This window comes from Hemicordylus capensis, chromosome 3 (genome assembly GCF_027244095.1).
Source record: "Hemicordylus capensis ecotype Gifberg chromosome 3, rHemCap1.1.pri, whole genome shotgun sequence".
Taxonomy (NCBI): Eukaryota; Metazoa; Chordata; class Lepidosauria; order Squamata; family Cordylidae; genus Hemicordylus; species Hemicordylus capensis.
Window position 1 is genome coordinate 156,653,126 of NC_069659.1, and position 576,716 is coordinate 157,229,841.

At 43.8% G+C, this 576,716-nt stretch overlaps 1 protein-coding gene and 4 long non-coding RNA genes across 12 annotated transcripts; 4 read left to right on the plus strand and 1 right to left on the minus strand.

Moving 5' to 3' along the window:
* Positions 1-4,140: 4,140 nt before the first annotated feature.
* LOC128349847 (claudin-34-like) lies at positions 4,141-117,760 on the minus strand. 7 transcript variants are annotated; one of them, XR_008319029.1, is made up of 4 exons: positions 116,267-117,760; positions 113,401-113,678; positions 106,050-106,110; positions 96,491-98,189 (listed from the first exon to the last, which is right to left on the minus strand). XR_008319029.1 is itself a non-coding variant. In XM_053306947.1 (3 exons), exons 2-3 carry the CDS (start codon positions 8,696-8,698, stop codon positions 4,409-4,411), a joined length of 1,077 nt encoding a protein of 358 aa, XP_053162922.1. In that variant the 5' UTR covers positions 8,699-8,774; positions 116,267-117,711; the 3' UTR covers positions 4,141-4,408. The 7 variants fall into 7 exon arrangements, 4 of the variants coding, with proteins under 4 accessions (XP_053162922.1, XP_053162921.1, XP_053162923.1 ...); XM_053306947.1 differs by lacking the exons at positions 96,491-98,189; positions 106,050-106,110; positions 113,401-113,678 and adding exons at positions 4,141-5,396; positions 8,610-8,774 and having other exon boundaries at positions 116,267-117,711; XM_053306946.1 differs by lacking the exons at positions 96,491-98,189; positions 106,050-106,110; positions 113,401-113,678; positions 116,267-117,760 and adding exons at positions 4,141-5,396; positions 8,610-8,774; positions 47,560-47,801.
* On the plus strand, positions 111,594-114,380 carry LOC128349851 (uncharacterized). The gene is made up of 2 exons (XR_008319036.1): positions 111,594-113,579; positions 114,191-114,380. It is a non-coding gene; the product is annotated as an uncharacterized LOC128349851 (long non-coding RNA).
* Positions 117,761-118,064: 304 nt separating the features above from the next.
* Positions 118,065-299,224, plus strand: LOC128349849 (uncharacterized). Its single transcript, XR_008319034.1, has 4 exons — positions 118,065-118,186; positions 216,556-216,674; positions 292,256-292,344; positions 296,631-299,224. It is a non-coding gene; the product is annotated as an uncharacterized LOC128349849 (long non-coding RNA).
* Positions 299,225-416,081: 116,857 nt separating this feature from the next.
* On the plus strand, positions 416,082-448,263 carry LOC128349850 (uncharacterized). Its single transcript, XR_008319035.1, has 3 exons — positions 416,082-416,134; positions 447,198-447,361; positions 448,109-448,263. It is a non-coding gene; the product is annotated as an uncharacterized LOC128349850 (long non-coding RNA).
* A 56,809-nt stretch (positions 448,264-505,072) lies between these two features.
* LOC128349848 (uncharacterized) lies at positions 505,073-518,759 on the plus strand. Of its 2 annotated transcripts, XR_008319032.1 has the most exons (4): positions 505,073-509,743; positions 511,502-511,626; positions 513,048-513,344; positions 518,009-518,759. It is a non-coding gene; the product is annotated as an uncharacterized LOC128349848 (long non-coding RNA). The 2 variants fall into 2 exon arrangements; XR_008319033.1 differs by lacking the exons at positions 511,502-511,626; positions 513,048-513,344.
* The last annotated feature ends 57,957 nt before the right edge of the window (positions 518,760-576,716 follow it).

Below are 576,716 nucleotides of genomic sequence, written 5' to 3' on the forward strand. Positions count from 1 at the left end.
TCCTCTTAAGTCGTTAAGTTGGATCAGTTCCAGTTTGTGACTCCTGAGGATGTGGACAAGCTGTTTGGAACGGTGCGGCCTACCACCTTTTCTTTTGACCCTAGCCCAACATGGCTCATACTATCTGGCGGGGGGGGGTGTTGTAGAAGGCCTGTGAGATTATAATGCTTCTCTGAGGGAGAGCAGGATGCCTCCTGGCCTTAAGGAGGCAATTATTAGGACTCCTCTGAAGAAGCCTGCCTTGGTTCCCTAAGAGTTAAGCAACTATAGGCCTGTCTGCAACCTTCCATGGTTGGGCAAGGTAACGGAGAGAACATAAGAAACATAAGAATATAAGAACAGCCTTGCTAGATCAGGCCCATGGCCCATCTAGTCCAGCATCCTGTTTCGCACAGTTGCCCAACAGATGCCGCTGGAAGCCACAGGCAGGAGTTGAGGGCATGCCCTCTCTCCTGCTGTTACTCCCCTGCAACAGGTGGCCTCCGAGCACCAGGCAGTCTTGGAGGAAACTGACTATCTAGTCCCATTTCAGGTTGGCTTTTGGGTGGGCTATGGAGTGCAGACTGTTTTGGCTGGTGTGATGGCTGATCTCCAATTGGGAATTGACAGAGGGAGTGTGACTCTGTTGGTCTTTTGGGACCGCTTGGCAGTTTTCAGTACTATTGACCATAGTATCCTTCTGGAACATCTGAGTGGGTTTGGGGTGGGAGGCATTGCTTTGTGGTGGTTCTGCTCCTACTTCTCAGGCAGGTTCCAGATGGTGTCCCTTGGAGACTGTTGTTCTTCAAAATCTGAACTTTTGTATGGTGTCCCTCAGGGCTTCATATTGTCTCCAATGTTGCTTAACATCTACATGAAACAACTGGGAGAGATAATCTGGAGATTATGGTGCAGGGTGTTATCAATTTGCTGATGACACCCACATCTATTTCTCCATGTAAACATCATCGGGAGAAGGCATGCTTATTGACAGGACCTTAAAGTGCACTGTCAAAAGTTCAAGCAACAGCCTTAAGGTGATTTTGTGGCACATGGGGACAGGTCACTTAGTTGACAGTGAGCCAAATTCCCCTAGATTTGGCTCCTAATAAGCAAATTGGAAAGGGGAGCAGATGCATCCCCTCCCTCTCTGGGTATCCTAAGTCAGGGATTCTCAACGTTGAGTCCCCATATGTTATTGAACTTCAACTCCCATAATCCCCAGCCCCAGTGTCCTTTGGTTGGGAATTAGGGGAGTTGAAGTCCAATAACATCTGGGGACTCAACATGGAGAATCCCTGCCCTAAGTAGACCCCAGAAGTTAAATGAAGCAAGTTAACTTCCAGCCAAGGCCACTCTGCACGTGGAGTGAACCTGCCGCAGCTCTTCCCCTCTTTTTGCAAAGAATAGCAGCAAGCTAATGTGCCAATTAACTCAGCAGGAAGAACGCAGATAACACTCTATGAGGTAAATCTCCCCCCTCACAAAAGAGGTTGAGTTGGCGATAAGGACCGAGGATGCACCCATTAAAAGTACTGATTGGATTACTGGACTCTCCGTTGGTGCAAATTTCCTCTTCTCGCATCTATGTACTCTATTTTCATGACAAACAGCCTTGGCGTGCCTCAGCAATTCCTGATGATGGGAGCTGTAGTTGACAACTTCTGGGAATCCTGGCTACAGGGAACATGGCCGCTGCTCAGTTCTTTGTGCCACTTGCCAGATCGGTTTTCTTGCCTAGCCTGATCTGCCCAGTCTTCTTCACCAACATAGGAACCAGGTTCCACAGAGGAAGCACCCTTGTGGATTCACCCCATCAACTAACCCTTCCATCCTTCTCACCCCAGCCTCTGACCGAGCTGTCCCCGAGGAACGAGGTCCTTTGGGTCTTCCAGGAGGTCTGAGGTCTCTTCGTCCAGATCAAGTGATATAAACATTTGCCCCTTGCTGGGTCCATATCTATCCCTATTCCTGTTCTAAAATCCCACCTCCTCCTGCTCTAAAGTCCTCTTTCTCTTGCCCACCTGGGGATTTATACAATTAGGACTTTAAGCTAAAACGCCTCATTGCAGATGAGCGTATCTTTAATAGTAATACTGCTTTAACCACACATTTCTTTCAGCTGTACCCCATCCTACAATAAAGATTTTTGATTTTGAAACTTGTATCTTGCCTCAGTCATTTCCTGGGTCCACAACTTTGAACAGATTTAATCTGACCTGGAACTGTCCTCTCTGAGCTAATTTCCCCATGCAAGCCCAAACGCAAATTTAGCGGTGTTCACCAATCACCCCAGGACAGTTTCATTAACACCACCAGTGTTCCCTGTAACAGGGGTTCCCAGATGTGGTTGACTACAACTCCGTAATCTCCAGCCAGGGGCCATTGCAGCTGAAGATGATGGGAGCTGTAGTTAACAACTTTTGGGAATCCTGGCTACAGGGAAGATGGCCCCTGCTCAGTGAGGCTCTATGAATGAATGGATCTATTATGGTCACTGACCAGCAATCAACAAATAAAAATAAAAGTAGCAATCAAGATAAAACAAAATAAGATCAAAACAACAGAGCTAGATAATAGAACATCAAAGTATACAGAGATCTCAATGACAATTAGTCAATTGCTCCTGTCTCAGTTTACAAGCTGCCACATAGCATCTTGCTACTCCAGCTGTAATGGCTATATACTGGTCTGCCAGAAGGAAGGAGATAAGAGTTCTTTGGAACACTCTCCCCCCGCCAGATTCATTCAGCCCCTTCTTTTAAGGCCCTTCTTAAGACCTACCTGTTTCATCAGGTGTTTGCCCTTTTATTATTTATTTATTTATTATTATTGTATTAATTGTTACTGGTATTGTTGTTCACCACCTAGAGTCTTTGGAGGAGGTGGTATATAAGAAAATTTGAATGAATGAATGAATGAATGAATGTAGTATTCTTCCCATCAACCTGGCATATTTTTAGAAAGTGGTTCAATCTAGGCAATGTCCCTATAATTATATGAACAATATAGAACAACATGTGAAATGGTTTCAATATTGTCCAAGCAGCATGGACATAGCCAGTTCCTGAGCAGTATTTTCTTAAATCTGTCACCCAAAATGGCAGAAAGCAGGGCATTAAACCGCACCAGTGAGAAAGCTCTCCTCTGATTTAGAGTGGTCACATTTGTGAAGTACACAGCTGGCTGAAGGTAGTTTGGGAAACCGTCTGGAATACTACTGGGGGCAACATAAATTAGATCAACTTACTTCTCCATATCCACTATTTGTTTAATAATTTCTTTGGCAGCCTCATATCCCAATGAAAATAAGTAGTGTGGAGAGAAGGCATATTTACCCAATTTATCATAGAAGTTCTTACACCAGTTAGAGTGGAACTCATCCTTCAGTACCAGGGGGGCAAGGCCCTGATGGCAGAAATGTAATTTGAACCAGCAATTAAATGGCCCAGGCCATCCCAGGGCCTCCACTCTGGTTATGCTTAAAGGTATAGGATGGCATTCGAGACACATCTAGGCACCTGAAATATGGCATGAAGGAATCTAGACTGGACCACTTCCATAGGTTTGAAATTACAGGTGGAACAGATTTGTGCCAATATTTTAGCATGTTATACCTTAAAAGCCTCTGGGATAAAATATCCCCCTTTAGTGTGGAAAAAGGTTAATATAGCAGATGCGCTCCTCTGAGCACTTGCTGCAGCATGTTCCCCATGTCCCATTTGCATGAAAAACTAAACCTAAGTACTTATAGGTTCTAATCAGTGAGGCTCTAGATTCCATGCAATGATCTATGTGTTTTGCATGCAGGTACTTTGCATGCAGCACTTCTGCATGGTTAGTGAGAACATCGCTCCATGGTTCTTCTCACAAATATGCTCTCGCTTTGTCTTTTCTAGCTTTAGAAACTAATCATCCCTTCTATCATTTTGGATAGTTAGTTGCTTTCATTGGCAGATCAGCCAGAAACACTAGAGTAAGAACCTTACAACATAGGTGTTCCATCATTAAAGTGGTAATTTCATGATAGTTGGAAGTCCCCACCCCCTGAATTGCTTGTGGTTTGGGTATTCAGGCAGGGCAGTGATGTGACCGGGTGGCACTTTAGTTATCAAGGTATTGTACATTGTTTCATACTAATGAAATAGCAAGAGCCAACCATGTGATTAAAATAGGTGGATATTTTTAATAAAAGATGAGAAACACAAAACTATCAAAGATAATTGTAGCCTATACAATGAAAACAACCATTATTGTTAACAGCACAAAAGTTATCCCCAAAGTATAAAAACAACCCCTACAGCAATAAACAAACAAACAAACAAACAAATAAATATTCCTGCAACATAAACAGACCCACTATCCCTTTCAAAGGTTTCAATAACTTTCAAATGTTCACAGTTCATGTCCTGGTGTGTTTAGAATCTGATTATTTAGATTCATCGCCAACTGTTGGTTCAATGTATGGAGTCACCAATATAATGTGACTTTGGGGCAATGATGGAACAGGCTCTCTGGGATTGGTCACGTCTTCAGAGAAGTTATCCATCTGGACAATCACGGATGGGTTTTCAGTGCGTCGCACGTCCAATGGGCTGTCGATGGTCACAGAAGCAGATTCCTCTGGCTTTGGGGTTTTAGGCACTAAGGACAATGAACACTTTTGACAAAGAGTGGTTTCACTTGCCCTTGCAGATGCCTCTGTTGCCATTGCTGATATTTTCTTGACTGCCAAATGCTTACTGCGCAGAATAAAACATCCGCTCAAGATCTGGAAAATTGCAGAAATCAGCCCAACCAGAAGCGCAGCTCCAACATACTGGTATTCTGGTTTATGTGGTAAATGGAAATCTTCAGGGAAGAAAATTGGCACTTCTGACAAGACGGAAACCATATTCCAAACAATTGGAATGAAGACACCTATTCCCGATGATAAATTTAGGAGGCCTGCAATCAAAAAAAGGTTGGCAACGTGTTTTCTCTGTTTTTCCTTCCTATATATATTGGAGAAGGCCACAGAGAGAAAGCCTGTTTGCACTGCCCCCGCAATGGTAGCGAGTACCATGAGATTCTGGGCAGCTATAATCTCACTGGGGAGGAAGGTGTGTAGATTGCTGAATGCTGTACAGTTCATGCGATTTTGCTCATCAATAGACGGATCTTCATCGACACGGCAGATTTCCCAAATCCCAATCCAAGCAATGCTGGTTCCACCATAGTGGTTACTAAAGTGCCACACTCTCCACTGGACAAGGATTGCGGATGTCATACACATAAGCCATCCACTAAGGCTCAGGAAAAAGGCACAAAGTTGAAAGAAGCTGACCTCAGCCAGGCATTTCTTAATTTTTAATACTGCACCAGTTGACGCTACGGTATTCATTACGACGTCGCCCATCTTGGAAACTGCAGATTTACTGGGATAAAACACACACACATACACATATATATGTATATGCCATTATACACATGTAAGTACATCCTTTAAAGTTTGGACAAGGAGTGACACCAATTAGGACCCTGTTCAGCTTTGAACCTTGTTCTAGAACATCACATATCCCACCTGCAAACGTAAGAATGGAAGTCTGCTGCCTCTTCCATTATAAGTGTCAGGAACTGTTTCCCCACCTTTGAATGCAGACTTCTGGAAGCTACTTAAACTGCCCCACCACCAAGCTCCCAACAGTCCTTTTACAAGGAAGTAGAAAAGGCTCCTGGGAAAGCGGTCAACAGGTCAAGATTCAAAGACTAGGTTGAAAGGTTACGTGCCCAGAAAAGGAGCGGATTCTATACTTTGAGCAGCATCTGCACCCACCCACAGAAGCTTGGCTATCTTGATTACCGTGAATGGTCCTTTTGCTGCAGTTTTCTCTCACAGACATCTAACCAAAGTCACTGGGTCATTCACACAACCAAAACCTGTGTTGTAGCAGGGTTTGGCAGGTGTGTACCATGTGCTCCCAATTTTGTGATTAAGCAAGGTAGGTGGAAACCCGGGTAGAAGTGATTCTGTGGAAACAATGTAGGAGGAAAACCTGGGTAGCGTTTCCCACAACCTTGCTTCCACACAATCACTTCTACCTAGGATTTCCTCTTACCTTGTTCCTCACAACTGAAAATTGGGAGTTCCCAAAACCAGGGAGAACCCATTTTTTGATTGTGTAAATGACCTCAATGAATGGCCTTTTCTCAGCAGCCTTCAGTTGCTATATTTTTAAAGCAACTGGTGGAGGAGGATTAAATCAGTCAGAAGAGAGTGGGGGAATTCACAGATGCAGAGACAGGGAGAGAGAATCTGAGGTAGTTTAGGTTTAGCTGGACCAGAAGCAGCCTGGAAAGCTGTGAGTCCAAGCAATTGTTCCCTTTGGGAATCTGAGGCAGGATCAGCAGTTTTACTGTCTGCGACAGAAGTCCATGGCTTCAGCTATGCTCTACTTTTAGTCTTGGAAATACAACCCATTATTACATGGACAATATAATTCTCAAGTGCTTTCTTAGCCAAAGAAAATGGTGCAGCGCTACCACTGGACTTCTTACTCTTTGGGAAGGTGGGAGCTCTTAATAGCATATACTTACATGTATCTGCCAAGTACTGTAGCATGTACCAGTATGTATGGCTCAAGACCGTAGCGTGCAAAGATCCAGGTCTTCAAGCTGCCTTCCTCGCCAAAGGAAGACCTGTGAGCGTTTGAGCTGGGCGCCACGGCAACTCCTCTCTAGAGTTCTGAGCCGGTTAGAATGCTGCCAACCACCCTGCTAACTTTAAAAGGGGCACATTTTTTAAAGGGGAGATGGTCCTATTTTTCGCGAGGGGAGAGCAACTGTGCCTATTCAATTTAGAACTGCAAGCTTCCCAGAGGATCTTGTTAATGTCTCCCTTGGGCTTCTTTTTAGAGAAGGAAGCCTTCTGGGACAGGGAATTGTTTCATATTCCATTTGCTATGTAAAATGCATTTAGAAATATTTGTTATTGCAAATTAGAGAGAGAGAGAGAGAGAGAGAGAGAGAGAGAGAGTGTGTGTGTGTGTGTGTGTGTGTGTGTGTGTGTGTAATTTGTAATCACAACCAAATGAAAGTACATGAAGGCCTGACTGCCTGACTTTAGAGCAGTGTTTCTCAAACTTTTTGGAGTCACGGACCGCTAAATTCTTCGTGCAGAGTTTCAAGGACCGCTACATTCTTCATGCGCCGTTTCCCAGACCAGCAGTTAGTAAAGGGGTTTCAAGTCTGTCTATCTATCTATCTATCTATCTATCTATCTATCTATCTATCTATCAGACTTCTCTACTGCCCAAAACTTGCATCTCTGGGCAGTTTAGAATGAAAATAATATAAGCATTAAAATAATTAAATTTGGAATCTTTTGCAAACATGGAATATTAGGGGTTCTTAACCTTGGGTCCCTCAGTTAAACTCCCATAACCCCCAACAACAATGGCATTTGGCCATTATGGCTGGAGATTATGGGAGTAGAAGTCCACCAACATCTGGGTACCCAAGGTTGAGAACCCCTGAATCTAAAAGCCTGGGTGAACAAATTTGTCTTCAGTATGTGCAGGGTGGGGGTGGAGGTGCTTGTGATTACTCAATGGAGAGGGGATGTTGGGCCATTAGAAAAATCCAAAAGCTACATGGGGCCAATGAAAACAACATACAAGCAAGCCCCACTGATGCAAGAGAGAAACAGCGTTCCCTCTCAAGGCGCCTCGACCACAACAGGCAGCTGGGTTTCAATCAACCAACCTTTGGCTGCAAACAATGAGCATGCAAGAACCAGCAGCCCTTCAAGTGGTGCCCACTGCCATACTTTTTCCTCCATGCCCCCGCACTGCATACAGTTTGAAGCTGTAAAGATAGGGAATAAGATAGCTGTAGGAAGATCTCAGCAGCACGTGGAGGCAAGGCACAAGAAGGGTCCCATGTCTCCGTGATACTCTTCCTCTTCCGTACCATGTGCAAAATTGAGGAAGTGAGTGCCTTGATTTCAGTTTGGGGGGGTGGGGTTGACTCCCAGTCAGGGACCGGCACTCAACCCTTCGGGGACCGGCAGCGGTCCAGGGACCAGTGGTTGAGAAACACTGCTTTAGAGTAGTGGTGTGCACGGAACCACTCCCTGCAGGTGCATTGTGAGCCCTTTGGGGACAGGGATCCATCTTATTTATTTGTTATTTCTCTGTGTAAACCGCCCTGAGCCATTTTTGTAAGGGCGGTATAGAAATCTAATTAATTAATTAATAAATAATAATAATAATAATAAAGCAACTTTACTGGGAACAGCCTATATTCTGCGACGATATCTATAACAATAGCAACAACATTGACAATAAAATTCAGCCATCCCAGGTCCTTGGGAAGGACTCAATGTCTGGATAAAACAAACCAGTCCATAACACCTGTCTGACTGTGTAAATAAATAAATAAATAAATAAATAAATAATCGTATATTTTTTCCGTTTAAGTTATGTTTCTTCCAGTAACCTTGCAGTCTCCAGCCCTGGTTGCTCAACTGAAGATCCTGAGTCCTGTAGCCCACTTGCCACCAGATGTCCAGGGTCTCCAGCACCTGGCGTGGTCCTTGTTGACCCAGGCGCCGACCGATCCAGTATAGATTTATTAAAGTTACATCTCACCATATTGTTGATGGGAGAGGCACTCTTTGTCTGGCTCCTCTGGTGAGACCTGTCCAGTATGGTTGGACCTCTGGCATAGATGCTTTCATGCAGCAAGCGCTCGCTCGGGCTCTTTGGAGCTTGAGGTCATGTCCCCTTTGCGCGTGATGTCACATGATGTCACCTCTGGAGGGAGAGAAAGGAGAATAGACGCTTTCAGGCAGCAAACACTGCTTGAAAATGATTGGCAAGCACTCGCTTGTAGCTTGTAGGGGGGTGTTCGTTCAGGGCACACCCTGTGTGCATAACGTCAAGTGCATGGGATATCATTGGACGGGGCTTGGACCCAGGCCGCAGCTTGGCTGGCTCCGCACCTGACCACACAAGGGGAGCTACTGCTCCGCACCATAGGAGTAGACTCTGCAGTAACTGCTCTGAGCTCCTCGGAGGAAGAGTGGGATATAAGTGTAAAAATAAATAAAATAAAAACTGTAGAGTCTAGTTCAGCTCGAATACAAGATATTTTATCTGCAAAGAACTTATTTAAAGGTTTTTTTAAAGGGTAACTGATGGCTATAAGTACTCATTCAGGGGATGAAGGACAAGTACTAGCCCTCTCACAACCCTAGATAACTCCACTGGACATGAGCTAACAGAATCAATGCGGGCAGAAATGAACTGCTTCTTTGCTGCACATGTTACAAGAGCAAAGACTTTCAGATGTGCTCTGTGTTGTAATCTGTCAGATTTGAGCCAAGTCTTTCTCCACTTGTGCTCAAGCTATCTACCTTGCCACTTCAACCCCCTAAGTTCTTCTGTATACCAAGGGACTAATGTAGAAGCAGGTTGGAGAGGGCGCCTAGGAGCAATTTATTTATTTATTTATTTATTCGATTGTGTCTACTGCCCTAGTAAGTTCATTATTCCAAGTCTGAACAATGGCATCAACAGAATCACTGGCAGAAACAACCTTAAAGCCTTCCAAGGCTTCTTGGAATCCTATTGGATCCAATAACCTTTGGGGGCAACCATCCTAATGTGTCCTTCACCCAAGTGTGCTGTTCTTTTATGATTGACTCTAACTCTCAAATATCCCAGTCATGGATGGAAAAATTCAGGGTCAATTGACAAGAGACACATTTTCTACATGGGAGTTTCTTCTGTGCAGGTATTGTGCAGAAACCCATGTGTAGTGACCGCCAGGGGCAGAGCAAGGTTGGAATGGGCCAAGATGGGATTTTAAAATGGGCCCCCAGCCCCTCAAAGTCCAGGGCCTCCACACATCCCAGGCCCCCAAGGATTTAAGTCTGATATTTCAAAATAAGTATGCTGCCTGGAAATACATTTCACTGAATACACACATGCACACTTCACAGTATATAGGTGATATACATTAAGTACTATATATTTGTGCTACTTTTCATGCCTAGAACACACCGGCAATGCTAATTATTAAAATGGCCCCCTCGCTGCAGATTAGCAAAGGAGACTTTCAAACATGCAGGGTGAGCCTATGTTTGTTTTCTCAGAATTCTGAACAAATTCAGTAAAGTTTGATTCCAGGAGGTTTTTCACACGAGGCTTTTAAAGCCCTTTAACACACATCTCCTCTGGAATGGAGGTGCTGCATTCACATGTTGGCCAGATTTACCCTGAAGTCCCTGCAAGTTATTGGAGAGCAGTTCACACACAAGAAAAATAAAATAAAATAAAAGCACAACACATGCTTCACAGTTCTCACTCAGACCTTCTGGGTTGCAAAACAACTTGAACATAAGTGCATTTATAAATGAAAGAAAGAATGAATGAATAAATAAATAAATATTTGTTCCAGACGTTTTTGTGATTTTCTGACATGAAACAAGCCACTTATAGGCCTTAGATAGTTTTTGTTTTTAAAGCCAGCACATTTTTCAGTCTGTTTTAAATTAAATATTCAGAGACTTCTCAGTCTCGCCCCACCCCCCATATCAAAGCCCTATGGCAAGCAGATCCCTATATATGGGGGTAAGCACAAAAAGGAATTCGCAGCCTACCTTGCAAAAGCTGTGCTGGATGGTCTGGTCTGCTGCAGGGAGGGTCTGCTGCAGGGAGCTCTGCCAGCCTCCTTCCTGGCTTGCTGCGGCCTGCCGAGTTCAGGCTTCAGGGAGGCCTACTCGGAGGCCTCTCTGGAAGCCCAGCCCACCCGCCGATCAGCTGAGAGGCGGGGAGAGAAGAGCTCTGCAGTTTGCAGGCTGCTCCGATCCTAGGCCTCGCTGCCGATCCTAGGCCGGAGCTGGAGGCAAGTGGCTGAGGGGCCCTGGGGCTGGGCAGGTGGGCAATGGGGTGGGGGTGGCAGCAGCTGGCATGGCGCCCCCACCTCAGTGGCGCCTAGGGCACGTGCCCTGCCCTCCCCCCCCAATTCCGCCTATGCTTGGGCTCTGCCCCAGAATTCCTCATCTTCTCTGATAAGTCACACTGTAGTTAAGCACTCCAAGTCCTTTCACCATCGCATCCAGCAGGGAAGATGCTAGCTTGCAATTGTCACAGGTGTTTGTTTATCACTCACTCAATCATATTTATATACCGCCGGGCGATGATGGATAGATAGATAGATAGATAGATAGATAGATAGATAGATAGACGTGTGTGTGGTGTACATAATCTAAGTTACAATATAAAAATAAAACAAAACACTTTCACAGAATAAAAACAATTAAAACAATTCACAGAGTTAAACAATTAAATAGTTTAAAGTTAGTTTTAATTAAAATCCTGAGAAAACAGGTAGTCTTAAGAGTCTTTTAAAAAGTAATCAGAGATTGAGAAATTCTGATTTTGACAGGGTGTGCATTCCAAAGCCCTGGGGCAGCCACAGAGAAGGCCTAGCTCTGAGTCGCCACCAGACAAGCTTGCAACAACCATTACCAGACTTCCCCAGATGCTCTTAATAGATGGCAGGGTTCATGACAAAGGAAGCAGTCTCTTAAGTACTCTGGACATAAGTCATTCAGGGCTTTATAGGTAATAACCAGCACTTTGTATTTTGCTCAGAAACATACTGGCAGCCAGTGCAATTCTTTAAAAATCAGTGTTACATGGACCCTTGGGGTTGTTCCAGCGACCAACCAGGTTGCCACATTCTGTACCAGTTGTATTTTCCAGACGACATGCAGAGGCAGCCCCATGTAGAGTACATGACAGTAGTCAAGCCTGGAGGTTACCAGCATGTGTACTACTGTTTTAAGGTCATTTACCTCCAGAAATGGGCTTAGATGATGTATCAGCTGAAGCTGATAAAAAGTGCTCCTGGCTACTGCCTCAACCTGAGAAACCAGAGAAAGTTTTGGATCCAGGAGCACTCCCAAGCTACGTATGTGCTCTTTCAGGGGGAGTGTAACCCCATCTAGAACAGGCAGATAGAAACCATCTCTCACGTCTTGACTCCTCACAATCAGTACCTCCATCTTATTTGGATTCACTTTCAGTTTGTTATCCTTCATCCAGCCCATTACTGCCTCCAAGCAGGCCATTTGGGAAGTTATGCCATTGACTGATGAAGTTGATAGGGAGAGATTTGAGCATCATCAGCATATTGATAACACTCTGCACCAAATCTCGTAATGATCTCTTCCAGCTGTTTCATGAAGATGTTAAAGAGCACTAGGGACAGTATGGAGCCTTGTGGAACGCCATATAGTAACTCTTGCTTTGTAGAGCAACAGTTTCCAATTGACACTATCTGGAATCTACCCAAGAGGTAGGAATGGAACCTCTGTAAAACTGTGCCATCTAATCCCCCCTCCCTCAGGCAATTCAGAAGGATACTGTGGTCATGGTATTGAAAGCCGCTGAGAGATTCAAAAGGATCAGCAGAGTCACACAGTAGGGTCAATACTTAGTTGGAGATCATCCATCAGGCTGACCAAGGCAGTCTCAACCCCAAAGCCTGCTTGAAAGCCGGTTTGAAATGGGTCTAGATAATCAGTTTCGTCCACAACTGGAGCTGAGAGGCCACCACTCTCTCAATCACCTTGCCCAACCTTTGAACATTAGAGATGGGCCTATAGTTGCCTAAATCTGAGGGGTCCAATGTAGGTTCTCCCCACCCCCAGTATATTCTAATGATAGTCTCCTTAAGACAAGGCGGCATCCTGCCCTTCCTCAGAGAAGTATTTATTATGTTTACCAGACCCTCTCAGATAATCTGATTGTTAGATAGATTGTTAATCTGATTGTTAGATTGTTAGATAATCTGATTGTTAGATTGTCAGATTTTCAGCTAACAATGGAGGCAGGGGTGGCAGGGAGGAACGCTGCCGCCCCAAAATCATTTCAGAAAAAGGGAGTGCCAGTGGGGGGAAAGTAGTGGGAGGGGTAAGTGCAACCCCCCCCCCTTAAAGGGAGACCCCTTCCGGCACTGGACCACACCTCCACGGTTCGGTGCACATCCCTACCCATAACAGACTCTGTCCTAATTATAGAATCCAGTTTGGCCTTAATAGGAGAGATTTTGTCCACATGCAAAGATCATTAAAAGTGTCTCAGCAGATAACTGATGGTTCCAAATTTGGACTCAAGGGGGGAGGGGCTTGTACTAGCCCCCTCACAACCCTAGACAACTCCTCTGGACATGAACTTGCAGAAGAAATGCAGGGAGAAGAGAATTGCTTCTTTGCTGCATGACAAACAGATCCAGACAACAGAACTTCAGATGTGCTTATTCATCTTTATTTATTTCTCTATACAAATCACTTTGGAAACTTGTATGGAAAAGTAGTATATAAATATTCATTGCTGTTGCTGCCCATGCTGTAACCAGTTGGATTCGAGTAGAGTCTTTTCCTTTATGCACTCTCACCATCTATTTTGCTGCTTCAGCTCCTGCAATTCTTCTGAATACCACAAGGCTAATTTTGAAGCAGGTTTTGATTGTGTCTACTGCTCTAGTGAGTGTGTTATTCCAGCTTTGCACCAGAGTGTTGACAGAATCATTGGCAGAGCAAACTCAAAACCCTTCCAAGGCTTCTATTGGATCCAATAACGTTCTTGGGCAGACCAACCTAATGGGTCTTTCATCCCTATAGAGGTGAATTCCTGTTCTCTTAGGGTAAGAAAACAAACAGAGCATATTCCATGCAGGTCACTCACTGTCCACATTCCTTGGCATTTGATGTGCCTTCCCAGCACAATTCTTTGCTAAGTTCACTTGCACAACTCCCTGATTCCTCTTTGCAAACACATATTCCAGATGGGAACTAGATGGACAACCATCTGGTTAAGGTTGGACTCACAGTCATGCCCCTCCTTCACAGGGATGAGGGGAGTATTAGGAAGTTCCATCTGAGAAGCCCATTGGATCCAATAGGATCCCAAGAAGCCTTAGAGGGATTTAGTGTTGACTCTGCTGGTGATCCTGTTGATGCACTAGTAGAGAACAGCAAGCTCACCAGGGCAGTAGACAGGATATCTTCTAGGCATCCTCTTTTACCCACTTCAAAATTGACCCCTTGGTACAGAGAAGAACTACGGGGGCTGAAGCAGCAAGGTAGATGACTGGAGCACAAATGGGAAAATATTTAACTCGAATCCAACAGATTGCAACACAAAGAGCATTTGAAGATCTATGCTCAGGCAATACATGTGGCAAAGAAGCAATTATTTTCTGCACGTATTGTGTTTGCAAGCTCACGTCCAGCAGAGTTGTCTAGGGTTGTAAGAGTACTAGTATGTGCCCCACAATTACTACAGAGTGTGATGTGGAGGTGTCCAGCAACTCCTCTTAAGTCGTTAAGTTGGATCAGTTCCAGTTTGTGACTCCTGAGGATGTGGACAAGCTGTTTGGAACGGTGCGGCCTACCACCTTTTCTTTTGACCCTAGCCGAACATGGCTCATACTATCTGGCGGGGGGGGGGTTGTTGTTGTAGAAGGCCTGTGAGAGTATAATGCTTCTCTGAGGGAGAGCAGGATGCCTCCTCGCCTTAAGGAGGCAATTATTAGGACTCCTCTGAAGAAGCCTGCCTTGGTTCCCTAAGAGTTAAGCAACTATAGGCCTGTCTGCAACCTTCCATGGTTGGGCAAAGTAACTGAGAGAAGATAAGAAACATAAGAATATAAGAACAGCCTTGCTAGATCAGGCCCATGGTCCATCTAGTCCAGCATCCTGTTTCGCACAGTTGCCCAACAGATGCCGCTGGAAGCCACAGGCAGGAGTTGAGGGCATGCCCTCTCTCCTGCTGTTACTCCCCTGCAACAGGTGGCCTCCGAGCACCAGGCAGTCTTGGAGGAAACTGACTATCTAGTCCCATTTCAGGTTGGCTTTTGGGTGGGCTATGGAGTGCAGACTGTTTTGGTTGGTGTGATGGCTGATCTCCAATTGGAAATTGACAGAGGGAGTGTGACTCTGTTGGTCTTTTGGGACCTCTTGGCAGTTTTCAGTACTATTGACCATAGTATCCTTCTGGAACATCTGAGTGGGTTTGGGGTGGGAGGCATTGCTTGGTGGTGGTTCTGCTCCTACTTCTCAGGCAGGTTCCAGATGGTGTCCCTTGGAGACTGTTGTTCTTCAAAATCTGAACTTTTGTATGGTGTCCCTCAGGGCTTCATATTGTCTCCAATGTTGCTTAACATCTACATGAAACAACTGGGAGAGATAATCAGGAGATTATGGTGCAGGGTGTTATCAGTATGCTGATGACACCCAAATCTATTTCTCCATGTAAACATCATCGGGAGAAGGCATGCTTATTGACAGGACCTTAAAGTGCACTGTCAAAAGTTCAAGCAACAGCCTTAAGGTGATTTTGTGGCACATGGGGACAGGTCACTTAGTTGACAGTGAGCCAAATTCCCCTAGATTTGGCTCCTAATAAGCAAATTGGAAAGGGGAGCAGATGCATTCCCTCCCTCTCTGGGTATCCTAAGTCAGGGATTCTCAACGTTGAGTCCCCATATGTTATTGAACTTCAACTCCCATAATCCCCAGCCCCAGTGACCTTTGGTTGGGAATTAGGGGAGTTGAAGTCCAATAACATTTGGGGACTCAACATTGAGAATCCCTGCCCTAAGTAGACCCCAGAAGTTAAATGAAGCAAGTTAACTTTCAGCCAAGGCCACTCTGCACTTGGAGTGAACCTGCCGCAGCTCTTCCCCTCTTTTTGCAAAGAATAGCAGCAAGCTAATGTGCCAATTAACTCAGCAGGAAGAACGCAGATAACACTCTATGAGGTAAATCTCCCCCCTCACAGAAGAGGTTGAGTTGGCGATAAGGACCGAGGCTGCACCCATTAAAAGTACTGATTGGATTACTGGACTTTCCGTTGGTGCAAATTTCCTCTTCTCGCATCTATGCACTCTGTTTTCATGACAAACAGCCTTGGCGTGCCTCAGCAATTCCTGATGATGGGAGCTGTAGTTGACAACTTCTGGGAATCCTGGCTACAGGGAACATGGCCGCTGCTCAGTTCTTTGTGCCACTTGCCAGATCAGTTTTCTTGCCTAGCCTGATCTGCCCAGTCTTCTTCACCAAACATAGGAACCAGGTTCCACAGAGGAAGCACCCTTGTGGATTCACCCCATCAACTAACCCTTCCATCCTTCTCACCCCAGCCTCTGACCGAGCTGTCCCCGAGGAACGAGGTCCTTTGGGTCTTCCAGGAGGTCTGAGGTCTCTTCGTCCAGATCAAGTGATATAAACATTTGCCCCTTGCTGGGTCCATATCTATCCCTATTCCTGTTCTAAAATCCCACCTCCTCCTGCTCTAAAGTCCTCTTTCTCTTGCCCACCTGGGGATTTATACAATTAGGACTTTAAGCTAAAACGCCTCATTGCAGATGAGCGTATCTTTAATAGTAATACTGCTTTAACCACACATTTCTTTCAGCTGTACCCCATCCTACAATAAAGATTTTTGATTTTGAAACTTGTATCTTGCCTCAGTCATTTCCTGGGTCCACAACTTTGAACAGATTTAATCTGACCTGGAACTGTCCTCTCTGAGCTAATTTCCCCATGCAAGCCCAAACGCAAATTTAGCGGTGTTCACCAATCACCCCAGGACAGTTTCATTAACACCACCAGTGTTCCCTGTAACAGGGGTTCCCAGATGTGGTTGACTACAACTCCGTAATCTCCAGCCAGGGGCCATTGCAGCTGAAGATGATGGGAGCTGTAGTTAACAACTTTTGGGAATCCTGGCTACAGGGAAGATGGCCCCTGCTCAGTGAGGCTCTATGAATGAATGAATCTATTATGGTCACTGACCAGCAATCAACAAATAAAAATAAAAGTAGCAATCAAGATAAAACAAAATAAGATCAAAACAACAGAGCTAGATAATAGAACATCAAAGTATACAGAGATCTCAATCACAATTAGTCAATTGCTCCTGTCTCAGTTTACAAGCTGCCACATAGCATCTTGCTACTCCAGCTGTAATGGCTATATACTGGTCTGCCAGAAGGAAGGAGATAAGAGTTCTTTGGAACACTCTCCCCCCGCCAGATTCATTCAGCCCCTTCTTTTAAGGCCCTTCTTAAGACCTACCTGTTTCATCAGGTGTTTGCCCTTTTATTATTTATTTATTTATTATTATTGTATTAATTGTTACTGGTATTGTTGTTCACCACCTAGAGTCTTTGGAGGAGGTGGTATATAAGAAAATTTGAATGAATGAATGAATGAATGAATGAATGAATGTAGTATTCTTCCCATCAACCTGGCATATTTTTAGAAAGTGGTTCAATCTAGGCAATGTCCCTATAATTATATGAACAATATAGAACAACATGTGAAATGGTTTCAATATTGTCCAAGCAGCATGGACATAGCCAGTTCCTGAGCAGTATTTTCTTAAATCTGTCACCCAAAATGGCAGAAAGCAGGGCATTAAACCGCACCAGTGAGAAAGCTCTCCTCTGATTTAGAGTGGTCACATTTGTGAAGTACACAGCTGGCTGAAGGTAGTTTGGGAAACCGTCTGGAATACTACTGGGGGCAACATAAATTAAATCAACTTACTTCTCCATATCCACTATTTGTTTAATAATTTCTTTGGCAGCCTCATATCCCAATGAAAATAAGTAGTGTGGAGAGAAGGCATATTTACCCAATTTATCATAGAAGTTCTTACACCAGTTAGAGTGGAACTCATCCTTCAGTACCAGGGGGGCAAGGCCCTGATGGCAGAAATGTAATTTGAACCAGCAATTAAATGGCCCAGGCCATCCCAGGGCCTCCACTCTGGTTATGCTTAAAGGTATAGGATGGCATTCGAGACACATCTAGGCACCTGAAATATGGCATGAAGGAATCTAGACTGGACCACTTCCATAGGTTTGAAATTACAGGTGGAACAGATTTGTGCCAATATTTTAGCATGTTATACCTTAAAAGCCTCTGGGATAAAATATCCCCCTTTAGTGTGGAAAAAGGTTAATATAGCAGATGCGCTCCTCTGAGCACTTGCTGCAGCATGTTCCCCATGTCCCATTTGCATGAAAAACTAAACCTAAGTACTTATAGGTTCTAATCAGTGAGGCTCTAGATTCCATGCAATGATCTATGTGTTTTGCATGCAGGTACTTTGCATGCAGCACTTCTGCATGGTTAGTGAGAACATCGCTCCATGGTTCTTCTCACAAATATACTCTCGCTTTGTCTTTTCTAGCTTTAGAAACTAATCATCCCTTCTATCATTTTGGATAGTTAATTGCTTTCATTGGCAGATCAGCCAGAAACACTAGAGTAAGAACCTTACAACATAGGTGTTCCATCATTAAAGTGGTAATTTCATGATAGTTGGAAGTCCCCACCCCCAGAATTGCTTGTGGTTTGGGTATTCAGGCAGGGCAGTGATGTGACCGGGTGGCACTTTAGTTATCAAGGTATTGTACATTGTTTCATACTAATGAAATAGCAAGAGCCAACCATGTGATTAAAATAGGTGGATATTTTTAATAAAAGATGAGAAACACAAAACTATCAAAGATAATTGTAGCCTATACAATGAAAACAACCATTATTGTTAACAGCACAAAAGTTATCCCCAAAGTATAAAAACAACCCCTACAGCAATAAACAAACAAACAAACAAACAAATAAATATTCCTGCAACATAAACAGACGCACTATCCCTTTCAAAGGTTTCAATAACTTTCAAATGTTCACAGTTCATGTCCTGGTGTGTTTAGAATCTGATTATTTAGATTCATCGCCAACTGTTGGTTCAATGTATGGAGTCACCAATATAATGTGACTTTGGGGCAATGATGGAACAGGCTCTCTGGGATTGGTCACGTCTTCAGAGAAGTTATCCATCTGGACAATCACGGATGGGTTTTCAGTGCGTCGCACGTCCAATGGGCTGTCGATGGTCACAGAAGCAGATTCCTCTGGCTTTGGGGTTTTAGGCACTAAGGACAATGAACACTTTTGACAAAGAGTGGTTTCACTTGCCCTTGCAGATGCCTCTGTTGCCATTGCTGATATTTTCTTGACTGCCAAATGCTTACTGCGCAGAATAAAACATCCGCTCAAGATCTGGAAAATTGCAGAAATCAGCCCAACCAGAAGCGCAGCTCCAACATACTGGTATTCTGGTTTATGTGGTAAATGGAAATCTTCAGGGAAGAAAATTGGCACTTCTGACAAGACGGAAACCATATTCCAAACAATTGGAATGAAGACACCTATTCCCGATGATAAATTTAGAAGGCCTGCAATCAAAAAAAGGTTGGCAACGTGTTTTCTCTGTTTTTCCTTCCTATATATATTGGAGAAGGCCACAGAGAGAAAGCCTGTTTGCACTGCCCCCGCAATGGTAGCGAGTACCATCAGATTCTGGGCAGCTATAATCTCACTGGGGAGGAAGGTGTGTAGATTGCTGAATGCTGTACAGTTCATGCGATTTTGCTCATCAATAGACGGATCTTCATCGACACGGCAGATTTCCCAAATCCCAATCCAAGCAATGCTGGTTCCACCATAGTGGTTACTAAAGTGCCACACTCTCCACTGGACAAGGATTGCGGATGTCATACACATAAGCCATCCACTAAGGCTCAGGAAAAAGGCACAAAGTTGAAAGAAGCTGACCTCAGCCAGGCATTTCTTAATTTTTAATACTGCACCAGTTGACGCTACGGTATTCATTACGACGTCGCCCATCTTGGAAACTGCAGATTTACTGGGATAAAACACACACACACACACATATATATGTATATGCCATTATACACATGTAAGTACATCTTTTAAAGTTTGGACAAGGAGTGACACCAATTAGGACCCTGTTCAGCTTTGAACCTTGTTCTAGAACATCACATATCCCACCTGCAAACGTAAGAATGGAAGTCTGCTGCCTCTTCCATTATAAGTGTCAGGAACTGTTTCCCCACCTTTGAATGCAGACTTCTTGAAGCTACTTAAACTGCCCCACCACCAAGCTCCCAACAGTCCTTTTACAAGGAAGTAGAAAAGGCTCCTGGGAAAGCGGTCAACAGGTCAAGATTCAAAGACTAGGTTGAAAGGTTACGTGCCCAGAAAAGGAGCGGATTCTATACTTTGAGCAGCATCTGCACCCACCCACAGAAGCTTGGCTATCTTGATTACCGTGAATGGTCCTTTTGCTGCAGTTTTCTCTCACAGACATCTAACCAAAGTCACTGGGTCATTCACACAACCAAAACCTGTGTTGTAGCAGGGTTTGGCAGGTGTGTACCATGTGCTCCCAATTTTGTGATTAAGCAAGGTAGGTGGAAACCCGGGTAGAAGTGATTCTGTGGAAACAATGTAGGAGGAAAACCTGGGTAGCGTTTCCCACAACCTTGCTTCCACACAATCACTTCTACCTAGGATTTCCTCTTACCTTGTTCCTCACAACTGAAAATTGGGAGTTCCCAAAACCAGGGAGAACCCATTTTTTGATTGTGTAAATGACCTCAATGAATGGCCTTTTCTCAGCAGCCTTCAGTTGCTATATTTTTAAAGCAACTGGTGGAGGAGGATTAAATCAGTCAGAAGAGAGTGGGGGAATTCACAGATGCAGAGACAGGGAGAGAGAATCTGAGGTAGTTTAGGTTTAGCTGGACCAGAAGCAGCCTGGAAAGCTGTGAGTCCAAGCAATTGTTCCCTTTGGGAATCTGAGGCAGGATCAGCAGTTTTACTGTCTGCGACAGAAGTCCATGGCTTCAGCTATGCTCTACTTTTAGTCTTGGAAATACAACCCATTATTACATGGACAATATAATTCTCAAGTGCTTTCTTAGCCAAAGAAAATGGTGCAGCGCTACCACTGGACTTCTTACTCTTTGGGAAGGTGGGAGCTCTTAATAGCATATACTTACATGTATCTGCCAAGTACTGTAGCATGTACCAGTATGTATGGCTCAAGACCGTAGCGTGCAAAGATCCAGGTCTTCAAGCTGCCTTCCTCGCCAAAGGAAGACCTGTGAGCGTTTGAGCTGGGCGCCACGGCAACTCCTCTCTAGAGTTCTGAGCCGGTTAGAATGCTGCCAACCACCCTGCTAACTTTAAAAGGGGCACATTTTTTAAAGGGGAGATGGTCCTATTTTTCGCGAGGGGAGAGCAACTGTGCCTATTCAATTTAGAACTGCAAGCTTCCCAGAGGATCTTGTTAATGTCTCCCTTGGGCTTCTTTTTAGAGAAGGAAGCCTTCTGGGACAGGGAATTGTTTCATATTCCATTTGCTATGTAAAATGCATTTAGAAATATTTGTTATTGCAAATTAGTGTGTGTGTGTGTGTGTGTGTGTGTGTGTGTGTGTGTAATTTGTAATCACAACCAAATGAAAGTACATGAAGGCCTGACTGCCTGACTTTAGAGTAGTGGTGTGCACGGAACCACTCCCTGCAGGTGCATTGTGAGCCCTTTGGGGACAGGGCTCCATCTTATTTATTTGTTATTTCTCTGTGTAAACCGCCCTGAGCCATTTTTGTAAGGGCGGTATAGAAATCTAATTAATTAATTAATAAATAATAATAATAATAATAATAAAGCAACTTTACTGGGAACAGCCTATATTCTGCGACGATATCTATAACAATAGCAACAACATTGACAATAAAATTCAGCCATCCCAGGTCCTTGGGAAGGACTCAATGTCTGGATAAAACAAACCAGTCCATAACACCTGTCTGACTGTCTAAATAAATAAATAAATAAATAAATAATAATAAATCGTATATTTTTTCCATTTAAGTGATGTTTCTTCCAGTAACCTTGCAGTCTCCAGCCCTGGTTGCTCAACTGAAGATCCTGAGTCCTGTAGCCCACTTGCCACCAGATGTCCAGGGACTCCAGCACCTGGCGTGGTCCTTGTTGACCCAGGCGCCAACCGATCCAGTATAGATTTATTAAAGTTACATCTCACCATATTGTTGATGGGAAAGGCACTCTTTGTCTGGCTCCTCTGGTGAGACCTGTCCAGTATGGTTGGACCTCTGGCATAGATGCTTTCAGGCAGCAAGCGCTGCCTGAAATGACACAGAAGTGCTCGCTCGGGCTCCTTGGAGCTTGAGGTCATGTCCCCTTTCCTCGTGATGTCACATGATGTCACCTCTGGAGGGAGAGAAAGGAGAATAGACGCTTTCAGGCAGCAAACACTGCTTGAAAATGATCTGCAAGCACTCGCTTCTAGCTTGTGGGGGGGGTGTTCGTTCAGGGCACACCCTGTGTGCATAACGTCAAGTGCATGGGATATCATTGGAGGGGCCGCCGGACGGGGCTTGGACCCAGGCCGCAGCTTGGCTGGCTCCGCACCTGACCACACAAGGGGAGCTACTGCTCCGCACCATAGGAGTAGACTCTGCAGTAACTGCTCTGAGCTCCTCGGAGGAAGAGTGGGATATAAGTGTAAAAATAAATAAAATAAAAACTGTAGAGTCTAGTTCAGCTCGAATACAAGATATTTTATCTGCAAAGAACTTATTTAAAGGTTTTTTTAAAGGGTAACTGATGGCTATAAGTACTCATTCAGGGGATGAAGGACAAGTACTAGCCCTCTCACAACCCTAGATAACTCCACTGGACATGAGCTAACAGAATCAATGCGGGCAGAAATGAACTGCTTCTTTGCTGCACATGTTACAAGAGCAAAGACTTTCAGATGTGCTCTGTGTTGTAATCTGTCAGATTTGAGCCAAGTCTTTCTCCACTTGTGCTCAAGCTGTCTACCTTGCCACTTCAACCCCCTAAGTTCTTCTGTATACCAAGGGACTAATTTAGAAGCAGGTTGGAGAGGGCGCCTAGGAGCAATTTATTTATTTATTTATTTATTCGATTGTGTCTACTGCCCTAGTAAGTTCATTATTCCAAGTCTGAACAATGGCATCAACAGAATCACTGGCAGAAACAACCTTAAAGCCTTCCAAGGCTTCTTGGAATCCTATTGGATCCAATAACCTTTGGGGGCAACCATCCTAATGTGTCCTTCACCCAAGTGTGCTGTTCTTTTATGATTGACTCTAACTCTCAAATATCCCAGTCATGGATGGAAAAATTCAGGGTCAATTGACAAGAGACACATTTTCTACATGGGAGTTTCTTCTGTGCAGGTATTGTGCAGAAACCCATGTGTAGTGACCGCCAGGGGCATAGCAAGGTTGGAATGGGCCAAGATGGGATTTTAAAATGGGCCCCCAGCCCCTCAAAGTCTAGGGCCTCCACACATCCCAGGCCCCCAAGGATTTAAGTCTGATATTTCAAAATAAGTATGCTGCCTGGAAATACATTTCACTGAATACACACATGCACACTTCACAGTATATAGGTGATATACATTAAGTACTATATATTTGTGTTACTTTTCATGCCTAGAACACACTAGAGATATGAATTATTAAAATGGCCCCCTCGCTGCAGATTAGCAAAGGAGACTTTCAAACATGCAGGGTGAGCCTATGTTTGTTTTCTCAGAATTCTGAACAAATTCAGTAAAGTTTGATTCGAGGAGGTTTTTCACACGAGGCTTTTGAAGCCCTTTAACACACATCTCCTCTGGAATGGAGGTGCTGCATTCACATGTTGGCCAGATTTACCCTGAAGTCCCTGCAAGTTATTGGAGAGCAGTTCACACACAAGAAAAATAAAATAAAAGCACAACACATGCTTCACAGTTCTCACTCAGACCTTCTGGGTTGCAAAACAACTTGAACATAAGTGCATTTATAAATGAATGAATGAATGAAAGAAAGAATGAATATTTGTTCCAGACGTTTTTGTAATTTTCTGACATGAAACAAGCCACTTATAGGCCTTAGATAGTTTTTGTTTTTAAAGCCAGCACATTTTTCAGTCTGTTTTAAATTAAATATTCAGAGACTTCTCAGTCTCGCCCCACCCCCCATATCAAAGCCCTATGGCAAGCAGATCCCTATATATGGGGGTAACCACAAAAAGGAATTCACAGCCTACCTTGCAAAAGCTGTGCTGGATGGTCTGGTCTGCTGCAGGGAGGGTCTGCTGCAGGGAGCTCTGCCAGCCTCCTTCCTGGCTTGCTGGGGCCTGCCGAGTTCAGGCTTCAGGGAGGCCTACTCGGAGGCCTCTCTGGAAGCCCAGCCCACCCGCCGATCAGCTGAGAGGCGGGGAGAGAAGAGCTCTGCAGTTTGCAGGCTGCTCCGATCCTAGGCCTCGCTGCCGATCCTAGGCCGGAGCTGGAGGCAAGTGGCTGAGGGGCCCTGGGGCTGGGCAGGTGGGCAATGGGGTGGGGGTGGCAGGAGCTGGCATGGCGCCCCCACCTCAGTGGCGCCTAGGGCACGTGCCCTGCCCTCCCCCCCCCCAATTCCGCCTATGCTTGGGCTCTGCCCAAGAATTCCTCATCTTCTCTAATAAGTCACACTGTAGTTAAGCACTGTAAAAAGTTACATGGACCCTTGGGGTTGTTCCAGCGACCAACCAGGTTGCCACATTCTGTACCAGTTGTATTTTCCAGACGACATGCAGAGGCAGCCCCATGTAGAGTACATTACAGTAGTCAAGCCTGGAGGTTACCAGCATGTGTACTACTGTTTTAAGGTCATTTACCTCCAGAAATGGGCTTAGATGATGTATCAGCTGAAGCTGATAAAAAGTGCTCCTGGCTACTGCCTCAACCTGAGAAACCAGAGAAAGTTTTGGATCCAGGAGCACTCCCAAGCTACGTATGTGCTCTTTCAGGGGGAGTGTAACCCCATCTAGAACAGGCAGATAGAAACCATCTCTCACGTCTTGACTCCTCACAATCAGTACCTCCATCTTATTTGGATTCACTTTCAGTTTGTTATCCTTCATCCAGCCCATTACTGCCTCCAAGCAGGCCATTTGGGAAGTTATGCCATTGACTGATGAAGTTGATAGGGAGAGATTTGAGCATCATCAGCACATTGATAACACTCTGCACCAAATCTCGTAATGATCTCTTCCAGCTGTTTCATGAAGATGTTAAGGAGCACTAGAGACAGTATGGAGCCTTGTGCAACGCCATATAGTAACTCTTGCTTTGTAGAGCAACAGTTTCCAATTGACACTATCTGGAATCTACCCAAGAGGTAGGAATGGAACCTCTGTAAAACTGTGCCATCTAATCCCACCTCCCTCAGGCAATTCAGAAGGATACTGTGGTCATGGTATTGAAAGCCGCTGAGAGATTCAAAAGGATCAGCAGAGTCACACAGTAGGGTCAATACTTAGTTGGAGATCATCCATCAGGCTGACCAATGCAGTCTCAACCCCAAAGCCTGCTTGAAAGCCGGTTTGAAATGGGTCTAGATAATCAGTTTCGTCCACAACTGGAGCTGAGAGGCCACCACTCTCTCAATCACCTTGCCCAACCTTTGAACATTAGAGATGGGCCTATAGTTGCCTAAATCTGAGGGGTCCAATGTAGGTTCTCCCCCCCCCCCCAGTATATTCTAATGATAGTCTCCTTAAGACAAGGCGGCATGCTGCCCTTCCTCAGAGAAGTATTTATTATGTTTACCAGACCCTCTCAGATAATCTGATTGTTAGATAAAATAAGCCAAGTTGAGCAAGGGTCAAGAGAATAGGTGATAGTTGCACAGTTCAAAACAGCTTGTCCACATCCTTAGGAGTCACAAACTGAAAGTTATCTAGTCTGACCGCATAAGAGGAGTTGCTGTAGATCCCCAAAAGGGATGTGCACGAGGCCGTGTTAGAGGCCTCCAAACCGGTTCAAATGGGGTCTGGTCCAGCGGTCCGGTGCCAGTGGGGGTGGGGGTGGTACTTTAAGGGCTTGGGGTTGCACTTACCCATCCCGCCACTTTTCCCCCACCGGCACTCCCTTTTTCTGAAATGATTTTGGGGCAGCAGCATTCCTCCCCGCTGCCCCTGCCCCTGTTGTTAGCCAGAAATACCGGAAGTCACAAGTGCAAGTCCACCCGCTGCAGTGCGCGTGCGCCAACCACGCACGTTGCACTGATGTGCACGGTGGGGTCGTGGGTGTGGCAGCAGGCACATGTGTACTTGTGACTTCCGGAATTTTCAACTAACAATGGGGGCAGGGGTGGCAGGGAGGAACGCTGCCGCCCCAAAATCATTTCAGAAAAAGGGAGTGCCAGTGGGGGGGAAGTAGTGGGAGGAGTAAGTGCAACCCCCCCCCTTAAAGGGAGACCCCTTCCGGCACTGGACCACACCTCCACGGTTCGGTGCACATCCCTACCCATAACAGACTCTGTCCTAATTATAGAATCCAGTTTGGCCTTAATATGAGAGATTTTGTCCACATGCAAAGATCATTAAAAGTGTCTCAGCAGATAACTGATGGTTCCAAATTTGGACTCAAGGGGGAGGGGCTTGTACTAGCCCCCTCACAACCCTAGACAACTCCTCTGGACATGAACTTGCAGAAGAAATGCAGGGAGAAGAGAATTGCTTCTTTGCTGCATGACAAACAGATCCAGACAACAGAACTTCAGATGTGCTTATTCATCTTTATTTATTTCTCTATACAAATCACTTTGGAAACTTGTATGGAAAAGTAGTATATAAATATTCATTGCTGTTGCTGCCCATGCTGTAACCAGTTGGATTCGAGTTGAGTCTTTCCCTTGATGCACTCTCGCCATCTATTTTGCTGCTTCAGCTCCTGCAATTCTTCTGAATACCACAAGGCTAATTTTGAAGCAGGTTTTGATTGTGTCTACTGCTCTAGTGAGTGTGTTATTCCAGCTTTGCACCAGAGTGTTGACAGAATCATCGGCAGAGCAAACTCAAAACCCTTCCAAGGCTTCTATTGGATCCAATAACGTTCTTGGGCAGACCAACCTAATGTGTCTTTCATCCCTATAGAGGTGAATTCCTGTTCTCTTAGGGTAAGAAAACAAACAGAGCATATTCCGTGCAGGTCACTCACTGTCCACATTCCTTGGTATTTGATGTGCCTTCCCAGCACAATTCTTTGCTAAGTTCACTTGCACAACTCCCTGATTCCTCTTTGCAAACACATATTCCAGATGGGAACTAGATGGACCACCATCTGGTTAAGGTTGGACTCACAGTCATGCCCCTCCTTCACAGGGATGAGGGGAGTATTAGGAAGTTCCATCTGAGAAGCCCATTGGATCCAATAGGATCCCAAGAAGCCTTAGAGGGATTTAGAGTTGACTCTGCTGGTGATCCTGTTGATGCACTAGTAGAGAACAGCAAGCTCACCAGGGCAGTAGACAGGATATCTTCTAGGCATCCTCTTTTACCCACTTCAAAATTGACCCCTTGGTACAGAGAAGAACTACGGGGGCTGAAGCAGCAAGGTAGATGACTGGAGCACAAATGGGAAAAGATTTAACTCGAATCCAACAGATTGCAACACAAAGAGCATTTGAAGATCTATGCTCAGGCAATACATGTGGCAAAGAAGCAATTATTTTCTGCACGTATTGTGTTTGCAAGCTCACGTCCAGCAGAGTTGTCTAGGGTTGTAAGAGTACTAGTATGTGCCCCACAATTACTACAGAGTGTGATGTGGAGGTGTCCAGCAACTCCTCTTAAGTCGTTAAGTTGGATCAGTTCCAGTTTGTGACTCCTGAGGATGTGGACAAGCTGTTTGGAACGGTGCGGCCTACCACCTTTTCTTTTGACCCTAGCCCAACATGGCTCATACTATCTGGCGGGGGGGGGGGTTGTTGTAGAAGGCCTGTGAGATTATAATGCTTCTCTGATGGAGAGCAGGATGCCTCCTGGCCTTAAGGAGGCAATTATTAGGACTCCTCTGAAGAAGCCTGCCTTGGTTCCCTAAGAGTTAAGCAACTATAGGCCTGTCTGCAACCTTCCATGGTTGGGCAAGGTAACGGAGAGAACATAAGAAACATAAGAATATAAGAACAGCCTTGCTAGATCAGGCCCATGGCGCATCTAGTCCAGCATCCTGTTTCGCACAGTTGCCCAACAGATGCCGCTGGAAGCCACAGGCAGGAGTTGAGGGCATGCCCTCTCTCCTGCTGTTACTCCCCTGCAACAGGTGGCCTCCGAGCACCAGGCAGTCTTGGAGGAAACTGACTATCTAGTCCCATTTCAGGTTGGCTTTTGGTTGGCTATGGAGTGCAGACTGTTTTGGCTGGTGTGATGGCTGATCTCCAATTGGGAATTGACAGAGGGAGTGTGACTCTGTTGGTCTTTTGGGACCTCTTGGCAGTTTTCAGTACTATTGACCATAGTATCCTTCTGGAAAATCTGAGTGAGTTTGGGGTGGGAGGCATTGCTTTGTGGTGGTTCTGCTCCTACTTCTCAGGCAGGTTCCAGATGGTGTCCCTTGGAGACTGTTGTTCTTCAAAATCTGAACTTTTGTATGGTGTCCCTCAGGGCTTCATATTGTCTCCAATGTTGCTTAACATCTACATGAAACAACTGGGAGAGATAATCAGGAGATTATGGTGCAGGGTGTTATCAGTATGCTGATGACACCCACATCTATTTCTCCATGTAAACATCATCGGGAGAAGGCATGCTTATTGACAGGACCTTAAAGTGCACTGTCAAAAGTTCAAGCAACAGCCTTAAGGTGATTTTGTGGCACATGGGGACAGGTCACTTAGTTGACAGTGAGCCAAATTCCCCTAGATTTGGCTCCTAATAAGCAAATTGGAAAGGGGAGCAGATGCATTCCCTCCCTCTCTGGGTATCCTAAGTCAGGGATTCTCAACATTGAGTCCCCATATGTTATTGAACTTGAACTCCCATAATCCCCAGCCCCAGTGACCTTTGGTTGGGAATTAGGGGAGTTGAAGTCCAATAACATCTGGGGACTCAACATGGAGAATCCCTGCCCTAAGTAGACCGCAGAAGTTAAATGAAGCAAGTTAACTTCCAGCCAAGGCCACTCTGCACTTGGAGTGAACCTGCCGCAGCTCTTCCCCTCTTTTTGCAAAGAATAGCAGCAAGCTAATGTGCCAATTAACTCAGCAGGAAGAACGCAGATAACACTCTATGAGGTAAATCTCCCCCCTCACAAAAGAGGTTGAGTTGGCGATAAGGACCGAGGCTGCACCCATTAAAAGTACTGATTGGATTACTGGACTCTCCGTTGGTGCAAATTTCCTCTTCTCGCATCTATGCACTCTATTTTCATGACAAACAGCCTTGGCGTGCCTCAGCAATTCCTGATGATGGGAGCTGTAGTTGACAACTTCTGGGAATCCTGGCTACCGGGAACATGGCCGCTGCTCAGTTCTTTGTGCCACTTGCCAGATCGGTTTTCTTGCCTAGCCTGATCTGCCCAGTCTTCTTCACCAACATAGGAACCAGGTTCCACAGAGGAAGCACCCTTGTGGATTCACCCCATCAACTAACCCTTCCATCCTTCTCACCCCAGCCTCTGACCGAGCTGTCCCCGAGGAACGAGGTCCTTTGGGTCTTCCAGGAGGTCTGAGGTCTCTTCGTCCAGATCAAGTGATATAAACATTTGCCCCTTGCTGGGTCCATATCTATCCCTATTCCTGTTCTAAAATCCCACCTCCTCCTGCTCTAAAGTCCTCTTTCTCTTGCCCACCTGGGGATTTATACAATTAGGACTTTAAGCTAAAACGCCTCATTGCAGATGAGTGTATCTTTAATAGTAATACTGCTTTAACCACACATTTCTTTCAGCTGTACCCCATCCTACAATAAAGATTTTTGATTTTGAAACTTGTATCTTGCCTCAGTCATTTCCTGGGTCCACAACTTTGAACAGATTTAATCTGACCTGGAACTGTCCTCTCTGAGCTAATTTCCCCATGCAAGCCCAAACGCAAATTTAGCAGTGTTCACCAATCACCCCAGGACAGTTTCATTAACACCACCAGTGTTCCCTGTAACAGGGGTTCCCAGATGTGGTTGACTACAACTCCGTAATCTCCAGCCAGGGGCCATTGCAGCTGAAGATGATGGGAGCTGTAGTTAACAACTTTTGGGAATCCTGGCTACAGGGAAGATGGCCCCTGCTCAGTGAGGCTCTATGAATGAATGAATCTATTATGGTCACTGACCAGCAATCAACAAATAAAAATAAAAGTAGCAATCAAGATAAAACAAAATAAGATCAAAACAACAGAGCTAGATAATAGAACATCAAAGTATACAGAGCTCTCAATCACAATTAGTCAATTGCTCCTGTCTCAGTTTACAAGCTGCCACATAGCATCTTGCTACTCCAGCTGTAATGGCTATATACTGGTCTGCCAGAAGGAAGGAGATAAGAGTTCTTTGGAACACTCTCCCCCCGCCAGATTCATTCAGCCCCTTCTTTTAAGGCCCTTCTTAAGACCTACCTGTTTCATCAGGTGTTTGCCCTTTTATTATTTATTTATTTATTATTATTGTATTAATTGTTATTGGTATTGTTGTTCACCACCTAGAGTCTTTGGAGGAGGTGGTATATAAGAAAATTTGAATGAATGAATGAATGAATGAATGAATATAGTATTCTTCCCATCAACCTGGCATATTTTTAGAAAGTGGTTCAATCTAGGCAATGTCCCTATAATTATATGAACAATATAGAACAACATGTGAAATGGTTTCAATATTGTCCAAGCAGCATGGACATAGCCAGTTCCTGAGCAGTATTTTCTTAAATCTGTCACCCAAACTGGCAGAAAGCAGGGCATTAAACCGCACCAGTGAGAAAGCTCTCCTCTGATTTAGAGTGGTCACATTTGTGAAGTACACAGCTGGCTGAAGGTAGTTTGGGAAACCGTCTGGAATACTACTGGGGGCAACATAAATTAAATCAACTTACTTCTCCATATCCACTATTTGTTTAATAATTTCTTTGGCAGCCTCATATCCCAATGAAAATAAGTAGTGTGGAGAGAAGCCATATTTACCCAATTTATCATAGAAGTTCTTACACCAGTTAGAGTGGAACTCATCCTTCAGTACCAGGGGGGCAAGGCCCTGGTGGCAGAAATGTAATTTGAACCAGCAATTAAATGGCCCAGGCCATCCCAGGGCCTCCACTCTGGTTATGCTTAAAGGTATAGGATGGCATTCGAGACACATCTAGGCACCTGAAATATGGCATGAAGGAATCTAGACTGGACTACTTCCATAGGTTTGAAATTACAGGTGGAACAGATTTGTGCCAATATTTTAGCATGATATACCTTAAAAGCCTCTGGGATAAAATATCCCCCTTTAGTGTGGAAAAAGGTTAATATAGCAGATGCGCTCCTCTGAGCACTTGCTGCAGCATGTTCCCCATGTCCCATTTGCATGAAAAACTAAACCTAAGTACTTATAGGTTCTAATCAGTGAGGCTCTAGATTCCATGCAAGGATCTATGTGTTTTGCATGCAGGTACTTTGCATGCAGCACTTCTGCATGGTTAGTGAGAACATCGGTCCATGGTTCTTCTCACAAATATACTCTCGCTTTGTCTTTTCTAGCTTTAGAAACTAATCATCCCTTCTATCATTTTGGATAGTTAATTGCTTTCATTGGCAGATCAGCCAGAAACACTAGAGTAAGAACCTTACAACATAGGTGTTCCATCATTAAAGTGGTAATTTCATGATAGTTGGAAGTCCCCACCCCTTGAATTGCTTGTGGTTTGGGTATTCAGGCAGGGCAGTGATGTGACCGGGTGGCACTTTAGTTATCAAGGTATTGTACATTGTTTCATACTAATGAAATAGCCAGAGCCAACCATGTGATTAAAATAGGTGGATATTTTTAATAAAAGATGAGAAACACAAAACTATCAAAGATAATTGTAGCCTATACCATGAAAACAACCATTATTGTTAACAGCACAAAAGTTATCCCCAAAGTATAAAAACAACCCCTACAGCAATAAACAAACAAACAAAGAAACAAATATTCCTGCAACATAAACAGACCCACTATCCCTTTCAAAGGTTTCAATAACTTTCAAATGTTCACAGTTCATGTCCTGGTGTGTTTAGAATCTGATTATTTAGATTCATCGCCAACTGTTGGTTCAATGTATGGAGTCACCAATATAATGTGACTTTGGGGCAATGATGGAACAGGCTCTCTGGGATTGGTCACGTCTTCAGAGAAGTTATCCATCTGGACAATCACGGATGGGTTTTCAGTGCGTCGCACGTCCAATGGGCTGTCGATGGTCACAGAAGCAGATTCCTCTGGCTTTGGGGTTTTAGGCACTAAGGACAATGAACACTTTTGACAAAGAGTGGTTTCACTTGCCCTTGCAGATGCCTCTGTTGCCATTGCTGATATTTTCTTGACTGCCAAATGCTTACTGCGCAGAATAAAACATCCGCTCAAGATCTGGAAAATAGCAGAAATCAGCCCAACCAGAAGCGCAGCTCCAACATACTGGTATTCTGGTTTATGTGGTAAATGGAAATCTTCAGGGAAGAAAATTGGCACTTCTGACAAGACGGAAACCATATTCCAAACAATTGGAATGAAGACACCTATTCCCGATGATAAATTGAGAAGGCCTGCAATCAAAAAAAGGTTGGCAACGTGTTTTCTCTGTTTTTCCTTCCTATATATATTGGAGAAGGCCACAGAGAGAAAGCCTGTTTGCACTGCCCCCGCAATGGTAGCGAGTACCATCAGATTCTGGGCAGCTATAATCTCACAGGGGAGGAAGGTGTGTAGATTGCTGAATGCTGTACAGTTCATGCGATTTTGCTCATCAATAGACGGATCTTCATCGACACGGCAGATTTCCCAAATCCCAATCCAAGCAATGCTGGTTCCACCATAGTGGTTACTAAAGTGCCACACTCTCCACTGGACAAGGATTGCGGATGTCATACACATAAGCCATCCACTAAGGCTCAGGAAAAAGGCACAGAGTTGAAAGAAGCTGACCTCAGCCAGGCATTTCTTAATTTTTAATATTGCACCAGTTGATGCTACGGTATTCATTACGACGTCGCCCATCTTGGAAACTGCAGATTTACTGGGATAAAACACACACACACACACATATATATGTATATGCCATTATACACATGTAAGTACATCTTTTAAAGTTTGGACAAGGAGTGACACCAATTAGGACCCTGTTCAGCTTTGAACCTTGTTCTAGAACATCACATATCCCACCTGCAAACGTAAGAATGGAAGTCTGCTGCCTCTTCCATTATAAGTGTCAGGAACTGTTTCCCCACCTTTGAATGCAGACTTCTGGAAGCTACTTAAACTGCCCCACCACCAAGCTCCCAACAGTCCTTTTACAAGGAAGTAGAAAAGGCTCCTGGGAAAGCGGTCAACAGGTCAAGATTCAAAGACTAGGTTGAAAGGTTACGTGCCCAGAAAAGGAGCGGATTCTATACTTTGAGCAGCATCTGCACCCACCCACAGAAGCTTGGCTATCTTGATTACCGTGAATGGTCCTTTTGCTGCAGTTTTCTCTCACAGACATCTAACCAAAGTCACTGGGTCATTCACACAACCAAAACCTGTGTTGTAGCAGGGTTTGGCAGGTGTGTACCATGTGCTCCCAATTTTGTGATTAAGCAAGGTAGGTGGAAACCCGGGTAGAAGTGATTCTGTGGAAACAATGTAGGAGGAAAACCTGGGTAGCGTTTCCCACAACCTTGCTTCCACACAATCACTTCTACCTAGGATTTCCTCTTACCTTGTTCCTCACAACTGAAAATTGGGAGTTCCCAAAACCAGGGAGAACCCATTTTTTGATTGTGTAAATGACCTCAATGAATGGCCTTTTCTCAGCAGCCTTCAGTTGCTATATTTTTAAAGCAACTGGTGGAGGAGGATTAAATCAGTCAGAAGAGAGTGGGGGAATTCACAGATGCAGAGACAGGGAGAGAGAATCTGAGGTAGTTTAGGTTTAGCTGGACCAGAAGCAGCCTGGAAAGCTGTGAGTCCAAGCAATTGTTCCCTTTGGGAATCTGAGGCAGGATCAGCAGTTTTACTGTCTGCGACAGAAGTCCATGGCTTCAGCTATGCTCTACTTTTAGTCTTGGAAATACAACCCATTATTACATGGACAATATAATTCTCAAGTGCTTTCTTAGCCAAAGAAAATGGTGCAGCGCTACCACTGGACTTCTTACTCTTTGGGAAGGTGGGAGCTCTTAATAGCATATACTTACATGTATCTGCCAAGTACTGTAGCATGTACCAGTATGTATGGCTCAAGAGCGTAGTGTGCAAAGATCCAGGTCTTCAAGCTGCCTTCCTCGCCAAAGGAAGACCTGTGAGCGTTTGAGCTGGGCGCCACGGCAACTCCTCTCTAGAGTTCTGAGCCGGTTAGAATGCTGCCAACCACCCTGCTAACTTTAAAAGGGGCACATTTTTTAAAGGGGAGATAGTCCTATTTTTCGCGAGGGGAGAGCAACTGTGCCTATTCCATTTAGAACTGCAACCTTCCCAGAGGATCTTGTTAATGTCTCCCTTGGGCTTCTTTTTAGAGAAGGAAGCCTTCTGGGACAGGGAATTGTTTCATATTCCATTTGCTATGTAAAATGCATTTAGAAATATTTGTTATTGCAAATTAGAGAGTGTGTGTGTGTGTGTGTCACAACCAAATGAAAGTACATGAAGGCCTGACTGCCTGACTTTAGAGTAGTGGTGTGCACGGAACCACTCCCTGCAGGTGCATTGTGAGCCCTTTGGGGACAGGGATCCATCTTATTTATTTGTTATTTCTCTGTGTAAACCGCCCTGAGCCATTTTTGTAAGGGCGGTATAGAAATCTAATTAATTAATAAATAATAATAATAATAATAATAATAATAATAATAATAATAATAATAATAAAGCAACTTTACTGGGAACAGCCTATATTCTGCGACGATATCTATAACAACAGCAACAACATTGACAATTGGGTGTCTTTGGGTGTCAGTTTGGGTGTCTTTGGGGTAGATTGGGGGCAGAAAGTGGATCTGCCCCAAAGGAGTGGGGTGGGCTGGTAGATAGTGTCTAATGGGTGGAGGCTACCACCCATCCCCAATTTAAGAGTGATTGGGCAGGGGGTGAATTTTGGTGAATTTATTTTATGAGGTTTGTCTTCATAAGGTGAAGTGTGCTAAATTGATTACTTCCTCATATTATTCATAGTAAAGGAAAGTGTGAAAAAGTGAAAGTGGGGTCATGAGAGTTGTTTAATTGAAAAAAATCTCATTTGCCATGATAGAATGAGAATTCACACCTCAGAAAAAGACACCCAAACTTCAAAAATTCTCAAAAAATCACCCCTTTGTCCAAACCCCCTGAAATTGGGGTGGTCGCCTCCACCCATTAGGCACTACCACCCCACCCCACTATTCTGCCTCAGGCCCCACTTTCTGCCCCAATATGCCCCAAAGACATGAAAATTTCAGAAATTTACCAAAAATCAGCCCTTTGCCCAATCCCCCTGAAATTGGGGTGGTAGCCTGCACCCATTAGGTACTACCACCCCACCCCACTCCTTTTGCCCAGATCCCATGCTATGCCCCCGAACTGCCCCAAAGTCACTAAAACTTTTAAAAATCGCCAAAAATCGACCATGAACCGAATCACCTGAATTTTTCGGGTCCGAAATTCGGGTGATTCGGCTCGTGCCCATAAAATATCGGGGGACATCAGGGGTGATTCGGTTCGGCCCTGAATCACCTGAAATTGTTCATTTCGGGCACAGATCGTTCTGTGCCCAAAATTTTTTGCACATCCCTTCCCAGAATGCCCTGCGCGCTTGTGTGGGACATGCTGAGACTTCCAGGGGCCAGACGGCCCCCGATCCCCACCACCCCTCCCGACTCTGTGACAAAGCCTCGTGTGGGTGGCCACCTGATTGATTTCAGGAAGAGTGGGCCGAGCCCGCTCTCCCCACAGAACCCTCACAGGCTCTCAACACTGCATGTGTGGATAGCCTCTATGTGTATTTACATGTGGTGGCCAGACCTTTCTCGGGTTGTTTTGGTTTTTTTACTGCATGTGCATGCACATGCACAGTGTTAATAATAATGGCAGTTTGTTTATTAGATTTGTCTCTTGCATTTACATTGGTACAATTTAGGTATTAGCTACCCAAATCATTACACAATGCAATTTACAACAAATCATTACCAAATCAAAGGTACACAAGAATGATCATGTGGAAAATTACTCTTGATGTGGAATTGGAGAGGTGGTTTTAGCTCCTCCTTCTCCTGCTAGCAGTTGATATTTCCCTAGGACTGCAGCAGTGATGACACGTGACAACTGGATTTGACCCCTGCCAGAACGTCCAGTTTGGAAGAACCTCAAAAATCCCGAATGATATGCCACAGAAGTAGGTGGAGATAATGAAATGCATCAACACACTTCTGAAAAACACACATTCCAGGGCTCATACTAGGAAACAAAAGAAGACTGGAAGACATAATAAAACTATTAACATGAGCAGCCCTACTCAGTCTTGAGCATCCTTTTGAAGTGCTGTGATCGAGGCAGATACCAGCGCTGCCTTCCCTGGTAGCCTTTACCTGGCAGCCTTTACCTGGGTTAAAGGGTGAGAGTGTGCCTTTTATCCCAGGTCTGTGTGTATGCTTGGGCTGCACAGAACCGGGTGCCTAGAGCACCTGGCTTGTGGGGGAATCCCTCAATGCACCACACTGCTTGCAGAGTGCATCTTGGGGTTCCAGGAGGTTGGGATTTATTTTCCTGGCCTCCAAAGATCTGCACTACTCAGAACAGCATGGATCATGTGGGCGTGTGGCTGCACACCAAAAAGGAGAGCACAGATCATCTGGGGTTCAACCTTGCCTTCCCCACCACCTGCCCTCCCTGTCCCTGTTATGGTTGTGAGAATGACCTTAATATATGACTCAGATTTATTTAAATAATCAAATTGGCATCTTTCATGAGACTCAGTAGGAATCTGTTCTGACCGTGCACTTCACATGTTTAACGGTGAGTCATCATGTGATGAGCAATATATTAATGAAGATGCATGTGTCAATTAACTGCAAGAACTGGACAAAATCAGAAGAGAATGTCAAAGCCAGGGAGCAACTGCCAAGAAGTTGTGCCTTCACTCTTTGGAATTTGTTAACCCAGAAGCCACTTCAATTCATTTTACATTTATTTTTTGAGAATATTTCCATTTTGCTTTTTGAATGTGACTCACATTATGGAATCAAATAATGTTTAAATATGGAGAAAGAATGAGTCTCTGAAATAAAACTTTTCACCCGATGCCTATGAATTGATGAAGAAAAGGCAAGATGAGCTTGTTGGAGATGTGATTTCACAGGCATCAACTCTCAACATGAATAACTCCTATTGACCACTAGAAACATTATGAGTAGAACATGACACCGAATTCACACGTAATATGAAACTGGAGGTCCCTTCACCTCTGGTTTAGTTAGCTGTATGTCCGAAAGTAGGCAACTTCTGTTTTGTTTAGAAATGTTCCTGCGGTTTCCCTCCCCAAACTCTAATTTAAACCTTAGGTTTTTACTTGGTTTCGCTGCTGTTACCTCCATTTCTGCAGTGCCTGCATTATGGCAGAATGCTGGCACTGCAGGTCCTCCTCCTGCAACCGGAGTTGAGGGAGGAAGCTCCTCCATCGCTCCAGCTGCTATTCACTGCCAGGGCTGTCCTTCAGCAAAGAAGGTGGCCAGAGAGTATTGGACTTGTTCCCCCTTGTTCTCTCATTTCTCTCTCTTCTTTATATCTCTTCTATAATTGGTAGATTGGTACTGTTAAAACACTCCTTCCTTCCTTCCTTAACTAGCTATCTAGTTTTCTATTGGGCTTTCTATCTAAGTTTGTAACTTCTTCAAATAAACCTTTAATTTTTCTAGACCATAAGCAATTGCCTCCAGATCTCCTCTGTGAGCTCTGTTCTCAGCAAACTGGGTTTCTCTGCTAAATGAGGGGTTGACTCACATTCTCCCTTATGGAGCATCCCCAGGGAGCAAATTCCTTAGTCTCAAAGCCATCATTGAGGAGGCCCTGTCCCACATTGCCACCCTCAGCACCTCTATGGAAGACAACTTCTGTAGATGACCTAAGAGGTTCATAAAGATGTACATGGGGGCTGGAGAACAGAAAAAAAGATATTCTGCAAGATGTGTTGGGTATAAACCATTTGCTCTCATTTGTGTGTTACTATTTCAACGTATGTTAAAATATGATCAATGTGAAATGTTTGTAAATAATATGTGAGGATCATTTGTAAATAATATTGTAATCATTTTATTGATTTATTTATCATTTCTATACTGCCTGATATACAGGTGGGTGTACCATATAAACCTGATATACAGGTGTACAAAGTTAGAAAACACAACTAATGTAAAAACAGTATAAAACAGTTAAAATTCACAAAACAAATAAAAATCGCTCTAGATCAAAACGCATTAAATAGTTCAAAAATTTCAGTTAAAAGTCTGAGAAAATAGGTATGTCTTGAGGGTCTTCTTAAAAGCAAGCAAGAAGAAAATGCTCTTATTTCAACAGGGATCATATTCCAAAGCCCTGGGACAGCCACAGAGAAGACCCAGTGGTTTATCATGCAGTGGTAAAGGTGACTAAATTGCTTCTAATGATGCTGGAATGTAGGGACTTTAAACATTTCGCAGCATTGCTTAGCTAGCAGGAAGCCATCCCAATTCCACCTACTGAGAAACCAATTAATTTTAACCCACATGCATACCCTATGATTCTACACAGTCAATCACAAAACACTTGGGGAACACGGCTGGATTTTTTTTGCAAAGCATTTCCATTTCTAGAACATTTCAAAGTGAAAAGGAGACCACATGACTGTTCTGTTCTCAATGTAAGGCTTGCTGCCCCCAGAAGAATGTGCTTAAGTGCCGTATGTTCTACACATGCATACAAACAACAGATGCAATGCACAATCTGTTAGTAAGAGACCTTTCCATTGTGCCTAGAAATTCTCACTAAAACTGCAACCATATCGCCTGAAAATAATGTGCACAAACTAGTAAAGGAAATGGATAAGTTCAGTGTATACATTGAGTTTACTGACAGCAGATGAAGTGCCACATAAAACAAAAGCAAAAACAAAAGGCAGCACTGAACTCTCAGGCAAGCATGATTCACAAAAACAATACAGGATGTACTGAACCAAATGCAGGGACATGGAATCATGCCAGAAACAAGGTAACACAAAGCATTATTATTAATTTTTGTTTATTGCATTTCTTCTATTTTTAGCCCACTTTTCCACCCGCAGGCTCCTGAAGCAGCTAACATTTTAAAAATCCAATTAAAATCCAATAAAATATAATTAAAATATCATAAAAAGCTAATCAAAGAACAGAAGACAAGTATCGGCAAACATTTCCAATGATATTCATTTTAACTGGAGTACTACAAGAGCTCGAACTAGATCATAAAAGCTATGGTGAAGCTTGTTGTTTTTTTAAACACCTTAGAATAATCAGTTTTGTGTGCAAATCACAAAAGAGAAACTACAGAAGAAACTACAGAAATGACTAGTCCAAGTAGGAAAAGTGAATAGAAAGCTTTTAGAAAGCTTTTAAAGACTTGGCTTTTTACCCAGGCTTTTACATAATCGTTTTTACTGCTGCCCTCTGTGTGTTTTTATCTGTTGTCTTTTTTTTTAATGCTTGTTTGATATGTTTTTAGCTTGGTGTTTTTATTGCTTGGTGTTTTTATTGCTTTTATTGTATGTTTTAATTTTTGTAAACCGCCTTGGGGTTTTCTTTTAATGAAAGGCAGTATAGAAATGTAAAAATAAATTAAAAAATAAAAAATAGTGGTGGAAAATAATTATTAATCATTTTGACTCTTTTTTTTTAAAGGTCAGATCCAAACAAATGCTTAACAATAGGATGTACATGGTTCAAAATGTAAATGTCAGATTCCAATCCAACCTAACCCAACAGTGAGGCTGTCAGGAGAAGCTAACATTGTCCCTCCCAGCTGTCCGGTCAAGAATGTTGGCTTGGATTGGCTCAGAAGTCCAACATTTTCATCTAACCCCACCTCTCATCCTCATCCTCTTCCCTTTCTAGGAACCTGATGGGGGCCAGGAGAGTGCATCAGAGGTGCGCCTGTGCAGTTGGGAAGCGACGCTGGGCCAGACGGCAGGCCTCGGCGTCGCTCTGTACTCGACGATCCGCCACCGCCTGCCGCCGCGCGGTTGCTAAAGAATAGGGGGGCTGACGACCTTGGTGCTCACTTCCCACAAGCCATCCCAGGGGGCACACGACGACTCCGTCGGGCCGCCGGCCAGGGTGTAGGTAGCGGTGGCGCGAGCTGGCAAGGGCGTGCGGCTGCCGCCCTGAAAAAATTTTTTTTTGTGGGGAAGGGAGGGATCGGGGGGGGGGTCATGGCACTTTTTTGTGCCCCCCCACGTGACCCACCAAGTGGCGCCCAGGGCATGTGCCCTGCCTGCCCCCCTATAGTTACGCATCTGTGCCGATCCTAGGCCGAAGCTGGAGGCAAGCGACCGAGGGGCCCTGGGGCTGGGCAGGTGGGCAATGGGGTGGCAGGAACTGGCATGGTGCCCCCACCTCAGTGGCGCCTAGGGCGCATGCCCTGCCTGCCCCCCCAGTTCCACCTATGGAGTGCATACATGATGGCCTCTTCACTCCATGAAGCACACTATGCCAGCAGCTTCGCCACTCACTTTCTGGTGTAGCTTTTACTTTTCACCCTTTAAGTTCCTTTTAGGTTCCTAAGTGGAGTATGGGATTGTGGGAATTGTAGTTTTTTTAAGGGAAGCAGTCATGGCATCATGCTCAACTTTATCATATTCCAATTGCCCTCACACTTCAGCCCACTGAAGTGTATATATACCACACACTACAGAAAAGCTGCTTCTTGGTGATGTGTGGCTACATACCAATTATTAATGACAAACTCAGTTGTGCCTTTTGGTGCATGGTGAAGAATTAAATCTCCCTTATCAACATGGGGAAAATTATGGTGCAAGTCATGCTTCTCAGATATTTTTGAGCTTGGGAATCCTATCCAAACAGTCTATCGTTTCAGCTTCCCAACCAGTCAGAAAAGGGCCAGAGTTCTTTGGCCATAGTAATGATCTCAGCCCTTGAGAATGTTTACCATTCTACAGGATGATGGAATGTGGTAAAGCTAAACAGCAAAAGGAAAGACTTGGACAATAATGTCTGGACAGATGAGGGAGTTAGCTATGTAAACTGTGTCCACTAGTCAATAGAACACCTGTGGAACAGATAAATCCTATTAGTACCATATTGATTCTAACCAACAGCTCATTTAGTTCAGCATATTGTATCTCTGACAGTCACTAGCAGTACAGACATCAGCCTGTACTAGAATTCAGAATAGAATCCAAAACAGTTTACTTGTTGAGTCATTCAGTTACTGTATTTTTGTACCCCAAACTGCTAAAGATTGGAGAGATCTTGTTTATGAAGATGTAGCCCTTGCACAAGCTGATGAATCATCGAGCTGGTTCAGCTGAGTGTGCCTGCCTTTAATTGCATGAGACGGGTGCTAATCTAAATCATCCCTCTTGCTGCAAATCCCGGACGATCACCTCCTCATGTAATTAAAGTATTTTCTGAGATTGTGTTGGCATCAGGGTAGGTACATTCACAGTGCAACCACATCTTCTTCATGTGCAGTAGCCATTGTTCATCTGAACTGACCCACTGTTGTCTTTAAGGTTAGCCAGTGAGTTCAAACACAGCCTGAGACCAAACTGACCCAAACCACCATGCTCCCATTTAAGAGCTTTTGTGCCATCATCCTCAATACAATTCATTTTCAGAGATTCCTACTACTAGATGTGGTAGGATTGACATCTAGGGAGGAGTGTGAGAATCCTATGAATTTGGATCAATTTCTCCGTTGCCTGGAATTCCATAATTGCAGACAGCTCTATGGTTTCAGCCACTCTGGTTTCAATGATATATACATTTTTCACCCATGAGGTTTGGGTGGATTGCATACTCACATACCACATCACCTGAGAACCACCAATGACATTAGGTGTTGGATGAACAGAGTGCTACATAACCACATAATCCTGAAACAAACACCCTCCTGAAGGAAATTAAACCAAGCAGAAGAACTGTGAGGTTTATAGGAAATTTCTGGGAAGAGAATCCGTAGTTTTAGACATGGTTGTTAAAGCATTTGTTATTTTTAATTATCATTATTGCATGTGTTTTTAAGGGGGGGGGGAAATGAAGTACAGATTTAAAGTGAACACAAATGACCTGCTTCTTCTTGTGCCCTCCTTATTCTTGTAGATAATCACGAGGTGGTCACTTAAATAGGCAGTTCTCATGAGCGAGCAAAACTGGGCTGCGCTCCCTTAGCCCCAGTTTTGCTTGCTCATGAGAACCACGGTGGTTCCGCGGAGGCTCCGCGGAGGCTAGCCCGCCTAAACCACTCTCCCCGTTAAATGAGGTTAATGGAGCGAGTGCTCCATTAACCCCATTTTAATGATCATGTGTCAGCCGGGCACACTCGGGGAGGGGGGATCACAGGAATGCACCGCGGTGCACTACTAGGGCTCCAGGGGGTGGCGTGCCATGCAGTGGCGCTTCCCTTAGCCCAACTTCCGGAGCTGCTGGGCGAGCCACAGCCGGGCACTGGAGCCAAGCCACTGCTTGTCTGGGCAGGTGATCCACCCGCCTGAGGAGGTGTGCATGATCATCTGCGGGGAGAGCGGGTCTGCTCTCCCCTCTGAAACCCTTTCGGCTCTGCATACTGATCATGTGTAGAGCCTTAAAGGATAAGTAATTTATCTGCAGTGTTTTCTACAGTCATAGATATTATTTGGCTTCTTGGTGTTTTCCAAACTATGAGATTTGCAACGGTTAATGTGTTGCAAACTGTAGTGGAATAGTGTAACTGTTTCCAAAGGAGAGTAGTTTAATGCTTCATTGTAAGCTAGTGGCCATTCATATTTTCCATCCCCTGAAACGTATTTTCCAGGCAGGAGTGTCCATATTCTCCTTGAAACCTATATATCTGCCCCTCCTCCTGCTCCATTTGGGCCAATGGAGTAGTGGAATGTGTGTGATGTGATTTTTTTTAAAAAAAATGTTTTTTTTAAATGGGGGAGCAAAAGAAAATCCTGTGGCGAACCTGGAATGGGGAAGAGAGGAACTGGTGCACCTGGGTGGGCATTGTCTTCCATGGTGGTGGTGGCAGCCAGGAGCCCCTCAGCTCCCCCCCCCCACTGAGCTGAGGTGGGTGCATGGGCAGCCTTGCTGAGCGGAGCAGGCTGCTTGCCACTCGCTATTCGCCATTCTCCCCAGAGCCAAGGTGGGCATGCAGGCAGCCTCGCTGAGTGGAGGAGCCTGTTCACCACTCGCTGGCCACTGCTGCTCCCACCCACAGACATGGCGGTGCCCATGCTGGCTGCTGTGCCACTGGGAGCCAAGGCGAGCGAGCAGAACAGGCTGCTCACCACTCACTGCCTTGGCCACTGCTTGCTCCCCACTCCAGATGGTGTGGGAGGCTGTAGCTGAGCGATCAGTGAGGCAGGATGCTCACCACTTGCACTGCTGCCATGGCACCACCACCGTGAGGCCCCTCCAAACGCGGGGTCTGGGGTGATCACAGCGGTTGCCCCACCCTAAGGATGGTCCTGCCCAGGCTCTGAGCCAGCCGAGTGGCGGCCTGTGTCCAGCCCTGCTCGGCCACCCCCTCTGCGTTCGCCCGTGTGCGTGATGCCACACGCACAGGGGTGTGGCTTGGGCTCCAGAGGAACCCAGAGTGAACTCCCCCCTCCCACGTCCGGGCCGCCGAGAGCCCAGGCAAACTATCTGCTAGTTATTTCAGGCAGCACAGACTACCCAATAGACTTCTCTCTGGAGGGAGAGAAAGGGTAAAACATCCTATCAGGCAGCCAACGCTGCCTGAAATGATGTGCTGAGAGCTCGTTCAGGCTCTCAGCAGCCCAGGCCATGCGCCCTTTGCGTGAGACGTCACGGTCCATCGCCTGCCCGCCCACCTGCTGCCATCGTCTTTCCCCCACTGGTGCTCCTGCCTTTTGTCCCACCTGCTGTCACCCCCCCCTGCCTCTGTTGCTGCCTTCTTCCACCCACCCATCACCCTTCTGTCCCTGCCGCTGCCCAGCCTCTGCTGTCTTTCCCCCCTGCTGGCCAGCTCACCATTTTCTTCCCTCCCACCCGTACCCATGGCTATCCGGCTGCTCTCCAAAATCTCGCGAGAGTTGCCATACACGGGATTAGCCATGGGTGCTTCGTAGAGAATTAAATATGTAGATTTTAACCCCTTGACCTTAACACTGGGCTTCCCATTCTCTTCATTTACAGATATGTGCTTTGCACAAGTGTGCACATATGCCACAATACATGCTGAGCATTTCATATCCCTCAGAAAAGAATGGAAAACCTGTCTGAGCAATGGACTCTACACATGCAAATGGACTCAGTCCAGCTCCATTAAATTCCTGCCATTAAAATCTGACCACTGTTTCAATAGAAGAATTCTACTATATAGTTAATGTTATATATGTGGCCAGCAGTTGGGGTTTCTGTCTCAGTGTGCGAGGTTGGCTGCATTGTCATATAGTTCCTTTAGCCCTTACAATTCATTTTTGGAGCTGCATCCAATGAATAATCAGAGTACAAATTGTTTAACAGTCAGCAGTCTCAAAGTTACAAGTTACAACATCACATTCATCATAGAAATACTGCTATATCTTTAGAACAATCAAAATGAAACCCTGCTGTTTTCCTGTCTACATCCATTTTTGTAAACCCTCAAAATCACTTCTTAACCTTCCCTTGAATTTTACTGGCAAGGCTGAGTGCCTTACATTATTCAACTTCCTTAAATTGTTTTAATAATAGTTTATTTTATTACATTGTTTAACAACTCTTTGTATAGCCTTTCACAGAAAGACTGAAGTAGATGCTAAAGTGTTGAGCCCAGACCTAGGAGAATGGGGTTCAAATTTCCTCTTAGTCACAAAACTCAACAGGTAGCTTTAGGCCATTTTCTTCCTCTCGACCTGTTGCTGTTCTGAAGATAAAATGGAATAAAGCCATGTATTCTACCTTGAGGAAGGATGGGATATAATTGTATCAATCAAACAATCAATCAATCAGATAAATAAAAAATTGTGGATCTCTTCTTTGACGTTGTGCCTTCTTTTGGCCAAAAGTTTCTAACAACCTGAGGATGTTTCAGAAAGTAGCTTATGAGAATTTATTGAGCCTTCCTTAAACATCATTTAAGGCTCAATAAATTTTCTTAAGCTCCTTTCTGAAACATCCCCAGGGTTTTAGAAACCTTTGGCCAAAGGTAGGCACAACATCAAAGAAAAGATCTGGCCATTTTTAATTACAACTAGAAATAACACCGCTATTTATGGACCCTCCCTACAATCAGTAGTGTAGTGAGGGGAAAGCAGGACTAAAAATGTTGGCTGATGTGCCCACAACCCACACACCCATGGTAGCAGTATATCTGTCATTCTCAAGGAACTATCCCATGCTGGTGGGAACTCTGGGTTATTTTAAATGCAGGTGATAGACATATAGGACTGAATATATGCTGAGATGGCTCCATTCTCAAGAACACTGACTGTGAAGCTATTCTCATGATCACTGGAAAGCGGGCTAAGGGAGCTTAGCCCACTTTCCAGGGATCATGGGATCCACCAGGCTTGCAGGCGAGCCTGGTGCTCCCAAGGCAGCTAGCCCGCCTAACTACGCCTCCCCTAAGACAAGATTAACGGAGCGAGTGCTCCATTAACCTCATCTTTTTGCTCATGTGTTGCCGCAGCACGCGGCAATATATGAGTAGACCCCTGGCCTCTGCAAGCAGCCTCCCAGGCTTGGGGGTCTCTCCAGAATGCTGCACACCTGGGACATCCTGGAACTTCCGGGGGTCGCACCCCCCCCCCCAATCCCTGCTGCCTCTGCTGGCTCCATGACGGAACCGGCAGTCGTGTGGGCAGCTGATCTGGCCATCCAGCTACAAGCGGCTGCTCATCTGCGGGGAGAGCAGGCTAAGCCCACTCTCCCTGCAGTTAGCCCCAAAGCTCTTCTCACTGATCGTGAGAAGAGCTTCTGTGTGTCTGCTGTGTAGGTGGAGTCAGTGGGCACATCAGTATCAGGGGTGGAGCTAGTAGGCAGGATCCTACTCCCCTTGCCCATATTTACTGAACGCCGGGAGGATTCATGAGAAGAGGGCTATGTTCAGTGCAGAATGGGAGCTGCTTCCCTATGGAGCAATCCCCAAAAGCTGTGGACTGCATGGCTTGAAAAAACCCAAGCAATTGACCCTGCCAACATGGCTGCATCACTCACATGCAGCCTGCAGTGGTGTGGGGTTGCAATGGGAGCAACGTCTTGACCAATACAGTTACTACATGTGAAGGGGGACTTTGCTAGCATTCACACCAAAGCCCACACACCTGCCTTAGTAAAGATGGGATAATCTTACATACAAATCTCCTTTCCCCCAAATTTCTCTAATTACCAAATGCATGCACCTCTGAATTTATCACATATCAAAAATATGCACCTGGACTATGAGGAAGACTTCCTGCTTTGCCAAAGCACTGGCTTTATGCTGACAACTGTTAAAAGGCATCTGGGGTGCTTGTATAGTTCACCCGATTTTACTTTCATTTTACTTTGTGAAGTCGTAATATGGCATGTTGGGGGCTTGATACAATCCCAATGAGAGTTACCTTATGACCTGGGAAGATGGGTGTTGAGAGATAGTAATTCCTTGCTATTAGAATTTGGAAGGGATGGGTGTTTGACTTCTTGGCAACTGTTGGGGTGTAGTGAATAACAACTAGCAGATGATGGATTTAAGCCCAGCCTTTGTCGCAAAGCAAGCCCACATGAGGGAAAGAAAAATGCTGATTCATTCTCTCCATGTATGCTCAACAAAGGCGGTCCCTCTGGGAAAACCTAAAACTTCCTCAGTAGCTGATTCATTGCCACCACACCCTAATCACAGAGTTTAACTCCTCCCTGGATTTGGGTGAGTGTCCAGGGAGACTCTCTTCCCCTCTACCAAATGGAAAAATACATAAACCTCCCACGTGCAGCCTACACGTGGTGAGAAAACTTGATATGTTGCTGAACAATTAACTTTGAGGCATGTCTGCACCAGAGTAAAACCCCTTTTCCCCCGAGTTAAAAATCCACTCAGAGGCAGGTGAAATTACAAAGCATAAGAAGGGAAAACTTTATTCAAAAGACTACAGACTGCTTTGGTCTGTGGCTCTAGCAGCTTCCATTACCGGAAAAAGAAGAACTCAGTACTTTACAAGATTATTTCCAAAAAGCACTCCGGCTGGTTTGTTTGGAGTGGCACACTTTAAAAATCATGGTTACTCAGTTGAATAGAACATAAATACAAGAAAATACAAAATCCCCCTTTTGGGGGGGAAAAGCGTTCAGGCTAGCGTTGCTCTTAGCTTGTTACGTTACAGGTAAAAACACAATAAACCAGTTGTAAGAGCTTGCAATGCACAAAATCAACATAATCTAATACAGGCTGCCTAACACATGGTTCCCTGGATAAACCTTTCCCTGAATCCAAAGCCCTGGCTTCCCTCCTGAACTCACCATATCCGTGGCAGAGGATTCAAGCTTCTGGCAATCCTGTCTCTCCAAGATTTGCAGAAGTCCTTCCCTGAGATAATTCTTCAGGCTAGCTTTGACCTTAAGGCAGCATAAGCTCCATCGCTCCCCACTCAGCCTTCTGCCCATCCTCTCTCATCTCCTGCCTGGCTGCTTCTCCAAGAACAAAGACCCCCTTCACTTCCTGCCACCAGGCCCTTCACTTCCTGCCACCAGACCAGGCTTCCTGCCACCATGTCCTGGTCACTGTGTGCTGAGTGGCTGATCCCTAGAGGTCACTGCCTGACGGACAGGATAGGGTTTACTTCTGGTTCACTCTTTAGGGGGAAAAGAAAAGCTGTATCTGACAGATCACAACATGGGGTTATAGTCTCTCTCTCTCTCTCTCTCTCTCTCTCTCTTTCACACACACACACACACACTGCTTTTTATTGCTGTTTATTAAAAAATAAACAGCAATAAATAAAAATAACAGAAATAAAATAGATATTGAAAAATAAATACTGGTGGCCATTCTCTTCAGGGTAACATAGATGGTTCAGCATTACCAGCACCCCTGCGTGTGTCTAAAGCAACACCCACAGTTTTTTGGAACAGCCCTGTTCCATGGCAGTGTGAAATTGTGCAATTGGAGTTTTACAATGGCCATTATTTCCAATGGATGTCATGTTGCACAACTGTAATTGTGCAATTTTATGTCACAGTGGCTGTTCTGCAGCACAATGGATGATATTTTAGACACACACAGGGGCATGGACAGTGCTGAACTGGCCGTGTCACCTTGTGGAGAGTGTAAGTAGTAGTGGCTTATATTCTCCACCATGAGATTGCTTGCATGTATTTGGATTGTTCAGTCCCACCTCCCACAGCATTTCCTTGCCCCCACCCAAAAAAGACTCTGTGGTTCAACATACAAAACAGCACAAGCTAAAACTGCATGTCCCGTATATGTAGTATGTACAAGTTGCTCTTTCAACCCTAATAATAATAACAAACAACAACAACAATAATATCTTATGCTTACCTCCCCAATCTCCCCCACTATAGCACAAACATCCTATTATGTGGGGCTTCTCCTTCTCCCCAACTCCAGCATTCTCAAGAGGCATCCCTGGCTCTGTCTTTTCTCTTCCACTGTGCAATAGCAGAAATGCAATGATGACATGAGGGGAAGATTACCATTTGCTTAAAAATGGAACAATTATTCCATTATAGTTCACCTCAAAGCCTTCCAGTTGCTCTAATTTAGAGCAATCTAGGGCAGCCTGCAATCCGCAGAGTTAACAAAAGGTGCAGAGAAAATGGAATTTGTACTTAGGAGAGCTTTTTTTAAAAGGGCAATCAGGTCTGAGTCAATATACTGAAATAATTAAATACACACTTTACAAAAGAAATAAAAGTGCCTAATATAAATAGTCTTTCCTACACAATTTCACCAAATCTCAAGCAATATGCTATCGCATTGTTTTGTGCTGAATACAAGGTATGTTTTAAAGATTTGGTTCCTGTTTTACTGACTGAGCAAAGGCAACTAGCTTCCCTCCGCTCCCACAACTGAAGACTGGAATGTTGCTTGCAGAAATAAGTTTAGCTCATAATCTATCTCTGGTTTGCACGTAAATCCATTGGGAGCAACACCAATGAAAAAGCAAAGGACTCAACATTGCACTTAGCAAGAAGAGCACTCGTACCAGAACCCTGGATGAGGAGAACTGCCTCATCCAGAGAAATGTAATGGACCAATCACAAGTCACCCAGGATGCTATCATTAACTGAGGAGCCTTTCGGAAAGGACAGGTGGTATATAAGCCTGTACTGCCCAGGGCCTTCTTGAGAACTACATCCAATGAGTAAACTCCCAGTTAAATCATGGGGTGTGTGTGTGTGTGTGTGTGTGTGTGTGTGTGTGTGTGTGTGTGTGGACAGGATCCAAGAGCCAGCCACAACCTCCTTAGCAATCTTCCTCTGCACCACACCCTCCATGCCCATCACTAATCAAAGATCAGGAGACAGAAATGTAGCATGTTGAGACCTAGCCAGGATCCGAAAACCCAATGAAAAATCCCTCCCAAAGATAACTTGCATCCAACTCTGATGGGTAGCCTGCCAACAAATGGGCAAGAGCACCAACTTTATGGGGCTAGGACTCCATTCCAGCAGCTGGGAATCCAAACCCTCCTCCTCTCTTTGGGATAGTGGGCTGCCTTCTGGTACCTCTGCTCCAGGACTTGCTCCTGCCATAACTGGAACTAGGGAGTTAGTTGAAGGCTAGTGCCTGTTTGTGTACGTTGTTCAAGGGCTCTCTTTCAGTCTGTGATGTTGAGTTTCTTAATAAATCTTTATTTGTTTTTGAACTCAACCTAATGTCTCCAGATAATCACTTGGGCCGAACTTTACTTCTAGAGCATACACTGCTGTGAGATGTTTTAAATGTTTCTCATCACACCCCTCAACAATATTCACCCATACAATCACCTTGCTATCAACAGACAACCATTTCCATGGCAACCATCCAGATACTTGCTGTGAAGCAAATTATCTCAGGAGATTTTGGTCACAGGGAGGAGGTGGGCACCAAGAGGCAATGGGACAGAACCACATGGTGCATGCTGGGGGGAGAGGGAAATGCCCATTGAATAAGCTCCAGAATAAGTTCAACTAACACATGTTAACCCCCTCCATTGGTGACCAGGACAGCTGATGAACCAGCACAACTCCAAACTTAGCAATAGCAATAGCACTTACATTTATATACCGCTCTATAGCCGGAGCTCTCTAAGCGGTTTACAATGATTTTAGCATATTGCCCCCAACATTCTGGGTACTCATTTTACCGACCTCGGAAGGATGGAAGGCTGAGTCAACCTTGAGCCCAAGTCAACCTTGAGCCCTGAGTCAAACTTGAGAGCAAGCTCCTTCTGGGGGAGCACCCTCACTCAGTGGACTGGTTACACCCACATTAGGCAATGCTTGAGAAGCTGGCAGCCACCAGTGTCCAAATCCAAGTGCCAGGTAAGGTCCACCCACCAGGGAACCAGGATGCACCACACCCCCTATTGACCCCCTTGTAAATTTATCATATCCTCAGCCACCTGCGAAGCAGCTCCTCCAGGCTGTAGAGGGGCCTCCTCCTCTGGAACTGGAGCTGCAACATTGGTGGCCAATTATTATTATTATTATTAAAATTATTATTATTATTATTATTATTATTACATTTATATCCCGCTCTTCCTCCAAGGAGCCCAGAGCGGTGTACTACATACTTGAGTTTCTCTTTCACAGCAACCCTGTGAAGTAGGTTAGGCTGAGAGAGAAGTGACTGGCCCAGAGTCACCCAGCTAGTTTTATGGCTGAATGGGGATTTGAACTCGGGTCTCCCCGGTCCTAGTCCAGCACTCTAACCACTACACCACACTGGCTCCACAATGGGGCACCTCCTCCAGGATGCTTGGCTTCTTCACAAGGGTTGTCAACCCACCTGAACAGCAGCTGCTACAGGGGCCTCCACCGACTGATCTGGAGCAGCAAACCATCAGAAAGAGTCCTCAAAGGTTCAGCCTTAACTGCACCCCAGGTGTACATTGTGTGCACACAAGAAGGCCGGGAATGGCCTCACACCATCATCCTTGCTATCAGTTTTTCTCACATTTCCCAGAGCCTCTAGACAAACTATAAGAGCCCGAACTTTCCCCCAAGTTAGATTCATCCTCAGAGGAAGATAATTGGGGGGGCAGGGTGGCAAGCCACCATGGCTGTCCCACAGGGTGCTCACTCTTCTTGCCCTTGGCCTTCTTGGGTACCATCCTATTCACAGCAGACAATAAGGTCTGGAACCAAAACCCTACTACTGCATAGTAGTGAGGTTATGCTAACAACTCCTGTCAAATCTAAGAACTGTCAGCCCTGCCACCAGCTGCCCCCTACAAATAAAGACCAAGGTAAAATCTGATGCGCTTTGCTCCTCCCAGAAAAAAACAGGGTAAACCCTGTTTAGGTTTCCACCTCTCCAAAGAAAGACTAGGGGGAACCCAGATTAGCTGTGTGCCCTTTCAAATAAAAACCAGGGCACACCCTGCTTAACCTTTGGCCTCATCAAATAATTATCAATGTGAAACCTGCTTAGCTTTTCACACCTCCACATCAATTCCAAGGTGAAATCTGCTTATTTTCTCACCCCACAACAAACTTACCAGGGCAACCCTGCTTAGCTACAATTCTGTACTTATGGATTTATTCTCGAGACGGCACCCCTACAGCCTCATTAGGGGGAAACAGAAACCCCTTGCAGCAGCCAGCCCTCACGCCCAACAGAAAGTGCCTGTGGAAGCAGAATCTTAGCAAAGGTGGAGACGTCCTGCTACCCCCAAACCTGTGAGTGTGTGTGTGTGTCCATCCAACCCTTGCCCCCAAAACCTCACCAGCACGGTGGTGGGCGGGAAGGGGCACCCTAAATGCTTTATTTTCTTATACTGGAAAAAGTAGGTCTAACAAAAAAAAAAATTATGTTCTGGAACAAAAAGAAAATTCTTTCTCCTCAAGAAACAACAAACAAAACCAGCGACCCCCTCCTTCCTTGGTTAGACCTTGCTCAATTTATACACATAATTCAAGATATGCTCAAAAAAAATCTTATAGGACTACAATTTATTTGAAAAACTAATTGTGGATAACACAACATTTTATAGGGGTCTTCTTGCACAACTATATTTTATTAGATTTACAAAGATCCTCTAAGCCCTCCTATAGAGATAGATCGAACAAGGACCTTGGGTCACAAATTGGGAAAGAGGACTGGCTTGCAGTTTGGAACTCTTATTCCTTAAGATACCACTCTCTAAACATTAAAAGGAAGGTGTATAAAGTACCCACTCGCTGGCACTTTGCCTCAAATATACTAGCAGCATCTAGCAAGATCTTCAGGGACGTACTAGACGCATCCCTTACAAGTGGCCTCTTCTGTGAATGATGGGCCCATATCCTCTCACACAAGGGATACTCCTCGGTGGGGGGGGGGCTCCTAGTAGTGGGTGATTTGCTCATTAGGGGTATAGAGAGGTCTGATTGCACAGTGACTTGCCTGCCTGGTGCGAAGGTTGTAGATGTGTCATGCCGCATCTAGATAGGCCATGCTGGGGAGAAGTCAGCTATCATGGTGCACGTAGGCACCAACCATGTTGGGAAATGCAGTCAGATGGTCCTGGAGGCCAAATTTAGGCTGCTAGGTAGCATATTGAAATTCAGGACCCCCAAGGTAGCATTCTCAGACATGCTACCTGTTCCATGTGCAGGGCCACTGAGATTGGCAGAGCTGAGGGTCTCAATGTAAGGATGAGACTGTGGTGTTGAGAGGAGGGGTTTAGATTCCTTTAGGTGCAAGGGTGTAAATGATTCAGAAAAAAAACAGAAGGGGACAGAGTAGAACCAGATAAAGGGCAGAAGGAGATCAAATAGCCAAAAAGAAAAAGAAAATATAGCACACACCTGGTAAGAGATTCAACATATAGATGCTTATATGCCAATGGCAAAAGCCTCTGAGCCATTGGGTAGTGCATTAGGCTCTGCAAACAATACTGAATCAATGAGAGCAAGTGACGTGGTGATGGAATGGTGAGAGGCAAGGCTTGCCCACATATTTCTGTTGCTGTGACCATGTATTCACAGTTTTATAACAAGGCTTCTTTTGCACACTATGTTCAATGCACATACAGTAGTACACACAATTGGTACTCTAGATTTGAGCAGTCCAGTCCCTGGGTACACTTTTTAATGACATGTATACATACACACCTACTCATGTACATGTCTAAAGACAACTGTGCATACATACAACGTAATGTGTGAATAGTCCTATACATTGGTTTCCTCAGGATTACTAGACCAGTCTGCATCTCCTACATTCTTGGGATTTGAATCTGAACATCAGAGCAGTCTGAGCAGGATGTTATTTCTGCCCCAAACCCTAGGATTCACTTAACACTTTAAGCAGCAAGCATGTCTGTTGTGCTATAGCAGTGGCACAGTACAGTACAAATAAAGGTGGCCATTTACTGCTATGCAGACAGATGGGAGCCTGAGGTTCAGCTCAGGGCATGTGATTTACAGGCATTGGGTAAGCAGCATGACTGATTGCATTGGAACCCTGAACAACCTCATGTGCATTCCCTCCCAAAGTCTGAAGGGCAATTAGCTCTTATATTGGAAGCATATTTTGAAAAAGTGTCACAGTTAACAGCAATCACAATTAGTCTGACATGTTGATCTGTTCAGATCCTATGCATATGTCTGCACAGAGACCACAAAGAAGAAACTAAAGTTATTCCAGAGACTATATCCAAAATGTGCTGAGTCAGAAATGAGTGAGGATGCCAACTCAAAGCTCCTTGATACAAGCAGATATGCCAGCACACATTTAGGATGCCTAATTATTATTTCTTCAATACAATCAAGTAATACTGTTTACATTCTTAATGCTATCACACTTACTAATTTTGCTTAAAATAATCAATTTTTAAGGTGACAATTTAGAAGAGGAAAGCTGAAACTTGAAAATATTTGCATGAAAATTGGAAGGATTGTCCTAAGAACTTAAATAAAATACACTGTTAGGGGAAAAAATCTGTTCTTTTGAAATCCTAGATTTTAACAACACAGTGGTAGCATCATTGGGCATCCTGATCTATTTTTGAACCAATTGTGGAATTTTCCTGTCTCAGCCCACCATTTTTTACCTGCCATATAGCTGGAAGATGCTAATGTATGCATATACTAACAGAAAGAAAGACAGAAACTTTAGAATTCAGAAACACTGTTCTCTTGCAACAACACTACACTGAGGCTGTTCACATGAGCAGCCCTATTCAGATACCTCTGCAGAATCTCACACTAATATGGCTTCACATGTATACGCAGCCCACCCACCCCCATATTCAAGAGGGGGTACCTGCTTTAATAGCATCCCCGCTGTGTGGGTACTGTATCTCAACCATTCCCACTTTCCATTTCCCCCCATTGAGAGCATAACGGTATCTTATTTGGAGCTATAAGCCCAACAGTCTGGATTATATTTCAACATGCCTTTATATTTCTTTATATCTCCACTTACGTTAGTCCATCCTTTCATTAGGTTTCACCAAAGTTCCACCAAGGTTTCACCAAGTTTCACCAAGGTTCACAAAAGTTTAACCACAGTTTCACCAAGTTTCACCATTTCAACAAAGTTTCACCATTTCACCACGTTCCACCAACTTCCACCAGAGTTTCACCAAAGCTCATTTTCACCAAAGCATCACCAAGTTTTACCAACATTTCACCATTTCACCAATGTTTCACCAAGTTTCACCAAAGTTTAATCACATTTTCACCAAAGTTTCATGAAGGTTTCCCCATTTCACCAAAGTTTCACTAAGTTTCATTACATTTTCATTACATTTTCATTAGGTTTCACCAGTTGCACCAGTTTCACCAAAGTTTCACCACATTTCCACCAGTTTCACCAAGAGCATTTTCTCACGATCTGTGAAAAGAGCCTCTAGGGGGTTAGCAGGAAGAGTGGGCTTAGCCCGCTCTCCCTGCCCACGAGCAGGGCGGCAGCCCTGGGCAGTCAGATCAACTGCCCACACGACTGCCGGCTCCATTTCATAGCTGGCAGGGGTGGGGGGAATTGGGGGCCGTGTGGCACCCAGAAGCTCCAGCATGCCCTGTGTGCGCATGCACGGCATGCTGGAGAGACCCCCCCCCCCGAGCCGGGAGGCTGCTTTTCAGCCTCCTAGTCAGGGATCTCCTTGTGAGTAGCCACAGTGTGGAGCCGTGCTGCAGCAACTCATGAGCAAAAAAACTGTGTCTGTGGAGCGCTTGCTCTGCAAGCCCAGTTTAAGGGGAGGGGTAGTTTGGTGGATTAACTGCCTGGAGGCCACTGGGCTCACCTGCGAGCCCGATGGTTCTCATGGTCAGGTGAGATTGGGCTAGGCTCTCCTTGCCTGATTTTGCCTGATCATTGGAACAGCCTCCAAGTTTCACCAAAGATTAACCACATTTTCACCAAGGTTTCACCAGGTTTTATCAAAGTTTCACCAGGTTTCACCAGGTTTCACCAAGTTTCACCACAGTTTCACCAAATTTCACCAAATTACAGCAAAGTTTCACTAGATTTCACCACATTTCACCATTTCACAAAGGTTTCACCATGTTTCACCAAGTTTCACCAAAGTTCCACCAAGTTCCACCAGAGTTCCACCAACATTTCACCACAGTTCACAAAGGTTTCACCAAGTTTCACCAAAGTTTCACCAAGTGTCACCAAAATTAACCCAATTTCACCAAGTTTCACCCAATTTCCAACCAAGTTTCACCAGGTTTTACCAGTCTCACCAAGTTTCACCAAATTACACCACATTTCACCAGGTTTTGCCAAGTATCACCAAGTTTTACCAAGTTTCATCACAGCTTCACCAAGTTCCACCAAGTCTTTCCACATTTTTCCACAGTTTCAATGATTTTGCCAAGTTTCACCAGGTCTTTCCACAGTTTCCCACAGTTTCAATGGTTTTGCCAAGTTTCACTAAGTTTAACCAGTTTTGCCATAGCTTCACCAAAGACACACCAAAGTAACATCAGTGTTCCACCAAATTTTACTGTTTCACCAAAGTCTCGCCATGTTTTGCCAAAATTTCACCATGCTTTGCCACAGTTTCAACAAAGTTTCACCAAATTTCACCAAAGCTTCACCAAAGCTTCACCAAAGCTTCACCAAGTTTCTCCAAGTTTTTCCAAGTTTCACCAAAGTCTCTCCACATTTCACCAAATTACAACAAGCTTCACCAGGTTTCACCAAGTTTCTCCAAAGTTTCACCAAGTTTCACCAGTCTCACCAAGTTTCACCAAAGTCTCACCAAGTTTCACAAAGGTTTCAACACAGCTTCACCAAATCTCACCAAAGTTCCACCAAGTTTCACCAGGTTTCTCCACTGTTTCACCAGTTTTGCCAAGTTCCACCAAGTTCCACCAATTTCACCAAGTTTCACCAAAGTTTCACCAGTTTCACCAGGTGTCACCAAAGTTGCACCAAAATTGCACCAAATTTCTCCAGTTTCAGCAAGCTTCACCAGGTTTCACCAAGTTCCACCAAGTTTCGCCAAATTACACCAAGTTTCTCCAAGTTTCACCAAATTTTCACCGCTTCACCAAATTTTCTCCCAATTTCACCAAAGTTCCACCAGGTTTCGCCAAGTTTCACCAAGTTTCACCTGTCTCACCACGTTTCACCAAATTACACAGTTTCACCACAGTTTCACCAAGTTTCACCAAAGTTTCACCTTATTTTCACCAGTTTACCAAGTTTCACCAAGGTTTTGCAATGTTTTACCAAAGTTTCATAGTTTCACCAAGTTTCATCCCGTTTTCATCAAATTTGAACAAGTTTCACCAGAGTTTCACCAAGGTTTCACCAAAGTTGCACCAAAGTTGCACCAAGTTTCTCCAAAGATCTTATCATATATCTACTCCTCCTTCATTTTTCACCGACAAACCTGCAGATAAAGAAGATCTTTTGAAGTGTGCTCAAGAAGGAAAGGAGTTTATGTAAAGTCAGTCTTTCCCAGATGCAAGATATCTATTGAGAACTTTGGGTTCTAGATATGGTTTAGATCCTTTCCAGCATGAAAAGCTTACATTGTGGGAGAATACCTCATTTATCGTAAATCTTTCATCATAATACGAGATCAACTGATCTTTTCTGAAGCCATTTTTAGATATTTTGACACCTTGAGAGCTGTGATATACCCTCAAATGCTAGCTGATAGTTTATTCAGCTAAGCATTTATTATCATGGCTCTTTGGCGCTGATGTAATTGCAGCTTCTGAAACTCCATTGCTCTTATTAGAACATAGGTCAAAGAAATCATGATCATGAGTATTAATCATGAGTGTTAATCATAACTCTTAATTATATTCTATGAACTTGTTGGTACATTCACACATTATGTTCAACAATTGTACAATGAGTGTACACACAGGTACAAATCTGTGCACAGTGACAGTCATTCAAATGTTACACAGGTACAGCATTATACTTCCTATCTGTACTGTGCATTTGAAGGGCCTGTATCCCGGTTTGAATTTTAAAATGAACCCAGGTACAGTAATTCACAGCAACATGTGTACACTTCCATAGAATTGTGTCAGAATTGGAATAAAGAATGCCAAGGAATGACTAGAGGATTTGGGGAGGATGGAATAGATCTGGGCAAGCAACAGGAACATGGAGGAAACCTTTTCCAAGTGTATTGTCCATTTTAGAAGGGAAACACCTATCATGGCTGCACGCTTAAAAGACGCCTCACTTGGGAATATTTTAATGACGTTTCTGTACATGTGATTAAGCCAGGCATGTGTGCAAAAAAAATGCAAACAGTGCAACAAAGAAATGCAGGGCCTGGTTGCCTGAATGAAACAGCATTATGATCTCTGAATATGTATGACATCTCTGAATATACGCATTGGGTGGGGGCCAAACCATCTTTAATTGATTATGTTGCCGTTTCATCCAGTATGTTGTCCAGGGTTTTGAATTTCCAGATTATCCCCAGACTTGAAAGCGATCATCACCCTATGCTTTTGAAGTTTTGGTTGGGTGTTGGCTCAAGAGGTGCAGCTGGACTGGTGGTAGGAGATTTTAGGAACATTAGTTACTGAAGATTGAGGTGATCTGAGGAACTTGCCACGCGAGTTGCTAATGTGCTTGAGTCAGCAGAGGCATGTAGTTTACGGGAAGCAATTATAACAGGATCTATTGGCTCCCAGAGGTGTTCAATGTTAGATTATTTTTCTTCAGTCTTAGCACTGTTGTGCCCAGTTTTTGTCACCTCAGTATATCCAAGTAAAAATTCAAATCACGCCAAGTCCTTTTCTCGTTCCTGGTTTGATCGGGATTGTTGCATTGGCAAAAATAACACACTTAAGGCTTTCTTAACTTATAGAACAGCACCCTCTTTGGAAAATAGGCAAAGGGCGCTCTCGATGAAATCAGCCTATAAGAGGTTGCTTAGAGAGAAGAAGGCACAAGCCGTTAACAAAAACCAGCTTAATTTAATTGAGGCTGCTAAGTCTAACAATCAGTCTAAGTTCTGGAGGCTTGTTTCACCTGCTCTGTCGAAAACACCTACACTTCCAGCTTCTGTGATTCCAGCTCAGGTTTGGGAACAACATTTCCTACAGCTTTGTAGTAAGGCTGATAATATGGTTTATAATGCTGAACAACTAAATGGAGATACTCTTAGGTGGAACCCAGTCTCCTGTTCAGAGATTGAAAAACTTATTCAGAAATTTAGTAATGGTAAAGCCCCTGGTAGTGATAACATTTCTATTGAGGCTATCAGAGCCAATCTTGATTGGTGGGTCCCTGTTTTAGCCTCGCTATTTACTTATATAGATACAACTGCTAACATACCCAGTGATTGGGGCCTTGCTATAATAATTCCTCTTTATAAAAAAGGTAGGCGTGAGGACCCAGCCAACTATCGTCCCATTAGCTTACTTAATGTTATTAGTAAAATTTATGCAAGGCATCTTTTGATAAAACTTCTAGACTGGATTGAGACAAATAAAATTTTAGCTATCGAGCAGGCAGGCTTTCGGGAGGGTCGTTCCACCACAGAACATGCTTTTACCCTTCAATTTCTGGCAGAGAAGTATTCTAGGTTCCCAGGTTCAGCACTTTATGTAGCATTCATTGATCTTAAAGCTGCATTTGATTCAGTTTCTAGAGAGAGACTGTGGTCTAAACTGGAAGCCCTTGGAATAGATAAAAGATTACTCAAACTTATTGTTAGTCTGCATAAGCATACTTATTTGAAAGTTCGTTATGGCCCAACTGGACAGTTAACATTGGAAATTCCAACTTTTAGAGGAGTACGTCAGGGCTGTATACTTGCTCCTATTCTGTTCAACATCTATGTTAATTCTGTGGTTTCTTGTTTGTCCACCCTCTCTATTCATCCACCAAAGTTAGCCAATAGGCACGTCTCCATATTATTATATGCGGATGACATGGCTATTATGTCGCAGACACCTGTAGGCCTTAAGCGCGCCCTAAGACTCTTCTCATCATTTTGTAACCAAGAGTCTATTGAAATAAATTATAGTAAGACTAAAGTCTTAGTGTTTGCCAAGCAAGCTAGGCGTTATATTTGGTCCATACAAGGAAACAAGATTGAGCAGGTTAATTCCTTTAAATATCTAGGAATTAGGTTTCACTCTGTTGGCTCTAGAAATGCCCATTTTAACTCCATCAGACAATCTGCTCAAATGGTTGTAAATAAGATCAAATCTTATCATTTTACACATGGTGCTGCTTTTATACCTGTGACAGTGAGACTTTATACAGCCAAAGTAATGCCTTTGCTCTTATATGGAGCCCAACTGGGACCTGCAAGTAATTTTGCCTTACTGGAGGCTATCCAGACTAAGTTTATTAGATCCATTTTGCAGGTTCCATGTTGTGCTCCAAATGCTGTCATCAGAAGAGAAGTTGGTCTTATTAGGGTGGAATCCTTATACTGGTTCTGTATTTTTCGATTTTGGTTAAAACTGAATTTTGGACAGGCGGGTTTAGCCTCTTTGGCTATGAATGATGGTTTTAATTCGAGCTGGAAATGAGCTGTATTGAGCAAATTTTCCTCTTTTGGCCTCTCCATAGAGGATTTGCATACTGTAGGAATTGAGCAAGCCAGGAAGTTAGTTAAGCAACGTGTCCTGGTTATAGAAGTTCAACAAGAAGGTGCATGGCTCAAGCAGGGTTTATACTTAGGGAGTCAAGCTATTAATCTTAAACCAGCTAAATATTTTGATGTGGTGCTTGTCCCTAAATTTAGACGAGCCCTCACTTTAGCACATTTAAATGTTCTTCCTACAGCAGTATTGGATGGCAGGTTCAAGGGAGTTCCACTATTTTTACGTCTTTGCCCATGTGGCAAAGGGGTTATAGAAACCACCTCGCACATTATTCTTTATTGTGATTTTTATAGGGAACCCTGTTTAAGACTTTTATCTCCTATGTTAGACAATTTGCCTGGCCGATCTGATGAATTTTATTTAAATTATCTTTTAATTAATGAGGACACTGATATTATTTCTGTTATGGCCAAGTTTTGTTATATTATTTGTAAAATACGTACTGGTTTATTGTAAATGTTTGCTGGTCAATGACCGAATAAACTTATAACTAAATCTTCTTCTTCTTTGAATACATTTTAAGGTTATATTAGACAACAAGAATGTACTTTTACTAGAAAATAGTGATTAAATAGAATCATTCTTGACTAGTGATTTAAATTGTGATTAAAATAATTTAAACTGAGTTCTGTGAAGTGATTTAAATCATAGCAGTCCTGATTGCAACCATTCTATACATTTTCCAAGTCAAAGCATTAATGAACTCATGGGGGGCTTACTCCCAGGTAACTGTCCTGTGCATAGGCTTGCAACTTAAGGATATATCCCAGAAATGTTTATATGTGACACAGAGAGAAAAAGTCTTGTTTTTTTAAAAAGTGTGCATGTGCATATTTGTGAGAAGAAAGGAAATTAGCGGGCTTTGGTGGCAACTTCTCATCATCAGAACTTTTGCTAATAGAATGCTTTCTTGGGATAAGTTTTACAACTGTCAGTGGTGTAATAGTCTCCAATGATCTCTTGGGGGAATCCCATGATCACACAAACAGTGAGTATGCAAAAACAAGATGGCTCAGAGAAACATGGGGTATTCCTACAGACCCAGGGTGGTGGGGCTTGTTCATAGAGGGGTCGCTTGACCCTGTTTCAGCCAATAAAGTTACACTAAATGGCTGCCCGACCATTATCATTTCTGTGCACTCAGGCCTTTCTGGGATCTGAAACCTGTTCCTATTGGTCCAGGATGTCTAGGCATGCTCATAGAGGGCTCTCATTCCCACCTTTGAGGCATGCCCGGGCATATTCTGGGGTGAGAGTGGAGGGTGAGGGGGCAAACCTCTAGGAGTGAGGGCATACCCCCCACTTCTGACCCTTTCCTGTAATGTAGGGGTCTCCTCTGACCATTTCCTGTGATGTAAGCACATTTTGACAGCTCCCATGATGTCAGCACCCATGTGGGCACCATGACATCATTCCTCTGTTATGTACTTCTGTTTGTAAACAAAAGCACATGGAGTTTGACAGCTGGTGGGTACCTATAGTGCTTCCTTGAGCTCCTCTTATGCTGGGCAACTGAGTGCAGTTAGGATGGAGCTGGGACTGGGAGCTAGCAAGCTGTTCAAGTGGAAAGGACAGTTAAACAACTCTTTTCTGTGTTTCATGTGTGTGTGTTTTATTTGGGTTTTTTTCCTGCTACCCACATTTATGGAGTGTGTGAATGTGTGTGTGTGAGAGAGGGGGGAGGGGGGAGGGAGGGGGAGATTTTGCGCCTCAACTTGCGACTCAACTTGTAATGAGTCATTTTCCTCCCTGTGGAAAGGAAAGACAAGGTGGTGGCCGGGGGTTTATTGAATGCTTTTTTGATGGTGCCGTGGTTGTTGAAAATATATTCAATTGTTCTTCACCCAAACAAGTTCTAAAAAAAATAAATTGTTCCTTGCTCCTAGAATGCCTCACAGTACTTGGAGGTTGGGGAAGAGTTGAGCTAGCCTAGCATCGTTCCTGATTGTTTGCTGATTTTAAAGTGGTTTGCCTAGATATTGCTTCACCTGCCTTTTCCAAATGAAAAAAAATTGGTGGTTTTTAAAAAAAATCCCACCATGCTACAGACCTGACAAATTTTGTTGCGCTTCGAACAGAAGCTTTCTTTGGAACAACCCACAGAAGGGGAGGAGAACTGGTCTTGTGGTAGCAAGCATGAATTGCCCTCTTGTATTTCACAAAGCTGATACTAATGTATCATTTGGTTCTGCTGTTGTTTACAGCTTATAACCGTAGTCTCCTGTCCTCTGTTAATCTACAGCACTACATTACATGTATCCTTAATGTTCTTCTGCAGCAGAGATATGGGGCCAGGAGAAGGAGAAGAAGGCAGCGAGAGGCTCATTTTAAAATCTCGTCTCCAACCTTGGTATACCCCTGGGAGCAATATTAAACCTGAGAAAGAAAGCATGAATGTAAAGGGTGCCCAGAAGTGAAAGCTCCTGGTTACAGACAGGAAAGTTTAAGCTGATTCACTAAGTCTGCAAAAAAAGTTTTATTTACCTCTGTCCCAGTTACATCACCTCCCTAAACATTACATTTTATCAAGAAGGAAAAACCACTCAGAGAGTTAAACAGTTGACGTACTTAGTAACCGTGTAGAGAAGTTTATGTGCCCTTCCTTTCAGAGATCTTTATTCCAATCAATTGTAAACAATGAATTTATTCTTGCTTTTATTCTACACCTCAGGTTTTGTTTCATTTGTATACTGAACATATATGCCTGTCTTGCCTGTGCAAGGCTACATAACTGCCAAAGAGGAAGAAAAGCTAGCAAAGTAGACCCCAGGTTAAAACATGTCAGAAGGAGACGACTAACTCCCTCCTGCAAACGAGATAGCTCACTAATCTTCTCTGCAGTAACTCAGATGGCACATCCCCACCCTACTGTCAATAGCCTAATGAGCTGGTGAGGACCAGGAGGAGTAAAGTTGTTAAGACCTAAGAAAAACATCTCTGCACTTGGAGAAACACCCTGGTTCTCAGATAAGCTTTTCAGTTCACCTATTCAGTATTGCACACACACTTCTCCCGGCCATTCCACATTTTGTTCCTTGTTCCTTTGGGATCACACCCAAAGTTGATCAGTGCATGTAACTATGAACTTCAGCATGAGTTTCGCCCCCTCCAATAAGGAAGTGTGAGTTATGCATTGCCTCAGGGCATGATTATGGCTACTTGTACCCCTGGTCAAGCCTCTTGGCTTCAGAATTAGAACCTGAGCCAGAATCTACATAGTTGCCTATCTGGATTTACACCATATTGTCTCTCAAGCTTGTGAGTGGTAACTCTGTGCCACTTGCCCTTCCTTTCCCCCACTTTTCTACCTGGTTTCTGTGAGGATATCTACTCATGTGTCCATCTACAAGGTTTTTCTTTGTTTGTTTTAATCATTTTTTATATCCTGCTCTTCCTCCAAGGAGCCCAGAGTACTACAATACTTAAGTACTACATACTTAAGTTTATCCTCACAACAACCCTGTGAAGTAAGTTAGGCTGAGAGAGAAGTGACTGGCCCAGAGTCACCCAGCTAGTTTCATGGCTGAATGGGGATTTGAACTCGGGTCTCCCCGGTCTTAGTCCAGCACTCTAACCACTACACCATGCTGGCACTGAATGCACCAGTGGATCAGGATTAGTAATACTATCATCCTGCCTCCCTAAATCTCCTTGCTCCCTTTTCTTTCTACCTTATTCTGCAGTTTTAATCCTTTCTACTACAAGCCTTAAGCTGATTTATTGACAATTTGGAACTTAAGCTAAATTCCACTAAGTGACATTCTTGTAATACTGCAAGTTAAGATTTTATAGCCTTGCCTAACCAATTTTTCTCCTTTCCTGTACCCCAAATTTATCCCTAAATTAATCTGTTGTATTACATTTCTGTTTCCTCATTATTTCCAGTCCAAAATTTTTCTAAAATTGATACTGTAATGGACTGCTCCTCTATAGTTAAGCTGGTTCCCCATATTATCCCCAAAGCATAGTTGGGGTGTCCTGCCAAGCACACTCAACATGGAGGTAAACATCTATAGAAATATGATAGGACACATAACCTCTAGCAAGGTCAAATGAGGCACCTAAGATTCGCACACATATCATAAATGTCAAGAAAAATGACTAGAAGTAAAAATGATTACTGCAATGCACTCTGTGTAGGGTTGCCTTTCTATGTAGTCCAGAAACTGCAACTGGTGTAAAATGTGGCAGCCAAAGTGGTCTCTGGATCATCTCGATGAGATCACATTACACTTATACTAAAAGAACTGCACTGGTTACAAACATCTTTCTGGGCAAAATTCAAAGTGCTGGTTATAATCTATACAGCTTAGTTCCAGTATATTTAGGAGAATGCCTTCTTCTTTACGAGCCCCACAGCCTATTGAGATCTGGGAAGGCCCATTGTCTGGTGGCTACTCAGGGACGAGCCCTCTGCATTGCTGCCCGAGGCTTTGGAAGGTGCTCCCTGTTGAAATAAGAGCCTCCCAATTGCTGATAAAATTTAAAAAGCAGTTAAGACACATTTGTTCACCCATGCTTTTAATTAGACTAGAATTTAACATTGTTTTTAAATTTTTAAAGGTTTTAATTTGTGTAGTTTTATTGTAAATCACTCAGATATGTGAGATTTGGGTGGTGTATAAATATGTTAAATAAAATAAGGGGGGAGTTATCATTTGTGTGGCAAACTGAGACAAGCTATATAGGGACTATTTGGAAAAATGGGCTGGTGAACAAAGATGAGCAGTTCATTCATAATCTTTTTTGGTGCAAAATGATGAATAAAATTGAATAAACTTAGAAAGAATCAACTTTCATTTCCTACCAGGGCATCTACTCTCAGAACACTTCAAACACTTAAAACAACAAAATCCAGTGCCCTGCTCTGGGCCACCCTGGTGCCCCCCAGGTGGAGTTATGGGGCTGCTGAAACCCCCCATTCTTCCCTATGGGAGAAAAGCTTATAGACGCACCAACTTCAAAAATCATTTAAAAATCACCCCTTTGCCCAATTTCTTTGAAATCTGGGTGGTAGCTTCCTTGCACCCAAGGGACACTACCACCCACCACAATCTGCTCTGGGCCACCCTGGTGCCCCACCCCAGGAGTTATAACTAAGGCTGATGAAATCCCCAATATTCCCTATGGGGAAAAGCTTAAAGACACGCCAACTTCAAAAATAATTTAAAAATCACCCCTTTTTGCCCAATTTCTTTGCAATTTGGGTGGTAGATTCCACCCATTGGGCACTATCACACAACCCACTTTGGCCAAAAAAATGGAGGTCTTAATCTCCAAATTTTTTGGGTCCGAAACTGGGTAGATTTGTTTTGTACCCAAATCTGAGCAATTGAGCACAGGGGTGATTTGTTCTGTCTACAAATCACCCAAATCAGCTAGATTCGGGTACAAATCATCCTTAGTAGATACACAGAAGTTGGGCACATAGCCAGCCAGTGTGATCCTGCTTTATGCATGGAGATTATATGAGAACAGGCAAGTATTGTGGAAGCAGCTTGAATGCATTTTTAATGTATTCTGAAGTATCATTTTTCAGGTCAGATGGTGTGCATTAAATCACCTAAACCCTTTTGAATGTCTATTGGTCTTCACCTCCAGTGTTCAGTTTTTAGCAACTTGGCTAGCAAACCTCAAGTACATGCTGGTCTATGACCGTAATAAAGATTGATTGGTTGGTTGATACCCCGTAATTAATTCACAACCTTAGGAGTGAAGAAAAATATAAACTTTATAGTAGCTTAGTGAGGGGTCACCGAAAATAGCTGAGGTCATGAATTGATATTAAAATGCCATAATTCATATTAGATTTTGTATTCAGACTTTAAAATTACCATATTTCAGTGCAAATTTGTATCTCTCAAATGGTTTTCAAAATGCTAATGTAATTAAAGTAGAGATCTTTCACAAGTTCAACGGATAGGTGGATGTCCAAATTCTTCTGCAAATCAAAGGGATAGCTGAACTCATATAATGCCTGTTTGGAAATTTCATCCAAAATGAACTATGGATGTAGGGGTGATTTTGCATCACATTTTGTTTACCTGTTCCTGGGAAGTGTTCAAATATTAAATAAAATGTGAATGTGTTTCTAGGCTTTGACAGGAAATGAAGATAGCATTTATAGTCAGCTGTAAAAACATTTCACATTTCACATATTTTGCCCCCAAAACACAATCTGTCTACTTTGTGTTGCATGCATAAAGCAAGTGACAACCCAAGTGGAACAGGGCTAAAATAGAAACACTTGAAGCTGCCTTTCACTGAATCAGAACTTTGGTCCATCTGGCCATTTCAGACAAGTGTCATTTACAGCCCTACCTGGAGATGTGAGGGACTGAGCCTGGGACTGAGCCTTCTACATGCAAAGCAAGTGCTCTACCACTAAGTTAAGCCCCCTGCCCCCTAGCAAGACACAGAAAACCATGACTGACAAATCCTTGCTCTTAGCCTCTGGGTGTACCATCAAGTAGAATACATTTAAAATAATAATAATAATAATAGTAATAACAACTGGATTGTTTTCTTATGTAAACAAGGGTTGTGCTGAAACACGATTCAGAAGGCTGAATTGTGTGCACCTCCCTTTAAGATCTGCTCTTCTCAATTTTGAAGGGGCTGTATAAGCCCCTGACTTTAAAAGGAGATGCACACAATTCAGACAGTCAAATCACATTTCTGCGCATCCCTAATGTAAACTGCTTTGAGAACTTTGAAAAGTGATACATAAATATTCATAATAGTAGGCTAGAAGCCCCAAGGAACAAATGGCCCCCTTCCTCTTCTTTGTCAGAGATCACCATGGTATACCAGCCTGAACGTTTACATAGGAAGCTGTCTTGTACCAAGTCAGACGATTGGTCCATCTAGCTCAGTATTGTCTTCACAGACTGGTAGTGGTTCCTCTAAGGCTGCAGGCAGGAATCTCTCTCAATCCTATCTTAGAGATGCCAGGGAGGGAACTTGGAACCTTCTGCATGCAAGCATGTAGATGCTCTTCCTGGAGTGGCCCCATCCTCAGGGTAGTATCTTACAGTGCTCACATGTAGTCTCCCATTCAAATGCAACCAGGGCAGGCACTGCTTAGCAAAGGAGATCATGCTTAGCCAAGGGGACAATTCATGCTTGCTTGCTACCACAAGGTCAGCTCTCCTCCCCATCCTTAAATGAGGTATTCTTGGTTGTTATTATTAGCTGACATGAGCAGCAGTCCTCCATCAGTTATGGGGATCTGGCCAGGGCTGCTACACAACTTGAAAGGAAATTAGATAGAGAAGAAAGTGTTGGGGTTTTGTGATTAATTATGTTCTGCAAGCATCTACTTTATCTCTCTCTCTCTCTCTTTTTTTGGGTTCCATTTTTGGTACTGCCCATTTACTTTTCCTGCACAATTTAAAAGGCAGCCCCAATGGTTTAGGGGCTTTCAATGCAAGAAACACTGCTCTGCTGCCCCAAAGCAGTTTTAAGATGTTCCTCAGAAGCTACACCATCAGGCTGCCTTTTAAGTTTAGGTAGATCCCTATCATTGATGAAGGACTGTCATGTTGGCCACTATTTCTATGCAGTAACAAACTGCCCAATTAATGCCAAACTCAATTAATGACTAAATGCATTACCAAGAAGGGAATATTGATCTTGCTGTATAAGCACTGAAGATCATGTTTTCTGTGAGGTTGAAGCACAAAATTTAGCAGGCCATGTATTTGCATTGTCAAGTATTAAACTACCCAAAGCTTGAAGCAAAGAAAACACAGAGGCCCTATTCAGACATACCGTGAAACTTCAGGTAGACAAAACTGAGGTTTAGCTGTGAAGACAGGAATCGTGCTGCAGATGATCAACAGGGGTTTGGCAACCTCCAGCTTATGGACAGAGGAACCCCTCCCTCTTCCTAGTCTGTCCAGGCTGCATCCCTGCAAGCTCCATTCCACTGACATCACCAGACTGTGGGCAAGGTGTTAGCACAGAGTGAACCTGCAAACATTGGCCACAATGTTAGAGGGGGCATGCTCAGCATGATCCTGCCTTTTCAGCAGTGTTCACCCACCCTCAGCAGGGCAAAGACATTTTAACCCTTTCCTCATGCTGCTTGATGCTATCTTCTGCCGTTGGGGAAGAAGGTCTTGTGCCCCACTCTTCCCTCCCCTGGGAAGAAATGATTGGGCCACTCTCTTCCCACTTGTCTATTAAAAATAAACAGCACAGGCGTTCCCTCTACTTTTTCTCATATGCTTGCAGAATGAGTTTGTTACCGGCAATGACCATTTGTGACACACCTACACCAGCCCATTCTCCAGCAGAAAGGAGGTATATGCCCCCATCTATTTTTTCTATTTTTCCACCTAGACCCCCATCCCTATCCTGTGTATGAGTGCTTAAGCAGTTTGGTTCCTCAGTCTCGCCATCCTCCCCAAGATCCCTGGTGGGGGGAGCCTGTGGGTTGTCTCTGAGGAAGACCAGGATGAAGGAGTCATGCTTCGCACCTCCGAAACTTCCAAGGCCATGTCTAAGGGTGGTGGTGGTGGCGTGGCCCAGAGGGAACCAGCAGACTCACCAGCAACAAAGTGACCATGTGCTGCTGCAGAGTCCAGTGGCAGCATGGTGTGGGATCACTTTGAGCTTTGCCGTGGTGATCCTACCCATGCCAACTGACCCAATGCAGGGCGCAGGTGAGTAGGGCAAGGACCCTAAGCATTTCATGATGTTGGGTATGCTGTTGTAACTGTGGTGGCATCATCCAGGGTCCTTGCTCTTGCTGGCAGCAGTAGGCCGAGTGTGCCCTCGAGTAATGGCAGTAAGTCATTGGCTCCAGCTCCTAGGCAGGAAAAGCTGATGTTGTGGTGTGTGCAGAAGAGGGCTGATCAGCCAAAGGCACATCTCATAACCCAGGCAATTGGGGAGATGATGGTATTAGACTATCAGCCATTTCAGATGGTGGAGAATGCTGGCTTCCACCATCTGCTCCAAATACCAGCCTTGATTAGGAGGGTGGTGCCCTTCATGTATGGTGCATGCAGGAGGCTGTGTTGGCCTGGATGCATGCAGCTAGCCCCAACACCCCTGAGCACTTCCCTGGATGAGCTGCAGTGGACTGCTCACTGCCTTCATGCCCGTGACAGACCACTGATGAATCTGGCTTAGCTTTTGCTATATCCATCGCCTCCTATGCAGGCAAGCACAGTTGGGCAGTGTTGCATGTGGAGGTGATGGATACAGACCACAAGACTGTATGAGCTGGTGGTGGTCATGGACCAGCAGGTGAATGCTTGGCTTGCTGGGGAGTCAATAATCCATTGAGGCTTCATGGTCACCAACAATGCAGCCAACATAAAGAATGTGGCCAAGCAGATTCAATTTGTGCACATCTTTTGTGTGGGGCACACTTTAAATCTGGTTGTGCATCAACTCACCAAAGTGAGTTGGGCAGCATGGCATCATGGGTGCTGCCTACCACCCCAAACACAAAGCAATCTGGCAAATAGGTGATATTCTCTTTTTCCCTGTTCCTTTTTTTTCTGCCAGAGGGAATAATGGGGATTCCACAGGAAATAACTCACTTTGGTGCCTTCTAGCACACACTTATGGGTGACAAAAGGGTGTTTTGCATCTCCATTGTTCTCTATGTGTGAAGCAAGCTGCTCCACACCCCACAGCAACTCACTATCTGTCTCTCCCACAAGCAGAGGAGTAACAATACACATTGCAGCATTAAGTCCACAGCACAGAGATAACTGTTGCAAAAAACAAACTGTTGATAAACTGTTGATAAAAACTTTTGATAACTGTTGATAAAGAACAAACAACAGGGAAAACTAAAAATAATCACACATTTGCAAGATTACTTTGTGGCTTGAGAGTAGTAGGGAGCACCCAAGGTGCTCTGCCACCCAACCTGCTTTGGTGCCCTCTAGCCCTTCGAAGATGGATTTGAAGCAATTCAAATTGAACTCAAATCCAATCTGCCCTGTTTCGAGGGCAGTAGAGTTCAAATCAGATCAGGCTGGTTTGATTTGAACTCAAATCAAATTGCAAAAATCTATTCATGCACATCCCTAATAAGAAGGCATAAATTTGTCAGCTACAATGTAAAATGCAGAGAATCCCTCAGTGCTACAGAGAAGTGCAGGAAAGTGCAGGCAATTCTCAGTTAAATTCAACTGAGAGCCGAGAAATGAAAACAGTCGAGCTGTACAAGTGTATAGGAGTAAAGAACATCTTTTATTGTCTCTGATGCCCCTGTAGTTCTATATCTGCCCAATATCTCTCTCTGATGAAGCAGTCATTTTTGTTGTCAGCTGACGAAAACAAAACTAAACTGAGTGAGGTTTTTTGTTTTAATGTTTCTATTAGTTTTGCTTTCAGACCCATCGCCGGAAGAGAAAGGGGCAAGGGACTATCCCCTCATTCTTTTTATTTCTTTATGTCTTTGGTATGGACCCTCATCTAGGAATACTAAATCAGCCTATCTAGTTCTGAGTGGCAGTATGAGATCCTTTGAACTGGAGATGCCAAAGTCTGAATTGGGGAATATGTGCTCTAGCAATGGTTGCTTCCCCTGCAAAAATTATAAACCCATCAATTATTTCTTTTCAGTTTTGTATGGGCTTAGCTTCATAAATGGAGTTTAAATTAGGGTAGATTAATAGAATATCCATTCTCAATTCAAAGAACACGAACTGTGATTCTACACCTCAGTGGAATATAGGCATTATAAACTTTGTTCAGGATCATAACTTACTTTTTATGCAGCTGGAGATGGAGAGTGAAAGGTATTCCATGGTTGACTGACGTGGGAGTGGCCACACTTTGTAATTTATGTTATGGATCTAGAAGGAGCTCATTATGCCTTTCTATATGTTTGCTTTTAGAAATGAGAGGGGGAGATAGTGAGGAGTGTCATTCTTCTTCTAAGAGATTTTTTCAAAGAGAAAATAAACTTTTAATCTCTCCCTAGAAATGTATTCAGCCTGAGTAAGACTAATTCAGATGTGATGTGTGACCTTCACAGCATTCATTTGCATATTCAGAATGTAGGGAATGATAACGCAAGGTCCTGTCTAGCAAGGTAAACTGAAAGAGGTCTTCAGAAGCCGTATTCATTGATGTATTTCATTGCTTTGAGATTAGTAAAACGAAGGCATCATATGAGTTTAGCCACTGGAACAAGAGATAGCAATATTAATATTTGTAATGTTAATGTTTTAATCAGGTTTCCTACATTTTAAAGCTACAAGAGCCAATTTATTCTAACTATACAACTTTGAACTTTATCACAGCTTCTGTTAAATGATGGGTGCCAGCAGAGATAAGTTTATGTATAATGGAGCTGTTACTCTAGAACAATCATATTTTTATTAGATCCTTAACTGCTATTCTGTGTTTTTCTCACCATTGTCTTACAAAGCTTGTATATATATTTTAAAAGTCACCTTGTTTCCTGAAGTGAAAAAGTGTCATCTGTGGTGCTATCAGTCACTGCATTGTGTTAAGCAAGCTGATTTTATGAGCTGAAGAAAACCCATGGCTCATAAACTAGCTGAGGTGAGTGAATTATGACCATCTTTCAACTACGTTAATGAAATTCCTAAAACATCAGCATGGTACATTAGTCTCCCTAACATTTAGCTTTATTAAACACACAGATCAATGAGAGGCTGTCTTGTATGTCAATTGTTGGACCCTTTTCAAAGAGAATTAATACTTTTATGACAGAAGGTTCAATAAACATAACACATAGAGGCCATTGGCAGGATCTGTTGGTGATGTCAGGATAAGCCAGACTTGGAACCAGGAAATTCTAGCTTTACCAGGATTCCAATGCTAGTCTCATTATGGGGACTCTATATACAGATACTTCTTACTACTTACTACTACATGTTTTCAAGCTTGGACTGGTGAGTTAGTCCTGAAAATGTTTGCTAGCCAAGTTACTCTGGCTAAAAGGCAATATCACAGCACTATTTATTTATTTAACACATTTTTATACCACCCAAAAACGCAAGTTCTCTGAGTGGTTTACAACAAAGCAATAAAAACAACTAATGAAAAGATTAAAACGTTTCAACAATTATTTATTTATTTATTTATTTATTTATTTATTTATTAGAGACATTTAATATACCGCCCACTCCGAAGACTCTGGGCGGTGCACAATAACAAGCAAACAGGCAACATTAAAAATTACATTCTAAATTAAAAACTAAAGTAATTACCAAAGAACAGAAAAATAAACTACAGGGCAAAAGCCTGGTGAAAAAGTCTTCAGTAGCGATTTGAAGATTGGTAAGGAAGGAGCTAGGCGGATCTGTAGGGGGAGAGAGTTCCAAAGGAGCGGGGCAGCAACCAAAAAGGCCCTTTCCCGGGTCCTGGAGCCCTGGACATCTCAGAAATCAGGGACCAACTGAAGGGCCATCTGAGATAATCTAACCAGATGGGATGTAACTGGATGGGAGAGGCGGGTCTGTAGGTAGACAGGCACCAGACCCCGCAAGGCTTTGAAGGTCAGAACCAGGACCTTAAATTGAGCTCCGAAGTGAATAGGCAACCAGTGCAATGACTGCAGGAGAGGTGTTACCCTGTCATATTTTCTGGCACCCATGAGTAGGCGGGCCGCTGCATTCTGGACCCGCTGCAGCTTCCTGATGGTCCTCAAATGTAACCCTAGATAGAGAGTGTTACAAGAATCTAAACAAGACATAACAAGGGCATGGGTCACTGTCATTAATGCCTGACAATCAAGGTAAAGGCGTAATTGGCGAACCAGATGAATCTGGGCAAAATCACTTCTGGCCGCAGCTTCCACCTGCTACTCAAGCAGGAGTTGTGATTCCAAAAGGACCCCCAAATCACAAACAAGCTCTTTTGAGGGCAGCGCCACCTCATCTAAAACAAGGTTCACATCCAGCTGTTGGCCGTTACAAGGGCTGAATAAAAGTAATCCAGTCTTAGTGGAATTCAGTCTGAGCTTGTTTTGATTCATCCAGACCTTAATAGCTTCCAGACATCGAGTAAGCACAGAAACAGTGTCCCCAAAAGGGATGGCAATGTATAGCTGAGTATCATCAGTGTATTGATGAAATCTCACCCCAAATAGGGAGATGACCTGACCCAGCGGCTTCATATAGATGTTAAAAAGGACAGGGCAAGAACTGAACCCTGGGGAACTCCATAAAGGAGTGGCCATGGGTCAGAGCACCTGTCCTCCATGCATACTGACTGGACATGCCCGCTAAGGTAAGAATTGAACCACTGTAGGATAGTGCCCCCGATACCAAACCCAGGCATACGGTCGAGAAGGATAGCATGATCGATTGTGTCAAAAGCTGCTGAGAGATCTCAATTACAATTTAAAATGTAAAAACTATTAAAACACAATTAAAACAATATCTAAATAAAAGCCTGGGTGAAACAAATGTGTCTTGACTGCCTTTTAAAAAGTTGTAAAGAGATGGGGAGGCTCTTATTTCAGCAGGAAGTGTGTTCCAAAGCCTCAGGGCAGCAATGGAGAAGGCCCAACCCCGAGTAGCCATCAGACGAGCTGGTGGCAACTGCAGATGAACCTCTCCAGATGATCTCACTGGGCAGTGTGATTCATAGCAAAGAAGATGTTCTCTTAAGTACCCAGGGCCCAAGCTGTTTAGGGCTTTATAAGTTATAACCAAAACCTTGTACTTTGCCCGGAAACTTATTGGCAGCCAGTGTGGTTCTTTTAAGATAGGAGTGATATGGTCTCTCCGAGATGACTCAGAGACCAACCTGGCTGTCGCATTCTGGACTAACTGCAGTTTCCTGACTATGTACAAAGGCAGCCCCACATAGAGCACATTGCAGTAGTCAAGTCTGGAGGTGACCAGCAGATGTACTACTGTTCTGAAGTCATTTATCTCAAGAAATGGATGCAGCTGGCATATCAACCAAAGCTGATAAAATGCACCTCTGACCACTGCCTCAACCTGGGACACCAGGGAGAGTTTTTTGTCCAAAAGCACCCCGAGGCTGCATACCTGTTCCTTCTGGGGAAGTATGACCCCATCCAGAACTAGCAGATCAAAATCATCTCTCAGGTTCTGACCCTGCACAATAAGTACCTCCTTCTTATCTGGATTCAGCCTCAGCATGTTACCTCATATCCAGTCCATCACTGCCTCCAGGCAGGCATTTAGGGAGGTCATGCATTCTCCTGATGATGTTGACATGAAGAAAAAGATTTGGGTGTCATCGGCATACTGATAACACCCTGCACCAAATCTTCTGATGATCTCTCCCAGTGGTTTCATGTAGATATTAAACAACATTGGAGACAATATGGAGCCCTGAGTGACACCATACCAAAGTTCAGTTTTTGAAAAACAACAGTCCCCAAGGGACACTATCTGAAATCTGCCTGAGAGGTAAGAGTGAAACCACTGTAAAGCAGTACCTCCCACTCCCAACCCCCTCAAACGCTCCAGAAGGATACTATGGTCGATAGTATTGAAAGCCGCCGAGAGGTCCAAAAGGGCCAGCAGAATCACACTCCCTCTGTCAATTCCCAATTGTAAATCATCCATCAGGCCGACCAAGGCAGTCTCAACCCCATAGCCCACCCAAAAGCTGATCTGAAACGGGTCTAGATAATCAGTTTCATCCAAGACTTCCTGGAGTTGGGAGGCCACCACCCTCTCAATTACCTTGCCCAGCCACGGAAGGTTTGAGACAGGCCTATAGTTGCTCTAATAATTCCCTCCTTAAGGCAAGGAGGCATCCTACCCTCCCTCAGAGAAGCATTTATGGGATGGGACTACTCTGGGAAGATCATCTGCATGCTTGCATGGATAAGGTTCCAAGTTCTCTCCCTGCCATCTCCAAGTTAGGGGTGAGAGAGACTCCTGCTTGCAACCTTGGAGAAGCCACTGCCAGTCTGTGTAGACAGTACTGAGCAAGATGGACCAATGGTCTGACTCAGTATAAGGCATCTTCCTTTGTTCCTCGTTTGGGCTCTTCAGCTTGTGTGCCCACATGAACACTGCAGCAGTGATCTTCATTGCTGATATTGGGAGCTGGTACTTCCAGCAATGCCAAAATACATTGCATAAGCAGTGGAGAAGTGGCCCTCCAGTACTGCAGCAGCTCCATTCTGCTTGGCCCCACAAGCAACAGAACTCTATGGCCCAGTTCATATGTCATGGGGAAAGGGAGGTCCCTTCACCTCTGTTTCTCTAACCTGAACATACAAACTGGGGGAAATGGAGTTTGTGGAGGGAAGTGACCCACAGTTTCACTTGCCAAACTCCACTCTTAACATAGGAACATAGGAAGCTGCCATATACTGAGTCAGACCATTGGTCTATCTAGCTCTGTATTGTCTTCACAGACTGGCAGTGGCTTCTTCAAGGTTGCAGGCAGGAATCTCTCTCAGCCCTCTCTTGGGAGAAGCCGGGGGTGGGGGGGTGGACTTGAAACCTTCTGCTCTTCCCAGAGTGGCTCCATCCCTTGAGGGGAATATCTTACAGTGCTCATACTCAGTCTCCCGTTCATATTACAGTCTCCTATCCATATGCAACCAGAATAGACCCTGCTTAGCTCAGGGGACACATCATGCTTGCCACCACAAGACCAGCTCTCCTCTCTGAACCTTTGGTCAGAGTGGAGTTTTGCCGCTGCAAACTCCATGTTTGCGGTGCCAGCATTACATACGAATGCTGGCACCACAGTTTGAGCTCCATGGAGCTGGAGTTGAGGGAGGAAGCTCTTCCTTTGCTCCAGCCCAATTGGCTGTGCAGACTGTCCTTCTGTGAAGAAGGAAGCCTGCACAGCCAGCTCCCTCACCTCTCTGCAGTCTCCCTGACTACAGAGAGACTGCTCTCCTGAATGTATGAATGTGTATGGGAGAGTGGGGGGAGGGGATTTGAGGGGTCCCTTGGACCCACAGTTCTGCATTACATATGACCCGGGCCTATTATAAACATGGTTGCCAGCTGCCAGGGGAGAGTTTAAAATGGCATGGCAGCACAGAAGACCAAAATAAAAGGTAGGTTGTGCTCTGTTTTCATTCTACCTCACGTTTACCCTGACTTATGTATCCTGGCTACCCAGGTTCAGAGCTGCTTAGGACTCCTGGTGCCCCAGACAACCACAGAGGCCTTTCCTACCCAGGACGCTTTGGTTGTGAGGACAGGCTCATTATTTATTTTCTTCAAATGAAATAGCAGGTATACACTGAAACACACCAACACTATTTTCACACTTCCTGGTTTTTTCATGCTGATTATGGAGTTGTCGTATCAATTTTATAGAGTCTACTATAACCCTACTAATGTTACGTTAATGCATTTTTATCTATTATGATTTTTATCTTTTTTATGAATTCTAAATGTTTTATATTTTATATTATGTTTTAATTCTGTACACCGCCTAGAGATTTCTATATTAGGTGGTATATAAATTCAGTAAATAAATATAAAGTTCAGTAGCTAATTCATTGAAAATATGAAACTGTCTTGCCCTGAATCAGACCATAGTCCATCCGTCTCTGTGCTCTCTGCTCTGTGATGGCTCTCTAGGGTCTTGGGCAGGTCTTTTCCAGTTCTGGTAGCCAAGATCCTTCTCCACTCTTGGTTTGTTATAATATTTTGCAGGGCAAGCGAATATTGCTAGAGCACATATTCCCCAATTCAGACTGTAGCATCTCCAGTTCAAAGGATCTCAAACTGCCACTCTGAACTAAGTAGTCCAATAGGCTGATTCAGTATTCATAGGTGAGGGTCCCATACTAAAGATGTACAGAACCAAAAAGAACTAGGGGACAATCCGTTGACCCTTTCTCTTCTGGCAATGGATCTGAAAGCAAAAAAATTGCTTGGCTTAAGATGCCATGCAATCTGCCAGCGACGAAGACAGTGAACCACTATTGATGCTTGAACAGGATGGGTATATAAGCAACCTTTGGATGGACCAGTCGCCAACCAGAGAAATCCCCATGGGAAAGAGTAAGGTATTATCCCCAGTACTATATGGGTTGAATGCAAGCATGTGAATACATAAATTTCTCCTCCCTGAATACTGAATATTCCCTGAATATTATCCCACCTTCCGCAACATCTGGTGATATGGCCATGGAGGAGCTCATTGGGGGAGGAGCTCAGTATATCATTGATATATTGGTATTGGGGGTGGGACAGGGATGCATTTTATTTTTCCTCACATTTCTATTACTTCTACATTTAAGTATGTCTGAGGCTCATCCCAGTGTTGTCAAGCAAACATTTGTGGTGCAAAAATAGGCCATTGGGGGGGAAAGGAAAAGTTTCCCAAGAGTCCCTGAACTGCTTAACTTTTTATGCCAGTTTGATGTTGCTTGTTAACAGCCAATCGGGGTTGCAAACAAGCAGCAGCAAACTGACATGAAAAAGTTCCGTTAAATAAAATTGGTCCTAAGTGAGGGCAATGCTTCTGCTTCAAAGAGCACTGCCCCCACTTTGAAGGAGCTATATCTGCCTTCAGAGACATTAACACAGAGACAAATTTGATTGGCCAAATGATGATATCGCCATTACTAGCAAGAAGGAGGGTCATTTTTCAAACAAAAATTAGCAGTGAAGTCTCAGCAAGTTGTAGCTGCAAAGCTGCTTGCAATAAAGCACTACTGCCATTACCACCGAAATGATCACCTATATCTTTATGGAAGGGGTGGTCAACCCCTGAATGTGTTGGGGTTTGAAATGCTAGACATTAACTATTTCCAGATGGCATGTTAATTGCATGTGCCATCTGGAAATGAGAAATGTTAATCAAATGAGAAATATTATCAGTAAAGTCTAGTAAAATGGCTGCCAAGTTTCCAAAACATGATATGAGTGTTATAATCTCATCTTCACAGGCTAGTTTAAGGTGGTTTGCTGTAGGTTGGTGTTTGGAAAACAGAATTTTGAGAAGTTATCAGGATAATTCTTGCTTTAGAAATCAAGCTGTTACTTTCACAGATACAAGATAATTCTTTATTTAATGCTTTTCAATGTAAGGCAATTCTTAATATGCACAGTGCTGAGTTCATGAAGGATATAGCACTATTCATTCAAAAGATACATTTGAATTCCTTGCTTGCTCTGCCCCCTCCAGTCTCTCTCGATTATTCATCTCTCTTAAGAGAATGCAGAGTATTTCCAGTCTCCTCTCTTACCTTATCTAAATTTCCAGTCTGTTGCTCATATAACCATTGTCATACAATTGCTGTTCCCATGTATCTGAATTTCTGATTGTATGGTTGTTGATATTTTCCAGATCCTAAACATAAAATTGTATCTAAATAAAATCATTTGATAATAAGTTGTGGTAAATTCTACTGAAACGCTAACAGGTTTGTTACCCTTTCTGCAGTGCTATTTAATACTACATCCTCCGTCAAGGCTCATTATATGGTGACCTCAAATTTGCCAGTAGTTATCTGATGCTGTTGAATTGCAAAGGAACCTATTTGCTCTCTGAATGTGTTTGAGATATTGCAGTGCTGAAATATGGGGAGTTTATCCAAATAAAGGCCTAGATTTTGAATAGAACAACTTCTTTACAACTTTCTTAGACCTCCTGCAAGTATGTGTACAGCACTTCACTGTAAAGAGGTAGGAAAAAAATAGCCTTGTGCTGTCTGAACATCTTGTAAGGCATTTAATTACCAACTGAAAATTCTGAGCATGCATAGTTCTAAGCTACTTTATAGGTATGTGTTGGAACAAGGTTTGAAAGGAAACACCTTTAAAACCCTCATGATCTGAAAAATTGAGAGAAGTTATTACTGTGTGAACAGTCTTGCTTTACCTAATTTATTGCATTTTAATTCAGCTGTAGATAAGTCTGCATTTCATTCTGTTCCGGGTAGAATTGAAATTCAGTTTAGCTTGGCAGCAATAAGGATCTTTCTTTTTGCCTCATGACTAAAATCTTTTTAAAAAAAACATATATGTTTAATTAAAGCTTGTTTGCCTCTCCTGCCACATTTCTTTTTTAGAACGGTTTACTTCCTTGACGTTCAATCCATGATCACAGAAGTTTTAAATTAGAACTGGCCTGGTTCAAAGGTCTGAGTTCAGACTGGACCAGCCATCAAAAAGATAGAGCTGGTCCAAGTATGAACTGAGTCATGCCTGGTTCAAAATGAACTGGGCCGAACCTTCATTTGTCAAGGGGTGGCCCTTTTGTGACATGTGTCATTTAGGGGTGTGCATGAAACCGGCTGGCCCGGTTTGGTTCAAGACCAGACCAGCCATGAACCGAACCAGGCCAGTTCAGTCTGGCCCCCACATCGAACCGCCCCTGGTCCGGTCCAGTCCCGGACCGGTCTGCGAATTTTCTTTCTTTCTTTTAAAAATTAAAGTATATTTAAAATACCTTTAGCCCCTTCGGGGGCTTGCTGAGGCGCAGTTGTGTGTGTGTGTGTGTGTCCGTACGGGTTCCCTCTCCCCCCGCCGGCCATCCTTATCACCGCTGCAGCCCGCTGAGGGCAGGTAATTGACCATTTTCAGCCCATTCGGGCCTCCGTATAAGCACGTGGCCATTTTGGCGGCTGCTGCGTATGCTCCAATGCCCTCTGAGAGGCCTCGCAGAGGGCATTGGCGCATGCATGGCAGCCACCAAAATGGCTGCACGCTCATACGGAGGCCCGAAAGGGCAGAAAATGGTCAATTACCCAGCCACAGCGGGCCGCAGCGGTAATAAGGACGGTCGCTGGGGGAGAGGGAACCCACACAGACCCCCGTGTAGGCCCAGCAAGCCCCCACAAGGGGCTAAAGGTATTTTAAATATACTTTAATTTAAAAATAATAATAAAGAAAATTCGCAGACCGGCCGGACCAGACCCGGTGGTCCGGTTCCGGTCTGACAGAACCAGGGTCGTGGTGGTGGTGGTTCAGTTCAACCCTGAACCTCTGGACCCCTGGACTGGTCCGCACATCCCTAATGTCATTTTCAGTGATTGGCTGAGCTGCAGCTCCTCTGATTAGCGACATGTGTCTGGCCTTTGGTAGGTTTCAGAGTTGTGCCACTCAGGGACAACTGTCACCCCATTGGCCAAGGGGGAGGGACAAGGGGGTTGCTCCAAAAGGAGGGTGATTCAAGTTATATGTAAAGGCCACCCTGTAGCCTAGGAAAATCATTCTACTATGAGACTGGAGAGGGCTGCTGTGCTGTCTGACTGCTGGTTGTGGAGGTCTGGTCTAGGGATGCACACAGAACCGGTTTGGAGGGTCTTTACGGGCCTCCAAACCAGTTCAAACAATGGGTGGTTCCACCAGTTTGACAGGGGGGTGCATCTTTAAGTGTGGGGGAGGGCACACTAACCCTTCCTGCTGCATTTTTCCCATGGTAGGTAGGAGGTAGCAGCATACCTCCATGGCTGGAAGTATAAGACACGCCTGCGGGCGCCCGGCAGGGACACACTCACATTTCAGGCACATGCACTCATGACAGCTGCATGCACATGATGGGTGTGATGGGTGCACACCCATGCCCAGCCCACACAGGCACACCTGATACTTCCAGTCATTTCCGTGAGACGTGGCAATGGGGCAGCAGGGAGGTACTCCGCCTCCCTGAGGGGCTTTACCAAAATGGGACGCTGGCGGGGAAATGTGGTGGGAGGGGTAAGTGCACCCTCCCCCACCTTTAAAGATGCACCCCTCACCATCCTTCCCGGTTCCGTGCACATCCATATTCTGTTCTCTGCACAGAGATGTTAGCCTCCCCCTTTTTTTGTCTTCTGTGCTTTTTTCCTCTCTCCTTCCTCCTTTTGATTTTTTTCAAAAGATTTTTTTCCTGGCTGGTTGTACTTGTAAATTTTTTAAAAAAGAAATTCTGCAGTGAGTGAATGGGGCCCTATTCTCCTAGCCCAGTGAGTGAATGGGGCCCTATTCTGCTAGCCAAGTGCAAACCTGAGGCCTCTGGCCCATTTTTTGCCTTCCAGCCCACTCCCCTCCATTTCCCCATCACATTTTCTGCAGCCAGGCAGCAGGTTGGGCTCTGGCCTACCTGTTTCTGGGTCATTGACCTATTTTTGGATTTTTTTGGGGGGGGCGTGGATTTTCAATTTATTTTTATTTTTGAAGCAGCAGCCTTTCTATATATGCCTTCCTGTACCCTGTAGCCAAGATGTACCCAAGAGAGCGCCTCCATTGTCATGAACCCTGATGCCTGTTACGAACTTCTGGAAAAGTCCAGTTACATTTGTCAGCGGCTCATTTGGTGGCGACCCAGGACTAGGATTTCTCTGTTGCTGCCCCAGGGCTTTGGAATATGCTCCCTGCTGAAATAAGAGCATCTCCTTCTCTGTTTATTTTCAGGAGGACCCTCAAGACTCTCTTGTTCTCTCAAGCTTTTAATTAGAATTAATTTTAATAATGTGTTTTAATAATTGTTTTATGCTATTGTTTTTATTGTGTTTCGTGTATTTTAATCTGTGGTGACTTTTAAATATTGTTTTAAATTTTGTACACTGCCTAGAGATGTACATATCAGATGGTATAAAATATTTTAGATAGATAGATAAAGTGAGCATACTGTGCACTCTACACGGCCAGCAGCAGCTGAGTTTATGGAGGTCCTCTAGTCCACAGGGCCCAAAGGCCTAGTCCTAGTCCTTAGGTCATCATGTGCTGCTGCAGTTCCTTGCCTATTCTTAAGACAGAAAGGCAGGCTTTATTTCTTCATATCTCTCTCTAGGGATTTTTCTATTTTTCTAGTTCTTGGGGGCGGGGTTGGAGGGGTATTTCCTTTTTGCCTTTTCTTTTCTTTTTTGGTGGGTGACTGACCCACTTATAGGCCACCGATCTGCCCCCTTCCCCCAGCTGATTGAGTTCCAGGTGCTGCTCTGTTGGGCGGCAGTCCCTGGCCTGTCCAGCAGCTGAAGAAGACTCCAGGACTATGGAGGGATAAGTTCAAATTTTTAAGATTACCCCCTTACGCCTAAGCTTATGGTCCTCCTGATTTAAATAGGGCCTCCTGCTGTTTTTTGTTTTGTTTTTAATGTGTTGCTTTCCTTGTGTTTGTATCCTGTTCTTTTTGCAGGGTTTTTGTTTTGTTTGGTTTGGTTCTCAGGTCCCCCTTGAGTTGTATTTTTGTATTTTGGTTGTATTGTGTGATGTTGAGTAGTGGTGGGTGGGTTCGTAGTTGCTGTATGGTGCTACGTTTTTATTTTTATTTTAAAAACTCAAAAAGCCCTGGCGGGGGGAGGCAAGGCAGGGATGTCTGACACTTGAGTCCTGAAAATGTCTTGGACCTGGGTGGCAGGCAGAGGCCAACATGCAGGTAGGGGGAGGGGGTAATAAGGTGGATAGGGTGCCGCAGCTACCTGTTGCCCAATTATTTGGCCCTGGTGAGGGAGCATGCCTAACCGGAGGGAGGGAGCTGTCCTAACCAGAGGAGCCTGCTGGTCCTGCACTGCCACAGGAGGTGCCACTGCCTGCCACACCTGCTGGCAGTGCTGGAGGAGAGCACTCACTTGCTAGGAATGCCAATGTTTCCATAGCAGTAGAGGGCTCAATGACTGCCAGCTCAGGCAGACTGTCCCTCTCTCTCATGTCCCCCCCCCTCTCATCTCACCACTCAGTGAGGCCCCTACTGTCTACCTTGCTAAACCTGCTTCAGGGTCCCCTGGGACTAAGTACGACTCTGGGGGGGGGTCTGCTGAGGAGGAGCAGCCTCCTGACTTGGTCCTTCTCAGACAGAGGGTGGTGAGACAGGTGGTAGTGGTAGTCAGCAGCCCAAGTAGCATCACTATTATGCAAGCGGTTCAAGACGTCCAAGATGTCGGAGACCTCAAGCAATGTTTGGAAACACTTTGAAGTTGTTCAGAGTGCCCCAGATCACACTTCCTGTGTCCACTGCAAGGCACAGGTCAGCAAGGGGAAGGATGTTAAGGACTTGGAGATGACCTCAATGTGGCGACACATCTGGCACCATAACCCTGCCATGCTTTCCACTGCTGACAGTGCTAGTGCGCCAAGTACTGTGCCTTTGAGTAGTGCTGGCAAAGCATATGCACCAGCTTCTTCGCTAAAGCAGGGGACGCTGTCTGTCAAGCAGTGGGCCATGGCATTGGGCAGCAGGCATCGTGGTCAAACAGACCCACATCTTGTGACCTGGCTGATAGGTGAGATCATGGTGATGGATGACCAGCTATTCCAAATGTTGGAGAATGCCGGCTTCTGCTGGCTAATCCAGGTTCTAGCTTCAGACTACAAAATCCCTCAAGAACCACCTTCAGTCAGATGATGGTCCCCTTCCTGTACAGACAATACAGGGAGCTTGTGCTGGGCATGTGGCAGGCAGCAAAGCCTGACATCAGCATGCATTTCATGACTGATCTTTGGAACGGTGTCAGTGGAATGTACGCTGCTTACCCATCCCTCACTGCTCACTGGTGGGGGTTGGAGAGAGGAGGGACCTCTGGTGATGCTGCCTGATTCAGCCCCTGCTGCTCAGTACAGCACAGGTGGGCCATTCTGCATGTGGAGATGATAGATGTGGTGCATACATCAGGGGAACTGGCAGATGTCATCAGCCGCCAGACTGAGGAATGGCTAGCTGGGTTGTCAAACCTCAGGCGGGTCTTCATTGTCAGGGGCTATGGATCCAACATTCCCAAGGTGGTAGAACAGATGAAGTGTGTGTTAATACACTGTATGGCCCACCCACTGCTCCTCGTTGTGTCATACACCCTTGGCTTCAAGGAGGCCAAAGCAGGTAGAGAACAGGGCTGCCTGCCAACAGGTGCTGCTGCTGCCATGGCTGTACTTGTGGAAAGGTCCCACAAGACTGCAGCCCATTTCCATTGGAGTGAAAAGGCAAGTTGCATGCTCTGTGAGCAGCAATGTGAGCATGAGCTCCCTTGACACCTCATTCCTTGGGATATCTACAACCAATGGAACTCCATATTTCTCTTGCTCCAGCGCCTGCTAGAGCAAAAGGTACCCCTTGATGACCTGGCCCGGAATTGTGGCTTCGGCATGTGTGGCCTCTCCAAAATGGATTGGAATCTCATGTCCGAGATGGTCCTGGCACTCAAGCCCTTCCTCTTTGCCATGAAGAGCTAGTGTTGCCAGATGCCTCCTCTTATGCCCACCAACCAGCATCCAGAGTGACCCATGGTCACCCTCCTCAGCCACCTGCAACACCACTTCAGAACAACTCATACCACCCTCACCCTGTCCAAAGCAGCTGTGTCACAGTCTTCTGCTAATGCTGTTACCACGTGCACACATGCATGCACGCACCCCACAGGCACTGCACACACACACACACACACACACACACACACTTATTAAGGGGGGGGCTGTAAATGTGTAAATAGTTGATGTTGTATAGCTTGTTTTTTCCTTCCTACATTCCAGCACCCATACTCATACATGCATGCACCATACATGCACGTAGCGCCAGTGATGATTCAGACCAGATGATGGTCTGGTGCTACAATGTGTCTGAGAGCCTTGCTATGCAGGTTCTCAGCAAAGCTGTGGTGGCCCTCCCAGTCTGAGGTGGAATTTTCTTTATTTTAGCATGAACACATGAAGAGAAGAGAAGAATACTTCTCAAGGTGCACTATTTTAAATGTTTTAAGTATCTAAAATATGGGGGGGGGATATAAAATTGCTTGCCTTTATATGCTTGCTATGTGCTTGTTTTTAAATGCTTGTTTTTTTGAAGTGCTTGTGTTAAAATGCTTTCTTTGGAGTTTGTGTTACTTTGTGGTTTTTAGTTAGGTTTATTTTATTTATTTTTTAATTTATTTTTACATTTCTATACCGCCTTTCGTTAAAAGAAAACCCCAAGGCGGTTTACAAAAATTAAAACATACAATAAAAGCAGTAAAAACATCAAGCAATAAAAACATCAAGCTAAAAACATATAAACAAGCATAAAAACATGACAACAGATAACAGATAAAAACAGAGAAGCCGCAGTAAAAACGATCATGTAAAAGCCTGGGTAAAAAGCCAAGTCTTTAAAAGCTTTCTAAAAGCCGTGATGGAGTCTGAGGAACGAATGGCCACCGGGAGAGCATTCCAGAGTCTAGGGGCAGCAACAGAGAAGGCCCTGTCCCGAGTACACGAAAGCCGGGCCTCCCTCATTGTCGGCACCCAGAGCAGGGCCCCCTCAGATGTCCTTGCCAAGCGGGCAGCAACCCTTGGGAGCAGGCGGTCCCTCAAATACCCCGGGCCCAAACCGTTAAGGGCTTTAAAGGTCAAAACCACCACCTTGAATTGGACCCGGAAACTAACCGGCAGCCAGTGCAGCTCTTTCAAAATGGGGGTGATATGTTCCCAACGGGCAGCTCCAGATAACACCCTCGCTGCCGCGTTTTGCACTAGCTGCAGTTTCCGGATATTCTTCAAGGGCAGCCCCACGTAGAGCGCGTTACAGTAATCCAAACGCGACGTGACTAAGGCGTGGGTAACCGTGGCCAGATCTGCCTTCTCGAGAAAGGGACGCAGCTGGCGCACCAGCCGAAGCCGTGCAAAGGCACCCCTGGCCACCGCCTCCACCTGAGCTTCCAAAAGCAGAGCCGGGTCCAGTAGTACCCCCAAGCTGCCTACTTGCTCCTTCAAGGGGAGTGCAACCCCATCCAGAACCGGTAAAATCTCCTCATCCTGATTGGCTCTCCTACTGACCAACAGTACCTCCATCTTATCCGGATTCAATTTCAGTTTGTTAGCCCACATCCACCCCATCACGGCCTCCAGCCCCCGATTCAGGGCATCCACCGCCTCCCTAGGATCAGATGACAAGGAGAGATAGAGCTGAGTGTCATCCGCATATTGCTGACAACTCAGTCCAAATCCCCGGATGACCTCTCCCAGCGGCTTCATGTAGATGTTAAACAGCATGGGGGACAAGACAGATCCCTGCGGGACCCCACAGGCCAACGGCCACGGGGCCGAGCAGTAGTCCCCCAGCACCACCTTCTGGACCCTCCCCTCAAGAAAGGACCGGAACCACTGCAACGCACTGCCTCCGATTCCCATACTCGAGAGGCGGCCCAGAAGGATACCATGGTCGATGGTATCGAACGCCGCCGAGAGGTCCAGCAGAACCAACAGGGATGCACTCCCCCTGTCTAGTTCCTGGCGTAGGTCATCCACTAGAGCGACCAAGGCAGTCTCAGTCCCATACCCGGGGCGGAAGCCAGATTGAAAAGGGTCCAGATAATCCGTATCATCCAAGACCCTCTGCAGCTGTGACGCCACCACACGCTCCATCAGCTTGCCCAAAAATGGAAGGTTAGACACAGGTCTATAGTTATCCAGGCTGGAGGGATCAAGGGAGGGCTTTTTTAATAGAGGTCTTACCACCGCCTCCTTGAGGCACGATGGCATCCTGCCCTCCCTTAACGAAGCATTAATGATCACCTCCAGCCATCTGCCTGTCCCCTCCCTGGCAGCTTTTATTAGCCATGAAGGGCAAGGGTCAAGAGCGCACGAAGTCGCCCGCACACTGCCCAGGATCTTGTCCACATCCTCAGGCCGCACCAACTGAAAAGAATCCAAAACAACGGGACCAGATGGTACCAGAGGCACGTCTGCCGGAACTGCCAAAACTCTGGAGTCCAGGTCAGCACGGATGCAAGCAACTTTATCTGCAAAGCGACAGGCAAACCGATCACAAAGAGCTGTAGATGACTCCTCCCCCATTGTCCGGGGGGATGTGTGGAGCAATGCTTTCACCACACGAAACAGCTCTGTTTGCCTGCACTGAGCAGACGCAATGGAGGAGGAGAAAAAACGTTTCTTCGCTGCCCCCACCGCCACGGCGTAGGTTTATGGTTGGTGTCTCTGTAGTTGGGTTTGTTGTAGCTTGCTGGGTCCAAGTTTGTGGTCTTTGTTGTATTTTGTTAGTTTGGTTTGTGTTTTTTTGTCTTGGTCAAATTAGGTTTCTGGTTTGCATGCTGGGTCTAGGTTTGTAGGGTATTCATAGTTTTTAGTTTGGTCTCTTTGGTTAGTTTTGCGACTTTGAATTTGATGTTTTGGCTTGTAGCACACCTAGGTGCTCCAAAGCAGGTTGGGTGGTAGGTCCCCATGGATGCCAACTACCACCCAAGCCCCAAAGCAATCAGGCATTTGGATAATTTTAAAGGATTTCCCCCCCTTTTAAAATTGGTTTTATTATTTCTGCCATAGGGATTTGTAGCTGCCCCATTATTCCCCATGGGTGGTGCCTAGATGCTCCATAATGGAGTGTGTGGCAGGGCCCCATGCCACCCAGCTTCCACCCAGTCCCCAAGGCAAAGGGGCACTCTGTTGAAATTTTTGGAATTTTTGTGTATTTTAGATTATTTGATGTATTATAACTTTTTCTCATAATGAATCCCTATGAAGAAGCTATGCAACATCAGAGTCTAAAGACAGTGTAGTTTCTCTGTTGCTACACAACTTCTTCATAGTAATACCCTATGAAGAAATTATGTTGCAAACAATAATCCAGGTTCAAGTCTGGTTCAAATTCAAACTGAACCACTCAAACCAGTTCTGTGCACATTCCTGCTGCGGACCACATCAAACAATACCAGCATTAGCACACATGAAGAAGGAGGGACCACATTGAGAACTTGCCAATCACACTGAATGTGCGGATGTCCTGATGAACTCCCAGCATGTCCCTTGATCATTTGTTGGGGATGCTCATTCAAAAAGCAGCCATGGGGGAGGTGATTTTTGAGCATGCAAACATCTAGATAAACAGAAACTTTATTACAGTCATTGACCAGTGCACAGACTGCTAGGAAGGAGAGGCCTTCCACTCCACTGTAAGCTACATGAAATGATATGCATTACATCATTGTGTCCAGGGATGTGCACGAACCGGTCCGTAGGCCATGTTAGAGGCCTGCGAACCAGTTCGCATGTTGCCTGGTCCGGTGGTCCGACAACGGGGGCGGGGGTCACTTTAAGGGTGGGGGTGTTGTACTTACCCCTCCTGCCGCTTTTCCCTCTCCGGCACCCCAATATTAAGTAAAATCTTTGGGGCGGCAGCGTTCCTCCCTGCCGCCCCTGCCCCCTTGTTGACTGCAAAATGGAGAAGTAACGTCTGCACATGCGCTCACTGCTAATGCTGCACATCCCTAATTGTGTCATTCTGCCCTGACTTAGCATATCCATATAGATAATAACTACAGTGGTCCTTGTGTTAGGGGAAAAATGTGAAGACCTCTTATAACATTGTACACACATACATAGTGGCCTCTTCTATGATTCTTTGCTACTTTCAGCAGATTGCAACATTAATGTCCTCCCTCTCCCCCTGTGCTTTGTTGTATAGTGAGCAGCATAATAGTACATTAAATGATTACGAGTTGACGTGGATAATGTTTTATGACTTTATTTGAAATGTTCATCATTTCTTTGCTCTCCTTTTTACAACTGGGTCTATGTTCTCAACAGCTGATGGAGAGTCTAGTGCACTTGATGAAGCCCCTGGAATACAGGGTATGAAGGTGAGTGATCTCTCTCCCTCTCTCTCATTCCAAGACATGTACAAAGTGGCTGTCTAGTTTGTCTCTGTGCTGTGCAATGAAGGAGTGTTCAATTTATCCCCTTCGCAATTAAACTCTTTCCGGCTAAAGTACGAGCACAGCTCCTATATGGAGCGCTCAACTTGGCACATACTCCAACTTCTCTAAGGTGGAAGCCATGCAATCTAAGTTCCTGAGGAACATTTTTTCAGGTATCCCGGTGTGTGCCCAGTGCTGTCCTTCGTCGGGAAGCAGGACTGCTTTAAGTAGAGGCCAGAGCACGGATTAATATCTTTCAATTCTGGCTGAAGCTGGTTTTCCACCATGCAGATCTATCTCCACCTGTGCTAAAGGGCATCTATCACTTCAGGTGGAAAAGAGAGTTGGATGAAAGGCTGCAACATTATGGTTTCTCCCCTTTTGCACTGATAACTCTGGGGTATGAAAATGCCAGGGTTAATCTCAGACAAAGAATATATGATATGGAGCATCAAATTGATCAGGGCTTCATTCCTGTTGGTGTCCATTTGGGCAACCAAGTTCTGAGTTTCAAATCTGCCAGATACCTAAACCAGATTAACGTGCCAAAATACCGCAGAGCTTTGACACAGGCATGATGCAATGCCTTGCAAACAGCAGTCCTGGAAGGGAGAAATTGAAAAAAACCCTACAAAGAATGTTCTTGTCTCTACAAATTGGGAGATATTGAAAAAATGGCTCATGTGCTCCTTTATTGTCGATTTTACCGAGATATACGGCATAAACATTTAACCCTTTTCATTAGCTGCCATCTAGGCTGTACAAATTCTTTTTATCTTGATTATCTTTTAACTGACCAGAATGACTTGAGATCTTATAATGCGGCTAAGTTCTGTTTAATAGCCAATAAAATTTGCCAGGAGTTCATCAAGAATCATTGTTAAGTGCACTTAACTATGTGCTTAACTATTGTATCATAACCTTGTAGGTTATGTAGGTTTATTTTGTTGGGCTTCTGTTTGTAAACTTTGCTGGTCTGTGACTGTAATAAAGGAATTGAATTAGTGTTAAAATAACACTAGGATTATGAGAATTGTAAACACCTATGGCACACCTGCACAACTTGTTTTTGAACAAATTGGAAACACACACATTATTACTTATAAATGGCTTTTCAACTAAAAAGTTATCAAAGTGCTTTTTACCGCTGCTGCTGCTGCTGCTGCTACTACTACTACTACTACTACTACTACTACTACTGAGTCACCTTAAATGGTGCAGCGGGGATATGCTTGCCTAACAAGCAGAAGGTTGCCAGTTCAAATCCCTACTGGTACTATATTGGGCAGCAGCGATATAGGAAGATGCTGAAAGGCATCATCTCATACTGCGCAGGAGGAGGCAATGGTAAGCCTCTCCTGTATTCTACCAAAGAAAACCACAGGGCTCTGTGGTTGCCAGGAGTCCAAATCAACTTAACAGCACACTTTACTTTACTACTACTACTACTACTACTACTACTACTACTTCTTGTTTACACTGTCAGACAGGTGTTGTTGTTTTTTGACTGGTTTGTTTTATCCAGACATCGAGTCCTTCCCAAGGACCTGAGATGGCTGAATTTTTATTAATATTTTTGTTGTTATTATTATAGATATTGTTGCAAAATATAGGCTGTTCCCAATAAAGTTGCTTTTTGTAGTAGGCTGATGGTGATTTCTGTGGCCCCTATGGTGTTGAGGTGCTCTTCAAGGTGTTTTGGAATTGCACTTAAGGCACACAATATTAAACCCTCTGTTTCTTTCTTCAAGTTGCCATTCTTAAGCCATTGCCAGGTCTTGATGATGTTTGATTTTCCAGTTATATTGTGCAAATATTGACTATGTAGTGGCTTATTTTTCCATTTTTCTGCTCGGTTCTTAACTTGTTCTTTCTTGTAGGCCTGCTTTGTTTCATTGGTGTTGAATAGTTTCTTGTTACTGACCATTTTAAGTGCATCTTCTTCACTTTCCTTGATATATTCTTCAAGGCCTCTTTTCTCCTCCTCTACTATTTGATGGACTTATTATTATTATTTATTTATTTATTTACACAGTCAGACAGGTGTTATTGACTGGTTTGTTTTATCCAGACATCCAGTCCTTCCCAAGGACCTGGGATGGCTGAATTTTATTGTCAGTGTTGTTGCTGTTGTTATAGATATCGTCGCAGAATATAGGCTATTCCCAGTAAAGTTGTTTTTTGTAATTGGCTGATGGTGATTTTGGTGGCCCCTATGGTGTTGAGGTGCTCTTCAAGTTGTTTTGGAATTGTACCTAGGGCACTAATTACCACTGGGATTATTTTGGTCTTTTTCTGCCACAGCCTTTCAATTTCAATTTGGAGATCTTTGTATTTTGTGATTTTTTTTCTATTTCTTTTTCTTCTATTCTGCTATCCCCTGGTATTGCTATGTCGATTATTTTCACTTGTTTTTCTTTCTTCTTGACTACAGTTATATCTGGTGTATAGTGTGGCACATGTTTGTCTGTTTGTAGTTGGAAGTCCCATAATAATTTTGCATCTTCATTTTCTTCAACTTTTTCAGTTTCATAGTCCCACCAATTTTTGGCTACAGGTAGCTTGTATTTTTTTGCAAATGTTCCAGTGTAGCATTCCTGCTACCTTGTCATGCCTTTGTTTGTAGTCAGTCTGTGTGATCTTTTTACAACAGCTGATTAGGTGGTCCACTGTTTCATCTGCTTCTTTACAAAGGCGGCACTTGCTGTTTGTTGTTGATTTTTCTACTATTGCTCTTATTGCATTTGTTCTTAGTGCCTGTTCTTGTGCAGCCAGTATTAAACCCTCTGTTTCTTTCTTCAAGTTGCCATTCTTAAGCCATTGCCAGGTCTTGGTGATGTCTGATTTTCCACTTATATTGTGCAAATATTGACCATGCAGTGGCTTATTTTTCCATTTTTCTGCTCGGTTCTTGACTTGTTCTTTCTTGTAGGCCTGCTTTGTTTCATTGGTGTTGAATAGCTTCTCGTTATTGACCATTTGAAGTGCATCTTCTTCACTGTCCTTGATATATTCTTCAAGGCCTCTTTTCTCCTCCTCGACTGTTTGATGGACTTGCAGCATTCCTCTTCCACCTGAGCTGCAAGGGAGGTAGAGCCTATCTACATCACTGTGGGGGTGCAGAGCATGATTGATGGTCATGATTTTCCTGGTCTTACGATCTAGCGTCTCTAGCCATGGGCGTAACGATGGGGGGGCAGGGGGGGCACGTGCCCCCAGCGCCACTCGGTAGGGGGCGCAAAAAAAGTGCCCCCGACGATCCCACGGAAAAATTTTTTTTTTGCGAAAAGATTTTTTTGGAGCGCACTGCACAGCAGGCAGTCCCCAAGGAGCAGTCCCCCTCCCACTCCCCAGGCCCCAGTGCCCCCCCCGGGCGCTGCGGTGGCACGGGCACCTAAAGTTGCAGAGAAGTGCTTGCCTGCGGCCGCCTGCCTGCTTGCTGCTCTTCTTCCTTCGGCATCGTCGTCAACATCTCCTTCTGCTAGCCTGAGCTCACTCCCCGCCCCGCCCCGTGGTGCCGCCCCCTGCCACCAGTCGCACTCGGGAGGGAGGAGGACATGCCGCACATGTGTGTCTGGCCAGTGGGAGGAGAGCTCGCCGGCCGCGCCACCTGCACGTGGACTTCTTCGTCTTGTGTGTCGGTGACCACCACGAGGAGCCAAGTCGGACCAGAAGAACAAGAACCAGAGCGTTTGTTGTGTTAACTTGCTGCTGCTGCCAGCTGCCTGCTGTCTGTGTTTGTGTCGCATTCGCACACATTACTACAACAAGGATGGACAACAAGGTGTGTGTGTGTCTGCGCAATCATAATGGCAACCCGGAGGGGGGTGCTTCTTTGGGGAGCGGCTTGCTTTCCTGCGTGCCGGGGGTCTCGTCTGGCTGCCGGGGGCGGTGGCGCTGGGCGGCGGCGGGAGATCGCCGCCACTCGGGGTGGGCTGAAGCTTGTCCTCCGAGAGGGAAAAGAGCAGCGGCAGCAGGGAATATGGTGAGGCATTCCTGCTGGTGTCACTGGAGTTCTCTGCAGATGCTGGCCGTGGGTCTTGCTGGCACTGAGGAACTCCTTTCCAGCCCATTCTGCCTTCTCTCTCTGTGTGGCTTGAAGAGCGCGCTGTGTGGCTTGAAGCGCGCGCGCCCAGAGCTGTGCTCGGAGGAAAGAGAGCGAGGGCAGGTGGGAGAGGCGCCTTTTGCTACACAATCCCTGCTCAGCAGAGACGTGTCCTAGTGACACACACACACACACACACACACACCCCACATGGACGCAGGCTGACTCACGTGCTCACACAAGCGGAGTTTGGATGGCTGTGACGCCATGCCAGGCTCCATTTGGGTGGGGCCCCATTCCAAACGGCACCTCGCTTTCCCCTCATCCTCTTGGGGCTCCCATAGAATGTGGCTGAAACTTCCTTTGGCTTCGTGCCCACTTAGCTTGCCAAGGAGGAAACTTCTAAGCTGAAACTTGCTTTTTGCCAGGTCCACCTGCCTTGGGGGGAATAAGAGTAGGGTTGCTACCTTTTTTTATTTTTGGCAAGGCTTCTATACTTTCAACAGCTGCTTGACAGCAGGCGTTTGATAGGTGTGTTGTTTTCTCGATAGCTGTCAGAACCAACGGCACCTGTTGAATGTCTGTCTGTAATGCTACTGCTAAAGGCACACACACAGCTTGCTTAGGGGAAAAAGTTGCAACTCTATCTGAGACTTACTGAGAGCAAGCTTGTGAATAAGGATATGGAGAGGAGATTGCACCAGGCTGTGCTTTATGCTTAGCTGCTGACAGACTACATCCCCCCAGTGTTTTGAAATAATGCTCCCATCCGGATTGTCACAGCCAGAATAGCCTCAGCTAGATTGCACCCGTTGCACATGTGTTAGAAGTAGCTGTGGAGTATGTGCAGGGACCCTGTATTAGTAATGCATGAGGGGGGAAACAGGTCATCCACACATCTAGCTTTCTATGGTACATGTATGTATCTGTTGGGGGCACAGCGGGGGGGGGGCGCAAATTCAGTGCTTGCCCTGGGTGCCGTTTTCCCTAGTTACGCCTCTGTCTCTAGCTCTACCTGGGTCCAGTCTATTATTCCTGCAGTGTATCTGATAACAGGTATAGCCCAGGTGTTTATGGCGTGTATGGTGTTCCCGCCATTGAGTCTGGACTTTAGGATTTTTCTAACTCTACTGATATATTCACTTCCAATTTTTCTTTCAACTTCAGCATGTGCAATGTTATCAGCCTGGAGAATGCCCAAGTATTTGTAACGTTCTTTCTCTTCCAGGTTCTTGATGTTGCTTCCATTGGGCAGTTCTATTCTTTCTGTTTTTCTTATTTTCCCTCTGTTCATTATTAATGCAGCACACTTGTCTAGTCCAAACTCCATTGCTATATCACTATTGAATATACTGACAGTGTTTAGCAGTGATTCAATTTCTGACTGAGACCCTCCATACAATTTCAGATCATCCATGTATAGCAGATGGTTGATTTTACTTGATGTTTTAGATGTTTGGTATCCAAGGCCTGTTTTGTTTAGTATTTGTGAAAGTGGGGTCATGGTGATTACAAACTACAGAGAGGATAATGAGTCCCTTGGAAAATACCTCTTCTAATGCTAACCTGTCCAAGTGTCTCACTACTGATTTTTAACTCTGTACTCCACATGCTCATTGCGTTTTTTAAATAAATATCTGGATGTTTTTGCTGACACCAGTTGTTTTTAAACATTTTAGTATCTATATATGAAGCAATGAGTCAAAGGCCTTCTTGTAGTCAATCCATGCAACACTTAGATTTGTTTTTCTTCTCTTGCAGTTTTCTAAAATCATTTTGTCAATCAGCAGCTGGTCTTTTGTGCCTCTTGTATTGTTATTATTATTGTTGTTGTTGTTGTTGTATTCCCTGGCCGCAAAGGGCTCACAGTTTCATAAACTAGACACCAGAAACAAGTCACTGGAGGGATGCTATGCAGTGATTGAATAAGGATTGTTGCTCTGCCCCACTAAATATAAATGCCTCTTTGCCCAGTTTGCAGAAACAACCAACCATCTCAGTCCTGGGGTCCATCAGCTGGTAATTGCTCCTCCTTGTTCTAGTTCCACGGAGGCAGTAAAGAAACAGATGTATGAACTTATATGGCTGATGGACTTTATTTAGCTAGAGAGGTCACATGTTGTACAGACGTGGGCTATATGAATGCAAAATGTATATGAAAGCCCCTTCAGCCATTCCCTCTCTTTGAAAAACCACATTTCAGTGTCCAGTTTTTCTTGGAAGAGGAAGAAAAAGCCCCATTTTTATTCTAGTACACAGAACAAGGGCAACAGATAATATATGCCAGTGCTCTGTTGAGAGTTAGCAACATAATCACTTTCCATCTCAGGGTTCTTTTTGCATTTGCTCTTGCTCCCTTTAGTATTCAGTCTCAGAAGAGTTGGGTCAGAGCACTCAATTATTGAATCTCCCAATGTGTGGCTTCTGAATAAGCTGCATCTCTAATCGGGGATTTATTTGTGTCACTGAAGCCTTGACAGGAACAAAGTACTTAGGCCACCTAACACTTTAAAATTATGACTTGGAGCTATAACCATGTGGGAGGGCCAGCAGGGGGGAAGGCTGCAAAACCTTACCTTTCCCCTAAATGATCCTTCAAACGTTGCTGGGAGTGCAAACCACATTCCCAGATGAGCAGCACTGTGCCAGGCTGTGCATAGCTCCAGAGTCCAGGATGAGGCGTTCCAGCCTCAGGATATCCCACAATGCACCACATACCAAGCACGGTACATTGGGGGATTCCCCCATCAGACAGGCACTCTAGGCACCCATCTCTGTGTCTCCTCGGCCTGCAGACCGAGGAAACACATGATCCCAGCAACCGGGTTAGGGGAGCCCTCGTTCCCTTAACCTCAGCTAAGAACCAGGCTCAAAAATAAGGTTTGGTTGGGCAGGAGTGCCAGGTTCTGCATGGATCCACAAAAGAAGCCTAGCCCAGGTTAGACTGCTCTAGTTCATGAGAACTGCCTCCTCATCTTCAATCTGTGGAAGACCTTATTTCCAATTTCTTGCGGTGGGTTGCCATGCTTTCAAATAACTAGAATAAGAACCATTTCACATTCAGAATCATCAACAGTGTGTGAATCACAAGGAACATGACTGCCATTTAGGAAACCATGGTCAGATAAGCTATAACCATTACAGAAAGCTATGGAAATCATTTTGGAGAGCTCCCTGAAGATTTAGCTCATGCAGAGTGTTCTAGGTTTTTGGAAATGACAGCAAGACAACAGAAAATCATGGATGTGAAGAAATCGTTTGAGACAATTTCCCCAGATTTCTCCCCAGGAGGAACCCTGAAGTTTGGAGAGAAAAAATATGTTTTTCCTTGAGCGGAGGGGGCAGGGCGGTGAATTTCTACATTGGAGAAATGTCTTTGTAAGTGGCCTGGAGGTTTTCCCTCCAGTCTTCTGGTTCTCTATTGCAGGAAGTTGTGTATGTCAGGGAGAGTTAAAATGGATATCTCTATTTTCATACCTGTAGTTTGAAGTGGTACAGTCCATTCCAAAAACAAAATTTGGTGTTTGAAGGTTCCTGCTTAGCAAAAATATCAGAGGACTTCACACCTTCTTACTTACGAGTTTCCTGCAACTGTTGACCCAGATGCTTGAATAACCAAAGAATACAAATAAATGTGATATGCCATGTTAGTCCATATATATTAAGGCAACACCTCTTCACCAAACAATAACAATACAATACAATAATATAGTTATTCAGTTTGGAATGTCCTTCTAGGTTTTAGATTTGCATACATTATACTTGGCCAAAAGTGTAGGATGAATTCAAATTGCTGACTTTCCCATGCATTACTGTCCTGATGCTACTGTCTTAGCTACTACACTTTGGTAGTAGCTGACCACAACTGATTCAGTGAACCTTTTTTTCCAAATCTATGGTTGGTTGGCATGTCTTCCTTCTCCTGATCACTACTCCTTAAAATCGACATGCTAGCAACATGACACGTTCAGTGCACTAAACACTTAAACTGCTCTTTAAAAAAAAAAGTGGTATTCTACAGCTATAGATTGCAGTTCTTGAAAATTAAACACTGGAGTGTATCAGCTGTTGCACAGAATTGTGTTGCTTTGAAGGAAAACACATTTAATTGTGACATCTGTTCTCTTATGAATCCAGCAACTCTGTACTAATTATCCCCATTCTGTATAGATTGTTTATAATTAGTAAACGCATACAATAAAATGAATTTGTGCTTGGACACTAACCTCATAAAAATATACAAAAGTAGATACAATAGGCCACTCTCATGGTTCTGATTTAAAATATTTCTGCTGCTGTGCATTTAGTGCATTTCCGATCTCCCCCCTGTTGCCTCCCACCAATTTGCTGCAGGAATTTTACGCTTCTATAATTGCTTTCTGGGCAAATTCAGAATGGGACCTCTCACATATCTTTTTCAAGGGCACTGATAACATAAGGAATCACGTCCAACATATTGCAGGCTATAGCTCTTGTCTGAGTTCCACAGAGCAAGCACACCAGTGTATTTATTTACCACCATCAAAATGAAATAGATTTGGGAGATGAAGAGTTGAACACAATGTCAGTCATGACAAGGAGCAGCTGGTATCCCCCAAACAGCCACAGGCAACGGTGCCTGTTGTTCCCAACTGAGTAACTCACAGCATCTAAAGGGTTTGGGCAGACACACATTTTCTGGCAGAAAAATGAGCTCTGAAGTATCATACATGCACAAAACAGAAGTTTTTGTTTTTGTCAAACAAAATGTGGGTGGCTTTTTTGTTATGATTGAAGAGAAGTTGCAGTTGGTTGAAGGTTTCTAGCATCAGCAAAAGTCAGAACCAGATTGAACCATTAATAACGCAGACAGATAAGTTTGGTTGGGCTCTTCCTTTACCTGTCAATCCATGGTAATATACAAATAAGAAAACTCATTCCACGGTAGCTTGGTTTGCTTGTAGTATCCTGCTAAGTGGGAAAGAGAATTTTACCCCACATCAGCAGCAGATATGTGGGGGAAAGTTAATCTGTGTAGGCTTTGGGGATGTTTTGAAATGAAAAGTTTCTGAGTTTGGACTTGAGCACTCCTCTTCTGTTGCGGGGGTGGGGAGAACTTCCAAGAATGGCACCCCTCCTAAGCCTGGGCTGATGGGTGAGGGGATACTGCCAAAAGGTTTACAAAGTTCTGAATAAAAATGTTTTTCCCCCCTCCCAAAGCGAGCAGGTGTTCTTTATCATTGCTAACTGAGGGTGAAGGGTGGATTACTGTTATCAATTTCTTCTCCTCTGCTGAGCCCCATAACTGGCCATCACATGGTCCTGAGAGTGATGGTTCTTGAGGAACTGGGAGATCTGGAGTACAAATCACATATTGTCCCCGTTACAAGGAAGCGTCCTTGGCATATGCACCATTGGCTGATAACATCTATATTACAACACTCTAAGCCAAAATATCTATTTATCTCTTTATCTCTTTATCAATCAAATTTGTACACCGCCCCAAACTTTCGTCTCTTTCCAGGGATGCTATCATGTAAACTCAGTTGTGCCTATATGCAGCTTATCAGCACCTTAATCCTGAATACAGGGCATGATGAGCTCTCTTCCAATTGCATTTTATTTGTAAAATATTTTCTGTCCTGCCAGAATTCTGTCCTGCCATAGTCCAACACTGGACTATTTTTGGCTTGCCAAACATGACAAATGTGCAAAGCAAAGCAGGTGATTCAAGTCAAACATTGCGGGAAAATAAGACACTTAAGCACCAAACACTGTGGAGTAGAACATAATTCAGTGATTTAAAAAACCTGTTGATTTATGACCAGAGTCAATACCAGAGCTTTCTTATTTTGGTTCAGGCTTCACAAACTGGGAAATTAGAACCCAAGTCTGATGCCTTAACAGGCATGCCACATGATCAGTCATGACATTGTGCAATGTCACAAATTGTGCTCACAACTTGCCCTCCATGCACTCATGGTTTTCTCTTGGTCTCTGAGGCTCAGAACAAGATGAGAAGATGGAGTACCTGACACCAGCGAAGATGCTCAAGAAAATTATATGATATGCCTATCTCAAAATTGGACAGAAAAGGGTCAGTGTGTCAAGTACCTGCATTTTAAAAACTTGTTCCTGTGACAATTTGTATTAGATCACTTTGAAATTAAGACACTTATACACTTTGAAGCTTATAACAGCTGAAGTAGGTGTGTATCTGTATGTGTGTGCACATGCACAACTCTCCTTAACTAAAGTATATATCTGCTGCGATATTCATTTGCATTTTTAAACTTCAAATTAAAGGGGTATGGAAGTGCCAAACCCCTTTAATTTGAAGTTTAAAAATGCAAATTAATATCACAGCAGAGTCGGTGAGGTCTACAAGATTCTATCTATATGAGGAAATGAAAGTTGGAAGACCCACCCATGTGACCCTCTCTGGATGCCATGAGCTCAGGGTGCCAGGGGTGCCCAGAGACGGTGAGGGGTGGTGCCTGAAAAAGCAAATGTTGAATTGGGAAAGTCCACTGGAATCTTCTTATGTGAGGAAATGGATTTGGAAAACCCATGGTTCTGACCCTTTCTGGGTGTCATGACCCTGGGTGTCATGGCACCAGGTATGCCTGGAGGGGAGGGAGGGCAAAATTGAACAGATGTCATGGCTGCAACAGGGAGGACCACTTGGGTCTACCTGTGTGAGGAAAATCTAAAGCAGAAGACCCACTCTTCTTGACACTATTACATCAGGGTCATGGTGCTAGGGGTGCTCAGAGGGTTGGAAGACACTTGTGAAAATTCAGATGGATGTAATGGCTGTGGCAGGGAATGCCGCTTTGGTCTACTTGTGTGAAGAAGTGGAAATCAGATGACCACCAGTGCGACAGGCAAGTCAGCTTGGGTCTACCTATGTGAAGACACTGAAGTCAAAAAGAGCTATTCGTCTGTCTCCTTTGATGTCCACTTGGGACTACCTGTGCAAGGAAATGAAAACCAGAAGATCCATCTTTTTAACCATGCTAGGTGCTGTGAGCCTGGGGTCATGGTGCTGGGGGTGCCCAATGGTGGTGGTGGAAGGGTCACTTGGGGAAATTCAAAAGGGATGTCATAGCTGCAACAGCAATGTCCTCTATGCTCTACTTATACAATGAAATCATAATCAGGGAAGTCCATTTTGATCCACCTGTACAAGGAAATAAAAATGACCACCAGTTCCTTTTGTCAGCCCTGTCTCCTCCAGCTCTGGCTTGTTCTCCTGCTTCTCTTATTTAGGTCAATATTCTTTTGATGTGTCTTATATCCTCTCATGGCCCTTTATATACTGTAGCCTTCTCTTTAGACTTTTCAGGGCCTTACCCATACCCTGAGAAGATTATGTCCAGCCACTCTCTGGCAGTGTCCAGTGTGTTGGACAATTGACCAATCATTTACAGGGGATTTACAGTCTTCTTTTAGGAGATCTACAGTCTTGTCTGGCCAAACTCCCCCTTCAACCTGTGGGCTGAGCAGACCTCCTCCTTTCCAGGCTGGTTGGTCCATGGGTCTGCCTCTCTCTGGAGGCTCCAGACACTCCCCCAAAGACAACTTCTCCTATTCCTCTTTGCACGCCATGCACCTCCCACCCCCCTGTATTGTGCCAATGCCCTCCTTTATTCCCTGTAAGCCCTTATCCCCTACAGTTGTTGTCTGGTTGTTCCCTGGACCTCCTTCTCCAGACCTCTCCCTTTGGGAGGTGCACTGCTGACATCATCTGGGTGCACCTCCCCAGCAACCCCTTCCCCATGGCTACCCAGCCCTCAATAGCTCCTGGCTGCTTTGGCCCATCCTGGACTATGAGGGCTTGATTCCCACCCATGGGTGGGTTATTTGCTCCCTCTTCCCAGCCTCCGGCTGCCCTTGCCTCCATGGAGAGCCCAGCAGATCCATCTCCAGAGGTAAGGATGGTGGGTCATGCCAGACAAGTCCCTATCTAGTTTATTGGGCTATTGCATCAAAGTAAACCTTTCAGCCTTTCCTCCATTCCCTTAACAACCAAAATTGCTGCCTAGCAAACTTAGTAAACAACCATTCCTATTGAGGTCTCTCTTTATAGTTCTAGGCCTATCAAATACATTACATCCCTAGTAGTCCTCTGCTCATGTAACCTTTAGCTTCTATATTCAAACAATATACTTTTACAATACAGAAAGACCAGTTCTTCTCACATGATTAAAAACAACAACTATATCTCAGAGTCTCTAGTGCTTGGCTCACTAACATTCCAAGCCAGGAAGGAAGAGGTTATCTTGGCAGAGGACTGATCAAAGAGGGCCACACATGCTCCTTAACCACACCAAACAAGCTATCAGAATATGCAAGGCAGCCAAATTGTGGAGTTGGATGTTTGCCTTTCACTTGGCTCTAGTAAGAACACTTTGTTCTTTACTTAAATTGACAAATTGCCTCTTAAAGGGTATGTTTAGGAGAGTAAATAACCAAGTATATGGATATACGGTGAAAATGTGAAAGCAATAAATCACAAGCAGCTTTAGAAAGTATTGCTCTGACTCCACGACTCGCTGAGTAACTCTCAATGTATATTTTCCATCCAAATGGCTGTGTCTTATCACAGAAGTAATAAATCAAATGGGTGGCTGTAGAATTTTCAGAACACGGTTCCCTGTTTTGCAGTTACGGTATATAGCTTTGGAGCAAGCAAAGGTATTAGATTATTGCTGAATTATCCATTTTAAACAACTTTATGAGCTTGCAGGAGTGTACATCTGACCTGTAGCCCCTTATATTTCTTTTTTGTTAAATACCTGTCCAAAAATTGCTACACCATGGAGATAAACAGTCTTATGTGAAAGACCTTCATTTGACTTCAGAAACTACAGCCTGAATAAGAGATGTCCTGAAAAGTTTTATTTATTAATTTTTTTAAAAAAATCAAGATAGGCTAGAATAAGAATAACATGTGTAGATTAGAAATGTGGAGTGAGAGCAGTGTGTGGTAGCCATGGAACTTTAGAATTTCTTTTTAAAAATTCTCACTTCATAAAATTTACTAGAAGTACTTTTGTTTATATTAATAGTTAAGAGCTGGTTAAGAAACTCTTTAAAGCTTCTGGAGTCTGTTTATTTGACTTCTTCATGAACCCCGCCACCTATTAAAATCATCGGGTGAAGTCTGGTTGTGGCTACCACCAGCTTGTTTGGTGGCAACCCAAAACTGGGCCTTTTCTAAGTTTGCCCCAGGGCTCTGGACTACACAACCAAATGAATTGGAACCTCCTCATCTCTGGCTATTTTGAAGCAACTTCTGAAAACACACCTATTTTATCATTCTTTTAGTTTATAATACTTTAAAGTGTGTTTGATGGTTATTTTAATTTTAAAAATATATTAAGTTTTTTTTTTTTTACTTTAAATGTAAACTGCCCAGAGATGTTATAAGGGGCAATATAGAAATACGAGGCCTCTCGCTCATGCCCAGGTGCAGAGCCAGCTGAATGGCAGCCTGGGTACAGCCTCACCCGTCAGCCCCTCTAGCCCTAGCCATGCCCCATGTATGTGACATCAGGGACACAGTATGTTGTTAGAGCGGCAGCTGGGCAGGGCTGTACCCAGGCTGCCATTTTGCTGGCTCCGCGCCTGGGCAGAAGCGAGAGGTCTGCCATGCAGAAGCCTTAAGACTCTAGTTTGAAGTTTCAGGAGACCACGAATTACTGCTCTATGCCATCTGGGTCACCATGTGTGCACACCCTAGAGCAGAGGTTAAGGACTGACAAAGTGGTGGTATAAGTTTTGGTCAAAGTGCAGGCAAAGAGAAAGAGTTCTCAAATATAAAGAAAGCAAACTATAAAGAAAACCATTTATTTATTTAATACTGCCTGAAAAGGACAGGGGAGCGCTCGCTTGGGGCCTGGGTGTGGGCAGGGGTAGTTCGCTCGGGGCTCTTCCAGAGCCCGAGCCACACCCTCCCATTTGTGGGCTTCAGTGGCCCTTTCCATTGGCGGCCAGGGTTCTTTGAACCCGTTCACACAATGGTGGCTCTGCCCCTGCTCCTGCCTGCTCCTCAGTCATTCTGTACCTTACTGATGCAATGGCTGATAGTTTGGCCACAGGGAGGAAGGCCTCCTCTGAGGATCCACCAAAATCATAGCTCTTCATACCTGTAATCAATCTCCTCCCTCCCCCCACTTCTTCCTCTCCCCCTTTCTTTTCAACAGACTTCAGCTTTGCTCATCCCAACATTCCACACTCCTTGGCAACTGTTGCCTAGCACTTGTTTGAACTTTGATTCTGACATCAGCTACACTATTAAAGAAAAATACATCTCCACAAGTGTCTGATTCAATTCCTCCTGTGTTCTCTCTTTCCCTCAGTGGTTCAGAATCAATCTATAGGAGCAACAAGTACAACAAAAAAGCCAATGTATAGTATATAGTATATAGCCTGCTGGGACTATACTATTTCGCAGTGCAGGTGAGAAAGTACATTATGTCAATGTACATAATGTACACGCCTGGTGGCGCAGTGGTAAAACTGCCGCCCTGTAACCAGAAGGTTACAAGTTCAATCCTGACCAGGGGATCAAGGTTGACTCAGCCTTCCATCCTTCCAAGGTCGGTAAAATGAGTACCCAGAATGTTGGGGGGCAATATGCTAAATCATTGTAAGGTGCTTAGAGAGCTTCCAGCTATAGAGCGGTATATAAATGTAAGTGCTATTGCTATTGCTATTGCTAAAAAACCCTTGCACACAATAAACTAGCATGTCAGGAGGAAGAGTTCTAGCCAAGCCTTCTTACCAACAAGCAGTATTATGTGTGTGTGTGGAGCTTTTCATGTGGAGACACATTCCATTATACCAGGGCTGCTCAACTTTGACCCTCCTGCAGATGTTGGCCTACAGCTCCCATAATCCCGGTCTATTGGCCACTGTGGCTGGGGATTATGGGAGTTGTAGTCCAAAAACAGCTGGGGGGGGCTAAATTCAGCAGGCCTGTATTATACAGTCCTTCTCATCTGCATTCCAAAGGTATGTAGTTCCGGAAGAGCTGGATCATGAGGTTTTTCTAAATTTGTCTTCAGATCCGCAGCCTTTTCCACAGTGTCTTAACTTATACAACATTATAATTAATTTATTATACAGCATTATAATTATTCAATTGTATAATTATGCAATTATACAAATACTGTCGGGGACCCGCTCATGATGCTCCTCACAGGCTGATCAAAAGGAAGTCTTCTGGCACACCATGGGAGGCTAATTATACAATTGCATAATTATGCAATTATACAAATACTGTCAGGGACCCCCTCATTATGCCCCTCAGAAGCTTATCAAAAGGAGGTCTGGTGACACACCATGGGAGGCTGTGCCTATGGCTAAATGGCACAACACCATCACAGTTACCTTGGCAGTAGAACTAAATCCAAGGATAGATGGGAGTGAGAGCAAGATGATAGAGAAGCATGGCTCCATTGCCAGAGCAATGGAGACACTTCCTTTCCTGCCAGGAAACCCAGATGTTTCAGGGGGATGTGGATAAGGGGTGGGTCCAGTCAAGCTTATATCTAGCCAGGCACCAACCAGGGAGCCCAAGAGTTTCCGAGCAGCCTAAACATGAAAGAACTGAAATGAGAACCTGAGAGAGGAGGAGAATTCACGGAAATATAACCTCTTCTTCTCTCAAACAAAACTTTTCCCAGAGAGGGAAAATCCCTCTCTGTACATGGATTGTGGTGCATTACTGTAAAAGGGAAAGAAAGATTATGGAAGGTGGCCTAAGTGGTAGTTTTGTTACATTATATGGTAGCTTCACTTCCTTTATTATTTCTAAAGGAATCTGTATAGAGATTTTGGAAATGTGCAATATTTAGAGAAAATTGATTAATGGAGTTAATGTGGAAATCTGGGGACCTATTTGCACGTTTGGGGGACATGTTCTGTGATCCAGAATTTCTGGATACAGTTTACTGAAAAATGTAAAGAAATAAGAAGATTGCCATTAGAATGGAATCAAATCACAATATTATTGGGCTACATTAATGAACCATATACTTGTAGGAGAATGATCTACTCATCCAGTTTGTACTGCTTGCCTATTAGCTGTTCATGATCACAGATGTTTTTGATTTAAGAGAGCGTCTTCTTCGCTATGAGCCCCACTGGCCGCTGAGGTCACTTGAGGAGGTCCGTCTCCAGTTGCCACCAACTCGTTTGGTGGCTACACAGAGACGGGCCTTCTCAGCTGCTGCCCCGATATTGTGGAATGCGCTCCCGGCTGAGATACGATCCTCCCCATCTCTGGCAATTTTCAGAAAACACCTGAAAACACATCTCTTCAGCCAGGCTTTCTCAGCTTTTTAAAACTTGTTTTTAAATTGTTCTGATTGTTTAATTGTTGTTTTATGATGCTTTTAATTGTTAATCATTGTTTTATGTTATATATTTTTTTGTTTTAATTATTAATTGATTTTAATGGTGTTTTAATGTAAATCGCCCTGGGCCTTTTGGAAGGGCGGTATAAAAGTTTGAATAATAAATAAATAAATAAATAAATAAATAAATAAATAAATAAATAAATAAATAAATTTAGGGTGATGAAAGGCAGATATACAAACTTTCACAAATATGAGTCAAATATGGGAAGCAAAAGACCAATTATTTTATGCAAGACTGGTGCCCATTAATAGAGAATTTAGAGAATACACAATCTAAGTGTAGTCAGTCACACACACACACACACACACGTGTTGTTATTATCACGTCCTCCTGAACAATGATAAGGAAAGGGAGGGCACATTTTGTTTTTAAAATGATCAATGTAAAAAGTTTTGTTCTTAATAGAAAGGTTTTTTAAAAAAAGCTTCTGCCTCAAAGGTAACTGATAAATCAACTAAAATATATATTATCACTGGACATGTCTAGCTGTTTGTTACAAAATGATCAAATTTAGGTAGCATTATCCAAATAGGTAAGCATCAATTTCAATGATTCTTGATTTTGAGACAAAGCACACAAATATGTTTTAACAAAGGTTTTGTTTGAAGGTTGTGTTTGTTTTGAAAGCAACCACATACATATTTTTTTAAAAATCATTTTGTATTGGAAAAGCTTAACTCTTGAACTATTAGTGCATCCTACAAATTAGCCACTAAGGGGAGCTCTAAGCCAGCAAGAGAATAATGTTCTAAAACAAAACAAAACAAAACAAAAAATACATACCTCACAGATATGAATAGCAGCCTCTTATGTGAATGCTGCATCACATGATTATGAGAATATCCTTTAAGAGAAAAACATTTTACTTCAAAAACATTGGCTTAATGGAAATCATACTCTGATCTTCAAGTTCTATTAGCTGAGTTATATTTAAGCTACAGAAAACACCTGTAAGGGGTTTTAAGAGGGATATGGGGACCAATGTGTACCTTTTAATAATTTAAAACAGAATTATTGGGATCATTTTCCCATAGAGAAAGGTAAAGTATATACAGGTCCATGAGTTTAACTGAACTTAGTGAACCAGGTTCTCTAATTGAACTTAGTGAATGATTTGAAAGCTTGCTCACTATTTTGTAACTTTTTATTATTGGTCCTAATAAACATATTGGGCCCTGGTGAGGCCCACCAATCAGGCACTACAGCTAAGAACATAAGAACATACGAACAGCCCTGCTGGATCAGTCCATCTAGCCCTGCTGGATCAGCCCATCTAGTCCAGCATCCTGTTTCACACAGTGGCCCACCAGATGCCACTGGCAGCCTACAGGCAGGAGCTGAGGGCATGCCTTCTCTCCTGCTGTTACTTCCCTGCAACTGGTATTCAGAAGCATCCTGCCTCTGAGGCTGGAGGTGGTCTATAGCCTTCCAACTAGTAACCGTTGATAGACTTCTCCTCCATTTTCAGACAGTGGTCTTTCCCTGCCGTACCTGGAGATGTCAGGGATTGAATAAGACAGTCCCTTGGTATCTTTTTTCTTTTGGAAATCATATATGAGAAGTAATGCAGGAAAATTATATCCACCAACATAGTTTGTCACTGATATTGTTAGTTTCCACATTTGTTCAAAAGTTAGGACACCAGATAAAGTTTGTGAGGTATAAAAATCTGATTTGTGTTGGTCACTAAGCCCAAGTCTTTGAAAACGTGAATTGGATATTGTAGCATTACTCAATCTCTCTTCCTTTTTGTAAACCTTCTTCTGAATGTCGTGGTGCTAATGGTGATATTAGCTATATTTTGAAAACATTTGATTGGAGTTGAACTGATGCATCTAAAAGCTTTGCTTTTCCATCAGTTGCCAAATATATTGTCCTATATGGCAATCATTTTCATCTTGTTTATGTTCAGCTATAATGGCGCAGTGGGGAAATGACTTGACTAGCAAGCCAGAAGATGCTGGTTCGAATCTCTGCTGGTATGTTTCCTAGACTATGGGGCATACCTATATCGGGCAGCAGCAATATAGGAAGATGCTGAAAGGCACCATCTCATCCTGTACGGGAGATGGCAATGGTAAACCCCTCCTGTATTCTACCAAAGACAACCATGGCTCTGTGGTTGCCAGGAGTCGACACTGACTCGACGGCACACTTTACTTTATATCCTTAGTTAGTACACTGAACCAGACTGCAAAAAGGTGTTGGCTTTTTGAAAAATTGGAAGATTGAGTCATGTCCTTTAACTCCTTTTAATTCCCTTTGTTTTGCCTCTTTATATTTCTCACTTTCTTGTTAGTTAGGGATGCATGAATCAAATCATGGCCAAATCAATTCGACTCCAATCGGGTCAATTTGAGTGATTTGTCCTCAAACCAAATCACCCTTGGGACAGTGACCAGATTCGATGTTGAATTGAATTGCCCAAATTCGAGCTCGGGTCAATTTGATTTTTCAAGTCACCATTTTGTGTCCTTCTTGCCATTTTATGTCCCAGCAAATTGTTAGCCTTTTGAGCTTCTCTGCCATTCTGGCTGGTAGCTTTGCAGTGTGTAACAATTGGCTGGTGATCCCCCTTGCTTTTTGGTTGGCTTGTAAGGTAATTTTTAATGAATATTTTAGTTTTACTTGGTTTTGTATTTTTCTGTCATAGGGAATAATGGTGATTGGAAGTGGCCTCATAATCCCCCATGGTTAGTGCCCAGGGACACCAAAATGGCTTGGATAGTAGGGCCCCATGGGTGCCAACTACCACCCAACCTGCAAGGCAGTAGGGCATTCAGGTATCTGGGGGGGGGGGGATTCTTATGTTCTGTAGATTCTCAAGTGTTTAATTTAATTTCATAAAAATTTCTAAATAAATTACCTGAGTGCCCTACTGTTTTGCAGGTTGAGTGATAGTTGAAATCCATGGGGTCCTACCACCCAACCCACTTTGGTGTCCCTGGGCACTATCTGTGGGGGATTATGGGGCTGCTTTTAATCCCCATTATTCCCTATGGCAGAAAAAACAAAAACAACCAGAGAATTTTAAAATCCTTAAAGATTACCTGATTACCCAAGTGCCTTACAGATTGGGCAGTAGGCAGCACCCTTGGTGCCTTGTCACCCAACCTGCTTTGGTGCCTCCTAGCACTTTAAAATTAGGACAAATAGATTAGGATTTGAATGGAATCAAATCAAATTTGAATTAAATCTGCCCATATTTGAGGGCTGCAGATTTGAGTTCAAATTGAATCACACTTATTCAATTTGTACTTGAATCAAATCACAAAAACTGATTAGTGCACATCCCTATTATTTGTATTTATAACCAGCCATCATGTGTAGAAATGTCCTTTCCTTCCAAGCACTATTTCCTACTCTTGTTTCAGTTCTTCTCTGTACAGTTAGGCCAGACTTAACTCACTTACACACTATTGGTCCTCTAAATACAACCAGCAGCATTGGTGGTTCCCGTTTTCCTGCGATCATCCCTCAATTATATACCCCCAACTCTAATGAACTTTCACTAGTCTACTGGCTAAGAGCCTCTAGTGAACTTTTCACCTCATACAGCCCCAGCCCCTTGGCATGGGCTGGTCATTAGCTCAAGTGAAGTTTGGCAGCATGCCTCCAGGTCAAAATTTCAAAGGCTGAAAGAGGATGTTCCAGACACAACTCCATTTTGGAGTAAAAGTAGCTAGACTCCCATCCAACTATAAGGCATAAGCACCCAGAAGAATGAGCAAACACATGGCCATTTCCACCCTCATTAGCTTAACTGAGTGACTGGTAAAGATAAGGCTGAGAACTCACCCCTAAGCAAAATCTCTGCATTTTGCATCTGGGATAAACAGTTTCAAGGACGTGAGCAAACACAGAACCATTTTCACCATCTATGCATAGCTCAAACTTATCTTTGTCTTCCCAGCCATTCTTGAACACATCTACACTGATTAAGTCCACTTTATCAATGGACACTTTTGTAGTGTGACAATTGCCCTACACTCCAGGGAGGGATAGTTTCTTGATTGACTCAGTACTGGCCCAGGACATGTTTTGTGGTATATTTGTCCTTGGTAAGCCACAGGAGTTCAGAATCTGGAGCCTTGGACTCCATTGGAAGCTGCTATCCAAGGACACTCACACACATGGCTGCAGCTGCTGCCCCTCACTTCTTACTCTCCTCTTCACTCTGCCTTATAGCCTACCCTCAAGGAGGCCACCAATCAACCATCGCACATTGAACGTGCCCAGGAAGTATAGGTAACATTTACACCCCAACATCTCTCTCTGGCTTTGCCACTTCTCTGCCTCCCTCCCCTCTCTTTCTGTTCAGGCACTTTTATTAAAGATTTCTAAGTAAATTCCCTAATGTTTTCTATGTAACTTTACACTATTTATTGAACTTCCTAATCAAACTCCCTTTTCATTCTGTAACTTCCCTAAGTTTATCCTTAATAAAGCTTTGAAACTCCTAACCAAGTTTCTTTCCTCCTTTGCAATTTTCCAATACACCTTGCTTGCTTAAATTGATTCTGTGTCAGGACTGTACTCTAATTTGAGTTAGTTTCACCACGCAAGCCTTAAAAGCATAGCCAAAGTGCCTAGCCAGCAGTTCCATGCAGTTCTGGTAACAGCTCATGTCAGAGGGAGAATCCAGGCAAGAGGGCCTAAGCAACTGTTGCCAAGGAGTGTGGAATGTTTGTATGGAGGTACAAGGGTTGGAGAGGAAGGAAAAAGAGAGGAGAGGGGGAAAGGAAGGAATTTACTGGATAAATGAAGAGTTGGCATATTGGGGGATCATCAGATCAGCAAAAGACAGAATGGCTGTGAGTAGCAGGCAGGAGCAGGAGGAGGCATTCCAAACAAGCACCTTAATAGACTCTTGTTCTGGAAACGATGCTGTTTGACTGAACACTGCGAACAAAAGGTTAGTATATTTGATTTCAAGGGGAAGGGAATATTTGTAAATCTTTGTAGTCTTAAAATATAAAGATAGCCAGTTACATACTAATGTTGTTTGGACCCTCTAACCCCTTCTCAGATTCCTTTTAATCCATGGCTTCCATATTTTTCACCCCTGAGTGAAAAGGTTTAGACCAAAAGAAAGCACATCTAAGCACATCCAATTGATTGCAATGAAACTGTGTTTCATTGAAATGAAAGTGTTTCATTTTGTCTTGACTGTATATCCTTCTTTTGCATGTTTCCCCCCTGTAATTAGCCTCTCTTCTAACTTCAGATTTTAAAATGTAGGATCTCATTTTTTCACTATTTTATTTCAAAGAGAGTAGGTTCTGTGTCCAGCTGAGCTCCACCACTTTCTACTCATTATTTCTTTCAGTGACATGGCTTTGCCTTGGAAGGCCAAGTTTCTCTCAAATGAAGATGCAGAGCACCAACCATGACACAAAAATCCAAGCAAGTGCATGGCTTAATCAAACTGGTGACATATCTCATCATTCACAATTGGAAAGGTGCCCTTTTACACAGGCTTTTGTCCCTTTCAATTTAAAAAAGAAAATCACTGGGAGTTAATACTCTGCTCCTCGCTTACCTTTGCTATTAAGCTTTCTTTGTTTAACACATGCTGTGGAACTCTCATATTTCTGATGTGGATGTTTAACATGGCTTCATGATTTAAATAATCTCTCAGTACAGATGTGGCTTTGTTTGGAGGTCACAATGGACACACTGATGGCTGCTGACATGAGTAAGCTGATGAGCTACTTGGTCTTTTATATTTTCCCCAGTATTTGATCTCATTGATCAGAGTGTTTTTTCACTAGGTCAAGTTTATGTGTGGGATTTTTTGGAGCAGCAGGATTAAATTCTTGTTGCCATTATCCCAGTGAAACACTACCTCTGACTTGCTTCACATGGAGAAAATTTGCTTCCTTCCATAAATGAATTTCTACTTTTAGAATAGTGTGCTAGACCACTGGCTTTGCCTTAGACATTCTCAGGAGCATGGCCAATGGGAAACACAGATGTAAGCCTGCGCAATACGGTCAGTGACTCTTCAAGTATTAGACAGAGATCTTTGCCATTCCTGATAGCTGAGCGGCTGTAACTGGTGATGCCAGGGATTGAACTGGGGATGTTATGCATGAAAAGATGTGCTCTCCAACTGAGCTACAAGTTGTCCCAAAGAAGACAGACCACATTTTTAAGCATTCAGTTCCTGTAAGAAGTCCCCAACTTAAAAATGGGTTGTATTCCAAAAGTTTGTGTGTAAGACATATGAACCATCATTATGTTTCATAACTTGGAATGCCTATAGTTCCAAGGAACAACAGCCTGCTTGTATGTGAAGGACAGGGTTTGTATGTTGGGGACTTCCTTAATATAATACAGTATGGAACTTCATTTGTAGGTCAGATGTTTGTAACTTGGGGGTTGCCTGTAGTTCTATTACAACAGTAATACATCATTATGGTGCCATGGGGGCTGCCAAAAAAACCTCCACTGTCTCTTCCCCAGATGCCACAGATGCTAGTGGTATAGTGAACATGATTAGACATGACCTGATGCAAATAAACATTCCAAGATAATGTAGGAGCTGACCACTTTGGAAAAGGTTTTTGAAGCTCCGCAGCTGCAGGGGTAACATGATTTGGGGCCAGGAACCTTCTACATTGCACAGTACACTCTGAAGGTCACTCCTTGGGTTGAGCATCAAATGAAATGTCATAAAACACATTGGCAGGAGCTTGAAGTCTCATTCTCCTCAATTGCACTTACAGAACAAGGCATGAGCTTATAGCAAAGAACCATATGCTGTACCAGCGTATGACTTACAGCTCCTGTCAGTCCGAGACTATGACAAGAGACCACTGAAAGAGAAAGCTTTCTGCCAGTCACATCCATATGCTATAAAACACTGGAGCAGTGATCAGACCTTAACATTCATATCAAGACAACTCAAGTAAACGCTTAGTTTAAGAATCTTTATTTGCTATATTAAAGAACACGAGGGAGCATTTAAGGGGAAAAAACATTAATACTGATTCTCACAAGGTTAGAGTGCTGGACTAGGACCGGGAAGACCCGAGTTCAAATCCCCATTCAGCCATGAAACTAGCTGGGTGACTCTGGGCCAGTCACTTCTCTCTCAGCCTAACCTACTTCACAGGGTTGTTGTGAAAGAGAAACTCAAGTATGTAGTACACTGCTCTGGGCTCCTTGGAGGAAGAGTGGGATATAAATGTAACAATAACAATAACAATCACTAATCAATAGTACTTGGTTAAAGAGTGAGGGTATTTCTTTTTAATGAACTATTTTATTACAAATATTAAAAATCTGGTGTATTATATGTGAGTGCTGCTAGTAGTTAGACATATGCAAAAGAGGTCATTGAATCTACATGCTTGCCAGTGCTGACCACATGCCCTACTTGTTGCCTAATCCTTTTGTCTGACCACTGTTGGAAACAGTATACTGGTCCCTTGGTCTGATCCAACAGAGCTCTTCTTATGCTGCTATTGTATATTTCATATAATATATACTTTATATTTTGTGGCTGTTTTTGGAATAGGTGGATTTATTTCATAAGAGGCACCCAATCAAAATATTTTTAATGAAACCGATATTCTAACTCTGTAAATAGAAAGTATTCACTCTGATTATGTCAATCATGATGCCCTTATTCCCATTCCTATTGTGCAATTTGTTGCTGAGTGAGATTTTGCTGGGCTGCCTGTACATTAGAGTGATTGATCTATGTCAGTCCTAGGTGAAATGCAAGGACAAACCAGCATTCTCCTCAATCAACAAGCACCTCAAGCTGTCATCCACAGCAGATGCTCTGGCTAGTGTAGAAGAAATATTTGCTTTCACGTTGATAAATAGCAAAGCACAGTGCTTCCAAACATTCTCACTTCTTTCTCTCTATTTTTGTTCCCCACAGATTTTCTTGCTGGGCCATTCCTACTTTTCAGCAAATTGGGGGAGCTGCTTACAGTGGTGTTTTACAGGGGGTAGATGCTAGGGCTGTGTGAAGCAGCCCTGATTTGATTCAGGGGCACCTTGGTCTTCAGAGGGGCTTCAAATTCTATTTTGGCCTGTGGACAGGTGAAGAGATTCAACTGTTCCATAGCTCACTTTGCAACACCCCCCCGATTTATCCCCCCAGTGTTTTACTTACAGGGAGAAGTCAGGCATAGATGCAGTGATGTGGCTTCTGTTGGGAAAGGGGAGTGGGGTTGTTCCTGCATCCTGGAAAAGTCTTTTGGGGAAATGTAGTCTTTTTAGTAGCAGTGGCGATTCTGTCTCCAATAGCAACCAGCCAGATGCCTCCAGGAAGTTCTCAAGCAGGACATGAAGGTGATGGACTTTTCCTGTTGTTTGACTCTATGGCACTCCAAGATAAAATCCTTAAGATCCTGAAGGTTCCATTCCTATCATACTGAAGCTGTTCAAAACCTTTGGGTCAGAACAAAGGTTCCTAGAGCACTCTGTTCAAGCAGCAGTCAGCCAGATATAGCAATAGCAATAGCAATAGCAATAGCAATAGCACTTACATTTATATACCGCTCTATAGCCAGAGCTCTCTAAGCGGTTTACAATGATTTAGCATATTGCCCCCAACATTCTGGGTACTCATTTTAACGACCTCGGAAGGATGGAAGGCTGAGTCAACCTTGAGCCCCTGGTCAGGATCAAACTTGTAACCTCCTGGTTACAGGGCAGCAGTTTTACCACTGCACCACCAAGGGCTCATGACTTGGCACTCACTCTCACTCTTGGCACTCACTCACTTGGCACTCACTCTCAAGCAGAGTATGAAAGCAACAGCCTTCCCCTGTATTTGTCCCTAGCATGTGGCAGTAGCAGACTACCTCTGTACATGGAGTTCTATTTGGTATCAAGGCTAAATTGACAAGCCTGTCCTCCATGAACTTATCTAATCCTTTCTTTCTTTCTTTTTTAAATAGAGCAGCTAAGTTGGTGACTAGTTGGGAACCTGATGTATGCCACATGAGCTCCATGATGAAAGAAAAGTGGGATATAAATGTAATAAGATAAAGAACTACAAGGGACATGTGTGCAAGAAGCAGCACCAGCAAAACTCTTCTAGTATCAACTCACTGGGAAAGCCCAGTGCATAAAGCTGGTAGAAAATGATCCAGCACAGTTTATTTGTGGTCTGTTCAGGCCCACATGATAGGGATGTGCACAAAACCAGTTTGAGTGGTTTGGTTCAAATTCAAAACAGACTTGACCCGAGTTCAAGTTCAGTCCAGCCAACCTGTGGTTCAGCTTGACCTCAAACCACCCTCGAAGTGGTTCTGAAAGGTTCACCATAGGGAATAATGGGGACTCGAACCAGACCATTATTGCCTATGGCAAGCACCTAGGTGCACAAAAATGGGCTGGTTGGTTGGTTCCCATGGGTGCCAACTACTGTCCAAGCCCCAAAGCAATTGGGTGATTTTAAAGGAATTTTTAAAAATTGATTTTATGATTTCTCCCATAGAGAATAATGGGGATTCAAAGAGGCCCCATTATTCCCCATGGGTGGTGCCTAGGTGCCCCAAAGTGGGTTGCGTCTATGTGTGTGTGTGGCAGGTCTCCTTGGTTCCCAGCTCCAGCAGGCCCACGAGGAAGTAGGGCACTCTCCTGATTTTGGGGGAATTTGTGTGTATTTTAGATTGTTTGGTGTGTTATAGCTTCATAGAGATTTATTATGAGAAAAAGTGAGTGGGGAGCGTGCCTAAATAATAAAAAACTAAATTGGAAAGGCAGCTGTTTCAAAAATTAAAAATAAATAAATAAATAAATAAATATTATTATTACCAAGACCTGGCAATGGCTTAAGAATGGTTACTTGAAGAAAGAAACTGAGGGTTTAATACTGGCTGCACAAGAACAGGCACTAAGAACAAATGCAATAAGAGCAAAAGTCGAAAAATCAACAACAAACAAGTGCCACCTTTGTAAAGAAGCAGATGAAACAGTGGACCACCTAATTAGCTGTTGTAAAAAGATCGCATAGACTGACTACAAACAAAGGCATGATAAGGTAGCAGGGATGATACACTGGAACATCTGCAAAAAATACAAGCTACCTGTAGCCAAATATTGGTGGGACCATAAAATTGAAAAAGTTGAAGAAAACGAAGATGAAAAAATATTATGGGACTTCCGACTACAAACAGAAAAAGATCTGCCACACAATAGACTAGATAGAACTGTAGTCGAGAAGAAAGAAAAACAAGTTAAAATAATCGACATAGCAATACCAGGGGATAGCACAATAGAAGAAAAAGAAATAGAAAAAATCACCAAATACAAAGATCTAGAAATTGAAATTGAAAGGCTGTGGCAGAAAAAGACCAAAATAATCCCAGTGGTAATTGGCGCCCTGGGTGCAATTCCAAAACAGCTTGAAAAGCACCTCAACACAATAGGGGCCACAGAAATCACCATCAGCCAATTACAAAAAGCAACTTTAGTGGGAACAGCCTATATCCTGTGACTATATCTATAATAATAATAGCAACAACAACGATAATAAAATTCAGCCATCCCAGATCCTTGGGAAGGACTCGATGTGTGGATAAAATAAACAAGTCAATAACACCTGTCTGAGTGTGATGATGATGATGATGATGATGATGATGATAATAATAATAATAGTAATAATAACAACAATTTATTATTATTATTATTATTATTATTATTATTATTATTAGCCGACTCGCACAGACCATTTGTGTGCTCTTTGTGGCCTGCTGCTCTGCCCCCCTCCTGCCCCACTCTCTCTTGCCCTCCCTCCCCCTGCCCTCTCTCTTTCCCCCTCCTGCCCCACTCTCTCTTGCCCCACTCCCCCTCCCTCCTTGCCCCCTCTCTTGTCCCCTCCCTCCTCCTGCCACAGCCAGGTCCTACTTACCGGGGCAGCGGTGGGCCAAGAAGGGTCCCACCACCACCATTCCTCCTCTTGGGTGGCAAACTGGGAAGTCCCGTCGCCCGTTTCCCTCCCACCCCGGCCTCCAACAGGCACCCATTACCTTTCGCCGCCCGTTATATTTCGTTCCTCTCCCCTCGCCTGGGCCTTGCCGTTCCACCGCTGCCTCCTGCTCCCGTTGGCTGCCACCGCCTCTTCCATACCCTGGCATGGCCAGGCCAGGCCGTCCAGCTGCCTCCGCATCCCGCCAGGTTGGGCCGCCGCCGTCACCACTTTCATTCCTGGAACAGCCTGGCCTGGCCAGGCCAGGCCAGGCTGTCCTGCCGCCTCCGCCTCCCAGCGGCCAGCTGAGGCCACCTCCTCTGGCCATTTTGCGGCCACAGCAGCCTCCATTTTTCCTTTCCCCTCAATTCTCGCTGGGCCAGAACTCTCACAATATGTCGCGAGAGTTCCGCCACCAAATTGAGGACACGCACCGGCTAAGAGAATTAATTATATAGGGGTTTTTTTTAAGGCCAATGACCCAGCAATAGGCAGGCCAGAGACCAGCCTGTTGCCTGGCTGCAGAAAATGTAGGGATAAATATAAATTCAACCTCAGGATGGCAGTCAGAAAAGTGGGTGGAAGGGGGGGATGTGCAAGAGGCCTCCGGCCAAAGCCTGCAACCTGACTGGCAGTGGGCTAGTATGAGAATAGGGCCCCACTCACTCGCTGCAGGAAATATTTTTTTTAAAGCCAGCCATGAAAAAAATTCTTGAAAAAAAATTAAAAATGTGGGGGGTGGGAGACGAAAAAAGCACAGGGCAGGAGACCAGGCCTCCACAGCCAGCAGGCAGGCAGCATAGCAGCTCTCTCCCATCTCTCAGCAGAGTGATTTTCCTAGGCCACATGGTGGCCTTTACATATAACTTGAATCACCATCCTTTCGGAGCACCCCCCTTGTCCCTCCCCCCTGGCCATTGGGGCGACAGTTATCCCTGAGTGGCTCAATTTTGAAGCAAACCAAAGGGCCAGACACATCTCGCCAATCAGGGCAACTTCAGCTCGGCCAATCACTGAAAGTGACATGTATCACAAAATGGCCACCACTTGAGAAAATGGAGGCTCGAGCCCTTCAGCCACATTCAAACCGATCCTGTTTGAACTGGGCTTGACTCAGTTTGTACAGGGATTAGCTCTATCTTTTTGATGCCTGGTCCAGTCTGAGCTGGAACCTTCAAACTAGGCCAGTTCAAATTCTGTTTCAAACTCAAGTCAATTTGCACATCCCTATCCCAAGGAGTTCATTCAGGCCCAAGCACTCACATTACTCTGAAGAGCCACTGTAAGTTGGAGTAGAACTTGCAAATAATAATTTTAATAACTTAACATTTCCATTGATTATTATCTGCCATGACCTATTTATGACAATACACCAAAGGACCTTTTCTTCTAGTATGTACTCATATTAAGTGATCAATTAAAAGATTAAACAAAATCATCCCAAAGTTTATGTGCCTGTGCAGTCCCAAATCGAAGGCATTGATGCACCTGCAAAGAGCAGAGCTGTTGTGAACCCATGGTGTGGGCTGATTGGCTGTTTCATTGGTGTGGCTACTGCAAGTGATGGATTTGATGAGGGTGGATGCATGGGCGGAACTACCATTAGACAAGGGGAGACAGTTGCCTGGGGGCCCCACTGCCTTGGGAGGCTCCCCAGAGACACCTCACATGACTCCCCATTGCCCCCTGCCCAGCCCCAAGGCCACTCAGCCACTTGCCCTGTTTGCCTTCTCTCCTGCTTGTCCTCCTGGCCAGCAATCGAAGCAGCAGGCAAGCTGCAAACTGAGAGCTCCTTTTCTCCCTGCCTCTCAGCTGTTCGGTGGGTGGGCGGGGCTTCCAGGGAGGCCTCAGTGAAGCCTGAACTGGAGTAGGCTTGCAGGAAGGCCCCAAGCAAGCAAGGAAGCAGGCAGGCAGGCAGGCAGGCAGAGTGGCCCCCACAGCTCTCTGCAGCAGACCCTCTGCCCAGCCCAGCATTTGCCAGGTAGAATATGAACTCCTTTTTGTGGTCAAATTCACCCACCCCCAGATATATAGGGATCTGCTTGCCATAGGGCTTTGATATGGGGGGTGGGGAGAGACTGAGAGATCTCTGAATATTTAATTTAAAACAGCTTGGAAAATTTGCTGGCTTAAAAAACTATCTAAAAAGTCCTATAAGTGGCTTGTTTCATGGCAGAAAATTATAAAAAACTTATGGAACAAACAATATATTCATTTATTCATTCATTCATTCATTTATAAATGCACTTATGTTCAAGTTGTTTTGCAACCCAGAAGGTCTGAGTGAGAACTGTGAAGCATGTCTTCTGCTTTTATTTTATTTTATTTTTCTTGTGTGTGAACTGCTCCCCAATAACTCGCAGGGACTTCAGGGTAAATCTGGCCAACATGTGAATGCAGCACCTCCATTCCAGAGGAGATGTGTGTTAAAGGGCTTTAATAATAAAAGCCTCCTGTGAAAAACCTTCTGCGATCAAACTTTAATGAATTTGTTCAGCATTCTGAGAAAACATACATAGGCTCACCCTGCATGGTTGAAAGTCTCCTTTGCTAATCTGCAGCGAGGGGCCCATTTTAATAATTCATCTTTCTAGTGTGTTCTAGGCATTAAAAGTAATACAAATGTATAGTACTCAATGTATATCACTATATATTGTGACGTGTGTGTGTGTATTCAGTGAAATGTATTTGCAGGCAGCATACTTATTTTGGAATATCAGACTTAAATCCTTGGGGGCCTGGGGTGTGCGGAGGCCCTGGACTTTGGGGGGGGGCCCCATTTTAAAATCTTGTCTCTGGGCCCACTCCAACCTTGCTACGCCCTTAGGTGGATGTGAACTCCAGCCCACCCAACCACCCATGTTTAGTTCTAACTTCAGGTGAGTTTATTATTTGTATAACGTTCTCAATGTGAAAGCGGTGCTTTACATAGTACAAGAGGATACGTCCCTGTACAAGAGGATAAGGGCCTTATATTCTGAAACGTGACACAGGGGAGATGACAGAGGAAGGAGAGGGTGAGATAAATGGGAAACGTGCCTGTTTTAGTTCTAAGTACTTAGTCACAATAGTGGATAGGTATTCAGGAGTAGCTTCAGAGGCTTCACAGAAAAGATGAGAGAGGTGGTATCATGCAGGCATTCTTGGAGAGTTTTCCAGGCATAAGGTGTCCTGGTCTTGATGCACCTCAGGCTAGATGTCTATCCTGTCAGCTAGGAATGTGCGAAACATTTCGGATACAAAATGTTTTGTACCCAAAACAGCCCGTTTTGGGTGTTTTGTAGACAAAACACCAATTTTCCAGATCCAAAAGTTTAGTATACAAAACAAAACATCCCTGTTTCAGCTACAAAACGTTTTGTTGTTTCGGACCTCCATTTTGTGGTGATCTCTGAGTCAGTCTCCATTTTGTGTTTGACATCTCTTTGAATTTCCCGCCCTTCCAGCCTTCTGATCAGTGACCTAAATCATGGCCTGACCTGCTGACAATTCCCTCCTTGTTCCCCATTGGCTCTTTTGCTTCTTCCCACTCTTTACTGACCCCCACATTGGCCAGGGGAAGGGTTGAAGAAGGGGCAAGGGTGGGGGAGAGTTCAAGGAGGGGTTTTCAATTCATTCAGCAAGTTAGTAGTTGCCATCCTGCCTTTCTGCCGGGAGAGAGAGAGAGAGAACTAGTTTGCAGCATTGCATGCCTCAAGTTGCCATGATGCCATGCCATTGCCTATGCCTGCCTTGTTGCCAGCCTGAGCCCAGCCTGCCAGCCTGCTATGGCTACTGCATGCCAGCCTGGGAATCGATTCAGGGGCAGCAGAGTGGGTTGGGTGGTAGTGCCACAGTGGGTGCCTACCAGGCTGCCACAACCCAGATTCCAAAGGAATTGGGCAAAGGGCTGATTATTTGTGATTTCCTGATGTTTCCGTGTCTTTAAGATTTTTCCCCATAGGGAATAATGGAAGTTTCAGCAGTCTTATAACTCCACTATTGGGTTGGGGGTTTTGGGGGGGGGGTTGGCCATAGGGAGTAACGGGGATTTGAAATGGCCCCATTATTCGTCTTTGGCAGCACCTAAGTACTAAGGATGTGCAATGTCAATGTCAAGCCTGCTTGACATCAAACCAGTTCAGTTTGATGGCTTGGGGTCTAGCCAAACCACCCCGCCAAACCACCCCGGGTCAGCTTAACCCCGGACCAATCCCCCTCACCCATTCAGGGGGGGTTCATGAGCGTTCGTTTTTTTGCGGGGGGAGTACTTAGTACTTAAGTATTGATTTTGTTAAAAAACCATTCACGAACCCCCCCTCAAAGCAAATGGGGGGGTGTTCAATGGGGACAAAACTGAACTGGCCTGGTCTGTTTCAGACTCGAACCGAATCAGGTCAGCTGGTTTTGTGCACACCCCTTCTAAGTACTCCAGGGTTGGTGAGGGGGGTATATCCCATGGGTACCACCTGCCACCCAACACACAAGGCAGTGGGGCACTTGGGGATGATTTTAAAGGATTTTTAACAAGTGATTTTGTATTTTTGTATAATGGGGATATGAAGCAGCCCCATTGTTCCCCATGGGTAGTGCCTAGGTACTCCAGAGCAGGAATGAGGGTAGGGTAGTATGGGTGCCAACTACCACCCAAGCTACAAGGCAGTGGAGTACTCAAGTAGTTTGGGGGGGGGATTTATGTGTTTTAGATTATCATGTGTTAAATAACTTTTTCTCATAATGAATCCCTATGTAGAAGTAATGTAACATCCAAGAGTTTAAACACATTAGATTCTCAGATGTTTCTTTGCTGCTTCATAGGGATTCATTATGAGAAAAAGTTAGTTAACACCAGAGATTCTAAAATTCTTTTTTTTTTAAATTAAAAATAAATAAATCAGGGTGACCTCACTGACTTTCAGCTTGGGTAGTAGTTGGCATACATGGCACTCTACCCCCTCCCACTTGCTTTTGAGAATCTAGGCTCTACCCACGGGAAATAACAGGCCCTCTTTGAATCCCCATCATTCCCTATGGCAGAAAAATACAATATCACTTAAAACCTTTTTTTAAAAATCCTTAAAATATCAACCATTTGTCTGATTGCTTTGCAGTTTGGATGGTAGTCAGCACCAATGGCACCCTGCCACCCAACCCACCTCCCTGCCCCCTAGCCCATTAAAAACCAAATTTGAATCAATTCAAATTTGAATCGAATTCAAATAATATCTACTCTGATTCGAGGACAGCAGATTCGAGGGCAGAGCCGAACTAAATCACAAAAATCACTTCGTGCACACCCCTCGCGTATTATCCTACGTTGGAATGTGGATTTTCTATAAAGTTCACCACACAGTTAAAAACGTAAAACTACTTCCTCTGTGCCATGTGAAGCAATACTAGGGCCTTCCTTGCCACAGAGGCCTTCCTTTACCCACCTCTAGATATATGAGGGCCTACATGTGGACTCAGCAAAAGGTAGTTGTTGCTAAGGGTCAGTTTATAGATACTAATGCTGTCCTCATGGTCAGCCCTACCCAGGCCTACACAGCCATACCTGGGTAGGGCTGCTCATGAGAAGTGCTGGGATCGAGGCCGATCTTGGCGCTGCCCTGATGTGGTGCCCAGGGTTCTCCCCCCGCCCCCCAGGCTTTTACTGAGGTAAGAGGGCATGTGTGTACCCCCTTATTTCAGCCCCCACACACGTTTCTGGTCAGGCTGCCTGCCTGAGTCTGCCTAGAGGGCCCATCTCATGGGGAAATCACTCAATTCCCCAGGCTCCTCACACAGTGCATTGTGGGATTTCTGGAGGCCAGGCTGCATTTCCCCAGCCTCCAGACTGCCGCACGGCTCATGGCAGCACTGGTTGTGTGGGCATGCGAGCTGTGCAGCATCAAAACAACACTGGGTAGGTGCTCTTCTGCCTTCCACTCTCCCACCCTCTAAATAATAAATAATAAATTATGCAGACTATTTTCAACAACGATGAAGTGTAGAAAATCTTTCGAGAAATATCACACATGCACGCACACACATACATATTAATCCTGTGTTGCTAATATCCTCAAGTCACTGAAATCAACCAGATTATACTGAATACTTAGGCACTATTAGACTATATAAATAGAGTACTATCATCATCATATTAAAGAGAAAGAGCACATGTTCTTCTGCCTTTTCAAGAAAAGAAAAAATTATACTTGTAATGGGTTTTAACACTACAAATGCATTTCCCAAATGAACCAGCAGATGGCAGTCAGTATTCATTAATGAGGAATGTAGTTCTTTAAAGAAGGGAGCTGTTTCATTTCTTTAAAGCTTAGTTGAAAAAAGAAAGTTAAATGCAAGCATACACACCACTAGAAATGTCAGTGAATTTCTCCAAGGACAGATTCAGACAACAGTTTCGGGGTTTAAAAAATAATTTTAAAAAATGAACAAGTAACCAAACTCTTTACATTCCTAAAGTTCTTTGCCATTCAGAGAAATGCAATGTCCTTATACATGTTTTCTTGTCAAGTCTTTAGTAGCATTTTAATTCATGTTCTGGTTTTGGTTTTTTTAACCCCCAGAATACTACCACCAAGATCCATTGGAAGCTTAATGTGTATTGCAATTGTACTGGAGGTAATGGGAGTGTTCAAAAATATCTAACCGTGACCTAAAGGGCTATTGGCAAGAGAAGCTTGGAGTGGCTACAAAATCTGCAACAAAGCTCTTGCAGAAGGGAAGTGCTGTGTTTCTGGGCTGGAAAAGCTTTTCCAAAACATAACTAGACTGGATTACATGGGCTTTTCACTTTTAGCAAGTTTTAAAAATAAATTCTTCAGAAATCAATGTGATTGGTATCAGATTGTCAATGTGATTGGTATCAGAAGAAGGTTGATGAGAAGTGTGTTTTGGGTGAGGAAGGCTCAAAATGTTATGTGCATTTTTTCCTGGCTCTGGGTGAGAGATTGGATCATTTCTGAGCTAATTTCAGGCAGGCATGGGAGAGCTCACACGTCTCTGGTACAAACACAGTAGGCAAAATCAAAATAATTATGATTTCAGCCTGATCTATTCCCTGAATGGAAAGGGAGCTACTGAGATGACCTTCCTACACCTTTAAATAATATTTGAAGGAAAGAAATCACACGCATGAGCAGTAAAGCTTTATGGCAGAATGTATCCATTACAGTGACAACAGTACATTGCAGATGGATTATATATGCAGGATGCTTTCAAAGAGGACTGAGCTGTTCCTTCATCATCTAAGGGACAACAAGTATGGTGTTAGCCTAAGAACAAGTTGGAAAGAGACATACAGCTAAAGAGAAGTATTATGTTTGAGCGTACATCTTTTGGATACTTTGACCGGGATGTATCCTGTGAGTTTCTGTAGCTCTATAAATTAAGTACTTGTTAATCAAAGGACTTTCTCAGATTATACATTGCTTCCACAACATATTGAGCCTGTTCTCACAGTCGTAGATTCCTGGGTAGGAGAGGGTTTATCCAGAAACCTGGTGGCACAGTGGTAAAACTGCCACCCTGTAACCAGAAGGTTACAAGTTCGATCCTGACCAGGGGCTCAAGGTTGACTCAGCCTTCCATCCTTCCGAGGTCGGTAAAATGAGTACCCAGAATGTTGGGGGCAATATGCTAAGTCATTGTAAACCGCTTAGAGAGCTCCGGCTATAGAGCGGTATATAAATGTAAGTGCTATCTGGGGCAGCAGGTTCTCTAATTTACTGTGTGTAGGGTTTGTCCAGGATACATTCCTGAGTTATTCATTCCTGAGTTATTCAACCATAATAATCTGGCAGTTGAAATATGGTTTCCTTTTATTCGTGATATGCAGGTGATGGTTCCCAGACAATTGGGAGTACAGAAACCCCAACATTTTGGATTGATATTAGTTATTCTTGTGTGTACTATTTCATTTCATACATTGCTAAGATACATTTACATGTGAGGTTACAGGTAAGGATGAGGGGCAAGGGTTTCAGGAGGCCAATTTTCTTTATAAATATCTCATGTGGGGTGTTAATTATGTTTCAGTATAGCCTGATCCAGACATTATGCTATGGGAATGTACAGATGTCTGTACACTCATGCATGTGTTTGTGTAGATGTGTTCATTTTAAAAGTGAACCTGGGTACAGGCAGAGGTGCTCTTACCCCTGGACTTTGGGGATGAAGTCCAGGGCCTCCACAGCCCCTGAGGCCTCCCAAATCTTCTTTACTCTGCCCTGGGTGGTGTGGTCACCTGGCAGAACATGATTTGCAGGAGAGAGGGGCCTCCAAAGGCATTAAGGTCCAGGCTCCAAAATTACCTAGATGCATCTCGGGGTACAGGCCTTGCAAATGCATGATATATACATATAGGAAGTGTACAGTGCAGTACCAGTTTATGCTCTACACTCATTGTACGAGTGTTGAACATAACATGGGCCTAATGTTAGAGGTTTATTACCAAACTGGCCTGCAGAGAAGTTTAGCAAATAAGTCTGGGTTTTTGTTTTTGTTTTTGTCATTTTCATTTCCCCCCTCATAAATACTAGCTCCTCCACTTCTTACCTTTTTCTAAGCTTTGGATAAACCTTGCCCTAGTCCTTCATAGCGCCTCTTCTTTTCCTTTCCATCTTGACCAAAGGCACATTTTTTAAAAAGGGGTAACTGATTTTTAGTAGGAACCTAGGGACAAATCCATGAAAACGTAAGAAGATCCCAGCTGTATCATACCATGCTAGGTCCATTCTGCTTTCCACAGTGGTCAAACATGCCCTGTTTGGTAGCCCACGAGTGGGGGGTGCAAAGGCAACAGCCTCCCCCATTTCACGTCCCCAGCATCTGCTATTCAAGACGTTCTATTTGGTCCTCATGATTAATGGCCATTGTGGGACCTCTCCTGCTCCATGAATGGATCTAATCACTTTCAAGGCCATCTAAGCAGGTGGCCATCACATCTTGTGGCAGTGAGTTCTACAACTTAATGACACATTGTGTAGAAAGGGCTTTCTTTTTGTTTACGCTTAACAGAGGTGTGACCTCAGTGCCAAGTGGCAGAGGAATTGGCCAGCCAGGGACTTCAACACAAGATTGGGGGGGTGGGGAATGTTTGGGAAATATTTGGGGAACAGGCAGGGTGGACAAGGGTAGATTCCCCTGCTGCTTTGACACTTTGAACTGCATCCCTGAAACAGAGTCAGTGTGGCCAGTAACTGATCTTGTGGCCTCACAATTGGCCATGGAATTCTGAAATCTTGATTCCCTTTGGAAACCCATGAGGATCCTGCAGGAGGCTCACTTGGCAGGAAAGATTGTTTAAGAGAGGCTGTCTTGAGCATAGGCTATCTTGGCCTTCACAATCAGGAACTACAGGTAAAATCTGGCGGGGGGGGGGGAACCAAACCTGATGGTTAGTTTTTAAGAAGTCCTTCTGTTGTAGAGAAATATTGAGCCCAGCCTTCTGTGTTCACATGTCTTTGCTCTGTGTGAACTTTGGTGGCCACAATTTCACTCTCAATAACAACAACATGCAGCTTCTCCTCAAAATGCAGTCTTCAACGGTTGTGTCCTGGGATAATTTCCACTGAAATTTACTTATTTTCAGATCAGTAGCAGCTGGCAAGCCCAGTGCAGAAAATCTCTCCTAGCAGGTACACTCAGGGCCACGGGATTTTCTGAAGTCTCTGCTGAGCTGAGCTCTTTCCCACTTAAAGATAAAGTGTTCATGGCAGGAGGCTCCCAGAAAGCGTGTGTGACCCAATACTTATGCCTAGGAAGACTGATAGGCCCACGAATATGTCTCTTTCCTGATATGGAGCTTAAGGCAGGAAGGTGGATGGCCAACTTCTCCCAAGGCAAGGAGGACAGGCCTCAAGTAACCATGTGAACAGGAGAAGACTGCTCTGGACAGGCAACTTGCTTTCCGGCCAGCTGCTGAAAAAGATGGGGGGAGCTATAGTTTCCTTTTCTTTGTGAATCTGGCAAGCGTGAAAATGTCAGAATTTTACTTCAGAGGATCTGCTTCTGATGGAAGAGGACAGGGTGGAGATGCAGAATAGGAAGGTGGGGTTAGGGCAACCCTCAGGGGTGGTGGGTGGCAGCAATTAAAAATGAGACTAGGGTGGAAGTTTTAAACTCATATGGATCACCTATCGGGGCCTCAAGGGCCTCCCCTGTCATTTTTTTCACCAGTATAGTCAACTCTACTTTTAATATACACCTGAGTTTGCTAAGAAGCAGAGTGTGAGCAGCTCTAGAAGGATCTCTCCAAATTTAGGACTCCAGAATGGCAGGTGAGCTATTGTATGAGTAAATGCAGAGAAGCGCACACATGTATGCAGGATTCCTCACTCGCTGCTGGCATGCTGACTTGCTTGGATTCGCCATCATCTGATGATGTCAATTAGCTCCAATAGCATATTTTGATGATGCACTCAAATTTACCTAAATGACTTATTGGAAAGCTCTTCAAGAGGATCTCGTCTATTTCCATAATCACAGCAACAAAAGACTGTCACAAGGAAGTCACATCCAATACCTGTTTCAGACACGATATTAATGCAGACTTCAGGCACTTGGTCCTTATGGGTTTGTTTGTTTGTTTGTTTGTTTATTCAAAAATATATATATATACCCTGCCTCTCCAGTACACTCCTGCTCAGGGTGGCTCACAGTATTAATAAAGTAGATACAATGAAAAATAACAGATTAATAGTTAAACAAGTTAAAAGAACAGGCTAAAACCACTTTTAAAGTTACAATTTTTTTTTAAAAGTTTCAAATTAAAAGTTATTAATGAAAAGCTAAAAACAGAACTATAAAAACTAAAGAAACTACTAGATATAAGCAGCAGATAAGCCTCTTTAGGAAGATGTGTTTTAATGGTTTTGAGCTCTGATCCCATCTTCCTTCTTTTATGGGTGTGCAGGTAGCTTCTCAGCCAGGCACTGTCTAGACTGAGATCTGCTCCGTTCCAGGAAGGTCGTGGCCCCAAGTGTAGCGGTGACTCATTGGGGGTGGGAGGGGTGGGAATGAGCAGCCCTGCAGCTTGTTCACCCTCGTCTCTCCCACCCTGGCTGCTCACTCTCCCTCGCCTTGCTACCACATCAACCCCAGGCACGTGGGCTGGTCATTTGCGCAGTTTGCCAACCCAGAGAAAACTGGTGGGTTAGAATCCCCATTCAACCATGAAACTCACTGGGTGACTCTGGGCCAACCATGTACAGTATCTCTCAGCCTAACCTACCTCACAGAGTTGTTGTGAGGATAAAAAATAAGCATGTACACCACTCTGAGCTCCTTGGAGGAAGAGCGGGATACAAATGTAATTAAATAAATAAATAATGACTAAAACTTAGGCTTAATTAGTTTGTCTTAAGTACCACTGTAGTTCACGAGGAAGAGAAACACAGATAGACTTTTGGAGGCTTTAAAGATCACTGGACAAGCCAGGACATTCCCTCCCCACACACACTAAACTTTTTGTGTGTGGGGGGGGGAGGAAATCTGTGCAATCTCAGAACTTACCTAACCACATACTGAAAAGGCTTCTTCACTCAGTAATTTAACATCATTTTCTTGTAGCCACTCCAAGCTTCCATTGCTGTTCACGCTTTAGGTTATAGTCAAATATTTCTGAACCCCCTTAATACTTCCTTCACGATCCACTGGCAGTTTAATGCATTGAGCAGTTTAATCCTCTGGCAGTTTATTGCATTGAGCTCCCAAAGGCAGAAAAGAGGAAGATTTTCTCTCTCTCGAAATCTCAGTGCCAGTTTTCAGACTTTATGCCTGTCAGTAACTTCATCTTGCCACCTTCTAGCTAAGGGCTAGTCAGCTCCTGAAGCAAGTAGCACAGTGAAGTGAAATTGGAATTAAGCACACTGCTAAAATTCCTGTGGACACGAGCATTCTGAGATCAGAAATGTCTGGGTTTTTTCAGGCTGTCATGCCCTTCTGGCTACTTGCAACTCATCTTGCAAGTGTTTTTACACCTCTGTCATAGCACGTTACTCATCACAGCTGGCTCCAGGTTTTTTTTCACCTCAGGCAAGACAGCTTCAGCGAGACGCCCTCCCCAAGCACTCCCTATACACATATACAGCCATTTAGGGCTCTGTATGTGCATTTATAAACACACATGACAGGCTTCCTCTCTTCCACCTCCTTTCCTCCCTTTGCCACTCTGTGTAAGGCACCTCCTTCGGTGGGGCAAGAGAGGGATGCAGCAGTCAGGTCAGAAGGAGGAGGTGGGTGGGAAGCCATGATTGTGAGGCAAGGCTGGAGGTGATTGTCTAACTGGTGATATGGGCACCATCGCACACTGCTGTCAGAACCAGCATGGCCAGGAATGATTACAATTGCCATGGTGATGAGGGACACACTCCGCTGTCCTGTGAGACTTGAGTGCCCTGCAGTAAACCGCCCTGAGCCTTTTGGAAGGGCGGTATAAAAGTTATAATAATAATAATAATAATAATAATAATAATAATAATAATAATTTTGGTAGGGAACATGAGACTGTGGAGCTGGCCCTCAAGAAGAAGGGGTGGACAGGGACTTGGCTTAACACCAGGCAGACAGCTTGAGTCCAGATAGGAAAGATGTGTTGGTGTGCATATCAACCCTTTCCCATCTAACCGTATCCATTGCCAGGCTTTGCAAGGAGCACAGCCAGCATCCCTTTCTTCCCCCACACCCACTCCCTCAAGGTTGGGGTTCCTAGTACTAGGCAGATGCTGTTGCACCTGCAACCCATAGCCCCATAGCAGTGGTTGGAGGTGCCTAAAGAGAGCACAAGAGTGGGAGAATGAGTGAAATTCATCATAGATTCATCACAACCTTTCTTCCACCACTGCTCTAGCTATTGTCTTCTTTCATTTCTCCCACCTGCATGAGCTCTACCAAGATCTTATCTATCATAAGCCAGGAGTTGCATGAGCTCTACCAAGAGAGAAAAGGCACATTGTCGTGATTGTGTCAAGTGCCCTGGTCATCTCTTCATTCTGGATCAACCAGGGCTTCTCCAGAACTTCTGATCATGCTGGCAGGAAACTCCCAAAATATATTAAAGTGACCATTTGTACTCATCACTGTCTGCAAGTAGATCATTTTAACTGGCTCTTCACTAGCAGAGTTGAGTAATTATCAGTATTTTAAATATATACACACACATGCCCTTTATTGTATTGTATTGTTTCAACCTAGAGCTGCTTCAAAATCTCCCACATTTCATATCCCTTTTGCATCAAACCTGGACGTCAGTTATGTTCCCATAATACAGGCCAATGTGGAACACCTTCTTCCTGGCACAGTGGGTGGTAATGAAATCAGCTCCAGGTATTTCTGGATGAAACAGATTATCTAAATATATAGTACTGGTGTTCATCCTCTATGTGGTTGCACATATTCATAACCTGAGGATTAGTTCTGAACAGCAGGATGGGAAGTTGGAGCGTGGAGGAGGCAGGAAGAGGGGAGGAGTTGCTACTGGTATCCCATACATTGTAAGACGCTGACCATGGAGTTCCTCTGTTTACTGTGGGTGAACTTCATGTTCATTTGAAGTGAACCATCTAAACCACTTTGTAGGAGATGACTGGTGGACATTAATTAAACTCGGGGTCCCTGCTATGAAAATAACAGGATCACAGAACTCATAGCTGACATGAACAATTTGCCTTTTGTTTCCTGTCACAGTTAGTCTCTGCATTTCCTTGCAATCATTTTCTTTCCTCTCTGAGAAGTTCACTCTATCTCAAATTTAAATTGCAATAACTATTGCTTATTCTTTAAAAATAGAAAGGCATCTCCAGAAGCCTTTGATGAGGTAACATTAATAATTCATGCCACGGAGTTTTTGAAAACACTGCAGTGCAAAAGCATGTAGAAGTTAATTGAATGCAAACACACACCCCACAAAATAAGATATGGAAAGAAATCTCACTGGGGGGGGGGGAGGATTCCACAATGCGGTTATGAGGAAAAAAGTAAAACAGGAGAATTGGTAAGTCAGTTCTTGTAAAAGCACACCACGGTATGATACAGTCTTTGAGGTGAACATTCCGCACACTCCCCACTGAGGAGGGTGCTCAGTTTGCACAATATTTCATTCTCCAAAAAAAAAAAAAAGGTGGGGGAAGAGATTGTGCAACTGGGCACTCATGTAGAATGCACTTGTCACATGCAACATTATTTGTATGGTGGAGATGAGGGGGACACACTTGCTCTTTCAATGTGCAAAGACACTCTCACCAGCCCCTGAAAACATCTGAATCACACCTTTTTTAAAAGATAAGACACAACAGTACACACACAACAGTATACAGACACAATAGTATAAGCTATTTTGGGAAGGAAGGAATACACCACACACACACACACACACACACACACACACCAGCCATAGAGCAACCCAAATCAAAAGCATTAAAACAGAACAGCCATGAACTGCAGACAAGGCCTCCAAACAGCATCACCACTCATTCACAAAAATCCTTATAAGGTTTTAAAACCTTATAAGCCTGACTTAAAAGCCTTGTGAGCCTGTCAAAACTCAAGGTTGGGACTGGGAGATTAGTGATAAAAATATATAGATGTTGAAAATAAACAATATGTTTGTGAAACTTTGATATGTTTTAAAATCTGTATTTACTTATTACACCACCACCACCAAATCTATCTATCTATAAATAGAGATAGAGATAGAGATATATAAAGCGCTAAGGCGATGTGGTGCACTCACATGCGTGGCACGCTGGAGCTGGCTGGAGCGCAGAGCTGCCCGAGTGTTGAGCCTAGTCAGAGATGGTGGTGGTGGCGACGCCTCCGCCACTGCTGCTCCAGATGGGTGGAGCTGGAGCTCCAGTTGCGAGCTGCTCCGGACCTGCAAGGAGAAGGAGGGAGGGGGAGGAGAAGGAGCAGAGGAATCTGGGGTGGGGAGCTTTCTGGATTAAGGGGGTGGGGGGGCAAGGGGAACAATACAGTACTAGCACGTAGATGGTCTGCACCGATCAAGCTAGTTAAATCCTAATTTGGGTTTCCTCTAACACTAACTTTGGTATTGCGCCCAAATAGTAGCATGGGGAGAAGTAAATAGACACAGTTGAAACAGTTTTAAAGTCCCAAACCAAAGAAAATAACTGTATTCTTGTACAATAACTTCAGGGGTTTCTTATTCACTGTAATGTAGGTTCAAATGCATAATGGTTTCTGAGACAAAATAACATCCGGGCCAGCCGGTTCCATGCACACCCCTACCCGCCGTTTCAATTAGAAGCCATAAATCACATCACAGACATTCATCCAACTGTGGACCAGCAACCTCCGGTTTCAATAGAGGGGAACCCCTTCCTCTTCCTGGTCCACTGATGCTACATCCCAGCAAGCTCTCTAGCACTTGTGTCACCAGACTGTAGGCAAGGCTTCAGCACATCACCAAATGGCTGTCATTGGCCATGATATTAAAAGCGGCATGCCAAGGGTGATCGTGCTTTTCTGAACGGTCCACCTGCCTTCAGCATGGAAAGGGCATTTAAATCTCCTGAGATGCCATAGCGTGCCAGCGCTTCTTCTGACAGCAATTGCGCCACCACCCTCCTAAGAGCCCCACAACAGAACTGCCCCACACAAGCACAATTTATGGGGAAGATTGGGGGGGGGGCACTATTTTCCTGTCACTCAGGAAAGGGAAGGGAATATGATGACTTCCTAGGAGGAAAAATGTATATGAGGGAGGAGAAATGATCCTGGGAGTTTGCCTCACTGTGACCTAGGATGCTCTTGCATCATGCTGCTTGGTGCTTGCACCTCAGCAAAGCAGCCCATGCAGACTGAACCACATTCCTGGTCTCCTGGCAGCTTGCTGCTAGCGGACTACTACATGTGGCCCCCACTCTCTCTGGTTAATGATATAGCTTTTGCACGTCAACTCCCTCCTCCCGTGGAAAGTCTTGCTTGGACCCAAAAGAGATTTTGAAGCGCCATGTGAAAGAGATTAGCCACATGTGCAGACAGGCAAAACATTGGGTGCAGGGACAGATCTTCAAAATTCCCAGGTTCGGGCTGAGGTTGCAGTGTATGCAGATCTGCTGCAGCATCTGCCATCCAGCCCCCATGGCCTGACACTTTTGTGAGAGTGGTCCATGGGAGAAGAGGATGTCATCACACATTATGTCTCAGTCTCTGGGTCATCTAGGAGAGACCATATTACTCCTGTGTTGAAGGAACAACACTGGTTGCCGGTACATTTCCGGTGAAAATACAAGGTGCTGGTTATAACCTTTAAAGCCCTAAACAGCTAAGGCCCTGGGTATTTAAGATAATGTCTTCTTCACCATGAGCCCCACCGCCTGTTAAGATCATCTGGAGATGTTAATTAGATTCATGGTTTTAAATTTTTAATATTGGTTTTAAATGGTTTTAATGTTTAAGTGATTTTAATTGTCCAATTGATTTAGTTTTGATTTTAATTGTTAATTGTAATTGTTTTTATTTTGGTGTAAAGTGCCCTGAGCCATTTTTGGGAGGATGGTATATAAATTGAATTAATAATGATAATAACAATAATGATTATGATTATTATCATTATCATTTAAAACCAATATTAAAAATTTAAAACCATGAATCCAATCAAATTAGATCTAGATCTTAAATTAGATAAATTAGATAATTAAAATCCTGGGTGAATAAATGTGTCTCCAGTGCCTTTCTAAAGGTTGCCAGAGATGGGGAGGCTCTTATCTCAACAGGAAGCACATTCCAAAGTCTAGGAGGAGCAGCAGAGAAGGCCCTTTCCCAAGCAGCTGCCAAACAAGTTGGTGGCAACCGCAAACATCTCCAGATGATCTTAACAGGTTGTGAGGCTCATGGTGAATAATGATAATAATAATTATTATTAGCACTTAAGCTTGACATCTCTGTCCCCACAGACAGTTCTTCTCAGAAGTTGTGATGGAGTCTCCCCATGGCCTTACACTCTCATGAGTGAGTGCTCCACTTCAGATCAGCATCCATCATGATCACAGAGAAGGAATCTTCCTTCTCATTGTTGGCAATGCTGTTCCTGCTAGGGATGTGTAGAACCGGTCCGGTGGTCCACGGTCTGACGGTTCTATCTGGGGGTTTGTGGGTTTGTGATCGAACCGAACCCCCCCTCCCCCGTTCCACCCAGACCAGAAACGAACCGCCGGTCCAGTCCAGCAGGTCCATGAACTTTTTAAAAAAACAACAACATTTAAATTAAGAGTAACTACCTTTCGCCCCTTCAGGCTATTTGCTGTAGCTGTGGGTGGGTGGGGGTCCGCAAGGGTTCCCTCTCCCCCCGCCAGCCACCCTCATCACTGACACGGCCAGATAAATGTAGTCTTTTTGGCTCTTTCAGGCCTCCATAAAGGTGAGTGGTGGCCATTTTGGCCACCATTGTGCATGTGCAAATGCCCTCTGTGAGGCCTGGCATGGCCTACAGCCTCACAGAGGGCATTTGCGCATGCGTAGTGGCGGTCAAAATGGCCACTGCTCACCTTTACTGAGGCCCGAAAGGGCAAAAAAGACTACATTTACCTGGCCGTGTCAGTGATGAGGGTGGCTGGCGGGGGGAGAGGGAACCTTTAGTAAAGGTTTTTGTCTGGTATTTATTGCCTGAAGGTTAAGTGTGTACAATATATATTATAAAATGCTTGAGAAAATGCTTCTGGCTGTTTAGACAAAACGATCGCCACTTGAAAATGTGCCTTAGAGCATGTTTTACAAGTTCACCACACACTAAAGTTTAATGAATTTGTTGAAGAGGATTGAAATTGGAGTTTAGTGGATTAGTTTAACTGGTTAACTAAACAGCACTGCCTGTTTGACAGATTTTTTTCTTCCATTTCCTCTGTGAAAATCAGCAAATATTTATTCTACTTGGCTAATTGTGTGAATTCACATGCATTTAATTATACATTTAAAACCATCTTAGAAGACCTGTATGCTGAGTGCTTTATATCAGGATTTTGTTTTGTTTTTTCCCTGGCTAACAGCTAAACGGTTGGTCTTGATGTGACTGAGCTAATGGTATTCTATTTAATTTAAGTACCTTTCAAAGACAGCCTTAAAAATGCTTAGATCCACAGTAAGTGAGAATCAGGCTGTCACCTGTGATATGTTTTGTCATCATGTATTCTCATCCATTCTAATTGCCTGGAGAAACTGAATGTAATGATCTCAAAAGTGCTGATGGATGCAGAATTGAGATCAGGCAGATCCTACTTGTAGCATCGTTTTGCTGTATTGTTCCAAACATCCATTTCTCATAATCAGCTGTTACTTTGCTAAAATCTCTTTTTCTGGTGATCCTGGCCCGTTCCTTGGACACTGTCATTTTACCAGAACAAAGTGTACCACTGATCTTTATCATTAAGAGGCTATTCACATGGGCATGCAAAACTGGACTAAGGGAGCCCAACCTGGTTTTGCACGCTCATGTGAACCGCTGGGATTGGCCCAATCCCTGTGGCACCATGGTGGCAAACCCATCTATGAAGCCTCCCTTCTAAATGAGGTTAGGAAAGTGAGGGCTCTCCTAACCCCATTTTTCCAATTGTGTGTCAGCAGTGGCTGCATGCAGCCATGGCTGGCAGACTCGGGGAGGGGAGGGAGGATCCCCATAATGCACCACACAATTGCACGGTGCATTATTGGAGCTCCAGTGGTAGGGCGATGTGTGGCAATGCGTCCTAGCACCCTGACCCTTGGAGCTACTGGCAGGAGCTGGTGCTTGTCTGGGCGGGTGATCCGCCCACCCTGGGAAGGTGACATGATCTTCTGCTGGGAAGTAAGCACTTTAGGGTTTCCTCCCTGAAAACCCAGTAGCCTTTTCTCACTGCTCATAAGAAAGGGCTCTATAAGTGCCACAAAGTGACTTCACAATGCAATCCTAGGAGGTGTCCACACTTACGCTCTTAGCTCTCTATTTATTATACAACTAGCTGACCCGTGCAGCCGCCGCCGCCTCGCCTCCGCGGCCGGGCCCGGCCAGTCCCGCCGCCTCACCTCCGCGGCCCGGCCAGTCCCGCCGCCTCGCTTCCGCGGCCGGGCCCGGCCAGGCCAGGCTACCTCTCTCTCTCCTCCCACCCCCCGTCTCCGGCGGGGCAGAGTGCGGCCGCCACCGCCAGCGGGCCTGGCCGGCCCCAGAGTGCCGCCGCCAATGCCGCGGCTGGCCCCAGAGTGCCGCCATCAGGCCCGCCGCCTTGCCTCTGCGGCCGGGCCCAGCCCGGCCAGTCCCGCCGCCTCGCCTCCGCGGCCGGGCCTGGCCCTGCCACCTCGCTGGGCCCCGCCGCCTCGCCCCGCCTCGCTGGGCCCGCCGCTTGCTGGGCCCCGCCACCACGGCCTGGCCCGCCGCCATCGCGCTGGGCCCGCCGCCTCGCCCCGCCTCACGGCCGGGGACGCCGCCACCTTGCTGGGCCCACCGCCTCGCTGGGCTCCGCCGCCGCGGCCCTGGGCCCGCCGCCTTGCCTCCGCAGCCGCCCAGCAAGCGAATTCTCCTGGGTGTGCTGCCAGCCAATCAGGCGCCCCCTGCAGCCCAGCCAATCAGCTGGGCTGCCGGGACGCATTTCTCCTGGGCACACCCAGGAGAATTATATATATAGATTTTGGTTGCCAGAAAGAACTGCTAAAAACAGAGGTTATTAAGCAACAAGTGGGACATTATATTATAAGGCTGATTGGATGCACTCTGTCTGCTGGGTCACAAGTTGTGCAGACCTATTTCACATGAACCAAACCACAAATTAAAGAGTTCACAAATGTGATCCTAGAGATATAGCAATTCCTAGGATCCCTATCTAAACAAACTCTCCAATTCTTTCCTCTCGGGAGGAATGCTTAAATTCCTTAAGTTTCCAGTTTCCAGAATTCCAGTTTCTCCTTGGGGGAACTCTGAAAACCCTGAGAGAGGATTTCCACTTTAAAAAAAAATCTTCACTAGAACCCTTTAAAAAAAAAAGTGAGACTAGATTTCAACAGTTACCCATGCAACAAACGTTATATTTGAAATGAGCCTCAGTGTCCTGAGCTCCTATTTCTGTGCTTCTCCTCATTTATTTATTGTTCAATTTTCATTAAAATAATCTCAGAGCGGTTTACAGTATAATTAAAACAATGCAAAATTAATATACGAAGGTACAGATGATCTTAAAAATTAAAATACATAATACAAAAGTACAGATAATATAAATATAAAAATAATATCTATATAAAATTAATAATCCATAAAATAATAATAATACATAACACAAAGCAGCAGCAGTAAAAAACAATACTCTAATTCAAAAGCCTGGGTGAAGAGCCACATCATTACTTCCCCTCTAAAAATGTCAAGGAGATTAAGGAGCGGATTTCAGCTGGGAGAGCATTCCAAAGCCTGGGGGCAATAACTGAGAAGGCCCTGTCCCACATGCTTGACGATCAAGCCTCTCTCACCGTCAGCACGTGAAGCAGAGCCCTCTCTGATGATCTGGTCAAGCGGGCAGAAATGCTTGGGAGCAGGTGGTCCTTCAGATATCCAGGGCCCAAACTGTTAAGGGATTTAAAGGTCAAAATTAGCACCTTGAATTGGACCTGGAAACGAATTGGTAGCCAGTGCAGCTCTTTTAGAGTTGGTGTAATATGATCCCAATGGGCAGCTCTGGATACAGTCTTAGCTGCCGCATTTTGCACTAGCTGCAGTCTCTGAATATTTTTCAAGGCCAACCCCACATAGAGTGTGTTACAGTAATCCAGACACGACATGACGAGGGCATGGATAACTGTGGCCAGTTCTGCCTTCTCAAGAAAAGGACGCAGCTGACACGCCAGCTGAAGCTGTGCAAAAGCACCTCTGGCCACCGCCTCCTCCTGAGCTTCCAAAAGCAGAGCCGGGTCCAGCAATACCCGCAAGCTTCACACTTGCTCTTTCAAGGGGAGTGCAACCCTATCCAGAACTAGTTGGATCCCTTCATCCTGACTGGCTCTCCTACTGATCAACAGCACCTCCATCTTGTCTGGATTCAATCTCAATTTACTAGCCCACATCCAGCCCATCACAGCCTCCAAGCTCTGATTCAGGTCATCCACTGCCTCCCTGGGATCAGGTGATAAGGAGAGATAGAGCTGAGTGTCATCTGCATATTGCTGACAACACAATCCATGTGCCCGAATGACCTCTCCCAGTGGTTTCATGTAGATGTTGAATAGCATGGAGGACACGACTGAACCCTGCGGGACCCCACAAGCCAATGGCCAAGGAGTCGATCAGTAGTCCCCAGCACTACCTTCTGGACCCTCCACCCATGAAAGGACTGAAGCCACTCGAAAGCAGTGCCTCCAATCCCCATATTCGAGAGGCGACCCAGCAGGATACCATGGTCAATGATATTGAACGCCGCTGAGAGGTCCAGCGGAACCAGCAGGGAAGAACTCCCCCTGTCAAGCTTCCAGCATAGGTCATCCACTAGAGCGGCCAAGGCAGTCTCAGTCCCAAATCCAGGATGAAAGTCAGATTGAAAGGGCTTTAGATAATCTGCATCATCCAAGACCCTCTGCAGCTGAGACACCACCACATGCTCTATCACCTTGCCCCAAAAGGGGTGATTAGAAACAGGCCTGTAATTGTTCAGGTTGGAAGGATCAAGGGAGGGCTTTTTTAACAATGTTCTCACCACCGCCTCCTTGAGGCATGATGGCATCCTGCCCTCCCTTAATGAAGCATTGATTATAGCCTCCAACCACCTGCCCGTACCTTCCCTGGCAGATTTTATTAGCCATGAAGGGCAAGGGTCTAGAGTGCATGGTGCTTCCTGCACACTGCCCAGAATCTTGTCCATAATCAGGCTGTACCAACTGAAAATAATTCAAGACAACAGGACCATATGGTATTTATTTATTTTATTTATTTATTTATCAAATTTGTATAACGCCCCAAACTTTTACAAATTACAATAACATAAAACAGGTTTACAATAACATAAAACCAGTTAAAAACATATACAAAAACTTAAAAACAATTTAAAAATAACCAGAGATTAAAATCCAAAAATATTAGGAAGCTGAGAAAGCTTGGGCAAAAAGATGGGTTTTCAGGTGTTTTTTTGAAAATTGCCAGAGATGGGGAAGATCGTATCTCAGCAGGGAGAGCATTCCAAAATCTTGGGGCAGCGACCGAGAAGGCCCGTCTCTGTGTAGCTACCAAACAAGTTGGCGGTAACTGGAGATGGACCTCCTCAGATGACCTCAATGGGCAGTGGGGCTTGTACTGAAGAAGACGATCTCTTAAAGACCCAGGGCCTAAGCTGTTTAGGGCATTGTAAGTTATAACTAGCACTTTGTATTTTGTCCGGAAACCTATTGGCAGCCAGTGTAGCTCCATCAACAGAGGAGTAATGTGGTCTCTCCGAGATTACCCAGAGACCAACCTGGCTGCCATGTTCTGAACCAACTGAAGTTTCCAGACTACGTACAAAGGCAGCCCCACATAGAGCGCATTACAAAAGTCAAATCTGGAGGTTACCAACAGATGTACCACAGTTTTGAGGTCATTGATCTCAAGAAACGGGCACAGCTGGCGTATTCGGCTGATAGAAGGCACCCCTGGTCACCGCCTCAGTCTGAGAAACCAGGGTGAGATGTGAGTCCAGAAGTACTCCCAGACTGTGAACCTGTTCCTTTTGGGGAAGTGTGACCCCATCTAGAACAGGTAGATCAAAATCTTCTCTAGAGTTCTGACCCTGCATAATAAGTGCCTCCGGTACCCAAGTCACATCATCTAGAACTGCCACCACACTAGTGTCCAAATTGGCACAGATGCGAATGACTTTATCTGCCAAGTGGCATGCAAACTGGTCACACCAGGCAATAGATAGTTCCTCCCCCATTACACGGGGGGATGTGAGAAGCAATAACTTTGCTACATGAAAAAGCTCCACAATGGATGTGGAGAAAAAACGTTTCTTTGCCACTCCCACCACCATGGAGTAGTCCTGAAAATGGGTTCTAGCCACCATGAACATGGAGCAGGAGGGTCAGGAACCCAACCTGACACCCCTCTCAAGTCCAGGGAGGTGATTTGTTCTTATGTTGATTTATAACAACTTAGTCTCCAGGTTCTGAGAATTTATTCATTTTTTACTTTCTTTCACTGTCACCACTGCTCTTGGTACTCAACACTTTGGTTATATAGCCTCGCAAGGGCAGGATAGGTGTATATGTTTAGCATACAAATGAAACAAAACTTGAGGTGTAGAATAAAAAGAATACATTTATTGTTTACAACGGATTGGTACTGCTACACCTTGTCCAACCTCTCATTCCTAACAATCAGCTCCAACACTCCTACTCCCACACCAACTGTCTTCTCCTAACCAACTGTCCTTATTTAATCCCTCCCCCCGAGCATTCTATGCCTTGTTACTATGGCAACACACACTTTCACGCACTTACACTCCAGCTCCAATATGTATGTTCCATCACAAGGTGTGTGAAACTCACAATATGATGGCATTCTGCTGATAGGTGCTTGTAAACATAATGGCATGGAAGTGAGGAGTGGAGCAGTCACAAAAGGGCAGTAATTTTCAGCAGTATGGCTAATGTACTTTGCCTCCTTACTGGGCAAAGGCTACATTTCATACCATGTTTGTGTTTTCCCTTCTGTGTCTGTGAGGCCCTGAAACTAAAGAAGCAAGGAGGTTGCCAACACTGGCAAGGCATAACTTTTCATTAAATTTTAGTATATGTGACAAATGAAAATATTATTTGTCCTGTATAAAATGAATCTCTTTGAGTGGATTTAACTCTGCCATAGTAATTATGTCCTCCTAGGCAAGTAACTCCTATATTTATTTATTGTTCGTTTGTTTGTTTGTTTGTTTGTTTTTTGTTTTAATGAGAGAGGTTTCCCCCCTCTCCTGCCCAGGTACATTATCTTAAAAGTCTTTTATAGAAAGAAATACCTGCTTTTTTAAAAAAAGTGTATCCTTGGTCTCTTTCTTCCACTAATTACTTTGTCCTACAAAATCCCAGGTTTAATGATCTGGAGAAATCTGATGGGAGACATAATTGCTAACAACTCTAAGTATTCCTTATGATCTCAAACAAAAAGTACAAGGAAAGGTATGACCGTCCCTCTTCTATTCCTTGTGGTGCAATATTCCAGCAGCAATAAACTAGGCAATTATATTGAAATTAATATAAAAGTTGATGAAGAAAGATATTGGTTTCATATAAAGGTTTGCCTCATAAGGTTACTAAGCCTTTTAGAGATGTCTAAGGGTGCAATTCAGCCAAAAGAGTATTTATTTCAATGGGAGGATTAAAGCTCAGCTGTGCTTAATTCTCTCCCATTGAAATTAATTGACAAAGGAGTGCTTAACTTTGCTTGTCTTGAGAGTCATGCCTATTTTCTATTCCTGTTCCAAGAACATAGTGAGGCGATTCTCACGATCGGGCAAAATCAGGCTAAGGGAGCCTAGCCCAATTTCGCCCACGCATGAGAACCACCGGGCTTGCAGTCGAGCCCGGTCTCACCAAAGCAGGTAACCCACTAAGGTTATCCTCCCCTAAGCCCAGGTTAGCGGAGCGAGAGCTCCGCTGACCCGGGCTTCTGGATTGTGTGTTGCCACAGCGCAGCTCTGCGCCACAGCAACGCACAAGTAGACCCCCCCCAACCGGGAGGCTAAAAAGCAGCCTCCTGGCTCGGGTGTCTCTCCAGCATGCCCTGCGCACTTGTGCAGGGCATGCTGGAACTTCCGGGGGCCATGCAGCCCCTGATCCCTGCAGCCCCCGCCGGCTCAGCCCGTGTGGGCGGCAGATCTGGCCGCTCAGGGCTCTGCGGGTGCTCGTCTGCAGGGAGAGCGGGCTTTATTTGATGTTTTTGTACACCATAAAAAACATTTTTATAGCAGAGCAGCAGCTTACAACATTTTTAAAAAAACACAAATGAAATAAAAAATTAAATTAAATACCACCTCAGCAGTTAGCAGCCTAAAATGGTCGTTTTAGTGATTAAAATATGGTTTTAAACAGCTTTGGAAAATTAAAATGCCTCTTCCCATCACCAAAAATATTAAATTGGGCACCAGGCAAACCTCTCTCTGGGCAAAATGAGAAGACAGGAAGAAAATACTTTCTCTGCTTATATTGATGTCCATATAGACATTTCTGTATTCCTTCCAAGACCATATATGCAGCAGTTTGATTTACACAATAGTTCTTCTCTGCATTTTTTTCATGACATGTATCATAGAACTACTTCATCCATTCTTTATCTGTGCTAATGCATTCATTCAGAATCACCAGAGTCCTATGAAAGCTCAGTTTTGAAACTCTTTTCAGTCTCAAAGACCTTTTGCCACGTGATGTGTTGGGGAGAGCTGATATTTATGACAAACCAGTTAAATATGTTGATGTTGGTCAGCTCTAAAAATTATTCAGCATTAGCCCTGATCTCAGATTTTGTTCCTGCTCTTCCACTAATATTGCTTCCCTAACATTACTTTGACTGGAGTGTACAAACCAGTTGTAGTTCAGTGTCTTCTGTAAGCAGCCTACATCCTATCCTGCAGTATGGCATATATTTTGGTTTTGCTGTTGTCACGAGGAACGTAAACTCAAGCCCTTCATTTAGCTTTGCTCAGCCTTTTTTGAAAGCTACACTATCAGTTATAATTAAAGGATTGATTGCCTGAGCCACCATATGGAGATCTGTGACCAGTATCAACAAGGCTGTCTGTGTTTTTTGGCCATCTTACAATGTGCCTGGGACAAAGCCTGGATGATATACAATTACATTTGTAAAGAACAAGGCACTGCTGAACCAGAGGTGTTTTGTGATGTCCATATGGCCAAAAGGTCAAAACAAGCAGCATGCCTGAGCCAAACCTTCTGGATACTACTCTATATTGTTGCTTTGCACTAATTTGTTCGAGAAGTTAATGGCTCCTGAGTTTCTTAGATGTAACAAAAAGAACAAATGGTGCTAAGTAATACTTTTCTTTCCGTATGACCTAAAAGCAGATTACAAGCATGAGCAACAAAAGGAAATGCTTGGGCCTCCAAAAATTGTTCCAGTATTGCAATTATCCTGTTTTGAAGGAAGACTATGTGCCTACTTTTAGTCACCATCAAAAGAGAAAATTATAATACAAGATGCGGAGCCAGAAAATCTGGATTTTATTGCCACCTCATCTGCAATTTTGTCACATGAGAAGTCAGTGACTAGAAATCTCTTCCATCTTGGCTCATGCTTGTAAGCAAGAATAGAGACTTAAAAATAAACATCTGAGAGTGAAAGGGACAGAATATAAGTGAACTTTATCTTTTGAGAAATCATCAGATATCTGTCAAATAAAAAACTGTGCACAGTTTTGCTTTTCAACCATTTGCTGCAAAGAAAATAGAGTTTCATGTATGCTTGAAAATCATTTAGTCTGAAGTATTTTCAGCTCATGTTGAGAATTCAGGTGCTGCAACACGCCCCCCCCAGAGAAAGTTCATTAGTCTTATGGAAATGCTTTGACTTCCCACAAGAATTCTCACTTGTTTTGCTTCAGGAAGCAAATTTACTTCAGACTTTGCATTAAGTGAAATTTAACAACAGCTCATGTATGTGGAACCACCTTGAGGAATTTCTCTACTTTCCCTGAAATTGCTCAGATATTTTGCTTGAGGAACCCTGGATTTGCTTTGAATTTTGCTTTAGGTGAAATTTCAGTGGGAGCTCTACTGAGAATGATTTGATTTCTAGTGTTTTTCATAGGCCAATCAACAAACCAGATTAAGCAGAGATAAGTACAATGCATTGTACCAATAGATTTACCACAATTTCAGCTCCTCTTTACTCATCCCCAGATGAGTTTTCTGTTCTTTCTTGTTTCCAAATAAGGAGGTTCGTGTTGTTGGAGGAGTGTTGGTGGAGGAAGTAATTTCTTATAGTTTTTCATATTTTACTGATTGGTTATTGTCCTTTCAAAATAGAAAAGAGTGGACATTATTTTATTGGTAGGAACTTGAAGCTGAAGTAGTTTTTGAAATGTTAGTTTTGCGAGACATTGAGGCTCTTCAGATGAGCACTGTGAATTGCCTAAAGGGGGTTTGCAGGGAGAGTGAGTTTGACCCGCTCTCCCTGCAGATGATCTCTCAGTTGTCTCTGGGTGGCTGGATTGGCTGCCCAGATGATTACCGGATCAGTCATGGAGCCCATGCGAGTGGTGGGATTTGGGGGCCTCCTGGTCCCCGGAAGTCCCTGAAGGCATTGGATGAATGCATGGGGGATTCTTGGGAATTCTGACACCAGGAGGCTTGTTATAGTCTACCTATCAGGAGGCTACTCGTGAGTCAGTGTGGTGCAAATCCACGCTGCGCTGACACACAATCACTTAACCTGCTTTTCAGGCACCTTTGTGCCCCAAACCCAGGTTAAGATGCGGACTACCCAGGAGGGTTTGCTCCCATTGCTTCTCATGTGTGGCTAAAATCGGGCTGGGCTTCCCTAGTCCGATTTTAGCCGCATGTGAGAATAGCCTCATTGAATCCTTCTTCCAGTAGGCAATATTCCACACAACAAGAGGAAAATTCTTTGCCAATTTTTTTTTGTTTTTATTATATCAGAGGCAAAGCAGCTCTATGAAGAATCTTCCAATAATCGACCAAAGCTAGATTGTAGAAGTTGTGACTCTACCCCAAACTAAACCAAAGCCACCAGCCATGCACTGTGCCCTGTCAGTTGCTTGACAACCTTCCTATTTTTAGAGCTCTGGCAGGTAACAAAATGTAAAGGTTTCTAGAGCCGCTGGTGGGCTGCCATACAGGGCTGATGTGCTGAGTATTATCTGGTGAGTCACAAGTTGTGCAAGCCTGCATATAAAAGTGAAAAAATATGACACACACCAGAAAAGGTTAGCTATGATTAATTCTCATTGAAAGCAATGGAATGGGACTTCATGATGACTAGCTTAAGTCCGATTGATTTCAATAAGATTTATCATAGATTCAGTTTTTCTGAATCTTGCCCACAGTTAGAGCCTATAGAGGTCTAAGAAGTGTTACACTTTTGATCTCAGCAAATATTTCGGTATATGCCTATTTCTGCCAACAGAAGTTTCACTAGATGGCACTCTGGTTTAAATATCCTTCCATTCCAATTCTATGTTTTACATAGTCTCCGTAATTTTGGTCATTCATTTTAATATTGCCAGTACGTTACATCTGTTGCCATAAAGTGAGGTGCAAGAATGGCATACACTTTATTATTTTTATCATTTTTATATATACACCGTTCATGTGTAGCCATAATTGTCTCAGATGATGAGAAGATTAAATAGAGAATCCCAGAAGCTGTCATCCTGACATGATTGTTGCTGCTAGTTAATGGGCCATGCAAACGTATCTAATTTGTCATCACTCATATTTTGCTCTAATTGCCCTATAATATTTCTGCTTTAGTGGCTTATTGAAAGCTAATTCATAAAGTCCATAAGATGCTATTCTTCAGCGGGGGGGCCAGAGATGGAATTATTGATCTGTCCTAATAGTGCATTAAAGTTGATCTGATGCACTATAAAAACTGTAGAGATACTTAATATCAAATTAAATGTCCCACATAGACACTAGCATATACGTACAATCTGCATTGTTCTTTAGAATTTGGCAGGCAAGAGAGTTTTAACTCTCAAATGGAAACTATCGGTGTTCTCGGAACCAACACTGCTGACCATATTAAGATAGGAAAGGAATTTTCTCTTGAAGTTTTCTGAAAAAAGTTTTTATCTGCATTTTAGAAAATGTTTAGTTTGATTTTTCAGCATTCAGGAAAACCACGTTTACATTATGACTAGGAACACAGCGGATATTTATTTCCACTTTTCAACAAAACATGTTCTCAAAGCAGTTAACATAGAAAGTAAGTAAGTGAATAAACAAGTAGGTAAACACGATGGTTCCCTGTCCCCAAAGGATTCACAAACTAAAAAAGAAATGAAAGGTAGACACCAGCAACAGTAATTGGAGGGATGCTGTACTGGGGTTGGATATAAGAGAATCTCTACTTCAAAAAACTGCCTGTTTGCTCAGTTACATGGTTAGTAATTACCAAGGCTATTATCACAACCAGCGAAAATCGAGATAGGAGAGGCTATAGCCTGATTTTCGCTGGTCATGTAAACCACTGGGCTCGCAACCCATTGAATTGCTCCTGCCCTTAAACCCTATTTTTAAAATCATGTGCTGCCACGGTGCGAGTCTGTACTACGGCAACTCACAGGTAGACTCCCAACCAGGAGGCTAAAAGCAGTCTCCCGGCTCGGGGGGTCTCTCTATCATGCCCTGCATGCTTGCACAGGGCATGCTGGAACTTCTGGGGGGCACATGGCCTCTGAACTCCCAAGCATCTGCTGGCTCTGTGATGGAGCCGGCAGTTGTGTGGGCGGCCACCCAGGCAGGTCTTACTAATCGTCTGTGCGGAGAGCGGGCTTAGCCCACTTTCCCCGCAAACCTGATTTGGCTCTTCTCACTTGATCGTGCGAAGAGCCTCACTCTGTGCTGTCCCTGGAATGTTATCTACATATAGTGGTTATCCTGGGGTCCTTTATTTTCTTGGTATTCTCTAAGTACTTGCCACCAAATTTAACCTAGAGTGAAATGCTACGACAAACGTGGGAGGTTCTTCTTTGAATAAAATATTCAAGAAATCTTGAGGGAAGCAAAATGAATTATAAAAAGACTAACAAACATTCCTAAGAGAGCAGGAAAAGAGAGCTGAATACCCCAGTATTGTCCCTTCCATTGTGGTGCCTACAACACAATAGGTATATAGGGTATTTAGGAGGACACTGAGGAAAACAATCAACATTAGTTTGAAGACTTGGACATGATTCACCTAAGCAATACAAAACTCTCAATGTCAATCTGGATAGTTCCATACATAGTTACATCTCAAAATATGCACATAACTTGTAACACCTGGATCTGGATAGTGATTCCGATGACATTATAAAAATGGGTTCTGCGCCTGCGCAGACCAGCTTTGGGTAGCCATTGCTAGCTCCTCACGACGCCTTTAACTGCCCCTGCACGAAGGTGCAGTACCTCATCTTGGCGGTTAGGCGTCTCTGTATTCAGTTTCTTTCTGACCACCTATGCACTCAGACGCTTCGGAAAGCATTCTGCTCCACTGACTACTTCTTCAGATAATACTTGGACAAAGAATAAAACAGAGTTAAAATGAAAATCAAGAACGGACTTTCAAGACCTTGGCAATGCTAAAAACCGACAATTATGCTTAATGTCCCCCCACCCCCCACCCCACCGCCCTCATCCCCATGAGCAAACAAACTGCTCCTGCTGCCTCCTCAGGGGGAGGCCCGGGCTCCAAGGGTGGCGAGAGTGGCACCCATGAAAAGACCACTTTCAAAAGGTGTCAGGGCTGCCAGAGCAAACTACCATCGACAGACGGGCATAGTTTCTGTCTCTTCTGCCTGGGAGAAGGGCATACTGCCACAACCTGCGATATTTGTGCAGGGTTTTATAAACAGACCCTAAAGAATAGGTTGGCTCACCTCAAGGTTGTCCTCATAGAGGATGCCTTACACTCTGCACCTTCATGTGCAGCCCCGGGAACTGCCTCTCACGCGCAGTCTAAACTCCTGAGGAAGCGGGATACAGTCTCAACATCGAGAGCTCCATCGACCTTGAAGTCCTGCTCAACATTGAAGGGCGAACCGCCGAAGAAAAAGAGAAAGACCCACCACACGAAACCGAAGGAAACCACACCGTCTCCAACTGGTCTGCAACAAACTTGCTTACGGCAGCAGGCGGTCTCGCTGCCTCCGGCTCCTACTCCACAGCTTTTGCCTTCGGGCTCCGCATCAACATCGGGAGCACGGATCATAAGGAAAGGCTCGGCATCGAAGGGACAAACTTTAAGGCCAGCCCACACATCTATGGACCACACTTCGACTTCGGGGGACCACATTTCGATATGGAGGAGCCATGTATAGCTGTTGAGGACGCATGAGTCGACATCGAGAGACTGCTTTTTACTGCCTGATCATGCTTTGCAATCATCCACACTGGAGGAGGTGGCTCTTGAGGTCGAGGTGGAGCCTTTCGACACCGGGATTCAAACAGGCGCCGATGTTGGGGGCAGCCCGTTGAAAATACAACTCGATGCCTTACTAACACAAGTTCTTCGTTCAGAAGAAACTACTCCCTCCGCCGCAACTTTTCAAGGTTTTCTACACCCAGGACTAGACATGGAAGAGGAGGAACAGGTCGAAGGGGACCATCCTCTCTCCAAGGTACCTAAGACGCCTGAAGTTGAGGGCTTGATTCCCATTGATGGATGGGAAACAACAACTTTGTCACCTGAAGAGTATTCACTGTTTCGACAATGGCAGTCACGACAACAGCAGCGCACTAATGCTGGCACCCAGGTTACTCCGATAAGAGAACCACAGGTACATACCCGTGATTCCCAAACTCAGTGCCAACGAGTGAGACATGCCGATTCCCAGACTCAATGCCTGCAAGCTAGACATGTTGCAATACAGGCGGTGGTACCTTTTACTGCCAGAACAGTTTCAGTACAAACTGCCACTCAGGATATTATCCCCCCCTGGACCCACATTGAGGACCATGGAAGGAGGGGGAGGCTCTCACTCCCCAATTCGATATCTTGCCCTCCTCGAACCTACCCGCCCGCTTCTGAATCCTCAGATGACGAGGGTGATGATTCTGATTCCACAAGTGTGTGTGGGCGGGGGGGGGGGGGGGTCGGTGCCTTCCTTGCCAGAGCCGTCCTTACCGGATATACCATTGGAGGTTCCTCCACCTTTGTCGATCTCACCAAATGAGCAACTAAAGACTTATCATCAGCAGATAGCTGAAATGGCTGATGTTCTCGGCCTAGAATTGTGTCCAAAGACTATAGACCTGGATGACCCGGTCTATAACTTCATGAAAAAGACACTGGGTCTGTAACCAGTGTACCTTCTGATGCTGCCGGTCATTACAAATGCAGCTCAGTCTGCTTGGAACATCTTGCAGACATCTACTCCAACATCAAAGAAACTGGAGATGCTATATCGTATCCAAAAAGCAGATAATGACTATTTACATAAGCACCCGGCACCTAACTCCTTGGTCATAGACTGTGCTTCCACTTCTAAATCAGGGAGGCAACATACCACACCAGCCGACAAAGAGGGATGGAAATTAGACATCTTGGGGAGACGCACATACTCTATGGCTTGCCTTTCAGTTAAGATCACAAATTATGTAGCCTGTTTGGCTAAGTACACGCATTGCTTATGCGAGATGTTGTATGAAGAAAGAACCACTCTCTCTCCTGAAGAGTTTAGACGGAAATTCGAGGCCCCGTTCCTGCAGACCATGACTACAACACGCCAGCAACTGGCCAATGCAAAACATCTAGCGGAGTCAAAGTCTAGGACACTAACATCAGCAATAATGCTGAGAAGACATGCTTGGCTCTGCTCGATGTCCTTACAACAAGACATGCATGACCGCATCGAGTCTCTTGCATTTGACAGCAAGGGCCTTTTTGCGGAAGCCACAGATGAAATGATGGAGCAATGGAGGAAATAAAAAACCACTGCACGGACCTTTATGAACCAAACTCAGAGGTACACTCCAAACAGGTACCAACCTTATTATAAGCGCAAGCAGAATTACCAACGCGGAGAACGTAAGGATTTCAGTAGATCCTGGAATTGCTGGAACAAGAAGGCTTATACGAATAAAAACAGAAATGAACAACAAAACAAGAATCGACCTGGCACACAGAATAAAATACATCTGTGATCCCAGCCTGTGGCCCCCTTGAATAACTCACAGGGGATACATGCTTGACCATCAGCGAGCACAGACATCACCATACACTCACCAAGGCCTAACATCGCCCTGAGAACAGCCAGTAATAACATCAGTCTGGCAAGTCATGCCTTTGCATGACGCAACATAACATCTGATAGATGGGTCTTGCGCATAATACAAACAGGTTATGCTATTGGATTCCATACTCTCCCGGAATTGATGGGTATCAGATATACCCCAGAAAACTATGTTCTTAGAGAGGAAGTCAACTCCTTGTTGGATAAGGGCGCAATTTCACCAGTGCCATGGTCGAGATGCCACAGTGAATTTTACTCTAGATATTTTCAGATTCCCAAAAGGGATGGTGGTATATGTCCAATCATGGACCTCAGGGTTCTGAACCAGTATGTTGATGTCAGGAAATTCCGTATGATAACATTGCAAGCAATCCTCCCTCTCCTACTGGGTGAGGGATGGATTGCAATGTTAGATTTAAAGGATGCCTACTTCCACATCGGCATACAAGTAAACCACAGAAAATTTTTGCATTTCACCCTTGGTACCCAGGTTTATGAGTACAATGTGCTACCTTTTGGACTAGTGACTGCGCCAAGAGTGTTGACTAAAAGCATGGTGGTGATTATCGCTTATCTCAGACTAAAAGGGGTTTCTATCTTTCCCTATTTAGACGACTGGCTTCTGATGGCAAAGACAGAAGAGGAACTGGTGTGTCATGTGTCTATGGTGACATCACTTCTAAAGGAAGTAGGAGTGCAGATCAACCAGAAGAAGTCGTGCCTTACGCCTGCCAGGAGGCTACCATTCATCGGGGCAATATTGGACATGACACTACAGAGGGCGTTCTTGCCCATGGACCACTTCCAATGCATCCCCCATATGGTACATCATTTCCAGTCACAGCCACTGCAGACGGCAAGGTCCATCCGGGTGCTGCTAGGCTTGATGGCTTCCTGCACATCGACGGTCCAATATGCAAAACTACGCATGCGCAAGTTACGAACGTGGTTTCTTCGTTTATTCAGCCCAAATGCAGAACCACAAAACAGGTGGCTGATAATTCTGGAGAGGGAACTGCAGTCCCTATATTGGTGGACAAGGGCCACAAATCTGTTGGCAGGAATGCCCTACCGTTCACCGATTCTGACGCTGACACTTACTACAGACGCTTCCCAACTTGGTTGGGGTGAACACTTGTGCGGAAGACGAAAGTCAGGACACTGGAATTGGAGAGAAAAGCTCCTTCACATCAACTTCCTGGAGCTTCTGGGCGCCTTCAAGGCGCTGAAGGAGTTCCAGAACTTGCTAGGTGGCAAGACACTGCTATTGCAAATGGATAACACAACAGCAGTAGCGTATGTAAACAATCAAGGGGGCACAGTGTCCTTGTCCCTTTGCCACCTAAGCCTACAGGTCTGGAATTGGTGCATTGTCAGGGGAATCCACCTACAGGCACTCCATATAAGAGGCCAGGACAATGTTCTTGCAGATGCGCTAAGCAGGGACAAGACTTTGTGTCAACATGATTGGGAACTGCACACGCTCCTAGTGAGCGAGCTATTCCAAACATGAACCACGCCATTGGTGGACCTTTTCGCAACAGCCACCAACAAGAAGTGCACATAATACTGCTCAAGAATGGGCCTCGGAAGGGACTCCAAGGGAGATGCATTCCAATTCCGGTGGACTCAGAGTGTCTTCTATTTATACCTGCCTTACCCATTCCTGAACAGAGTGGTAGCCAAACTGCTGCAGGACCAAACCAAGGCCATAGTGATTGCTCTGTGGTGGCCAAGACAGCCCTGGTTTGCAAAACTACGGAGTTTAGTGGGCGTCAATTACAAGAGACTGCCATGGAGGCCAGACCAAATAAGTCAAGCAGGGGGAGAACTCCTTCATTCAAACCTGTCCACTCTCAAGCTGACAGCATGGAGGGTAGGCTTTTGAAGTGCATTCTCCTTAATACCAGGAAGGGATCCACTAGGAACAATTATGCAGCGAAGTGGAAGAGATTCGTTGCCTATGCAGGATCCAAGGGATTTTGACCACGGGATGCCACATTGAAGGAGGTCCTCCTTTACCTTACATCTCTAAAGTCACAGGGCTTGGCGAACTCTTCGATTCAAGTTCATGTGACAGCACTGTCATCCCGCCACCAGGGGTGGGATGGGAAGACAGTGTTCACGCACCCACGTATGAAGCACTTCCTGTGGGGTATTAATAATTTTTATCCCCCAATCAGGCCGCCAATTGAGAAATTGAGCCTATCTTTGGTTCTCTCTGCAATGACGCAGGAACCGTTTGAACCTATGGCGTCCACTACCTTGAAACTGGTCACCTTGTAAACACTGTTTCTCATTGCCATCACCTCGGCGAGATGGGTGAGTGAGTTGCGGGCTCTTCATATTGATGAACTGTACACGAGGATACATTCGGAGAAGGTGGTGATGTGCTTAGGTCCGGAATTCTGGAAAAAGATTGTGACTGACTTCCATGTCAACTGTGACATTATGTTGCCAACTTTCTTCAGGAATCCGTCAACTGCATTGGAAAGAACTATGCATTCATTAGATGTAAGGAGGGGACTCCTCTTCTACTTGCAAAGAACGCGGCATTTTAGGATAACTCGCTGTCTTTTTCTAACACTCAAGGGAAGCCGCAAGGGTGAACAGCCTTCAAGGCAGAAGTTGTCTGCCTGGCTGGTGGAGGCCATCAGCTGTGCCTATGACTACCAAGGGAGGACAGCACCTAGTTCTCTGAAGGCGCACTTGACTCAGGCCTACTCGACTTCTGCTGCACATTTGGCTGGCCTTCGAATTTCAGATATCTGCTCGGCAGCATCATAGGCAACTGACCACACGTTTGTGAAGCACTACGCCCTAGGCCTCCAGTCTGCAGCGGAGGCGAAGTTTGACAGGGAAGTACTTAAAAGGGTGTTAAAGTAGCATGCAGTGCCCACCTCCTAGGTAGGCAGCTCGTTACTCACCCATTTTTATGATATCGTCGGAATCACTATCCAGTTAAACAGGTTGCTTACCTGTAACAGGTGATCTGGTAGTGATTCCTCGACATTCATAAAACCCGCCCGTCCAACCCCACAGCACGCTGCATTTGATATAGACACAGGATGGGCTGCGATACTACACTATGACATTGAGCTACGTCGGTCAGCCAGAAACTGAATACAGAGATGCCTAACTACCAAGATGAGGTACTGCACCCTCGTGCAGGGGCGGTTAAAGGCATTGTGAGGAGCTAGCGATGGCTACCCGAAGCTGGTCTGCACAGGTGCAGAACCCATTTTTATGAATGTCAAGGAATCACTACCAGATCACCTGTTACAGGTAAGCAACCTGTTTGACTTTTACACACAACAGGCTTTACCACAAGTTTACTGGGAGGCTTTACTGCGAACTCGAAGTTGTATGAAAAAACCAACACAAATAGTGAATTTTTAACCCCAGATATAAATTGGGCTACACACTAATGCACAATGAAAAACCCGAATTGTGTGTGAACTGCTCCCCGATAATTTGCAGGGATTTGGAGGTATATCTGGGCAATATGTGAATGCACCTACTCTATTCTGGATGAGATGTGTGTTAAAGGGCTTTAAAAGCCCTGTGTGAAAAACTGCCTGTTCCGCATCATACTAAAGGCGTAATGAAAATTTGCTAAAATCTGAGTATTCAAAATGCATACCTGCCAACATGTCCCTATTTCCCCATTCAGGTAAATAAGAAAATAGGGACATGGCAGAAATGCTCATAGCTGTAAAGCCTCCAACTTCTTGGATGTTGACATGAAATTCTTTTCGACTTCTGCTGATGGGGAAAAAGTCAAGTTGAGAAGAGTTCAAATGGATATGTCTATGTAAATAATACCTTATGTACAAGGGTCAATGCTAAATCATTGCAATCCACTGTCAGAGGATATGTTTACACTATGGTTTTAAACCATTTCAGACCAGTTTAATTATCATGACCCTCAGCTGAAGAACTAAGTATAATTCTCAAATGGACAAGGGCTCTCTCCTAAAGGATTAGGTTTTTAAAAATCCCAAGTTTCTTCAGAGAAACCTAAAAACTGGCTTCAAACCTGTTTAAGTATGTTGCCTAGATGTGTCCATAGTCATAGTACCGATGCACACACTATTGTTAAACTCAGTGAGGAGATTCTCACTACAAAAAGCGGGCTAAGGGAGCCTAGCCTGCTTTTTGCTGATCGTCTGCTGCCACGGGAGCCACGCAGCTCCTGGCAGCAAACACTCCTAATTCCCCCTCCCCTTAGCCAAGTTTAGAGGAGCGAGCGCTCCGCTAACCCTGTCTTTTTGATTGTGTATTGCCACGCCACGGCTCCGCGCCGTGACAACACATGATGAGACCCCCTCCGGGAGGCTGAAATAAGCCTCTCGACCATGGGGGTCTCTCCAAGATGCCCCCTGCGCTTGCAAGAGCTAAGCCCGCTCTTCCCACAAACCCCATTTCAGCGAGTCTCACTGATCGTGAGACTCGCCTCAGTGTCTCTGTCTCTCATTTGAACTGAGGATCAGAAAACATTTCCCACTCCGGAATTGCTGAAGGATTAATACAGTTTTTCACTATTAAAAATAAAACATTCATATCACTTCAAAAATGTTTCCCGTTGTACAGTGTTACTCTTAGCGAGGACTTCATCACTGTGTCACAGCTGCACTCCAGCTTTTAGATGAGAGAAGCTGCAAGAAATGTGCCTGATCACAGCATCAAAAAACATGCATAAACACTAGAGAAATCACAGATTGAACAACAGCTGCTTATTTCCAAAGTGTAATTATGTGCAATTTGCTCTCCCTAACCACAAAACCCACTACGTGGGTCACAGTCTGCTTTCGTGCAGACTGGTGGCAGAGTTCCCAAATGTCTTGGCGATGATATAAGGGAACAAATAATATCAAACGTTATCTGTACTGACAGTGCTTTTTCATAAGCTTTCCAACTCTGAAGGACTTCAGTAAGGAATTAAATACTTTCTATGTCAAGAAAAAGAGAAGTTCTCATATTCTCATCTCCTTCATATTCCATACTTAGGAAGACACGTGGTGTTCTTAAAAGGGCAGGCCGAAAACCTTGGGTATACTGGGATAGTTATGGGTGTGGCAGCTCCAACTTAGCTTCAAAAAGTAAAGAAATCTGATGGCCCATAATGTTCACACCATGAGGGGCATGAGATCGGATGTCCACTGTGAGATACTGGCCTACAAAAGCATAACCATGGAAACAATTTGTCTAGATCCTCCATGCTCCAATGCACCACCTGTATACGCTGGTGACAACAGCAAAAGCTAAGGATTAGTATTATGGTGACATTTAAGAAGAATTTGGTGGCTTGTGCCTCTGAGCATATGGTGAATGCTGTTATGTTAGCAGGCAACCTCCGCAATCAGCACAATTAGTAAAAGTGAGCCAGAGGAGGGATGGATATGTTTGGAGAGCTGGTCTAAGAGGGGTCTAGAAGAGCTAGTCTTGTGGTAGCAAGCATGAATTGTCCCTTTTGATAAGCAGGGTCCACACTGGTTTACATTTGAATATGAGACTACCAGTGTTCTTTCTAACAGGGATTCCCAGATGTTGTTGATGACAACTCCCAGAATCCTTAGCAGCAGTGGCATCTGGCTGAGTATTATGGGAGTTGTAGTCAACAACATCTGGAAATGCCTTTTACAGGGAGTGGGGCTTCTCTGGGAAGACTACCTTCATGCTTGCTTGCAGAAGGTTCCAAGTTCCCTCCCTGGCATTTCCAGATAGGCCTGAGAAAGACTCCTGCCTGCATCCTTGGGGAAGCTGCTGCTTGTCTGTGTAGACAATCCTGAGCTAGATGGACCAATGGTCTGACTTGGTAGAAGGCTTCCTTTGTTCCTAAGTTCTTCCTATGCTTACCTTAGTGATGAATAAGCTACCACATGAATAGAATTGTGTTTGTCTTATTTCTGAAATGGCCATGACATCCATCACAGCACAGACGTGTCCCTCCTGCAGGCCCCAAGGTGCTAAGACAGCCCCCCCCCCAGCTCCCTAGAAGAGTGAGGTGGTGGTGGTGGTGGTGGTTTTCCTTGCAATCTAGAACATCTGTCCTCTCACAGGCCCACAATCCAGGTCCATCTGCTCCCTCCTTGCCACCACCACCCAGCTTCCCAATGAGAATGATGGCCAGGGCTTTTGTTGTTGCTGCTTTCCCTGCCACAACATCCATCCCAGGGGTGTAGCTAATGGGGAGGGGACCTGTGTTCTCCCCTGTCCCCAGAGGCCCCTCAGAGTGAGGGTGATGATGAGGGGGGGACTCTCAGGAGCTGGGGGCCCCGGGTTCTTTGAACCCATCTGTTCAATTATAGCTACACCCCTGACCTGTCACAGCCATAGTCCTTTTGTAGATGCCCGGCACTGAGTCTGTCTTTCCCCTCCTTGCCCTCTCACCACACATGAAGGGGAGGGCAAAGGGAGCAGTCAGGATTCTTGTTGCTTTCTCACAAGCTGTTAGCCACCATGTCTGTCCCATCACAGACATGGGACCGGGTCTCACACATCAGTGAGACCCGGTTTTAAGCTGTGAGCGGGAAGAGCGGGCTAAGCCTGCTCTCCCCGCTCACGAGTGGGCAGGGAGCCCTGGGCGGCTGGATTGGCCGCCCACATGATGGCCAGCTCCGAGATGGATCCAGTGGGGGCTGGGGAGCTTTAGGCTGTGCGCCCCCCAGAAGCCCCAGTATGCCCTGTGCAAGCACGCAGGGCATACTGGGGAGACCCCCAAGCCGGGAGGCGGCTTTTCACCTCCCAGCCAGGGGTCTACTCACGAGTAGCCACGGTGCCGCAGCTACTCATGAGTAAATAGCCTGGGTTTGCGGAGTGCTCACTCCGCAAACCCAGGCTAAGGGGCGGGCTACAGGAGCGGGTCAGCCGCTCCTGAACCACCTGGCTCGGCTGTGAGCCCGGTGGTTCTTACGTTCACAAAAATCAGGCTAGGATTTTCCTAGCCCGATTTTTGTGATTGTAAGAATAGCCCCATGGTCTTCTTGCGGAATGAGGGTAATGAGCTTGCCCTCCTCCTCATTGCCCTCAACCCCAGTTGGGAGGTGGTGGGGCAAGGAGAACAGCCAGGATTGCTGCTATTGTTCCTTTCCTCGAATGCCCATATCAATGATATCCACCCCATAGTAGTAACCCTCTCGCAGGCCCAATTCACCTAGTCTGTCCAGCTTCTCATCCCCCAGGTGGGCGTGAGGGGGACATCTTGAGTTGTTGCTTTGCTTACAAGTTTATGGCCACAAAGTTTATCATTTGGCCCCCATGGGCCAAAGACCCAGATCATGCCCACCCCCTCATTTCCTTCTCTCTTTGCTGGCTGCCCTGTCAAAGCAGTGCAGTGCACCTTGGCAGAGCACCTGCTGAACATACTTTTGTGGACTACCTTCATCCAGGCGATCCGGCTTGTGGACCACCTGGATGATGCTCACCAATCACTGTCCCACCACACACCACAGTTCAAGAATCACTAGTTTAAATAGTACATTTGAAAACCTGATTATTAAAGCAGAAAGCTATGTTTGCATTGAATCTCTATTTAGCTTAATTACCATTTTAAAATTATATTATTATTCTGTGTAAACCACTTTGCATTCTTACTTACTTACTAATTAATTAATTAATTACATTACATTACATTTCTATACCGCCCCATACAAAAACCTCCCTGGGCAGTTCACAATCTAAAAACCATTAGAATGTTGACACAAATAAAACAATATAAAAATACAAATAAAAGTTCTAAAATCCAAAGCTTTAAAACTTTTAACTAAAAGTTTAAACTAAACTTTTAACTAAAAGTTTTTGGGTCCTTCTTAAAAAACATTCAGAGAAGGGGACACTCTAATTCCATTAGGAAGCACATTCCTGAGTCCTGGGGTAACTCTAGAAAAGATCTGGTTTTGAATGGTCACCAATCGAGCCGGTGGCAACCACAACTGGACCTCCTCAGATGATCTTAATAGGGGGAGGAGTTAATGAAGAAGAAAGCATTCTCTTAAATACCTCGGACCCAAGCCATTTAGGGCTTTATAGCTAATAATGAGAACTTCGTATTTTAACTAGAAACCTATTGGCAACCAGTGTAGTTCTTTTAAAATGGGTGTAAAATGATCTCTTCAGGGCATCCCCAGAGACCAACCTGGCTGCTACATTCTGTACTAACTGCAGTTACATACAAAGGTAGCCCAACATAGAGCACATTGGTGTAGTCAAGTATGGCTGTTACCAGCATATGTACCTCTGTTTTAAGGTTGTTTATCTCCAGCAATGGATGTAGCAGATGAATCAGCCAAAACTGATAGAAAGTACTCCTGGCCACTACCTCAGCCTGAGAAAATCAGGGTCAGGTTTGGGTCCAGAAGTACTTCCAGACTATGTACCTGCTCTTTCTGAGGGAGTGCAACCCCATCCAGAACAGGCAGAGCTAACACACTTCCTAAGTCTCAACTTCCCACAATGAGTACCTCTGTCTTGCTTGCATTCAGCCTCAGTTTGTTCTCCCTGATCCAGCCCATTACAAAATCCAGGCAGGCATTTAGGGAAGTTAGGCCATTTCCATATGGAGTTGACATGGAGAAAGATTTGGGTGTATTGATAACACCGCGCACCGAATCTCCTGATGCTCTCTCCCAGCAGTTTCAGGTAGATCTTAATAAGCATTGGAGAGAGTGTGGAGCCGTGTGGGACTCGATACAGGAACTTTTGTTTTGAAGAGCAGCAGTCTCCAAGCAACACCATCTGGAACCTACCCAAGAGGTAGGAGTGGAACACTGCAAAGCCATGCCTCCCACTCCCAACCTCTTCAGGCACCCCAGAAAGATACCATAATTGATGGTAATGAAAATCGCCGAGAGAGCCAAAAGGATCAACAGAGTCACACTCACGCTGTCAGTTCTTAATTGGAGATTATCCAACAGGCCGACCAAGGCCACCTAAACCCCATAGCCTGTCTGAAAGCCAGTTTGAAATGGGTCCAGACAGATAATCCTCTTCCTCCAAGACAGCCTGGAGCTGAGTCGCCATCACCCTCTCAATCACCTTGCCCAACCATAGGAGGTTGGAGACAGTCCTATAATCGCCTGATTCTGAGGGATCCAATTCAGGTTTCTTCAAAAGTAGTCTAATAATTGCTTCCTTGAGAAAAGGAGGCATCCTGCCTTCCCTCAGAAAAGCATTAAAAATCTTAACAAGACCCTCACTAATAAGCTCCCTGCTAGATCTTATAAGCCATGTTGGGCAAGGGTCAAGAGGACAGGTGGTAGGGCGAAGTGTCTTGTCCACATCCTTGAGAGTCAGGAACTGAAATTGATCAAATTTAACCACATAAGAGGAGCTGCTGGATACCTCCACAGTAGACTCTGCAGTAACTGTAGAGTCTACAGTAGTTCAACTAGAATATGAGACATTTTATCTGCAAATAACTCATTGAACATGTTACAATGAGTAACTGATGGATCTACATACTCATTCAGGGGAGGAGGGGCATGTACTGCACAATGTTGGTCCTGACACCACTTGGGATAGGTCCATAGTTGTCATGGCCACTATGAACTCCTGAGCTGATCCTGACAAATTGGTTCCAAAGTGAACATTAAAGTCCCCCAGAACTACCAGTCTGGGAGACTCCACAACAAAGCCAACTCCACAACCAAGTCAGTGAGCTCAGTTAGGGACTGTTGGGCAGTGGGGTGAACAGTACACCAACAGAAGTCCCAGTCTATCCGTGCTCTCCAGATGTAGGTACACACATCCAATATATGCCAATTCCCTGACAGGAACCCTGGTATGGGGGATACTATTCTTGTAGACCACAGCCAGTCTTCCTCCCCACCCACATCCTCTCACCTGCTCTACAACAGATTATCTTGCTGAGAGAAGCTGGGTCCAAACTGGACCACTAGCCTCCCGCATCCAGATCTCTGTAATACATACCAGGACATCCCCATCATCCACAATCAAATCATGGATGATTTCTGTTTTATTTTGAATTGACCAGGCATTACAAAGAAGCAATATATGGTTGTATGGGAGTTTGGTACTGCTCCCCAAGCTCAAAGAGCTGGAAGGGAAGCTGGAAGGGGTAACAGCTATTACATTTCTGATCTTCCTTCCCCTATAATGGCCTGCTACGCTGCCAACACCATACAGGTGAAACTCGGAAAATTAGAATATCGTGCAAAAGTCCATTAATTTCAGTAATGCAAATTAAAAGGTGAAACTGATATATGAGACAGACGCATTACATGCAAAGCGAGATAAGTCAAGCCTTAATTTGTTATAATTGTGATGATCATGGAGTACAGCTCATGAAAACCCCAAATCCACAATCTCAGAAAATTAGAATATTACATGGAACCAAGAAGACAAGGATTGAAGAATAGAACAATATTGGACCTCTGAAAAGTATACAGTGTACTGTGCTTGATTGGCCAGCAAACTCGCCTGAACTGACCCCATAGAGAATCTATGGGGCATTGCCAAGAGAAGGATGAGAGACATGAAACCAAACAATGCAGAATTGCTGAAGGCTGCTAATGAAGCATCCTGGTCTTCCATAATACCTCATCAGTGCCACAGGCTGATAGCATCCATGCCACACCGCATTGAGGCAGTAATTGCTGCAAAAGGGGCCCAAACCAAGTACTGAATACATATGTATGCTTATACTTTTCAGAGGTCCGATATTGTTCTATTCTTCAATCCTTGTCTTCTTGGTTCCATGTAATATTCTAATTTTCTGAGATTGTGGATTTGGGGTTTTCATGAGCTGTACGCCATGATCATCACAATTATAACAAATTAAGGCTTGACTTATCTCGCTTTGCATGTAATGCGTCTGTCTCATATATCAGTTTCTCCTTTTAATTTGCATTACTGAAATTAATGGACTTTTGCACGATATTCTAATTTTCCGAGTTTCACCTGTATCTTCCTCTATTCCCCACCACCTCTAGAATCACCCCAGGAACAGTGAACATGTTCATCCCCAACTCCAGGTGCACCAAGACACATACTTGCATAATATCTAACAAATAAACAGATAAGTTTTTAAAGCAGCAGCATAGCTTGCCTCAGCCCTCTGTCCTAGCCCTGAAGCCCACTCCACAAAGGCCAGTGCCCTTTGGTGGCTGGTTTCAGCAGCCATCTAAAGGCGACCTGCCCAGCAGTCTACCAATGGCTGCACCCTTGGCACAGCCCCCCACCTTTAGAGCTGCAATGGTTGCCAACCCCTCTTTCTAGCAGCAGACCCAGGTTAAAAAGTCAGAAGATGTTGGAAGTTAAAGGACTTTTTGCTGTCTCTTTGTCTCAGACAGTGGAGGACAGATTAGTAAATCAGAGGGCTAGAGAGTCAAGACATTGGCCATCCCTTCTCCACTGCTCTGATGCTATCCCTTTGAAATGTATATTGCTACTCTTAGGGAGTCAACTTCCTTCCTCTCTCTTTCCCTACCTGGCCTCCTACCTTGCAACATGGCAAGCCTCTCTCCCTGCACCATATGTGCAGAGAAGATGCAGAATCCATCTGCATCCAGCTAGATAGATAGATTAGGGATCCGAAATCCTCACTTTCCTATCTAGAATGGAGTTCCTTAATAAATGCCTCATATATTGATTTGAAACTATGAATTGGCTCCAAGTTACTTTACTCTCAGTACACACGCATGCCTAACTAAACTACCGCTGTGTTGTGCCTCTGTGCACTCTGCTATAATGAGAAAGGGATTCTCTCACCACAGAGAATTTCCAACAGATACTGTAGCTCGAAGATAGGAAGCAGCCCACAGCCTAATGGGCAAAGCACAGCAGAAATAGGCAGAGGAAATTCCCTTTGCTGGCAGATCTTACAATTTTCCTTGACTGTCCACAGTTGAGAAACCAACAGATAATAAGGTGAGGAAGTAGCTCTCAACACTGCTGTTTGTTGCTAGGTCTTCTTCCTAGTAGAAGACCTAGTAACAAGCCGTAAGCTACTTTTTTGTTTAAAAGTAGTGTAGTGTATAATAATAATGTTTTCAGTGGAAGTAGTATTTTGAACTTCCCGCAAGTGGTGTTGTTTTTTTAAATTGAGATTGATTTTTATATCAATCAATCAATCAATCAATCAATCGCTCCCTACAAGTGGTTTTAAGTTGTTCTGCAGTTGCCCCATCACACTACACCATCGGGTCTGCCTTTCAAGTTGCACAGCAGCCTGGTGGGTTACCTAATGACGATGCAGAGCTGCATGTCAGGATGATGATGATGATGATGATGATGATGATGATGATAAATAAGCCACCAGTTATCCCAATGTTATTAGAACGTAGGAAAAAGGATGCTCATGGGAGCTCCATAATGTGATATGATTATGGAGCTCCATTTCAGCTCTATAACACTTCTAGCTGATTTTGAACCTGATATAGTAATAACTTTTGTTTCATTTCAGGACACTTGCTTAATTAGAAGCTGAAGCGAAACTGTCTTAGCATAATGAAAGATACAACAAATGTAAAAAATAAAAGATATGAACGCATTTAAAGGATGTTAAACATGGTTGTTTCAAAGACCCAGAACAAATGAATAATGATAAAATGATGTTAATGGTTTACAAATTCTGACAATAGACTGGCAGTTTGCCTCCACCCCCACCCCTAGCCCCTTGCTCACAGATGATTACATTCTCAAGTCCAGGAAAGGGGACTTTCACAGACTGTGAAAGCTTCTTCTGACCTTGGAAGGACAGCCCATGCCAGTCAATGGGAGGGAAGCCTGTAGGAGGAGCTTCCTCCCTTACTTCCAGTTTGGCAAGGGATCCCAATCAGGACATAATGGCAGAAGGCTTGGACCTTCAATTTGGTGAGTGGAACTCATTACAAACCAAGGGTTCATTCTTAGGTTTGGGGCCAAAATTGGAACCGTGGTTGGGTTCAGGAACCGTGGTTCCTACCATTTGGACAACAGGGGGTGGGGGAGGGAGAACCTGAGGTGAGTTCACCACTGGTTTGGCATTATGTCTGAAGTGGGTCAATGTCTTTCTGGTGTCATTTTACAGAGGCTATTTATGTATTTGATTCTATGTGTGATTTTTAAGTAATATGTTATTGGTATTAATAGGAACATAGGAAAATAGGAAACTGTCTTATAGTGAGTCAGACCATTGGTTCATCTAGCTCAGTATTGTCTGTACAGACTGGCAGTGGCTTCTCTGAGGCTGCAGGCAGGAGTCTTTCTCAGCCCTATCTTGGAGATGCCAGGAGGGAACGTGGAACCTACTGCATTCAAGGAGGCAGGTGCTCCTCTCAGAGCTACCCCATCCCCAAAGGGCAATACGTTACAGTGCTCACAAATATAGTCTCCCATTCAAATTCAAACCAGGGTGGAGCCTGCTTTACAAAAGGGACAATTCATGCTTGCTACTACAAGACCAGCTCTCCTCTGTTTTGGATTCCTCTATTAGTAAGCTCACATTAAGTCATTGGGATTTGTGACCATGAGAAAGCAGGAAAACTTTAAGCTGCTGCTGTTCAGAAAGGTTTGTTCATTGTAAAAAAACCTCAAGGTGTCCCAGTGAGCATCTTTGTCAGGGCAATGAAGAATAATCCTTTATCTCACAGAGCGATCTCTTTAAATCTTCCCTCAGAATGAACTTTCTCTGAATAAGTAGTTGGCTGAGGGACCCTCAGCAAAATGTGATATTCATTTTGTCACTGTGCCATTATATGTTATAAGGAAAACATAGATTTCCAATCTTTTGTTTTCCTTACAGGGCAAACATGGGTGTGGGGAGGCCACACTATAGAGAGTTTTTAACCCTTTCCTGGCTACTGATTCTCCCCTGCAGATACTACCCAAATCGTTTTTCTTTTTTAACCCAGCAAGCCCCCAAACTGGCACAAACTTGGATTAGTAAAGAACAACCTGATGCGGATTATTTCTATGGGATAAAGAGGAGATGCAGGAGCATTAAGCATCGCTCTGGCCCATAGATTCAAATGCCTTCTCTATCCCTACAGTCTTGATACCTCAGGACATATGGACTTGGAACATGCATTTACTATGGTGTCATGTAATTCTGCCTTCACTAGATAGGGTTTTGGCTACATTCTTCTAACATGATCTTTCTTGGTTAAAATAAATCATTCTAGGAAAAAGTTTGCTAGAAAGAATATGGTAAGAAACAGAAAATGACCATATTGGATGCCTCAGCAGATTGCTTCTGTAAGTGGGCTATCATTAGTATATTATTATTATTATTATTATTATTATTATTATCATCATCATCATCATCATCATCATCAATCTTTATTTGTTAGCCGTCCCATAACAAATTGTTCTCAGGGCATCTAACAACACAACATTATAATATGAGATTAAAAACACACAATACATTAAATCATATCAGACAAAAAGGGGGAGAAAATACAAAATATAATACTGGCATCTAAAAGAATAAAGTGATGACGCCAGGTGAACTTCACTGGGGAGGCTATGCCATAAACATGGTGCAACTCTGAAAGGGCTCTCTCCCTAGTGGCTACCCACCTCACCTCATTTGGCAGGGGCACCTGGAGGAGGGCCTCAGAAGGAGATCTTAAAGGCTGGGTTGGGACATATGAGACAAGGCGCTCTCTCAGTTACCCCGCTCCCAAGCCATTTAGAGCTTTAAAGGTTAAAACCAGCACCTTGAATTGGGCCCAGAAATGGGCTGGGAGTTGAAGCCCCAATTGGTGAAATTTAACAGAGCACATCAAAGTTGAGGCCCCGTTCAGTGAAATTAAACAGAACACATCAAAATAAAGATCCTTTGAAAAGTTAAGCTTTGTAATCAGTTTCCACCTAAGCAATAACTTTAGACCCAATAAACAAGGGATTTGACTAGACCTGTTATTTTACCTCTAATCCTGTAATCCTCAATCCTAAATCAAAAGGTCGCGAACTACCTGCATTACAACACAATAATGTTATTGTGGATTCCTCCCTCTTTTATCAGCAGACTTATGCTAAGCTCTTTGTGCTTATTACTGAATCAACTTTTGACCTGAAAAAGCCTGAAGCTTAACCACCCAACTGACATCAATATACTATAACTGAGAAATAAAAATCTTTCAAGAACATGTAGTAATACTTTGCACATCTTCAACAAGTTAGGCTATTGTTGGGAAAAGAAAAGTGAATCCTTACCCAACCTCAATCTATGTTTTCTTATGCTTCCGATTTTTGAGGGAGGAGAACAATCTGTTTCTTTGGAACTTGATTCTCTTTTTAAACATGCCTAAAACTTGATAGGAAAGGAGACCGAACCACAATCTTGTCCAAGCCCTTCTCCTCATCCTCTCTGTAAAGAAAGTAACATATGACTTGGTGCAATATAAGGTCCATCTCTATCAGGGGTCTCAATGTACTTAATATTTCTACCTGGATTGAAAGCAGGAGTAGATACTGGGTTCCTAGCCACACACCCCTGTATTCACCTCATGCTTTGGCTTCTGGCTTTTGTAGGGAAGAACATCCGCATAGTGCTCTTAAGGTTACAATTTTCTACACAATTACTTGGGAGTACATCTTATTAAAATCGGTGCGATATTCTTTCAAATAAGTGTGCATAAGACCAGGATGCCTGCTAAGCATTCCCAGACTCCTATGAAATGTCTCCTGCAGAAAAATTCAAAGTGAATTTGAAGATTTCTGCTTAGCCAAAATGCCTTCAGTGTGTTGAGGAAGGAGAAAAGGTTTTCTTTTTAAAAAAATAAATAAATAGGCATGGTAACAGGTGATAGTGGGAGTTTATTGAGAAATTCCGTTATGATGGTAAACTATGGGGCTATTCCCACGAGCAGCATAAATCGGGCTAGGAGAGCCTAGCCCGGTTTTTAGTGCTCGTGTAAATCACACGCAGCTAGCCCGCTTAGTTAGCCTGCCCCTTAAACTGGGTTTGCGGAGCGAGTGCTCCGCAAATCCGGTTAAAAAAATCGTGAGTAGCCACTTATGAGTAGACCCCCGGCTGGGAGGTTGAAAGGCAGCCTCCCAGCTCGGGGGTCTCTCCAGTATGCCCTGCACACTTGCACAGGGCATACTGGAGCTTCCGGGGGCCACGCGGCCCCCGAACTCCCCAGCCCTGGCCAGCTCCGTGACAGAGCCAGCAGTCATGTGGGCGGCTGCTGCGGCTGCCCAGAGCAGACTGCTGCATGCATGCAGGGAAAGCAGGCTAAGCCCGCTCTCCCCACAAACCCCCTAGAGGCCCTTCTCTGTAATCGTGAGAAGAGCCTCTATATCTTATTCACTGTGGTTAGTTTATTTTCAAAAATTACACTATGAATGTTATGGGGATACTGTATACTTTGTATGCTGCTTTATGTGCTGGTTGCAGCAAAAAATTGTGGCCTAGGAGTGATAACTACATATATTTAAAAAATGATGAACAGAGTTTTTTAGAGAGGTTTCACACATATCTTAATGTGTGTATAATATTCTAAATTCTTGCAAAATGCTATATTAACATGAAACTGATAGTCAAATGGGCCTTATGGAAGATTTTGGCAAACTGAGTTACCTGAAGAAATGCCTCCTCCTCCTCTGTTACTTCCACACCCCACATTTTATGATCATCCAAGATGCCCATTTGTGCAAGTAGGGATGTGCACGGAACCGCGGAGCTGCGGTCCGGCACTGGGGTGGGGGGTTCCAATAAGGATAGGGGGGCTTTACTTACCCCTCCCAACAACTGCACCATATTTCATTGAGCAATCGGGCAGCAGGATATCTCCCTGCCGCCCGCTTCATTCCCCGCTCGGCGGCTCCTCATTTTGTATACAGAATCGGGCGGCAGGATATCTCCCTGCCGCCCCCTTCAAAACCCCGCTCGGCTGGCGGCCACCCCCTTCAAACCCCCTGCCACCCCCAAGACCCCTGCTGCCCCCTTCTTGCTAAATCCCTTCCCATTGCAAGAGGGCGGCAGGAGAAATCCCTGCCGTCCCCTTCCCCTTTGCCGGCTTGGCTACAAATGGCTTCTAAGAAGCCTTTTGCGCGCGTGAACCACCCCGTGTCCGGACTGGCCTGGAGGCCTTTAGAATGGCCTTCGAACCGGTCCGTGCACATCCCTATGTGCAAGTACACCCCTCCATTTGAGATACAGGCCGCATTAACATGTAATGTGAAATCAGAAGTCACCAGGCCCATGATTAAATTTTCAAACTGTGAATGACATAGCAGACGTTCGTCCACTTGTGGTCAGGCAAACTCCATTTTCAGGGAAGGGGAGCCCCTCCCTCTTCCTGGTCTGCCGAGATCACATCCTAGCAAGCTCTGTAGCACTTGCAGTACCAGACTATGGGCAAGGCATCAGCTCATCACAAGAGTGGCAGCCATTGGGCACAATCTTGAAGGGGGTGTGCCAAGCGTGATCATGCCTTTTCAGAATGGTGTGCCTGCACTCGGCAGGATAAGAGCATTAAAATCCCTTCCATGCCATGCTATGGAAGCCATGGCATACAATGGAATTCCATGCCATGCAAGCCCTTCATCTGACAGCGATTGTACCACCATCCTCGTAAAAGACCCAAAACAAAACAATCTTGGAAAAGCACATTTTCTGGTGTGGGGGGTGGAATCTTGTGGGCACTATTTTCCTGTTATTCAAAAAAGGGAATGGAACATGATGACTTCCCAGGAGGGGATATGTATATGAGGGTAGTCAAAGGATTCTGGTGTCTGACCTGCTGTGACCAAGGATGCTCTTGCGAGGGCTCACCCTAACAAAGGAGTCCATGGAGACCAAACCACACTTGTGCCCTGGTGGTGGCTTGCTGACAGGTGACTAGCACTCCCAAAACAAGGGCCAGTCTATTGGGGAGGACCTTAGGTTAATCAAAACCTTCAGTCTTCATCAGACTGTGCAATCAGAGATGTAAGTTTGGGGCAGTATAAAAAGATCTTAGATAGATAGATAGATAGATAGATAGATAGATAGATAGATAGATAGATGAGTTGAGCTAAACAAAGGGATGCCAACTTGCATGGAGCCTCTGCTCTCTCTGGTTAATGATATAACTTTAGCACAGCTACCCCTCCTCTTCAGGGAAGCCTTTGATGCACCCAAAGTAGATTTTGATGCTCCATGTGTTCAGGCGTAGTTGTGTGTATGGACTGGGGAAACACCAGGAACAGGGACGGATCTTTGCTCTCATTCAGAATTCCTGGGTTCAGATTGGCATTGTGCCATAGGCAGATCTGCCGCCACGAGGATTTCCAGTGACACCCCACCCCACACACACAGAGAGAGATCAAGGTCACTGTTCCAGGCAAAAGCAGAGGTGGACATGTTCAAATGGACAGATGGGCTGGCTTAGGGCACACTTTGACAGCTTCTTGGCAGCAATCGCCTAGACAGGGAGAGCTGTTGGCAGGGTGCCTGTCTCTGTGGCTTGCTTATATAGAACAACCTGGTTGAGTGGCATCTGCTGTCAAGCTTGCATGGCCTGACACTCTCATGAGACAGTGGTCCATGGGAGAAGGGGGATTGTCACTATACATTATTAGAGATTCTGCCTGACACCCCTGTCCCCACCAATGGTTCTTCTCATGAGTTGTGAAGGGGTATCCCCATGGCCCTACACTCTCATGAGTGACTGGTCCACTCAAGAACAGCATCCATCTTCATCACGTAAAAAGAATCCTTCCTTTCACTGGGGTGATGCTGATCCTGCTACCGGACCCTTCTCATGAGAAAGCCTAGGGACTGCACAGGTAACCCCAAGAGTAAGTGGCTTGGTCCCCCCTTCCCCAACATCTTTGCACAAAAAAGCCATTCAATAATTCCTGGTTGGGGTTGCCTTTTAAACCTGACTCCAGGTATCACCACCTTGCCATATGTTGCTGTTCCAGTGCTCTAATGGGGTTGCCCTGCCTGTGTTGCCGTCTCAAAGAGATGTGCTTGTGAACATACATCATTGTTGCTTCATTTTCAGAAAGCAATGCACTTAGTGCCCATCTTGCCATCCTGTCCTCTTTCTCTCCTGATTGCCAGGAGGGGTGAGTGCTTAGACTGCTCTGACAGCCTGATCAGCACTAATTGCCACGGGCATGGGGCAGACGCAATCCTGGGTGGGTTTGCGCCTCCATCTCTATTATTGCAGCTGCAGAAATGGAACGAAACCTCCATTATGGCACCATCCGCATTCGGACATAACACTGCCACTTTGGTTTGTGGTGAGTTTTATGGCAGCAAAACGCACCACAAACCGAAAGATCAAATTGGAGTTTGGCGAGGCAAACTGCAGGTCACTTTTGCTGCAAAAACAGCAGTTGCTTGCATTTGGACATAATGGAGTTCCAACCTCTGCCCCATTTACCTCCGGTTTTGTGTTACGTGCAAATGTGGCCACAATTTATGATCATGAAGTCTCGGATTTTGTTGTTTAGGAATGCCAGCTATGGAATTCCTTACTCAGAAATGCTTGTTTGTCCTGTTCCCTTTTCATTTTGGGAGATGTGTAAAAAATGATTTGCTTGAGAGCATTTTGGACTGGAGGAATATGATTGAGTTACTGGCCTTGACCTATTGGTTGTTTTAAATGTTTGTTTTGAAATAGATTCTTGTGAGTTTATTGTACAGTATTTATGTTGATTTGATGCTAACCCCAGGGTCAGGGGCTGCAAGGCACTTTATAAACTTGAGCTGGTTGGGAAGTAAGAGAGGGCATTTTCTGTTGTGGCATTCAGAATATGATATCCCCACCTCTAAGTGGTCCATCTTGCTCCCTCCTTGTCAATGTTCTGATATCAACTGCAGACTTTACTTTTTCAATAATTTTTTAAATTGACAGATTCAAGAATTTTTTTCTTATTTGATTATTTTTGTTTTAATCTCCGCTCTTCGCTTGATTCTTGGTTTATTGTTGACTTGCTTTATTACTGTGTTTTTCCTCTTTAATTTTGAATTGATTTTGGTTTTATAAGCTGCTTTGAGCTTTTGCTTTTGGCAGTGAAAAGGTGGGACAAACATTTTTCAATAAAGGATTTTAACAGACATTTATTTCACTTTGAGTTTTAATACAGTATTGAGCCTTAGACAAATAACACACACACTATCCATTTTTGCTCAAGTGAACTGCCTATAAAACAAAATCAATTGAATGCTGTAGTTCAAGGCTTTTTTTTTGGAAAAGAAAAGAAAAATCAGCTTTTAATCTGGCAGAACTCATATTCTCTTTTGTAGGAGCTTTGATGTATTAAGGGCTTCATGATTAAGGACATCCCAATTTTTTTGTTTTGTATTTTATAGTGGTAAAAGTCCATCAAAATAAATAGTTACAGAATGGCAGTATTGCTACCAGCTCTGAGTAACAAATTTGAACTCAACGTGGAATGTAATGTTCAAGTTTGTGTTTTGCATTATTTTTTAATGGAGCACTAAATTCAATTATTACAGTATATATATACTGGAGAATGTACAGTACAATTTATTGACTTAAAATTGTAGGCTATAGTAACATTAGAATCCTATCACTTAGCAAAATCTCCAAAGTCACAATAATAATTATGCAGTTTTGGCCAACATGCTGCACAATGAAACACCAATGTTCTCAGTCCTTTGGAGTGTTGTGCAAGAGCAACATCACAAAAAGCACACCTGTGGAGTGCTACTTCCATTGGAAACATAAACGTAAAGTGTGCTGTCGAGTTGCTGTTGGCGCCTGGCGACTACAGATCCCTGTGGCTGTCTTTCGTAGAAAACAGGAGGGGGTTATCTTCGCCATCTCCCACACAGTATGAGATGATGCCTTTCAGCATCTTCCTATATCACTGCTGCCCAATATAGGTGTTTCTCATAGTCTGGGAAACATTCCAGCAGGGATTTGGACCGGCAACCTCTGGCTTGCTAGTCAAGTCTTTTCCCTACTGCACCATTAGGTGGCTATTGGAAACATAGTGCTGCACAAATGCTTATATGCTGTTTTAGGTAACTGTATAAATGCATTCTTGAACACATTTATTTGTTTGTTTGTTTGTTTGTTTGTTTACCACCCCATCCAGAGGCTCTGGGCGGTGTACAACTTTTTAAAAGACATAAAACCCACAATTCTAAAAACAATGTAACACAGTGCTAAAAACAATATAAAAACAATTCAAAAATGATTAAAACCACTTAAAACCAATTAAAATACTTTTAAAAACAACAACACTTTACAAGCCTTGGAATGCCAGGCCAAACAAATAGGTTTTTAGGGCTCTCTTAAAGGCCGACAGCGAGTCTAAACTGTGGATATCTGCCAGGACATTCCATAGACCAGGAGCAGCTACAGAAAAGGCCAGGTTCTGAGTCGCCACCAGACATACTGATGGTAACTGGATACGGACCTCTCCAGATGACCTCAGCGAGCGATGGGGATCATACCGAAGAAGGCGCTCTCTAAGGTGACCCAGACCCAAGCCTTTCAGAGCTTTAATGGTAATAACCAGCACTTTGTATTTCACCCGGAAACATATCGGCAGCCAGTGCAGCTGTTTTAAGACAGGCATAATATGGTCTCTCCAGGTTACCCCAGAGACCAGTCTGGCTGCCTCATTTTGGATTAACTGAAGTTTCCGAACTACGTACAAAGGCAGCCCCACGTAGAGTGCATTGCAGTAGTCAAGCCTGGAGGTTACCAGCTGATGCACCACTGTTTTGAGATCGTTCTCTTCAAGGAATGGACACAGCTGTCAAATCAGCTGAAACTGATAGAAAGCGCGCCTTTCTATCTGCTCATTTATATGAGCAGCAGCCCCAGAAGATCAGGAACACTAGCCTTTCACTGCACAGCATGATGGCCATTGTCTTAGAGTTTATGCCTTGCTATCGAACATTTCACCATTGAGTCTGACTTTAATTGTTCTTGAAGTAAGTATGGCAACTTAAAGGACAATAACTCTGTTCCCTTCAGTAGTTATTCCTAAATTGACATGACAGGTCAGCCCATGTGAAATTTCAACCAATATGAAAAATGGGCCGCACAATCCTATGCATGTTTAATGGATCATACTGTCAAGTAAGTGTGCATAGGACTGCAGCCTAAAGCAGCTTTAAGATAGAAAATGAAAGGAGGGGGGGACATGAACTTGTGTAGGCAAAGGAGCAAGAATACAATGGCAGGCTCCAAGCTGGTCTATGTGCATTTGTTTCCACATCTGAAATGACCTTATGTGCATATCAGTAGACATGAAAATGAACATACAGTGGTTGGAGGCAGAGGTGATCAATGAGCTGTTTCTTAGGACCCTGCTGACACATGTAAGCTAATAAAGCATACTGTATATAGGCCCCTCAGAAAGCTTCAAAGGGATCTGGAAACTGAGCTTTGTTAGGAAGTGAAACATTGGTCTGGCCCTCAGAGGCGGCTCATGGCCTCTGCGAGCCTGAAGCAGGGTGCCAAATGATGCCCCCCATGTGCCCCCATATTCCCCACCACCACCACTTTTTAAATGAAGTGTCAGAAAGCCATCTTGCCAGCTTGCTAGTGCCCCAATAACTAGCTGTCTGATGCAAACACCTCACCTCATGGAAGGGCTGTCCCTAATGGCACTAAATTCCCTGGTAATTTTATGAAATCCTTCTCCCAGGATATTGAAACCATGTGAGTAGGCTGTGTCAGAGTCAAACATTTAGCAAAGACCCCTGATCAGTTTTGAAGCCCTCTTCTTTCAGCATGGTATTTGGATGCACAACTGTTTGGCGGGCAGATGAAAAAATGACTAAAGACTAAACCTTGGAGTGAAGATGTAAACAAAGTCAGCAGTTGTTGGGAAGTTAATTGCTCATGTATTTATGAGGCAGCAGAAAGCAGCAGACAGTAGCAGCACGTACAACAGGAGACTGGGGAAATGACGTTAAACAGTCTTGCCCATTCACATGCTCTCCCCATTGCTGTTGCCATTCACATGGTTCCATCCTGTCTCCTGTGCTTTTCAACATTTATATGAACCTGAGATCATATGAAAGTGAGGTCATCCAGTGGTTTGGGCTGAGGTGTTATCAGTATCCTGATAGCATCTGGACAAAATCATGGTACTGCTGGTCAGGCATTCTGATGATCTGAAGAAGATATACAACCTATTCTAGATGCATGTTAAGGGTTGCTTTTAACCAAAAAAAAGTTATAATTGTATTATTTTTATTGTATTATCAGTTTTTGTAAAATAATACGATTTTTATTGTATTATTAGCTGTTGTAAACCTTTTTGGATATACATGGCAGAAATATATGTGTTTATTGTTATTAACAACAGCCTAATCTTAAATATATTTACTCAAAAACAAGAGCTTCTGAGTTCAGTGGGACACAAATGTGCTTAGGAGTGCAGTTTTAGCTGCAAAGCCTATGGCAATTCTAGCAAACACCCCAGTTCTGGGTTATACTATACAATTCAGTAAGGATGATTGGAGTCAGATCTTTAACGTTTAGGATCATCACTCATAAAAAATAGTCTCCATCATAATATAAATTAATGAAATTAGCAGCTGGCCCATAATCAGCCTAAAGGGTTTTTTTTGTGGGGGAAGCCAAAAACAGTAGGGCAGCAGTTTGTCTGATCTTTTAAAACAATTTATGGGACACGTATATACTATGCGAGCACTCATGGGCTGACCAAAACAATAAAAAAATAAAAACAAGTTTTCCAAAAGTTCATTTTGGAAATTTGCAAAGTATTTCATTTTCACTATTCTGTGGTTAGCTGACAGAAATATAGTTAGGTCTGGCAAACTATTTCATTTATGCCACATCCAATGTGCCCATGCCCAAGTAGTGCAAAAGTCTACAGAATTTGCAATTTTCTAAAATATTATCTTTAATGATTTCAGTAGAAATCCATATAGTTATAATTGTAAACTGTTTTTTATTTAAAAACAATTTAAATGTACAAAAGAATTAAACAATTTATGTACATTTAAACCTTTTCACTAAGCAACTTCAACAATTGTTACGTTTCTTGCCACCAATTAACAAAAAAAGGTAAAACAGAAAAAATAAAGCATAACCTGTGGGCAGAAAATCATGAATAAACTACAACAGTATTCTTATTTTTTTAATACAAAAGTTTTCTTGTCTTCAATGCTACAAAATGCAGTACAGGTAGAGCTTGGTACTTGGTACTTGCATTCCTTGCCTACTACCGAGAGTAATGAAACTGAATAACAAGGCATTGCGCCTATGGGAAACGGGGTTAGGTTCCAGGATGGGGGGGAAAGGTCTTGTTTTTGTTTTTTTTAGTAAACAGCAAAACCTCTGAAAGTCATTACTGTACCATGCTCTGTGGGGTCTCTTGTGCCCAGCAATGCCCCCCAAATGCCCCCCACCACAAACTGTGAAAATATTGTGGGAGGGATGCTTTTTTTTTTTTAAAGAAAGAAATGAGCCACAAAATGGCTCCTCCAGACAAAATGGCTGCCAGAAGTGACCTTTGCAGTCACTTCCAGCCCTTTAGGAACTGTGGATGCATGGGTTTTAACCCTTTCGTATCAGCAGATAATGAAATGGGGTGTCAGTTAGACACCTGCAAATATGTGGAACTGCTATTTGCAGTTCCACAAGTAATGAGGTCTGCCTGTATAGGTCCATCCAAGTCCAATGCTCCAGTAATGTCCCTATTATAATGGGCCTTGAGGTATGAGTAGAACCACCTCCAAACAGTGCCTCCCTCACCCAACCTGGACAGCCTATCCAAAAGGATACCATGGCTGATTGTATTTAAAGCTGCTGAGAGATCCAAGAGAATTAATACAGGGTTGAACTTCACCTGTCTGTCTCTCTCTACATAGGTCATCCCACAGGGTGACCAAAGTAGTTTCTGTTCCAAAGCCAGGCCTGAAGCCTGATTGAAATGCATCTAAATAATCTGTTTCCTCCAAGAGTGTCTGGAGCTGGTCAGCCATTGCATGTTCAAACACCTTGCCCAGGAAGGGAATATTGACCACAGGCCTATAGTTGTTTACATCCTCTGGGTCCAAACCGGGTTTTTTTTAGGAGTGGTCAAATAATAGCTTGCTTCAATGAAGCTGGGACCGCTACCTCTCTCAATGAGGCATTTAGAACCTGCTGGACCCAGCTACAATTTCTCTCCTTACTAGATTTAATAGGCCATGAAGGGCAAGGGTCAAGCATGCATGTGGTCAACTGAGCTCGACTAAACACCTCGTCCACATCCTCAGGGACCAATAATCGAAACTCCTCCAGCAAAACTAGACCATATTTTACTCTGGGCACCTCTTGCAATGATCCTGCATCAGACATAGGGTCCAACTTCCGGCAAATGTGAGTGACTTTATCCTAAAAGTGCTGTGAAAATGCATCACAGTGTGCTACCAAAGGTTCTAATGCATCCTGCGCAGGACCAGATTCCAAAAGGCCCTGCACCACCTGGAAGAGCCCCACTGGACAACACTGAGAAGATGCAATGGTGGATGGGAAAATGTGTTTCTTCTGTTCCATCACTGCCACAGAGTAGGCTTGATCATGAGCCCTAACCGGTGTTCACTCAGATCCACCTGAAGTTTTCCTCCACTTATGTTCCAGCCGTCTCCCAGCTTGCTTCATTGCCCTCAGCTCAGGTGTATACCAAGGTGCTGCACAGGCTCTGCTTTGAGGGAGTGATCATGTTGATCTCCTGAGCCACCTCTCCATTCCAGAGAGCAACTAGAGTTTTGACAGGAATGCCTGCCATACCAGCTGGAAAATCCCACAGAGCCCTCAGGAATCTATTGGAGTTCATCAGTCTCCAGGGAGGACTATTTTAGGTCCCCCACCCTTGCAGAGAGGTTGTAGCTACTGAGACTCTAAACCTCAGAAGGAAGTGATCTGACCATGACAAGGGCATAGATAACATATCCCCCATTTTCAAATCACCATCCTCCTGTCCAGTCAGAAAAAAAACATCCAGAGTGTGCCCAATTCATGTGTCTGGTCAAAAACATGTTGTCATGGCAGCCATGAAATCCTAAGCCACCCTAAACGTGGCAGCCTTAGCATGGATGTTGAAGTCACCCAAAACATTCATACTGGGAGTCCTCAATAGGGGTGTGCAATTCGGATTTTTGGTGATTCGGTTTGAGACCTGAACCGAATCATCCCTGTTCTGTTTTGTGCCTGAATATGGGCCACCCAAATCACCCTTGATTCGGTTCGGATTCGGATTGAATCCGAAACCGAATCTGAATCGATTCAGGGGGGAAAGTGGCCCCTGGCAAAATTTTGGGGTGGGGTGGTAGTGCCCAATGGGTGGAAGCTACCACCCCAATTTCAGGGGGATTGGGCAAAGGGCTGATTTTTGGGGAATTTTTGAAGTTTTAGTGACTTTGGGGCAGTTTGGGGGCAGAAAGTGGATCTGCCCAAAATAGTGGAGTGGGGTGGTAGTGCCTAATGGGTGGAGGCTACCACCCCAATTTCAGGGGGATTGGGCAGAGGGCTGATATTATGGGAATTTTTGAAGTTTTGGTGTTTTTGGGGCAGATTGGGGGCAGAAAGTGGATCTGCCCCAAAAGAATGGGGTGGGCTGGTAGATAGTGCCTAATGGGTGGAGGCTACCACCCATCCCCAATTTCACCCGTCCCCTCAGAAGTTTTTCTGAAGGGATGTTATTCCCTTATTTTCTGAGGTGTGAATTCTCATTCTATGATAGCAAATGAGATTTTTTTCAATTAAACAACTCTCATGACCCCACTTTCACTTTTTCACACTCTCATTTACTAAGAAGATGATGAATGGATCAATCTAGCACACTGCACCTTATGAAGAAAAACCTCAGAAATTCACCAAAATTCAGCCCTCTGCCCAATCACTCTGAAATTGGGGCTGGGTGGTAGCCTCCACCCATTAGGCACTATCTACCAGCCCACCCCACTCTTTTGGGGCAGATCCACTTTCTGCCCCCAATCTGCCCCAAAGACACCAAAACTTCAAAAATTCCCAAAAAATCAGCCCTCTGCCCAATCCCCCTGAAATTGGGGTGGTAGCCTCCACCCATTAGGCACTACCACCCCACCCCACTCTTCTGCCCTGGGCCCCACTTTCTGCCCCAAAGACATGAAAACTTCAGAAATTCCGCAAAAATCAGCCCTTTGCCCAATCCCCCTGAAATTGGGGTGGTAGCCTGCACCCATTAGGCACTACCACCCCACCTGACTCTTTTTGCCCAGATCCCATGCTATGCCCCCGAACTGCCCCAAAGTCACTAAAACTTCAAAAATTCCCAACAAATCGGTCATGAGCCGAATCACCTGAATTTTTCAGCCCCGAAATTCGGGTGATTTGGCTCAGCCCCGAAAAATATCGGGGGGCATCGGGGGTGACTTGGTTCGGCCCTGAATCACCTGAAATTGCTCGTTTCGGGCACAGATCGATCTGTGCCTGAAATTTTTTGCACATCCCTAGTCCTCAACACCAAATTCGAGACCACCTCCGTGAGTTCAGGCAGGGAGACAGCTGGGCAATGAGGTGGGTGGTATACCAACAGAATCCCCACTCTGTCCCAAGAGCCCAAGACCAGATACAAGGTCCCAGCATGGGCTGTTGGGAAATGTAGTCCCCATATTACATTGTTGTCCCCCCACTAGTCCAAGTGCAAATAACATTCAGTTATTTTAGAATAATATATCAAAGAAGCCTACTCCTTCCTTCCTTGCACACACACACACACACACACACACACACACACACACACGGTTCAGACATAATGTGAAACTAGAGGTCCCTTCACCTCTGGTTTTGCTAATCAAGTGTCCGAACGTGGCCTGCAGTTAAAGGAAAAAATGAACCAGAGATTTCCCTCCCCAAACTCCATTTGTTACCATTGGTTCTCTAAGTTTTAATGTCCTAAACTCCAGTTTTTTGGGGGCCAGCTTTACATCTGAATGCTTGTCCCAAACTGGAGTTGAGGGAAGAAGTTTCTCCATTGTTCCAGCTGCTAATGGCTGTATGGGCTGTCTTTCAGGAATGAAGGGAGGCCAAACAGTCATCTCCCCTGCCTCTCTGCAGTCTCACTGACTGCAGAGTGGCCCCCTCCCCAATGTCCAAACACAACAGGGAGACCAGGGGAGGGGGGTGCAGAACTACGGGTTCCGTGTTACATCTGAACCTGGCCAGAAGTTCTATCTGAAAAATCACTCCATCTGTTAGGCCTTTCTTTCCCCCCCAAGGCATTTCCCACAGAGTAACTTTGCCTAGCATTCCCTCCCTAACAATTCTGTAATATATTTGTTAAAAAAATTAGGGGAAAGGGGAGAAAACAGAGAGGGGTGTGGGCCCATCCTAGTCTGATTTGCATTAAGAACAAGTTGTTCTAGTAAGAACTAAGCAGCCTACTTTCCTTTCACTGTCACTACAAATGGACTATATTTGGTTCAAATTGAGGAACACAAGGAAGATCTTTTGCACCTCAAATGTTCATGCGTCCACCATCTTGGATTGCAGTGCCACCTTGGGTCAGGTGGATGACGTCATCACACACTATGCCGTTGAGGTGTCCCTGTGAGTCCCTACACCTGTGATTTGGTACATATTGGTCCAAATGTCCAAATGCCTCCGCCGGTTTCGTGCATATCCTTAGCCTAGATGTCAGCCACTATTTTACTAAAATCGATTTTCAAAATGAATTTTGGAGTTCCTCCCAGGTCAAATCATTCTAGGGAATTGCAAGGGAAACTAAAAGAGTTTTATGAAGACTAACAAACCACATATGTTAAGAAGCTTCCACATGCCAATTAATTCCAGATGTCAGTTAAAGTGCAATGCAAAGCTGGATAATAATGGCAACATCTCTTTGTGGTGTTTTACACACAGTCCTAACTGAAGAGACAGTCATGCAAAAATGTACAGGTGTATTATTATTATTATTATTATTATTATTATTATTAATTTGATTTCTATACCGCACTTCCAAAAATGGCTCAGGGCGGTTTACACAGAGAAATAATAAATAAATAAGATGGATCCCTGTCCCCAGTGGGCTCACAATCTAAAAAGAAACATAAGATAGACACCAGCAACAGTCACTGGAGGTACTGTGCTGGGGTATATGCTTTATCAATCTGCTTGGCCCCGCCCCCCTGCCCTATATATAATTAATTACCACTACCATTTACTGAAATGTAAGTAAGTATTGTCTTCATGGACCAGACAATAATAGGTTGTTTTACTTCTATTGATAAGGTGCTCTCTCTCTCTCTCTCTCCTCCCCCCCTCTGTCTTCCCTCTATAGTCTAGGATTTTGCAAGGCAAGAAGTCTGCAGTCACTTTCTGTGTAAAGAAATTTGCAAGGCAAACTGATATATAACACTAACACACAGGACTGTATCTAATAGAAGTCATGACTAAGCATAGTTGAGATCAGTCACACAAGTAGTTGTGAGTAACTTAAGTCTTTCAATGGCAACATGATATGCCACAGTGGGAATAACTGCAGTAGAGCTGCTTGCAGTCTTCTTGTTCTGAACAGCATTGAGGCTGCCTTAACGAGTCCACAGCAGCCTTGGCACGGAGTGGTCTGGCACCGGAATGCTGTGCATCATGTTGGACACTGGAATTTAGTTACGGCTCACAGACTCTATTCACACAAACATGCAGAACTGGGCTAAGGGAGCCCAGCCCCGTTTTGCACACTCATGTGAACCACTAGGATCCAATGTGAACCAATCCCAGCAGCTACACGGTGGCAAACCTGCCTAAGTAGCTACCCTCTTAAATGAGGTTGAAGGAGTGAGCGCTCCCTTAGCCTCATTTTTGTAATTGTGTGTTAGCCATGACTGCTTTCAGGCTGGTACACTCAGGGTGGGGGAGGGGGGATCCCCATAATGTACCATGTGCTATCGGAGGGTGGGGTGATGAGTGGCAGCATATCCCAGCACCCCAATCCCCAGAGCTGCTGGGAGTGCAACCAGTCCGCCCACCCAGGGAAAACAGCTTGGTCATCTGTGCGGAGGGTGAGTCAAATCCGCTCTCCCCACAGACTTCCATGGATCTCTTCTCACTGATCATGAGACAAGCTTCACTTTCTTTAGATATAACAGCAACCCAGAGGCTAGAAATACATGTTACCTGAAACATGCAGATGTTGTGTCACAAGGTTGTGCATTTCCCCACCCCTGCCAGCCCCAGTCCCTGAGATGGATGGGGACAACAACATCATAACTTGAGGTAAATTGTACTAAATATTACAGATTATGGGAGAATGAGACACATGGTTGCCATTTTCAGAGGCTGCCATGCAACTTGGATAACACACACTAATAGTCATAGAATCAAATGTCTACCTGTCCAGGTCCCCCTATATCCTCCTTTTACAATGTTCCAATCACTGGGATCTGAAACCTGATACCATTCAACATTAACCCTGAAATAAATAAATAAGTAAGTAAGGATGGAAAGGCATGGGATTAAGTCAGCTCAGATGGTGCATAGATCAAAGTCAGAAAAATCTTCTTAAATGACAAAATGATCTCAGGAGAGCAGGCACATTTCTCAGAGACACATGGGAAGCACATTTTAGGCTGCTTTTCCCTCTCATGTGAACTGCAGACTTGATCTGGGCAGCAAAGTTCTATCAGTCTGACTGACAGCTTGTAAATTTCACCATTTCATATGGCAACATGATGGAATACCATGCTCTTTACAGACTTATAAAGTGTGACACCCTATTATATACAGTACTTCCCTCCTAGATAGGTTTTGCTCCCATGGCCTTCTTGCATCCTGCTATGTCATCTACTTTGTAAAATCAAAGAACAGCAGCACAACATCTTCTGTCCTTTTGTGAGACTATTATTACACTTCTGCATTGTGATGCATGTTGATTACTATTTGGAGAAGGAAGGATGGTTTCTTGGTTCTGGGAAGCCTTCTTGACATATTAATGGAGAGCTTTTGGTGATTTGGGGCTGTGCTTTTCAGTTCTTTAGACTCTAAACTACACATGTGCACCTAAAATCAGGATAGAGTTGGAAGCCAAGGTAAACCAACCATTAAAAAGTAAGGTTAGTTGATAGGCAGTAATGACAGGGCCTGTAAAGGGTAACAAAGCTTTTGGTGCTTAACCTGACAACTTCAGAGATACTGTATTCTCAAGTACTTATTATGCAGATAACTGTAATTTGTGTGAAATTTAGTTTAAGGAAATTGAAAGCCAATGACATTTTGCTTAATTTCGTCTCTAAACCTTTTAATGTCTTTCAAATTCTGTTCTACATTACAATGAATAATTTCTTTTGCACAGTATTTCCCCCAAAAACGTTTCTGAATTTCATGGGACATAGTAATTGCCAGTGAAGCTGTGTACACTTCTCTCTCATGGTTTTGACATCTAGAGAACATATTTTCCCACTGATTATCAAACAAAAATTAAAACATGACATGTTCTAAGCTTTAATGTCACCATGTTTATAGACATTTTGTATACACAGCACTTTACACTGCTTCCTTACAGCCGTTCTATAATGCAGGAATTGAATATTCCCATTGGGGGGCAAAATTGACAGAGAGTCACTTGACGAAGGTTACCTAAGCAAACCATGGCTGAGTTGATATTAAGGGATATTAAGGGATGCCAAAGGACAGATAGTAACTGATTCAGAGAAGATCAAACAGAGAAGGAAGGAGTATATTGAAAATCTGTACAGCAGGGACATCAACATCCAAGATACTCTAGAAGATATTCACTACTTGCAAGAACCTCTCGTACAGAGAGATGAAGTTATATCAGTACTCCTGTCATTACCAAGTTGGAAAGCTAGAGGCATTGATGGAATAGCTACAGAAATATGGCAGGCAACAGAAGAAGAGTCAGTCAAGGCTCTAACCAAACTGTGCCAGCAAATTTGGAGAATGACACAGTGGCCAACAGATTGGAAGAGGTCAGTCTACATACCCATACCAAAGAAAGGAGGCTGAATGGATTGTGTAAACCATCACACAATAGCCTTAATTTCACATGCTAGCAACATAATGCTCAGGATCATCCAATGCAGATTAGAGCCCTACATAGAAAGAGAACTGCCGGATGTTTGAGCTTGTTTCAGAAAAGGTCGAGGAACAAGAGGCTTCATTGCCGATGCATGCTGGATATTGGAGAAAGCCAAAGAATACCAAAAAGAAGTCAATATGTGCTTTATTGACTACAGAAAAATCTTCTGTTGTGTCAACCATGTCAAGTTGTGGAATATCCTTAGGAAAATGAGTTTTCCAGAACATCTCATTGTTCTCATGAGGAACCTATACACAGGATAGGAAGACACAATCCAGACGGAACATGGTGAAACAGACTGGTTCCATAAAGTTAAAGGAAGAAACATCAATAACCTGTGCTCTGCTGACGACACCACTCTGATAGCTGAGAATGCAAATGATCTGCAAGGTCTAGTAATGAATGTCAAGGAGCACAGTGAAAAAACATAACTATGACTAAATGTAAAGAAAACTAAGCTAATGACAACAGGCCCATCAACCAGCCTCAGAATTGATAATGAAGACATTGAAGTGGTGGATAGCTTCTGCCTTTTAGGATCGACCACCAACAGTAAAGGATCCTGCAGTCAATAAATAGTCTGCAGACTAGCACTTGGTAGGGTTGCAATGAAGGCCTTGGAAAGGATATTTAGATGCTGCAACATGTCTATATCCACAAAGATTAGAATCGTTCAGACAATGGTTTTTCCTGTGACACTCTGAGGATACGAAAGCTGGACTTTGAAGAAGCAAGATAGGAAAAGGATTTGACACTTTTGAACTTTGGTGCTGGAGAAGACTTTTAAGGATGCCATGGACAGCCAGGAAAACAAACAAATGGATCATAGAACAAATCAATCCAACATTTTCACTCAAGGCACAAATGACCAGACTCAAACTATCATACTTTGGACACATTATGCAAAAACTCAGCTCCCTAGAGAAGTCCATAATGCTGGTAAATGTTGAAGAAAAGAGAAGAAGAGGACAGCCAGCAGCAAGGTGAATGGACTCAATTATGACAGCAATGAATGCACCACTGAGAGACCTTAAAGGCCAAGTTGAAGACAGATCATCCTGGAGAGAATCTATCTATGTGGTTGCTAAGAGTTGACACCAACTTGATGGCACTTAATCAATCAAGACTATGGGTGAGTTCACACAACCTGCTGCAAGTCAGTACGTAGAGCTGGTAACATGTTTGTAAAATATCAGGATGCTAGACAACACATTCCCAATGGTCATGACTTTGTGACCCATTCAGGTCCGGTTCCCATGCTGGATTCTTGACATTCACAGAGAATGCCAGGCAAATGTTGGTTATGTGGCATAGGAACCAGACTTGGGTGGATTCAGATGTTACATCTGATAGGAGTGTGTGCTCTCACGTTCTGACATTTCACCAATTACTGGCTTACTGACATGCAGCGGGTGGTGTGAACTCACCATATCTCTAATCCCAAGCTCTGTACTTAATTTGTCCCACCATGTGTACAATGAATATGAAGAGGGGCACTGGAATTGTGCCCACTAGTCCTACCTCCTGGTGGCCACAAATTCAGCATACATTTATAAGAAGTCCTGTGCAGTTACAACTGTATACACATAGGGATCCTCTGTGTTCAGGAACCTTGGGTGATTAGGGTCCCCAGTTATGTGAAGAGCCTCATGTGCTAACAACCATACATGAATAGGGCCCCTTATGCGTCTGAATGTATGAAAGCCTAAGAGTGTGGCCAGGAGGCACAATCCTCCCTGCATACATTTAGTATATGAGTAGGGAGTGGAACAAAAATATAGGGAATAGGTTTATCACTTGTGCCACAACCAGGACTGGAGTATAGATGCAGTTGCCATAGGGATGCACAGACTCCATGGCAACTGATCACCATCCTGGTCTTAATGGTTAGAATTACTTACTATGAGGACTAACACCATCATGTTGTTTATTTATTTTCAAAAAGCATATCCAACATTTCTGTAAGACTCAAAGCAGCTCACAGCTACAAAAATTAAAACCATATTTTAAAACCACAGTCCAGGGGTCCATACTGTCTCCAATGCCTTTTAACATCAACATGAAACCACTGGGAGATTTGGTGCTGGGTGTTATTAGTATGCTGATGATATCCAAATCTATTTCTATTGTCAACATCAACAGGAGAAGGCATAACCTTCCTAAATATCTGCTTATAGGCAGAGATGGGCTAGATGAGGGATAAAAAACTAAGACTGAATCCAAATAAGATAGAGGTATTTATTGTGTGGGGTCAGAACTCAGCAGACAATTTTGATCTGCCAGTTCTGGGTGGGGTCATACTTCCCCAGAAGGAACAGATACACAGTCTGGGAGTGCTTCTGGAGCCAAACCTCTCCCTGGTGTCTCAGATTGGAGCAATGTCCAGAAGTGTTTTCTAGGGATGTGCAAATTGATTTGGGTAAAAATTGATTTGTACCCGAATCTAGCTGATTTGGGTGATTCGGAGACAAAACAAATCACCCCTGTGGTCCATTGGCTAGATTTGAGTACAAAACTAATCACACCTGATGCGATTAGAATTGATTCGAGTTTTGGATCCCCCCTATTAATTCCCCCAGATTGCCAGCTTTCATTTTTTTAAAAAAGCTAAGCTCTAGCCCTTATAAAGTGGAGTTATGGAGCAAAAGGTGTGGTCACTATTTTTCAAGTGTTTGGATTCTTTGGTGTATAATAACTTTCACTCAATGAAACCTTATGAGGATTCATTACACATCTTCATTTCTTCTATTCATTTTGACTGTCTTTTTGACAGTGCCAACTGTCAACTGCCATGTGCCAACTATTCCCCACTGCCACCCACAAGGCAGTGGGATACTACTCAGTTTAAGTTAAGTGCCTAATGGGTAGAGGCTACCATCCAAATTGCAGAGAAATTGGGCAAAGGGCTGATTTTTGGTGAATTGTTGTAGTGTCTTTGGAGCAGATTTGGGACATAAAGTGGGATCTGGGGTGGAAGAGTGGGGTGGAGTGGTAGTGCCTAATGGGTGGAGGCTACCACCCCAATTGCAGAGGGATTGGGCAAAGGGCTGACTTTTGGTGAATTGTTGAAGTTTACGTGTCCTTAAGGTTTTCCCCCATAAGGTATATTGGAGGTGTATCGCTTCATGTCGGTGGGAAAGGGGTGGCCTAGAGTGGTGTGGGTGAGGTTGGTGGTAGTGCCCAAGCGGGGGGCGCAAGGAAGCTACCAGAATTTTTTCAAAGGATTTGGGCAGAGGGCTGGTTTTTGGTGATTTGTTGAAGTTTATGCATCTTTAAGGTTTTTCTCCATAAGGAAACATGTAGGTTTCAGCAGCCCCATAACTGCAATTGGGGGGCACTGGGATGGCCCAGAGCGAGTGGCGGTGCAGTGAACAGAGGGTGCAAGTCACCCCAATGGGTTTCTAACCCATGGGGTACAGGGTTCTGTTATTTTCTGAGGTGTTCTGAGTGTGGATTCTCTGGTAGCAAATGAGAGTGGATTCATGGTTTGTATTGAAAATCTCATTTGCTACCAGAGAATCTACACTCAGAACTTCAACAATTCACCAAAAATCAGCCCTTTGCCCAATTCCTCTGCAGTTTGGGTGGTAGCCTCCACCCATTAGGCACTACCACCTCACCCCACTCTTTTGGTCCTGCGACCCATTTTTTGATCCAAATTGATTCAGATTTGGATTTGGATTAATTCAGGTCCAAATTGAATCTGGGGTGATTCAGATGGGTCAGATTCGGACCCAAAAACAAATCGGGGTTGTTTCGATTTTGATCCAATTTGGATTTCAATTTGGATCCAAATTGAAACACCAAAAATCTGAATTGCACACCCCTAGTGTTTTCTATCAGCTTCAGCTGATACATCAGCTGTGTCCATTTCTTGATATAAAAGACCTAAGAATAGTATATATTCTGGTAATCTCCAGACTTGATTACTGCAGTATGTGGGGTTGCCTTTGTACATAGTCCAGAAACTGCTGTTAGAACAGAATGCAGCAGCCAGGTTGGTCTCCAGGTCATTTTACCATTTACTCCTATATTAAAAGAAATATACTGGCTACCAATAAGCTTACGGGCAAGTTACAATGTGCTGGTTATAACCTATAAAGTGCTAAATAGCTAGGACCCAGCATATATAAGACAACATCTTCTCTGCCATGAGTCCCATCACCCATTGAGATCATCCGGAAAGGTCTTTGTGCAGTTGCCAGAGCCACGAGCTCGTCTGGTGATTACACAGGGATGGGCCTTCTCTGTTGCTGCCCCAAGGCTCTGGAATGCACTCTCTGCTGAAAAAAAGAGCCTCCCCATCTCTGACAACTTTTAAAAAGTCTTTAAAGAGACATTTATTCACCCAAGACTTGTGGTTTTTGTTTCAAGGGTTCAATTTCTATATTGATTAGTTTTATCTTGCTGCAAACTGCCCAGAGATGGAGGTTTGGGATGGTGTACAAATATAATAACTAGCCACCTAATGGTGCAGTGGGGAAATGACTTGACTAGCAAGCCAGAGTTTGCTGGTTCAAATTGCAGCTGGTATCTTTCCCACCTATATTGGGCAGCAGCAGCATATAGGAAGCAGCGATATAGGCATCATCTCATATTGCGTGGAGAGATGCCAATGGTAAACCCCTCCTGTGTTCTACAAAAGACAACCACACTCAATGGCACACTTTAATTTACTTTACAAATATAATAAATAAACAATGCAAATCACATAACACAGTAAAAAGACCAGGACCAGCATCCACAGTATGTCAAACACAAGCAAGATGCATGAAGATAATATCTTGTAGTTCTTGCAGATAATACTTTGGCTAAGGATGCAGGTGGGTCTTGCTTGACTCAGTCTGTTGGTGTATTTATGGTATCTCCCTTCTCTTTCATCAAGCATTTGTCAGTATTCTGACCTAACTATATTTTGTTCCTACACACACTTTGAGTCTGTAACAATACTTCTGAAAGAACCCTAGGCTAAGTTATTCCCTAGAAAAATGGAAATAAGCTCAAATTATAAAACCTTTTGTCCACCACCATCACCCTCCTCCAGCAACTGAATGGCACAATGTGAAAAATGCACTATATAAACATTTGCAACACTGAGATAACATGGAGGTGGGGCAGAATTAGAAATTTCTGTCTCAGCCTCAGTTAAAAGTCCTGAAAGAACACAAATGTGCAATTGTGGACCTCCTTGAAAAAATATGTAACTTATCCCTAAGATCAGGCTCTGTACCAGAGAACTGGAATGTAGACAATATAACACCGATTTTCAAAAAGGAATCCGGGGGGGATGTGGGAAATGACAGGCCAGTTAGCTTAAAGTTTATTCTGGGCAAACTGATGGAAAACATTCTAAAGGATAAAATTGTTAAACATATGGAAGAACTGGCCTTGCTTAAAGAGAACCAACATGGTTTCTGCAAATGTAAATCTTGCCACACCAACCTTTTGGAGCTCTTTGAGAGTGTCAACAGGCATGTGGATAAAGGTGATGAAGTTGACATTGGATTTCCATATGTCATTTGGACTTCCAAAAAGCTTTTGACGAAGTTCCCACCAAAGGCTCTTGAGTAAACTTAGCAGTCAGGGGATAAGGGGACAGGTTCGTGTGTGGTAACTGGTTGAAGGACAGGAAATAGAGAGTAGGAATAAATGGACGATTGTTACAATGGAAGTAAGTAAGAAGTGGCTCCCCCCGGAATCTTTACTGGGACCAGTGCTTTTTAATTTATTCATAAATGATTGAGAAGTTCAGGTAAGCAGCAAAGTGGACAAATTTGCAGATGACACCAAACTAGGCAGTGAAATCCATAACAGATTGTTAGGTGCTCCAAAAGGATCTCTCCAAACTGGGAAAATGGGCAACAAAATGGCAAATGTGGTTCAATGTAAGTAAATGTAAATTGATGCATTTATTTATTTTATTTATTTATTTATTTATTTATTTATTTATTTATTTATTGTTACATTTATATACCGCCTTTCATTAAAAACAATCCCAAGGCGGTTTACAAAAGTTTAAAAACATACAATAAAAATGACAATTAAAATATTAAGCTAAAAATATAAAACCAATCTAATTTAAAATCTATAAAATACAAACATAAAAACTAACGCGAGTAAAACACATAGAAGCAGCAATAAAACAATCATGTAAAGGCCTGGATAAAAAGCCAAGATTTTACAAGCTTTCTAAAAACTGTGATGGAGTCAGAGGAGCGAATGGCCACTGGGAGAGCATTCCAAAGTCTGGAGGCAGCAACAGAGAAGGCCCTGTCCCGCATACATGACAGCTGAGCCTCCCTCATTGTCGGCACCCGGAGCAGAGCCCCTTCAGATGACCTTGTCAAGCGGGAAGCAACCCTTGGGAGCAGGAGGTCCCTCAAGTACCCTAGGCTCAAACCATTAAGGACTTTAAATGTCAAAACCAGTACCTTGAATTGGACCCGGAAATGAACTGGCATCCAGTGCAACTCTTTCAAAATGGGTGTGATGTGCTCCCAACAGGCAGCTCCCGATAAAACCCTAGCTGCCTCATTTTGCACTAGCTGCAATTTCCAGATATTCTTCAAGGGCAGCCCCACATAGAGTGTGTTATATTAATCCAGTCATGACGTGACTAAGGCATGGGTAACTGTGGCCAGATCTGCCTTCTCGAGAAAGGGATGCAGCTGGAGCACTAGCCAAAGCCGTGCAAAGGCACCTCTGGCCACCACCTCCACCTGAGCTTCCAAAAGCAGAGCCGGGTCCAGTAGTACCCCCAAGCTGCCTACTTGCTCCTTCAAAGGGAGTGCAATCCCATCCAGAACCGGTAAAATCTCCTTATCCCAATAGGCTCTCCTACTGACCAACCTTACCTCCGTCTTGTCCAGATTCAATTTCAGTTTATTAGCCCACATCCAACCCATCACGGCCTCCAGCCCCCGATTCAGGACATCCACCGCCTCCCTGGGATCAGGTGACAAGGAGAGATAGTGCTGAGTGTCATCCGCATATTGCTGACAACTCAGGCCAAGTCCCCGGATGACCTCTCCCAGTGGTTTCATGTAGATGTTAAACAGCATGGGGGATAAGACTGAACCCTGCAGGACCCCACAGGCCAATGGCCACGAAGCCAAGCGGTAGTCCCCCAGGACCACCTTCTGGACCCTCCCCCCAAGAAAGGACTGGAACCACTGCAACGCAGTACCTCCGATTCCCATACTCGAGAGGCAGTACAGAAGGATACCATGGTCGATGATATCGAACGCCGCTGAGAGGTCCAGCAGAACCAACTCCCCCTGTCTAGTTCCCGGCATAGGTCATCCACTAGAGTGACCAAGGCAGTCTCAATCCCATATCCGGGGTGGAAGCCAGATTGAAAAGGGTCCAGATAATCCGTATCATCCAAGACCCTCTGAAGCTGGGATGCCACCACACGCTCTATCACCTTGCCCCAAAAGGGAAGGTTAGAGACTGGTCTATAGTTGTCCAGGTTGGAGAGACCAAGGGAGGGCTTTTTTAATAGTGGTCTTACCACCATCTCCTTGAGGCACGCTGGCATCCTGCCCTCCCTTAATGAAGAATTAATGATCACCTCCAACCATCTGCCTGTACCCTCCCTGGCAGCTTTTATTAGCCATGAAGGGCAAGGGTCAAGAGTGCATGATGTTGCTCGCACACTGCACAGGATCTTGCCCATATCCTCAGGCTGCACCAACTGAAAAGAATCCAACACAACAGGACCAGATGGTACCAAAGGCACGTCTTCTGGAACTGCCAAAACTCTGGAGTCCAGGTCAGCACGGATGCGAGCGACTTTATCTGCTAAGTGGCAGGCAAACTGATCACAGTGGGCTGTAGATGATTCCTCCCCCATTACCTGGGGTGATGTGTGGAGCAATGTTTTTTCCACACGAAACAGCTCTGTTTGCACTGAGCAGATGCAATGGAGGCAGAGAAAAAACATTTCTTCACTGCCCCCACCGCCATGAAGTAGTCCTTAAAATGGGCTCTAGCCCGTGTTCGGTCGGATTAGTCATGACTCTTCCTCCAGGGTCGTTTCAGCCGTCGCCCGAGTTGCTTCATCGCCCTAAGCTCCGAGGAAAACCAAGGAGCAGATTGGGCTCCAGCAAGCTGGAGAGGGCATTTAGGAGTGACCATGTCAACAGCCTGGGCCGTCTCCCCATTCCAGAGATCAACCAGGGCCTTGACAGGGTCACCAGCTCTGGACACTGGAAACTCCCCGAGGGCCGTCTGGAATCCAAGCGGATCCATAAGCCTCCAGGGGTGGACCATCCTAATCGGCCCACCACCCCTGCAGAGGGCAGATGGAGCAGTCAAACTAAACCCCACCAGATGATGATCTGTCCATGACAAGGGAGTTGTCTCAAATTCCCCCACCTCCAGACCATTTATTTCCCGGTCGGCAAAAACCAGATCCAGAGTATGTCCTGCTATGTGGGTAGGGCCTGATACCAACTGAGACAGGCCCATGGTTGCCATGGAGGCCATGAAATCCTGAGCCGCACCCACTAGGGGAACCTCAGCATGGACACTGAAATCCCCAAAAATAATAAGCTTGGGGGAACCCAGGGCCCCCTCCGAGACCCCCCTGGCCAGCTCAGGTAGGCAGACTGATGTGCAGCGGGGTGGTCGGTACACCAGCAGAATCCCCAGCCTATCTCGGAGGCCCACCCTCAAGGACAAACACTCAAAATTCTGAGATTGCCTGACTGGGCATCTGGAAATGGGGAGGATCTCTTGATAGATGACTGCAATGCCCCTCCCTGACCTTTGAGGCAGGGCTGTTGCATGATCTGGAAACCTGGAGGTCAGAGCTGAGAGAGAACAACCTCCACCCAGTTCATCCAACCAGGTATCCGTCACACATACCAGGTCAGCATGCTCATCCACAATCAAATCGTTGATGAGAGATGTTTTAGCATTGACTGACCTGGCATTCAGCAGCAGCACCCTAATCCTCGAGGGAGTGTTCTCAGAGCTCCTTGGGGTCAGAGGACTTGGAGAAGAGCTGGAAAAAGGAACAGGCATCAATTGCCTGGACCACTTCCCTGTAATGGCCTGCCCAACTCCCACTGCCATACCTCCCTCTGCCTGCTACCTGTGATATTGCTGCCCCCATTCCATCCCTGCTTTTCTGCTCTCCCAGACACTTCCCCTCAGTCTAACCAAACACAGCTCCTCCATTTAGTAAAAACGAGGCCCAAGACTCATGCTCTCTTCAAGCTCTCATGCTGGCTTCTTCATGGCAGAATTAGGAAGGGTTTTTTGGGCCCCCGGCAGCTTGCCCCACGGCTGAGAGCCACAAGGGGCAAAAACAACAACAACATCCACTTCATATTTATGCTGAAGGGGTCTGTGGAGTCAGTGACTGACCAGGAGAGGAATTCTTGGATTGTGGTGGACACCTTGTTGAATGTGTCGACTCAGTGTGCAGAAGTTGTGAAAAAGGCAAATTCCATGCTCTGGATCATTAGGAAGGGGATTGAAAACAAAAATGCTAATATTATAATGGCCTTATACAAATCTGAGGTGCAGCCACATCTGGAGTACTGTGTACAGTTTTGGTCACCGTATATCAAAAGGGACATTGTAGAACTGGAAAAGTAGAAGAAGAGAGCAACCAAGATGATCAGGGCCCTAGAGCACTTTCCTTATGAGGCAAAGCTAAAAAAACCCCGGGGCTTTTCAGCTTAGAAAATAGTTGACTATGGGAAGACAAGATAAGGGTCTACAAAATTATATATTGTGTTATATATTGTGTGGAGACACTGGATAGAGAGAATGTTTCCACCCTCTCTCTTAACACTTGAAGTTCTAGTGTTCTAGTTATAGAACTAGGGGTCATCTCATGAAACTGATTGCCAGGAAATTTAGGACCCACAAAAGCAAGTACTTTTTCAGACAGCACATAATAAATCTGTGGAATTCTCTGCCACGGGATGTGGTGATGGTCAATAGTCTGGATGGCTTTAAGAGGGGCTTAGACAAATTAATGCAGACATATATATCAGTGGCTACTAGTCTGAGTACTATAGGCCACCTCCAGCCTCAGAGGCACAATGCCTCTGAATACTAGTTCCAGGGCAAGCAACAGCAGGAGAGAGGGCACACCATTTCTTGCCTTTGGGCTTTCCAGGGGCATCTGGGTCACTGTGGGAAACAGGGTGCTGGACTACATGGGCTTGGGTCTGATCCAGCAGAACTGTTCTTGTGTTATGTTAAAACATAGCAAAGAATCCCAGGATGTACATCTTGGATGAAATATTGTTGCATTGATTCATTGATTAAGTGTCGTCTAGTCAGTGTCGACTTTTAGTTTGAGCCTGGTCAAAGTTTGAGCCTGCATTGTTTGAGCCTGGTCATAGCTTGAGCCTGCATTGGCACCCCTAAAAATATCAGGACTCCAAACAGTTAATTGTGTTTCTTGTGCAGTTGGGTCAGCCACATCTATATACCTATTAAGATATTTAAAAATAAACCTTTAGGTTTAAGATGAGAGTTACGGTGCTTACAATTTTCACACATCCTCTAAAAGCATGCGAACAATAAGTTAAGGTGATCATTTTAACTTGCACACCATATAAGCAATAAAAACTTTGTGCAGTCTCATATATGATGCTATTCTTAGAAATTAGGCTGCATGCCTAATTTTGCACCAGGTTTTTTTTTAACTTGATGCTGGGCAGGGGGTTAAAAGCATTAGTACAGCTTATCTAGTCACTTCCTAGAGATTCATGGCACCTGATAAATATCTGCCTGGTGAATCTCTACAAGGCATGGTGCTTCCCCAAAGGTCATCTTTGATTCCTCCCAAGTATTTGATTCTTCTCAATAATTTAAGAGGATTTTTTTTCAAGCTTGAAAAAAGACCACAGCATATCTGCAAAAAGAAGAGATTCCATAGACGTTACCATCACTAATTAATTCATGGAATGATATATCTTTTGATTATGTTCCATAACATAGCATATTGAGGGAAAGTGGGAGGAAGAAGAGAATCCTGAACAACAGGAGAGAGTCAAGCAGCTACCCCAATTTGAGCTAAGGCAAATAAGGGTGGAGAGAAGGTTCACAAACATGTCCACCACAAAGATGCCCAGGTGTCTTGATCTGTGTTAATAGGCAAGGAACTGTAATGAAAGATAGCACAAAACCAAGAAGAGCTATAACTTGGCAATTCTTATTCATTCCTCTAAGTGTTGTATTTCTGCCTAGATATATCCTTCCCCAATTCTATGTCAGCCTGAAAGCCTAAGGCAAAGAATGGTTGCATGGAGCATAATTTGTAAAGTCAGCACTCTGAGGGTGGGGTCTTTCTGTATCTGCCCTCTAGTATGGCTGAGGGGAGGGCATGGCATTGGGCCAGGCTAAAGGCCCTGTTGTGAATGCATCTGCATCTGCAGGCTTGCTGCTGCTGAGGCATGGGTTGAGGTGGCTCAGAAGATGGGGTTACCACAGTTGGTGGTTGTCCACCTCTGCTGCCATCTCAGTCACCCTTTCACGAACTTCATGGAAGTCTGTAGCCAGGGCGCTTCCATTTGCCAAGAGCTTTGCTCTGGAAGGCAGCAAAGGAGGCAGGAAAGTTCATGGGAGGCAGCGTGAGTTCCGGTGGTTCCTCTTGCAAGCACAATGCAGCACTGAGGTGGCAGCAAGAACACTGCATGCTTCCCTCTAGATGAAGCTGGGCACGGGAGTGACCCTTTTTGGTAATCCTTGCTCATCACGGGCAGGAGGGAGGCAGGCAGGCAGGGCCAGATGGTGTTCCCTCCCCTGAAAGGCACCACTATGTGCCCCATGGCTGCTCTGCTCTCCTTGATGCTTTGCGCCTTTGGGACGTTCTCAAGAGCTCACTCCAGACATGTGGCGCAAAAGCGGCTAGAAGATCCAGAAAGAGGGGCAGCAGCTAGTGGAACAGGTGTGATGCACTTCTCCATTGGGTGGGGTCACGCACAGGGGAAAGGTCATGGAGAAGGAGGGTGGTTCTTGCTCTCACTGTACAGCCAGTACTGCCCTCACCACTCCTCCTCCTGGGGTGAAATGCAGCAGAGCCAAAATACGGGAGAAATGGCATCCCAGACAGGATGGCCATTTCCCCCTAGAAATACGGGATGTCCCGTGTAATCCAGCACTGTTGGTGACCTTAATTCCAACTATCATTATCCACTACAGTTCTTCACCACAGATGACACTTGCTTTACATATTTAACTAAGATTTGTTTAAATCTCAAATGAAAAATCTAACTGCTGAAAAAGAGAAAAATCTATTTCAGCTCATGAAGGGTTTGTAGTTGTTTTTAAGAAAAAAAATATCTCTATACTTTTTGTGTTTCTTTATTGCTATATAATATAAACCTTTAAAGACTTATAAAAAGACTCTGACTCACAGCATATTTTAATCTTTCAAAAAGTGAATGGGTAGCCAGGTTTGAGTCAACTACTGAGGGAGCCATGTAAAAAAAGAAAAATCAGAAGGATGTTCAGAAACTGACAAAGCCAGCTTGGAGTCTCCTGATTTAGGAGTCAAAGGAAAGAGAGAGCTTACTTTGAAATTTTCATAGCCCAAATAGAGAGGTTCCCCCACCACCACTTTCTCTTTTGCCATAGAAGACCTATTTTTTTTCTCATTGTATCATGACCAACCAACGTCATTGAACTGTGTGATTTCCACCCCCCTCTGTCTTTTAAAAGTGTCACTGGAGTTATGAATCTATAAGAGAAAAGTATAATACTTACACATATATAAAGTATAATACTTACACAGAAAAGCATAATAATACAGAAAAGTATAATAACTGGTCTAGAAATGTTCAAGTGGGAATATGTTTAGTATGAATTCAAAAGAAACATGTGCCCCTGTTCAGAGATTCTGTGCAGGCACTGAAGCACTACTGTGCAAACGATCCTCTTACCAGCCAAGGACTTTCCCATTCATTAGCATTATGGTGGCATACACAATAAAGGCACATATCAAGAGCTGTGGCTGGTATTGTGGGGAATGGGGAAGCCCACTATCTATTTATGTGTCAATTATGGATAAAAGCATTTCCCAGAAATGTATTTATTTGATTGTAATGTTTTAATGCTGCCCTTCAACAGCATTTCAAGGGTGGATTATAAGGCATAATGAACAATAATTTGAGAGATTTTGTTATTTGGGCATACTTTGTATTGCTTGGGAAATGTTAATTTGTAATAATGATTAGTATTTTCCATATTAACTTGGAATGTTGCTGAAATGTGTGCCAAACAAAATTTCTGCAATGGATTTGGGGGTTCTCCCCAGGTCCTGCAGTGGGAAATTTTAAACAAAACTGAACTGGGAATCTGTCAGCAGGTCTGGCAGGTTCAATGAAACTTGGGAGCATGCTGTGCCTTACAACACATACATAGAGGCTTTGGGATCCATGGAAACTTGTCTTGGGCAAGTATCTGCAGAGGCAAAAGTTGAATGGCAGCATGTCACTATTCCTGCTCTGTTAGAGATTTGGGGAAGGGTTGCAAAGATCTAGCAGGAACTCTCCCCACGCCCCCAGCTCCATTTTTAAAATCCTGTACTTAGAAAAATAGCACATCCTGGAGAAAGCTATGTTAGGATACTTACTGACATGCTAACCTTCCATAGGTAGGAAGAAAGCCCCCCCCCCCCAAATAAGTGGAGTATCATTCAATCCTGCAGTCTCCCATATGTTTTGGGAAGTGGAAAAGTCTCAGGAGAATTACTCCCACACCAGAAGACACAATGTAATAAAGACACTGGGACACAGTACTGAATAAAAAGGGTCACAACTTCATTCAAGTTTTAATGTAACAATATCAACAAAAAGTCCACTCAACATGCAATGTGGGCCTAAACAGATTGAAGGTCAGACTACCGTGCCCTCCTCATCAACCTCCAAGGCAACAAACCCTGGCTTAGAGAATCAAATCAGCCCAGTGCTGATCGCTACTCCTTTTTAACCTCCATAGAGGTCAGGGACTTTTCAAGGGCTTCACCCCTTCACATAAATGTTTGCTACTTGTTATAGCAAATGTTTGCTGTAACAAATAGCAAACATTTTAAACCATTTTCCCACCAAGAGACTATTCACACCCACAGCAGAAACTAGGCTAAGGGAGTCCAGCCCGATTTCTGCTGAGCATATGAACCACCGGGCATGCGCCCGAGCCCAATAGCTACAAGGTGGCAAACCCGCCTACGTTGCCTTCTTGTTAAACAAGGTTAGGAAAGTGAGTGCTCTCCTAATCCCATTTTCTTGATTGTGTGTCTGCTGTGGCTACTCACAGCTGTGGAGGGCACACTCGGGTGGGAGGGGGCTCCCAGTAACGCACCACACACTTGCATGGTGCATTCTTGGGGCTCTGGGGGGAGGGGCACCATGCAGCGGTGCTCCCTGACCCCTGGAGCAGCCAAGAGAGGCGTGAGCGGCCTGCAGAAGATCTGCTGTTCATCTGGGTGGGCGATCCGCCTGCCCAGGGACCTCGCTGTGATAGTTTGTGGGGAAGTCAAGGTAAATCCTCCTTCCCCACAGTTAGCCCCAAAGCTCCTCTCAGTGATCGTGTGAAGAACTTCAATGTCTCTCTTCTTTCACTTTCTTCAAACACCGTGTGTGTGTGTGTGTGTGTGTGTGTGTGTGTGTGTGTGTGTAAGTGTGTATAAATGAATTTTGGAATATTACAAAAAAGATACATATAATATCAAATTCTTATGAAAAAATAAATCTATAAAGAGTTTTGGTATATCATTACAAAGTAAACAGAGGTTTTTCTAAAACGCACACAGCACAATAATTATATGTAGGTAGTTAGCCTCAACATTGATTCATAAAATAACAGTTTACCCCTCCTCATGCCCTTCTCTGGTATTTGCAGGGATGAAGACCAGTGTTCTCTATCATTTTTTTCATCTGAGTGCGGAATGAGTTTTGTTCTGGGTGGCAGTATTAAGGCAGTGTGTGCACACGTGCATTCAGAGTGCAGGCTTCCTGACTCAACCTGAGCGGGATCTAAAACTGACTGAGCGGACATAAAAAAACTTGTGAGCACATGCCTTAGAGGGAACACTGGTGAAGCCCCAGTCATTCAGCCTTTGAGGTCTGTGCCGCACCCAAAGCAGGTAGGATTATCAACTGTAACCTCTGAGCCATGAAGCATACAAGAACCAATTAACCAGTCCCCTTTAGTAAAGCAGCTCAAAGGTGCTCACAACTGCCGCAAGTGAGGCAAGTCAGGGAGGGAGATTGCAAAGCTGAGGAGTTGCAGTGGGGGGAGGGAGAAGAGTTTGTGCAAGGGTACCACCAGGGATCACTGGGGGAATTCTGGCGGGGGGGACGACAAAGAGAATGAGACAGAATGCGAGAGGCGAGGGACAAGAGAGAAAAATACACACGATAAGGAGGGAGAAGGCATGTGGGTAAGCTGAGAGCAGGCACGGAGCCAGCTGAGCAGTGGGCTGAGCCCAGCCCCGCCCGGCGGCCCCTCTGTAGATGTCCCGTACACGTGACGTCACATGCACAGGGTGTGCCTGAGCCCTGTGAAAAATCTCCTCCATGCCCATGAGCGAGTGCTTGCCCATCCTTTTCAGGCAGCAAGCATCTATTCCCCTTTCCCTCTCTCCTGAGAGGGAAAGAAAGGGAGAATAGATGCTTTCAGGCAAAAAGTGCTGCCTGAAGTGTCAGGGAATGGCTCGCTCGGGATCTTCGGAGCTCGAGGCCACGCCCCCTTTGTGCATCACGTTTGCATCACTTTTGCATCATATTTATCCTTTGCTGGATAATATGCATTTCAAGGAAGTGAAATGAACATTATCTAGCAGCAAGGGCTGCCTGGAAATGAGCTCCAGAGAGCTTCCGGTGGCCCACACCAGCCCAAAATTGTTTTTTTGGGGGGGTAATTTTAATTAGTGATGCCTCACAGACTGGTACCCAATGTCTTGCGGACCAGTGCCGATCCATGGACCGGTGGTTGAGAAACACTTCAGTAAGGGACAGAAAGCACAACAACTGGCTACCCTCTGCCCCTTCCAGGGCTCAGCCAATAGCCTTTGCTTTGTGTCTTGCTTAGTGGAGGGTGAGGCAATAATGCCACCCCCAGCACAAGGTTAGGGAGTGGCCACACTCTGTTACATGAGTTTTCTGATAATACAGAATGGTTCTAACACTCACCAGATACCAGACCAGCCAGATTTCAAATTGTACCTCACCTCAGTTTACTGGCTCAACCTCACTCCTTGGTTTATATCTAAGTAGGCAGGAGTTTTGTCTGAGTGAATCCTCTCGTTTTCTCTCTTTGATTAGGAAAAGCAGCCAGTTATCTGGCTCAGTGAGTGCCAGGCTTCCTATCTTTCCCATTTGATAGTCCCTGGAACCTCCCAAAGCCTCAAATTGTCTTTAGATAAGCAAGACTGAGCACCTTTCTAAATTTGGGAGCCAAATGTTGCTACTTTCTTCCCAAAGATAAAAGCCCATATACAGTACTCTACAAACATGAAATGAAACTCTTTAAAATGGGCAGTTCTGCAGCGCAGACAAAACGTAGATAAACAAGGCACCACTAGCTCACTCACACCAGGCAAACAAAGGGGACTGAATAATTATTCCTGATAAGAGAGAGAGAGGCTGGTGAGCCCCTCTAACATGGAACCAAGCCAATGCACCAGATGGTATATGTATCTGGGGATCTCATTGTAAGACAGTAATGATTTATTACATTCTCTCTCTCTCTCTCTCTCTCTCTCTCTCTCTCTCTCTCTCTCTCTCTCAATAAAAAAGCTCCCTGTTGGAATTAATTGATACTCTGCTTTATCTGTTCCCATTCCCTGAAGGAAAAGTCAATACTTGACATTCCAAGTGACTGACATTTCCTGCGAGGTGTATTAGAAGTAAGAGGTGTTTCCTTCTCTGCCCTTACCTGATGGGGTGGGCTTGCGTTTCCAGAATTTGGAGAAGATTGTGTGATCTAAGCTATAGATGTATCCCATCTGTCCACAGCTGGCTATCATACCTATATGATAGCTGAGCCATTTTGGAAGGGCGGTATAGAAAGTGAATGAATGAATGAATGAATATATTCCTGACAGTGTTAAACATTATGGGGTTAAGCTTACATTTGCTTCAAACTAGGAGCAAGTATATTACCGAGAACGGCTCAGGAGGCTTTTGGATGATGTATTAGCAGTATTGGCTATTGTCTTATAAAAACTCTGGTCTCTCTGTGCATTTGTTCAGAACAGAGCAAGCAATATGTCTGCTTATTAAAAAAAATTAATTAAACTAGTGTTACTTTTGTCTCCAGAATCTGTTAATGGAACCCACAGAAATAACAGTGGCCAGTAGGCCTTGATGCTGTGTGGCTTAAGGATGGTCCTATGGTGGCTAAATATGGGAGGAGAGCTGGTCTTGTAGTAGCAAGCATAAAGTGTCCTCTTTGCTAAGCAGGATCCATCCTGGTTTGCATTTGAATGGGAGACTACATGTGAGCAATGTAAGATATTCATCTTAGGGGATGGGCCACTCTGGGAAGAGCATCTGTGTGCTTGCATGCGGAAGGTTCCAAGTTACCTCCCTGGCATCTCCAAGATAGGGCTGAAAAAGACTGTAACCCCAGAGAAGCTGCTGCCAGTCTGTATAGACAATACTGAGATGGACCAGTGGTCTGGCTCAGTATATGGCAGCTTGCTTTCTTCCTAAGTTAAAAGGAGGCCACAGCTCCTGTACCTTCTATATTTGTGCAGATGCAAACAATTTGGCTTGTCTTGCAAGGCTTCTCAGTAACTACATATCTCCATTTAAAAATGAAAGAACTGAGATTTAGCCAACGAGAGCTGGAAAGACACATTTTGCCTATAAATTTACTTAGCCTTCATAACAATGGGATTAAGATGCTCAGAATGGAATAAACAGCTTTATGCTTGATGAATTACTTATGCGTGATCCAGCATATGCATGCACTTAAACTGTGCTCTGTCCTTTCTGTTAGTATGAATACACTAACTCTGAGCTCCTGTTTAGTCTATAACTAGAAAAATGCCTTTTTGGAAAGCTGGGAGTGGGAGGAAGATAAATCTTTATATTGCAATGTTCCATGGAGGGTACAATATTAACCTGAGTAGATACATCACATCAGGTTGTAAGACCTCTCAGTGAGGGTTGGGCTACTGTAGCAGTGATGGGGGGCAGGTTTTGCCCTCACTGCAGTTTTTTTGACAATGAAGCATTTTCCCCTCCCCCTGCATTAGAAATGGATAGCAGTATTCCCTTATACAGAGCATTTTCCAGATTACGCGCTGCAACGTACTCGCAACGTGTCCTCTAAGTGTCCTTCCATATTGCCCGTATTTCCATATCGGTACTGCTGCATTGTCAGCAGGTTGCCATTCATATTTCCCATGCCTTGATTTGAATTTTAATGATGCGTTTTTGCCCTACAACGCTGTAAATGCAATGCAGGAAAGTAGCTGTATTTTTCCATTTCAGGAAGGCTTTTCCCATTATGCATTGTAGCGTGGAGTGTTGTGGAGTGTTATTTTCATCCATAAAATAATTGTTATTTGACTGGGAGGAAGGGAGGGAGGGGGCAGTGGCCCAAGGACCAGGCAGCAGCACTCAGCTGCAATTGCCTCCAAACTCATGGAGGCATTGATCATGAACCTAATCACCAAAGTGACGGTGAAAAGAGCTAGATGGAAGCTCAGGCCATGGAATGCATCAGAAAAAGCTCTCGGTCATCCTCCTCAAGATTCAGGGCCACTCTGGGGCTTAATTGCTTATGGTGCTGCTTACGACGCAGAGGGTGAGAGACTCCCTTCCCCTCTTTCCTCTTCCTGCCAAAAGCACATTGCCAGCGAGGCACAAAAGGGGTCCTGCTGGCCGGCCAATGGTGGTGGCTGCGTCACCCCATTGTGCACCCCCTGCATCGCTGCCTCCTTGCACTGCTTGCTTGCCTGCCTGCCCACCCGCCTGAGTTGGTGGGTGGGTGGGAAAGGCGTGTGTGTGCTGGGGGGTGTCAGGGCAAGGCTTGGCTGCCCCCCCCCAAGCACAGGACTGAGAGAATCTGCTGGCTCTGGCACTGGGGTGAAATGACTTGTGTGTGTGTGCGCATGCTCACGTGTGCAAGGGGAGGCTGCTGAAGCCTGGGCTCCTCCCTCCCTCTGCACTCCCACATATTGTCTCCAATCAAGCAGCCACTCTAGACTAGCCGGGCTGGCTGAAGGGAGTATGTGTGTCAAGTGGGGGAGTGTCCTCTCTTTCTTCCTCGCTCCCTCCCTGGAAACAGAAACACACCTGTTCCTGCATGGCTCTCTCTCTCTCTATCATCTGCCATCAACACGGCTCTGCTCCTCCTGAGCAGAAGGACCTACAGCCCCCTCCTACTCCCCCACCTGCTGCACTTTCTCAGACAGATTCCACAGGATCGTTGGGTCTACAGCCAGCTCAGGGGCTTTCATGCTCTCTCCATCCCCTCCCACTTTTAATTTTTATACCCGGGTTTAAACAACTGCAAATGGACTGCTTGCGCTTCCACCTGCTGGTGGATTTGTGCAAGAACACAAACACTGAGAAATCATTTTTTAAAAATGTTGTCGTATCAGCCTCCCTCCACAACTCCATTGGTCAGAAATGGAGGGGGGCAGTGAATGCGATGCAGGTGGAATCTGGACATCCACAGCCTGGAAAATCCACTAGAGTGGCAGGCAATATGGAGGGCCAAAACTCTGTCATGATACAAAGAAAACTACCCCAGAACTGCTGTGGTCATGGTTTCAAACTGCTGCCTCATGCACTTTCCAACCCTCTAACCGGTGTAAAGCTCATAGTCCAGAAAACACCCAGAAGAAACTAAAGAAATGCATTAGAGCAAAAAGGCCTCTTTTAAAGTGGTGATTGTCTTGTATTTAGCAGAGAGAAACTGTCCTTATCCAATCCCAGCACAGCATTCCTTCAGGGCTTGTTGCTAGTAATTTATATTTTCTTTTAGTTTGTGAACCCTTTTGGGACAAGGAACCATCTTTCTTATTTATTTATTTATTTATATGTAAACCTCTTTAAGAACTTGTTGAAAAGCTGTATATAAATATCTGTAATAATATTTGAGGACTTCATTTGAAGGGACTGAACCTGTTGTTTGCCCGTAATAATCCAAGACACAGAGTTAATCCTATTCCTATCTACAGCATTCTGGTTCCTCATCTGCACAAATTAAGTGTATGAAACTCAATACTTTGTTTCTTGGTCACTTTGGAGCAATGTGGACAATACTCCATTGGTCAGCCCAACTCCACAGGATTAGGATGTGTGTGTGCACATCCTTCTCACCTCCTTGTTTTCCTGGGCACCATTCATTGACTGCATGGAGAAGCAGCTCATAAGAATTACTCCTCCACATGTTGCGTTGCATGTAGAGGAGCTGTGCAGACCAACTGCCACCCTGCATTCCAGGAGTGGGGAAGGACATGCATGCTCACACACTGTATCATCTTAACTGGCCCAAAGAGTGTAAGACAATGTTGGGAGAACAGGTCAGGATTCTAGATGGGAACAGGAGAATTGTAGTGCTATTCAGGCTTCATTGGGGTGAGGAGTTTCAGGTGGGAAAAAGAGGGGGAAAGGACAGTAGTTGATATCCGGACTAATGTTTCATGTCCTGAAAAATGCTTCACGTGTGCAGTGGGGTGGGGTGGATTTTGCCAATCTCCTCTTCCCTCTGCGGCTGTCTTTGTACCCCCCAATTATGTATCTGGGTGTCCTACAACCCTCAAGGTCATATTTTGGGAGGCATAGTGAGAAGGGGAGATCAGCTAAAATTGCTTCCCCCTTTCTGTTCAACCGAAGTTATTTTGGGCCCACTTAACATTAGTCTGGATGTAAGCTACTATTTTTTCTTTCCCATTTCATTGAGGCCTTCCTCTAGGGTGTGATATAGCACTTGTTGGTCAGACTTCGGTCTGACTACCACCGTGCAACTGGGCATGTTGTTGCTATATAGCCAACATAATCTTGAAGACAGGGAAGAAAGTGTCCACTCTCCTTCCTTCCTTCCTGAAACATCCTTGTATCATGCAGGGAGGGGAGCAAAACCTTCCCCCAGGATACCTATAATACATTGATATGGGCTTGAGCCAGCCAATTCCTCCTTTTCCCTTTTGTTAAACCAGCTAACCAATCCTCATCCTGGCTCAAGAGCCCTCAAAGTTCTGTACGTTTTGGAAGCTCCTGGAAATAACACAGGACTAGTTTGAGGAATTGCTGGTCTACGGCCGAAATAAAGTTTTACTTACTTTATTAGTTTGAGGAGTTTGACACAAATCTCTGTCTTTTAATGTTACCATTTTTATACTTCTGCCTACCTAAGGAGTCTCCTGCTTATGAAACCACCATGTTATTGTTGAATGGCCTATGTTAGCAGACAGCCTACTCCCCGCCTCCTCCTTTTCTATTGTCACTACAGCAGCCAAAAGCTTACCATAGGAGCAGAGCCAGCAGTGAGACTTGGCATTTAGCTCTCAAGAAACCTGCTCTCCCATAGAGTTAAATGGCCAGAAGCCACAGCTTGGCCATCGGAAAATCCACCTGAGAAAAGGAGGCTCCCTTACTGCTGAGTAAGCTGTATCCTGGAAGAAACACAGGTTCTATAACACAAAAGAAAATGTTACTGCTCTATACTCATTCAAGGCCACAAGAACATTAGTCTATTCAAAGTACTTTGAAATGCAACTTTCTAGAGGAACCATCTTTAAGCATGCTGATTAGAGACATCAGACCTCTTGTTTCATCATGAACTGTGTAAGGAACCCAACCCCAAGCCCAGCCCACCTGAGAGATTATGCTAACAGAGCCACACGTCTCTGAGCCTCATGGGCTGACTGGGTTTTAAATTAATTTAAAAGACTTTCCGGTAGATTATATTGCTGCCACCAAGCATTCCTTAGCTAACGAAGAGTTACCTCTGACTGGAATTGGAATGCTAAAACTTCCACTCCCCTCTTTACTTTTTTAACAGGCCAATATAAAAATGTGGTTCCACTTATATATGTTTAAGTGGGGCAATAGCATGCCTAGAGATCATGGTTGAGGCCATGTGAACTAGAGGCTTTCCCTCCCCCTCTCCCAGAGTCAGTCAAACACTCTGGGAGGACTTGTAAAAACAAAGAAAACAATTTATTAGTTTACTACACACACAAAAAGTCTGTCTTGGGCTTCAAGAACAACTGTTGCAAATAAGATTAGCTTCATGGTTACAAGAGTGTTTCCAAAATGCCCAGACTTAACTTGGTTATTTACTAGACTAGTGTTGAAGATAGTTACAAGAAGCAGATACTTGGGTGTACAAAGCAACACACACAAAAGAAAATAACTTCTAACACAGGCGCTCTTTTTGTCCCAGCGGCTGTCAAATTATTGAAGGCTAAAATATACCCTAAAATTCTTTATGGTGTGCAAATTGGGCATTTTGATAATTTTACAATATTAGAAGCAGTTCAAAATAAATTCTTAAGGGCCATCCTTCAAGCCCCCAGAGGCACAGCTAATGTGGCTCTTTGTAGAGAGGTTGGGGTTACCACATTGAAAATGAAAATCTGGTTTTGTATAATCAAATTCTGGTTGCATTTGGTTTTCTTCCCAGTCACTCTAGTGCCTTTAGTGTTAATTGACAACTTTACATCTAAATGGGAAATAGCTCTGAAAACGAAATTGCATCATCTGGGCACATCCCAAGAAAACCTTATAGAGAGGGGTTTAGATCAGGCAATATGTTTTGCCAGGCAATGACTATTGGATATAGATCTGCAGGAGGAGTGTGCATGACTACCAAGGGGAATGTATATAGGCTCCCAAAATTTCAGTCACAAACCGGCTGAATATTTAGATCATATGTTTTTACCTAAGTTTAGGAGAGCATTGACCCTTGCACATGTGAATGCCCTTCCTTCTGCACTCCTAGACAGGAAATATAAAGTTGTGTATGCATTGTGTCATTGTCCTTGTGGCTCAGGGGATATAGAGTCAGTTGTTCATGTTATTCTGTATTGTCAGTTTTATAGGGATGCTCATATTAAGTTCATTGCTCCTCTCTTAAAGATTCATCCTGGCCATACAGATCAACTCTCAGAATCCCCAGCTGCAATGGCTTTTCCTTGGGGATTCTGGGAGTTGTCATCAACAACATCTGGGAATCCCTGTTAGAGGGAACACTGTCCCCAGTGTGGCACTGACAGTGTGGCACCTTGTTGCTTGCATGGCAGGCAGGAATACTAGACTAAGGCTAGTCTAGGACAGGAAGGCCCTTTATCAGGTAGTCAGCCTCCAGGGTCTATTCGCTGGAGGCTGAAGTAAAAGCAAGACTAGGGTGGCTTCAGCATCTAAATCCTTGCCAGCAAATCAAACTCTTGTCCTCTGTATAGCAAGTAAAGAGCCTAGCCTCTAGGCTAACAAGAAGAAGAGCACCTGGGTGTACTCAGCACTGAGCCCTGCCACCTTAGGAGAAACGTTAAAGGTAGGTCTAGATTGGTCTAGCTGGGAATGAAGACACAGGTAGCTCACAGATCCCCACCAAAGAAATGAACCTCTTGTCTGGTGAGCAGAAAGCCCTTGTCTAGGCTAAACAGGGGAGGGCAATCAGGGTGTAGCAGCCATTGAATGAATGGGCTCAAATAATCCAGGCCGCCATGTTCCAGGGGCTGAGCCGGGCACCTCAGCCAAACCACTGCATCTGACTTTAGGTGCAGGGGGCATGGCCACATTAGCAAATGGGGCTACACACCCTATTTGGAAGTAAAATTTGGCCAGCGCCACATTTGAAGCATGGCTGGGATGGCTTCTCCCTGCTTGCAAAAGCAGGGAGAGCCATTCCTGGCCAGACTGGGAGCCCAGCGCCGGCTGAAACTTCTCAAAAACAGATCTATGTGGGTCCATTTTTGAGAAGTTTCAAGCCAGCACAGGGCCCCCAGGCTGGCTGGGATCATCTCTCCCTGCCTTTGCAGGCAGGGAGAAGCCATCCTGGCCATCCTGCAAATGCGGTGCTGGCCGAAATTTACTTCTGGGCACACAGCCCTGTTGTCAGATGCAGGGTGTGTGGCTGGGGTGGCAAGGAGGCACCACCAGCAGGCTGGACAGGGGCTGCTGGCATCCTCACTCCACCACTGAGGGCACTTCATGAGGCAGTCAGCACCTGAGGACTTTTCTGTGTAAGACTGTAACACTTAAGAGAGAAAGGAAAGGAACCCCAGGTGCCCTTTATAAGACTGCCATGTCAAGGGCATCCACACGACTGTTTTGGGCAGGAGGGAAAGCCAGCAATCCAATACCCACCTCCTTAGGAGTATGCCCCATTGAACTCAGTGGGAACTGGCTTACTCCAAGGGGGGAAAATGCCCCCTCTTGACATCCTTGAGCCCTGTAAAGGGCTCTCTTTTTCTTATATAAGTCCATATTATGGAACCGAGATGTGATGACAATTCTGATTTTATTGATGTGAAGATTATCACATCTGTGATCTTATGTATATAATATTGTTCTGCACCACACATGCATTAATGTTTCCCTTTGCTCTTTCTTACATTTTTCACATGCACCCTTCCCTCCTAACCTATTTGGGGTTAATCTTGGAGAATCAAAATAGATGAACACACTTTCTTGTGAGAATTGGACAGAATAATTGCATACCAGATCTGCGTTATAACTATCTGTGACTGTGGAATTCATTTTTTGATCTGGTATTTGAGATTTTGGTTTTCATCACTCATTTGATGCACTGTGTTCTTCTAAGTTCTTGTTCTCCTGAATTGTTTGATTGCAGCATTCTCTGTTAAATGGTAAAGTTGTGCCATCGAGTTGGTGTCAACTCCTGGTGACCACAGAGCCATGTGGCTTTCTTTGGTAGAATACAGGAGGGGTATAGCATTGCCATCTCCCACACAGTATGAGATGATGCCTTTCAGCATCTTCCTGTATCATTGCTGCCTGATATAGGTGTTTCCCATATTCTGGGAAACATACCAGCTGGGATCTGAACCAGCAACCTCTTGCTCCCTAGGCAAGTTACTTCCCTGCTGCCCCATTAGGTGGCTATTCTCTTTTTAGGACTTTGTAATTTGAAATGAGAGTTCTCTGTGATGGGCAAGGCTTAATACAATTCATCACCATGCCACTGAATGAATTATGAAAAGAATGGTACTTCAGGGTGGCATGAATCATGGAATATCAAAGGTATGGCAGGCCAGAGTTCAGTGAGCAATTCATCTAAATGACACAAGTGATGTGATGGTGGTTCTAAAATTACTTTTAAAAAGACTAAACTTCTGTATACTGGGAAATGCATCTACATGGCTTTTGACATCATGAGAGAATTGCTTCAAGAACCAAAATGCATAATTCAGTGACATATGGCTGAGAACTGCATCAAGAGATATAGCAAAACACGACCCAATCTGACGGTACTGCCCATCCAGAATGCTTATGTCCTAAAATGTCATACACATCCTAGCGAATAGTGACAGGAAAAGTACCTACTTTAATTTAAAAACTTATTTAAAAGTATCACTTGGTTATTGGAGATCAACTGTCTGAATAAGCATATAAACTCACAGACAATGTTTACAAATGTGTTTTAGACAGGAAGTGTGGGGTGGGGGGACAGCCTGTGCCCCTGATAGTGGCTTGATATACAGGAACTGGCAGGTGAAGTTTTTTATAGCATCACCACAAGTTCACATATACAGATATTAAAAGCATCGGAGCAGGAACTGGTAAAAACAATGGCAAATCTAGTTTGTTTCAAATGTACTTTGATGGCATATCTAATTGTTTCTGTGAAAATGCTCATGGTAAGCATAGCTTCTACTTCTCTATAATAGAGGTACAAAACTTATTTAGTAGTTGTCTATGTAATGCTACTTTGTGAACATTCATAAAAGTAAAGATACATGCAAGGACTACAAGGAGTACACATGGTATATCCAGTAACGTGCACTTGATAGATGTGATATGTAGGCAGTAATGTGCTGAGCTGCATCCAACGAAGCATGTTTTAGAAGGATGCTAGTACATAGAAAAGCATGTCCCTCCTCAAATCCCCCCTAAATGGGAAAAAAGATAAACTGAAACTAAACCACGCCAAGGAATCCAATCAGTTTGAATTTCTAGCTGCCTTCTGGTGCCTGATCCTCTATGCTAAATATAGTTTAAGTCATATATAAAATATCCACTATTTTGACATTTTCTGGTGCCTTATGCTCCTGTTAATGAACCCAGTGACACACATTATCCATATAGATGAGAGCCATTCACTAACATCATAAATGTGTGTTTAGCCTGTACCATTTTATCTGCATTTGTTGCAGGTGTGAGCTCTCATAACTGAAGGCGTCTACATATAAAAACTTTCCAATGCATAGGAGAAATAATTTAGAGAGAGCAGTTCTAGCCTACGTTTCCCATTGATAGATAGTTTCCTAAAATGAGGATTATTATTTTTGACAGAGAAGCATCCAGTCATGGGAATCCTCACTTCCAGTGTGAATTGTTACTGCCCAGAAGGGATATGCACAAATTGATTTTTTTTTTACCTGAATAGAATCACCCCCAGTGTTTGGGGGGTCTGAATCTGCCCCTGTCTGAATCACCCAATATTTGATTTGTACCCCAATTTTCCAAATCTGAATTGGTTCATGGCAAAAGAGGGGTCCCAGGGCCAAAAGAGTGTGGTGGGTGGTAGTGCCCAGTGGGTGGAAGCTACCACCTAAATTTCAAAGAAATTGGGCACAGGAATGATTTTTAAAGAGTTTTTGAAGTTTACATGTCTTTAAGCTTTTTCGCATAGGGAATAATGGGGATTTTAGCAATCCTTATAGCTCCACGTGGGGGGCACCGGGGTTGGTCAGAGCAGGGTGTGGTGGGTGGTAGTGCTTAAAGGGTGAAAGCTACCACCCAAATTTCAAAGTAATTGGGCAAAGGGGTGATTTTTAAATGATTTTTGAAGTGCACGCATCTCATTTGCTACCAGAGAAACTACTCTCAGAACACCTCAGAAACAACAAAACCCTGTACACCATGGGCTTGTGGGTATGGAGCTGGTTGGCAGCCAATGTGCACTACACCACCACTCGCTCTGGGCCACCCCGGTGCTCCCCAAGTGGAGTTATTGGGCTGCTGAAATCCCCATTATTCCCTATGGGGGAAAAGCTAAAAGACACACAAACTTCACACATTCTTTAAATATCACCCCTTTCACCAATTTCTCTGAAATCTGGATGGTAGCAGGCACCCATTGGGGCACTACCACCTGACCCACTCTTCTGCCCCCGAAATCCCCTTCATGCCCCGAATCTGCCACAAAGACATGCCAACGTCAAAAATCATTTAAATATCAGCCCTTTGCCCAATTTCTTTGAAATCTGGATGGTGGCTTTATTGCACCCATTGGACACTACCACCTGCCACAACCCACTCTGGGCCACCCTGGTGCTACCCCCCCCCCCAGGGGAGTTATAACTAAGGCTGCTGAAATCCCCATTATTCCCTATGGGGGAAAGCATAAGGACGCATAAACTTCAACAATCATTTAAAAATCAGCCCTTTGCCCAATTCATTTGAAATTTGGGTGGGAGCTTCCACCCTTTGCGCACTACCACACAACCCACTTTGGCCACAAAATGGAGGTCTGGATCTCTGAATATTTTGGGTCCAAATCTGGGGTGATTTGTTTTGTACCCAAATCTGGGCAACTGAGAATAGGGGTGATTTGATTTGTGTACAAATCACCCAAATCAGCCAGATTTGGGTACAAATCGTTTTGTACCTGAATCATTTCACACATCCCTAATGGGGTTATTTTTGTTTAGTTTTTTGCCATTTCCAGTACTGTAATTCCCACATCTGCTCAAGCCGGCTGCAGTTCAGTTTTAAAAGCAGGTTGCTTTGTCAACCATGAGAGTGCAGTGCTGAAAACTACAAAGAAAGCTCCAGCTGTGTGTGTGCATTTCACTTCCATGCATGTTAATGGCTCCCCTGGATCTCACCACCCTTGTCTTTAGTAAGTACAGAATTCTCCATTGAGTTAGTAGAACTGCAGCAATAAATGTAATATGCTAAAACACAGGCGGGAAGAGTCCTGTTCCCAGATCCTTGCGAGCAACAGCACCCAGCTGTGGAGACACTGCTGTGTGTCAGGAGCTTGAGTATGCACCTGCTGAAGTGATGGCCAGTGCTATCTGGCCTGGGATGGGGAAAGGGCTCAATAGAGAATTAGTATTATCAGAACTGACAATTCTGACTATGCATTATGGGGCAGACACATTCCCCCAATATGTTCCAACCACACATGTGAGCCCTTGACCAGGTCATGTGATTTCTTTACCCCAAACAAAATACTTTGGTGTGCCTAACATGCATACACTGAAGTGAATTTCTATGTGAATGTGTGCTGAATCAGTCATATAATGTAGTTTTAGAAGAAGATGCTAGAGCAATATTTCCCATTTTCTCGGCTTAGACCTGCTGGGGCCGGTATAGACTTCAGCAACTGATATTTCCCAAAAGGCTGTTTTGAAAACAAAATGGTGGGCAAAATCTCCCACTTGCCCACGTGGTTTGCTGACACACTATTCCAACAACACTCTTCTTTTGCCTCTGAGTTGGCTATTTTGCGGCCAGATGTCCTTCAAGAAGTTAGATTTGGTCCAGGCGTCTCTAATGCTGATCTCTACCTATATAAATGGAGTTCTTAGCCACTTTGGTTTTATTTCTGCTTCTGAACAAAAGGGTGTTGCCAGCTGCATAACCTGAATTCTTTCAATTTGGAGTTGCCTTGTCTTTCCAGTCCTCCTATATGTGCTTGATGTTCTATTTATAACCCTCTCCACTGATGCTGTATAAAACCAACTTGTCCCTCCTGACTTCTTTATTTCTCTGCAGGTTTTCTACTTGAAGAGGGAGGCAAAAAAAACAACAACCCCAACACCATTAGTTTGTGGTTCTCGCTTGTCTGATGCTCATAAATTTTAATATATTTACCTCCTAAATAATGAATCTATGGTTATGCTTACAGATCAGAGCTTGCCCCAAAGTAAGTCTGCATATTCCTGGTTCACATTTTGAGCACGTTTCCCTCTCATTACTGAGTGGAACATTTTTTTTTAATTGACCCAGGACCAATAAGCTTTCCATGTTATCTGTTCCATAATTAATGGAACAACAAGGTATCAGGTTTTCCACAGCATCCTATCAATAATTTGTGTTTTTAAATGTTAATGTGTTAAAACTATTTTTTACACCTGATAAGCTAATAGCTACGGACAAACTGTAAGAAAAAAGCCTAAAATGAACACACACACACACACACTTTTATCAAGCAATGCTATAAATATAAAACCTACCTTGGAAATACTATAGAAGCTATAGTTATGAGATACACATTTTGATAGGACACAGAGGAAAATAAATGAGCAGCAGACCCTTCCCCCTTGGAGCCAGACTACAAGGAGCCAGCACTGGACTCTGCCACGACCTGGGGATCATCAGGGGGGCCCCCACTGAGTGGAGAAAGGGGCATTGGAAGGCCGGCAAAACGAAGGGAAAATCTGGCTGCACTGCCAGCCATCAAGCCCCTGCCCTCCAACCCTGCCATGGAAGAAACTTCCCTGGCAGGAGAGCCCCCTGCACCTCCAGGCTCTGCACTGGGCAATAGCCCCAGCAGTGCACCACCCGATGGACCCGCCACTGGTCCAGGACCTGGCTTGGGAGCAGCAGGCCCCTCCAGATAGGAGAACCTTCACAGAAACGTGGAGTGGAAACCCATGTCCAAGATGGTGTCGGCACTCAAGCCCTTCCTGCTTGTGTGGCGACACCACTCCTCTGAGCCAGGCCCTGCCTGCGGCTCTCCTGATGGGTGAACTCCGGACATTGCTGACCACAGCAGAGGGGCATGCTCTGGGTGGAAGGCTGGGGTTGTCAACAGATTAGCTGATGAGTTGAGTGACAGGGAGGAGTGTGTCCTGGCTTGTCTCTGTGACCCAATCATCAAGGGCAATGTGCAGATGACTTGCCCAGGTGGAGGGACCTCCTGGTTGATAGAGTTAGGGAAGAAGAGGTCACTGGGACCAACAGAGACCAGGAGGGTGGCAATGGTGCACCCCCCCAAGCATGCGTGACCCACACCCAGCAGCAGCAGTGTGGCTCACCCTTCAGCTCCCTCTCCTTTTTCTTCCCAGTCCAGCAGTGTGGCATCCCAGGCAGTGGTGCCAATGCAACATGCAGTTCCTCCTGCTAAATCAGCCCAGTGGTTTAAGTGGGTGTGCCTTGGTGCCTTGCCCGGTTTGCGGGAGGCTTGGCCTACCAGGCCCACCAGTGCTGCGTAAATACAGTACTTGTGTATATATGTATTTGTGAATTGTTTTTATTAAGTGTGCCCCCCCCTTCCCTCTTGTTTGGTTCTGATCACACACACAGACACACCAGATACACATGCACCGGCCATCATGAGTAAGTGGTCTCCTGCCACACCATGTTGTGTGTGGCCTCTACTGACCCACCTCTGATCCGGACTTTCCTATCCCTTTAATTTTTTCCGAGCCCCTGATGTGAACAAGCTGGCAAACCCCTCTTTAGTATTGGGGTCTGCTCTCTGAATCCAAAAGCCAAATTGAGGCCTGTGTCTGGGAGTGTGTATTGCAAGAGACAACTAGGATGTGAACTCTGAATCTGCTGAACTACAGTAACCAAAGGGAATTGTTATATCTACCCAAGGCCTAAGACCTGTTTCTGCACTGTGCTTGTCAAGTGATAAGCATGAAGCTTAGTTTGAGTATGTGCTGAAATTCTGAGAGAAATCATATTATGTGCTGAGAATCATATTTGGAAACCACATTTTAGAGAGCAGGTAACTACATATTTTAGGGGTACATATTTTCACAGTAACTGCTGAATTCCTTTATATGCTGACTCCTAATAACATTTCTTACATACTATCTCCTAATAACATTTCTTGGGATTGAAGGTGCCAATGAAACTTTGAAAACTGTCCACAGACCATCAAGCTAAGTGTAAATAGGAATGTTTTCCCATCTGGATTGTAAACAAGTCAGGCCTGGGGCCCACTGTGCCAATGATGGGAGACCAAGATTGTTTACATAAGGATGGCAACACAGAAAGAATTGACGTGACTGTTTTTGATTTGAGATATGACAAGAAGACTGAGGAGCAGTGGCGTATCGGGGGGAAACGCCGCCCAGGGCAAGCTCTGGACCTGAAATGGCGCCCCCCGCCCCCTCCCCCAGCCCCCACATACCTGTGCCAGCGGCGCCCCAGGTGGCAGATCGCCAGCGGTGGCAGCGATTCGGCGGTGGGTCGCCTGCCGAGTGTGGCGGCGTGCGTGCGGCGGCGATTCGGCGGTGGCGGGCAGCAGGGGTGGGTCGCCCTCCGAGTGCGGCGGTGGCTGGTGGCTGGCGACGATGTAGCGGCCCGAGCGGCGGTGGATCGCCCGCCGAGGAGTGCAGGCAGAGCGATGCCGAGGCCTGACGTCTGTCCCGGCGTCGCTTCTCAACTGCGCAGGCGCACACCTGCGCAGTTGGGAAGCGATGCCAGGCCAGACGGCAGGCCTCGGCGTTGCTCTGCCTGCACTCCTCGGCGGGCGATCCACCGCCGCTCGGGCCGCTACATCACCGCCAGCCACCAGCCATCGCCGCACTTGGTGGGCGACCCGCCCCTGCTGCCCGCCACCGCCGAATCGCTGCCGCCCGCCCGCCGCCACACTCGGCGGGCGATCCGGGAGGTGGGGGAATGCCACTTTTTGGCGCCCCCCCATGTGGCCCGCCGGGGTGGCGCCCAGGGCATGTGCCCCCCCTGCCCCCCATCGTTACGCCCCTGCTGAGGAGAGGTTATAAAACTGACCTGCCCCTCCCTCACAAAAGGGAAGGGTTATGACTGGAGAGGAGAGAGAAACTTAGGAGGAAAGAACAGAGTCACATAGAGCTAGCATGGGAAGGGAAGCAACTCAGACCCTGGGAAGTAGCTGGATGTCTTCCCTGATATGGGAGAGACATCCTCTGCCCCTTGAGTTGAGATGGATTTCCTAGCCATTCCTGGGCTTCTCACCTAATCTTCTTGGACAGCTTCCAGCTCTTTTGCTGTTTTCCTCAGGGCCTCCTGACCAAGCTACAGATGGCGCGGACCAGTAAATTTATTTATCTACTGGAGATTCCCTTCGGTCCAGATTTTCCAGCAGTAACATACCTTTCTGATCCTGTCTCCTCACTTTCCACCTGTGGGATTATTCTTCCCTCTCTGCCTTCTAGCTACATCCTTGTATCAGCTGACTGCCGCTTCTCTTCTACCTGGTCCCTCCTCCTCTCTTCCCTCTGCTTTTGGCTCATTATTAATACATCAATAATGAACTCTCCTCTCCCCCTCCTTTCTCTGTCTTGGCCTATCGGCTCATAGACTATGAGTGGCTTTCTGCTTTCTGTTTGAGCAACCTTGGGTTATTTGGGAACAAAACTGGAGATAACTGACATTGCTAAGCTTCATTTAGCTAAATTAGAGAAGCAAATAGATGATCTTAAAAACTGCTTGAATTCATTAAACTGCCTGCAAAAGTAGGAGGGAATGCCTTTTGCTGTTAGAGCTGGGTTGTGAGATTGTTTTGGTTTGTTGCTGTGCAGCAGAAGAGATAAGACACTGCTCACACAGAAATTAAATTCTTCAGCTGTTTGTTTCTAGTGAGGATTAAGTGAATTTAGCAGCTCTGCATTCTGGCCTGGGAGAATGGTTTAAAAATCTGTTTAACTGCTAATTGAAAACACCACACTACAGATTGCTGGGGAAATGGAATAAATAAGTATTTTCCTTGCATGATTATTGCTCACATGCAATCATTAAAACTTTAATAAAGTTCATTAGCTAATGATCTTTAATGAAGATCATTATATCATTTAATAAAGATCATTAGATTTACACACACACCAGCTGTGTGTGTGTAAATCCCTCCCCCCTCCAGATTGCATCCTTGAAACGGAGATGAACTGGAAGTAGTCTCTGTTGGCTAGGGTGAGAGTGGGCTGTCTGCTCTCTCTCTCCCTTGTAGGAGGGATATGGAAGTCTTATCTTATCACCCCCCTTCTCTTTCCTCTCTCCAGTTTGGTTCTGCTGACACGCATGCACGCACACACACACATACACACACACACACCAGACACACATGCACCGGACATTAGGGATGTGCACAAATTGATTTTTTTATTCAATCTGTGCCCAAAACAAATCCCCCCTTGATTTGTTTTGTATCCAAATCTAACCCCTCCAAATCACCCCAGATTTGATTTGTATTTGCTTTGCTTTGATTCAGATTTTGAACTATTTGGACCACTTAACAAGATCCTAGGAGCACCAAATTTGGAGGATAGGTAGGACCTCATGGGTGCCACCTACCACCCAAATTACAAAGCAGTGGGCTACTTGGTTGATTTTTAATGAATTCTTTTCATTTACTGATTTTGAACATTTCCACCATAGGAAACAATAGGGAGTCAAAGTTGTTGTTGTTGATAATTCAATTTCTATACTGCCCTTTATTTAGCAGGAGGAGAGCAACTGGCCCTATCCACCCCCAGCACAGTACCTCCAGGGCCAGTTGCTCTCCCCCTGCTAAATAAATATATATTATGTTTCTTTTTAGATTGTGAGCCCTTTTGGGACAGGGAGCCATTTTATTTATTAATTATTTCTCTGTGTAAACCGCCCTGAGCCTGTCAAATGCCATGTGTCAACTACGCCCACCCACCCCACACACACACTGGGGTACTCAGTTTATTTTTTAGGTATTTTTGAAGTGTTTAGATTATTTGGTGTCTTCATTACACACCTTCATTTCATCCGTTCATTTTGACCCCACTGTGTGGGTGGGAAATTAGTGGCATTTCATGTCCCAACTACCCCACAACCCACAAGCCACTGGGTACTCAGTTTATATTTTAGGAATTTTTGAGGTGTTTAGACTCTTTGGTGCATAATGAATCCTCATAGGGATTCATTGAGGGAAAGTGAATCCAAACACTTGAGGGATTCATTGAGGGAAAGTGCGTCCAAAGAATCCAAACACTTGAAAAATAGTGACCACACATTTTGCTCCCTAACTCCACTTCTACAAGGGCTAGAGCTTAGATTTTTTTAAAAATGAAAACTAGTAATCTCAGGGGATTAATAGGAGGGATCTGAATCTCATATCAATTTGAATTGAATCAGGCGTGATTCAATTTGTAACCCAATCTAGCCAATGGACCACAGGGGTGATTTGTTTTGTCTCCAAATCACCTGAATCAACTAGATTGAGGTACAACTTGATTTGCCCCTCTTCTAGCTAGCATCAAACACACACACACCAAACACAAATTGGCATGCACGCCGCTGGTGCCACCACATGCCTGGGACTCTGTGTGGCCTCCAGCAAAGATGTGGTCGACCAGATACTCTGAGGCGTTTCTTTCCCCACAGGCAAAACGCATGCATTACACATGAAGAGAAGAGCAGAAGAACCAGGTGTGTGTTACTTTAAGTTCTCCTTCAGTGTGTTGGTGTGTTTTTGCCTTGCCCCTCTTTCTTTGCAGTTTGCATGCCAGTTTGGTTGGTTTTACTGCCTTGCACCATCTAATTAAGTCTTGTTGGTTTGTGGCTGTTGTTATGTAGTCTGTGCTGTTGTTTGGTTTCGTCACCTTGGCTTTGCAGTTTTGTGGGCACAGCAGCAGGTCTCTTTCTGTGGTGGTTTTTTGGTTTCCAGTTGGTTGTCTTTTTAGTTGTGTCACTGTGTGTTGCCATGGTGACCTGCTAGGGGCACAATATTGGGGTGGGTGGTGGGCACCCAGGGGTGCCAAGCACCCACCAAACCCCAAAGCAATCGGTCACTTCTGTGATTTTAGATTTTTCCAATTTTTGCATTCCTCCCATAGGGAGGAATGGAGATTTGATGCGGCTGAGCCGGCCCATTCTCCCCTTTGGGGGTGCCAGGGCACCCCAAAGTGGATCTGGAGGCATGCTGGGTTTTACCACAACTCCCCCCAGGCAGCCCCAAGCTGGTGGGATTCATGGTTCCCCCCTTCCTCCAGGAATTTTTTCAATTACTGTCCTTTTAACAAGTCTATCTAGTTTTTTTCCTGCTTCCTCCGGATCAGATTCAAAGTTGCTATACAAAGCAGGGATTATGACACAGGGTACAGTGATGATGTATCATTTGGCAAAATTAAAAAGCAAATTTGAGGTGGCATCTCTAACTGAAAATGGAAGTACAGGCAGGAACCCTGATTAACCAGGGGAGTGGCAGTCCATTGCCTCAATAAAAGCTGAGCCAAATTGAGCTGGGGGGAGGGAGGGCGTGAATCACAAACATGTTAGTCCAATACATAAGTGTCCTAATGTGAGAGGGAATGTGTCAGCATGTGCAGTATAATGAAGCATAGGGCAAGAAGCCAGGAAGAACTGCAAGCTGAACTCTGAAGATCCTTCTTTCCTTTTTCATTCAGGCTGAAGGCCAATAAAGCCCATTGACATGAGTCTACATGGAGAAGGGAGTTGGGCTTCCTGGATGAGTGACAGGAGAGGCTCGTGCACCTCCTGAATTTCTGCGTGGACATTTACAATAGTAAGTAGCATTTTGGAAAAACACTGTGCCTTGCAGAAATGTGGCAGAAATTCATGTGGGACACCCCCCCAGCAAGTTATTGGGGAAGCAGTACCTGTTAAATTTCTTCTTGGATACATCCCTCTCTAGCCTATGGGGAGGAAAGCTTATGAAAGCATTCAATTCTCTTTTAGAATGCCTCTTTTTCTGAAGCTTACCATGTTCACATCTCCTTCTCTCTTAATTGCATTTAATACAAAAGTGTCACTAAAAAACCTAACGTCTCCTCCCCAATGTCAATAACTACTTCTCACTTCATGAATTTAATCCATGATTTAATTCTATTAACCTTGGCATGTTTCACCAGTCCAACAAATGCTATACGAATAATTGTTTCTTACCTACTTTATCCCTTCAATTTGGATATGTATCCAGACATAACAGAAAAGACGTATTTCTGTTAATACAGTTAATGTATTTGCATTTATCCAATAAGTTTAATGGGTGTGCACATTAAAATACTTGCAGAAGACATCCAAGTCTGGGAAGCTCCTTCCTACCTTCATATATATATAAAAAATTACAAATAATATTTTTGCAAAACTAGTATGAACATATTACTTTTTAAAAATATATCATTAAAGTTAACACAGCATGTATCAACAGATGCATATACAGCATCATACCTAGCTAACTGTTAACTGATATCTAATGTGTAAACATAGCGCAGAAGATGCGTAAGGATTTGAACTGAACCTCCAATTCTAAAATGAGGCAGTAGTCCGTAGGAGCAGCTGTGTCAGTCTGCTACAGTAAAAAAGAACAGAGAATTTGTTGCACCTTACAGACTAACAAATGTATGGTAGCATAAGCTTTTCTGGACTACAGTTCATCAAATGAATGAAGTGGCCTATATGCTATAGGCCAGGAGTCCCTCAATACCTCCCTGTGGAAACTACCTGTCAGGAATGAATGGAGACAGTACAAGACAGTGTGTCAGATTGATTGGGTCATGGGCAGCAATACCTGAAGGTGTAAGTCCAGAAACCAGGACTAAGAGCATCAGGAACACAGGGCTGGCCAAGTAGAGAAACCAGGACTTGAAGGTTGAGGCATACAGTAAATAGGAGCTGTGTATATACTAGGAATCAAACCAGGTGATCCATCAGGAACCAGAGCAGAGGACTGAGACAAGAGCTGAGGATCAAGAACCTGCAAAAGGTCAAAACTGAGTCATCATCAACACAGAGGGTCGAGACTGGAGTCATAACCACACAGGAGATCAAACTGGATCATTAGGCAAAAGCCAAAGGGATCAAGCAGGTAGGCAGGAGTCAAGCACAGGCCAGAGGTCATGCTAACTAGTCAGAAGTAATAGCTGGAAGATGCACACCAGATAATGGAACGTTGATACTGAGGAAGTGAGTGCTCCTGACAAAGCAGAGGGCACCAGAGTTCCCTCTAACAGGGATTCCCAGATGTTGTTGACTACAACTCCTAGAATCCCCAGCTGCAATGGCTTTGGCTTGGGGATAATGGGAGTTGTAGTCAACAACATCTGGGAATCCCTGTTAGAGGGCACACTGGAGGGCACAAGTGCAATTACATCTGTGGCCTAGTCATCCCCATATTCCAGAAATCAACCAATGCCTCAGTCAAAACACCAATTATATTGGCAGGAAAATCCCACAGAATACTTAGAAATCCATCAATATCTGTAAGCCTCCAGGGATGAAGCATCATAATGGGTTCCTCAACCTTGCAGAGGGTAGGAATCCCAATAACCCTATGCCTTATCAAGTAATGATCTACCATGATAAAGGAGTGATGTTAGTCTCCATCATCTTCCCCAATGCAACAGTAAACACCAGATCAGTGTGTGTCCTGCTATATGAATGGGTGCCAATATAATTTGAAATAGGTGAACGGTTGTTATGGTGGTCATGAAATTGTGGGCAACCCAGAGGAGAACATCTTTTGGATGAAATTCAAGAGTATCTGAGAAAATTTTTGTTCCAGTTCTTTTCACTTTTTTTGTCACTTTGGCTTATATACAAGACTTTCAGAGTGATCAGTATTAAAGTTTGGTGAGACCATATATCTGGTATCCTTTTTGCGACAGTAGCCAGCATATTCTTCCTTATCTCAAAGTCTTTTTTTGTCATCTCTTCAATAAAAATCTTTAAAAGCTTCTGTCATTAAGCAAAAATTCTTATCTACGAATACTTTTTTTAAAAAAACACGTCTTGAAAGCCCTTAATCAACATGGGCACCCACCATATTTCAGATGAGGTAGACACACAGAGCAGGGCCTCTAAGGATGATCTGAATATATGAGTACAATATAATGATGATCTCAATATAAGGGACAGGGCAGTTCTTCAAGTAGATCGGGCCCAGCCAAGTTAACACTTTAAAGCCAACATTTCAAACACTTTGAAACGGTTCCAGAAATTAATTGGCAGCCAATGCAAAATTGGTGTAATGTGCTCCAGTTTCAATGAAGTTTGAAATGGCTACAATTAAGTCTGATGGCTACATTCTGTACAAACAGACATTTCTAAACACTTTTCAAAGGCAGCCCCATGTGGAGCACATTACATTAGTCGAATCTGCTGGACATGACCTAATCATGACTTACAATAGCCAGATTATTATCAACAGTAATAAGAAGTGGTTCAACACAAAATTCATTAGGCCAGTTTCAATATTGCTTTTACCCATTGAGGTCTTATTCTCTCTAGTTTGATTCTGCTTTTTCATGCTGATCTCCATTTTTTGCTCATTTTTTAAACCAAGCAAAAATAATATAAATTTCATAATATTTCATTTTAATTCCATTACCTAGAGTAGTGGCCCAATCAGGAATCTAACAGATTCTTCATAATTAGTGACAGTGGGAAGCACAGATGGCAGACAAATGAAATGATTGTATAAACATAAGTACCATCAAATCATTTGATGGATAAATGTATATTCGATTTCTAAAAATGGAGTATTGTGCATCAGTTTAATGGTGGAGCTAGACAAAATGGCAGGAGATCTGTGATTGGATCTCCTGCAGCTTTTTAAAGGTTAAATACAGCCTTTGCGAACTTAAATAGTGATTACAGCATGTGCACTGGAGGAAGGGATTTAACCTTTTCTCTGTATCACTTATCTAATCTCAAATGCATCCCAGAATGACTATTCACCCCATAGGAGAGAGAAATAGTTACTTGTATGAGATATGTATGTGTCCCCCATGAGTGAATGTGTGTGTGTGTGTGTGTGTGTGTGAGAGAGAGAGAGAGAGAGAGAGAGAGAGAGAGAGGGTGGTGGTGGTAACAACTGTAAACTCCCTGAAGGTATTCAGGATTCCTTCAAGTTCCAATAGCTTTCAGAGATGGACCATTAAAATAGTTTCCCCACCATTGTTATGGTTTCATCATTGTGAAGGAGAGTAACTACTGCAAGTCTAAACCCCAATAGGAAGTGTTATTATAATAACCATGGAATTCTAAGTCTTGACAAGATATGTGTCAATGTTGGGAATGTTTCATGTTGAGGTCCTCCTCCTCATTCCTGGGGGTCCTTAACACCAAGTCTGAGACCACATGCATAAGGTGGGGTAGGGAAACTGTTAGGTGGTAATGTGGTTGGCACACATCCATAATCCCCTATCCGGTCCAAGTGCCTGAACTATATTGGGCAGCTGTGGGTGGAGCAGGGATCAGTTCCTTTAAAAACCAGGTAAACAGGTTCTTACTGGCTCCTCTGCCTCCCCTCTGCTTTTCCAGGTGTGGCACTTGCTTTCCAAAAAAGCAAGCGCCACACCTCTGTGTGCAGCTGCAGCACTGCTCCCAGCAGCCTCAGCACCCGGCAGCCATGTTCATGCTGATGCCTCACACAGGCTGCTGGCAGCAGTGGAAAGCAAGCACTGTGCCTGAAAAACCAGTGGGGTGGCAATGAAGCAGGTTATCTTGGTTTTTAAAGGAACTGATCCCCGCCTCACCAAACTGGTTTGGATGCAAGCACCCAAGCCAGTTCAGTGCTTCCCTACGGAGGTTCCAAACCAGTTCGGTCACATCCATAGTCCAAGTGCTTGACAACAGGTACAAAGCTGGTGCAAATATTCAGCTGAACAGGGATTCTGGAGAAGCAGATGGAAAACCTCTACAGACTACACAACTCCTCCTCTTCAGCCCTGGAGCCTGTGTTTGTGCTATACTCAGAACCCAGGTGGATGCAATTAGGAGAGATCCATTCATCTCAGCTTGTCCACCCAGGTCTTAGTAATACAAGATAAGTCAACAATAAGCTGCCCCAAGCAGGCTATACATATTTTAAATAAAGAAATGAAAACATCCTCATCCATGATTAAATCACAGAGATTATTGGTTTTATTGTTAACTTTGCATTAAAAACTTTTCTCTTCTTTAGAACTTGTGTTAGAAAAATGATTTCAACTATGAAAAGACAACATCAGTCCTCATAAATGAAAATAAAGGGGATGGGGGCGCTCATAGTTTAGAGACAGAATGCATGTTTTGCATGAAGACACCCCTCCCCCAGTTCAATCCATAGCATTTCCAGTTAGAGAATGTCAGGTTGTAGGGATGGTAGAAATTCTGCCTGTGACCATGAAGACCACTGCCAGTTAAAATGGACAATACTGACCTGGATCTAACTTGGTATAAGACAGCTTCTTATGTTCACATAATGTACTTACAGGTGAAACTCGGAAAATTAGAATATCGTGCAAAAGTCCATTAATTTCAGTAATGCAAATTAAAAGGTGAAACTGATATATGAGACAGACGCATTACATGCAAAGCGAGATACAGGTGAAACTCGGAAAATTAGAATATTGTGCAAAAGTCCATTAATTTCAGTAATGCAAATTAAAAGGTGAAACTGATATATGAGACAGACACATTACATGCAAAGCGAGATAAGTCAAGCCTTAATTTGTTATAATTGTGATGATCATGGCGTACAGCTCAGGAAAACCCCAAATCCACAATCTCAGAAAATTAGAATATTACATGGAACCAAGAAGACAAGGATTGAAGAATAGAACAATATCAGACCTCTGAAAAGTATAAGCATGCATATGTATTCAGTACTTGGTTTGGGCCCCTTTTGCAGCAATTACTGCCTCAAAGCGGCATGGCATGGATGCTATCAGCCTGTGGCACTGATGAGGTATTATGGAAGACCAGGATGCTTCATTAGCGGCCTTCAGCAATTCTGCATTGTTTGGTCTCATGTCTCTCATCCTTCTCTTGGCAATGCCCCATAGATTCTCTATGGGGTCAGGTCAGGAGAGTTTGCTGGCCAATCAAGCACAGTACACTGTATACTTTTCAGAGGTCCAATATTGTTCTATTCTTCAATCCTTGTTTTATTGGTTCCATGTAATATTCTAATTTTCTCAGATTGTGGATTTGGGGTTCTCATAAGCTGTACGCCATGATCATCACAATTATAACAAATTAAGGCTTGACTTATCTCACTTTGCATGTAATGCGTCTGTCTCATATATCAGTTTCACCTTTTAATTTGCATTACTGAAATTAATGGACTTTTGCACAATATTCTAATTTTCCGAGTTTCACCTGTAAGTCAAGCCTTAATTTGTTATAATTGTGATGATCATGGCGTACAGCTCATGAAAACCCCAAATCCACAATCCCAGAAAATTAGAATATTACATGGAACCAAGAAGACAAGGATTGAAGAATAGAACAATACCAGACCTCTGAAAAGTATACAGTGTACTGTGCTTGATTGGCCAGCAAACTCGCCTGACCTGACCCCATAGAGAATCTATGGGGCATTGCCAAGAGAAGGATGAGAGACATGAGACCAAACAATGCAGAATTGCTGAAGGCCGCTAATGAAGCATCCTGGTCTTCCATAATACCTCATCAGTGCCACAGGCTGATAGCAGCCATGCCACGCCGCATTGAGGCAGTAATTGCTGCAAAAGGGGCCCAAACCAAGTAGTGAATACATATGCATGCTTATACTTTTCAAAGGTCCGATATTGTTCTATTCTTCAATCCTTGTCTTCTTGGTTCAATGTAATATTCTAATTTTCTGGGATTGTGGATTTGGGGTTTTCATGAGCTGTACGCCATGATCATCACAATTATAACAAATTAAGGCTTGACTTATCTCGCTTTGCATGTAATGTGTCTGTCTCATATATCAGTTTCACCTTTTAATTTGCATTACTGAAATTAATGGACTTTTGCACGATATTCTAATTTTCCGAGTTTCACCTGTATATGTTATCAAGACCTTAGAATGTGTATGCTACTCAAGTTACTTCATCCTTTTATTATGATTATGATTATCTGTTTCAGGATATATGAACTGCAGAGGACACTGGGGTACTAATAGTTCTCTGTGGTATTTTGTGCTGCAGATTATTTCCTGTGGTACATTGAGAACTATTATGGAATATGTAATCAGCTCTTATTGTTACCACACAGCTGGAAAACAGCGCGCTCTCTCTCTCTCTCTCTCTCTCACACACACACACACACACACACACACACACACACACACACACGAAAAAGGGCACTGTGAACATGAACACAGATATTTCATTATTTTAAATGAAACATCTTATTCCAGTACTACCAGCAGCCCCAGGGACCTTAACCTAGTGCTGCTGCTTTGAATATTTTTTATGTTTTTCTTCTTCTTGCTTGTAGCCAGCCCCCAGTGGCTTTAATAACTAGGGTGCTGTGCTGATTCAGTTTCCCCCCCCACACACACACACTTGCAGCCCCAAGGTGCAACTCTTTGCTGTTTCTGCTCTGTGTCTGGATTGGACTGCATTTGGGCAGGGGGCAGGCTGGTGCCCAGCCTGCCAGTGCCAGGCTCTCTCTGTTTCCCTTTTTTAATTGGATGGGTGTGTGCCTATCTAGTGGACACCTGCTCCCCCCCCCACTCTTGAGTCCCAGTGTCTGCTTGGTCCAAGCGCTACTTCAAGAGCAACACCTGGCAGAATTCAGCCGAAGATGCCAGAAGCCCTTAGCCAAAGATGCCAGATAGGTAACCACCACCACCCCCCGCCACCAGCCTTGGCCAAGTAACAGGTTATACCTCTCTAAATATGGACTAGTTTGGAAAAGAGATTAGATGGGTAGTGGCAGTACTGTAGGCCAGGAGGGGTGGGCTTGGGTTACAGAGGCCTCATTAATCACCCACCCTTTGCCTTCCCTTCCCTTAGAATTGCCCCATTGTTGCTCACAGTCACCCCCTCCAAAATAAGCACACACACACCAAAATTCTTTATCTGGGGGATTTAATTTGTCTAGCTTGTGTGTGTGCACCACAGTGGCACTGTGTGAAGCACACAGAGCATAAATGAACCACCCCTGGCCCCACACCCCCTTAAAAGAGCTTCATCCCCCCCGCCGCATCAGAGCTTGGGCATAATTTTTTTTTAAAAAACACAAATATGTCCAGGCAGGCATGAGACAGAGTCAGGAGCAGAGTGGCAGGCAGGGGGAGGAGTGATGCTGCTGGTCGTGGTGGGTGATGATAAGAAGGGCCTACTCAATGAGATGACCCCACTGATGTAGTTCCTTTCTGGAGGAACCTTGCCCTGCTGTGCAGCCACTTGTGGCAGATGAGGTAGAATTGCAGGGGGTGGGGGGGAATCCTCCCTTGTCAAGGAAGAAGCTCTTCCTGTAGAAGTGGAGGAGGAGGTGTCATTGGCTGCTAGGCCAGCCTGATTGCTGTCTCCATTCTCCCCAATCCCCTTTGGCATTACAAAACACCCCCCCCGCCATGAGACTGTGGAGGAGCAGGAACTAGTTCCACTTCCTGGAACTTCCTGGACAGAGGGCTGTGTTGGTGGCAGCCCCCAGAAGGGGGTGGGTCACCCAGAGCCTCATCTCATCGGTTGGGCCACTGCCAAGATGATTGCTTTTTAGACAATATTGTCTTAACTTTAGACAATCATTGTCTAAATTTGATTTGAGCTCGAATTGAATCACAAGATATGATTCATGCACATGTCTTCAGATAGTGTCCTTCCTTTCTTTTGTAAAAGGCAGAACTTGCCTGTCATTGCAACTTTATAGAACTCTTTGGAGCATAGTCAGAGAATGATAAAGCTGAGTGGACAGCCACAGTTTGCTAGCTTCAACAATAGTTTGGCTTTGCTTAGGTGACTTTAAAAGTGGAAGACAACTGGACAGTTTTTCTGAAAGGTAGATGGTTTTCTTATCTGCTCTTATGCTACCCCCATGCAAGCGCCCTACAATATTTTGAAGATCAGTACTCACAGGGAAAGAAAGCTCTGTGTACACACTCCTGTGAGAACTGAGCTGCAGGCTCCTGTCCTTTGCTATCATGTAACAGTCTAAGCAATTTTGCTCATTCTGCTTCCTAAAAGGGTCACTGAACTGGTCTCTGGGTGTCTATTTATAACAGCCGTGTTTTGTAAAAAAGCCCTGACCATCCAATTCAAAAGGTAGAACTTTTCTTACATGCATGCAGATGAGGTCACAATAACCACTTCATTTCTGACATGCCACGCTAGACTGTGTTCACCATATCATTCATTAATAAATCATATGAACTTGGTCACTCAGCGCCTCTGGGATTCGGTCTAGAGTGCCCATATAGAAGACATACTTTAGGTGGCATATGTCGGGATGTATTGGCATTCAAACAGTCTAAGGAACTGGAATGGAATTTCCTCACGTAAGCAGAATAGCAAGGGCTGTCATTCTGTGAAAGGTTTTTAAGTTTGTCTTCAGAACTGGAAGTGCCCCAAATTGTTGACTTAGGGCAGGAATTATGCAGAACCATCCACAATAAGATCTGACTTGGAAAAGCAAAAAAAGGTATGCGTTGTAACAAGAGCTGTGCCTTGGGAACAATCACATCTGCTTCCAGGTGAACAATGTTGCATGTGGGGCATAGGGTTGTGTGCTGCTGTGCTGTGCAGACATCAGCAGGGAACAATAACCCTTGTCTTGCTCAATATCATGAAAAGCTTCACCTGGTCATTTTGCAAATCAAGTTGTTGTTAAGATTCGGGAGCACGCCAGATAATTTGTTTTTCTAATGTGTTGGCAACCTAGTGATGTGGATGTTCACACATAAACATGTGTGTGACATTCATCCTACTCTCATGAGCCTCCTTTCTCCTAAAATAATGACTTGTGTGTATCAGAAAAATCTATTCATGTGCATTGCCCCCACCTGGGGATTCTGAAGAGGAGTGGGGGGTAGGGGACTTACCAGGAAGTGGGGTGCCCTTGAGGAGGATCAGGTCTGTGATTTGAGTGGGGAGGTAGTGGAGACAGGCCAGGGCAAGTGTCTGCCACACCAAGAGGCAGCAGGGCCAAGTGATCTTGGGAGGGAAGGATCAAGATTGGAGCCAGAGATTGAACGGCTATTATTTTCTAGAGGACGCAGGAGGGAAAGGCGTCAATGGCAGGTGATGGAATTATGAAGAAGTAGCCAATTATTGGTGAGAAGACAGCAGGAGACAGGTTGAATTTATGGCAGCTGTCAGGGGTGGAGTGCTGATTACGTGCACATAGCTGTGGGCTATAAATTTGGCAGCTTGTGCCTTGAACAGACTGCTGGAAACAACACATCTAATCAGCGTGCTTTTTGTCGGATAGTTTATGGTACTGGAATTTGGACTTCTGGAGTTTTGCTGGAAAGCCTGGGTCATCGGATATTTACTGGGACTGTGGTGCTTTGACTTCTTGTTTCTGTATTCTTGGTGAGACTATTTGTTGAGTTGCAACTACAATGGGCTATTGTGTTATAAATCTCTGGTCAGCTTTTTCAGTTGGGTGAGCTTGTGACATCATGAATGCTCAACTCACACATGATTTTGGTGTGGTCATGCACTTCCTTTTTCCAAACTCACTCTCACCACATAAAGGATCTTAGCAGCAGGCCCAAAACCTGAAATGGCCCTAAGAGTGGAACATTAAACAAGTTTACTTGGAAGCCAGTTTCATTGAACTCAGTGGCTGATGTCCACTGACTAATGTTCACACTGACTAACAGGCAAGGGGCAATTGTCTCTGAACGCCCTCCCCCCTTTTCCTCTGTGCCTTCCAAAATATTCCCCGAGGGTTGTGGGACCTTCAGGGATATATTTTTGGGAAGCACAGAGGGTTGCAGAGGAAAGGGGGGGATTGGTGTTGCCCTTCCCCCATTGTGCATGCAAAACATTAGTTGGTGTGCACAACATTCATCTGGAAGTCACCTAGTAGGTCTTAATTTACCCAGTGAAATCTACGAAAGCACAATGTCCAGGGGCGTAGCTAAGGGAGAGGAGGCCTGTGTTCATCCCTCTCTCAGGTGGCCCCCCAGAGTGAGGGAGACAATGAAGAAAAAAGGGAGGGATGGATCTGGAGGGCCCTCGGGAGCTGGGGGCCCATGTTCTTTGAACACTTTTGTTCAATTATAGCTACGCCCCTGACAATGTCATATATATCTATTAGTGCAAGGTACAGAGTAGTTTCTGAAATACAGAACACAAAGACTTTTACATGGATATGACTTCTGTTGTTGCTGGTATAAAATCTACCACTCAATTTTAAAAAAGGTTTTGAAAGCTATGTTTGATGAAAATGTTAAATTGACAAGAATTAATGCAAGTACATTTGAACAATGAAAGATAAATAAGCTATACAAAATATCTGAAAGTAGACAAGAATTTATGATGGGAAGGAAGCAACAGAACTACCTTCCTTTTGAAAAATCACATTCAGAAATATTACCCACCTGCACTCATTGTTTTGCATATAACCTAGGAAAAATTACACCTCCTCCTCACAGTTTTTATACCGACAGTCCCAAGTTCCTGCTTTGAGAGATTGGAAGAGGAAATTAAATCAGAACAGGAAAACTGATGGAGGCCATGGGTAGAAAGTAGAGAGAAGAAAGAGAGATAATGAGAGGCAAAGAATTGCATGTCACGTTGAATTAACTAGTCACATTTTACTTCATTTTATTTGAACCTATATATTGCCTTTTGGATATATCAAAACCCTTCCCTCCATCTTAGCTGACAAGAACACATTAAAATTATACTATAAAAACAATAAGAACTGAAAGAGCTAACTGTAGAAAAAGACAAATTAAAGTTACAGCAACAACTAAGAGTAAAACTCAACTCAGATTAAATACTTGGCAGCCAAGACATCGGTAGTGCTTGCCAAATGGCAGTTAGGGAGGTGCAAAGCAGACGTTACATGGCAAGGAGTTCCTCAATTTGGGCGCATCAGTTGAAAAGGCCTCATCCTGCATCCCAGCCAACTGGGCTTCTGATGGTAAGAAACATGATAATGAACACAGTAAATGAGCAGCAATATCTTCAGCTATAAGCCTTAAATAGTCTTATTCTTTGAGACTTATATTTTAAGAAAAATCTGCCTCAGAGGCATGAGTTAAACCATTCAAGTCTTATGGATGCCCCTAATTTTAAAGACATTTCTCCTTCCCTGGGGGTAGAGGGGAGCCAGATTTCGACAACCCTGACAGAAACCCTTCTTAGCTGTTTCTAGAGCTAATGGGGGAAAAAAGTGTGGGACACAGACCAGCCACTGTTTGCTTTCCCTCCTTCCTCCATACATGCACTTTTTGAATGATGTGGAGAGAAAAATCAAATATAAACCTGTGTGAGAAGACAGAGGAAGGCTGCTTCCTCTTGGAGCTGGTGGTGGGGCGGGGGGAGGGGCGGTGCAGAGGGGAGGGGAGGGTGCCAGGAGTAACTATACATAGGTCAAATTGTAGGCAGGTCCAACCCTAAGTTAGAAAGAACCAGACTGCAGTTTTCTGCATCTGTAAAGTTTTTTATTTGTCCAAATCATAATCTCTATCATTCACACTGGCAGATGGCAGCTGTCTATTATTCAATAGCATATAATTCAATTACATATATGTCAATGATACTCAGGCTCTTAATTACCACTGCATACACCTCCCAGCCCTCCCCACAACCAACCCCCACAAACTTGTGTCCCTCATTCTGGCAAAGAAATGTCAGCAACCCTAGCTGTGGGCAAAGGACTTCTGCTCTTAGAATGGTTAATTGTAGGTGTCAGTGTGGTAAGCTGCAATGCCCTCTCTTTCTCTCTAAAGTCCCCATGCCTACATAACAACATAAGAATACCCCTGCTGGATCAGGCCCAAGACCTGTCTAATCCAGCATCCTGTTTCACACAGTGGCCCACCAGATGCCTCTGAGAAGCCCACAGGCAATAAGTGAGGGCATGCCCTCTATCCTGCTGTTGCTCCCCTGCAACTGGTATTTAGAGGCATCTTGATATTTAGTGGCCTGTAGCCACCAACTAATAGTCATTGATAGACCTGTCCCCCATGGTTTTGTCTAAACTGCTTTTAAAGCCATCCAAGCTATTGGCCATCACCACATCCTCTGGCAGAAAATTCCATAGGTTAATTATGCACTGTGTGAAAAAGTACTTCTTTTTGTGGGTCCTGAATTTCCTGACCTTCAGTTTCATGCCTCTTCTTCCCCTCAATAGCTCCATCCCATCTTCTGTCCACATTGCCTCCGTTTCTCCCCATCCTTGCAATCTCAGCACGCTCCTCCTCACCCATGCAGGACTAGGCTAAGAAAATCAACTGAAGTGGGAGGGCTTAGACTATTGAGCACCTATTTGCAGGTAGCACCTGCATATTCACCATCTGAAGATACCACAATGTATTTGGCCACACACAGAGCCCACTAGTTTCCTTTCTTCTCACAAATATGCACACACAGTAAATACTTAGGTGTTTGGGGGTTTTTGGTTTTTTTTTTTTAAGAAAACCTTATTTCTTCCTTTCTCACAATAAAACATTTCTGGGATATGTCCTTGGGCTGCAACCTTATGCACACAGCAGTTCTTGGGAGTAAGCCCCAATGAGTTCATGCAGACTTTACATGGAATAAACTGTATAGAATTGGCTGCAGTTCTATGCTGCATTTACTTGAGAGAAAATTTTATCAGATTTGAAGATTAAACCATATAAATCACAAACCTGTCCAAAGAACTTATGCTGAGGACCTCACCTTTCAGAACTTCACCCCCTGCAAACTGTTACGGTCCAGGCCTGATTTATATACCAAATATGCTCATTAGCCTACAAAACTAGGCCTGTCCCATAGTGTCACCAAGTGACCAAGTTCTTTTATATAGTGACCATGTAGGATCTGGGCGCAAGGAAGAAAGGAGATCAAACCAACCCTAAATCATTCAATGGGCTTTATTGAGTATAAAAGAATAACACATCAGTCTAGCTGAGCAGAAAGCAGAACACTCTATCAATATTATCAACAGTATTTAAACAGAACATCCTAGCCAGCACCAATATCCAACATGTTCCTAACTAACGTGTGTGTGCATTAAATATTCCTAGAGCCTAATACAATTCAGATATAGATGGGAAAAGGGGGGTGTAAGGAAATCTAAGGGCTGGCATGGTTTGGGGAGGGGGATCAGGAATTAGTAGAGGAAAAGGGGAGGGAAGGAGAAGGAGGGGAAAGATGGAGGGGCCCAAGGCTTGTAAGGAGCAGCATATTACCAGGACCAGAGAGACTTGAGAGTGGTGGATCTCTTCAGCTGAAGGAGCGAGGCTTCTCGGCTGGAGACAGGAGCATTTGCAGTTGCTCAGATCACGGCTGAGAGCCAGAGCACCATGGCTGGGGAAGTCTTGACTTCTCACTGCGCAGTAGAAGTCACAGACAGCTCCTGTCCATGGACAGAGTTCTTGCTTGTTGCCCCGCAGCTTAGCAGCAAACTCTGGGATCCTTGTGAGCAGCTCTTGCTGTAGGCAAAAGATTGCTAACTCTCTGTCCAGTAGCCTCATTCTTTATAGTGTATTTTCCTTTGATCTATTCAAATCTCATCTTTTCCTGGGTCCTCAAAAGGGGTGACAATGCTGTTACCTTCTGGACAATGTCTTTTAATTATTCAGGATATTGGCCAGTCCAGAGAGAGATCTGAATCTCATCTTCTGTAAACTGTGCACTTAGAAGGGAGGGAGAACATTGCCCAAAGCAAATCTGCATCTCAGAGCTACAAATTGCATCTTCCCCGATTTGCCAGTCTGACCCCAAAAGGTGTTAAAGTGTTAGTAAGGTATGAATTAAAATCTATAGGTGTTTTCTTAGGGTGGAATTTCTATAGACAGCAACTGAATAATCCCCTTTGGGCATAGCAGAGCCATCATTGACAAAGATTAACATAAACTTCTTGCAACAGGAAAGAGGAGATCAGCCTCTGGCCTCTTCCACAGACATTATCTGGTAGTGAGTTGCATTTTAGCATATGATTAGCTCAGGCCTAGCTTTTGTGCTTCCTTGAGTAGCCATTTCACAATACAATGCTGGATTGCCTCCTCCTTCACAGAGCAGTTGAGATCTAGTATGTCAATTCATCCTGAGCCCAGGCATTAGTTGAACGCTTAATATAAAATCAAATCAGACATAGGCCTGAATTCCACATACTTCTGAGTTGGTACCTTTAAGTCTAAGGTTGGGGTACATACATGTGCCCGTAACAAAAAGTAAAACACAAAAAAACCAACCAACAGCAAACAAAACTGACATAATGAGTCAGGGAGCTACTTGACTATTTTGAACTGGCCTGGTTTCCAAACTGTGCCTGTTAGGTTGCACATGAAGAGAAGACAATAATCTCATAATTCTTTAAAAAATAGTTTTTTAAAATCTGCATTAAAAACAAACACATTCAAACAGGATAAGTCTGAAACTGTCCAGTTGGTAGTTTCAGTTAAAATGCTGTTTGACTTGGAAGTTATAATCCCCTCCCTCTCCTTCACCCTCAAGAGAGGTGAGGGAGTAAGAGAAAGATCACAGAGCTAGCAAGTGGCTTTGCTTAAAGTCCCAGAACAAGAGCAGATGTATGCTTATCCCTGGACTCTAGGGGTGAGGTCCAGGGCCTCCACAGCCCCTGGGCCCCCTCAAATCCTCTTTAGTCTGTCCTGGGTAGTGTGGTCACCTGGCAGAGCATGGTGATGCTTAATTTGCAGGGGAGTGGGGGGCCTCCAAAGGCCTTGAGGTCCAAGCTCCAAAATTACCTCAGTGCACATCTGAACAAGACGGAAGGCAGGGGTCTGCTTGCTTGTTTGCCTGTTAGTAAAATAACTACCCAGAGGGAGTGCAAGTCCATTATCCTCCATTTGTCCCCTCATAGTGGAGCCAGCATGGTGTAGCTGGACTAGGACCAGGGAGACCCGAGTTCAAATCCCCATTCAGCATTGAGACTTGCTGAGTGACTCTGGGCCAGTTACTTCTCTCTCAGCCTAACCTACATCACAGGGTTGTTGTGAAAGAGAAACTCAAGTATGTAGTACACCGCTCTGGGCTCCTTGGAGGAAGAGCTGGATATAAATGTAATAAATAAATAAATAAATAAATCTCTAGATCTCTAAATGTTGCCAAGATTTGCTAGTGGCATTTTTTAAAAAAGAAAACAGAAAAGAGCCTCAGACAAATGCTGGAGAAATCCAATGCCTCCTGAGGGCTTCATCAGGGTGCAGAGTGAGGAGAAAAGGGCTGGCTTCCCTCTGGAGAAGGGAAGGGTGGAGAAAGGTAGCCAGGGCTCCTCCCTTTTGAACTCCATTTGTTTGCACACTGAGTGCTCCCATTTTGTACATATTTCCAGAGAGTATGCTCAGCCTTCCTATAAGGACCCTTGGAAATCAAATGACTGGGCTGGCCATGTTTACTGGCTATTGGTCGGAATAGGTGCCAGTAAGCTATTCTGACTAATGATGGATTGGGGGCAGGGCTAGCCCCTGCCTACCTTGGAGCGGAAAAGAAAGGCAGATCCTGATTGGTGCTAGAGCACTAAATTTCAAATCTAGGTAGTGATTAAGTAAGGTAAATATTGGGGACAAAGGATCCTACCGACTACCTTAAGAGAGCGGAAATGGTTTCACAAAGGTATTTAGCAAAAAGACCAACAGCCAGATCCATCTATTTCCAGCAGTGAAAATACATGAGCAACATCCAAGCAGAAATACATGAGCAACATCCAAGCAGAATGTTGGAGACACAGGTCGCATTCATATGTAATGCTGAAACACGGGTCCAAAGGACCCACTGCTCTGCTCCCCCCTTTCCTATGCTCTCCTGTCTGAATTTGGACATAACGGAGAGATCCCTCTCTGCAGTCAGTGAGACTGCAGAGAAGAGGGGGGACTGGCTGTATGGGCTTCCTTCTTCTATGAAGGACAGCCCACACAGCCAATCATGGCTGGAGTTGAGGGAGGAGCTTGGTCTCTCAACTCCAGTTCCAGGGGGTGCAGCCTGCGGTTCTGAACTTGGACCTGGCGCGGCTCATGAACGTGCCTCTGGGGGGGCAGCAGGTGGCTTCTTTAAGGTAAACAGAGCCAGTGCTCCGTGCCGCCCAGCAGCCCCCACATCGGGGAATCGCCTCCGCCACTCACCTGGCTCCCGCGGAGGCGAGCCCCCGCCAGTGGCCAGGTGAGTGGCGGAGGCGATTCTCTGCTGTGTGGGCTGCTGGGCAGCACAGAGCACTGGCTCCATTTACCTTAAAGAAGCCGCCCGCCTTCCCCCAGAGGCGCGTTCACAAGCCGCACCTTACTTGGACAACACACAGGCTGCATAAAACTTCATGTTGCGTGATGAAACTCACTACAACTCAAGGGTTCAGATCGGAGGCAGAACATTGTCACCTTGGGTATGTCACCATGCAGGACCTCAGTTGCATGCATTCGGACGTAACACTTGTGGAACCTCTGCCCCCTTCAACTATGGTTTAGGGATGTGCACAAATCAATTTTTAAAATTTGATTTGTACCCAAATTGAATCACCCCTGATTTGTTTTGGCTCCAAACCCCCCCCCGAATCACCCTGGATTTGATTAGGATCTGAATTAATCCAAATCCAAATCTGAATCAATTTGGGGCAAAAAAGTGGCTCCATCTGCTGAAGAGTGGGGTGGGTGGTAGTGCCCAATGGGTGACAGCTACCATGCAAATTTCAAAGAAATTGGCCAAAGGGGTGATTTTTTAAACAGAATTTTAAAATGTGTGTGTCTTTAAGGTCCCCCCCCCATAGGGAATAATGGGGGTTTGACTTGGGTGGTGCAGGGTGGGCCAGAGTGGGTTGTGATGTAGTGCACATGAGGTGCCAAAAACCTCCCAAACCACAAGCCCATGAGGTGTTCTGAGTGGATTATTTGATGCAAAATGAATGATGAATGACCAAAGAACCCACTATCATTTTGCATCAAAGAATCAAACTTCAAAAATAAACCTTGAAGATGTGTAAACTTTAAAAATTTGTAAACAAACCACCCTTTTTGCCAATTTCTTTGAAAACTGGATGGTAGTTTCCACCCATTGGGAACTACCACTCACCCCACTCTTCTACCACTGGACTCCTTTTTGCTATGAATCTGCCCCAAAGATGCCCAAACATTAAATATTGGGGGGAAATCATTCCTTTGGCCATTTTCTTTGAAATTTGAGTGGTAGCCATTGGGCACCAGCACCCGACCCACTGTGGCACCCCTAGGGAGCACCCACTGGCAGAAATTAGCACTGTCTGTCCCCATTGTCCCCTATGGGTGGATGCAGCACACATCAACAACAAATATTTATATACCACTTTACAAAAATGGTTTCCAAAGATCACACACACCACATCCACTGTGTCTCAACTCCTGCAATAGAAATGCAATTGATCTACACAACAGTGTGAAACAATGAAATGCACTGTCCATGCACCCCCAACAAATGCAGGATAACACCAGCAGCCAGCAACAAGCAAGTGTGATATCGGAGATGCAGACTACTAGGGCCAACATCTAATACCTTTCTTCCCACAAGCATTTCATCAACAAGCAACTAACACAGCTACATAAGTGGCACCCGGCCATAAGCATATTAAGTTCATATCCTTGGAGGACACAAAACAGGGCTGGCAGTACCACAACAAATTTACTGGCCTCCCTCCCACCCACATAAGTAGAAGAGTTATGACAACGGCGGCATGCATTTCAACAAAAAAATTTCTGTAACAGATTGGAGCCTGTGGAACCAACAAAACCTAATATAGATGCAAGCAACCTAGTTTGAATAAAAATAATAATGCTTTACAAGATACAATATGACCCAATTTTCATTGCAAAGAAGTCCACATACACAGAACTTGTCTTATGCCCATCCATGAGGTTACCCAAATACAGGCACAGGCACAACAATGAACCAAGGCATTTGAATTGCATATACTGCTAGTGATTATGGAGGAAAAAACATATACTTGTCTATGCTATACAAAAGGGTTAGGGTTGGAATCAGTGGCGAATTGCCAGCCAGTCATTGCACACTGTAAGTCACCAATCCAAAGCTTGGGAGGGTGGTATTTAAGAAAAAAATGGTCCTGACAAAAAATGGAGACAGCAAGAGAAATCACAACAAAATGAAGGTCCAAATCTACAAATTTTTCAGGTCCGAAATCCAGGCAATTTGTTTTGGACCCGAATCTGGCCAGCTAGGACAGGGGTGATTTGTTTTGTCCACAAATCACCTGAGACAGGTAGATTTTGGTACAAATCATTTTGTACCCAAATCAATTCACACATCCCTACTATGGTTCTGCATTATATGCAAATGAGAACAAAGAGAGAAAAACAGAGAGGAAGAGATGGTATGTTTGGTGAGAAAATGGGGAGCTGGGAAGAATGTGGGGCTGGGAAAGAAGGGGCAGTGCCCTATCTGCCTCAAATGAGAAGGCTTATTGTGAGGAGACATTTGGCCGGGGGGTGGGGAGCTATTTGAGTTATCAACCAGCTGTAATACTAACCTCATGGTCTTTACTCCCTTCATCTCCACTCCTATGTAATCTTCATTGTCAAAGAAGAAACATGCTATCATACAGGAATCTAAAAATGGCAGGTTTCTTGAATATCCTTAATTAATCAGGGCAAAACAAGTCACTAACAAGCCTAGAACTCAGTCAATCCTATCTACATACTGCTAGAAAGATCAGGGTGTTTGTGTACCACTAAAGTGATGAACAGCTCGTCCAAAGGCAGCGAGTTCTTGTTTTGCCCAGGAAATGTGACTCTGTAAAGAGGTTTTAAAGCAAACTCTTTTGCAGCACAGAGGACTAAAGAACCCCCCCAAACAACAGTGCCTAATAGTGAGTTCCTTAATGGAGTAATACTTTTAAAAGTGCTGTATAGATTTAGGAGAAATCTCTATTGCTACCAGTAATCACATAGACTGAAACAGCTTGGGAACTGCTCCACCACAGCAGCAAAATGTGAAGTGAACAGATGGGGGGAAGCTGGTGTAGTTGCTCTCCATATCAGCTTCATTAGCTTCATTTTCAGATTATAGGGATAATTTTATGGAAAGTTACTATGTTGGTCTACTCACAAGATCACACCCCTTCAAAAGTTGCTGGAGCAGAATGGAAAGCAGACACATTGCAGCAAGCAGCTCCTGCATTGTTCAGATAATATATGCCTCAGACCTTTTCCCCTCTCAGACCAAAGAATCTGCAAAGCAGATGAAACTCAAACACCACCCATGGCTGAAATAGTTCATCATAATACCAAAATGACCCTACATGTTTGTGTCTTTGTTTATTCCCATAGTTTCGCTGTTCATTGTTGCACTCAGTGGATGATACTAGGGATGTGAAAACCAGTTTGATGTTGAACAGGTTTGACATCGAACTAGTCTGGTTCGACAGCTCGATGTTGAGCCAAACCCCTTCCCCAGTTCGGATTGACATGGGACCAAGCCCCCCCACCGGCCATTGGGGTGGTGGTGGTGAGCTTTTTCATTAAATCATCATCATCATCATCATCATCATCATCATCATCATCATCATCATCATGCTTACTCCCTCTAGTGGGCTTTTCTGAGGCTACAGGGGGAGTCTCCAGAGGTTCTCACTCCCCCCCTGTGGGCCTCCAATATGGGTCAAATCACCCTGTTCGTGTGGTCTACGTTCTGGGCCTCACCCTCATCATGGTGGCCATTTTGGAGGCCACCACGTATGTATTAGGTCATGCAGAGACCATTGGGCATGTGCATCAGCCTCCAAAATAGCCACTGTGACAGCGTGAGGCCCTGAATGGGCCTAACACCACCCAAACAGGGTAGTTTCAGCCATAATGGAGTCCCATGGATGGAGGAGGCCTCCGGAGAGAACCCGCAGCCTCAAAGAAGCCCCCCAGATGGGGTAAGTACAAAATAAATAATAATAATTAAGGGGATGCTGGACTGAACTGAGTGATTCCGGTTCAGGTCCAGTTCAGACTCGAACTGAACCACACCAGCCAGTTTTATGCACACTCCTAGATACTACTGTTCAACCTTGCTGCAGAAACCATATGGAGAGGGAGGATCATGGAGAAAGAACTACTCCAGTGAAACTACCTCAATCCAATGTATTATGTACCAACATGTAAGAGTCATGCATAAATCCTATTTAATAGCTTTATATTTAGTCATGACTATGTTGTGGAGAAAGAGATTTTGCCTTTCAGTTATATCACCTCTTCTTAAAATGAAATGCTGGAATTGATTCAGTTCAGCAGTTCAGTGGGTAAATGGATTTAGCCAGAATTACACCATTTTAGATGGCATATGGATTACACAAAGCTCATTTAGTTTAAAATATATTAGCTGGTATAAATTCCCTCCAGTTTATAACATGGTTATACATTAATTCTTTTTTGTAGAATATATATATTCTAATATATATATCTTTCTACTGGGGACACCAGTCCTCAGGGCCTATAGTGAAGGTCTTCAACTTATCTCATATACGTTTCTTTCTTCTTCTTCCCCACTCTGCATGACCTATCAGTGATTAAAATTCCACAGCGTTTTTATCCATTACTTTTTAATAGCCCTTTAAACTCTGATATAATAAGGTTTCTCAAGTTGGTGCATAAATTGCATCAAGAGAATATTTCATCAAAGAAGAGAATTCTTATAGGACTCCTTAAAGTTACAGGTATGAAATACCAAACTCAAATATTTAAACTATAGCAAACCCTTACCATTGGTAATTATGGTAATATATGGACTTTGCCTCTCTAGGACTGGAGATGACACATTTATCATGCACATAAATATGACTTCCTGAACATTAAAAAATATATATTAACAGGACTATGGCTAAAGGGAATGGTGGAAAGGAGATGGGCTAGAGCAGGAGTTATAGTGGAAAGGCTACTATAATAATGTTAGACTACCCCATAGGAAATTGCTATTTAAATTAGAAAGATGTTCATTAACTTTCAGGTTGGGAACTGTAACCAGTGCAGTTCCCCAAACACCAGGTCTTAAGTCTCTTTTTGTTAGTGACCTTGGAGATGAAGGTAAGAGCGTTTTGATTAAATCTGCCAATAAGCCATGTTGAGAAGACTAATTCCTGACACAACTCACTCATTCATTTTCCATGGTGCTCAGCTTTCCAAGATGTGGTATAGTATACATACACAGGCAATGAGACTCTGCTATGAATGCTAAGCTCTGAATAGGCCCTTCACAGGCCAACCTGGTTCCTAGCTAAGTAACACAGAGTGGTGGGAAGGGAGAGAGAAAGGGATAATTCACAGCCTGCAGGCTGCAGCAGTCTCCCAAACTTGCAAGTCCTGGCACAGAATGATGACATCATTACCACCACACCAGGCAAGACCATCATTGCCCAGGCCCCATGAAGGGCACATGCTGCTTTTGCACACAACCTGAAACTGAAGGTTGCTGAACCCATGGTTCATTTTTCCAAGTATGAATCACATCACAGACTTTATCCAACTGCAGCCGGGCAACTTCTGGTTTCAGGTTAGGGGAGCCCTTCCCTCTTCCTGGTCTGCCAAGCCTGCATCCCAGCAAGCTCCATGGTGCTTGTGTCACCAGACTATAGACAAGGTATCAGAACGTTAGCAGGCTGGCAGCCACTGGCCACAATCTTCAAGGAGGCATGCCGAGTGTGAATGTGCCTCTTCAGAATGGCCCACCCACCCTCCGCAGTAAAAAGTCATTTAAATCTCTTTAAATGATATGCAAGACCTTCTTCTGACAGTGGATAAAAACTGCAACAGACCAGTCTCATCCAGGCACAATTTCAGTGGGGGTATGTTGAGGGGCACAATTATTCTGTTATTCTGGAAAAGGGAAGATGATGAGTTCCTAAGAGGGGCTAAGTATATGAGGCAGGGCAAAGGATCCTGGGGTCTGTCTGTGACCAAGGATGCTCTTGAGATGGCTCACCTCAGCAAAGCAGTCGATGGAGACCAAGTCACACTCCTGCCCCTGCTTCAGCTTGCAAGCTGGGGATTAGCGCTTTCATGAGAGGGACAGTCCACTGTGGAGGATCTTAGGCTCAAAAACCTTCAGTCCTCATTGGACTGAGTTCTCATGAGTTGAGCCATCCAAATAAATGAGGCCCCACTTATGTGGGGTCCCCATTCTCTCTGCTTAATAATAGAACTTTTACACTGTGATCTCATATTCTCCAGGTAAACCTTTCACACATCCAAAGGATAATTTGATGCTCCATGTGTGCGGGTGTCACCGGGTGGGCAGACTAGGGAAACCCCAGGACCGGGGTCAGATTATTACTCTCTTTCAAATTTCCTGGGTTTGGGCCACTGTTGCAACATATGCAGATTAGCCACTGTGGGGAATTGCAGAGAGGGGAACACTGATTTTCTGTGATCCCTGCAGGGTGGAGTCACCATGTCAGGTAAAAATAAACATGGATGTATCCCGTGGGGTGACCGGGCTGGCAGAGGACCTGCTTGGATTGCTTCCTCATGGCAGTTGCCAAGACTGGGAGAGGCATTGCCAGGGTACCTGTACCCGTGGCTTGCTTGTGTGGAGAAACCAGGATGGGCAGCATCTGCCTTATGCATGCATGCATGTCTCCATGGCATAACCCTCTCATGAGAGAGTGCCCCATGGGAGAAGCACTTTTGTCACACATTATTAGCTATTCAGCCCTATGCCCCTGTTTCCCCAGATTCTTCTCATGAGTTGTGAATGGATATCCCCATGGTCTTTCACTCTCATGAGAGAGTGGTCTGCTCCAGAGCAGCATCCATCATCATTACAGAAGAGGAATCTTCCCTGTCACTCAAGGCAATGCTGCTCCTGCTAGACAGTTCTTCTTATGTGTAAGCCTAGGGACCACACACACTAACTCATGGGAAATGGGCGGGGCCCTCCTTCCCCAAATGCATTGTACAATAGAGCTGAGCCATTAAAGAATTCCTGGGTGGGAATTTTAAACCTGACCCCTTTTAAACCTGATCCAGGTTTCATTGCCCTGCCATATGTTACCTTCCCAGCTTTCTAATCAGATTGCATGGTTTATGGCAACTGTAGGGATATGCACGAGCCAGTTTGGTGCCTCCTCTTGGTAGCACCAAACTGGCTCAGGTACCAGAGTTTGAGGTGGCTCGACAGGGTGAGGAGCGGCTCCTTTAAGAAGCTCATAAGTAGCTCCTTACCTGCTCCTCCCCACCCCACTTACTTCCCGGGCACTGTGCTCAGTCCCCAGCCAGACGTGCGGCACTGTGGTACTGCATGTGCTTGTGAACACAATTCTTTGATTCATTCTCAGAAAGCAAAGCACTTAGTGCCCATTTTGCCATTCCATCCGCTTTCTCTCCTGATTACCAGGGGTGGGGGGCAAGGGACTAAGTGGGAAGAGGGCATGTCCCCATGTGACTTTCCCATTTGACGGGCTTGGGATATGTTGGCATTCCTGTTGTTGGGCAACTGCTTAAGTAGCTCAGAGACAGAAGGCGGGGAACTTGATGGGGAGACGGCCATCGAGAAGCATGGCAGACATGGAGCAGGCATGTTCCCGGGTGGGTCTGGGGTGCACTCTCTATTATTTCAGTTCCAGACACTGCACAAAGTCATGGCTATGGCAGTGTCTGCATTCAGACATAATGCTGCTGCCCCCAAACTACCAGTTGGGGCAGCAAAACTCACTACAAACCGAAGATTCAAATTGGAGTTTGGCAAGGGAAACCACAGTTTGCTCTTGCCACGAAACCGTGGTTTCACACATTTGGACATACACAAATTCCAACCTCTGCCTCATTTAACTGAGGTTTCCCATTACATGCAAAAGCAGCCATGTCAGATTGGGACAGACTCTGGTCATGCTGAAGTCCAATCTGAAAGGAATCCATGTTCCAGACTCCCACACTATCTTGAAAATTCACCACAATCCATGGAGTGAATAAAAATAACCTCAACAAAGCTATCCAGACAAGAAAGCCTTTAATTAATGTGATAGGTGGCAAATAGTACCTTTTTGTATTCTATCTGGTAATCAGTTTTGTTATGTAGAACTTTGTCCTAAGGGGGATCTCTTTAGAGAACGTGAAGGCAGAGTCAGGAGGGCAGAGGGAGAGAGAAGGAAGAGAGGAGAGGAGTGAAATGGAGCTGCTTCTTAATAAAGTTCTTAATTAAAGCTAGATGAGATGCTTTGTGTTTGCAAGAGAAGCAGATACAAAACACCCCTTGGTCTTAGTACAAGAGACTGTCTTTACTGAGCACGTAGGGGCTTAAGTGGAGTGAACTGTTCGGAGGGTCAGATAGTGCTTATATTTTGTTTGTTCAGAGTTCAGCACCAACACTATTGAAACCCAGGAGCTCCATCAACATAAAATCCACTTGTGTCAAAAACCCTGGAATGCTCAAAAACCATCTGGGGTTCATCTAATTCATAGGATTAGCAAGTGTGTCTCTTTTGCAATGGTGTTCTTGCCATGCACTTGTCAGGTTAAATCTCAGTAAGTCATTACATGTTTTGAAAACAGATGCCAAGGAACACTCTCTTTACAATGCAAGCTATTCTTTGCCTAAATTCAACATATGGTGCTGTGGCACCATATGGTGTCTCTTGATGACCTAATATATTCATACCACGAGAGTGGTACTACATTGGCAAGATAACGTTTCCAGAGAAGAGGTGCTTACTTTCATTTTGTTTTGTTCCAGAAACAAAATACTCAATTCAAAATTCAAAAGTCTTAAGAGAAAGTTTTGGTGCTAGGATGAAGTAATATGCAAGTAAACACAATCTTCTCAGGAAGCATTATCTTACCAAACAGTTACCACTCTTATGGTGTGAATATATTGGATTGGATTGCAATATTGGACTGCTTACTTTTATATGTTTAAGGGATCGATTACCAATCTGTCCAGGGTCAGGTATTTTTTAATCTTTGCTGAGACTGAATCATGCTCATGTCATGGTCTAAAGCAGGCTTCCCCAACCAGTGGCCCTCCAGATGTTGCTGAACTACAACTCCCAGCATCCCTAGCCACAATTTATTGTGGCTTTATTGTGGTTGGGTATGCTGGGAGTTGTAGTTCAGCAACATCTGTAGGGCCACAGGTTGGGGAAGCCTGGTCTAATGGTTGTCTCTGACATCTGCCACAAGCAGAAGTTGCAGTTTTGAATACTGCCATGGAATACTGATTTGGAAAGTTTGTGATGCCATGGAACGGAATGGCAGTTAGTGCTCATGGCAAACTATGTATAATATTTATGTTCCACTCTTCAGTGTAAGTAACAACTAAGGTGGTTTATCACAAGCCAAGAACTAATAAAAGAACATAGAAAGCATCAGGAGGTGACCTGGAGGGTCCTATTGGTAGTTTGAAACTCATAAGTTCTCATAGTTCCTGCTTTCCCCACATGTAACAAGTATGTAAGACAGTGTTCAGGGTCTCAGACCTCACTGAGGCTTTCACCACTGGGAATGCAGCCACATTTATATTTTGAAGACTGCAGTAGGAACTAAGGCCTCAAGACTCTGGGCAATTGGGGTAAAATCCACACTTAGCTGGAGTCTGGATTCATTTTTGGAAGTCCAACAAATATTTGGAAAATTAATCCATCTACTCTAGAATTATGATTTTCAAGGCTGATTGTGGAAAGTTCACTTTTCTCTGATTCCCACTGTATGCTCAGAAGAGAATGGAGGAGCCCCATATTCTCATGGAAGCATCAGAACCTTCATATCTGCATTAAACCTACACGAACAGTCCTCCAATAGTTTGATATAGAATCTTTTCATCCTGAAGTGAAACACTGCTTTGGAAGAGTAGTTTTAAATATATTTCTTCATAGAACGGATTCACAGAACACTATCAAAACGGGGGGGGGGGGGGGGACTTGATTATATTTGTCCTGACCTCATGTTTGCTTTTAATACACAGTATAAAGTGATTATAGAATACCTTTCCCTTGATACAGTTTTTTATTTCTAAATTGCCTGAAGAGTGTACATATGGCCCTCGTTATCCATGGACACATGGATTGCCTTTTCGCATATCCGCTGTTGGGTCTTAGAGACTCAGTTTCTTTATCCATGGGTAGAAAAATGGCGGAATTTGCCTATCCATGGTTTTGAGTGTCCAGAAATGCCCCAGAAATCACGTCTGATGTACGTAATTTCCAGTCACCATTTTACAACAGAAAACCATTTTGTGGCTCTTTAAAACATAATTGGTGACTATTCAACTGTTTGGGGGGTTTGGGGGGCATTGCTGGAGACATGAAGAACAGAGTACCTTTCCTCTCTTATTTCTGTCTCCCCACTTAGTTGGGGGGGGGCTTTTGTGTTTGGAACCTAGCCCCTAGATTCCCATAGAGATGAGGTATCTTTATTTGCTGTTTCAGTATTTGTGCCTATAGGCAAGTATGGAACCCCCATGAATAACAAGGGCCACCTGTAATTGTTCTATAGTGCTATTATAGCAATAGACCTCAATATGGTCACTTCACAGTGTATATGTGTATATATCCATATGGACATAACCACCCACCCACCTCACCCCCGGTGAAGATGAAAGAGCAACAGGAAAAATTACAATTTTGCTGGAACATTCTCTGTAAATTTCACCATAGAGAAACAAGGGCTATTTAAGCCATTGATTCCAGTGCTCTTACCATGTTTTGGCAGCATAAGCTCTTGAAATGAGCAGAGTTTATCCTGTTAAAGAACTCTGAAGATTACTCTAATAGGCAACTTTTAACACTGTGGTCCTGAAGATTTTCTTATTCTCTGAAGTCCCATTCCCTTCATTGGGATCCAGAAGCTCGTCAGAAGGTTCAGACTCACAGCTAACACTCTTGAGTATTTCAGGAAAAAGGTTAATCACTATTCAGAATTACATATGGATGTGATCCTAAGTAAACCCCATGTGTATTCATTAGACTTGCTTGTGAATAAATGAGCAAGTGAGTCCACAGAAGAGATACTTGTTTCTTAGCTTGACCACCTATACATATATATTAGGGGTGTGCAATTCGGTATTTTCGGTGTTTCGGTTCGGACCCGAACCGAAACACCCCTGTTCTGTTCTGTGCCCGAATTTTGCTCACCCAAATCACACCCGATTGGGTTCGGATTTGGATTTACCCAAATCTGAATCAGGTAAGAAAAACAGGTCCTGGAGCCAAAAGAGTGTGGTGGGGTGGTAGTGCCCAATGGGTGGAGGCTACCACCCAAATTTCAGGGGGATTGGGCAAAGGGCTGATTTTTGGTGATTTTTTGAAGTTTTAGTGTCTTTGGGGCAGATCAGGGGCAGAAAGTGGGATCTGGGCCAGAAGAGTGGGGTGGGGTGGGGTGGTAGTGCCTAATGGGTGGAGGCTACCACCCCAATTGCAGAGTGATTGGGCAGAGGGCTGATTTTTGGTGAATTTCTGAAGTTTATGCATTTTTAAGGTTTTCCCCCATTAGGTAGAATGGGGGGGGTGTCGCTTCACGTCGGGGGGAAAGGGGTGGCCTAGAGCGGTGTGGGGTTGGTGGTAGTGCCGGGTAGGGGCAAGGAAGCTACCTGAATTTTTTCAAAGGATTTGGGCAGAAGGCTTATTTTTTGTTAATTGTTGAAGTTCATGTCTTTAAGGTTTAGATTCTATGATAGCAAATTAGAGTGGATTCATGGTGTGTCATTGAAAATCTCATTTGCTATCATAGAATCCACACTCAGAATACCTCAGAAACAACAGAACCCTGTACTACATGGGTTACAAACCCATGGGGGTGGTTGGCACCCTATGTGCACTACACCACCACTCGCTCTGGGCCACCCCAGCACCCCCCAAGTGCACTTATGGGGCTGCTGAAAGCTCCATTCTATTATAACTTATGAGGAAAAACCTTAAAGACGCATAAACTTCAAAACAATTAACCAAAAATCTGCCCTCTGCCCAAATCCTTTGAAAAAATTCAGGTAGCTTCCTTGCCCCTACCCGGCACTACCACCAGCCCCACACTGCTCTAGGCCACCCCTTTCCCCCCGATATGAAGCAATACACCCCCATTATACTTAATGGGGGAGAACCTTAGAGACGCGTAAACTTCAGAAATTCACCAAAAACCAGCCCTCTCCCCAATCACTCTGCAATTGGGGTGGTAGCCTCCACCCATTAGGCACTACCACCCCACCCCACTCTTTTGGCCCCAGGATCTTTTCAATTAAAGTAAAAGGAAAGCAATTTCTGCATTGAAATCAATGGAGGCAAAAAGGCGGGAAATTCAAAGAGACGTCAAACTGAAAACGGAGGGGGAAGAAGAAGACAAGGCTGGCACTTTTCTAGGGCACAAAAAGCAGACCCGAAACACCCAAAAAATTCGGACCTGAAACAGGGGTGATTCGTTTCGGGGCCGAAAATTATCGGGTCTCATCATGGGTGATTCGGTTCGGCTCCGAATCACCCGAAATTGGTTGTTTCAGGCACAGATCGTTCTGTGCCCTAAACGTATTGCACATCCCTAAAATATATCACAAAACATACCACATTTGATGTAACACAAAACCGGAGTTACATGGGGCAGAGGTTAGAAATTGTGTACATTTGAATGGATGAAACCTCTTTTTTGTGGAAAAAATGACCCAAGTTTCCCTTGCCAAACTACATTTTGAGCCTCCAGTTTGTAGTGAGTTTCACTGCTGCAAGCTGATGGTGCCATAACCATGGTTTTTTGCTGTTTCTGTAACCATAATCATAGAAAAGGTGGCCTAGACCTTCTTGGGATCATGCCCACTCCATGACTGCACTGCTTCTCACTTACTGCCTCTCTGAGCAATTGCCCCACCCCTGTCTCCAATCTAATAAAGCAGTTGCCCAGCACAGGGACACCGTCACGTCCCATCCCAAGCATGTAAGCTTGTCAAATGGGAAAGTCACATGGGGGAATGCCCTCTTCCCACTCTGTCCCTTGTTCCCTCCTCCTGGCAATCAGGAGAGAAAGAGGATAGGATGGCAAGTCACTATGGGCACTATGTGCTTTGCTCTCCAAAAATGTATATTGAGAAGCACATGCTGTCACAGTGGCAACATAAACAGGGCAACACCATTATATTATTGGGAAGGCAATATATCGCAGGGCAGTGATACCTGGGGTTAGACCTGGCCCAGGACTATTTTTATTACAATGATGATGGGGAAGGGATGTACAGCCCCTTCCCTTTGGGTTAATGTGTGTAGTCCCTAGGTTTACTCATAAGAAGAACTGTCCAGCAGGAGCAGCATTGCCTAGATTGAAAGGAGCAATTCTACATGTGTGATGAAGTCAGATGCTGTTCTAGAGCGGACTCAGGGGCGTAGCAAGGTGGGAGTGGGCCCAGAGACAAAATTTTAAAATGGGCCCCTCACTGATATACACACACAACACTTCACAATATATAGTGCACTCCCACTCACATCCCCATTATTAATATGGTGAATATTTATATAGTAGTATTTATAACTATATCGTTATAGTTGTATTAACTATATGTTAATACATTATCAGCCAACCTATTTCAACTGCATGAATCACCTCCTATTTCTCCCTCTTCCAAAAGTGGAGCTAGAGTTCTATTAAAAGGGGGTGAGCAGAAGAGACACTTTCTCCCACATTTGATCGAGAAATGTAAAAGGGATGGGATGCATGGTAATAACTTCCCAAAAGTTGAAAGGGGATGGGAGCAGTTTAGTGATGTTGTGAGATCTCGGAGCAGCTGCTGTATCCACAGTTACTCCAACTTCTAGATCATTTATGAAACAGGACGGGAGTCCCAGGGCTCCATGGATCATTTATTGACTAAAACATTAATACTAACCATTTCTGTTCCTCATTGACTCCCATTTCTGCCACCCCCACCCACCTGCTAGCCAAAGAACAGTCCAAGTTCAAGGACCAACTTCTCCAGTCACCTTAACATTAACGCTGCAACAGAGTGACTGAATAAGACCCAGAAGCAAGGAATTCTTTTGAAAGGCGAACAGCGCTTTCTTTACTTAGGGATGTGATCCCAGAACATTTTCTGACCTAAGCCCCACCAAGAGAAAATTGGAAGCAGAAGGTGCAGGAAGCCCAACCCGACAAAGGAAAATGCCAGTTCAGTTCTTCCACTCTTCCCCGCACCCTGCCAGGCACGACCCCTCCACCGCCTCCTTGCTCAGAGCTCTCGGAGAAAGACACAGAGCTTTCTCCATTGCAGAAAAAGCTCAGCCAGCTTCCTTTTCTGGACCGACACAGCTCTCCACAACCATGATACTCTAACCCGGAAGCTGAAAAGGAAGCACGTGACCCTCAGGAGGTTCTTTCATAGGCGAAAACTGGCAAAACCATAGCAACAAGAGAAGCACCATGCAGAGGCAGAGCCACAGGGTGGGCTTTTTGGGGGGGGGAATGAGGGCGAAGGGAGAAGCTGTTCACCCAGCAAGAAGTAGCTAAGCCTAAGAAGTAGCTTCTCACATCAACTCGCAGGACAATGACGTCCTGAAGGGTTCTTTGAGTGTGGTTGATTCGCCCATCCTAATAATCTGCAGCAGGATCTTATACACATTTACTCAGAAGTAAGCTCCATGGTGTTCCCTGGGGCTTACTCCAAAGCAAGGTGTGCATAAGGGTGTAGCTTTACAACCCACAACCCAATCCTATGCGTGTTTACTTGAAAAGAAAGAGTATTTTATCAGATGTGGAGGGGGGTGGGAAGTCTTCCTGGGGTGGGAAGGGGGAAACCTAATTAATGGGGGAGGGGGGGAGAGATGGCGGAGGCTGCTGCCTTATTCATTCAGATGCATTTTGAAGTCTTTGTAGGCTAACTCATTTTTCCCAGAGTCTAGCTCAGCACGGAGGGGAAGTGGAGAAGGGGAGCTCACGCCATAGCACACACACACACACACACACACACACACACACACACACACACACAGAGCAAGGAGGACATTCTCCTTCTCCCTCTCCCACTCTTTCTCCAAACACTGTTACCTAACCCACACCCATGGTGGTGCGTTTGGGGTTCTTAAGAGGCTGCAATTCAGCTCTAGGCTTGGGGAGATCATTGGCGGTGGCTGCTGCTACCTTCTTGCAGCCAAACTCTCTCTTCCAAGCAGAGTTGGCAGTGCACTTTGCAGGGTGTTCCAGAGTTACCACTTGGTGAGACTGGCTCCGGACTGAGCAGCAGAGAAGAAAGGCTTTCCATTGAGGGTGGGTGGGTGGGGGAATGGGCAGAAAGCTCTCGTGTGTGCATCACTCCCCTTTTGTTTGGGTGCAATTCCGAACAAGCCCTTTTGTACTGAAGCAGTTAGGTGCCAGGTTAACACCTTTCTGGAATAAAGTATTTGCATAATGAGGAGCAGCAGCAGCTTCCCTTTCGTGAATTCTAAACGCGACCTGGGAAGGGAGAGCTGCGGTTTTCAGTGCAGTTCATCCCACCCCGTCTCTGAATGGCAGGAAAGGGGGCAGCTGGAGGAAAAGTATGTAGGGCATGTAGGTTGGCTCCCTCAAGCTCAAGAGGAAAACAAAACAAAAAATAAACAAAAATAGAGTGGGATCTATGTTCAACAAAAATAGCCAGAAAGAAAGAGAGAGGGAGGGAGAAGAAGAGAATGTCCCGTCCCCAGGGGCGTATCTATGGTGTGGCAGGCAGGGCAGGTGCCCCGGGTGCCACTTGAAGGGGGTGCCATTTAATTTTTTAAATTTTTTTCCTTAAATTGCCAGCGAAATTTAATTTCTCTATAAGGCCCTAGGCCATGCCATTTGAGCATGTGTGGTTGCCATTTTGTTTTCAGTGGCCATTTTTAAGAACTTTTTTTTAAAAAGGCCACTGCACATGCTCAAATGGTCCCTGCGAGGCCCTAGAGGCCAGTGGGGGGAGGGGGAGCCTTTGCAGACCTGCCCACAGCCTTTAGGAAGCCCCCCGAAGTGGCTACAGGTTTTTTTAATATATATATATATATATATATTATATAAGTCACTGTACACATATTTAGTTTGGCACTATGTACAGAGAATCAGGGCTTGTGAATACTGGGCGGAAGCTTATGAGCTAGGATTGTATTCATTTGCTCTTACTTTGATTCTTGTGATAAGTGAGTTAAATGTGATGTCTTAATAATATGGCTATTAATGGTGAGTTTGTCTAATCAGTGTGAAATCCTTAGTATTAAGGCCCACTGGGAGTTTCTTGCTCTCTTTCTCTCATTTTAACTGTCTTTCTGAAATACTAGAATATATTCCAAGCAGTGACACAGTTTACTCTGCATATCCTTTAATTATTTTCAGAGTATCTGGGAAATGTCAAATTCTCCATTTATTTTTAAAACATGTGTAATAGTGATGCTACAATGCATAGCAGAGAATTAGACAGGCACTTCTGTTTAGTTTTCCAAGTACACCTCCACATAGAATTTGGGTGTGTCATGAGCCCCAGAATACTGAAATTTGTAGTTTTCCAGCCCTCTTTTTGTCTGGCTATGTCCACTGCTAAATAGTTTTTGAAATATTAAAAGATTAACGAGCTTGACTTGTATTTTTGAGCTGATATTATGGTAAAGTTATCTGAAAGATGGGTGTCAGATGTTTGGACAGGGGCGCAATTTCAGTGTTTGCCCTAGGCACTATTTTCCCTAGATACACCTCTGCCCGTCCCATTGCTGCGTGTGTGTTAAGTACAGCGTGGAGGGAAATCAAACAGTTGCTCCCACCCACAAAAAAGCGCCAGTGCTTGCCCCCGCCATGTGCCTTTCCTCCTCTCCCTTGTAAGGTTAGGCAACAAAAAAACCCAGAAATGCCAAATGAGGGTTTTTGTTTGTTTGACTTTCCATAATAGCTTAATAGCTTCCCCGCCACCATCAAGGCAACCAGCCCTGCTAACCTGAGGAGGGACAAATGAGGAGGGACAAATCACAAAACACAAATGCACATCGCATCGGTAGCAGCGAGAAGGGAAGGGAACAGCACAGCGGCCTCAAACTGGGCGATGGGCGGGCAGCTGCAGCTCACACAGGCTGTGTGCGATCTTGCTTGTTCCCGCCAGCCAATGTTCCAGGTAGCAGCTCTCTTCCACTTGCGATGCTGCCAGGGTGGAGATGGGGAAAGGAGGGAGAACGAGGGAGAGACAGAAGGAAGTGCTATCCCGCGGAAGGAAAGGAAGCGGAAGGAAAGATCACTTTGAACTCAATGAATGGTGCTGGCCCAGGGTGGGGAGTCATGTGACTTGTCTCTGGGTGGCCCTCCAGGCAGCGGGGGCCCTGAGACGACTGTCTCCCCTTGCCTAATTATAGTTACACCCCTGAGCGGACTGCTCTCTTATGGGAGTGGAAGGCCATGGGGATACCCATTCACATCTCAGGAGCAGAATCGTCTGAGGAAACAGAGAGATGGGGCTGAATCACTAATAAAGTGTGATGATAGCCTTCTCCCATGGACCACTCTCTCAAGAGAGTGTTAGGCTATGGGGACATGAATGTGGGCTGGATGCCACCCAGATGCCGCCGAGCCTGGAATCAATTATGAACCTTCAGTTGCCACATATGCACCAGAGAAAGGAACTCTTAATGGGGTATTAGGGTGATCCTACAGGTTTCATATAGTTGTTGCCTTTCCAAAGGTCTAGGGTGGTGTTGGTTGTTGTTAGGAACATAAGAAACTGGAGAGTACCTCTCATCCCTATCATCTTGTTGTTTGAGGATATGGGTTTTCTCTCTGGGGAGAAACAATACAAAGGGGGCAAATATCGTAAAATTGACCTTTACAAAAGTGCCATTTTTCTTGAGAAATCTTTATTAAAAAGGAGGAGGAGGAGTGGGAAGATGCAAGGTGTCCATCAGCAAGAAAGCCTTTGGAAGCAAATTACTCCCCTTCATTATGCCTGTATGGCTCTCCTACTAGGAGTGCATGATAAAGGCTAGAACAGTGATAGCACTAATGAGACTAATTAGGGCTACAACATTTAATTGATTGATCTATTAGCAGAATTGATCAGAAAGCTTAACTAAAAAGTACCTCTGATGAAGCAAGTAGCAGACTTTTTAAAAAGCATTTGTAAAATCAGGTACTTATAAAAAGTGCATATGGCCAGTAGGGGTGTACATGGAAGCAGATGGTCTGGTTCGGTTCGAGTCCATACCAGACTCAAACTGGACCGGGCTAGTTCAGTCTGGCACCCCCTCGACCCCCGCCCCTGGTTTGGTCCAGTTTGGGAGGGGGGGGTTCTGAACATTTTTTTTAAAAAAATATTTTTTATTTTTTACCTACCCCCTTCAGGGGAGTTGTTGGAGGTGATGGTGGTGGTGGTGGGGTCTGCAGAGGTTCCCCCTCCCCCTGCCAGCCTCCCTTTATGCCACCACTGTCAGTTCGGCCAGCTTTTCAGCCAGGCCATGCAGAGGCCAATTGCACAGGCGCGGTGGTCTCCAAAATGGCTGCTGCGCTGGAGGGAGAAGGCCCAAACAGGATGAAGAGCTGGCTGAATGGCTGGTGGTGGCATAAAGGGAGGCTGGCAGGGACAGGGGGATCCTCCGCGGACCCTGCCCCCATTGCCTCCAACAACTCCCCCGAAGGGGGTAAGTAAAAAAATTTTTTTAAAAAAAATCTTTGAACCCCACGAACAATTGGGGGGTGTTCGGTTTGGGGCCGGACCAAACATGGGGTGGTTCAGTTCAACCCCAAACGGTTGAACTGAACAAGTTCGACGTCGAACACGTCTGACGTCGAACCTGTTTACACATCCCTAACGGCCAGCATTCTTTTAAGGATGCACTCCCTCTGCTTTCTCACATAGGGAGAATAGATGATGCCCTCTTTTTAGATGTTGCCCTATATGACATATACATGCACCACCTAAAAACTAAGAAAGCCTTCTTCTTGCTGCCGAACTTGCTTTTACTCATATGCAAATGAAACGAATAAATTAACCAACTAATACAATTCGTTGCCTAAGATGGTTTTGATTGGGTGAAAGCCCTAATAATAACAGTACATGTTTGCACAGCACTTGAGTGTTCAAGGCACTACCAATAATGAAGAAAAATTATTTATTTTATTTTACTGTTTCCCATACTATGGGAAACACCTATATCAGGCAGAAGCAATATAGGAAGATGATGAAAGGCATCATCTCCTACTGCGCAGGAGATGGCAATGGTAAACTCTTCCTGTATTCTACCAAAGAAAACCACAAGGCTCTGTGGTCACCAGGAGTAGACACTGACTTGACAGTTCAACTTTACTTTACTTTACTACATTTATGTCTCTCTTTTCCTCCAAAGAGCCCAGAGCAGTTTACATGATTATGTTTATCCTCATAACAACCTTGTGAGGTAGGTTAGCTTGAGAGAGAAGGGACTGGCCCAGAGTCACTCAGTGAGTTTCATGCCTGTATGGGGATTTTAACTCAGATGTCCCCAGTCCTAGTCCAACACTCTAACCACTGCATCACATTATTGCCATATTACAAGATTGGTGGGAAGGTGCTAAAACTGAGCAAGTCTTGTAAAACTGAGTAGAAGATAATATTTTAACTTTGACCTAATGCTTCATATATCAACTCATTGTATTAGTTGGTTAATTTATCATTTACTATGCTACACTCGAGTACTATATAAAAATATACTCCCATTGCATCCTCAAAATAAACGTTTATGCGCACAGCCTGACATAATTGGATTCTCTTTTTCCCTCATGGAGAATACAGTAAATGAGCACAAACAAGGCTCGGGGGGACAGGGCTGAGTGGATATATCCCCCAACATTATTTGCCCCTCTGAGAAACTGGCTTCCCACTTTGAATATAATGGAAATAAAATAGCCTTGGAGAACATTTATTTCTGCTTAACCTTTCACTTCCTATGCTCCATTTTATATTTTGCTTCAACATTTGCACAGTTCCTGAGGAGAGAGTTGAAAATGCTCAGGTAGCATTTGTGTCAGCAGAATCCCACTGCTTCCTCTTGAGAGATTCTGAATGTCTGTTTATTCCTTCCTGACTCACGTAAGGACTGAAGGTGTGTCAGAAAATTGGAAGCTCTTATTCTCAACCCAAGTGATCATACTTGGCTGTCTTTTCTAATTCAAGCAAATGAGTACTCCCACAAGGATTAGGATCAAAATACAACTTTTGACTTAAACTTGGAAAAAGAACCCTTGGTATAAGAAAAGTTCAATATGCCATCCTCTATAACTACAACATGTTAATGTTCCAAGAGCAGTTATTTATCCTTTGCAGAGAAAGAACTGAATTACTTATTTCTAAGAAACTCAATAAGGTCAGAGAGAAATTGCACCCTTTTGTTCAATGCACAACATTTCTAACTAAAATTACAGTTGTCCAGATACTGTGCCCATTAATTTGAGCAATAACGCTTTACAGGGTGGCAGAAACACAGAAGCAGTTGTAAATGTCAACACTGGAGAGTTGGCCAACTTCTGTGTTCTCAGGGGTCACTTTCTCTTCTAGAACAGTCCAGGCCCAGGAGCTTTCTACATAGCTGCCCTTTTTCTACTTTACTTCAGACCTGTGACAACAACTGTGTCTTGTTTTTGTGGCCTAGATTCAGCTTCCTCTTTGAAAAGATGACCAGCATGGTCAGAGTTAACCAGGCCTACTATTCAATGAAACACTATCTGAACTGACATCAACTGGTTGACAGTGGTGAATTACATTAGCTCTATTCACACATTATGTTCAACACTTGAACAATCTGTGTAGAGTGTACACAGGTACAGATCTGTTTTAAGATGATATAAGGAACTGGGTCATTGAAAGTTGGATACTACACAATTTTTAGATGATATCCAATTTCCAAACTGGATATCACCCAATTTTCAACTTTATCTGGTATCTCGTTCTGCTGCTGGACCATCCAGATCTGCCAGGGCCCCACAGAAGTAAACATACCATTGACCACTTGCGGGTCTAGGTCTGATTAGTGTCTGGATGGGTAGTCACTTGGGACCCCATGTACACCATTTTGACCATGGAAGAAAGACAGAATGAAAATAACTACCATATATATTTGCATTATAGGAAGTAATACACAGCTCACAAGACTACTATGCCTATGGTGACCAAATAGTTGTTTCTGGGAATTCAATGAAACAACAGTACAGGATGGACAAGGAGAAGTACATTCTCTAAAGGTATTCTACTATCTTTCCAAATATTAATCCATCCTTGGAAAATATTTCCATATTGATTGATTGATTGTGCTGTCAAGTTGTCAAGTGCTGTCAAGTTGGTGTCAACTCTGAGCGAACACATAGATAGATTCTCCCTAGGATGATCTGTCTTCAACTTGGCCTATAAGGTCTCTCAGTGGTGCATTCATTGCTGTCGTAATCGAGTCCATCCACCTTGCTGCTGGTCGTCCTCTTCTTCTCTTTCCTTCAACTTTTCCCAGCATTATCGACTTCTCAAAGGAGCTGCATCTTCCTATAATGTGTCCAAAGTATGATAGTTTGAGCCTGGTCATTTGTGCCTTGAGTTAAAATTCTGGATTGATTTGTTCCATGATCCATTTGTTTGTTTTCGTGGCTGTCCATGGTATCTTCAAACGTCTTCTCCAGCAACAAAAGTTCAAAACGGTCAATGTTTTTTCTATCTTGCTTCTTCAAAGTCCAACTTTCACATCCATAGATTGTCACAGGGAAAACCATTGTCTGAATGTTTCTAATTTTTGTAGGTATAGACACGTCACAGCATCTAAATATCCTTTCCAAGGCCTTCATTGCTATTCTATCAAGTGCTAGTCTGCAGCGTATTTCTTGACTGCTGGATCTTTTGCTGTTGATGTTCGATCCTAAAAGGCAGAAGCTACCCACCACTTCAATGTCTTCATTATCAATTCTGATTCCCACTTTTCAGAGGAGAATCTAGTTAACATGGCTAAAGGAATTAAGAATAGTTTAACTGGGCTGATAGGGGGAAAGGGAGGAAGCAGTGGAAGTAAAGGTACAGTTAAGTTATCAGACTGAGGCAAAGGTTCCAAGGGACAGAGAATGTGAGAAAGCAGGGGGCAAGGAAAGAAAAGCAGAGCAAAGCCAGCAGAGAGAGGACGCTGGGGGCAGTAGCCGCCGGTGAGGGTGCCGGTGGCAAGAGGTACCTTTCAGAATAAAAGAATAGGTGCTTACCTCCACTCTTGCTGCATCTGAACACTGCTCAGAGAAGCAGTGTGCTGCCCAGCACCCCTGCGGCAGGGGATCACCTCTGCCACTCATCTGGCTGTGGGTGAAGGATCAGCTCCATGGATGCCAGGTGAGTGGCGGAGGTGATCCCCTGCTGCAGGGGGTGCTGGGTGTCACACTGCTTATCCAAGCAGCATTCAGATGCAGCGAGAGCAGAGGTAAGCACCAATCCTTGTACTCTTAAAGGTGCTTCTCGCCGCCCCGCCACCGGTGCCCTCACTGGCCACTACTACAAGCAGCACTTGTTCATCATCTTTACGGTTAGTCTCCAGGCACATAACCACCATTTCTGGAGCCAGATCCCTAACATAATTTAATATTCTGTATTGTAGAAATAGACAAATGTAGAAATAGACACAGGCACTGTATTATACTATGCAACTGAAGCTTTTTAGCTTTGTCACTCAAGAATGAAACTTTATAGGCAGAAGTTGGAGGTTCTAATTAAACAAAGGTCAAATAGTTGGGAACACGTTGCCCATCAGATGAAATTTCCGGAGCACTAAAGAAAGAACTGTGACACTTAGGAAGGCAAAATGCAAAACAGGGGCACTGCAAATCAATTAAAAAAAACTGCTGCTGCAATGAAATGTAATAGTTATTTCCAATTTACTTTCCTCCAATTCAATTTCTCTTCATTTCTTATATTGTACCATGTCACTAAATCAAATCATTCATATATATATATATTTGGTTCACCTCCTACCTCTTGTACTTTTTTTTTTTAAATGCTCTTTTGGCTTTTGACCACTAAGCCAAATCAGTTCAGAAATGCTATTTACAACTACTAGTGTGGCTTAAAAGGAAATATATATCAAGGGCAAAAAAATCTGAAGTGAAGTGGAAATTACATATTACTCAGTTTATGTCAGCACTATAAACATTAACTGCTTATTTTGCTAGTTTTTAGCTTTGCTTAAGTGAATCAAATCTCAGTTTTTTTGAGAAACCAAATGATTGTTTTTAAAAAATTACACAATACTGTTGGCTAAAAGATAACATTGGGCATTATTCTTTTTCAAATTGAATTTTTGTGTTGAGTTTATTGTTTGTCCAAACTTTCACTCTTTAACATTGAAGCCAGGTTGACAGAAATCTACATCACTATGCAGTTATGGTGCAGACCCAGAAGGAAATATATTTCAATTTCATGAATGCCTGATTATATAGGTTAACATTTTAAACTCTAGTTTAGAACTCTTCTATAAAGTAGTAAGAACAGCAATAGGTCAAGGTGATTCATGACCAGAAGGGACGTACCATAAAGTAAGGTGTGGCAAAAGTGGTAAATTGTGGATGCCATTAAAGGCACTTGAGCAAAGCCATTAGATCCACGTGGCACAGTCCAGGAAGTTCACCTGTAGAAGTTTGCCCAGCCAAAAATAACAATAGCTTGCAAGAGCATGAACATTCTTTTGGGTTGCTCCTTTTCATTTCAACGAGGCTTGCACAGGAAATATTCCTTAACTTAATTAGTATGATGTATATGGTACAATTTGAATTTTCACCTCAGATCCGAAATATTTTGCACTGGCCGTGTTTAGTAAACAAAATTTTTTAAGTGCTATTGTATCACTTTAACAAAGTACTACATCCTTTTAAACAAAAGCCCTGTTCACACATTATGTACAGTACTTGCTGGTACAGTTATTCACATGTTATGTTGGACACAGGTGCAGCAGTACACTTCTATCTGTACCATGAATTTGAGGACCTGATCCTAGGTTCACTTTTAAAATGAATGCAGGTACAATGTTTGAATAGGGCTAAAGTGTCCAGATTATGCTGTTGGTTTTACAAAATATTTTAAATTTTTAAATAAAGCAACACAAAAGGCATTTCTTTCCCAGTAATTAATATGCTCCATTTTGTCATCAACACAGTTTATGGCGCTAATAGTCCATTTAGGTTTTCCCTCTGGGAAAATGTTAAACTTTCCAGTCTAGCTGTGGAAGCACATATCCATGGAGCAGGATTCCATGTGCATCCCAGCTGGATTGAAGGACACACATGCACAATCAAGTTCCTGTTAGGGGTGTGCATTTTGGAATTTTCTTGTTTCGATTTGTATCTGAATTGAAACATCCCCATTTTGTTTTGTACCCAAATTTTCTGAATCCGAATCAGCCCTGTTTTGTTTTGTAGCCAAAGTTTCCGAATCCGAATCGGAATCGATTTGGATTTTTAAAAAGGGTCCCAGGGCAAAAAGTGTGGGTGGTGGTGGTAATGTCCAATGGGTGGAAGCTACCACCCAAATTTCAAAGGAATTAGGCAAAGGGCTGATTTGTTTTGGTTAACTTTTTAAAGTTTACACATCTTTAAGAATTTTCCCATAGGGAATAATGGGAATTCCAGCAAATGTATCGCTTCAAATCAAGAGGAAAGGAATGACCCAGAGCAGAGTGTGGTGGGTGGTAGTGCCCAATGGGGGCAAGGAAACTTCCAGAATTATTTCAAAGGAATTGGGCAAAGGGCTGATCTTTTGTGGTTTGTTGAAGTTTATGTGTCTTTAAGATTTCTCCCATAGGGAATAATGGAGGTTTCAGCAGCCCCATAATTCCACTTGGGGGGCACTGGGGTTGCCCAGAGCGAGGGGTTGTGTAGTGCACATAGGGTGCCAACCACCCCCATACCCACAAGCCTGTGGGGTACTGGGTTTTGTTGTTTCTGAGGTGTTGAGTTTAGATTCTCTGGTAGCATATGAGATTTTCAGTGAAAAACAAGAATCCACTCTCATATGCTACCAGAGAATCTACACTCAGAACACCACAGAAACAGCAGAACCCAGCACCCCATGGGTTAGCAATCCTTCCCCTGGCCAATGTGGGGTCAGTAAAGAGTGGGAAGAAGCAAAAGAGCCAATGGGGAACAAGGAGGGAATTGTCAGCAGGTCAGCCCATGATTTAGGTCACTGATCAGAAGGCTGGAAGGGTGGGAAATTCAAAGAGATGTCAAACACAAAATGGAGACTGACTCAGAGATCACCACAAAATGGAGGACCGAAACAACAAAATGTTTTGTAGCCGAAACAGGGGTGTTTTGTTTTGTATACAAAACTTTTGGATCTGGAAAATGGGTGTTTTGTTTTTTCTCCGAAACGTTTGTATCCGAAACATTTTGTATCCGAAACGTTTCGCACATCCCTAGTTCCTGTTCCATCTTCAATCCAGCTGCTGGGGCTGTGTCCATATAGTCAGTAGTGGCTCATCCTAATGAGCCAGCAGGCCATGGGCTGGTTAATTATTGACTCATGCAGCCCATGCAGTTCTACCTGACAAGTGGCCAGCGGCCCTGCAGGCCACATAGTTCTCATTAATGAGATGGGTTGAGATGGGAGAGAGACCAATGAGATGGGTTGAAATGGGAGAGAGACCTAGGTTGAGATGGGAGAGAGACCAGGATAACTGGAGCTGCTGGGAACCAGGGTGGCTGTATCTCATTTGGCACCCCCCTGCATGTAGTCCAATCAGCAAACCAATCACATGTTTGACAACAGGAGCAGGAGATGGGATTTAGTATCTTCCTGTTATGCCTGAACTACTGAATAGCTGATTATCGGAGAGGCTACTTGTCTGGATGTTGCACACATACCCAATTGGATGGGGGTAAGCCACTATTTTACCAGTTTAGCGATTTCCAAAACATTAACTACTTTGGCATAGCTGGAATATTTTCAGATTCCTAATATCTAGCCAAGATAATTTTTAATACAACCAAAGTTTTTTCTACAAAGCATGTGCCCCAGTACTGAAAATGACTCAATGGCACAGTAAAATCCACCAGTGCTCTCTACTGAACTTAAAATTCACCATAATTTAAAACTGAAAAGTTCTTAGTGGAGGTTCTTATGCATATTTGAAATGGAATGGCTATCCATATGCTGGGATCAATCTATTTTAAAGGTTACTCCTTAAGTGCACGAGCTTTCAATGTCAACTTACAAACTATAATCTTGTTTGCATTTTAGAGCCTGCCAAATCGCAGGTTGTGCCAGCCATTCCTTGTCTGTGCAAGCAGAGGGCACAATTTTTCATCTCAGTAAAAGCTCTTTAATTTGCTTCTTACTTCACACACAATGTAGCTGGATGGATTATAATTTTACACAGCTTTAATGTTTATCCCTTCCATTAAATTACCCTCAAAGAATGAGTATTTAATTATTATGTTCTGTCTTTAGAAGATTTTGGTACAATATTCAGGCCTTGAAAAGATGAGAAACTCATAATCATCTGATTTTTTCTAACAGAATAATGTTAGTAAGTAGGTATGTGCGAAACATTTCAGGTACAGAACGAAATGTACCCGGATCTGCCTAATTTGGGCGATTTGTGCACACACAAAATCGTCCATCTGTAAGTCCCAAAAGATTCAGCTCAAAAACAAATTGAATTTTTTGTTCTTTCAGACCTCCATTTTGTGGTGATCTCCATGTAGTCTCCATTTTGTCTTTGACGTCTATTTGAATTTCCCACCCTTCCAAGCTTCAGATGAATGAACGAAATCATGGGCTGATCTGCTGACGATTCCCTCCTGGTTCCAGATTGGCTCTTTTGGCTCTTGCCACTCCTGACTGACCCCACATTGGCAGCGGGAAGGGTAGAAGAAGGGACAAGGGTGCGGGGAGTACAAGGAGAGATTTTCAATTCAATTTAAAGAGGCAGCAGCCACCATTCTGCCTTTCTGTCTTGTGGGAGAAGAGAGAGAGAGTTTTGTTTTGTTTTTTGTTTTGTTTTGTTTGGTTTGGTTTGGTTTGGTTTGGTTTGGTTTGGTTTGGTTTGGCCTGGCCTGGCCTGGCCTGGCCTTGCTGAGAGCTTTGCTTTGCCATGCCATGCCATGCCATGCCATGCCATGCCATGCCATGCCATGCCATGCCATGCCATTCCTATTGTCTTCTGTCTTGCCAGCCTGAGCCCAGCCTGCCTTCCCCTGCTGCTGCATGCAGCCTGGGAATGGATTATATCTCCTGCATTGAGAGAACAACTTCTTCGTAATGAACCCCACCGCCCATTGAGATCATCAGGAGAGGTCCGTCTGCATTTGCCACCGCCTCGTCTGGTGCCTACTTAGGGACGGGCCTTCTCCATTGCTGCCCCGAGGCTTTGGAATGCGCTCCCTAGTGCAATAAGAGTCTCCCCATCTCTGACATCCTTTAAAAAGTCCTTAAAGACGCATTTCTTCACCCAGGCTTTTAACTGATATTGTTTTGATTGTTTTGAATGTTATTTTTAGAATACTGTTTTTAAAATTTTTAATTGTATTTTACATTTCTTACTTTTAAATTTTTGTTTTATTTGCTTTTGTTTTTAATTAATGTTTTACTTTTTAATCTTGTTGTAAACCGCCCAGAGATGTAAGTTTTGGGTGGTGTAAAAATATGATAGATAGATAGCTTGTTTTTTTGTTCCTGAGAAGAAGAGAATTCTGTTTTCACCCCCTTGCTGCTGCTGAGAGAATCACTGCCTGCCTGTGCCTGCTGTGTCTGTGCCAGCCACCAGCCCCAGCCTCTGTGGCCACTGGCCACCTGGCCAACCCCCCCCCCCAATTTTCAGGCTTTTGCCCCAGCCCCTCCCCCCACCCAGCCAAATGTGAAGACTGAAGGAGAAGAAGATTGACGAAGAAAGAGTAGACTCAGAGACCAGACCACAAAAGTCAACATCTGGACACAATGTGGGTCAAGCCCTAGATTGAGTGAGTATACCCATTTTAACACACACACACACACACACACACACACACACACACACACACACACGACTCTGGAATTGTGTATTCTTGGGCTTTTTCCCTGTTTGGAGGGAGGTTATGGGTTGCAATTGAATTTAAAAAGCTGTGTGTTGTTTAGTTTAGAAGACATTTAAACAGGGGTTCTGTGTGGGAGGGATCCCGATTAGCTAGTACTAGTAGGTGGTTAGAAGGGTAGCATAGCCTCATGGTTTAAAAAAAACACAATTCTGTCTTTTTTCACATTCCAAAGATTTTTTTTTTTTTTAGTTTTTAAAAAACAGAAGCCTGTCCTCCAGCCCCCTGTGCCCATAATATATCACTATTAATATTCTCTGCCCAGCAGCCTACAGGCTCTGAGTGGGCAGGAAAACACTCTAGCCCCCTCCCTGTGCTCATTTAACCCCCATCCCCAACTGCAGCATTCTGGGGCCATGGCAAAAATTAACCCTAAACCCACTAACCCTTTTGCAGAGCACACATGCACAGGTATACTATGCTTCCTCCCTACATAACCTCAAGTCTAGCAGTGTGTGTGTATATGTGTGTGTATAAATTAATTAATTAATTAATTAATTCAAATGCCTTGGATGGTTTCTTGTTGTGCTGTATTTTGGGGACCTCATGGATGGGCACTCTCTCTCTCTCTCTCTCTGGACTTCTTTGCGAGGAAGATTAGGTCATATTGTGACTTCTAGCATCATCCATTTTTATTCAAACTAGATTGCTCACATCTACAATAGGTTGTGCTGGTGCCACAGGCTCCAATCTGTTGCAAAAATGTCAAAAAATACGCAAAAAAATTGTGTGCCATTGTCGTCATCATCACTCTTTTACTTGTGTAGGTGGGAGTGGGGACCAAACCTTGCTGTTCCACTGGCAGAATGTTGTTTTGCACCTTTCCTTACTTAACCGCTTTTATGGCCGGGTGCCACAGATGTAGCTGATGTAGTGTCTGTTGCTTGTGGATGAAAAACGCTTGGGGGAGGGAGGGCAGGGCACATTTGATGCTGTTGTTGGCCCTAGCCTGCTGCATCTGTGATATCGCTTGCTTGCTGTTGCTGTTACCTTGCATTGAGAGGGGGGATGTGGGGTAATGCATTTCATTGTTGTTTCACACTGTTGTGTGTAGACCAATTGCATTTCTTCGGGTGGATGGTGGGACACAATGGATGTGGTGAGTGACACAGTGGATGTGCATGACCTTTGGAAACCTTGTTCTTTGCAAAGCTGTTTTTATTGTTGATGTGTGCTGCATTAACTCTATGGGACAATGGGGAAAGACAGTGCCCATTTCTGCCTGTGGGTGCCTCCTAGGAGTGCCACAGTGGGTCAGGTGGTAGTGCCCCAATGGGTGCCTGCTACCACCCAGATTCCAAAGAAATGGGGCAAAGGGTTAATTTTTAAAGAATTTCTGAAGTTTGTGTGTCTTTAGGGAAGATTCGGGGCAGAAAAGGGGCTTCAGGGGCAGAAGAGTGGATTGGATGGTAGTTCCTCCAATGGGTGCTTGCTACCACCCAGATTCCAAAGGAATTGGGCCTAGGGATGATTTTAAAAGAATTTCTGAAGTTTGTGCATCTTTGGGGCAGATTTGGGGAGGAAAAGGGGCTTTGGGGGCAGAAGAGTGGGTTGGGTGGTAGTGCCCCAATGGGTGCCTGCTACCATCCAGATTTCAAAGTAATTGGGCAAACGGGTGATTTTTAAAGAATTTATGAAGTTTGTGAGTCTTTAAGCTCTTACCCCATAGGAAAGCTTTCCCCCCCACACCCCAGTGCCCCCAAGTGAAGTTATGGGGCTGCTGAAATTCCCATTATTCCCTTTGGAATTATTCCCTTCTGCCCCCAAAACCCCCTTTCTGCCCCGAGTCTGCCCCAAAGACATGCCAACTTCAAAAATTCTTTAAAAATCAGCCCTTTGCCCAATTTATTTGAAATCTGGGTGGTAGCTTCCTTGCACCCATCGGGCACTATCATCCACCACATCCCACTCTGGGCCACCTTGGTGCCACCTACCCCCCCCCCCGGAATTATACTGTAACTAAGGCTGCTGAAATCCCCATTATTCCCTATGGGGAAAAGCTTAAAGATGCATAAAGTTGAAAAATCATTTAAATATCACCCCTTCGCCTAAATCATTTGAAATATGGGTGGTAGCTTCCTTGTACCCATTGGGCACTACCACCCACCACAACCTACTCTGGGCCACCCCGGTGCCCCCCATGTGGAGTTAGAAGGTTGTTGAAATCCCCATTATTCCCTATGGGGGAAATCCTAAAGACGCGTAAACTTCAAAAGTTCTTCAAATATCACCCCTTTGCCCATTTTTTAAAAATGTGTGTGGTAGCTTCCACCCATTGGACAGTACCCACACACACATTCTTTTGGCTCTGGGCCCCCTTTTTTTGATCCGAATCAATTTGGATTCAGATTCAGAAAATTCAGGAACAAATCAAATCTGGGGTGATTCTGGGTGTGTGTGTCAGATTTGGACCCAAAATAAATCAGAAGTGTTTCAATTTGGGTACAAATTGGAATTAAAAAATCGATTTATGCGCATCCCTATTAGTAAATAATTACTAATAGAACAATGTGAAGCAAATACTTTCCCTTAAAAATTAAGGAAATATTCTAGCTATTTCTGTGTTGTGTGATTTGAAAGCAATTCTAATTTGTTTTAAAAGGTGGCTGTATTACTTCAGACTCTGAGATAATGAAAGCCCCCCCCCCCCGCCCTTAGAACCCGTTCACACTTACCATCAGTCACACAAGAGCTTTTCCTTGTGGTGCTAACTCCTCTGAAAAATGTGCATGAAGATATAATGTTCAGACTGGAGGAGCACATATCATTGGCCTTACCTATATGGTTCCATTGTAAACATGTTCCTAGAGCAGTGTGGGATTGTGCCACTCCCATGCCACTATAGGCAATTGTGAATTGCCCCTTAGAGGCAAAGTACTGCCATGTTAAAAGGGGGTTGTGTTAGGCTTCATAGTGAAAAGCCTACTCCCTCCCATCATTTATGGGGGTTATTTACCGTATTTTTGGACCATAAGACGCACCTGACCATAAGACGCACCCAGTTTTTAGAACAAGAAAAAAATATTCTGAACCAAAAATAATCCCCCCGGAATAGGGGCCGAATCGGCCCAAGCTACTGCCGCCGCGGCCGCCCCCGCAGCCTGCCCGGATTAGGGGCCGAATCGCCCGCCTGCCCACCTGGATTAGGGGCCAAATCGGCCCAAGCTACTGCCTCCGCGGCCGCCGCCCGCCCTCCCAGCTGCCCGAGTCCTCACCACCTTCTTCAGCCCGCGTCAGTCGGGCCGATCAGGGACCCGCAATTGGAGAAGGAGAGAGGAGCTCGCAAACAGAGCTCCTCTCTCTGCAAAGCCTCGGCCCGAACTGGCGCTTTGGGCGCAAAGGACGCCTGGGACGCTTCGGAACTCCCAGGCGTCCTTTGTGCCCAAAGCGCCAGTTTGGGCCAAGGCTTTGCAGAGAGAGGAGCTCTGTTTGCGAGCTCCTCTCTCCTTCTCCAATTGCGGGTCCCTGATCGGCCCGACTGACGCGGACCGAAGAAGGTGGTGAGGACTCGGGCAGCTGGGAGGGCGGGTGGGCGGGCGGGGGCTGCGGCAGCAGTAGCTTGGGCCGATTCGGCCCCTAATCTGGGCGGGCGGGCGATTCAGCCCCTAATCCGGGCAGGCGGGCGTTCAGCACAGCATTCGGACCATAAGACGCACCCTCATTTCCCCCCCACTTTTTTTGGGGGGGGAGTGCGTCTTATGGTCCGAAAAATACGGTAACTCATCCCTAGATGAGTCATAAGAATTAATTCAAGTTAAATTTATCTGTCTTCAAAACCTCAATTCAGGTGCCTTTTTTGAGAAGGACATGCAAAATAATAAATTAAGTATGAAACAAAAATTTTCAAATGAAAGGACATACTTAATATGTTGTTTTCCATTCTCTATTAATAACCAAATCCAATGTAACCTTAAAAAAAGCAAATGTGTCCTTAACTTGTAATACTTCTAATGAAAAGTTGCCTTCAATGATAAATGAACTAAACCTTGAGTTGATTAATGTACCAATTAAAGTGGTTGAACCTGCAACCCTACAGATATTGGGCACAAGCCAAAGCTAAGTATTATTTTTAAAAATCATTATTTTTATTGGTTTTCCAGCAATGAACAATAACAAATAATCATTTTGACAGATATTAATATACAACAATCTTAAGTGCACAGTGCATGATATTTTTAATGAATGGCTACAATGGTAACATGGGGGGAAAGAAAATCTAGAAAGAAAAGAGGTGGAAGAATAAGAAAGGAAAAGGGAATCCATCTTCTCATTGATTTATTTTCTAGACTTGTTCACCAACTATATATTGCCTATATTTCACATGTGAGATCTAAGTGATCATTTTCTTTTTTCAGATGATATGAATGATTATCACCGTAGGGGAAAAATAATGATCATGACTATTTGTGCAATAAGGCTTTAAGTAAAATAAATCTTATCCATAACCATTATATTCCATACGCTCAAAAATCAAGTCCTGACAAATAATCCCCCCCCCGTTTTCTGCAATAATTAACATAGCTGCTGTGGTTAAAAAGCTAAGAATTCTTTCTCATTATCCTGTAAGCAAACTTGAGGGTCGGAGGCAGGGAACACTGCAACAGATTGTTTTCCCCACAGATGACTGAGAAGAGTTGCTGGGCACATGGATTGAGCACCCAGATGATCTGCTGCCACCCACAGCAGCACAGAGGTCCAGAGGCTGGGACATGTCATCCCAGTCCCCCCCAATCCCACAATGCATCACACAAGGGGATCCCCCAGCAACGGCCAGGAGCCTGCTTTTGGGTCTGCACTGGCTGGCGCTGGCACACGAGCTGCTAGCCCGAGTGAGGGGCACACTAGCAGCCGTAACCTTGGCTAACTGGCAGGCTTCTTAGGTGGATTTGCCACCGAGGCACTGCTGTGAGCTCCAAGGCAGTTCTCATGGGCTTGTCTGACAAGCTGCCATGTGCTAGGCTGGCAGGCTTGGCTGCCTGAGCCCAGACTTGGCTGCTCTGGAGAACAGCCTCTAAGTAATTCATTTTTTTGCTTTATAAGTTGTTATTGAAATGGTTTGTTCATTAAAAAAAATGTAATGGATCTGATGGAATCTGTGCATTAAGGATTATAGTAACATGATGATGTGTTCTTCTTAGACAAAATTTGGGGAATTTGGGGGCACAACCACCACATGTGAAAATAAGAGCCTTCTTTGTTACATTTCTTCAACACAACTGAGAATATCCTGGGTGGATTGCTGCCAGCCTTTTTGAGAAATAATATTCTTAATAATACTCTTAAGCCCCATTGATTTCAGTGTGAGCACAGTCACTGCTTTTGAGTGATTGGGTTAGACTGTGCCAAATATCTATAATTTGCATTTTGAAAGAATTAGATCCATTTTTTGTAGTGGACATATTTAAGTAATTATTGCTATCTTACATTTCTTACATAACGAAACTCAAGATGACATACATATTCCAAGCTGGCCTCCCATCCAGGCATTGACTAGACTCCAGTTTCCTTAGCTTCAGCAAGGCTGCTGTATCAGGTGCCTTCAGTACTGGTGGCTTGATACCTTTGGCCACTTAAAGTGAGGCAAAAAGTGTCAACGTGCCCCCCCCCCACTAGCTGTGCCCTCCACTCACCAGCTTTCCCCCCTGGGCTGGAACCACCACTGTCATGGCTCCAGCAGCATGGATGGGCTCACGTGCCCGTTGCTCACTATCTCCTCAACCCCACCTTTCTCACCTCTACAGTATTTCCTGTTCTGGGAGAGGAGCTCCAAGGAATGGTCTCTGCTGTGGGATGCTTGAATAGAGGAGATGAAGCATTGGACAAGTGCAGTGCTGGGTGGGCAGACAGTGAGTGAGTGATGTAAAGATGGGCAAGTTAGCAAACCTGTCTGTGCTGCTGGAGCAGCAGTGTCTGTAATAACAAAGGACAGGTGGGCAAAGCTGGAAGCTCACTGCTACAGCAAGAGCAGTGTTGGCAGGCTGGCAGAGTACGCCTGGGAGGGAAGATCTGGTGCAGGGATGGTGACAGGGGACAAGGGAAAGAATGAAGAGGGGTGGTATCATTTGGCTCCAGCCTAGCGGGTGAGGCCAGCAAAGCAGTGGGCAGGACCCAAGGAGCACAAAAGAGGGGCAGCAGCAAGAGAGAGTGAGGCTGTTTTCTCAGTTTTCCTCATGAGAGAGTTCCTACTGGTCTGTCTCCTGACAATGCACAGCATTTAGAAATGAGCAAAAGAATAGTCTTGCTTTCCCCTTGGAGAGATGTAATCAGTATTTTATGGATTGTGTATACATACAACTCCCATCATCCCCAGCCACAATAAACTGTGGTTGTAGATGATGGACATTGTCATTCAGCAACAGCTGGAGTGCCAAAAAGGTCACATCATATTTTCTCTGGATCACTTGACAAACTAGTGCATCAGGGTGGTGCACCATGCCCACAGTTTCCCATTCCAAACTGGTGTTTTAGTAGCACCCAGTGATGGTGGATAGTTTAAAACCCCTATGTCATTGGTTCCCAAACTGTGGCCCTCCAGTCACATTGTAGCTGCGGATGGTGGAAATTGTAGTTTGGCAACATCTGGAGGACTAAAGATTGGGAATCCCTGCCCTATGTTAATAACATAAGTAGTAGTAGTAGTAGTAGTAGTAGTAGTAGTAGTAGTAGTAGTAGTAGCAGCTGCTGCTTTATTTTGGTACATGACCAAAAAACAAACTTTTTTAAAAAGTATACATGTCTAATATAACTGAATATAACATAAATTAAAATCAACATGAAATAAAAATATCCACCAGTCCAGAACCAACTAAATTATATTCCACTAACCTGTAATATCCAACTTAAACATATCTTGTCTAACCTTATTTATTTAATGCATTTATATACCTCGCTATATAAAATCTCAAGGTGGCTTACAGTTTAAACAAACAGCAGCTAAAACCTAAGAATAATATTACACATTAAAATTACCATGAATAAGACTTCAAAACATCATAAACAAAAAGCCTGGTGAAACAGCTGTGTTTTCAAAAGTCATTTAAAAACAACCAGAGATGGGGAGATTCTGAGTTTTTTTGGGGAGTGTGTTCCATAGCCTCGGGGTACGCCAGTGGCAACTGCAACCGAACCTACCCAGATGATCTTAACAGGTGCCAGGTTCATGAAGAAGAAGGTGCTCTCTTAAATATTCTGGGCCCAATGCAGGGCTTTATACCAACACTTTATATTTTGCTCGGAAACTAATTGGCAGTCAGTATAGTTCTTTGAAAATGGAAGTAAGGTGGCATTATGGGTGGCTGGCTGCCGCATTCTGCACCATTGGCAGTTTTCAAACTATGTACAGATGCCGTCCAGTGTAGAGTGAATTGTAGTAGTCAAGCCTGGATGTTACTTAACAGTACAGTGGTCCCTCTACTTACGAAATTAATCCGTTCCGAATGCACATTTGTAAGTCGAAAAGTTCGTAAGTCGAAAAGCGGTTTCCCATAGGAATGCATTGGGAACGGATTAATGCGTTCCGGAGCCTAGAAAAAAGACCCAGACCCCCAGTAAGGCTTGCAAACTGCACAGGAACATTTCTTTTCAAGAATAAACAGGCAGTAAACAGGCAGGCAAGTCAAGGAAACCGCATGTAAAATTCGTAAGTCGAGGAAACCCCATCTAAAAATTTGTAAGTCGAAAAAACTGCATCTAAAACCGGATCTAAAACTGCCGTTTGTAACTCGAAAAATACTTATGTCGAGTAGTTCGTAAGTCGAGGGACCACTGTATATGCATTATGCACCACTGTTTTAAGGTCATTTATCTCAAGAAATGGCCATAGATGGCATATCAGCCAATGCTGATAAAAAGCGCTCCTAGCCACTACCTTAGCCTCAGATATCAGGGAGAGGTTTGGCTCCAGAACCCCTACTAACTGAGCAAACAGTAACCTTCTTAAAGTGGCAATTCTCTTTATTTAGCAGGGGGAGAGCAACTGGCCCTATCCAACCCCAGCACAGCATCCCGCAAGTGGCTGTTGCTGGTGTCTTTCTTATGCTTCCTTTTTTAGACTGTGAGCCCTTTGGGGATAGGCAGCCATTTAATTAATTAATTTCTGTATGTAAAACGCTTTGGGAATTTTGTTTGAAAAGCGATATATAAATATTTGTCGTATTCGTATAAGTACTCCTAAGCTACGTACCTGATCTTTCAGAGGGAGTGTTACCCCATCCAGAACAGGCAGACCTAAACTAGAGGAGAGGAGAGCTGGTCTTGTGGTATCAAGCATGACTTGTCCCCTTAGCTAAGCAGGGTCTGCCCTGGTTGCATATGAAAGGGAGACTAGAAGCGTGAGCACTGCAAGATATTCCCCTCAGGGGATGGAGCCGCTCTGGGAAGTGCAAAAGGTTCCAAGTTCCCTCCCTGGCTTCTCCAAGATAGGGCTGAAAGAGATTCCTGCCTGCAACCTTGGAGAAGTCACTGCCAGTCTGTGAAGACAATACTGAGCTAGACAGACCAATGGTCTGACTCTGTATATGGCAGCTTCCTATGTTACTTCCTTAGTCCCAGCCTCCCACAATGAGTACTTCTGAATTGTCTGGATTCAACTTCAGTTTGTTCTCCTTCATCAGCCCATTACCGATTCCAAGGAAACATTTTGGGAGGTTAAGCCATCTCCTGACAAAGTTGATATGGAGAAATAGATCTGGGTGTCATCAGCATATTGATAGCAGCCTACACCAAATCTCCTGATGCTCTCTCCCAACGGTTTCATGTAGATGTTAAAAATCATTGGAGATAGAATGGAGCCCTGTGAAACTCTATAAAATAGCTCTCACTTTGAAGAGCAACAATCTCCAAGTTATGCCATCCGGCATCTACCCTAGAAGGAGGAGTGGAACCACTGCAAAACAGTGCCTCCCATCCCCAGCCCCCTCAGGTAGTCCAGAAGGATACCATGGTGGATGGTATCAAAAGCCACTGAGAGATCTAAGAGGACCAACAGGGTCACCCTCCCCCTGCCGACTCCCAATTGGAGGTCAATCCATCAGGCCAACCAAGGCAATCTCCATCCCATAGCCCATGCAAAAGCCAGTTTGAAATGGATCCAGATGATCTGCTTCTTCCAAAACTGACTAGAGTTGAGAAGCCACCACCCTCTCAGTCACCTTGCCCAACCATGGAAGATTGGAGACAGGCCTATAATTGCCTGCCTTGTATGACCCATGTAGGGCAAGGGTCAAGTGAGCAGGTGGTAAGGCATCCCCAGGAATCGCAAACTGAAACTGATCCAATCTAACCATACAAGAGGAGTTGCTGGACACCTCCAAAATAGACTCAGCAATAACCGAGGAATACATTTCATCTCGAACCCGAGATATTTTATCTGGGGGTGGGATCAATAAAGGTGTCACAGCGAGACACCGAGGGCTGTAAATTCTGATTGAAGGGAGGAGGGGCACATACAAATTACCTCACAACCCTAGACAACTCTGTTGGATGTGAATTTGTTGATACATTGTGAGCAGAAAAAAAATGCTTCTTTGCTGGAAGGATTGCCTGACCATAGATGTTCATATGTGCTCTCTGCTGTAATCTATCACATTCGAGTTGAGTCTTTCTTCACCTGCACTATAACTGCCTGCCTTACAAACTGCAGCACAAAGTTTCACAACCTTAGTATAAATTTCCAAGTTTAAACCAGAAAGTTACAAAGTAACACAAGAAGCTTCAGAACATCCAGGATATAAGGCTATAAGTGGAGAAAATAGTGACTTTCATAATTCACTGTAAAAGGGACGTTCAAAAGAACATGTTCCTTAGTTTCCATTACACTAGAGCCACAAGGGCAGATTCTCTTATGAAAAGGAGTTTTCTGATATCTCCCAAGTAATGCTGATGTGAGCAAAGCTTTACCCCTTGGTAAGGTATAGGCTCTGCTATGACTGGGATTTGTTAAATTTTAAAAATATGCTGCTAGCTTCAATGTACACTTTAATCTTTCCAAATTATAGTAGACCAAAGCAACATCATTCTGATGATTAAGATCACTTTTTCTTAGTTTGATGAATTCCTTGGCTCTCTCAAAGCCAGTTGTCATAAGTGATCTTACTAAAAGGCCATAAGATATAAGTTTAGACTCAAGGTGATGATGCCATAAAGAATGGGAGGAATCAGTTAACAATAAAGAAATTAATCCAACTGGGAAGCAGTTAAGTTTTAGCCAGTAGCTGAGTAAGGTAAGCCAGATCTTATATTCTACCTTCAGCATTCCTACTTCCAGTTTAAGAATGGGATTTATGACACATTTTGGGACCTGAAGAATTTCCCTCAGAAACTTGAATTGAACTTCTTCCAAAAGGGAAAGATTAGAATATAAACCAAGTTGAGCTCCATATAATAACTGAAAAGAGCTTTTACTTCAAAAGCTTTTAGAGCTGTGGGAATATAATAAGCTTGATTGGTTCAAAAACCCTCTTAATTACCATTTTGCTCAGCTGTGTATTCTGAGCCACAGATTTAGAGTATGCCATGCCACTCCCAGATGAATGAAAAACTACTCCCAGATTACTATAAGTATTGACCTGTTCGAGCACTATACCATTAACAACCCAATAATGTTTTAAAGGTCGTTTTGCAAAGACCAGCACTTTTGATTAGTGGTCATTAATAGATAGCTCATTTTCAGAACATCAAAGAGCAAAGCAGTTAAAAAACTGCTTTAGTCCTATAACTGTCCTAGAGATAATTGTTGATTTATACACTTTTTTATACATTTTGGTTAATTTATCATACATAACTATCACCATTTTTGCAGTCAACAAGGAATATTTAGATAAGGTATCAAAAGAAGGTCCCTCTGCCTACTCAGCTTCTGAAAGGTTCATGTGTGCACCAGTGTCATCCTCCTTAAAGATTTCTAGCTCAGAAGAAACTGAAATATTTGTTCCTTGGCTCTCTAACAGTTGAATACTAGAGTCCAAGGACACAGGAGGCTTTTCTTTTAATACAGTAAAACTGTTTTTAGAAGCAAAGAGATCCAAAATGCTCACAGTATCCTTAGCTGTAAAGAAATCATCCAATTTGTGTTGTTTATCCTTAATAGAAGCTCCAGAGCTAGGGCATTTGTCTACCTGTCTATTGTCTGTATAGACAATAGAGCCAGCGTGGTGTAGTGGTTAGAGTGCTGGACTAGGACCGGGGAGACCCGAGTTCAAATCCCCATTCAGCCATGATACTAGCTGGGTGACTCTGGGCCAGTCACTTCTCTCTCAGCCTAACCTACTTCACAGGGTTGTTGTGAAAGAGAAACTCAAGTATGTAGTACACCGCTCTGGGCTCCTTGCAGGAAGAGCGGGATATAAATGTAATAATAATAATAATAATAATATCTATCGTCTGCATATCTATCTATCTATCTATCTATAATATTTCTATACTGCCTGATACAAGCATCTCTAGGCACTGTAGAAATTAAAACACATCAAATATTAAAACAATATAACACATTAGATTTAAAATTTAATGTGCTGGACCAGAATGTTGGACCAGGATTGGCAATTCATCTGAACCACCCCACTGCCATGCATTAAAGTTGTGTCAGAAGGACATTAGGATGTGTGTGCTCTCATTGCACTCCCTGCTTAATTGCATGGGCTCTTTTTTGTGGTGGTGGTGGGGGGGGAGATTACTATCTGAACTGGCCCACTTGCTCTGTCATGGGAAGGGAATTCCATTAAAAACATGCAACAACCCAGGATGCACTTCAGCAATGAGAACATCTCCTTCAACTTTTATGCACTTAAAGTTCTGAATGTGCACGAGTGACAGAGAGTCTCTGCCAAGAAAGCCTGTCTTGACTGTTGTGCTGATTGCCAGGCTTGGCCACTGGTCCCACATGTGGCTTAGCCCAGGCTTAGCCCTAAAAACTGTTGCCATACCAAGGCTTAGTCCTGGATCAAGTAAATGAATCATATGAATCTTCCGGAGCTTGTACAGAGTTCCTGTTCTTCACCAAAGCTGAAGGTCATTGTTATCTAAAATTTCTTCTGTTGAGAGAATATCCTTTTTGGTATTATGGTAAAGAGTATCTTCCTGCATTGAAAATTGAGCTTTATGGACTAACAATAACACATTTTAAATGTAGAGATCAATAAAAGAAACAGCAAGTTCTCTGTTCCTGAAGAGTGAATCTTGCTGTTGAAGCATGAATAATAGCCATATTGTTGTCACATTGATTGCTTGTGCTGAAACCCATAAAGAAATATTCCAGCTTCATATCTAAACAACTAGAACCAACTTTCCCCCCATTGAATTCACTTATGATATTAGAGGGAGGAGCCAAGATGGCAAAGGGAGTGGAGTGTTTTTCACTGTTCCTCCATTTTTCATTCTAACGTATATGTTTTATTTATGGTTTTAGTAAGATTTTTGCTTCTTTTACATATTTAATCCAACGTAAATAAGCAAGACAGCTGCGGCACCCTGCTTTACTTTTTCGTATATCCTAATTAAATCTGAAACAGCTTTATTCCTCAACAGCTTTAGCTAGTGAACATTGCTTAGATCTTTTCAACAGTCTGATACTATATGAGTCTATACATAATTATTGGGCTCTGAATGCAAAGTTTAAAATTCAGCAGGAACTTAATGGTACATAGTATATGTTGAATTCCATTTGTTGTCACCTCTCCCCTCCCTCCTTAGCAAGTGGGTGTGGTTTTATTCCCAGTCCAGTTAGAACCAGTCTTAGCATATATGTGCTAAGACTGTGCAATGCCTGGTTTTACATGCATAAAGAGGTTAAGTGGTTGACTTTTCTGGATGCTGCTGATTTGTGGCTTTAAAGAACTTGGAAGAATCAAACTCACACAGGGAGTGCTGATCAATAAATCCACTAGAAGGGGGATATTACACTGTTAATTACATTGCTTTTTACCTTGCTATTTTTCTGTTTGTGCTGAATTTAATTTTTACCATTTTATTATATGCAATGGTTATTTTAAGTGACTTCTTGTTGTTACCCGCCTTGGTTTTGTTTTAACAAAGATAAAACAAGATATGATTTAAAAAATAAAAATAAAATAAAAATAAAATGTAAAGGGCTGACCAGCAATTATTCAACAGACCATAGTGAACACCACCCCATTTGTGAAATAGACTTAACATGCACCAGGGCACCATTTTTTAATTTCTTCCCTCCCCCCGCCCCCGACATTCCCACATATCCAACATAGCAATTCAGAAACAAGTTGCTATATTAGGAATACTTATCTGGACTAGTAAATGTGTGAGTTCTGCTCCTTCCTAAATGAAAATCACAGATATTTTGTTGCTTCTCTGGAATAGGCAATACCTAGTAATATCTTACACGTTAGAGGGATGGTTAAATAAGGCTTTTAGAGGTCATAGAGCAAAGCTTTGGTGCTCTGCATATATGTATTTATAACATTTATATTCTACCTTTCTTCTATCATGGAACTCAATGCAGCATACATGGGGTTCCCAGATGGTCTCCCAGACAGGCACCAAGAAGACTAGGGATGTGCATGTAACCAGCTGGCCCAGTTTGGTTCGAGTCCAGATCAGACTCGAACCTGACTGGACGAGTTCAGTCCGGCACCCCTTAGAACCTCCCCCTGGTTCGGTACGGTCCAGGGGATTTCATAAATTTTTGTGTTTAAAAAAAACAAAAACAAAACTTATAACTTAGCCCTTTTGGGGGGCTTCCTCTAGGTCGCCCCCCCATCAGCCTCGGTATCACCACCGCGACCCACCCAGCCACTCTTTTTGGCCCATTTAGGCCTCTGTAAGTTTGTGCGGTGGCCATGTTGCCCACCACCATGCACACGCAAATGGCCTCTGTGAGGCCTGGCATGGCCCAGGGCCGTAAAAATGCATGTTGGCCATTAAAAAAAATGCCCACCATACATGCACAAATGGCCTCTGCAAAGCCCTGGGCCATGCCAGGCCTCGCAGAGGCCATTTGTGCAGGTGCAGCGGTGGGCAACATGGCTGCTGTGAAAACAGACAAAGGAGCAAATGGGCCAAAAAGAGCAGCCGGACAGGCCTCAGCAGTGATACCGAGGCCGGCAGCGGGAAGGGGGAATCTTTGCGGACACACACACATCCGCGGCCTACAGGAAGCCCCCTGAAGGGGCTAAAGGTAGAAGATTTTTTATTTTATTTTTAATTGAGAACCCCGCAAACCGTCGGGGGTGTGTGTGTTTCGGTCCGGGGTTGGACCGAACAGGGGGTGGTTCAGTTCTACCCCAGAACAGTCGAACCAAACCGGTTCGACTTAGAACCGGAACCACCCTCAAACTGTTCACACATCCCTAGAGCAGACCTAGACTTGCTTAGCTGCGTCATGTGCTCTCAGATCCTATGTCCAATCTTCTATGAGTAGCAAAAGTAGAATAAATAAATATCTGTTTAATTTGAATGGATTCATTGATAGCATTGCATTGATAGCAGCTTCCAGAGGGGTAGCCATATTGGTCTGGTGTTGCAAAAACAACAAAGAATCCTCTAGTGACTTAAATCTTTTTTGTGACACAAGCTTTTGTGGACTAAAGCCCACTTTATGAGTCCCAAAATGATGAAGTGGACGCCAGCCCACTAAAGCTTATGCTATAGTAAATGTGTCAGCCTTTAAGGTGCCATAAGACTCTTTGTTCTTATGGTTAACTGAAACTGCAACATCCAGCTTTTGCTGGTGAAGCATTAAAGTTATTTTAATGCAAAATTGCCATATTCTGTGAAATTTAATTACAAAAAATGATGATACTTTTCAAGCTTTCTATCATTTTTATGTTTTCAAAAGACCTTCTTTTTCTTTAGAGAATAAATGTTTCTTGAAGGACATATTTGCATTGACCCAGATCTGTGCCAACTTTGAGTTGCATCATGATGACCTTGTATTTGAAGGAATCTCTTTATTGAGAGTTTTGGCTCTGAACCATGTAGCAATCTAATCTGAAGGACTCTGTGTACTTTGCTCCATAAAAATGCAGGCTTGGACCAGGCTGAGTTAAACCAAATGCCATGTTGAGAATATATTCTAAAATTAAGGACATAGGCATAAATGTGCCTATTGTCACCTATTGTATCCTTAATTGCTAGACAGGAAAGGAATGATGAGATGCAAGAAGGAATAAAAATCAGTGAGATTGAGCAGGGTACATAGAGGAATTGATATAATATTAGCAGAACATGAAAGTTAACACTTCTCCTCTCCAGCCATCCTACTCTTGGCTTCAAATGACCTGGATGGAATTCCCTGGAAGACCTGGGGATTGGTTCTTTAGATCAGTGGACTGAGGACTCAGTTAGTTTGTAGGGCTAATATTGCCCTTGGACAACAGTCTCCAAGGTTTGTGGTAGGAAATCACTTTGTGATATAGGAAGTAAGCTGTGAGACTCTGCAGCTGAGAGCCTAAATTCAATACTCCAACTATATCTTACAAGTAGTGAAGCCTATGAAATCTTAGGCTATAATCAGTAACTTCCTCCATTGCCTTCACATGTGTTGCCTGGATAGAAGTCATATAGGATGCTGTACATTGTGTGACAGCCTGTTATAAGCATGTGATTAAAGTAAAGTAAAGTGTGCCATTGAGTTGATGTCGACTCCTGGTGACCACAGAACCCTGTTGTTATCTTTGGTAGGAAGCCAAATTAAAATTTAACAGACTTGTAATGCATGTTTGCCACCTGTCAACTGGATAACATCACTGTTCCTTTGAAATCTTCTAAGCAGTGGGAAAATATACAGCTACAGTACCTCCCACCCTGATACTGTCAGGGCCAGTTCAGAGGATACATTTAACTGGCCTTGCTCACCACACAGTTTGGAAATGAACGTACATGGCCCACCCTGGCCACACTCGTAGTATAGGTACCCACCACCTGTCAAACTCCATGTGCTTTTGTTTACATACAGAAGCACATGGAAGGGGAATGATGTCATGGCGCCCACGTGGGTGCTGATGTCATGGGAGCTGTCAAGATGCACTTATGTCACAGGAGAAGCTCAGAGGAGACCCCTACATGACAGGAAAGGGTCAGAAGGTCAGTAGATGGGCATGTGACCCCTCCATCAACATGCCAAGCCATCCTGGACCAATAGGAAAAGGTTTCAGACCCCAGAAAGGGCCACATGCACAGACATGATAATGGTCGGATGGCCATTTTGTGTAACTTTATTGGTTGAAACGGGGTCAAGTGACCCCTCTACGAACAAGCCCCACCACCCTAGGTCTGTAGGAATACCCCGTGTCTCTCTGAGCCATCTTGTTTTTGTAGACTCACTGTTTGTGCAGTAATGGGGTCCCCAGAGAGATCCTTGGAGACTATTGTACCACAAACAGTTGTAAAACTTAGCCAAAGAAAGAATTCTATTAGCATAAGTTGTGATGATGAGAAGTTTCCACCAAAGCTCATTAATTTCCTTTCTTCTCACAAATACACACATGCACACCTTTTTTAAAGCAAGACTCCCCCCCCCCCCGTCTCACAATATAAACTTTTCTGGGATATATCCTTAGGTTGCAAGCCTATGCACACAACAGTTACCTGGGAGTAAGCCTCCCATGAGTTCATTAAGGCTTTGACTTGGAAACTGGATAGAATGGTTGCAATCAGGGCTGCTATGATTTAAATCACGATTTAAATCACTTCACATAACTTATTTTAAATTATTTTAATCACAATTTAAATCACTTGTCAAGAATGATTCTGTTTAATCACAATTTTCTAGTAAAAGTACATTCTTGTTGTCTAATATAACCTTAAAACGTATTCAGAGATGTCATACATATTCAAAGATCATAGTGCTGTTTCATTCAGGCAACTAGGCATTGCATTTCTTTGCTGCACTGTTTGCATTTTTTTTGCACACCCACATGTACAGAAACTTCATTAAAATATTCCTGTGAGGTCTCTTTTAAGCGTGCAACCATGATAGGTGTTTCCCTTCTAAAATGGAGGATACACTTGGAAAAGGTTTCCTCCATGTTCCTGTTGCTTGCCCAGATCTATTCCATCCTCCCCAAATCCTCTAGTCATTCCTTGGCCTTCTTTATCCCAATGCAGACACTATTCTTTGGAAGTGTACACATGTTGCTGTGAATTACTGTACCTGGGTTCATTTTAAAATTCAAACCAAGATTTGAAGGGAGGGCACAGTAAAGATAGGAAGTATAATGCTGTACCTGTGTAAAATTTGAATGACTGTTAACTGAGCACAGATTTGTACCTGTGTGTACACTCATTGTACAATTGTTGAACATAATGTGTGAATGAACCAAAAAGTTCACAGAATATAATTAGGAGTTATGATTAACACTCATGATGATGATATCTTTGGCCTATGTTCTTTTTAAAAAATAAATAAATTGATTGAAGAAGAAAAATAAAGTCCAATTTAAATTTAAAAATCTGGATTAAAAAAATATATATCATTGGTTTCTATCAACCCTGGCTGCAATTCTGTGCAACATTTACTTTATCAGTTTTGAAAAATTCAGGCATATAGATCACAGACCTGACAAGAATTTATGCTGAAGATCTCTCCTTTCAATACTACCAAAGTCACCAAAGTTTAAATAACCAGCCAACAGCAAACAAAACAAAAACTAGTATAATTAAGGACTATAGAGAGAGGTGCGGCTACTTGAATATTTTGGATTTGCCTGGTTTCCAAGCTGTGCCTGTTATGTTGGCTCATAAGTAGAAGGCTGATGCAATCCAAGCATAGAAAATATCACAATTATTAAAAACTTCACAGCAAAGAGCCAAAGCAGCAGAAGCAAACAACCTGAACTGGATCACTGAAAAAGATAAATATATGCCAGGGGAAAGAGTTGAATGTATAGAACTTAATAGGGTGTTTGAGTACATAATTATTAATTGGCAAACCTAAACATAATACCAACACTAATTAACCCAATATGTGAAACAAAATATATAACAACAAACCAGAAGAAGGTGGTGGTGCGGGGGAGGGGGGACAAAAACAAATCTGTTTGTATTCCCAAGTCTAGTGTGGTAAACCTGGCTTACAGGGCACTCCAGTTGATCCCCTGTGAAAAGCAATTAAAGATAGGATAAAGACTGCAAAACAGGATTCAATCCAGGGACCTTGAAGATAAGAATCCACTGTCAGATGTTCAAATGTGAATAGGAGATTTACAACACAATTATTCTGGGTTCAATGTAGAAGGAAGCTTTTCAGCTGTTAGAGAATCATGGAAGGGTCTCAATTTGTTCTCATAATAAATAGAAATGTGCAAACAGGTTCAATGTCAAACAGGTTCAACATAGAACCTGCTCAGTTCGATCATCCAGTTTCGAACTTAACACCCCCAGCTTTTGAGACCTTAAAAAAAAAATCTCCAAGATCTCTGGAGATTCCTCCCTATGCCGGCCAACATCCATTACATTGTTAATTGCCCTGTTCAGTCAGCCTCGCCCCCATCGCTATGGCCATTTTGGAGGCCACTGCACAAGCCAAATGGGTCTCTGCATGGCCTGGGTCAGGATGATTTACAACATAATGGAGGCCAGCGGGGGAAGGGGGGACCTCCAGAGACCCCCCCAAAGGCCTCAGAGAAGCCCCCCGGAAAGAATAAGTACTAAATAAATACACAAGTAAGTAAGTAAGTAAGTAAATTTCATAATGAATAAATAAAGTAAATAAATAAAGTGGTAAAACTGCCATCCTGTAACCAGAAGGTTACAAGTTCGATCCTGACCAGGGCTCAAGGTTGACTCAGCCTTCCATCCTTCCGAGGTCGGTAAAATGAGTACCCAGAATGTTGGGGGCAATATGCTAAATCATTGTAAACTGCTTAGAGAGCTCCGGCTATAAAGCGGTATATAAATGTAAGTGCTATTGCTATTGCGATTGCTATTCTTGGTTCCATGTAATATTCTAATTTTCTGGGATTGTGGATTTGGGGTTTTCATGAGCTGTACGCCATGATCATCACAATTATAACAAATTAAGGCTTGACTTATCTCGCTTTGCATGTAATGCGTCTGTCTCATATATCAGTTTCACCTTTTAATTTGCATTACTGAAATTAATGGACTTTTGCACGATATTCTAATTTTCCGAGTTTTACCTGTAGAGGCCTTATAAAAACACTTAAGAACCTGCCAATGGAACAAGTTAGCTCTTGAACACAGGGCAGCTAGAGTTATTATATGCCTTTTCTGACATCACATTCACTGGAGAAAGTAATGAATGGGTAACACGAAGGGCAAAGTTACATGTAAAGTTACACTTACAACATAAAGAATATGAATCTATGCACAGTTGTAACATATTAAGAATATGATGTTCTACGTAGAGTGTCATACACAGTAGTGTATGTACTTGAGAAGGCACATTTTCATATCATAGTTTAGTGTTGTCCAAGACCGTGGGTAGATTGTGTCTACATCTGAAAAAAACAAAGCAGCAATATAATGGATCAGTCATTTCAATGTGGTTGATAATTGCTCAGTGTAAAGTAATATTTTTCCATTACAATAACCCGTTATTTCCTTAAGGTGCAGCTAACTACCACTTAAACGGGAGAGCTGTGCAGGTATGACTTAGCATACCTAATAATGACATCACATCTCCCTAAAATTCTGTTCCCAAGAATAGGAAGCTATAGTACTGCCATGTGCAACATCTTAAGTGGCAGGCTGCCTAATACATGGCTGTTTTCTGCAGATGGCTGTCATCCATTTATAATGGTTCCAGGGGTGCAGGGGCAAAGTGGGCACAGTCCCAAAGATCTCCACCTGCAGATGGCATGTTACCCACCTAACTATAAGTTGCAGGCATCATTTTGAATTCAGTAACATATGCACAACCAGATATTTTAACTGAAATTACTAATTGGACAATTTCAAACCTATCCTGTCTGAAATGTGGCTTTAAGACAGAAATACTTTTTAATTTTTTTTTAAGAATTCTGATATTCTTGCCTTCTATTTATGAGCCAACCTAACAGGCACAGCTTGGAAACCAGGCAAGTCCAAAATATTCAAGTAGCCGCACCTCTCTCTATAGTCCATTTAACAGTTTTTGTTTGTTTTGTTTGTTTGCTGTTGGCTGGTTATTTTGTTTTTTTAAACTTTGGTGACTGATAGTAATATTGAAAGGAGAGATCCTCAGCATAAATTCTTTGTCAGGTCTGTGATCTATATAGCTTAATTTTTCAAAACTGATAAAGTAAGTGTTGCATAGAATTGCATGGGATTGATGGAAACCAATTTTATATATATATATATATATATTCCAGATTTTTAAATTTAAATTGGATTTTATTTTCTTCTTCAACCTATTTATTTATTTATTTATTTAAAAAAGAACATAGGCCAAAGATATCTTCATCATGAGTGTTAATCATAACTCCTAATTATATTCTATGAACTTGTTGGTCCATTCACACATTATGTTCAACAATTGTACAATGAGTGTGCACACACGTACAAATCTGTGCACAGTTAACAGTCATTCAAATGTTACACAGGTACAGCATTATACTTCCTATCTGTTAACCATCTAACTGTTAACAGCCAGTTACAGTTAGTAACCGTCTGTTATTAACAGCTGTTAGTAACAGCTGGTTACAGTCTGTTAACCACCTAAATGTTAACAGCCGGTTACAGTTAGTAACCGTTTGTTATTAACAGAGACGACAGTTTGGGCGGTATAGAAACGGATAAATGAATGAATGAATGAATGAAATATCTGTACCATGCATATATAAGGCCTGTATCCTGATTTGAATTTTAAAATGAACCCAGGTACAGTAATTCACAGCAACATGTGTACACTTCCACAGAATAGTGTCTCAATCGGGATAAAGAAGGCCAAGGAATAACTAGTGGATTTGGGGAGGATGGAATAGATCTGGGCAAGCAACAGGAACATGGAGGAAACTTTTTCCAAGTGTATCCTCCATTTTAGAAGGGAAACACCTATCATGGTTGCACGCTTAAAAGAGACCTCACTTGGGAATATTTTAAGGAATTTTCTGTACATGTGGGTAAGCCAGGCATCTGCAAAATAGAAATAAAAATGCAAACAATGTAACAAAGAAATGCAGTGCCTGGTTGCCTGAACGAAACAGCACTATGATATCTGAATATGTATGACATTTTTGAATACGTATTAAGGTTATATTAGACAACAAGAATGTACTTTTACTAGAAAATGGTGATTAAATAGAATCTTCTTGACTAGTGATTTAAATTGTGATTTAAATCTTTAAATCTGAGTTCTGTGAAGTGATTTAAATCATGATTTAAATCATAGCAGACCTGATTACAACCATTCCATACAGTTTCCAAGTCAAAGCCTTAATGAATTCGTGGGGGTCTTACTCCCAGGTAACTGTTGTGTGCATAGGCTTGCAACCTAAGGATATATCCCAGAAATGTTTATATTGTGAGACAGAGAGAAAAAAAGTCTTGCGTTTAAAAAGGTGTGCATGTGCGTATTTGTGAGAAGAAAGGAAATTAGTGGGCTTTGGTGGAAAATTCTCATCATCAGAATTTGTGCTAATATAGTGCTTTCTCAGACTAGGTTTTACAACTGTTTGTGGTACAATAGTCTCCAAGGATCTCTCTGGGGGCCCCATGATCACACAAACAGTAAGCCTGCAAAAACAAGATGGCTCAGAGAAACACGGGTTATTCCTACAGACCCAGGGTGGTGGGGCTTGTTCGTAGAGGGGTCGCTTGATCCTGTTTCAGCCAATAAAATTAAAGAAAATGGCTGCCCGACCATTATCACGCCCGTGCACTTGGCCCTTTCCGGGGTCTGAAACTTGTTCCTATTGGTCCAGGATGGCTAGGCATGTTCATAGGGGGGTCACATACCCACCTTCAGGACATGCCTGGAAATATTCTGGGGTAGGAATGGAGGGGGGGATGAAACTTCTACGGGTGAGGGTGTTCCCCTAGTTTCTGACCTAGTCATGTAGGGTCCTCCTCTGACCATTTCCTGTGATGTAAGCCGCTCCTTTGACAATCCCCAGTGACATAAGCACATTTTGACAGCTCCCATGAACATCATTCCCCAGCCATGTCCTTCTGTTTGTAAACAAAAGCACATGGAGTTTGACAGCAGGTGGGTACCTATACTACTCACATTGTTTAGTCTTCATAATCAAATTTTCACATTGGCAAGTTTCATAATGCTGAAACAATATTTAAACTCTGTATGAGGGTGCAGTTCAGATGAATCATCCCCACATTATTTTGAAAACTAGAGCAGTACATTGGGAGGGGGATCAGGACCTTCACAGTCATGTCCCTAAGTGTGTGCTAAGTGAGGCTACACAGATATGTTGTCTGACCTGGCCGATTCAGGTTTTCCCCCCTTATCCTACCCGCTTTCCTCCCAGGGTCAGGGGGTCAATGGGGGAAGGTGTAGGACAAGCATCTTTTCTCTAGGCCCTAGTCCATTCATTCTCTGGAACTGTTGTCAATTTGTGTAATGGAGAAGAGATGCAAATTCCTCCCCTCTCCCATGCCAATAGCATCTATCCAAATGTATCTTCACAAAGGCTCTACACAATGTCTGATGGCTCAGAAGCCCAGTTAATTTTTTTGCATGGGAAGAATCACAGATAGCATAAACTGGGCTTCCCACTGTACTGAGATTAAGCGCAAGGACAGACATACAGTTGAAATGTGGCAAATGTGTGGTCACAAATAACGTTCTCTGCCCTAAAAATAAATGCAGTGAATGTGCCTTCAACCATTTCCACCAATCTTGTTTGTTTATTTAACACATTTTTATACTGCCTTTAACCAGGTCTCAAGGCAGTTCACATTTTACAATGTACATCTGTCTTTGCTTGTTCGCAACAATTGTCATCTGAGTGATGGACAGCAGGGCTTTACACTGCTTCTCCACTATGCAGTTTGAGTACTGCCCCTTAGAAATGTATGAAATGGGGCTATACTTCAGAGCTTTGAAATGTGCATACACAACCTCCAAATAGGCAGCTGGCTTGCCTCCATAGTACAGTATATTGCTGTGTTTCAGCCTTTTCTCATATTTCACCTTCCCAAAGACATTCCAAAATAATGGCTGCTTGACACTGTGAACTCAAGTGTCACCCTCCCTTCTCCTAGTTTATCTGGGCCTGTGATGGGTAGGAAGGCATTGCACACTTCTGTCCAAGCACATTGACTCTAGTATTACCCAAGGCTAATTTAGCTTGACAGGTAGAGCCAGAAAAATCAAGCAACAAAGTAAAAATGACAAGCAATGGCAGCATCTTCATGACAGTTGAAAGAGTAGAGAATGGAAACAGCTGTTGTCACAGTTACCTCTCTTGGGAGAAGAGGTTTTTCATACGGTGAAGGACAGCCAGTGGCAAAAGGCCTTGTCTGAACTGGGCCCTTAACATTTGCTCAGAACTTTCCCCCAATATAGATGTAGCTGATGTTCACATCATTTTCACCATCAGCAAAATGCTGCTTCTTTTAAAAGAGATGTAACTGTCTTCTAAAATAGAAAGGGATAGAATAGATGTCAGATCTTAGAACAGTCCTGTTCAAAAATCAAACTTTGTTTTACAAGTGATTAGCTGATGACCCTCAAATGCCCCAGAGTGGATAGATTGTTTGTGGCTAAGTCTTGTGTGTCCTCCAAGCACCAAAGAGGTACAATTATGTATAGTCAATGCAGAAAGGAAGGTCAGCTTTGAAGAAAACTGTCACTGAATTGTTGCCTAAAACAAAATATTGAGGTGATTATGGAGTTTTGTAGTCATAGAGAACTTCTTGGAATTCTAAGGAAAGTTTTTAAAAAGGCTTAGATAAGACTACACAGAGCTGTTCCATATATGGTGAAGACTAGGGTCGCCCAGCCTGGGTTAGGCTGTGTGTGAGAACTGCCAGGATCAGGCCCAATCCCAGTGGGCTAGCACTTCTTAGCCCCACTTTAGAGTCTGGCTGTCACCCATGGTTACGGGAACAAGTGTTCCCTTAACCCAGGCTACCAGATCATGTGTTCACTGCGGCTATGTTTAGCCCCAGCAGACACAGAGACGGGTGCCTAGAGCGCCTGTCTCTTGGGGGAATCCCTCAATGCATCACATGTGTCACATGGTGCATTGTGGGATTCCCAAAAGATTCCTGGGATATGTTGTCCCAACCTCCAGAGCTGTGTGCTGCACACACACAGTGTTGCTTGTCTGGGAGTACAGTCATTACTCCCAGCAACTGGACTTGGTCATCTCTGGGGAAGGTGAGTATACAAGCCTTACTTGCCTCCCCACCCACTGTCCCACTTGCCTGGTCATGTGAATGACCTCAGTATCTCTAAAATGCTACTTAGTTTCATATAAAGTAAAATTTTGAGAAAAATGGAGTGTCCCTTCTTGGGCAAAGCATGCACAGAATTCAGAGGGAAGCGAAAAAATATTGGTCACTAGCAAAATTTCTCATGCGGGGTTCTGAATATAAACCACACATATGTGGAGATTTTTACACCCAAGAGTGTGTGCATTTTCTGCCACAGACAATGCCAATGCCAATGTCTTCTCCCACATGTTGCTTCCTGTCTGTTACATCTTGTCATGCTTCACGTGGTTTTGTCATCTGAAGGCATTTGGGAGCACGCTCTCTTTGGTGGCACCAACCTTATAGTATGGTTCCCTGTGGAGGTAACTTAGGATTTTTCTTTATATTCCTTAGGTGCCAATCAAAGGCCTAGTTTTTCTGGAGGAATTTTGAGGCTGTTTGCTCTTTTTAATTTTCAGTTATCAGAGGGTTTTTGTTGTTGTTGTTGTTTTTGTTTTTTGTTTTTTTGCTGGCTTTGTATTCATTTAATGTTGAGGTGGTTTTTTCCTTTTGCTGTATGTATTTGATCAAAGATTGCAATAAACTGAACTGAACTGAGCCCTTTTGCTGCCACCCAGTTGTATTTTCAAGAGTTGCTACTCAGGTTAGTAAGAACAAGATTTAGACGAATCTAGCATGAACTTCAGCTGTGTGGGGTTTGTTTGTTTTTGTTTTGTTTTTATTAGACCTTATTTGAAGAAACCTCCATTGGATCCCTCAGAGTTAGGTAATTACAGACCCATTTCCAACCTTCCATGGTTGGGCAAAGTGATTGAGCAGGTGTGGGCATCTCTGTTCCTGGCAGTTTCGGATGATACAGTTTTGGTCCAGGGTACTTAAGAGTTCACCTTCTTTGTCATGAACTTTATGCCTATTAAGTTGTTGTACACGGCCTAGAGCCTCTGCATGGGGCAGTTTGTAAATGTAATTATTATTATTTCTTGTTTACACAGTCAGACAGGTGTTATTGACTGGTTTGTTTTATCCAGAAATCGAGTCCTTCCCAAAGACCTGGGATGCCAGAATTTTATTATCAATGCTGTTGCTGTTATTATAGATATCGTCGCAGAATATAGGCTGTTCCCAGTAAAGTTGCTTTTTGTAATTGGCTGATGTTGATTTCTGTAGCCCCTATTTTGTTGAGGTGCTCTTCAAGTTGTTTTGGAATTGCACCTAGGGTGCCAATTACCACTGGGATTACTTTGGTCTTTTTCTGCCACAGCCTTTCAATTTCAATTTGTTGATCTTTGTATTTGGTGATTTTTTCTATTTCTTTGTCTTCTGTTCTGCTATCCCCTGGTATTGCTATGTCAATTATTTTCACTTGTTTTTCTTTCTTCTCGACTACAGTTATATCTGGTGTATTGTGTGGCAGATGTTTGTCTGTTTGTAGTTGGAATTCCCATAATATTTTTGCATCTTCATTTTCTACCACTTTTTCAATTTTATGGTCCCACCAATTTTTGGCTATAGGTAGCTTGTATTTTTTGCAGATGTTCCAGTGTATCATCCCTGTTACCTTGTCATGCGGTCAGTCTGTGTGATCTTTTTACAACAGCTGATTAGGTGGTCCACTGTTTCATCTGCTTCTTTACAAAGGCGGCACTTGCTGTTTGTTGTTGATTTTTCTACTTTTGCTCTTATTGCATTTGTTCTTAATGCCTGTTCTTGTGCAGCCAGTATTAAACCCTCTGTTTCTTTCTTCAAATTGCCATTCTTAAGCCATTGCCAGGTCTTGGTGATGTCTGATTATCCACTTATATTGTGCAAATATTGACAATGCAGGGGCTTATTTCTGCATTTTTCTACTCGGTTCTTGACTTGTTCTTTCTTGTAGGTCTGCTTTGTTTCATTGGTGTTGAATAGTTTCTCGTTATTGACTATTTGAAGTGCATCTTCTTCACTGTCCTTGATATATTCTTCAAGGCCTCTTTTCTCCTCCTCCACTGTTTGATGGACTTGCAGCATTCCTCTTCCACCTGAGCTGTGAGGGAGGTATAGCCTATCGACATCACTGTGGGGGTGCAGAGCATTATTGATGGTCATGATTTTCCTGGTCTTACGATCTAGCGTCTCTAGCTCTGCCTGGGTCCAGTCTATTATTCCTACTCGGGACCAGGCTTTCTCTGTGGCTGCCCCAGGGCTTTGGAATATGCTTCCTGTCAAAATAAGAGCATCTCCATCTCTGATTGCTTTTAGGAGGACACTCAAGACACATCTCTTTCTTCAGTCTTTTAACTGAAATTAATTTTAAACTGTTTCTTTTTATCCCATGAAATTGTTTCATCTTTTTATTACGTGAAATTTTTAAAATTGTGTTTTACTCTGTTTTATATTTGTTGTGTTTTAAATTGTATACATTGCCTAGAAACAAACATATCAGGTGGTATATAAATATGATAGATAAATAAATAGTTTGCTCCATGCACAGCCCAACTAGCTGACTCTCATACTAGCTATTTCTCACTTGTACATAATTAAGTGACAGCTGGAGTTACCACGTGGAGGACTATTTGTACCAGCTTTTTCCTGGGATGTCATGAGAAAAGCTGGTGCAGTTTTCCCCACCACATCCCAGCTAATGTTGCTGATCAGTTCCCACTTCTGGATTTGTTTGCAGGGAAAGTGAATCTCTTACAAAAGAGGCACTTTGATTTCCTATGATGTTTCACATGATTCTGATGTTCATTGTGAAGAACATTGTAAGTAAGCATCTCACTTCACATGACGGGTTGTGGTCCTTACTCATAAGTAATTCCTGCTGTTCTTTGAGCATACTGACACAAAGAACAGCTGCAAAATGTTCCACGTGGATGAGTAATAAGGAATAATGGCAATCTGGAGAAGAACTGTGTGATGAAGTTAATTAACACAATGTGTGAACTTGCTGCCAATTTAGCAGAATTTTGCTTACATCAGCTGAGCATACTAGAGTCATATGCAGAGCTCACACTCCTTTCTATCCTCTTCTTTGAACATAAGGAGATGCCCAAATGTAAATGTTAACTCATACCACATGGTTCCAGGGCATGATCTGAAGGCACATGATACAGTAACCTTTGCTAAAATAAAGCAGCTCTGAATGCCATTGGCACCTGGGTGGGAGATCACCTTCTGTATGCTACCTTGAGTGAAACAGAACTTAGGCAGGACATGAAATAATAAAAGTAGGTCTGTGTTACTTCCTGTGGGCCAAACCTTGCCTACCTCCCAACATATTTGTATAGCTCAGTTGCTGTTCAGCTTCATTTCCTTAAGTTGTGCTTTTAGGTTAGCTTGTGCTTAGGTTATATTGTGTCATGGAATGGTTGGTACCGCCTCCGCCTCCTCATGCAAAATAATGCTAAAATACAGCTTAAACTAAAATGCCTCTCTTTTTTTTTTACATCGGCAAATACCACTCCAATAATATAAAACCGTCCTCCATTCCTCTCACTTTTAGAATGACCCCTTTCAAGCACACATCTGAGAAATAATGTGACAGTCAAACACATTAAAATTTTTGCTCAGACTGTTTCTAATTGTTTTAAAGAACTTGAGCTGTAGGGTCAAACCAATGAAGAAAAGGGAATGTGGAGAAACTTGCATTGTGCCATGTAATATATTCAGCTAGGACATAATTCATCCATGCAGTGGAACTGGGAGGTTTTAAAACTTGCCTTTTATTTTTAGTTATCTATTATGCAACGAACTCCACTTCATGCACCAGTAAATTCTATTATCTAGCAGCAGCACTATTTTGCTCTAAATCCAGTTTATAAACAGAAAAATATTGTTGCAATGAAAAATGGAATTAATATTCAGCAAACAAAAATGCCTCTAAGCTTTTGGTCACTCTGGGGCTGTGTACATTTATGGGCTCCGATAAAGCGAGAATTGCTTATTTGGGCTTCCTAAAAAACCAGTAGATGTGTACTTAAATTAGTTGATACAGGAAAATTCTTTGCTGATATTCTGATACGGAGCAGCAGCTGTCACCAAAAACAATTGAAGTAAAAGAAGCAAGACATAAAGCTGGGTGCTCAAGACTGACAAGAGGGTTACAGAAAACATAATTTACAGAGAGTATGAGTAATCCATGAAGTCTGAGAGAGATTCAGGAATATCACAATAGTCATAGAATAGTGTAGAAAAATTATTATTATTATTATTATTATTATTATTTCATTTATATCCTGCTCTTCCTCCAAGGAGCCCAGAGCGGTGTACTACATACACATCTTTCATAACAACCCTGTGAAGTAGGTTAGGCTGAGAGAGAAGTGACTGGCCCAGAGTCACCCAGCTAGTTTCATGGCTGAATGGGGATTTGAACTCGGGTCTCCACATTCCTCGTCCATCATGCTAACCACTACACCACTTGAATGTTGGGGTAGATTCCAGTGATTGTATTCTGTTATACTGTGTTTTAGCATTGTTTTACTGATTGTTGTATTGAGTATATTTGTTACTCCTATTTCTGCTGGCCAATGGCCGTAATAAAATTGATGATGATGGGGGTAGATTCCAGATAATCCCATGTTAGCATATCTGAAATAAGCAGGGACTCCTGATCCTACAAAAATAAAACACAGAAGCCATAGCCAACAGGTAGAGAAAATGAACAGACACTAAAGCTGAATTATTTGTAGTTTTATTAAGAAACCAATCAATATTTAGGAGAATAAACTATCTAATGCAGCTCACATAAGTGACACATTATGTGAGGATCAACTAAAATGAAGTCTGCATGTCCTGAATGTGATGGACAATCCTTGGTACAGAAGAATAATCATAAACAGCTCCTGTGCCCAAGTATTAGCAGAAGTGTGTGTGACAGAAGACCACCAAAAATACTTCCAGACTTTGTCACTAAATCTCAGATCAATTTAATACTGTGAAGCTATTCCCACGATCACTAGAAAGCGGGCTAAGGGAGCTTAGTCCGCTTTCCAATGGTCATGAGAACCACTGGGCTTGCAGGCGAGCCCAGTGCTCCCAAGGCAGCTAGCCTGCCTAAACTACCCTCCCCTTAAATGAGATTAGCAGAGTGAGCACTCCATTAACCACATTTTGATGCTTGTGTGTCATTGCAGTGGGCTTAGGGGTCTGCAAACAGCCTCCCAGGCTCGGGGGTCTCTCCAAGGTGCCCCGCGTGCTTGCGTGGGGCATCCTGGAACTTCCAGGGGTCACGTGGCCCCAATTCCCCGCAGCCACCGCCGGCTCTGTGCCAGAGTTGGCAGTCATGTGGGCGGCCAATTCGGCCACCCAGCTCTGAGTGGCTGCTCTCCCCGTAGAACCTCCTCAGGCACTTCACACGTTTTGTGTGAAGCACCTCTGTGTGTTAAAAAGGGGAGGGATGTGTTGTATTCTATCTAGAAAGCTTTTATGGTTTGATAATTAGAAGTTTGTCCCTGTGGTGATCCCTTAGAAAGAGAGAGTGTTGGGGAGGGGTGTTCAGAAAAAAAATGAGGGAAAGGAGAAAAATGGACTTGTTTCTGGAATAAATTCTTAGTTGACTCTCCATAAGATGGTTTGGGGTTTAAGAGGGAAGCAGTTATGAAATGTTTATTTATCAGTCACATTTTTATCCAGCACGTTCCCCCCACACTGAACTGGAGGCAGCTGGAGTTGCACATAAGTCAGGAAACATGCATCTCCCTGTAAGTACTCAGCTGTCACATTATCATATTTGCATAGAATTCCTGTAGTTATCAGCTCTTTACTTTTGTGCACCTAGCTGAACATATTGATACTGTTCTCACGTGCAGCCTAACCCAGACTAGAACCGCCAGGATCATGGTGGTTCTTGGTGGTCAGTGCAACCTCACCCAGCTGTTTAGCCCAACTGCTAACAGTGGTTAAAGGAGCAAGCATTCCGTTAACCCAGGCTACTTGCTTGTGTGCGAGCTAGGCTGTTTACAGTCCCATCACATACAGAGATGGGCGCTTAGAGCACCTTCTCTTGGGGGAATCCCCAATGTAATGTGCATGTCGCACAGTACATTGTGGGATTCCCAGCCTCTGTTTACCCCACACGGCTGGGAGCAGCACAGAGATTCATCCACATTTCTCCTGAGAGTGCTGGTCATGTGGGCGTGTCGCTTGTGCACCTTGGGGCTGTGAATGGTCTTCTGGGAAAAGGTAGGTTTAACCCTGCCTCTCCCCCCACTCGAGCAACTGCACATACAGTCATGCGCATAACCCCATTAGGTAACATATTTGTGCACCTGACTGAACATATTCTGTAACTGAACATTTTCCTAGCCTTGGGTCCCTCCCCAGATTATGTTGGACTACAACTCCCATCATCCCCAGCCACAATGGTGAAGGCACTGCCCCTGCATCTCTCACAAGCTCTGTTGTGGAAATCTAGAAAAAGGCACCCATCCATCATGGCAACTTTGCACATGGAAACAATCTTCTGTGTTGATGGGGATGTGAATTAAGATGTTCATAATGATGTGAATCCAGGTCCCATTGAACTGTCTGGCTGCAGGGATGCACGTCTTCATCTGGAGGCACTAATTGTTGCATGCAACTAGAGTTGGATCACAGCCAGGAGTGTTTGGTTGCATTGTCAATGAAATCATTGTAGAACAGAGTATGCTTTCTATTTATAAATGGTTGCATGTGCAAACAGAGCACCCATTATACAAAATAGACTGATCATTCACTTCTTCTGACAAGTAGTTGAGCTTTTCATAACCCCAGAAAATGTCAGTACAAGCTTTCTTGTTCCTACAATCAAAGTTCCATCCAAGTGCACAATAGATGCCATTACTTAAAATGAATGCTAATGTTACATGTTAATAGAGATGGAAACGCCCAAAGTAGCTTTCTTTTCTGTCTATATATATTGGGACCAGTGCTCTTTAAATTGTTCATAAATGATCAAGAAGTTAGGGTAAGCAGTGAAGTGGCCAAATTTGCAGATGACACTAAACTATTTGTGTTTTTATTCATTCAATTTATTTATTTAGGCTAGTAAAATCCACAACAAATTGTGAAGAGCTCCAAAAAGATCTCTCCAAACTGAGGGAGTAGGCAACAAAGCAGATGTGGTTCAATTGTAAGTGTAAAGTGATGCCTATTGGGGCAAAACCCCCAAATTTCACATATATGCTAATAGAATCTGAGATGTCGGTGACTGACCAGGAGAGAGATCCTGAGGTCATGGTGGACAGCTCATTGAAAGTGTCGACTCAGTGCGTGGCAGCTATGAAAAATGCTAATTCCATGTTAGGAAGGGGATTGTAAATTAAAATGCTAATATTATAGTGCCCTTATACAAATGGGGAGGCCACATCTGGAGTACTGTGTACAGCTTTGGTCACCATATATTAAGAAGGATATTGTAGAACTAGAAAAGGTGCAGAAGAGGGCAACCAAGATGATCAGGGGCCTGGAGCACCTTCCTTATGAGACTAGGCTACAGCATCTGGGGCTCTTTACCTTGGAAAAAAGGCAACTAAGGGGAGATGTGATCGAGATATATAAAATTAAAGTGGAGAGGGTGGACAGAGAGAAATTCCACTTTCTCAAGCACACCACTAGAATCATTGGTCATCCCATGAAACTTAAAGCCGGGAAATTTAGGACCGACAAGAGGAAGTACTTTCTCACACAGCGCATAATTAATCTATGGAATTCCTTGCCATGGGATGTGGTGATGGCCATCAGCCTGGATGGCTTTAAAAAGGGTTTATATAGATTCATGGAGGACAGGTCTATCAATGGCTACTAGTCTGATGACTGTGGGCCATCTCCAGCCTCAGAGGCACACTGCTTCTCAATACCAGTTGCAAGGGAGCAACAGCAGGAGAGAGGGCATGAACATACCTCTTCCTGTGGGCTCCCCGGAGGCATCTGGTGGGCCACTGTGTGAAACAGGATGCTGGACTAGATAGGCCTTGGGCCTGATCCAGCAGGGCTGTTCTTATGTTCTTATACAAAGTGCTAGTGAAAATGTTTGATGTTTTAAAGTTATTCAGATAATTGTATTCCAGTCACATAACCCAATTCCTATCTTGTCCCCCTGTTTAATGCCTTTGAATGGCTAAACTGCATGAGTTTTTCTCAATGTTGGACCTTCTTTATGAAATGACTTTCTATTTTTGTTAATCATGCATGGTTAAAATAATTAACAGAAGGCATATTTTGAAATATGGTATATCTTTATTGAGGTATTTCTGTTAAAGGTGAAATTATTGACTAAGTGAATGTTAAAAATGGTCTACTTTGATTTTATATGTGTTGTGTTATGTTGGAAGGTGTCAGTTAAACTGTTTGGCGGGGAGTGGGGGGCAATAGGGCAAGTTTTCTTTTTCCAAAGTTCAGCTTTTCCATCCCCACCTCATCATCACTGTTCTTCAGTTGTGTCATTGACGTTGACATATTTTTGAAATGCATGATTCAGTGTTATCATAATGAGGTCATGCACACAACTTCTCTGGGAGGCAGGCTCCTGCCTGGGTACACATGAATACCCTCCCCAGTCTGTTCTGCCAATTGCCATGGCACACGAGCGGTGTCCCTGTGAGCAGCAGAGCAGGGAACCAGAGGAGGAAGTCCTCCAGAATCCCTGAATGAACTGCACCAGGAACACAGTGAATTGAGGGATCTTCCCTCAGCTGGGTACTCTTGCTGCCTGATTCTATGTGCACTCAGCCTGCATGCAACCAGAGCAAACACACAACCCATGCTCCTGGGGTTCCACATGAGCCCTGGTGTGTACAACTGGTTCCAGTCGAACTAGGTTTGATTCAAATTGGCCTGGTTTTACTCGTTCAAACTCAAACCAGACTGGCCTAAAAAATGGCGACCAGTCTGAGTTTTGACTGGACCAGGCCCGGTCCAGTATGTACTGGTTCGACCCAGTTCGAGGGGCTCTGCTTGTAAAGGGGAATCTGGTGAGCTTTACACGCTCCTCACCAGCTGCAGGGGAGGGGGGGGTGCCAGCGGGATTTAGCCCTCTCGCTACCACCCCATCTGCCATTAGAAACCTTTTAAAGGTATGATTACTTTTAAAGGAAAATCTTCACCAGATTCCCCTTTACAAGCAGACCCCTACTCTCTACCCTGGGTTTCCCACTCCTATGCAGCTTTGCATGGTCGCGTAGATGACCTTATTCTGTAATAGATACATTGTTTTTGTGCACACTAGGCCCATATGGTAGCTTACATCAATAAGATAACAAACCCCAGAACATTCTAATACTAAAAGTATACAAAATGAAGTTAAGTGAGATAGAATGTACTACACACACACACACACAGAGGTAAAGAAAACTGACAGCACCCTCCAGAGGCTTGATGAAATAAAAATACCTTGCTTCCTAAAGGTCAGTAAGCACTTAAATTTTGAGTGGCTAACCAAAGTCCCTCTAATTGTGCTAGACTACAACTCTATACCCAGCTTCAATTTATTGTGGCATTATTGTAGCCCAACAATAGGTGGAGAGATCCAGGTTGGTCAGATGTGGGCTAGCCTTCCATGCACGTGGTGCCACTATCACAGCGTTATTGCTCCTGGCAGATGTCATCCTAACTTGAGGCCAACAAGGCACTGACATTCATGTAACATTCCATAGTTAGTTTACATGCCAAAGGGGATTGCTCCAGCTGGCTCCACTCCCTAATGCTTATGTACTTGCTGTCACATGCCCTGTAAGTGCATTTGGTGATCTTGAGAAAGGGGCTTTACAACATGCTGGTGGGGACCTTGATAATCCCGAGTTCCCAGCAGTGGGGTATATGTGAGTATGCCCTTTTTTTCAAGGCAACAAACATGCAGTCACTAGGGATGTGATTGTCAGGCCTGTTTGCATTGGGGCTGGGGACAGCCAGGTGCAGGTCCCCACCCCCACATTCAGTAAATGCCCAGAGAAAACACTGAGAATAAAACTACTAATATTATAATCCCCTTATACAAAACTATAGTGCAGCCACCCGTGGAGTACTACTACAAACAATTCTGCTCACCACACCTAAAAAAGGACATTGTAGAACTGGAAAAGGTGCAGAAGAGGGCAACCAAGGTAATCAGGGGCCTAGAGCACCTTCCCTATGAGGCAGGGCTACAACACCTGGGGCTGTTTAGTTTAGAAAAAAGATGACTGCGGGGAGACGTGATAGAGGTCTATATAATCATGCATGGTGTGGACAAAGTGGATAGGGATAATTTTTCCCCCCTCTCACATAAAACTAGAACCAGGGGTCATCTCATGAAACTGATTTCCAAGAAATGTAGAACCAACAAACAGAAGTAATTTTTCACAACATGCATAACCAACCTGTGAAATTCTCTGCCACAAGAGGTGTTGACAGCCAGCAACTCAGATGGCTTTAAGAGGGGTTTGGATAACTTCATGGAGGAGAGGTCTATCAATGGCTAGTAGTCTGAGGGCTATAGGCCACTTCCAACCTCAGGCAGGATGCTCTGAATACCAGTTGTAGGGGAATAACAGCAGGAGAGAAGGCATGCCCTCAGCTCTTGCCTGTGGGCTTCCTGTGGCATCTGGTTGGCCACTGTGTGAAACAGGATGCTGGACTAGATGGGCCTTGGGCCTGATTCGGAAGAACCATTCTTATGATAAGTGCATAGGGAAGCTCATAAGGGAGAAAGCATTTTCTAAAAACCAGATGTGGTTATGCAAACCACTTCACCACAATTAACTTCACTAAACAATTTCAAACCAGATGTTGAAATGTTTAAATTCCATTAAAGTACTGACCAAAAGACAACACCACCCTCATGTCAGATATACAAATCTAATGAAAAAGAGTTCTTTCTTCACATGGAGGAAGCAAATTCACCCCACCTCTTATTTTATCTACTTCTTTCTATTTTCCTCCTCACCTGGATGAAGAAAGAGCCTGCATTTTCAATAACTCTAAATTGACTTAAGGCTATAACAACAGGGACCTTATTTAGTGTTCAGGAGACACTTTTCTTCTCAGAAATTTTATACAGAGTAAAGGGATGACATACCTATCTTTCAAAACTAGTTTTTGTTCTATTTTTAATGGGAAACTAATATTAAAAGATATTATGGCAATCCACTACCACATCTTTGAAATATAAAGCTAGATGGTGCAAGGCAGACCTTGAATTATGATGAGATGGCTTCCAAGTTTTGTCAACAGTTGGCAACAGACTGTAGTATGCCATAAAATAATTAACTTTGTAACAAATCCAATGAACTGGCATTTAGGATGAAGTCCTTATCTCCCATATTATCATTATTTTCAACTGTACTATTAAACCAGTTACAAATTTGGGCAGTGAAAAATGTGATCCTTTACCTCTTCTTTATCATCCAGAGTTCATGATCTTTCCACCACTTTCATTTTTAGATTTCAAGACCTTTTAGACCTCAACTTTAACAAGCAGAAGAGGAAGAATTGACATTGAGGCTATGAGACAAGGAACTCTGTTGGTTGAACATTTCAGGTGGCATGAAGTCACAATTCATCAGCCTCATAATGACACGACTTTCCTGACCCAACATCGTCTATAATGCAACTCTCTTTTGTGTAGTTTTGTATAAAAATGATCAAACCATTTTCAAATCCATATTATTTTAAATTCCAAAAACTGTTGAGTTGTACTGATTGGACTTGAGAATTCCTACTTATCCCAGTGTAAAATATTTCTATAAGTTAGACTATTGAGAATACTCAGGTCTTCTAAGAGCAGCTTAGCTTTTCATGCACTTCCTAATAAGGATGTGAGTTTTTAAACTAATTTTACTGAAACCTTGTTAGCTTCCTTCAAAATTTCTCGGATGTTTTGTCTCAGGAGTACACTCTAAATCTACCTTTAAATTCACTGTAGACAACATCCAGTGTATATCCTGTGGATGGATACCTTTCTGTGTAGACTTCTATGACTAGAGAACAAAATGTGCAGGGTCTTTAAAGGGATGTAGTAAGTTTGAGCGGGGGGGGATACTTTGGATATTTGGGATTTTGATGTTATATATTGACATCACTAGTGATGTATATATTTCCAGTCCATACATACATAAGCCTCCACCTGGGAATCCTAATGCCCAATCCAGCCAATCAGCCCGGAGATGGCAGGACTGGTAGTAAATTTACCAACACTTGTGGATACTTGCCAGCATACAGCATAAGAACATAAGAAAAGCCCGGCTGGATCAGGACCAAGGCCTATCAAATCCAGCATCCTGTTTCACACAGTGGCCCACCAGATGCCTCTGGGAAGCCCACAAGCATGAGCTGAGGGGGCATGCCCTCTCTCCTACTGCTACTCGCCTGCATCTTGCCTCTGAGGCTGGAGGTGGTGTATTGATATGAACAGGTGGGTGGATACCCTTTTTAGAACTAGGGTCTACTCTGAGACCCCCAAAAGCCAAAATGCTAGATTGGGCCTGTGTCTGAATTGTCGTTTTGGCAGGAAGCTGAAGCCTGACTTTGATTTTTTCCCCTCTAAGCCAAGCCAGTGAACAGAAATGCTATTCTTCTGGGAAAGAAGGGGGATTTCCCCCCACTTACTCCCAGCCTTGAAGCTGTTTACTGTTAAGCAAAGAGCCTTGGGTAGTTTGTTGCTGTGCTAAAATCCAGTCATGAGAACTAGTTTGACATGTCAAGCATAGTCACATTTAGCTGATTTAGGAAATTATAAGAAACCACATAGATAAGAATAAGAACATATAGATAAGAATGCCTATACTGTACTATGGGGCTAGCACATTCATATACTGAACCCCACCCTTGCTTATGTAACATTCTCTGTCCTTCTAACATATTTCCATGGGCTGAAGAACATCAACAAATGGCTACACACCAGGGCCAGCTAGACATTAAAAAAGTGTCTCTATCTTGAGACTGATCAGACAAAGAGCCAGACCGAGCTCCTGATTGGCTCCTCCCTGTAGGGGAAGAGAGGAATTCGGAGAGCCGTGCCAGAATTTGTTTATCAAAGAAGAGACACTCTGAGTAGATGAGGTGATTATTTTGACTTGGATAGGTGGCCAAAAAGGTATAAAAAGCTGCAGACAGCCATTCATGGGGATGGTAGGCATGGACTCCTTCATGGAAGAGGCACCATGTAGCCCCTCCCTGTACCTCCAGAGCCAGTCACACTCCCACCGGAGAGGCCAGCAGAGATTCCGTTCCAGCTCACCTGAAAACTGGTAAATATTGCCTAGAGCCATGCCTCCATAAACCAGCCACTTCTGACTAACATACCTTCCCTCCTCCCACTTTTCCTCTCTGTCCCTGGATTTCTCTCTCACCTATCCTCGGCTCCAGTGAAGCCCCTGCTGCAGCCATTATTTCCCAGGGGGCAGGAAATGGCATCCATCTCTCTCCCCTCCTTCCAGTCCCTCCTCCTCCTCCGCCCCCCTTCCTAAGCTGCTTTAATGGGCATTCCTCTTGTTGGTCTCCCTCCCTCCTTCCCTCCCTGGAAACTGTATTTTAGCCTTTTCTCTCTGCCAGCACAACTTCTAGGATTGTTTGGGAACAGTCAGGCGATAGCAAAAGGCCTTCAGCTACTTGCTCCTAATGAAATGAAACTGTTTTAAACTATTCAGCATTTAGCAGAAGGGTTAGAAAGAAATGCCTTTTCTGTTAAGAGTCAAAGATGCCTTGCATTTATTAGTGGTATGAGTTAACTGTCATAGAAATTATTAGGCCAAATGAAAGGGGAAACACTGATTGAACTGTGTGTGTGCTTTGCAGTCAGAACTGAGTTGGGGAGAATTGTTGTGGTTTGTAGCCTAGGCAACTAGACAGATAAGATATTTCTCCACAGAAATGAATTCCTAAGCTACCTGCTTTTGGTGAAGCTAAATTGATTCCTAGTTAGCAGCTCTGCATTTTGAGAAAAGGGGAAATGAATTTAGGAATGCTTTTAGCTGTTACTGAACTTAATCACTTACACTTGTAATCATTAGCCTTAATAAAGCCCATTTAAACTCACAGTTGTGAGCGTGCATGTATGTCATCTTTCCTTCTCCAGAATCACCCATGAATCTCAGAAACGAACATTGAGGCAGCTTGTGGGCTACATGTGATAGGATGCGGGCCAGATCAACCACCACCAATGCCCACCCCCTTATCATATCACTATTTAATAGACCTAACTAGTAGCCATTGATAGACCTGTCCTCCATGAATTTATCTAAACCCTCCTTAAAGCCATCCAGGTTGTTGGCTCTCACCACCTTTTCTGATAAAGAATTCCACAGGTGGATTATGCGTTGTGTGAAAAAGTACTTCCCTTTATTGGCTTGGCAATCAATTTCATGGGATGACCCCTGGTTCTAGTGTTATGTGAGAAGGAGAAAAATTTCTTTCCATACACTTTCTCCACACCATGCATGATTTTATAGACCCCTATTATGTCTCCCCACAGTCGTCTTTTTTCTAAATTAAAAAGCCCCAGGTGTTGTAGCCTTGCCTCATAAAGAAGGTGCTCTAGGCTCCTGATCATCTTGGTTGCTCTCTTTGGCACCTTTTGCAGTTCTGCAATGTCCTTCTTTAAATATGGCGATCCGAACGGTATGCAGTACTCCAAATGTGGCTGCACCATAGTTTTGTGGCATTATAATATAAGCAGAAGATCCAGATTTGCCAATTGTGTCTTGGCCAAACTGGAAATGATGCTGAAGCTGCAGCATGTACCCGGGCGAATACTCAGGAGTCAGGAAAGGCAGAAGTGCTCTCCATGCTACAGATGTAACAAATCAAGAGGATGGCTATGGGAATGGGTATGGGATGGAGAAATGGGATTTTTAAACAGAGGGAAGTAGAGGCTGAGGAGGAGAGACATGGGCAAGAAATGACTGGCCCCTAGCCTAGAGGAGAAGTCAGATGACCAGGATGCAAAGGAAAAGGAGAAAATGGGTTATGAAACAACCCCCTTCCCTCCACTACTGAGGCCTCAGAGAAGGGGAAGAGAAGTAGGAATCCTAGTGGCCCCTGGCCCACCCAACATTTATTATTTATTATTTATTTATTTGATTTCTATACCACCCTTCCAAAAGTGGCTCAGGGCAGTTTACATCTCTGTATTTTCAAATTCTATATGTATACCTTTTTAGTGACAAATTAAAACAGTTGTATAAGACATATGGCATCTTTATTGCAGAATGCCCCTCCCGAGGTTGCAGGCCGTGTGGAGGGGAATTTGTCCCAGCCTCGCCTAGGCACAAGCCCAAGAGGCACCTGACTGGTCAGGGCCTCTTAGTGGGCAGGGCTAGGTGCACAGTTACTGCTGCTCCCCACCCAAACCTCCATTCGGCGTTGAGGTTTCCTCCCCTCCCACCCCTGGGCTCAGAATGGGCGGTTGCTGGTCATCCTTTTGGGTGCCGGGTAGTTTTTGGCTCCCAACGCATTGGCCTCTGTTGGTTTTTTTTTCACCTACTCCGTTATGAGACTCGGTTTAGTTAGTAGTTAGTTGGTCACAGCTGGGCAGGGACAGTGCGGGATAGGGGTTAGCTAAAGGGATTTAACATCGGTGAGCACCCTTGGGCAGTTAAGTAGGTTTGGTGGTCAGTCGCTCCCTTGTGGTTTGTGCGGCCCAGGGAGAATGGTTGGCCATAGAGCTGATCCAGGACTTTGCAAATCCTAGGGCTTTGTGGTCCGGGAGGTGTGAAGCCCTGGAAGTGCCCAGACTCTGTTGGGTAGGCTATGAAGGGACAGAAGCGGGGCTTTCCACCTGCTTCTTTCCGGAGTCAGGGTGTGTCGCCCATTTAGGGCAAGGGCTAGGACTGGGTAGTCTGAACCCTGCCTTGACAGGCCCGCACTGTCGTGGGAGGGGGAGTTTTTACCCTCCCATTGTCTGCTGCTCAAGTCAATTAAATAATTGAATAATAAAGATGTGGCCCATTTTATACCCAAACATTGGTGTCTGTGTCTTCTTGGGCTAGGGTCTGGTGACAATGAGACATGTAAGTCTGGTAAGATTCACTTACAGTATGACTGGCTTGTATCTCAACAGTTAGGTCTATAAAAGTCACAGGCAGATATCCAAACTAAAGAAGTAGGCTGCACTACCGCTATAGGAGGAGCAATTTTTCATCTATGTCCCTCTGAAGACCACTGTGACTCTCGAAAATATATCCCTGAGATCCATACACCCTAACAGCTGATACTGTAGCTGCTGTCCCTTTTTGAAGGGTAAGGGCGCCTGGAAAATTATTACACTTACATTCATAATTAAACCCACAAATATATCATAAAACAAAGAACAAAGACCAAAAGAAAATAGATTCTACTGATGGTTGCCTGACAGAATACCCACTATATAGCCCACCAAATCAAAAGCAAGCTGTAACAGGTGTGCCTGTCTTGAAAAGAAGTAATGAAGTAGAAGTCTCACTTCAGGAATTCATCTTATAGCCTCAGGGCTAATGTTACCCTTTCGTTGTCCAAAATGATTCCATGAGCTTCACCTCTGACATGTCTCAGTTGTAGTTCAATCCATTCACCCCCCACCTATCTGATTATCACCTCAAGAAACTGGTTCAGAACAGAAGCTCTTGGAACTGGATATCATCAGCAAGCACACTGATGACACCTCACTCTAGAACTGTGGATGTTTTCTCCCAGTGGTTTCATATTGATGTTAAATAACATTGGTATCAATACACTTTGTGGGAAATCTCATTCAGCACCCTCAGTTATTAGTAAAGCATTGGAATAGGGCCAGTAAGAACTGAGTTCGAATCCCCATTCAACCATGAAACTCACTGGGTGACTCTGGGCCAGTTGTATATCTCTCAGCCTAACCTACCTCACAGGGTTGTTGTGAGGATAAAAATAACCATGTACCATGAGCTCCTCAGAGGAAAAGTGGGATATAAATGTAACCAACCAACCAATCAACCAACCAACCAATCAATCAAAGAAGAGCCATGCCTGCCACTCCTAACAAGATATATCTGGCAATTTAAAAGAAAAGTGTGGTGTGCAATATCAAAAGCCACTCACATGTCTTAACAAGATCAATAGTGCTGAATAGTTCCTATCAACCTCTAAACAAAGCTCATTCACCGGTACAAACAAAGCCATCTCTGTCCCATAACTAGGCTGGATGTCCAACAGAAATAAGTCAAGATAGTCTGTGACATCCAGAACCACATAAAGGTGGTTCTCTTGAGCAGCTTAGCCCAGGCTAGGGCCTAACCTGGGCTAGGCTGCTTGTGTGGAGTCCTGGGATCTGTGTGGATCCTGAGACTCCCACCCATGCAAACCCAATTTCTACAGTAAGCCTGGCTTTTAAATGGGTTTAGTGCACCTTTAATCCACTCTTTGATGGGCAAAAGCACACCCTTAACTCAGCTGCTAGGATTGTGCACACACAGAGATGGGTGCCTAGAGTGCTTATCTCATGGGGTATTCCCCAATGCACCACACTTGTGGTGCACCACACAATGCACACTTGTGTGGTGCATTGTGGGCTACCCAGAGGCCAGGATGCAGCATCACAGCCTCGGGAACTCTGCACTGCTCCAAGAAGCATGGATTGTGTGGGTGAAGAGAGACACACCATTGTCTGGGGATAAGGTAAATGGGACACTGCCACTTTGCCCCCCCCCCATGTGCCTGTGTGCCCACCAATGCACCCACCTGTGCATACATGGGTCGTGTGTTTATACAGGTGAAACTTGGAAAATTAGAATATCGTGCAAAAGTCCATTAATTTCAGTAATGCAAATTAAAAGGTGAAACTGATATATGAGACAGATGCATTACATGCAAAGCGAGATAAGTCAAGCCTTAATTTGTTATAATTATGATGATCATGGCGTACAGCTCATGAAAACCCCAAATCCACAATCCCAGAAAATTAGAATATTACATGGAACCAAGAAGACAAGGATTGAAGAATAGAACAATATCGGACCTCTGAAAAGTATAAGCATGCATATGTATTCAGTACTTGGTTGGGGCCCCTTTTGCAGCAATTACTTGCCTCAGTGCGGCGTGGCATGGATGCTATCAGCCTGTGGCACTGATGAGGTGTTATGGAAGACCAGGATGCTTCATTAGCGGCCTTCAGCTCTTCTGCATTGTTTGGTCTCATGTCTCTCATCCTTCTCTTGGCAATGCCCCATAGATTCTCTATGGGGTCAGGTCAGGCGAGTTTGCTGGCCAATCAAGCACAGTATACTGTATACTTTTCAGAGGTCCGGTATTGTTCTATTCTACAATCCTTGTCTTCTTGGTTCCATGTAATATTCTAATTTTCTGGGATTGTGGATTTGGGGTTTTCATGAGCTGTACGCCATGATCATCACAATTATAACAAATTAAGGCTTGACATCTCACTTTGCATGTAATGCGCCTGTCTCATATATCAGTTTCACCTTTTAATTTGCATTACTGAAATTAATGGACTTTTGCACGATATTCTAATTTTCCGAGTTTCACCTGTAGAGTTGCTCTTCTGACACATGTTCTGCCAGATTTCCAAGAAAGGGAATTGGACATGGTCCTAAAACTGGCCAGATCCTTTTTACAAAATGATTTAAAAAATCAGTAAGGAATGGACAAATCACCACTTCTTTAAGAGAAAATAGGATTCTCCCCTCCTCCACTGAGGCATTAATTATTCTGGCCTGAAGTTCCCTAAGTTGACTTTGACTGGCATCACCGGCCATGATGGACAGGAGTTCAAATTATTTGTAATAGTTAGAAGACCAACTAACCTCTCAGCCTTCTCAAGGGAGACTTGATTACTGAAGTAATCCAACTAACTGCAGCAAGCTGGTGCTTCCAGTAAGGACTCTGTCTGAACTTTGACATCCAGATTAGAGTGAAGCTGAGCAATTTCAATCAGCATAGAATCATGCAAAAGTGTCACAGCAGACAAAAGAATGCTTAGTAGATCACATTTAATGGCTAATCCATCATCATCTGGAAAAGCATTAATGGATAGAAATGAGAAGAATTATCTCTTTGCTGACATCACTCAAAGATCTGCAAACAAGCTCTATGTCATACTTAGTTAAATTCAGCCTGAGTTTTGCTCAAGCTACTTCCTGGTACCCAGGACCTCAGTCAACGAGGAAGTTGGGTGCTCTTAAGCAGGCACTAAGAGACAAGTTTGTCAGTTGCTCCAGTGTGCCTTCTAGTCACCATTTCCACCAGGGTGTGGAGATGCCATCATAGTTTTGTCACCATAGTTGACAAAATTGTCACCATAGTTTTCTTCATCATTCTCCAGTATATTCTGGAAGAGGTAGGCTATCCTAAAGGTCCCCCCTCCATTGCAGAGGGGAACAGCCAGATGGTTAGCCACTGTCTCTCAGCAATATGACCCTAGCCTTGAGCAGCAGTTCAGATTCTGATCCCGATCAGCAGGGGCACCCAGACCTGACACTAAAATGGAACTTGACCCTATCAGCCAAGGAAAAGAAGTGTTGGGGGTTGTATTTTTTATCCCGCAGTTAATTAGCAGAGCACTAAAGAGCTATCCACTCCAGTTACAGAGTAGAATGCAGAGTTGAGTTGCTGCAGCTATTTAGGGAAGACACATGAAGATTCTTGTAGAATGAAATACTTAGTATTTATTGGTGAAGTACACTTTGGATAGGAAAGACCTAATCCTAATCTATAGAACTACATCGTGAATAGGAAGGGGAGGAGAGAGAGAGATGTTTCTGTCTGTTCTTTGAGAGCAGAGGATGGGATTCTGATTCTCACAGGAAATACCTGAGGAGTCCAATCAGGGGTCATAGAATAGAGACAGGTAGAACAGCTAGGGAGACCCTTACTCACTATCTCTAGTCCCAATGCCCCTAGTGGTCATTAGGATAGTTGCTGCAAAAGGGTGATGCACTGGAACTCCAACAAGAAGCACCCAGTGTTCACATCTCTTGAGCCTAATCTCTGTCCATACCAGGACTTGGAAATCACTGTATTTGGTCATTCCCTATGTGGACTTACTGCAGGTTATCTCCTGTATTAGACTGCCTTGGAAAAGCCATTGCTCCCTTGGTTGGCCTTGGCATACAGATAGCACATTGCCAGTCCAGCACTCTGCTGTCTTTCCTTGCCTGCTGTTTAGCTGACTCTCCTGCAGATAGGACCCTTTGAGTCTCCTCTGATAAGATTTAACTCGTTGGCTTTGTTCATAAGGCAGCTGACTAAAGACAGGTAATAAAGCACCTCTTTATTTTTCTCCCTTCTCTCTCTTTCCCCTTTCCACTCACACCCCGGCATTCACCAAACACTAGGCTGTTCAGGTTCCTGCATTCCTTTCCTTCTTTCCCTCTCTCTCCATGGAAGAAGTCTTCACTCCTGTTATTACCAAAGTTGGCAAATAGTATTTTTTCACGTTGAGCCTCTGCCTTGTCCAAAAACAAACTCTATTTCTCTATTTTCCAAAGTCTTGACTCTGAGCAGTCCCCACAGACAAATTTCTGGCAGTGAACAGCACTTTTGTAGGAAAGGGAGAAAAATGAAAATCGCTTCCTCTCTGCCTGCTACCCTGCCCATCAAGCTTACAACTACTGTGAAGGCTCCCCGCCTCAAGACAGCTTTGATCCTACTGATGGATCATTTTCTATCATGTCGACCACTAGCATAATGTACATAAAGCACTATGAACCAGCTAAAGTAATATGTATGTTCTAGGTAGCAATAATAATGTTATTATATAAAAAAAAATCTGGTATTCCTCCCCTGAAGAAAGAATTCAAGACTAAAGCCGAGATTAGCCCAAATCTGCATATCACAAATTTCTTAATATTATTAATATTCTGACTCTACCATCCATACTTCTATGACTACATGGAATTTCTGAAGCAGAATACATGATCTCTAATGAGTCCCAGATGGGAGTCTTATGAAGAAATTTGCTTTAAAGAGCAATACAGATTAATTTGAAGTTTAATATGCCAGAGTAACAACACCCTAATTTGTAAAAGATGCAATCAAATTCCACCTTTAATTAGCTTAATGTTGCCAAAGGTGCTTAGACCACCATAACGATTTTCTGTAATAAAATGTCTATACATGAAATAATCCCACCCATTGCCTCATGGCAATGTGTATGCAACTAATAAGTCACATTTATGAAGCATTCTGAATTAACACTTGCTCTGTTTTATTGATTGTAAGCTTCGCCATTATTAAAGGCATGTGGTTGTAGATTCCTACTCAAGAAACACCTGTGAAACCCATGCAGTTATCTTGAACTGTCAACCTATACCTTTCAAATATGGGATATTTGTGAACTTATGGATGTGTAAATACAGTACCTATAGCTAACAACTGCCTCCTTTCCCCCCTGCCAATACTGTATTATTGCTGTGATATGTGAATTTAAATTAGGCCTGCAAAAGTTGTGATCCATCAAACTGACAACAACCTACCAGCTCACCATGGGTGCAGTAACCCCCATTATTTCTTCCCTGCTTGGGACTGCAAAAACACAGCAGGAGGGTCAAGCACAGGGCACAACATCTGGCTGGTGGGCTGCATTCAGCTAAGCAGGTTGTAAGTTTTGCAGGCCGGATCAGGCTTAATATCATTTTGATGTCATTCTATCGTACTTGACAGTAAAGGCCTTTGAACTCTCTGACTTGAATGATCACAATCTAACTTTAAGCTGAAGGGAAAGCCTGCCAATAAGATAAGGTTATCTGCTAAGAGCTGGAAACTGAGTTGGGCTTTGCTTGAAGTCATGTCAACTGTTTGACCAAAAAGAAAGTATTTGAGGGATGAGTTTGAAACCCAACTGATGCTCTGTGTGTGAATACTTTATTTTACTGAGTTCTGCTTTGAAACAGAAAAGTTTGCAAGAGCATGAGTTGCTTTAGCCAGTTCTGATAAGCACTTGCTATTTAACTTGTTTTTCAGAACCATGAACTGTGTTCTGATCCAGAGAAAAAGTCTGTTAAGAGCTGTTTCAATTAGTTCCCATTCATTTAAGTATATCTGGAAACCTGAATCCTACAAAGCATGTTGCTTATCTGTGTTTAATTATTGTTCATTTCATTAAAGGCAAGATACAATACTTATGAAGAAAAGAAAAAGCAAATTATAAGAACAGATATTATTCATACAGTTATTCTAAGTGTTCGAACAATTATAAGAACAGTTAATAAGAACAAATTATGCCAAGTTAATAAGAACAAATCATGCCAACACAAAGGATAACAATTATTTCATGTATAATTAAGATAAGAAGAACACTGTTCAGATAGCATCAGTACAGTAATAATCCTAAACAAAGCCTCAATAATTGCTAAAGAACATATAGTCATATCATAATCTTAACATGGATTGCCTAAGATTAAATCCTGTTTAGTATTCCAATAATCTCTCAGATGTCTCAATTGTTCCCAGTACCGATACTGAGATACTTCTCCATTATTTACTCACACAGTGGACCAGGTCTCATGATCAGTGACACCTGGTTTGTGGCAGTGAGCGGGGAGAGGGGGCTAAGCCCGCTTTCCCCGCACACGAGCACGGAGGGAGCCCTGGGCGGCCGGATCGTGATGCAACCGGCGGGGGCTGGGGAGCTTGAGAGCCGTGCGCCCCCCGGAAACCCCAGTATGTCCTGCACGAGCACGCAGGGCATACTGGGGAGACCCCCGGAGCCGGGAGGTGGCTTTTCGCCTCCCCTCCAGGGGTCTACTCATGAGTAGCTGTGGCGCGGAGCCGCACCATGGCTACTCATGATCAGATAGCCCGGGTTTGTGGAGCGCTTGCTCTGCAAACCAGGGCTATGGGGAGGGCTACAGGAGCGGGTTATCCGCTCTAGAACCACCGGGCTCACAGCCGAGCCCAGTGGTTCTCACGATTAGCAAAAATCGGGCTAGGCTCTCCTAGCCCAATTTTTGCTAATTGTGAGAATAGCCCCAGTATGTACATAATGAGTGTATTCATCCTAGCCAAATTCCATAACTTGACTAACTGCTGTCATTTTTGGTAGGTCTGTTTCCCCACAATATTTTGCCATTATAAGTGTAGCAGTAATCAACATATGGGATAATAGGACTTATTTCCCTTGTGTAATTTTCCATTTTATCACTATCAATTGGAATATCTTTGGATCCAATGTTAATTAAGATGTTATTGATTTAATACAAGATTTGATTCCAAATAGCTTTCACTTCAGAGTAAGATCACTGAAAATGAAAATTATCTCCTCTTAGCAATAGCAATAGCACTTACATTTATATACCACTCTATAGCTGGAAGCTCTCTAAGCGGTTTACAATGATTTAGCATATTGCCCCCAACATTCTGGGTACTCATTTTACCGACCTTGGAAGGATGGAAGGCTGAGTCAACCTTGAGCCCCTGGTCAGCATCGAACTTGCAACCTTCTGGTTACAGGGCGGCAGTTTTACCACTACGCCACCAGGGGCTCTTACCTATGCACACTTCCAGATTTCCTGTTTTTATACTTCCTGTCCTCTCAGACAAGGTTTCCCAACAAGCAGTGATCCATATTGATGACAGACAATAATGTATCTAAGAAATTCACTTAACTAGTACTGCGCTACTTTTTTCAATGTCTAAAATTTCTGCTTGGCTACTTGAAAATCTTTAGATTTATGATGAAGGGAAATTTGTATGATGGTGGTGTTTTGTTTTGTTTTGGGTTTTTTTTGTTTTTTTTTAAACACCCCTATATAAAGAGGTCAAAGAACATGCCAGATCAGATCACAATCTATTTATGGCATCAGAAAAATTTGTATAGTAGTTTTTTAAAGAAAAAAAAATGATGCAAATTTTATGCAAATGAGGAAAGATTTTAATGGGAAAATTTTCCAATTCAAAATTGTCTGGAAAATCTTCATCTCAGTTAATTCACTAGAATGTCCCATGAGAAAAGTTAAAATAAATCTCAAGCTTGTGAAACCTCCTGTCTACATAGAAGCAAGTGACTTGCTATAGCACCTAAACAGCTGCTATATAGAAGATCACGAACTCAAAGATTGCCATCCTATGCAGACAATTTACTTGAAAGTAATCCCCTTTGAACACAACAATGAGTAAGCATACATAGGCTTCCAGTTTTGAGCACTTTCAAGATAGTGCTTGTATTTTCCTTCTATGCACTGTTCTTGGATGATTGTCACTCAGATGATTGACAAAATCATGAATGCTCATGTCTTTTATTTGAGTGCAACAATTAGCTTAGAAACTTGAAGTCAGAGAATGACATCTTGGAAAACAATATTCAAGCTACTTTCTAAGGCATTCACACGTAACACTAAATCAGAGGTCCCTTCACCTCCAGTTTCAGAAACTACATGTCTGGATGTGGGCAACTGCAGTTTCAGCAAAAGATGAACCTGCACTCCCCGAACAGATAATGGTTTTTAGTGAGATCTGCCATCTGGACTTCCAGTTCCATGGTGCCAGTGTTACATTCGAACACTGGCACCACAGTTTGCTTGTTTCCTAACCTGAGGTGAGGGAGGAGGGGCCTCCTTTGCTCTGGCTGCTCTTGGCTGTGCGGGATGTCCTTCATGAAAGAAGGAAGTCCACACAGCCAGTTCACCCTCCTCTCTGCAGTCTGGGACAGCAGAGAAGGAGCTCTCCATTTCATCTGAATGTGGACAGGAGAGTCGGGGGAGAGGACATGGAACCCATGTTACATCCAAAGAGTTGCGACTTGTAATTTTATGAATACTGTATTATAAAATGCATATTTGTTAGAATTTGAGTAGCAGTGGCATCCTCTGTTTGCCTTAGCAACCACTAAAAACATGTCAAGCCCTCACCTTTGGGTCGCAGAGCTCCCCATGAAACTCTCTCTCTCTCTCTCTCTCTCTCTCTCTCTCTCTCTCTCTCTCTCTCTCTCTCTCTCTCTCTCTATATATATATATATATATATATCATATTAATATTCATACCCATCTGTTAGCATGGCATCCTGTTCCAGTCTCAAGACACATAGCCAAAATTTAGAGGACATGGGTAGTAAGCCAAAGATAAGTATGGAAGAATAGTTTGGAACACATAGCAAGCTCTAGTCTACTTCCAAGATCTTGCAAATATGGGCAGCTTAAAGCAGTTTGGCTCATAGGCAAGAGTGCAATGGAAGGTGGCTCTGGGAAGAATGCAATCCCTTTGCAGTTTCTGTTCATGCCCACGCTTGCACCGTATTTCTATAAACCTTGCTCAGTGTGCCTTTTTGCAAGGTGTAGTAAGCTTATGGGCTTGCCAATCTTGTCAGTCACAGATGGATGTGCAATCATTCTTTCTGTTTAATTAGTTGAATTTCATGGAACAACATACATAGTGTATCTCTGCCAGTTTCACTTAATAATGATTCCTTTATTTATGTTAGAAATGTAAGAACTTCTGAAGTAGAGGGAAATGCCAACAGTAAAGAGAGCTGGAGTGCTTGGTTTCAAAAATGTAGATAACAGAAACCTGGGCATAACAGGAACCTGGTGGAACAGTGAGAACCAGTGGGGTATTGTTATTCCTGGATATGCACTTTATAGAAAAGACAGAGAGGGGCACAGTGGGGGTGGAATAGCACTGTATGTTAAAGGAGGGATAGACTTCTAGAAGCTAGAAAACCTAGGAGGATTGGAATCTGTTACAGAAAATGTGTGGGTGATAATACAAGGTCTGAAAGGAAATGTATTAGTAGCGGACGTACTATCATCCTCCTGATCAAAATGCTGAAGAGGACCTGGAGTAGGCAAAGGAAATCAGGGAAGTTTCAAAGAGAGTCAGAGATGAAATAATTGGTGGTTTCTGTTCAGGTGAATTCACATAGACTTTCATGTAATGACAAAGAGGTCAACTTCCTAAATATTCTGTGCATTAAGTCATGAAACTAACCACAGTGAAGGTGATCTTGGACTTAATCCTGAGTGGTGCTCAAGAGCCAATGTGAAATATCAGTGTCCTGCAACCAGTAGGAACAGTAACCATAGTGTGATCAAATTCAGCATATGTGCAAGTGAAAAATTGCCAAGGAAGTCCAATATGGACACTTTGGACTTCAGAAAAGGAAACTTCTCAAAAACGAGGAATTTGGTGAAAAGAAAACGGAAAGGGAAAATCAGGAAGGTCAATTCATAATGCATGGAGTTTATTTAAAACTAAAATAATAGAAGCCCAGTTAGAATGTATACCAAATAGAGATGTGAAGTAGGGATGTGCACGAACCTGTTTGGAGGCCCTTTTATGGACCTCTGAACAACCGGCCAGTTAGGAGGCGGGGAGGATACTTTAGGGGTGGGGGAGGGTGCTCTTACTCCTCCCGCAATGTTTCCCTCACCGGCACTGCACTTTCAAACGGCCTGGCAGTGCAGCAGTGCACTTCCCTGCCGCCCCGTTCCCTCATTGGACCAGAAGGGATGGGAAGTACCCCACATGTGTGCACACCCTCCCCCACCCTTAAAGATATCCCCCTGCCAGTTCTGTGCACATCCCTAATGTGGAGGCCTGAAAAAACCCAGAAAACACACACACACACACACACACATACACACTTTTAAAATATTGTTTGCAGTCCCCCCACCCACAGGCCTTCTCATCTCTAATACGAGAAAGAAGGCAAGATACGATGAAGTACAGGAGGAGTAGCTAATAAGTAAAGTCAAATAAGCTATAAAAGGGAAGAAAACTTCCTTAAGAAAATGGAAACCCTGCCCAAATGAAGAGGACAAAAGGAACACAGACTCTGGGGTGGGGGGGAAATGCAAGGAGAAAATAAGGGTTGCAAAAAAGGAGTTTGAGGAATATTTAGCTAAAAGGGGACTGATAAAAACTTATTTAAATGTATCAGGATCAGTAAATCTTCAGGGAGGCAGTTGGACCCTTAGATGATGAGGATGTGAAAGGGATTATTAAGGAGTACAAGGAAACTGCAGAGAATCTGAATGAGTTCTATGCATCTGTCTTCATGGCAAAGGATACTGTTTCTATACTTGCACCTGTACTGAGCTTCTCAGGAATGAAGGCTGAAGAAGTGAATAAAATTGAGGTGTTGCAAGATATTCCAAAAAACTGACTAGAAAAATTAAAAATTAATGAATCGCCATGGCTAGATGGCATTCACCATCTGTTCTGAAGGAACTCAAATGTGAAATTGCTGATCTAGCAAAAATATGTGTAACTTATCCCTACAATCAGGTTGTGTACGAGAGGACTGGAAAGAGCCAAGGTAACACCCTTTAAAAAACAGTGGGTGGGAGGGGTGATCCAAGAAATTACAGTATAAGCTGCCTCTAGGCTCAGAGGCAGGATTCCTCTAAATACTAGTTGCAGGATAGAAACAGCAAGAGAAAAGTCATGCCTTCATCTCTTGTCTGTGGGCTTCACTGAAGCATCTCATGGGCCACTCTAATCCAGCAGGGCTGTTCTTATGTTCTTTTCTATATGTAATTGGTAACTGATGATTTTTTTCACTTTTACATCATGAATTAGAAATATTATTGCTTGAAAACATAACTTGCTGAAGGAAGAATTTAGGAATTATGTTTATCTTTGTGTTGTAGGATTTGTTCCTATGACTCACGTGTATGATCAATAGTAGCCCTACTGGCTGACACAGTGCAATGTAATGTGGACATTTCTGACCGCCCCCCCCCCCGCATCCACACACACACACTGCTGTGCACATATTGAAAAAGCTTTAGGTCTTGTAGATGCCCACAGTGGTACAGACTCTTCAGAACTGACCACTTTACACTATGGAACATGTCAACCATAGTTTCTATGACCAGCCTTTCTCCCATCCTTTATAATATAATCTGTCCATCATCTTGACCCACACTAAGGTCATACACATGACCAAAGTGGCTGGGTCTAGGGTAGACCTTCTCCCACACGATTGGAGCCTGATCAGGGCTCCACCAACTATGCGCCCAGATGAGTGGTGCAGTGAGTGGGGGAGGGGGAGGAAACCAGTGTGCCAGGAATCCCACTGAATCCCATTGTGCAATGAATCCCATTGTGCAAGCAGCACAATGCACTGAGCAAGCAGCACAGTGCACTGAGCAAGCAGCACAGTGCACTGGGAAAGTTCCTGTTTCCAGGTCACTCTTTCCTCCCAACTCTATTGCAAAGATGGCTGTTGGCAGCCCAGGAGTAGCTGCTGGCAGCCCGAGTGCCCACACGCCTCATGAGTGAGGCAGGAGATGAGCACCTCACTTTTCACCCAGGTAGAAAAGCAGGACTACCTGGGTGGGGTCGGAGGGGTGGGGTCGGGAGCGATCCCGGTGCTTCTCACAACCAGCCTTACCTGAGCTAGCCCTGCCCTACCCAGGTAGGGCTGGTCATGAGAACAATTTTGTTGTCTTTCAGCACATGTTTCCCATTATATCCCTTCCATTTTACCTCTGTTCCTCCAACTCTACTTCCTCAGCCACTTGAAACTCTCGTGCTCTCTGCCACAACTCTGCCCATTCTACCTTGTTGCCCTCTATGAATAGCACCCCCTCTCTTAACATGGTATCACCTCTCCCTTCACAGCCTTTTTTTTTTGCTATGAGCCTTTTGTGTGACCCCTTAATCATCAGTCCCAATTTCAACCATCATGTAAATTCTTTTATGTAACTTCACTTGTTCCTATACATCTTTTACTGGGGATCTGCAAACAGGTGCGACATTTAACATGTTTGATGTTGAACCTGTTTGATGCCAAACCTGTTCGGTTCGATGGTTTGGGGTTGAACCGAAACATCCCCTGTTCGGTCCAACCCCGGACCAAACACCCCCTGACTGTTCGGGGGGCAGGGTTCACGGACTTTATCAAAAAATGAAAAAAAAATGGCTTGGGTCAAACAGAGGCCAATTGCAGGCGCAGCGGCCTCCGAAAGGGCTGCCACGCCAGAGGGAGAAGGCCCGAATGGGCCAAAGAGCCAGCCGAACATCCTGTGGCGGTGAAAAGGGAGGCTGGCAGGGGGAGGGGGAACCTCCACAGACCCCCCCCCCCACACACACACTACCTCCAACAACTCCCCCAAAGGGGATAAGTAAAAATTTATATATATATATTTTAAGTCCACAAACCCACCCGGACTGAACCGAACCAGGGCGGTTTGAGGGGGTGTAGGACCAAACTGGCCCAGTCTGGTTCAAGTCTGGTCCAGACTCGAACCGCACCAGGCCAGCCGGTTCCGTGCACACCCCTATCTCGTACAACTTTTATCTCTTGCCTCCATCTGTTGTCTTCTCTGCTGCCACCTTTAGTGTATAATCTCCCTCATATAACTAATGGTAATGTATCAGGATTCACAAATAATGCTTAGGCTTGGTAGCCAATCTGTTTCCAGCAGCCATACAGTTCTCATTGTATTCTACAGAAGTAAAATAAGTGCTGCCTTGTGAAGCTACTGCCCAGTGAAGAGATTTCTAGGAGATGAGTAGCTAGAGAGAGAGTGTGTGTGTGTATGTGTGTGCGCGCACATGTTTGCATATGCACACATGTGTGTGAATGTGTTGCTACTCCCCTCCATCCCATGACACTGATGCTGTGTATCAGTATAACACAGATCTTGGTGCCATTTTTTAAAAAGTCACTTCCTGGTTATTCATATTGGAAGCTTTCTGTGCTGGTTGCTAGAATTAAATGTCTGGTTACTATTGATGCCCATAGTTCTGATATACTCCAATTTTACTTATCTTCCAGACAAGATTGGAAGAGAAAAGATGACATATTTATAGCTTGGTTAAAGATAGGTACTTATTGCTGCATTTAAAATATTTATAACTCATCTTTTGCCTCATGGCAACAACACAGCAGACAACTAATTGCTAAATACGATAAAATAAAAAAATCCCAGTAACAATAAACTGAATTAGATCAATAAGGTATGTATTGCAATATAGCAGTGCAAATGTAGCAACTCATTGATGTTTCCATTGCAGCTTTTCATTTTTGTTTAGCTACCTCCATGACTGCCCCACTTTGAAAATTTCCCAGGGACTTTTTGTATAGGGTGGTATATAAATGCACTAAAGGAACGAAGGAAGGAAGGAAGGAAGACTCTGCTGGCATGGAAACTTTCCATACAACGAAGGAAGTCCTGATGATGAGCCTCTTTCACACACTATGACCACCTCATGGAGCTGCCTACTGACAGAAGTATTTCCAGATGGATTTCCAATGATGATCACAACATATGAATTAGAGATGGTGGGAGAGTTTGAATGGGAATCTGAGGCAGAGCCACCACTGAGTGGACAGGTTCAAAGAACCCAGCCGTGGGCTACAGAAGGGCCACACAAGCCCTCCAGAGTTCATTCCCAGCTAGTGTTTTCTGGATGGGTACATTTATTTCCCTTTCTCTTCATTACTAACGGGAGAGGAAGGGTGAGGGATGCACTCAGCCTGCAAATGCTGGCTGGAAATGAGCTCTGGAGGGCTCACATGGCCCTCCGGAGACCAGGCTATGCCCCTATTGTGTGTGACATTACACGCATGTGGGCATGGCCTGGTCTCCGGAGGGCCTGTGCAAGCCCCCCAGAGTTCATCCCCAGCCAGCCTTATCTGGCTGGGTACATTTATTTCCCTTTATCTCCCTACAGCGAAGGAGAGAAAGGGAAACGCATGCACCCAGCCACCAAATGCTGTCTGAGAATGTGCTCCAGAGGGCTCGTGTGGGCTGTCTGGAGACCAGGCCATGCCCACATGTGTGTGACATCATGTGCAAGGGGTGTCAAGGGGTGCACTGTGTTACCCAGATCCAGTGACAGGAGTCTTTAATCCCCTTGGTGGCATTGCACAGCCTCCTGAGAAAAGCCCGCCCTGCCACCACTACCTTGCACACAAAGTTCAGGTGCCCCATGATGCATTGCAACTCCCTCAGTCACCTTTTTGGCCTCCAGCAACCATCCCAGTCGCAGTTGTAATGCTTGGTCCTTGTCGGCCAGCAGCACTGGGCTACTGTCTCTATTTTGATTCCAAGGAATGCTAGCCTTGTGGTTGGCCCCTCAGTCTTTTCCACTGTGAGGGAGACACCTAGCTCATGCGCCAGACCCTGGAATGTGCACATTAGGTATTCACAGCTCGAGGAGGAGCCCGAGCCAGCAAAGAGGAAGTCATCAAAAAATGGACACTGAAGTCCAGCCAGGCCTGTCCTGTAAGGCCCACTCTAGAAAAGAGCTAAAGTGCTCAAAGGTGGAACAAGAGATGGAACACCCCGTGGGTAGAGCTCTGGCCATGTAGTAACCCAATCAAAGATGAATTTCAGGAGGTTGAAGTCATCTTGTTGTACTGGTAGGAGTTGGAAGACAGACTTGATGCCACATTTTCCATTAGCACTCCCCTTCCCTGTGTGCAGACCATCTCCACTGCGGCATTGAATGACATATACTGCACAGAGCACAGCTTGTGGGTTATGGCATCATTCACTGATCCACCTGCAGGGAAGGAGAGGTGATGTATTATTATTATTATTATTATTATTATTATTATTATTATTATTTACAGCTGTTTGTTAGTCTGGGTCACAACCTTCTTAGAGCTCCCTTTTGTACCCGCTTTGGGTCCCTTGTCATGGGGGGCCTGCCTACTGGACTCCAAAGGACAAGATTCATGCCATAAAGAGCCCAAGACACCGCTGCTTAGGGTTGGGTGCCTTCCCCTTGCCCTTTCTTTGATGACATACTGGCCCCACTTGACAATATATTAACTGCCCTCCATTGGAGCCCCCAATCAACTGTTCCCAATCAAATACATCAAACCAAAGCCCCCTACTGAATGATTGAATGCCCCCCAATGGCAATTAAAAAGTGAATGAATTCAGAATGACCCCAATTAATGAATCAAGAATGACCCCCACTTAATGAATTAAGAATGCCCCCATCACTGAAGCAATGAATACCCCCAATCACTGAAATAAGAATACCTCCAAAGAAGTAATGAATTCCCCCCACCTAATTGATTAAAACTGCCCCCACTCAATAAAGCAATGAACACATGAATTTAAAATGCCCCAATTAAAGAATTAAGAACACCCCCAATTAATGAATTAAAAGTTGCCCACAATCAATGAAGTAATGAATGCCTCCCCCAATTACTGAATTATAAATGCTCCACAATCACTGGAGTAATGAATATCCCCAGTCAGTGAAGTAAGGATGACCAAGAATTAATGAATGCCCCCACTTAATGCCCCCACTGAAGGAATTAAAACTGCCCCCAAGCAATAAAGGGATTAATGCCCCCATTTAAGGGATTAAGAAAAAAGGAGGGGGGTCAGCAGCTACCCAGCAGAGATGGCATGCCCCTAGCAGGCCGCAGTCGCAGCTGTGGCCTGGCTGCTTGCCCGAAGGGAGAGGCCGTAACAGAACAACATGGACAACCAGCTCCTAGGTCAGGTAGGGGAGTGGCTATGCTGTGAAGGGCTTTGGAGCCCTGCTGCTGTTCCACCTCTTGCGGCTGCTCTCATTGCCACTGCTGCCGCACTGCAGCTTGCCCCACTGCCGCGCGCACTGCTACCACCTGCCTGTGGCTAATTGTCCCCATACTGCTCGCCCTGCTGCCTCTGCATCTCTGCTGCCTAGTCAATACGACTTGCCCTTCTACTGCTACGTCTCTGCTGCCCAGTCCCAGCCCGTCTAGGTAGGTGCTATCGAGCACTCCCGGCAGCGATCCTCCCTGGTGCCATGCTGTGGAGCGACTGGGCAGAACAGAGGCAGTGCTGTCACTGGCCTGAACCCTTTCCTGATTGGCTGATCCTGGCCACGTGAAAAGGGAGGAAAGATGGCGGCGCTATACCTACCTTATGTGCTGGGGGCAGAACCCTGTCCCTCCGCCTCATTGCGCTGGCACGGCGGTGGGAATCAGCATTTTACAGCTTTGTGTTTCTGAGGGGGAAGGGCTGTGAAAAGGAGCTGGACCTGAGCACCACCCCCCTCCCACAAAATTACCCAGAAATCAGAATAAAAAATAAAAGTTGCATATAAAGTAAAACCCAAGTTAGAGCAGGCACTCCTGCCTTTGTTGCTAACTGTTGTTTTTTCACCATGCTCAGTCACAAGCTCAAGTACCACTTGCACCCCAGGATATACTGCAACATGTTGTTGCGGGTCTGTTTTGTAAATATACCTGTTTCTGCTATGTACATACAGTAAATGAATGGTATCTAGGGCCCTATGGGATCAGAGTTCCGTTAAGAACTGTCTTCATGCTAGCTTTACTCATGCACCTTACCTTTTCTTCAACTCAAAACCTGTAAGATGTAGGAATAAAAAATTCAACACTAAAGGGTTAACACCTACTTATTTTAACGGCTGCATCAACATAAAGTACTTGTGTTCGTAGATGAGAATTTTCACCATTCTGGAATCATTTTGGTTTTAATACCGTTGACATGTATGCCTTTGCCCACCATCGCCACATGCCCCAATTATCTTTAAGTAGAATCTGACCGACTTCAATGGCCTTTAAGTGAAATCCTGATTTTTCCCCCCTAAGTACACTCACAAATGGAGGGAAGGATGAAACATCACAGAGCAAATGGCCCTTTTATTACAGGGGAACACATGGAGTACAAAAGTAGCACAAGTTAAATGAAAAAGGTCTTTTTTAGACTCCTTTGTGATCAGTTATGCATAGGAGGGTTAAAGAGAAATATGAGAAGCTGCCCTCAGATGCAATTAACTTGTGCTTATACATACCAACATATAATATAAATATCAGAGTGAGTTGCAGATTGTCGACATTAATTTTATATATACACACACACACGAATTAGGTCTTGCCCTTTAATGTTAAATTGCCATTTCTTGTGGCTATTTTTTCCTCTTTTGCTTGTCAAAACCCAATTGTTTATTCTTTACACATGTGTTCAAATAATGATTTCCTCCTGAAACATAGTGCAGGAAAATGCTATATTTTTTCACTTCAAAATGAAAGGGTTTGCTTCAATCATGGCAGAATTAAAGAAACTCATGCACTGGAAACAGAAGATGCATTTGAATGTTTAAAGAAATAAGATGTGTGTGAGTTGCACTGTGTCTTCCTACAGGTCTGGCATAATGGGCAGAAAGAAACTTGTGGTGCCTCAAGGGTTAAGCACAAGAAATAGCTTAGACATTTAAATGGAAGAACTTTTTCTTTTATGTATTATACCAGAAGCATGGGATGAAGTGCATTTTACTTGCACTGCTGTTCTCCTCTCAGAATGTGTTAAGCCACACAGGATGTTTTAAAAGGGCACAAAGACAACAGTATAGGCCTGACTGTGTAGGCATAATACCGGCAAAATTGTCACTGAGGTAAGTAGCAGTGATGTGCACAGTGCAAGCACCCTCCTTAATGGGTTTTTGAGCATTTAATAGGAACACTCAAAAAGCACAAATGGATGGAGTGAGCTTGCCAGGTTTCCCCAAGAAAAAGAAAACCCTGAGGGATGGCATAAAGAGAGATGGTTTTTTTCAACAACAGGCCCTATTATCCTGGCAGGAAATGTTGTTCTGAGCATTATTTCCAGCTAAGGAGAGCCCATGAGAGGTCTCTACTGTAGTAGTGAGCCCTCCGTATCACCGATCAACCCTCTCCCTTCTCCATCATAAGGACAGCCTTGCTGGACCAAGCCCAAGGCCTATCTAGTTCATCAAACTGTTTCCCACAGTGCTCCACCAGATGCATCTGGGACGTCCACAACCAGGAGATGAAGGCATGCTCTCTCTCCTGCTGTTGCTCCACTGTAGCTGGGATTCAGAACTATTGATAGACTTATCCTCCACAAATTTGTATATGTCCTGTTAAAAGCCATCCAAGCTGGTGGTTATCATCCCATTGCAGAGAATTCTATAGATGAATTACGTGCTGTGAGAAAAAGCATATTCTTTTCTGCCCTAAATTTCCTGGCCATCATTTTCAAGGTAGGGGTTTTTTTTTCCCCTTAGGAAAGATGGGGGACTGGCAGGGAATGTTTAGCTGTGGAAGATAGGAACATAGGAAGCTGCCTTAAAATGAGTCAGACCATTGGTCCATCTAGCTCAGTATTGCCTACACAGACTAGCAGCAGCTTCTCCAAGGTTGCAGGCAGGAGTCACTTTCAGCCCTATCCTGGAGATGCCATGGAGGAAACTTGGAACCTTCTGCATGCAAGCATACAGATGCTCTTCCTAGAGTGGCCCCATCCCCTAAGGAGAATACATTACAATGCTCATATGTAGTCTCCCATTCAAATGCAAACCAGGACAGATTAACAAAGGGAACAATTCATGCTTGCTACCACAAGACCAACAGGGGTAGGCTGCAAATCTCAATTCAAGTCAAACACATCTTGAAGGGGGCTGGGCCTAACTCAACATAGAGTTGTACATTTTGAGAGGGTCAATCATTTTAGGCTATTCCCACCACTGGTGGAGTCAGGGAATACAGACCCAGGTTCTGCCCTGTCCTGGGTGGCCCCACCGTGCATGGACCACATGCAGGTGAGCAGGGTTTTTTCATGGGAGGATATGCACAGCTAGATGGCTCACTCAGTGGCAAGTGAGGGGTGTCACATGAGATCTGATGTTCCTAGAATTCTTCTTGATTGTAGTGGCAGTGCACGTTTGGTCTGGGGAGTTTGCAGATCACACTGTACAGTTCTGGTGTGATAACATGGTAACAGTGCATGTGATCAACTCTGGGACTTCCAGGAGTCCCCGGGTGACATGCCTGCTGTGGCGTTTCATACTACAGTGTTTATGGCACAACATTCAGTTTTGTGCACAGCATGTACCTGGACTGGATAATAGCATCGCGGACGTGCTGTCTCGGATGCAGGAGGAGCGCTTTCCGACCCTTGCTCCAGCAGCCAGGGAACTCCCCAAAGTCTTCCCCGCCAACCTATGGAACCTTGGAGGCTAGAGGTCAAGGAGGCCATTCACCTATTCTTAGCCCCTAGAACCAGAGACCAGTACTCAGCAGCAGTACATGAGATTCATATGTTCAGGGCGGCATCAAGAGTGGACCATGTGCTATGCTATTGCATCCACCTGTGCAGCCGGGGCTTGGTGCCTAGGTCTATTGGCGACAGGCTAGTGGCACTCAACTTCCAGGCTAAGCTAGAGGGGGAATGCAGATTCCACAGCCAACTTTCGGGTGAGTAGAATGATTAAAGAGTGGGCAAGGATGTCCCCTCCACGCCCAGATTCCAGGGTTCCATTTCCCCCTTCATCTCTAGAACAGCTATCAACACAGTCTAATGCCGCCTGTTTTTTCCAACTTTGCGGACCAGTTGCTTAGGCCTCCACCCTGGTGGCCTTCTTCAGGGCGTTGAGGATCAGCGAGCTGGTTGCCACTTCCAGGTTTGACATGACTGCATGCGTCATGCGACACAAGAATGTGCATCTAGAAGGGGACAGGGTGGAGCTGTGCTTGAAGAAAGCAAAAACCAACCAGCAGGGCAGGGGCGCCATAGTCACCCTTGCAAAGTGGTCTACCAGTGGGGGCATTGCTCGCTTACCTGGAAGTACAGGGGGAGGATGACAGCCCCCTATTCTGCCACAGGTTTTGGTTCATGGTGAAGGAGGCACTGAGGAGGGTGGGCCTTAAACCAGTAGATTATGACACCCATTCCTTCAGAATGGGGGCTGCTTCTACTGCAGTGGTGGTGGGGATGCTCAAGGGTCATATTTGGGAACTGGGGCGGTGACATTCATCCGTCTGCTGCCACTACATATGCCTGTTGTGGCCGTAGGCGGGGGGCTTTCCAGATGGAGGTGCAAACCTGCTTTTGTTTGTTTTGCTGACCATTGGAGGCTTCCTTCCCCTCTCTGTGATCATCTATGGTCACAGCTATGTATTCAGGGCCAGTCGGAGAGCGTGGCAAACCAACATGGGCACCCATTTGTGCCTTGCTGGGGATGTTGAGGTTGACTGGCTGGGATGTTGAGGAATGCTGTGGAACCTTTTCCTACCACTCCAGGATGAGTGTACCATCTCACAGGGGCCATGACATGTGCTAGTCATTCACTTGGGGGGCAAAGACATCGGTTTGCTGCAGGGCAAGAAATTGATACTACAGGAAATCAAGGATCTGTGTGGATTGTCTATGTGGTGGCCTGACTTCTTGTTGGTTTGGTCCAACATGCTTCCACGGCCAAGCTGGAGGGACCAGGTGGGCCCTCTGTTCTTCAGTCAGGTGTGCAAGAAAGAGAACTGAGAGTTTGGCAGAACAGTCACTGCTTTGGGTGGAACGGTGATCCCGCATCCTGGCATTCCTGTTCAGGATGCTTTGCTATACAGGAGGGATGGAGTACATTTGACTGATCGGTGGAATGAGCTGTTCCTCTGGGACTTGCAAGGAGGTATTCAGGAAAAAATAATAGGGTGGTGTAAGCAGGGCTAAACAGAGGTTTGCCCCACTCCTGTGGCAGGAGAGTGCGGGTGTTCAATTGATAAATAGATTAATGGTGATCATCTGGAGGGCCATTTGAGGTGAGGGGGGTCAAGGAACAGCCCTTCAGGGTTTTTTGTTGCCCAAAGTGTTGGGAATAGCTCCCGCTCAGGGTTCTCTGGTTTGGATTGTGTTGTGTTGCCCACCCCCCTGCTCGGTGGAGGAAAGCCTCATAGTGAGAGGACATCAGGACCTGGTGCCTGACCGAATCAGTACCTGGCCCTTCAGCCTGGTGTGGGACAGCCCTCCCTAGAAGGTGGTCCTACACGGGAGGAGTAACCACACTCTGGTTAGTTAGGTACCTCATTTCAAGTCTTATTCAGTTGTACATTAATAAAGTGGCCCTTATCTTATTCCAGCTAAGCATGTCCTGTCTTCATTGGGGTCTGGGGGTGCAAAGGCTGATGATAAAACAAAAAAGTTTTATACACCATTCTTCCTCCAAAGCAGGAGAAAGAAAGGTGTGAGGGAATGTTCTTCAAGCTGATACATTTGCCACTATTTTTGTTCAAATCCTCTTCTCTTCCTTCACTACAGAATTCCATTGGCTCCACTTACTTGTCTGTTAACTGTCTGAGCTCACAAACATTCTGCCCCTTTGACTAACATAGGGGCAGTTTGACAGTTTGTGGGGATTGGCTCCCTTAGGGGTTTTTCCTTCAGATTTTTTGAACATCAGCACACCTGCGGGTCATCCAGAGTCTGCCAATACCTTCCACAGGCACTCTGGTTCTTCCTCCATAAGTATCACACATTTCAGCAAGCACTTTCAGAACTAGTATATCAATACATGTCACAAAGTATATTTGAACAGAACTGTAAGTATTGGTATGACTTACAATAGTGCACTTGTGCATTTAAGTAGTAACAAGCAATCCTAATTTTGAAGACCCTAGTCTACAAAGGTTATTAACTGTATACTGCAACTGCATCTGTGCACCTCAGTTACTCTCTTTCCCCCATCAAGGCTCAAGCTTGCTGTCAGTAAATAGTTGTGTTGCAGCCATGCTTCAGAATCTTGCACTTCCCCATCTACCTATCCATGATTAAATTGTACAATTGCACTGATCTTTCAATAGGAAGATATATCTGATGGCCTGTCACTCATTCTGGATGCTCACAATTTTATTATTGTTATTGTTGTGATTGATTGGTTTGATTTGATTTGATTCGTTTTGACTTATTCATTTTGAATGAATATAGTCCTCCCCTCACCGCCCCAGTAATGCTAATTTCCACCTAAATGCCTGCATCATCTTCACTTTTCATTCTTTTTCTCTGCCTGCTTTATTTTATTAATCAAAAGAGACTTTTCAAAACACTTCAGAGTTATGCATAGCATGTCCCTTATTATGTATGCATATAAGGCCCTACATTATTATGCTTGTTGGAAAACATCCAAACAAAACAAAACAAAACACACACACACACACACACACACACACCACTGGCTTTTGAATAGAATGGGAAATGAAAAAAGGAGACAAGGGGGATGTTGGGATAAGTAAGTACACCCACAATGAAAGGCATGGAAGAACTTGATTCTTGTTTTGCTTCTGCAAGAACTACCTGCCCTGCAGTGGATGGATTTCTAATAGCTCATAGTTTCGGCAATATGCTTCCTAAAATAGCAATTTGAGGATGCCTGTGTAGGTTTGCTGATGCGTTTGCCTGATGTGTTTGCTGCAACTAACACCTAGCTTGCCAAGGGTGGAAACCTGCTGCAAGGCTCCATGCTGGCAAATTGCCGCTTAAAGCTTGGATAGTGCTGAAAAACAGTGCCAAAGGTCACCAGCTGCCTGACAGATGCCTACGGCCACTCTTTGCATGATCTTGTTTCCAGGTTCAGGGGAACTGTGCTAGCGCAGTGATGGTTATTTCTATCAACAGCTGACTCTTGTGGTATGTCACAAGCTACTGTTGGAACTTCTGTCAGCTTCAAAAGCAATTTGCCATGCTGCTATGGGGACAGGAACTGAGGGTGGGGGGGAGTCTAAAGCTCCTTTGGTCTACTGGAATTTGCTTCATTGTGCTTTGGAATCTAGTTCATCTTTGCTATAACATTCTTGTTTTTGGTAAATGAGCTTTGACTCCATATTTCCTGTTCATGCTGGCTGACCGTAACTAATGCTGCAGGTCCACAAGGAAGTTGTGGAAGAGAGCTGGTCTTGTAGTAAAGGTAAAGTGTGCCGTCGAGTCAATATCAACTCCTGGTGCCCACAGAGCCCTGTGGTTTTCTTTGGTAGAATATAGGAGGGGTTTACCATTGCCTCCTCCCACACAGTGTGAGATGATGCCTTTTAGCATCTTCCTCCTATATTGCTGCTGCCCCATATAGTAGCAGCAGGGATTCAAACTGGCAACTGCTTGTTAGTCAAGCATTTCCCCTCTGTGCCACTAAAGTGACCTGTGGTAGCAAGCATGAATTGTCTGACTGTAAGATATTCCTCTTAGGAGATGGGGGCACTCTGGGAAGGGCACCAGCCTGTCCGCATGCAGAAGGTTTCAGGTTCTCTCCCTGGCATATCCAGATAGGGCTGAGAGAGACTCTTGCTTGCAACCTTGGAGAAGCCACTGCCAGTCTGTGTAGGCAATACTGAGCCAGATGGACCAATCCATGGTCTGACTCAGTAGAAGTCATAAGAACAACTCTGCTGGATCAGGCCCAAGCCCCATCTAGTCCAGCATCTTGTTTCACCAGATGCCACTGGGAGCCTACAGGCAGAAGTTGATGGCATGCCCTCTCTCCTGCTGTTACTCCCCTGCAACTGGTACTCAGAGGCATCCTCCCTTTGAGGCTGGAGGTGGCCAATAGCCCTCTGACTAGTAACCATTGATAGACCTCTCCTCCACGAAGTTATCCAAACCCCTCTTAAAGCCATCCAGGTTGTTGGCTCTTATCACATCTTGTGGCAGAGAATTCCACAAGTGGATTATGCGTTGTGTGAAAAAGTACTTCCATTTGCTGGTCCTAAATTTCTGGGCAATCAATTTCATGGGACGACCCCTGGTTCTAGTGTTGTGTGAGAGGGAAAAGAATTTCTTTCTATCCACTTTCTCCACTCCATGCATTATTTTATAGACCTCTATCATGTCTCCCTACAGTCATCTTTTTTTCTAAACTAAATAGCCCCAGGTGTTGTAGCGTTGCTTCATAAGAAAGGTGCTCTAGTTCCCCTGATCATCTTGGTTGCCCTCTTCTGCACCTTTTCCAGTTCTACAATGTCCTTTTTTAGATGTGGTGACCAGAATTGTACACAGTACTCCAGGTGTGGCTGCACAATAGTTTTGTATAAGGGCATTATAATATTAGCAGTTTTATTTTCAACCCCCTTCCTAATGATCCCTAGCATGGAAATGGCCTTTTTTCACAGCTGCCGCACATTGAGTAAACACTTTCAATGAGCTGTCCACAACGACCCCAAATTACCTCTCTTGATCAGTCACTGCTCAGATCCCATCAATGTATACTTGAAGTTGTGGGGTTTTTCGTCTCAATGTGCATCACTTTACACTTGCCAACATTGAACTGCATTTGCTATTTTGCTGTCCACTCACCTAGCTTGGAGAGGTTCTTCTGGAGCTCCTCACAATCCGTTTTGGATTTCACTACTCGAAATAGTTTGGTATCATCTGAAAATCTGGCCACCTCGCTGCTTACCCCTTCTTCTAGATCATTTATGAATAAATTAAAAAGCAATGGTCTCAGTACAGATCCCTGGGGGACCCCACTTCTTACTTCCCTCCATTATGAAAACTCTCCATTTATACCTATCTTCTGTTTCCTGTCCTTCAACCAGTTAGCAATCCACACATGTACCTGTCCCCTTATCCCATGACTGCTAAGTTTTCTCAGGAGTCTTTGATAAGGAATTTTGTCAGAAGCTTTTTGGAAGTCCAGGTATACTATGTCAACTGGATCACCTTGATCCACACACTTGTTGACACTTTCAAAGAACTCCAAAAGGTTTGTGAGGCAAGATTTACCTTTACAGAAGCCACGCTGGTTCTCTCACAGCAGAGCATGTTCTTCTATGTGGTTTACAATTTTATCCTTGAGGATGCTTTCCATCAATTTGCCTGGAATGGACATTAAGCTAACCGGCCTATAATTTCCTGGATCACCCCTGGATCCCTTTTTGAAAATCGGTGTTACATTGGCTACTTTCCACTCCTCCAGTACAGAGCCTGATTGCAGTGATAAGTTATATATTTTAGCAAGGAAGTTGGCAATTTCACATTTAAGTTCTTTGAGGACTCTTGGATGGATGCCATCCCGCCCCGGTGATTTGCTAGTTTTCAGTTTTTCAAGACAGTTTAGAACACCATCTCTTGTCACTTCTGTCTACTCAGTTCTTTAGCCTCCATCCCCGGAAAGCCTGGTTCAGGAACAGGTACAGTATATGCTTAGTATCCTCTGCCGTGAAGATGGACACAAAGAACTCATTTAGCTTCTCTGCAACCTCCATATCCTCCTTAATATTCCCTTTCACTGCCTCATTATCTAATGGTCCAACCGCCTCCCTGGCAGGTTTCCTGCATCTTATGTATTTAAAGAAGTTCTTGTTATTCCCCTTGATGCTTTTAACAAAATGTTCCTCAAACTCTCTTTTTGCCTCCCTTATTGTCACCTTGCATTTCTTTTGCCAGAGTTTGTGTTCCTTTCTGTTCTCCTCATTTGGGCAGTCCTTCCAATTTCAGAAGGAAGTCTTTTCCCCTTTTATGGCTTCCTTGATGTTACCTGTTAGCCATGCTGGCATCCTCCTGGACTTAGTGGTACCTTTCCTCCTTTTCGGTATACAATCTAACTGGGCTTCTGTTATTGAGGTTTTGAGTAAATTCCATGCATTCTGGAGCATAGTGACTCTCCTGATTTCCCCTTTCAGCTTTCTTTTCACCATATTCCTCATTTTGGAGTAGTTTCCTCTTCTGAAATTCAAAGTGTCTGTGTTAGAGTTCCTTGGTGATTTTCTCCCCGCATGTATTCTGAATTTGATCACACTATGGTCACTGTTCCCTGAATTTGATAACACTATAGTCACTGTTCCCTAAAGGGTCGATGACACTGACATCTCACACCAGTCCTGGGTGCCACTCAGGATTAAGTCCAAGGTTGCCTTCTCTCTGGTTGGTTCCAAGACCAACTGTTCTAGGGCACAGTTATTCAGCGTAGCTAGAAATCTGACCTCTCTGTCATTACCTGACTGTGAATTTACCCAGTCTATGTGTGGGTAATTGAAGTCACCCATTATTACTGCTTGGGCTCTCCTTGATGCCTCCCTGATTTTGTCTTGCAACTCCCAGTCACTGTCAGTGTTTTGATCTGGAGGGTGATAGCACATCCCCAGTAGCACATTTCCTTTCAGGCCTTGTATTGTCACCGACAGGGTTTCTGTGGAGGACTCCAGTCCACCTAGGTTTTCTAGCTTGTTAGATTCTATCCCTTCTTTAACTTACAGTGCTACTCCACCTCCAACGCATCCCTCCCCCTCCTTTCTATAGAGTTTATATCCAGGGATTACAGTGTCCCACTGGTTCTCACTGTTCCACCATGTTTCTGTTATGTCCACTATATCTATTTCTGTATTAGCAACCAAGCACTCCAGCTCACCCATCTTGGCTCGGAGGCTTCTGGCATTGGCATATAAGCACCTATAGACTGAATCTCTTCCCTGGAATATTCTGTCTTTCTTTTGACTCTTTTACCTGCTGGCACAGCCTTCTGACTCCTCTTTATATGGTTCTGCTCTGTCCCCTTCTCTTTTATCTGAGCTCATCAGATTTTTTTATTTTTTTTGCTCATCATCCATGGAAGGGGTCCCTTCTAAAGGAGCATTTCCCTCTTCCTCCGACCGATGTCCTCCTTCCCCAAGACCTTTATTCTCCCTGACAGCAGAGGAGCTATCAGCCCTGGAGTGGGATGCCTCTACCCTATCCCTGAAGGTCTCATCCGCATTCCTCTCTGTCTTTCTAAGCTTCTCCAGATCCACCACCTTGGTCTTGAGGGAACGAACTTGTTCCCTGAGATCCAGGAGCTCATTGCACCGAGCACACACCCATGATTTCTGCCCATGGAGCAAATAGTCATACATGCAACACTCTGTGCAATACACTGGGAAGTGCCCCCTCTCCTGCTGGCTTTCTATCTTCATACTGGTTTTGTTGGCTGTTTACAGTATTTAGAGATAGTTTATTAGAAGGATAGGTCTCAGCTGTAATGGTCAGCTATTTATCTGTCCAAACAGCCTTTTTCAAGAATATTAGGGAGGTAATTGTACTTACCTTTTCTTCTCTACTGGGCTCCTTGTGATGACAGGGGCTTGTTCTAGGCTCCCCCACACACTTCCCGCTAAACTCCTGCAAAACTCCAATGTCCTGTTTGCTATTCCTGTTCGCTATGCTCTGTTCGCTATGCTCTCAGGCCTTCAACTCTTATGTAGAGAATCAAGTCAGCTTCTTATGTTCCTACAGTATATTGCTATGTTATGCTAGTGCAAGGCAGTCATGCCAGCTACTTGCACTGTGTCTGGATCTTGCTTTCCAGACTAGTGTTGCAGTAATGCAACACATGTTTGCATTTGTGCAAAAAGGTGCACAACCTATGGCACACTTCATATGTTTGCAGGGAACCTTTGCGCAATAGTACAATTCTAAAAATCCCTGGGATTTAGAGCAGCAATGCAATCTTCTTGCATGAGCACAACTTTGTCATGTAAGCACAATCATAGCTAATGGTTGCTAATGGTGGAGAAAGACAAGGAAAATATAAAGCAATATTTAGCTGGAACATCAACAGAGTTACTTGTTCAAAACAATTCCCCTTGCAATCCAGAATGATATGAAAATGTGTTCTGTGCTGACTTGCTGCAGATGTTAGCTGTTTGAGAAAGAGAAATATTAAGAATGGAACTGAAATTCTTGCACTGCAACCCTGAAATAGTAAGATTGGGCACTAATGATTACTGTCAATATCCAATATTGTTATTATTGATTACTGTCAATATCCAATATTGACAGTCAACAATTATGACATACATGTTTTTAGGTGCAGTGATTATTCTGCTACCAAGACAGATTGTGCCACACTTTTTTCTGGTCTATATGCATGTCCTAGTTTTCAAGATTCTTTAACAATCTTGCCTCACACTCTAGCATGCCAAGGAGCAGAATCTACAGATGAAGACATGGAATTATGCTGATGGGAGAAATCTTGATTGGCAGACCCAGGAGTGGGGAGTGGGTTTGGTGCCCCTTCTGTACATGTCCCTCGACTTCCCTACAAGAGTGAATAACCATTCATTTACATGGAAGAATACGTCAAGCACATCATTTGCAGTTGTTTATGGTGAGGGGAAAATATTACCTGCAGCGTGACACTGAGTGGCCTGACCCTCACTGACAAGAGAGCCACTGAACAGATTGCAGAGCACAGAGAGACAAAATTCCTCCCACTGCAGTCCTCGTAATATACAAGCCTTCCCCCGTCACATACATACACTACCCATTATTATGGAGAGCATTTTGCTAGAAATGGAAAATGAGCAATGTATCTATGCTATTCACTTACAGGAAAACAAAAATCAATGCTTTGTTGCAGTAATCTTCAGAAAGCAGCAGATAAACCTAATCTTAAGGTGCATTCTAAAAGCTGTTTCTGAGCAGTCAACTATGTCACTGGTGTTAATTGCTTTCTGCTGTTGTTTTCCTGTAGTGCTGAATATACCCAGAATTTTATCATTGCCTTCCCCCCACCCACGCTATCACATCTTTTTAACCCTCTGCACACCCTGGGGAGATGGCACAATATTTAAATTGTTACACCTTTTTTGGTCCTCTAGTTCAGATTTTGCTTTTCGAAATGCAAGGTCTTACAAATGTATTAATTGACTGTGTGCTGCCTGGGCTTTCCCAGATAGCAGAAAAATGCCCTATGAAAAGAGCATGTGAACAAGCACAAGGCTAGAGCTTACAGAGAATCCAAACACTGATTCTCACTGTCTTTTCTTCCAGGACCTGAAGAGAAGGTCACATGGGAAGAAGGCTGATGGCAGGACTTCCACTGTGCCACCTGCTGGCCAGCTCTTGCTTTCCAAGGTTAACCCACCACCTTTCAAACTACTTTTCTAGTGGATATGAGTGATGCAATGGAAAGAGCCTTTCCCCCATGTGACCACCCCATCATATCCCAGAAAAAAAAGACAGCAAGAATCTATGGGAGTGATTGGATTCTCTGTATGCCCTCACCTTAAACTTATGTGCAAGCACAGTTCATAGCACATTTTTAATTGCTCTTTGGGAAAGTCCATAGTTGGCTTTTTTTATATGCTGTTTGAAAGTTGGAGACAAACATATTTAGATCTTCTAGTTTCCCAAGTGGATTTTTCTAAGCCAAAAATGCTATTTAAGTTACCAGTCTAGGAAAAACTAGATGAAAAGGGCCCTGCGCTCTTTAGCAAGAGATCTAATATGAAATGATTAAAATGAAATTGCCATCACACCTCAGCTAACTAAAAATATATCTTGTTCCATTCAGGTAGATCCTACTTTTTAAAGTCACTGCAATGCCTTTTGAGAGTTTTGTGATCTGCTGTTTGTTGTGGCCTCTGGCCACAGATGGTGAACAGACCTCAGTTCTGAACAGAGTAGCATTCCCCAATTGAGAAGAATTAACTATCTTCCTTCCCCAGAGTGAAAAATGGCTTTGATTAGGTAGTATTTAGAACTCTCTTGAGAGTACACTCCTGCAGAAAAATGGCAAAGGTTCAAATTGAAATGCTCATGCTGATTTAATTAGGCAACCATAATGTTTAGAGAAATGCATGCTGCTTTTATTGTTGTCTGGGTCTATGAAAAAGCAACCACTTCTACTTCCTGTTGACGTCAATCAGTGTTTTTCTGCTGGCTTAAATGGGAGGGGGAACAAGTCAAAATGCCTGCAGAAGCATTGGCTCAAAATTATGAATTAAACAATGTCAGATGGAGAAATGGAAATCACATCTCTGCCCTCTTTCACTCCTTTCACTGGTAAAAGGCAGTTATTAATGAGCTGTCTTACAAAGTCACCCTTCTCTAGTGTATCCTTTATCAAAAAGTGGAAAAGGACAGTGTCGTGGCAAGAAAAGAAATCTATGTTGTAGAGATCCCACAGTGCTAGATAGACAACACTGCAACTTGGTAATACTGTATGTATCAAAATATTTATGTTTTTAATGCAACTCAGGAGCATCATTTCAGAGTTCAGTAGAGGAATAGATTGTAGCGGAATGAACCTTCTGGAAGATTCATCAACCTGGTCAAAGATACACTTATCTTTGCTTAAAAGTGGAAAATTTTGCCTTGAGAGCTTTTGTCTCAGCCCTAGTTATCAGCCACAAAAAGCAAGAATTGAGCAAGAAAGTTGTTGCTGTACTTCTCCAAGCTCTTATCCAATCAAACAGGAGCTGTGGTCATTGTACTTTATGACTATGAATATTTATATACCGCTGTTTAACAATTCTCAAAGTAATTTACATAGATAAGTAAGTAATAAAACAGAAGTACAGCCTTTAAAAGGCTGTACTTCTAAATTCCCAAGCACTATCTTAAGGATGCATATGTTTAATATCCATTTTATTTGATCAGTGATAGGAAATTTTGTGAGAAACTGGCTTTGCCTCCAGGTTTCTCTTGTTTATTTAAAAAACATTCCTGAACATCTATGTTTAGACTGTATTTCAAAAAAGATTTTAAAAGCTCAGAATGGGGGCTTTTGTGTAATTGAGTCGAAAAAGAGACAGGTTTGCTTCTTTGCACTCCATGCTATTTGGCTTTTAAAATTTGACATTTTTGCCACTACTCTTAATGTGCCTGGAATGTTCAGCAATGCTACATATTATGATTAGGACCTATCAGTCAGTAAAACAAAATACAGAATTGCTAAACCATGAAGCCTGCTTAAAAGGCACATGTGCTGATTCAACAAAAATTCCTTAATTAACCCACATGCCTGCTTTAAATGGTTTTGTGCAGCTGCTGTTACCATGCAGTGATCTGTTGGTGGGATTATTCTGCAAATTAGATTCATTTATTTGTTACCAGACTTTCACAAAACATTCTTTTTGGCCATCTGCAGTGATGTTGTGACAATTACCTAGTCTATACAATTAGCTGCTGCACATTCATGGTGGCCATGTGGACTTATCTGGAGGCTTTCACATGGCAGCCATAATGTGTGAAACAACTCTGAGTCATATGGAATTCACAGCCAAGGCCATTTTTCAGTAATAATGGTCAGACATTAAGAAAATATTTCCCCCAAAAAATGTAGAATGGAAAGCAATGCTAAAAAATAAACTATCATACAGATGTGAATGTAAGGGCTGTTTGTGTGTCATTATTTAATAACACTCACTGTATGATGTAATGTTTCTTTTACATTAAAATTCTATATTTCTAGAGCTCCAGCAGCGTTCCCAGAGATGCACACGCGTTCACAGATGCGCACAGGCGTTCACAGGTGTGCACAGACATTCCAAGAGGTGCAAAGGTGTTCCCAGGTGCACACACGTGTTCCAGGTGCACACACACATTCGCAGAGCTACACACACGTTCCCAGGTGCACACACAAGTTCTCAGGTGTGCACAAGCATTCCGAGAGTTGGACACAAGATCCCAGGTACATGCACGCATTCCCAGGTGCATGCACACAATCCCAGGTGCGTGCACGCATTCTTAGATGTGCATAAACATTCCCAGAGGGGCACACACACAGGTGTATCCACGTGCACACATGTGTTCCCAGAGCTGCCCACATTTTCCTAGGTGCGAACATGCATTCCAAGAGATGCACACGTGTGCGCAGGTGTGCACAGGTGTTCCCAGGTGCGCACAAACATTTGAAGAGGTGCTTGCGCATTCCCAGGTGATCACACGCAAAACCACACAATCAAACTCAAACGCACACACCCGCACAATAAAACTTGCACACACAAACCCTGACAATCAAGCCCTCACGCATAAACCCGCTTGCACAAACCCGTACAATCAAACTGGAAAATCAAACCCGCATGGAAAACCTGCATGCACAAACCCATATGCACGAACCCACACAATCAAACCTGCACATTCAAACCGGCATGCAGAAAGCATCACACACAAACCTGCATGCACAAAGCTGCATGAATAACCCCGCAAAATCAAACTCGCACAGTCAAACCGGAACACACAAACCCGCACAATCAAACCGGCATGCACAAACCCACACGGACAAACCTGAAAGAACAAACCCGCACAAATAAACCCGCACAACCAAACCCTCACAATTAAACCCGCACACAAAAACCCACACGCACAAGCCCACACTTACAAACCCGCACAATCAAATCCACACGAAAAAAAACCGCACGCACAATCAAACCCACACAGAAAAACCCGCACAAACCCACACAATCAAACCCTCATGCACAAAACCAGGCAATCAAACCTGCATGCACAAATCCGCACACACAAACCCACACCCAAAAACCCACATGCACAAAACCACATATACAAACCCGCACGCATAAACCCGTATGCACAAACCCACACAACCAATTCACATGCACAAATCCACACAATCAAACCCACAAAATCAAACACGCACAATCGAACACACACAATCAAATACACAACACAAATCAGCAGACACAAACCCGTATGCACAATCAAAACTGCACACACAAACCTGCACATTCATACCCGCACGCACAAATCCGCATGCACACACCTGCATGCATAAGCTCGCATGCACAAACCTGCATCCACAAACCCATACAATCAAATCTGCATGCACAAAACACTTGCACAAACCTGCACGCACAAACCCACAAACACAAACCCTCATGCACAAACCCAGACAGAAAAACCTGGATATCAAACCCGCACAAAAAAACCACAACACACAAAGGCGCACTATCTAACTGGATGCACAAATCTGCACAATCAAACCAGCAAGCACTAACTCGCACAACCCCCACTCACAAACGTGCACACATGCACGCACACAACCGCATGCACACACATGCACAATCAAACCATCAAAAACAAAACTGCAAGCAAAAATCCGAACACTCAAACCCACATGCACAAACTCAAACAATCAAATCTGCACAATCAAACCCTCATGCAAAAACCCACATGCACAAACCTGCACAATCAAACCTGCGCTCACAAGCTTGGACAATCAAACCCACACACACAAACCCATAAGCACAAACCTGCACAATCAAACCTGCACAATTAAACCCGCACAATCAAACCCGCATGCACAAACTTGCACAATCAAACCCGCACTCACTAACCCACACGCACTAACCCACACGATCAAACCCGCTCACACAATCCCACACAATCAAACCCGGTGCACAAACCCCCCCACACAAACCTGCATGCCAAACTCACACACATGAATCCACACGCAAAAACCCGCACGGACAAACCTGCAAGTACAAACCCAAACACATTAAATCCGCACACAGAAACACGATCGCACAAACCTGCACAATCAAACCCACACTAGGGATGTGCGAACCAGTTCGAATTGGAACCGGTTCGAATTCAAACCGGTGTGGTTCGAAGGTTTGAATTCGAACCGAACCAGCCATCAGGTTCGAGCTGCAGGTTCCAATTCAAACTGAACCAGGGGGGTAGATTCAAATCAGTTTGAACTGGTTCAGACCTCCAAGAGTGGGTGGGGTGGTAGCTGGCACCCATGGCTACCTACCACCCAAACCCCAAACCAATCGGACACTCATACGATATTTTATGAATTTTTGAAAATTATTTATATTTTTTTCTCATAGGGTATAATGGACTTGAACCAGCCCATTATTCCTTATTGTGGAGCACCCATGGGTGCCAACAGCCACCCAAACACGTGTGCGCACCTGGGAACTTGTGTGCACCCCTGGGAATGTGTGCGTGCCTCTTAGGAAGTGTGTGCACAGATCGGAATGTATGTGCACGTCTGGGAATGCATGTGAATTTCTGAGAGTGCGTGTACAGACCTGAGAACTTGTGTATGCACCTGGGAATGCTTGTGCGCAGCTGGAAATGTGTGTGCGCAGATGGGAACGCGTGTGCTCACCTAGGAATGTGTTGCATACGTGGGAACGCACAGGCACATCTGGAAATATGTATGCACCTCTTGTAATGCATGTGCACCTCTGGGAAAGCGTGTGCACTGCTGGGAATGCATGTGGACCTCTGGGAATGCATGTACACACAGAGGAACATGTCTGCACACCTAGAAAGGCATGTGCACACCTGGGAACATGTGTGTGTCTGCGAACACATGTGGGAGTGCATGTACACACCTGGGAACACATTGCACTATTGGCAATGCTTGTATGCACCTGGGAACACATGTGCGCACCTGGGAATGCTTGTGCGCACCTGAGAACACTGTGCAGAGCTGGGAATGCATGTGCACACCTGGGAACGTGTGTGCACCTCTTGGAATTCATGTGCACCTCTGGAAACCCAGAGGCGCACATGAATTACCAGCTGTGCACATACAATCCCAGCTGCACACATGTGTTAACACATATGCACAAGTGTTCCCAGTTGTGCACACATGTTCCCAGCTGTGTACAAGTGTTGCCAGTTGTGCACATGCATTCCCAGGTGCGCACATGCATTCCCAGATGCGCACATGCGTTCCCCGGTGCTCACACGCGTTCCCAGGTGTGAACATGCATTTCCTGGTGCACAGACACATTCCCAGAAGTAAACAAGAGTTCCCAGGTGCACACACGCGTTCCCAGAGGTTCACACTTGTTCCTCTGTGAAAGCATATGCACATTTTTGTATGCATGTGCACCTGTGGGAACACCTGTACACGTCTGGGAACGCTGGTGAGCAGTTGGGATTGCATATGTGCAACTGGCAATGAATGTGCACCTCTGGGAAAATGTGTGTGCACCTGGGAACTCATGTGCACTTCTGGGAATGCGTGTGCACACCAGCGAACACATGTGAGCACCTGGAAACGTGTGTGTGCCTTTGGCAATCCTTGTGGGCCAATGAGAACACCTATTGACATCTGGGAATGCATGTGAACCTCTGGGAACGTGTGTGTGCATCTGGAAAGGTATGTGCGTACCTGGGAACTCTGGTGCACTTCTGGGAACATGCGTGCACACTGGGGAATGTGTGTGTGCCTCTGGGAATGCTTGTGCACGACTGGAAATGCATGTGCGCACATGGGAACACGTGCTTGCCCGTTGAAATGCCTGTGCACACCTGGGAATGTTTGTGCACCACTGGGAACGCATGTGCACTTCTTGGAACGCATGTGCACTTCTTGGAATGCATGTGCGCCTCTGGAAATGCGTGTGCACACCTGGGAATGCATGTGCGCCTCTTGGAACGCATGTGCGTGTCTGGGAACACTTGTGCGCAGCTGGGATTGTATGTGCGCAGCTGGAGATGCGTGTGAGCCTCTTAGGACTCGTGTGCACAACTTTGAAGATGTCCCGTAAGAACTTTGACTGAACAACTTCAAAAGATTGTGAGTTCCCAGCTAAAAGAATCTGGGTACCATATAGCATCTGAGCTCTGATATATCCTTAGCACTGCCGGGATGTTCTGAGTGCCTTTAGACAAAAAAAAAAAATTCTTAATAGCTGCAATGGATCTTTGAGCATTTACAGTCACAAACTCACAATGTGGTCTCCAGGAATTCTTTGAATGGAATATGAGGCCCAGAGACTTATATGTTTTGACTTGTTAAAGGCTCCTACTATTGATGGACCATTTATAATATCTCCTGCGCTTACTGAAAAGCATTATTTTTGGTTTTTGGGTATTGATGGACAGCACTTCCTCTTCACAGAACTTCGCAAAGGCTATCAAAGCGCGTCTCATTCCTACTGGCGTGATAGATACAATTGCCACATCATCAACATATAATAAAATAGAAATGACTTTCCCGGCTATTCTTGGTTGATGGAAAGAAGGGTCGTCAAGACAGAAAACTAAACAGTTTATATAAAAATTAAACAAACAAGGGGCCCAAATACAGCCCTGTTTTACCCCACTCTGTGAGGGGACCGGATTTGAAAGGTGTCCTTGGATGTCACATTTGACTCTTAAAATGGGAATGCGTGAGCATTTCTGGGTGTGTATGTGCGCACCTGGGAACTCATGTGTGCACCTGGGAATGATTGTGTGCAGCTGGAAACACGTGTGTGCAGATCAGAATACGTGTGCGCACCTGGGAACACATGTGCATATGTGGGGATGCATGTGTACATCTGGGAATATTGTGAACCTCTGGGAACACATGTGCACCTCTGGGAATGTGTGTGTGCAACTGGGAACGTGTGTGCACAACTGGGAACACGTGTGCACACAGGGGAACAGGTTTGCACACCTAGAAAGGCATATGCGCACCTGGCAATGTGTGTGTGGGTCTGAAAATGTGTGTGCACATCTGGGAATGCATGTGCGGAAGTGGGAATGCCTGTGCACAACCGGCAATGCTTGTATGCAGCTGGGAACGCATGCACACAGCTGGGAACATGTGTGCGCACCTGGGAACACGTGTGCATACGTGGGAACGTGTTGCACACCTGGGAATGCACGTGTGCACCTGGGAACGGGTGTGCACCTCTTGGAAAGAGTGTGCGCCTCTGGAAACATGTGTGCACACCTGGGAATGCATGTGCGGCTCTGGGAATGCATGTGCACCTCTTGGAATGCCTGTGCGCATCTGGGAACTCTTGTGCACAGCTGGGATTGCATGTGCGCAGCTGGCAATGCATTGCACCTCTGGGATAGAGTGTGCACCCCTGGGAACTTGTGTGCACTTCTGGGAAAGCGTGTGAGCACCTGGGAATGTGTGTTTGCCTCTGGCAATGCGTGTGAGCCTCTGGGAACATGTATGGACGTCAGGGAATGTGTGTGTGCCTCTAGGAATGCATGTGCTTACTTGGGAACAAAAGTGCTCCTCTGGGAACGCTTGTGAGCACCTGGAAACACGAGTGCCAACCTAGGAATGAGTGTACACACCTGGGGACGTCTGTGCACCTTTTGGAATGTGTGTGCACCTCTGGAAATGTGTGTGTGCAGCAGGGAATGCGTGTGCACAGTGGGAACACATGTGTGGACCTGGGAATGCATACGCTCCTCTGGGAATATGTATGCAGACCTGGGAACGCATGTGCGCACCTGGGAACATGTGTGCACCTTTGGGAACACTTGTGTGATTCTGGGAATGTGTGCGCGCACCTGGGAATGCTTGTGCATGTCTGCAAATGCATGTGTGTGTCTGGGAATGCGTGTGCACACCTGGGAACTCTTGTGATCTTCTGGGAACTTGTGTGCACACTGGGGAACACGTGTTCATGCCTTGGAATGTTTTTGAGCTCCGGGGAACACATGTGCACACCTGGCAACCCATGTGCGCACCTGGGAATGTGTGTGTGCCTCTGGGAACATGTGCTCTTCTGGGAATGAGTGTGTGCACCTGGGAACGCGTGTGCGGCTCTGGGAAATTGTATGCACGTCTGGTAACACGTGTTCTTGTCTGGGAACACATGTGCACCTCTGGGAATGTGTGTGCACCTATGAGAACGCGTATAAGCACCTGGGAATGTGTGTTTGCCTCTAGGAATGTGTGTGAGAGGCACACATCTGAGAACACTTGTGCACCTCTGGGAATCCGTGTGAGGACCTGGGAACACATGTACGCATCTGGGAATGTGTGTGCCCCTCTGGGAAGCTGTGTGAGCACCTGGGGATACATGTGTGGACCTGGGAACATGTGTGTGCACCTGAGAACATTTGTGCATCTCTTGGAATGCCTGTTCACGTCTGGGAATGCTTGTGTACAGCTGGGATTGCATTTGTGCAGCTGGGAATGTGTGTGTGCCTCTGGGAACACATTTGCGACTCTTGGAAGGCATCTGCCTGTCCGTATGTGGGAACGCATGTGCACATCTGGGAATACGTGTGTGCCTCTTGGCATGCATGTGCACAGCTGGGAACGTGTGTGCGTGTCTGGGAAAGCGTGTGTATTTCTGGGAGTGCATGTGCGCACCTGGGAACTTGTGTGTGCAGCTCGGAACGCTTGTGCGCACCTCGGAACACATGCGCATACTTGGGATTGCATTTGCGCATCTGGGAATACATGTGCGCCTCTTGGAATTCGTGTTCACATCTGGGAATGCTTGTGCGCTGCTGGGATTGCATGTGCACAGCTGGGAATGCATGTGCGCCTCCTGGGACACGTGTTTGCAGCTGGGAATGCATGTGCACCTCTGGGAATGCGTGTGCACCTCTGGGAATGCGTGTGCACCTCTGGGAATGCGTGTGCTTGCCTGGGAATGTGTGTGCACCTTTGGGAATGCGTGTGCATATATGGGAACACTTGTATGCACCTGGGATCGCGTGTGTGCCTCTAGGAATGTATGTGCGCCTCTTGAAACGTGTGTGTGCCTCTGGGAATGTGTGTGTGGGTCTGCGAACGTGTGTGCGCACCTGGGAACATGTGTATAAGTCTGCAAACACGTGCACACACCTGGGAATGCTTGTGCACCTCTGAGAATGCATTGCGCCTCTTGGAATGCATGTGCACCTTTGGAAACATGTGTGTGCAACTGGGAACATGTATGCACCTCTGGGAACACATGTGAGCCTCTTTGAACATGTGTGCACATCTGGGAACACGTGTGCTCAGCTGAGATTGCATGTGTGCAGCTGGGAATGCGTGGGCGCCTCTTGAGATGCATATGCGTAGCTGGGAACGTGTGTGCACAGCTGGGAATGCGTGTGCATTTCTGGGAGTGCGTGTGCGCTCTTGGGAACGTGTGTGAACAGCAGGGAACACTTGTGCACAGCTGGAAATGCTGGTGCGCAGCTCAGAACGCTTGTGTGCACCTCAGAACGCGTGTGCATACTTGGGAACGCATTTGCACATCTGGGGATATGTGTGCGCCTCTTCGAACGCATGTGCGTGGCTGGGAATGTGTGTACACTTCTGGGAATGTGTGTGGGCACCTGCATGTGTGCCAACCCACTCATTCAAACCCACACGCACAAACCCGCACGCACAAACCCACACAATCAAATCCACATGGACAAATTTGCGCAATCAAACCTGCACAGTCAAATCCACACAATCAAACCCACACACACAAACCAGCACAATCAAACCCGAATGGACAAATCTGCACGCACAAACTAGCATGCACAAACCCGCACAATTAAAGTCGTACTATCAAACCCACACGCACACATCCTCATTGACAAAACTGCACAAACAAATCTGCACAATCAAACCCGCACACACAAACCCACATGCACAAACCCGCATGCACAAACCCACAAAATCAAACCTGCACAACCAAACCCACACAGACAAATCCGCACAAACCCTCATGCACAAACTCGCACAAAAAATCCTGAAGCACAAATCCGCACTATCAAACCCGCACATAACCCACACATAAAAACCTGCATACACAAAACTGCATGTGAAAACCCGCAAAAACCCGCAAGCAAAAACCCGCACAATCAAACCCTTACATTCAAACGTGCACACACATACCTGCACAATCAAACCGAAAAGCACAAGCCCGCATGCACAAACTCGCACAATCAAACCTGCACTCACAAACCCACCCGCTCAAACCCGCTTGCATAAACGGTCACAAGCAAACACACACACACAAACACGCACAATAAAACCTGTACACAAAAAACCCAAATGCACAAAGCCGCACACACAAACCCCACAATCAAATCTGCAAGCACAAATTTGCACGCAAAATACCGCACACAGATACCCGCATGGACAAACCCGCATGTACAGACCGGCACAATTAAACCTGCACACACAAATCTGCACACACAACTCTACATGCAAAAATCAGCATGCAAAAAACCGCATGCACAAACCTGCACGCACAAACCTACACAACTAATTAGCATGCACAAATGTGCACAATCAAATCCACACAATCAAATTCGCACAATCAAACCCACACATTCAAACACGCATGCACAAACCTACACTCACAAACCAGCACTCAGAAACCCGCATGTAAAAACCTGCACCCACAAAACTTCATGCACAAACCTGGACAATCAAACCCGCAAGAACAAACCCGCATAATCAAACCTTTACTTTCAAACCTGACCTGCACGCACAAATCCGCACGCACAAACCCACACTCAAAAACCCACACACACAAAACCGTATGCACAAACCCGCATGCAAAATCCCACAAGCACAAACCCGCACAATCAAAGCACAAACCCGCACGCAAGCAGCAAAGCACAAACCCGCATGCAAGCAGCAAAAGCAAACCCACACACACCAACATGCACAATACAACCTGTACACACAAACCTGAACTGATAAACCCACACACACAAAACCCACGATCAAATCCGCAAGCAAAATCCCGCAAGCACAATAAAGCACACAAAAATCCACAAGAACAAAACCGCATGCACAAACCGGCACAATCAGACTGGCACAATCAAACCGGCACAATCAAACCTGCACAATCAAACGTGCATGCAAAACCCATACAATCAAACGCACACACCCAAATCCGCACGCACAAACCAGAAAGCACAAACCCGCAGGCACACACCCGCACAGTCAAACCCGTATACACAATCCCGCAAAATGAAAGCCGCACAGACAAATCCACACAATCAAACCCATATGCACAAACCCAGAAAGTCAAACCCATATGCACAAACCCAGATGCCAGATGCACTAATCCGCACAATGAACCAGCAGACACAAACTTGCAAAACCAACCCCCATGCACAAACCCAAACACACACACCCGCACGCACACAACCGCACAATCGAACTGGCAAAACCAAACCCCCCTGCACAAACTCGCACATAAAACCCGCATGTAAAAACCTACAAGCACAAACCCAAACACACAAACCCGCATGCACAAACCCGCACACACAAGCCCACACAATCAAACCCGCACGCAGAAATACGCACAAACCCGCACGCACAAACCTGCACAATCTAATCTTAATGCATAAACCCGCAGAATGAAATCTGCATGCACAAACCCGCACACTCAAACCCGCTCGCACAATCTACAAAATCAAACCCACAAAATCAAACCCGCACAATCAAACCTACACGCACATACCCGCACAACTAAACCCAAACAATCAAACCCGCATGCACACAATCGCACGTGCACACAAAATCGAACAATCAAACCTGCACAATCAAAACCACACACACAAATCCACACAATCAAACCCACATGCAAAAAACCCGCACAAACCTGCACAATCAAACCCATATGCACAAACCTGTACTCAGAAACCTGCACAATCAAACCCACACAATCAAATCCGCACGCACAAACCCACATGCTCAAACCAGCTCACACAACCCGCACAATCACACCCACATGCACAAACCCGCACAATTAAACCCGCACAACCAAACCCGCATGCACACAATTGCACGCACGCACAAAACCACAACCAAAACCGCAAGCAAAATTCCACACAATCAAACCCACATGCACAAACTCGAACGATCAAATCTGCACAATCAAACTCTCATGCAAAAACACACATGCACAATCAAATCCGTACAATCAAACCCTCACGCAAAAACCCACATGCACAAACCCACACAATCAAACCTGCGCTCACAAACCCACACAATCAAACCCGCACACACAAACCCCATAATCACTTCCAAATGCACAAACCCGCACACACAATTCCACACGAACAAACATGCATGCACAAACCCGAATGCACAAACCTGCACAATAAAACCTGAAAGCACAGACCCTTACAATCAAACCTGCATGCACAAACCTGCATGTACACAACTGAATGCACGCACAGACCCGCATGAACAAAACCGAACAATCAAACCTGCACAATCAAAACCACACGCACAATTCCACACAATCAAATCCGCATGCACATATTAGAAAAATCAAATCCGCAGAATCAAACTCTCACGCAAAAACCCGCACAACCAAACCCTCACAATCAAACTCACATGTAAAAACACAGACCCAGAAACCCTCACAATCAAACCCACACAATCAAAGCCACACAAATCAAACCCGCACTTCACAAACACGCACAATGAAACCTGCACACACAAACCCCATAATCACATCCAAATGCACAAACCCGCACACACAATTCCACACGAACAAACACGCATGCACAAACCCGAATGCACAAACCTGTACAATCAAACCCACACAATCAAATCCAAACGACTAAACCCACACAATCAAATCCACACGAACAAACCCGCAAAATCAAACCCGCAGCACAAACCCGCACATTCAAACCCGCTCAATCAAACCCACACCCACCAAACCACACGCACAAACTCGCAACCACAAACCCACACAATAAACCCACTGTTTATTGTTTATTTTACGTTTTACCCAGACGTAAAAACCCGCACATACAGACCCTCACGAACAGACCCGCATGCACAAACCCACACATTTAAACTTGCACGCAAAACCCCGCACTCAGAAAACCACATTCACATACCCGCACGCACAAACCCGCACAATCAAATCCTCACGTAAAAACCTCCACAATGAAACCCGCATATACAAATATGCACACACAAACACACACCATCAAACCCGCACTCACAAAACCCCAGGCACAAACCTGCACAATCAAACCTGCACACAAAACCCCACATGCATAAGACTTGCACAATCAAACCCGCATGCACAAACCTGCACAATCAAACCCGCACGCATGCGTTCCCAGGTGCGCACACACGTTCCCAGGTGTGGACACACATTCCTAGAGGTGCACTCATGTTCAAAGGGATTCTCATGGATTCCTAGGTACATACACATGTTCCCAGAGGTGCAAAAGTGTTCCCAGTTGCGTACATGCATCCTAGAGGTGCAGACACATTCCCAGGTGCGCACACACGTTCCCAGAGGTGCACACACATTCACAGGTGCACTCAGGCATTCCCAGGTGCGCACACACATTCCAAGAGGTGCACACATATTCCCTGCGCACATGTGCATTCGCACGTGCACACAGGCATTCCTAGAGGTGGATACTCATTCCCAGAGGTGCACACGCATTCCCAGGTATGCACACGCATTCCCAGGTATGCACTTGCACACGTTCCAAGCAGTGAAGACCCCTGCGCAGTTGCGCACAGGCATTCCCAGCTGCCATGCTCTCCCACACAACCTGCTGGGGAGCACTGCCCGTAAGCACCTTATCATTACTTTTATTATTTATTTGTTTACTTATTTAGCTAGCAAATTCGTAAACTACCCACTACAGAAGTCTCCAGGCGAGTTACAGCATAAAGGACGCCAAGAATTTAAGAGTTAAAACATGTAAAAGTTCAAATAAAAATACCCATAAAACACACCAACTAACTAAAAAGCTTGGCTGAAGAGACGTGTCTTTAGTTGTTTCCTAAACGCCAACAGGGATGGAGCAGGAAGTGCATCTACTATCAGCAGGAAGTGCATTCCACAGCCCTGGGGCAACTACAGAGAAAGCTTGCCTTTGAGTCACCAGAGGAGCTGGCGGCAGCCTCAGATGAACCTCCCCTGAAGATTTATTTATTTTAAAGGTGCCTTTGCTCTTGCCACCCCTCCCACCGGCTGCCCTTTAGAAGCCTTTTGTGAAGGACTCCCCTTTGCCTATAGAGGGGAATCCTCACTGGATCCCCCTTTACAATCCACTACATAACCCCTTGAACCACCAAACTGGTCCTCCACAAACTGGGCTTGATTCGGCTCAATTGTGGACCAGCCAGCCTTCCTGAAGGCTGGTCCAGTTCATGATCAGACTGCTTGAACTGGCCCAGTCCACAGTGTACCGGTTTGCAGCAGACCGTTCGTGCACACCCCAAATCTGCATTGCCTTCAATGAAATGCATGCTTGGATGTACTCTCGTGTGTGAGGCAATGGATGTGTATCTCTACACAAATGCACTTACTGATTTCCACATGTTCTACATGGAGGCACACTTCAATGTTACGCCCCAAAGGTTTGTTTTTAGAGTGCATAAGAGTCAGAACTATCCACGCTCAGAGGATCCTATCCCCTATGCTTCCTTATGAGTCATTGTTCTGGTGTGTCTTTTCTGATAGACTGCTTGACCGCATTCTGCTGTGTATGCATTAGGAGTGAAGGAATGATCTAATCACATCCAATGCAGAATATTGATCCCAATGGAGACTGGTTAGAAATATGCACGAGTGAATAACAACAACAACAATAATAATAAATAGCAATAATAACAATAATTAATAACGACAATAATAAATAAAACAACTTTGTTAGCCACCCCATAGCAAATTGTTCTCTGGGTAGCTCACAACATAACATTAAAACATTGAGTAAAAACACATAAAACACATAGAGGCGGGTCTCACGATCCGTGAGACCCGCTTTCTTCAAAACTGCGGGGAGAGCGGGCTAAGCCCGCAGACGACCAGGCAGGCAGCCCTGGGCAGCCGAATCGGCCACCCACACGGTTGCCAGCTCTGTGACGGAGCTGGCGGGGGCTGGGAGAAGCGGGGGCCATGTGGCCCCGGAAGCCCCAGTATGCCCTACACGAACTGGGGAGACCCCCGGAGCCGGGAGGCAGCTTTTCGCCTCCCGGTTGGGGGGGTCTACTCACGGTAGCCGCGGTGACTGTATGGAATCCCAGGTACACTGGCTTGAATTTCACCATCTTAGAAAAGCAAGATATAGACATAATAAACAAATAAAGCATGAAGATACTCAGTAGCAGCCTTCTCCATTAAAGGATTCTTCAAACCCAGAAGAGCCTTTTTTGTATTTAATCAATGTATTTCCTACTGCAAACAGTTTAGAAATTTCAGATTTAGAAGTACACTCAGCACTCGCCTTTTGGTGCAGAAACCAAGGATTAATATGTACATATAGTTATGTGTGCACATACACTCATGTGCATTAATTTCACAAGGGCAGAAATATTAAAAGCCAAAAAAGGTAACATTTTCTGGCAGTACAGTGCAAGCACATTGTACCAGACAATGTAAAAAGAGTAAAGCCAGGTCAACCATTAAAGTATTTCACGCAGAAAAATGGATTTTGTAATGTGTAATAAAAGTTGTCAGTTTGCTTTTTTTGAAGCACATAACCCAGCATTAACAGAAAGGGAATTTAAATGTCCTTGGGGAGTAAATTGGTATTTGAAATAGTTTTGAACCAGATTTAGAATGGCCGAATGCAAGCAATCAGACCCTTTGCAGTTCAATGTAAACCATGTGTACCACTGCCTACCTTAATGTATTGGAAAACGTTCAAACACCCTGCAGTGCACAGCTTGTAAAAGGAGGTGTGCTTTGCCAGCTATAAATTAGTCTTTGATTTTTGTTTGAATCTGCTGCGCAAATTTTAAACAGGTGTATTTTGCTCATAATTTACTACCCAATTGCAACCCATGTGAAAATGACCAGAATCTCTTTCATTAACATAGAACGCTATCCCAGACTTGTAGCATTCATTAGAGCTATCTTGCTGTCTTTAGGTAACTAAACAAACAAAAGTTAACTAAATAGATACTGAGCTGGGTCTCACGATGAGTGAGCCCCGTTTTTGGAGGGTGCGCGGAGAGAGCAGGGTAAGCCCGCTCTCCCCACACACGAGCAGGGAGGGAGCCCTGGGCGGCCGGATTGGCCATCCACACGATTGCTGGCTCTGTGATGGAGCCAGCAGGGGCTGGGGAGCTTGGGGGCCACATGGCCCCCGGAAGCTTCAGTATGCCTTGCGCAAGTGCGCAGGGTGTACTGGGGAGACCCCCGGAGCTGGGAGGCGGCTTTTCACCTCGCCTCCGGGGGTCTACTCATGAGTAACTGTGGTGCGGAGCCACACTGCGGCTGCTCATGATCTGTAAAACCAGGTTTGTGGAGCACTCGCTGCACAAGCCTGGTTTTAGGGCAGGGGTACTTAGGCGGGTTACCTTAAGGCTTGCAACAGGTTCACACGATGGGACGAAATCAGGCTAGCCTCCACTAGCCTGATTTCACCCCATCGTTTGAATAGCCTCACTATTTTATTCAGCATTCCAATGTCCTCATCTTCAAGAAAATACACTGTGGACACTATATTTTATTATTATTTTATTTAGTCCTGACTTGAGCAATGAGAGTAGCTCCTGCAGTGGGCTCTTGTCAGGATCTGAAACATTTCACATGTCATTTTGAAATATTAAGTACAAAATAAATCCAGATTTATTGTATTATATTTCCCATTATTTAAAAATCCTTTATTAGGCTTTTGTATAGTAGATGAAAAGAAAAGTTGGGTAGGAACTTTCAAATATGAGCTACTTCATATGTTTCTGAACATCCTGTGGTAACTTGTGACCACACGAAGTCATACATCACAAAATAGTGATATTAGTAAATACATATTCCTCTAGGCAAGAATTTCTCTCAGGTGGGTCCTGCCAGTTATTGGTTGTCACTGGGGTCTTCTGTGCCTACTTTCATGAGAACGATAGAAAACATTAATTCAAATTGTTACTGCAACAGTGGTCTGCATATTGTTTGCATTTCATCACCACTAGTTTCCTTATTTAGAGGATTGATGATGAGGCGGGTCTCACAATCCGTGAGACCCACTTTTTTAGAAACTGCGGGGAGAGTGGGCTAAGCCTGCTCTCCCCGCAGATGAGCGGGCAGGGAGCCCTGGGCAGATGGATCAGCCACCCACAAGGTTGCCAGCTCTGTGACGGAGCTGGCGGGGGTTGGGGGAGCAGGGGCCATGTGGCCCCCGCAAGCCCCAGTATGCCCTGCGTGAGCATGCAGGCCATACTGGGGAGACCCCCGGAGCTGGAAGACAGCTTTTTGCCTCCCGGACGGGGATCTACTCATGAGTAAGCATGGCGCGAAGGCGCGGCACGGCTACTCACAACTGTAAAAAGCAGGTTTGCGGAGCGCTCGCTCTGCAAACCTGCTTTTTACCAGGGGTTCCAGAGTGGGTTAGCTGCTCCAGAACCACCAGGCTTGGCTGTGAGCGGAGGCTAACCCGATTTTTGCTGATCGTCTGAATAGCACCCATAAGTTCCGCATGAAGCAGTCAAGGCTGATAACATCTGAGACACAAGTTGGCCAAATTTCTCCGAAAGGAAACTTTCTGAGGACATTTTGGAGATGCCAAAATGAAGGAATCCAGGTGCATTCAGTGAAGGAATCCAAGGGCATTCAGGACATTATTGTTGACCTGCATGGACATGAACTCAAAGAGCACCCTGGAATGTTCTGGAATGTAGCATGTTATAATTTCCACAAATTAGAATGCTTCATAAACAAACTCAGTCCTTTCCAGTACCTATTCATTTCAGAAGATGAATAACAGTGATCAAGCTGTCTTTCACAGCAGCTTATCTGCCACAACTAGTCTTTTTATTCAGGCACTTCTGAAATGTTCCTGAGAAACCTAGAACAGGGGAGGGCAAAACTGGCCTTCCAGCTGTTGTTGAACTACAATTCCCGTCATCTGCAGCTACAATTTGCCCTAGCAGCACAGTTTGGTTGATCATTTTGTATTTCCAGTGATTTTAAAATCATTTTATCAAGGGCCACATCAGGCTTTCCATGCTTGCTGAAGAGAAAAAAGTAGTCTGAATATGAAATACTTTCGACACATTGTGATAGTCCAGGTTCAGGTGGACACAAGTAGCTTTTGAGAAATGATAAGACTCCTAGAAATACTGTTTGAATATCAGTGATATAATTTGCAGGGACCAATAGGCTGTCTAATTCAACCTCACAGTGATATAGGACTATCCATCCATTGAGCCTTTTCCTTCCAACACCGCCCCCTCATGCTTTATTTATTTTATTTCTCAAGCCAAGATGTGCCAAAAGCAGAGAACAGGTGCACTGCAGAAAGATGCAGCAAACAGTTGAGGTGACTCCTACAAGTGAGCCCAACTGTGTGTCGCAGAGAACACAGAAAACATCCAGGGCCACACATTCCCTCCTGAACTCCTATCCAGTAGGGGTTTGAACAAAACTGGAAAACCTGGTTCAGTTTGAGTCAAACTGGACCCGAGCCAAACTGTGTCTGGTCCAGTTTTGTGCACACTACATTCAGGCCCAGTCCGGCTCGAATCCGAACTGGTTTGGGCCCAGCACAGGGGGGGGGGATTTATTTAATGGACTTTATGGGGCTTGGAGTGTGCTGCCACAGCCATGAGGAAGTCTCCAGTGCTTCCCCCTCCTCCCGCCGGCTCCCCCCCCCAGTCTAAAATGAGCCATTTTGGCCCATTTTTGGCCCATTTCAGGACTCTCTGTGCTGTTGGTTGCCATTTTGGATGCTGCTGCACATGCAAACTGGCCATTTGCATGGCCGGCCATGCAGGTGGCCAGTGCGCATGTGTAGCAATCTCTAAAATGGCCGCTGCCAGTGCAGAGATGCCAGAAATGGGCCAAAATGGCCCATTTGAGACTGGAGGAGGCCAGTGGGGGAGATTCGAGCCAGCTCGCACATCCCTACCATCCAGTATGCACAGCTGTCCTGAAATGAGTGTGAATAAGCCCTTGCACCCAGTGATCACAAAGGCAATGTAGTGCTCATCTCTCCATGCTAACTAATATGCTGCTCCCAGAAAACAACAACTTGGGGAGATTGGCAAAAACTGCAGGAAGATTCTCTTTGCTGTAATGTGCGCCTTGCTGCAGTTCATTCTAAATAATTCAGATTTCTTTTGCAGCTAATGGCAATTTGATTGTGTTGTTTGGAATTTCATTCCAAACAAGCACTGAAAGAAGGGCGGCAGGTTAGATAGGTGACAGTTGCATTAGGCAAAGCAGGCCATACCCTCCAATTATGCACGGCATTTTAGTAATGCATTGCAATCGGTGCAGGCTTCTGTCACAGAAAAGGCCCACAGTGCTAAAGCCAGCAGACCTATGGAATGTTTTATGATAGTCCAGAATGTGTTTCGCTTAGAGATGGAAAATCAACATTTTTACAGGGGAGAAACAAACTACCCATCTTCATTATTTGTTCATTCCTCTCACTTGAAAAGAATTGATGAGAGGTTCTGACTTGAAAATTAGTAAGAAACAACTTCCTTGATGTTGAATTTCTACATTAAATTTCAGCCAGAAGCCAAATTTTATGACCACAATATAAATCCTTTAAACAAGGAGTTTCTAATGGAAACACTGACATCGCCTAGGGTGTTCCCATAATTGCATTTGAGGTTCATTTTCCTAAGTATTCTCTATTTCAAAAGCAGCATAAGAAAATATTTGATGCTGTGAAGTATTTTGAGCCTCTTCAGTGTCATGTCTGAATGTTTGTTAGAAAGAAAATCATCTTAATATTTAGTAGGGAAATCTCTTGACTATATTTTGCTTTGCTTTCATATAGCTATTTTGCTATAAAGTTGACTATATTTTGCTTTCATATCATTTGTGGTTGCAGTGATGATATATTGTGTTTAAACAACATCACTAAAGAACAAACATAAGCTAACCTTATGGTTATTTAGCCCAGTTAAAAATATGGCCAAGAGATAATGAGGTCTTACTGGGGAGGGAGGGCAGGCTGCGGGGAAGGCAGGATCTTATCTGCCTTCCCCGGCAGATGAGTGGCTACCATCCTCTCCTCTACCTCACCGTGCACCCACATGAGTGGCGGTATGGTGAAGGGAAACACTGGGAGTGGAAGGATGTCCCCCTCCCACATCCCAGGGTGCCCTTAATATAATTGCAGTCCATAAATACTTCAGAGGGCTTAACGTGTGGATATGGGAGAAGTACATAGGCTGAAGAAGACCATGGGTGTATGTACTAATGATTCCGAATTGTCTATTGGTTGGTTTAGGTTAGAGATCAGAATTTTTATGTTAAAGCATAAAGTGCACCCACAGTTCAGAGTGAAGTTTTTTATACCCCAGCCTCAAAAGATAGAGTGGTCATTCACATGACCAGGTCTACCTGGACTAGTTCAGTCCTACTGGGTAGACCTGTTTGTAAACTGCTGGGATCGGTCGTGATCCCAGCACTCCTCTTCCAGGTAGCTGGGATTTTGACCCAGGCTAAAAGTGTGTGTCCTCCTACCACACTGCCTGGTCATGTGGGAGCACAGGCTGCAGGCAACTTCATTAGGGCTGCCAGCAGCCATTGCTACCACAGAGGCCAGGGGAAGGAGCAACCAGGCATCTGGAATTTCTACAATGCACCACACTGCTCATGTGGTGCATTGTGAGATCTTCTAAATTGGTGCGCTGCTCACCGCAAAACTGATCGTGTGAGTACATGAGCAGTGGCATTCAGGAACCTGTGTGGGGAAGGTAGGTAGGATCCTGCCCTCCCCCAGGCAAATGGTCTTGCGAATGACCTTAGTGTCTATCATATTTTAAGAACCCCCAGAGATTCACTTGGGAAAGGTAGTCTCCAAGTGAGTCGTAAATGATCCAGAGTTAGGGATAAACATCAATGTGGCCAAATTAGTTTGCAAGTTTGCAAATTAGTGTTGTTTAAACCAAAACAAATTGCAAAGAGCTCTAAAAGGATATCTTTCAGCTTGGTGAATGGGAAGCAAAATGGCAAATGGGGTTCAGTGGAAATAATCACAAAGTGATGTACGTTGGAGCAAAAAAAAAAAAAATCTCGACTTCACATATGCAGATCGACTAACTAGGGTCATGGTGGATGACTCAATAAAAAGGTCAATCCAGTGTGCAGCAGCTGTGAAAAAGGCAAATTCCATGCTAGGGACATTAGGAAAGAGATTGAAAATATAATTGCTAATATGATAATGCTTTATACAGAACTGTGGTGCAGCCACATTTGGAATAGTGCCTGACACCTCATTAATGAAGCACATGTTAGAAGGGTCTGCAGTCCTCTTGCATGCACACTGTTGTGCAAGAGGTGAATACTTCCAAGTGCTAGTTATACTCCTGAAGTGTTCTGTAAGAAAAGAAACACATTGTTGACTCTCAGTGATGTATTTCTGCTCTTAAGAGCGCTTTCAGAGTGTGGGCAGCCCTCAGAAGTATTCACCTCTTGCACAACAGCACCTATGCAGGAGGATTGGGCGGGCGTTTATGTGAAGGCTCCTGGTGCATCTCTGTAGACCCTCTAACATCTGCCCTTCATTGTTCAGTATGTCAGTAAATGAGTAAAGTTCAGGCCACGCATCTCAAAAAGAATATTGTAGATCTGGAAAAGGTGCAACGAAAATGATCAGGGGGCTGGAGGAAAGGCTGCATGTTTGCAGTTTTAAATGTAACTAAGTGGGGCTAACATTGATATGAGTGGGAATTATAAAATTACACATGGTGTGGGGAGATAGAATTCCACCCCCCACCCTGTTTCACAGCACTGGAATCAAGGGTCCTCCAATGAAGCTTGATTGGCAGGAGATTTAGGACTGACAAAAGGAAGTACTTCTTCAAACAGTGAATAATTAATCTGTGAAGTTCACTGATTTTGAACATCTTCTGATTTGAAGATGACGTGATGGCCACTTAGATGGCCACTTAAAGGAGGATTCGTTCAATTTATGGAAGACAACTTATCAATGGCTACTGGTCATGATGGCTTTATGTTACCTCCAGGTTCAGAGGAGGTGTGCCTCTGAATACAGTTGCAAGTATATTCTTGCAACCGGTGCACAACTGGCTTGTGCAGATGTGGGCAGGGTAGGGAGCAGTTCCCTTAAGAATCAGGTGGTCAGGTTCTTACCTGCTCTGCTGCTGCCCTGCCACTTTTTCAGGTGTGGTGCTCTTTCTAGGAAAGGCCGTGGCAGCTGTGGTGCTGTTCTCTAGAGCCTACGCATGCAGCATTGGCACACACATGGCTGCTGCGCATGCATGGTGGCCATTTCTGTGCTGACATTGTGCACCCAGGCTACAGGGAACAGTGCCACCACAGACTTTGCTAAAGCAAGCGCCACACCTGGAAAAGTGGCGGAGCAGCAGTGGAGCAGGTAATGACAGGCTTACCTGCTTCTTAAGAGAACTGCTTCCACCCCACCAAATCAGTTGCAAGCAACCGAGCCAGTTCGGCACTTCCCAAAGGAGGCTCTGAACCGGCTTGTGCACATGCCTAGTTGCAAAGAAACAACTGAGGGTGAGGGGGTATGCCTTTGTGGGAGTTAGGATGCTAGATTAGATATAGATAGGTCTGATCTAATCCACCAGAGCTCTTAAGTGGTTTCTGTTTTGCTCCAGGCTTTAGCCAGGCTGCATAACAATGGTCAATATGCAAATGTGTACCAACAGAGGCACCCCAAACTAGAGTTCCTAGTTTGTTTGCTACTTTCACGTAGATACAGTATGTGCCTGTCACAGTCCAGACCTAAGCATGTATATTTGTCTACTCAAGATTCATCCCATACAGTGTGCATACAATTTGAATTTTAAGTGGGTTTTTTTTAACAAATCCACAATACATGCTAGTGTGACATGTCCATTTTCACTGTACACTGGCACAATAGTAAATGACTCATGAAGATACCCAGTGTCTTTCAAAACTATTTTTCTTACAGCTGATGCTAGAGTAGCAAGAATACAATAATGGGACCCGGCATGGAAATATAGGATAAACTCCCTGGGGGAAGAAGTATAACTGTAGAGCTACCTATACAGACATTTCTGATGTGAAGCTCTCTTCTAGCTCCAGTCTCAACCTCATATCATCTCTTGTTGGGCAAAATGCTGAGACTTCTGCATAAATTTCCAGTGCAGGCTTAGACAAGGTTGGCAGGACATTGCACTGAACATGGATTTTTTCTCTCTCCTTTGGCTGTATACTGTACACTGTAAGATGCTTTTTCAGTTTGAGATCTTGGCTAAACTTTAGTTGAGCTGCAGGCTTTTATAGTGGGAAACTGCTTGAAGAAACCTTGATTGAACTTGCACAAGGCCACTTGATGATGTATTCGTTACATCCACACCCTCATGTTTCCCTACAAATCATTAGTACAAATACTCATCTGCATAATGAAAGCTATGAGCATGCCTCAGAGGCTAAGGGGATTTTTATTTTTACCTATTCAGACTATACTTATCTCCAGTAAGGCATGAGAGACACTGAGGCCATTCTCACAATCAAAAACTGTGTTCTACCTAGGTTTGGGAGCTTTATGTGCTCCCAGTTTTCAGTTGTGTGGAAGCATGGTAAGAAGAAAACCAGGGCAGAAGTGGCTGTTTAGAAGCAAGGTAGGAGGGAAACTACCTTTTCCTCTTACCTTGCTTCCACACAACCAAAAACTGGGAGCACACACAGCTCCCAAACCCAAGTAGAAAACAGTTTTTTTGTTATGTGAATGACCTCTTAGATTATTATGACTAGTGTACTAGACTGATTTTTGTTCTGACCTAAGAAGGTATTTCTTGTTTAATGATAATATATTATATTATAATATATTAAATACAAATACATTATTATTATTATTAATATTAATATTAATATTTTAGTAGCAAATATTGTTACCAAGATTTGTCATTAATGTAGAATAATTCTAAACTTGTCTACCCATTCAAGGGCCACACCAGTATCCTTTACATGACAACTGATTGGCAATCATGTGTCTTAATAATAATGTATTAATAACATTTCAAAAATTAGGAATGATTTCCCTTCCATTGGCTTCCTCAAATCAAACCAATGATATGAAGACTCAACCTTGTCTAGCATCTCTTGACATCATAGGCTGAATTTTGAGAAAGTACAGCCATTGAGAGAATACAGCCATCAGCATAGGGAGGTATTGTGGTTGATGGACCATATTTGGGCAAATTTCAGTTTATTGCCAGGATGAGTGTCATTGATCCCACAAGACAGCAGGACATTATTCATGGGATCCTGTACTCAACACATGGCAGTGCCAGCATTTTTTAAAATGTGGATACTGCATGAAAAAAGCAACACCACCTAAGTGACTTCCTCACACCCTTCTGGTTCTTTTGGTCCATGGCTGATTATTCATTAGGCTCCTATTTATTACACTTACATTAGTGCTGTATCCATGCATGAAATAATTCCTTGAGTCAAATACAAAGCATTCCTCACTAATTAAATGTCCCTTTGTTGCCACATTGACACTTTTGTTTTGAAAGGTCTGAGATCAAACGTAAAGTACAACTTAGCTAGTTTTAATTTAGTCAAGTTGCAGCCTTAGCTGCACAGATACATGGTCATTAAATGCCAGAAGAGCCCTCCCCCCGCTAATTAGTTATGAAAAGAATTTCAGTTGATCAAACTCCTGCTTCTCCAAGAGGAGATTTGGTGAGATGTAAATAGGAATTAGTTGTTGAAAACTAACCAGAAGCAAAATGTTTTTCATTTATTTCAGGGTATCTATGAATTCTTGCAGACATAAATTCACACATGGAAGCAGTTTTTCTTAAGTGCAAATAGCTCATTTTTCACAGCCTTAATGCTCACAGCACTTTTTGAGAGACTCAAGGAGCTTACTGCAAGCTTTCAGAATTTGCCCTTATTGACATTTACAGGTTTTAGGAGTTTTAACATTTGCAGCTCACTTTCTCGGTGAAATAGTTGTGGAATGTAAACAACCTTCTTCTAAATGCTGCTACCATGCAGCAAAGCACACAGTGTTTGTTTGAGTGTTACTAATCAAAGTCGTTTTAAAGAGGCTCTGCAAACAGAAAACTACAGATCTGGAAACGGACAATATATTGGACTCACTCTATAAGAGATATAAGGGAGATATAAAGAGGGGTTTCACCATCATGGCCACCTAACGGCAGAGTGGGGAAGTAACCTGCCTAGAGAGCAGGGGGCTGTGGGTTCGAATCCTCGCTGGTGTGTTTCCTAGAATATGAGGTACTCCTATATTGGGCAGCAGTGATATAGGAAAGTGCTGAAAGGCATCAAGGTGCTTCGCATGATTGGTGTGAAGTGCCGGAAGGGTGAGTGCAGGAGAGCTCTCCCCGCACATGAACAGTCAGGACCTCCAGGGACTGGGGGAAGGGGAGTGCCGTCGCACAGCGCCCTGGCCCAGTGAATCCCAGGAAGTGTGTGTTACCTTCCTGGGGTCCCCCCTCCTCTTTCCCCCCACCCCCAGTGTGCTAGCCACAGCTGCAAGCAGCGGCAGCTGACACACGATCAGAAAATGAGCTTAACGGAGTGCTCCCTTAAACCTCATTTAAGGGGAGGGGTTGTTGGGCAAGCTAGCCGCCAGGGGACCAACAGCCTCGCCCATGAGCCCAGTGGTTCACATGATGGATCAAAACCGGGCTGGCTTCTGGTAGCCTGGTTTTGATCCATCATGTGAACTGCTTCATCATCTCATACTGCGCAGGAGATGGCAATGGTAAACCCATTGCTATCTTGTTAGAATACTCTACCAAGCAAACCACATGGCACTGTGGTCGCCAGGAGTCAACACCGACTTGATGGCACAACCTTTCCTTTCTTTTTTCATTGTCATATCGAAATTATTTTTAAGTATTTTAATTGGTTTAAAATGGTTCTGAATTGTTTTAAAATTGTTTTAAATAGTGTTATAAATGGTGTTTGGTTTTATGTTTTTTGAACTTCTTGTGCACCGCCAGGAGCCTTTGGATGGGGAGGTCTAGAAATGTAGTAAATAAATAAATAAACAATCTATTTGATGTGTTCCATGCATATATATTGCCTGGTTTTTCATACACCTTCTGTCTGCCAGCAGTGAGTTACCACTGCTGATTGCTTTCACCAATCACTTTCTCATTTTTTTAGAAATTGGATTGTATCAAATGAAAGTTATTTATGATTACGTTCCATTGAAATCAATGGGACTTACGCTGGTCATGATGAATTTTGTTTCATTGATTTCAATGGTGCTTAGTCATTACTAACTTTCTTTGGACACAACCCACTGCTATGCACTGTGGGAATGCCAATGGAAGAGAATTTACTCCATAGTATATTCAGTTATGCGTATGTCCTATAGAAAACAATGAGAGTGGATTTATACATCCAGTCTACCTACCGGAACCCCCCATAAATATTGTTTAGAGTCTCTGTCAGCAGGAAAAGACTAAATTTGTGTTAACAAAAGGAAATCATAGCCAGACAGGTTTTGCAACAAATTGTGAGTTGCAGAATCCATTGCTTGTTGAACACCTACTCCCACTTGATTTTTATGTTCTGTGAGTGCAAAAATAACTGCTTGTTAAGGCAAATAGGAAACCTTGTTGCCTATATCGACTCTAATAACTTGTTCCCATAACCATTATATGTTTTCAAAGATTAAAATGATGGATCCATCAAATGTTGGCAGGTTCAGACATAACATTCCCGATATTAGCAGACCATGGTTTGTTGAACTAGAAATGAACTGTGCACCCCTATGAACCCTCCTCTATTTGCATGCCTGGCTGTATCAAAAACTTCTAGTTTGTCAAACTACAATTTCTTATGACATCCAAACTGGGAGACTGGTTTGAGTGTTAGGCCGCATTCACACTCTCCTGTGCATAAAGGAAGATTGCACATGGCCAGAGAGAGGGAGGAGCTTCCTCCCTCAACTTTGGTCACAGGGAATGCAGCCTGCAGTCCCAAATTCAGACGCAATGCAGGCCATGTTTAACCTTGGGTTGGGACAATGAAACTCACTACAACCCAAGGGTTCAAGCTAGAGTTCCAAAAAGAAAACTTCAGGTCAGTCACCTCATGGAACCGGAGTTTCTTGCATTCGGACATGCAGGTTGGCAGCCTCTGGTCCCTTAAACTCTGGGTTTATATTAAGTGCGATTGCAGCTTTAGTAGGAATTGGAATATAAACTAGTTTTCTGCTCTGGATGTTTTGGGAAACTGCATTATAACAAATCAGGAAGTTTTAAAGTCAGCTGAATAAGTAAGGGAAGGAGAAAAGAGGAGGGAGAAGTTCAAAATATTCATAGAAATAACTGGGGAGGTTTTGTACATCCTGAGATGCAAGCTTGTACAGTGTGTCTTTTTCATGCAATTGTAATGTTGAAAGAGTAGCAAATGCCATTTTTACCAGCCAGTATATTTGAGATGGCTTCAGTGGTGCTTACTACTCCAAAGTAAGATGTAACATTTTGTGACATGCTTAAAAATAATGAGAAATAGATGAGAAATTGGGGATAAATAGTTTTCTTGTTCAAACACTTGCCACGGTCATCATTCCAGCATATTCTTAAGTGTGTCTTTGTCATTTTGAGTAGTAGAGACATACTTCTCACAGAGGAAATGACTTTTCCAAGTTTAAAAGCAATGATACACTTCACTGTAGTATTAAGAAAGCCCCCTCTCCCAGCTTCATATATACACACACACGGTAGATAGATAGATAGATAGATAGATAGATAGATAGATAGATAGATAGATAGATAGAGGACCGGGTCTCACGATCAGTGAGACCCGGTTTTGTCCAGTGAGCGGGAAGAGTGGGCTAAGCCCGCTCTCCCCGCTCACGAGCAGGCAGGGAGCCCTGGGCAGCCAGATCGGCCGCCCACACGATGTCCGGCCCTGAGACGGAGCCGGCCGGGGGGTGGGGGGAGTGTGGGCCACGTGGCCCCCGCAAGCCCCAGTATGCCCTGCGCGAGCACGCAGGGCATACTGGGGAGACCCCCAAGCCGGGAGGCTGCTTTTAAGCCTCCTGGCTGGGGGTCTACTCATGAGTAGGCACGGTGTGGAGGCACGCCGTGGCTACTCATGATCGCAAAAAGCAGGTTTGCAAGAGCGCTCGCTCCGCAAACCTGCTTTTTGCCAGGGGTTCTCGAGCTGGTTAGCCGCTCCAGAACCACCGGGCTGCGAGCCTGGTGGTTCTGATGACCAACAAAAATCGAGCTAGCCTCTGCTAGCCCGATTTTTGTTGGTTGTGAGAATAGCGCCATAGTCTGGTTCCCTAGAAGTGATTGGGTTTCTAACCTCCTCAAATATTTTTTTAAATGCCATAATTGTAGTTGTAAAATGCTGGGGCTGAGTGCTTCAGTTCACAGCTTACTTTGGACCACACCATGCTGCATAGCAAGAGACATTTTGCAAATATAGGGTGCTACAAACACAGTTTGTGATATGGCAAGGGAGTCTACTACTCAAAGACAAAAGTCAAACATTGTACTAAGTGAGTGCATGCCCTTGACATAGCCTTAAGGGGCTCTCTGGAACTCATTCATTGTGGTGATCAACATTACCTTAACTCATTTTTTGCTGCAAAGTAGTTTTTGTTCCCTAACTAGCAGGAGATAACTGAACAACTTTTTAACATTTTCACCCCTAGATTCCATTCTGCTGAAGTTTTTGATTATGTGATCTATGTAGAGAACTCTGCTCCTTGCAGTTGTTTCTCTTCATGTTAGGAAATAGATAATCCATCAAGGCAGCTGGAATGTCAAACAAACCAGTTCAACAAGAGCTGAAGGAAATAGAAAACAGAGAAGAATGACTCCCCAGCTATTTGGCAAAACAGGAGTGACATTTCTGTTAAATGGTTCAGCAAGGAAGACTCAGATTTCAGTCCCTAGTGGTTCTTTGTAAGACATGATTTCGCCTACTATTTCTTCTTCCCTTCTGTTATGTGTAAAAGATAATATTTCAATGAGCCTATTTACATGATTGGGTGGGCAGGCACGAGGAAAGGCAGGGTTCCACCTATATTCCCCCCATATGATCAGCCATCTCTTGGTGGGTGTGCCAGCATGGACAAACATGATCCATGCTGCTCCATGCAGCACAAATTGCTGGAGGCTAGGACATGTCCTAGCCTTCAGGAAATGTTTCACACCAGGCTTTGAGTTTGCATCTCCTCCAGAATGGAGGGTGTGTGTTCACATATTGGCTCAATTTACCTGGAAGTCCCTGCGAGGGTCATCAGGGACTTCACACACCATTTGGGTTTTTCATCATGCGTCCGATTTATATCCAGAGTAAAAAAACAAAACACTTTCTGCGTTGGTTTTTTTGGGCAACTTTGAACTCATAGTAAAGCCTCGCAGAAAACCCGTGGTAAAGCCTGTTGTCTGGGAAAGCTCCAGGAATCCCATAATGCACCGCACTATGAGCAGGGTGCATTGGGGGATACCCCTGTGAGACAGAGGCTCTAGGTGTCCATCTCTGTGTACGCTCAGACTGTGTGCAGCCCAAACATACATATGAACCTGTACTTGGTTCCTTCTCTCCCCCACATGGCACCACTTCTCTTGCCAACACTGTCTCCCTGACCAAGCAACCTGGGGTAGGCTGCCCTACCCCAGGAAGAACTGGAGGCGGCGCCAGTGGCAGCTTTGCATGGGTTCTACAAACCTGTGCACACTATTACAGCTCTGTCCCTGTAAACCTGTGTCAGAACTGTTCCACTTCAGTTTACAGGAGTGGGTTCTCCATATAGAAGGTAGGTGGAGAAACATGGAGAAACAGATTCTAGCTTCCTAAGATTTCTTGAGAACTCTCCTCCCCTTCCCCAGTATTCCACATTTATTCCACATTTAGACAGTATGTGAGGTAACCGCCCAGAGGCCCAAGAAATTTCCAGTTTCTGCTGCCTGGTTCATGAAAAAGAAGGGAACTGTAAAGCATTATAAGCCACAGTTCATGGTTGTAGGATGCATTTGACTTGCTAGGTCATCACAGTTTGTGCACTCCTGTCCTAAGATGTAAAGCCCAAGTGTGGAACTCCCCGAAATGGCTCTCCTTTCTTGGGACATAGATTGGAAAAATAACAAGCTTAACTCTGCAGCTAGCAAGAGTAGCAAAAACGGTGTTTTCAGTTCACCAAGAACAAGCTTAAAAGCTGTCAACTCTGCCAGTGGAGTCTGTATTTTGCAAAATAAAAATAAAAATAAAAATAAATGTACAAGTAGGTCACATGAAGAGAGCCTATGCACATATAGCTTTTACATACATAGGCTTTGTTCATAAGTTCTGATGAACATGAAGAGGTTGAGGATGAGACCAGTGTGCACAACCCCTTTTCATACATTGATTGTACCTTGTTTGCAATCATCTGCACAGGGCTTATATTAATTTGCTATGATATACAAGTACGCCCAGATAAATTTTGCAGAAGAAACTGAATTTTGTCAGGTGATTCAGAAGACTCAATTTATTGCCCACTGCAGCAATTGTTCAATTATGTTCCACGGAATTATTGAGTTCTCTAGCAGCTTATTAGAGGTTTACAACGAGAAGATCCGTAATGGTGGATCAGTTTCCCTGAAAACAGCTTAGATAACACTATGAATGATCTTATTATTACAGTTACCTGATCTACACAAATATTCAAATCTAGGTTTAATATGGATTACTGACATTAGCATGATGGCGTGAATTAGGGATGTTCAGAACATTCTGAGGGCAGAACGTTTCGACTCGGAACGGGCCACTACAAATGTTCTGAGCCCTGAACAGAACGCCCTTTAAATAAAAAGCTTGTTCTGGGCTCAGAATGGAACAACCCTGTTCTGACCCAAGATGTTCTGCCATTCCAGCCAGCTGGTGGCAGGTCTGAGGGCAGTGCAGGGGACACAAGGGGTACCTTTAAAAATTGTTTTTACCCCTATACTTGCAAGAAGAGTGAGGAGCAGCACTGCACCGGCATCCCGCATGACAGAGGCCCCTTCTACAGCACGCAAATTGCCACTGTGCATGGGGAACAACCGTTTGTGTACCGTAGGGGGCCCTCTGTTGTGCACCGCTGTGCACCACTTCTTGCAAGTATTCATGGTAGGAAGAACTTCTAAAAGCACCTCTCCTCGCCCCACAATATCATCAAGCCTCTCACTGGCTGGCCAAAATGAAAGAACATTCCAAGTCAGAATGCACCCCATTCTATTTGTGTTCTATTCCGAGCTTGGAACAGAGTGCAGAATGCGTTCCATACACACCCTTAGTGTGAACTCCTGCCAAAGTGATTTATGGCTGAAGATGAATCTGAGATTCCCAGCTGGCATGGGTCCACACAAGCATGCTAATTTCAGTAATACTCTTTAAACCAAGGTTAAAATGTGGCAGACAATGCTGGCCCATGACATTTTGCTGATTGAAAGTAGAACACCAAATAGTGACCTTCCTTTGCACACCCAGGCCTCAATAATGACTGGACACATATGATTGGGAGAACAAGGGCCACTTTTATTAATTTATTTGCAATTAACCTGCAATGAGGAAGATAGGGTGCAGGTACCACCCACGTGGGTCATCCTCATAAGGAGGACTGCCCACAGCAGGGCGAAGGACTGGGTGTTGATTCAGCCCGGCTCCATGTCCAGCCACCACTGCAAGGTTTTATTCCTGCTGAGGGGAGGCCAGCCTGCCCCATTCCACCCAGGCTGCAAACACTGATTGGCCAGCATCCAAGTAGGGGCAGATCCCAGCACAAGGGCTGCAAAACCCACAAGGGCTGTTCCTCAGCTTCCTACTCACCTTAATCAGTCCTCCAGTCAAACACCAGTATGAGACAATCTACACCAACCCACACTTACCTGCAAAGTGACTGAACATCCTAAACAATGAAACCAGGAGAATCAGTGAGAAGTAGACAGGAAAAGGCCACCTCCATAGCCAATTGAGTATAACTAAAAGAATTCCTACTTGTCCCCCAAAAGGTGACAGGATAATCCTCATTGAAATGGGGCGGGCATGTGGGTGCCCTGCCTCAGAGCAATGAAGCCTGAGTGAAGGGAGCCGGCCACTTATGCTGCCATTCCCATTGGCTGGCCACCATCATGTGCCCGGGAGAACAAAATGGCAGCCCTCGTGCCGGGCACACAACTCCACCACCCACTTTACCATGAAGTGTGGCAGTGGGAAGAAGTCTTTCCTCTCTTTTCTATTTTTGCCTGTTAAAATCACATCCCCATCCTTCTTTTAGATCTTTCTCTCTTCCTTCCATTTCTATTAGGAAGGGGGGGAAAGGGCATATTGGTTGGTTTCACAATAGCATATTGGTTGGTTTCACAGCCACAACCCAGCCCTGCAGAGATGGAGGACCTATTAAGATGGTCTGCCCGAGACGGCTGTTGAATCCAGTAGGATTCCAAAAAGCCTTGGAGGGTTTTGATGTTGGTCCTGCCAGTGATTCTGTCGATGCCCTGGTGGGAACCTAGAATAGGGAACTGACCAGGGCAGTAAACACCATCACTCCTAAACTTCCCTTCCGGCCTGCTTTCAAAGTGGCCCCTTGGTATACAGAGGAGTTAAGGGTTCTGAAGCAGCAAGATAGGCGACTGGAGCACAAGTGGAGGAGAATTCGGCTTGAATGTAACAGGACACACCATAGAGCCCATTTGAAGGTTTATGCGGAGGTGGTGCATGTGGCAAAAAACCAATTCTGGTCTGTGTGCATTGCTTCTGCGGGTTCGTGTCCAGCAGAGCTGTCCCGGGTTGTGAGGAGTTTGATTCAGGCTCCTTCCAATTCAAACCAATCCCCAGGGACTTTGTTCTGCTACAATGCTTTTAATGGGTTCTTTGCACACAAAATATCCTGTATTCAGGCCGACATGGACTCCACTGTTTCTGCAGAGTCTATTAAGGTGGTGTCCAGCAATCCCTCTTGCAGTATTAGATTGGATCAGTTTCAATCTGTGATGCCTGATGACGTGGACAAGCTGCTTGGGGCAGTGTGGCCTACCACTCGTTCTCTGGATCCTTGCCCAACTTGGCTGCTTCTATCTAGCAAGGAGATTGTTGGGGATGGCTTAGTTAATATCATTAACTCATCACTGAGGAAGGGTAGGATGCCTCCTTGTTTGAAGGTGGCAATGGTTAGACCACTTCTTAAGAAGCCTTCCCTAGATCCCTCAGTGATGGATAGTTATAGGCCTGTCTCCAGTCTCCCATGGTTGGGCAAGGTGATTGAGATAGTGGTGGCTAACGAGCTCCAGGTGGTTTTGGAGGAAACCGATTATCTAGACCCATTTCAAACTGGCTTTAGAGCAGGCTATGGGGTTGAGTCTGTCTTGGTCGGCCTGATGGATGACCTTTACCGGGAATCGACAGAGGGAGTGTAACTCTCCAGTTACCACCGGTACATCTGGTAGTGACTCGGAACCAGGCCTTTTCTGTAGCTCCTCCTGATCTATGGAATGCACTCCTGGCAGATATCAGCAGTTTAGGCTTGCTGTCGGCCTTTAAGAGAGTCCTAAAAACTTATTTGTTTGGCCTGGCCTTCCAGGGCTTGTAAAGTGTTGTAGTTTTAAAAAAGTATTTTAATTGTTTTTTAAATGGTTTTAATTGTTTTTGAATTGTTTTTGTATTGTTTTTAGCACTGTGTTTGAATTGAGTGTTTTTAGATCTTTCAAAAGTTGTTGTACACTGCCCAGATTCTCTTGATGGGGTGGTTTATAAATGTAATAAATAAATTATAATATAATTATAATAATAATATCATTTTTGCCTTCCTTCCTGTGCAGGTCAGCCATAGTGGTGAGTACTGGGAGGGTTGCTATGTGCACAGTTGGCTCACAATCTTCCACGAGGTGGCCTCCTTCACCAGCATTGTGGTTGTTTCAGGAGAGAATTGTATGCATTGCAGAGCTCACTTTCAGTTGATGTGGAATGGAAATTAAGCAAGCACAGCAAGCTAGAACAGTGCCTCATGTGAACTGAAGATATGCCCTAAAATATGCCCCATAACCCTCTGAGATTTTCTGACAGACAGGAAGGTTTTGCTCAGTGGTTAGGTCAATATGGAGAGGTTTCTCTCAAGGTAGAATTGTTAAAAATTAATATTAATTAGCTCCTATTAATTGAGGGAAAGCTACATTTTAAAAATGTTTTTGATTTATTCTGAATATTAAAAATAGATTATCAGAACAATACCTATGTAATTAACTGTTTGTTTAATTAATATCTTATGTGTTGTTCCTGAAACTGCCAGTAAAAGTTTGTTACTCTCTCTACAGAACACCTCAGCTTCTCCTAACCTTATGATTGATAGCACCATGAAAGTGTTGAATCTACATTAGTTCACACTTCATTACTATTTCAACTGTCATATGTCATTGTAATAACTTCACAGGACAGATGATTTATCATCTGGTAAGAGGGAGTACCTGCTGTCTTCTTCAGATGTGTACCATACTTCTAAGGGGAAATTGGGGGGAAATAGTGTAAGCATAGCAGCACATTTTTCTCCTTTAAAAGGTCTCATCTCAAATCTGCAAATCCATCCTGTGAACACAAAGGAATTTAAAGAACAGGTTTGTGAGATGTCTATGGGGAATTTAAGATAATATTTGAGTGTGTGTGTAGATTAGCTTTTCCTGACCCTCACACTTACATCCTATAACCATATATATTTGTCAATGACTAATTGGAGAGCTATCTGCATTTCCTGTTTCCATATCATCTTTGTCTTTGTTCACTGAATACAAGGAGATGGATTTTAATTTTTTTTATTTTTGAGTCTGAGCAAAACTGAATGAATCTTGAAATTTTTAGTATAAGGAGAAGAGAGTTAGTAGGAAAAGCAATGGCTGACATGACGTGCTGCACAATTGACGGGATTAACCAATTGGCTGGTGAATCCACCCACATAAAAACTCAGGGCTGGCAGTGTTGTGCAAGAGTGCAGTGGCACAACTAATACAAACAGCTGTGCTGGCCAATCAGTAATTTCGGCATTGCCTTGAGTATCATCTTGGCTACTGCTGGGGGAAAGAACTACTAAGACTACAGTAAACAGAGCAGAATTTATCTTCTTAATGATACTGTTGATAACCCTTTAAAATGGTGGCATTCTTATGTAGCAGGGACAGAGTAAGTATTCCTTTTTAACCCCAACACTGCATTTCTCTAATGGCTGCTGCTGGTTCCTTTTAAAACTGTGAGTCTCTTTGCTACAGGGAACATAAGAACATATATGCCCCTGCTAACTTGGCAAAGAGGCACCTTGTAACGTGGTGATTCTCTTTATTTAGCAGGAGGAGAGTAACTGGCCCTATCCACCTCCAGCACAGTACCTCCAGTGACTGTTGCTGGTGTCTATATATTATGTTTCTTTTAGATTGTGAGCCCTTTGGGGACAAGGTTCCATCTTATTTATTTATTTATTATTTCTCTGTGTAAACTGCCCTGAGCCATTTTTGGAAGGGTGGTATAGAAATCGAATAAATAAAATAAGTAAAGAAGAACCATGCTGGATCAGGTCCAAGGCTTATCCAGTCCAGCATCCTGTTCCACACAGTGGCCCAACCAGATGCCTCTGATAAGGAATCACTTTAGTTTTTTTTAAAATTCCCTTTGCTATGTAACTGCTTTAGAACATTTTTTGACAAAAAGTGGTATGTAAATAAGAATAATGATGATGATAGCAATTCTGTTTCTCTATGCATTTTTTAAAGTCAGCCTTTATTAATATTTTCTAATAATAATTTCTTAATTATTTAAACTACAGAGGTTGTGAACCTGTTGGGCTTTTTATGCTTCCCTTGAAATTTCTGAGGTGTTTGGACCAAGCAGAAACTTCCAAACTGACCTCAATTTTTTCTTTATCTGAGGGAACCAAAGGATTCTTTAGTATTATCAAATCTCATTTAGTTTCCCTTGAAATCCCTTCAATGTTGTGCCAGAGCAGAAATCTCATAAATGTTAGGGTTGTGAGTTGTTGTTTTTTTCTGTTTTGTTTTTGGCCTGAATCCAAAACAGCCCCATTTTGTTCTTTGTTAGAAATCAGGCAATCCAAAACATCCCAGTTTTGTTCTTTGTTCAAAATTGCAAAATCCAAATCGAAAATGTTTTGGATTTTTTTTTTTTAAAAAAAATGACCCTGGGGCAAAACTAGTGGGTGGGGATGGCAGTGCCCAATGGGTGGAAGCTACCACCCAAATTTCAGAGGAATTGGGCAAAGGGCTGATTTTTGGTGAATTTTTGAAGATTTTTCTAATAGGAAATAATGGAGGTTTCAGCAAAAGTATAGCTTCATGTTGGGGGGGAAGTGGGTGGCCCAGAGCAGAGTAGGGTGGGTGGTAGCCCAGAGGGGCCAAGGAAGCTGCCAGAATTATTTCAAAGGAATTGGGCAGAGGGCTGGTTTTTAAAGATTTGATGGAGTTTGTGGGTCTTTAAAGTTCTTCCCCATAGGGAATGATGGAGGTTTCAGCAGCCCCATAAGTGCACTTGGGGGGCACTGGGGTGGCCCAGAGTGAGTGGTGATGTAGAGCACATAGGGTGCCAACCATCCCTATGGGTTGCTAACTCATGGAGTACTGGGTTCTGTTGTTTCTGAGATGTTTTGAGTGTAGATTCTCTGGTAGCATATGAGAGTGGATTGATGGTTTGTCGTTGAAAATCTCATATGCTACCAGAGAATCTACATTCAGAACACCTCAGAAACAAAAGAACGCAGCACCCCATGGGTTAGCAACCCATGGGGATGGTTGGCACCCTATGTGCACTACACCATCCCTCGCTCCCAGCCACCCCAGTGCCCCCCAGGTGGAGTTGTGGGTCTGCTGAATCTTCCATTATTCCCTGGGGGGGGGGACCTTAAGGACGCATAAACTTCAACAATTCCTAAGAAATCAGCCCTTTGCCCTATTCCTTTGGAATCTGGCTTGTGGCAGACACCCCTTGGGGCACTGTCACCCAACCCACTGTTTTGTCCCTCAGGCCCTCTTTCTGCCCCAAATCTGCCCCAAAGACATTTGCACTTCAGAAATTCTTTAAAAATCAGACCTTTCCCAAATTCCTTTGGAATATATGTGGCGGCAGGCACTCATTGGGGCACTACCACCTGACTCATTCTTATGCCCCCAAAGCCCCCTTTCTTCCCCAAATCCAGCCCAAATAACATCAACATCACACATCAACAACAACAGCAGAGCTTTGCAAAAAACCAGGCAGATTTCCAAAGGTCATGAGCATCCACATCCCCCGCAGAAATGCAATTGATCTACACACAACAGTGTGAAACAACAACAATGAAATGCATACTGCCCCACACATTGTGCACACTGCCCCACTGGCCAATGAAGGTAAATTTTACCCTTAAATTTCCTTAAAAGAAATAAGGAGGCAATTGCCAGAAGATCAGCCCATGCTTTCGCTGGCCAATCTGCAGGCTAGAAGGGCTGGAAATTCAAACAGATGTCAAAACTCAAAATGGAGACTGAAGGAGAAATACTTTTCGTGATTGCAACGTGAGAGTTCCGAAACAGCCGGAACAACAAAACGTTTTGTATCCAAAACAGGGACGTTTTGTTTCGGCTACAAAATTTTCTGTTTTGAGCATTGGATGTTTTGTTTCAGCTACAAAACAGTCAAAATGGCCTGCTTTGGGCACAAAACGTTTTCTATCCTAAACGAAACGCACACCCCTAATAAATTTGCCTTTATTTTCATTTAGGCAAAAAACACTAGCAAATAAAGTATACATTGCTGAACAGAGACCATTTTGTTTGGGATGAAATATTGTCATAAATGTATTTCCTAGGGAACCTTTATAACTTAAGGAATACCAAGAGTTAATGGTAGCAACTGCATTGAACCAAATCAATGAGAATTTTTGAACAGAGTTTGAACATTAACAAACATTCTGCTTAGAATAAATTCTAGTCAACCTAAATATGTCATATCTTTTCTGCTTTTCTTCTCTTGCTTCTTATTAACAAAGACATTTTTATGAAAACAGGAGTCATTGTTTCATAACAGTTCATCTGCTTCTTCTGTTTATTCCCCCAACTGGATGTGCTCCTCTGCTGCTGACATCACTTGCACTAACAGCCAAGTCAACTTGATGGTCAGAAAAGAGATTTCAGGTTGGGAATAAAGGGAAGTAACAGATATTTACTTCAGGGAGAGAATTAAGGGAAGGAATTGATACATATTTCAAACACAAAATGTGTTTTTGTGTCCCTGCCAGGGGGGAAATGGAGGAGAATGTTATAAATAAACACATTGTAGAGAAGTTAAAGTACTCTCTTTAATTGCAAGCTGGTCTGTAGGGCACAAACATATTTAACCAATGCACTCTTGATATTCCACTCTCAAATTGCAGTAAGCTGGGAAGAAAGAATGAAAGGTTTGCTCATATATTCTACAACAGGGATAGCAAACTGCCATAAGGCCTGAAGCATGAAACAATTTTTCTAGCCATTGTGAGTCCCACCAAAAATATCTTCCACTTATGAAAAAAAGAGAGGTTCAATGTTGCTTATCCCTCTGGGATTGTGCATATAGTATGTAGATTGAGCCCCTGGTGGCGCAGTGGTAAAACTGCCGCCCTGTAACCAGAAGGCTACAAGTTCGATCCTGACCAGGGGCTCAAGGTTGACTCAGCCTTCCATCCTTCCGAGGTCGGTAAAATGAGTACCCAGAATGTTGGGGGCAATATGCTAAGTCATTGTAAACCGCTTAGAGAGCTCCGGCTATAGAGCGGTATATAAATGTAAGTGCTATTGCTAGTGCTAAATATGTATATCTATTTAATGTTGTGCATGATCATATGTGCTCCATAACTGTGAAGCTTTTACTGATAGATGGATGCAAACAACTCTGGTCTCCTACCTTTAGAACAGAAAGACCCCCTGAGACTACAGAACATATCCATTCCTGACCTAGAGTATCAGAAATAATTCTGCAAGTTTAGTTCTGACAAGTCATCCATGAATGCTGAGTAAATAACCATAACATATCAATATGAGAGCTGTTGAATGCATTTAAATACTTTTGACAAATTAAACTCTCAGGAGGCTAGGGTTTGATTATTAATCAAATTGCATCTGTTCTGTGGATTCACATAGGGATTTGGTTCTCTGGTGGAATCAGTCTTTGCAAGATAAGGCCTCAGTGAGGTAGTCAGGTTTAAAGCACCCTTGACTAACCTCCACAATTACATTCCCTTCAAGACAGAGGAGGGAGCTAACATTCTTTTAAGCTTTTGCTTCCTTTTGTAAATCTTTCCCCTGTCCTTTTACTGTCTTTCCTGCAATCCAGAGCACCAGAACTGAGCATCTTCTATTCTTAGACAGGACAGTATTACCTGCTTCAGCATTCTAGCACCATGTCCCAACTGGTTCTGAAGATGCACTCACTCTTATTTTTTCATATTTTACAAAATATATGTTTAAGATTAAGATTTGTGTAGGTAAATGTAACCTAAGAAGGGTCCTTGATATCTTTTAAAAATGCATTATTTCAAGACTATATACACAACACACACACACAAATTGCCAGTGTTTGACATATACCACATAATATATAAAGCCCTTAATGTCTCTCATGCACCTGCAGATTTTATGCATTTCATGCATATTTATATTTACCCTGCACAGAATAATTTAAAATGCTAAAACAGTACTGTAGGAAAACATTGTAAAATTGAGGTTGGGATATTGGATTTGTATGGATTAATGCAAATGCACAAAGATAGTTGTATTTTTTAGAGATTCAGTGGATGGGCTCTGCATGCAGCCTAGCTATATGTGAGCAGCATGATGCCATGAAGATACAGGTGGCCCTCATTATTTGTAGGGGTTCCGTTCTAGGTTATAGGTGCAAATACGGAAACCACGAATAACAAAACCTTCTCTATGGGAAATGGGGGGCGGGTTATGTTCCGAACAGAAAAAAAATATGTCTAGAAATGCCTAAAAAGTTAGAAGGGGAAGAAATAAGAGTAGAAATGAACAGTACTTTGCTCTCCAGAAATGCCTACAAAAACCACGAAAACAATTCTTTTTTTAAAAAAGAGCCACAAATTGGCTCTGATCTCTATAATGGCAGCAAGAAATGACACTGGGAGTCATTTCCAGCCACTCCACAATCACAAATAGGTGAATTTTAGCCTATGTTTGCACTGCAGAAAAAGAAACTGGGTCTCTAAGACCTGTCCACAGATACGTGAAACCATGGTTGCTGGAACCGTGGATGACAAAGGCCACCTGTATTAACTCCATTCACATGTTGGCCCAGTTCAGTTGTAATGCAGAACCACAGGTCCTGCCATTTGTCACCTCTGCAACACCCCCAACTGCCCTACTATTCACTGCCCACTCTCCCTCCCCCTAGGTCTAACCTTTGCAGCCCCATCCACTGTACTCACCACAGCTGGCTTGATGCCCTTTGCTGGCTGCAGAGGAGTATAATGACGCCATGGTCCAGTGCTCAATGATCCTTTGTATGAGAGTAGGAGTGTTACAAGAGTGGGTCTTGTGAAGTGTTGGAGGGTATACATAATAATAATAATAATAACAACAACAACAACAACAACAACAACAACAACAACATCGCACACACTGAAGTTAAAAGAAAAATGGGAAGTGAATACATCAGGAGAGTTAGAAAAATCCTCAAGTGCAAACTCAATGGCGGGAACACCATACAAGCCATAAACACCTGGGCTATGCCTGTTATCAGATACACTGCAGGAATAATAGACTGGACCCAGGCAGAGCTAGAGACGCTAGATCGTAAGACCAGGAAAATCATGACCATCAATCATGCTCTGCACCCCTGCAGTGATGTCCATAGGCTATACCTCCCTCGCAGCTCAGGTGGAAGAGGAATGCTGCAAGTCCATCAAAGAGTAGAGGAGGAGAAAAGAGGCCTTGAAGAATATATCAAGGACAGTGAAGAAGATGCACTTCAAATGGTCAATAACGAGAAGCTATTCAACACCAATGAAAGAAAGCAGGCCTGCAAGAAAGAACAACTAAAGAACCAAGCAGAAAAATGGAGAAATAAGACCCTGCATGGTCAATATTTGCACAATATAAGTGGAAAATCAAACATCACCAAGACCTGGCAATGGCTTAAGAATGGCAACTTGAAGAAAGAAACAGAGGGTTTAATACTGGCTGCACAAGAACAGGCACTAAGAACAAATGCAGTAAGAGCAAAAGTCGAAAAATCCACCACAAACAGCAAGTGCCGCCTTTGTAAAGAAGCAGATGAAACCGTGGACCACCTAATCAGCTGTTGTAAAAAGATCGCACAGACTGACTACAAACAAAAGCAAAGTAGCAGGGATGATACACTGGAACATATGCAAAAAATACAAGCTACCTGTAGCCAAGAATTGGTGGGACCATAAAATTGAAAAAGTTGAAGAAAATGAAGATGTAAAAATATTATGGGACTTCTGACTACAAACAGGCAAACATCTGCCACACAATACACCAGATATCACTGTAGTCGAGAAGAAAGAAAAACAAGTCAAAATAATCGACATAGCAATAGCAAGGGATAGCAGAATAGAAGAAAAAGAAATAGAAAAAATCACCAAATACAAAGATCTACAAATTGAAATTGAAAGGCTGTGGCAGAAAAAGACCAAAATCATCCCAGTGGTAATTGGCGCCCTGGGTGCAGTTCCAAAAGACCTTGAAGAGCACCTCAACACCATAGGGGGCACAGAAATCACCATCAGCCAATTACAAAAAGCAGCTTTACTGGGAACAGCCTATATCAGGATGTCCTGAATCGGGGGCTGGAGGCCGTGATGGGGTGGATGTGGGCTAGCAAACTGAAATTGAATCCGGATAAGACGGAGGTACTGTTGGTCAGTAGGAGAGCCAATCGGGATGAGGAGATTTTACCGGTTCTGGATGGGGTTGCACTCCCCTTGAAGGAGCAAGTACGCAGCTTGGGGGTACTACTGGACCCGGCTCTGCTTTTGGAAGCTCAGGTGGAGGCGGTGGCCAGGGGTGCCTTTGCACAGCTTCGGCTGGTGCGCCAGATGCGTCCCTTTCTCGAGAAGGCAGATCTGGCCACGGTTACCCACGCCTTAGTCACGTCGCGGTTGGATTACTGTAACGCGCTCTACGTGGGGCTGCCCTTGAAGAATATCCGGAAACTGCAACTAGTGCAAAACGCGGCAGCGAGGGTGTTATCTGGAGCTGCCCGTTGGGAACATATCACCCCCATTTTGAAAGAGCTGCACTGGCTGCCGGTTCATTTCCGGGTCCATTTCAAGGTGCTGGTTTTGACCTTTAAAGCCCTTAACGGTTTGGGCCTGGGGTATTTGAGGGACCGCCTGCTCCCAAGGGTTGCTGCCTGCTTGACAAGGACATCTGAGGGGGCCCTGCTCCGGGTGCCAACAATGAGGGAGGCCTGGCTTTCGTGCACTCGGGACAGGGCCTTCTCCGTTGCTACCCCTAGACTCTGGAATGCTCTCCCGGTGGCCATTCGTTCCTCAGACTCCATCACGGCTTTTAGAAAGCTTTTAAAGACTTGGCTTTTTACCCAGGCTTTTACATGATTGTTTTTACTGCGGCTTCTCTGTTTTTATCTGTTATCTGTTGTCATGTTTTTATGCTTGTTTATATGTTTTTAGCTTGATGTTTTTATTGCTTGATTTTTTACTGCTTTTATTGTATGTTTTAATTTTATAAACCGCCTTGGGGTTTTCTTTTAACGAAAGGTGGTATAGAAATGTAAAAATCAATCAATAAATAAAATATTCTGTGACGATACCTATAACAACTGACAATAAAATTCAGCCATCCCAGGTCCTTGGGAAGGACTCGATGTCTGGATAAAACAAACCAGTCAGTAACACCTGTCTGATTGTGTAAACAAGAAATAATAATTCAGTTTCTATACTACCCTTCCAAAAATGGCTCAGGGCGGTTTACAAAGAGAGATAACAAACAAATAAGATGGCTCCCTGTCCCCAAAGGGCTCACATTCTAAAAAGAAACATAACACACACACCAGCAACAGTCACTGGAGGTACTGTGCTGGGGTTGAATAGGGCCAGTTACTCTCCCCCTGCTAAATAAAGAGAATCACCATGGTAAAAGGTGCCCTTTGCCCAGTTAGCAGGGGAAACATTCAGCAGATGTATCAGTGTTGTGTGATCCTGTCTGCAGAGGTACATGTAAAGTGCATGACCATATGGTCAGGATTGATAGGGGTTTCTTTTCCATGGTCATGCTTTTCATTTCTGCTCCCTTCTAGTTTGGGATCACACTATACCGAAGCAAAAGCCTATGCTTCAGGGTGTACATGAGAAGGGGGTATCAGACTAGGTATGTACATCACTGAACAACCCTTCACAATGAAGGCCCTCCCTACATGTAGAAATCTAGCACTTCTGGTACATAATGATCAGGCATGCTTAACATTTTCATTATATAGAAATAGTATTGAATGACCAATGTAGTTTGTATGTTGAAGAAGGTACATAGACCTTCTTGTTAAAAAATGTGGATTTTCAGTGCTTTGATACGAGACCACTAAAAGCTATTTGAGTCATTCTGAATTTTTTTCCTAAATAAGAGTGGTATATACATATAAAACTCAAACAATACAAACCCTACTGATTCTTCTTTAGCCTTATCCTGTTTAGGACACTCTTGAGTGAGATATCACTGAGATAACTTACGAGACCTAGCTTACATTTCCATCCAATTTATTTCTCAAAAGAACATTTTATCTATCTATCTATCTATCTATCTATCTATCTATCTATCTATTTATTTAGCACATTTTTATACCGCCCAAAACTCACGTCTCTGGGCGGTTTACAACAAAATAAAAATAGAAAAAGTAAAACATTAGTTAAAACAAAAGACAAAAAGTTTAAAACATTGCAACAATTTAAATTTTTTAAGTAATATTTTAAAACAGCATTAAAACCATTAAAACAATATTGATTAAAAAGCTGGATGAACAGATGCATCTTTAAAGACTTTTTAAAAGCTGTCAGAGATGAGGAGGATCTTATTTCAGTAGGGAGTGCATTCCAGAGCCTTGGGTCAGCAGCGGAGAAGGCCCGGCCCTGAATAGCCACCAGACGAGCTGGTGGCAACTGTGGACAAACTTCTTATGATGATCGAAATGGGCAAAGAAGACATTCTCTTAAATACCCAGGGCCCAAGCCGTTTAGGGCTTTATAGGTTATAACCAGCACATTGTATTTTGCCCGGAAACCTATTGGCAGCCAGTGTAGTTCTATCAGCAAGGGAGTGATGTGGTCTCTCCACGATGACCCAGAGACCAACCTGGCTGCTGCATTCTGGATCAACTGTAGTTTCCGGACTACATACAAGGCAGCCCCACATACTGATAGCACCCTGCACCAAATCTCCTGATGATCTCTCCCAGTGGTTTCATGTAGATGTTAAACAACATCGGAAACAATATGGAGCCCTGAGGGACACCACACAAAAGTTCAGATTTTGAAGAACAGCAGTCTCCAAGGGACACCATCTGGACCTGCCCGAGAGGTAGGAGCGGAACCACTGCAGAGCAGTGCCTCTCACTCCCAACCTCCTCAGACGCTCCAGAAGGATACTATGGTCGTTAGTATTGAAAGCTGCCAAGAGGACCAAAAGGACCAACAGAGTCACACTTCCTCTGTCAATTCCCAATTGCAGATCATCCATCAGGTTGACCAAGGCAGTCTCCACCCCATAGCCTGCCTGAAAACCAGTCTGAAATGGGTCAAGATAATCAGTTTGCTCCAACACTGTCTGGAGCTGGGAAGCCACCACTGTCAATTACCTTGCCCAGCCACGGAAGGTTGGAGACAGGCCTGTAGTTGCTCAATTCTGAGGGATCCAAGGTAGGCTTCTTCAGAGGTGGTATAATAATTGCATCCTTAAGATAAGAAGGCATCCTGCCTTCCCTCATTTACAATTTCTACCAGGCCCTCTACAACCACCCCCCATGGCAGTGTAAGCCATGTCAGGCAAGGGTCATGAGGACAGGTGGTAGCCGCACCATTCCAATCAGCTTGTCCACATCCTCAGGAGTCACAAACTGGAACAGATCCAACCTAATCATACAAGAGGAGTTGCTGGACACCTCCACATCAGACACTGAAGTAATTGTGGAGATGGATTCTAAGTCGACCCGGATGTGAGAGATTTCCCCCCACAAAGAATTTGTTAAACATGTCAGAGCGGGTAATCGATGGTTCCAGATTCTGATTCAAGGGAGGAGGGGCACAAACTAGCCCTCTCACAACCCTGAACAACTCCACTGGATGTGAACTTGTGGAGGCAATATGGACTCCAGACATATAACTCTGCAATACGGACTCTGGACATGTAACTCCATTGGACATATAACTCTGCCTTATACCGAGTCAGACCATTGTCCCATCTAGGTCAGTATGGTCTACATTGACTGGCAGCAGTTCTGCAGGATTTCAGGAAGGGTCTTTCCCAGTCCAAAAGAGATTTTGCACACTTACGCAAAAGAGCAAGACTTCACTACCAGCTTGCAGCACTGTGGATGGATCAGCACTACCCACGTTATACTATGTTGGATGTTGTGTTTACACCCCATGTGTACACTGTACAGCGCAGTGCCTTCTGTCTTCCTTTACCCTGCCTCATACTGTGAACTGGCCCAGTTTCCATGTTCAAAACTAGAGTGTGCTGCCTTGACCCGATATACCTGTACTTCTGTTCTCCCCTCTGTCGTTCTTTCCCTCTACTCTTATATTGAGATTCTCTTTTCATCCTGGATCCTTACACTTTCCTTTCATGGATGCTCAAATCTCCCACATCCTTTCTGAATAATCATCATAATAATAATTTCAAAAATGCTATTCTAAGTGCTGCATCTAGGACACTGTTGCTCTTAATAAATGTTGAATAGTAAGTAGCTGCAATGAAGGGTCAGAAACATCCTGAAAGGTTTCTGTTAGCAATTGCTGGAAACTTGCAGTGATTTTAGTTAATTAAAAATATCCACTCCTCCGTTTCCAGATCTGAAACAGTTGAATGAGCTTGCTTAAAATATCTTCTCTACGCAAGTCTGGATTCCTTTAAGGTTGTAAAAAAAAAAGTCATTCCCCAAAGGAAAATTTATCTTATCCTTTCAGAAACTGAGTAATGAAAATAAGAGGGTTATTTCAGAACTCTGTATGCAGCTTTAATAGCCTTTGCTGCTGTTAAGGCCATAATGTTTGGAATGAAAACATAGCAAAAGGAAGGGTGGCTGTACTTTCTACAACTCTCTCCTAGAGAGGAATATATTCTTAGCTCATTCACATTGATTTGGAGTCAGCTGTTCAGCATATGCAAGCCTTGCAGGGACAACAGTGGCACTTTAGACACAACTGTGGAAGATTTATTCTCCAAAGTACCATAGTATGAAATGATGCCCTGATCTCTTATGAATGGGATACGGCAGATCTCCAAAATGATATCTTAAATTCATTTGTACAGTGGGTTTCTGGATATAGCATCATCTGCCAGCCTAGACCTTTTGCTTACCTCCTGCTGCCACTTCATGATGGTTTAAATTGTTTGCAATAGCTTGACCAAGGAAGTCCTCATGTATGATCCTAACATGTATTATCTGTTCAATTAATGCATGTCCTAAACTTCATTTCAGCACAATCCAGACAAACTGAAGTCTAATTGATTGTATTGAGCAATTTAAGCATGTGCTTAATTCTTTGATTGAAATCAATGGGACTAGATATAATCATATCCCCGCCGCACATTAAGGTCCTCTGAGGAGGTCCAGTACATTTGGTGGAGACTCAGAGGTGGGACTTCTCTGTAGCTGCTCCCGGGCTGTGGAATGCACTCCCTGCAGAAATCCATAATTAGAATTCATTATTGGCCTTCAGGAGAGCCCTCAAAACCTGTCTGTTTGGCCTGGCCATCCAGGGTTTTTAATTTGTTGTAAATGTTTTTAACTTGCTGTAACCTGGTTTTCCAGGGATTTTAAACTGTTTTTGAATGTTTTAACTGTTAATTGTTTTATGGTGTTTTATAGCCTCTGCGTTTAATTTTTAATTCATTTTAATTGTTTTGTTTTAATGTAAATCACCCAGAGCAATTTTTGGAAGGGTGGTATAGAAATTGAATGAATGAATGAATGAATGAATGAATGAATATATTTTAGTCCTGTACATTAACTATTCAAAGTCACCAGTCTTCATGTATTTTATATTTCTGGAGGTAGGGTGAGGTGCCTTTCTACAGGGGAATAGCTTAACTGATAGTCTTGATTTTAAATGCACTGAGAAGTAGGGCTGATCTGAAAGGTGAGGAAAGGTTCATCTCTAAAGAAACAGAGGAGCAGAAGTGAGCGGGATCATCTGATGTGCTAGGGTAGGGAAAGGCTGGGCTTTGGACAAGGGGCCTTACAAACCTTTTGTCATAGGCAAAACATGTAGGAATTTTAGGCAGGTACAATTCTACCTCTTGGCAATGCATCCTCTTTACCAACTGCAGTCTCTCCCTATTCTCCTGACTCCACAACAGTGGATGCCCTGTCTGGCATACTGAGCAAGGATACACTGGTGCAGTGAAAAAGCATTCTAACAGAAGTTCCCAACTAACTGCACTGGTGCATCAGCAATGTTTGATGCCCCCTCTTCCCCCAAGCGCCCTCTGTGCCACCCCAAAACATCTCAGAGGGCTACTCAGGGAAGGACTTCAGATATTGCTGCTTCCCCACTTAGTTGGAAGTTCTGTTAGGCTGCTCCCTCACTGCACTGGTGCATCCTTGTTTTGTATGTCAGACAGGGTATCCATTGATATGGAGTCAATGAAATATTTCTCCATTGATGTGCAGAAATATAATTCTTCTCACAAATATAATTATTATGCTATGGATACATTTTGAAAAAATATTCTTATGCAAGGTACAATCCATTATTGAAAGGCGGATGACCATTTCAAATGATTTCGACGAACGAAAAAGAAAAACTCATCTTGGAGAAAAAACTCAGGCAGAGCCAAGTTGAACAGAAATATTTACAGTACTTGACACTTCTAGTATTCTGTCATTACTTATTGCCATGTACTTGATAATAATAGTATCAAAAGAAACTGAATTAACATGCAGCTGAAGAGGTCTCCTCCTCCAGATCCTGGAACTGCAATTCAGAAGCATCTAATAAAATATTACATCCAAGGTTATTTAGAGGAAATCTATTTAGTAAACTTAAGGAGGAAGCAAATAGGAAGGAAACATGGATGGTTTCAAAATGTGTAAATTGTGCTTTAAGGCTCCACCCACCGACATGAACTTCTTGTTTCTTTGCTAATTTCTAGTTGACCTCACTGAAGGACAATCAGAAAGGAAATTGGATATAAAAAAGTTAAGCAGAGCAAACCAGAATAGATGTTAACACTTTCTTTCCCCACCCCCCCAATCCTTCAAATCACAGCTTCCAAAAAATAAGCTCAAATTAATGAATGGAGTTCCCAATAAACACACATTTCCATTCCACAATAATGACAGAGAGAGCTCTGCAAGAGAAAGAGGGGTGTAGATCCCTCAGATCTTCCTCGACCCTAACATTTCAATGAATGAGAAGCCCTTGAGCATACCGAATCTACATGTTCACAATGGAACCCCAGCACAGACAAGGCTGACTGTAACATGAAACCTGAGTTACAAGGGACAGAGGTTGGAACTCCATTACATCCGAATGTGTGTAACCATAGTTTCATGGTGAGCAACCTGAGGTTTACCTCACCAAACTCCAGTTTGAATCTTTCATTTGCAGTACAGTTCACTGGTGAGACCTGAGGTTTGGCCACCAAAGCGTAACGTCCAAGCATGGCCTCCATAACCACAGTTCCATGTAGTTTTTGAAATCACAACCATAGAGACAGTGGTGCAGACCCACCGGGATAATGCCCACTCCATGGCTGCAGTGCTTCTCGCTGGCCGCCTCTCCGAGCACCAGCCCTGTCCCTCCGATGCAGCAATGTTGCAATTGCCTGTCAACAGGGATTTCGCCATGTCCCATCCCAAGACTGTCAGCCTGTCAAGCAGCAAAGTCACACAGGGGCACTCCCTTTCCCCACTCTGTCCCTTGTTCCCTCACTCCTGGCAAGCAGGAGGGGAAGGGGATGACAGGACAGACACTAAGTGCTTTTCTCCCTGAGAATAAATTGACAATGATGTATGTTCACAAGCACAAACACTCCAAGTGACAACGTAAGTGGGACACCCCATTAGAGTGCTGGGATGGAAGCATATGACAGGGGTCAGCTTTAAAAGGAACCCTCAACCAGGAATTCTTTAACTGCCTTTTTTTTTTTTTTTTGCACAAAATTGCAAAATGATGGATAAGAACATAAGAACAGCCCTGCTGGATCAGGCCCAAGCCCCAGCTAGTCCAGCATCCTGTTTTGCACAGTGGCCCACCAGATGCCACTGGAAGCTACAGGCAGGAGTTGAGGGCATGCCCTTTCTCCTGCTGTTACTCCACTGCAACTGGTACTCAGAGGAATCCTGCCTTTGAGGCTGGAGGTGGCCTTTAGCCCTCCAACTAGTAGCCAATGATAGACCTCTCTTCCATGATAAGAACTGATGTGGATCCCCTTGGGGGTAGCTGTGCAGTCCCTAGGCTTACTTATAAGAAGGGCTGGGCAGCAGGAACAAAATTGCCAACACTGAGAAGGGAGACTCCTCCTTTGTGATAATGATGGATGCTGATCTCAAGCAGGCCACTCACTCATGAGAGTGTAAGGTCACAGGGACACCCCCTTGCAACTCATGAGGAGAACTGTCTGAATGGACATGGGTGTTGGGCAGAATCACATCACAACAATAATGTGTGATGCCAAAGCATCACCTTCTCCCCTGGACCGCTCTCTCACGAGAGTGTCAGGCCATGGGGCTCAAAATAGAGCCAAGTTTCTCTTTGCAGGAAAGCAATGGGGACGGGCACCCCAGCAACTGCTCTCCCTGTCTTGGCAACTGCTGCCAAGTAGCTGTCAAAGCATGCCCCCTGCCAGCCCATGTGGACATATGCACCCTTGCTTGTGCCCCCAAATGGTGACCCCCTTTTTTTGCTAGGGTTGCTGGAAATTGGGGCTTCCCTCTCTCGCAATTCCCCATGTTGGCATATCTGCATATGGTACAACACCAGCCCGACCCGGGAATTTTGAATTGAAGTAAAGATCTGTCCTTACACCCAGTGTTCCCCCATGGGGGAAGGCTCTGACACATGGAGAGTCACAATCTCCTTTGAGTCCATGCAAGGCTTCCCAGGGGAGGAGGGGATTGCAGTGCAAATGTTATATCATTAACCAGAGAGCGTAGGGGTCCCTTTTGTTGGCTTAGCTCAACTCATGAGTGTGCAATCGGATGCAAGACCAGGGGTGCTTTACATTATGGTCCTCCACAGTAAACTGGCCCTCTCATGAGAATATTAGTCCACTGGCAGCAAGCTGCCAGGGGAGTATGAGTGTGGTTTGTATTGCATGGACTGCTTTGCCGTGCTGAGCCCTTGCAAGACCATCTTAAGTCATGACAGGACAAACCCCCCCCCCCCCCGCAAGGATCCTTTACCCTCCCACATATACATATCCCTTCCTAGGAAATCATCATGTTCCCTTCCCTGAGTTCAGGTCCTGAGTTTCCCTGTTCTTATTCTGCATCACTATGGCCCAGAGGTGCTCAAGAGCCTCCCACAAACATGTTCCCTCTCATATCAGGGCCATTGGTTGCCAGGCAAGTGACACACTCAGCAGAGGAGGAAAAGGGAGGGGGGTTGCAGGTGGAGACAATGGTACCACAGTTACCCAATCGTCTCGGGGAAGCCTACCCTCTGTTTTACTTTTTATCCAAATGTGCCCAGAGCCAATGGCAAGCCTGAAGAAACCTATTGCAAGAATTGTGTACATGTTCAATTTTTTTTACCACTTTTCCACAGCAGAGCCTGAAGCCATTATAATATTTTTAAAGTTCAAATATAATTTAAAATTAATAAGATTTATAACGTATATAATAGCAAAGATGAAACATATGCACGTTTGTGCATGCACATAGAAACAGAGCAATAATCAATCACCCACTATAAAGTTCAGTTCCATCTCTATCAGAGTAGATTCTCTGGGTGTGTGTGTGTGTGTGTGTGTGTGTGTGTGTGTGTGTGTGTGTGAAAAGTTCATAGGGATTCATTGAGAGAACTCATACAGCAGCAAGTCCAAACAAAAACCATAAACCCCACCAGCTTGGGGATGCCTGGGGGGAGTTGTGGTACAACCTGCCATGCCCCCAAACCCAAAGGGGGGGAAATGGGGCTGCCTCAAATCTCCATTATTCCCTATGGGAGAAATGCAAAAATTGGAAAAAACCTTTCCAAATAATCATTAAAAATCACAGGAGTGTCTGATTGTTTTGGGGTTTGGTGGGTGGTTGGCACCCCAGGTGCCTACCACCCACCACAGTTTTGTGCCCCTAGGTGCTCTGCATAGGGAATAATGGGCTATTCAAGTCCCTATTATATGCTATGTAGAACCTTTTAGAATAAATTTGAATTGGGTTCAAATTCAAAATGAACCTGGGGATGAGGTTTCGAGCAAAACCAAAACCGAACCTACCCACCTTGGTTTGAAGCTGGTTCAAATTTGAACCAAGCAGGCCAAGTCAGTTTTGTGCACATCCCTAGTGCTAACCTCCACTCTGACTGCACCTGAAAGCTGGAGCAGCAGTGTGCCACGCAGCACACCCAGATTGGCTCTGCCACTCACCTGACTTCTGCGGAGCTGATTCCCTGCAGGCAGCCAGGTGAGTGGTAGAGACAATCCTCTGCTGTAGGGAATGCTGGGTGGTGCACTGTTGCAAGAATGAGCTTGCAGGTGCGGCCAGAGTGGAGGTTAGCACCTATTAATTGATGCTTAAAGGTGCCTCTTGCCAACCCTACTGCTGGTGCCCATGCTTGCTGCACAACCATCAGGAATGTGGCCTTCATTGCTGCACTACCATCAGGAACATATTTCTATATGGGGGAGGTCAGCCCCTGTTGACAGGTTATTGGGCATGGAACAGCCTTCCTCCGATGTAGAAACAGGAGGTTTTCGAGGCCTTTGAAAATCTATACAAGCCTAGAATTCAAATTTAACTTTTTTTTAATACCACACACTGTAACTTTAGCTTAGAGAAAGAACTTTTTATATTAGTGGATGAACTGAGCAACATCCAGACTAAATTAGTCATGATAACATCCTTTTAAAGTTAATGGGGCTTATGTTTGGTCGTAATCGAGCCAGAGTGGTATAGTGGTTAGAGTGCTGGACTAGGACTGGGCAGACCCGAGTTCAAATCCCCATTCTGCCATGATACTTGCTGGGTGACTCTGGGCCAGTCACTTCTCTCTCAGCCTAACCTACTTCACAGGGTTGTTGTGATGAGGCGAAACCTAAGTATGTAGTACACCGCTCTGGGCTCCTTGGAGGAACAGCGGGATATAAAATGGAATAAATGAATGAATAAATAAATAAATAAATAAATAAATATCTTATCTGATTGATTTCAGCAGTGCTTCTTAGTCTGGATATTGCCTATTGTATTTAACTAAGGCATGCTTATAGAAGCATGCTACTTTTAAAATAATGTTGCCATCATGTTGCCGTCCAATCTCTATATATATTTCTCCTAGGTGTGCCAGGGAAAATGCGTCCCAGCAGCCCAGCTGATTGGCTGGGCTGTGGAGGTGCCTGATTGGCTGGCACACCCAGGAGAAGGAGAATTGGAAAAGGGAAAAGGGAAAGTGTGGGTGCATGGAAGCTAAGGTATAAGGGAGTACAAAATGTAGATGGTAGAATCTGTTTACTTATTAAATGCATGGATGCTAAGTAAGGTACCCTAACTTCCCATTTCCATGGTTTTTGATGCATGAGTAAATTTGTAAGGACCTTAGCTCTTCTCTTACTTCATCTACCCAAAGCAGCTTATTATCTCAGCAGATGGACAGATACTACAGTATATGAAATGGCAGATATTTTAGCTGATAAAAGTTTGAAATTATTTTAGATTTCAATGGAGAGAAGGATAATTTTTAAATAAAATATTAGGAGCATGGCTTGTGGCAATTAAAATCCTACCATTGCAGGAATATTGTTCATAAGCTGGTGCTTTTTTGTGAAACCCTATCAGTAATTTGTTTTCAACCTCATGGCAAGGATCTCTTAATGGTCTCAAAGCATTTGACCATGAACCATTCCCCTTAATTATAGATTAATTATGTATCACACATACTTTGCTAAGTAAATGTTTCTCTATTTAATCATCAAACAAGCTCCTAAGGTAATTTGAAATCTGTTTGTGTGAAATTAAACTGCAAAAAATATATTTTTAAAAAACCAATAATGTCCAGTGCTAGAAAATATTGCTGCATATGGAAACTAAAGACAAATTTAAATGCAAGACTAGTTAAAATGCCTTAAAGGGTCATAACAAATTGCTGCTTAATGTATGAATAAAATAGAATCCAGTTATATGCTTGATAGTAGGTTTAAAGAACCACAGGGAGCTGTAATCTTCTAAAAAGTATCATAACGTATAATGTAGTCACACCATTATGAGTTGATGTATAATAAAGGTAAAGTAAAGTGTGCTGTCGAGTTGGTGTCAGACTCCTGGCAACCACAGAGCCCTGTGGTTTTCTTTGGTAGAATACAGGAGGGGTTTACCATTGCCTCCTCCCACACAGTATGAGATGATATAAAGATTGTGCTTTTTTTAAAAAAGGCATTGGGCTCTGCTTCTGAAGATTAACTGAGAATCACAGATGAGTACAATAACTGCGGTAAGGCCTAACTTGTTTTGTGCCAAGCTGAGTGCACCTTGCCACGCATCTAGTGTAGGCCACCAGGTGCTGTGCTGTGACCATCACCTGCATTTTGTGGTTCCCAACAGACAGCAGGAGATGCACAGCGTAGGGCAACATACATAACTAGAGAGCTATCTTCATTGTAGTTGGTCAAAAATCATACAGGGCGAAGAGGAGAAAGAGGTTCTGTAGAAGAGGTTGCCATCAAATTTTGCCTAAAGTGACATTTGAATTATACTCATAAATTCTGTGAGTTCTGTTTAGATGAAACATCTTTGGGAATCCTGAGGCAAGCTAAGAGAGTGTAGGAAAGATTAACAAAGGCTTTAAGTGTTGCACAGACAAAACAACACAAAAATTCAAAATGCAAAATTCCAAATAAATACTGTTATTTTCTGAGGACCTCAACTTAAATTATAAAAATATAATGGCTGGATGAGATTTGAGGGAAGGGGGTGAGAGGAAAGAAAACTCTAAAACTTGGTAATTCTGGAACTCTGAAATGTCAGAGATGGGATTTCAAAGTGCTTAAAGCTCTGTTCTTTTATTATAATATCAGGCCTACCTTAGAAGAAGGTGAACATTTGTCTGAGGGGGTACATGCTGAAGCCAGTGACACTTTCTCCCCATGATTTGGAATACTGATAAGTTGGCACACGCCTCTTCCCTCTTGAGAGGAGAGCTGGTCTTGTGGTAGCAAGAATGACTTGTCCCCATAGCTAAGCAGGGTCTGCCCTGGTTGCATCTGAATGGGAGACTTGATGTGTGAGCACTGCAAGATATTCCCCTCAGGGGATGGAGCCGCTCTGGGAAGAACAGAAGGTTTCAAGTTCCCTCCCTGGCTTCTCCAAGATAGGGCTGAGTGCGATTCCTGCCTGCAGCCTTGGAGAAGCTGCTGCCAGTCTGTAAAGACAATACTGAGCTAGATAGACCAATGGTCTGACTCAGTATATGGCAGTTTCCTATGTTCCTATGTTCCTTTACACCAACGGCCGCAGCCTCAGAAAAGACTATTTCCCAGGCATACCCACACCTAGAGGTGTACAATTTCCAGATATTTTGAAGCCATTGAAAGCCCAGCTGACATTCAACCTAAATTACCCATTAGCTCTATTGAAATTAATTGGACATCATGACTAATTTGTCTCAGTAATTTCAGTGAGATGGCTTATGAAGAACTTCATCTGGATGCCTACCCCTGTCTCCCCCCCCCCCGCTTTTTCCTTTTTAGAAAAAAATGGGGGGGGGGTTATATAATTTGTATATCATACTTAAAAGCAGAGAGGGCTACTTGTTTCCCTGCAGGATATGAAACATAGAGGCTCTCCACACGAGCAGTGTGGAAAGCCATATGGGGGTTGGCAGGGAGAACGGGCTTAACCTGCTGTCCCCACAGATGACTGGATCAGCCGCCCACACAATTACTGGCTCCATCATGAAGCCAGTTTGGGTGGCGGGGATCGGGGGCTCCTGACCCCCAGAAGTCCCAGAAAGCCCTGTTCAAGTGCGTGGGGCATTCTGGGGAGCCCCCCCCCGATGCCAGGAGGCCTGTTGTAGCCTCCTCATCTGGGGTCTCCTCATGAGTCACCATGGTGCAGACGTGCGGCACGATGGCACATGATCAGAAAAAATGGGGTTAGCTGTCCACTCACTCCGCTAACCTCATTTAATGAGGGGGCATTTAGGAGGGCTGGCTGCCAGGAGCCACACGGCTTCTGTTGCGGTACACAAGCAGGAGAAACCAGGCTGGGCTCCCTTAGCCAGGTTTCTGCTGCTTGTGAGAATAGCCTTATCGTGTTGCAGTTCTTTGAAAGAATATATCCAAGATAGACAGTGGCCAAATCAGGAGGTTACTCTAGTCACTTCTCTCTAGAACAAATAGGAAGGCAGACCAAAGAAGAGCAAGCAACTGCCCCTTTTAATAGATGCAGACTGATTTCTTTTTTCAAAGGGGTGGATTTATAACTGAAATTACTAGGAGTTGGACCCTCGTTTGCTCTGGCCTTTAGTGGAGGAGCTTCAGTTTTGGTGCCATTGCTGGTATGTATGTATCTGATAGGCTTGTGCTATTGGGGGAGGGGGGGATATCAGGAAAATATCAGAATATTGGAACACAAAATGGCACTCAGAATACAAAATGGCACTTGAAGCCCGCTTTTGGCAGTTAGAGCCATTTTTTTTCTCTGTCGCAGGTTGAAAAATGTAATTCATTTGACCAATTTAAAATGCTAGTGTTAGATTCTCAGATGTGATATCACATTCCCTGTAATTCTCGGATGTGACATCACTTTTCTGTGATTCTCCATTAGTCTAATTTCAGTATGAGTAAAAAAAAAAATTAAAAATCAATGAATGAATAAAATTAAATTCATAGAGTCCTGGCATCCTCTTCTACAGGTGTGCCAAATTTCATTGCTCTTGGCCCAGCCATTCCCAATTTCTGATCCCCCCCCCCATTTTCCCATAGACATATATGGGGAATATTTCCAAGTTTATCACATTTCCAGTTAGAAATCTGATAATGATACAATATCTAATATTTGTAAAGGTTCCTAAATACAATTCTTATACTTATCATATTGGATCCAATTTTGTGTGTGTGTGTGTGTGTGTGTGTGTGTGTGTACGCACGTGCAGAGGTCTACTATCTGAATGAGACTTCCTGGTTGTTTGTGCATCTGGTATTTTCTTAAATCTGTGTTTAATAAAGACCTAGAAGCTGGGGCATACTACAACCATGGCATATAGTGAACTTTGCACTGGGAACTTCCTGTTGGTAAGGCTTTCAGACATCAGTACTAAGGAACAGTACTCACTTTGCCTCCTTTCTATCACCGTTTTTGAAAGGTAATTTTGCAGGGAAAGAAAGGAGGCAAAGCAGACTTGGAACAGCATGGAGCAGGGATATAGAAAGGTTGGAGTGAGCCCTAGGAACCCCCCCCCCAAAAAAAGAGAGGAAAAAATACACATGAAGATGGGCCCCTTCTTCCTTTGCCTTCATCTTCAGAGAGGTGCGAGAGGGAGAAGAGCAGCAAGCCGCCATCCAGCTGGCAGTACCCCTCCCACAGGAGCCCAAGCAGGGCCTTCTCTCTCCTCTCACATTCACCTGTAGCTATGCCCCTGTCAGGGAAGGTGAGATTTCAGAGAGCTCTTATGAAAAGCCTGGAATGAAAGAACTAACCCATTCTAAACTGAAGTGAGAAAGCTTGCCTGTCACTAGGTACTGTGCAAGCAGAAAAACAAGAATTAACACATGTCAAGGTTTTTAAGCCTGCAGAATAATCAATTAGGCAAACATAGCCAGAAGCTCATCTGTCTATCCGTTAGTAAGAACTTCATTGATCACATTATTCTGGAAGAAAATCTTTATTCTAATCCTCCATAGATTATGTTGATGTGCAGTCTCCAAGATATCCATTTTGATAAATAATGGTCTTTTTAAATCAAGCTGTAATTAAAAAAAAAAAAAGTTTAAGAAGTCCAAAAGAAATCGCACTTCAACCAGAAACCTGTCATGTAAGGATGTCTGGAAAGTATATTGCCAATGTCCTGTAAAATAATGGCATATATTTACAGTCACATTAATGGTATGTATGTATGTATGTACATACATACTGGATGTATGTACTGGATGTATATGCTTTAATGTCTTGTTCAAAGTAGTACTCAAATGAATATTTGATTGCTTGCTTGATTGCTTGCTTGATTGCATTTCTAGACGGCCCCATCCAAAGGCTCTGGGTGGTACACAACAATTTTTTAAAAAACACAACATTAAAACAAACACCATTTTTTTAAAAAAAAAAGAATATCTGTCATGATTCTTCTGAAGGCTCCCATTAAAAACACTTGGGTTGTAATAAGAATAAGAATAAAAATATAAGGATATTTATTTGTAAGTAATTGTCAGTGAAAGGACTTGCTCCAGACGATGATGAGAGTGGGCATTTGTCAGAGACTCAAGATCAGCAAACAGCCTATCACCCCAATAATGCCACCATTCCCTATTTGGATGGGACACCCAGAAAGGTCAGAGGTACTGTGAGTAAAGCTCTTGGTTTCCATGTTCACATCTTCCACATTAGAGGGCTCTAAAGATGGCGCCCCTGGAGCCAGCAATGGGGCTTATGTCTGGGTAAACGTAGCACTGGACTATTTGTAATCTAAAATCCAGGGATACAAAATCTTGTCCCACTAACGTGGCTACTCTTGTAAGGTGAATGTGATTTTATATGGAAGGAATTTAAAAAGCTTATACTGAATCTGAGAATTTCTAAGCATCAAGGATTTATTTGAAGGGATGTTTAGCGCTCTGACAAAACTGAAATACTTTGGCAGTTGTTGTACATATGCTCCCTGGAGGAAAAACATCAGATGTGTTTTATAAAAGTGGAATGAGGAATACTGGAGTCTTGACTTTGGGATTATCTCAAAGTACTAAATGTAGCACAGGAGCACATAAGGCTTCATTTTAAAGCATAGTGAAGTTGGTAATCAGTGTAAGGAGGCCTTGCTACCTTAGATGAAGAAAATGGCTACAAACTGAATGCATATATGTGCATTGGCTTAAGCCCTGGTCTGGAGAGGAGATCTGATCTTGTGGTAGCAAGCAAAACTTGTCCCCTTAGCTAAGCAGGATCTGCCCTGGTTGCATTTGAATGGGAGACTACATGTGTGAGCACTGTATGATATTCCCCTCAGGGGATGGAGCCGCTCTGGGAAGAGCAGAAGGTTTCAAGTTCTCTCTCTGGCCTCTCCAAGATAGGGCTGAGAGAGATTCCTGCCTGCAACCTTGGAGAAGCCACTACCAGTCTGTGTAGACAATACTGAGCTAGATAGACCAATGGTCTGACTCAGTATATGGCAGCTTCCTATGTTCCTATAAATTCCGAAGCAGTCCTATACACACACGTAAGTGGACTCTTTCACTGCTGAAGCCTCTTTGACATTTTATCACCAGCAGCTTCTACTCACCAAAAAGCAAGCTGTTAAATTCAAGCAGAAGTTCAATTCTTTAGTAGTGAGAGTTACAGCAAAGCCTACAGAGAAAGCACTGGCAGGAAGTGATATCTTTGGACTGCTGCCTATGTGTTTAATTTGATTTGATCCTTATTTAGTTAACTAAGCTGTAATAGGAACTCAGATTGTAGCCAGTGTTCTTTGGATTTTAATGGTCTGTTAATCAATGCACAGGTTTTTGAACTCTAAATTAAACTATCATTGCATACATTTTATCCAGTTTGGAATGTTTGTACAGCTCCCAGTAATGTAAAAAGGACTTTTATTCATCCAGTAAACTGATGAATATATTGACTTCTTGCAATTGACGCTCCATGGTATACACTGCAAACGTTGATGTGCTATGTTGACCGATATAAAGCTGGTACAGAAAAGATCAGACAACTGTAAGTTCAGGTTAGGATGTGAAGAAACCAACTGAGAAAATTATCCATTGTTTCTCCTTGTAAGGAGCCATGGCATTTGGGAGGTGCCCTGAAATTTCTCTTCAAATTGCAGTTTTGCCTTAAAGGAACCTGATATTTTGAAATCCATGCTTGAAAAAAATAGTGTTGCAACCCTGTTCAACTAACTGATTTCCAAAAAGTATGTCCCTGAGGGTCATGCAGCCCTCACGGCCAGATTTTCAGGAGTCACAGTCAGCTACAGAGGGAAGGGGAGATCAACAAAAATCAGCTCTCCACCATAGCAGGAGCTGCACTTTTGCTCTATGTGCATTTCATTAGTCTAGATGTTGGCTATACAGTAATTTGCTGCCCTGGAAATACTTGTATTAAAGGCAGCATACAAATTTATCTAAAATAAATAAGCAACAACTTCATCGTCCAGTTACATGCTTTAACCTGCTGATATTCTCAATCCTTCTGCCTATTCACAATGATTATACTCTCCAGGGCTGTCCTTAGAGAGCCCTGGAGGGGTGTGGGGCCCGGGACAAATCAGCCAGTGTGGGGCCCCCATCCAGTTAATTCTAATGGATGTTAAAAGTGGGGCCTGGGGTGCTTGCCCTGCTTGCCAGGCCCTAAGGACAGCCGGCACACTAGATTCTTTACTAACTAGTAATTGTGGATTGATGTTAGTTTGATGTTCGGTGTGATGTATCACTATTACCTGCACAGTGATAGTAATTCACTTTTTTCTTTATTCACCAAATCTTCCTTATGTTATATGTATTTGACATTTTTAACCGCACTTTAGATCCACAAACCTACCGGTGCTAAGGCAGAGAAGTGGCAAAAAGACCACATATTTAATTTAGAAGTGTGGGACAGAAGCCTCCTAGGGCACTTCCATTTCTATATTTCATTTACAATATGCTTCTGTATTGAATCTCACTAACTAGTTCTGCTAGTTGGTAACTAGCAGAAGTCATTCTGCTTTTAAAGCAGAACAAATCTTTGCTCCTTGAACATGGTTAGTTGCCCTGTTCCAGGAAGAGCATGGAGCAAGTATCCATCCACTGTGAAGTAGGCAGGATACTGACTCACTGTCGGCTCAGTTGATTAGAGAACGGAACTCTTATCTATGCTTACACTAGTTCACACAGAATATCCTTACAAATTCTTGCTTTTAAAATGCAATCCTTTAAATTAAACTTGAAGCATGAAGTTAGTCTGCATGGCTCACACCCTGCAAAATGATCATCTGACTGCTATTACTTTATAGCAAATTATTTGCATATAACATCATATACATCCCCCCAGCACCCTCAGGGATGCACACAACAATACAAGCACATATATGCCAAACAAATTATGGCCCCCTTGAGTCTCACTCTCGTGATCAGGTTAATTTCACAGTTCCTTTGGTTCAGTTGCTGTGCAGGATGCAGTCTAAAGGCAACTGGATTGTGGTTCCTGGATCCTAAAATAATAGGAGGAAATAAAATAGTAGGCCCATAAACAGTGTTCTTTTCAGACCTTCTCAAATCCCTCTTTGGAGCAACAATATTTTGAGGGCAAACAGGTCACCTCCTACATCCTCGTTTTTAACATTACACAAATAAATATATCAATATAACAATAGTCCTCAAATACAGTCAATAACTTAAGCTGCTGGTTCCCTATTCTCAGGCCCAATCTACGTCCGGATCAAAACATATTTTCTCTAATCTCTCAAAGAAATAGCTTTTCCCCATTCCTGGAGATAAATCTTTGCACTCACCTTCATATAGTTAAAACAGATTTGTAAACAGTCCATTTCTCAGAGTAGTTACTTTCAATCTGCAGTTAGACCAAACTTCTGGAACATTCATAGAGCAAATAGCTTATCCCAGGAGTACTGAGCATGCTCCAAGAACTAATCAGGGGTGGAATTTGCTAGCCTTGCTATTGGCTGCTGCAGGTATGCTTGCTTTTATGCCCTTCTCTGGTACTGCTGCTGTTAATAGTGATGACAACAGCATGGGTGATACGTGCATGGGAAAATACATTAATGTTTCTATATGACCGAAAGGGTAGGGGAGAAAAAAGATGGTACCATTCCTGGTAGGGGAGAAAAAAGATCCTAATCCAACATGTGTGTAGAGGGGCAGATGATCTGATCCTGCACTGTACATTCTCTACTTAAAAGATTATTTTAGTTATTTTATTTATCAAATTTATTTATTTATTTATCAAATTAATACCCCGCCCAAACTTACGTCTCTGGGAGGCTTTAATATTAACAGTATTGTCAGCTACAGCTGCATTGATCCCATGTTTAGAGAAGGTGGGACTAAATCCAGGCACTCCTTTTCCCCAAACCAGAGGTCAAAACTGACACAACTGTTTTGTGGTGTAGACTCTTGTGTGCAACACTTCCCACATAGCTGTTGCTACACATAATTGTCTGACTGGGGCCAGTATATCTCAGAATTCACACCTAGGAACATAGGAAGCTGCCATATACTGCGTCAGACCATTGGTCCATCTAGCTCAGTATTGTCTACACAGACTGGTAGCGGCTTCTCCAAGGTTGCAGGCAGGAATCTCTCTCAGCCCTATCTTGGAGATGTTGCCAGGGAGGGAACTTGAAACCTTCTGCTCCTCCCATCCCCTAAGGGGAATATCTTACAGTGCTCACACCTATAGTCTCCCATTCATATGCAACCAGGGCCAACCCTGCTTAGCTAAGGGGACAAGTCATGCTTGCTACCACAAGACCAGCTCTCCCCTGCCTAGCATGATTACATTTAGGCTGGGGCGTAGGGCGCTTGGCAGAGGCCGGGGGACAAAGTCCGACTGGTGGCTCCCGTGCACACACACCCCAAGCCACACTCCCTGTATCTGATGTCAGATGCAAGGGGGCAGGACCAATGCCGGGAACGGGGCTGTGACAGCCCCAGCAGAATTTCATTTCCTCTGTAAGCGGTTGGACCAACTCATTTTACGTAATCAATCTTCCAGCTGGAGAGGAGAGGGATGTGCCTCACACTCCCAGACAGTGAGCTCTTTGCTCGCCAGCTGGGTTCGGGGAGGGGGGAGGTGCACCCTGGCCAAGGGGGAGGCTTGGAGGGGGGCAGACCTTTGGGGCCTGAGGGAAATTGTCCCCCTTGCTCAATAGTCGCTACATCCCTGTATCTGGGGCAGAATGCCACATTAGCCGAAGTGCATTCATCTAAATCTTTTCTAAGTTCTTTCCACACAGTCTTCTGATACATTCTCCATGTTAAATGTCCCCAATAGGTACCATTTAGCTGATATCCTAAAGAGATTAGCAGTTTAATTTAATGATGAGCTCCATGAAATATATGTCCCACTTTGCTTTAAAAATGACTGTAGCAATATCACAAAGAATAATTGCATCCACTAAAAATGAAATAATTCACTGGTAAAATGGTTGATCAGTTATAGTCCAGCTTCACATTAAAGCCCTGCTCATTTGGAGCTCTTTCTCTTCTGTTCAAAACAGGATAAAAATAAGTGTGTATAAGCGTTCCTCTGAGCTCCTCGGAGGAAGAGCGAAATATAAATGTAATAAATAAGTGAATGAATGAATGAATAATAAAATCATTGGCTCTATTCTCATGGTACGTAGCACCTGACATACATGAATTACTGTTACAGGAGATTGTCACTAAACAAGGAGCAGGAATCTTGCTTTGAAGTTGAAAGGAATTTTGTTATTTGTGTCAATGACGGCCATTTCATACATGTAATTTGTGACCAGCAGCTAGTCCAACCTCTCTACAAGCCTCTCATCACCCTTTCATTTATGTCTGTGACAAAGACCCACACAGAACCTCTGTATGAAAATGAGCTCACTACAAAAAGAAAGTGTCCCCAGCAGCATTTCAATAGCCTTCCTAGGCATGCAAAGACAGTGCATGTCATTAAGCCATTCAGCGGATGTCACATGGTGGTTGCCTTCAAATCTCCTCATATCATAGGGCTTTATGTATTACATTTGCATCTCAACTTGTGGGCTATTTTCCAGCATAGCTCAGAGATTAAAGATGGATGGATAGCCAGAAAGACTTAGGTTACAGAAGCATACATACTGGAAATTAATCTTGTATCACGAAATGTCATATGTGAGACACTCTAAAGCTACAATTTTTGGGACACATAGGGCCAAACTCTAAATTAACTGCATCATTAAGAAACAGGCTTAAAACAGGAAGTGGACTGGAGGTGTCCCCTTTTCCTATTTTTTATAATAAAAAAGCAGCAGGGAAGGTGAGCCATGATTTCAAAGCGGGTGTGCTGAGCACAGTCGTACATTTTTGAAGTGCACAACCTGCCCTCAGCATGGAAAGGGCATTTAAATCCCTTTAAATGCCCTGCCCTGCCTGCACTTCTTCTGGCAGCGATGGCACTGTGCCCCCCCCCCCACAAAGTGCCCTGCACTCTGATAGTCCCACACAAGCACAGATTTTGGGGAAGGGGGTCCGGGAGGGAATTTCCCTGTCACTCTGGGAGGGGAGGGGAACATTGAGACTTCCTAGGAGGGGATATGTAGATGAGGCAGGGCAGAGTATGCCCCAGGTCTGGTGATTCTGTCTTCATAGCAGTGATGCGTTCTCCTATGACCGGAGCACTACTGACCCTGGTGACCAGCTTTACTCATGAGTAAGCCAGGGTGGCACTAACCCACAAAATGGGAAGGGGCTGGGCCTCCCTTCCCCAACCTTTCAGTGAAAAAAAAAATAAAACTTGGTTGCTCCTGGATCCCTCCTAGGGGGTGACTTTAAACTCAGCCAAGAGCACCCTCCCGCATACCATTTGCATGGATGAGGGAGATACCAGGTCTGGTCCAGCATTGCACCATATGCAGATCTGCGGGTGTGGGGATTAGCAGGAGAGGAGAGCCCCAGTTTACAGCTGCCCCAGGACAGTGGGGTCACCATTTAGGGACCCAGGCAAGAGTGCACATATCAACATGGGCAGACGGGCTGGCAGGGGACATGCCTAGTACCATCTCATGCATTTGAAATTAGTCCTCACAGACAGTTCTTCTCATGAGCAAGCCTAGGGACCTTTAACCCGCAAGGGGAAGGGGCTGGGCCCCCTTTCCCAACCTTTCAGTGGAAAAAAATAGACCTTGGCAGCTCCAGGATCCCTGCTTGGGGCTGCCTTTTGGACCTTTTTGGTCCCCACCCCTGCTAAGTCCTCCGCTCCTGGTGCTATGATGGGGTGCCCTGCTTATGTAGCCACTTGGACATACATCACTGTCTTGTGGACATACATCACTGTCGTTTCTTTCTTGGGGAGCAAAGCACTTAGTCCCTGTTCTGTCACCCCATCTGCTTTCCCTTTTGCTTGGCAGGTGAGGGGAGCAAGGGACAGAGTGGGAAGAGGGCATGCTCCTGTGTGTCTTGCCATTTGAGATGATGACAAGCCTGCAATGGAATGTGTGTCTTGCCATTTGAGATGATGACAAGCCTGCAATGGAATGTATCCCTGTTGCTGGGCAACTCCATAGCTGCATGGGTTACAAGAGGGGTGGGGCTGGTTCTCTGAGAGGTGGCCATTGGGAAACACTGCTGGCATAGAGCTGCCACATCCCTGGGCAGGTCTGTGCTTCTGCCTCTATGATTATGGTTTGAAAATTGGTATAAAACTGAGGTTATGGCAGCATCCAGTCAGATGTAATGCTTAGGCAGCCAAACCAGAGACTCGGTGGTGGACCTTTGTGGAAACCCAAGGCTCAATTTGGCATTTGCTGAAGCAAACCAGAGATTGCTCTTGCCGCAAAACTGTGATTTCACACATTTGGACATCATGGAGTTCCAACCTCTGCCCCATTTAATTCTGATTTGGCATTACGGATGAACCAGACCATATAAACTAGGGTTGTTCCTTTTCCTGATCACCAGTGTTGCTGTAGGGGATAGAGTTGGGTGCTGAAAACCAAGATTCAGATTAACTTAACTTGGTGATCTTCAACAAGCAACAATCTTCAAGTCTCCCAACATTACAGTGCTGGAGCTTCTCAATCCTTAGAGAAAAGAAGGGATGCAAATGTAATGTAACGGATACAGCCATATGATATGAGGAGACTTGAAGGCAACCACCATGTGACAGGTTTAATGATATGCATTACTTTTCTGTTTTTGCACGCCTAGGAAGGCTAAAAAGAAAGTGTTGCTGGGAGAACAGAGAGCTCACTTCCATACAGAGGTTCTGGGTGGATCTGTCACAGACATTAAAAAATGACGGGGTGATGAGGAGCTCATGGGGAGGTTGGACTAGGTGCTAACCACATGTGCATTTATATCACTTGATGAGTCACACCTGAAAGTCTGCATGGTGTCAATTGAAAAACATTGGGGTTCAGGTGGTGTGAAAGTTCAGTTTCTGATGTTTGATCTGCAATGGTATGTTTGCACATGAAACTCTTCACTTGATGCGATAGTCACTGAACTGTGTGTTAGAATGAGCTGTAGTCTCACCATTTTGTAGTGATGTGTTAGAGAAGTCATATGAGCTGGAGTCAGCAGCTTGTACTGTCATGTAGATCTCAGTCAACCCTAGGTCTTCTGTTCTCACCTCTCTCTTCCAGTTTTGGATCAAGAATCTAGACTATTGCAACAGATCATGTGGCATATCACAGGACATCCCCACCTCAGTTTAAACAGATGGATAACTTTACCCTCAGTTCAGTTTATTTCCAGGTGTTCTTATGCAGTTTGCAGTGTCTATTTGTACACTGTCCTAGGATGTTGGCGAAAGAAGAGAAATCCATATTTTTTTCTCCTCACAGCAAGCCTGATTGCAGACAAGCTCTTAATCTAATTAATCAAAGTCATTAATATTGCTTACCTGATGCTAGAACACTGGTTGGGAAACACATAGCATTTAACCTTTCTTGTAAAATATTGTGTACTTTATTGCATCATTCTCACAATTTGAAATAAAGTAAATAAATCCTGAAGGCAAATATTAATTTTTGACGTAATGTGTGCAGTTAATCAAACAGAAATAAGGAACACCCACCCCCATGCCACACTCATCTTTCTATATCTGTCCTCCCTTTTAATATTCTCAGAATTCAGGGATTTATAAGGCCAGGGAATCATTGCTAGTTTTGGAAATGATCCATCCACACTTAAGCATTTGAAGTCCAATCAATCACAATGGGAAAGAGTTATACATGCAATTCATTTCTCTACTGAAATCAATGGGATTTAAGTGTTCTTAATATTGGCTAAAACACAGTGGTTGTGCAACTTCAAATAAATAAATAAATAAATAAATAAATCCTGAAATCACAGACTACATTAAGTCTTATTTGTGAAGGGTGTGTGTGTGTGTGTGTGTGTGTGTATTAATGACTTCCCAGCTTTTCAGCATCCCAGTCGGGGGATCTAATCGTGAGTTGCCATGGCGCGAGAGCTCTGCAAACCCAGTTTTTTTACTCGTGGGTTGCCACGCTGTAGCTCATGCAGGGCATGCTGGAGCTTCCGGGGGCCACGAGGCCCCTGATCCCCCCAGCCCCCGCCTGCTCCGTAATGGAGCCAGCAGTAATGTGGGCAGCTGATCTAGCTGTCCAAGGCTGCTGCCCTGCTCATCTGCAGGGACAGCGGGCCCGCTCTCCCCACTAACCCCCTAGAAGTGAGTCTCACTGATTGTGAGACTCGCCTCCTTGTCTACTGTGTGCACCATGAATGGGAGTTCACACATGGACCACTCTCTCATGAGAGTGTGAGCTGCAGTTGGAAGACAAGGCAAGCTTTCACTGCCTGATTGGGAGTGAATTTTGGCCAGTTATTCTCTGCCAAGGGTACTCACAGGATGTCCTTTCTGATTCAGGTGACTAGCCACATGCCCCAGGCATCATGATCTGTTGTTTCATTCCCTCTTACACCAGTACAATTATACATTCCCCTGATGGTGGCAGCCACCTTAAGTGGCACAGTAGGGAAATGCTTGACTAACAAGCAGAAATTTGCCAGTTCAAATCCCCTCTGGCACTATATCAGGCAGCTGAGATATAGGAAGATGCTGAAAGGTATAATCTCATACTGCATAGGAGGAGGCAATGGTGAACCCCTTCTGTATCCTACCAAAGAAAACCACAGGGCTCTGTGGGCACCAGGAGTTGAAATTGACTCGATGGCACACTTTACCTTCACCTTACCTGATGGTGGCAATACAAGGACTGCCACCATGTCAGGTCTCACTTCCTTGTTCCCAGCAAACTCCCTTCATTTGCTTAACTTAACCTTCATAATATGAAGCTGGTTCTCCCTGCATTTTCCTAGCTTGTAACAACCTACTGCTTGTCCGAGCAGACCACCCTCCCCTGGTCTGCGGGCCCTTCATCAAACCATGCGTGTGTGTGTGTGTGGGGGGGTGTCTCATGAAAAAACTCCCCCAGCTCTCGCCACCTCAAGGCTGTGCTGCCGCCGCCACCACACAAGTTGGAACCCGACCACCCTGACACCGGCCAGAAGGAAGAGGAAGCCACATGCCCGAACGGCCTGCTTGCCCGGCTGATGGAGCTCCAGCCTCCACGTCCGCTCTTGCTGCCTTCTCAGAGCGGAGTGAGGCCCGTCAGCATCGGAGTGAGCCACGCGGCCAAAGCTCCACCTCCGCACAGGCTGATCAGCCAATGAGGCTGCATCGGGCCTTGTACTTCTTGAAGGGGGCTGAGGCAAACTAGCCGCACCACTCATTCAAGTGGCAAGTATCATGATTCTGCTAACTTACCTTTTTCTTCTTTCCCCCCTCCTTCTTTCAGTTTCCCTTAGGATCTGAGTAGAATAGTGCTGAGACAGACAATAAACGCCAGTGAACAGCCTGCTTGAGCTTTTAAATAATGGTGATTATTGTACTGAGTTCTTTAATTCAAAAGCAAAAAATTTTAGTTGCATGAGCCCGTAAGATAGAACTAAAGTGGCCTTGCTGGGCTGGGTGTCTCCCTCTGTTATTAGAACTAATTGATGTAGAATGAACCACTATCTATTTGGGCTTCTATACTACAAATAAACATTTAATGACAAAACCTATGTGTTTAGGCTAAGAATAAATCATTTTTCTTTGCTTCATTTTTGCCCTCTCAGGCAACACTTTATTTGGAACAGGAACAGTTGAATAAACGTTCTTTTCAGTTGAGCTGGGGATACTTGAAATGTGATTCAGTAGAAACAAGGCCAACAGGTCTAGGTGAACCATTTTTCTTAGTTGGTATTCAAATTGTTTGCTTCTTATAGGTTGCATTTCTTTACTTGGCGATATTGTGTCCTAGACAGTCTTCTGAAACAGCATGCTTTAGTATATGACACTGAGGCTGTTCTCATGACCAGCCTAACCCTTCTTGGGCTGCCCCAAGCAGGGTTAGGCTGGTCGTGAGAAGTGGGGGGATCCTCATGGATCCCTCCACTCCCCGCCCACCTAAAGACCTTAATGAACCCAGCTTTTAGCCAAGCTTAAGCATGTTCTCACACCCTTAATCGGGCTACTGGGTATTGTGTGACTTCAGAGACGGGCACATAGAGCAACTATTTGAGTGGGGGGGGGATCTCCAATGCAATAGACGTGCTGTGTGTTGCATTAAGGAATGCCCAGAGGCCAGAACAACTAGCTCTGGGCCCGGATCACTCCACCCTGCTCCATGCTTCATGGAGCTGCATGGAGGGAGCAGGGCTACCTTTGTGGGCGTGTAGGAGGTGCACTGAAGAGGATCTGCTTGGTTGTCTGGGGGTGGGGGTGGGGGCAAGGTGAAAGCAGCTCTACACCACCCCCGGTGCCCTACCTGCTCACCTGGGGCATTAGTGTGAATCACCCTTGTAAGTTTTTAGCCTACTTTATTTGAGGAAGGTGAGCTTATGAGATCACCTGGCATTCTGTGTGTGTGTATCTATCTGTCACCACCTTCAAATGTAACACCAAACCATGGGTCCAATAGACCCACAGATCTGTGCCTTTCCCTCGCTCTCCTGTCTGCATTCGGAGAAAATGGAGAGCTGCCTCTCTGCAGTCATGTTGACTTCAGAGAGGAGTGGGAACTGGCTGCTGGAGCATGCTTCTTTAATGAGCTTCCTCCCTCAGCTCTGGTTCCATGAGGGCGAAACTGCATTGCCAGTGTACTGCTGGTGCTGCAGAAATGGAGTTTACTGCAATGAAACTCCACTCTGAACCAAAGATTCAAACTGGAGTTTGGGGAGGGAAATCATGGGTCCTTTCCCACCATAAACTCAGGTTGCCTGCATTTGGATGTATGGCTATGGGAACTGGAGGTGAAGGGACCTCCAGTTTCCTGTTATGTCTGAATTTGGCCTTTGTGTCTGTGTGTCCGTGTGTCTGTGTCTGTGTCTGTGTTCCCCTGCCAACAACTTCACAATGCCTGGACCAATATGAACCAAATTTGGTACAGTTGTAGGACACATTGAGAAATTTCAATAGCATAGTTTGTGATGAAGTCATCCACTGCAATTCAAGATGGTGGGAAAGTAAACATTTGAGGCGCAAGTGGGCTAACTTGTGAATCACCTAACCAATTTGAACCACATTTGCTGCAGCTGTAGGGACACATAGGGACACCTCAGTATTGTAGTTTGTGATGTTGTCATCCACCCTGATTCTAGATGGCAGATGCATGAACACATCTGAGTCACAAGTGGGCTAACTTGTGGCCTGATTTGAACCAAATTTGCTAGAGTTTCAAGGACGCATAGGGACACCTCAATAGTGTAGTTTGTAATGATGTCATCTACGCCAATTCAAGATAGTGGGCACGTGAACATTTGAGGTGCAAGAGGGCTAATTTGTAAACCACCTAAGCGAATTGAACCAAATTGGCTACAGCTGTAGAGACACATAGGGATACCTCAGTGGAATTGTTTGTGAAGATGTCATCCACCCCGATTCAAGATGGTGGATGCATGAATGTTTGAGGCATAAGTGGACTAACTTGTGAACTGTCTAACCAGGGGTGTAACTACAATTAGACAGGGGGAGGCCGTTGTCTCGGGGCCCACCGCCTTGGGGGGGGGCCTCAGAGGCTCTCCCCCACCCAGCGCCTACCCGATCTTCCTTGTGAAGTCATTTAATTGGGGGGGGGCATTTAAGAATCTTGTCTCAGGGCCCACTCCAACCTAGTTACGCCCCTGTGTCTAACCAATTTGAATCAAATTTGCTACAGTTGTAGAGTAGCATAAGGATGCCTCAATGGCGTAGTTTGTGATGATGCCACCTATCCCAATTCAAGATGGCAGAAGTGTGAACATTTAAGGCTGAAGTGTGTTTACTTGTGAGGATGGTAATTATTAATTAAGATCATAATTAAAGGAAAGTAGAAAGTAGGCAGATTAGTTCTTACCAGAATACCTTGTTTTTCTTATGAAAGTATTCTAGAATGTTTAATCTCACAGTTGACCTATTTGTACTTATCGTACAACACCTGAAATTCCAATTTGGCAACAAGTACTATCTAGATACTATTACTAGATACTATTACTATTACTAGCTAGATACTATTACAATTACTATCTAGCCACCCAGAGACGTAAGTTTGGGTGGGGTATAAATTTAATTATTAATAATAATAATAATAATAATAATAATAATAATAATAAACAACTATTCAAAACTATTCAACAAAGCAGGCCTACAAGAAAGAACAAGCCAAGAACCGAGCAGAAAAATGGAAAAATAAGCCCCTGCATGGTCAATATTTGCACAACATAAGTGGAAAATCAGACATCACCAAGACCTGGCAATGGCTTAAGAATGGCAACTTGAAGAAACAAACAGAGGGTTTAATACTAGCTGCACAAGAACAGGAACTAAGAACAAATGCAATAAGAGCAAAAGTCAAAAAATCCACCATAAACAGCAAGTGCCGCCTTTGTAAAGAAGCAGATGAAACCGTGGACCACCTAATCAGCTGTTGTAAAAAGATCGCACAGACTGACTACAAACAAAGACATGACAAAGTAGCAGGGATGATACACTGGAACATCTGCAAAAAATACAAGCTACCTGTAGCCAAGAATTGGTGGGACCATAAAACTGAAAAAGTTGAAGAAAATGAAGATGTAAAAATATTATGGGACTTCCGACTACAAACAGACAAACATCTGCCACACAATGCACCAGATATCACTGTAGTCGAGAAGAAAGAAAAACAAGTCAAAATAATTGACATAGCAATACCAGGGGATAGCAGAATAGAAGAAAAAGAAATAGAAAAAATCACCAAATACAAAGATCTACAAATTGAAATTGAAAGGCTGTGGCAGAAAAAGACCCAAATCATCCCAGTGGTAATTGGCACCCTGGGTGCAGTTCCAAAAGACCTTGAAGAGCACCTCAACACCATAGGGGCCACAGAAATCACCATCAGCCAATTACAAAAAGCAGCTTTACTGGGAACAGCCTATATTTTGCGACGATATCTATAATAACCAACAGTATTGATGATAAAATTCAGCCACCCCAGGTCCTTGGGAAGGACTCGATGTCTGAATTGACAAACCAGTCAATAACACCTGTCTGACTGTGTAAACAAGAAATAATAATAATAATAGATAGGTGGCTATGAAGGAAATGAAAGGGAAGATGGTTAAATGGCATTTTGTGTTCATGCCCATGTGTTTACATGCATGTGCACTAGAGTCAAGATGCATACTGAGACTCAGAAACAGATAGGAGGTTGAAACATGAAGCAATTTGGTGCATATGTTCACAACAATAACATGTTTAAAATGGGACCTGTATGATGGGACCTGTGTGATAAAGTGGGACCTGTATGACAAATCACCACACTGGTCTAAACTCCCACTGTGGGCAACAGGGGCATAGCTAGGGGAGAGGGGGCCCGTGTTCCTGCATCTCACCAGCAGCCCCTCGGAGTGAGGGAGATAATGAAGGAAAGAGAGATGGGTGGAGCTGGGGGGCCCTCAGGAGTTCAAGGGCCCAGGTTCTTTGAACCCATCCATTCAATTTTAGCTTCACCCCTGGTTGGCAGGGCTGATTCTAACATGAAGTAGGGTACAGCAGACTTCATGGCAGCCCACCTAGCACCCTCTCCCACCATGGGCAGCCTGTACAGGAAGCAAGATAAAATGGCACTATGCTGCTTTTTTCTCTTTCCATTCTAATAGAAAAGAATAGAATTTTCTCTTTCCATTCTAATAGAAAAGAATCCAAAACAGATTGTGAGGAGCTCCGAAAGGATGTCTCCAAACTGGGGGAGTGGGCAACAAAATGGCAAATGCGGTTCAATGTTGGCAAGTGTAAAGTGATGCACACTGGGGCAAAAAAACCCAACTTCAAGTATACACTGATGGGATCTGAGCTGTCAGAGATTGACCAGGAGAGGGATCTTGGGGTTGTGGTGGACAGCTCATTGAAAATGTCAGCTCAATGTGCGGCAGCTGTGAAAAAGGCCAATTCCATGCTAGGGATAATTAGGAAGGGGATTGAAAATAAAACTGCTAATATTACAATGCCCTTATACAAATTGATGGTGCGGCCACACTTGAAGTACTGCATATCTGGTCACCACATCCAAAGAAGGACATTGTAGAACCTGAAAAGGTGCAGAAGAGGGCAGCCAAGATTATCAGGGGCCTAGAACACCTTTCTTATGAAGCAAGGCTACAACACCTGTGGCTTTTTAGTTTAGAAAAAAATATGACTGCGGGGAGACATGATAGAGTTCTATAAAATCATGCATGGAGTGGAGAAAGTGGATAGAGAGAAATTCTTCACCCTTTCACATAACACTAGAACCAGGGGTCATCCCATGAAATTCATTGCCACAAAATTTAGGACCAACAAAGGGAAGTACTTTTTCACACAATGCATAATCAACTTGTGGGATTCTCTGCCACAAGATGTGGTGACAGCTAACAACCTGGTTGGCTTTAAGAAGGGTTTGGATAACTTTATGGAGGACACATCTATCAACAGCTACTAGTCTGAGGACTATAGGCCACCTCCAGCCTCAGAGGCAGGATGTCTCTGAATACCAGTTGGAGGGCAATAACAGCAGGAGAGAGTGCATGACCTCAACTCCTGCCTGTAGGCTCCCAGTGGCATCTGGTGCGCCACTGTGTGAAACAGGATGCTGGACTAGATGGGCCTTGGGCCTGATGTTCTAAAAGAATGGCAGGTGGAAATATGAAGAATGGAAGAAACTGAGGCTGAGATTTGAATAGAAGAAAAGAGAAACAGGAAGAAATTGAAGGGTGCTATTGATGATTGCTTCAGGCAGGAAAATGTGAAATGCAGGCACTGACTATGAAGGAGAGAACCTATGTTAATCTGGATGGTAATTTGGGACAAAACTAGACAGTCAATCTAAATCCAATGATAAACACTGTTTGATTAATTGTGTGTAAACCAGCCCTAAATGTCCGACAAAATGCTAACTGTGGGTGATCTCATAGTTGCTTCATCAGAACTTCATGCAACTATTTCCCAAGGATAAATTTACATTTTAAAACAGAGAGCTTGTGAATAAGACATAAAGCTTTGGAGTGTAATAAACCTGTATCTCATACCAGATTCATGGAACCATTCTTGCTTCAGCTTTTATGCGGTAAAGCACCTTTGTGACTGAACCCAGCCAAGTTAGTTTGCTATTACAATGGCTTGGAGAATGTAAGTTTTGAAACATTATGAACTAAATAGCCAAAGTGGTTAAATGAACTGGGTGTCCCTCAGAGGAAAATTGATGGAAAGTTAGTTTTAAAATAAAAAAGAGAATTTTCATTTCTGTTTGATATCTCCAAGTATGTAAAGCATTATGTGAAACCTGTTACATTTTGGTCTATGTATCATGTGGCCAAATCTCAGAACAACATTTGTTTGTTCCTGAGGGAAAGCCACCACTTTTCCACAACATAAGTTGGATGCAGGCGCGTAACAATGATAGGGCAAGGGGAGACAGTTGTCTGGGGGCCCCACTGCCTGGAGGGGCACCCCAGGGGCACCTCATGTGACTCCCCGTTGCCCCCTGCCCAGCCCCATAGCCTCTCAGCCACTTGCCCTCTTCGCCGTCTCTCCTGCTTGTTCTGCTGGCCCGCAATCGAAGCAGCAGGCAAGCTGCCAAGAGCTCCTTTTCTCCCGCCTCTCAGCTGATCGGCGGGTGGGCGGGGCTTCTACGGAGGCCTCCGTGTAGGCCGCAGTGAAGCCTGAACTCGAGTAGGGCCCAAGCCAGCCAGAAAGGAGGAGGCAGCCAGAGTGTTCTCTGCAGCAGAAGACCCTTTGCTGCCCTGCTTAACCCAGACCAGCATTTGCCAGGTAGAGTGTGAACTCCTTTTTGTGGTTACCTTTCCCGCCCCCCCCCCCAATATATAGGGATCTGCTTGCCATAGGGCTTGGATATGGGGGTGGGGGAGGAGGGACCGAGAAGTCTCTGAATATTTATTTTGAAACAGCTTGGAAAATTTGCTGACTTAAAAAAAACTATCTAAAAAGTCCTATAAGTGGCTTGTTTCATGGCAGAAAATTGCAAAAACTTCTGGAACAGTATTTTATTAATTTTATTTATTCATTCATTCATTTATAAATACACTTATGTTCAAGTTGTTTTGCAACCCAGAAGGTCTGAGTGAGAACTGGGAAGCATGTGTGGTGCTTTTATTTTATTTTTCTTGTGTGTGAACTGCTCCCCAATAACTTGCAGGGACTTCAGGGTAAATCTGGCCAACATGTGAATGCAGCACCTCCATTCCAGAGGAGATGTGTCTTAAAGGGCTTTAAAAGCCTCCTGTGAAAAACCTCCTGCAATCAAACTTGACTGAATTTGTTCAGAATTCTGGGAAAACAAACATAGGCTCACCCTGCATGGTTGAAAGTCTCCTTTGCTAATCTGCAGCGAGGGGCCCATTTTAATAATTCATCTTTCTAGTGTGTTCTAGTCATTAAAAGTAATACAAATGTATAGTACTCAATGTATATCACTATATATTGTGATGTGTGTGTGTGTATTCAGTGAAATGTATTTGCAGGCAGCATACTTGTTTTGGAATATCAGACTTAAATCCTTGGGGGCCTGGGGTGTGCGGAGGCCCTGGACTTTGGGGGGGGGGCCCATTTTAAAATCTTGTCTCTGGGCCCACTTCAACCTTGCTACGCCCCTGGTTGGATGACTCTAAACACAGAGCTTATAAAAATCTGAAGAACCATTTCTGTATATAGAACTAACAGATGCACTAGTTTGTGATATAAAAAGGATTTCTGGAGAAGTAAGCATTTAAAATTAATATTCCTACTCCAATAATATGTTCCTTTGAGATTTGGTTTGTTAGCTAATTAAAGCATTTAGGGGTCATTAGCACAGTAGCACAGAGGGGTTATTAGCACAAAGAAATGTCCACATAGCCTTCTTTCTGAGCTGCTGAACTTGAATCTTGGTTTCTTTCCAACTGTGTGGGTTGCTCTGAATAACTGAACTTTATCATGTCAAGGAAGTATAAATCCTGTGTACACTTTGGCCTCCTCACTGCAGAAGAAATCAATAAAGTAGAATTCAACTTGATCACTGATAAATGCTTCAGTTGGAAAATGTTATTTCATTACATGCATTCTCAATATGACCAGGGAAATGGAAAATGTTAAGATTATGTGATTTGTTTTCATGGGATAAACATTCCAGTATTATAAGTGACTGGAATGATAAATTATTAATGGCCAGCATCTGAAAGCCAAATTAAACCATCAGCATTATCAGGTGGTAAAGTTTAAGTTTTTCTAGGACAGTACCACTTCAGGTTCCAGTTTAGATAAAATTTGTAATAGAAATAAATAAATATAAATAAAAAATTATATAGGGCTCATCCTTAAAAGTGCCCCAAGGCGCCTGTGTTCTCTCTTGCTAAAACAAAGCTTAATAAACTAATTTGAAATTCAAAAGACTTTGAATTTCAGGTCAGTGATTCATTGGACCCTAAAATGTAACCTTTTACAGTTGGGTTGTGAATATTGCTGATTTCAGCTGACTGATCTTTTATTAAGGTATGTCAGGTTCAGAAATCCATGCTGACATCTAGATACACCTTTGACATCTAACCAAGAATATTGTGGCTAAGAGATTCTGAAGCCATGTCAGAGCTAGATGTTCTCATCCATCTCTTAATTTCCTTGGAATAATCAATTATATAATGTCCAGCTGTCATCCATGACAGTTTACTGTGACAAAGATTTACTTATTGTGTTAAAATTCTACATCCAGACACAATCACAGATTATCTACTATTACTACGTTAGGAATAATTATATAACACTTTTCAACAAAAGTTTCCAAAGCAGTTTACATAGAGAAAGGCCTGAGGATGTGGACAAGATCATGGGCAGTGTGTGGGCAACATTGTGTGCTCTTGACCCTGCCCTTCATGGCTAATAAAAGCTGCCAGGGAGGGTACAGGTAGATGGTTGGAGGTGATTATTAATGCCTTATTAAGAGAGGGCAGGATGCCACCGTGCCTCAAGGAGGCAATGGTAATACCATTATTTAAAAAGCCCTCCCTTTATCCCTCCAACCTGGACAACTATAGACCGGTCTCTAACCTGCCCTTCTTGGGCAAGGTGATAGAGCATGTGGTGGCATCCCAGCTTCAGAGTATCTTGGATGATACGGATTATCTGAACCCTTTTCAATCTGGCTTCTGCCCCAGATATGGGACTGAAACTGTCTTGGTCGCTTTACTGGATGACCTATGCCAGGAACTAGACAGGGGGAATGTGTCCCTGTTGGTTCTGCTGGACCTCTTGGTGGCACTGGATACCATCGACCATGGTATCCTTCTGGGCTGCCTCTCAAGTATGGGAATTGGAGGTACTGCATTGCAATGGTTCCAGTCCTTTCTTGCAGGGGGGAGTCCTTTCTTGGGGTCCAGTCCTTTCTTGGGGTCCAGAAGGTGGTGCTGGGGGACTACTGCTCGGCTCCGTAGCCATTGGCCTGTGGGAACCCGCAGGATTTGGTTGTGTCCCCCATGCTATTTTGGGGTGTGCAATTCAGATTTTTGGTGTTTCGCTTCAGATCCAAATCAAAACACCCCTGATTTGTTTTTGGGTTTGAATCTGACCCATCCAAATCACCCCAGATTTGATTCGGATCTGAATTAATCTGAACCTGAATCTGAATCAATTCAGATCAAAAAGATGGGTCCTAGGGCCAAAAAAGTGGGGTGGGGTGGTAGCCAAATTGCAGAGGAATTTGGCAAAGGGCTGGTTTTTGGTGAATTGTTGAAGTTTTAGTGTCTTTGGGGCATAAAGTGGGTTCTGGGGTGGAAGAGTGGGGTGTGGTGGTAGTGCCTAATGGGTGGAGGCTACCACCCAAATTGCAGAGGGATTGGGCAAAAGGCTGCTTTTTGGTGAATTGTTGAAGTTTATGTGTCATTAAGGTTTCCCCCCATAATGTATAATGGAGGGTGTATCGCTTCACATTGGGGGGAAAGGGGTGGCCTAGAGTGGTGTGGGGTTGGTGGTAGTGTCCTAGGGGGGCAAGGAAGCTCCCAGAATTTTTTCAAAGGATTTGGGCAGAGTGCTGATTTTTGGTGATTTGTTGAAGTTTATGCATCTTTAAGGTTTTTTTCCATAGGGAATAATGTAGGTTTCAGCAGCCCCATAACTTCAATTGGGGGCTCTGGGGTGGCCCAGAATTAGTGGCGGTGTAGTGAATAGAGTGTGCCAGCCACTCCAATGGGTTTCTAACCCATGGGGTACAGGGTTCTGTTGTTTCTGAGGTGTTCTGAGTGTGGATTCTCTGATAGCAAATGAGAGTGGATTCATGGTTTGTATTGATAATCTCATTTGCTTGGGGGTATTATGGCACCCGGCTCTGATTTTGGAAGTTCAGGTGGAGGCGGTGGCCAGGGGTGCCTTTTCACGGCTTCGGCTAGTGCGCCAGCTTCATCCCTTTCTCGAGAAGGCAGATCTGGCCACAGTTACTCATGCCTTAGTCACATCACATCTGGATTACTGTATCATGCTCTACGTGGGGCCGCCCTTGAAGAATATCCAGAAACTGTAGCTAGTGCAAAATGCGGCAGCTAGGGTTTTATTGGGAGCTGCCTGGTGGGAGCACATCACATCTATTTTGAAAGAGCTGCACTGGCTACCAGTTTGTTTCCGGGTCCAATTCAAGGTGATGTTTTTGACCTTTTAAGCCCTTAACGGCTTGGGCCTGGGGTACCTGAGGGACCGCCTGCTCCCAAGGGTTGCTGCCCGCTTGACGAGGTCATCTGAGCGGGCTCTGCTCTGGGTGCTGACAATGAGGGAGGCTCGGTTGTCGTGCACTTGGGACAGGGCCTTCTCTGTTGCTGCCTCCAGACTCTGGAATGGTCTCCTGGTGGCTATTTGCTCCTCAGTCTCCATCACAGCTTTTAGAAAGCATGTTAAATCCTGACTTATAACAACAACAACATTTGTCCACCGCCCCAAACCTTCGTCTCTGGGCAGTTAACAATAGTATAAAACAAGTTAAAATATATGCCAAAACTTAAAGCAATTTAACAATTTAAAAATCATCCACAAATTAAAACCTTATAATTTTAAAGAACGGAAAAAGCTTGGGTGAAGAGGTGGGTTTTCAAATGCTTTCTAAAAATTGTCAGAGATGGGGAGGATCGTATCTCAGTAGGGAGCACACTCCACAGTCTTGGGGCAGCAACCAAGAAAGCCCGTCCCCGTGTGGCCACCAGCTGAGATGGCAGCAACTGGAGACGAACCTCTCCGGACAACCTCAATGGGCAGTGGGGATCATAATGAAGAAGACATTCTCTTAGATACCCAGGGCCTAAGCCATTTAGGGTTTTATAAGTTATGATGAGCACTTTGTATTTTGCCCAGAAACCTATTGGCAGTCAGTGTAACTCTATCAACAAAGGAGTGATGTGGTCTATCCGAGATGACCCAGAGACCAACCTGGCTGCCACGTTCTGTACCAACTAGAGCTTCCAGACAACGTACAAAGGCAGTCCCACATAGAACACATTGCAGAAGTCAAGTCTGGAGGTCACCAACATATGAACCACTGTTTTGAGGTCATTCATCTCAAGAAACAGACGCATCTGGCGTATCAGCCGAAGCTGATAGAAAGCACCCCTGGCCACCGCCTCAACCTGAGAAACCAGGGAGAGGTGTGGATCCAGAAGTACTCCCAGACTGTGAACCTGTTCCTTTTGGGGAAGTGTGACCCCATCTAGAACAGACAGATCAAAATCGTCTCTAGAGTTCTGACCCCGCACAATAAGTACCTCCATCTTATCTGGATTCAGCTTCAGTTTATTCTCCCTCATCCAGCACATTACTGCTTCCAGGCAAGCATTTAGGGGAGTTATGCCATCTCCTGAAGAAGTTGACATGGAAAAGTAGATTTGGGTGTCATCAGCATACTGATAACACCCTGCTCCAAATAGCAATAGCACTTACATTTATATACCGCTCTATAGCTGGAAGCGCTCTAAGCGGTTTACAATGATTTAGCATGTTGCCCCCCAACATTCTGGGTACTCATTTTACTGACCTCGGAAGGATGGAAGGCTGAGTCAACCTTGAGCCCCTTGGTCAGGATCGAACTTGCAACCTTCTGGTTTCAGGGCGGCAGTTTTACCACTGCGCCACCAGGGGTGGCGCCACCAAATCCCCTGATGATCAATCCCAGCGGTTTCATGTCGATGTTAAAGAGCATTGGAGAAAGTATGGAGCCTTGAGGGACACCATACTTAAGCTCAGATTTTGAAAAGCAACAGTCTCCAATCGACACCATCTGGAATCTGTCCGAGAGGTAGGAGTGGAACCACTGCAAAATAGTGCCCCCCACCCCCAACACCCTCAGATGTTCCAGAAGGATACTATGGTCAATAATATCGAAAGCCGCCGAGAGATCCAAAGGGACCAACAGAGTCACACTTCCTCTGCCAATTGCCAATTGGAGATCATCCATCAGGCCGACCAAGGCAGTCTCCACCTCATAGCCTAGATAATCAGTTTCCTCCAAGACCATCTGGAGCTGAGAGGCCACCAGCTTCTCAATTACCCTGCCCAGCCATGGGAGGTTGGAAACAGGCCTTTAGTTGCTCAACTCTGAGGGATCTAATGCAGGCTTCTTAAGAAGAGGTCTAATAATTGCCTCCTTAAGACAAGGAGGCATCCTGCCCTCCCTCAGAGAAGCATTTATGATTTCTACCAGGCCTCCTACAACAGCCTCCCTGCTAGATAGAACAAACCATGTTGGGCAAGGGTCAAGAGAACAAATGGTAGACCTCACCATTCCAAGCAGCTTGTCCACGTCCTCAGGAGTCACAAACTGAAACCGATCCAGTCCAACCACATAAGAGGAGTTGCTGGACACCTCCAGTTCAGACATCAAATTAATTGTGGAGTCTCCATCTAGGTCGGCCAGAATCCAAGAGATTTTATCTGCCAAAAACTCTTTAAACACATCACAGCAGGTAACTGATGGCTCCAAATTCTGGTTCAAGGAAGTGGGGGCACCTACTAGCCCCCTCACAACCCCTCACAACTCCGCTGGACGTGAACTCGCAGATGCGATACGGGCAGAAAAGAAGCGCTTCTTTGCCACCAGTATTGCCTGAGCATAGATCTTTAAATGAAAGATCGGTATATAAAATACCGAAAGGCGATATGAAAAGCGGTGTATAAATTTAACAATAAATATAAAAAAATTAACTACCTGGGTTGGGTGCAGAGCATCTGCGCCTCTAGTTCTCCCTCATCCCCTCCAGCGCTGCCACCGACACCCCCCCCACCCGCTTCCCCCTCTCAGCGCTCCTACCCTTCCTTCTGGCCAGCAGGTGGGCCGGAAGGGATTGTGCCGCCTTCTTCTTCTTTCACCCACCCACCCACCCACCCGCCACTGCCTTCTTCTGCCTGCCGACCATCCTTCCTGTGGGCCAGCAGGCCACCCGCTCCGCTGCCCTCCCACCACCGCAGTAGTTTTCTCACCCGCCCTCCCGCCACCTTCGTCTTCCTTCTTCTTCCACCCCCCCACCTGCCCATCACCACTGTTTTCTCTGCCTGGCAGTGGCCGGCCACCACCATTCACTGCCGTTTCCCCCCACTGGCCAGCCAGGTGCTGCCTCCATTTTCTTTCCCTGCCCATACCTGTCTCTATCTGTCAGCTGCTCATGCATGGGATTAGCCATGGGTATGCCTTAGAGAAATATAGATGCAGATAAAGATGGCTCCCAGTCTCCAAAGGGCTCACAATCTATCTGCTCCTATTTTCTGTTTACAATTAAAACCATTTGATTTATGTATCTTTTAACAGTTATGAGAGTGACATTAACTAGCATTTTTAGACACTAGAGAATGCTAGCTTGGCTCACATTGTCATTATTTGCCAATGGACCCATTTCTGTCAATTGCTATTTTTTTTCGTTTCACAATTTTTTTTATCATTTTTATTTCACTCTATTTATGCTCTTGAGCTAGTTTTACCGAATACTAGTTTAGATTCAGGTTAACTCATCAGCCAGGAGAGATCTAAAGATGCTATTGCCACTCAAAGATGCTGCTTAACAACAGAGAATCTCCTTCTGGTAACTACTGAGAAAGGAATTTCTAGTGGACAGAAGATGGAATAAAAATAAAGGTACTTAGGCAGAATTTTTGTTTTTGTTTTTAGAATATTTTTCAATTACTGTAACTGAAACTCCAGAGTAAAGGGCCTCAAAAGTAAAAAAAAAAAAAAAAAAAGACCTGAAGGAATGTACAGGCTGAGGAATAGAAATAACATGTATTCCTTTATTATTTTGCACCCTCTCTGTGCTCTGGTGCTGTTCCCTGTATCATCCATGTGGCATCAGCATGCACATCAGCCTGCATGCACTTCAGCATGTACACCATTTGCATAGTCAGCAACACCAGGTGCACCAGCCATTTGCATGGCCAGCATGGTGTTACTGTGAGTGTCAACGTGAGTGAAGCCATGGAGGCTGCAGGGAACGGCACCACACTGGTGTGCTGCATCTTGGAGAGCCAGTGCTGCTGCCAGAACAGTGGCAGGGTGGGGACGAGCAGGTAGGGAGCTCCTTACCTGCTTTTTAAGGGAACCACTCCCTGCCCTGCTGCTGGCTGCCCTGAGCCATTCATGCACACCCCTACCAAGGGGCATACAACCTCTTTTACTACACTTGTATCTCTTTCTCCTTTGGGCTTTTTCAGATATTCTCCTCAATGTATTGGCTGTGGCAAGTGCCTATTAAGCCTCCATACTTTAATCTTCAAGAATAACATGTTTTGTAAGATTATTTCATTTCATCATCAAAAACATCCAAAATGTTGCATGCCTTATGTAGGTACCTTGGCTGTGTTGTGCTGCTCCCCGCCACCGTGTGTGGTTTTGCAGGGGGTGGGGTTGTGCTCCCAGCCCTTGAGATGGACCCTGGGGCCACCGCCACTTGTTGTGGGCCAGCCAATGGGAGCTCTGGAAAGGCTGCATAAGCAGCCATTCTCAGTCATTCCTTTTCAGTTGCCTCCAGTCCCACTTCAGTGAGGATTGTCCGGTCACCTTCTGGGGACAAGTAGGAATTTTTGGGGTCATATTTAATTGGCTTTGATGTGGCCTTTTTTTGCCTACTTCTCATTGAAGTTGATCAGAGGGTTTGCATGTTTGGTCACTTTGCTGGTGAGTGTGGGTTGGTATAGGTTGACTTGATCAGTGTCTGACTGTAGGACCATTTAAGGTGAGTAGGCAAGCTGAAAAACAGCTCTTGCAGGTTTTGCGGCCCTTGGGCTGAGATACACCCCTACTTAGAGGCTGGCTGGCACCCACCACTGAGAGTTCTGCAGCCTGGGTGGGTGGGGCTGGTTGGCCTCCTCTCAGTGGAGTTAACACTTCATGGTTGTTATAATGTCCAGATTTTGTCCAGGCTGAATTAACACCCAGTCTTTCACCCTGTTCTGGACAGTCCTCCTTATGAGGCTGACATTTAGGGGGATAAACCCCTGCTAACTTGGCAAAGAGGCACCTTTTAACGTGGTGATTCTCTTTATTCTCATAGTCTGGGGACACCTGGTACCCACAGAGCCCTGTAGTTTGTCGTGGTAGAATACAGGAGGGGCTTAACATTGCCTCCTCCCGCACAGTATGAGATGATTCCTTTCAGCATCTTCCTATATCGCTGCTGCCCAATATAGGTGTTTCCCATAGTCTGGGAAATATACCAACGGGGATTCAAACCGGCAACCTTCTGCTTCTTAGACAAGCATTTCTCTGCTGTGCCACTTAAGGTGACCCACATTCTAATTGTTATGCCTCATTGCAGGTTATGTAATATTAACTAATAAAAGTGGCCCTAGTTCATCCAATCACACGTCTTGTCTTTATTGGGCCTGGGTATGTAATATGCTGTAACAAATAATACCATTTTGAGTAACCAAAGCTTCTTTTTTTTAAAAAAGAGAGAGAGACAGTAATGACCATCAATTATGTAAGATAGAGTAGAAAAGAATGGATTTTCCCCTCTAGGCTGGTGATAGAACACCAATGTTTGAGCAACTTAAATTAATGTAGGAAACTTGCACTTCAGAACCTGAGGCAAGGAGAATCAGCTGACTGTGCTTGTTTGAGAGAGGAATGCCAAGGGCCAGATCTTTTTGCAACACAGCACATCACTGAATTCATTGGCAAATGTATTAGATGGAACATTGCTTCCTCAAAAGTGCCAGAAAAATCCTAATCTTTAGGAAATGCCAGTGCAGCCCAGCCACCCATGAATATGAATCTGCATCGAAATTTATTGTCAGCCATGACTCCTGAGAAATCTTGGACACATTATTTTATAGCTGGCCTACAGAACTTGTGACTCATAAAGCCATACATAGTCCACCCACCATGTATAGCATCCCATCACAGGCTTAATAAATCTTCTCTTTCTGCTGCTTGCCTGGGTCTACTAAAACAGCTATGTTTTTAAGACCATGAAAAGCCACAGTTCATGGCTCATGAGCTGCATTTGGCCAGGTGGGTCACAGTTTCTGCACATGTGCATTGTAGTATTGTTCACCTGTACAATAGAAATAATACTGTTGATTGTAACGCTGTCCTACTTGTACGTTATAAACAACCTCCAACACAATTGTTATGTAACCCTCACCCACCCACTCTCCACCTCTCCAGTTATGAATGAAATGGCCAGGCCTGAGCTCAATTAGGAGTGGCAGGGGTGAAGAATAACACAGTGAAGCCCCAGACTAGTGAACTACTTTCAAATGTATGGCTGCCTTCGCACATAATGCCAAACCTAAGGTGAACGAGTCAGAGGTTCAGAGGTTCGGTTTTATGGTCATCTGAACACATGAAACCATGGTTTCATTACAAGAGCCACCTGAGGTTTCCTTCCCCCAAACCCTAATTTGAACTTACAGTTTGTAGTGAGTTTCACTGCTCAAACCTCAGGTTTGAATGTGGCATCTTGTCATCCAAATTCCGGCGCCATCGTAACCTAGGTTTCATGCTGTGCCTGCTCCCAAAACCATAGAGAGAGGGTGGCTCAGACAAGACTAGAAACGCATCAACTCTGTGCCTGCTGTACTTCTCGCTGGCCACCTCTCAGATCAGTTGCTCAGCACTCCACAGTCTCTGCACTCCTCCCACTGTTGCCAGGCAACAGGGATGCCACTTTACCATGTCCCAAGCTTCAGTGCATTTAAAGGGAGAGACCCACATTGGGTAGGCCTATTTTCCATTGTGTCTTATGTTCCCCCCTTTCCTAATCTGCAGAAAAAGGGGGAGGGATGACAAGACAGGCACAGAGGGAGAGGTCTCCACAAAGTAAGGGCTGTAGAAGTATTTCTGCAAGCAAATGGAGTCTTGGTGACACCAGGAATCAAACAGCTAAATTGTTCCCCAACAAAGATTGCACATGCCAGGGGAGCAATACCTGAAGTTTGGGTGAAAATATGGCCCCTGGAATTCTTGAGTGGTGTTGCTCTATTTTTTGTACAAGTTTGTCAGGGAATTGGGGCCAGGCCATTCCCCTTGGGTGCAGGCATACAGTGTCTGGCATAGCTCAAAAGAAGAACCATCCATTGTAGCATTATTCCAGGTTGGTGGTGGTTAGTGACTTCAATGTGCATTTTGGGACTGAATTGGCAGGAGTTGCTCGGGAGTTCATAGCAGCCATGACAACTATGGGCCTTTCCCAAGTGGTCTCAGGTCCCACACATGTTGCTGATTTGGTTTTTAGCTCGGATCAGGGAGGAGTTCCATGGGTGGGGACTCCTATGCTTTCCTCATTGTCATGGACAGACCACCACCTGGTGAAGGTTAAATTTGCAGCTGCTAGTCACCTCTGTAGAGGTGAAGGGACTATTAGGATGGTCTGTCCGAGGAGGCTATTGGATTCCCAGAAACCTTGGAAGGTTTTACTGTGGGCTCTGCCAGTAATCTTGTTGAAACCTCGTGGGAAATTGGAATAATGAGATCGATCACTCCTAAGTCTCCTCTCTGACCCACTTCTAAAGTAGCTCCATGGTATACAGGAGAACTACAGGAGCTGAAATAGCTAGGTAGATGACTAGAGTGCAAATGGAGAAGGACTCAACTCAAATGTGACAGATTGCAGCACAGAACACAATTGAAATTCTATACTCTGGTGCATATTGTGTCTGCAGGTTCGTGTCCAGTGGAATTGTTGAGGGTGGTGAGGGAACTTATACAGGCCCCTTTCACTCCAGCTTTGGAGCCATTAGTTAGCCACTGTTAAGCTTCTGTTGAGTTTTTTGTGGACAAAATCTCTTTTATTTGAGCTGACCAGGATTCCACAATTAGTGCAGAGTCTTTAGTGGGAGTATCCAGTAACTCCTCTTGTGTGCTTAAATTGAATCAGTTGCAGTTTGTGATTCCTGAGGATGTGAACAAGCTGCTTGGAAATGTGTGTCCTACCACCTGCTCTCGAGACCCTTGTCCGAAGGCTTATACTATCAAGCAAGGAGATTGTTAGAGAAGGCCTGGTTGAGATAATAAATGCTCCTCTGAGGGAAGGTAGGATGCCTCCTTGTTTAAAGGAGGCAATTATTAAACCTCTTTTAAAGAAGCCTACACTTGATCCCTCAGAGTTGAGCAATTATAGGACTGTTTCGAATCTCCCATGGTTGGCCAAAGTGACTGAGAAGGTAGTGGCTTCTCAACTCCAGGCATTATATGAAACAGATTATCTAGACCCATTTCAAACTAGTTTTGGGGCGGGCTTTGGGTGGAGACTGCTTGGTTGGCCTTATGGATTATCTCCAAAGAAGTATTGACAGAGGAAGTTTGACTCTGTTGGTCCTTTTGGATCTCACGGTGGCTTTCAATACCATTGACCATGATATCCTTCTGGATCACCTGAGAGGACTGGGCATAGGCGGCACTACTTTGCAGTGGTTCTGCTCATCCCTCTCGGGCAGATTCCAGAAGGTGTTACTTGGAGACTATTGCTCTATGAAGAGAGAGTGTTTGTATTGCTCTTTTTGTATGAACCTCTCAGGGCTCCATTCTGTCTCCAATCCTTTATAATGTCTACATGAAACCGCTTGGAGAGATCCTCAGCAGATTTGGTGTAGGGTGTTATCAGTACGCTGATGATACTCAAATCTATTTCTCCATGTCAGCTTCATCAGCCAATGGCATAACTTCCCTAAATGCTTGCCTTGAGGCAGTAATGGGCTGGATGAGGGATAACAAACTGAGACTGAATCCAAACAAGATGAAGGTGCTCATTTTAGGAAGCCAGAATGTGGGAAATGGGATAGATCTGCAGGGTCTGAATGGGGTTACACTCCCCCGGAAGGAACAGGTCCACAGTCTGGGTACTTCTGGACCCAACCCTCTCTCTGATACCTAAGGTGGGGGCATTGGCCAGGTGTGCTTTCTATTAGCTTTGGCTGGTTTCCCAACTGCACCCTTTCCTGGAAGTGAGTGACCTTAAGACAGTGGTGCCCATGCTGGTAACCTCCAGGCTTGACTATTGCAATGCACTCTATGTGGGGGTGCATTTGTACATAGTCTGGAGATTGCAATTGATGCAAAATGCTGCTGCCTGACTGGTCTCTGGGTCGTCGCAAAGAGACCATACTACTCTGGTTTTAAAAGAACTACACTAGCTACCAATAGGTTTCCAGGCAAAATGCTAAGTGTTGTTATTTCTTAGAAAGCCCTTAACAGTTTAGGCCCAGAGTATTTAAGAGAATGCTTTCTTTATTATGAATGCTAGCGCCTATTAAGATCTTCAGGGGAGATTCATCTGAGAATGTCACCAGCTCATCTGGTGAAGACTCAGGCAAGCCTTCTCTGTAGTTGCCCCAGAGCTGTGGGATGCACTTCCTGCTACTGCTGCTCCATCCCTGTTGACCTTTATGAAGCAGCTGAAGAGACATCTCTTCAGCCAGGCTTTTTAGCTATTTAGTGGTTTTTAGCCATTTGAATTTGAATTTATATGTTTTAAGGTTTGTTTGTTTTTTTTAAAAAAATGTTTTGTTTTAATGCTGTAAACCTGTGGAGACTGTGGTGGTATTGGTTGGTATACATCCCAAATAAATAAATAAATAAATAAATAAGTAAGTAAGTAAGTAAATAGGTCCTAGCCTGGGAATTTTGAACATGCATTAGGAGATATCTCCGATGCCAACCAACTCTGCCCATCCAGGAGCGCCCAGACACATGGAGCAGCCAAGACTCCTTGGACTCTGTAAGGGTTGAATGGAGAGACTGCGTGTGAGTTCTGTTGTTAACTAGAGATACCAGGGGCCCACATCAGTGGGGCCCCCTATAGTTGGATGGGCTATTACAGAAGACTTCTTGGCCCGGATCTATGCATCCAAGAGCATCCTTTGACTTGGTGGACCAAACCCCATGATCCTTTGCCTGCCCTCATATACATATCCCCTCCTAGGAAGTCATCATGATTCCTTCCTAGAGTAAGAGGAAAAGAGTGCCCCTCATTATCCCCCGATACCAGTAGTTCTGCTTGTGTGAGACTGAGTGGCTGCCAAGCCTTTGCAAGAGCTGTGGCACAAGTAGTTAAATGCCCTTTCCCTCCCGAGGGTGGCCAACCGATGGTGAAAAGGTACTGTCAAGCTCAACATGCCCCCTAGAAAATCCTGGCCAATGGTTGCAGCCATACAAATATGCTCAGGGCAGATCCAGCACATGCACACACACACACACACACACACACACACACACACACACACACCCCAGGTGCTCTGGCACCCCCTTTGAATTGATTGGAATATGGCAGTCCTGCACAACATATGTGCAAGCTTTCTTCCTGGCCTTCATGCTTTACCAGCACAATAATCTTTCCTCCATTCAGCACTGAATGAAGAGGATTTCAGCAGCAAAATTTCTGTTCCGGGGCTGCCTGGCATAAGCTGTTAATAATAGCATCATTCTCACTCTTCATATGAGGAGAATGATGCAGTGATCAACAGCTTGTGCCAGGCAGCCCCAGAAGAACAAAAACTAACAATGCTGGTGCATCCTTTTCACATGGTGCTGAAGAGGAAGAAGGGTAAAGTAAACCAAGGTACTGTTCTTCTGCCTGCAGGCATGCTTAAGAGGCAGCAGTTTCTTTTTAAGCGTGGGCTTTCTTCAATTCAGGATCGCTGTCCTGTTGGTGACTGGGGAAGGAGGGGAGGAGAAAACTCTGTTTCTCATTTCAGGAAAGGAGGATGATTAGTAAACAGGGCCATCCTTTAGGTGGGGTGAGTGGGGTGATCATGGTCCTGTGGCTGGGCCCAACCACCTCCACCTTCAGCTGCCACTCCTTGCTGCCACCCTCCAGTAGCTCTGCCTCCTTGCTGCTTTCCTCCCTCCTTCTTCCTGCCTTCTTTTATGACCCCTGGCCTACCTCCACTCCAGTATTGTCCAGCAGAGGAGGAGACAGCCTAGAGAGGCAGAGGGGTGGGCTCTGCGCTGGAACAGAGAGGGGCACCTTCTTCTCTCCACAGCCACAGATACAGAAGGTGAGGAAGCTCCCTGGGGCCAGCCCGTCCTTTAGGTGAGCAGGCGAGTGAGGTGGTTGTGGCCAAAATTGAGGGAGAAGCAAAAGCCCTGCAGTGGGGCCCAACCAACTCCTCACCCCAGTTGCTAAGATCTATGCATATCACAAGCAGTTCTCTCCCCCTATTCTGGGAAATTCTGATTTTGTCAAGACTCTCTCTTAGGAGAGAACAAAAGCTGAGATTGTAAACACGCTGAATTCTGAACTCAGTGCTGCTTCCCATGCTTTTTCTTTGCTTGCTCAAAAATGATAGAAGAGAGGAAGACTTGGCATTTAAGGCTGCAATCCTGTACATAGTTACCTCAGAATAAGTTCACTAAGCTCAGTGGGACTCACTTCTCAGTAAATCGCATCAGGGTACATATGCACCTCTCATTTAGTAGATGGCTGGCAATCCAACTCCTTAGCACTGCATGTGCTATTGGTGGGGGCAGGAGGAGCGGTAGCCGGGTGTGACTGAGGGGGAGTGCTGCTCACCCCCACACCTCACCCTCCCAGGGATGCTAGCAACTCATGTCCCTCATGTCATGATGGCTGCTGGCTTTTAAAAATCAGCATCTCTTTATTAATATTTATTTCCCTCACTGCCACTGCGCTCTCTCTCTCTCTCGCTCTCTCTCTCTCTCTCTCATCAAGCCCATCCCATCCACTTTCCCCCATTTTTTCCTCCCTCCGTCTCTCTTTTCAAGCCTCCAGAGCCTCCCAATCTCCTTTCTCTCTCGTCTCCTACTCTTGTGGGATTTGTGGCTCTCTCTCTCTCTCTCTCTCTCTCTCTCTCTCATCAAGCCCATCCCATCCCCTTTCCCCCATTTTTTCCTCCCTCCGTCTGTCTTTTCAAGCCTCCAGAGCCTCCCAATCTCCTTTCTCTCTCATCTCCTACTCTTGTGGGATTTGTGGTGAAGGATCAAAAAGTGTCTGGATCCATTGGAATGTTGGCAACCATACTCCTCCCCCTGTATCCTCATTGTGCATTCTTTAGCTAGCCCAGAAAAGGAAAAGGGAGAAGAAAGATGGAGGAGGAGGAGGAAGGCAAAGTCAAAAGATGGAGGGATAAAGAGGGGAGGAAGAGAGTGAGGGAGTTGGCGAAAGAGAGTGGAGGAGGAGGAGGAGGAGGAGGAAGAAAGTTGTGAGTGGAGGGTAAGGAGCGGGGAAGAGGGGTCCTGCTTTCCATGGACATACTGTTGCTTTGGCTATAATCATTGAGTGTTAAAAATACGTTGAGAACAATAACAGTTAAAATGTGATGGTTATGTTCAGATTTATTTCTGAAATACACCCCCCCCAACAAACAAACAAACAAAAACAATACCCCCCCCCCAAGCATATTCTGATGATTGGGAAGTATGATATTGAGAATTTCTTCCCCCAACTACCAATTCGAATTATTTAAATTTCCCCTGAGCAAATTCCAATGTAAAATTAGTGCATTCAGCTAATTTAAATCACAGGGCAAGGGTGGGTGGGGCTGAAGGGAATGAGAGAATGATGGGGAAGGCGGAGGAGGAGGAAGACAGAAGGTGGTGTGAGGAGGTGGGCGCGAGGCAACAGAAGGTAGTACAAGACTATGTGTAGCCCTTAGAGGTGCATCAGAATCCAATCCGGCCTACCACCAGTTTTGAGTTTGGCACCCTTGGCATAGTGAATTTGCAAGAGAAAGAAAATCCAAGCCCCAATATTTTTATTCTGGAAAAAAATTATGGGGGGTGGGATTCCTGTGGCACCCGCTGTGATTTCCGGCTGGATCTGCCCCGGACATGCTGATGCTTTGTCCGCAATCTGGCAACATGAGCGGCCCACAGCTTACTGGGATTTGGCTTCAGAAGACCCAGAAGAGGAAGGGGCTTGCTAGGCTTCTATCTCTCATTCTAATCCTCTCACTCCAGAACTTAAATGTTTCTTCTCTTGTTCCCTTCTCTTCCTTAAGCCCAGCTCTTCCCTCAGTCCAGTTCTTACCTCAGAATTCACACTGAGGTAACCACAAAGGTCCAAAATCCCCATCTGTCCTCATGCTCCATCAGAGGTCTACACTAATAGGGTTGCATTTAAATATACATACGTGGTAAAAGTGACCTACCTCACAGGTTTGTCATGAACCCAAGCAACATAAAGATTTCAAAACACTTTGTAGATCAACCATACGGTGTGTTAATTCAACAGGAAGTGAATGTGAAGGCTGGCAAGGGATTACAAGTCTATTTTAACTTCCAGTTTATGATTTATTATCAGATCCAGCAATGGGCTGGAGAGCTACTCATCTGGGAGGGTCACTTGACCTCCCCACCACCACAATGCTATCTGTTCAACATGGAATCTTCAAAGACTAAGTGTAATATTCAACTGCAGCAGCTGGCATGGAGAATAAAATATATGTTGCTAAAAACTATCTAGAACTGCCACAAGCAATTGCAGTCATGGCCACTCAGCCAGAAAGTGTCCCAGGCGTGTCCTGAAATCTTGTTAAAGGCCACCACAATGACATGTGACCTCTGTTTTCTCCCTCTAACTTGGATCAAGGCTTCGGCCACATTCAGTCTCTCTCTCTCTCTCTCTCTCTCTCTCTCTCTCTCTCTCTGCAACTGTAAAAAAAATTTCAGCATTTTGATTTTATCAAACAGAACCGGAACTTTAAAAGTATCTCTTCTCTGTATGTATTTCTTAGGGGTGGGGGACAATGTTAGACAATGAACATTAAATGAACACTATCTAAAACTGTTTTTGATATAATGCAGAAGTTTAACAGAACAAAAGCATAGTGTTATAATGTTCCTTCCCTTTAACAGTAACTGTTATTTTTATTTAAAAAAATAGTGGAGCATGCATTAAAAAAAATCTCAAGAGCTTGTTATAAAATGGCTTGGAGTGTCTCAGAAGGGCATGTCTCTGATTGCACAAACAATGCCTTCTATTTGTTAATTGAACATTAGCGCTGCACAAATGTATTCATTTATATAAAAGCCTGAACACAAGTTTAGCTTAGGGCCTTGAGTGCCTTTGTGCACAGTGTAATCATGCCCTTGTTGTTGTTATGGGTGTGTGTGTGTGCACTGAACAACGTCTGTTTTTATTAGTTTCCAAAAGTCTTCTCAATGAATGTTCTCCTCATTTATTGCAGGACCCCCTGCTGACACCGATGTGCCTGCCAGCCACACCCTTGATGGTTGTGCCTTCAGCATTATTGAGAAAGGGGGCCATAACTGCATGTGTCACACTGGTAGTGGCCAGGTCATCCTTGGCTACCACCACCATTATGAACACAGGTATGGCCCCTTTTTCAAAAACATTAAAAGTGAGGCCAACAGGTGTGACCAGCAGATTCACCATAGGTCCAGTGGGTGTGGTCTAACTCATCTCTCCCCTTTATTTTCCACTCATTACCAGTTATTAAATGTTGGAAGCATTATTTGAGGAGGGGACTAACGAAAATCGTGTGATGTGTCTAATATAGATAATGATCCATCAGTGTACTATACTGTGTCAAAATGGTGGCTCTCTTATATTCAGCAATTGTCCTTATTCAACCCAACACAGCTGCCCTCTCAGTGGCTATTGCTGGTGTCACTCATGTATTTCTTGTTTAGATTTTGAGCCCCTGAGGGTAAATCATCCTTTACCCTCATTTTATCATTGCTTTTGTTATGTAAGCCGCTTTGTAATTTTTTGTTGAAAAGTGATATGTAGGTATTCTTAAATATTATCATTATTATCATCATAATCACCATCGTTATCATCATCATCAAGTAAGGGTACACTCTAGTCAAAATTTATTGGTTCCATTGATTTCAGTGGCAGAGATTTAAGCCCATTCCTATCTTATTTATTTATTATTTCTCTGTATAAACCACCCTGAGTCATTTTTGGAAGGACGGTATAGAAATTGAATGAATGAATGAATTTGCTACTGAAATATTTAATTGTGGTTGGATTATGCCAGAGAAGTATTTAATTAGAATTAATATTCAACATGAGAAAAAATGGTTTTGTAGAACAAGGACAAAGTTCTGCTCACAGTACGGGCTTGTGCTCATTTTCCAGTAGGTAAATCAATGACCTTGGCCCAAAGTGGTTTATCATAAAGTCTTTGAGTTAGTTTACATGTGTGTACACATCTCTTGATTACTCCACAAGTGATTACTGCAGCTAAGAGCCGGTCTAGACATGGAGGCTATTCACACACGCATGAAAAACCTGGCCCGATCCCAGTGGCTACATGACAGCAAACCCATCTAAGTAGCCTCCCTCTATCTCATTTTTTGATCGCTGGCATACTCGGTGGGGGGAGGTCCTAATAATGCACCACACACTTGCACTTTGCATTATTGGAGCTCTAGGAGGTGGGGTGACACGCAGTGGCATGTCCCAGTACCCTGAGCCCCAGAGCTGCAGAGGGAGCCACTTCTCATCTGGGTGGGTGATCTGCCCTCCCAGGGAAGGAAGGGAGATCATCTGTGAGGATGGCAGGTTAAACCTGCCTTCCCCACAGACTTCCCCAGAGCTCTTCTCACTGATCATGAGAACTCCTTTTATCTTGAGCACAAGGATCAGCATCCTTGTAGCAAACATATTACATCCCAGCGAACCTTTGTTAACCCTTTTGTTGAAAACTGGAATAATAATAAGAATACGAATAAGAATAAGAATTATTATTATTCACTGTGTGAGTCTGTGATATAATGAAGTGAGTTTCCCAGTCTCCATCAGTGGCTGCCATTGTTGTGGATAACAGCTGTTTAATTCATCATATAACTCACTGGCATACATGTGGTGCAAAGTAATGTGGGTGGTTCTGATTACATTGAAAAGAATGTGAATAGCACTCCCAGAATGTGGGCACGCTGCTTTCAGTATTTTAACTCGTGTGCAAGACCTCTGGTGGTTTCTTAGGAGCCCACAGCAGCACATGCAGCTCAGAAGCATTACGCTGCACAACATGTGGACCTCTGTGAGTTCTGCTTTACAAGATGACTAGCAAGTGGGAAATTTGCTGTGATAATTCCAGTTCCAGTAGTAATACTTATATCTAGCTTGGCTTTGAACCTGTGGGGTGATGTAATCAAAAATAATTCAGTGAAGGGTGCTATGAAAATTCTGTCTGTGGTGTTTTATTTGAAAAGTCTCAAGCGAAGAACAAGCATGTACAGGTTGAGTACAAAATGAAAGCTAAAGGGAGAAACAGGAGGACTGGTGGAAGGTGAAACTTGAATATACAATCTCTATAGAATACCAAATTTATGGCCCAGTGCAAATATGATCTTGGGCACTTCCTGATGTGGTGTCCTACATAGAGGAGAGCTGGTCTTGTGATAGCAAGCCTGAACTGTCCCCTTTGATAAGCAGAGTTGGTCCACATTTGCATTTCAATGGGAGATTAATTGTGAACACTGTAAAATATTCCCCTTAAGGGATGGGGTCACAATGGGAATGGCACCTGGATGATTGCATGCAGAAGGTTTCAGGTTCCCTCCCTGGCATCTCCAAGAGAGGGCTGAGAGAGACTCCTGCCTGTAACCTTGGAGAAGCTGCTGCAAGTCTGTATAGACCAGGCCTTCTCTCCTTTGGCCCTCCTGCTGAAGTTGGCCTAAAACTCCCATAATCCCTGGCTATTGGGCACTGTGGCTGGGGATTATGGGAGTTGTAGTCCAAAAACAGCTGGGGACCCAACGTTGAACAGGCCTGGTGTAGACCATACTGATTTTGATGGCCCAGTGGTCTGACTCAGTATATGGCAGCTTCCTATGTTCTATCTATCTATCTATCTATCTATCTATCTATCTATCTATCTATCATATTTTTATGTCACCGTTCATCCTAAGATCCCAGGGCGATTAACAATGAAATAAAAACTATAAAAACAGTTCAATAAAAACAACCTCAAAATAAAACAAACACAGCTATGTCCTAAAAAGAGAGCTGGGGGGCACTGAGTGGCCAAAGCCACTCCAAAGATGGATAAAATATACAGTGATGGTTGAAGGCTCAAGGTAAAAGGCTCAAGGGAAAATATAATCCATGTAGTTTTGCTGAAAAGTGCATCTGAAAAGGAAAGGTCGAGCTCTTCTTTCATTACAGAACTTTTTAATAGTACATGTGTATTGCAACAGGGGGCAGAGCTCACTGCTAGTCAGTCTCATCATAAAGTTGTCAATGTTTTTTCTGTTTCCTGCCCATCAAACCAAACTGCTAATGCAGGAGTAAGTACTAGGCTGAAGATTCTAAGCAATCACACACCCCCTCACACTCCTCTAGGAAGGCTTTTAATGTCAGCAGTGAGACTCAGGCAGGCGGTCAACAGACTTAAAGTATTTACAGTTTCCCCACTAAGAGTACATGACATTAGACGTGTTTTTGCATTTCTGTCTGCATAGGTTTTTCTTCCTAAGTAGCAGCTGCAGAGCAAGGGCTGATCTGTATCAGAACCATGGTTTGGAAGAGGAGTTTCTTTGCCCCTAGACAACAGTCCAAATAAAAATTACCTCATGAGGTGGTTGCTAACCCTGGAAGGGAGCCACCATTGGTGTCTATGAATAAAAGCTTTATTTTGGTCATAGACCAGCAGTAACAGCACAAATACTGTGCAAATACAGTAAAAGGCAACAGGTGTCTATGGTTTCCTGGGCCTAATAGTGGTCTTTAAGGATACCCTTCACAGGGACCACAGTGTGGGGAGAAAGCGTTAGCACTTTTCCACACATGTCATGGTCCAGATCACTGATTTAAAGAGTAAACAAAAAACAAGACATAGACAGAAGAGCAAAATTCTATTTCATTTCATGTGTAGTTTGAAATAGAATGAAAAAATTAGATCGGTGATTTTGCAAACACCACAAGTTTGTTTGATAAACCCCAGTGGGGTTTTTTGGGGGTCTCTCAGAGTTTTTCTTTCAATCCACTTAGAAGCAGCTTAGCCTTGTTTTTGAGTGAAAAAGATTGTTTTAGCTCAGACTGCAGTCTCTCCAACAGAAGTTGCTCTAAGACGAGTCAAGACTAGTTTTTCTTAACCTAGTTTGATTCACGTAGGAAACATAGGCATCTACCTGTAAAAATGATGACAATATCAGATACTGCACAGGAGGAAAAAGAGAGCTGAGCTTTCTGTTAAACACCAGATGGAAATACTTGAGTTTCCCCTCCCCTAAGATGGGAACAAAAAGGGATATTATTTCTGAAAACTATTTCCAGCTAATCATTTGGTACGAAGTGGCTGTATTATATCTGCAGCTTGTTCCGTCTGCCATATGACAATGTATCCATGAAGAGTTAACCAACCCTGGAAAACTCTCTGTAAATAGATAAGAATCTTTAATACTAGTTTCAAAGGAGGTGACTCAGGCTTCTTTTGTTAAAGTTTGAAGATGGTTTTTAACAGCTGACATCTGTTCCCTTCAATATTTATGATGAAAGGAAAGCTATGAGATTCTTCAATGGTGGCACATAATCTCTTGGAAGATATAGGAGACCAGCATTGTGCCAGCTTGAGGAAGCAGAAAAGCATTGTTTCTTAATGAAACAAATGGTAAACAGAAGGCATAGCTGCCTCTTTAGGAGGAGACGGCACCTGTTATTTCCAGATAAAGGGGACGCCCCTGTTGTTTTTCACCATCATAGGTAGTTAAAAATACATTTGGAAGTGCAGAAACAGGTGTGAATGGGATGCAATAGCAAAATAGCATTTTCTCCCATAGGCAAACAAAACCTGGATTATTACCAAAGATTTCCCTTATTTATGAAAACAGTGACAAGGAAAAAAAATCTGCAAAAGAGAATCCTAAATGTGCTGTGGAGAAATGCAGGACTGCAGAAATGCAGAGGGAAGGATGTGGCAGATGCTGCAGCATATGAAGGCCCCTTATCGAACCAAATTATTTATCTACAGTAGGTGTCACTGTGTTCTAATCCAAATGTGCAAGGATGATTCCCTGCAATGGTGAACTTCAGCTCCAAGGACAAACACACATTGTTGAACTAAAGTTACTATCGTGTTCCTTTAAAGGGTGACTTAATCTTCCAGTTTTCTTCTCTTACTCTTCCTGAAGAAAAATATAAATATGCATCTAGATATTATAAGCCTGCCTAAAATGTAACCCAGCAAGCTAATGCAGCCCACTAGACATGTATTGTGGCCAGCCAGGTACTTGACAACCTTCTGCTTTTCAGTTCCAGGGAAGCAGCAAAAGCAGAAAATGAATCAAGCATTGCTAGGTGCTCAAAAGATTTAGTACCCAGTCCCACAGCCCCTCTTTTGGAAATGTCCACCAAGAACAATTATGTCTGGCTGCTCCCCAAAGAGAAAATGCTGTACTGGAAGCTAAAATGTCTATTTTGTCGTCAGCACAGCACATTTTAGGGAGGAAACAGAGATGAGAAACAATCACTGCTGGATCAGCAGCAGTAGCTGAAGCAAATGTCCACCCCATGCCCCATTTGAGTTGATGAGATTCACTTCTCTGAGCCATTCATTGGGGGCTCGAGCCCATGGGCTACCCCCTAAAGAGGACACTGCTATCAAGCTACAAGCAGACTGCCATGGGATGATGAAACTTTGTTGTAGGGTACAAATTGTGTACAGTATATACTCATCTGACTATTTTTGTAAAGTAGTCCTCTAAGTAGCCCCCTTCATAAGACACCTTTAATTTGTTTTTGTTCTTCCAAAAGTTGCCCTTCCATTACTGGCTTGGAACGAGTTCAACTCATGTAAATTACTTATATGTCTCGTCTGGGTGGGTTAAGATTTCTAAAGCCATTCACACTTTATAAAGGCTTTATTTGGTTCCTTGTTTTCAGTTACTTCTTTGCAGTTCCTAGTTCTGTTCCTAATTTCACTTCAGAGGTGCAGATCTAGACTGAATAAGAAGTGGTTTTAAATAAGTCTGCACCTCCCACATAACTAACCAATCAATCAATCTTTATTTCGTTCTTTGAACAGCATAAGATAGAACAAAAAAGTAGCGTTAAAAACATTGTATGCCTGAGGAAAGCAGTAACTCTAAAGTTCCAACTAAGAACTATAGAATGTTATAAAAATAATGAAAATATGATAAAATAAATGTATAAAGGCAAGAAAAATTATGAGCATAAGACTAACATCTATGAGAAGTTATAAAAAGTCAAGGTTAGAATTAAAATTTGATTAAAATATAAGATGGAAATAGTATAACTGGATAGGAAAGGAGGCAGTGCAGGTATGAACTATGTTGAGCCCAATTTATTCTTGCTGGTGGTCAGATCCTGGTGAATTTTTCATGCTGCCGCACATAACTTGGCAACACTGTGAGCCCTTTCTTAAGAACAATGAGAAAGGGTAAGAGGACTAGCGGGGAGAAAACCTTTAAAAGCTTACCTCCCCACAGATGATCAAGAGCTCCTTCTTGTGAGGGTGGATTGTCTGCCCAGATGATTGCTGGTTACTGCCAGCAGCATGGAGGGTTGGGGTGCCAAGACATGTTACCCCACGTCACCCCACCCCCTTGAACTCCCACAATGCACCGTGCAAGTGCGCAGTGCATTATGGAGATTCTTCCTCAGGAACACAGGAAGCTGCCATATACGGAGTCAGACCATAGATCTATCTAATTCAGTATTGTTCTACTGTATACAGACTGGCAGCGGCTTCTCCAAGGATGCAGGCAGGAGTCTCTCTCAGCCCTCTCTTGGAGATGCTGCCAGGGAGGGAACTTGGAACCTTCTGCTCTTCCCAAAGTGGCTCCATCTCACAAGGGGAATATCTGACAGAGCTCACACATCAAGTCTCCCATTCATATGCAACCATAGAGAAATGGATCCATAGAGAAATTGGGCCAGTTACTTAGCTTTAAAGAGTTTTAGGGCTGTAGGTATGTAATAGCCTCCTTTTGACTGGAAGAATTTTAAAATGGCAGCAGAACTCCTCTGGGCATTTTGGGTTACATAGGTGCCTTTTGGTGCATGAAAATTTTCACAGTCGGCTTTTAGTTCGCATCTCTGCTGGAATGGAGGTGTGCATTCACATATCGGTCAAATTTACCTCCAAGTCCCTGTGAGCTATCAGGGAGCACTTCATACACAAATTGGGGTTTTCATCATGCGTTAGAATGTAGACTGATTTATATCTGGGGTGAAAATATCCACTTTTTCTGTTGGTTTTGGTGCGCAAGTTTGAACTCACAGAAAACCAGCAATAAAGCCTGATGCCTGGGAAAGCTCCATGTGAAGTTATTTTTTATTAGCTTAGGAGAATTAGATCATCTACAGGAACCTTCCCAGGTCTTAGTTGGGAGATCAGATCCTTGACCTCTGTGGGCATCACCAGCGGCCAGGCAGACTCCATGTCATTCTGAAGGCATCTGTGGCCCCATACTTCATCGCTGTGCAGTTCACTAAAGTGTTTTTCTCAGACCTCTGGTGGAATGTAACTGTCCATATGTGTCAGGCCATTGCTGGGGTGATACATGGTGATGTGCCAGAATGAGACCGAGTAATTAGATCTGACTGCTTCAATGAGACATGACAAATTGTCTTCATGATGTCACTTTTCTTGAGTTTGTGTAGTTGTATTGCCTCTTCTGCTTGAGGAGGTCCTGCATAGCTGAAGGTCCTGCGGTTAGATGCTTTTGTAATTCCTGCACTAGGTCGCTATAGTTCTCTAGGATTGAGTTGGAGGGTTCTGCTGAGAGCAGAGAAAGGCAGATGCGCTGCAAGTGTGCTGAGGTGTTTTTTTCTGTTATTGCTTTGTCCCATTGGATGGAGTGGGAGGACCAACTGGCTCTTCCTGCTGGATTTAAACCATTCTAGTCTCTAGAGTATTTTGGGTTGCTGACCTGTTTCTATTCTAGATGCCTATTCCATCTGCATCTGTGCTTTTGAATCATATTAGAAACCACAAATAAGAGGCTGGGAGCAAGGAATGAACCTCAGCCTCACAACAAATACTTGAGATGAATGCAGCCACAAATCATATTATGGTGTCTGTATGCTGGGTAGGGGACTGAAGTAAGATAAAGATGGGTTACAAGAAGTGACTTACAATATAGACTCCAAACGGCTTCCTCATGATGGTTAGGTATTGGGAAGATTAATCCATGCAGAAGAGTGATGGCTAAAATAACATACAGTTGTGAACAACAAATTTCCAATGAGGTCTCAGATACTCTTCATCTGACTGATAAAGTTTATTAGCCTCACTAGATGCCAGGCCCTGATTTCAGAAAGCACAGGGCTACAAGGACAAAGAAACAATGAGGTGCTTCACACGATCAAAGTGATGTGCCTTCCTCGCACACAAGCAGAGTGCTCACCCTGGGAGGCCAGAGCTGGTTGGGGTTGCGGGGATTGGGGGCCTCAGGATGCACAAGTGGGGAGATGTGCAATTGGGGAGAATTCCCCAGGCATTCTAGGGAGACCCCCAAGGCTGGGAGGCTTGGGTCTCCTTGCAAGCCGCCTCAGCACAGAGTCACGTTGCAGCATCTCATGACCAGGAAAACCATGTTAACAGAGCTCCATTAACCTGGTTTAAGGGGAGAGGGAATTAGGCTGGCTAGCCATCGTAGATCCACCTGGCTCACTCACTATCCTGGTAGTTCTGACGCTCACTAGAAACTGGGCTGGTCTCCCTTAGCCCAGTTTCTAGTGATCATCAGAACAGCTTCACTGTATGTTGTTCTCTCCATTTCAGAAAACATAAAATCCAGCAGTTACTCTGCTATTTTCCAAGAAGGGTAACGGCCAATGTTGTTTCTATGTCTCTGTAGTCCTATGCAGGGGCGTAACTATAATTGGGCAAGGGGAGACAGTTGTCTGGGGGCCCACTGCCTTGGGGGCCCCCAGAGGAAAGTCACATGACTGACTCCCCCAGCCGCGCACCCACCCAGACTTCCTTCAGTTGTATTCATCTTCTGAAACTGATGCATGTGTTAAGACCTGGAGCTACCAGGACAGCATGTCTTTCTCTAGTATTGTTAAAGGACTTGCATCATCCACAATTTACAAAACCTTTTAAAAAATCATTTAGGATGATGTTCTATTGTGGCACATAGGATGGATAGAGAGATAGAGAGATAGAGAGATAGACAGATAGATAGATAGATAGATAGATAGATAGACAGATAATATAATAAAATTTACTATGCTTTTTGTTACCACTATTCAGCCTCATTTAAGATTTTTTTACTTCATGAGCTGAGCTTCAGTGAGGGGGGCGATTTTAAAATCTTGTCTCTGGGCCTTGCTACGCCCCTGGTCCTATGCATCTCAACATCAGGGTCTAGCATCTAGTGAGGCAAATAGACTTAATTCTTTGTAACTCCTGCACTCTATTTTAAGACTCTCACGTAATGCGGACTTTGAAGTTATTCCATCCCACCCTGCCCCCCATCCCTTTGCTTTGCTATCCAGCCTGATGAAGAGTTCCGGAGAAGTTTGCTGATCACAATTTTGGTTGGCCCTAGTAAACATGTGACCTTATTGTGGCTTTTGGATATATTTTTCTTTCATAGACTATCTACTATGCATAGGACTATCTACTATTTTTGTATGGTTATCTGTGTAATATATGGAACAGATAATTTGCTTCTCTATCTGTATAACATGATATGCAAGTGAATCTTTATGTAAATATATCACTAAGTCTCAGAAAATAAGCAACTAGTGTGTTCGTAAAATATAATTTCCATATTAATTATGTTTTCTTTTTCATATAATGGATTCCAATATGCTGAATATTTAAACAAGCTCAAAACTAGTCAATTTCACAAAACATCAATAATGCACTTCAAGATATGTGTTACATTTTCATACATTAATTACACTTCCTGATTGCCAAGTACAATCCAGCTGGTTGGCAGCGTTTAGGGTTATAAAATAGATTGGTATTATTGCTGTCCTTCGTCCTCTGTTGATACTTAGGTTTTCTGGCCACACAGACAAAAACAATTAACCAGCATGGCAAGATATAAAAATAATGTTTGACAAAATGAGAAGGTAAGTGTTCTCATCATTCTGAGAGATTTGGAGGTATGTAAAACAAGGAGTATAGTGGGATATTGAGATACATACAAGTAAAAAAGATATTAAGCAGAATTCAGTGTGGTTTATTTCAAGAAAAGGGTTTGATGTGAGAGTCTTTTTCAGCGCCAAAGCATTTCTCCTGAACCTTCTCCCTTCATCCTGAAGCAGGGAAAGAAGCCTCAACTGCTGGCTGCACCATCCAGGCATGCGATGGCTGAGTAGCCCAATTTAGACATTATGCTGTATGACTGTACAGATGTCTGTACATTCATACATGCGCTTGTGTGAATGACTGTACCTGTGCTCATTTTAAAAGTGAACCTGGATAAAGGTCCTTCAAATACTTATGTACTTGTATTCAGCATAACATATGAATGACTGTACTTGAGATCAGATCTGTACCTGTGTACATTGTACACTCATTGTACAAGTGTGAATGGGCTTACTGTCTTCGAGCCAAACTGGATGCTACTTTATGTTGGAATCCTACAATTGGGGCTTCCTATATTGTTGCATGCAAAGAGCAGCTGTGATTTAGATAGGACGTGTGTGTTGTGGTGTGGGCAGAGGGGAGAACATTTAAAACTGCTATTTTTAGAGATGTGCAAATTGATAAAACTTGAATAGATTCAAGCTTGAATTGGAGTGAATTGAGTGATTCAAACTCAAATCAAATCGTCCCTAGAATAAAGGGCCTGATTCGAGTTTGAATCGAATCAGCTTTTATTTGAGCTTGAATCAATTGATTTGAGTGGTGGCCACCATTCTGGAGGGCTGTCTTTCCCTTGCTGGTTGGTATACTGGCACTAGCTTCCAATAGGCTTGAGATCTCCTTGCTTCTTGGCTGGCTTGTTATCATTCAAATCAAGTATTGTCATAGGCAACTGTGCCCAAATGGCTGTGGGGAGAGAGCAGGGAGGGGGGAGGCCAAAGAAGGGATTTTCAAAATATATTTAAGGGGCTGCTTGGAGGCAGGATCAGAGAGGGACTGCAACAGCATTGAGAGAAGAGACTGGTGGTAGAGGTCTGGGCCTGGAGAGAGTGCCTGCTGGGCACACACATGCATGCATATCAACCACTTCTGTGTAGATGCTGACCGGGGTGCATGGAAGGGACGCTGCAGTCCCACACACCTGCTTTTTACGAGCGTCCCAGTGGGGGAAAAGTGGCAAGACAGGAACTGGCAGGTAGGCAGTGCCTCCCCTGCCCTTTAAATAACCCCCCTCCCCATGCGCCCTCCCGGGAGTGCATGGAACTGGTTCCATGCAATCCCTACTATCAGCAACTGACCAGGAGAGAGATCTGGGGTTCTGGTGGACAGCTCGTTGAAAGTGTCAACTCAGTGTACAGCAGCTGTGAAAGGCAAATTCCATGCTAGGGATCATTAGGAAGGAGATTGAAAATAAAAATGCTAGTATTATAATGTCCTTATACAAATCTGTGGTGCAGCCACATTTGGAGTACTGTGTTCAGTTCCGGTCACTATATCTTAAGAAGGACATTGTAGAACTGGAAAGGGTGCAGAAGAGAGCAGGGGCCTGGAGCACCTTCCTTATGAGGCAAGGCTACATTATCTGAGGCTTTTCAGTTTGGTAAAGATCTGACTAAGGGGAGACAAGATCAAGGTGTATAAAATTATGCATGGAGAAGTGAGAGTGACAGAGAGAATTTTTTTTCTCCCTCTCACACAACACTAGAACCTGGGGTCATCCCATGAAGCTGAAGGCCAGGAAATTTAGGACCAACAAGAGGAAGTACTTTTTCACACAGCGCATAATTAATCTATGGAATTCTCTGCTACAGGATGCGGTGATGACCACTAGCTAGGATGGCTTTAAAAACAGCTTAGACAAATTCATGGAGGACAGGTCTATCAATGGCTACTAGTCTGGTGGATGTAGGCCACCTCCAGCATCTGAGGCACAATGCCTCTCAATACCAGTTGCAAGGGAGCAACAGAAAGAGAGAGGGCATGCCATACCTTTTGTCTGTGAGCTCCCCAGAGGCTTCTGGGGGGCCACTGTGTGAAACAGGATGCTGTATTAGGTAGGACTTGGGCGAGATCCAGCAGGGCTGTTCTTATGTTATTATATTCTATCACCAAGCCATTTTCCCAATCATGATTAGAGCTCCAAGCTGCTACTTTGGAATATATTTTAGTTGTATACGCATCTATATATAGACGAGGATGTCTAGTTGGCCCTAATTTCTAAGTAAATATGCATAGGTATACTTGTTAGATTGCATCTGTGAGATACAATCTAACTTGAAGGATTTGTACATTTGAGATTATAGGCACATGAATCCATATGTATTTAGGTATATAAGGAGAAAAACTGAAATGATAAATCTTGGTCATTTACATGCACTAAATGGGAACAGGTAAATAGACTGAATGTCGGTTTAATGAGAGACCCTCTGTGCAGGGACTGACAGAATAAGTGTAAATAAATGTAGCAAATTGGCACCATATTCATGTCACACAGCCACTTTTCTGCTTAGAACCATGCTGTAATGAATTATTTTTCCAAACAACCACCTTTAAGATGTTTGAATAAATGGCTGTGTTATTTACATAGAATTATACTGGCATGGGGCAACACAGCTAGGAGGAACAGACTAAATGTGAATTTGAATTTCAAGCAGTGAGAGAGAGCCCATGTTTGGATAAACTGGTTTCTTCTTCTGGGAAGTTTGACAAAAATGAAGTAATGGCTTGATCATCCATATTGTAAAATACATCCTGATATCTGAACAACTGCAGATGTGGTTCTGTATTTACTGTTGCCTACAACTATTATCCTTAAAAGAAAGCTACAATAATTTCCAATTAGAAGACTTCATTTAGGAGCTGCCTTTGGCAGATGGCAGTAGGATGCTAAATTGCAAATGAGTCACGTTCTTTGGGATGTAATGAGTTCCACACAGCACAAATCTTATGACTGAAAACTAAAGTAACTAGTACCACTGCGCAGTGGGCATCATCATTGGCAATCTGTATATACTGAGTGGAAATAAACACCATTGGAACCTTGCTGCCATGTTTCTGTTTACATTTTTGAATCATGAAAATGGGTTTGAATAGGTTTCAAATTCAAACTGAATACACACTTGGTTCACTGGAGTGAACAAGTCTGAATGAACCTTTGTATTGTTTGATCTTCAAATCTGGAGGACATAATTTACTTTCCATAGCCAGCAATGAAAAGCAAACAAAGCACTCTGAAATCATCTCCACCTTGGCAAGGCATGAAGGTGATAAGAAAGAAAAAAGAAATTATGTATGTATGTTTGTGCTGGGATGAATGACATTTTCAATGAGAAGCACCACATCAACCATATCAACTCCTATGCTGTTAACTTCAATTGGGGTCTTCCCATTGAGACATTCAGTGTTCCAAAAGTGGTACAACTTCTTAAAAGTGTCTGCTGATATTTTAACAGATGTTAAAATGGAAAGGATGAGTCATTGCTGCTGTGCTTGTGTTTTCATGTAACATTAGAAAAGGAAACTCTGTGTTTCCTCCAGTTTTTCATGTCCGAGCCCAGGTTAACTAAGGAAGACATGGGCCAGGCCCAAGCCTCAGTCCGAGTGCTGCCTTTCATCTATAGTGTATTTGCATAAAGCAGGGGGAGGTAAATGGGATGTAGTACTCATGATTCTTTAGGACGGGTCTTTTCTTTTCTTTTCTTTTCTTTTCTTTTCTTTTCTTTTCTGATACTTTTTATTTTGGCCAATGTTTTCAGTCTTTTTCAAACAAGTGTACTTCTGTCTCAAAGCTTCAGCTCAGATACACTATGGCCTCATTCAGATGTAATGGCTAACTGCAGTTAATCATGGTCAAGGTTGTAACTATGTTGAGCCTGAACATGCAAAACTGTGGTTATGGGCCAAAAGCTACCGGGATATCTGTATACAGCATGACAGGCCAGGACCTGTGAATTTTGAATGGGTTTAAAGGTCTGTCCCAGTGTCTACACCTCCCTCCCCTCCACACTGAGGCCCAGGCAAAGACAAAGGGAGTGTCTAGATGGCCTTTGGGTGAACAAAAGTCTGCACAGGGTGAAAGGGTGGGGAGATTTCAGGGGGATCTTCTTCTTCTCCTTCTCCTTCTCCTTCTCCTTCTCCTTCTCCTTCTCCTTCTCCTTCTCCTTCTCCTTCTCCTCCTTCTCCTTATTCTTCTACAAAGAAAGGGTGGGGAAGAGGGGCCCAGCTATTTCCCCAGGGAGGGGAGTTTACAACCCAGGCTTACTCATGAGCAGGGCCAACAGGATCAGGATCAATCCAATTTTTGGAACTATTTTTCCTATGTGATAGCCCACGCAGACTACACCCATTCACAAGAGTGTCAGACCATAGGTGCTCTCACAGCACAGCTGTGCTCCTGTGTGTTAGAATGTAGTGGGCAGGGGTATCTCAGAGACTGGTTTCCTGTTCCCAGGGAAGGCAGCCAAGCTGCCATGGAAACAAGCCCCTGGCCTGGCCATCTGCACCTGTGCACAGGTGCACCCTTACTTGCAGCCCTTGCAGTTGCTCCCCCTGATCTGGGGTTAGGGGAGAAGATCAAAGTGCCCTCTCCCACAATTCCCTGCACCTGCTTATCTGCATATGGTGCACAGACAGAGCAGATCTGGGAGTTTCAAATTTGTGTAAACGTAAATCCCATTAGCCCACTCCACAGTTATGCACATTGCCAGGTTAAGCCACATGGGGTGTCAGCATTTCCTCTGGAGTGTGTGCAAGGCTTCAGAGGGATTTGGGGAGAGGGAAGTAGTGGATAATTTTTTCTGTTTTTTACTGTGAAGAGTTGGGGGCCCCACTAAAGTGGACCCCCCTTGGGCTCATTGGTGGTTAAGCGGGCAGCTCAACTCATGAGCTTGCAGTCCACAGATGGGGATCACTATTTAATGGGCAGGCACTGCGCAGCCATATCCTCAGTAGTCTTGCCCCCTTCTGAGACTGTGAGCCCACTTGGCAGCAAGCTGCCAGACAGCAGGTTTCTGATGGCTCTAGATGGAATGCTTTGCCAGGGTCACTCCTTGTGGCATCATCCCTGGTTATGGTGGGACAGACTCCCCAGCATTCTTTGCCCTCCCCCATCTGCATATCCCATTCTAGCCATTGTAGATTTTCCCCACCACTCCCATAATGAAAGTGGAATACCACTCCACCCAACCCCCAAACCACTGTAGAATTTGTGTTTTTTGTGGTGCTTTCATGGTGTGGGGTTACTTGGGGAGTGGCAGCAGTGCCATTGCTGGCAGAAGAACTGCTGGCATTGCAGGGCATTCAAAGGGCTTCCAATGCCCTGTCCCTGCCGAGGGTGGGTGGAGTGCACCAAAAATGCACGATTGCACTTAGCACACCCCTTCAAGATCATAGCCAATCACAGCCACCTCACTGATGCAGTGACGCTTTGCCCATGGTCTGGCCATGGAGCTGGTGTCAAATGGCCTTGAAGGCCAAACAGCACGGAGGGGCTACCCTCTTCTGCAACTGGAGTTTGGCTGGCCACAGTTTGGTGAACATCTGTGGCATGATTTAGAATTAAGAATTGGAACCTCAGCCAACTTTAACTGTGGTTAGCCATTACGTCTGAACCAGGCTTATATAAGCAGCCACTCAGGCTGCTTATATACTCCGTGCTTTCTTTTCTTTTCCTTGAAATGTTATTATTCAAAATGAAAAAAAAGGGAAGGAAAGAAAAGAAAGGTGTTTTTTTTAAGCAGCCAAAAACTGTAAATCGCCCCCTCACCCCCAGAAGTAAATCCTGCCAAAGTTACTGAGAAATAAAATATAAGCTAAATATATCTGTCCTGGCATCAGAGAGAAAAAGAAAGAAAGAAAGAAAGAAAGAAAGAAAGAAAGAAAGAAAGAAAGAAAGAAAGAAAGACCAAACCCCTAACCCTAAACTGTGGCTTCCTTCTTCCTCTCATCCTCTTGAGTCTCATGGCCAGGACTCCACAACATAACTCTGACCTGACCCCACATCGTCCTTCTCCTTTCCACCTGACTGGCTGGCAATGTGCTCAGCTCAGGGTCAATCCACCCCTTGAGGGGCTCAGCAGGCATTGCCCTTGTTCAAGTACACCCCCCCCCCGATGCAAATCCCTGCTCTAGGGAATGGGCTTTATGCTCTCAATACGGTCCTGCAGCTAGGGAAAGATGCAGAACACTCCCAAGGAGACACTAAAGACTATGGTATGTGACCTATGTCACGCCTGTCTGGCATAATTCCCCTCCCTGTTTGTAAGTCATTGATCAGACTGGCTACCTTGCTTGGTTTTCCTTGATTGAGAAACTGCTCCTGTAATTACCAAACTAGCTATCCTGAAAACTTCAATAACACTGCAGTCTGTTTTCACTGTAGCCTGAGGCATGTCATCTGGTTTCCCCTCTTTCCTCTTTCCCCCTGCAGGCACAGCTACACTTCTGACAGATAAAGCTACACTATTTTTTTAACCCATAAACATCTGCCTATTTATGCTTTGAGACAAGGTGGTCAGAATATTCTCACTAGTAGGAGCTTCGCAAACCTTTCAGTTACTGACCACCAAATATAGTTTTAGGGGAAGTTGTATTATATTATCTGTTTCATCTAACCAAGACAAAGCATGGTTAATGTACTTTACAGTCTTGACTGCTTTTGGTTCACAACAGCCTTGTCACAATTCCTATTTTGCAGAAGCTGCACATGATATAGTGGCCCATCCAAACCAACACTTTAAAACCTGAGTAGGGCTGAGTTACATATACAGGCATTCTAGTTCCACCTAGCTCTCTGGCTCAAGTTACATTTTGTTTTCTAGTGTATGCTGAATCACTTCAGCAGATGCTTAGCTTCAATTCACATTTGATGTTCTTTTAAATTTGACTGCTTAAGCTCTTAAAGTTTTAGCTAATGAGGCACTAAACATTTAGACACTGAAGCTCTGAATGTGTAACTCTGTGAGCCCAGGCGCGTAACAATGATAGGGCAAGGGGAGACAGTTGTCTGGGGGCCCCACTGCCTGGAGGGGCACCCCAGAGGCACCTCATGTGACTCCCCATTGCCCCCTGCCCAGCCCCAAGGCCCCTCAGCCACTTGCCCTCTTCGCTGTCTCTCCAGCTTGTTCTCCTGGCCGGCAATCCAGGCAGCAGACAAGCTGCAAAGAGCTCCTTTTCTCCCGCCTCTCAGCTGATCGGCGGGTGGGCGGGGCTTCCACGGAGGCCTCCCTGTAGGCCGCAGTGAAGCCTGAACTCGAGTAGGGCCCAAGCAAGCCAGGAAGGAGGAGGCAGCCAGAGTGCTCTCTGCAGCAGAAGACCCCTTGCTGCCCTGCTTAACCCAGACCAGCATTTGCCAGGTAGAGTGTGAACTCCTTTTTGTGGTTACCTTTCCCGCCCCCCCCCCATATATAGGGATCTGCTTGCCATAGGGCTTGGATATGCGGGGGGGGGGGGGAGGGACTGAGAAGTCTCTGAATATTTATTTTGAAACAGCTTGGAAAATTTGCTGACTTTAAAAAAACTATCTAAAAAGTCCTATAAGTGGCTTGTTTCATGGCAGAAAATTGCAAAAACTTCTGGAACAGTATTTTATTAATTTTATTCATTCATTCATTCATTTATAAATGCACTTATGTTCAAGTTGTTTTGCAACCCAGAAGGTCTGAGTGAGAACTGTGAAGCATGTGTGGTGCTTTTATTTTATTTTTCTTGTGTGTGAACTGCTCCCCAATAACTTGCAGGGACTTCAGGGTAAATCTGGCCAACATGTGAATGCAGCACCTCCATTCCAGAGGAGATGTGTCTTAAAGGGCTTTAAAAGCCTCGTGTGAAAAACCTCCTGGAATCAAACTTTACTGAATTTGTTCAGAATTCTGAGAAAACAAACATAGGCTCATCCTGCATGGTTGAAAGTCTCCTTTGCTAATCTGCAGCGAGGGGCCCATTTTAATAATTCATCTTTCTAGTGTGTTCTAGGCATTAAAAGTAATACAAATGTATAGTACTCAATGTATATCACTATATATTGTGACGTGTGTGTGTATTCAGTGAAATGTATTTCCAGGCAGCATACTTATTTTGGAATATCAGACTTAAATCCTTGGGGGCCTGGGGTGTGTGGAGGCCCTGGACTTTGGGGGGGGGGGCATTTTAAAATCTTGTCTCTGGGCCCACTCCAACCTTGCTACGCCCCTGTGTGAGCCCATTAACATCTGTACACAGATATTGCCCATGGGAATGTGGTTTGCACAATAATAGACTCTGAATCTGCTACTGAATGGTATTCTTCACAATTCCTTCAGTGGTGGGTTCACCTTTGAAACAATGGTGTCAGAGGGGCATATATACTTATCCATTGCTGTATGTTGCAAGGAGTGCTGGACTAGGACCGGGAAGACCCAAGTTCAAATCTCCATTCAGCCATGATACTTGCTGGGTGGCTCTGGGTAGGGGTGTGCACAAAATGATTTTTTATGATTCGATGTGTACCCGAATCGAAACACCCCCGTTTCGATTTGTGTCTGAATCTGACCCATCCAAATCAGCCCAGATTCAATTTGGATCCAAATTTATCTGAATCCGAATCCGAATCGATTTGGAGCTGAAAAATGGGTCGTGGGGTCAAAAGAGTGGGGTGGGGTGGTAGGGCCTAATGGGTGGAGGCTACCACCCCAATTTAAAAAAAAAATGGGCAAAGGGTTGATTTAAATTTTTTTTTTTTGAAGTTTATGTGTCTTTAAGATTTTTTTTTTTTTTTGCTATTAGCAGTAGCGAATGAGAGTGGATTCATGGTTTGTCATTGAAAATCTCATATGCAAGCAGAGAATCTACACTCAAAACACTTCCAAAACAACAGAACCCAGTACACCATGGGTTATCAAGCCATGGGGGTGGTTGGCACCCTATGTTCACTATGCCACCACTCTCTCTGAGCCACCCAAGTGCCCCACATGTGCAATTCTGGGGCTGCTGAAACCTCCATTCTTCACTATGGGGGAAAAGAGTAAACTTCCCTTCAAAAAATCAAATAATATTGAGCCCTTTGCCCAATCACTCTGAAACCTATGTGGTAGCAGGCACCCATTTGGGCACTACCACCCAACCCACTCTTCCCCCTCCAAAATAACATCAACATCACATATCTACAACACCCGCAGAGCTTTGCAAAGAACAAGTTTTGGTCATGCACATTCACATCCCCCCCCCCCCCGAAATGCAATTAATATACACACAAGAGTGTGAAACAACAACTAACAACAAACACCACACATAAATTTTTTAATACAGTTGCTGCAACCCCAAAGCCCATGCTCCACTGCTGCCACCCCAAAGCCCCGTGCTCCCCTGCTGCCACCCCAGACCCCACGCTGCACTGCTGCCACCCCAGACCCCGCGCTGCGCTCCCCAACCCCAGACCCCGTGCTCCCCTGCTGGCCAATCTGCAGGCTGGAAGGGCCGGAAATTCAAACAGATGTCAAAACTCAAAATGGAGAGTGAAGGAGAAAGATTTTTTGTGATTGCAAAATGGAGTTCCAAAACAGCCGAAACAACAAAACGTTTTGTATCCGAAACAGGGACGTTTTGTTTTGGCTACAAAATTTTCTGTTTTAAGCATTGGGTGTTTTGTTTTGGCTACAAAACAGCCGAAACGGCCTGTTTTGTGCACAAAACGTTTTGTATCCGAAACGAAACGCACATCCCTAGCTCTGGGCCAGTCACTTCTTTCTCAGCCTAACCTACTTCACAGGGTTGTTGTGAAGAGAAACCTTAGTACACCGCTCTGGTCTCCTTGGAGGAAGAGCAGGATATAAAATGTAAAAAATAAAATAAAAATAAATAATTTCCTTGTTGCATTCCTATAGTTAAGAAGTAGAACAGAGTTGATTGCTGGATCAACAGTCCTAATAGGACTGTTGTTAATTGCTGTGAGTGCCTATATTTTCAACAAGTACAATACCAAAAATTTATATACCACTTTTCAACAAAAGTTTCTAAAGTGGTTTACATAAATAAAAATAAACAAAATGTCCCCCTGTCCCCAAAGAGCTCACAATCTAATAACGAAATATTACAGCCACTGGAGCGATGCTGTTCTGGGGATGGATAGGCCAATTGCTCTCCCCCTGCTAAATAAAGAGAATCACCACTTTTAAAAGGTGCCTCTTTGATCACTTAACATGTCATTTTTCAGTGTACAGGGACTTCAAAAAAAAAGAAGGGGCTATATTCAAACACTATCCGTTCCCTACAGTCTGATGTGGTACAGTCCAGCAGTGTTGTTCCACATGCTTCTGCTAATTCTGCTCTTAGTAGTGATCCTGTCTCACTCACATGGTGCTATGTGAAGACAGGATCATCTTATTTCTGATCTTTTAGCTAGGTGTTTTGATAGTCTGAATATTTCAGTGATCATTTTAAAGATACATATCATTTTATCAATAATCTTCTGGGAGGCTTACAACATATCAAAACATTTTTTTTAAAACTACCTAGTGACCCTAGTTCCCTGGCAACTGCATTGGCAATAATGGCCTCTAATGGCTGGGACCATGCAATCTGCCCATTTCTACACTCTTTTTCCCTGGGAGGATGAGGGTACAACCTACCAGCAGAGTAGCAGAGGCCAGAACGTTACCAACTCAGCATTTCTGCATGGAAAAAAACTGTCATTCCATTTTAAAAAGTTTTTAAAATATGTGAAATGTAGATGGCAAGGATAAAACCTCCAAAAAGATATTAAAAAGATAAAAAGTATGTAACGGCTTTAAAAAAAAACCCTTTTAGTGTTAGTTTTCTATCTCTGCTCAAGATAGTTATTCATGGGTCGTTGAGCAGAGGAACAGATCTTAAATGCTTCCTTATTTCAATTGCCTTTAAAACATACTTGTAAACTATCCCTTTTAAAAGTGCTGGATATTGAGTTATTTGGAAACATGCAATCACTTGGCTGTAAACATTTTTCTCCTAGTGCAAGAGGCAGTAGATTTTTTACTCCAGAACTTAAAATGCCTCCGTTCTACCCAGTGAATCCGTCACATGACAGCATGTAGGGTGAGTGAGCACATTATAGACTTAGCTGATGTATCTTCTCTTGTGATGAATGACTGCTCATGTTTTAGCAACACTTGCACTTTAGCCTTTACCCCAGTTTATATTTATCAGTAGTTTCTAACTCTTCTGAGCTGAGCCTGTCAGTAAATTTGTTTTACCTAATCTGTTTCTGAGTGGTCAGAAGTTCCAGACACTTCATAATCTTTCGATAATTTCATAACCATCAGGTCATCAACACCAGATGCATCATGAAGGGAACCAGAAAAGGCCATAACTCTTTTGTTCAATTTCTCCCCAAATAGAAATAAGATTGTTTCTAACCAATCTGTCTGAGTTTGTTAGTATGAACTTTTCTTAGGGTAAAATGCATATTATAATTTTTACACAGTTCCCATGAGGTGGAAAATTCTTATAATTCTGATTATATTCTGGTGGCACAGTGGTAAAACTGCCGCCCTGTAACCAGAAGGTTACAAGTTCGATCCTGACCAGGGGCTCAAGGTTGACTTAGCCTTCCATCCTTCCGAGGTCGGTAAAATGAGTACCCAGAATGTTGGGGGGCAATATGCTTAATCATTGTAAACCGCTTAGAGAGCTTCCAGCTATAGAGCGGTATATAAATGTAAGTGCTATTGCTATTGCTATTCTTCATTAACTTTTTCCTACAAATTATAATTATTTACTATGAGTATTCCTACTCTGCTTTTCTGCTTCTGCTCTCCCCTGCTAACTGAGCAAAGAGGTTTTTAAAGTGATGATTCTCTTTATTTAGCAGGGAGAGAGCAACTGGACCTATCCATCACCAGCACAGCATCCTTCCAGTGGTTGCTGGTATCTAATGTTTCTTTTTTAGATTGTTAGTCCTTTGGGAACAGGGAGCTATTTATTTTTATCTATCTATCTATGTAGACTGCTTTGGGAACTTTGGTTGAAAAGTGGTATATACATATTTGTCATATTCATATTCCAAAAATAAAGGCACTCAAGGCAGCTTACATAACATACAAATACCAAAACTGCCACCACTACCACCAAAATACAGTCAAATCATCTATAAACTATATAGGTAGCAATTAAAAGTTAACACTTAACACTGAGAAAAACCAAGACTAAAATAAAATAAAAGTTCCTATATTGCAGGTAGGATTATTTATTTTGATGTAGTCATTTAATGTCCCACCCCCCCAGTCATGTGTCTTTACATGGCACGTAAACCAAATGCTTGCTGAAAGGGAATCATCTTGATATGTCAGAAGAACACTGGTAAAATGGGGACCAACTGAACTTCCCATGACTTGGAGTTCAACATTCGGGGTGCTACTGCAGAAGAGGCCCTTTGCCACCAATCAAATTTCAGAAGGTAAGGGAATATGCAGATGGGCCTCTCTAGATGATCATAGAGAGGTTATAAGCTATTAAGGTCTTTGCATATTATGGCCAGCACTTTGAATTCCACATGGAAGTGGATTAGTAACCTGTGTATTAGTATAACAAGGTTGTATAAAGGGAGTAACATTCTCCCCATCTCTAGAACTTGTCAGAGGTCTTGCAGTGGAATTTTGCATTAATTGTCATTTTTGAAAAATCTTCAAGAGCATCCCCACTCACAGTAGAGTTGATGCACCAGCTGAAGCTGGCGAAAGCACTCCTGGTCACATTCACATCTGGACTTTCAAGAACAAAGCGGGGCCCAGGAACAATGCCAAACTATGAACCTGATATTTCAAGGAGCATGCAGGCTTTCACTTAGTCAATCTTAGTCGACCACCTGGTTAGGAGCATGTCTGTCTTGTCTGGACAAAATATGTTCTTTTCATTTTGAGACTAAGAGTATCAGGAGCATTTTTAATTCAGTTGGTACTCTTGTTTTGGGTAAGTTACCATTGTCCTACAACTAACAGCTTTAACCACATGTTTCCCCCTCACATGTTCTTTGTCCTGTTCTTTTATCCAAAATAATGGTTGGGGACTTCATCCCACAGTGCCCCATGCAAGGCCCATGTTGGTAGTCCACCTTAGCCATCATGGCCAATTGAATTGTTTACTTTGGTGTACACATGAGGTATGAGTTCTCCAATTTGACTCTTTTCTACATAATATGTAAAAAAGTTGGACTCACCAGTGATTCCAGCAGCATCTCTCTCTATCCTCCAACTGACAAGATAGCTCTATCTGTGTTTGTATCATGCTTCTGTCTGTGGTATGAAATGTTGCAGTCTGAATCAATCAACAGAAATGCATTTTTGCTTCATGTCTCTATATCCAATCATGAATAAGTGTTTTAATACAGTAAACATCTCTTGTTATTTCTTTAGCACAAATTTCCAGTAAATTACTTCAAGGAGACAGCAGATTTTGTTGGAGCAGAGTGTGACTATACTTCTGCCTTCTCGGCCAGAAAGTAGAGATGGGCAAACTCCCCTGGGCTCAATTTGGATTTGAGTTGGCAGTAATGAGCAAAAATACAAAATGGTTGGAATTTTTTTCCTGAGAGAGTTCTGAATGTGTCCGCGATTGCTAATAACCCTGCTAGCCCCCAAACCTCATTAGCTGGTAGTTTAAACTTTACATGCTGGCAGTGGTTGTTTCTCCAGTGCTGGCAGAGGGGGGACTTTCTCCTTCCACTCTTTCTCTTTGGTATCTACTGTGGCTGTGGTGGTCAGGGTCTTTCCTTTCTTTCCCCCTTTTTCTTTTCTTTCCCCCCTCCCCCCCCCCATTGGCACCTTTTCCAGGGTGTTCCAGACATCATAAAAAACCCTGGGAAGACAACATTTCCCAGCATTCCAGTGAGGGAGGAGAGGAGGAACAGAGAGAAAGGAAAGGAAAGGGAAATAGAGACGTCTGCCACCTGCTCTCCTGCTACTGTCATCATCATACCTGTCAGAGCAGCAGCCAAGTAAGTGGGTGAATTGGTTCATAGATAAGTAAAAGTGGGAAGATTGAGAGGAGAGCTTCTCTGGCTTGGATTAAAGAATGAGCCGGAAAATAATTTTCTGGTTCAATTGCTCACCCAACTTCATGCCTGAAATGCCTAATATCAGAACCAGTTCATGATATTATTAGTTATTCTAGATAATGATTAAATGTAGTCTGGAAAACAGATCTATAGTCCCAAGTGATGCTACTACTAGGTGAAGTGTTTCTCTTGTATTTTGAAAGGAGAACATATGAAACTGTCTGTCTAGGTCAGACTTATCTATTGTGACTGGAAATGGTCTCAGGCAAAAGTCTTTTCTAGCCCAGTTACCTGAACTCCTTTAGGTGGAGATGTTAGCTAAAGCCCCAGGTTCAATCCCTATGTGACACGCTTCAAAATAGGGGCTTGTCCCTGAATATAACCTTGTTTGGGACAATACTAACAATCCTGATAATGAGTGCACATAATATCCTTTGGCAGTAAAGTATGCTCCATTAACCTATTTAAACAATGAAGAGATTGGTAAAGATATTCCAAGGCATCCTTTTTATCTTATGCTCTCAAGCGTCCTTTTTATCTGGGCAGTTTGGGATTTGCTCTTAGGTTTTCAAGCTTGTTTGGAAGAGGAGGCTTGTAAATAAGACAGTCAGGCTGAATTGCCCTTGAAAACAATTTTCCAGTAAATGCATACATAAATTAAGCCATGATTTATGTTTTTGGTTCCAGGAAAAAATGTGGCTGCATGAATAACAATAGAAATGGCCACAGATTATGAAACACAAAAAGCCAAGTAAGATATTCCTCATGATGGCATTTCCTACAAAACATGAAGCAGACAACAGCAGCATCTATTACAGAGACATCTTACAGTGTGATTATTTGCAGCATAAGCAGTATATTTAATTGATAATTTAGTTTCATGCTAGCTCTTGAGTTGTCTTTACAGGGAGCACCTATTTATTTATTTATTTGCATTTATATTACTTACACCTTTCCTGAAACCATTCAGCACATTTTGGGATCCTTACAGACAATATTTTGACATATTTACATGTATAGCCATACGATTAATCAACCTCTGCTAATGCTGGCCTACTGAGCCACCCTTCTCACTGCTGCCTGCCTATGCAGTCCCCTAGCTCCGAAGCTCACCAAGTAGCCCTGCCATGTTGGAGACCCTGGCTTACTAGGCAATGGTGGTGTGGGCAGCAGAAATTGTTGTGGTGGCAGCATTTCTCCTTCTCCTCCTTCTTCCACCACCACCACCACCACTACTACAACTACAACTAATATTTATATACCGCTCATCAACAAAATTCAAAGTGGTTTACATACAGAAACAATAAATAAATAAATATGATTGATCCCTGTCCCCAAAGGGCTCTCAATCTAAAAGAAACATAAGATAGGACACCAGCAACTGTCACTGGTGAGGTAATGTGCTGGGGATGGATAGGGCTAGTTGTTCTCCCCCAGCTAAATAAAGAGAATTGCCATTTTTAAAAGGTGCCTCTTTGCCCAGTTAGCAGGCGCATTGCTTTGGCAGCTGGACACAGGAACCCTTTTTCAATTGGTTTCTCCTTCCCTTCTCTATAATATCCAGCCCCTCTGCATCATTGTGGTGTGACTCTAAGGGCTGATCATTGTTTGTGAGGAAAGGAAACCAGTTCAAATTAGGGATGTGCAAAACGTTTCGGGTACAAAACGTTTTGTACTGAAAATGTGCCGTTTCGGGTGTTTTGTAGACAAAACAAAATGCCCATTTTCCAAATCCGAAAGTTTTGTACACAAAACAAAATGTCCGTGTTTTGGCTACAAAACGTTTTGTTGTTTCAGACCTCAATTTTTTTGGCAATCTCTGAGTCAGTCTCCATTTTGTGTTTGACATCTCTTTGAATTTCCCACCCTTCCAGCCTTCCGATCGGTGACCTAAAGCATGGTCTGACCCGCTGACGATTCCCTCCTTGTTCCCCATTGGCTCTTTTGCCTCTTGCCATTCTTTACTGACCCCACATTGGCTAAGGGAAGGGTTAAAGAAGGGGGAAGGGTGGAGGGAGTTCAAGGAGGGGTTTTCAATTCATTCAACAGGTTAGTTACTCATTCGCCATTCTGCCTTTCTTCCTTTTTGAAAAAGAGAGAGAGAGAACTCGTTTGCATTGCATGGCATGCCTCAAGTTGCCATGATGATGCCATGCCATTGCCTATGCCTGCCTGCCTTGTTGCCAGCCTGAGCCAAGCCTACCAGCCTGCTATGGCTACTGCATGCCAGCCTCGGAATGGATTTATCTGCTGCATTGCTTTTTTGTTCCAGAAGAATGTTTGTCACCCCCTTGAGATATGCCATGCCATTGCCTATGCCTGCCTTGTTGCCAGCCTGAGCCCAGCCTGTAGATTCTCTGGTAGCATATGAGATTTTCAACGACAAACCATGAATCCTCTCCTATATGCTACCAAAGAATCTACACTCAAAACATCTCAGAAACAACAGAACCCAGTACCCTATGTGCTCCCTATGTTGGCACCCTATGTGCTCTACAGCACCACTCACTCTGGGCCACCCCAATGCCCCCCCAAATGCTGTTATGGGGCAGCTGAAAACTCCATCATTCCCTATGGGGGAGAACCTTAAAGATGCGTAAACTCCATTAAATCTTTAAAAATCAACCCTCTGCCCAATTCCTTTGAAATCCCCCACTGGGCACTACCACCCATCCTACTTTGCCCTTTCCCCCTGACATGAAGCTGTATTTTTGTTGAAACCTCCATTCTTCCCTATGGGAAAAATCTTAAACTTCAAAAATTCACCAAAAATTAGCCCTTTGCCCAATTCCTCTAAAATTTGGGTGGAAGCTTCCACCCATTGGGCACTACCATCCCCTCCCACTAGTTTTGCCCCGGGGCCGCTTTTTTAAATCCAAAACATTTTGGATTCAGATTCTGCAATTTCAAACAAAGAACAAAATTGAGGTGTTTTGGATTGGTGTGTTTCGGATCTCATCACGTCTAAAAGTGGAGGTGAGTGTGCCATTTGAATTTGTTTCCTCTTCCTCACAAACAGCACCCTGTCCTTTAGTGTCATTCCAGAACGGTGCTAAGGTGTTGGGCATTGCAAGAATGGGGGAACCAATTCAGATGGGGAAACTAATTCAAATTCAAATGAAAATTGGTTTCAAATGTGAAACAAATCCACACTGACAGCTGACATGACAATTGGAGAAGTGCTGCTGCCATCATCACTGTCTGGTAAGTCATGGTCCAGCACATGGAGGGGAAGGGGCCCATCAAAGGCACTTTGCAAATAAGGCCCTTAAAAGTTGGAGTCAGTCCTGATGGTGCCCCATAGCCCATGCATTCACTTATGGGAGCCAGTAGGTCTGCTGGGCTCATGGCCTGGCTAGGATACTCCAGAGGAACCTCTGCCTGCATGTTTGTAGGGTTAGGGCCTCCTAAATCCCTGCTATCCTGGTAGGCTGAAAAAGTACCACCATCATGGAAATTGGGAGGCTAAGGATACATGTCGGAATGCTGGCTCTTACAAACAACACCTCCATATTATCTCATATATTCTGTCACCCCAGTGATGACCCTGTGCACTCCAGAGCTGGTCAGATGGTAGCCATTGCATTTATGAAACCAGCCTCAGTGAATTATGGAACAATTAGGCACCACATAAACAGATGATGCCCTATTGGTTTCCTTGAGTACACAACAGTATAATTGTTAAGCCGCTCATGTGAGACATTGAGAAAATATTATGATTTTCTTGGTGTATAAGACTATGGGGTCTTTCTCACAATCAGGCAGCTGAGGAGGAAGCCTTGGAAAGCTTCCCTCCCCTGCAGGTGATCATCTTGTTGGTGCTGGGCACATGGATTGTGTGCCCAGATGCTCTGCCACTGTCCCAACTGTGTGGAGGCGTGGGGGCTAGGATGCATCATTTTGTCCCCTGGATATCCCACAATGCACTGAACCAGTGCATGGTGCATTGTGGGGATCTCCCTTGTGATGGCCAGGAGCCCACTTCTGTGTCAGACCATCTGGGAGCAGCCAGCACCAACACATGAACAGTTAGCCTGGGTGAAGGGCATGCTTGCGCCCTTAACCTCGGCTACCTTGCAGGTTTGCTGCCAAGGCACCACTGGGAGCCACAAAGCTCCCAATGGTTCTCATGGGCAGCCAATCTTGGCTGCTTGTGAGAACAGCCTCCATATTGGGGAGTTTATTGAGGGCTACTAATATTGAAATCAAGTACAGGCAGCATATTACATAGCAAGCTTTTTATTCGCAGCAGCATCATACACAACATTGAGCTGAGATTCACTATGTGATGTAAATCATAAAGAAAAGGAGAAGGTGGGGTGGCATTCTCACAAACCTCTCTGGGAGCTGCTTTCCAAAAACAGCTTGTCATTTAAATATTTCTTTACATGGTTGAGCTTTGAGCCCCAACACAGTGCACTCTGGCCTACCTTTCCCCCAAATAGGTATGTATAGGATTGCAACCCAAATGGGAGCTGATGCTTTAGAACTAAAGTTGCATTATCATTATCCTTTTAGCTAGTCTGGAAATGGGAAAATGAAGTTCTAAATCTTTGATGTTCCACCTTCCTCCATAGATAGAAAGAATGCCCCTCCCAAGGCCTCGTGCTATAGGGAGGGTGATTTGTCCCAGCCTCATCCCTAGCACAGGCCCTAGAAGACGCCATATTGGCCAGGGGCCTTGATGGGGGTGGGGCTAGCATGGCTGCTCCAGCAGCTCCCTGCCCCAAACATTCAGTCCAGCATTTGCTTTCCCTTCCCTCCCTTCCCTAGGGGCAGAATGGGCTGGTCGTCCTTTTGCGGGCTGAGTAGGAATTTTTGGCTTCCAACGCATTGGCCTTGTTGGGGGTTTTTTCCGCCTGCTCCATTCTGCTATCCTAGCACTTGTAGATAGTTAGGTCAAAGCTTGGCAGGGGCAGTGTGGGCTGGGTGCTAAGGGAAAAGGGATGGGACATTGGTGAGCACCCTTGGACAGTTAAATGGGTAAATTGGGCAATCGATCCCTTGTGGTTTGATGATGACTTGCCATGAAACCTTCTTCAGGACTTCACAAATCCTAGGGCTGAGCAGTCCGGGGTGTGTGAAGGCCTAGAAGGGTCCAGACCCCTGCTGGGGTTGACTATGAAGGGAAAGGAGTGGGTTTTACCTGCTTACTTCCGGAGTCAGGGTGTGTCGCCCATGCAAGGGACGGGGAAGGACTGTGAAGTCTGTACCCTGTCTTTTCAGGCCTGCATTGTCTGGGGGGTGGAGTGCTTACCCTCCTACAGTCCACTAACTCAAATTAATTTGATTAATAAAGTTGTGGCCCTTTATACCCACTATTTGGTTGTCAGTGTCTTTTTGGGGCTGGGGACAAGATATGAGTTTGTGGATGAGATCACTTGGCAAATATTGGCGGTTGAGCTTAAACCTGCTTTCCAAGGTAGTTAATCGCAAAGCTTCCTCTGAGAGTAGAGCTACTTTTATATATTTAATTTTCTCTACACATAGGCTAAGATTTGTTTCTGCAGTTCTGTTTTAAAGAAAGATAGGACAATTTCATTCTCTTTGCAAAATTTAGCCTTCCATATAAACTGAATTATTATGTAACATGCAGTTAGAATACCTTAATTACATCTATTCATCTTTTGACTCTTGGCCTCATACAAACTCTTATTGATTGCATCTATTTCCAGTAAGTATATACATTTTTGGTAATGTGTCAGGGGGGAAAACCCTATAAAAGCAGAATATCTAGGATACAAATATATTTTATAGACTGAGGTGTTGGGGTACATGGGTTTAAGAACCACAAATGGTTCTTAAATGGAAATAAGAAATAGAGAGGAATAAGGCTGCAGTAGTTGACTTAGTAGACAGAGGCAAAAAAAAATGACAAAGGGAAGGAGCAGGAAATAGGAGAGAAATCAGATGCAACTGTTTTATCCCTCCCACACACACCCTTGTTTCACATTTTTATACACAATTCTCACCATTTGTTAACATCTCAATAGTAACACATATAAAGAAACAGGTTTTGTTCATGTGCTATTTTCCCATGAGAAAATTCAAATTTTGTACACATTTAGCACAGATATCCAGATTATTAGGGGCAGAAATAAAAAATGAAACATTTGTACACATGTCTTTCTCAAAGTGGGGGATATAAATGGAGCACAGTGATGAGCTGTAGGCATTGCATTTCCCTTCCACCCACTCAAATCAGTCTTGGGGCCGTAAAAAGGAGTGCACATCTTTGCTTCCAGAGTCATTTCTACTGTTTGCAAAGTGGGTGTCCCTTGTGTTGGGTACCAGCATGGGTTTTAGGGAGAGAGCTGGAATTAGACCACGTTGAAGAAGATGGTGGAGACCCTCAAGATATGTAGCAAAATTGTAGATTGGAAGGGGAACTCTGTATCATTTTTTAAAAGCTCCCAATTTGGGAAAGCTATTCATTTCCTTATGCACAAGTGGACGATTCTGAAGATGAGCAGAGACAGCTAAGGGCTGTATGCAGGCACAAACGGGGGGTGGGGTGGTATATAGGCACTGGGAGAATGATTGCACTGATTAAAAAAATGTTTTGTTTCCATTCTTCTCAGACTCAGAGAAAGCTTAGCAGAATACAAGCATTTCACTTTGCAGGAACTATAGTCCATGAAAATCAGGATATAATTCGTTAATCTGTCTTAATGACTTTTCTGAGTTCCTAAAAAAAGTGAAAGTAGAACATTAAAAGAAAAGCTGGAATCTGTATGACATGTCTCTGAAGATGTTTCTAACCCACACAGAGGCATAAATGAAGCTGATATAACTGAGAAGAGAAACGGGATATATGAGGGATATATGAGAAATAAAATCCTCTGTGGGGGAAACAAGAAGTTTAAGCAGAACTAAAAGAACCTACTTTCCACTTCTTTCTGAAGATGCACTTTCTGAAATACGTTTCAATAGGTTCAAGTTTAATGCCAAAGAGCTCCCTTAGCAATAGCAATAGCAATAGCACTTACATTTCTATACCGCTCTATAGCCGAAGCTCTCTTAGAAGTCACTGTAAATACAGCAGCTAACAACCAGACCAATGAAGCACCAGTGATATGGGAGAAGCACCAGTACAGTACTTCTGAAAGTTCAGCTAGCCTACTGTAGCTTCACTGCTCATGCAGTGGTGGGGGCAGGGGAATCTCAACAACTTTATCATCCCCTGAAGCTGCTGAAGCTGCTCGGTGTCACCCCAAAACATGTCCCTGAAGGTTTTGCAGTCCTCAGGGGTCACATTTCTGGGTAGTATAGAATACTTCTGGGGGAAGGTGAGTTTTTAAACATTTCTCCCCCACCCCAAACCATACAGGCATCAGTGCAATGTTAGTTTGGAACTCTTCAGAACACTGGTACTTCTCTCATAGCACCAGTGCTTCATTAGTCTGGATGTCAGCCATTCATTCTACAGGGATAATATTAAAAATGTGAGTGGCTGCCATCTTGGATCAAGATGGCAGTTCAAAATAAATGTTTCCCTGTCAGAATCCCCTTCTCCCTTGTACTCTAAATTTGATTTCTCGCAGATTGTAGAAACATGAGGATTAAAGGGGTGGTGCTAATAATGTGAGTGGCTGCCACCTTGTTTCAAGATGGTGGATCAAAATAAAAAATACCCCCACACACACACACGTGAACCTTTTGGGTTATCTCCCATGTCCTGAATGTCTGTAAACACAAAAGTTACTAGAAAGACATACTGACATAGACATGGCAATTAGGGATGTGCATGAACCTATGCAGAGGTTCGGTGGTGCCGGGGGTGGGGAGCAGTGAGTGGGACTGTTAAAAGGGAGTAAGGCAGGTATTTACCTGCTTTCTGCCATCCCATGCAGCTTTCTGCTGTGATGTGCTCCACCCAACAACCCGCACACAGTGCCAGATACATATAGTGTTCTCACATGCATGGAGGCCATGTGCATGCTAGTGTCATGCACGGGTTGTTGGGGGTAGTGTCGTCACAGCAGGAAGCTGCATGAGGCAGTAGAGAGCAGGCAAGGACTTGCCATACTCCCTTTTAAATGCCCCACTCCCCGTCCCCCCCTGGTGCTGCCGAACCAGTTCGGCCCTCATCTGAACCATTTGGGTGCCGAACGGTTTGTATACAAACCGGTTCAGGCATATTGCTAATGACAATCTCATAAGCCTTCTTCCCTTTGGAAAGTAAGCTTTAAAAAACCTGTTGGTAGCAGAGGATATGGTGAAGAAAATAATCAGGTAGAAATTTTAAAAGTTAAATGTTCAGTTCACCAGTTCAGTTAAGTCACCAGGCCCAAACAAGTGTGGAATAAAGGAAAATAAAGGTGTGGGAAATAAAAATCCGAAAGGAAAAATAATTAAATATTTTTGCCTTAAATACTAGGCAAACACAAGCATTTGAGGACAGGATAATAAACTGAAAGCTAAGACTGATATTTAAAAGAAGAAAAGGGAAAAACTTACTTGTGAATTATTGATATTCTACATCTGCTGCATTAACATTTTAAAAGTTTGTATTTCACAAAGATTTTTTAAAGTTTTAAATGTTAACAACATATGTTTAAAGGAATGTTTTCAAAAATGCAAGCAAAATACAATTGAAATAGTACTTTCTTATTTAAAATCACTAAGAAAAAGTCATGAAACCTTTCACTAAAATATATCTACTTTGCAAGTGAAATGTATGTTTTGAATAAAACATGCATTTTTAAAAAAACCAAAAAGAAAACATGACTATTTCCATACAGTAATCAGTGTATAAAAAATGAAAAGCCATCTTATAAATTTAAAATGATGTCTGACATCCTCACATCCTCACTAATGGTGCAAAAGGACAGTGCGCAATTTACCTCTGCAATGTTAAGTAATCCAGAGTTGACCTATGTGCTCAGGGTAAGCATTTTTCACCAATCACTCCTCACCATGGAAGGTCTCCCTGCAACCAGGAAAAAAATCTCTGAGGGTTGCACAGCTCTCAGGGACTTACTTCTGGGTTGCAAGGAGTGTGTCATTGGGGGATGGGTGGGATTGGCAAAAATTGTTTGTTCTCTGCAGATGCAGCACATCTCTTAATTACTACATGCTGTGGAGATGCTTTGCATACTGCACGTGCACACCATTAGTGAGGATGTTAGCCAATATATTTAATGTCCAGCAAAAGAATGGAGTGATAAAGTAACAAATAACTAAAGTAAAGTTGTGCCGTCGAGTCAGTGTCAACTCCTGGTGACTGCAGAGTCATGGTTTTCTTTGGTAGACTACAGGAGGGGATTACCATTGCCTCCTCCCATGCAGTATGAGATGATGCCTTTCAGCACCTTCCTATATTGCTATGTAAACCGCTTTGGGAACTTTTGTTGTAAAGGGGTATATAAATATACGTCATATCCATATTCATAACTGTCCCTATCCAGCTTTAGCACAGTATCCCTCCAGTGGTTGTGGCTGGTGTCTACCTTATGTTTATTTTTAGATTGTGAATGCTTTTGGGACAGGGAGCCATATTTAATTATTCATATTTTTCTATGAAAACCACATTGAAAACGTTTCTTGAAAACCGCTTCGAAGAGAACAAAGAAGTTCTCTCTCTCTCTCTCTCTCTCTCTCTCTCTCTCACACACACACACACACACACACACACACTGAATTCATCTTGTGATTGCTTTAAAAAAATAAAAGGTGTCATCACCAGGAGGCAACCAAATATTCTTTTGGTTATGGATCATAACCAAAATGGATCATAACCAATCGATCAGCCCTCAACATGACTCTTAAAGCTGAGTTTGGAATAGATAGCAGGAAAAACAAGACAAGAACCAGTTTAACTTGCTATTCATTTTGATTGACCAGAAGCATAATGGACAATGACATAATTTCCACACTATCTAGAATTAATATATCAAAATATATAGCTACCTGCAGAGGCCAACAATGAGTGTACTGGCTAGCAGTAATACAGTTTCTAGAATTCAGGATATAGCACATAAATGATACTATATGTGCAACATGACAACTTCCTTTAAAAATCTATAATGCATGTAAAAATAATAACCTAATTATCTTGCTTTTCATAATGGGTTATAAATTATGTGACTAAACTGAATATCATTTTAATGAAACTCTATGTAGGTCATAATAATTCAAATTAAAGCTATATATTGTATCATTTAAATGGATCCATGCATGGAAGATAGATTAGATAAATTAAATAGGTTCAATAGAATATGTATATAGAGGAAGCAAGGCAGCAATATATACATCCACAGCAAGGATTCAATTAAATGGAACATATTCATTGTCATAAGATGTGGGTGTTAAGAAGCTGTTATAATTTGATAAGGAGAAAGAAAATAGCTCCGTGTTCTAGTTATAGTCCGTGTTACCGGAAAACAGTGTACCAAATCTCTATCTGAGAGTCAGTCTTCAGTGTGTGTGTGTGTGTGTGTGTGTATTTTTTCTTGCCTAGTGGCAGTACAAGGATTCAAACAGCAACAAAGGGTTGGCAGATCCAGTTTGCAAAAAAGTCTAAATTCATCCCCCCAAAAGTTGTACTTGGTGCTATTTGTTAAAAAAAAAAGAAGGAGGAGGAAAAAACCAAACAAACTCCACTTTGCATTCAAAAAAATGCATAAAATTTACACAATAATAAGTATAACATATGCATACTTTGCTAAAAATAGGATAATTTGAGAATAAAAACAATCTCTTTGGATCCACCGAGGACTGTGTCCAGGCTCCAACAAGCATCTCTGAAATAGGGGCATAAACAAAAAAAGACATAAATATAAAAACCCTCATCCTTCATGATACATGAGATACTATACAGGTATATAATTTATATACTATATAAGTTATACATGGTGTGGAGAGAGATAAAGTTTTCTCCCTCTCTCACAACACCAGAACCAGCAGGGGGTCATCCCATGGAACTTATTGCCAGGAAATTTAAGACCAACAAAAGGAAGTACTTTTTCACACACTGCAAAGTTGTGTCTGCCCCAGGCTGTGGTGATGGTCACCAGCTTGACTAAGCCTTAAAAGAGACTTAGACAAATTAACAGAGGACAGGTCTATCAATGGTTACTAGTCTTGATGGCTATTGACTACATACAGGCTCAAATGTTCTTATGTTCCATGTCCATTACCCCCCCATTAGTGCTGGCACTAATGCAACACTAGTCTGGAATGTGAGCTTCAGACTTAGCAAATTATCTATTGGAACTGCCTTGCACTAGGACAACGTCTCGAGTGAGTGCAGCATTAGGATATTGGCCAGTGTCCTTAAAATGCAAGAATGTAGGGTGGAGCAATATTGTTCTGACTGACCTGCCCACCACAGGCTCTTGACATGATCTATAAATGCAGCAGCACAAATATGTGGAATCAAAAATGATAGAATGGATTCAACTGTAAGAATTCAGACTGCAAGTGACAGATGCCATTGGAGAGGGCGGAATCAAGAACCCTCCCCGTAGCCTAACACATATCTCCAAACTGCTCCAATTTACCGAGTGTCTCTATATTCTCATCCTTCCTATTCCTGATAAACAGCTACCTCCCTTTGTCTCCCTTTTTTGTCTTTCAGGGATGGCTTATTCAGTTGTGTTAGTGTAAGTTATTAGACTGGCCATTAGGTTTATCCAAGTGAAATATCTGCATTGGGGTGGGTGGCTGAATGCATCTGGTCTCTCAATGCACACACCTGAACATTCAAGTGCCACATAGTGCACAGCCTATCATTTCCTACACTGGTGAGGCTCATTTGAACTTGTCATAATGGATTGGACAACAATTCTGCTTTTCTAACATATATTAAAGCTAAAGGGCAAATTCCTGAATTTCTTTAAACAATATAGGACAAGCTGCTGCAGAATAAAATGATTAAAGTACAGCAAAGTAAGATTTGAATGGCCCCTAAACACACACCAACTCAAATACATGCTTAAACAAGCTTTTGGAACACCTGTTTAGGAGCCCTCGGAAGAACAGCCCTCACACATGATCAAGGGACACATCGCTGGGATATCTGTGGAGGGTGTCTTGATGAGCATCACTCTCAGCATGCCCCCTCCTTCTTCTCATGGGCTGCCACTGGTATTGTTTCAGCCACCCATCTGCTTGTGTAGACTTGGCTTTACATTATCTTAAGGCTTTACCGTAACAGCTAATTTCTGCTCATACCACTGCAGTTTAAGTGGCGCCCTTGGATAGAGTTATCTAACTCTAAATAACACAACTCTAAATAACTCTGAATAACACAAGATTTTCTGATCATGCTTGATATGACAATAATTGCAACCAAAGAAGAGTAAAAACTTGATAAAAACTCAGAGTAAGCTTTTCAAACCCATATGTTTCCCTTTTAAAGCAGAATATATACAAAGGAACATTATTGGGAACAATTACAGGGATACAACTACTTCTTCCTCCTCCTCCTCAGTTTAGATTATTGGCAGATATGTCTAATTAAACTACAGCACTAGAACTACCAAACCAGAGTTAATTTTATTATTGATTTTTTAACTCTTGCAATCAGATTGTATATAAACACAGGGACGTAATATTGTCAACAGAAAATGGAAATGTCCTCAAATCTAAATGTAAAGCTGTACAAATAACTATCAGACTGGGAAGTTTTCTGTTTATATATTTCCTAAGAGTAAAGAGAGAGAAAGCCCCAGAGAGGCGAAAGCACAGCAACAATAAATTAAGATCCATTAAATGTTTGTTCAATGTATTTTATTTATTTACTCCCGCCCATCCCATATTGGCATTCAGAAAGCAATGAGGCCATTAGCAGAGCTATATTAATTGGAATTTAAGATTTATTTATTTATTTATTACATTTTAGATCCTGCTCTTTCTCCAAGGAGCCCAGAGCGATGTATTACATACTTAAGTTTTCTCCTCACAACAACCCTGTGAAGTAGGTTAGGCTGAGAGAGGAGTGACTGGCCCATGCAATGTACAAAGTATTGATGACTGAATATCCCAGTTTGCTGCACTTTTGAGGAAAGCACTACAGTTTCCTTTAGTAACCTATGCCACCAAATGCCTGGAATCCCTATAGGTATTAGAAATACCAGGGTCTGTAACAACATAAATAATCTCCTTGACAGTGCTTGAACTAGAAACAAAGGGCTGCAACCTAAAGCAATCACAGAAATATTCTACTATCCCCACTAAAATGACCTATGATAATTGTAAAGCCTATGATTGGCTATAGGAGTTGGTAGGGATGTGCACAAACCAGTTCGGAGGTCTTTTTACGGGCCTCAAAACAGGTTAGAAAGACCGGTGGTATGACCAGTTCGAAGGTGGGGGGGATATCTTTAAGGCCTGGGGAGGGTGCTCTCCCCCCACCCACCGTGTTTTCCCCACTGGCGCTGCAATTTAAAAGAGTCCGGCAGGGCAGCAGTGTACCTCCCTGCTGCCCCATTGCTTCCTCGGACTGGAACTGACCAGAAGTAGCGGCATGTGTGCACATGTTGGGCACATGCATGCACACATTGCACTTGTTCATGCGTACGTCAGGTGTGCACATGAGCTTGACATGTGCACACACGTGCCTGATGTGCACACACACGCCAGGTACTTCCGGTCACTTCCAGTCCCTTTTAAACTTCAGCACCAGTGGGTGAAACATGATGGGGTGGGGGCAAGAGCACCCTCCCCAGTCCTTAAAGGTACCCCCCTCCACCCTCGAGCCCCCTCCTTGCTGGTTCCATGCACATCCCTAGGAGTTCGTTGTCATGTTCAACTACAGGTTCACATCTTCAAATCATTGTTTATGCTTACATGAGACTGCAATTTTAATGTCACTAGCACAACTTTCAGTTCATATAATGGCTGAACGGCACAATCCCAATCTGAAGTATTAGCACCCTATTCAAATAAAATAGTCAACATGTATACGATGTGCATGATCGTTGACCGGTATGAACATAGCTATTCATATGTTCTATTAAATACATATTCAGCAGTACACGTGATTATTACTGTACATTTTTAGAAGCCTAATACCCCTGTTCTCTTCTTAATGAGAGCACATGCACATAATTTCTCTTACTTTTTAGACTGTGAACCCTTTTTGGATATGAAATAATCTTGTTCCTTTTTCTATGTAAACTCTTTGAGAACTTTTTTTTAAAAAGGTATATAAATATTCTTAATAGCTGACATGACTGGCAGCCATCCATCTACATTAGGGACCTGCGAGGGCTGATGTGCAACTTGAAAGGTAGCCCCAATGTTCTAGCATGATGGGGCTACTGTGGGATGATTTAAGCATGCCTCCAGGCACCACTCAAAGTTACTTCCAGTGTTTCCAATGGAAGCAGTGCTGTGCAGCTGCCTGGAAGCAGTTTTAAGTCGTTCCACATCAGCCTCATTGCACTACATTGCTGGGGCTGCCTTTCAAGTTGCACGGCAACCCTCTCAGGTCCCTAATGTCCATGGAGTGCTGCCCGCTGTGTTGGCCAATAACAGCACACAGGCATTTATATGCAAATGTGTATGTCCATACAGTGTAATTTTATTTTTATTTTTAAAAACCCTTTATGTCTTAAGTCAATAAATGTTGGGTCTAATCTTTTTTTTTAAATCCCTAGATTAAAAAAAGATCTCCCCTGATTAAAAAAAAAGATCTCACCAGATCTTTGATTCAAGAAAGAATAGAACAATGCTGATTGGGGTTGATTTCCCACCACAACCATATTCAAATGATATCTTTGGGGATATCAGTGCAGGGATGCAGGTGAACTGGATCATCGTACTTTTGCCTCCCCAACCATGTATTAACCCTAAATTGTGAACAGAGCCAGTACAGATAACAGCTTGATGGATGGAGCACAATTCAGTGGGCACAATTACACTCTCACCATCCATGCTCAGATTAACTCCACATATATTGTCTGAATAGGGCTTATATCTTCTCTCATTGTCGTGCAAAAAAGTCAAATTATTGATTTCTTACACCAATTTAGTCAGTCAATGTTTGTTCAATGTATCAGGACAGGAGCCTTTAAAATTTTGCTTTTTTATTTCTGTTTGTCTCTTTAAACAGTGAACTGACCTTTCTTCTTCTAAGGCTGAGTTTTGTGCTACCACATTTTGTCATTTCCATTTATCTTGCTTTTATAAATACACAATATATGCACAGTGCGTCCAGTCAGAGTCAGGTCAGAATCTAGTTTTGTTTCTGGGAAACACTTTATAAAGAGAACTATGACAAATGTGTCCCTCTTTCTCTTTATTTTTCCAAATTCTCAATTTATTTGCAAACTCATGCATACTTACTGTAAATGTTTCTTTTGTTTCCCTAGGTTGTTGAGCTGAAATTAGCCTAACTGCATTAAAAATATGAGGCACCTAGGTTCAAAATGTTATATTGTTTCTATGTTGTTGTTTTTTGCTTTCAAATGAGAAGGAATTAACTGCTGAGTGATATAATTTTAAAGTCCCTTGTGAGTATATTAAGTCCCCCCCCTTTCTTCTTGGCCTGTCATAGAAATACATGTGATTAACATTAGTGTGCTAATAAATTTTGTTCTTATGATTATTATTTTCAACCTTGGAATTTTTTAAGGAATTCATTTTGAATGTGAGAAAAGCAGAATAGAAATGATATGCTGCACAATCCTGCACTTATTTACTCAGAAGTCCCACTGTGGCCCTGGACAATTGGGTTTACTTTCAGAAAAGTGTGTAATTTAAAAAAAAATCCTTGCAGCAGCTTCCTTTTCTGTGCCCACGTGACACTCAAGGACATATTTCTGCAGCCAAAAAGTACTTTTGGAGGGAGGAGAGAGCAGCAAAAACCTTTCCTTCTCCCCCTCTGCACACATTTGGTTGCTCAGCAACATGCTGGCTGAGCTGCAGGATACACTGCTCTGTTCTGCCCTACCTATGCTACACAGAGTTGTCAATAGCTGTAGATTTCAAACAAGGCAACTAGCAATATATATGGGGGCAGGGGGATTGTCATGTTTTTTTCAGATTCAGCGGAAAAATTGAAGACTAATATATTTTGTCAAATCTACATGCTCTGTTCTTTCATCTAAAATCTCATATTTCCCTCTTAATGATAATAGCTTTACCCTACATAATTATCCAATGCTGGCTTTGACTTTGCAAATATATATTGCTTTTACAGCACAAACTGTTCTTAAATATTTGAAGGACAAGCAAGAGGTGGCCTCATGTAGATGAACTGGGAGGATGTTCTAATCATCCTTGTTCTAAACAAGGGGTAACAAGGGTAACTGGGCAGAGTATTTTAAGAGCGCACAAGATTTTCAGGCAGCTAATGATGACAAACTTGGATGAAAGAAGGTCATGGGCAGAAGAATGTTGGGAAACAGGGAAGAAAGATGGAGTCTATAGAGTGACTATAGAGAGCTTTAAAGAACAGGACAAGGTCATTACATCAGATGTGGGAGAAAATGGAAGCTAAAGTAGAGATTTGAGAAAGATATGTTCACGTATCCTGCAATAAGGGAGAGGTGAATTAGTTTGGAAACATCTGAACTAGTGTATATCTCTAAGATTGGGACATAAAATTGCTGCAATACCAGAGAAATGTGTGTGTAATATGTGCTGGTATGTCCAATATTTAAGCACATGTGCTATGCATGAACTCTTAGGATTGAGGCAGGCATTAAGTCTTTTTAATGAATAGACTGCAAATTCATCACTCATTTTAACTTAATATGTGCCGTAGGGTGCTAAGAAACTTTTAATTCCAGTAAATGTTCAACACTGATCAAGTCAAATCAAATGAGACAATTTGGGTTACATAATCACAAAAAAGTAAAAACTTTGGCGGCAATCCAGAGGTCTGTACATACTGGAGCTTCCAACTGATGACAGAACAATAACAAAAAAAAACCCACCACAAAACCACCCTGTGAGTATAGAACCTGCTGTTTTGCCGGGATACTATGATAGGAGTGGGAAGAAGAAGAAAAACCATGTTATTCATCTATCAACATTAGAGCACTTTCTTTGATATTGAAAAGTCAAGGACCATGTTCCTTAGCCTAGAATGAAACTGAATATGGATTCTTAAGCAGAAACTAAAAGGTCTGTGCAAGTTGGGGCTGCCTCCAAGCTCTACAGTATATATTTTTATGCTAATAGGAGCAGCTTAAGACACCATCCAGATAAGCAAGCAAGACCAAGGTGAACTCTCTCATTCCAGACATAGCTTGTTCATTGGCATGGTTCTACCAAGTGGTAAGAAGTGTTTACTAAAGTAAAGTGTGCTGTCGAGTCGGCATCAACTCCTGGTGACCACAGAACCCAGTGGTTGTCTTTGGTAGAATACAGGAGGGGTTTACCATTGCCGTCTCCTGCACAGTATGAGATGATGCCTTTCAGCATCTATATCGCTGCTGCCTGATATAGGTGTTTCCCATACCAGTGGGGATTTGAACCAGCAACCTCTGGCTTGCTAGTCAAGTCATTTCCCTGCTGTGCCATTAGGTAGCTGAACAATGCATCAATTGCCAATATGTAGCAAAGTGGTGATAGAATGTGTGGTTAATTGGTCAACTGTATTAATTCTAAAACTTAAAAGGTTCAAGGCATTTTCACTCAGAATACTCTCTACTCGGAAATATATCATTGCATGTTCTTATAACTGAGAAAACCCATTTTTAATTGATTGTCCATTCTAGTCATTACACTTTTTTCATCAGATTTTCATACATGAAAATTGCAAAGAAAAGTTAAGCAGAACTGTACTTGTGACCTATTTCCTAGGCCACTCATTGATGCTTGAGTACCATTACCATCTTTATAATTTTGAAACTGTATGCAAAGTCTATGTTCCATGTGGATGGAAAATGGGAACAGAAAATATATGCAAACTATAGAGAAGTTCTTCAGTCAGTGAATAGTTAACATATGAAATTTTATGTATATAATGAAGGTCACTGGCTTAGAAGGCTGTGAAAAGAGATTAGACAAATTTATTGGGGATAGGTCTGTCAGTGGCTATTAATCATAAGAACATAGGAAGCTGCCATTTACTGAGTCAACCATTGTTCCATCTTGGTCAGTACTGTCTAGGCTTTCCAAGGCTTCAGGTAGGGATTTTCACAGACCTACCTTGAGATGCCAGGGATTGAACCTGCATGCAAAACAGATGCTCTACCACTGAGCTATGACCTCACAGTTATGTTTAGTCATATCATATCATATCATATCATATCATATCATATCATATCATATCATATCAGTTTCTGGGGGGTAAACTGTGTGGAAAGCTGTCATCTTCACAGCTCTCCCAGAAGCATCTGGCTGGCCACTGTTGGAAACATGGTGCTTTAATCTTGGAAATGATCCAGCAGAGCTCTTCTCATATTTCTTAGAAGTCCTCTGGCATCAGTCCCCTTGAAATGATACAGCTCTTGCACAGCTCCTATTCATTAGGAGGCAGCACAGGAGAATGTTCTTCAAGATTCTGGCCAGGAATTTATGAGTAAGGAATTATGGAAGACAAACAAGTGTGTGGGGGTGGGGTGGGGGGGAATGCTATGTTTTTGACTGATGTGGAGTTCTTTTGAAAAAGCCCACAGAGAAGACAAGCAAATTAGATCTAATCTAGGTCTGTGTTCTTGATTGTGTATATTCATAGCTTTGGGCTTTGTCAGAGAAGACAAAAATAAGATGCAATTCTCAAAAAGATAGTGTATGAAATTGTTCTCTTATCAAAAGCATTAACTAAGCAGTACATCTTGAGTGAGCTTTACATCTGTAGAGTTTGATCAGCAGGAACATCCAAACTCCTGCCTCATGGGATGCCTCCACTGAGAAGATTTAATGAGTCACTTTGAGCAGTCAGTTTTCATTTGCAACAGAAGTTTCCATGTGCTTTTCAAAGATTCCCAAGTTAGACTTTTCCCTCTCTGGACTACATTCGTTTTAAATGTGTACATAGATACATAACATTGCAGGAAATGGGCCTTTGCGCCCCCCAAAGGCAATATCATATCTAGTCTTTCAGATTAATATCATCTCATAGCTTCTAAAACTATTCTCATGCCAATTTAGGAGGTGGATTTTCCTAAATGGGTAAGATTACTATAAGACTAAATTCTTTGAAAATAAATGTATCATTTGGCTTCTTGGGATGTCTCACTGATAGAGTCTGTCATTACAGTGCTAATTAACTCTATCTCCTCTAGCTTTCTGCAGTCTTGCAATAATAATGTATAAATGCATAAAAAGTAATGCGTTCCTGCAGTGCAGTCCTATATAAATCTACTCAGAAGGAAGTCCTATTGTGTTCAGTTGAGTTCATTGCCATAGGATTGCAGACTTCTAGGTGACATAATATAATAATGAACAAAACTATTGAGTGTGAGCTTAGAAGTCCTGCATCCAAGCTTAGCCATTAACTCACTGGATGACTTTGATCAAATCACCAAGAATGATGTGGTTATCTGTGGGGTTCTGTCCTGGAAAATAAATGTATATATGTTTGACATTCTTGGCTCAAAGAGGCAGCAGGTCTGTCAATCAACAAGATCTGCACTGGATCTACAAAACAAAGTGGGAGCTTACTTGCACAAGCTATGGGGCTGTAGCACACAGTGACAGATTACATGCTTTTATATGCATAGGTTCATTCCTCAGCATCTTCAGTTTAAGCCTGGGAAAGAGACCTTGGTGAGCCACTGGCAGGCCGTTGGAATGGACAACAGAATGGAAAATAGTCGGCTAGGTGGACCAGTGGTAGCTTCATTGGTTGTACAAATAAGCCACTTACACATGCAGCACACAATAATGACTCAAATCTGTATTAATGTATGCTGCTGCCACCAGTGACTAACATACTGTACAGCATTCCACACACATTGTCATGGAACATAACACAGTTGCGTAACTGTGTGATTTTGCGAATACAAAATATTGTGCAAATGCGGTTGCACAATTGTAGGCCATTATGCAACTGCACTGTGGTTGCACAAGGGCACACCTGCGCAACTGCGTGCATGCTTTATTAAAACATGGATGAAACATTGCACAGTACTTCAGTCTGTGCTTTCAGCCTCTCTGAGTATGACACAGCATTGCTCATGTGATATGTAACAGTGATTCAGCTCTGCAGTGCCATTTTGCCTGAACTGGGAACGTGATGCTCAGATGTGGACCATCTACATACCCAGGTCCTTCAACCTTTCCTCATTAGGCTTGTTTTCCATCTCCGTTGCCCTCCTCTGAACCCCTTCCAATTAGTCTACATCCTTTTTAAAGTGCAGAGCCCCGCAATAGTTACCATCATCCAGATGAAGACTGACTAGTATGGAATAAAATTGGAGCGATTACTTCTCGTGACTATTAATGCAGTCTAAAATCACATTAGCCTTTTTTGCAGCTGAATAACTTTACAGTCCCCCTCAGCCTGGAACATGGTGACTATTCGTTCATCACAAGATAACAGCAGACACATTCCTCAGTGGTGAAAAACGAAAATTACTCCAAGTCAGCCAAGCATGAGGAACAGAATGGCCCAGTTCTCTCTAGCCTGACAGATTTCAGGTGCAGGATTACTGAGATAGGAGAAGGATGCTTGCTTCTGCGTGGTATTTTTAAGGCTGTCGTTTCATGGGTACAGGCAGAAAACTGAATGGGATAGAACTTGGTGTGTCCCAGTATACAATTGTCCTTTAACCCAGGACTGTTTTTATCAGTATTGTATAAATTTATGCTTCCACCATGATCTCTTTCATCTTAGCTTCTAGTTTTTTTCTCTGCACCCTTTTAGTTCAAATTAGTGGAATTGTGTGTGATTGGTAGTGATCATGTTAACACTGAGGTATCCAATTCCAATCTGAAGCCTAACAAAGAATACAGAAGTTTAACATTTTCTCTTCAGAGCTGATCCCCATCTATGTGACAAGGACTGACTGAAGGCCTTACAATACAGGTAACTAGATCTACGCTCGCATGTCGTGACCTGCAGCTTACAAAAGGCACATGGTAATGGTGCAGCAGGGAAATGCTTGACTAACAAGCAGAAGGTTGCCGGTTCGAATCCCCACTGGTACTATATCGGGCAGCAGTGATATAGGAAGATGCTGAAAGGCATCATCTCATACTGCATGGAAGGAGGCAATGGTAAACCCTTCTTGTAACATTTTAAGGCTGTATTCAATATGGAGGCTGTTCTCATGACATGAGTTGCCTTGGTTACCCCAGGTAGCTTGTGTCATCAAGAGCACTGGGAGCGGAGGACTCCCAGTGCTCCAAAAAGAAGATAGCCCAACTTTTTGACCTGGCAGTTCACTGAGGTTAAACAAACCTGTGGTGTGAACAATCATCATCAGGTCAAAAGGCTTCAGCCTGGCCCACCACCATTTCCGGCAGGAAGCCAGGGGGAAGGATCAGCTGCATTCACTGCAGCGGCTGCCCTAATGCGAGCAGCCACCACACTCTGGGATGTGGGAGGGGGAAGTCCTCCAGCTCTCAGCATTTGCTTTTGCCATGCTGCTGCTTGTGTGGGCATGTGGTATGGTGGAGGCAAAGACAGCTGCTGCTAATCTGCCAGGGAAGGCAGGCAAGCTCCTGTTTTCCCTGCAGCCCTCCTGAGTGGCAGCTGGAGGTCATGTGCATGACCCTGTGGCCTAAAAACATCTTGTGCATTTAAAAGTCAACAATACGATATGAGTCAACAATACGAAAGCCAACAATACGAAAAATACACACACACACACACAGCCAGTAAGAGAACAATAGCTATGTCCCACAGCATGTCTTCAGCTGGGAGTTATTCACACTTAGCTTCAGGGAACGAAGGCACTTCAAAGTACACTCGCAGCAATGAGGGAAGCAGCCCCGCCCCTCTGCTCTTGGGTTTGCTTTTGATGCAAGTTCACATGTTTTCCTTTGTGTTTTCCTTCCAGCCAATGGTGGGAGCGGGAGGGGGAGAGTACTGAAGAGCAACATCTGCACCTGTAAAGTGAATATCCTTCTTATCATGCTAATGATTCTACAGCAGCGCCTCTCCCATTTGCTCCAGCGTTTTCAGAAAAAGTAGCTTAAAACCAGCATTTTAAAAACCCAGATATATGTTGAGATAAGCTAGAATTCACATCACAAAGCCTTGTTTGTGTGTAGAGTGGTCCAAAAATCTCGAAGGGACTTCGAGGTAAGTCACACACACTCTCTTCTGAAGGAGATTCAGGGCAGAAGCCCTGTGTGTAAAGCCTCCAGGCATCTAAAGCTATACCAGTATATCCCCTCTTCCTTGAGAAGCTTGTTGCATCATTGTGCTACCACCGAGGGCCCTTCCCTGAAGCCACACCTCTAATTTCTTTAGGAGTCAGCACCTGGAGCAATACTTCTATTAACACTGAACTGTCAGCAGATAGGAGGACCAACATATCTGCAGGAGGACCATAGTAGAAAGCCAGGGTTTGGGGCCAGGTAAACAGGCCAATCGGGGGACAAATAAATACCATGGATCAGGAGCAATCAAGGGGGTAGCCATGTAGACAGCATCACAGAGAACCAGAATCAGCATGAGCTGAAGTCAAGAGCTAGTCCAAAGAGAATGGCCAAGGAAACTGGTAAGCAGGGAAAAACACAGAAGAGGCACTTGGAGCACAAATCCAAGTGGACTGTTGCTCAGGGAAGGAGGGAAGACTTTCTTGGAAGTATTTATGGCATAAACTAAGGGGGGCAGCCATGCTATAGCCCAGAACAGCAATCAGGTCTTATTCTTCTTCCACTGTGAAGCTGCAAGTCACTCATTACCCAAGACACCAACACAGAGACCCAGAGGCTCCCTGTAGATCCTAAGAGCCTCCTTAGTTAGTATCAGGAAAGGAGAAAGTACTTGCATGCACTATATGCAGACACACACTGGCCTGGTTCACACAATCATTCAAATCTAGGTTTAAAGTGGGTTACAAACATTAGCATGATTGTGTGAATCCACACCATGGTGGTTTATAGCTTGAGATGAATCTGAGATTTCTGCCTTGGCATGGGTTCACACAATCGCATGAATGTTGGCAATCTATATTAAACCTAAATTTGAATGGTTGCGTGAACCAGGCCACAGTTTCTTTTCTTTCCTTCAACTTTGGCTGCTGCTTTGTTTCCTTTTCGTGTAATCTACTTTCTGTTCTGTTATGCTACATTACTCCTTAGCCCCACATTGTTTCCTCTTGCAGATCATAAACTCACTGTTGAGCAGGAGGTGTTTGTGATGTGTAAAAGTACACAGAGTCTTATTATTTTATATCAAATTGTGACTAGCTTTCATTGGGCTGGGTCTCTTTAAAGACTTTGGGTAGTAAGAAGGAGAAAGACAGAGAATCCCTGCAGCTTCCGCAGTGTCTCAGCCAAGTCATTTGAATAATGTAGTCTGGACTGTCTGAAAACTGAAGATAAGTCCATTATCCAGATTAAACGAAACCCCTTCAAACATAGCAGATGAATTATGTATAGGGTAAAGTGTACTCACCATAATAATTTAGTGAATAATAAAGATATAAAGCTCAATTCCGGTTTCACTTGTAACCTATGATTATTTGGAATAGAGAGAGTTCAGATGAGAAAAAAGTAAAGTAGCTTTCATCTCCAATAGCAATGTCATTACTTTGTCTTCTACAATGTATGAGCATAAGGAATGATATGCCAGGAAACATGGTGTGAGGGGGAATCAGCAGGCCATTCTGTGTAAAGAATACAATTCAAACTGAATTTATATTTGCATAGAAAGTCTACTTGTGTCTGTATGAGACAGGACAGACTGAGAATATATCTCTGTCCTATCCATAATGAAGTTAGATCCAGATTTTTTCTTCTCAGATTTCAATTCTGTTCCTAAGAACATAGGAGCAGCCCTGCTGGATCAGACCAAAGGTCCTTCTAGTCCAGCATCCTGCTTCCCAGAGTGGCCAACCAAATACCTCTGAGAAGACCACAAAAAAGACCCAAAGGCAATTGTTGAATCCTGTCATTGCTCCCAGCAGCTGGTGTTCAGTGGCTTCTGAATCTGGTGGTTCTATATCTCCATCATGGGTAATAGCCATTGATAGAATTATCCTCCGTGAATTGTGAACCACCCAGGGACCTTTTTGTATGGGGTTGTATAGAAATGTAATAAATAAATTAAATAAATAAACTTGTCTCCTTGAATCACTCTACCCCAGGACTGCTCAACTTTGACCCTCCTGCAGATGTTGGCCTACAACTCCCATAGTCCCTGGTTATTGGCCTCTGTGGCTTGGGGATTATGGGAGTAGTCCCAAAACAGCTGAGGGCCTAGGTTGAGCAAGCCTGCTCTTATCCAAACATCATACATCATCACATCTTTTGACAGTGAATTCCTTACAACATTTCCCGATATTGCTTAAGGACACCCAACATCAACTTTCAGACCTATTTGTTAACATTCCCACCCTCTACCCCAATCCTCAGACAGCCCTATACAAGTTATCAAGCTAATTGAAAAATATGTACGTTATCTTGCAGCACGCTTTTGTGCCCCAGAACACAGAACTTTATCAATTGTACAACATTTGCTTTACTCATTCAATAGGTCTGCATGTATTTCACCAGCCACCAGGTGTTCTTTAGAGACATGCTTGTTGAAATTTAATGAGTGTCCTTCTGTTTAGTCAAATTAGTGGTTTGTGGCCTTCAAGTTGTGAAATAATACACCAAATGAACAGTGACATTTCCCTCTTCTCCTGTTTAGTTAAAGGAATTGCCAAAGAGGGACTTCGTCTTGGACTGCAGGCTAGAGTAAACATAATAACAGGCAAGATTTTCACTGAATGACTTGCTGTGTACTGTTTCCTAAGGGAACAAACAGTTCTGCAAATGAAATCTGGCTTCCACACATTCTGATTCCAGAATGTACTGGAATTCTAACAGAAAAGACCAGAGGGGAAGTGAAGGTAAACGGTGGTAAAAGACTGTATGAAAAGATGAAAAGAGGAGGGAGAAATTCAGGAGATAACAAACATAGGCATAATCTCAACTCGTCACCCAAGCTTTTTCAGCTTTTTAAATCTGTAGGTTTTAATTTAATGCTGTTTTTAAATTGTTAAACTGTTTTAACCTTTTATATTTGTTTTAATTGTTTTTATGTCATTGTTAACCGCCCAGAGATGCCCAGAGAAGAAACTGCCCAGAGACAAAAGTTTGGGCGGTATACAAGTTAAATAAATAAATAAATAATGCAGACACAGCTGCACCCTCAGGTATTTGATATAGAATTGATGAAAACTGTTATGAAGAAGGAAGTTTGCCAGTACATATTCCACCACAGATCACCACTGCCCTGGGGAGCAGGACTGAATGACATGTAGTTGCTTGAGGACATCATGTCATGTTCTGCCTGGTTTGAGAATTTTTATCCCTTGAGGACCTGAATAAGCCCTGCCCAATTGGACCAATTGGATCATAGGAAGAGTATAATAATAAGCCTGCCCAGTTGGATCAATTGGGCCATAGGAAGAGTATAAAAGGCTTCCTTTGTGATGCTTTGCCTCAGTATCAAGGTCTCCTTTCTTGGTGTGTTCCTTGCTTTGTTGATCTGTCTGCTTGGCATGACCCCTGGCTTGTTCTTGACCTCTGCCTATTGGTTCAGCAATTGATTTGTTACTGTCAGCTCAGCTTGACCTGTTTCTAACTTCTGGCTACCAATTTGATCCCAGAGCCCCAGCTGGTTGCCTTTCTATCCTGGTCTCATCTCCCAGCCCTGCGCCACCAAGCTGCCATTTCCCATGGCACAGTTCTGACGCATCATTAGCATGAGTGCCACACACTGGATACTGGGCTCCTATGTCCTCTCCAGGGCTGACCAGAATTGGACAATTTAAGAAAATTTTACACCCCATAATAACTTTACACCTCATGATAACCACAGAATGATTTATACAGGACAAGACTGAGAAACGTAATGCTGGACCTGCATAAGAACCCTGTGGTCACGTACATCATACATGATTTCCAATCTTTAGTTACGAACATCAAATGATTGGTGAGAAAGGGCTTGAGGGAAAGCAGGGAGGAAGGCTGCTAGCACTACCTCCCCGCAAATGATCCCTCTGCTCTTTCTGGGTGAACAAATTGCCCACCCACACTATTGCTGGTCGCTGCCAGCAGCGTGGAGTATCAGTGCATGAGTGTGTGGTGCATTGTGGGGATTCCCCCAACACCATCCAGGGACCCTGCAGCCTCCCAGCTCCGGCTGCAAGCAGATGACCAACAAAATGAGATTAAGAGAGAGCACTTCTTCTCTTAACCTCATTTTTCAGGAAGGCTTTGCAAGTGGGTTTGTTGTGGCACTGGTGGCAGCCACTTGCCTCCCACTGCTTCACACAAACAGCCAAGACTAGGCCTTTTCCCTACAACAAAGACAATCAATGGGTGGAATTTTTGTGGCTGCTTGTCCAAAGCAAAACCCAGGAAGAAGCATCAGGAGAAACTTTTCCCTTAGCCACTTCCTTATTCTCAAATGTTAACAGCATCACATGTGATTATGTTTCCTGCGATACAGAGGGATATTAAGAGACAACAAACAGACTGTGGTAACTCAGAACAAAATAAGACAACCACAAGGGGGGACAGCAGGTTTCCTCAGTGAAACATGTGTCTTATCTTTGTGGAATGTCAACATAAAGAGAAGTGACAGAACACACACATACAGGGATTGCTCATTACTTTCTGAGTGAGAAAATGGTAGAATAAAACCAGGTAGACACGTGGATTTCTTGTAGTTGTGACTGATTGGCTTCAGAGCAGTTAACACTAACTGGAGCTAAAATTCCAAACTCCAAGTCACTCCGCCAACTTACAGCTAGCAAAACTCCAGTTCCAGGACATCCCAGCACAGAGGTGTAACTAGGGAAAACGGCGCCCAGGGCAAGCACCGAAATGGCGCCCCCCGCCCCCCCCCCCCCACATACTACATTATACTTAGGTTTTTCCTCACAAGCGCCCGCCGCCGCCGCGAAGCCAGGCCACTGACAGGGCACCAGGCGCCAGCAAAGCAATGGGGGGGGGGGGCGGGGGGCGGAAGGGACCGCTCGTGGGGGAGGGGGCGCCGACGCGCTCCCTTGACTGCTGCAGTGCTACTACACTGAGCAGGAAACATTTGTATTAACAAAAAATTTTTTAAAAATTAAAAAAAATTTTTTGTCATGGCGGCGCCCCCCAGGTGACCTGAAAAGATGGCGCCTGGGGCACGTGCCCCCCCTGCCCCCCCTATAGTTACGCCTCTGTCCCAGCAAGCTCCATCGCCCGGCTGTGGGCAGAGCATCACAACATCAGCAAAGTGGCTGTAATTGGCCACAGTCTTAAAGGGGGTGTGTCCTTTGCACTTCACTAGCTTCCTCAGGCAGATGACAGCATAAACCTTTCCTTACTCTGCTCCTAACGATGTTATCCTAATTTTTTAGTTAATGTTTTTGATATTTTGTATTTTGCAAACAGCTTTCCCAGCCCCCCCCATCCCTTCCCCGCCCTGACCCCAAGCTGAACCTTTGCACGTTGTTCTGGCTGGGGGAGGTGAGGAAAGAAAGGAGAGATAGAGGGGACGAGAAAGAGGGAGAAGGGGAGCAGAAAAGGAGGGAAGGAATATACACTGCTGCACCAACAGATCTGGGTAAATCAAAAGGGTTTTTATTTGGTGCTGGGGAAGATCAGACATGAGTCCTGGGCTGCTTCCTCTATGAAGTGCAGAGAGGAAGAAAAGAAAAGGGGTGAACACAGCATGCAATGTCCCCTCCTTATTCTCTGCAAAGCAGTTAACCTTTCCTCTCCTCTTTCCCCCATCTTCCTCTGTCTATTTTGTTTGTTTTTTAAAGGAGACATAGCAGCATAGCAGCAGAGAGAGCCATTCAATGTAGTCCTTCCCCCCACCCCTTTTGTGTTCCCCTTTCGCCTTTTGAGCAAGCAAGAAATGGAGCAGTCCAGGGCAGGGAGAGGAAACTGTTCCTCTTACTTAAGAGGAGGCCCATTGAAATAAATCATTTACTTCTGAGTAATACCAGAACAGTTTGCAGGCTTGCTGAGATTACTCAGAAATAAATGATTTGGTTCAATGGGCTTCCTCTTAAGGAAGAGTGCATAGGATTGCAGCTGTAGAAGTGTGGCTTGCTTTTAGAGGGTGTGTGTGTGTAAGTGCCACACTTCTAATTGAAAGAATCACAACAGATATAGAAAGAATGATTTTGTTTGACTGGGAAACAAAAGACTTTTCAGAGCCTTGCAGCAGGAATTAGTAGGAGGTTGTGTCTCTTTAAATTTAATGACAAAACAGGGAAGAGAGGGAAGGATGTGGGAGTGGTGCTGAAACTCTGAGTGCTGATTGCTGTAAGACAGAAGTGGTTAACTGCAGTTAGGGAAGAGTCTGCCTTTGGGTGTAATGCTTTGGTGGCAAAACCACAGTTATTTTATTCATTCAGTCAGTCAGTCATTCGATTTCTGTACCGCCCTTCCAAAAATGGCTCAGGGCAGTTTACACAGATAAATAACAAACAAATAAGATGGAACCCTGTCCCCAAAGGGCTCACAATCTAAAAAGAAACATCAGACACACACCAGCAACAGTCACTGGAAGTACTGTGCTGGGGGTGGATAGGGCCAGTTACTCTCCCCCTGCTAAATAAAGAGAATCACCACGTTAAAAGGTGCCTCTTTGCCAAGTTAGCAGGGGCTATTGGAGGCAACCCATTGAGAAAACCTCAGGTCCCAATTGGAGTTTGTAGGGGTAAACTGGAGTTAACTTTTGAGGCTTAACAGGGTTTTCTGCATTTGGGCGTACTAGAGTTAAAAGCTTTGGCAGCTTTAAATGCACTTAAAGTGTATTTATGAACTGTCTCATTGCTTGGTAGGCCTGTTCATGGAACCAGATGGTCCAGTTTGGTTCGGATCTGGACCGGACCCAAACTGGACTGGGCCAGTTCAGTCCAGCACCCCCTCGAAATCCCCCCAGTTCAGTTCGAGCTGGAGGGGTTGCAACCATTTTTTAAAAATAATTATTTTAAACTTACCCCCTTTGGGGGAGTTGTTGGAAGTGGCGGGGGGGCTGTGGAGGTTCCCCCTTCCCATGCCGGCCTCCCTTCATGCCCATACCAGCCATTCAGCCAGCTCTTCGGCTGGTTTGGGCCTTCTCCCTCTGGCACGGTGGCCATTTTGGAAGCCACTACACCTGTGCAATTAGCCTCTGTGTGACCTGGTCTGAGAGAGTATTACAGTGAGGCATTATCAGGCATGGGAATCTATCAAGAGAGCATAATCCCATCAAGAAATTGGTCTTAATCAATCAATCATCTTTATTAGGGTCCAAGACCAGCATAAGATAGAATAGTAGAGCGTGATTCAAAGACAAATTATGGAACCATAACAATATATTACTTTAAAATTACTACTCTAATAGTATAAAGCTATATTATAATACAATAAAGCTGCTACCCTTAGAAAAGAGGGTAGCTATGAGATTATTAAACAGCTGTATTAAAAAAATTATAAGCATATAAAATGTGAAATATATACAATGCAAAAAGCGGTGGCTAAAATGAGATATATAAAATAAGGCATCAAAATAGGAACACGAAGAAAGATAAAATAGTCAGCGGTTTAAAACTATGCAGAAGTGATGCAAGAGAATGGCCTGGCAGTTATGACCCGCAGAACTTGGCAGTGTTATTCGTGAAGGCTGGGTCTTCATCCGAAAGCAGCAATCGGGTATAGACATGGTTTGGGCGGCCAGGGTACTTGTGAAGTAGCGGAAATATAAGCTTGGCCCAAATGTCTCTGTAAAAGGGGCAAAAGAGGATCGCATGTTCTGTGGTTTCTACCTCCCCAGTTTCACAGGGACAAAGTCTCTCCACAATTGGGAGCTTTCTGTATTTGCCTTCCAATACAGTGGAGGGAAGGCCATGACAACAGGCAAGGGTATAAGCCCTTCTGTGGCTTGGGATTTCTAGCTGCGACAGGTACACGGCGGGGGAGGCAGAAATAAACTGCTTTCTTCCCCATGACTTTGTTGAAGTCCTTAACCAAACGCTCCATCAGAGGACAAGATTGAGAAGCAGGATAAGATTGAGGACAAGACTGAGAATGCTTGCAAGTGGAAGGGACTGAGGCTGGCAAGGAGCAGCAAGAATGGGAAGCAAGCACACAAATCCAGGCAGCAGGGCACAGAGTATATAGAGATGATGCTTTCTCCGTGATGAAAGGCTGTGGCCAGCAGGCATCCATCTGTCATGCCTAGAAACAGCTCTAGCTGAGACACTCTTTAGCAACTGTTTGTGCGTTGTCTTTCCTTAGACTACAGACCTGTAATCAGAGACCGAATTGTTTTAAAAACCTGTAAGACACCTGTGGCTCAATATGTTGTCTGTTGACTTCCCAGAGGCATCTGATGGGCCACTGTGTGAAAAAGGATGTTGGACTAGATGGGCCTTGGGCCTGATCCAGCAGGAATGTTCTTATGTTTACTTAGAGGTCAGTTCCAGACCTGTGCACAGCCACAAAAGTCGGATCCCAACCTGACCCAACAGGGGCATGTCAGCCCCTCCCAACTGTTATGTCGTGTCAGAGATCTGACACTGTATTGGATCCAGCCCCCACCCCCCTGCTGCCCTTATCAGTTGTTACTGGGGAAATGCCTCTTACTAGCATGACCTGCACCACTTGTTAAATGATTGGGGTGTCAAAGGTGCCGCCTTTGTGCTCAGTGTATTCTGTTCTATTGCCAGAGGTGGAATCACCTCTTCCTTCTTAATCTCCTCCCCCAGGCTCTGAACACATTCTGGTGTTTAGTTAGGAACATAGGAAGCTGCCATATACTGAGTCAGTCCATAGGTCTATCTCGCTTAGTATTGTCTACACAGACTGGCAGCAGCTTCTCCGAGGTTGCAGGCAGGAATCTCTCTCAGCCCTATCTTGGAGATGCCATGGAAGGAACTTGGAGCCTAGATGCTCTTCCCAGAGCGGCTCCATCCCCTAAGGGGAATATCTTACAGCACTCACACTTCTAGTCTCCCTTTTGTATGCACGCAGGGCAGATCCTGCTTAGCTTAAGGGGACAAGTCATGCTTGCTACCACAAGACCAGCTCTCTTCCCCTTGTTTTGGAATTTGTGGGCTTTTATATTAAAGAGACTTGGGAGGTTCCACCATTTCATCCACAGCAATTTTAACATGCACTCTTGTTGTACCCAATATTTGGACCTTGGTTAAGAAATCGCATATTAAAACTTCTATGACTTTTCATAATTGTCCCATTGTGCCTGTAATGCCTTTTACTTCACAGCTAATATTAAGAATTCTAATTTCCTGGCTTATCTGTTTGTGCCATGGTCTTGCTATTACTGACATATCTGCAGTTTGCATTTAATTGCCTCCAGAAAAGTTGGGTGTGTTTTTTTCCATCAAGAGAACATATCCCTCTTCGTGCGTGAGGGTTGTGCATAATTGGTCAATGATGTTCAACTTGATGATGGGTTCTTTTGTAGATGGGTGGGGACAAATGTATTGATTTCCCTGCTGAGTGCCAAAAATGAACAATGCTTTTGCACATCTTGCAAAGCCTTTTTAATTGGAAATTATCTGTGATTTCTTGAGTTCCCAGTGATGCTGTATACTATAAATAGCACGGCTGATTTTAGCACACCCATTGCAGAACAAGTCAGCCAAGCACCAAATGATGAATCAAATATTGGATCATAATGGTGTGTCATTTAAATGGGGGAAATGAATATAAACTACTCAATATGAAGCTATTTTTCTTATCTTAATGTTAAATTATCCTACCCATCCTCCATGCAATGTCCATTAACATTCTGTTTCTCTTCTTGTTCATGTAGATTTTATGACTTTGTTTCTTCTTTTGCTAACTGCTCTTTTTGTTACTTCAGTTAACAAGTTCTTTTAGCTCAGAGAGCCTCTGGTTACAGCTGTCATTAGCTAAATTGTGTTCTGTGATGCAGAATACTGGGCACATAGGACTTCTGTACTTACTGACTGTGACTTACTATTAAATGAAAAAGGAAGAGCTCCACGAGAGCATGCTGCTCTTTCTCCTTCCATAACTAGAAGTACAGAAGCCTCATACTGTATGTTCATGTGTTGTTGCTGTACTTTAAGTATTAATAGGATTTTCCCAAGGTGCTTTTCTTCTGTCTCTGGATGATTTTAGGAACAGGTTATACAGTAGAATCTTGTTATATGTGGAACTGCTGTTTGCGGTTCCGCATATTTGCAGGTGTCTAATTGGCACCTGTTTTTATTATCTACACATACCTGTGATACCTAGAGGGCCAGAAGTGACTGTGGAGGTGACTTCCAGCTGCCATTTTGTCAGGAGGAGCCATTTTGTGGCTCATTTCTTTTTTTTTAAAAAAATGCATTTCCCCATGATTTTTCATGGTGTGGACGGCATTCCTGGGCACATGTAGACCTTGCAGAGCATGGTCCAGTAAAGCATGGTCAATTATTTTCAATCTCCCATTCCCAATAGGCATAATGCTTCATTACAGTTTCATTATCCGCAGTAGTAGGTGAGGAATTGAACCTCTGCGAGTAATAAGGTTTGTCCCTACTGCTAGGTTCTTGTTGACTTCTCATGATCATAGTCAACATGAGCTTGTTGACTTCTTCATGGTCACAATGAAGTTATTTAGAAATTATCTCTTGGAGGCCATAAAGAGCTAAAACAATATATATGGAAAAGCTAGGCCACTAACATGTCATCACTTATTCCTGAATTAATATCAGTGTGTAGTAGTAGAACCCAGAGGCTTCTGGACCAATATAATCATAAATAAAACCTATTATTGCGGCACAATATGAGTCAATCACCATTCCCAAGAGGGAAGTTGTAGTCCAACAACATCTGGGGACTCAAGTTTGAGAACCTCCCTAAAAGCCCGATTTTTTTTTAAAAAAAATCTAAACTTGTTTCCTCTTCCTGTAGCTTGTAACCAACACATAGTATTAAGGTAGAGAGTGATGCAAGTGCTTAGTGGTTAATTTAACTGCTTTATATTTCTGGCCCTCATAATGGTTGAGAAAACATTGAACATCTTTGTGAAGTGAATGTCAAAGGTGTAGAAATCAGGGGACTGGAATTCTGGGTAGAGTGCTGAGCGGTGAAGGGGCAATCTTCACAACTTGGTTAATCTCCACAAGAGGCATAACAAGTGGTGCAGCTCATCAGGAGATGGCAGCCATGTCACTTTGAAAAGTGACAACAATCCCATTCTAAGCTTGATACTTTGTTGATAGTAACGACATGGATCCCAGCTATTTCCCACATGTCCTTATCCTCAACTATAGCTGCTCCTTTTGTTGACCTTGCTGTTGCTTTATTCTTTGAACAAACCCCCAATGTTCCATTTGGATAGGATATTGAATCCACAAAACAGTACAAAAAGTAGACATTAGACCTGTGGGTGCATGGATATATATTTTCCAGAGTGAATTGCTATACCAGAAAACTTATGTGAATGGTTGGTCACACTTTGTCAAACACAGACAATAGAAGGCTCAAGAGGAGAAATAAAAGGATATTTTGAACCTTTGTTTTTGACAGACAAGAAGGAAGTAAAGCAATTCTGCTTTATCCAGTCATCACAAAAGACTCAAAGTAATAAAGCCACAACTTGGATAACTAAAGAAGTTGAATACCCTGTTAGCACAAATTACAGTAGAGCTGAAACTATTATATGCTATGTTCCTAAGAAAGCAAGAGAGACTCTACATTTAGTCATATTGTGCATTGGTAAAAAGGTGGGCAAATTGTAGTTTATTAAATGAAGAAATAATATATTTCAACCCTGAATAACTACTTATAGAGAGAAGTCATGTAGTGTGACTTTAATAATGTTAAGTTCCTGGAGTTGCTGATTTTGTAAAACAAGCAGCTTACAATGATTGTATTCTGAAGTCTTTAATTTAAATGCTTTGCAATAAAAGCAACAACAAAACATTTTCCTCAAAACAGAACAACAATCAAACAATTCTGTATTTGATTGTTGCTGAATCAAATTCAGCAACAATTGAGATTGGGTATCTGGCTTACATGGAAAAAACCAAATAACGGCAACTCTAAGCACGGAGTCTGGAGCAGCTGTCCTTCCTTAAAGATGGACTTGCTAAGACCAACTATCAATTGAATCAGGGTACTTGTTTTGATAGGGTTTATCTTGCTATATTCTCTGTTACATATTTTGTAATATGTAAACAATCCAAGTTCCATGTTGCTGGAACTTTGCAAGTAGAGGTCGAGTATCCATTTAGGAATATTTGCATAATAATGGACCGGGTCTCACGATCAGTGAGCCCCGGTTTGGGGTGGTGAGAGGGGAGGGAACCCTGGGTGGCCGGATCGGCCACCCACACAATTGCCGGCACCGTGACAGAGCCGGCAGGGGCTGGGGGGAGTGGGGACCCCTGCAAGCTCCAGCATGCCCTGCACAAGTGCGCAGGGCATGCTGGTGAGACCCCCAGAGCCGGGAGATGGCTTTTTGCCTCCCCTCCAGGGGTCTCCTTGTGAGTATCCACTGTACGGAGCCATGGCGTGGCTACTCATGATCAGAAAGCCCTGGTTTGCGGAGTGCTCACTCTGCAAACCTGGGCTTTAGGGAGGGCTACCAACGCGGGTGACCCACTTGTAAGCCACCGGGCCCGCCTGTGAGCCCAGTGGTTTACACAATCAACAAAAATCTGGCTAGGCTCTCCTAGCCCGATTTTTGTTGATCATGAGAATAGCCCCAATGAATAGTAATGAGATATCTTGGGCATGGGATCCAAGTCTAAACACGAAAGGTTACTGTATTTTATTGTCTGCTCAAAATTTTCCCTCATGGACCCTCAGTCCAAGCTCAAAACTTTCCCTTACAGACCCTCAGTCCAGATCTTTTCCCCTCTCCTTACCCCTTGGCCATTTATTTTTCACCTTACTTCCTCCTTTGGTCTTCCCATACTTGGTCTCCAGCCATCTCTTCCTCCTCTCCCCTTGCCTAACATGGAGCGTGCTCATACCACAGAGGCTCTTCTGGGCTCTCTGTTGGAAGGGCAGCAAGGCGGGCAGCTGCACAGCTGCGATAGGACGCGTACTGACACCCTCATAATCGGGGTGAGCATGGTGCTGGCAAACAACAAGCATACAACAAGGCAAAGAAGGCGCCAAAACACGTGGCGCGTGGCTCGGAGCAGTAGCATGCTGCCGGGAGTCACCAGAGAGTTACCAAGCCGAGTGAGCTGAGGCATTTTTTGTTTGTTTTTTTATGGCATGGTGTCCAGATTTTGGAGCATTCCAGATTTTGGATGTCTGGATAAGGGATACCCAACCTGTATATTTCCAGTCCCCCCCCCCACCCCACCTTTCCTTTAAGCTTTTTAGAAATTGTGACTCATGATACCACTGAATTTCACAATTCCATGGTTTGGGAAGAGAAACCTTGGAAAACTGCAATGCTTGTCTGAAATACATGCTTTTTCTCCCTTGAAAGCCCTGCCCCTGAAGCAGCCCATCCAAAAATGGGCTGCTTCCAGGCATGCACTCATTTGAGAGGGAGGAGGGGAGCTCAAAGGAGCTCTCCCTTGCTCCTCCAGTTAAGAGTTGGTTGCTCGTTCCTCCACCATGGCGGCTACACAAAGCAGCAGAAGCTGCTTTAAGGTGAACTTTCACTCCCCCCTACAACCCTCTCAGTCCCCGCTGTAGCCAGCCACCCCATTCCGCCCAGCGTCATTTTAATGTAGAAGGGGGGGGGGCTTGCCTCTCATCCCCTGCTCCCTTCAGCCACTGTGGCGGCATTTAGAAGTTTTAGAAAGGGGGGCTTCATCCTCACCACCCCTACCCTCCTTGCTGTAGTGGGGGCAGAAAACCTTTGGCAACCTATGGGCGGCAAAACGCTTAATCCACCCATGACCACCCTTCCTAAAGTGGGCTCAGGGGGGTTTACATTAAAATCAAATACACATTATGAAAAAGTTAAAATAAAATAAGAATTTAAACCAGATTAACACTCATTAAACTTAAAACTAAATAAAGTAAAGTGTGCCATCAATTTGGCACTGGCTCCTTGTTTCCACAAAGCCCTGTGGTAGCCTTTGGTAGAATACAGGAGGGGTTTACCATTGCCATCTCCCACACAGCTTGAGATGATGCCTTTCAGCACCTTCCTAAATCGCTGCTGCTGGAGGTCATTAAAAGCCAGGCTAAAAAGATGGGTCTTTAAGGCTCTCCTGAAGGCCTCCAATGAAAATAATCTTCTTGTATCCATGGGGAACATGTTCCACACAACCTAGGGCGACAACTGAGAAGGCCCGATCCTAGGTCACTACCAGATGAACTGGTGGCACTTGAAGATGGACCCCTCCTGATTATCTTAATGAGCTACTCAAGTTACTCAATGGAAGTTACTTAACAAAAGTGCTATTGACATTAAGTAGTCCTTTAGACCAGGGATTCTCAATGTTGGGTCCCCAGATGTTATTGGACTTCAACTCCCATAATTCCCAGCCCCAGTGGCCTTTGGTTGGGGATTATGGGAGTTGAAGTCCAGTAACATCTGGGGACCCAACGTTGAGAATCCTTGCTTTAGACTAACTCCTGGATAGTACTGCTAAATAACTCAGTCTGAATGTCAGCCTGTGATTCCTTGGCTTGACTGAGCAAAAAGGTGGATTACTTTGCTTGCTTCTTGCCCAACTGTCTCCATTTATCTCTCCTTCAGTATCTGTAGTTGTCCCAAAACCTTGCTTTAATGGCTTCAGCCACTCCACACTCATTCAGTATTTCTGGGTCTTGTGCCTATAAGCTGAACTCATCTACTGTTTCAGTTGCACATGTACAATCAGAAATTTTCCTTGGTGGGAATCCTTAAAAGGGAAAAGTGGGGGGGAGATTATCCACAGGAGAGCCTGTCATCTGCAGGAACCCACTTCTCCCCTCTTCCTTGGTCTGTTTTGGTGCCCAGCATGTCTCTGCATGACATCCCCATGTTACTAATAAGGGAAGTGATTATATAGAGGAAGTGAAAGATGGCCATTATACTTCATATATATTTACTGTTGTGAAATCATTAGTTCACAAATAGCTTCATTCACAGAAATATCCCCTGTCTGTTTTCCTGTGATCCATATACACATCCTCTGCACTTTCCTAAGAAACTCTTCACCATTTAGTTTTTGTAGGAGTGAGCTATTAAATTTGGCAGCAAGAATTCATTGCAGCTCCGAGGTTGCTCCTCTGTAAAACTGGCAGTAGTTTGCTAATTTAATATCTTCTCTAGCTGGTAAGTACTCTCAGCTCTAGTTAATGATTTCTTTTAGAATTATTTCCCTATTCCTGAGAAGATGGCATATTTACATATCCAACAGCCACTGCAATATCATTTAAAAAGAATTAAGCCTGTGTATAATTATGTTCATCAGGTAATCATTAAGCAAATTAATATATTGTTAGGACAGCTATTCAGGCATACCCAGCATTTTACATACACCTGTAATGACTTTGGTCTGAGCAATATTTGATTTATATGTATATTGCCTTTTACATGGCTTCTCAAAGAGGTTTACATCCATAAGATAAAGCTGCTTGGGCCTGGCTGGCTAACAAGAAATGCCCAGATCAATCCACAGAAGATAGAAACATGCTGTTGACACAGGTAGTTTCTAGACCTTGCCCAGACTCTCAAAAATATAAATAAAATAAAATAAATCCTAAACCCTGCAAAAATTCATTTCCTGAAAAATCTGGAAAAACTCTCACCTTGGAAAGCATGAGGAATGAATGATGCCTCGTAGAAATAGCAGAAGTCACTGATTAACTGAGAGCTAAGATATTCACATGTTTGCGAATTACAAGCCCTCATTGAGGCACGCACTGCCTTCCTCCCATGAAACTTCCACACCAAACCACAAAAGATAGAAACATATCATTTTTGCAGGTAGGTTCCAGACATTAACCACACGACAACAAAAATCCAGAGAGCATCATTATTGTCCCAGAAAATGTAGAAAACTCTCCCATTGGAAAGTGTTTTGAATATCAGATGATTTCACGAAGTTTATGCAAACAAGATAACATCCAAGAAGGTTAAATGATTGTTATTGTCTAACATGCAAAGAATAACTCACATATCACAGATGCTGTTTCGAACCGGTCTGGTCATTCAGAATCTGTTCCTTCAGAAACTTGGACATTGAACCCATTCGGTAAAAAGACTGTTGTCTTCAGCCAGATTCAGGTCAAGACTGAAGGCCTCTTTTCCTCCTTCCCAGAGGAAACCCTTTATGCTACTGGAAGTTTTTCACCCCCAGCTTTTAGTTTGCATCTCCTCCAGAATAGAGGGGTGCATTCACATATTGGCCAAATTTACCCCAAAGTACCTGCCACTGCTGGCTCAAGGGGTTGTGGCTCCCTTAGCCAATTTTGCTCTGATGACCACCCCCCTCCAATTTTTATATATTTTTCTTTGTCTTCTGAGACACCACTCCACCTCAACCCTTCAGGATTCAGGTGGAATGCGGACCATTGCTTCCTCAGACAAGCATGCTGGACACAATTTCTGTGTCCAGAATGAACGCAGGAGGAATGTAGGCGATTCCAAGGAAGAATGTGGACACAATTTCTGACCCCCTTGCCTTGTCCTTGGGTCATATTTAATTTGGACTAGTAGAGATCAGGGACAGGTTTGAAAAAGAAGGCCTGAAATAACCACTATCATAGTTCCTTCCTATACTGCACAATAAGTTTAGAAGTCCAAGGTTACAAATGAGCAGGAGTCCATTCCACAGCTTCTTCCCTTGCCAGTATTGCTGCAGTACCTCAGAGAAATGGCACGGGTGTGGGAAGAAGGCATGCCATAGACCAGGGGTGGAGAACCTTGGCCCTCCAGCTGTTTTTGAACTACAACTCCCATCATCCCCAGCCACAATTAGCTGGGGATGGTGGGAGTTGTAGTTCAAAAACAGCTGGAGGGCCAAGGTTCCCCACCCCTGCCATAGACTTCTCTCAAGTGACCTTGGACTTCCAACAGCAGCAAGTAGCTGCAGCAGCCCCCATACCAGCAAAGGTAAAATTAAAATAAATTGTGAAAGCCTGATACATCAACCATACTGAAGTTACCTGATAATGCTCCCTTGTGGCTTGGCTTTATGTTGGGGAGAGGGGCTTAAAGTACAGAGGTCCTTTCACATGGGACATCTGTGCTGTCCTTCTGCACAGCTGTGAACACATGTATATGTTTTTGATGTAAATGATTGTACTTGTGTTCACTTTAAAAGTCAATCTGAGTACATCTGTGTCTAAATAAAATTAGTTTTGCATTAAAAAACACTTTGTTTCAGAATGATGCCTGTATATGTCACAATATGAATAATCAGAACTAGAGTTGTGCGTTTTGTTTTGTTTTTCTGTTTTGTTTTTGGCCCGAATCCGAAACACCCCCATTTTGTTCTTTGTCTGAAATCAGCAAATCCAAAAAACCCCAATTTTGTTCTTTGTTCAAAATTGCAAAATCCAAATCCGAAATGTTTTGGATTTTTAAAAAATGACCCTGGGGCAAAACTAGTGGGAAGGGGTGGTAGTGCCCAATGGGTGGAAGCTACCACCCAAATTTCAGAGGAATTGGGCAAAGGGCTGATGTTTTGTGAATTTTTGAAGATTTTCCCCATAGGGAATAATGGAGGTTTCAGCAAAAGTATAGCTTCACATGGGGGGGAGGGGTTGGCCCAGAGCAGAATAGTGTGGGTGGTAGCCCAGTGGGGGAAGGAAGCTGCCAGAATTATTTCAAAGGAATTGGGCAGAGGGCTGGTTTTTAAAGATTTAATGGAGTTTATGGGTCTTTAAAATTCTTCCCCATAGGGAATGATGGAGGTTTCAGCAGCCCCATAACTACACTTGGGGGGCACCGGGGTGGCCCAGAGTGAGTGGTGCTGTAGAGCACATAGGGTGCCAACCACCCCCATGGGTTGCTAACCCATGGGGTACTGGGTACTGAGAGAGGATTCATGGTTTGTCGTTGAAAATCTCATATGCTACCAGAGAATCTACACTCAGAACACCTCAGAAACAACAGAACCCAGCAACCCATGGGCGTGGTTGGCACCCTATGTGCACTACACCACCACTCACTCCCGGCCACCCCAGTGCCCCCCAAGTGGAGTTGTGGGTCTGCTGAAACCTCCATTATTCCCTAGGAGGGGAAACCTTAAAGATGCGTAAACTTCAACAATTCCTAAGAAATCAGCCTTTTGCCCTATTCCTTTGGAATCTGGCTTGTGGCAGGCATCCCTTGGGGCACTGCCACCCAACCCACAGTTTTGCCCCTCAGGCCCCCTTTCTGCCCCGAATCTGCCCCAAAGACATGTAAACTTCAGAAATTCATTAAAAATCAGCCCTTTCCCAAATTCCTTTGGAATCTGTGTGGCAGCAGGTACCCATTGGGGCACTACCACCTGACCCACTCTTATGCCCCCAAAGCCCCCTTTCTGTCCCAAATCCATCCCAAATAACATGAACATCACACATCATCAACAACAGCAGAGCTTTGCAAAGAACCAGGCAGATTTCCAAAGGTCATGAATATCCACATCCTCCCCAGAAATGCAATTGATCTACACACAACAGTGTGAAACAACAACAATGAAATGCACACTGCCCCACTGGCCAATGAAGGTAAATTTTACCCTTAAATTTCCTTAAAAGGAATAAGGAGGCAATTGCCAGCAGATCATCCCATGCTTTCGCTGGCCAATCTGCAGGCTGGACGGGCCAGATATTCAAACAGATGTCAAAACTCAAAATGGAGACTGAAGGAGAAATACTTTTCGCGATTGCAACATGAGAGTTCCGAAACAGCCAGAACGTTTTGTATCCAAAACAGGGACATTTTGTTTTGGCTACAAAATTTTCTGTTTTGAGCATTGGATGTTTCGTTTCGGCTACAAAACAGCCAACATGGCCTGTTTGGGGCACAAAACATTTTGTATCCGAAACGAAATGCACACCCCTAATCAGAACAGGCATTCCTTCCTGTGCAAGAGAAGAGGGGGATGCCTCTTTTAAACTATTATTTGCCATCTGCAGTTCTTAAAAATACTTAAATAAAATGAACAAACACCTTTAAACAGTCTGATTAATCTGAGGCACCGTTATAGATGTGAAAGAGATTATTAAAGGAGGATAAGGAGATTGCAGAGAAGCTGCATGAGTTTTTTGCATCTGTCTTCATGGCTGAGGATACTGACCATATCTCCACTCCAGAACTGAGCTTCTCAGTAGGGATGTGTGAATCGATTTGGGTACAAAATGATTTGTACCTGAATCTAGCTGATTCAAGTGATTTGTAGACAGAACAAATTACTCCTGTGCTCAGTTGCCCAGATTCGAGTACAAAACAAATCACCCCAGATTCTGACCCAAAAATTCAGAGATTCGGACCTCCATTTTGTGACCAAAGTGGGTTGGGTGGTAGTGCCCAATGGATGGAAGCTACCACCCAAATTTCAAAGAATTTTTTTTTTAAAGTTGAAGTTCACGCATCATTGAGCTTTTCCTCATAGGGAATAATGAGGATTTCATCAGCCTTAGTTATAACTCCCGGGGGGCGGGGGGTGGGCACCAGGGTGGCCCAGAGCAGGTTGTGGTGAGTGGTAGTGCCCAATAAGTACAAGGAAGCTACCACCCAGATTTCAAAGAAATTGGGCAAAGGGCTATAAGTTTATTTTAAAAGTTTGAAAACATTGAAAATGTTCTTCTGAGTAGATTCTCTGGTAGGAATTGAGAGAATCCATTTCCTATCCTAGAATGTAACACCCTAGACATTGAAAACAACAAAACCCAGTGCCGCATGGGCTTGTGGGTTTGGGGGAGCTTGGCACCCTATGTGCACTACACCACAACCCACTCTGAGCCACCCTGTTGGCCCCAAAGTGGAATTATGGGGCTGCTGATATCCCATTATTCCCTATGGGGGAAAGGCGTAAAGACGTGCAAATTTCAGGAAAAAAATTAAAATCACCCCTTTCACCCAAGTATTTAAAATCTGGGTGATAGCTGGGCCCCATTGGGGCACTACCACCTGACCCACTCTTCTGCCCCCCAAACCCCTTTTCTGCCCCAAATCTGCCCCAAAGACATGCCAACTTCAAAAAATTGTTAAACATCACCCCTTTGCCCAATTTCTTTGAAATTTGGGTGCTAGCTTCCACCCATTGGGCACTACCACCTGCCCCCTCTTTTGCCCCAGAACCCTTTTTTTGTCCCAAATCGATTCAGATACAGAAAATTCTGCTACAAATCAAATTGGGGTGATTGGGGGGCAGATTCAGACCCCAAATAAATCGAGGGTGACTTGGTTTGTGTACAAATTGAAGCAAAAAAAATTGATTCGTGCACATCCCTACTTCTCAGGCTTGGATGCTGAAGTACTGGGCCAAGTTCCAAATGCTGTTAGTGAACATATACAGTGTTTAGCCAGGGCTGCTCAACTTCGGCCGTCCTGTAGATGTTGGCCTACAACTCCTATAATCCCTGGCTATTAGTCACTGTTTCTGGAAATTATAGGAGTTGTAGTTCAAAAACAGCTGTGTGACCAAAGTTGAGCAGGCCTGGTTTAGACCCACAAAATTGAAAGACAGACCCACAAAATTGAAAGACAGTATACATGTATGTGGGTATTTTACTATTTATATTCTGCCCCTCCTCCAAGGAGCTCAGGGCTCCTTCTATCCCCCCACCCCAATTTATTCTGACAACAGTCCTGAGAGGCAGATTAGGATGAGAGAGAGTATCGGGCCTAAGGTTACCCAGTGAACTTCATAACTGATCAGGGAGGGACTTGTATCCAGGCATTCAAAATCCTAACCCAAGACTCTAACCACTACTCCACACTGCTTCTCAAGTGCTGGTTCACTTACCTTAGAGTAAGTCCAATTGAGTCCAATGGGGCTTACTTCTGAGTAGACATGACTAAGCTGCTCATGATCCCATGAGAAAGGAAAAACCTGCAGCTCGGCTGCTTACCTCTTTTTCTTCCGTTAAAGAGATTTCAGCTTTAAAAAAAACAAAAAAAACCACCAACACCCAAAGTGTGACTAATTGCACCCTCATAGATCCTTCTTCAATGGGGTCTCTCCCTTTACTGCAGTGCACTCCAAGCAGAAGCAACTTGGTTTTCTCTCTCCCTTGCTTAACCCCCACTCAACCCCTACCCACCCCACCCGAGTAACTTTCTTAGCCCCCAACCCCAAGCAGAGGCAGCCCACAACAAGCTTTTTCTTCTCCTTGCTCACCCCCACATAGCAACACTTCCATACCCATTTGGGCCGGTTATGCTCAATCACAAGGGGAAGCAAAGGAAATAAATAAATCATGAAACAACCTATGGAAAAGCTAAGGCTTTCCTTTGAGGGAGGGGATGGAAAGAAAGAACAGGCAGGACAGAGCATTGCACATGGTTGGAGGAATGCTGGGAGCACAGCAGAGACAGTTCCAATTTGTGCAGGGGCTAGGAACCAAGGGAGGTGGTTGTGTGCAGGCATGAGGTGCAGCAACCCACTTCTCCCCAGCAGATCCTCCCAGCACAGCACTGACCTGCTCCGGGAGGACTAGCACATTCCCTGTCCTCTGGTACTGGGACTCCCCATGGCATAAATGCACTCTTCTCCACTCCTTCCTTTCCCAGCTAGCCCTCCACCACCACATCAAAAACCAGCATGAAAGATCAATCTCCTTGACTGGCTGCTGAGCCAATCAGTGAGGCAGATTTTTGTCCTGTCTTTTTTTACTGGGGGAGGAGATGGAGACATAAGGAAGGTTGCTGCTGCTTCTTCCTGCATCTGTCTGACACAGCAGCAAAGAGCCCTGCTGCTGTCCTTTTCCTGGGGCCAGAGATCCATTTCCTGCATTGTCCCTGGCCCCACTCAGCCACTGCGTGGCAAGTGAATGGCACCCGTAAACCTATTGTGCCTCTAGCCAGTGCCATTCTGGCCAATGGCTTTTTGGCCAGTGCCATTTTGGCCAATGGCCCTGGTCCCTGCGAGCTATTGGGGAGCACTTCACACACAATTTAGGTTTTTCAATTGGGCATTAGAGTGTAGCCCGATTTATATCTGGGATTAAAAAGCCACTTTTTGTGTCGGTTTCTTGGGGCAACTTCAAACTCGCAGTAAAGCCTCAAAGAAAACCCATGGCAGACCCTGCTGTCTAGGAAAGCTCCTGGCAGGATTGGCAGGGAAAAGCCAAAAGGCCCAAACAAAGGAGGAGTCAATGCTTTATTGGCTCTCAGACTGAGACAGCCCTACTAAGCTATTTCCAATACATTGATTGTAAATAGGCTGTACTAGCTGTTCTCTGCTTACGTGATCAGTACACTCCCCATCTGGAACTGATAAATTCCATTAGACTAAACATCAGTTTTAACAATCTGCCTACTGTCCTATGACCTATTGCATTGTAACTGACTGTCTTCCTTAGACACAGAAGCAATATTACTTTGACAACTGGCCTGACAAAGGTTCTTGTTGTCTTGCCACTTGCTTCAGGTCTGCAGAGACGAAAGGTACTCTAATCTCAACCAGCACTAAAAGGTGTTGGCCAGCATTTGGACTAATCTCTGTTGCCACCTCGGTCCATCAGGTCAAAGTGGCTTCTTCTGATTGACTGGATGTGGTCTTGAATCCAGGGGAACTCTGATCCTTTCAGCCACACAGGCTGCACTGGCTTATTTGCTTGGTTCTGGTTTGTTAAAACATAGTGCCATTGCTCTGGCTGTGTGGACATTCTGATGTGTCCTACTCCAGGGATCCTCAGTGCTGGGCCCCCAGATGTTCTTGGACTTCAACTCCCATAATCCCCAGCCAAAGGCCACTGGGCCTGGGGATTATGGGAGTTGAAGTCCAATAACATCTGGGGGCCCAACGTTGAGGATCCCTGTCCTACTCTGTTGGCTGTATACATATACCACCTTGCATGAAGTCTAGGGCAACTGTACTTCCCATGTAGAAGTCAACCGTGTCAGGCTAGGTGCTGAGTTTATTCTTCTGAATGACTGGGATTTCTGTTGTCAGCACTATTCCACAGAGCTCTGGACTAAGGAAGCCATGCTCTGGTTATGCTACCAAACTAGCTTTGTTGAAAAAGAGGCCAATGTGGGCTTCGTTCTCCTATCAATAACTCTCAGGTATGCTATGGCGGTAATGGCTTTCATGGAGCTGTCTGAGATGATGTGGGTCTCTTTGTACCATGCTGTAGTCAGTGGAGTTGGGCTGTCAGTCTGTGTGGAGAGTTTGTGGTGAACTCTTCCATACTTCCCACTCATTGTTGTTAGGAGGCAGTGGGGCATCCCAGTCACATGTCTCTATGCTTAAGGCTCTCAACATGAGTCTGCTTTGCATAGTGATTGGGGCTGTGGATCCAACTAGGTCAAACAGGCTTCTTACAGTCAATACCAAGCCTTGACAGGTGAACAGTTTGTTTTGTGGTGGTATTTGAAAGGTGAAGGTGTGGTTCTTGATATCCCAGCTCAGTCAGAGATGGCTTTGTAGCGATGGCATATCTGATCCTAAATCAAATGTACCCCTTTGCATGATCAGCAGGCTCGATGGTGTTCATCACTGCAATGCTGTTGGAAGCAATTTTGTGGATTCTCTGGTTATTGGATAGCTGCTGTCTGTCTTGGTGAACAGAATGGGAATGGGGCAACCCAGTTGTTAGATTCATCTTTGCTGAACTCTTTATTTATTTTATGTATTTATTTACTTATTTATTGTTGAATTTGTATACCACCTTTCATTCAAACAATCCCAAGGTGGTTGACACAAAAAAATTAAAAAGGCTATAAAAATTACATAATTAAAATATTAAGCTAAAAATATAAAAACATAGATCTGATGAAAAAGATTTAAAATACAAGCACAATATAACAATTCAAAAATACAAAGCAGCAGCAGTGTTAATCATATGAAAGCCTGGGTGAAAACCCAGGATTCCACAAGCTTTCTAAAAACTGTGATGGAGACTGAGGAGTGAATAGCCACCGGGAGAGTATTCCAAAGTCTGGGGGCAGCAACAGAGAAGGCCCTGTCCCATGTGCATGGCACCTGGAGCAGAGACCCCCTCCCCGATGACTGCATCAAGTAGGCAGCAACTCTTGGGAGCAGGTGGTCCCAGCCAGTGCAGCTCTTTCAAAATGGGTGTGATGTGATCCCAACAGACAGCTCCAGATAAAACCCTGGCTGCTGCATTTTGCACTAGCTGCAGATTCCGAATATTCTTCAAGGGCAGCCCCACATAGAGCATGTTACAGTAGTCCAGCCATGACGTGACTAAGGCATGGGTAACTGTGGCCGGATCTGCCTTCTCGAGAAAGGGATGCAGCTACTGCACTAGCCGAAGTCGTGCAAAGGCACCCCTGGCTACCACCTCCACCTGAGCTTCCAAAAGCAGAGCCGGGTTGCTCCTTCAAGGAGATTGCAGCCCCATCCAGAACTGGTAGTTCTCTATTGAGGTTTTGGTTCTCTACTGAGGGCATAATTTGTCATCATCTGTAGATGTCTGAAACAATTTGGTCCCTGTGACACTACTCTTGGCTCCCTGTCATGAGAGACTCTTCTTTAGACTTTTAACCTGGCTTGCTACTTGCATGCATACCAAATGCATAGCCCTGTTGAAGCAGCACAGAATACATGGGGAATAATGCCTCATGAAGCTAGGAAAGGCAAAGAGTCACAGAGAGATAAGACATTACTATGCTTGGAAACTGCAAGCCATTTTACTAGCAGATGTGTGGCCCCAAGGGTGTGTGGCTGTGACTGAAGGTGGTTCACAAACCTGCAGCAGGCTCAATCATAATCCTTATTATTATAATCCTCAGGAAGAACCTGGCAGCAGAAGATAGCTGTGGGAGGTGACACCTCTCTTCTCTTGGGCCACAGATGCAAGAGTGGATTCTGCCTGTTGTTTCATCTTCTCTGTAGCAGCTCCAAGAATCAGTACGGGCTCTGTGTGTGTGTGTGTGTGTGTGTGTGTGTGTGTGTGTGTGTGTGTGTGTGTGTGCTGACTGAATGGCAATAATCCTTACACCAGGAAAGGTATTTTGGCAGCTGCTACTGCAGGACGCCTGATGTAAATAGCCCCCAGGAAAATTTATGTGCCATTGCAATACATTAAGACAATACAGTTACAGATATAATCTTTAACAAGAGCTCACAGTGCATCTCTTGACCTTGAGATAAGTGGCTTGGCTTCACAACTGAAACGTGCATAAAAGCAAATCAGTCACTGACTCACGTGTCAGTCTTGTCCTCCTGCCATGCCTCAGATGGCATTATTTTTTGAAAGGCCAATTTATCTGATAATCCATTCATTCTTAGCCCTCTTCATAAAAGCAAAGATTTTTACAATCATAACTGTGTTCAGTGTTGGGGCCTGGCAGGGGGCATCTTGGTGAAATTGCAAGTGCCCGTGAAGGAACACAGTGCGCAGCTAGCCGATGCTGCAAATTTGCAGAACATATTTGACTGTAAAAAGGAAGAGGTACATGCACCTGTATCGGGCAGCAGCGATGTAGGAAGCTGCTGAAAGGCATCATCTCATACTGTGTTGGAGGAGGCAATGGTAAACCCCTCCTGTATTCTACCAAAAGAAAACCACAGAGCAATGTGGGTTCCAGGAGTCGAAATCAACTTAATAGTACACTTTACTTTACATCTATTTGAACTGAACATGGTAAAGCTTCTTCCAGCCTGATATAATTGTTCTGGGGGTGGGCTGAAGGGAAGGCACACTCGTGCCCTTTGCCTCCCAGACAACCAGAGCCTCCATCACTGCAGTCTCCATCACTGAAATTGGGAGCTGGGACTTCCACGTATACCATAATGCATGGCGGGTGAGGCAGCCCTCAGTAATGCACCAGTTCATCTTTCCCTGGCACACAAGCCATAAGTCTCTTTTATTAAAATGGCTGCCAGCTGCCCAGGAGAACTATAAAGCCACAAGGCAGCACAGACAACCACAAAATATGGTAGGACAAGCTCCATTTGACTCCTACCTAACTTTTAACCTGGGTAGCATATCTGGGCTACCCAAGTTTGAAGCGGCTGGGTTGGGAGGCCTTCTGGATCTCCAGGTGACCACAGATCCCTATCTTAACTTTCTCCTATCAGGGATCTGTGGTCATGAGACCAGCCTCATTACAGTGTGTCTGTCCTCTCCCTTTCAAAATGTTCCTGCTTCAGGACAAGGTCATCTCAAGGTCATCCAAAGAACACCTGACTCCATTCTTCATGTGTTAATATATCATTACTGTTTTCAATGGTGTCACTTCAGAGCCATGTAGGTATTCAAAGGTAAAATCCAGTCAAAGCAGTCCTGAATGTCTTGTGACCCACCAAGTGAAACTGTGCATATAAGCCATGTATGGTGGCCATAGGGGCTTGAAAAACTTACATTTTGGCTGCTTGCCTGGGACTATGAGAAAAAGAACATTTCCCAGGATGAATGTGGCTGGCGAGCTGTGTTTTGGCTTTCTGGGTGACAAGTTGTACAGGCCTGAGCTGAAGCAGACCACTTTGAAGTCCCTCTGAGCTTAAGATTTAACTCTGTTGAAATGTCATTTTCTTTATGGTTTGCTAGTGGTGTTTTCTCACAGTATTGCAGTAGGTATAAAAGACTGCAAGAAAACGCATATAAAACCATATAACCATATAAAACCCTCACTGTGCCTGTGTAAAAATGATGTAGAATCATAGGCTTGGCCACCTAGTCCAACCCCTGCTCAATGCAGGAAATGCACAGGTGGAGCATCCCCAACAGATTGCTATCCAGCTTTTGCTTCAAGACCTCCAGGGGGAGAGAGAACTCATCTGTCCCTCATGCGACTGGTTCCATTGTCCACCCTCCTTTTACTTGAGCCCAGTAGATCTAGTTCTGCTTTCTGATCAATAATATTTGCACTAGGCAATGTGACATATTTCAGGTATCTGAAGAGTGCCATCATGTCCCCCAATGCTTAGTCTTCTCTCCTCCAAGCTAAATATACTCAGTCCCTTCCATTCCACCACCCCCCACCGGACTTGTTTTTCAGTCCCCTGACCACTTTTGTTTCCCTCCTCTGACCCCATCCTAAATAGTGTACATACCTGTTCTGAATATGCCATACTTTACTGTCATCTACATGCTGTAGGATAACTCTGCACATGTACATCAATGCACACTATCATGTATAAGAGATTAACAGAGGTTAAGTTGATGTAGTCAAGGCCAGAAAGAATATAAGGGCTCTGGTGGAATTGGGATACTGTTGGAGCAAAGAGCTAATCCTGGTGATCAGCGTTCCCTCAAACAGGGATTCCCAGATGTTGTTGACTACAACTCCCAGAATCCCCAGCTACAATTACTTTTGCTTGGGATTATGGGAGTTGTAGTCAACAACTTCTAGGAATCCCTGATAGAGGGAACACTGCTGGCGATCTGTCTGAGGTCTTGGAAGTCTTGTCTCTATCAAGGTTTTTTTGTCTAGAAAACTTTAGATGCAAGTCTGTATCTTGTTTTACTACATATGTCCGATCCCTTCCAGTGTCCTTTGACTTATGAACTTGATGTACTGAACTGTTGGCCTCCTTGGCTCCAGTTCTCACCCTGCTCTGGATCTCCTGCCTCCCTGGCTATTGGTGGGCTCTGCCTCTCTCCCACCTGTCACAATCTCTGGCTCTGAAGCATTTGTTATAATATAAATTTCATTTTACCCACTATCTATCATATTTGGTTTGTCTTCCAAAGCATAAATTCTATATCTGCCAGTATTTCTCAAGTACCATTATTGTGCTATATTGTTGCTCCATATGCTCAGTGCAAGGTCCAAAATAAAGCACTGCCAGTGGCTCATCAAGTGACATGTTGCATTGACAGTGGCAAAATTATACATAACTGAAGTATCGCCATACAGCCTGTCAATACATCAACTATTTCATAAGCACAGTTGGGCACAGTAGTTAATCTGGATTGGTTGTTTTGAGTAGCCAATAGCTATTACTGTCTTTCTGACATTCTTAATCATATTGGTTTGTTTTTTCTTCTCCCCCCCCCCCACCTTTTGGTTGCATTTATTAATTATTAATGCGACTTTTACAAGTCCTGGTGTATTTGTGAATTTAACTTGTGATGGCAACAGAAAGCACTGATACATAATTTACCAACCTAATTGAAGCCAAATCCCATGGGAATGCATCTCCTAAGTTCTTATTGCACTTACTTTGTAAGTTTAGTCATTTAAGTTCTATTTATTTTGAACTGTAATCACTCCTTTGGGAAACATTGCCTGAAAGAAGAATGTCTTCTATTTTAAATGCCCTTTGGTAGATGAATATGTCTAGGTTTTGAAGATAAAACTCCTTTATATTCAGACAAATCAAGATATAAAAGATAGTACTAATGTTAACCCTTATTGCATTATATAAGCTTTTGATTTTTCTAGAGTTCTTCAAGCAGATTTGATGAGGCTAAACAAATGAACTGTAACCTTGTGAGTAACTGCTAGACTTTATATACCGTATGTACTAGAAGTGGGAAATAACTGGTTTCTTTCTCCAAGCAACACAGGGTGCAACTTGAAATCTGTTTGTGTGTGTGTGTTTTTAACCTAACACAGCCTAATAGAACTAAGTCTGGCTAACACCTCCTGCACTGGATTTTAAGATTATTATGAAATGCAAATATTGCAGTTTGCAATGCAAAGATAGAAAATGCATAGATCGCAAACACAGCAACTGGTTTTAAGAACTTAAGGGAATCAGAATTGCTGGATCAGATCAATGTGCATCTTGATCTGATCAAGCTTGATCTGATCAAAGCTTACTTTCCCCAAGAGTGACCAGGTGGATGCCTCTGGAAACTCAAAATTATCAAGGTTCACCTAGCCGCTGACCTGGAGAATAACCTGTTGGAGGAATATGGGAAGCTTGCCACAGCCTGGTTCTCCAGCCCAATTACAGCCCTCCAATCCCCACAGGCTCAGAGTACCCAGAGGTGGTAAGCCCCTCAGAGGAGTCTCGGAGCACTGGCTAACCAGTGCTACTTCTGTGAAATCCTTAGAACCTGCTCCATTGCTGCAAAGTTCCCAAGTGCAGAGGTAATGCCACACCAGGTTGACCTACAGCTCCAAAGATGCCATGCTTGCATGCCTGCTCAGCCTTCCAATGTACTTACTAAGGAGGAGGAGGAGGGGTAGACCAACTCAGTCAGCTGCTCCCTTTAGAGGAGTACTGGTCTGAAGATCCAGCAGCATTATTGCTTGATCTGGGTACAATTGAAATATGAAGGTGATGGCTCTCCCTAGTTCTTTGTCTTCAATATTTACAGGTATAGGAAAGAAACTTAGGCCTAGGTTTTTGATGGCTTAGAGGAAACAGTCCCAACCCAGCTAATGTTAATTGTGCTAAAGTCCAATTGAAAGCAATTAAGACTTAAGTTAGTCACAACTAGTGATAGCAGGAATTTACCCCCATTTGGAATGCCTTGTCCTATTAAGAGTTGAGCCTAGCCCCTCTCCGTGATTTATGCCCAGTAAGTTTCTCGGCTTACTGCAAGGAAACTTACCATTGTGAAGGAAAAGACAGCAGGAGAAGCCTTGTAGACCTCTTAAGTCCTGAGTGTGCCCTAACAATGCTTAGAAACATCATTACTGGGATGCAGGGAAATTGTAGTATTCAATGAATTTGAGTGGGAGGCATTGCACACTACAAATCCCATGTATCCCAGAGACAAAAGTTGCTGTTTCCCTGCCCTCAAAGGGGTAAGTTTGCTTTCTGTGTTGTTGGGAATTATACATATGTTCCATTGAAGTTAACTGAACTTAGCTGCATGCAATAGTAGGCAATTCAACCCCATGTCATCACCTTTGATACACACACAGCTTGTGTGTGAAGGGGCTTACGAATTTACTTCAACAAAAAGAGCTGTATCTAGATCGTCTGTGAAGGTCCTTATGAATGCCCTTGTGTTTGTGGGAAAGAGGAGTCAAATATGTGAATTGCAGGCTCTGCACCCCTGAGAAACTACTGAATCATGGCAATAGTGGTCCTTATCTATGTTTCCTGCCATTCCTCTAAGGAGCTTGGAGGTTTAAACAAAACATAAGCTATTCTTTCTTTGGTTCTCATGCCTCTGTTTATGAAAACCAATTTTAAAATGGAGTATTTTGAGGAACACTTGTTCTTACACTGTAAATGGGATTAGGTATTCTACTGCAGTAATTCCCAGTTGTGTGCTATGAGAGAACTGCCAATGTACCTTAATAAACAGACTGCTTAAATAATTAAAGGCATTGTGAGCCCAAAGTACTACCAGCAGAGGATATTTTCTCCTGTGTCTTTGGATAATTCACTGCTTAGGCCTTGCCTACTTTCAGTCAGCCTCCATTAGGGACAGGTAATTCTGCCCCAGTTGATTGGAGTATTCATTCGTGCCTCATTCAGAATTACATGTCCTCCATGGAGGTAGCTGTGTCTCTGAATGAGTTATTGCTCTGTCTTGGTCTCCTTCTAATAAGGCACACTCAATTACATTTGATAGTAATGTTATACACATTTGAAAAGTGAAGCTTTTGAGCTAGGAAAATGAAGGGCCATTCCAAATTTTATTCAGGAAACAAGTATGCTTCAACTATCACATACCTGCCAACATGTCCCTATTTTTCCATTCACCTGAATGGGGGAAAAGGGACATATTGGCAAGTATGCTGAGGTTTTGGAAACCCTGTTGTATTCGTGCAAGTAAATACTCAAGCTATTCACATGCACATGCAAAACTGGGCTAAGAAAGCCCAGACCAGTTTTGCACACGTGTGTGTACTGCCCAATCCTGGTGGCACCGTGGTGGTAAACCCACCTATGAAGCTACCCTATTAAATGAGGTTAGGAGAGTGAGCGCTGTCCTAACTCCATTTTACTGATTATCTGCCAGCTGGTGGGGATGCAACCATGCCTAGCAGATGGCTGGAATTAATGGAACTCTGGAGAGGCAGGGCAAAGCCGGTGACATGTCCCGGTACCCCGACCCTCGGAGCTACCAGCAGCAGCCAGTGATCCTCCCGCCTAAAGGAAGGAACCTGCTTGTTCATCTGCAAGGAGGTAAGCTTTTTAGGGCTTCCTCCCCACTAAGCCTCTTGCCCTTTCTCACTGCTCATGAGAAAGGGCTCACTGTCTTTACTGCAAACCAAACATAGGTTTAAGCCTTTAATTGCATGTATATATTTATCTGCATTTATGTATTTAGATAGGATCCAATTAAAAGTTCCCCGTTGTGTCTGAGTGAGCAACATAGGAAGCTGCCTCGTACTGAGTCAGATCATTGGTCCATCTAGCTTAGTATTGTCTACTGCCTGTTGGTGTAGATTCTCCAAGGTTGCAGAAAATAGTATCTCCCAGCTCTAACTTGGAGATTCCAGGGAGCAGACAGCTATGCAGGTGTTCTTCACAGAGTAGCCCATTCCCTATGGGAAATATCTTACAGTGGTCACAAATGAAGTCTCTCAAATGCTAACCAGGGTGGAGCCTGCTTAGCAAAGGGGACAATTCATGACTGCCATCACGAGACCAGCTCTTCTCCTGCAACACAATTAACAGTTTATTCTGTTGAGTTACTGAGAGTGACACCACTGCTCCATAGCCATTCACAAACATTTCTCATTACAGTTCCTACTGCCCTGTGAAATATATTGTGATTCCTCACCCACCCACCCAACATGAACCCAACCATGAGGGAGAATTTAGTAATATACCACAATCAATTATTGGGGCTATTCTCATGATCGGCAAAAATCGGGCTAGGAGAGCCTAGCCCGATTTTTGCTGATTGTGTAAACCATTGGGCTTGCAGGTGAGCTCGGTGGTTTACAAGTGGGTCACCAGCTTCTGTAGCCCTCCCCTTAGCCCGGGTTTCCGGAGTGAGCGCTCAGCAAAGCCAGGCTAAATGATTGTGAGTAGCTGCAGCACAGCTACTCACGAGTAGACCCCCTGAGGGGAGGTGAAAAGCTGCCTCCTGGCTTCAGAGGGTCTCCCCAATAATCCCTGTGCGCTCGCGCAGAGCATACTGGAGCTTAAGGGGGCCACACAGCCCCTGAAGCTCCCCAGCCCCCGCCGGCTCCGTCACGGAGCCGGCAATCGTGTGGGCGGCCGCCCAGGGCTCCCGCCACGATCGTCTGTGGGGAGAGCAGGCTTAGCCCGCTCTCCCCGCAATAGCGGCAAAAACGGGTCTCACTGATCATGAGGCCCACCTCATTGAGTGGTAAGTTGTTGGTGAAGTTTATTTTTCAAAACAGAGTCAATGTAGTGCACTAGATAGTTAAATGTTGATTATGGACTGGAGATGCCTGTGTTCAAATCACCAGCAAGTGGCCTTCAGCCAGGCACTAATACTCAACATAATATACCTCACTACTGATTGATTGACTAGGTGCTATCAAGTTGGTGTCGACTTTTGGTGACCACATAGATAGATTCTCTCCAGGATGATCCGTCTTCAACTTGACCTTTTAGGTCTTTCAGTGGTGCATTCATTGCTGTCCTAATCAAATCCATCCAACTTGCTGCTGGTCGTCCTCTTCTCCTCTTTCTTTCAACTTTTCCCAGCATTATGGGCTTCTCAAGGGAGCTGAGTATGATAGTTTGAGCCTGGTCATTTGTGTGCCTTGAGTGAAAATTCTGGATTGATTTGTACATTTGTTTGTTTTCCTGGGTGTCCATGGTATCCTCAAAAGTCTTCTCCAGCACCATGGTTCAAAAGTGTCAATACTTTTTCTGTCCTTCTTCAAAGTCCAGCTTTCGCAGCCATAGTGTCATGGGAGAAACCATTGTCCAAATGATTCTAAGCTTTGTAGGTATAGACACATCATGACATCTAAATATTCTTTCCAAGGCCTTCATTGCAGCCCTACCAAGTGCTAGTCTGTGGCATATTTATTGACTACAGGATCCTTTACAGATAGTTGATCCTAAAAGGCAGAAGTTATCCACTACTTCAACGTCTTCATTATCAATTCTGAGGCTGGTTGCTATATCAGTTGTCATTAGTTTACTCTTCCTTACATTTAGTTCTAGTCCCATTTTTTTACTCTGCTCCTTTTTTCATTACTAGAGTTTGCAGATCATCCAAATTCTCAGCTGTCAGAGTGGTGTCATCAGTGTAGCGCAGGTTATTGATGTTTCTTCCTCCAACTTTAAAACCGTGCTCATCTTGTTCCATTCCAGCTTCCCTTATTTATTCAGCAAATAAGCTTAATAAATAATGAGTTTACTTACAGCCTTGTCTTACTCCTTTGCCGATCTGGAACTGGTCTGTTTCACCATATTCCATCTGGACTGTGGCTTCCTGTCCTGTGTATAGGTTTCTCATGAAAAAAATGAGATGTTCTGGGATGCCCATTTCCCTCAGGATATTCCACAACTTGACATAGTTGATGCAATTGAAGGCTTCTCTGTAGTAAATGAAGCACATATTAATTTTTTGTATTCTTTGGCCTTCTCTGTTATCCAGCGACCAGCGTGTATCAACAATAATGTTCCTCGGCCTTTTGTGAAACCAGCTTGAACATCTGGCATTTCCCTTTCCGTGTAGGACTCTAATCTGTGTTGGATGATCCTGAGCATTATTCTGCTAGCATGTAAAATTAAGGATATTGTGTGATGGTTTGCGCAATCTGTTGAGTCTCCTTTCTTTGGTATTGGTATGTATACTGACCTCTTCCAGTCTATTGGCCACTGTGTCATTCTCCAAATTTGCTGGCATAGTTTGGTTAGATCCTTGACTGATTCTTCTTCTGTTGCCTGCCATATTTCTATAGCTATGCCATCAATTCTTGTAGCCTTCCAACTTGGTAATGACCAGAGTGCTGATCTAACTTCATCTTCCGATACTAGAGGTTCTTGCAAGTACGGAAGATCTTCTAGATTATCTTGGATGTTGACGTCCCTATAGATTTTCAGTATACTCCTTCCTTTTCTGTTTGATCTTCTCTGAATCAGTTACTACCTGTTCTTTGACATCCTTCAACATACCAATTCAAGTTTGGAACTTCCTTCTGAGTTCAGAGATCTTTTGGAAAACTTTCCTTATTTTTCCATATCTATTTCCATCCTCAAGGTCTTTATTATTTAATTTATTTATTTATTTATTTATTTGATTTATATACCGCCCTTCCAAAATGGCTCAGGGCGGTTTACAGTTGTCATTGTAAGTACTGCTCCTTGTCTCTTCTAACAGCTTTCTGAAATTCTTATATACTACTTTTCAACAATAACAAAAAGTTCTCAAAGCAGTTTACATAGGAAGAAGAAGATGACTCACAGGGTTATCATGAGGATAAAATGTGATAACCTCAAAAGTGCTATTTTGAGTGCCTTCATGTAGATAAAAAATTTCCAAAGTGGAAATTCTCTCTAAATTTCAGAGTTTTGAGGGTTCCCTCAAGGAAAAACTGAAGGTGTTCCCTCTCAAGGAGAAATTCTAGGGAATTTTCTCAGACAGTTGCTCTACATAGAGGCAAAAGTAAGTTTTGCCAAGTTGATTTTGCAACCCATTTTCCAACTGCATCCAGCACAAAATGAATCATGTGAAATACAGCCTGCTATTAAAAAAAACAACAACTTGAAACTGAAAAGCTGATAACACATCTATTTGGATAAAATAATATTTACTAGGAATTCATTGAGTACATAGAAAGCAGCAAAGATTCTGCTAGCAATGAAGAAATAATAAACAGCTGTGCGATGAAAATAAATTAATTTTCTGTACAGAAGGAAAGCCAAAGGACTGTATAGAATGTGAGTGACCTTAAATCCACTTCGTGGGAACTAATTTTCATTCATAAAATAACTGCCCAGTGGAGAACAATAAATGTACCAGCTAAAGATCCCTGAATATTAGAGTGTTATGTAAATGTCCATGCTTTTGTTGCTATTCTGCTATTAATGATTTAATTTTAAATATATTATTGCATGTTTTTAGGTACAATTTATCCTGTGATGGAAGCAGAGGCCAAATAGCTCTGTGTTTAAAAGCTTTCTTGAGACCAAGCAGGTTTTTTATTGGCTATGGCAGGTTTGGGGAAATGACCATTTCAGACAAGACTCAATGAAACATTAAATGGGCAGATGCTGAAAGTTGCATAATCTGTACAAAGAAAACTCATCTGCCATTTATAGTACATGTACACTGAAATGATGGGAAGCTGGCTGTTCTAGGCTAATTTAATGACAACCTTTAACCATCTGGCTAGAAAGCTGTAGTTTACAGAGGCCTAATGCTGACCCATGAAATGAGTCCCACCCCCCACCCCCCTTGTAGTTTAATAATGGATTATACATCAAGGCAGCAACTCATTACTGTTACAAGCTATGAAATATTTATTTTCATCTGACAGTTCTATGGCTACTAAACAATAGTAAATTATAATGTGAAATTTAATAGATGACTGGTGAGAATATTTAATAAATGATTGGCCAGCAATGCTTAGATATATATGGTTTTTTCAGGGGGGTTTTTTTGTTCTCCTGGGCTGTTTTTGTAGAATCTGTGGTTTTTCAGTTGCTGTTTGGAGCCTATAGGTGACGCATATCGTAGTACATTCTGTTGCCTGGATCCAGAGATGTACGAGTAGAAGATTTATCATACAAGATGCCTCCATCTGATTTTTGTCAATTTCTCCCTTCCACTGCAGAACCTATACATGCTCTCTGTGCTGATGTAGAAGGTTCCCCCAACTGTCAGGAGCAGACTTTTGCTGGCACAGAAGGTTACAGTCAGGAGACGGGACAGAAAAGCACCTTAGCATGAGTGGAGTTGCATCATCCTTCTCTTTATCAAGCCTTATGTTTATTATTTGTAAATAATGTGAAAATTTGGCACATACTCTGGGATAGTCACCTTTGTCTTCCCATAGTAGACTACACTATCTGAGAGCAGGGATTTTCCTAAATCTGGGTCCCTGTTTCATGGGTGAAGGGAACCTCTTGCCACATGAAAAAGCCAGACTCTCCCTCGAAAGGTGCAGACTTCCTTCTGATTCTTTCCCTTGTTCAATTTTAAGTCCTGAGTTGACCTTGCTATAGAAGCTTATAGTTGGAGAGTAGGTGAGTGTCATCCTTTAGCTATTTATCATTATGTACAGACATGCTGCTGGTGCATAGCCTTTGCATTTACTGGAGGAAGTGTGAGATACAAATAATATGATTCAAATTCAATGAAACCGCGGTTTGCCCCTATTCCCATGCTGCACTCCCAGATGATCCCGATCTGGGAGCTTGGAAGAGAGGAGGAATTGGCTGCTGCTTTCCAACTGGAGGTTTTGTGGCAAAACTGAAAAGGAACCGAGTGTCCCAATTCAGATTTCTGGCCGAAAATCTTAGGTCACTTTTCTAATATGAGCCCCTGGTGGCGCAGTGGTAAAACTGCCGCCCTGTAACCAGAAGGTTACAAGTTCGATCCTGACCAGGGGCTCAAGGTTGACTCAGCCTTCCATCCTTCCGAGGTCGGTAAAATGAGTACCCAGAATGTTGGGGGCAATATGCTAAATCATTGTAAACTGCCTAGAGAGCTCCGGCTATAAAGCGGTATATAAATGTAAGTGCTATTGCTATTGCTATTGCTATAATGGAACTGAGATTCTCCGCATCTGAAGACCACAAACCCAAACCTCAGGCATGGTTGCCTCCAGTTTGGTGTGATGTACAAAGGCGGCCAATGTCTTTTATAATCCAGTGAACCATCCTTACAGGCTTGCTACTGTTTTGTCCATTTCAGCATCTGAGGAAGTTAACTATGAATGTCAGGCTCTTACAATAAAAATGTAAGTCTTTAAGGTTCTACAAAGACCAGCAATTTTTACAAGTATAGTAATTAGGAGTGAACTCAGACTCTGGTTAGCTGCCCATGGCCATTAAATCAACAACAATGGCTCAACTTGTTACCTTCTTTCCTGGTTTCTAAAATAAATTGAATGTTTTGTTATCACAGAGGGCAGAAGTCATCACAACTCAATTGATTCTCATACGTTTTAATTATTTCACCTGATTTATAAGTCATTTTCATTTGAATAACCCTGCATTTTAACGATCTAAAATATTTCACAAGTTCTTGTTAATGATCTGTAGTATTTGGATCATTAGACTGAAGAAAAGTCTAATGCTCTTGTGTCAGAATCTTATCTTCTGAATGCATGAAAGCTCCTTCTACAGAACAGGGTAAAGGATTACATTACTATTCAGTATCCAAAAGTAATTTTAGGTTGGAGTGCCAACTATAAATAAAAATGAAACTAATAAAAATAATACACAGTTCAATACTATGGATCATTACAGACTGGGCTAAATCAGGGTCCCATGGTGATCAAACAAGTAAGCTTAATATTAGGACTAAAAAGTTGGGGTTCTTTGTTTTTTAGCATGGCTGAGCTGCAAATCAGGAAATCCCTGAGCCAAATTGCACCTCTGCCACACGGACCTAGGTTGGGACTCATTGTCCCAACCCCTCATCTGCAATATGGGGATAATAATGACTAGCTTAACCCATGCAGAGCATCTGCACGCTAGTACTTGATTGCTCCCCTCACCCCCTGCCACAGCCCCCCTCACCTCAAAGATCTCTTTACCCTCACCTGAGCTGCACTCCTGCTCCTCCTAATCCATCTGGTTGCTTCCATCCCCCTTACTCCTCTTGGTCACTCCTCCATCCCTTTATTCCATCCCCCTCACCCCTCTTGGTTGCAGCTCCAGTGTTGCTGGTGCCTATTGGCCAAGCTGTAGCCCCCATCCCCAGAGACCTCCCCACCCTCATCCAAGCCCTGCTCCTGCTCTTCCCCACAGGAGCAGCGTCAGCAGCAGCAGCAGTTGACCGGGCCCTTCCTCACTGCCACCACAGCCATGGCCACTTGTTCTCCTCAGGCTGCTGACAGGCCCAGGCCCATCTCTTGCTTTCCTGCCTGCCTCCCTCCACCAATGGCCTCAGCAGCCTCAAACAGCAGCAGTGATTGACTGGGCCCTTCCTTGCTGTCAATAGGCACTGCCATGTCTGCTTGTTCCCCTCAGGCCGCTGACAGGCTTGGGCCCATCCCTCGCCCTTCCTTCTTTTTCTCTTCCCCTCCCTTCTTTTTCTCTCTTTCCTCCTCTCCTCCACACTCTCTTCCCCTCTGTCTTTCTTCCCCTTCCTTCATCTCTCTCTCTCTCTCTCTCTCTCTCTCTTCCTGAGTTAACAGATCTTGTTCATCTTGTTTCCTCGTCTAATTCACACAGTGAGAAGTCAGCCTCCTTCTCCTGAAGGGGCTCTTTCCTCCCTCACAACCCCTCTCTTTGGAGACTCCTGCCCACTATCCTTTTATATATAAGCAAAATATTCCTCAAAATCACTGAAAGACCAACCCCTGAAATCCAATTGACATTTTAATATCAGTATAGACACATTTAGACAGAAGCTCAGGGATTTGGTGACCAAAAGCCCTTCTAAAGAAGAAAGATTTCACAAGGTTCCTGGAGGACAAAAAAGATCCAAGCAACCAGATGGACTTGCCTTTGTGGGGAATTTAGGACACAGCTAATGAGAATGCTCTTGATCTGAGAGTATCTTGCCACATTTCATTTGGAAAAGATCTGCTGGGCAGATCTGCTGTGAGGCAGAGCAATTATTTATTTATCATATTTATATACCACCTGATATGTGTATCTCTATGTGGTGTTTGGATGTGAAAGAGAGATGGCGGAGGGGGGGACCAATCAGTCCAGGATGCTCCAGATCAAATATATAAAAAACTGAAAAGAGGCTGCTAGTCCCCTCCCTTTCCCATTCTCTCTCTCTCTCTCTCTCTCTCCTTCTCTCTCTCCTCCTCAGCTCTCAACCCTCCAGCAAGCATTCAGAATTCCTACCTCCTTAGCATTTCTCACAGTCCACAAAACTGCAATAGTTTATGGTGCTCAGGGGTTGTTTGTTTTCTCTTTCATTCTTGACGTTCTTGCAATAATGATCAGTGGCCAAAATGAGATTGGATATAATCATAGACTATTCTCCTGAGTTTTGTCTTGGGCTGTGGTATTATGACGCTTAGAAAAAGCAGTGATGACCCAGGCAAATGCCATCATGTAGAAGGTACTTTGGCTTATCACTTTGCCTTGTAAAATTGGAATTCAGTGCCACATGCTAGAGTTTTAAACTTTTCTCTCTCTGAACAAGCTGCCTCTTTAGTATGCAAAAGCAGTACTCCAGTAGCAAGAACCTATTTCCCCAGAACACACATTTTGGAAAGTCACACAAGGCAAGATCTTCAAAGTGGGAAACACACACAATATTCTCTACTTGTCATGCATGAGTTTTCCCCATACCTGGCATCACTGGAGCACAATCAGTTCAATAGAGTTTAGTAAACAGCTTCATAAATCACCTGAGTTCTGACATACATTCTGATTCAAAGCTGATTTATCCCTAGGTCACTTAGAAAACATATCTCAGTCACTGATAGTTGAGGAGGAGGCTATTTGTTTGATGCAGATATATCTGTGAGAGTAAATTCTATGAAAACAACAATCATGAATCTTCATTTCTTAGGCCTTCATCCCTTTTAAACTTATTTTACCTTCTGAATGTGCCAAATTCCGCAATATGACAAGGGGAAATGATCATCTCATCATGAGAAAATTGTGTAAGGCTCAGAATAGGAAAGCCATGAATGTGCCCGGTCTTCAACTCAGATCTTGTGAATGAGTGGTCTGCAGGATTTAAACTGAGACACGGCTCACTCAAACTTAATTCCAGGACACATTTTCAATTGAATAACTTCTTCTAGGAACTTTATAAATAATTGAAGACAAGCACAAGGGCTGCAGTCGGAAGGCATATTTTTAAAATTATTTATTTATTTATTTATTTATTTATTTATTTGATTTCTACCACCCTTCCAAAAATGGCTCAGGGCAGTTTACATTAAAATAAAAACAATTTAAATCAATTCAGTTAAAATCAAAAACTATAAAAACAATATAGCACCAATTAACAATTAAAACATTTAAAACAGTTTTAAAACCTTGGAAAACCAGGCCAAACATTTACAGTTTAAAAACAGTTTAAAAACCCTGGAAGGCCAGGCCAAATAGATAGGTTTTAAGGGCTCTCCAGAAGGCCAATAATGAATTCAGATTACGGATTTCTGCAGGGAGTGCATTCCACAGCCCAGCATCAGCTACAGAGAAGGCCTGCCTATGAGTCACCACCAGACATACCAGTGGTAACTGGAGCTGGACCTCCTCAGATGACCTTATCGTGCTTGTGTGGATCATGCAGAAGAAGGTGCTCTCTAAGGTATCTATATAAGATAGCAATCTGACTGACCAGCCTCTGAGGCTGGTCAGTCATTACGGGATATTGTTAGCTACATTGTTAGCTACATTGAAGAACTCAGATACACCAGCACAGTATTCCTCCAGTGGCTGTTACTGGTGTCTACTTTATGGTTTGTTTGTTTTTGTTTTTGTTTTTTTTTGTTTTTTTTTAAGATTGTGAGCCCTTTGGGCTTATTTATGTATCATTTCTTTTTCTATGTAAACCACTTTGAGAATTTTGTTGAAGAGCAGTATATAAATATTTATAGTAGTAGTAGATAAGAACATAAGAACAGACCAGTTAGATCAGGCCCAAGGCCTTTCTAGTCCAGCATCCAGTTTCACACAGCGGCCCACCAGATGCCTCTGAGAAGCCCACAGGTAAGAGGTCATGCGCTCTCTCCTGCTATTGCTCCCCTGCAACTAGTATTTATGGACATAGTGCCTCCAAGGCTGGAGATGGCAAATAGACACCAGACTGGTAACCATTGACTTGTCCTCCATGAATTTGTCTAAGCCCCTTTTAAAGCCATTTGGGTTAGGTTTTTGTGTTAGGAGGAAGGCTTTCATTTGCCAAAAGAGAAATGTGGATTGCCTCAGGGATCACCTCATTTATTTGTTTTATGTATATACCACCTCATATGTATTTTTACCCTGTTTGTGCATGGCTTGAAGTCTTGCCAAAATGCAGTCTCTCTCCCCCGCCCTTTTTTTGTAGGTTGAAATGTTTCATGAAACAAGTCCGCTGTTCAGGCTTAGCACTTGTGTCAACAAGGACTGCATGCTTTAATTAGTTTAATGGGTACATTAATGAAATCAAGCCTCACTCACAGAGTCACAACTCATGGATAGATAGTAGTATGGCTACTACTATCCATAGTAGCAGACCCACTTTCTCCTTGTCACTCTGTTGATTAGACCAATTCTGAGGAGTTTTATTTGTACGGGAGGAAGAAACTTCAGACTTATAAAACCTGTATTTGTGGGATGGAATTTAGGATTTGCCGAAGATCACAGGTCAATCAAAACCGTTGACAATAAGTAACATGTAAAACAGAGGAAAACTATGTGTTAGAATAATCATAATCAGCAGATATATCATATTTATCACACACACACACACACAGGGGCAGCCAAGCCCAGGCTGCTGCCTATGTGCACCAACAGGGGCAAGCCCATTCTTGGCACTGCCTTGGCTCCAAGCCCAGGAATTTACCCCAGGCTTTAACCTGGGTTTAAGGGTACGAGCACTCCCTTGGCCCTAGGTTCAGGGTTGTGTGTGTGTGTCAGCTGTAGGCAGCCCATGCACAAATAGATCCAGGCAGCAAGAGCACCCAGCTGAGATAGAATCCCTCAATGCACTGCCTCCTGGTAAAGTTCACTGAGGGATGCTGGAGGACTTCCTCCTCCGGCTCCCTGCTCTGCCACTCACTGCAGCACCAATTGTGCATCGGGCAAGTGGTGGAGTGAAAAGCCCCAAATTGCTCATGTGTGGGGAGGCAGGCAGGAGCCTGCCTCTCCCCTGCCCTCCACTCCACTCCCCTGACCTCCCTCCACTTATTTCATCGTGTTTACGACCTTCTTCCATTGAAATATAAGTGAAATATACCTTGAATTTTCTAAGAATACAATCTTGCTTTAATAGAGCTAGATTTCTTCCTCAAATTAACTATAATAATTTAAAACACTGCTTCAGAAGTATACATTGTCTTCCTTGGTTTTATTTTTGTTCCTAAAGGATAAATGAGCATTGAAGGCTGCAAAAAACTGCTCCCATAAAAATCCCCCAAGATGATGAAGTGGAAAACAAAATCTCGTTTTCATTATCCCTAAGCCTTCGCATATTTATTCTATGGAGCCAAGGTGGGTGAGCTGGAGTTGCCAATGAAAACATAGATATAGTGGGCATAATGTGAATACCTGGTGGAATGGGGAGAACCAGTGAGACACTGTTATTCCTGCATCAAAACTCTATAGAAAGAACAGGGATTTGAGAATTATGGGTGGAGTAGCACTGTATATTAAAGAAGGGATAGAATCCAACAAGCTAGAAAACCTATGAGTCCTCCACAGAATCATTATGGGTAACAATACAAGGAGTAAAAGAAAATGTTTTCTGGGGACATGCTATCACCTTCTGAATCAAATTGCTGCGAGTGACCTGGAGTTGGAGAAGCAAATCAGATAGGTGTCAGAGAAAGTGAGAGAGAGGTAATAATGGGTGACTTCAATTACCCTCACATAGACTGGGAAAATTCATGTGTGGGTATTGACAAAGAGGCCAGATTTCTAGGCTTGAGCCAGTTCAGCACCTCTCTAAGGGGATTGATGCCTCTCTAAGAGGCACTGAACTGGCTTCAGCTTGGATGTTTGAGTCAGTTTTGAGGTGCGGGGAGTGGTGCCCTTAAGTTGCAGGTAAGGCTCTCCTTACCTGCTCCCCCCGCCTGCCGCTGCTTTTCTGGTGGCAGCACTTGCCCCCCAAAAACCCATGCGGGGTGCAATGCTGTTTCTGGCACTCTGCGCAGAGTGAGCATGTATGTGACAGGAGCGCATGTGCATTGGTCAGTTATGTGGTCAGTGCACGTACACCAGCCACATGTATGCTCACGCTTTGCGGAGGGTGCAGGGTACAGTGTTACACCTCCATGCAGGCTTTTGAGGAGCAGGCACTGCTGCCAGAAAAGCAGCAGCGTGTGGGGCAAGCAAGTAAGGAGAGCCTTACCTCTGTCTTCAGGGCACCACTCCCTGCCCCTTCAAAGAGCGGCAGTGGGGCTTGTTCACATCCCTACAAAGTTCTAGACATGCTAAATGACTGTGCCTTAGAACAGTTGGTTGTGGAACCAACCAGAAAGAAGGCAACTTTGAACTTAATCCTGAGTGGTGCCCAGGACCTAATGCGAGATGTAAGAGTTGCAGGACCATTGGGGACCAGTGACCATAGTGTGATCCAATTCAGCTTACATGCGAGTGGAACATTGCCACAGAAGTCCAACACAGACGCACTGGAAGACTTCCTTTAGAAAATGGAAGACCTGCCCAAATAAAGAGGAATTAAAAGAACATACACTCTGGCCAAAAAAAAAAAAGCAATAAGGGATGCAAAAATAGATTTTGAGGAGCATATAGCTAGAAATGTAAAGGGGAATTCTTGAAATATATCAGAAGCGGAAAACCTGCCAGGGAGGTGGTTGGACCCTTAGATGACAACAGCATGAAAGGGATTATTAAGGAGGATAAGGAGTTTGTAGAGAAGCTGAATGACTTTGTTTCACCTATCTTTACAGTGGAGGATGCTAACCATATACTCACTGATCTTCTCATGCTTGGAGGCTGAAAAACTGGACTTATTTGGGTGATGAGAAAGAATGTTGCAGTCTTGAAAAACTAAAAATTAACAAATCGCCAGATGCAGATGTCATCCACCCAAGAGTTCTGAATTAAATCAAATGTGAAATTGCTGATCTCCTAGCAAAAATGTGTAACTTGTCCCTATGATCAGGCTCTGTACCAGAGGATTTTCAAAAGGGAATCCAGGAGGGATCTGGGAAACTACAGGCCAGTCAGCTTAACGTCTGTGCTGGGTAAATTGATTGAAATCATACTTAACAACAAAATTGTTAAACACATAGAAGAACTGGCCTTGCTGAAGGAGAACCAGCATGGCTTCTGCAAGGGCACATCTTGCCTCACCAACCTTTTGGAGTTCTTTGGGAGTGTCTCAGGCATGTGGATAAAGGTGATCCAGTTGACATCTTATACTTGGACTTCAAAAACGCTTTTGACAAAGTTCCCCACCAAAGGCTCTTGAGTAAACTTAGCAGTCATGGTATAAGTGAACTGGACAGGTCCATGTGTGGTTTGGTAACTGGTTGAAGGAAAAGAAATAGAGAGTAGGAATCAATGGATAGTTTTCACAATGGATCGAATCCTACAATGGATCTGTACTCAGATCCTACAGGGATCTGTACTAGGACCAGTGCTCTTTAACTTTTTCATAAATTTTCTAAAAGTTGGGGTAAGCAAAAAAGAGACACTACACTCTTTAGGGCACTTTCCAGATCACATCCTACAACAGTCACTATGGATCTGCTAAGTGTGCTTCTGTATGTTCTCAGTCCCTGCTAGGCATGTGCACGGAACCGAAGAACCAGCGGTACCACCAGTTTGAAGGCGGCGGGGGTCTCCCTTTAAGAGCGGGGGGAGGGTGCAAGTACCCCTCCCGCCACTATTCCCCCATGATGTCTGTGTTTATTAATGCCCATCGGGGCAGCGGCATACCTCCCTGCCACCCTGTTGTCCTTGTCTTCTGGATATGACCAAAAGTCACCGATGTGCCTGCATGAGCTGGCACAGGCGCTCACCGTCAACTTCCAGTAATATCCAGAAGATGAAGGCAACAGGGTTGCAGGGAGGTATGCTGCCACCCTGATGGGCATTAATAGATGCCGGTAGGGGGAAAGTGGTGGGAGGTGTAAGTGCACCCTCCACCCGCTCTTCAAAGCACCCTGCCGCAGTTCCGTACACATCCCTAGTCCCTGCGCTGACAGCAAGGTGACATCCACATTTCTGATGCCTTCTTTCGGATTGCATCTTTGTGTTATAGTGCTACAAAACATTGCATGTGTGTCGCTTAGCCCACTTGCATCTCAAACATTCACTTGTCTGCCATCTTGAATTGGTGTGAATGATATCATCTCAAGTTACACCATTGGTACATCCCTATATGTCCCTACAGCTGTAGCAAATTCTGTTCAAATCGGTTAAGCAGTTCACAAGTTAGCCCACTTGCGCATCAAAACTTTGGATGTTTGCCATCTTGAATCAGGGTGGATGACATCATCACAAACGATGCCATTGAGGTGTCCCTGTGTGTCACTCAATACTAGGGGTGTGCACGAATCAATTTTGATTTGTTTTGATTTGTACCCAAATTGAAACACCTCCAATTTGTTTTGGGTCCGAATCCGACCCTCTGAATCACCCCAGGTTCGATTTGTACCTGAAATTTCCAAATCAGAATCCTAATTGATTAGCATTTTTTAAAAAGGGTCCTGGGGCCAAAAGAGTGGGGTGGGTGGTAGTGCCCAATGGGTGCCTGCTACCATCCAGATTTCAAATAAATTGATGAAAAGTGTGATTTTTAAAGAATTTCTCAAGTTAGCGCGACTTTAAACTTTCCCCCCAAAGGGAATATTGGAGATTTCAACAGCCCCATAACTCTACGTGGGGGCACCAGGGAGGCCCAGAGTGAGTGATGATGTAGTGCACATAGGGTGCCAACCACCCCCAAACCCACATGCCCATGGGGCACTGGGTCTTGTTGTTTCTGAGGTGTTCTGAGAGTAGTTTCTCTGGTAGCATTTGCAAAATTCAGAAATTCTTTAAAAATCATTCCTTTCACCAATTTATTTGAAATCTGGATGGTAGCAGGCACCCATTGGGGCAGTACCACCTGATCCACTCTTCTGCCCCCCAAATCCCTTTTCTGCTCCAAATCTGCCGCAAAGAAATGGCAACTTCAAAAATTCTTCAAAAATCACCCCTTTGAAATCTGGGTGGTAGCTTCCTTGCATCCATTGGGCACTCACACCCACCACAAGCTGCTCTGGGCCACCCTGGTGCCACATCTCTGGGGAGCTATAAGTAAGGCTGCTGAAATCCCCATTATTCCCTATGAGAAATGTTTTAAAGACACACAAACTATCATTTAAAAATCACCCATTTGCCCAATTTCTTTGAAATCTGGGTGGTAGCTTCCTTGCACACATTGTGTACTCCCACCCACAACAACCTACTCTGGGCCAACCTGGTGCCACTCACGTGGAGCTATAAGGTTGCTGAAATCCCCATTATTCCCTATGGGGAAAAGCTTAAAGACATGTAAACTTCCAAAAAAATGTAATCACTCCTTTGCCCAATTTCTTTGAAATTTGAGTGGTAGTTTCCACCCATTGGGCACTACCACCCAACCCACTTTGGCCACAAAATGGAGATCTGGATCTCCATATTTTTCAGATCCGAATTGGGAGTGATTTGTTTTGTACCTGAATCTGGGCAATTGAGGACGGGGTAATTTGTTTTGTCTACAAATCACCCGAATCGGCCAGATTCAGGTACAAATCATTTTGTACCCAAATCGTTTTGCACATCCCTACTCACTACAAATGTACTTAATTTGGTTCAAATTGGTTAGACAGGCCACAAGTTAGGTGTCATGGCTCAGACTTCTGACTCAGAAGAGTCAGAGGAGGAATGGGAGGATTTGCCTGGTAGTGAGGGCTCAGAGGCACTGCAACTGGAGTGCCTCCAGACTCCACTGCAACTACACTGCAACTGGAGTGCCTCCAGACTCTGGAGCTGAGGAATCGGAACAGCTGCCAGACATGAAGGCTGATCAGGAGGAGGCTGGGATTTCACCTGTCTTGAGAAGACATCTCAAGAGGAAAGCTCAGTGGGAGACACGCAGGCGCAGGAGATCACAAGAGAGGAAGCAGAAGTGCTGACTCAGGGAAGCCTGCTTGGCTGCTGGTTCTCTTGAGCCATATAATAAGTAGTCTGTGACTTGCTCAGATGCTGTTAGCAACTTTCGCTGACCGTGGACCACGCTTCTATTTTGAATTCCTCAACTTTTTCGAGTTCCAGTTTGCCCTTGTTCTGTTCTTTCTTGCTTTGTGTTCTTGTTTCATTAATTCCTAGCTCTGGTGTCCTTTGTTCTTTTTCATTCCTTGCTCTGTTGTTTTCTTTTCAGTTATTACTCAGTTATTGTAGAGGCGGGTACCTAGTTCAGTTCAGGGGACTTAATTTGTTTACTACTATTTTCTTTGTGAGCCTTTTGTTTTCCTTGGTGCAGCTTCACTGCTACTTTCTGTTTAACTTACAAGGGGAGAGCTGAAGGGGGTTGTAAATCCTGTTGGGTTAGCCGAGCTAACAGATTTATGACATTAGCCCACTTATGCCTCAAACATTTATGTGTCTACCATCTTGGACTGGGGTGGATGACATCATCACAAACTACACCATTGAGGTGTCCCTATGTGACCCTACAGCCATACCTGATATGTTTCATATTGGTTCAGGAATTGCAAAGTTGACGGGAGGACACACGCATGGACACACGGAATCCCGGGTGATATAAGTAGGCTTTCATACTGGAAAGTAGGCTAAAAAGGCATATTCCATGCTAGGGATCATTAGGAAGGAGAGTGAACATAAAAATGCTAGTATTATAATGCCCTCATACAAATCTATGGTACAACCACATTTGGAATACTGTGTGCAGTTCTGGTCATTGTATCTCAAGAAGGACATTGTACAACAAGAAAAGGTGTAGAAGAGGGCAACCAAGATGAACTGGAGTCTGGAGCACCTTCCTTATGAGGCAAGGCTACAGCATCTGGAGCTTTTTTAGTATGGAAAAGAGGCGACTGTGGGGAGACATGATAGAAGTCTATAAAATCATGCATGGTGTGGAGAAAGTGGACAGAGAAATTATTCTTCCTCTCGCATAACACTAGAGCCAGGGGTCATCCCATTAAATTAAAGGCCAGGAAATTTAGGACCAACAAAAGGAAGTACTTTTTCACACAGCCTCAGAAACAAGATACCTCTAAATACCACTTGCAGGGGAGCAACAGCCAGTGAGAGGGCATGACTCTTTCCTGTGGGCTTCTCAGAGGCATCTGATGTGGCCGCTGTGGGGCCACTGTGGGAAACAGGATGCAGGACTAGATAGGACTGGGACCTGATTCAGCAGGGATGTTCTTATGTTTTTATTTCCCCTGTAACAAGTCATTCAACTTTAATTTAAATATGGTACAGTATTTCTTTTAGGGCACAGATGCCTCTGAGAAGTCCCACGCACAATAAAATTGAAACACTAAGCTATGTTTTGTCAAAACTTTATGGATTATATAAAGTGTCTTCAAGTGAAGGGTTTTTTTTTTGGTGATCCAATATATAAATAGATACTATCACCCCCAGTAATATTTTGCATCATGCTTACATTCTTTTGTTAATGGCAAAGGCTTTTTTTTTTTAGTTCTTTACATGCATGTTTTTAAGAAGGAAACACCTCCCTAAAACTCACCACAGACTAAATAATTTGGTGACTATTTAAGAAATAACAATAAAAGAAGGTAAGTGAAACATGATGGCTTGAAGTCAAAAATGTGAGTGGAGGACACTTTTGCTTGTATGGACATGTGACTGATGTTCCTGTCTCTAGCTCTCTGTGCTCTTCCTGCAGTGCAGACTGGTTCCAGGTGAAAAGAGGACTCCATGTAATCCAGAGCTCTCCTGTGAAAACCAAAGTCTTTTCTGCATCCACAGTATATCTTTGGATTCAAGTCAATGTTAGGGATCCAATTTAAAATCAACAGCCTTGAGACTAATGTACTATTTACTGATATTGTTTGCTGTGTTGTTTTAATTCATACTTCCTGGGCTGGGTGCAGAGCATCTGTGCCTCTAGTACTCCCGCCAGCCTGCCCCCGCCACCGTTTTCTTTCCGCAACCGCCCACCGTCGCCATCATTTTCTTGCCCGCCCGCCACTGCCGTTTTCTTCCCCTTTTCTCTTCTAGGGTTTTTTATTTTTTTATTTTATTTTTACATTTCTATACCGCCTTTCGTTAAAAGAAAACCCCAAGGCGGTTGCCCCGGGACTCTGGAACACATTCCCAAATGATATCAGAATCTCCCCCATCTCTGGTTGTTTTTAACCAGCTTTTGAAAATACATCTGTTTCATCAGGCTTTTAGTTTATGATGTTTTAAAGTGTTAATGTTTGTTTTATGATAATTTTAATCTGGTGTTTTATATCATTTTTAGATTTTAGTTGGTGTTTGTTTAAATTGTAAACCACCTTGTGAGTCTACATAGGGCTGTATATAGACAAATTAAAAATTAAATTAATGTGCTATAGCTACATTGGTGCTAGAGATAGCAATATGGTAGTTCTACTCATTGTGATAATGGTAAAATATTCTGCCACAACATATATGACTGTGTTGATTTTTATTTGTGTAATTTCTTAGCACTATATGCATTTAAGAAAACGTTCAGAAAGAGAAAGAAATCATTTGAGGCAGAAAGCAATTCTATTCAGTTCCAACAATATGGTTCTTAAAAAAGAAAGAGATCTAGTCATTTGAATTTTCTTTTACATGCAGTTGGATTTCAACTACTTTATGGAGGAATTTTTTAAAAAATATCAGATAATAATCCTTTCAGTTCATACATTAGCTCAGTACAATTAAATGAGCATGCATTGTGAACATTGATACATGTATCTGAATACCATTTAAGATTTTTTCCCCTCCTTCTGTAGCCTGTATTATTGAGGCAGTAGAATGCTCCTCACAAAGGTTTTGGAGGTGCTGTGAACATATTTTTTTTTTATAGAATGGAATTCCAAAGAACATTTTTAAAGGGTCATTGTGCAACTCTGGGGTCGTAAATGAAAAATATATAATCAAAACTTTTTATTTCTTCTCTTTTCTTTTCTTTTTAAGGAGGCTATAAATGAATAAGAATGTCTGATAAAAAGGGGAAATGCTCAGAAAGAAAAGGTGTGATAAGAGAAAAAAGGCTTACAATATCAAATCTAGATAAGAATACAAAAAAGTCTCTTTAGAAAGAATATATGGAACACAGAATATATAGGGACAATGAGGAAAGCAAAGAAGAAACAACAACAAAAAAGAAAATACCTAGATAAAGTCCTAGAAAAAAGAGACTTTCTGGATCGAACTGATAGAAATGTTTCAAAACATAGGGAAGTGTGAAGAAGCAGAAACTTACAAGATATTCAAATATGTATATCAATGAGTATATTTTATATGTAGTCTCCCCTTCACCTGTTTTGGGAGAAATCATACCTAAAACTGCCAAAAATATCAACATGGATGAAAAACAAAATTGACATGATGTTGAAGAGGAGCCATAGCTCATTAGTAGAGCATATGCTCTGAATGCACAAGGGCACAGGTTTTACATCTACAGTTCAGGGATTGCAGGCGGTAAGAGATCTTTGTCTGAAACCATAGAAAGTCACTGCTTGTAAGAGTAGGCAACAGTGCTCAAATTGTGGTGGGAAAGGTAGTAGCAAGATGCTTAATGAAATCCCACCCCACAATTTTTGCCAAATCATGCCTCCATAACTTTCTAAAAATAGCAGCTAAGTGGGCTTTCACCAAAGGCCAGAAGGAGAAGGTGCCATCTGCCAACCTGTAATTTGAGCACTTGTAGACATGTCCCGGCCTCCAGATATCCCACAATGCACCATGGGACACTTTATTTATTTATTTATTTGATTTATATACCGCCCTTCCGATACGGCTCAGGGTGGTTCACAACATGATAAAAACAAATAAAAACAAATTAACAATTAAAATCAAACTATTAAAACACAATAAAACCAATAAAACAGCAAAAAGCCCTGAAAATCAGGGCAACAATTTAAAACAGTTTAAAACAATTAATCATTTAAAACTCTGGAAGGCGAGGCCAAATAAGTATGTTTTAAGGGCTCTCTTGAAGGACAACAATGATCTCAGATTACAAATTTCTGCCGGGAGTGCATTCCATAGCCCAGGAGCAGCTACAGAGAAGGCCCGCCTCTGCGTCGCCACCAGACAAACTGGTGGCAACTGGAGATGGACCTCCTCAGATGACCTTAACGTGTGGTGGGGATCATGTAAAAGAAGGCGCTCTCTTAGACAACTGCATAACATATGCAGTGTATTGGGGGATTCCCCAGGAGATGGGCACTGTAAGCACCCATCTCTGTGTCTGCTGGGGCTGAACGTAGCCCCAGCAAACACATGACCCCAGAGCCTGGGTTAAGCGCTCACTTGAGCCTTTAAAGCTGGGCTAGGCAGGGCTGCCCCGCTGGGATCAGGACTGATCCTGGTGGTTCTCACACCCAGCCTAACCCAGACAGGGCTTCCCTAGCCTGGGTTTGGATGTGTGTGAGAACAGCCTCGATAAGTAATTAATCTGAAACACATTATGAATACAGAATGCTTCCAGAATTTTAACTTGCTACAAAATTGTTGTATTCAGCTGGTGTACATGAGTGAGGCTACTGGAGCTTGAAGAAGAACACACTGATATATTAATATAAGCAACTATGAACAGAAGGTGCTGATAACACCGACAACTTGAGGCACATGTGTTTACATGCTGCTAAGTTAGGCTAGACCTGTATTCTTGGAAATGAACATGTGTGCAGTTTGTAGAGCATATTACTCCTGTATACAGATCATTTGCATGGAATGATATAGTGCAATAGTCTTTGGTAGCTTTTGTCAAATAGAAGCAGCTAGTAATCTTGACCATATTGTTCCCAGTCTAGCTGTTTACATGGCTTTTCATGCCAAGGTCAGACTACAGCATACTGAGATCCTAGGTTATGTCAAGCTTGAAAGGGCCCACAACATTACCAAAAAAAAAAATATTCTAACCAGAAGGACAGTGAAAATAGAAATAAAGGTCATTCACACATCACTGGCTGCTTGGATAAACTCTGTCTTACCCAAACAGCCCATGTTGTCTGGGATACCAGGAGATTTCCCAGTCCAGAAGCTGCAGCCCCAGGTAGCCCTGATCTGCTACCTGTGCAAAAAGTGAGCTACGACAGAAAAGGAGTCTGCATTGCATCACTTTTTGGTTGTGTGCCGTGCCAGAGCTCTAAAAACAGCCACTGGGCGCAGCAGCCATAGAGCCTTGACTGCAGTGTGGCTGCTTCTCCTCTGCCTGTACAGGACACTGTGGAATGCAAGAGGTATTCCTCCTCCTGATCCCATGTCGGGACACCACCACGGTACTGTGTGTATAGACATGCGAGCAGCAGTGCCCCAAGGAGAAGATGATCACATGGGGGAAGATAGGTAGACTCCTGCCTCCCCCTCCCAGCCCCAAAGCCAATGGCCATGAGCATCACCTCATAATAACGTTTTACTTGGCAAAGATACAATGAAGAACTAATTATCTAACAAAAACATCTTGCAATACATCTTTTACATTAGAAATACCTTTAAATGGAAATACTTTATGTAAAGCTTGAAATTTAGCCCCTCACAATGTGAAACCCTAAGCTATAGCTTACTTAGCTTGTGCCTAAATCAGGCATTGAGATTTTTTTGTAATGTTGAGCCTACACATTGAGATCATTAGTGTTGTCTGTTGTGTGTCAGTTATTGGCGAGAGAGCTGCATTCAGTCCTTTGAGCCCTAAACAAATCATTAGTATTGTGACTCATGACGCCTCCAAACTTGTTATGTACAGCTTTGCTCAGGGCCACCAACAGCAGGGGTAGGTAGGTGGAGGGACTGAGCGTCTCATACCAGTCCTGGAGACAAATTGGGGGCTGGCATGACAACAGCAGCACTACTGTCCTGGCCTGGCACTCTCCTCCCTGTCACCATTGCAAGGAGGCCAGTACTGACATTCAGTGTCTCTAGAGACACTCTAGGCCAGCACTCTGCTGACCTCAATTTACTTCACTGAGGCCAGTATAGTTATGGCTTAGAGAGACTGCAACTCAAGACCAGCACTCTATTGGCTGAATGCACTTGTCTTCCATTCCATTAGCACACAGGTGTATATGAAGTCATGTTCTTAAGAATGCATTTACAGAATGCATTTTTGCCATAAATAAGCTAGTAGTGATCAGCCACTCCTCCACCTGGGGAGTTAACCAGAAGTGAAGCCTGTCCTGACTGGCAGGCTGGTGAACTCCAGGGCTCAGCCAATCAGCACTCCAGGGCTCAGCCAATCAGCTCAGCAGTGGGTGGGACCTAGAGAGCTTTTGGGAGGAAGAAAGGAGTTTCTTAGAGAAAAACATGTGGCCCTGGAGGATGGCTGCAGAAGGATCACTGCAGCTCTTGGAAGATAGAACTTCAGGGGCTTGAATCTCAACTGGAGTTTGGTGAGGAAAAGGAAAAGGAAGTTTGGTGAGGAAAAGGAAAAGGAAGCCTGGGCTTTGGCTTTTGGGAAGTTTAATCTAGGGAAAAGTTTGTTTAGTCAGACTTTGCGTTAGAAGTTATATTTCTTTTGTATGTGTGTTTTGCATATTCCTGATACTGATCTAGTTTACCTACAATGTAATTGACTTAAGGAACACTAGCCTGCACTCCAGCCACCTAGGAAGTAGTAATGTAAAAGACTGTATGCATTTAAATATGCTTTTGCATTTTCCTACATACCTGTTCTTCACAACTGGGAAACCATTATTTTTAAAATGTGCCACTCCAACATCATTCAGGGTGCTTTTTCGAGTATTCTTGTATCCTACTATTAGGATATTTAGTTGGATACTACTGAGTATCCAGCTATAAGCTGAGAAAGCCTCAGACAGAACCAGTCTGTAGCATTTGAATAAAACTGTTTTTCTTTTTGTTCCTTACTTTTACAAGCCTCACTGAAAGGGGTTTTTACTCTGATGCAAACACACCTCAGGCGGTCCACAGCTATCAGTTTTCTCACCACATGCAGGCATACATGTGGAAGGTTTTTGTACTTTTCCAACAGGAAAAGAGTGTTTTCCCTGGGAATTTCACCCCAAGCCTAGGGGGGTTCAAGCTCTGTAATAAAGAGGGGTGGTGGCGGCAGCCATTTTTGAACCTCCCAAAAATACAGAAGAGTTTTAGGAGAAGCCTAGTCATGTCGGTCATGTCGCTCAGCAGGGATGATTCAGCATTTCTTTCCCTCAGATGAGCTTGCTCTGAGACAAAGAAGCAATCCTCACGATCACTGCAGGAGGCTCCCGCTGTCTGCGGGGAGGAAGCCAAAAAGCACTTACCTCCCCGCAGATGATCACTGCCTCCTCTCCGGAGAGCTGGTCTTGTGGTAGCAAGCATGATTTGTCCCCTTAGCTAAGCAGGGTCTGCCCTGGTTGTATATGAAAGGGAGACTTGATGTGTGAGCACTGTAAGATGTTCCCTTTAGGGGATGGAGCTGCTCTGGGAAGAGCAGAAGGTTCCAAGTTCCCTCCCTGGCATCTCCAGAATAGGCTTGAGAGATATTCCTGTCTGCAACCTTGGAGAAGCTGCTGCCAGTCTGTGCAGACAATATGGAGTGAGATGGGCCAATGGTCTGACTTGGTATATGTCAGCTTCCTATGTTCCTATGATTGCTGGCTCCGTCACAACTGTAGGCATCAGGATGCCCCTTGGGATGTGCCATGTGAGCGTGTGGGGCATCCTGGAGAGACCCCCGAGCCTGGGAGGCTGCTTGCAGCCTCCCGGTTGGAGGTCTACTCATGTTTTACTGTGCGCTGCAGCAACACAAGAGCAAAAAGATGAGGTCAACGGAGCGCTTGCTCCATTAACCTCGTCTAAGGGGAGGGGTATTTATGGAGGTTTGCTGCCAGGAGCTGTGCGCTCCCGTTGCAGCACACAATCACCCAAAAGCATAGTTTTAAAGGATGGCAAAGTTACATCGGTGTCACCAGTGCATTGTGGATGTACTTTCATAATGGCACATGGTGATGTACCACTTGAAATGTGAAACATTTCCAAACTGATAATATGTATGGGATGTTTTTCGGCAACCAAACATGCTGTTGTCATCTCAGTACAATGTTTGTGCTTCTCAGATGACTGCTGAGCTTTATTCTTGCAAATTGCTTGTAAATTGGTACCTTCATGTCTCATATCACAAGAAAGTGAGACTCATTTAAAGGCATAGACCTGATATTGTTCTGAATCATTGCTTCCAAAATGTTAAATAAGCAAGTGACCCCTTGTCAGGTTTAATTTCATCACAGATCCACAAAAACTAATTGTACACTTGCCCACACAAGCAAAATGTGACTTTACCTTTAGGTTTGGAAGATCACAAATAGTTTGGCTATCGCTAAATATATGCCTTATATCATGCAAAGTGAGGGCCTTGATTGAGCCATCATCTTTTTTATTCCTAGGGATGGGATAAGTATTCAAAATATGAGGTTTAAAAACTCAAACCTCCCTGCTCATCTAAGTTGAATAAAATTTACTTTGTCCACCTGCCCTTCAGGTTGGGCTGAATGTGAAATGGGGCTCATTCCCAACCTCATCTGCTCCTATGTTCTTCCTGCCAGTTTTCCCTATCTCCATCCCCCACATATTTCCCCAAAAACACTGGGAAAGGGGATGGGGACAGCAGGCAGCAAAGGGCAAAATAATGCACCAGGAAAGGCCTTGCAAGGACCTCAGTGGCAAATGGAAAATCCAGTAGTAATTTCTCAATGGATCATGGAACTTGTAGTCAGGCACCAGGAGCTGATAGGGAATTATGCACAGAGCATGTTGTGCCTTCAATTCCCCAAACTATGGGTTTTATTTCCATTGGGAAGAGGGTGTGGATAATGGGTGTGGGGAGCAAAAGAGGCTGGGAGTGAGAGTGGGGATGTTTACATGCAGGCAGCCCAATTATTATTTCTGCTACTGTGGCTTACTGTGGTGTGTCAATGATAGTCTTTATATTAATGCTTCCCCTTTTTCAGAAGATTAGCCTTTTAGGAAGATGTGTGTTTCTCTCTCTGTGTTACTACAGAACAAAACATTTTTAAAAGGTTAAAAAGTAAAGCTGTCCACTTTTTGTCCATGCATGTTGTAATATACAGTAGGTCCCACTCAATTTGATATCTATCTCCCTGGTGTGTAAAACATGAATTCCGAAGACAAGTTCTTAAAACTGGAATGATGTGGGATTCAGATGCTGAGCATTGGAGTTTCAGAACAAGAGTACAGCTGTTTCATAATTGTCCTGTGCAGACGTGGCATTTATTTGCAGCTATCGCTGTCATCCTTGAAACTGTCAAATCTCTTGTGCAATAGTGAGTGTGAAATTGTCTGATGGTAAAGCAGATGCAAAAGGACACCACTAGCCTGCTTCAGACAAGTATTACGGATTTAAAAAGCATATAGAGAGTTGTATACAAATCCAAGTACAGGTGGACCATGTTATTCATGGTACCGCTGTTTGCAGTTCCACATCTCCACAGTTGGAGAATATGCACCCAACCTCAATATTTGTAATTAAACAAAGAGTTACAATCCACGTTCCTAGGTAGCCAGAAATGACTTCCGAGGTCATTTCCGGCCACCATTTTGCTTAAAGAAGCCATTTTGTAGTTCTTCTATTAAAACAAAACAAAACAAAAAACCTTGTCTATTTTGTGTGTGTGGAAAATGGGCCAGATTGGCAATTGGTTGGGGCCTTGCTGTATAGCTGGAGACCTGCGGAGCATAGTATAGCACTTTATTATTTCAATTATTTCTGCCATTTTCCACCACTTTTCTGACTTTTTTTGCCCTCTAGGAACCTAATCCCCCAATTCCCATTCACTCAAGGACTCATTAACTGTGGTTTTGTTATCCGCTGAAATTGGCAGGAATGGAACCCCCACAGATAACAAGGTTCACCTGTAATGTCTCTGCTGAGGTCACTAATCCTGGTTTGACATGTCCAGCCCATGCAGTGATTATCTAGATGATGCATAGAGTTTGCATTTGATGAAAAGCCTCTACTTTTGAGCAACTGAGTGGTATAAATCAACCATAAATCCGGTATCCAAATGATGATTTCTTAGACATCAAGTGATATTAAGGACCGTTTTGTCCCAATTAAATCTACCTGCCTGACAAGATCTGTAGGAAGGACTCTGCTTCATGTGCTGACACTTGCAGAGGCACATTTGTCATGCATTCAACACAGGGCCGCCTCTTTGATTGCCCCTAGAGGAAATCTGTAAAACTACCAGTCTCCATAGATACCTAAAAACTGCCCTATTTTTCTGGTCTTTGGTCAGTGGATAAGAAAGCCTGTGATTATTAACTGTCCAAACTGTTAGATTGGTTTACTTTCTGCCTTTTCTATTTTGTGATTAAATGCTTTTAGAATGCTTATTGTGGCCTGGGGTGGTGAGGCCTAGGACCTTTCTCTGGATCATTGCCCAACTTGGCTGCTTCTATCTAGCAGGGAGATTGTTGGAGATGGCCTAGTTAATATCATAAACGCATCACTGAGGGAGGGTAGGGTGCCCCCTTGTTTGAAGGAGGCATTGATTAGACCACTCCCAAAGAAGCCTTCTCTGGATCCCTTAGTGATGGACAGTTACAGGCCAATCTCCAATCTCCCTTGGTTTGGCAAGGTGATTGAGAGGGTGGTGGCCGACCAGTACCAGGCAGTCTTGGAGGAAACTGACTATCTAGATCCATTTCAAACTGGCTTTAGGACTGGCTATGGGGTTGAGACAGCCTTGGTCAGCCTGATGGATGACCTTTACTGGGGAATCGACAGAGGGAGTGTGACTCTGCTGTTCTTCTGGATCTCTCGGCGGCGTTTGATACCATCGACCATGGTATCCTTCTGGATTGCCCGGGGGAGTTGGGGATAGGGGACACTGCTTTGCAGTGGTTCCGCCCTTATCTCTCGGGTAGATTCCAGATGGTGGAGCTTGGTGACAGTTGCTCCTCAGAACAGGAGCTGCTATATGGAGTCCCCCAGGGCTCCATTGTGTCACCAATGCTTTTTAATATCTACATGAAACCGCTGGGTGAGGTCACCAGGAGATTTTGTGCTGGGTATTATCAGTATGCTGATGACATCCAAATCTACTTCTCCTTCTCATCTTCAGGAAATGGCACTCATTCTCTAAATACCTGCCTACAGGCAGTAATGGGCTGGATGAGGGATAACAAATTGAAGCTGAATCCAAGCAAGACAGAGGTGCTCATTGTGGGGGCTCAGAATCTGAGGGATGAGTTAGATCTCCCTGTGCTAGATGGGGTTACACTCCCCCAAAAGGAGCAGGTGCGCAGCTTGGGAGTATTCCTGGATCCAGGCCTCATCCTGGTATCTCAGGTGGAGGCCATGGCCAGGAGTGCTTTCTATCAGCTTCGGCTGATTTGACAGCTGTGCCAATTCCTCGGAGAGGCTGACCTCAAAACAGTGGTCAATCATCTGGTAACCTCCTGGCTCAACTACTACAATTCGCTCTATGTGGGGCTGCCTTTGTACGTAGTCCAGAAACTTCAGTTAGTTCAGAATGCGGCAGCCAGGTTGGTCTCTGGGGCAACCCGGAGAGACCATATGATGCCTGTTTTGAAACATCTACACTGGCTGCTGATATGTTTCTGGGCAAAATACAAAGTGCTGGTTATTACCTTTAAAGCCCTAAATGGCTTGGGTCCAAGATATCTTAGAGAGCACCTTCTTTTACATGATCCTCACTGCATGTTAAGGTCACTTGGGGAGGTCCGTCTCCAGTTGCCACTGGTTCGTCAGGTGACGACCTAGAGGCGGGCCTTCTCTGTAGCTGTTAATTTGAGGGGAGGGCAAGAGGGAGGGGGCGAGGGGAGGGCAAGAGGAAGTGGGGCAGGGGGAGGGCTGGAGAGAGGAGCAGGGGTGAGGGGGAGGGCAGGAGAGAGGAGCGGGGGAGGGCAGGGAGGGCAGGAGAGACTGGGACAGGAGGGTGAGAGAGAGGGGAGGGTGAGAGAGAGGGGTGGGAGGGGAGGGAGGGCAAGAGAGAGTGGGGTGGAAAGGAGGGGGAGGGAGGGCAAGAGAGAGTGGGGTGGGAGGGAGGTGAAGACAGGCAAGAGTATGGGGCAGAAGGGAGGGAGGAAGAGTGGGGCAGGAGGGAGAAGGGAACAGCCAGCCCCAAAGAGCACACAGATGCTCTGTGTGGGTTGGTTAGTATTTATTTATTTTCTCCCAGTGGAGGAGTTCTGAGTGAGACTACAATTCCTGGGAGCTTGTGTGTCCTCCCAGCAGCCACGTGGGCTTCCCAGAGTGCCATGCATCACTCCCTGTCCACCCTTCCAAAGCTCCCAAGAATTGCTGAACTACCAGCCACCCCCACGCCAATTCTGAGCAGGCAGTTAAAGGGCCTCCACTACCTGGGGCACTTGCCGCATGATCTGATGCCTCCTGGTGGTGGGGCAAGGATTTCCAATGTCAAAAAGTCTCCCTTTTCTGACCTGCACAGCCCTACTATTTTCCCTATATTCTCACCAGATACTGCTTTTAGGTTGCTTTTAGTGACAGCTGTGAACTCTCACTGTGGCTGCTTTAACGTTTTTAAATTTGTTTTCTTCAAACATTTCTTAACAAAATCTGAGATGGCTCTTTCTGTTTTTCTTGGACAATCTGTTCTTGACTTTTTCCCTGACACTCTCCTGTCACTTGATCTTATACTGACTTGTGTTTCCTTTTGCTTTGTCACAGCTAGTTAGATTAAAAGTTTTGAACAAAGAGCCAAAGTCAGTAAGGATGGAGGCTAACTACATTTCTGAAGCACCTGAAATATTGGCTATATCTTTCATGATGCCTTGGATATTAGTAGAGGTGCAATAAATTATTGATTCTTTAACAGAGTGCTTTTGACATGCCACCACCAGTACAACAAATGAGGCAAGATACAAACAAAAATCATTTATATTTGTAAGAAGAAAGGCATTGTTTATTTCTAATGTAGTAATACACAAGGTTTACGAGACTGCACAATTGCTGACTGCAGTTCAGCAGTTATGGATTCAAACTTGTCAACACAACTTTTTTCCAGCCTCATATAGGCAATGAAAAAACAGGCAGTTCATCAAACCCATGTTGTGCTTCCATGGATGGTCTTTGTTCTGTGTTAAGAAGTCATATAGGCCTGATACAGAATGTTTTTTCAGGTCTATGTGGGTCCATGAGGTGATTCAGACAATGCATTCTGTGACTGTTGACTGGAATAGTCAACAGTCTATTGCTGTTGATAATAGCAATATTTTTCTATTGCTGAATTGCTGATTCTGTTTAAGTGGGATGGTTCCTTTCCCTTGGGGAAATTGACCATGGGCACAGCATTATCCATTAAAACCAACAGCTTTCAGAGGGAAACAAATGATGATAGGGGAAAAAACTCCCATTGATCTTCTATGGTGTACCTGTTCCAACTGAAGTCAGTTAGTATGAGCTCTTCTGAACATGTTCAAATTGGTAATGAATGTGGGGGTTTTTTAAAGCAAGAACATTTTAAACTTCTAAATTTTTTAAAAAATTTAATAAGACAATACATAAACATGAATAGTAAAACTGATACATAATGACATCCATTAACCATCCTTCCAGATATGTAAATAATTAGATGGAAGAGAATGACTAAAATTATCTTGATTTGTGAACAGAATAAAATCTGACCATATTATGAAAAAAATCATTAGAATGAGCTTGACTTGCTCAAAGATGAATAATATGGGCCAGTTTTTCAGATATGGCAATATGCCACATAGACTGATACCAAAATGTAAAAGACATGGTTTTATGCTTCCAGTATTGTGCAATGGATAATCTAGCCACAGTTAACATGAAAACTATAAGATCCTTAGACAACAATGCCAAGTTAGCTCCCGAAAATACATTTAATAGAGCCAACTCTGGTCTCTTATCTAACCTCTGTTGCGTAATTTTACCCATTTTTAAAAATACCTCTGTCCAAAGGCAGAAAATACTGAAAAGGCAGAAAATACTGAGACAAGACCACCATAAATGGAAGTATGTTGCCCTATTTCCACAGCCGTTCCAGCATAGCGGGGACAAACTCTTATTGATGTGGGATAATCTAGAAGGGGTCAAATACCACCTGTGAAAGAGCGTAACAAAATTCTCTCTAATTCGGGAAGAGGTAGAAAACACCGGCTTCCATTTCAGTGTTCCATTCCATTGTGAGTTGCTAATCGTTTGTTGTATGTCATTTTCCCAGGCCAACTTAAGGCCAATTAATGGATCAGATATTTGAATTTTTAGAATCTTGTATAATCTAGAAATAAATCCCTTAGAAATTTCTGAAGCCTTTAATATTACTTCTTCAAACATAGACAAATTCCTATTAGCCTGCTTAACTATATCAGGATGTAAAATAAAGGACTGAAACTGAAGAAAATTTAACCAAGCGTAATGCTTATTCATAATCTTCTCCCGAATTGATTCTAAATCAATTGGCTTATCCAAATAATAAAAATCCTTTAATCTATTTGCAACACCTCCAAAGAAACCAAGTAATTGAGAGGGTGAGAGGGTGAAATTTAGGATGACTACAAATAGATACAAGAGGGAATATGGGGGGGGGGAATTGTATGCCATTTCCCCCAGATCTTAAAAATGGTTCTTAAAAATGGATTTATAACAGATTTAGAAATCTTAATAAATTCATATATCAATACTAAGTTGATAATATTGCCGAGATGTTCTTCAGGAACCTCCATCTTCACCCAGTATTTAGCTTCCGGGTCTACTGTTAACCACAGAATATCCCTAAGATGCAAGGCTTCATAGTAGGCCATTAAATTTGGAACTCCGATAAATTTGGAACTCCGATACCACCCTGTTGTACTTTCCTATATAATACATTGCTATCAAATCTAGATCTTTTCCAAGCGAACATGAAAAGGTTTAAAATCTTTTGCCATCTACCTATAGTAGATTTTGAAAGTTTAATTGGCAGCACCTGAAATAGAAATAATAATCTTTGGGGCAGCTATCCAAATTAAATTTCTAAACTTAATCCATATATTATTTACTTTTCCAACTTCACTGTTCTGCAATTCTGACAGAAATGTAAATCTTGCATGTCATTTTTAGAAAGCTGACAATATTTTCAAGATGTTCTTAATATTTTTAGAGCTTTATAATTATTCAAGATAAGCCTCAAGTCCAGCTATTCACATCTACACATACACTTCCACAAACCACTCTTGCCTTTTGTTTGGCAAGTCACACCCTATGAACTAACCCAGGGTTGTTTAACCCTGCCCCCCCCAGATGTTTTTGGACTACAACTCCCATCATCCTCAGCCACAAAGGCCATATCTGGGGATGATGTGAGTTGTAGTCCAACAACATCTGGGGGCCCAAGGTTAAGAAACCCTGAATTAACCAACTATGAACTTCATTGTTCTACCCAAATTTCTGCCCCTCCAGGAGCATGGCTTGGGAATTGCCTCCAGATAGGTTTTTGAGTATATCCGAGCCACGTGGGCTGAGAATCTGTATGGATCTTTACCCTGCTGGTTCTCAAGCATGCAAGTGGTAGCCCTTCACTCCTCACCCTTTCTTCTCCCTGCCTTTCTGCCTTTTTCCTGTGATGAGGAGATCTGCAAGTACACTGAACACACCACTGGACTAAGGAAGGATAGGTAAAACTCACCTCTTGCCTCTCTAAGTCTCCTCACTCCCCCTCTCTGCTTTTCCTCCCAACTTTCAAGCACAGCAAACCTCAAGCCAGGCTTTGGGCTAAGCACTTTAGCCAAGCTGATTGATTCATAATTAGGAATTAGAGCTAAATTATCACCAGCTATATTCTTGCCTAGAATATTAGTTAAGAGTTATTGCCTTACCTAATCAAACTTTTGCCTTCCTGTACCCCCTTTTATCCTTAATATAAACTTTTAAACTGCACTTATGCCTCCTCATCCTTCCCAAGAGCAAAACTCTGTTCAGATTGCTACTGGGACAGAACTGCTCCTTCAAATGAAGCTAATCCACTAACCTTAGACAAAAGCATATTTAGAATGTCCAGCCAGTGTTCTGGGGAAGTTCTGGTAACAGAGTTCTAAAAATGAGCAAGATGCATCCTTGTTGTGTGGCTCTGGTGGTTCTCAAATAGCTTTCATCAAGTCTGTTTTGGGATGTACACCACGCTGAGATACTGTACAGTATGTCCCAAGTATACCACCGAATGTGTGCAAAATTGTCATTTATCTGCAGAGATAGTATGTCTGTGTTGTCAGAGTTTTCTTAAGACTTCTGTCAGTTTAGTTTAGCATCATGCCCCTCAGTGGTTTTGCCATACACTAAAATGTTGTCATGAAAGTAAGTGATGCAATAGTCCCAAAAATTGCATGCATCATTTGTCAAAATACTGAAGCTGCAGAGGCTAATCTAAAGGGCAGTCTGGGGTAATGAAGGCTGTGTATTTGCAAGAAGGAATTTGATGATAGGCCGAAAAATGTCCAAAGTTGTGAACAGTGAGGCCTCTTTCAGAGTAAGCAGCATGTCATTGATATTGGGTAATGGCAATCCACTACCTTGTTGGAGTTCACATCTCCTAAATCTACACACATTCAAAGTATACCATTTGACTTCCACACAAGAACAATGGGAGAGATGCATTCTAATGAATCAACAATTTCTATTATGTCAGCATGCTGTAGTCTTAACAGCTCCTCTCTAAGTTGTTGGCACAATGCTATAGGTACACTTCTCACTTTGTGTTGTATGACTATTGCACTTGCCTTCATCTGAATTTTATGTTTGAAATGTATGGCATTGCCAGGAGTATCCACAAAAAACATTTGAGAAATCAGCAATCATATCAGCATATGGATGCTCCATCATCTGTAATATGGGTTCCATGCAATTTGGGTCTAACATTATCTGTAGTAGATCTTTCTGATGTTTCCAGCTCAATATTGAGAGTCCTTTTTGTGACACATACTGTACACTTTCCCTTCTGCAGTATGTCCTTTGTATTCTAGGACAGCAGTGAAGTAGCCATTTATGGCAATAGGGGAGCCTACATATCTCCATGGGTGGATATCCAAAGGCTTCAAGTGCAAATATGATGTAGTGAGGAGCTTCTTGTAAAACATATGGGAAATGATAGTATACGGTGAACCAGAATCAGCCAGCATCTGCACTTCATGGCCATTAAGTTTAACTTGACAATGTGAAGAAGTAGGCTAAGACCCTGTCACACTTAAAATGCTGTCAGGAACTGTCAGCTGCCTCATCATCATATGGAGTAGACAGCATGCTTGCAAACCTTAGCAAAGTGCTCCCATTATTTGGACCTGTTGCAAGTGAACCTCCATGCAGGACAGTGAGCAAAATTGTCTTTGTGGGCAGAATCTCCACATTGGTAACGTTGGTAGCTCCTCCTTTCTTTCAGAATTTTCAACTTTTGTTGAAAAGCAGTATATAAATATCCATATTTATGTGTTACCACCAGGGTAGTAGACAGTGTGCTACCACTGTCTGGGGCAGTGTCATATGAAAAAAATTGGGTTTGGAAGGATTTAGACTGAACAGCCTGGATTTCATGAGGTAGGTTTTTTAGTACCAAAGAGAGTGATTTGGCACAGTGAAGAGCATTTCCCACCCTCCTAGCCATCTCTATAACTTTATCCAAGGTAAGTTTCTGCTCCAATAGCAGTTTTCCATGCAGTTTGCAGCTGTTTTCCTAACAATCTGCTCCCTGCTCATTTCATCAGTAAAGTTGGAAAGCTCACAGGTTACATTTAAGGCACATAGGCTGTGATATACTGAACAATATATTCACCAGGCAGTTGGGATCTAGAATAGAACTTGTAACGTTCAGCAATCACATTCAAAGTAGGGTTGAATTTATCTTCTAAACCTTGAAGAGCAGCTTCATGAGAATTGGCATCCCTTTCCAAGTTGGTAGGAAATGGCAACTGAGTATATAATTCTCTGGCCTTCAGGGCCCAGGCAGTGAAGCAATATAGTCTTCTGCTTTGCTGGAGTAAAATCAGGCATCTGTATAATGGGAGGTAATTGCAGAAATAGGACCTCCATTGTTTCCAGGGAAGAGCAGGTTCTCCTGGGGTGGATAAGAAAAATGGTGGTGGGATCTGAGCCATGCTGCAGTGGGCACCCAGTGAACAACAGAGACTAGGACTGATAAACCTTCAGGGGTTGTGCAGGTCAGGAAGGTGGAGAAAAAATCAGCAGCAAAAATAGTGGAAAGCAGTGTAGGCACAGTGATGCAATGAAATGAAGCTGCAGGAACATTCACAAGCTTTGCAGGCTCACACACTTAGCTGGTTCAAAATCTTATCACCAAATGTTTTATAACTGCTTCCCTCATACACACAAAGAAATCTTATGTGGAATAAACTAAAAGTTTATTCAGCAAATACTCCATTTTCTCCTCCTTTCTTTCTCTTTCCCTTTCTGACTCCTTCCCCACACTCTCTGCAGGATCTCTCCTGGACAAATGTCCAAACAAACTGCAAAAGATAACTGGATAGGATACAACACCCTTGCCAACATGTAAAAGAAGTTAAGTCAAGCATATAAGTGATAAAATTTGTAACATGAAAGTGTTTTGCTACACAGCTGTATATGAAAGTATGCTAGTTGTTGATTTGTTTCTGGCTGACTTCTCAAAGAAATATGGAGATTCATGTCAGGAGTAGAAAGATCCTCTTTTAATAAAAATTTCATGATCCTTTCCCTCAAAAACAAACTTATATCCTAAAACAAAACATGTACTTCTTACAAAAGCAAAGGGTGGGGTGTGATGGGGTGGACATTTGTTTATTAGATATGCTAGTGTAAACCTTCTGAAAATGGTAAGCTAATAATCCAGTGGTGGAAATAAGCATTGACTGTAGAAGTCATTTTGGAGACAATTAATCTACACAGCCACCTGAAATTTATTAACATGTAGATATTTTTGAAATATAGGAACCCCGAGCCATTTTTGGAAGGGTGGTATAGAAATCAAATGAATGAATGAATGAATGAATGAATGATTGTACCCTGAATTATGTTTGTAACTTTTGTGGTTCTACTGCAGTTATCTGAAATATTTCTCTAGTAGCACCACACACTTTGACCTTGGATTGTACTATATAAGTACAACCCAAGGGGGTATCCCTTCATTTCTGCTTGTGGGCTCCCAATGATGTGAATACCGGTTCGTCCCTGGGCCCGCCTTTTAGCCAATCAAACAGACTCAGTGGGGATCAATTAGAGGCAATTTTATTTGCTGCTGCAGCCAGCAAGGTAAATCAATGGGCTATTGCTCTGCATTGAAATACAAATTGGTTATAGGTGCATCTTACATTTATACAGACAATCTGAATGATGTTGACACCCTAGACATAGTATACTTGGCAACAAAATGGTGGACTAAGTATCTAGTATGCATGCGAAAGATTCATTGTTCATCTGGTGATCACCCCTTATTTGGTTACATCCTGTTTTCTTTAACTGTCAGCAAAGAACGGTGAGAACCCCATGAGAACCAAGTTTCTTTAGATACAATTTAGTGGAGAGAGATAATGACGTTGATCATGTGAGGCCGTGTCCTTGAGCTGGCCTGAGCTGGGCTGGGGTTACTTTAAGTTAGAGTGAGGTATTCTAAGTAAAATGGAGTTACTTTGGTTTTCTAAAAACTTTAATTCCCCCCTAAACACTGCATCATCCTGAATCTTCAGGATGCCTTAATTAAGGTTTGTAAAGGTACAGCTATATGTATGGGTCTTAGTATGTATGTATGGGTCTTAGTATGTATGGTTGAAAGGTTCTCATAAACATTTGGATTAAAGCTAGAATGCATTGTAAGCAGCAACATGTGATTATCAATACAAAGAGAATACATGCTATAACTAGAATTATCTTCTGTGCCTATAAATCAATAGGCTCTCCATATTAGTTAAATGAAAGTTCTAACTGTTTGGAAATATTAATAATAGCTCTTCTAACACATAAACTCTTAATCTTGGAAATATAGTTCTTGCCCATTGATGGAACTCTGTGTTTCGTGTGGCTAAAGGGTTTGGAACATATGTGGTTTTGGGATGCCTTAAACATTTGTGATGCATTAAGCATAGTTTTTACAGAAATTGTATGTGCTAAATGGGCTGTACATATGGCAATAAAACTAGATACATTGCATACAACATCCTAGAGCTACAAACATAATTAGTATAATTCTATAAATCACACACATATCCTTAACGACCCATATCTGGCATGATTTGATATAGATAAAAAGTTTTACACATAGCAGCAAGGTGTACATATAAAGTCATATAACTTATAGCAAGCAACGTTGTTTTAACCCATCTTTATCCCAAATAAAGTATCAATAACAGTCTAGCATTGTGGAACCAGGTGCTTCTAGTGATTAATGGATTATCAGCTTGTGGAAAGCGATAGCAATGACAAGTCATAAAGATCATACAAGTCAAATACAAGTGTCATAAAATTAGCAAGTAAAGCTTGGGCTAGCTTAATGTCTTAGATCACAAAGGGACCAGTAACTTGGGGATAGGTGCAGACTCGCAGGTAAATGCTCTGGTTGAAACAATGAGATGATTGGCACAATATGTAAGTGAAACAAATAAGGAAATGACCGGAGAGCAAGCATGTGAGGTCCATAACCTTACAGCACAGGAGATAGCAAGGTTTTCAACATAATGATAGCACATAGTCACTACAAGAAAATAATATAAGAAAGTGGTGTAAATCATCAACTCCCACCCCACTTAGTGTCCTCTAAAGTCTGTCATGGCCAAAAAGCAGGCCATGGAGAGCTTTAGAATTCAAAATCTTAGTCCTTCAGTTGAGAACCAAATGCTCTTGTACAACGTTGCAGGATTTTGGCTATCCTGGATGTTCTCTGATCCGTGTTGTTTTGGCTTGTTTGGCTAGTGTCCATAGACAAGCTTGAATGTTCATGTGTTTGGGAGCCTTGACTCTCCTCCCCCCTTGTGGGCAATCTGAAATAGTGTCTTTGGCAAGGTATCTTACCCAGGTAAGATGGTTCCAGGGCTTCACAGCTTAGGGAAATGCTGTTGCATGTATGACTCCAGAGAAAAGTGAACAAATTGGCTTGCTTGTCTGTTGTCTATTCCTCTCCTACAGCACTTAGGAGCAGGAAGATGAACTGTGCATTAGGCCTTCTTCCTCGAACACAGGACAGGGTAGTAAATGGATGTTCTGTCACCATTGGGTTGGATTGGAAATGCAGATAGGGACTGCCCCCGGGTAGCTACTGCTGCCGATGGTTAGTTTTCCTGTCCTCTGGAGACTTCCTTGGGATCACGTTCTGGTAATGGATCCAGGTATTCCTTCGATCTGGGGAGGACCAATCCTTCTTGGAAAGCCAATTCAAGGCACTGTTGGTTGCAAACCTGTTTACTTGAGAGAAAGACAGGCAAGTGAGTTGCCAATTCCCTCCCCCCCATGTAGGGACAGCATCCTGAGACTACGTCTCTGGGTGCCAACCATTAGCACAAAAGGAAAAGTCAAGTTTTCAAGGCAAATAATACAAAGGATGGACAAAACCTGAGGCTAATTTCAATTTGGTCTTTTGGTAATTTTTCCCCCTTTCCCCCCCAATTTATATTTTTGTTTCCCTGTTTGCCTTGGGCCCCCCTTTCCCTGAAGACCAGAACAGGGGATGATGTCTTCATTTAAGGCTTGGTGGCTTGTGTTGTAGGCTGGTTTCTGATCACGAGAACAAAACAGCAATCCTGGGCAAAAGCAAAGCAATAAAGTCACCCCCCTTGTGAGTTTGGGGTTTTGAGGAGGCATTAAAGCCTTTCAGGTCAAGCATAGTCACTGCTAACAAAGTCCAGTTTCCATGTGGCATCTCACATTCTCTTCTGTATCCTGTTCTTCCTCCTTACAACAACCCTGTGAGGCAGGCCAAATCATTTGAGTTGTAGGCTCTGTGTCGCCCAGCAAGTGTCTTGGCTGAATTTCCCCGGTCCTAGTCCAGCACTTTAGCCACTGCACCACACTGGCTGACAATCATACTTACAGGCCTTTGTCAGGGCAATCAATCTCCATCCAGTATAACTGACTTCATCGTCAGTAACGTGTAGATAGTTGTGGTGTCCCAGTTCTCCATCTTTAGCCTCATAATTAACCAGTCACTGATGGATTCAAGTTTGGGTTTGACATTTCTGTAAAGCGAAAACAACCTCTCGAGACAAGGAAAAAGATAGCCCACACAGGTAAAGTCATTCCCTGCCCTCTGTCTACCCACAACTTGGGCATTACCTGACTTGGCATGTCCAGTGAGATACTATACCTTGGTAAAGTAGGATTGTTTACTACACAAATTACACAGGCTGTTGCCACATGTTCTGCAAAAGGGTACATCCAAGAGGCACAAAAGTGTCTTTGTATTGACTAGGAAAAACCAAAGGATTGGTTCTGCAAGAATTCCACATCCATCTGCTGTTCTTTACCAGCCATCCTCTTCTAAATGCGCCCCCTGCTGTGGTGCAAAGTCAATGTCCTTTTTCTGAATATGTGTGTGTGGCGGGGGGGGGGGGGGTTGTGCCAAGATAGTTAGCACAGGAATCCAAGATGCTTGGAAACAGAAATAGAAGGAGCAGCGGTTTTAGCTGCAGCATCTGCCATCCAATTACCCTTTGTCACTGGGTCATTTCCCTCTGGTGACCTCTGGTATGGATGACTGCAACCTCTTCTAGTAGTGTAACAGCAGTCTAGAGTTCTGATATCTGTGTCCCATATTTTACTTCCTTGTTCCCCACTGTTAAAAATCTTCTTTCTTTCCAAGTGGCCCCATGAGTTGTGTAAAAATTACCTTGAAGGTGATGAGCTCTGCAAGCTGTGCTGAGATACCTGGAGAAAGAGATTTCACCACCAGAACTTCATGGTCAGTCACTACTCCATAGCCAGCTTACATTGTCCATCTTACATGAAGCTGCCTTCATCTGTGTACAGTTCATCTTTAAGATCAGGATGGCTTGGCATAGATGCAATCCACAGCTTGCAAGCAATCATGTTCTTGGTCTTCTGTAGGCTCAAAAGGAAGTAAAGTAGCTGGCTTAAGAATAAAGTAGTAGCCATGGAAACCCCAGAATTCCCCACCAAAGTCACATGATATTCGGTCATGTGTGAGGGAGTCAGCCATCTACTGCCCCAGACTAATCCCTTTTAGCTGGGAAATTTCCAAGGTGAATTGCAAACTGGTGCTTTGGAACTCCTTGCCACTTGCAGGAGTGAAAAAAAACCAAAATTTTTCATTTCTTCATATCTTCCGTCTGGGTTCTGGAATCTGAAGGTTCAACTACTGTGAAGGCAAAGGCAGGGCTGGCGGTGAGACAAATTAAAATTTAAACCTTTAGACCATTTGATCATTAGTTCTCAGTTTACATCAAATTCAGCTAGCAGAAATATTGCATAGATTTTGCAAAAACATGACAGTAATACAATTAGACTCATTTATCTTAAAATCCATTTTTCCTTCTCACCCAAAATTAACTGGCTGGAACACAAACTGCTTTACAGAGAACCTCTTTCCCCCTCCCATCTGGAAATGGGTGGAGTTATCCTTGTTCATCAGGGATCAGCTTTCATTTGTGAGGAAGAATTTGGAAGGGAAACTTCCGGTTTAGAGAAAAGGTCCCCCCCCCTTCAGAAAATAGGTAAGATAGACCACGCCAAGGAAATCAGTAAACATAACATATAAAGGCTTATGACACTCAGTAGTGGCAGAAATATCACAATCAACTTAACATAAGAATGAATGAAATAGAGCTTGCTCTCATGCCTAATGCATTTAGACATAAGCAGCACTTTTGCAGAGGTGGGAAGATTCAGAACAGCTAATTTTGGAATTCAGTGTCAGAGCAAGTTTGGTCTGGAACAGTTTACAGGAAAAAAACGACAACAACATGTCACTAGAATAAATACATTCAGAATAAATACAACAGAATAAACAGAATAAATACAACAGAAACCTCATCTTCAGAGGGATGAGTTATAAGATTAATGGGGTTGAATTCCTACACAGAACCAGAGCTTTGGGCTCCCTGTTCAGAAACATGCACACACACACGCACACACAGAGAGGCTCGTCTTGTGTATTTCACAGAACAAAGGACTAAACAAAGAAAACTTCATATGAATCACAAAGAATTTTATAGCATTTTAAATATGCTAGCCATAAACTCAGTTAAGAAAGTAGCTTAAACAGAACAAACTTATCACAGTTATCCATGAAACAATCTGTATATTATATCAAACTGTATCCATATTACCCATTTTACCTCTCCACATCACACTTACATTATCCAACTTACTGGTTCCTTTCAATCAATTCCCCCCCCCTCCTTTCCCCCTGCAATTCTCTGCATAAAACTACAACATGTGCATTCCTTCAACTTCCATTTTCTTTCCTCTTTTCCAATTCAAGTAGTTGAAGAGAGATAGAAAAAAAGAAAAAGAGAACAAAATAGCCTTTTGTTCGGAGAAACTTTTTGCAGCAAAAACAGTGTTATCTTTTGGCTTCGTGACAACAGGACAGTAGCAGCAAGATTTTACACTGTTTGCAACACAAGGGCAAAGCCTGGAAAAAACTTGGAAACAGAACACAGAGAGAGAAAATGATTTTTGCAAAAGACAAGCATTCTTTCTTCTTTAACACTTATAAAACAGAGGCAAGTGCAAAAGGATGTTATTTTCGGAGTCAGGAGGCCTCTGACTCGAGTTCATAGTGGCCCAACTTTCATACAAAGGCATTTCAAAACATGTTTTCTAAGAGCACTCTTTGCTCCCATGATAATCACCCAATTTTTCAACACACACTCCAAAGGTGTACATGAAATCCGTTCAGATTTTGTGTACTTGCTATTTCTGCTACCCATAGCCCCCCCCCTTTGAGTTGCTCGGGCTTAGGCTGTTTATTTCTGACTCAAAGCCACCCCTCCTTGGGCTCTTGGCTTAAGTCACTTCTTCCCAGGCAGCCCTACTTCGGCTGTGGGTTTTGTTTTTGTTTTGTTTTGTCCCCCCCCCTCTTTCCCCTTTCTCGAGCTGAAAGAGTAAACCGCCCCTGCTTGGGCTTTTTGGCTTAAATTGCCCCTCTCTTGGGTAATTTGCTTTCTCCCCTCTTCTCGGGATGAAAGATTGCCCCTCCCTGGGCTCCCCCCCCCTTTTCCCCTTCTTGGGCTGGGGTTCTCACCAAGACGTCTTTGGATTTCTCACCTCTCCCTCAGGCTTTTGCCTCGATTCCCAGATGTGGCGCGTTGTAATGACTGGCGCGCCTCGGGGCCCATGAGAATCCTCCACAGACAAAACGCTGTGGGGCGCACTGGATCTCACTGTCCCGTGACGGGTCAGACTGTCCACCCAGAGTCACATCCGAGTCACGGCACCAAATTGATGTGAATACCGGTTCATCCCTGGGTCCGCCTTTTAGCCAATCAAACAGACTCAGTGGGGATCAATTAGAGGCAATTTTATTTGCTGCTGCAGCCAGCAAGGTAAATCAATGGGCTATTGCTCTGCATTGAAATACAAATTGGTTATAGGTGCATCTTACATTTATACAGACAATCTGAATGATGTTGACACCCTAGACATAGTATACTTGGCAACAAAATGGTGGACTAAGTATCTAGTACGCATGTGAAAGATTCATTGTTCATCTGGTGATCACCCCTTATTTGGTTACATCCTGTTTTCTTTAACTGTCAGCAAAGAACGGTGAGAACCCCATGAGAACCAAGTTTCTTTAGATACAATTTAGTGGAGAGAGATAATGACGTTGATCATGTGAGGCCGTGTCCTTGAGCTGGGCTGGGGTTACTTTAAGTTAGAGTGAGGTATTCTAAGTAAAATGGAGTTACTTTGGTTTTCTAAAACACATCACCAAGAGGCATCTGGTGGGCCTCTGTGGGAAACGAGATGCTGGATTAGATAGGCCTTGGGCCTAGTCCAGCACAACACTTCTTATGTATACAGGGGGAAATGTTTCTGGTTTCAGCATAATATCTGATTGCTGTTTAAGCTTGTGTCTTTGGTGTACTTCCTAGGATTAGAAGAGGTGCTAAAAGAATATAATTTGGTTCTTATGTGCTGAAGAAACTGTTGGTATATTTCCTGAGTATTTGGGATTCATTTATTTATCACCTTAGTCTACATTTGTGATTGAAATCACTATCCTATTGTATGCCTCTTAAACTGAGATTATTTTGGGAATGAGCAATGCTCTTAGTTTTGAGGGTACCCCAGAAACTGAATATATTGGACATTTAAAGCAATTGTATCCTGAGAGAACTGTGAGTAGAACTCCTCAGAAACATGGCTTTTTAGATGTGCACCTACATTTTGGCCAAAATGTCCTAGGACTTGTGATGGTACTACTTGGATTTGACAAAGCATTGAGTTGTGTGTGTTGATGTATAGAGACAGAGTAAAAGCATTTACAATATGCATAGCTTCCAAATAATGCTGGAGGTTGTGAGGATATAGAATATTTATTGGGAATGTGACTTGGAAAACATTTGTCAGAAATACACATTTGAAATCTCAGGTTTTCTGGGTGAAACTTGAGCTAGTAAACTGAGCGGCAATAAGCTAATATCCAGATCGTTGAACAGATCTACTGCCCTTACACATAATTTCCATTGGAAGATGGAAAATGTGAGATTTCACCCACTGATAATGGAATATATGAGCCAGCGTGGTGTAGTGGTTAGAGTGCTGGACTAGGACCGGGGAGACCCGAGTTCAAATCCCCATTCAGCCATGATACTTGCTGGGTGACTCTGGGCCAGTCACTTCTCTCTCAGCCTAACCTACTTCACAGGCTTATTGTGAGGAGAAACCTAAGTATGTAGTACACCACTCTGAGCTCCTTGGAGGAAGAGTGGGATATAAAATGTAAATAATAATAATAATAATAATAATAATAATAATAATAAAATCCAACAGGTGAATATACACAGTGAGGTTGTGCACATAACCATTACTGCAGGGATGGTGGGCAGAGGGGAAGGCAGGGATGGACCTACCTTCCTTCCAGACAAGCAGCAGTGTCCTCTTCAGTATGCCACCATGTCACGATTGTCCCAACTTCCAGGGATTCTACAATGCACCAGTCGATGAGCACAGTGCATTGGGGGATTCCCCTGGGAGTTGGGTGCTCTAGGCGCCCAACTCTAGGGTCGGGTCTGTGGTTTTTTTGAACATGAAATGGAGCGTGTGTAGGTGAGAAAAGCTAAACCACCCCCTACCTTACCTTGCTGTGTTCTGATGCTTCAATGATTTTCTCCCTAGCCTGGCTTTATGAGCGGAGGAGAAAATTGCTCGCAGCAATGAAGCAGCACTGAAAGGAGAAGAGGGGGATAGTTTAGTGACTATCACCTGAGTACTCCATTTAATGTAAACAATAGACCTCTCCCACCCCCAGCTTTATATGTGAATGTGGTGAACATGTGAACAAAAAACTGTATCTATTGCATCGTGTATTGTTCAGTCTTCAAAGGGCTTTCAATAGAGGAAAGAAAATGAGGCATCAAAATAAAAATAGCAACACACAAACACAGGAACAAACAGGATCAGAGCGGGTGCAGCATTTTCCTACTTGCAGTGGAACTCCAAATGGTGCTCTTCCCTGACCACGAACACACACACACACACACACACACACACACACACACACACACACACACACATGATGCACTTCTATTTTGCTCCCAGTCTGGTGGCCCATATGTCTGAGTGACAGAGCAGAGCACACTATAACACTGAAAGCACTGAGACGGCTGTACTATCCAATAGAAATCATGGTGATGGGCCCTACAGTTCATTTTTCCAGCACATTAAACAACTAGATATGCGAAAAAAGAGATGTAGTATTTTGAATCATGTCTGGCGCCAGACAAAGCATCTGTGAGTGTCTGCAATGTCTGGGTTTTTTTGCAACTGGAAACCTTTCTTCTGTATCTCTCCTCTCTTTCTCCATGATCTTTTCATATTAGAAATGGGTTTTATTTTAAAGCTTGAGATCATTACATTCAACAGAAAAGAGTGTCAAGCCATTGCACCCAGACGCCAAAGAAGACAGGACACACATGTATGGGTTGAACTGGGGCACATGTTATTAACTATAACAATCAAGGGATATGCAACAAAACATGTTAACAATTAGCTAGAGTGTAGGCCACTCCTAAAGATTTGTGAGCTGGCTTGCATCACACTGGGGTCGACATTGAGCTGGCCCGGTACAGGCAGTCAGAATTTGAACTGGACCAGCCCCACAAAGGGCCAAGTTTGAACTGCACTGCCTCTGGTTGTAAGAACCAGTCTGTGGGCCAGCTCGGAGGTATACTTGTAAAGGGGGAACCCGGCTTGGGGGCAGTGAAAGGTGAATCCGTTGCCTTTAGTTTCATGGCAGTGGGGATGGCAGTGGTGGCAACATCAGAGGCAGCAGCCAGGGCTCCTTCAATTTGCCCCCACCCCGGCCTCCCAAATGACAGGCTGAGCCAGCTGTGGAGGTACATGCATGGAGGCCATTAGAGTGGCCTCTGTGTGTGCAACCTCTGTGTGTCTGACCCTGTACCAGCCCCCACCCCCACCCCTGCTGGCAGTTGGGGGGGGTTGCAAGTCAATTAAAAAAAAACTTTTTTAGTACTTACCCCCTCCACTGGGCTTCTCTGAGGCTGTGGGAGGGGGTGTCCATGGAGGTCCCCCCCCCCGCCAGCCTTCCCTGTGCCAAAAATCACCCAGTGATTAATCATGAAATCGTCACTACCCAGGCTATGCAGAGGCCCATTGTGCATGTGCAGTGGCCTCCAAAATGACTGCTGCAATGGGGGAAAGGCCTGGAAAGGGCTGAAGAATGCCCAAACCAGGCTATATTTGGCATGAGGAAGGCTGACGGGGGAAGGAGAAACGTCCATGGAGAAGCCCCCCAGAAGGGATAAGTACGGACATTTTTTTTAATTAATTCACACACACACACACACAAATTGATCCAAACCTGGGGGGGGGTTTCAAGTGGGGGGACCAAACTGGCCTGGTTCTGTTCTGGTCTGGTTCAGACTCAAACTGAACCGGGCCAGCCAGTTTTGTGTACACCCCTAGTTGCCACCAGTTCGTCTGTTGGCTACTCAGGGATGGGTCTTCTCAGCTGCCACCCCAAGACTTTGGAATGCACTCCCTGCTGAAATAAGATACTCCCCATCTCTGACAGCTTTTTTTCAAAAAAAAGTCTTTAAAGATATATTTATTCACCCAAGCTTTTAACTAGAACTGTGGCTTAAATTGGTTTAATGTTTTAATTTTTGTTTTAATTCATTTTTTGTTGTTGTGAAACTCCCAGAGATGTATGTTTGGGGTGGTGTACAAATATAATAAGTATATTAAATAAAATATCTCTTCTCCACCCATGGCAACCCTACCTCTACCAAGAGTCACATTCACTGGCTGGGTTCAGATGAAATACGGAACTGGTGGCCCGTTCACCTCTGGTTTTGTTAGCCGAATGTCTGAACCTGAGGAAATGGAGTTAAAGGATAAAATGGACCCATGGTTTCCCTCCCCTAACTCCATTCATCACCTTCAGTTTGTAGTGAGTTACGCCACCATAAACTGTATTTTGGTAGCACCTTCATTACGTCCGGACTGGGAGTGCAGTTAGCCTTTCCCTCAAACTGAAATTGAGGGAGGAAGCTCTTCCCTCGCTCTGGCTCCTATTGGCTGTGCAGGCTGCCCTTCAGTGAGACTGCAGTAAGTCCGAACATGGATGGGAGAATTGGGGGAAGAGGCACAGAACCGCAAGTCCAGTGGAATGAGGCGGAGGGTCCATGTTACATGTGAATGTGGCCATTGAAACTATAATGTTGTCAGCCACTACAAACAGTGGTGTACTGGAGTATAAATACTTAAATAAATAAATAGTGCCATTTCTGGCTCCCAAATGAGCATGCTAATGTGTGCGGTTATCCAAAGCAAAAAAAAACCCAAGATGCTCTGCTGCTGTCAGAAATGCAGGCTGCAGCTCCTCCTTTTTATACCTCTGTAGGAGATGATAGGAAAATGACACCTGTTCATTTAAAATAGACATAAACAATACAAAGTCCACCACTGGCCACAACCTGTCACTGTATGCAGACTGCTTCACCTTGCTTCATGGTAGTCTGGTTCTCTTTGCAAGAAGAAAAATAAGAAAGCATTAGTTGCCTTCAGAGAGTAAATAGCAAAGGATGATGGACTTTGCAGAACTTTGCAGTCAAAGGGCTAACAAATCCAGTCTGAAAGGGATGATCCAGTAAGCCTTACCCCATTATCAACTAGGAAATGCCAAATATTTTCAGCAGACTCATCCTTGTTCTTCATAAATAAATTCTATACTTGAACTCTTGCGTACCAAGTCAATCTCTGGTCCATCTAATTTACTTTTACTTCAGAGGAAATCTGTGTGTGAGTTCTAAAGGATTTTGTGGGGAGCTGTTCTTCCATTCCAACCCTCTATGCTGTGGGTCATGTTTCTTATGATTGTCAGGAAAGTCTCTGGAGCAGAATCTGATACAGTGTGAGCAGCTACAATCCAAAAAGGAAATTGTGCAAACCCTTGTGCAAACCCTTGTGCACACACAGGCATACAGGGGCGTAGCTATAATTGAGCAGACTGGTTCAAAGAACCTGGGTCCCCAGCTCCTGAGGGTCCCCCAGCTCCTCAGGGCCCCCAGCTCCACCTCTCGCTATTTTCTTCATTATCTCCCACACTCCGAGGGGCCACAGGGGAGAGGAGCAAAGATGGGTCCCCTCTCCTCTCACTACACTCCTGCAAGCATCTTGGATTCATGTATTCACATCTTGAGATCTCAAGTGTTGGGTTCAGGGATCCAGACAGAAGTTTTTCTTAGCTCTGCTAATTAGGACCCCTAAACTAGAAATTCTAAGGATTATACCTGGAGTTTCTTATATTCTAAGATTTTATAGCACCTCCCTCCAGTCTTTAATACTTCACCCTTTTATAGACCCTTATCCCCTTGACAAGATTTTGCCATAATGTGCCCTTTATCATTATGCTCTAGTCGGCCTTTGTAAATGGGCAAGGGGCTTACTGAACCTGGCACCTCAAGCTGCGTTCTTGGGTTTGTTATATCTTTATAGTGAAGATAGGATAGAATGTGTTCTGCTGCTCCTGGTCTGATGTATCATTTTAGTATGAGTCAGCTGGACTTCTGCTCCATCTTTGAAACATCGTAGCAATTTTGTGGCCTCCTAAAACAATGGATCAGAGGAGGAAATTGATATTAATACTGATTCCAAAGTACACCTCCATGTAAGAATTGTCACAAGATTCTTTTTTCAGCTGAAAGGATTCTTTCTGTGCACACACATTGTGTTGAATAACAGTGTGAATACAGATCTGGCATTCTTAAAAGGAGGGGAAATTCTTTCAAGCTGAGCAACAGCTGTACAGCAGAGAAATGACCCCTTTCCTTTTTTGCCTTCACTCTGTGCTGCAGAATGGGGCCAGTTAGATCTATAGAGCTCAGGCAAGAACAGTGAGAATAGCTGAAGATACTTGGACGACTTCCTACAGAGCTGAGTTATAAGCAGATGAATTCCTGATAGTGACTTTCTAAGAGCTATTCTTGGGATTTCCAACTTTTGGTTTCAACTGTACAGGCCACATGGAACCAGAACTCAGGGCCAGACTGAGCCAAACCCAAACCCTGATGGATTAAGGTCTAGAATAGAAAGGATAGAGCCAAGCAAATGTGGAGCTGAATCAAGCTGGTGGATAATGGGTGGACAGCCAGATATGAAGCTGCCTTATACCAAGTCAAAGTGCTGGTTTTATTAGCCCAGGACAGTATACTCTGACTGTCAGCAACTCTGTACAATCTCAGGCAGAATCTTTCCCAGGCCTTCATCATGAAATATTTTAACTGGAGAAGCCAGGAATGGAATTTGAACTACATATGCACAAATAATGTGATGTACCACTTAGATAGCATTCCCATAAGATCTGATGGTCCATGTGGCATAAAGTCCAATTTGGACTTTACAGAGTTTTCAGATCCCACTAGTGGTTTCCTGACAATACATTTTTATTGTTTGCTCCAGGCAGTTACTGCCTGATTGGTAACCTAGCCATTCACACTGAGCTAACAGAACTCAGAGCAGGCCTCCACAATTTTTGACTCACTAAGCTGAATGCAACTTGCCAACCACGTGTGCCAGTCCATGCTGTTTTTGCTGCTTGCTTGGAACACCAAAAGTCAGAGCATTGTCAAGTATCTGGCAGGCCACACTATAGCTGGTGGGCTACAACTTATTGAGTCACTAATTGTATAGGCCTAACACACATCAGATTTAGCGATATTTGGAAATCCCAAGAGAAAGTCCACTAGTCTTAATATAATTATTTTAATTTCCCTCAAAATTGTTCTGATGTTTTACTTGAGGAAGGACTTCCAAGTTCACTTCACATTTTGCTTTAGGTGAACTTTTGGTGGCAACCATTCTTAAATATGGGTACTTTTCTTTGAAGATCAGCTCACCAGGGGGCATCCATAGGTCAGAATTTCAGTGAAATGATTGCACAATTGTTTTAAGTTCTTTTCTTGACTTCTGTCAAAATCTCCTTCCATGGCCCAACTGTCTAGAAGTTCAGTGTGGCTTCTAGCTTGAGGTAGAGCACATGTTTTGCACACATAAGTTCTCAGAATTAATTCCTGACATTTTCAGCTAAAGGGTCAGAAACAGATGATAAGAGAGATCTATGTGACTAGGGATGTGCACAAACCACAGTTCATACACTGGTTTGAATATGAACCAGTTTGTGGTTTGGTGAACAAGTTCATTCCAGTCCAGCCGACCCACGAACCAGTTTGGCAGTTTTAGTGTGGTGTGGGGGAGCAGGGAGCAGGTACCTTTTAAAAGTGAGTAGCACAGGTCCTTACCTGCATTCCTGGCCCTCCATACAGCTTCCTGCTACTGGAGTGCTTCCCTCAGCAACCCACGTGCAGCGCAGGCACGCGCATGGCCTCCAGGCATGCATGAAAGCCATTTGCATGGTCAGCATGGTGCTGACCCTGGAGAAAGGGATGGGCCTTCCATAAGGTGAAATGAGGCAGTTGCCTAAAGAAGCAGATTACTGAAATGTCTGAAGGGTGGTAACCAGAGGTGCTCTAACCCTTTGTTTGGGGCTGAAGTCCAGGGCCTCCACAGCCCCTGGGTCCCCTCAAATCCTCTTTAGTCTGTCCCACATGGTGTGGTCACCTAGCCGAGCATGATGCTGCTTAAGTTGCAGGGGAGGGGGGCTCTCCATAGGTCCAGGCTCCAAAATTACCTAGGTAAACCTCTGGTGTTAACATGTCCCTTGCGGCCTCATCTGCCTCCCTCCCAGCTATGAGAACAGCTCTTTGCTGAATGGTAGCACAGCAACTACTCAGCAAAGAACCCCTATGAAACAGTCCTGGCCTGCCGCCGCCAGCTCCTCCTCCTCGGACTGGCTATGAAATGGGGGAGGGGATGGAAGAGGAAATGTAGAGAAAGAAAGAGTACTGGAGACACACTATAGAGCAGGGCTATTCAACTGAGGCCCTCCAGCCGTTTTTGGACTACAGCTCTTAGCATCCCCAGCCACTGTGGCTAATCGCTGGGGTGATGGGAGTAGTAGGCCAATATCTGCAGGAGTGCCAAAGTTGAGTAGGCCTGTGATACAGCATCTCCAGTGCACTACTTCCTCTTCTTCTCCCTCCCCCTTTTAATAGCCAGCCCAGCAGATGAAGGAGGGGAAGGTCTGTGCTGCCGCTGCCTGGAGAGCCACTGTAAATCAAAGAAGGCAGTATTGGGCTACATGGATCAGTAGCTCAACTCAATGGAAGGCAGCTTCATAGGTGCACACTGAGGACAGACTGGCAGTAGGAAGATGGAGATGTTGATAAGGAGCACAGGACCATTTGCATTTGTAATACCACCCATGTTACATTTATCACAGCATCTTTCCTTTCCGCAGTGAGCAGTCACTAAATCCCCAGAGTAGACCTAAACTGTGGCATAGTGCTGGATACGATGAGCGAATAAATATATCCTGACTGAGCAGCTGCTCAATTTTGACAATAAACGAGATCTGATTAACTTTATTTCAGCCGCTCAGCTTGATAACAAATGTCTAGCCTTACCTACTTTTCCATCAGCTGGATTTAAGATATCAGCTTTTCTTGGGGTTCACTTTACTATAATTGCCACTATAATTATGATGAGAATGTGAACTGTCATTCTGATTATGACCCAACGCAATTTTTAAAACCTGTGTTGTTTTCCCAGATAATATAAGGACACAAATGTTTTTCGAATCCGTGAGACAGCTCCCTGCTTTGCGAGATTAAAAAATAATTATAATAATCCCCCTTGTCCTCTGTAACCAGTGGACTGGAATATGAACATGAAAGTATGTTTGGCTCCTATGTGCCCATATATTCTCTCCGACTTTGGAGAAAACACATATTTATGAGAGCTAATAGAAAATAAACCCTAGTGGCTTTCTAGTGGGAACAATTGAGGATATTCAGAGTGCATTGAAAGGGTAATTAGTAGAAAGTGCTGATCTGATTACCAGGGATGGGTGCAGATGTCCATGCCTACAAGGAAGCATAGCCATCTGTAAGGGTAGCAGCTTCACTGTGGTGTGACAGCTTCCCATTCAAAACAGCACAGCTGAAATGAATTGAACTAAGTTGCCTCACATTAATTTATGTGCTTTGGGTTATGCATATAGGAATGTACAACTGGAAAATATTGGAAGGTCAACAAATCTGACAGGCAGTGTGTGGTGCAGTAGCTGGGATTCAGGGCCACCTCATGGTGTTTTACTACTATAGGTGAGGAAAGTGAGAGCACTCCTAACAAACTGAGTGTAACCCCAAATAACTGGGGTTCACCATCAGGATGCATAGTAAAGCAATCATGCCGAAAGCTTCCCAACAATCTGGATTATAATTGAACCAAACAGTCAATTATCCCGTTCCTGTTTGTATACTGTCCTCTCCCTTTCAGGAATGCTTTAGAGGGACCTGTAAGCAGGGGTCAAGTGCTCACCCACATTCTGGTAATGTAGACTGTGTTCCTATGACTGCTAGGTAACATTTCTGAGGGATGCCAAAACTGGATAAAATGGGGACAAAAAGAGGACTTGCTGGTAACCTATCAGCTAGTCCTTGCAACAGCTACCAGCTAGTGGCTGCCAATGTCCCCTGCCCCCCACTGAAGAATACACTTGGGGATTATATTATTTGATGATGTAGCTTCATTCAAAGGGGCAGCTGCCAGTTGGAACCCACTGGGAGATTGCTGCAGCCACCACCACTAAACTGGTGGGGGTCATGAAAAGAAGAAGCCCAGCAAAAAAAGTAAGCTGTTTTGATCCTTCCTCCTTGTATCCCCATGATTGCTTCTCTGCCAAAATGTGAGCAGAATATTCCCTGATGAGGTTCAGCACAAGAACTGGCTTCTTAATGACACTTCATAGCCAATGAGGTTTGCAGAATGCAGACATCGGAGCTAAGTGAGGCTCAGGACAATACTTCACTCTCACTGCAGTATCTTGTGGATATGGGGGAAATAAAAAGAGCAAATGGAACACAGATGGAGTGTGATTGTTGCTGCCATTAGGACCAGTAACAAGTAGTAAATTAGGGACTATGATGAGCAAAGGGTCTCTCATATCCAAAGTGCACAGGCAGTGAGACTCAGTGTGTGAATGGGCAGCAGGGGCCTTATACATAAGTTATTCTATTTTCATCTGTAAAATTTTGGAGAGTATGTTTCTAGTGTTAGATCATAGAGGGCTATTTTTTTCTTATAGGCCTAGGCCTCTGTCACACTTGATGTCCCTGCAGAAATTACAATTATATTTGTATATAAGATGAGCAGCCCTGCTCTAGGGGATACTTACATTGTCTGAGAGCCTTATCCTGCCCTCCTCACCAGGCAACAGGCTTCTCCCAAATGGCCCTGCCAGAGCCATCACTAAAGTCCCTCCCACCATTTGCTGCTGGAGAAGATAGGAAGAGTTGCTGTCCACAAGCTTGTAGGACAAGGATGCTATGTTCCCCAGTACCATGGGGGGGGGGAGGGCAGCAGCCTGGTGCAGACACCAAATTATATACCATTTGTGCAGTCCAGAGCAGGCAGCAAAAGGAGGATAACTGAGATATGGTGGGCTGATGGATGGTGTACAATTTGTCCAACTTGCACCTGTCTACACCATGTATATATAGAAGAGTATAATGGGAGTACAAAGGACTCAGGTTCTTTATTAGTGCTGTCTGAAAATGCCATCTCTCAGGAAGAGTCTGAAACCTACTTTTCAGCCCCGCTACATTGATACAGACCTCTGTGAATTGGCCTCATGTTACTTTGGAGATTGTATACTTTATTTGATTGATTGATTGATTGATTTCTATACCACCCTTCCAAAAATGGCTCAGGGTGGTTGCACTGCCTTCACTGTTTTCTCTAGCTCAAAAACAGTATATGACATATTTCATCAGTATATTTACAGAAGGAAACTATTTCTTCCTCTCCCATCTGTGAAAGTTGGTCTGTACATACCGCAGAATGAAGTGGTATGTTTCACCTTGGAGTGCAGGGGAGGGATGAAATTTTAATGCTTTTTCATGTTAAAAAAAATCCCAGCAATTAGAAAAAAAATTCAAACACAGCACATCTGGGAAAGAAGTTCTGCCTCAACCTGCTCCTGTGCCCCAGTTTTCTTCTTGCAGGTGAGTTTGTTTTACAGAGGGAAATAGTAAAGAATTTAATGGTTCTCATCATCAATAGAAAGTGGCATCATCTGCTCTATCAACTCATTTCCACTTATTCTGCTGCATGTGTAGACCAAACTGATGATGAGAGAGATACATATACAAAAGCCAGTTCTGAATATTTCATCACAGAAGTCAAAGAATTCAGAATTGAGCTGTGCAGTTGAAAGCAGCAGGGTTGTGAACACTTGATTCTCAGTGGGTGGCCTGGAGGTCACCAGAGGCAGATCTCTCCACTTTCCAAATAGTGTCCATAAGTGCACCTCTTTTACTCTGCCCTATATAGACTTACGATTTAAGATTATGATTGTGTTCTTGGTTATGTTCTTGCCTGTTCTTTAAGGTCACCTTTAAAGGATCTACTCTGGGTGCTGCCACCCACAATGTCCTTTTCAGTAGTTCCCCCCCCCACCCGGTCTGTGGAAAATCCTCCCTGGGGATATCTGTCTGGCAACTTCTTTGTATATGTTTAGGCTAAAGGCTTCCTCTTCTAGCAAGCTTTTAATTTATAATTGCTAGTTATCCTGACTTCTGTTGGCTCTGTATTGGCTTATTGGCCATTTTGATGTTTTAGAGGTGTTTATTTTTGTCTTTTATTCTTTTAGATTTTGGTTTTAATGTTCTTTTTGTAGATTGCTTTGAGGACTAGTCAGTGGGGTGGTATATAAATACCACTGCCACTCCTACTGGAACATAAAATAAATACTGTTAAGCACATTATTGCAATGATGACAGAAGCTGCCTATTTCCTTGGGCAGGTTTTGCTCTTTTTTGTGGTTCCTCACTGATAAGGAACTGATGAGCAACACATAAGGAACTGCAATGTGTCCATGTACAGACTGAGATACAGTACAGCTCCCCTTCCCAGGGTCCTAGCAGAAGCTATTTTCAGTAGGGATGTGTGAATCGATTCGGGTACAAAACAATTTGTACCCAGATCTACCTGTTTTGGGCAATTTGTGGAGAAAACAAATCACCCCTGTGTTAGATGGCCGGATTCAGGTCCAAAACAAATCGTCCAGATTTTGGACCTGAAAATTTTGTAGATTCAGACCGCTATTTTGTGGTGATCTCTCTTGCTCTGTCCATTTTCTGTCAGGAGATGCTTTTGAAAATCCCTCCCTCCCAAGCTTCAGATTGGTGACTTACAGTGTGCAACGATTGGCTGGCAATTCCCCCCTGGTTCCAGATTGGCTCGTTTCCATTCAAATATTGTGTTGCCAGGGGTGACTGATCCCGCATTGGCTGGGGGGAGGCTCAAAGAAGGGACAAGGGAGTTCAAAAGATGGATTTTCAAATGTAATTAAGGAGGCAGGAAGCCACCATTCTGCCTTTCTGCCTCACGGAAGGAGAGAGAGAGTGTGCCAGAGGAGCTTTGCTTTGCTTTGCCTTGCCTGCCTGCTGCCTGGAAAGGATTATCTACTTTTTGTTCCTGCTTTCCTGATTGAGGAAAAGAGAAGAGAATTTCTTTTCACCCCCTTCCTGCTGCTGAGAGAATCACAACCTGCGCCTGTTGTCTGTGTGAATAGATTGGGGTACAAAAGGATTTGTACCCAAATCTATCTGTTTTAGGAGATTTATGGGCAAAACAAATTGCCCTTGTGCTAGCTGGTCAGATACAGACCTCCAAAAATCAGGGGTGATTCAATTCGGGCACAAATTGAATAATTTTTAAAAAAATATAAAATTGATATGTGCACATCCCTAATTTTCAGTGTATGAGTTCTTGGAATAAAGGTGCAATGAGATAATTTGCTGTGCTAGAATCTGATGTCCAATGCCAAATGTTCCTCTACCTGACTAACATTATTGCTATAAAATAAAGCCAGTTCCAACTGGAAATGAGCCCAGGCACCCTACCTAGGAATTCCTAGGAATCTGTCCTTCACTGTTCACTGGCAAATTCAAGGAGACTGCAGCTGAGTTCAGCTTTTTGGATTCTGACTTATGTGTTGACATAATATCATCTTGCTGGAAACCCACTGGCCAATTAGATATGCTGGCCAGCATCCCAGCTATGATACCACTTGAGCTTGCATTGAAAATTGACTCTAAATAGTCTCAGTATTTCAAATGGAAATGGAGGTGGGGCATTTAGAGAACGATGTTAATTTCCCATGATTGGGCAGATCATAAATCTAGCTAATGAACAATAGACAGAGAAGGGAACACATTGCAGTAACCACTTGTTCCTGTCGACACAGATGCAAACAGCCACAACTATTTAAGCTCTGGTTTTCAAACATTCCACCTGCTGGGGACTCTTTCAGAATGAAGTAGTTTGACAAGATTCTTCTGCAAAATATTTGGGGGAGTATGCAAAGTTTCATGTTCAGATCATGGGAGGTGCTAGCTAGGCCTGTTGGTGTTCATTATTGCTCTGTGTAAACAGCCCGGAAGAATGCACTCCAGCACATTGCAGGTCAAGGCTGGTGATGCTGGGCAAGCTCTTTTCTGGGCAACCTGCCTACTATTACTCATCACATCACTGAGCAAGTTCCAAGGATGGATAAGTGCTGATAGGTTTCCAAGGAACCTCAGGGTTCTCCAGATCACAGTTTGAAAACCATTGCTGTATAACTTCCAGTAACACCTCAGGTTGGACAGGCTTCTTATGGCCATGAGGTCTAGAGAGACCTGTTAAAGTGAGTTGTCTTAGCATCTACTGAGAAAACAGAAAATAGCACTCATACAGTGAGGTAATTCACACATTCAAAAACTTTGTTCTGGCTGGGTATGGAAGCAAAGTGTGCTCCCAATTTTCAGTTGTGTGGAAGCAAGGTAGGAGGAAAATCTGGATAAAAATGATTGTGAGCAAGCAAGGTAGGAGGAAAAGCTACCCAAGTTTTCCTCCTACCTTGCTTCCACACAAACAAAAATTGGGAGGACAAACAACTTCCAAACCTGGGTAGAACACAGTTTCTGATTGTGTGAATGAGCTCAGTATTTTTCTGTTGAACTCTGAGGAGCTTTTCCCACAATAATTTATGCTTTAACAGAGAAACCTGACTAGAAAATATGCATGCACTGTGGCAACTGTGAAAGGATTGTGTGTAATATTTGATGCTTTGTCTATTAATATACACAAGTAAAGGAAAGGTAAAGTGTGTCGTCAAGTCAGTGTTGACTCCTGGTGACCCCAGAGCCCTGTTGATGTCTTTGGTAGAATACAGGAAGGGTTTACCATTCCCATCTCCTGCACAGTATGAGATGATTCCTTTGAGACCAGAAAGAGCAGCCCTCACTATATTTATATAGAACCAAAGAATGCATGTATACATCATTCACAATTGGTGCAGCTCTTGTGTATTTGGGAACCTGATTTTATTTACTTGAGTAAAAACTCTTGTGGAAGAAGTCACACTTCATGGTGTGACTTGAATAGTAGTAACCAACATGTTTCAACTGTGAGTTCTACTCCCAAAGAGGGCAAAGACTCAAGGCCCGTTCAGAGTTCTGTAACCATGATAGATAGATAGATAGATGTGTGTACACACACATATGCATATGCATACAGTACATATACTCAGAGTTCTGTAACCTGCTTCTGTGCTCTGACTGTGAGTGCAGAGTGTTTACAAAGCTAGATGCTGTATTCAGAGAGAGATTCTCCCCATGACTGGGTAATCCAGGAATGTTTCTCTTACTGCATCCCATAAGCCACTTTACCTCAAGAAAGTGCCTCAAAGGAGCAAAGCTGATCCATTCCTCAGATATATTTCCTTCTCACCCTAAGTATCAATGACCTCTGTCCCTCACATACATCTAACTGAGTTTAAAGGCTCCACAGGGCAAGTGCCCTTACCGCTTCACTTCATCTGCTGACCTCCCTCTCTTCATTCCCCTTGCCCTCTTCCTTCTCTTGTGGTGGGACAGAGTGTCCCCCAGGAGGTGCTTTAGCGCTCTCCTCCAGCCTTCCTCTTCTACACTATATTCCTTTCCAAGTGCAGCAAGTGATGGAGCAGAGGATTGCATGCTACTCCTGAGCCAGGTAGCAGCATAAGAAGAGCAAGAAGGAGAAGAGAGTGGGATACTGGTGAGGTAATGTAGCACCTACATAAGGGACTTGAACACAGGGATGTAGCTGGCATTTAGCACTCTGCCTCAGGCAATCAAATGTTTTAGGCCAGCACTATGGTTCCTTCTCTCTTGATCTGTTGTTCTAAACAAACAAATCCTCAGTGTTACATTTCCCTAGCACCATTGTCAGAAGGAAGCAGACTGCAATTCACTTAGACAAATGAGATGTAAAGAAGCCTTCTCCCAAATATTCTGTTGCTGTTGATACAAGTGCTGCTGCTATCTTCAGGGAAAGAACATGTGGCCAGAACTCTCCTTTGCACTTTTTAGCCTCTCTGACTGATGCAACAGCACTAAAGAAGAGAGAACTCACCTCTTCTTATATCGGTACCTTTTCCCACTCACACTCTTATCGGGTTTATTCTAAGAAATGCAAGATGTACTTCCTGAAACCGTTTATACTAAAGATAGCGTTGCAGAGAGCAAGCCTGAAGTACTGTATATTTGCATACAAAAGTACAAAAGATCTCAAACCTTCTATGGAGTGCCGTGATTCTTGTAAATATACAAGAATTTGCACAATTCTGCCAAAACTCAGCAGGGAAATGAGGTAACACATTTTTTGGTGCAATCTTCAAGGTCATATTTCTGAAAGCCAAAAAGTATTTTTTTGAGGCAGGGGAGAACAGTTAATATCTCTTCCTCCTCCTACTGCATGGATATTGACTCAGTATTTAGCAGAGCCCCACAGCAGCTTCTCTGCAAGAGCACAGCTCTTGCTGCGTCTTCAAGATGCTGCTGAACACATTGGCCATTGTTTTTAAAGTGACGAACACTGCCTTGGATGCAGGAAAGGTAGGATGTAAATATTTTAAATAAATAATTTTGGGTGTGGTTTGAATCTTTTTTATACTGCATCATCCTCAGGTTTGAGGGAAAGGCAGTATGGGGCAAAATATTTATTGCCTATTTATTGCCATCACTGAGCTTTACTCTCTTTTCAGAACTCCTGCTTTAGGGCAGACTGAGTTGCTCCATCTCCAATGGGCAGAAATCTGATCTGGACCCAAGGATAAGTTTGTACCCAGAAAGCTAGAGAATGTGATTATTGTTCAGCATGCATGATGCCTGAGCAAATGCCCAGCTTTCCCTTCATCACTCCCCGCCCACCCCTGGACACTCCCAAGAATCACCGTAGGCACTCAGCTTTCCTCACTTCAGTGCTGGGTGGCTTTTAAAGGGTCCCTACCACCACCCTCCTCCCTGGGGCAGTTAACCCATGATGGACTCCCTCCTTGTGGTAGGAGCTAGGTGTGTGCCAAACCAGTCTACGATCAAACTGGTCTGCAGCAAACCAGGGGACTTCGAATTAGGAGAGGAGAGCTGGTCTTGTTTGTGATAGCAAGCATGACTTGTCCCCTTAGCTAAGCAGGGTCTGCCCTGGTTGCACATGAATGGGAGACTAGAAGTATCAGCACTGTAAGATATTCCCCATAGGGGGATGGAGACGCTCTGGGAAGAGCATCTAGGTTCCAGGTTCCCTCCCTGGCTTCTCCAAGATAGGACTGAGAGAGATTCCTGACTGACAACCTTGGAGAAGCCACTGCCAGTCTGTGAAGACAATACTGGGCTAGATAGACCAATGCTCTGACTCAGTATATGGCAGCTTCCTGTGTGAATGAAGACCAGCCCAGCCCTTATGAAAGGGGTCAAGTCTGTGATTGAACTGGACTAAACCTGGTTCGTCCATTTGAGGCCTGTAAAGGGGAATCCAGTGAGGATTCCCATTTGCTTCCAAAGGCAATAAAAGGCAGCAGGAGAGCAGTGAAATGGAGATGCCTTTAAAACTGAAAGAGAAGGTGCTTACCAGAAGGCCTGCATGGTGCTTCCCCCACCCTCCCAGCAGTGGTAGTGACACGCAAATGGCCTCTGCACATGGAGGCCATTTGTGTGCCACTGCTGCGGCTGAGAGGGGAAGGGGAGTGCCATGCTGGCCTCCCAGTAAGTGCCTTTGAGGTGCCTTGTATACACACACACGCACTGTATATGTGCACAGACATTTGTATGTCATCATGTCTGAAGAGAGCTTTAGTCTAATTCCATAGTTGTGGTGAGGCTTTACAGCCTCTACTCAATGAGGCTATTCTTACGATGGAGAGAAACTGAGATAAGGGAGCCTAGCTCGGTTTTCCTCCATCGTGAGAACCACTGGGCTCATAGGCGAGCCCGGTGGTTCAACGCTAGGTGACCAGATTTGGCTTTTAAAAAGCCAAATTCTGGCTTACAGCCCATTTGACTCACGAGTATACCCCTTAGGTTCTGGCAACCCTGCCACTGCCAGCTATTCCACCTAAGAACCACTCCTCTAAAATGAGGTTGGTGAAGCGCTCGCTCTACTAACCCCATTCTACTGATCGTGTGCCACTGTGGCGCGGCTCCACTCCACGGAGACACACAAGTAGACCCCCGACTAGGAGGCTGCAAAAATCCTCCCGGCCTCGGGAGTCTCCCCAGAATGCCCCGCACACTTGCGTGGGGCATCCTGGAAGTTCTAGGGGCCAGGCAGCCCCTGATCCTCCCCCTCCCCATCAGCTCCATGACAGAGCTGATCCGGCCACCCAGGGAAGGCTCTCTCCCCGCTGAGCCTGATTAGGCTCCACATGTTGATCGTGTGTAGAGCCTCAATGTTTTGTTTTGCAGTGCCAGCATCCAATTGGAAACCTTTTAGTACAATTCATAAGTTTTTAGTTTTTTTAAAATATGTGGTCCATATTCTAAAACCTGCAGCTAATGGTAGGTCTTGCAAAGGAATTTTTAGTCATATTTACTGCTTAGGTACTGCAGTCTAATAGTTGGCATTTGTATAAATAATGCAGGTCCACTATGTCTCCCTGTTTGTATGTTGGCCAGCAATGAGCTAAGAAGAGTTTCTCAAAGCATGCACTTCATCTACTCTCAGCTCTAATCTATAATCTTTTACACCTTAGCAATGATATATGCAGGAGAGATTTAATTAAATAAATTGGCCAAAGCTGACAAATCCATATGAAATAAAAACAGTTTTGCTTTCCCACAATTCAGAGGAAGTTTCTGTGAAGGCAGAAAACGATGGTGTATGATTTATTTACCAAAAATTATGTAGTGATCTTAATCCCTCTTCTTTTGCATGGAGTTGTAGAGTGGTGAGGAAAGTAGCCTTAGGAGATTGTCTGGGCTGAGAACACTTACTGTAAATCATTAAAAACCTTTTCTCTTTTCTGTATTTTATTCTGTAACAAAACTTGGATGATTTACAAGGAAGGGGGGAAGTATTATCCTAAACAAGATGAAGTGAGGATGTTCTTTATCTTGTCAGCAAGTAGGGTTGCTGACTTTGGATCTTAAAAATGCTGTTTCCTGGGTGGAATCAGTGGAATGAGCCAATGTTGACCCTGGCAGGTTATGGATGGAGTCTTGAGAAATCTGAAAGCCTATGTGGAATAGTGCTCTTCATTGTTACCTATTACAGTCATTGACCAGAAATAGTATAACAACAAGTTAATTAAAAGTTCCATGCATGTCAAATAATATGCTAGCATAGTTAAAACATAATTGGAAATTTAGCCAAGAAATCAGCTCTACATGTAATACAGTTTGAAGATAAGTAACAGTTTACGAATTACCCATGCCCATCCAATCATACTAATCTGCCTAGCTACACATCTATCTTAACTCACTAATCTATCCCATTAATTTAAGTGCTGAGTGGTTGGACTAATAACTAATAATCAACATTGTCTGGTGTTACCCCACTAAAGTTAGCTTCAAACCCACCATCACATAAGAGTAGAGGTCACCTCATGGTGAACCCTACTTGCAATAAGGCAAAACTTGGCTACTCTGGAAGAGAGCCTATCATTCTGCTTAGACAGCAAGTAACTTAAATAGAAGGAATCCAAATGGCATGGGAAGTTTGTTAAAGAAGATACAGTATGGTCATGGCAGAGGTCTCTGTATAAATTACAGTAAAGTAATACATGGGCTGGTGTTTCTACGACCCCTGAACTACAAGAGAAAAGATGCTCAGTATACGGTCTCTCCGTATATTGTCTCTCCCTTCCAATACTGCAGTATGAAGAATATTAAAGCACGCTAGTGTCAGGGCTCTGTGATATTTTGGGATCATGATCTGAATGAGGTACCTAGCTGTTTTAAGCCAGATACCTCATTTTCTAAGCCATAGAAAACACAAATATGATGAATATTTATATACTGCTTTTCAACCAAAGTCCTCAAAGCGGTTTACATAGATATAAGTAAGGATGGGCTACATGCAAGATAAATCAGACAGAGAATATTAGATCTTGACCACCAAACAGGGCGGAGTCTTATTCCTAAGGATGTTTTCTTAGATGGCCAACTTACCCCTGCTAAAAGAGCAAAGAGGTACCTTTTAAAAGTGGTGATTGTCTTTATTTAGCAGGGGGAGAGCAACTGGCCCTATCCAAACCCAGCACAGCATCCCTCCAGTGGCTATTGCTGGTGTCTATCTTATATTTCTTGTTTGGATTGAGAGCCCTGGGCTCCCTGTCCCCCAAAGGTCTCACAATTTTAAAAAGTAATATAAGATAGACACTAGGGTTTTGCGTTTTTTTCCTGTTTTGTTTTTGGCCCGTATCCGAAACACCCCCATTTTCTTCTTTGTTCAAAATCAGCCAATCCGAAACAGCCCAGTTTTGTTCTTTGTTCGAAATTGCAAAATCCAATTTACAAATGGCCTCTGGGAAAAACTAGTGGGTTAGGGTGGTAGTGCCCAATGGGTGGAAACTACCACTCAAAATTCAGAGGAATTCGGCAAAGGGCTGATTTTTGGTGAATTTTTGAAGTGTAGGATTTTTCCCATAGGGAAGAATGGAGGTTTCAGCAAAAGTATAGCTTCATGTTGGGGGGAAAGGGGTGGCCCAGAGCAGAGTAGGGTGGGTGGTAGTGCCCAGTGGGGGCAAGAAAGCTGCCAGAATTATTTCAAAGGAATTGGGCAGAGGGCTGATTTTTAAAGATGTAATGGAGTTTGCACATCTGTGAAGTTCTTCCCCATAGGGAATGATGGACCTCCATAATTCCTGTACTTGGGGGGCACCAGTGTGGCCCAGAGCGAGTGGTGCTGTAGAGCACATAGGGTGCCAACCACCCCCATGGGTTGCTAACCCATGGGGTACTGGGTTCTGTTGTTTCTGAGATGTTTTGAGTGTAGATTCAGATTCTCTGGTAGCATATGAGAGTGGATTCATGGTTTGTCGCTGAAAATCTCATGTGCTACCAGAGAATCTACACTCAGAACACCTCGGAAACAACAGAACCCAGCACCCAATGGGTTAGCATCCCATGGGGGTGGTTGGCATCCTATTTGCACTACACCACCACTCACACCCGGCCACCCTAGTGCCCCCCAGGTGGAGTTGTGGGTCTGTTGAAACCTCCTTTTTTCCCTAGGGGGAAAAAACCTTAAAGAAGTGTAAACTTCAACAATTCCTAAGAAATCAGCCCTTTGCCCTGTTCCTTTGGAATCTGGGTTGTGGCAGGCACCCCTTGAGGCACTGCCACCCAACCCACTGTTTTTCCCCTCAGGGCTCCTTTCTGCCCCGAATCCACCCCAAATAACATCAACATCACACATCAACAACAGCAGAGCTTTGGAAAAAACCAGGCAGATTTCCAAAGGTCATGCACATCCCCCCCCCCCCCGAAATGCAATTGATCTACACACAACAGTGTGAAACAACAACAATGAAATGCACACTGCCCCACTAGCCAATGAGGGTAAAATTTACCTTTAAATTTGCTTAAAAGGAATAAGGAGGCAATTGCCAGCAGATCAGCCCATGCTTTCACTGGCCAATCTGTCGGCAGGAAGGGCAGGGAAATTCAAACACATGTCAAAACTCAAAATGGAGACTGAAGAAGAAAGACTTTTTGCGATTGCAAAATGGAGTTCCAAAACAGCCGAAACAACAAAATGTTTTGTATCCGAAACAGGGACGTTTTGTTTTGGCTACAAAATTTTCTGTTTTGAGCATTGGGTGTTTTGTTTTGGCTACAAAACAGCCGAAATGGCCTGTTTTGTGCACAAAACCATTTGTATCCGAAACGAAACACACATCCCTAACAGACACCAGCAACAGCCATTTTGCTGGGTGCCTCTTTGCTTTTTAGCAGTGGTAAGTTGGCCACCTAAGAAAACGTTCTTAGGAATAAGATGCCAGTTTGTTTGGTGGTCCAGATCTAATATTCTCTGTCTGATTTATCTTGCATGTAGCACATCCAAATAAGCACACCTGAAGTAAAACCATATGGATGCAATCTCTCCTCCAATGATTTTTTTCCAATTCAAGAGGAATTGCTGTCGACCATAACCAGGGGTGCTAGTCCTAAAGCTTAAAATTTTTAACCAAAAGTCAAAAATACTGGTCCAAAGGCTGGACTCTACCTTGGGTATTCCGGCCTCTAAGCTGAGCATGAAATTTGGCACACAATGTGCTACTTGAAATATGAACCTTAGGAATTTAGCTTGCACAGCTTCTAACTTTGCCAAGTTGGTATAAAGACCTAGTTTGACTCCATACAGAAGTTGCATCTTTATCTTACACAGATACAGTTTGATTGCAGCCGGGATGAACAGAGCTCCCCTATCCAATAAAAAGATTGGATAGATGTTGCAGATCTCTGAACATTTTGAGTCACATACTCCCAACTGGGTGCTCCACCTTACTGAAGCCTGAAAAATTACTCCAAGGTATTATGTAAAGCATTTGACCTACTCTAACTTGTGTCCATTTAGCAATTATATAGCTTTGGGGTTTTTTTTGCAAAAGTTAATATCCTAGTTTCAGTATAATTGATCTCCAGCAAGTGCTCATGGCAGTAAAGGACTAAACAGTGCAAAGTTCTTTTCAAAGCAGTCTGTGTCTGGGAAAGGATTATGGCATAATCCACATATAATAAAATTGTGAGATGCTTTTTAGCCAACCTTGGGGGATGAGGATATAGATTATCTAAATGGGCAACTAAAGAATTTATGTAAAAATTAAATAATAATGGTGCTAATATCCAGCCCTGTTTAACCCCTTTAAAGGTTGGTATCTCAAAAGTGTGGTGGCCAGAACTAGTGGTCAGTGTGCTGGATCCTGGAGAGACATGGGATCTAATCCCCATGCAGCCGGCTGCTCACTGGGGCAACCTTTAGCCAGTCGCTCTTAATAATAATAATAATAATAATAATAATAATAATAAATAAACAAACCAGATGGAGCCTGGCAGAATCTGGGGTCTGCTAGTGTTTCAGACCCTCAATAGAACACAAATTCAGTGGGTGGGCCAGAAGTATACTAAGTAGCTATCAGCAGACAGCTGTGCTATTTTAACGGTGATTTTTGACAGAAAATATCTAAATGTCTAGGAGTGTGTTGGTTTTCAGTATTATAAAACTTTATTCCATTCTTCTCTTTTTTGCATAGATATAACTCTCAGTTGTAGAAACTGCTGGGAATCAAGGACATAAACTAAAGTACGTCTAGACCGGAAAAGAACAAGTTATAAAAACAAAAACAATCATAATGAAAAGTTTCCATCTGCAATGTAGTAAACCATGTATGCATTTCATCTTAGATTACACATTGCAGAGACCTTTTACAAGGTAGAATTTCCATTTACCTTAATTACCCAGTAGCCTTCACTAAAAGATAATAAATAAGGTTAAGGTATAAAACAAATTATCTACAAATAAAAGGTGACATGTGCCGTCAAGTTGATGACGTCAACTCCTGGCACGATGACATGTGCCGTCAACTCCTGGCACCCACAGAGCCCTGCGGTTTTCTTTTGGTAGAATACAGGAGGGGTTTGCCATTGCCTCCTCCCATGCAGTATGAGATGATGCCTTTCAGCATCTTCCTATGTCATGGAACCAGCGGGGATTTGAATCCGCAACCTTCTGCTTGTTAGTCAAGCATTTCTTTGCTGCGCCGTTAGGTGGCTTATCCACAAAGTGGATAATTATTAGTCTTAATAGGTGTGATTATTAAAGATTATCCTGAAATTATTCTGGAACAGTTTAGTCTGCTGGGATAGAGTACTGGTGTACGTGAGGAGACTGGGGCTGACCTTCTCATCTCTGTGGATCAGGTCTTGTGCTTTTCAAGCAGGCTGTTTAACATGGCTCTAACTTTCCATTTTCCAGCCCTGAAACACTTTGCCAGCAAGCAGGGGCTACGTGAGGGCTAATTTACACTTACACAGCCTGCTATTATGCACTAGTGTTCGCATTACTAAGCACCATCAAGTGTGAGGAGTGGAATGGGTTTCTCCAAACATGCCATGACATCTGAAGGATATGAACTAGGGAGTCGCAGCTGACCTACAGCTCCCTGGAGTACATGTTCCCAACCTTTTGGAGAGGTGCCTGTTTATGTAATTCACTTTCACACGATGTAGTGATCAGTTCAGATGCTGTTAAGGCGGTATTATACAAATGCATGAAGCTATTTGTCATGATGCTGAGTGGAACCGCTAGATCAGGGGTCTGCTGCAGCCCTTCTGCCAATATTGGCTGACTCCCATCATCCCTGGCCATTAGCTATTGTGAATGGGGATGATGGGAGTTGTAGTCCAAAAAGAATTGGAGGGCCTCGGTTTGAGAACTTTGCCTTAGATTCAGGGGCCATTGAATAGCATTTGCTGCATAGCTACGGCAGGGGAGAGATGTTGCCTTCACACTTTGCTTGTGGGCTTCCTGGAAGCATCTGGTGGGCCACTGTGGGAAATGGGAGGCAGAACTAGATGAATCCCTGGTCTGATTTTGTTGGTGATGCTGCTCCTGATGGTATCAACTCTTAGCACCAGCAACTCTATTGACCACTAGGGGCATTAGGGGTAAAGATAGCCAGTAAGGGTATTCCCCCTGACCATGCTTTCTCTGCTCTCATTAGACTGATAGTTTCAGGTTTATTCTCTCACCTGGAGAGACAGACTTCCTTCTTCTCCCTCCCCTCTTCCTGTATGTAGGTAGCAATGAGGCACATAGGTCTCAATCTATCTCCCTGATGGATTTCCTAAATAAACCACTTTATTTGGAAATTTAACACCATGTCTCCAGACAATATTAATTAGCAGTGCTCCTTTACCCATCCTCTTCTGCTGTAGCTGTGGCACATAAAGAAATCTTACCTCCTGAGCTCTCTAACAGGGCTCTTAGCACATTATGATCTTTAGCAAATACAAACACCACTGAGCATACATGTTGTCACAGTATTAGTCCTAAGGTGCTGTGTAACTGAGTCCCATTCTGTATTCAGCCTTCCTCTGCTCTTAATCCAGCTAATTAACCCTGTTTTACCTTGAGTACCTGGTTCTGGCTTCTGGGTAACATCCAGACAGCAGCCTCTTGTGTTTCCAGTTTGGCACTGTAGTACATAACTGACATCATGCAAAATGTATTGGAAAAAGGCATGTTACTTTTATCTAACGACACCTTCAGAAAGCCAGCCATATGAAATTAATATCTGGCATTGGCCCCTATCAGCTGCGAGGACTGGCAAGACATCAGCACAGCCTGAAGCATTATGCCTACTATAGAGCTTGGGAGAAAGCCCTGAAAGTGCATCAGATCCTATAAGTTAGAGGTCTCTGATATGCCTCTAATTTTACCGGTTCATCTTGATGTGACCTCTCTCATTTGATGACAATTGCCCTGCCATACGTAGGACTGACCTGCAGTGTTTCCAAAGGGCCTCACAACTGAAAAAGAAACACAAGGGAGACACCAGTAACAGCCACTGGGAGGGACACTATAGAGGCCACTTAAAAAATGAAATAATTGGCAGCAGTTCAAACTGGAAAAGGGAACAATGTCATTAGGTGTGACCCCCACCCCTCCCACCCCAAACAAAAAGTTCATTGGCTTCCTACCAAGAGAAGGGAATGTGTTTATTGTATGTAATTTATACACATACAGCTTTTCTTATGGTGGAGAATGAGGGTTAGTGTTGCAGAATGTGAGCTGTCCGCTTGTTTTTCAGAACAAACACCAGAGAATGGTTTGAGATAACTTTACTTGTGCAACAAACAAGAGAGGCACTTAGAGATCAGAACTTGCTGGCACATACAGGAACAAACAGGAAGGAGAATACAAAAATTCCTAGCTAGCCCAACCAGTACTAAGGAAGCTACAGTGCCCCCTCTGGCTTCATAGCAGATTACATGCAAACAATAAACAGCAAGTTAGGCTGCAGCTGTTGCATATCCCAACAGTTAGTTTGCTACAGATTTTTTTTTTTTATGTAGCAATGCACATAGTCCTGTTTTCAGCAGGGAAAGACAGGGTGAGCCCAGGTGACATGGGCCCAGGTAGGCCGAGTCTACCCACCATTTTTGTCAGTGCTGCCTCCTCCCATTGATATGTGACAAGGTATAACTAGTAGGGATATAGCAAACAAACATGTATCTCTTTTTCCTTTGCTCTCTATTTGTTCTTGTGCTGCTCTTCCTCACTACTTTGGCCAGCTTCAACAAGCAGGTTTTCTCTAGATTGGCCAGGTATGCTGAAAAAAAAGGACACACAGCTTTCCAAAAGAAGACAAAAAGACAAATTTGCACATGCTGATTTATATGTATAGATGTACATTTAGAAATAAGACAATTACAAGAGAAAAACAGTAATCAGTATTTAGTGGCAGACTGCCTCTGAACAAGAGGCTCCATTCCCAGGTACCATGGGACTCAGCCATTGTCAGCCTCTTCTCCTCCATTCATTGTACTTTAGAGCCATCCAAGGGGGCTCTTGCCACCACCACAGCTTGTGGCAGGCAGTTCCATAAGTCAATGATGACTTGTGAGGATAATTATTTCCTTTCATCTTCCCCAACCCTAATGCCAATGAGACCCAACCAGCAGGTGCATGTCTGTTGCTGCTTCCAGAGTAGAACTCTTCCGCTGCCACTTGGGTTTTCGTCACCAAGGACCTGTTGCACAAGTGGGTGAAAAGCAGCAATTGCTCACCAGGTGACCCTTTTTGCACCTCCCAACCAGCCACAGGGACCCAAGCATCAGTGAAGTTGAGCTTGGGACAGGGGGAAGAAGTCCTAGGTGAGGGAGGGAGACCCAAGGGAAGCTGCTGCTGGCGCCCAGAGGGAGATTGCACCAAGGCTGACCAGCACCATGCAATCTATAAATGAGAAGGAGGTGGGAAGGAGGAGGAGAGGCAGGAGCCTCCCAGACTCCTCAGCCAAGGCAATCCTGGAGGACAAGTGCCAGACTGAGCAAGGGGTGAAGGACACATTGGCCCAGATGGTGGTGAGCTATGTGCCCTGCTGATGGTTGCTGTGCTCCTTCTCTGGCTGCTGCTGCTGCTGGTCCAGCTCTGATTCACATCTCCCTTGACTCTTCTGTCTAGCAGCCTGCCCGTCTGCCTGCCCACCCATCACCCTCCCAGACAGATCCTGGGGGGGGGGGGAGAAAGCCAATTGAACAAATTCCAGACAGTCCTTTAAGACAGAGGACTGTATGGGATAAAAGAGGACAGCTGGCCACCCTAGTCTTCTCTTTCTCATTTTTTCAACCCCACCCCCAGTGAAATTTGTTTCTGGTATGGTGATGTTTGCATTTTACTAGACTCTGGGGAGTTAGACCATAACATAGCGGAGACTGAGTTGCAAAACATGAAGAAGGGGAGGCAAAGCAGGGAAAGCCTAGAACCGTCAATCACCTAGTGATGGAAGGAGGAGTATTTCATTTTGCAGGCAGTTGCTCTTCCTATGCTGTGAGCGATAAAATTGGACCCAGGTATATGGTGTTTCTCGCGACCAGGTGACTTCCAGCTCCTTTCCCCTACCCACCATCATCCACGGTTCTAAGGCCTACCCAATAAATCAAAACAACTTTGATCCTAGCCTGTTATATTGCCTTTATCCACAGCAGTGCTTGTCCCTAGTCAGACTTTTAAATATCCATCCCACACTCAAATGTTTGCCCAGTTCTTGAGCAAAAATGTTAGTTCTGTTTCTGGAACAGAGCACTTGATGTTTGTCCCACAAATGGATTTCAAAAGGTCAAACCAACACGGAGGTGGGAAGGCAGGCAGTTTCTGGTCTCTAACAAATAAAAAGAAGACCGCCTATTCTTTGCTGCTTGTCAGAAAAAAGAATACGACTTTTCTTCCTCTACCTCTGCTGTGCCTAACACCCTGGTTGTGTGCTCTGGGCAGCTCTGCCTATCACTGGGTGACATCCTGGCTAATGAATGGGCATGCATCAAGAGACTGTGGGGAGATGATGGGAGCCCTTGGGCAACCCTTTCATGCACACTGTTGTGAAAGAAACCTTAGGGTTCAGAGTGCCCACCTCACTTCAGAAGTGGTCTGTAAAACTGGAAATATATTGCTGAGCTGCCATGTCCCTGCAGCCCTTCAAAGTGCACACAAGATGTCAGCCAATGACTCTGTCCTAGCTAGGTCCTGGGTAGTTATTACCAAACACTACAGAAAACGTCTTCAGAAGCAACTGAGAATAATGCTGGCTGCATTAGCACATAACATAAAGCCAGAGGTGAAGATGCTTCCGTTTTCAATTTCCAAATGTCTGAATGCGGGCAACTGCAGTTATGGCAGACAATAGACTTACGGTTTCCTTCCCCGGACAGTGATTTTTACTTTCAGTCTGTAGTGAGGTTTGCCACCTGGACCTCCAGTTCTGTGATGCCAGAGTTACACCTGAACATGGCACCACAGCCTGGTTGCTTTGCAACCAGAATTGAAGGAGGAAGCTCCTCCCTTGCTCTGGCTACTATTGGTTGCCGGGGCTGACCTTCATTCAAGAAGGAAGCCCTGGCAGCCAGATCCCCCTCTTCTCTACAGTCTCGCTGAGAGCAGGGAGGAAGCTGTCCAGGACGTCCGAATTTGGACAGGAGAGCAGGGGAGGGTGGGCCATGGTGGTTCTGTGTTATGTGTAAATGTGGCTGCTGTGTGTCCTCTCTCTCTCTCTCTCTCTCTCTCTCTCTCTCTCTCTCACACACACACACACACACACACACACACACACACACACACACAGAGCTTCTGCCAATTAGCTGGTCAGGGGCATTTTCTAGATATGGGCTTGTTTTCCGAATTATTTGCGTAGGGGAGACCTATGCATAGGTCCTTCATGAATCCACGTAATGCTTGCTTGAATGCAATTGTGCAGTTATCGTTCACTGTTTCCATGTAACCATTCCTACTTTTGTTGTACCAAGCTCTACCACCTCTTGAAATAAATTCTAATGATGAAAACACACTTAGCTACACAGCCTGTACGTCTTTTATTATGCTGTATATTGTGCATTGCTTTCTTTATCACTATAGCTCCAGGGTCAATGCTTATATTAGGTTCACATACACAAATGCCTGCACTTCTCATTATTTCATATACAGTGTGACATATTCCCAGGCTTTTAATGTGTGTACCATATAAGGGCACAAAGCTACAAAGGACTTCTTAGCTCTGTTCTTCTTTGCAGAACAAAGCATTCCAACATGAGGAGTAGATTTAGGCATGGGCTATGCTCAGCAGCCAAAATATCGGCTTGGCTTAGGCACTAGCCATTATTTGCAGTCACTAGCCATTATTTGTCTTACCCCTTCCACAAATCCTCTGGGCATACGTAGGAGAGATCTCATTGGAGCAAGCAAAGCTGCTTTTTTCAAAGCTGTTTTGACCGAGGTACAGGGCTGCCTGTGGTATTTCTGTGCTTGCCTTCCAAACTTTAAGCTCGTTGAAATGCATGACATACACATAGATTGAACTTAGCATTAGGCCAGATGGCACCTCATCTCCTTCCAGCTTTGAGACCCTGCCCACCTCAGGCTGAATATTTTGGAGGTACCATGCCAAGCTCAGTGTTGAACTGCCCCATTTTGACAGGTTCAGGGTTGAACTGGACCAGCCTCAACCAGTCCGTTTGAACTAAACCGGACCTGGTTTGAACTGAGCCAGCTCAGAACTCTACTGTGGGAATCCAGTGAGGATTCCCCTTTACCAGTAAAGGGGCAGGGACCTCCCTAAACCTAGAGGGAGGGGAGTAATTTAGTATTTACAGTGGCGGCTGTGGCAGTGGCTGTGGCTGTGGCAGGGGAGTAGTGGTGGTTCCCCCCACCCCTGTTGGTCTCCCACAGAGTAGCCCAGGACAGCAGTGGCCCGGTTCAGGCCTTCTTTGGCCTGGTTCAGACCTCTACACACGTGAGGGGGGCATTTTAGTGAACTCTGCACATGCGCAGAGGCCATTTGTGTGACCACTGCTAGTACTAAATTACTCCTCTCCCGCCACTTCTATATTTAGGGAAGCCCCTGCCCCTGCCCCTTATCTGGTAAAGGGGAATCCTCACTCCTTTACCTAGTAGAGTTCCAAGCCGGCTTGAGCTGGTTCAGTGGTCAAACTGGATCGTGTCCAGTTCGACTGGTACCAAAACCAAGCTGGGCCTGGCCGGTTTTCTGCACATGCCTGGTATATACTCCACCATGGCAAGACATTTGGATGTTCTGTCTCAGGCACCAAAATGTCTTGGGCTATCTGTGGTTACAGAATACTGGTATTCTAAAACTGGGAGGAAATAATTATTTTTTTGCATCCATGTATTTAATTTTCACCCAGTGGAATATGAAAACTCTCTTCCCAATTAAGTACAGAAAAATGGAATTTTAAAGGAGTATTTTGTTTGCTGAAATACATTTTCCCTTATTTTCTTTTTAGGTCAGTATTTTTAGTATACTCGATACAGCTGGGCAAGATCATCCTACTGTCACTCTACCTCAACTATCTCCCAGTGTAGTCCCTCATATTTTAAAACCATATGGTTTAGCATTTTAAATCAACTCATATAACCGTAGCAGAATGCAGTTGTATATCCAGCCTTATATTCTGCTCGCCAGTCTTTGCATGACACGTCCTGACCTTCATGCCCAAGAACAGTAGACAATCTGTTCTTGTCTTTCTGAGTATTATTAGCTAGTGAATCAGCTCTATTCCTTAACAGCATGGTAGGCAAAGTAGTTTGGGTGAAAGGGCGAAGGGAGGAACAGTCCCAAATGTGTTGAAACAAGCCCAACTAATTTTGATTCCAAAACTAATTCGTAGTGAACAAAATAATCTTACAAGAAAGTATTTCAAAAGCTATTTCCAGAAGAAGTAATATATATATTGCTGAAATAACTGTGTTTGTGTGGGAACTTTTCTTCTATTATTAACAGCTATTTTGAACGAGGTCATTTAGAACAAGTAGAAATCAAATCATTTTATTAGGGCTGTTCATCAGAGCGTCCCAATCTGTAGTACCCCTTGGTGCCACACAGAGAAGGCCATCTCTATACAGTTCCTGATATTTCCTGCTCTTCTACATAAGTGGGAGCCCACAGGCTTGGCTGGGAAGGCCCGCAAACATTTAGGAACTGTAATTCGTCCCAGCATTATCCCCATAGACATCTTCTCCACACGGAATCTAGGTGCTGCAAATTGATCAACACTGCGTATTCCAATGAGCTAATTTTTGACACAGAGCAACCTGGGAAATATTCATTTTTGTTGTAGCATAAAAGGTATAGCATTTTGCTCTAAGGCAGGGGTCTGGAGAAGAAGTCCTGTGAAGAAAGACTGAAGAAACTGGATATGTTTAGCTGGAAAATAGAAGACTGAGTAGCATTCATAGTAGTAGCATAGTAGCATTCTTCAAATAGTAGCATTCAAATAGTAGCATTCCTCAAAGAGCTGGCTGTCACACAGAAGAGTGCAAATATTTTTTCCCCCCTCTTCTGCCCCAGAAGGCAGGACTCGATTTGATGAGCTTAAGTTACAGGAGGGTAGATTTGGTAGAACATTAGAAAAAGAGTGTTAAAGTTAAGAGCACTTTGCCAATGGAATCAATTACCTGCCTGGAGGAGAGGGCATGTTTCCTTGCTAAGATGCTAGACAGCCATCTGTTGTGGACGTGCATTTCCTGTACTGAGTAGAGGGTTAGATTAGATACTCTACAAAACACCCTCCAACTCTATGATTTTATGAGAAATCTTTCTTTAAAATGAGGTGGCAAAGGAAACACTATATATGGATTCTGCTCCAAATCAAAATCTTCCCTGGTTATGCAGTTTGTAATCAAGGGAAGTATAGCTGAATTTCCCCCCCCAAAAATCTAAATACTTCCATTTTGGCTGTTTATGGTAGGTTATAATGTTGATAACCACTATGGGGGGGTGGGTGGAAGAGAGTATGCCATAATGTGTACAGTTAATATGAATTCATAAACATTTTGCTTCATAAATCTCCTCTCCTAAAAAATAACTCTGGAAGCACTTAAAAAAAAATCTAGTGGCATTAATGGGCAGGATCCAAAATTCACAGTAAGTTTTTTTTGCTTGTGTGTGGGGATTTTCCAATGACCACTCTAGTGATTAATAGCCAGGCCCCACAAAACTCCCCTTCTATTCAAGGTCTTCTGGAGCAGCACCCCACAAAATCAAGTGACTGCTATTGGAAGAAAATTACTATTGTCCCAGTTAGCATGCACATATCATCCCCATGCACATGTTAAAGCGCTTTTCACGTAAGCATGGGAGGGGTGGGACTTGTGTCCTGGCCATTATGCTTAGAGCTGTCACTAAACATAACCTAAAGAAGAGAAGATGAATGAGTCTGCTAAAATGAAATTCAAAGCAAATGTGAGAGTACCTCTTCAGTGTGGTATTTTGAGCGAAGCCAAAAGAGTTTCAATAAACTAGAAACGTTTCTTGGAAGTGGGAACATCCCTCCAAGTGGGGACATACCTCAAGCAGAATCCTGCTTGAGTGAAGAGATCTGTAGAAATGTTAAGACAGATTCAAAGTATTTCAGTCAAATTGTCAAATTTCTCCAGGGTTTCCTCACTTTGCTAAATTTGTCATCTTACTATCAATCAATTTTTATTACAGCCGTTGGCCAGCCAAGAGATAAAAATCAGAATAACAAATATAACTAATATACACAAATAGTAACTGATAATAACACACAATGAAGCAGTATACAAGCATCCAGGATAGATTACTTTAAAAACAGTAAAACAGCTCCTAAAATTGAGACCTTAATCTCATAGCAATATAAAAAAATTTGGCCACCACTTTTGTGATCTCACAGCTTGTATCCGCAAGACAATATTGTATATAAAAAAGCTCATACCTTCCAGGAAATCTAACTAACAGGGGAGAAATAAGTTCTTTTCTGACACTTCGATATAAAGAACAATATAGCAGAACATGGGTAACAGTTTCCAGGAGGCCAGAACCACAGGGGCAGAAAACCATAGCTGAAGAATCCTTAGCAAAACCGCCTTTCCAAAAGAGAGGAAGGCAGCACATTTAAGCAAGCCCGGGCAAACACAACCCGAAACTTGGAAAAGTGAAGCGTTGTTAGATAATTTGCACCTCTGTCTCCCATGGGGGGGGGGAGGATCCCAACATGTAGGGGAGAGCAGGTCCTGTTAGCTATCTTACTAACCATTTATAGAACCTATAATGTGTTAGTTCTTTCAACCCTTTATTATGTTTTCCTTCACAACAGTCCTCTCAATATATCAAATTTATGTTCTACAAATGATCTGCTCAAAGGCACCAAATACATTGGGACAAAGTGGGACTGAGCCTTCTTCACACAATACCAAAATTGAGCTGGCAGAGTCCAGTGTCCTCAAAGTGATCACTAAAGGAGAGATGCATATCTGTGGCTACAAGGTAAACCCCTGCCAGAGGACCATAACTGAGCAAGGCCTGCCTCTTTACTGTCTGCCACAGACATTCGACTTCCCTTTCAAGGTTATCATGAAGACCTGTGACAGACTTATTGAAAACTCATCTTTTCTTGTACTGTGAGAAAAGATTGCCTGGATTGTCAAGATTATATACCGTATTTGACAAGAATGATAACCTTGCCACCATTTTCCATGCAGTGGTGACCTTTGATCACTGCAGTGTCTTATACATAGCCTTGAAAGACTTCTTGGAGACTTAAATTAATCCAGAATACAGATGCTAGGATGGGCCAATGCATGCATGAAAAATATATTGCCCTGATGACAAAGTCTAAACTAGACACCTGATTAAACCAACATTATTCTACAATTGATGACTCCCAGGAAAGAAGCTCTTGGGTTTAGAAGAGAACGTGCCATTAAAAATGTATGCCATGCCATCTCATATACATACTTGGTTCATTTCAGCTGGTCTACTTGTTATGCAGTAGCGTTTCTCCAGAGATGTAGTAGGCTGTAAATTGAAATAAATAAAAATGTACATTTCAATGTGCAAAAATCCTGATAACATATGCCTTTCCTTCTTTCTGCTGATTTGTTATTGTGTCATTTTCTTTCTGCTTGCAACCAAGTCTTCATTCTAGCTGAAATTAGTTATAACCTTTAAGTGCCTCAAGATCAAAACTAACGACATTCTTTTTAAGTATATACAGGAGACAGAAGCTTTACTGTGGGGATAAAGCTGTCTGATTAGCTTTTAGTATAAATATTTTGTATCCCTTTAGTTATTGGGAAATGACTTGAAGCGATTAACTGTTAGATACACTTTTAAGAGTAAGTGAATGGCATTTGGTTCATAAATATTCTGCTAATGAGGTCTTCAGTGTCATTTAGTGAAGCAGCTGTAGGCGTCTTCCAGCTGTTGTTCACATTTAAAATGCACTACTAAGAAAATGTTTTGTATGATGGGTTTAATATTGGATGCTGCAATCACCCCAATCTGATTTGGTACAGTCAGAAATACCAAGTCTCTTCCCACCTATTTTGATAATTTTCCTGAGAATATCCTTATGCCTTAATAGTTGTTTTACATGTAGAACTTCAGTAACATAAGGGTTTTTTAAATCTTATATGGAGATGCAAGGATGGGGAAAGCTTCACTTGTTGAATATCTGCCAGTCATAAGTTCTTAAAAACTGAGCCCCATCAAAATGTTCGTTGGTGCAAGTAGGAACCATTTCGTGTGTGTGTGCGCAAACACACACCTGAGGGTCACCTGAAATTTGCCATGTGGTATGCTGAAAATGGTTTTGTATCATTAACAGCTCAATGGCAGGTAGAAATACAGAAGGTGGATTTTTTCTGTGCAGACATTCAAAGCTTAAGTGGGTTTGATGGGATTAAGCTGTTCTTGTGGTAGTAAGCATGAATTGTCCTATTTGCTAAGCAGGTTTTGTCTCAGTTTGCATTTGGATGGGTGACTGCATGTGAGCATAGTCTACTGTAAAATATTCCCCTTACTGTAAGATAATCCTCTGGGAGGCTCACAACAGAGGATTAAAACATAACACAAAAATGGTGAATAGAAAATACAAAATACAATACAAAGCAGCTCAAAAACTCATTTTAAAATTAGTTAAAAATAAGATCAAATCTGAAAACCAAAATTTAAAAGGCCTGGGTGAACAAAAAATTTCTTTATCTGGTGTCTAAAAGAACAAAGTGATGAAGCCAGGTGAACCTCACTGGGGAGGCTATTCCATAAACAGGCTGCAACCACCGAAAAGGCCCTCTCCCTGGTAGTAACCAGCCTTACTTCGTTTGGCAGGGG

Excerpts from the sequence above, each read along its gene's own strand:
- LOC128349847 (XM_053306947.1), bottom strand. The coding sequence starts at position 8,698 with ATGAAAGCATCTATGCCAGAGGTCCAACCATACTGGACAGGTCTCACC. Across the intron at positions 5,397-8,609 it reads CCTCTCCCATCAACAATATG|TAAATCTGCAGTTTCCAAGA; the intron begins GTGAGATGTAAC and ends GTTTTATCCCAG.